Source organism: Schistocerca nitens, chromosome 8, assembly GCF_023898315.1.
Source record: "Schistocerca nitens isolate TAMUIC-IGC-003100 chromosome 8, iqSchNite1.1, whole genome shotgun sequence".
Taxonomy (NCBI): domain Eukaryota; kingdom Metazoa; phylum Arthropoda; class Insecta; order Orthoptera; family Acrididae; genus Schistocerca; species Schistocerca nitens.
Window position 1 is genome coordinate 71734024 of NC_064621.1, and position 576716 is coordinate 72310739.

Here is a 576716-nt window from a genome sequence, read left to right on the forward strand (position 1 = left end):
ATTTAGAAACAGCTGAAATGGAACACAGCTACAAAGTCTGAACGATTCCCTATCAGATTCCATGCAGACTATATGGCTACGTTAGTCCATATTTAAACCATAATATACGTTAGATCCCTAAACAAAGAAGTGTGTTCAGTACTTGGAAGAATGCACGGGTCTCACTCATCTATAGAAGGTTAAAAGAAGCGATCCACAAAATTATCCACCGTTATCGTTAGCACCTATCCACTGCATGTTCTGAGCTCAAATTTAAGGATACATCTCCAACAGAAAGAACTCACCCATAGTAACAATCATGAATTTCGGAATCATAGGCCATTTGAAACTCAAATCGTGGTTTTTCCGCATGACATCTAAACCCATATTAAAAGAAGTACGATTATATTGGGTATCAAGCAAAATTTGTCATTGTAGTGAGGACTTATTGAGAGGACGCATGGTAATATACTGTGTGGAAAGTCATCGACAGTTATAACAGTAACTTCAATGGTGCCTCAGAGACGTTTGTTGTAATCGTTGCTGTTCCTGTCGTATGTTAGTGACCTGGCAGACAAAATAAATAGTAACCTCGGGATTTTCGTAGATGGTGAAGTTATTTATAATTATGTGCTGTCTCGAAAGCTGCAGAAATGTTCAGATCAGATAGTAAAGTGGAGACATATAGGTAACTTGCTGTGTATTCATAAATGAAAACTGTGTACTTCACAAAACGGACGAACTGATACAAATAGTGTGACAGTTTTTAGAGATATGAAATGGAATTATCACGTAGGGTCCGTCGTAGGTACAACAAGCGGCAGACGTCGGTTCATTGGTAGGTCGCTGGGAAAAAGCTCACTGTCTGTAATCAAACAATGGAAAAATTGAGGATGGAATGTAACAAAAAAGTCGCTACTCACCATATAGCGGAGACGCTGAGTTGCAGACAGGCGCAACAAAAAGACTGCACGATATAACCTTTCTGCCATCAAGGCCTTTGTCGAAAATAGACAACAGACACACAAACACACGCACACGCAAATGCAACTCACACACACGTGACTGCAGCCTGTGGCAGCTGAAGCCATATAACACTTCCGTCTGCTACTGCTACACAATAACCTCGAAGCTGGAAACAGGTTGTGAAATAAAACTATTTTGTTAAAGCAATTATGGTATAAAGCAACAGAGCAGTGTTACCCTCTGAGAGGAATTTTGTTATGTTGACCGTGTTGTACCTAATGGAGGTGGCTTATCGGAAAATGAAAGTCAGAATTCCGTAAATATTTGAACAGTAACAAACAAAATTTTGCCTATCTGCACTGTTTAACGGATAAAGAAAACGGTCGTCAGCCTAACTAGGCAAGAGAATGATTAACATTCTCGTTCAAGAAAATAGTTATTAGTAACTTTAATGGATAAACACAACCTATACTTTGTCACACGCGAGTGCAGTGAACTCTGACACATGCATATGTTTACGGTAAGATTGAAACTAACAGTTAGAGCAGCACAAATTATTTGTAAAATTATAACAGATACCGGAACACACTATTACTTTCAGGGCTTACACAAACTGAATGGTCTTTATAACGTTATTATTACTATTCATTGCAGAATAATTAAATGGATATAGGTTAAGTCTCTCTCAGTTGAATACTTTACTATTTAAAATGAAAGTTAATTGGAATCCACTAACAGGTTGCTTCTCACTATCATTTGAATAAAGAAATTATGGTTTTCATAATTAATGGTCTTTCCGTTACTTGTTACCGAGCATTAACACAATAGACAAACCGTGGATCGTGTTATACTATTAATATGCACTTCCAATACACAAGAGAGACAAACACTTAGCAAACGAGTATATAACCTTTCATAAATACAATTCACGACTTTTACTCAGTGAGACACCCAATTAACATATATGTAAGATATTGACTCACCTTCTGCGATTTACAACAGGCAGTAATGTGATCATTTACTAAGCAAAACTTAATAAGCCTCAGTCTTAAGAACTTTTGAAAAAAGAGACAGCATTGGTCGTATATTTTTTACTATTGCAAAATCGATTTTCTGTCACTGAGTGACCATCTTCAGTGCTATATTGTATAACTTAAATTGGGATGCACTGTTGTCACTAAGCTTACGGCAATCACATAGACAAAAAAAAAAAAAAAAGACCAATGCTGTCTCTTTTTTCAAGAGTACCTGTTATCTGGTCGTGGTGCACAAGACAACATGGAGTCGCCAGTCAATTAAGAACTTTTAATTTGAAGTTGACAAAAACACATTAATAAGCAGTTTTACTAGGAAAATTAGTTTCATCTAGCGTCATTAACTTTAACTCACTCTCTTGCCACATTAACTTTCTTTTTACTATGTTCAAGAGGCATCAATTAGCAAAAACACTGGTCTTTAATGTTCTTTCAGTGGGGACACTCGGTAATCACTTTAGTTCAAACGGAGAGGAACCTGAGAGGTGTTATGATAAGGAAAGAAGCAAGGTAGGTACATAAATTCAGTTATAAGTTACATTATATTTGTGCACACTAAAGCATCCAGTAAGCTGATCCTTCACTGTACATCATTATAGTATTACGTTACAGTGATTGCGCAACGTGGTGGCAACTGCATGTTGGTAGGTGGATTCTCAGGCAGAATTGCTGGACTCTGGCCCTTCTTGGTGGCGATGATGAATACCAAATTCCAGAATAGTTCCAGCTATTTATCCATCCATCCGAGGCATTGGAAAGTAGTAGAAAAAGCCTCTCTCGGAACCAGCACAATATGCATCTTTTACATGGCAATGCACAGTTTGGTAGCTCGTCCCCGACTCGAAGCTCGTCCCCGACTGACTCTTGTTCCACCTTTTCTACCTAGACCAACCACAATTTGCGCGCGCTACACAGTTCCGTTCCCAAGGGGAACCACAACAACATTTACATACCCTAAGTGAGGATCAGCAGTTTACAAAACAGAGAACAAATATTTTAAATAAAACAGAGCCTTTGCACATATTAGGACTACTACAAAAAGTTATTCACACATAAATTACAATTGTTCCCTCCAAATAGGGGACAAAGAATTTAAATGACAGATATACTACATTGCACAGAATGAAACCACGACATCAAAGTTTTAACAAAGAAAGAAGTATACAATTTTGTGTTATCAATTCAGTCAAACAACGTTCACAGAAGCTCAACGATGTAACATTAAATGAAACAAAAGCAGAATAAATCAGCAGAGCATTAGAGTTATGGTGTTACAGCCGCACTGTCTATAAAGGAGACGCTGTTTATCAAGGAGATACAAAACAGTGCTGCATCGCATCTTAGAAAGCAATGAACATACGAGCTTAGCGTTTCATAGACAGCGTGATCCTTAGAGACGGAACACAAGCTCGGGTTACGAAACGCTGGGAAAGTAAACCGGTCGTGCCCTTCTTAAAGGAGCCGTCCCGGCATTTGCATGGAGCGATTTAGGGAAATCACGGAAAACCTAAGGGAACTTGGGCATCGATGTGGTGGCACTTTGCCGCTACGGCGCAGCCAATTTTTACGCACCTTCTCATTGTCTGAAACATTGAAAAGAAAAACAAGTTTTCAAGAATTTTTATGGATGTCATCTATTTTCCGAAACGTAAATTCCTTTATAAGATATGACTGTGAATTAGCTTTAGGACAGCAGGAGCAGCGAGCTAGCCAGTGACGTCAGAGGTATCACACGACTCGAATAGAGCGTTTTCTCGCGGGCTTTCAAATTATTTGAATTTCATTACCGTTTTTATACAAGAGTACTGAAATTCAAGATGGAAAAAAGCATATTATGAGCATACAATGACATTATTAACTATTTAAGACGATTTCCAGAAAACAAAGACCCTATTAGCATGGCAGTAATATTAGAAAAATTATGGCTCATAAACGAGAGAGCCTACAATTTTTTGCTTCAGATTTTAATTCTATTTTCTTCTTATTGTGAGTCATTAGTCTTCTAACGGGTTAGATCCAGCCCGCCATGAATTACCCTCCTAAGCTAACCTATTCATCTACGTGTAGCACTTTCACCGAACATGCTTAATTATTTGGTGGACGTAATGTATTCACCCTGTTCCCCCACATTTTATACCTGCTAGAGCTTCCTCTAGTACAGTGGCGGTTATTCCCTGATGTCTTAACATATGTCCTGTCAACCTCCCTCCTTCTTTTCAGTGTTTCCCTCGTGTTATTTTCCTCGTCGATTCTGCGAAGAACCTATTCTTTATGTTATTAGTCCATCTAATTTTCAACATTCTTCTGTAACACCATAACTGAAACGCTTGGATTCTCTTTTGTTTCACTTATCCCACAATCCATGAATCAGTACCACACAGTGCTGTACTTCAAACAGACATTCTCAGAAATTTCTTCCTCGAATTAAGACCGATGTTTGATTCTATTAGATTTCTCTTGTACATAAATGCCATCTTTGACTGCACTAATCTACCTTCTTATCCTCCTTCATACGGATGTCGTCTGTTGTTTTCTAGAATGCATACACACCCTGTAGCGTAGTTTAGAAGAGAACTTCGTGACGTTTGGAAGGTTGGAAATCAATTGCTGCCGAATCTGAAGCTATGAGGGCATGTCGTGTGGCGTGCATGGATAACTCAGCTGATAGAACCCATGCCCGTGAAAGCCGAAGGTATCAGTTTCGAGTCCCGGTCCGGCACATACACTACTGGCCATTAAAATTGCTACACCACGAAGATGACGTGTTACCTAGGCGAAATTTAACCGACAGGAAGAAGATGCTGTGATATGCAAATGATTAGCTTTAGAGAGCATTCACACAACGTTGGCGCCGGTGGTGACACATACAACGTGCTGACATGAGGAAAGTTTCCAACCGATTTCTCATACACAAACAGCGTTGCCTGGTGAAACGTTGTTGTGATGCCTCGTATAAGGAGGAGAAATGCGTACCATCACGTTTCCGACTTTGATAAAGGTCGGTTCAAAATATGGTTCAAATGGCTCTCAACACTATGGGACTTAACATCCGTGGTCATAAGTCCCCTAGAACTTAGAACTACTTAAACCTAACTAACCTAAGGACATCACACACATCCATGACCGAGGCAGGATTCGAACCTGCAACCGTAGCGGTCACATTGTTCCAGACTGAAGCGCCTAGAACCGCACGGTCACACCGGCCGGCTATAAAGGTCGGATTGTAGCCTATCGCGATTGCGGTTTATCGTATCGTGACATTGCTGCGCGCGTTGGTCGAGATCCAATGACTGTTAGCAGAATATGGAATCGGTGGGTTCAGGAGTATAATATGGAACGCCGTGCTGGATCCCAGTGGCCTCTTATCACTAGCAGTCGAGATGACAGGCATCTTATCCGCATGGCTGTAACTGATCGTGCAGACACGTCTCGATCCCTGAGTCAACAGATGGGGACGTTTGCAAGACAACAACCATCTACACGAACAGTTCGACGACGTTTGCAGCAGCGTGGACTATCAGCTCGGAGACCATGGTTGCCGTTACCCTTGACGCTGCATCAGAGACCGGAGTGCCTGCGATGGTGTACTCTGTTTACAGCATCATGATGGTCGCATCCGTGTTTGGCGACATGGCGGTGAACACACGTTGGAATCGTGTATTCGTCATCGCCATACTGGCGTATCGGCCGGCGTGATGGTATGGGGTGCCATTGGTTACACGTCTCGGTCACCCCTTGTTCGCACTGACGGCACTTTGAACAGTGGACGTTACATTTCAGATGTGTTACGACCCTTGGCTCTACCTTCATTCGATACGGCCAGAGGTGGTTGTTCTATGTACTGGTTTCTCAGGATCTATGCACCCAAATTGCGTGAAAATGTAATCACATGTCAGTTCCAGTATAATATATTTGTCCAATGAATACCCGTTTATCATCTGCATTTCTTCTTGGTGTAGCAGTTTTAATGGCCATTAGTGTAGTTGTAATCTTCCAGGAAACATCATCTGTTATTTTCCTTTCAGTGTATCATAATTTCTTAATTTTGTATACCGTGGTCCCCAGTTTACATGTTAAGCTTATCATTTATCTTTTTTCTGTCACCCCTCATTACTTTGGTCTTTCTTCGGTATATCTCAATCCACATTCTGAACTAAACGATACAAGGAAAAGATAGACTGCTATTTACCGTAAAGATGACACGTTAAATTGCAGACAGACACAACTAAGAGGCACTAACACATCAGCTGTCGGCCACAGTCTTGTAAAAAAAGGAAACACACGCACACATTCGTTCACATAGGGAAGCACACCTCGCCCACACGTGACAGCCACATCCGGCAGTTCATTATGTAGTTAATTCCATTGAACAGCTACTGCAATAGTTCCTCACTTTCACTAAAGATAGCAATGTCATTTGTGATGAATTTTAATCCCACTCTTCAACTATTCTTTAAATTCGTCGTTGTTTCTTCGATGTATAGACTGAACAGTAGGTCTGAAGGACTACATTTCTGTGTTACACCCATCTTTCTTCTCGGTCTCCCATTCTTATTGTTCCCTTTTGATTGTAATACAAAATTTATATCACTCGTCTTTCCCTATAACTTACTCCTCCTTTTCTCATAATTGCAAATGTTCTACAGCATTTCACATGGTCGAAGTCTTTTTATACGACAAAAAATCCTACGATGGTGCTTGATGATTCTTAAGATTTTATCGTATTATCAATCGTACTGTCAGGACTGCCTCTCGCGTTCCCTCACCCATCCGAATACCAAAAGAATCACCTAACAGACCCTCAGTTTTCCTTTCTATTCTTCTACATATTATTCTTGTCAGAAACTTGGTTGCATAAGCCGTTAAGCTAGTACTGCTTCTCGCACTAATCTGCCTTTGTTATCCTCGGAATACTGTATACGATATTTTCCCCGAAATATGATCGTACGGTTCAAATGGCTCTAAGCACTATGGGACTCAACATCCGAGGTTATCAGTTCCCTAGACTTAGAACTACTTAAACCTAACTAACCTAAGGACATCACACACATCCATGCCCGAGGCAGGATTCGAACCTGCGACCGTAGCAGCGCCTAGAACCGCTCGGTCACAGCGGCCGACTATGATCGTATGTCTCCAAACTAACAGGTTGTAGATACCGGCTTGTAGGTTCGCTCGGTTGCCACTTTCTCGGTGAATTCAGAAAATCCGATGGAATGTTGTTTATATCTTCTGTCTTATTTTATCGTGCGTTCCAAAGCTCCGTTAAACTCTGACGTTAATACTAGGTGCCCTACGTCCTCGACATCGACATCCACGCCTTCTTCTTTTACGTCATCAGATGTCTTCCCCTTCAAACAGGCCTTCAGTGTTCTATTTCCATCTATCTGCTGTCTGTCTCGATAGGTGAGTGGTCAGTGCGACGAAATGGCTTGTCAAGGGGCCCGGGTTCGATTCTCGGCTGGCTCGGAGATTTTCTCCGCTCACGGACTTGGTGTTGTGTTGTTTTCATCATCATGTGTTGTTTTCATCATCATCATCTCATCCTCATCGACGCACAAGTGGCGTCAACTCAAAAGATTGGCACCAGGTGACTGGTCTACCCGATGGGAGGCCCTAGCCACACATTTCATTTCATTTCATCTACCTGCTACCTCCTCCCCACGTTAGAGTGGAATTCCCATTTCGCTCTTCACATCCTTGCTTTTAATTTTCTGCTGTACCGTCCATGAATCGAACAGTGCGGTACCACACGGTATTGTGCACATGGATTTTATGTATATATTGCCGTCAGGTAATTATGTCTCTATCGCCGGCATACGAGGTGTGGCTAGAAAAAAACCGGACTAGTACTGGTGAAACAATAAAACGAATGCAATAAACTTGTTCGACACTTTCCTTGTCAACTCCCGTTAACTCAGACACTGCTCTGATTGTTAAACGGCGATCTTGTCGAACAAGTTTACCGATTTTTTCAATGTTTGCATCAGTTTTTGCTGACAATGGTCTGCCAGTGCGAGTGTCATCACTGGTGTCTTCGCGGCCATCTTTAAATCGTTTAAACCACTCAAACACTTGTGTTCGCGATAAACAATCATCGCCGTACACTTGTTGTAACATTACAAACGTTTCACTTGCAGATTTTCCTAGTTTGAAACAAAATTTGATGTTAACACGCTGTTCTTTCTGTACACTCAACATTTTCCGACACACAGACAAAACGTCAACTACTTAAAACAGACGCCACGGGCAGACTGAGTGCAGGAGACAGATGAAACTCGAGCAGTAGGCGGAGCGAGAGTCACGTGACAGGCCACGCGACTTTCAGCCTTATTGCATTCGTTTTATTGTTTCACCAGTACTAGTCCGGTTTTTTTCTAGCCACACCTCGTATTCGTCGTGAGAGATGAGACGAGGCAACTGTGTTGCTATTTAACAGTTTTCCTTCATTTTACCGTCTCAGTCGCATTTTTATTTTCATGGTATTACTAGTTTCGATTAAAGTTGATCATCTTCAGGTCTGTGAAGTTACGTAGGCAACAGCTCATATATACAGGACATTGGATTTACATATACACTACATGATGAAAAGATTTCGTACACCATACGTAGTGCGGAATTGACCACTATACGTCATGAAAAACATACCCGCCAGTATAAACGGAGACGGGGATTTGTGAATAAAGAAGCACTAACAGCAGGGGAGCTCAGTAACTTTGAACTTGCATTAGTCATTGGATGTCATGTGAGTAACAAATCCATATCGGACATTTCAGCCCTTCTAAAACTTCCCAAGTTGAACAGCGAAGGAAGAACAACAGCTAAATCAAGTGCAGACCACAAGTACTGACTAACGCGTACCGTGGAGCATTACTGTGGGTGTTTGTAAAAGAGCGCGCGAATTCAGTGTAAGGAATGGCCCGTAAACAGGGAGCGCCACCAGCAGCTCAGCTAGCCCAAGGACTGTGTGTAGGGAGTTCCAGATAATGGCGCACAATGAGCAGTGAGCTCGTCATAAGCCACACATTAACGTAGTCAATACCAAACGACGCTTGAAATGGTGTGAAGGCCGACATCATGGGACAGTGGATGGCCAGTAACGAGTGAATGGGAATGATGAAGTATGCTACACCCTGTGGCAACACGATGGAAGGGTTTGGTTTGACGAATGTCTGGAGGACGTTACCTGGCATCACGGGTATTGTGCTTAAGAGGATGCTAAATTCGAAAGAATATGAACATACTTTGTAGCACTGCGTTCTGCATACAACAGAGGGAAAGTTCAGTGTCCATGATTCTTTGTATCAGCATAAAATTGAACCCTGTCTTTATGACATAACCTGTGAGGGAATGATTAATGGACTTTTCTGTCCAGAGTCCCGATATGAACACAATAGGATACCTTTGGGATGAGTCAGAACGTCGACTCCACTCCCCAGCGTCCTGTGACGATGCATCTGAGCCATCCACATAGCTCTGTGGGTGTTAGAATGGCCAACATCGATTACACTGGCCGACAGTCAGTCAGTGAAAAACGTGTTGCACAACGGATAACTAACAGGACAGGTTAATCGCTAGGGAACGTAATGCATCTGTGTTGTACCTCACAAAAGATAACAAAGTCGGTGTTCATCTACCTGTGATATGACACAGTGGTCGACCATGACCCCTGTTTGTAACAAATTTCTCTGATGACGTATATGAATAACCATTTATTACAGAATCAGTTCGATACCAAACAAGGCAGACAATAAGAAAACTGTCAATTGTTAATATGAGACAGCACAACTATAACACGCGAATAACCAGAGACTGGATATTTTAGATAGATGGGACAAGACTGTAATGTATATATTGTTTTTACAGAGGCAGATATGTGATGATTGCGCAGTGGTTTCATATGTCTGCCAGAATAATGAAATGATTACACGTGCAACAAACAAATCCAATTGATTCGTAACGAGCCTGCAGACACTGGTGAAAGTACTGGATTCCAAGATGTGGCAAAAGCAAACAGCGGGCCAGTATCTGAAATTGGAACCCTGCACGTTGCTCGCCGGTGCTGCCACCTCTCACCATAATCATTTCTGGGGAGTGTGAAGCGATGTGCGCACCGTCGCCTGCCACAGACTGCAACACATCCACTGATGTCTCTGAGGCAAGTATTTTCGTTCGTCTCTCAAATCTAAGTCTGCTTTCGATCATGTATCGACAACATGTGATCTCTAAAAATGGTTCAAATGGCTCTGAGCACTATGGGACTCAACTGCTGAGGTCATTAGTCCCCTAGAACTTAGAACTAGTTAAACCTAACTAACCTAAGGACATCACACACATCCATGCCCGAGGCAGGATTCGAACCTGCGACCGTAGCGGTCTCGCGGTTACAGACTGCAGCGCCAGAACCGCGCGGCCACTTCGGCCGGCATGTGATCTCTCTCGTGCCTCGAACATAAGTACATCTCCATAGAAACTGAGTTAGTTCTGTTCTCTGCGAGTTTATGCAGTACTCGTGCACCAGTTGAAATGGCTCTTTAATGTATAGAAAGTTAATAGCCTTCCCTTCATGTCGAAGTTTGGTGTTATTAACAAATCTTTACACACCTGAGCCGGCAGTTCTTAAATAATTTGGAGTTTCCCCCGATTCTTCAGCCTGTTCCATCTTTTAGCAAGTGTGCTCACCTCCACATTAATATTTCTCAAAAATTGCCGCCTTGACCACCTCTACGTTGGTATTTGTTGAGGTTAGCCAATTAGGAGGCGTCTTGTCAAAATTTAATCCACCCCACTGAAAGTGGAGAAACAGCGGCTGCACTCTGGTTTACGAATAGAAAAGTATTTCTGTTCACGTAGCAGTCATCTCGCATATTGTTCCCAGAAGTGAGTTCTCGGCGTATAACGAAGTTCCTTTTTAGTTGACTTTACCCAGATGCTTCCGCTTATAGAAACTGCGACTATCTCTCGAGTCCAGGTGTTTGTTGTGTTACTTTCACTGTTCCTCCAGCAGTCACTGGGACTTGTGCTGTTCCCCGAAAAGATGGCCAACAGCAGCCAAGGAGGTCGTTCCTAACACTGTGTCACTGGCTGGACTCAACACACCCTCACCTGGACTGCAGACAAAATTACATGCAAAACCTTCACCAATTCGGAGGAGGAATTAATGTAGAGGCACACAGCGTCTTCTGGCAATCACTGACATTATTCATTACAATCGTGAACATATTCATTAAAATCGTTAACCATTTTATTAGGTTACAAGAATTAAGTTTGGGTAGAAATGAATGTAAGTCCAATTATGCTTAGTACACGAGTTGTGCCAGCACCGCAATAAGCTGCCGCATATCAGTTCAAAATCATTACCTTCTCTGGTTTTAGGTCTTGAAGAAGAATGTGCTTCCTTTCGACCACAGACATTCAGACATCCCGTTGAAAGGGTCACCAGAAGGTTTCAGCTCCCATAGAGGCAAATTGTGGACCCACCCCGTATTAGCGTCCGCTAGCAGGTGTCTGGGTACTTTCGATTAGACAGTGTAGACACGAGGGATTCCGTATGCAGATACATGGATCAAACACATTAAGTCCCAAATTAATTTTTTTAAGAAATTGAATTTTTTATTCCTTAATTATAATGTAGAAAGTGTATGAACCACAATAAGTACAAAAATAGCGAAAGAATATTTATACATGCTGATATAATGGTCGTCCTCAAAATAGGACACTGGGATCTAACAGTATCGTATAGCATACTAAACTGTATTCTAGTCTCAACTATTTATTTCTTGTCAAATGGTACAATCCACTTCACACACAGTTTTACACGGCATTTAATACAATATGTTTTTGGTTTCCCGTTGCATTTAGCTCTTATACATCTTCTTTGCGTGCTTCTTTTGTCAATCATATGACCAATTCCATCAAACCTGATGTCTGGTATCACTCTCAACTGACTTGATGGGTATTCCATTGGACGTCCAATATTCTGTCTTCCAGTGTCCAATTTCAGGTATGTAACTGTAACAGCACGTCTGAAATCCAGTAAATCCTGTGCACTTTTCCCATGTACTAGTCTGTAGAAGAGTCAGACATTTACGAGGGCCATTTCCAGCAAACGTGTAATAGGACCCAGTACCATTTTTTCTCTCTAATTACCGTCGCATATTATCCAACTAACCAGTCATGGTGGTCAACACCTCCCATGTACGCGTTATACGACTTCAAAACGGCAGGTTGTTGCACTTGTGTCTTCTTACTTGCTTGTCTACTGTACCACGTAGCTGCTCCCAAAGGTTCAACTTGGTCAAAATTTGTATCAATTGTAACGCATCTGTTGTCGTGCCATCGAACAAATGAGACTTCACCATTCCTGTCGAACTGGTAGTCATAGTTTCCTCGAACTGTCTTTTTCAGTTCGTTGCTGCTCAGTAGTGGACAGTCACCGACTCGGTTCTCTCTGACAGTACCAGTTGCTCGAAAACCCAAATTTCTTAGATGAATCAGAAGATCTCTACTAGTGAAGAAATTGTCAAAGTACACACAATGATTCTCGGATTTTTCAATGCAGTCCCACATGTTTAGGACTACTCTTGATCCCAATAGTAGGTCATCCCTTGCAGTATCTTCTAGATCCTTTCTACAGTATAAATCAAATTTGAAGCAGTAGCCACTTGCTCCACAAAGAGACCACAACTTATAGCCAAACCTAATAGGCTTGCCTTGGATAAACTGTCCATCTAGAACTGTATTATTTACTAATGGGTAAGATATTCATAAATATACTTACATAATACACTGTAAATTTCAAAGTAACTTCATATCCTGTAATTTATGTATAAAAGAGGGGTCGCCGCTTACCTCAGCAACAAAACTTGGTAAAATTACCACGTTCTAAAAAGAAAATACATCAGCAGTAGCAGAGTTTCATATTGGAACGTGCAGCAATACAAATAACTGAAATGATAACACCAAGTCCCAGTGTCCTATTCCGAGTACACCAAATTTTATAACAATGGAAAACAATGAATATAACTCCAATTGAGCTAACAATGCAAGTAGTTTAAAAGACACATTGTTGACTATAAATAATCGCAAAAAGGTCTTTGCCACATATTTCAAATATTACTAAATTGCCGATAAAGTAAATACCTGTAATAACGAAAAGTGTGCCTTAGTATTCAATAATCAATTAATGGTAGGATTTATTGCTTTTAATTTCCTCTAAGCATACATTTGTTGTAAAAAGCATCAACAAATGCCGTATAACAGTAATAGATGCAAATTAATAATTTATTGTGTATTTATAAATAAATATGTGCTCTGTCCTCAAAATAGGACACTGGTACTTAATGGGTTAAGACGGTCACCTTTAATCGATGCTAGTCATGTACGGTAAAAAAGTAGGGGCGGTCTTAGTGGCATAGTTTAGCCGCTGTCTGCGCTTGGTACGTTTTGACTGTGTCGGATCTGCCAGTTAGGTGTTACAAATCTTGCTGGTGAACAGTCGCCTTTACAAATGTTTTTTGGTGGTCGAGCAAGTCCGCCCCAGCGCCCTGTACGAACTTGCTTTGGTCTGTACTTCGATCCTTACTTTGTAATACTGAAATCTTAGATCACGACGACTACTTCGGGCTACTAAATAAACTTCGAAGTCTCATTTGCAATTCTCTCTACTTTAAGTGTAGAGAATTCTACCGTATCTTCCTACGTCGTCGGCCTTGTCGTTGTTACCGTGAGGCACCGTTATACCAGGTGGAAAGGCGCGTCGATCTTAGAGAATGAGATATGATAACCTTAAGCCATTGACAACACACAACGGTTACGGTAGCATCTGATTCCAGAATGGCTGCAGTAGTTAGGATCTACGAACTACCCCCTCTTGACCAGGTCCCCAAAACTTAACTCGTAACGAGATCCCTTCGAAGCAGATTGTCATAACGATCGCCTATAAAGGCTTCGTACAACGAGAAGAAATGTTACGGTTTATGGAATAATAACAGATACGACCAAACTGTCTTGTTTCTTCTGTTTTATTTAACATAACTTTGTTCACAGTTTTATTTCGCATTCACCACTCATTCACCAAAACCCTTTGATGAACAGTTTTGGTTGCTTGACACCAACAGTCAATGATAATGATACAGTTTTTCTCCTTTTCATAAACTGAAGCCCGCTCTCCGCGATATAATTAAATAAAAACGGTCTCAATACTGTAGGTGTACTCAATTTAATGACCACACTTCGCCATCCGCGATTTCGTGTAACTAAATGTCCATTTGTTAGTGTGATTGTATACCGTGGTTATTTAAAACTCGTCCATATATTTTTTCACTACGCACAATTAGCACTTCTTCACTTGTTTATTTCTAAGAGTAAACGAAAAAATGACGCCGTATCATCGGCTTCGTCGATATAAAGCAAAACGCCTCAATATGCCCAATTTTACCTCTTCTTATAGGATAGGCTACCTTACTCATTAATTTACTACATATTATTTCCAATTACACTAAACAGATATCGCCGCTATATTTTAATTGTATTCCAAAGCATGTTATTATTATTATGACCGACCAAATCATAACAACTCGCGCGGTGTTCGTTTTTAACGATAGCTTTACACTCGCCCAGCCTTTATTCAGGCAATATTATGTATAAATATACAGACAGGACCGAAAGATCGATCTCTCTACCGTAACCAATAGAGGCAAATACGCTATTCAAGTTCCGTTACATCTGTCTTGACTCGTATTGTTACAGAATGAAAGATCCAAATAATTAGAACTCAGTTTTACCAAACATTAACACCTGTTGATACATAACGTTTGACCCTTACGCCGAACATACAAATTGTCTTTATGTAAACTGAAGGAGAAGAGAAAGGAAAGGGAAAGAACTACTAGTACCAGTTGCATCGAGACTTTATGTGGAATCAGCGGCGACGAATGAAACGAGTGGCGAACCTGGACTCCCACCCGGGGTCTCCAGGTTACTAGACAGCAGTGTTGACCTCTGCGCCATCCGGCAAATGCGCGGAATATCTCGGTTCGCTCCCCGTTCCCGTGCGCGTCACACTCCCGCCTACCACCACCTGTCCGCAGACCTCGTCAACATCCTTCATGTTCGCTAATTTAAGATTCCCACCAGGGTCCGAGGGAAATGTGCTTCTACAGTAAAGAATGTAAATTCATTGCCCGTCGAGGCGAATCAATCATACGAATGCGTGACATGTCCGAAACAACAGACAGCACGCATTCAGATAACAGTTCCCTTTTACGTAAAAGTGATGCATGTCTCCGTTGCCACTGTCGGCGGCCCACTTTCTCCGAGGCGTCCATAACAACGACAACTCGCGTTGCCGAGTCATACGTGTAGCCTCGTACAGCAAGTGAACGGCGCCCATCGCACAACTGCTCACCGGTGCCGCTGTCTTTACGTCGCAGGCACCCTCTGTACAGACACAGACTGGGGCGCTCAATATCTCGTCTTCTCTTATATACTACTTAACAAATATCCGTTATCACGATAATTTTTAGCTGGTGGACCAGGGTATTTAATAACACGCCCTGTTACACTGTTGTTCTTGTGGTCTGCACTCCTGAGACTGGTTTGATGCAGCTCTCCATGCTACTCTATCCTGTGCAAGTTTCTTCATCTCCCAGTACCTACTGCAACCGACATCCTTCTGAATCTGCTTAGTGTACTCATCTCTTGGTCTCCCTCTACGATTTTTACCCTCCACGCTGCCCTCCAATGCTAAATTTGTGATCCCTTGATGCCTCAAAACATGTCCTACCAACTGGTCCCTTCTTCTTGTCAAGTTATGCCACAAACTCCTCCCCAATTCTATTCAATCCCTCCTCATTAGCTATCCGATCTACCCATCTAATCTTCAGCATTCTTCGGTAGCACCACATTTCGACAGTTTCTATTCTCTTCTTGTCAAAACTATTTATCGTCCACGTTTCACATCCATACATGGCTAAACTCCATACAAATACTTTCAGAAACGACTTCCTGACACATAAATCTATACTCTATGTTAACAAATTTTTCTTCTTCAGAAACGCTTTCCTTGCCATTGCCAGTCTACATTTTATATCCTCTCTACTTCGACCATCATCAGTTATTTTGCTCCCCAAATAGCAAAACACCTTTACTACTTTAAGTGCCTCATTTCCTAATCTAATTTCCTCAGCGTCACCCGATTTAATTCGGCTACATTCCATTGTCCTCGTTTTGCTTTTGTTGATGTTCATCTTATATCCTCCTTTCAAGACACTGTCCATTCCGTTCAACTGCTCTTCCAAGTCCTTTGCTGTCTCTGACAGAATTACAATGTCATCGGTGAACCTAAAAGTTTTTATTTCTTCTCCATGGATTTTAATTCCTACCCCGAATTTTTCATTTGTTTACTTTACTGCTTGCTCAATATACAAATTGAATAACACCGGGCAGAGGCTACAACCCTGTATCACTCGCTTCCCTTTCATGCCCCTCGACTCTTATAACTGCCATCTGGTTTCTGTACAAACTGTAAATAGCTTTTCGCTCCCTGTATTTTACCCCTCCCACCTTTAAAATTTGAAAGAGAGTATTCCAGTCAACATTGTCAAAAGCTTTCTCTAAGTCCAAAAATGCCTTTCCTTAATCTATTTTCTAAGATAAGTCGTAGGGTCAATATTGCCTCGCGTGTTCCAACATTTCTACGGAATCCAAACTGATCTTACCAGAGGTCGGCTTCTACCAGTTTCTCCATTCGTCTGTAAAGAATTCGCGTTAGTATTTTGCAGCTGTGACTTATTAAACTGATAGTTCGGTAATTTTCACATCTGTCAACACCTGCTTTCTTTGGGATTGGAATTATTATATTCTTCTTGAAGTCTGCGGGTATTTCACCTGTCTCGTACATCTTGCTCACCAGATGGTAGAGTTTTGTCAGGACTGGCTCCCCCAAGGCCGTTAGTAGTTCCAATGGAATGTTGTCTACTCCCGGGGCCTTGTTTCGACTCAGGTCTTTCAGTACTCTGTCAAACTCTTCATTCAGTGTCTTATCTCCCATTTCATCTTCATCTACGAGAGCAGTTCAATGAGTAATGCAACACATTTTTTTTCTCGGCCAAGTTTGGTTGAAAAAACCGGAAATTTCTTGTGGAATATTTTCAAACATTCCCGCTTCGTCTCGTATAGTTTCATTGACTTCCGACAGGTGGCAACGCTGTACAGAGCTGTTAAAATGGCGTCTGTAACGGATGTGCGTTGCAAACAACGGGCAGTGATCGAGTTTCTTTTGGCGGAAAACCAGGGCATCTCAGATATTCATAGGCGCTTGCAGAATGTCTACGGTGATCTGGCAGTGGACAAAAGCACGGTGAGTCGTTGGGCAAAGCGTGTGTCATCATCGCCGCAAGGTCAAGCAAGACTGTCTGATCTCCCGCGTGCGGGCCGGCCGTGCACAGCTGTGACTCCTGCAATGGCGGAGCGTGCGAACACACTCGTTCGAGATGATCGACAGATCACCATCAAACAACTCAGTGCTCAACTTGACATCTCTGTTGGTAGTGCTGTCACAATTGTTCACCAGTTGGGATATTCAAAGGTTTGTTCCCACTGGGTTCCTCGTTGTCTAACCGAACACCATAAAGAGCAAAGGAGAACCATCTGTGCGGAATTGCTTGCTCGTCATGTGGCTGAGGGTTACAATTTCTTGTCAAAGATTGTTACAGGCGATGAAACATGGGTTCATCACTTCGAACCTGAAACAAAACGGCAATCAACGGAGTGGCGCCACACCCACTCCCCTACCAAGAAGAAGTTTAAAGCCATACCCTCAGCCGGTAAAGTCATGGTTACAGTCTTCTGGGACGCTGAAGGGGTTATTCTGTTCGATGTCCTTCCCCATGGTCAAACGATCAACTGTGCAGTGTATTGTGCTACTCTTCAGAAATTGAAGAAACGACTTCAGCGTGTTCGTAGGCACAAAAATCTGAACGAACATCTCCTTCTTCATGACAACGCAAGACCTCACACAAGTCTTCGCACCCGAGAGGAGCTCACAAAACTTCAGTGGACTGTTCTTCCTCATGCACCCTACAGCCCCGATCTCGCACCGTCGGATTTCCATATGTTTGGCCCAATGAAGGACGCAATCCGTGGGACGCACTACGCGGATGATGAAGAAGTTATTGATGCAGTACGACGTTGGCTCCGACATCGACCAGTGGAATGGTACCGTGCAGGCATACAGGCCCTCATTTAAGGTGGCGTAAGGCCGTAGCATTGAATGGAGATTACGTTGAAAAATAGTGTTGTGTAGCTAAAAGATTGGGGAATAACCTGGTGTATTTCAATGCTGAATAAAACAACCCCTGTTTCAGAAAAAAAATGTGTTGCATTACTTATTGAACTGCCCTCGTACATCCCCTTCCATTTCCATAATATTGTCCTCAAGTACATCGCCCTTGTATAGACCCTCTATATACTCCTTCCACCTTTCTGCTTTCCCTTCTTTGCTTAGAACTGGGTTTCCATCTGAGCTCTTGATATTCATACAAGTGGTTCTCTTGTCTCCAAAGGTCTCTCTAATTTTCCTATAGGCAGTATTTATCTTACCCCTAGTGAGATAAGCCTCTACATCCTTACATTTGTTCTCGAGCCATGCCTGCTTAGCCATTTTGCACTTCCTGTCGATCTCATTTTTGAGTACTTTGTATTCCGTTTTGCCTGCTTCATTTAGTGCATTTTTATATTTTCTCCTTTCATAAATTAAATTTAATATTTCATCTGTTTCCCAAGGATTTCTACTAGCCCTCGTCTTTATACCTACTTGATCCTCTTCTGCCTTCACTACTTCATCCCGCAGAGCTACCCATTTTTCTTCTACTGTATTTCTTTCCCCCATTCCTGTCAATTGTTCCCTTATGCTCTCCGTGAAACTCTGTACAACATCTGGTTTAGTCAGTTGATCCAGGTCCCATCTCCTTAAATTGCCACCTTTTTGCTGTTTCTTTAGTTTTAATCTACGGTTCATGACCAATAGATTGTGGTCAGAGTCCACATCTGCCCCTGGAAATGTCTTACAATTTTAAACCTGGTTCCTAAATCTCTGTCTTGCCATTATATAATCTATCTGATACCTTCTAGTTACTCTACCCATGCAATAAATATAACCGTGCGACTGAGATGACAAAATCAAAGATAAATTTTAAATACTTACATCCAAGTAAGCCATGAGCCACGAGCAGCGTCGGGCTGCTCGTACGTCCACTTCGCTGTAGGAGGGAACATTCAGTACATGTTTGGTCGCGTCTTGCGATATTGCATTGTGCACAGCCTGGAATCCCGAGAAGGACTAAACATCGCCGCCTCAGTTGTGGCAATGAAAGTAACCGTTGTGTGTGCGCAGCCATCTTTCATTGTTGTAATTGACTCTGGCGAGGAATGAAGCTGTGCAGCGTGTTTTTGTTAATTAAGGTGGCGAGATGTGCGGAGCCCACGCAGTGTGGCCGAGCCGGCGTGCCGTCGTTAGGTGGGCGGTTTGGGACGAGCACGCGTGACCTATTAAGCGGCCACCTGGATACAAAAGGCGGCGGGAGGCGACGCGAACAATGGCCGGCGAGCCGCGAGCTGCCAGCCCCGTGGCTGTGCCATGTCGTGTTACCAGTTAACGGCGGGAGTGCGGGCCATGGAGCACACGTCGCACCAGAGCAGTAGCAGCGGTCTCACCTGAGGGACCCACCCGACAGAAGTTGTTTAGCCGCTCCTCCCCCCCCCCCCCCCCCAACAGAGGATGCTGTTCGTGTGGACTGCTGTGAATGGTGTATGTCTGGCACCAGGTCGTAATATGACCCTCCACCACTTCTGCAAACCGGAAATGTACAAATTGTCCTTCCCGCCTGCTTGCTCCTATCTCAATCGCAACCATAAGCGGGGCAGAACGTCAAAAAAAATTTTAAAATCTTCCTGAATAGTTTGATGTACAAAACATGTATATTTCACAGACTATAAGGCACGTCATTTGGTCTTAAGTGAACCAAAATGTAGCGGCACACCCATTCTTCTGTCATACGTAATTGTACTCCGCTCTGTAGAATTCCAGTGCTCATATTTGAGCCAGATATTGTCATATGTGAAACGAGGGACTATTCATATCGATACTTTCTCTGAAGAAATGTCTTCATGGCGGTACCCAAAACCCAAATGAAAGTCTTAACCAATTTGTATGGGAAGGATTGCCAAAAACGCATTTTTGTGGGAAAAAATTCACTTGCTATTGGTGTTTATGATGTAGTTTCATGTTTCAGTGATGGTGTGCACAGCAGGAAAAATGTTTTTAGAGAACATGGGAATTAAGCCCAGAGTGAACAGCATCAAATCTTTGTACGCGATAGACTGAGAGCGTGTAGTGAAAGCAGACAAATCATCTTTGTAGGTGATAAAAATCAAGAAGAATGCATCATAGGAATGTGAAAAGGAAGAAAACTGATTTTGAAAATGAAAAAGAACCTGCTTATGGTGCTGGACATTTCTGAAAGAATGCCAAATAAAAGCAGAAACTTTAACGGCCGTTTTGTGCATTCGGGAGGACGATGGTTCAATCTTGCGTCCGGTCATCCTCATTTCGGTTTTCCGTGATTTCCCTAAATCGCTCCAGGCAAATGCCGGAATGGTTCCTTTCAAAGGGCACGGCCGACTTCCTTCCCCGTCCTTCGCTAATCCGATTAGACCGATGACCTCGCTGTCTGGTCTCATTCCCCAAACAACGCAACCCGTTTTGCGCAAAACACAAGTCTTTGTACTTGGGTACATGTAACATCCAAAATAAATATCCTATTACTTTCAAACTTGGTATGCTTATTAAACACAAACTCCTTGATGTAAAATTCTAGAATTTTGCAAATCTGTTAAAAACAGTGGTAAAAATTGAGGTAATTAACTATGATGAAATTTGAGTTTTTTCGAAACATTAAGTTTAAAATTTAACACAAATTAAATAAATTCTACAGTTTGATACACCTGTAAGCAGGGTTTGTATGCTGTGCAAAATTCATACAAGGATCTCCCTTATTTATGAAGAAAAGTGTACCTAAAGCAACAAATGCAGCCAACAGAAACTGAAAAAAATAATGAAATTTCACATGTAAAAAAATTAATTTTATTATCTTTTTCAGCTTCCACCTGTATGAGTGTCATGCTGACAAAGTTTCATTAATTTATTTGTGAAAGTATAGACAGTGGAAATTAAAATGTCCTGTGGTGCCTCTCCTGCTTCAAGTCGGCTCGTTTGATGTCCTATCCAAGTTAAAACAGCTAAGCCTGCCGCAACGAAGACACACGAGTACATGTATACCGAAGCACAGTTGTTAAAACACTTGAGTTTCCGCAAGCCTGACAAGTTTCGCGGAAACCGTTCAACCTGCTGCGTTTGCCAACAGGTTGCGCTGTCAGTCCAACGTGACAAGCTAGGTACATTGAAACGTCCCCTTACAAAAACTAATGAATGACGGTGCTGATAAACCTCTTACGTTATTTGATTTTCAAACAGCTGAGCTGAACGTACTCAGACATTTCGCTCTTTACCTATTCTGATCAACACTAAACTGACACACAATATTTTTAGCGCAACGCAATCTGACTTTCAATAATCCCTACAAAAGATTCGCCCTGACTAACAATAACCTATACCTTTCATGAATCATTTACCTCACAAAAACCTTCATTACTCGAACTACTGCAATACAGCGAGCGCCAATACTGCCAGCTAAATAAAATATTCTAACTACTGAAGGCACGAGCTACTGATAGGCATAGTTAGCAAATGAAATATTTTGATAGAGAACAAACAATTTATTTACCTTAATACTCTTCAAAAGTCACATATATATATATATATATATATATATATATATATATATATATATATATATATATATATCAGTTCATGATATCCAATATTTCAAATTTACTCTTCCTGGCGGACACACGTCCACATCATCCGCTCTCAAAACTCCGCCATCTCTCTCCCCACATCCACCACTGCTGGCGGCTCATCTCCAACTGCGCAACGCTACGCGCTGTTAACAGCCAACAGCCCAACACTACAACAGCAAATTCAAACAATGCAAACCAGCCACAGACTGCACACAGCACAGTCAGTGATTTTCATATAGAGCGCTACGTGGCGTTACCAACATAAAAACCTAAGAAGCCTACTTACAACATGTCTGTGTATGCAATTTCTCTGCAGGTCATCGATCATAAAGGTGGGAGCAACAAAATTACCAAACCAAACTTAAAAGTGAGGAAGAATTAAGAATAGGAAAATGTGTACCAGTCACGGGTTGCAATACAAATCGCGCAAAAAGATACTAAGCTCTCATTCGGGAACTTCCAGTATGTTACTCCATGTCGGTCGATTTCATCAGCAGATTCCTCAGTCCATAAATATTTTGGAAGAGGACACAGCCTTAGTGGCTGACAAGTGTGTCGAAATGTGAACTGAGGACTTGAGGTCCTTTAGCAGTACATGCGCTTTCTAAATTTAGGAAAAAAACTGATTGAAATAGGACAGAAATATGACTCAGTGGATATTAAGAACCATATTTTGGTGGTATGGAACGTACTGCGAAGAAAGCTTAGTGTCAAAGAAAAGCTTCTTCTTTCAGGCATGTCCTGTTTAGACAAACATAAAATGAAAAACGAACTTAGTGTATGCTGAAATTCATTCTGAAAATTCATAATGAACTATTTTTGCCCCTCAGAGTGATTTCAGCAAACCGACAACACACATCCACAAAAAATTAATACTGGGTAAACTAGGACCATATTTGGCTGAAACACGCTATAGGTTACGAAAAGTAGACTTCCAAAACATTACTTTAGTTACTGTTAGAGTGTAATAGACATCTTCAGGTTCTTAGGTGCGAAGGATTTCCACTTTCAGAGATGGTTGTCCTTGCTACAGAAAACATGTAAGTGACCTGATGATGGTTCGAATTGGGAATAACTAGTACTTACCGAAGAAGCAGCGGCCTTGCCACAGTGGATACACTGGTTCCCGTGAGATCACCGAAATTAAGCGCTGTCGGGCGTGGTCGGCACTTGGATGGGTGACCATCCAGACGCCATGCACTTTTGCCATTTTTCGGGGTGCACTCAGCCTCGTGATGCCAATTGAGGAGCTACTCGACAGAATAGTAGCAGCTGTGGTCGAAGAAAACCATCATGAAGACCGGGAGAGCGGTGTGCTGACACCACACCCCTCCTGTCCGCATCCTCAACTAAGGATGACACGGCGGTCGGATGGTCCCGATGGGCCACTTGTGGCCTGAAGACGGAGTGCGTTTTTAGTACTGATCGAAAGTGGGTGAAGTTGCAGAGAAAACCGTTCATATCGAAGTAAATAACCAGCCGGAAACGAAAAACGGTCATATAAAATCCACGACTTTCTGGCCTATGATGACACAGAATCAATAAGTATTTCATTGAACCTCGTCTTGCGCGTAAGAAAAGATTTTTCACCAACTTCCGAAACCTACACATAACATTTCAGTGAAAGTGTACAGAATTAAGCGCTACGTAGCGTAACACAGCCGGAAGACGGCCTGGCAAGCAAGATTCCTTTGATCTGCTTGGCTTGGTCATAGCTTGGCTTAGACTGTAGTAATGCAGCCTGCCGTTTCTGTTGATAAGGTGCGGCAGATTGGCTACCTGAGTAACAACCAATCATGGGGAGTTTAAAAGCGGAGTGTATACGCCTCTGCCGCAAACCATGACAGTGAGGTGCTGCCTATGTGTCAGTTGCTTGTATCGGATCAGGATGGTCAATGTGGGGACGTGATAACATGGCAGACAGCTATGCAACACGTAGAGTTGCGCTCTACCAAAACTACGGCTAGGTATTTTTGGCACATTAAATAACGACGCAGTAAATAGTGGGATTACCGGTAGTATTCGTAGTAATGGTAGGGAAATGTGTGAGAGAGAAAATGGGAGCTGCAGACTTCTCTTTGTTGTTTGATTATGTGTTTTGTTTTGCACTTAACTAGAACTGCAGATCGTTCAGTGTTAGTCCATTGTGTATTTTATATTCTTACAAAACATGACTGCATTAATAAGTAATAATAATTAATTTACCACGTAAATGCTGTGCATCTATGTGACCTAAGCAATTGCTTTTAATGCAAGCGCAGTTTACATGCACAAACATAAAAAATATCTATGTGTTTACAGTTGTCATTTTGCATTCAATAGAACGTTCTTAATTATGATCAAAGGCAAGAGCTCCTTGTCATTATTGTTACGTCCGAAAGTTGTTTATAAGTAACAGAAACATTTTATATAAGGTCAACGAAGTATCGAATCGATGTTTGATATGTTCTCGTTTAGCGTTCTTATTTCCTTTTTTTTTTAATTTTCCATTTTTTTAGGATATTGCATTTGCTAATGCTATTCGATTAATGTATCTTTTTTTTATTTTGACTACAACATCCCTCTGTTACATATTACAAATCAACAATTTTCGACAGAATCTGAACTGAAGATTAACAATTACAAGTTTACTGTAAATACTGTTTATTTTTAAGTAACAGACAGATGAGAACTTACGTAGAACAACAATGTTCGGTAGGTTGCTTGTCCCTTTATACAGGGTGAGTCACTAACTATTGCCACCTATGATAACTCCGGAAGTATGATAGTAGTTGAAATGTTTGTGGGACAAATGTTGCATTGGACAACGGGGGCCACAATATGACGTTGGTTTTTCGTTGCTAGGTGGGGTCGCGTCAGAGATATGGTTAACTTTGTTTTATTAAATAGGATGCTATGTTTGGTACTTTTTTCCTGACAGCGGCTATCGAGACGAATCCAATGATGTGTAACAGTAAGGTCTTTGAAAGTCAACGAAGGTCACAAAGGTGGCATGAATGTCCATTTAAAGAAGGCGTTAGAATTGAGGACAACTGGTATCAAAGCTGTGCTGCAATCTTCGTATCATGGACTGAATGGTATTCCTTATCACTTCGGCACTTATTGGAGCACATGCTCTGACAATTCTCTCTCGTACATCGTGCAAATAGTAAATATTCACCGAACACGGTGTATCCATCTAACGTGCCATTGACATGTAAACACCATTCGATGGTTTCGCAATACAACACTAATAGGAATGGTAAGACTAGTATCGTCGAATCAAGAATATGAATAACGTATTCCCTCGAAGAACAAGTCGATATGCTTCTCATTTACGGAAAATTCCAACGAGATTCAGTGAGAGCTAGAGATTATATGCTGAAAGATGTCCTCAGCGAACTCACCCTACACGTCGTACATTTAAATGTGTGCATGATAAATTGAGGACAACTGGATCTTTAACGCATCGGAAACATATTCGGCAAAGGAAAGTTACTAAAGAGGAAACGGAAGTTGGTAGTGTTGACACTGTGATTCGAGATCCTTGTTAGTTCGGGTGAAATCGCAAGGGAATCTGGCATGAGCCAGAGTAGTGTTGTTCATGTTCTGCATCGCCATAAATATCGTACGTACCATATCAGTCTCCACCAAGTATTAACTACACTCCTGGAAATTGAAATAAGAACACCGTGAATTCATTGTCCCAGGAAGGGGAAACTTTATTGACACATTCCTGGGGTCAGATACATCACATGATCACACTGACAGAACCACAGGCACATAGACACAGGCAACAGAGCATGCACAATGTCGGCACTAGTACAGTGTATATCCACCTTTCGCAGCAATGCAGGCTGCTATTCTCCCATGGAGACGATCGTAGAGATGCTGGATGTAGTCCTGTGGAACGGCTTGCCATGCCATTTCCACCTGGCGCCTCACTTGGACCAGCGTTCGTGCTGGACGTGCAGACCGCGTGGGACGACGCTTCATCCAGTCCCAAACATGCTCAATGGGGGACAGAACCGGAGATCTTGCTGGCCAGGGTAGTTGACTTACACCTTCTAGAGCACGTTGGGTGGCACGGGATACATGCGGACGTGCATTGTCCTGTTGGAACAGCAAGTTCCCTTGCCGGTCTAGGAATGGTAGAACGATGGGTTCGATGACGGTTTGGATGTACCGTGCACTATTCAGTGTCCCCTCGACGATCACCAGTGGTGTACGGCCAGTGTAGGAGATCGCTCCCCACACCATAATGCCTGGTGTTGGCCCTGTGTGCCTCGGTCGTATGCAGTCCTGATTGTGGCGCTCACCTGCACGGCGCCAAACACGCATACGACCATCATTGGCACCAAGGCAGAAGCGACTCTCATCGCTGAAGACGACACGTCTCCATTCGTCCCTCCATTCACGCCTGTCGCGACACCACTGGAGGCGGGCTGCACGATGTTGGGGCGTGAGCGGAAGACGGCCTAACGGTGTGCGGGACCGTAACCCAGCTTCATGGACACGGTTGCGAATGGTCCTCGCCGATACCCCAGGAGCAACAGTGTCCCTAATTTGCTGGGAAGTGGCGGTGCGGTCCCCTACGGCACTGCGTAGGATCCTACGGTCTTGGCGTGCATCCGTGCGTCGCTGCGGTCCGGTCCCAGGTCGACGGGCACGTGCACCTTCCGCCTACCACTGGCGACAACATCGATGAACTGTGGAGACCTCACGCCCCACGTGTTGAGCAATTCGGCGGTACGTCCACCCGGCCTCCCGCATGCCCACTATACGCCCTCGCTCAAAGTCCGTCAACTGCACATACGGTTCACGTCCACGCTGTCGCGGCATGCTACCAGTGTTAAAGACTGCGATGGAGCTCCGTATGCCACGGCAAACTGGCTGACACTGACGGCGGCGGTGCACAAATGCTGCGCAGCTAGCGCCATTCGACGGCCAACACCGCGGTTCCTGGTGTGTCCGCTGTGCCGTGCGTGTGATCATTGCTTGTACAGCCCTCTCGCAGTGTCCGGAGCAAGTATGGTGGGTCTGACACACCGGTGTCAATGTGTTCTTTTTTCCATTTCCAGGAGTGTAGTATGGATTGTATTTGTCGCATTGAATTCTGCCGATGGGCTCAACTTCACAGTCATAGGGATGACACATTTATTAATTTGATTTTATTTACTAACGAGGCTACATTCACCAACCATGGATATGTTAATTTGCATAACATTCATTATTCGGCAACTGAAAATCCATGTTGGTTGCGGCAAGTTGCACAACAAAAACCGTGGTCGGTGAATGTATTGTGTGGGATTCTGGAAGACAAAATTATAGGCTCGTATTTCATCGAAGGAAATCGTAATGGTAGGAAATGCACCACATTCCTGCAAGAAGGATTAGATGTGTTATTGGAAGAAATACCTTTAGGAACAAGGAACAGAATAGAAATACCCTTAAAAAAAGGAACTGAATATGGTATCAACACGATAGGTGTTCGTCAGATTTTTTGATGATGACTAGAAATGAGTTGCAGAAACTCGTGTCGTGGCCGGCTCGTTTGCCAGATTTGACGCCTCTGGATTTTTTCTTGTGGGGATTGTTTATAAAGACGTTCCAATTACACCTGAAGATATACCAGAAGAATTGTCAGAGCATGTGCTTCGGTAAGTGCCTATGTGATAAGGAAGATCACTCAGTCGATGAGAAGAAGATTGCAGCTTTGCATTGATACCAATGGTCATTACTTCGAACACCTTCTGTAAATGGAAGTTCATGAGTACGTGATGTGTGAATATTTGAAGTGTAGATGAACGTGGGAATCAGACTGTGCAGCTTTGTGTTATCACATACGTGGGGGAAACTGTGATTGTAAAGCATACAATTTTCCGTACTTCATAGATTGCTTAGTTTTAGACGGTTTAAGATGTGGTTAATTCGATTTCCTTTGACTTTTGGGTATGTGTTATTTTGTAATTACGTGTAAATGGAATTCGGAACTGGAATTATCGAAGAGGGCGGGTGTTTGGTATGTGAATAGGAGTATGAAGCCGAATGGCTACTGTGTGATTTGGCGAGTAAAAGAAGAGATTTTTCACACACTTTGGTACTGGGAGAGGAACTTCGCGCGTTAGTCGAGAAGCTTTTGTGACGAGAGATGCCGGCCGAAGTGGCCGAGCGGTTCTAGGCGCTACAGTCTGGAACCGCGCGACCGCTGCGGTCGCAGGTTCGAATCCTGCCTCGGGCATGGATGTGTGTGATGTCCTGAGGTTAGTTAGGTTTAAGTAGTTCTAAGTTCTAGGGGACTGATGACCTCAGCAGTTAAGTCCCATAGTGCTCAGAGCCATTTGAACCATTTGACGAGAGATCAAGTAGGCCGGAACTCTAGGCATTTTCATTAAGATAAAGTAACAGTTGGAATTTGAAGAACTTGGTTAATTGACAGAAGTTTATGATCAGTGGTGGAGGACATCTACGTAAATTTCGGATATTTTAGTGAGGACGAATTTGTCTGTCAAAATGTTCAAATGTGTGTGAATTTCTAAGGGACCAAACTGCTGAGGTCATCGGTCACTAGACTTACACAGTACTTAAAGTAACTTATGCTGAGAATAACACACTCACCCATGCCCGAGGGAGGACACGAACCGCCGACGGGAGGGGCCGTGCAATCCGTTACATGGCGCCTCTAACCGCGCGGCCATTCTGCGTGGCGGAACGTCTCTCGAAGGGTATAAATTCTGCGAAGCGTAATGTGGTTTCATAACCGTCAAATTTCAGAGTACTAAGTCATGACCTGCATAATATTTAAGCGAGCATTCGAAAATATTAACCACCGGGTAATTGTACACACTGCTTGTTAAGTGACTAAAATTGCAGATTTTTCCCATAACGGGTCTGAAATGAAATCTTAAGCTGGCTACTAAAGGGATATAACTGTAAGCGCGGAACGACTTGTGCGAACTATTCTTATTTTCGTATTTTCATTTCTGGAAATGCGTGTTAGGACTGACTAGGTAGCAAATGTGCGTACTGAGAGGGTCAATACAGAAGCAAGGACTATTCTTCATTTATTAGTTACAGCCAGGCCCGATGTAATTAACGTTACCGGTGTACTGCATTTAAATAACTCTGTACACCAAGTCGACACATGTAGAGCAATTAATATTTTACAGCTTTTCTCAGGTGACGAGCAAAACAGATCTCCTCGGGGCAGTCTGCAGTTCTCTTTTTAGTCGAATGACGGAAAAGGTATTACGTCGCGGAACGCTGTTTCTTATCCTTTGTGAGCATCACTGGTCATCCCATTCTGCTCCCGTGTCGGGGTGATCATTTAACGTCCCAGCTCGCGACAGGAGAGTAGAAAATCGACACCCGTGTACCTCAATGGATTAGACGAGCACCAGCCAGACCCTGTGGCATGTGGCTGCTCCGGCTGCTGATTCCCCCAGAATGATTTTTTCCAGTGAGTCAGGTTTACACCTCTTATCGTCCAGCAACGTTGCCAAGAGTTGAGAAGTTGTATTGAGTTACTGTCAACAACGTAATACCACACCCGCTTAACAGGTCTTCGTAAGAATGGAGGTCTGTCGTTTAATACACTACTAAAAAATGGCTCTGAGCACTATGGGACTTAACAGCTGTGGTCATCAGTCCCCTAGAACTTAGAACTACTTAAACCTAACTAACCTAAGGACATCACACACATCCATGCCCGAGGCAGGATTCGAACCTGCGACCGTAGCAGTCGCCTAGAACCGCGAGACCACCGCGGCCGACTTAATACACTACTGGCCATTAAAATTGCTACAGCAACAAGAAATGTAGATGATAAACGAGTATTCATTGGACAAATATATTATACTAGAACTGATATGTGATTACATTTTCACTCAATTTAGGTGCACAGATCCTGAGAAATCAGTACCCAGAACAACCACCTCTGGCCGTAATAACGACCGTGATACGCCTGGCCATTGAGTCAAACTGAGATTGGATTGCTTGTACAGGTACAGCTGCCCATGGAGCTTCAACACCAGACCACAGTTCATCAAGAATAGTGACTGGCGTATTGTAACGAGCCAGTTGCTCGGCCACCATTGACCAGACGTTTTCGATTGGTGAGAGATCTGGAGAATGTGCTGGCCAGGTCAGCAGTCGAACATTTTTTGTATCCAGAAAGGCCCGTACAGGACTTGCAACATGCGGCCTTGTATTATCCTTCTGAAACGTAGCGTTTCGCAGGCACCGAATGAAGGGTAGAGCTACGGGTCGTAACACATCTGAAATGTAACGTCCACTGTTCAAAGTCCCGTCAGTGCGAACAAGAGGTGACCGAGACGTGTAAACAATGGCACCCCATACCATCACGCCGGGAAATACGCCAGTATGGCGATGACGAATACACGCTTCCAACGTGCGTTCACCGCGATGTCGCCAAACACGGATGCGACCATCATGATGCTGTGAACAGAGCCTGGATTCATCCGAAAAAAATTACTTTTGGCCATTCGTGTACCCAGGCTCGTCGTTGAGCACACCATCGCAGGCGCTCCTGTCTGTGATGCAGCGTCAAGGGTAACCGCAGCCATGGTCTCCGAGCTGATAGTCCATGCTGCTGCAAAAGTCGTCGAACTGTTCGTGCAGATAGTTGTTGTCTTGCAAACGTCCCCATCTGTTGAGTCAAGGATCGAGACGTAGCTGCACGATCCGTTACAGCCATGCGGATAAGATGCCTGTCATCTCGACTGCTAGTGATACGAGGCCGATGGGGTCCAGCACGGCGTTCCGTGTTACCCTTCTGAACCCACTGATTCCATATTCTGCTAACAGTCATTGGATCTCGACCAACGCGAGCAGCAATGTCGTGATACGATAAACCGCAATCGCGATAGGCTACAATCCGACGTTTATCAAAGTCGGAAACGTGATGGTACGCATTTCTCCTCCTTACACGAGGCATCAGAACAACGTTTCACCAGGCAACGCCGGTCAACTGCTGTTTGTGTATGAGAAATCGGTTGGAAACTTTCCTCATGTCAGCACGTTGTAGGTGTTGGCACCGGCGCCAACCGTGTGTGAATGCTGTGAAAAGCTAAGTATTTGCATATCACAGCATCTTCTTCCTGTCGGTTAAATTTCGCGTCTGTAATGTCATCTTCGTGGTGTAGCATTTGTAATGGCCAGTAGTGTACATTAGGATCATGTGTATTCAAGATACGTGAACGAACCTGAAGCTTATCTCCCTAAAACGGTATTACGATAAAGTAAATATACTATCGAGCCACACCCACGTGTCCACCTGTCAAAAGCCACTATAGTCACCTTTTTAAGCACAGACCGCTGCTAGACGTGCAGAGTCAGTCGTGTTTTGAAAGGTAGCGACAGGTATGTGGACCGATTCCACCCCCAATGCCATGACCACCGGTTACTCGGCTGTCGGCTGAGGACTGCGACGGTACTGGGCACTACAAATTGACGTTTCAATTGTATGGCCCGAGCCCTTACGTGCTATGGCACGAAAATATCTATATTTTTTACACTCAGCTTAATTGAGCGGCACAGAGATGTGGCTGGTCTCAATGTTTCGGTACGTTTTTCGTCATAGGGTTCCAGCTCACACGTGTCGTAAACTCGGTTTTTAAGATGAAATGAAATATAAAAATCTAATGCAGGGATGTATTGCGGTGAAATTTAAAATATTGATTCACTCACGTTGGTTTATAATTTGAAAAAGTAGTTTATTTTCCTTCAATATATTCACTAAACACTTAAAATGCATTCTGAGGGGCTATTACGAAAGGGCGGCCTTTAACAACTGATACTACAGCACTTCACTACAAAATTCATATGTCGCGATCACGGCACTCGACAGTCTGTTCTCAATTCACGAAGTACACTCTTTTCTGCTGTCCTCAACCACTTTACTGCGCTCCGAGTGATCGCTTTAGAATGTTTCTACGTACGTACTTGTCCCTGAACGTGGCTACCAACCCACTACCACCCCCAGTTGCGCGGCACGTCCGGCTCTTAGCGTCGCTCAGAACCAACTACTCTCAAAGATGGCCGCCCAATCCACCCTCGAAACGACTGCCTAACTTGAAACAATGTTTGGCAAAAATTATGAATATTTTAAAACAAAAACGTATATGATACATTGCAAAATACGGAAAACTTCTGGGCAATAACGATTTAAGGTCAAGTTTTCCGTATCTGTCACCATTTTTTCACAAATAATGTTCTTGCGGTGTGATATTGCTTTGCCGGGATTTTTTATGCTTGACATAAATAAACAAATAAAAATACATACTTAATTACTCATCTACCTCATTAAACTTCAGAATGCTGCCGCTAGTTTCGTCTCTTTAAATTTGTTTATTACCAAATACAAAGTTTCTCTCAGTCGAATCCCGTATTCCCACCTCTCATTCAAAAATGGTACATGTTTTGCTATATCGGCTATGATCGCTCGATGCAGATATACTAGCCGCATCTTTAGACACTTTGTTTATATTAATCGGTCACGGCATTGCCGCGATATTAGCTTTTGAACTTTCATAAATTTGCAATTTTTAAGACAACAATAACTTTTAGACTATTGTCTATTTTTGTGGCACGTCTACATAATTTAGCTTCACATATTTTTCTGTCCATGAGTGCCAACTCGCACCTCCGTGTCACTCTTTATCCACTTTTCTCTGGCACACATTTTTCTCCAAGCTCGCAGACACGGCCATACGCGCCCCTGCCAAACGCTCGGGTTTTTCCCAGGCCGCATAGGCGTCAGCCGCTCACCACGGCCCCGTAGCAACCGCCAGCCACGTGCTCTGCAGCGGGAAACTGCCGCTCTGATCTCCCCCCACAGCTTGTACAGTCACCGGATCCATGGCGCGAACAATCCTATCGACGTGGTCCCACAGATTCTCGACTGAATGGTTCAGATGGCCCTGAGCACTATGGGACTTGACATCTGAGACCATCAGTCCCCTAGAACTTAGAACTACTTAAACCTAACTATCCTAAGGACATCACACACATCCATGCCAGAGGCAGGATTCGAACCTGCGACCGTAGCGGTCGCGCGGTTCCAGACTGAAGCGCCTAGAACCGCTCGGCCACTCCGGCCGGCTTCTCGACTGATTTTAGATCCGGAGAGTTCGATGGCCAGGGAAGAACGGTAAGCTCACCCTGGGGCTCTTCGAACCACGCGCATACATTGCGAGCTATGTCACGTGTTGCATTGCCTTGCTGGTAGATGCCATCGTGCTGAGAAAAAATAAGAGGTATGTAGATGTGGACATAACCCCCAGGGATAGCTGCACACCTGTGTTGATCCATGTGCCTTCCAGAATGACGAGACCACCCAGAGAATGCCCCGAAAACATTCTCCAGGCCATAATGTTCCATCTTCCAGCAATGACCCATCCGACTATCGTAGTAGCTTGTTTGCTTTCAGACGTTCCACGCCGATGGAGCATAAACGTGATTCATTTGAAAAGACCAGCTGTTGCCATTCAGTGGACGTCCAGTTCCGGTAACGGTGTGCAATTTACAGGCTTTTTCACAGATGAACTACTGGCTGCTTGGATGCAATATGAACCACACGCCTGCTGTTGAGGCCAAAAGGCACCAACATTCATTGAACGGTCGTTGAGGAGACACTGTCGGTAGCCTCTTGGTCCATCTTGGCGGTCTGTTGCTCAGCAGTTGCACGTCTATTTGCCCTTACACATCTCCGCTGTTTCGGAAATGCTTTCACCCTTATTCTAAAAGCCAGTGATCATGCCCTTAGGGGCAACGCTACATTTCCGCAATACGACAATAACTGCATCCTCCAGACACGCTTTATGTTCCCTCTACTGGTAGTTCAAATGGTTCAAATGGCTCTGAGCACTATGGGACAACTTCTGAGGTCATCAGTCCCCTAGAACTTAGAACTACTTAAACCTACTAACCTAAGAACATCACACACATCCATGCCCGAGGCAGGATTCGAACCTGCGACCGTAGCGGTCGCCTGGTTCCAGACTGTAGCGCCTACTGATAGTGCTGCCAGCTGCCCTCTGTGAGTGGTTATTGCATGTTCACGTCCAGTTTAACTGGAGCAAGCAAATTCACTGCTGTTTAAACTACAGGGTGCTTCAAAAAGGACTTCACAAATTTAAAAATTCGTATCAATTTATTGAAAGAAGATATAGAACTTGGTTTAGTGTTATTTTGTAGGGAAACACATCACGTTTTTTTGCCTCAAGCTAATGATGTTGTATGTGGCTTCCGTTGGTTACCCTGCACACATCCCATTGGTAGTCAATTTCTTACCAAACTCGCCGTAGCACTGCAAGTGTAACTTGCTCAGTATCGGCGTAAATTCTTGCTCGAAGATCAGGTAGAGAAGCCGATACGGGAGGAACAAACACGATATCCTTGATGGATTCCCGTAAAAAAAATGGAATGGTGTCAGGTCTGGGGAACGTGGGGGCCATGCAACTGGCGCATCACGACTAATCAATTGACCTGGAAAGCGGTCATTCAGAAAATCCCGGACGTCAGCCGGGTAGTGGGGTAGTACACCATTTTTCATGAAGTAAACATTTCGTTCTTGGTAATCCTCATCGATCTGTTGTAACGTATCCAGGTACACTATCCTGTAGAGTGTAGATGGTTCTCTAACGAAAAAAAAGGGCCGTACACTTTGTTCTTGCTCAATGCACAAAAAACGTTCAGTTTAGGACTATCACGAACATGCAGCAACATTTGATGTGGATTTTCACTGCCCCAGATTCTACAGTTATGTGTGTTAAATTCGCCACTTAAGTGAAAATTCGACTCGTCAGAAAAGATGATTTTGTCCAAGAAATGTTTATCCTCATGCAATTTTATCAGTGCCTTTTAGTGATTGTACGATCGTCATTCTGTACGGTTTCAAATGCGAACCGTTTCTCAACACACGCCAAACAGTCGTATGTGGGATTTGCAGTTCGCGAGATGCACGCTGGGTTCGTTTCTTAGGGCTGTTGACAAAACGTTGTCTCATTCGCTTAACGACATCGTCTGATGTGCTTGGACGACCTGGTTGATTTCCCGTGTCTTACCGACCCCCTGTTTCTACAAAACATTTATGCCGCGCATACATTGTAGGCCTACAAGGAGGATCTTTAACGTACTCGGTACGGAAATTACTCCGAACTATTGTTCCCGAAACCGATTCTTCAAACGAAAACACAGAGCTAGCACGCTTGGGTCCAATGCAGGCAGTCATCTTTAACGCTACTGCCACTAGCGTTCCTTACGGAACGATTCGGCACTAGCGATCTACGCGAGACAAAACTTGATGTATTTCAATACAGATTGACAGTACAATCATCTCTGTAGGTGTTATGAATTAATTTATGTTAATTTTTGAAGTTGTAAGGTCCCTTTTGAAACAAGCTGTATATTCTTATACCACTGGGAATTAAAATTGCTACACCTCGAAGATGACGTACTACAGACACGAAATTTAACCGACAGGAAGAAGATGCTGTGATATGCAAATGATTAGCTTTTCAGACCGTTCACACAAGGTTGACACCGGTGGCGACACCTACAACTTGCTGAAATGAGGAAAGTTTCCAACCGATTTCTCACACACAAACAGCAGTTAACCAGCGTTGCGTGGTGAAACATTGTTTTGATGCCACGTGTAAGGGGGAGAAATGAGTACCATCACGTTTCCGACTTTGATAAACGTCGGATTGTAGCCTATCGCGATTGCGGTTTATCGTATCACGACATTGCTGCTCGCGTTGGTCAAGATCCAATGACTGTTAGCAGAATATGGAATCGGTGGGTTCAGGCGGGTAATACGGAACGCCGTGCTGGATCCCAACGGCCTCGTATCACTAGCAGTCGCGATGACAGGCATCTTATCCGCATGGCTGTAACGGATCGTGCAGCCACGTCTCGATCCCTGAGTCAACAGATGGGAACGTTTGCAAGACAACAACCATCTGCACGAACAGTTCGACGACGTTTGCAGCAGCATGGACTATCAGCTCGGAGACCACGGCTGCTGTTACTCTTGACGCTGCATCACAGACAGGAGCGCCCGCGATGGTGTACTCAACGACGAACCTGGGTGCACGAATGGCAAAACGTCGTTTTTACGGATGAATCCAGGCTCTGTTTACAGCATCATGATGGTCCCATCCTTGTTTGGCGACATCGTGGTGAACGCACATTGGAAGTTTGTATTGGTCATCGCCATACTGGTGTATCACCCGGCGTGATGGTATGGGGTGCCATTGGTTACACGTCTCGGTCACCTCTTGTTCGTATTCACGGCACTTTGAACAGTGGACGTTACATTTCAGATGTGTTACGACCCGTGGCTCCACCCTTCATTAGAACCCTGCGAAACCCTACATTTCAGCACGATAATGCACGACCACATGTTGCAGGTCCTGTACGGGCCTTTCTGGATACAGAAAATGTTCGACTGCTGCCCTGGCCAGTACATTCTCCAGATCTCTCACCAATTGAAAACGTCTGGACAATGGTGGCCGAGGAACTGGCTCGTCACAATACACCAGTCACTACTCTCGATGAACTGTGGTATCGTATTGAAGCTGCATGGGAAGCTGTACCTGTACTAGCCATCCAATCTCTGACTCAATGAACCGAGCGAGGTGGTGCAGTGGTTAGCACACTGGACTCGCATTCGGGAGGACGACGGTTCAATCCCGTCTCCGGCCATCCTGATTTAGGTTTTCCGTGATTTCCCTAAATCATCTCAGGCAAATGCCGGGATGGTTCCTTTGAAAGGGCACGGCCGATTTCCTTCCCAATCCTTCACTAACCCGAGCTTGCGCTCCGTCTCTAATGACCTCGTTGTCGACGGGACGTTAAACATTAACCACCACCACCATCTGACTCAATGCCCAGGCGTATCAAGGCCGTCATTACGACCAGAGGTGGTTGTTCTGGGTACTGATTTCTCGGGATCTACGCACCCAAATTGCCTGAAAATGTAATCACTTGTCAGTTCTAGTATAATACACTTGTCCAATGAATACCCGTTTATCATCTGCATTTCTTCTTGGTGTAGCAATGTTAATGGCAAGTATTTTAGTATATCATCTAGTATTGTGTCACGTACGTCTTGCTTTTTTGATATCTAAAAACCAAATCAATTTTCACAAACATGAAGGAAGAGTTACTTCGTGCTTTAAATTTGATTTCAGTTCGTTAACACCCAGCAGGAACAATAGCGGACTCGCAATAGGCGGCGTGGAAGTCGGCTGGTGATCTGCCCTCGTCCAGATCCCTGGGCGCCGATATTCCCGCGCGGGCCTTTTTAATCTGCCGGAGGGAATCTCAGCCGGCATCTGACATAATTACAGCTACACGCCTAATGCAGCGCAACGTCTCAATAAATCGTGGAAAAAATCCTTAATTACCAGCGCGGCGGCGGCGGCGGCGGCGGCGGCGGCGGCCTGCCGGCCGGCTTCCATTTGTTTCGCACGGCGCGCGTGGGGCCCGCCGTCTCATTACTGGCCGTCCCCGGCCTCCGCCGCCCCCGGCCTCCGCCCCCGGGAGGCGGTGTGCGCCGTGGGACGTGGGAGCCTGCCGGTAATTAACACCGCGGTAGCCTGTAGGCGCCAGCGGGTATCTCACGCGGGCCCGACCCGCGCAAGCAAGTGCCGGCAAAACGCCGAGGCGAGGCGAGGTGCAGGTAGCGTGCGTGTGGCTCTCTGGTTGCATCTTGATAAGCCTTGTATTGTCTTCGTCGTCTTCTTCTTCTTCTTCTTCTTCTCCTCATTCTGCTGTTGCACCTCGTACAATTTTGAGCTTCATGCCTCATCCCTAATTTTGCGTGCTGTCCTTACAGGCACATTGGACAACGTATGACTCACACCCTTCGGTTGCTTTGGAATGCTGTAGATTTTGTAGTGTTGTACGGAACCAAGTGATTAAGGTGGTTAGGACGTGAAATGGGCCGACTTGAAGCAGGAGAGGCACCACAGGCTATTTTAATTTCCAATTCAGGATTCACACCCATAGCAGTGGAAGTACAAATATGAAACGTTCCCTTAAAAAAATTAATGAATTACTGTGCTGGTAAACCCCTTACGTTATTTGATTTTCAAACAGCTGAGCAAAGCTGAACGCACTCAGACATTTCTCTCTTCACCTGATCAACACTAAACTGACACACAATATTTTTAGCGCAACGCAATCTGACTTTCAATAATCCCTACAAAAGAATCGCCCTGACTAACAATAACCTATACCTTTCATGAATCACTTACCTCACAAAAACCTTCATTACTCAAACTACTGCAATACAGCGAGCGCCAATACTGCCAGCTAAATAGAAGATTCTAATTACTGAAGGCACGATCTACTGATAGGCATAGTTAGCAAATGAAAGATTTTGATAGAGAACAAACAATGTATTTACGTTAATAGTGTTCAAAAGTCATTATATATATATATATATATATATATATATATATATATATATATATATATATATATATATATATATCAGTTCATGATATCCAGTCTTACAAATTTACTCTCTCTGATGGACACACGTCCACATCATCCGCTCTCAAAACTCCGCCACCTCACTCCCCACATCCACCACTGCTGGCGGCTCACCTCCAACTGCGCAACGCTACGCGGTGTTCACAACACTACAATAGCGAATATTCCAACAATGACAACCAGCAACAGACTGCACACAGCACAGCCAGTGATTTTCATACAGAGCAGTACGTGGCGTTACCAATCTAAAAACCTAAACAGCCTACTTACACAAAACTAAACGAAATAAATTTTTTACATGTGAACTTCCATTATTTTTTCACTTACTATTCGCTGCGTTCCTTGCTATAGGTACACTTTTCTTCATAAGTAAGAGATTATTTGAAGAATTTTACACAGCACACAAACCATACAAACAGGTGTATGAAATTCCAGAATTCATTTAATTTATGAAAAAATGTATGAGACATTACATTTTAAACTTCATGTTTAGCAAAAATTCAAATTTTATAGTTAATTATCTCAATTTTTAAGACAGTTATTAATAGATTTGGAAAATTCTAGCGTTTCATACATGTATCGTTGTATTCTGTGCAAAATTCATGGAAGAATCTCTCTTACTTATGAAGGAAAGTGTACCTATAGCTACAAATGCAGCCAAAAGTAAGTGAAGAAAATGATGAAATTTCACACGTAAAAAAAATCATTTTGTTATATTTTTGAACTTCCCCCACTATGAGTGTGAATGCTGAATCCTTCCCGGTTATGTGACAAAGTTTTACGAATTTATTTGTAAAAGAATAGACAGTGGGAATTAAAATGTACTGTGGTGCCTCTCCTGCTCCAAGTCGGCCCGTCTGACGTCCTACCCCCAGATAGGTTGGCGTGGAGACGCGATAAAGTGGCAGAGGCTAGTTATCATATCAGTGCGTGCGCATGACCACTCTGTGAATGAAGTCGCCTGATTCCCTGGTGTGCAAACGTGGACTGTCAAACGTGGCTACAATGGATGGTGTGCCACTCGCCTCCATACAACACAATCTAGGAACAGACGTTGTAAAAAGGTTCCTCGCTGACTCGGACTGTACACAAACGACCCTTAATGTCAATGACAATGCTGTTTACCCTTCGCTGTTTGTTCACAGGTCTAGTGGCTGTTTGCGCAAGGAGAGGAAGTCTAGCCATCTACCGTCACAATCCTTTAAAATGAATGGGGATGACAGAAGAGAGGGATGAGAACTCTCAATCCGTATATGCGAATGGAAATGCTTATCTTCCATGAAACGATATTACAGTACCATGCAGAGACATTTCAGATATTTGGATGACAATCAAAAAGAGAAAAAAATTACAATGGCCGACAGATGGGATTTATTATTCTGTACATCAAGATGTACATTGTGCTAGCTTTGCAGGCACGGAGCACTTGAAGAAATCTGCGGTACGAATAGTAAAATTCCTAAAGTCACACCCGCTATTCTATTCTCAGCTGCCACAATTTTCAACGGAAATGAAGAATATGGAACTTTAATATGTTACTGTAAAGTACGTTGGTTAAGTCCGGGGGCATGCCTGGAACGAGTTTTCGATTTAAAACTCGCTATTATTGAATTTATAAAGAAAAAATGACGACAAGAACGAAAATTAGAACATGCGGAATGGATTGTAGGCTTCGCATTTTAAGTGCACTTGATTGCACACTTCCCACAGTAAAACATTGCAAGGTAACATCTTTCTGATCTGATTGAGATGCATTAAAAATGAAAATGCGTTATTGATGGGACACATTCTGATAAAGACAGTCCAGTTCCCTAAGATCACTGGCGTTAAAGTCAGCTCAAGGTCTCAAGAATTCATTGTGGCCTTGCAAGGAAAGTTTCATAAAGGTTTTGAGGACACTGTCAGTCTTACATCTCTTTCCGAGCTGTTTTAGAGACAGTTCGCCGTTTCAATCGAAAGTGCCTCTTTGCATGTGCAGACATGACTGACTGACGCGTAAGGTGATTCCAGTTTTAATTCCATATCTTTACATTGCTTTCCTCAGGTACATTTCCCAAATCTCCATAATATTGTTGCAGAAGTGGTATACTAATTGGATGGACATATTTGTGTGAAAGACCCATTTTCGATTACGAAACTAAATAAGTCACTATTACGTTGCAAATTGAGTGCAAAACTCTGTGAAATCCTCTGTATCGGTCCGTATGCCGAGAGTATGTAAGAGACAAAAATTATATTATGTCTTTAGTGCCCCAGAAATAATTGATTAATACTGAGAATTTGTGATCTGTGTTGCTGAGAAATGTGACAGATGAAACCAAGTCGCGTGCAGTGCGACTGCGCTGCCATTTAAATGCGGCACTTTGGCTGTTTTCCCCTCTTCCTCCTCAATCTGCTCAGTCAGCGTGGTGTGTCGCTGGGGCAAACGTGAAGCGAGATTAAGCGCTTTGGCACTCGGGCCTGGGCATGGCCCGTGAGCCAAAATCTTGGCCACCCCTGCCCAAGAAACAGTTTAGGCCCACTGCTGTTTCTAATCGATATAAACGGTTTACAAGATAATCTGAGCAGCTCTCTTAGACTCTTTCGAGATGATGCTGTGATTTACCATCTAGTAAAGTCATGAGAAAATAAAAAACAATTGCTAAATGACTTAGACACGATATGTGTATGGTGTGAAAGTGTCACTTATCTCTCAGTAATGCAAAGTGTGAGGTCATACGAGGACAAAAAAAAAAAAAAAAAAAAATCTGTTAAATTCCGATTACACAATTAATTATACTAATTTAGGGGTTGTCAGTTCGAATAAATACTTGGGAATTACAATTAGGAACAACTCGAAGTATCACACTGCTAATTTTGTGGCGAAGCACACCGAAGACTAAGTTTTATTGGGAGAACAGTCACAAGGGACTCCCCATCGCATCCCCCCTCAGATTTACTGGTAAATTGGCCAAGTGGATAGCCCGTCGAAAACTGAACACAGACCAAGCATGAAAACTGGAAGACTGTCTACTGAACTGCGAAAAAAAGCGAAATAGTAACAGTGAACGGTCGAAGCTAAAGCCGCGCAACATCCAGCGAGCTCGGCAAGAACGGCGTCGTGTTTGTATGGTCACGGTGCTGAACCCCAAAGCGGGAGATTTGTTTTCACATCTCTGTCGTGTCCCGTTTCTTTATTAAGTTTCTGTTTTTTACACAAATTTATGAACTGTCCATCCAGTCATTAACATGTCTGTCCTCCTTATGTAGTCTTGGAATTTGTCATGGTATACATTGGTTACAGAATATGAGCCATATAGTAAGAATATATTTCGGTCGCAAGTGAATATGATGGGAGTAAGCGAAATGCCGCATAGACCTGTCACATAAATGGAAACAACAAGTATCCGTGTGTGAACTACGTTACGACAAAAGAATACAAGAGGCAAAACTTCCAAAACGGAACGCAAGAGTCATAACATGTGATACTTGCGTGGTACGCTCGTCTGGACATCCTCTCCTAACACCTTTCTGTTGCAAACGGACGTTACACCATGATACAGGCACAAATTTGATTACAGCGAACAGACATATCAATGAGCGAACAGACAGTTCAAGCAAAAAAAAAAAAAAAAAAAAAAAAAAAAGGAATATTTGAACACGAATCTCCCCGTTCACTGTCCAACACCATGGCCACCCAACCAAGACACCATAGTGCGCATCATAAGCTTAAACCGTTCGTTGTTCCCTTCTTCCCGTTTTCGTGCTTGATATGAGTTAAGTTTTTGACAAGCTGTCCAGTGGGGCTTCTTACTACTAAATCTGAAGGAAGTGAAATGGGGAGCCTCTCGTGTCATCTACATGTGCATCCACGCGACTATTCACAATAAAGTGCCTGGCACAGGGTTCAATGAACCACCTTGAAGATCTCTCTCTACCGTCCCACTCTCGAACGGCGCCCGGGGAAAACGAACAAGATGCAACAGATCTATTGAAGAGACTGCAAACACTACACTTCTTCTCCCTCTGCTAGAGCAGTGCTGTGCTGTATGATTTCCTTACCAGATACGATTGACAGGAGACATCGAAAAAGTTCAAAGAAGTGCAGCCCGTTTTGGAGTATCGCGGAATTGTGGAGAGAGCGAGACGGATACGGTAAGTGAGTTTTGATGGCAATCGTTAAAAGCAAAGGCGTTTCTCATTACGGCAAGACTTTTTCACGAAAATTCAGTTACCTACTCTTTCATTTCAATGTAAAAATATTTTACTGTCGCCAATCTACATAGAGGATATAATCATAACAATAAAAAAAGAAAAATCAGCGATCGTACAAAAAGATTTATGTGTTCATTCTTCCAAAGCACTTTTAGAGACTAGAACGTTGAAGATATAGTCTGAAGAAGGTTTGAAGAACACTAGTCATGAAGACATAGGTATAGAACATAATTTGATGAGCGGTTGGGCGGAGATCATCATGCGTAATGAATTGACACTCCACTACTCTATTACATCCGTTGTCGACACGTATTACTGAATTATAATAACAAAATTATGCCACCATATTCGAATAAACAACTTTCATGAGTTCTTCAGTCTTGGACGATACTCCCTGCTTGTGAATTACTAATAATTGGCTCTGAGCACTATAGGACTTAACATCTGAGGCCATCAGTTCCCTATAACTTAGAACTACTTAAACCTAACTAACCTAAGGACATCGCACACAGCCATGCCCGGGGCAGGAATCGAACCTGCGACCGTAGCGGTCGCGCGGTTACAGACTGAAGCACTCAGAACCGCTCGGCCACAACGGCCGGCTGTGAATTACTGCTCAGTATTATTATAACACTTCGCGCGACACACGACCTTACGATTGAGTATGCGACTCCTCCAGTATTTGACTGCAGCAATGGCTGTTCACGATCGGTGACATCTACAGACTCCAGTCTAACGACCCCGGCGCTGGTGTCCGCCAAAAAACAGACAACTACGAAACTCATTCTTGAGGCCAGAGATGCTTTACCGTGCTTTGTCGCAAATCAGTGATCGTGTTTGTTCACGTATAGACTGAGATACAGCAACGGTGAACTCGCGAGGTGAGTTTCCGTGCGTGCGTTACGATGGAAACTGCGTGCACTTGGCATTTGGACACGGATATCTCTCAAACTGGCAGTGTTCACAGCTGTACGTAAAGCTGTACGTCTTCTGTATCCGAAACAACACACACTCTAAACAGAAGCTGAATGGGTCTGTGTGCTCCAACAAATCACGATTTTGTCACTACCCAAACGATGCAAGAAATCGAGTGCACCGACGACCCCATAACTTGTTTAACACCCAGGGAGTGTATGATGTCATTCTTGGTGGAAGTGGTTATGGGAACCCCATCCCGCCCTCCACCACTGTCACTTTCCCACCAATTTCTGTCCATCTCCTGCTCTACCCATCTATCTCCTCTTCCTTCCTCTATCTGCCCATCTTATCCTTCCCTCTCTATATGTCCATTTACCAACCACCCCTCCCTCCACCTCTATCTATCCATTTCCTCTTCTCGCCTTTCGATGACCTTGGGTGTTATTAACATAGCCAACGAATCCTTGACTGGGAATCGAAGTCGCTACAAATAAACGGGTAAATCGGTTGGGATCATTAATATATGGGGTGTGAGAGACCTCTCCAGGTGTTGCACCTGCGAGGATAGTAACTTGAATGACAGTATTTCGCACATCTACATCTACATCTACATCTACATCTACATCTATACTCCGCGAGCCACCTTACGGTGTGTGGCGGAGGGTACTTATTGTACCACTATCTGATCCCCCCTTCCCTGTTCCATTCACGAATTGTGCGTGGGAAGAACGACTGCTTGTAAGTCTCCGTATTTGCTCTAATTTCTCGGATCTTTTCGTTGTGATCATTACGCGAGATATATGTGGGCGGTAGTAATATGTTGCCCATCTCTTCCCGGAATGTGCTCTCTCGTAATTTCGATAATAAACCTCTCCGTATTGCGTAACGCCTTTCTTGAAGTGTCCGCCACTGGAGCTTGTTCAGCATCTCCGTAACGCTCTCGCGCTGACTAAATGTCCCCATGACGAATCGCGCTGCTTTTCGCTGGATCATGTCTATCTCTTCTATTAATCCAACCTGGTAAGGGTCCCATACTGATGAGCAATACTCAAGAATCGGACGAACAAGCGTTTTGTAAGCTACTTCTTTCGTCGATGAGTCACATTTTCTTGGAATTCTTCCTATGAATCTCAACCTGGCGCCTGCTTTTCCCACTATTTGTTTTATGTGATCATTCCACTTCAGATCGCTCCGGATAGTAACTCCTAAGTATTTTACGGTCGTTACCGCTTCCAATGATTTACCACCTATGGCATAATCGTACTGCAATGGATTTCTGCCCCTATGTATGCGCATTATATTACATTTATCTACGTTTAGGGAAAGCTGCCAGCTGTCGCACCATTCATTAATCCTCTGCAGGTCTTCCTGGAGTACGTACGAGTCTTCTGATGTTGCTACTTTCTTGTAGACAACCGTGTCATCTGCAAATAGCCTCACGGAGCTACCGATGTTGTCAACTAAGTCATTTATGTATATTGTAAACAATAAAGGTCCTATCACGCTTCCTTGCGGTACTCCCGAAATAACCTCTACATCTGCAGATTTTGAACCGTTAAGAATGACATGTTGTGTTCTTTCTTCTAGGAAATCCTGAATCCAATCACAAACCTGGTCCGATATTCCGTAAGCTCGTATTTTTTTCACTAAACGTAAGTGCGGAACCGTATCAAATGCCTTCCTGAAGTCCAGGAATACGGCATCAATTTGCTCGCCAGTGTCTACGGCACTGTGAATTTCTTGGACAAATAGGGCGAGCTGAGTTTCACATGATCTCTGTTTGCGGAATCCATGTTGGTTATGATGAAGGAGATTTGTATTATCTAAGAACGTCATAATACGAGAACATAAAACATGTTCCATTATTCTACAACAGATTGACGTAAGCGAAATAGGCCTATAATTATTCGCATCTGATTTATGACCCTTCTTGAAAATGGGAACGACCTGCGCTTTCTTCCAGTCGCTAGGTACTTTACGTTCTTCCAGAGATCTACGATAAATTGCTGATAGAAAGGGGGCAAGTTCTTTAGCATAATCACTGTAGAATCTTACGGGTATCTCGTCTGGTCCGGATGCTTTTCCTCTACTAAGTGATAGCAGTTGTTTTTCAATTCCGATATCGTTTATTTCAATATTTTCCATTTTGGCGTCCGTGCGACGGCTGAAGTCAGGGACCGTGTTACGATTTTCCGCAGTGAAACAGTTTCGGAACACTGAATTCAGTATTTCTGCCTTTCTTCGGTCGTCCTCTGTTTCGGTGCCATCGTGGTCAACGAGTGACTGAATAGGGGATTTAGATCCGCTTACCGATTTTACATATGACCAAAACTTTTTAGGGTTCTTGTTTAGATTGTTTACCAATGTTTTATGTTCGAATTCGTTGAATGCTTCTCTCATTGCTCTCTTTACGCTCTTTTTCGCTTCGTTCAGCTTTTCCTTATCAGCTATGATTCGACTACTCTTAAACCTATGATGAAGCTTTCTTTGTTTCCGTAGTACCTTTCGTACATGATTGTTATACCACGGTGGATCTTTCCCCTCGCTTTGGACCTTAGTCGGTACGAACTTATCTAAGGCGTACTGGACGATGTTTCTGAATTTTTTCCATTTTTGTTCCACATCCTCTTCCTCAGAAATGAACGTTTGATGGTGGTCACTCAGATATTCTGCGATTTGTGCCCTATCACTCTTGTTAAGCAAATATATTTTCCTTCCTTTCTTGGCATTTATTATTACACTTGTAGTCATTGATGCAACCACTGACTTATGATCACTGATACCCTCTTCTACATTCACGGAGTCGAAAAGTTCCGGTCTATTTGTTGCTATGAGGTCTAAAACGTTAGCTTCACGAGTTGGTTCTCTAACTATCTGCTCGAAGTAATTCTCGGACAAGGCAGTCAGGATAATGTCACAAGAGTCTCTGTCCCTGGCTCCAGTTCTGATTGTGTGACTATCCCATTCTATACCTGGTAGATTGAAGTCTCCCCCTATTACAATAGTATGATCACGAAACTTCTTCACGACGTTCTGCAGGTTCTCTCTGAGGCGCTCAACTACTACGGTTGCTGATGCAGGTGGTCTATAGAAGCATCCGACTATCATATCTGACCCACCTTTGATACTTAACTTAACCCAGATTATTTCACATTCGCATTCGCTAATAACTTCACTGGATATTATTGAATTCTTTACTGCTATAAATACTCCTCCACCATTGGCGTTTATCCTATCCTTGCGGTATATATTCCATTCTGTGTCTAGGATTTCGTTACTGTTCACTTCCGGTTTTAACCAACTTTCCGTTCCTAATACTATATGCGCACTATTTCCTTCAATAAGCGATACTAATTCAGGAACCTTGCCCTGGATACTCCTGCAGTTTACCAATATTACGTTAACTTTTCCTGTTTTTGGTCTCTGAGGACGGACGTTCTTTATCAACGATGCTGATGTTCTCTCTGGTAAGCCGTCAGGTATTTTATCGTTTCGCCCAAGGGGGGGTCCCTCTAACCTAAAAAACCCCCGTGTGCACGCCACACGTACTCTGCTACCCTAGTAGCTGCTTCCGGTGTGTAGTGCACGCCTGACCTGTCTAGGGGGGCCCTACAGTTCTCCACCCAATAACGGAGGTCGATGAATTTGCAACCATTATAGTCGCAGAGTCGTCTGAGCCTCTGGTTTAGACCCTCCACACGGCTCCAGACCAGAGGACCGCGATCGACTCTGGGCACTATGCTGCAGATATTAAGCTCAGCTTGCACTCCGCGTGCGATGCTGGTTGTCTTCACCAAATCAGCCAGCCGCCGGAAGGAACCAAGGATGGCCTCAGAACCCAAGCGGCAGGCGTCATTCGTTCCGTCATGTGCTACTATCTGCAGCCGGTCACACCCAGTGCGTTCAATAGCTGCCGGGAGGGCCTCCTCCACATTACGGACGAGACCCCCCGGCAAGCACACCGAGTGCACACTGGCATTCTTCCCCGACCTATCCGCTATTTTCCTGAGGGGCTCCATAACCCGCCTAACGTTGGAGCTCCCTATAACTAATAGGCCCGCCCTCTGTGACTGTCGGGACCTTGCCGGAGAATCGGACACTGGCCCAACAGGCGAGGCATCCTGTGGTGGCTCGGAAACGATGTCATCACCACTAGGAAGCACCCCGTACCTGTTGGAAAGGGGTAAGGCAGCTGCCACACGGCCAGATCCCACCTTCGCCTTTCGGCCAGGCACACGCGAGCCCACCACTGTCCGCCATTCACCCTGGAGTGATGGCTGACCGGTAAGATGCTCACTGCCGGAAGACGCAGCGACATCAGGGGTTCCATGTGATTCCAAGGCCACCGAAGTAGGCATAGGTCTCACCACAGTTGCCCCAACGCCACTACGAGCCGACGCCTGCGCCTCGAGCTCGATGAGCCTAACAGATAAAGCCTCCACCTGCCCCCGAAGAGTGGCCAATTCTCCTTGCGTCCGCTCACAACAACCACAGTCCCTACACATGACTATGTTTACCCTACTCTATACGGTGACAAATTCCCAAGATAATCTTCTGATGAGCTACTCTGATAATCAAAAAACACTCACTGAAATACGAGACGCGAAAACTACGCTAGGTTTTCCCAGAAAAACTATTTAAAAGCTAAGCGCAGCAAATAAGTACAAAATAAATTTCTCTCCTAACGATCAAGACCTGTTAGTTTCTATGCAGAGCAGATAAACACAAATAGAATCCCTTCCTTAGTGGAAGGTCGTAAACAAAATGCAAAATAAACGCTTTATACAAACAGTACTCGCTGCTGCTGGTGCTCTCGCTCTGGCTGTCACAAGACACAGTGCCGCACGGGGTAGCCGCGCGGTCTCAGCCGCCTTGCACGGTTCGCCTCCTCCCCCCGCCGGAGGCTCGAGTCCTCCCTCGGGCATGGGTGAGTGTGTGTTGTCCTTATCGTAAGTTAGCTTAAGTTAGATTAAGAAGTGTGTATGCCTAGGGACCGATGACGTCAGCAGTTTGGTCCCATAGGAACTTACCACAAATTTCCAATTTTTGCTACCCCATTAGTTTTGCCTCCTCAGTGTATTCCTTCCCCGAGGTGCAAGCATCACTGCTGATATTTGTTGTCAACAACTAAGGCATCTTGCAGACGCAGTTCTAGAACAACGACCAGGCAGACTGCTTGAGTGACAGAAAAACACTATACAGGTATTGGCTGGGGAAGTCATTCAGCACTCATTTTATTCACATGATCTTGCGCCTTCAGATGTTTGCCTTTTGCGCTCTCTATCGAAAAACAGGCTTCAAGGAACTTCTTTTCCGGATGAAAATGAGCTCCGAACGTGGCTCGACGAGTCCTTCGCCTCAAAATCACGTGATTTAGTCACGGAATCAAAAGTTAACCCAGTGTTGTCAGACTGTTGTTAGTAGTGAAGGAGAATATGCTATTGATGGGTAAAGTCTTTGTTATGTATATCTGTTGTGTTTATTAAACTTATGGAAGATCGGTACGAGCTTATGCTCCAAACCAATATATGCTGAAAGCATTAACCTTTAAATACAGAAATTATAAAGCTAAACTGAATCACCATGTTCTCAATACAGCTGATATAATTCAGTAAAAGGAAACTTTGCTTTTTATTCACTCACTTAATACGTAATTAAATTTTTCTATCACAATATTTGACTGCAACATACATTTGTCATCTTGTTATTTGGTGAGCAGATACATAAATTCTTTGGGTATACATTCCTAGATCAGGCTGCGTATAGTTTACCGTGAGAACTACATGAGTCTTTCAAATTAATACCACAACATCTTATTATTTGTCTTTGTGCATTAGTCATAGTAATATTAAAAGCTAATCTTATTGGAAACTGCAGTATTCTGAAATGAAACATCTGTTCGGAAGCTATGCGCGAAATCCTGGAATAAATGCTGTTTTTCCTGTACGTTTTCCTGATATTATTACGTACGTTTAACTGAAGCTAATCTGTTTGATATCCTTTCACAACCATTTGTTGCTTTGAATTTTTAAATTAATACTGTCAACTGCGTAATATCTTCCTTCTACAATGACTGTTTCAGATAATCAGCCTGAGTAATTTTAAACAATTTTGGGAAAAATTCTTTATCTGTTATTTTGTTTGGACTGTTGACAGTTCAGTTTGGCAAGTTACACAATCAACTAGTCAGAGTATTTTTATGAGTTCTCCGACAAAGTATTTCCCTTACTTATCATTGGAAAGTTGAACTCTCATATTTGTTCTTAATTGTGCTTTTTGTGGTGTCACCGCCAGACACCACACTTGCTAGGTCGTAGCTTTAAATCGGCCGCGGTCCATTAGTACATGTCGGACCCGCGTGTCGCCACTGTCAGTGATCGCAGACCGAGCGCCACCACACGGCAGGTCTCGAGAGACTTACTAGCACTCGCCCCAGTTGTACGGACGACGTAGCTAGCGATGCACACTGACGAAGCCTCGCTCATTTGCAGAGCAGATAGGTAGAATAGCCTTCAGCTAAGTCAATGGCTACGACCTAGCAAGGCGCCATTAGCATTACATAGCAATTGAGAGTTATCGTATGAAGCATGTCTCATCAAGAGCGATGTACCACAAGGATGGATTAAAGTTAAGTATTCCAGGAGCTACGTACTTTTCTTTATAGCATTCATTACGTATCCTGTTTCAGACCTATCTACTAGCCTGCGTGAGTTAACGCGTGCCTTTCGGCTACTTCCGAGTGACGTGGCTGTCTTGTTACGCCACAACACTTTTCTCTCGCGAAGCCAAGAAAAAATTTTATTATAATGTGCATTGATTTCATCTGCCGGGGTCGATTTTGGAATAACTGGAAGCGTTTGCCGACAATGTTCCGAATACGTAAGTAAAGCACCTCCAATTAATTACAGACTACTTCGGGGATATAGATTCTTATCGAATGTTCTGGTGGAGTCTATAACATTTTGGAACATTTTGCAACATTATTCAGCATTTCCGAAAATTCTGGAAGGAACATTCTGGCCAGTCTCGACCACTTCAGTACTCGATTCTAAGCTACTTCTCCGTCTTCCCATAAGAATTTCATTGGTGCAGTACCCTGTTTTGACATCCATATCTTCGAACACTACCCTTGCTGTCCCAAGCCAAACCTTCTACATGGCTGCAGTATGAAGGGATACGGTATCATATAAAACCCACTGGAATGCGGGAGAGGGTGGCGGAGTAATAGCGGTACTGAGAGAAGAGCCACGTTCATTATACGGTCCCGAACAAATGCCCCCTTTAGACACCCATACTTTCAAAGTTAACCTCTGTAGGTCTAAAACAAAACATGCTTTATGAATGGAGGATGTCGAGACCCGTTTACGTAGTTTTGGTGGCCCGCAAAGACATAACACACTTACTTTTACTATGTATATTGATGATTACTTTATCATTAGGAATAGTAATTTAATTCCGGGAAAAAATCAAATTTCTAATTTTTAAGGATATTGTCAACGTAAAATGCTAAAATGTGTGGGTGAAAAAGAACATCGGTCTCTCAGTCCTTCATTGACTTTCATGTCACTTGTCCTTTTCACTTCGATATTTATTAGCACTTTTGTTTCGAGATATGAGGTTCTGATTGCCATATGAAGTGTGGTGGGTAGTCACTGTCCTTCATTATTGCCCATAATTTTTCAAAGGGCTGGGATGCACAAGGGTGACATAGAAGCTTAACGCAGGTACGTCAGGAGGAATTCCAGTGATATTTTGTGAATGGCATGACTCATTATTTGTATAATTATTTGTGTAATATATTTGTATAGCATTACACCAGTGTAATTATTTGTGTACGGATACTGTGTGGTAATACACCCCATCTACGCTTGGTGTTGGAATTGGCGGCGGGAAGACCTGACAACTAAAAATATTCGACAATGCCCGATATTAGTGCCAAATCAACAGTTTTTAGCGTCGCTAGACTTCTTGTTGGCAGAGACGCTGACTTTCCTGCCCTAGAGTTATGGCAGGGGAGGGCGGGGCTCGGAGATGGGGATGCAAAGACTGTGACATGTCATCAGCATGTATCTGTAACGCCTGAAGGAATTTCTAACAACATCAGTGTACGTACATCAAGATACCTGGCCAAATTTCACAGTGACAGTAAGACACACTTAGCACCACTGTGACCGAGGGCTCGCGCTGGAAAGGGGTGACATAAAACGCATAAATCAGCAACGCCTGGAGCAGTGTGAACCAAATTTGGCATATAAACGATTCATTATTTGTAAAAAAAAATACTAGGGGAGAGTGAGATAGCCCTACCACCACTAGGGGTGGGGGGGGGGGGGGAGGGAGGTGATGATAAGAAGGGATGACATGTAGAAGAGTCCAAAAACGACCTCTTGTTTTTTTTTCTGTAAGTACTTTAAAGGTATGAATCGTATCCTGTCTCTTAGTTGTGTTGTTCAACGACGTCGTCAGAATCGTCACTGCAGCGAACCAGTAATTTCTGCAGTGTGTTTTTCAACCAAAGGTCGTGTCATATGGCTCAATATGTGTGAAATGTATGTGACATAAGAGAACGCTGGGGAAGCTGCGGGCAGAAAGGTAATGGATTACCATAGTATTTCAAATTTTTTTTTTGAGATTTTTGTCTCTGTGACGGCACTGTATACGACGGAGTATACTTTGCACCAAATGTGATTTTCGGAAGCGAATGGGGGCGTACTTTGCTGTTAGAGACTTGCTCGGACGTCCGTGGCGGAGGACCGCCCGCTCACCGGCGGCCAAGATTTTTGTCAATTACGAGCAGGCGGCCGTAAAGGGGCCGTAAATCTGCGCGGCCGGCAGGCCTGCCTGGAGAGTACGGCGGCGCTCGCTGGCGTTATGGCGGGGCCGCGCCGCCTCGGCCTGTGGGCTGGAGTGGTCTGGAGAGAACTCGAGGCGAGTGCCCGGGCCGCGCCGCGCCGCGGTGGCGTTTACGCCTCGCGGACGACGCCTTACGCCGGGTTGTTAGTCGCCTTTTATGCTGCCCGGCTCTAAATCGGGCTGTAAATTTTAAAATTTGACTTTACCGCCCGCGCGGAAGACGGCGAAATAAATTAGGTTAGGGAGCGAGTCGCGCTGGACGCGCCGCAGAGCCTGCCGCTCGCTCACTCGCCTGGTAATTGTCCTGCGAGAGGGGCCGGCCCGGGAGCGCCGCAGTTCCGAGAATGCAGGCGAGCAGCCGTCGTCCGCCGCTGTTGTTGACCAAGTCACCGCACAGTAGAACGCACTTTCCATTGCGTTGGTTTTCAGAAAGTAAAAGGTACCTTCCAAAAACACACTGTCTTTTACAGCTCTTTTTTTTGCAATTATGTTTTATACAGAAAAAAATCACTTATTTAATTCTACATCAGTTTTATTAATGTCCTTGACAACTGTAAAATTGCAGTCTGCGTTTATTTTAAACTGAAGATTGCTGTGATTAATACGATCTATACTAGTTGATGAGAAGCGTAAAGACCCCTGTCAGTGAACTTAAATTTTCGATGAGGTGCAAGAATGTCAGATAAAATGAACACTGGAGGGTCCTCTCGCCAGAACAAGAATTTCTCCATCATAGGGTTGTGGCTTATGCGCAGACGAGTAAGGAGGATCTCGTCCGGTCGACGTGGTGGAGGGAGGTACGCCGCGGCCACGTTGTAGGCTTTACTAGATGGAGCGCATTTTCTGTCACTTCCAGGCACTCATACTCCCATAGACGCAACATTCTGTATCTCAACAACAGTACTATAGCATGCAGGGAATGGCGCACTGAGATAACTGAAGATCATGACACCCCTCCTTTGCTGATATATCCACTCTTTCGTTCCCCACAATACCCATGTGTCCTAGAGCCCAGCAGATAGACACCTGCTTCCACAGTTGGTGTAGCTGTAGGAGGGTCTTCAAAATGGTTCAAATGGCTCTGAGGACTATGGGACTTAACTTAGAACTACTTGAACCTAACTAACCTAAGGACATCACACACATCCATGCCCGAGGCAGGATTCGAACCTGCACCGTGGTGGTCTCGCGGTTCCAGACTGTAGCGTCTAGAACCGCTCGGTCGCCTCGGTCGGTGGCGTTTATTCTTAAGGAGCCGTACCAGAGAAGTAGGACGTTCGGCTCCGCAGCGAAATCGACGTTCTAATACCCAAAAGTCCAGATTTCAGACACTTAGATCGGTGTGTGTAAATAGAATATCAACCAAAACACCGATTTAGTTCATGCTGTGTGCTGTCGTCCAGTAGAAGATGCGTGAACGATAATTAACCCCAGAACTACGGAGTATAGGGAAGCCGTGACTGTGGTATGTAAAACTGAAGATATCGGGTAAGTGACATGACAGAGCCTCAAATCGCCGTAAGGAAGGTCCCGAATTCGAAACCCTTTGAGGGTGTTTTTTTAACAGTTTACGCGTGAAACTGTTTTATGGGAGAACATTTCTCTGACATATAGAAGGACGTTTTGTTTGTAGCAATCTTGTTTTGGTAGTCTGCTTTCCATGTGGGTTTCGAACTCGTGACCTTTGGAACGACGACCTACGGCTTTATCAACTTTCTTTTTTTTTGCATTTTGTTCATTATTGTTCGTTGTATTTAGTCATAGTGGACGTCATATGATATCTCTTGAAGTTCGTTGTTGATTCCTTCACTCTGTATTTCGTTATAGACTACAGCCAGCTCTCTGACCGAACACGCTGAGCTACCGTTCCGGCATCCAACTCGTCTGCCACTGACCTTCACACTCCAACCTCACATATACGGTTTTCCTATACTCCGTAGCTCTGGTTTATTTTTAGTTACCCTTTACACATATTTTAGTGGACGACAGGACACAGCAAGAACTAAATCTGTGTTTCGGTTGATACTCTATCGACACAAAGCGTTAGGTACCAAACTAAGCGTCTGACATCTGGAGGTTTAGGTGTGAGGCATCCCAGTTGCTTTCCATTGGCATCAGATCGGGACTACGGGTAGACCAGTCCGTTTCAATAGTGTTGTAGTCCTCAAACCATTGCCTCACAGATGCTGTTCTATGAGGCGGTGCATTGTCATGCTTATACAAATAGTAATCGACTCTGAACTCTTCCTCTACTACACAGGACACTATGCTGTAAAATACGTTCCACATCTTCCGGATTTAGCGTTCTCTGAAATACAATAAGCGACCCACATCTTGACCACGAGTCATTCCACCATGTGATACTGAAACGTCCCCTTTCAATAATAGTACAAGACTATGCTTATCCTGACGCACAATATTTTTTTTAGCGCAACGCAATCTGACTTTCAATAATCTCTACAAGAGAATGGCCCTGACTAACATTAACCTGTACTTTTCACAAATCACTTACCTCACAAAAATCTTGGTTACTCCCACTACTGCAATAAAGCCAGCGCCACTACTGCCAGCTACATAAAAGATTCAAACTATGGAAGGCACTAACTACTGATAGGGATAGTTAGCAAATTAAAGATATTAATAGAGAACAAACAATGTATCATCATATATATATCAGTTCATGACAAATTACAAAACTCCGCCATCTCTCTCCCCACATCCACCACTGCTGGCGGCTCACCTCCAACTGCCCAACGCTACGCGCTGTTCGCAGCCAGCTGCCTAACACTGCAATGGCGAGTATTACAACAATGAAAAGCAGCCACAGACTGCACACAGCACAGCCAGTGATTTTCATACAGAGGTGGCATTACCAATAAAAAAACCTAAACAGCCTACTTACACTACTAACACCACGTCTCCCCTACTCCATTGTCGGTACCATACGTGGTGCCAGGCACCGTTCTCTAGGCATTCGGCAACCCAAGCCATTCCTTCGGATTGCCACAGGGTACAGCGTGAACCATCACTCCATGCCGCTCGTTTCCAGTCATCGACTGTCCAGTGGCGTAGCCTTTTACACCACCTCAAGCTTCACTTGGCATTGGCTGCAGTAATGTGTGGCTTATGAAGAGCTGCTTGACCACTGTACCCCATTATTTTTAGCTCCCTGTTTACTGTCATTGTGTTAGCTGGATTTCTGGTAGTGTTTTGGTATGTAAGAGTGATTCCTTCCATTGATTTCATGCAATTTCTTACAACAGCTCACCGCACTGCTCGACGGTCAGTACATGAGATCTGTCTGATCTTCGTTTAGCAGTTGTTCCTTCGCGTTCCCACTTGACGAACATGTCACCAGCTGTCGACTTTGGCAGCTTTACAAGGGCTGTAATGTTCCTGATGAATCTGTTAAATAGATGACATTCAGTGATCAGTCCACGTTCGAAGTCACTGGGTCTTCTGACCCCCTCTCCCCCTTCCCTGCACTGCACTCTTACTGCAACTCTGACAGCACATCACTGAGGTCTTCTGACCCCCCACCCTCCCCTCCTGCCACTGCTTTTCTGCTGACAGCACATTACTGTGGTGTTCTGACCACCTCTCCCCCCCCCCCCCCCCCCCCACTGCACTCTTACTGCTTCTCTACTGACAGCACAGTACACTCCACCTACTTTTATACTGCCGTATCCGACTCACGTGACACACAGTGATCAGTTGAGCATAACACAGGGGTGTGCAAATACTTTTGACCAGAAAGTGTAAGAGTACATCAGATTAGCTTTGAATATAGAGGCACATTTGACTGACACCGAACTCAAAAGCAGGCCTGCCTGTAATGAATATTTAAATGCAATGGAACTAATGTAATAACACTATAACACAAGCACATCGTATAACGTTTCTTGCTGCGCGAAGACAACCTACCATCTGCTCTATTGTTATGTACCTATTCGCACCTACATTCTCGTAGTCCTGTGGAGGTAACCGCCTAGCTCCCACCCACGTGTGACTCGAAGGCATCCTCCTTCATATGGGAGCATGACACTGAAAAAAAGAAATCTCCCTGCAGCAAGTGGTAGTGTAATGGAATTTCTTGGTGCTGACCACGTCTTTGTTAAAACCTGTGATGTCTTAAGTCAAATGTACCCTTACCAGTTCTCCGACGGAGAATATTAATATTCAGAATTAATCTCAGCATAAAATAGAACCGAAGTTGCAGACATAGTTGTCACATGATCAATAACTGCGAAACAAATCCCGAATGCCGGGCAATAAAATCCAACATAAAGATAATTACGAGTGCATTTTTATTTATTTAGCTTACTGCATTTAAGTACATTTCAGTATTGGATCACGTTATTCTAGATTACATAACATTACATATGAAACTTCCTGGTAGATTAAAACTGTGTGCACGACCGAGACTCGAACTCGGGACCCTTGCCTTTCGCGGGCAAGTGCTCCACCAACTGAGCCACCGAAGCACGACTCACGCCCGGTACTCACAGTTCGAGTCTCGGTCGTGCACACAGTTTTAATCTGCCAGGAAGTTTCATATCAGCGCACACTCCGCTGCAGAGTGAAAATCTCATTCTGGAAACATCCCCCAGGCTGTGGCTAAGCCATGTCTCCGCAATATCCTTTCTTTCAGGAGTGCCAGTTCTGCAAGGTTCGCAGGAGAGCTTCTGTAAAGTTTGGAAGGTAGGAGACGAGGTACTGGCAGAAGTAAAGCTGTGAGTACCGGGCGTGAGTCGTGCTTCGGTGGCTCAGTTGGTGGAGCACTTGCCCGCGAAAGGAAAGGGTCCCGAGTTCGAGTCTCGGTCGTGCACACAGTTTTAATCTGCCAGGAAGTTTCATATCAGCGCACACTCCGCTGCAGAGTGAAAATCTCTTTCTGGAAACATTACATATATTCACAGATAGACATCTAGTCCTTGTATATATTCAATGGATTTTTGGGATGTCACGAGGAATTCTTCAAAGTCCCCACTGAACGCTCTAGCACTGCATTCTTCTGTGATGTGTTAGGCGCGCCGCAGTCACATGCTGGCGAAGACAGCAGTCCCCAATTGAACAGTGGGTCAGCACATCTTCCATGCCCAGTTCTTAGTCGGTTCAGAGTTGACCAGATCTTGCGAGGCTGATCAAACCCAGGTACTGCCTTCGTAATACAAGGCATTAGGTGGCAAGTTGGTGGGGCATTTTGGAGCCATTCCCTTCTCCAAGAGTTGATGTCAGCCCCAGTGAGGCTGTCGAGAGAAAGAGGAGGATGTCTTGAACGAAGCCTCTTGATACTCAGATCAGGTATATCGATGTGTACCGGTAGTTCAGGGTTTGCTTCGATCTTGTTATATTCCCTGACCAAGGCTGCTTCGCGTCGTATTTTTGGGCTTGGTATATGACTCAGGACAGGTAGCCATATGTTAGGTGTAGACCTAACGGTTCCTGAAATAATGCGCATGGTGTTATTAAGTTCGACATCGATTTTGCTCACATGATTACTGTTTAGCCATAGTGATGCACAGTACTCCGCCGCAGAGCATATCAGGCTCAGCGCAGACGTCCTCAGAGTTGTTGCCGTTGATCCCCAAGTGGTTTCATAAAGTTTATAGAAGAGGTTGTTTCTTGTTCTCACCTTGACAGCTGCTTTGTTATGATGTGATTTAAACGACAAGGTTCTGTCTAACGTGACCCCTAGGTACCTTGGCTCCTTGCCGTGGTTGAGGCGCGTGTCGTCAAGGTATACTTCCAGAGCTCTGTCGGCTTCTCTGTTATTGAGGTGGAAGCAAGCTACTTCTGTCTTCGTGGCGTTAGGCCTAAGCCTCCATTTACGGAAGTATGCTGCCAGGGCAGACAGATCGGATGTCAGGGTTCTTCCATTGAATAAAAATCAGTGTGCCTTGTTGCAGTAGCCCAGTCAACAGCGTAGCCAAATTTCCTACAAGCTGTTTCTGGCATGTCAGCAATGTATATTTATTTATTTATTTATTTATTTATTGCCAAATTATAGACCTGTTACCTGATGTTTAAAACAGGTCGTTCATCTTACAATTTTCGTATTTCATCTTTTTACAGTTGTCTTTCCTTTTGTTTTATCTACAACATTTACAAAGAATAATACTTTTCAAAATAACAATAATTTAAGGATGAAATATAAATAAAGCTCTGTTGTTTTTTAAGGAGAATATAAAAAGAAGATAGGATAGATGAGAGATTTGTTAGTACGATCACCGAATGTGACTGACGATGAATACTTCGGAATGGTTTCTTCGAGCCGTTGACCGCCAGTCTCTCTCTCTCTCTCTCTCTCTCACACACACACACACAAATGGTTATTAGTAGAGAAATAATGTTGCTTATCCTATTTATTACTAATCCAATGTATTAACTACTTTAGGTGCCCATCCATGTACAGCATTTGGTGTTTTCCTGGCTAGATTGCCAGCACTTTTGCTCATTTACTGCACATCTCAGTTTCCGCTTCCTGTTCCTCCTCATTGGCACTATTTTCGCTGTCACTGTGGGTATCGCTGTCCATCCTCTGGAGATTTCTGTTACGCTGCACATAGGCATGTCTGTAATGTCGTGTCCGCAAATACTCTTCATGTGTTGTTTTTGAAATACTGTTTGTCAGTGCGTTTAATTGTGCCCATTGTTCTTCGTCTCTTATTGCTGTGTATATATCTATGTCTGTATCTGTGTAGTCTAATTGTAGTGTATGTCTATTGTTCGCGTATTGCCAGCAGAAAATGTATAGGTTGAAAAGCAGTGGGGCTAATACCGAGCCTTGAGGTAAGCCCTTTTGGAGGAATTTCTGGATACTGACTTTGTTGTCCATGGCGACCTGGAATCCTTTGTTAAAAATCATGTTACCAATAACGTTTGTCACTTGTTGACAGGGGACTACCTTCATCAGGTTATAGAGTAGGCCTTGTCTCCAGACGGTATTATTTGTGCGCAACAAATATGTGCTCGAATTACGTGTTCATCACATCTCGAACATCCTTAGCATCCGGACCAAGCATTCTGGCACTAACGAAATCTGTTACAAAACTTATGAAGTGTACATCTCACTTAGATTGTGTATTTAAATACTGGGATTAGCAACGACATATAATATACATAGCAACGACAAGTAATATACATATAATATTATAATGCGACTCTCAGCCACTGTGTTATATTCTATGCATTCTCGCCGTTAGGCCATAAATTTCCCCCAATTAAAAAAATAAAAAACACTTCGAAACTTCAAATAATCATAAATTCTGACACCATGTGAGAGAGCATTCTGATTCCATAAAAAATGCTACGATTCTGGATTCATTAATCACTGTTTGATAAGGAAAGCTAACACGATGTACGTAAAATTTCGAATTTATCCAGAAATTTCCTTTCCAGGGAGTTATGGGCGTACCATATACTTCAGTGTAACAAGTTCACAATTAGTACCGAAATGCGTGGCCAAAAAGCGAACACTTACCAGTTTGTGAAGTTTCACAAAGGAAGATGACAAGAAGTTCCAAACAACATCTTAGCATGATCGTTTACTCAATATTACGTATATCTAAAGACATCGTAATAAAACATTGGAACATTTATGTAATAAGTAAGCAAGGAATATAATGAGTACTTTCTTGATGGTCGCATCGTCTCACTCAGTAACACATTTCAACTATCCGTTAATATCAGAAAATTGACTCCAATAATAAAACTCAGAAGACGTCACATGCATCGACAAAAACGATTTAAACTTCTCTCGCGCCCGCAGCTCAGATAATTATCAATGAAACCGCATATATTTCGTAAAAAAATCATTATGTTGATTAAATATATGTACACATAAATCATGTAATCGTATTATTACGTGAACATTACGAAATGCAGTCAATGGAATGCTGTAGAGAACATCAAATATAAGATACCGCTAATGATGGACAAGTGCGAAACTAATCCGGTGAAATAAAATACTACCGCAGAGCACATTGTGCTGAACAGTTAGTTAATAAGATGACATATTTACAATTTATACTCCGCCCCCCGTAGCTGAGTGAACAGTCTGCCTTCGGCAGGGCAACAGAGCGGACGCGTACGTGTTGACTTCGTGCGGCGCGCGAGCTCGCCTTGTTTACTTTCTGACGGCCGTTGCTTAAGTGCCGGCTTACCTTGTTCGATCCATGGCGAAACGTTACCGTAAATCAACACTCCGATTTACTTTCTGCAACGATTATGCCCGACCCAAAGCACTCGAGGTGGAGCGTTTTCTGCGAGAGGAAGTGAAGATCCCGGCGACCGATATTATTGGCATACATTTGTCCATCGTGAGCAGCACGGTCTATGTGAAACTCATTAACGACGCGGCGTGCGAACGCATACTACGTGAGACCAAACAGGGGCTCGGCTTCTGTCACGCTGATGGCAATGTGGGGGAGGTAACCGTCGACCACGCAGGCTTAGGTATGTGAACGATACGCATTTTCGAATTGCCATTCGAACTTCCTGCTGAGGAAGTCGTCGCGGCACTACGCCCATACGGCACAGTCCATGGCCACACTGCGGAGAAGTGGACACAGTTTCGGACGTATCCTGTCCTAAACGGGGTCCGACAGGTCACCATTGATCTCCGAAGCCACGTCCCGTCCTACTTACAGATCGGCGGATGCCGTGCAATAATTACATACGACGGCCAGCCTCGGACCTGTTCCGGGTGCGGCAAAGAAGGCCACCTTAGATCCGAATGCCTACAACGGCGTATTACGCAACTTCCAACTGCCGAAGAACCACCCACGTCGCAACCTACAGTACTACCGGTGACCTATGCCGCTGCTCTAGCTTCTCCTACCACTTTGCAACGTCACCCGGTCACCACAAACGACGCCACGAACGAGCCAGGCCAGACAGCGACGGAGAGCGCCTCGGACGACCCGCCGCCTCGGCCGGCCATCGACGCCGCTCCGAAGATGCCGGCGCAACCAGACGCTGACCCTGACCTCAAAAACTCGATGGAGATCGACTCGCTCATCGTTCCTACAGTGGCCTTTCTGCCAGAACGACGCGACTCCCTTCCGTCGTCGGACACGGAGGGTCGCACAAGGAAACAACGTTCTCCGAAATGTCGCAAGCGAAGACGTCGCACCGTTTCCGGCCAAGAGGAGACGTTACAAGTCGAGGAGTACGTAACTGTCGACCAGCACGAGGCCTCAGAACCCGCTACTGCTGACGAAGACGTAATGAGCGCTGAGACATCTATCGGTGTGCCTGCGCCCCGTGCTGACGCTGAACTAAATTATGAACGTATCACAGGCGACACTACACCACGCACAATTACAACATCTTCTGCAGACAACATGGACTATACACCAGTTTCTGATGTGTCGGCAGAAGTGCCAACACCGTGTTGTTTGAGGAAACCGAATTGCACGCTGTAAGCTCACGCAGGATGGCGTGAGGTCTGAAACAGGATACTTAATGATGCTATAAAGGAAAGTACGTAGCTGCTGGAATACTTAACTTTAATTCACAATTGGTGAACATTGGTCTTGTTACTGTACATGCTTCATTAGATACATAGCAAAGGATAAATGGCGCCTTGCTAGGTCGTAGCAATTGACTAAGCTGAAGGCTATGCTAACTATCGTCTCGGCTAATGAGAGCGTAATTCTCAGTGAACCTTTCCTAGCAACGTCGGCTGTACAACTGGGGCGAGTGCTAGTGAGTCTCTCGAGACCTGCCGTGTGGCGGCGCTCGGTCTGCAATTACTGACAGTGGCGACACGCGGGTCCGACATGTACTAATGGACCGCGGCCGATTTAAAGCTACCATCTAGCAAGTGTGGTGTCTGGCGGTGATACCACAGTTTCCGCTTCCACGGCGTGGCACGAGGAGGAGGTCAAGGAGCAGGACCCGTTACGGGACCCTGCGCCGTCACGGCCGCACCACTAATCATACTCTCCCCAGACTCCCCTGCGGGCCAGCGGGATAACGTTCCGCTGCGACGCCCACACCCTTGAGCGGACGGCGGAGTGGACCAGCCTCCAGCAATCCGACACCAGGCCTACCGGATAGCAACCATCAACACCAACAACATCCGTTCCAGGGTGAAAATCCGCCTTATGCAGGAGATGTTCTGGGCTTCGGATATTGATTTCGCCCTTCTGCAGGAAGTTCACTTGGCTAGTCTCCCGAATATCAATGGCTATACCGCCCACGCCTCCGGGAGTGATCCTATGGGCCGCGGGGTGGCCATCTACGTCCGCCACAGGATTTCTGTGACCGATGTCGCCTTCCTTCCATCAGCTCGGGGCATGGCACTCACTGCCATGGGGACACGCATCATTAATGTCTACGCTCCCTCAGGCACCGACCGACGGGATGAAAGAGCCCAGTTTTATTCCGAGGAAATCGCTACTCTGTTTTTAGGGCGTTATGACCATTGCCTACTAGGAGGTGATTTTAACTGCGTTATGCATCCTAATGATCAGATTCCCCACTATACTACATGCCAGGAGCTACGTATAGTGGTGCGAGACCTCCTGCTTCACGATACCTGGGAAGTTCAACACGGCGACCTTTCTGGCCATACCTTTGTTACAAGTCATTCCGCAAGACGACTAGACAGGATATATGTCTCACAAACTCTTAGAGCCGGCCGGAGTGGCCGAGCGGTTAAAGGCGCTACAGTCTGGAACCGCACGACCGCTACGGTCGCAGGTTCGAATCCTGCCTCGGGCATGGATGTGTGTGCTGTCCTTAGGTTAGTTAGGTTTAAGTAGTTCTAAGTTCTAGGGGACTTATGACCACAGCAGTTGAGTCCCATAGTGCTCAGAGCCATTTGAACCAAACTCTTAGATCTGCGATACGGGGCACCGAACGCTGGCTGCTGGCCTTTTCCGACCATTGCGCTTACATCTGTACGGTCCTCCTTCCGCCGCAATCAGTATGGCGCAGCTGTGCGCCATGGAAACTCCTCACACTTGCATGACCTGGCGTGTCGCCAACAAGTCACTGAAACGTGGACAGCCTGCGAACGACGCCTTCCCCGCTACATGGTGGTTGGACTGCGCCAAGCCGGCGATCCGGAGGACACTGATTAGATACGGGAAGGACATGGCCGACTGGCATCGCACCACTGTTGACTTCTATTACGCGATTCTCCGAGATCTGGATGCTCAACCGCCAACCCCGGACAACCAGTTGGAACGGCAAAGAACTAAGGCAAAGATAATTGCGCTGGCACGCCGGAAACTGTAAGGGGTCGTGATACGGACGCGGCGCCACTATCACGCGGATTTAGAAATTCCATCCATGCATGATATAGTGTCCGACGAACGAAGGCGTCGTCGGCAGATCATCAGCACTCTGACCACGCCTCATGGAACGCAGGTGACCACTCAGAATGACATCGTCCACGCATTCGTCGAGCACTACCGTCGTACTTATAGTGATGAAGACGCTGAAACTGCAACAGACGACTCCATTTTGCATTACGTCACGCGCACCCTCCCCCACACGGAGGCGGATGCTTTGACAGTGACGGTCACGCTAGACGAAGTCAACAACGCAATCGCCAGGGGTGCAGTCAACAGATCGCCCGGCATTGACGGCTTACCAATTGAGTTTTACCGTACCTTTCGGGACCTCATGGCACCACGGTGGACGACGATGTATCAAGAACTGATGACATCTGACCAAGCAATCCCACCCGCCTTTGCTGAGGGCATCATTATACCAGTCCACAAACCAGCCCGTGGTTCGATGGTCACGAGTTACAGACCGCTCACCCTACTCAATGCCGATTACAAGATTTTCGCGCGCTTACTGGCATTGCGGCTCCGAACTACACTCCCTCATATCCTCTCGCCAGAGCAAACGACGCCTGGCGGACAGGTTAACATACAGACTGCCACAGGGGAATGCCGCGACTTAATTGCGATAGCGGCGTCCTGCAGACTCCGGGCAGCGGTTGTCGCTATAAACTTCGACAGCGCCTTCGATAAAGTGCGTCATCGTTTCCTGTTTTCGGTGGCAGCCCGAATGGGCATCCCCCCTCCGTTTCTCGACGTCATCCGGCGTCTTTACGACAGTGCCAGTCCACGTGTCCAAGTCAATGGACGTTTCGCAGGACCGGTACCTATCTGCCGTTCGATACGGCAGGGGTGCCCCCTCTCTACCCTCCTGTATGCCATTGCCCTTGAGCCCCTTATTGGTGGCTTGACGACCAAACTCTCTGGCCTCACCCTACGCCAACACACTTTTCGCTGTCGGGCTTATGCTGTTGACCTCCTCCTCCTTATTCGCTCCGGCTCTGAGATTCGGGAAGTCCTCGAATTGATTACGCGTTATGGGGCTGCCGCTGGCAGTGCCATCAATGTCGCCAAATCTTCTGCAATGTACATTGGACGAGGCCTCCAGGAGGGTGAAGTGGCACCCCTGCCGCTTGTGCGGACTTTCCGGTACCTGGGCATTACCTTTACCCCCACGATCACACGCACAGCGGCAACGAATTTCCGTCGCCTGTTACACGTCATCCGCAACGACGTCCGCCAGAACCTCTTGCGCCGCCAGGACACACTTCAACGGGTTGAGTTTATTAATCTTTATGTGGCATCAAAATTGGTTCACATCGCGCAAGTTCTCCCTCTGCCAACTGCAATTGGGCGCAACCTTCAGGCGGCTTTTGGTTATTATCTCACGGCGGGTTCAATGTTTAAAGTCCGTTATGAGACACTTAACTCTGCCCTCACGGTATGGTGGCGTCGGGCTCGTCAATGTCCGTATGCGAGCTGCAGCCTTGTACATGAGTACCATGAGAAAACAGTGGATGGGCCAGGGTACATCTCTAACACGCAGCTTGCTTGAGGTCCTCCTACCTGCTTCCACCTCACCACCGGTGTCTGTCGGCCATATCGTGCCTTATTTGTCCCATATTTCGACCTTTTTCATCGACTACAGTTGCATCCGTACCAGTCTCCCAGATACACGCCCACCTAGGACTAAGGATTTTTACAGCCTGTTGCTGCGCTGTGTTCCCCGGAATGTGATGGAGACCAAACATTCCTCCATCCAGTGGCCCATAGTGTGGACTACCGTCCACCAGCCCTTCCTCCCTACGAACGTCCGGGCACTGTGGTATCACATAGTCAACAGGAAATTTGCCACGAAGCAGCGCCTGCACAACATTGGCTTGTCAGAATCCCCTCTTTGTCTCCTTTGCCAGCAACTGGACACTGATGAACACCGTCTGACATGCGCCTCATCGCAAGATGTATGGCGCTTCGTGCAGCAAATCATTGCCTGCTATCTCCGGGTGTTTCTATACCCGGTGTGCGGTCGCTTATCTCTTTCATGAGGGACCTAAATCCCGCCTCGACTTCTGGACCTATTTACGAATAGCCCATGCAGCTCTCGAAAACACGCCACGTTACCGAACATTATTTGCTAACTATCTTCGAGCGGTCTTTGTTAGACCTCCACTGAGTTGGGGGGTGCCTGGCACAGAGGGCACCCACCCCTCCGCCCCCGGCGGTGTCTGAGTTTCAACCGCCTACGATCTATTCTACTTCTGACCTCCGCGGATGGGAGAGCGCGTCGCAGATTGCGCGGATTTTATTTCTTTTTGCTTTTCCTTTTTCCTTTCTTTTTCTTTAACCAGAATTTATATTTCTTTTCTCTTTCGCATATGTGTTCCCATAATTTCTTGATATTAGTGAATCTTACAAAAACACATGGAAATAAATAAATAACAACGCCTTCCACTACTGTTGATTCCTGTGTCTCCCACTTCCCTAAGCACCACAGGCTCGGTGGTGGTCAGGGGGACACTGTGGCCAGGCCTCAGGTTTCGACCCCTGCCCACTTTTCTCCCCGAGCCCCCACAGGTCCACTACATTAAAAAAAAAAAAAAAGTGATCAGCGCGACAGAATGTCAATTGTAAGGAAGGGCCCGGGTTCGATTCCCGGCTGGGTCTGAGATTTTCTCCGCTCAGGGACTGGATGTTGTGTTGTCCTAATTATCATCATTTCATCCCCATCGACGCGCAAGTCGCCGAAGTGGCGTCAAATCGAAAGACTTGCACCCGGCGAGCAGTCTACCCGGAGGGAGGCCCTAGTCGCACGACTTTTTTTTTTTTGTACCGTTTCTACAATGGGCAGAGCACCAATCGTACAATACGGAGAAGCATCTCGAATGCAGTAGCTTTGAGAGCAGAGCCTTGCCAACCAGTCGGGTTGCTTGTCACAGAGTTTCAAGTTCGGCTGGCCAGTTTGGCCTGCCGGCACACCCTACTCTGCTTTGCCGCATTACTTGGTCTGCGCCAGAAGCTGCTTACACGATATTGCCAGCCGACGATTTTTATCTCGTGTATCACTTGAGAAAGCAGGTGTTGACAGATGTGAAAATTACCGAACTATCAGTTTAATAAGTCACAGCTGCAAAATACTAACGCGAATTCTTTACAGACGAATGGAAAAAGTGGTAGAAGCGGACCTCGGGGAAGATCAGTTTGGATTCCGTAGAAATGTTGGAACACGTGAGGCAATACTAACCTTACGACTTATCTTAGAAGAAAGATTAAGAAAAGGCAAACCTACGTTTCTAGCATTTGTAGACTTAGAGAAAGCTTTTGACAACGTTAACTGGAATACTCTCTTTCAAATTCTGAAGGTGGCAGGGGTAAAATACAGGGAGCGAAAGGCTATTTACAATTTGTACAGAAACCAGATGGCAGTTATAAGAGTCGAGGGGCATGAAAGGGAAGCAGTGGTTGGGAAAGGAGTGACACAGGGTTGTAGCCTCTCCCCGATGTTATTCAATCTGTATATTGAGCAAGCAGTAAAGGAAACAAAAGAAAAATTCGGAGTAGGTATTAAAATTCATGGAGAAGAAGTAAAAACTTTGAGGTTCGCCGATGACATTGTAATTCTGTCAGAGACAGCAAAGGACTTGGAAGAGCAGTTGAACGGAATGGACAGTGTCTTGAAAGGAGGATATAAGATGAACATCAACAAAAGCAAAACGAGGATAATGGAATGTAGTCAAATTAAATCGGGTGATGCTGAGGGGATTAGACTAGGAAATGAGACACTTAAAGTTGTAAAGGAGTTTTGCTATTTAGGGAGTAAAATAACTGATGATAGTCGAAGTAGAGAGGATATAAAATGTAGACTTGCAATGGCAAGGAAATCGTTTCTGAAGAAGAGAAATTTGTTAACATCGAGTATAGATTTAAGTGTCAGGAAGTCGTTTCTGAAAGTATTTGTATGGAGTGTAGCCATGTATGGAAGTGAAACATGGACGATAACCAGTTTGGACAAGAAGAGAATAGAAGCTTTCGAAATGTGGTGCTACAGAAGAATGCTGAAGATAAGGTGGGTAGATCACGTAACTAATGAGGAGGTATTGAATAGGATTGGGGAGAAGAGAAGTTTGTGGCACAACTTGACTAGAAGAAGGGATCGGTTGGTAGGACATGTTTTGAGGCATCAAGGGATCACAAATTTAGCATTGGAGGGCAGCGTGGAGGGTAAAAATCGTAGAGGGAGACCAAGAGATCAATACACTAAGCAGATTCAGAAGGATGTAGGTTGCAGTAGGTACTGGGAGATGAAGAAGCTTGCACAGGATAGAGTAGCATGGAGAGCTGCATCAAACCAGTCTCAGGACTGAAGACCACAACAACAACAACATCACTTGAGATGGGCACCACTAAAACACAGCTTCTATGACTAGTGTTGAAAACATTGCTCACTTGTGCTTCGTTTGTATAATTCGCTATTAAACGATTTCTTAGGTGTTGTTTGCGGGAAAGGCTATCAACCTTAGCTACGTTAGGTCTTTGCTTAGTTTGTGTCTTTGTTTGAATAGGCAAGAAACAATATCATTTTTCAGTGAGCCATACTTTGCTGTGTCTTCCTTCAGCCAGATTACTTTGTTTCTGTACTGTGGAGATTGTAAAGCATATGGGAATGTTATCAGCTTTTAGCGAATGTCCGGTGTTGTACATCGACATGATCTGTTAGAGGCCATTTGGAAATGGCATTCATGATCGTTCGTGTCTATTTTCTGAATAATATCTCAAGTTAAGGTAAAACCTCTCACGACTTGCTTCCTCTTAAAAATGTAATTCAGTCTTACGATATTTTACTCATACGCACATGTGCTCTCTCGTCTTTGTCGATACTGCTACCAAGCGTGAGTACAACAGACAACCCCAAAAACATACATTTTTCATATTAGAAGCATTTTGCTGCCACCTACTTCCTGGTACCCCATATCAGCATCCCAGTAGTCATTACACATCGTGAGAGCAGAATGGGGCGCTTCGCGGAACTCACGGACTTCGAACGTGATTAGGTGATTGGGTGTCACTTGTTTCATACGTCTTACGCGAGATTTCCACACTCCCTAACACCACCCCTACGTCTACTGTTTCCGATGTGATAGTGAAGCGGAAACGTGAAGGGACGCGTACAGCACAAAAGCGTTCAAGCAGATCTCGTCTGTTGACTGACAGAGACCGCCGACAGTTGAAGAGGATCGTAATGTGTAGTAGGCAGACATCTACCCAGACCATCACACAGGTATTCCTAACTGCATCAGGATCCACTGCAAGTACTATGACAGTTAGGCGAGAGAGCGAGAAAACTTATATTTCATGGTCGAGCGGCTGCTCATAAGCCACACATCATGCCGGTAAATGCCAAACAATGCCTCGCTTGGTGTAAGGAGCGTAAACATTGGACAACTGAACAGTGGAACAACGTTGTGTGGAGTGACGAATCACGGTACACAATGTGGAGATCCGACGGCAGGGTGTGGGTATGGCGAATGTCCGGTGAACGTCATCTGCCAGCGTGTGTAGTGCCAACAGTAAAATTCAGAGGCGGTGGTGTTATTTTGTGGTCGTGCTTTTCATGGAGGAGGCTTGCAGCTCTTGTTGTTTTGCGTACAGTACAGGTCTGCATTGATATTTTAAGCACCTTCTTCTTTCCCACTGTTAAAGAGCAATTCGGGGATGGCGATTGCATCTTTCAACACGATCGAGCAACTGTTCATAATGCACGGCCTGTGGCAGAGTGGTTACACAACAATAACATCCCTGTAATGGACTGGCGTGCACAGAGTCCTCACCTGAATCTTATAGAACATCTTTGGGATGTCCTGCAACGCCGACTTCGTGCCAGGCCTCACCGACCGACACCGACTCCTCTCCTCAGTGCAGCACTCCGCGAAGCATGGGCTGCCATTCCCATAGAAACCTTCCAGCACCTGACTGAATGTATGCCTGCGAGAGTGGAAGCTGTCATCTGGGCTGTGGGTGGGCCAACGCCATACTGAATTCCAGCATCACCGATGGAGGGTGGCACGAACTTTTAAGTCATTTTCAGTCAGGTGTCCGGATACTTTTGATCACATTGTGTATCTACAAAATAATTGTCTTCTGTAAAATTAATAATGAATTAAACTTGTAAGACTCCGACCGAACTAAAAAGGTTTCTTCTAGCTGCTTTAATGATCGCCACCGGCTGGGCTGACTGAGAGACAAATCGCCGCCCCCCCCCCCTTCCCCAATAATCCAGGTACAGAAATGAACCTGTCATGTAATGGATTGAACAATGTGAATAGACTGGTCCTTGTAAATGGATTTAGGTGTAGGTTACAACAAGAAACATCAACATTTTTATTAATTCGAAAGAGTTTATCTAACTACTGAATTAAAAAGTTCTTGGGCCAATTTAAACGCAACTTATTACAGTTACTCGTTGGAATGACATACATAAACAAGAAACCAATAATTACATACAGGGTGAAATATGTCAAAAACCCCGAATTAGTCACAAACCACGGCATGCACACACTTTTTTCAGCATGTAAACGTCACTACAGATATTCGGATTTAGGTTATGACATGTTCGATATGCCTGCTATCATTGGCGATGATGTGGCGCAGACGAATAGCGAAATCCTCTTGAATTGCTGTTTTCAGCTCGGCTGTTGTTGTGGAATTATTGCTGTACACCTTGTCTTTAATATAGCCCCATAAAAAGGAGTCTCATGTGTTCATATCTGGAGAATATGGCAGCCAATCGAGGCGCATGCCAGTGGCTTCTGGGTATCCCAGAGCCAGAATGCGGTCCCCAAAGTGCTCCTCCAGCACATCAAATATTCTCCTGCTTCGATCGGATGGAGCTCCGTCTTGCATGAACCACATCTTCTCGAAATGAGGGTCACTTTGGATAATGGGGATGAAATAATCTGCCAAAACCTTCACTTACCGTTCGGTAGCCACTGTGGCGTTGAGGAATATTGCACCTATTATTCCGTGACTGGACATTGGACTCGACACAGTCACACGTTGAGGGTGAACTGACTTATCGGTCGCGAAATGCGGATTCTCAGTCCCCCAGATGCATTAATTTTGCATATTGACGAACCCATCCAAACGAAAGTGGGCTCCGTCGACAAATGCGCATACTAATTACCATCACGCCCCACGGCCAACGGTGCAGTTTGAACGTCCTAAAGCAAACCGTTCACAAATTATGACGATTTTATTTCATATAGTTTAATAATTGTCACCGTGTATTAACGTGGTCAACAAATTACAAAGCGAAAGGAACCGAAAATTATGGGCGTTGAAGTAAACGTAAGTAGAATGTAGGGTGGTTTAGTTAGGCCTGCAACGAGCATGTGCGACAGGAGTGACCGTCCTCTCAACAGGTTGTGCTTGAAAAAGAATAACCGCGAATGAACGTACAGTGATTCACCCGATCTTGCCAAAAGAGACTGGTTAAGCACGAGCCGTTGAATCCCTTAGCGGATGATAAATCATGTGAGCTGATCAAGTTCGAAAGCAAGGGATGGAAAAACGCCTAACTGCTTTCCTTCCCGGGTAGCCTGTGCTGCAAAACAAACTCACCATAGTTGATGAGACGGAGAGTTAAGTCAGAAATACGGCTATGTCTGCTGCCAGGTCCACGTAATCAGTTGCCTTTTGATGAACTGACTCTCAAATATGCAAGTCTGACTTTGCCGCGTCTCTGAAGTGAGAAAGTCCATTTTCCAACATCTGCAAGGCCCGACTGTCCACTTCCAAGTCTCCATTTACAGTGTTAAAAAATTTTATATTTCCTTTCTGCTCTGCAGGGAACTCATGCAAAAGAATATTCCAGCAACGATAAGGCTACACTGAACGTTGTCCAATGAGATGTTTTGTGAAACAGCGGTACAGCAATCCACCTATCAAATGTTTTACAATTTATCCAGTCAGCTGCCTTCCTCCTGAGTAAATCAAACTCAAAACTTCCAGCTATCAGATATCGTTGTACGCTGCGCAATGGGAGGTTTTCCTGTGTCAGAAATTTATATGAAACGACATTCAGAGCTCACACTTACACGTTTTGGTGAGATCACCCAACGTGCTACCTTCCCACCTGCCGAGACAAAGGAACTCCCATCCCACATCGAGTGACATCCGGCTGTCGCATTTCCTCCCCACAAGAAAGTAAGACACACTTTTAACAATAACCAACTACTGGGCATCAAACGAGAAAGAGGAAATGAACATCTCCCTACCAACCAGGTAACCTCCGGTTTTCCAGGAAACCAGTTACTGGCCAGAGACAACATTCCATCAAGCTGTTCTTTGAGTAGAGACGCCAACTTGTAAAAGTAATTTATCCTCCATTGACTGAACGTGCGCCACGGTTAATTACACTGGGCCATTTTAGTCAGAATCTGGGACCCTACAATGTGTGATCCCAGTCTGTGGAGTGCTGAGTTTGGCACTCTGCCGGCGCCACACAGGACGATACAGGGCTTCATAAATGCCTACCTGACGGTCAGATTCTGGGTCGCTGCCCCTGCTAAAAGCGGGCTAGTCCTTAGAAACCAAGAACTAGCTGTGAGAGGTCCCTGCCCCCTTCTGCTGTGAGGCCCAACCAAGAACCCATCAGATAAAGCACAAAACATGCGATTAACTACAGAAAGAGAGGAAAATTAAGACGTGTTGGCAGTTAGATATTTGCAAACCCTAATAACATCGGTATTATCAGTAGTTGATATTCATCATTCGGAAGAAATATGATATGAAATATAATAACGTGAATCAGTAGCAGTATATTTGAGATATGTCAGTCCTGAACTTGACTGATACATTTCATGATATCTGAAACCAATAAAAGAATTTGTGCAAGTGGTGTCACACTTAGCAAGATCATGGTATGACACCACCAACCAACTAAATGTTTATTTAGATAATCTCTCTACCTCAAATGAAAAGGAAGCTACGAAATAGGAAAACAGGCAACATTTGTTTAGTTTATTTCCCATTCCCTCAACTCTAGAGCCATTAATACCCTCCACAAAGTTCTTAGGTACATGTGCTAAAATGCCCTTGTTTCAGTTTATACAACAGATGACAACGAGAGAAACCAGCTTACTTACCCCATTTATTCTTTCAAAGAAAACTTCACAACAGACGTTATGTTGGAGACCGCGGTACACTAAAAGATTAAAAAGTATGAAACTCAGAAATTATCCAGAAGCCGCGACTAGGAGCTGGCAGCCAGAACCAGCAAGAGCGTCGCGACATTATTTGAATAAAAGAGTCCAAACTGCCAAGATCCCGTCTCCGAACGACAAACGGGGCTTGTACTCACAAGTGAAGGGAGGCGTACACAGCGTACATGACTACAGACACGCCAGAGACAAGTAGATATCAGTGGAGATGTTCTAGAATGCTTGGTAATACGGTATGGCCTAAGAAAGCGACCTTTGTGAACAGTATGAACACCGGTCAGTCCATGACCCAGAGAGGGATTAGATCTGCAGTAGTATGGTGAAACAAACGCTTTGTCGCTCGTCACCCGGTCTTGGAGATATCGCCACTGCTAACGAGAAAGATTTTGAGGAATAGTTAGCCGACTTATATCGGCAGATATTCAGAGGCAAACATAAAATTAGCCTTAGAGTAGTGCTTGGCGTAGAGCTACATTACTAAGAGTCCATTCTCAGTTTGATTTCTGTCCTGCTTCCTTCACATTTATACCGAATTCCGCACTTTGAAATACTTTCAGCTTGTAACCGAGCCGATGTCTGAGTACTATAAGTGGCCCACGCTAATTTCTCTCATCGATTCTGTCGACTGAGGTAAGATCCTCTGTCTTCTGTAATCTGCCTTTCTCTTTCCCTCTTGGGACACGACAGTTAGTTTAACACTAATTCATACTTTATATTTTACAGTTACATGTATTCATGTTCCACAATCACCCCACCTCTCGTCCTGAAGACGGCTGCACTAACTCCTTGGTTGTTCCATTCAATGTGTTAAAAGTTCACATGGATTGCATTCATGCACTGATTTGACCATTTGAACGTAGTTATAAGTCTCACTCACAACTTAACTTTACAAAATCCATCAATTCTTGCCTTAGCATGAAGTATATCATTGTGAGTATTGTAACCGAAGATATTTAAATTTGAAACAAGGAGCAGAATAACTGACATATACATCGAGTAACTCGAAACTTTCAATCACCGTTCATAGCTCTCAAGAACCATCTTACGACAAATCTAAATCTAAATTACTATTATTAAACACTGTGTAGCACATCTTAATGAACTACTGCCCTTAGTTGTAAATTTTGTGCAAATATGTGGTGGGGGGTATGAAAGAATAATGGTGGTGGAGGGTGTTAGTTTACAGCGAAGGGGAGAGATATAGATACAGCTGATGCTAATAATGATTGGTTTTACCATTGACTTGTGTTCTAATTGTTATATTTCTTCTTCAACCAAGTTCCGTTATAATTGGTGAAATAATGAAATGTCAACTCTCCTTATTCTCTTGATGCTTGTAAAAATGTGACCAGTGACTCTAGGAATTACTATTTATTGATTGAATCCTTTGCCCATGAACATATCACGGTACAGCGTGCCTCAGCGTATAGCCCTTGTGAAGGCCTACTATGCGAACAGCCCAACTGCGGCTCAAAGGAAGTTATGCGATCGAGTTCAAGCTGAAGACAACCGGTCCAAGTGTGCTAACAATCGAAATCTGATTCGCAAGTTTGAGGGACGTTTACTGTTCGTGATGACAGTACTGGGAATGTCGGTCGTCCAAAATGGCTGAAAACGCCTGAAAACAACGAGACGACACGAGCTGTGTTTCAAAGCGGCCGCAAAGAATCGATCACACGAGCTGCACAACACGTGAGAATCATCCGGGAAATACTGTGACAAATCGTTATTGAAGACCTGATCTCTCCCCATGAACCGTTAAGCCCCACGGCCATGGAACAGCGGTTGTGTTTCGCCAACGTTATTGTACACAGAACTGACGAACAAGACTTCGATAGGAATATGGTTTGTTTTAGCGACGAAGCCCACTTTCATTTGTATGGGTCCATCAATAATCAAAATTGGGGCCTTTGGGGAACTGAGAACCCGCATTTCGCGACCGAGACGTTTCTTCGCCCTCAAAAAGGTGACTGTGTTGTGTGGTATGTCCAGTCCCGGGACAAAATGGTTCAAATGGCTCTGAGCACTATGGGACTTAACTTCTGAGGTCATCAGTCCCCTAGAACTTAGAACTACTTAAACCTAACTAACCTAAGGACATCACACACATCCATGCCCGAGGCAGGATTCGAACCTGCGACCGTAGCGGTCACGCGGTTCCAAACTGAAGCGCTTAGAACCGCACGGCCACAGCGGCCGGCAGTCCCGGGACAATCGGTGCGATATTCCTTGATGGCAATGTGACTGAAGAACGGGTCGTGGAGGTTTTCGAAGATGATTTCATCCCCATTATCCAAAGCGACCCTTATTTCGATAAGATGTAGTTCATGCAAGACAAAATTCGGCCCCATAGAAGCAGGAGTGTGTTTGATGTCCTGGATGGGCACTTTGTAGACCGCATTCTGGCTCTGGGGTACCCAGAGGCCGTTGGCATGGGCCTCGACTGGCCACCATACTTTCCAGATCTGAACACATGTGACTCCTTGGGCTATATTGAAGACAAGATGAACAAATGGCTCTGAGCACTATAGGACTTACCGTCTGAGGTCATCAGTCCCCTAGAACTTAAAACTACTTAAACCTAACTAAACTAAGGTCATCACTGACCCATGTCCGAGGCAGGATTCGAACCTGCGACCGTAGCGGTTGCGCGGTTCCAGTCTGTAGCGCCTAGAACCTCTCGGCCACTCCAGCCGGCACAAGATTTACAGCAATAACCCCAAAACTATCACTGTGCTGAGAACAGCCATTCAGGAGGTCATCGAGAGCATCGATGTTCCGACACTTCACTGGGTCATGTAGAATTTCGCTATTCGTCTGCGCCACATCATCGCCAATGATAGCAGGCATGTGGAACATGTCATAACCTAAATCCGAATATCTGTAGAGACGTTTACACGTTGAATGAAGGGTGTGCAACCGTCGCTTGTAACAAATTTACGTTTTTTTATATAGTTGAATAATTGTTACCCTCTATGCTGTCCGCCCCCGGTAGCTGAGTGGTCAGCGCGACAGAATGTTAATCCTAAGGGGCCGTTTTGGATTCCCGGCTGGGTCGGAGATTTTCTCCGCTCAGGGACTGGGTGTTGTGTTGTCCTAATCATCGTTTCATCCTCGTCGACGTGCAAGTCGCCGAAGTGGCATGAAATCGAAAGACTTGCACCCGGCGAACGGTCTATCCGACGGGATGCCCTAGTCAAACGTCATTTACATTTACACTCTGTGCTTAAAGTTTTGGATAATGCTAACTGAGACTGGCATATGAACTGACGCTGTGAGTATTAAGTATACTTTATATTGACAAGACTGTTTCCTCCTTCGTCAAAATTCTGGTGGTTTTTCTAGAATCCAGTTTACATTGAAAAAGTTACCAGGTGAATCCTATCAGGTTAACGAATTATACATTCATAATAATTATCAGAAACATGTCAGATTGACCATCTTTGTAACTGTATATTTCTTGTCTCAGTTCAAGGTCTACATAAAGTACTTAAAATATTTCACATAAATTTCCTCAGCATGTTATAGTCTTAGGTGGAGATTTCAGTTTACCACTGGGACACTCAGATGTTTAGGACGGGTGGTAGGGACAGAGCATCTTGCAGTCGGCAAGACTCAGCGGAGCAGCGCCTCTGAGGAAGTCCAGCGCAGTTCTGGACGAAACGTAAGGAGCAGAACAGTTCTTGGACCACGACCTCACATCCCGGAAAGTATATCAACAGCCACGTCACCCGGGCGTGAAAGCCTTCGTTCTACAATCATCGAATCAGCTTCGTCCGGTTCATATTCCGGCTAAATCCCTTCATCTGGGCTTGATTTGCCAGGCGTCTTGTTGCTGCACTTGCTCGATGAGACAACGTGGTTGTCACCGTACCTGAAGCCAGAGAAAGGCTTCCATTATCGTTTTCCTTGTTAGTGGTCTGGAGCTCGTGATTCTCATGAAGGGAAAAATGAGCATGGGTTATGCCTCTACTAAGTGCGGTAACCTGCCCAAGAGACATTATTGGATAAGGAATGTTTCGGCTGCAGATTTATCATCTGTGAGAGGCTGATGGTTCTCATAAAGAGAAAAGGAGTGTCTGTTGTGACGCAGCACTTCTAACAAGGGAACCTCCCCATCGCACCCCCCTCAGATTTAGTTATAAGTTGGCACAGTGGATAGGCCTTGAAAAACTGAACACAGATCAATTGAGAAAACAGGAAGAAGTTGTGTGGAAATGTGAAAAAATAAGCAAAATATACAAACTGAGTAGTTCATCTGAAGATAGGCAACATCAAGGACACTGGGACCGCAGGAGCGCCGTGGTCTCGTGGTAACGTGAGCAGCTGTGGAAGGAAAGGTCCTTGGTTCAAATCTTCCATCGAGTGAAAAGTTTAATTTTTTATTTTCGGATTATGTGACAAACTCTTATGTTTTCATCACTTTTTAGGGAGTGATTATCACATCCACAAGATAACCTAAATCGGGCAAGGTAGAAGAATCTTTTTACCCATTCGCCAAGTGTACAAGTTAGGTGGGTCGACAACATATTCCTGTCATGTGACGCACATGCCGTCACCAGTGTCGTATAGAATATATCAGATGTGTTTTCCTGTGGAGGAATCGGTTGACCAATGACCTTGCGACCAAGTGTTTTCGGTTCCGATTGGAAAGGCACGTCCTTTCGTCTACTAATCGCACGGTTTTGCGATGCGGTCGCAAAACACAGACACTAAACTTATTACAGTGAACAGAGACGTCAATGAACGAACGGACAGATAACAACTATGCAAAAATAAAGAAAGTAAAATCTTCACTCGTGGGAAAACTTGAACCAAGAACCTCACCTTCAGCAGCTGCTCACGCTACCACCGGACCACGGCGCTCCTGAGCTCACTTTCTCCTTGATGTTGCCTATGTGGCCCATGGACTACTCAGTTTGTATATTTTGCTTATTTTTTCACAGTTCCACACAACTTCTTCCTGTTTTCTCAATTGATCTGTGTTCAGTTTATCAAGGCCTATCCACTGTGCCAAGTTATAACTAAATCTGAGGGGGGTGCGATGGGGAGGTTCCCTTGTAAGCACAGTAGGCCGACCAAAGGCAGTGGTAGATGAGGAAATGCTTGTGCAAACGTTTCGACATTGGTGAGAGGCTCGTGGATCTCACGAAGAGAAAAAGTAATGTGATTTCCGATGTGAATTACTGATCACAGCAGGCCAAAAGCATCATTTTCAGAAAAGAGAGGCGCCAGAGTGTCGCTTGAAATTGCAGTTGTCCACTTTGCAGACGCTTGCAGAGATTGACTTTCGACTGCAGCTGAGATATCGTGTTATTGTCAGTTGTGAGCGAGCTGGCGTGGTTTTGGCCCACAAGAAATTATCACTAGGCAATCGCCTTGTCCTAGGAACCCCTTCTCCTGACAGAGTGGGATCTCTCCGGCTAATCCATGAGTTTGGACTGTCACACCCCTAACGTGGCTCTACTCTTCCTCTGCTGTGTCGTCAGACACAGTCAGGGCAAAAGCATCACAGGCGCAAAAAGCGAATTGCTGCCAGTGCCATAGAGACTCGCCACTTGTGCGAGTTCCATCAGGGCGTTGAGGATGAAGATATCGACCTCACCTTGGCCAATTTCCTGTCGACTAAAATCTGTTAATGACCGGACGACAGCGGTCAGAAGCCTGCTTGGGAAACAGAAGAGCATCTCTCATCCACTTGGTTATAGATCATCGTCCATAGCAGAGCTAGACAGGGAGCGTCGTTTACTAACAAGTTAGAAGTGAACAGGCAGTTGTTGTAAATTACATTTGCTGTGTGTTGTGAAGTTTACTTGCACTTACCCATTTAGGGCCTCTTTTTGTGTTATATTACATGCAGTGTTGCAGACTACACTATCAACTAGTCACAAGGATCAGTAAACCTTTTAAGGGGCTCCGGAAAGGCTCAAAATCATGAAAAGTTCAATTTTTACTTTTTTGCGTTTTCTGAATCTGCAGACTATTACCTTTTAATAGATATATAATTTATTCAATTCCGAAGACTACAACTATTTTTAAATTTTTTTGAAATGTGTTCTACATGGGCGTGACCCACTGTGGCGCTGTTAAACTGCTGTCAAATGGTGTTATTATTAACGTCCGTGTTCATCAGGTACATTTTAGTGATGTGAGATAAAGTATGTGTTGTGGCTAACCTGTGATGGTTCAATATAAATCGCTGGTGTGATTGTCGATTGTTTCATGTTTATTTACTCTGTCGTTATCTCGAAAATATTCGTAATTAATTCTGTTTCTTGAGTCTCTGTTTTGTTGAAGTATAATAATGAGTAAAAGTAAAGTTATTAGAAATCCTCTGAAGGCTTTTAAGAAAAGGAGAAATGTTGGAAAGCCAAAGGTATTTAGAAATATGGGAATGAAGATAGGTTCTAACATGGTACGAGCGATGCTTGCTTTAGACAAGCAACGCCTTCGGGCTGCAGACAGGGCTGTAAAGAGTCTAGAAATACAAGCAAGAGTAAACAGGAGGAGGAACAAGAGGAAGCTGGAGGAGGAGTTTGCAGAGGTTGAAGATAAATCATCCTATGGACCTGGAATGCACTAAAAAGTTAATCCAATCTTTGTCGCTCGATTCCCAAAACTTTTATTTTCTCATACTAATTACATGTTTTCTAAGGATCTTCCAAACATATTTGTTTCAAACTTTCAGTAAATGTTACACAGTACCTTCTGCATACTTTAACACAGCCTTTTTCCAAAAAACTGTATATTTTTGAATATATAAATAAAAAATGGCAAAAAAAGTTGTGAATTTTCATTACAATTGAAAAAAAATCATCTTTAATAACTGAACTAAAATTTTGTAAAATCTCTGTGTTAAGTTGTAGCCCATATTCCAATAAATAATCTGTAAAAAGTTCAACTTCCTAACTCAAATACTTTGTGAGGAAAGATGTAATTTATAAGCGTTATTTTAACATTGCAAGTATATGGCGTTCCGGAGCCCCTTAACTCATTTGCGTGGCTTGCTAATTTGCTGCAGTGTCGTAGATCCTTCGTTCTCCTACCCTGTTTTCTGACCCTTGGGCATAGCTATGTCATAGTAGCTGGAAGAAATTGTCTTAGCTGTGTACTGCACCAGAAACCGTTTCACGAACTCACCGACTCCACCTATAGTAACAACAGCGGCAACTCGGCCTCCACAGCGGTAGCGACGTGGCCTTTACGAAACTGGCGACGAGGGTTTACAAAAAATGCTTCAAATGGCTCTGAGCACTATGGGACTTAACATCTGAGGTCATCAGTCCCCTAGACTTAGAACTACTTAAACCTAACTAACCTAAGGACATCACACATATCCATGCCCGATGCCGGATTAGAACCTGCGACCGTAGCGGTCGCGCGGTTCCAGACTGTAGCGCCTAGAGCCGCTCGGCCATCCCGGCCGACGAGGGTTTACAAAGCCCTCTCCTTGTGCAAGGGTACCGCAGGTCTGGTCTCCATTGTAGAGTGGCACCTTGTCGCTATGGGCTGTCCTGAAGAAAACCCCGTTGACACTCATCTCCCGTGGTCCCCAGCATGGATTTTGTCTCATGTTTCACCTCTTGCACAAAACTTAACATCTTAAATTCGTAAAGTTTACATAACTCTACACCTATTAAAATGCAGCCTCTCTATGAAGCAAACTTTAACGTAGTTACATATCCACCTAAAAATTGTTATGAAAATCCTAACACAAATGTTTACCAAAAGATTCTTACAACTAGAGATTAATTATAGCGAAATTAAGATTATCCCACATTTAGTGTCTCTATGCGCACATAAGCAAAAGACAACTTACTTAGCAAAATAGAAAGTAAAATTATAACCATAGTATCAAGTCAGGCGGCTTATCTATTTGTCTATAGTTTTATCCATCGATCTACACAGTTCTCACAAAGTGACATGTCCGATAGTCAGATGGGTTTTATACATATCATCTCACACAAAAATTAATTTTATTACTTGAGTGGCTATAACTGAAATATTTCACCACTTCGAACACAGAATCATCTGCTAGTAGGGGAACGTTGGTTAATTGGTTACCTGCAACGTCAACAAGCAGCACTGGCCCTCGATTAATGATTAATAACACCTACTATAATGCACTAAAGTTCGTAATATCCTAATCTACCGAGACGGACCAGAGAAGGAAAAATAAAAACCACCCATATCACTGCCAAACCTTACGCTACTGACATGCACTGCGTTCTTCCCTATTTATATCCATATTCCAACCATTCTCTCAACTTCCTTTATGGCGTCACATGGTAATGCCAGTTCAGGTTGTAGGAAACTTTACTCGATCTGCAAACAATAAAATGAAAAGAAGACCCACGTTTTTAATGACCTCGATGAACACATAGTGGACAACAATCAACATCCTGCATTAACCCTTTTCGCTCGCATTCATATATTTCATTAGCTCGTATTTTTTTGTTACTGGCCTTACTTGCCTTGCTGATCCACCTCCTTCAGTATTTGTCTCCATAGTAGGTTCGTGCCTCTACTGGCTCACTTCTTATTCTTAACATGCGTCCTCTTGTGTCTCCACTCACATTCGCTTATAGAGAAATAGGAAAGAAATTTCATCAGCGTTAGTTCAGCTTCAGTCATCGTTCTGCTTACACTGAGCTTTAGTTACTCCTGTAACATGTGCCACATGGCCTAGGAAACATTGCATAGACATGACACAGATACGTGCCCCTCATTCCAAGCTCCTAAAGAAAAAACGCAAAACAAATTGCCATCCTTCCATTACAGGTGACCCATCCATAAATGTGATGTTGTATGAGAACAAATCCTCTCTTACCTCATCCACGTTAGAATTCAAACACTCACCAGGTTTGAAAGTAACAGAATCTCACTTCTTCCCTCAAACAACGACGAAGTAATTCAAACCCTTTCCTCCAGCTTAGCGTGTCATGCACCAAGAAAATCTGGAACCTGATACAATACTGGATTTAAACACCTCGTCACATCCACAATGGCTTGATTGAAATTAGCCTTACGTTTCCATTAGACCATGAACTCAAGACAACAAAATTATCTCTGATCTCGACTTCTCTCGTGAAGTATGAATGGAAAACAAATATTCACTTGGCACAAAAACTGCCTCTAATAAACACTTTGTGCATCATCCATCTGCTACACTTCGCTCGTCCTCTCACAATCCACCAGCTTTCTCCAAAATAAGAGGAGACTGTACTGTTCGTCAAGACATTGAAAGGTGGGTACTTCTTTGCGCTTGCTTCTCTTTCTTTAACTGATGACAAAGACGGACCAGATACAGATTATGGTACTTGTGTCACGTTAAGGAGGTACAGTGACCAGTTCTGCGAACCGTATAAGAGGATTAACAGTGATTATTCATGGCGTTGGTTATAAGGTAATTTTGCTTGTAGTACAGGTGCAGAAATTTATCTCATGTTGGAAGTGTCTTCCTTATGAAATAACGTTTAATACGTGGAAGAGACATAGAGACACCGGAAAGTTTCAAATAGATTACGTAATGGTAAAACAGAGACTTCGGAGCCAGACTTAAAGTGTACGATTTTTCAAGGGGTAGATGTGTACTCTGACCACAATTTACTGGTTATGAACGTTGGACATTTCTGAAATATAGGAAATTAAGTAGATGGGTCCCCTATAAGTTGAAAGAAACAGAGGTTGTTGAGAGTTTCAGAGGGAGTATTAGGCAAGACGGGAAAGCAACATAGTGGAAGAAGAATGGATAGCTGTGAGAGATCAAACTGTGAAGGCAGTAGAGGATGAAGCAGGTAAAAAGACAAGACCTAACAGAAATCCTGGGATAACAATGAAATTACTGGATCTAACTGACGAAAGAAGAAAATATAAAAAACTGTAATAAATACAGCAGGCCAATGGGAAGAAAAACGTCTTAAACATGAGACTGACCGGAAATCCAAAATGGATAAGCAGGAATGACCAGATGACAAATGTCAGGATATAGAAGCACATATCTCCATGGTGTAGACAGTAAAATTAAAGAGGTCTTTGGAAAAAAAGAAGCAGCCAGATGGAAAACTAATCCTAAACAAAGGAGGGAAAGCAGAAAACTAAAAGGAGTATTTGGAGCGTGCCCTCCACGAACTATGCATCTTGCCATTGGTGAGGAGGCTTGCGTGCCTCAACGATAAAGATTACACCTTAGGTGCAACAACAACGGAGTGTGACTGTGGAGAAGCTGTGTGGTTCCGTGTGGTTCCTGAAGAGGAGAAGTAGCCTTTTCAGTAGTTGATGATGACTGATCCGGCCTTGTAACATCAACAAAAACGGCCTTTATGTGCTGGTACTGCGAACGGCTGAAAGCAAGGGGAAAAGCCGTAATTTTTTTAGACGGCATGCAGTTTTACTGTATGGTTAATTGATAGTGCGATCTCTTGGGTAAAATATTCCGGAGGTAAAATAGTACCCCATTCGGATCTCCTGGTGGGAACTACTCAGGAGGACATCGTTATCCGCAGAAACAAAACTGGCGTTCCACGGATCAGAGCGTGGAATGTCAGTTCCCTTCATCGGGCAGGTAGCTGAGAAAATTTAAAAAGGGAAATGGATAGGTTAAAGTTAGATGTAGTGGGAATTAAAAAGTTAGGAGGCAGGAGGAACAGGACTTCCGGTCAGGTGAATACAGGATTGTAAATACAAAATCAAATTAGGGTAATGCAGAAGTAGGTTTAATAATGAATAAAAAAATAGGAACGCGAATAAGCTACTACGAACAGCACAGTGAACGCATTATTGAAACCAAGGTAGACACGAAGCCCACGCCTACAACAGTAGTACAAGTTTATATGACATCTAACACTACAGATGATGAAGAAATTGAAGAGATACATGATGGAATAGAAGAAATTATTCAGATAGTTAAGGGAGACGTAAATTAATCGACATGGGGAACTGGAATTCGATAGCAGGAAAAGGAAGAGAAAGGCAAATAATTGGTGAATATGGAGTGGGGGTAAGGAATGAAAGAAGACATCGCCTGGTAGAATTTTGCACAGATCACAATGTGATCAAAAGTATCCGGACACCTGGCTGAAAATGACTTAAAAGTTCGTGGCGCCCTCCATCGGTAATGATGGAATTCAGTGTGGTGTTGACCCACCCATAGTCTTGATGACAGCTTCCACTCTCGCAGGCATACGTTCAATCAGTTGCTGGAAAGTTTCTTGGGAAGTGGCAGCCCATTCTTCACGGAGTGCTGCACTCAGGATAGGTATCGGTGTCGGACGGTAAGGATTGGCGCGAAGTCGGCGTTCCAAAACATCCCAAAGGTGTTCTATAGGATTCAGGTCAGCACTCTGTGCAGGCCAGTCCATTACAGGGATGTTATTGTCGCGTAACCACTCCGGCACATGCCGTGCATTATGAATAGATGTTGAAAGATGGAATCGCTATCCCCGAATTGCTCTTCAACAGTGGGTAGCAAGAAGGTGCTTAAAACATCAATGTCCGCCTATGCTGTGATAATGCCACGCAAAACAACAAGGAGTGCAAGCCCCCTCCATGAAAAGCACGATCACACCGTATCACCAACGCCTCCGACTTTTACTGTTGGCACTACACACACTGGCAGAGGACGTTCACCGAGCATTCGCCATACCCACACCCTGCATCGGATCGCCACATGGTGTACCGTGATTCGTCACTCCACACAACGTTTTCCCACTGTTCAACGGTCCAATGTTTATGCTCCTTACACCAAGCGAGGCGTCGTTTGGCATTTACTGGCGTGATGCGTGGCTTATGAGCAGCAGCTCGACCATGAAATCTATGTTTTCTCACGTCCCGCCTGTCGTTGTACATGCAGTGGACCCTGACGCGGTTTGGAATACCTGGGTGATGTCGGGATAGATGTCTGCCTATTGCACATTATGACCCTCTTCAACTGTCGGCGATCTCTGTCAGTCAACAGTACGTGCTGTACGTGTACCTTCACGTTTCCACTTCATTGTCACGGCGGAAACAGTGGCCCTAGGGATGTTTAGGAGTGTGGAAATCTCGCGTACAGACGTGTGACACCCAATCACATGACTACGTTCAAAGTCCGTGAGTTCCGCTAAGTGCTCCAAGCAGCACAATGCACCTTATATGCAAAACGTATGTTTTTGGTTGTGTCTGGATACTTTCGATCACATAGTGTATTTTTTATTTTTTTGTTAGTGACATCTGGCCGTATTGTTAGTAAACATAGCGTACAGCGCACGCGCAGGAGTCCGCCTGGTAGAATTTTGCACAGAGTATAACTTCATCAAAGTTAACACTTGGTTCAAGAACCATGAAAGAAAGTTGTATAGGTAGAAGAGGCGTGGTGACGGAAGGCTTCAAATAGATTATATAATGGCAAGACAGAGATTTAGGAACCATGTTTTAAATTGTAAGACATTTCGAGGGGCAGATGTGGACTGAGACCACAATTTATTGTTTATGAATTCTAGACTAAAACTGAAGAAACTGCGTAAGAATTTAAGAAGATGGGACCTGGATAAACTGAAAGAACCAGAAGTTGCGGAGAGTTTCAGAGAGCATTAGGGAACGATTGACAAGAACGCCGGAAAGAAATACAATAGAAGAAGAATGGGTAGCTTTGAGAGATGAAATAGTGAAGGCAGCAGAGGATCAAGTAGGAAGAAGGACGAGGGCTAGTAGAAATCCGTGGGTAACAAAAGAGATTTTAAATATAATTGATCGAAGGAGAATATATAGAAATGCAGTATACAAAGCACACAAAGGAAATACAAAGTTTCCAAAATAAGATTGACAGGTAGAGCAAAGCAGGAATGGCGAGAGGACAAATGTAAGAATTTAGAAGCATATATCACCAGGAGTAAGATAGATACTGCCTAAAGGAAAACTGGAGAAACATTTGGAGAAAAGAGAACCACCTATATGAATATCAATAGCTCAGATGGAAAATCAGTCCTAAGCAAAGAAGGAAAGTAGAAAGGTGGATGAAGTGTGTAGAGGAGTATATAGGCGGTCTATACAAAGGCGACATACTTGAGGGCAATGTTATGGCAATGGAAGAGGATGTAGATGAAGATGATATGGGAGATATGATACTGCGTGAAGAATTTCACAGAGCACTGAGAGACCTAAGTGGAAACAATACCCCGAGAGTAGACAACGTTCCATTAGAACTACTGATAGCCTTTGGTGAGAAAGCAACGACAAAACTCTTCCATTTGGCGAGCAAGGTGTATGCGACAGGCGAGATACTCTCAGACTTCAAGAAGAGTAAAATAATTCCAATCCCAAAGAAAGCAAGCCTTGACATGTGTGAAAATTACCGAACTATCATTTTAATCAGTCACGGTTGCAAAATACTAACACGAAATCCTTACAGAGAAATCGAAGAACTGGTAGAAGCCGACCTCGGGGAACAGCAGTTTGGATTCCGTAGAATTGTTGGAACACATGAGGCAACACAGATCCTACAACTTATCTTAGAAGATGGATTAAGGAAAGGCTAAACTACGTTTCTAGCATTTGTAGACTTAGAGAAGGCTTTTGACTGTTTTAAGTGGAATACTCTCTTTCAACTTCTGAAGGAGGCATCTGCAAAATACAGGGAGCGAAAGGCAATTTATAATTTGAGCAGAAACCAAATGGCAGTTATAAGAGTCGAGGGGTTCAAAAGGTAAGCAGTGGTTGAGAAGGGAGTGAGACATCGTTGTAGTCTATCTCCGATGTCATTCAGTCTGTACATTGACCAAGCAGTAAAGGAAACAAAGAAAAAATTGGAGCAGGAATAAAAATCCATGGAAAAGAAACAGAAACTTTGAGGTTTGCGACGACATTGTAGTTCTGTCAGACGCGGAGGAGTGGTTGAACGAAATGGACAGTGCCTGGAAAGGAGTTATAAGATGAACATCGACAAAAGCAAAATGAGGGTAATGGAATGTGATGCTGAGGGAACTAGACTAGGAAATGAGACACTTAAAGTAGTAGATGAGTTCCGCTATCTGGGAAGCAAAGTAATTGATGATGATCGATGTAGAGAGTATATAGAATGTAGACTGGCTATGGCAAGGAAAGCGTTTCTGGAGAAGAGAAATTTGTTACGATCGAGTATAGATTTGTCAGGATGTCCTTTCTGAATGTATTTGTATGGAGTGTAGCTATGTGTGGAACTGAAACATGGACAGTAACTAGTTCAGACAAGAAGAGAATAGAAGCTATAAAAATGTGATGCTACAGAAGAATGCCAAAAAACTATTAAGGAGTCAGTGAATAGAATTGGGTAGAAGAGGAATATGTGGCACAATTCGACTTGTGAGGTAATTTGGTGTGGGGTAATTTGGTGTTGGAAGGAAACGTGAAGGGTAAAAATCGTATAGGGACACCAAGAGATGAATGCACTAAGCCGATGCAGTAGGATGTAGTTTGCGGTACTAACTCGGAGGTGATGAGGCTCACACAGGATAGAGTAGCATGAAGCTGCATCAAACCAGTCTCTGGACTGAAGACCACAATAACAACGTATGGGGCAGATGTACTTTAGAGCAATATAATAAAAATGGAGGAAGGCTAGATGAAGACGAGATGGGAGGTATGATATTGCGAAAAGTATTTGATGCAAGACCTAGTCGAAACAAGGTCCCAGGCGTAGAGGACATTCTGTCAGATCGACCGATAGCCTTGGGAAAGATAGTCATGACAAAATTCTCCCAGCTGGTGTGCAAGACGTATGAGTCAGTTGAAATATCCTTATAATTCAAAAATGTAATAATCCTAATTCCATATAAGGCAGGTACTCTCAGATGTGAATATTACCGAACTAATAGTTTCATAAGTCATGACTACAAAATACTAACACGAATTCTTTACAGAAGAATCGCAAACATGGTAGAAAATCGATCTTGGGAAGGAGCAGCTTGGATTCCAGGGAAACGTAACAACACGGGGGGCGTTATTGACCAACGACTTCTCTTAGAAGATAGGTTAACGAAAGGCAAACATATATTTATCGATTTGTAGACCTAAACAAAGCCTGAGAGAATGATAAGTGAAATACCCTCATTCAAATTCTGCACGGAACAGGAGTCAAATACAGGTAATTTACTAAGTGTGCAGAAACGAGACGGCAGTTATAAGTGTCGAGGGGCACGAAAAGGAAGCTTTGGTTAAGAAGGGAATGAGAATGTGTTGTGGCCTATCCCCAATGTCATTTCAATCTGTAAATTGAGCAAGAAGTAAAGAAACCAAAGACAAATTTTGAGTAGGAATTAAAGTTCAGGGAGAGGGGATAGGAGCTCTGAGATTTGCTGATCACATTGTAATTTCGGTCAGAGACAGCAAAGAACTTGTAACAGCAGTTAAATGGAATGGGCAATATCTTGAAAAGAGGATATAAGATGAACATCGATAAAAGCAAAACAATTATAATGAAATGTAATCGAATGAGATCAGGTGATGTTGAGGGAATTAGGAAAGAAGATAAATTTGGTTAATATCGAATGTATATTTAAGCATTAGAAAATGTTTTCTGACAACATTGGTATGGAGTGTAGCTATGTATGGAAGTGAAACATGGACAATAAGCAGTTTAGACAAGAAGCGAACAGAAGCTCTTGATATGTGATGCTACAGAAGATTGGTGATGATTGAATAGATAGATTGCATAGCTAATGAGACGGTATTGTACAGAAGAGAGAATAAAAGAAATTTGTAGCATGTGTAGAAGGAATCACCAATTTATTGCTGGAGGGAAGTGTGGGTGTTAAGAAATCGTAGAGGAATCCAAGATATGAATACAGTAATCAGATTCAGAAGTATGTAGATCGAAGTAAGTATTGGGGCAAAGAGAGTTCTGCACCACTCTGCATTGTTGCCAGATTTATTCAAGATGGCAGTGATGACATCATCCAATATGGCAGCATTACACTTGGCAACAGCACATGATGTCATCCAAGATGGTGGCTATGACATCATCAAAGATGGTGGCCATGATGTGAACTGATAACACAAGTACCATTATCCCAGATGGTGGGAAAGTGCCATGGCCCCCCCCTTGCCATGCCTCCCCCCTGCCACGCCCCTCTCCTGCCACACCACCCTGATGGGAAGTACAATTTCCATCATGACAATGCACCCTCTGCTAACCTAAAAAAATGATTGGAAAGAAAGGTTACTTGGGTTACCTCTACTAACCTAAGTCATCCAACAGCCAACTCTTCCTAGGGATTCGTCAGAAGTTTGAATTTTGGCGATACGGAAGGTCACTTGGGCTATCCCTAATGTTGTTGTTGTTGTGGTCTTCAGTCCTGAGACTGGTTTGATGCAGCTCTCCATGCTACTCTATCCTGTGCAAGCTTCTTCATCTCCCAGTACCTACTGCAACCTACATCCTTCTGAATCTGCTTAGTGTATTGATCTCTTGGTCTCCCTCTACGATTTTTACCCTCCAAGCTGCCCTCCAATGCTAAATTTGTGATCCCTTGATGCCTCAAAACATGTCCTACCAACCGATCCCTTCTTCTAGTCAAGTTGTGCCACAAACTTCTCTTCTCACCAATCCTATTCAATACCTCCTCATTAGTAACGTGATCTACCCACCTTATCTTCAGCATTCTTCAGTAGCACCACATTTCGAAAGCTTCTATTCTCTTCTTGTCCAAACTAGTTATCGTCCATGTCTCACTTCCATACATGGCTACACTCCATACAAATACTTTCAGAAACGACTTCCTGACACCTAAATCTATACTCGATGTTAACAAATTTCTCTTCTTGAGAAACGCTTTCCTTGCCATTGCCAGTCTACATTTTATATCCTCTCTACTTCGACCATCATCGGTTATTTTACTCCCTAAATAGCAAAACTCCTTTACTACTTTAAGTGTCTCATTTCCTAATCTAATTCCCTCAGCATCACCCGACTTAATTTGACTACATTCCATTATCCTCGTTTTGCTTTTGTTGATGTTCATCTTATATCCTCCTTTCAAGACACTGTCCATTCCGTTCAACTGCTCTTCCAAGTCCTTTGCTGTCTCTGACAGAATTACAATGTCATCGGCGAACCTCAAAGTTTTTATTTCTTCTCCATGAATTTTAATACCTACTCAGAATTTTTCTTTTGTTTCCTTTACTGCTTGCTCAATATACAGATTGAATAACATCGGGGAGAGGCTACAACCCTGTCTCACTCCTTTCCCAACCACTGCTTCCCTTTCATGCCCCTCGACTCTTATAACTGCCATCTGGTTTCTGTACAAATTGTAAATAGCCTTTCGCTCCCTGTATTTTACCCCTGCCACCTTCAGAATTTGAAAGAGAGTATTCCAGTCAACATTGTCAAAAGCTTTCTCTAAGTCTACAAATGCTAGAAACGTAGGTTTGCCTTTTCTTAATATTTCTTCCAAGATAAGTCGTAAGGTCAGTATTGCCTCACGTGTTCCAACATTTCTACGGAATCCAAACTGATCTTCCCTGAGGTCGGCTTCTACCAGTTTTTCCATTCGTCTGTAAAGAATTCGCGTTAGTATTTTGCAGCTGTGACTTATTAAACTGATAGTTCGGTAATTTTCACATCTGTCAACACCTGCTTTCTTTGGGATTGGAATTATTATATTCTTCTTGAAGTCTGAGGGTATTTCTTCTCACATACATCTTGCTAACCAGATGGTAGAGTTTTGTCAGGGCTGGCTCTCCCAAGGCTATCAGTAGTTCTAATGGAATGGTGTCTACTCCCTGCCCTTGTTTCGACATAGGGCTTTCAGTACTCTGTCGAACTCTTCACGCAGTATCTTTTCTCCCATTTCTTCTTCATCTAGGTACTCTTCCATATCCATAATATTGCCGTCAAGTATATCGTCCTTGCACACACTCTATATACTCCTTCCACCTTTCTGCTTTCCTTTATTTGCTTAGAACGGGTTTTCCATCAGAGCTCTTGATATTCATAAAAGTGGTTCCCTTTTCTCTAAAAGTCTCTTTAATTTTCCTGTAGGCAGCTTCTATCTTACCCCTAGTAAGATAAACCTCTACATCCTTACATTTGTCCTCTAGCCATCCCTGCTTAGCCATTTTGCACTTCCTGTCGATTTCATTTTTGAGACGTTTGTATTCCTTTTTGCCTGCTTCATTTACTGCATTTTTATATTTTCTCCTTTCATCAATTAAATTCAATATTTCTTCTGTTACCCAAGGATTTCTATTAGCCCTCGTCTTTTTACCTACTTGATCCTCTGCTGCCTTCACCACTTCATCCCTCAGAGCTACCCATTCTTCTTCTACTGTATTTCTTTCCCCCATTCCTGTCAATTGTTCCCTTATGCTCTCCCTGAAACTCTCTGCAACCTCTGGTTCTTTCAGTTTATCCAGGTCCCATCTCCTTAAATTCCCACCTTTTTGCAGTTTCTTCAGTTTCAATCTGCAGTTCATAACCAATAGATTGTGGTCAGAATCCACATCTGTCCCAGGAAATGTCTTACAATTTAAAACCTGGTTCCTAAATCTCTGTCTTACCATTATATAATCTATCTGAAACCTGTCAGTATCTCCTGGCTTCTTCCATGTATACAGCCTCCTTTCATGATTCTTGAACCAAGTGTTAGCTATGATTAAGTTATGCTCTGTGCAAAATTCTACAAGGCGGCTTCCTCTTTCATTCCTTCCCCCCAATCCATATTCACCTACTATGTTTCCTTCTCTCCCTTTTCCTACTGACGAATTCCAGTCACCCATGACTATTAAATTTTCATCTCCCTTCACTACCTGAATAATTTCTTTTATCTCGTCATACATTTCATCCATTTCTTCATCATCTGCAGAGCTAGTTGGCATATAAACTTGTACTACTGTAGTAGGCATGGGCTTTGTGTCTATCTTGGCCACAATAATGCGTTCACCATGCTGTTTGTAGTAGCTAACCCGCACTCCTATTTTTTTATTCATTATTAAACCTACTCCTGCATTACCCCTATTTGATTTTGTATTTATAACCCTGTAATCACCTGACCAAAAGTCTTGTTCCTCCTGCCACCGAACTTCACTAATTCCCACTATATCTAACTTTAACCTATCCATTTCCCTTTTCAAATTTTCTAACCTACCTGCCCGATTAAGTGATCTGACATTTCACACTCCGATCCGTAGAATGCCAGTTTTCTTTCTCCTGATAACGACGTCCTCTTGAGTAGTCCCCGCCCGGAGATCCGAATGGGGGACTATTTTACCTCCAGAATATTTTACCCAAAAGGACGCCATCATCATTTAATCATACAGTAAAGCTGCATGTAAAGCTGCATGTGCTCGGGAAAAATTACGGCTGTAGTTTCCCCTTGCTTTCAGCCGTTCGCAGTACCAGCACAGCAAGGCCGTTTTGGTTAATGTTACAAGGCCAGATCAGTCAATCATCCTGACTGTTGCCCCTGCAACTACTGAAAAGGCTGCTGCCCCTCTTCAGGAACCACATGTTTGTCTGGCCTCTCAACAGATACCCTTCCGTTGTGGTTGCACCTACGGTACGGCCATCTGTATCGCTGAGGCACACAAGCCTCCCCACCAACGGCAAGGTCCATGGTTCATGGGCTATAAGAAAATGGTGATAAAGAAAGGCTGCTTGGGCTACCTCCACTTGCCTGTCACCCAAGCGCCACCTCTTCCTATGGATTGGCAGGAAAAGAACTCGGCCTGTGAAGGACATAAGTCTTTATTATTTTGCATGCACTATTTACTTAAACAATTTGATGTAGTACAGCGATCCAGTGTGTTCACCATGAGGTCCAGACTCCTACTGACCTAGTACACAGTACTGCCGCCAGAGTGTGCTCTCATCTGTGATGTAATCCAATATGGCGTCATGACATTGGCTGATGATGCAAGTACCATTATCCAAGACGGCAGTAAACAGCTATCCTCTGTGCCCTCGGTGGCTCAGATGGATAGAGCGTCTGCCATGTAAGCAGGAGATCCCGGGTTAGAGTCCCGGTCGGGGTACACATTTTCAACATGTCCCCAGTGAAGTATATCAATGCCTGTTTGCAGCTAGGGTGTCTAATTAATTATCATTTCAGGAAACAGTGTGTTCGCCACATCTGAGTCTAGTACACAGTACCACCACCAGAGTGCATGGCCATCTGTTCCATGACATAATCCAAGATGGCGATATGGTGGTGTAGAGGAAGGGTCTCACATCAGGAAATTCTAGGGTATATTGTTTATTTACATAAAAAAATCAGTTTGTGGGGTTGGATTTCTCTTGGTCATGATTCTCTGATGTTTGGAAACATGTAGGTCTTGTAAGAAGTAATTACATGGAGCAAACATGTTGCATAACCTAATGTTCGGCACTGTACTACGGGTGTCTTAAACTAACATTTGGCTCTTTGTCGGCACTTAGCCTATTGTTCTATTAAGTGGTTTTCCATGTCACCCCCATTTCCTTAAACTGTTCTACTGTCTTTGATACCAAATTAAGCAATTAGTTATGTCCTCCCACAATTTTATGGTACACTTTTCGAATTTCACATGCTTTTGAACGCCATTTCTGTCGCATTCTTCTTTGTCACCCATCCCCTTGAACTATTGCACTGCATTTTACATAAAAATGATGCAAATTAACCTAGTGTTCTGCACTTAACATGCTGTTCTGCTCCATGTCACCCTCTAATGCGCACCCTCCCCTTAACTATTGTACCACTAACACCACATCCATATAAAAAATTTATGGAAATTAATGTAGCTGATATTTTTCACGTATATGGGGTAGTTTTTTTTTATTGGAAGCGTCCTATTGGTCAGTGAAATCGATGGAATACAGTTTAAACGAAAGATCTCTAATAAAAGACACATCCCACCACTCGACTTCCGACGCTGTCGCCGCCCACGCCACCGCCGCAGCCGACGCTGTCGCTGCCCCCAGCCCCAACCCCACCCAGGCCGACGCTGCCACAGCATCACTCTAATGTCCATGGGCCACCCTCCATCACGCTAGTGGGTTAGGGCTGCAGCAACCAGGCTGCTCGCAGCGGCCCGATTCCACAGCGTCTCCTCCTCAGCTGTCACGTTCTCGCCGATCACGTGAGGTACAGCACACACCTCTGTCCACCTCGCTACAGAACTTCAAGGCGCGCTCACACCGATCCCATATGCGAAACGCCTCTGGGCAGCACGTGTGTTTAGCGTTTGCTGACACTATACCTGTGGATACTGACGTCAGAGACCGCGCTATAGAAATCTGTTCCGGAATAGCACAGGCTTCTTTCCCCCTAGCGATCATAACGGGTAATACGAGATGCGTCCAGCTGTGCGTACCAGCCCCAGCATGACGGACGTCCCACTGCGAAACGCCTGCGTGGTGACTCATCATCTAAAAGGTTCTCAATGTTATACTGATGCCACACGGCTATGTAAAACAAGAACCGAGTCGACCTCTCGAAAATTATATAGTGTTCCAGAAATAGTTATCGGTTGCTTTTGTAGGAGCTTTTATGATGTCTCAGGTAGTCCGCATGGAAATTCTTGTCATAACAGAACCTGTTTACAAAAATAGCTCATAATAACCTTGAATGCATACTTCCTGATGGTGCTGATGTGGCACCCCGTCCATCACGTGTTACCCTTCCTGCTTTCAACATACACAAACGTTCTCACTGCTATGTGGAGACTTCTGTTCCCAGCACAAAGGATGTCGTGTGAATGGATGGGGGGAATACGATTGGTTCTTATCGAATTTACCCTCCAAATTACTGATGCAGCTGGTGTGGAAGCACCGTCTGCCTTTTCTTTCTTTTGGCAGACGAGACTTTCAGCGGCAAAAAATTATTTTAAATAGATTGCCATATTGCACCGACAATTAAATCCAGCAAAGTGGAACCGATCTTCTATCCAGAAATATATCACTGTGTACCGTGTGTACCAATCTCTCCCCCCCTCCCCGCCCCAACCCTCACCGCGGCCCTACTCCACGCTTACCCGGCAGGTTAAAGAACCAAACGCTCCTACGTGGTGGTACACTCCTGAACCTGGTTCGCTGGTTCGAGCAATAACTGTAATACCAAAATTTTTAGTGTCGAATTTGCCATTATTAATTTTAATTTCGGTCGGAAGCAATAATAAATAGTTTTTGTTTACAATCAGATCTTCAGAAACTACAACGAAAATCATTAAAATCGAAGTACAAACGCGGATTACAAAATTCGTATCTCTTTTATTCGAAAAAGCATATTTTGAAATGAAAACAAAATAAAATATCGTACATACCTGTGGATGAGCATATCGTATGTCTAAGGATCACAAAATGCGTTATATGTATTTAATCCATAATAGATGCAGTTTAACTCCGTGACTGTTCCTTTGTAGTGTGTAGAAGAACGATCGCTACCAGTCAAAACAGAAGTGTATTCTATTTAACACACGACCGATTTCGGCCATGTGTCTACTTTCAGGTGGTTTACAGTCATGTACATGTTTCCACAGTCAGTGTTGGAGATCACTATTTAAATCAAAAACAAATGTGATGAGGGTTGAACAGACATATATGAAATATCTGGAAGTGTCTAAGCGACATATGTTCTAAAATATTATAGCACTAACACACAGCTTGTGTATCCATATCGTTTTATCACATTTTTTACAAAAATATTTCGTTTTCTGCACGTTACTTGTATGTTAGTCACCACGCTAATTAGTTTTGCTTCGATATTATGTTCTAGCACTCACAACTTCCAACGACACTGGGAAACAGAGGTTGTCGTAACAGAGCTTGGGTCAAAGGAGTACGGAGATATTACACATGCAGATGCATAACTGATATTACAAATTGTGAAAATGAAGAGCTTGGGTCAAAGGAGTACGGAGATATTACACATGCAGATGCATAACTGATATTACAAATTGTGAGAATGAAATTTTTACATGATTGAGGAGCCACAGCGCCATATATAAAATATAGAATGATGGTGCCAAATTATATAAGGGTGAATAGGCTTTTTTTTTCAAATAATTGATAGTTGTGAGAGTGCCATTACTTACAGTTTCTGATTCTTAAAATATTTCGTTAAAGATGTGTATAAATGACTTTCCCAGTAGCGGCGTCCCAAAAAAGGCCCTTTGTTTACAAAAAAATTAGGTAGAAAATTTTATTCTTTTATCTTACTTGTATGGTTCAGAGTATGTCTAATCCAATTTCACGACCTCAAAACTCTCGGGACAACTTTTTCTGGCAAAACAGCCAATTAGTTGTTGCACTTTTTCAGGTTTTCGCCTATTACTCGGACCCTATGCGTCCAACCAAAATTGTTACCCGTACCAAATGAAAGATCATTAAATTTTGTGTTGAATGACATACTTAAATGTCAAAATCGGTGCAGCCGTTTGTCTGCTATCAGTTGTCAATGTTCGTTCATTTTTACCAGCTTAACTAGAAAGTCGGCTCCAACGCCAGTATCTCAAAAACGGTTATTCCAAATGAAAAATGTCTAGTTATCAGAGTTATAGACTATGAAATTTCATCTTAGAGAAGCATCTAGTTTCTCAGTTTTAGGCACTATTAAGCATTCTTATACTTGAAAGTCAAAGTAATTCCGTTTTGCTGTTTTTATAAGTCAAATTTATTCAATGAAATGAAATTTCCGTTAATAAGACATAAATCTGCCCCACCTTCGGATATAGAGGTCTGTATAGATCTTCTCGATTGACTCGACCGAGAGACGCAGTGGCTAGCACGCAGGACTCGCACTCGAGAGAACAACGATTCAAACCCGCTTCCGGCCATCCTGATTTAGGTTTACTGTGATTTACCTAAATCACTTCAGGCAAATGCCGGGATGGTTCCTTTGAAAGGGCAGGGCCGACTACTTTCCCTACCCTTCGCGTTTGGTGCCCTCCCTCCACTCAACCAACGGCTGACATGTTGACACCCGAGATTGTCGTCCCCTCCGTTCCTTTGTTATAGTTTCCACTGTTAGCCACGCCCATTATTCCTGTGTTGTGCGAGGGACGCGTCCAAAATTCCTTCTGTCTTGCAAAATTCTCGTTCGTCCTTAGAGTTTACTTTTGTTGTGCAGTCAGTGTATTTAAAATGAATGCTCCAAATCGTATGGGGGTGTGTTTTATATAGGACGGCAATTTGGCAGATGGTGATGTTGTTAAAGTGAAACAGAAACGACTGGAAACGATACTACAATCCAGTAAGGATAGAAAATCGCAGCACATCATAACTGATTAAGAGGTCTGGTTGAAGTTGAAGTGCACAGTGTGTAACCTCCCCCTCACTTATCGACCTTAATGACAGTGAAAAATTAAACCGCGTGTACCTAATGGAAATTTGGGAAAAGCAATCGTCACCGAGGTTAATTTGTCGGTAAAGAGGGAGGAAAGGGTTACATCTAAATGAAAGGAAAAATGCAAATGAAACTGGTGGAAATTAATTTTGAAATAGGGTTAAAGTTAATAAAGAAAGTAAATGTGCGGCCGTTACGTTAACAATCAACTAGCGGTAATTAGATATTTGAGATTTGGGGGAAATTACGGTCGCCAGTCCTAGGGACAATTACTATAGTAACTGAAAAAGAAAGATTATTACACATATAATTAGCACTAGAAGCGTGGCAACTGACGGTTGACAAGTGTAGTGTGAAAGCTGAAAGTTTGTCAGAAGTAATAAATTTCGCTACACTTAATTTAGCAAAAGAATTAATAAAACCGGAAAATCGAAAGTTAATTTAGTGACTGAAGTTAATAGTGAGCTTTCTTTCTGAAGCACATCGAAATTCAGTAAAATACGGTTAGTCTTGGACTACCTCAACAATCATTTCAAAAGCTACTTGAATCTACGCAATTTAGAAATAAGAGATTTAACTTTGAACTTGAATTAAATGATTCTGAACAATTAACAATAGTAAAATTTAGTACGTACCAAGCTGAGCTGCAGTCACAGGTAAGCTAAAATACGGTAACATAACTCGCACTCTTAATTTGTGCTTGTGTAATCTAAATATTATAGCCAGTTATGAATACCTTAACAGAACTTTGAAATTAAAACAGTGAAATCGAATGATGCTGGCGTTTGAATTTCAACGACACTCGGGTTCATTTCGGAAAAGGAAGGGAGCCTGCTCGGCAATGCAATTGGGACAATGAGCAACAAAGGTTCATGCTAAGTTGCTGTAATTTTGTGATGCAACAATTTTAAAAGTTTGAAAAGCTGAGGTCTGCCATACAGTTCTAAAACTTTACGTGCTTCCAGTCATCCTTGTTGGTTGATTGAAGGTTTGAAGCCGTCGATCGAGGATGTGGTGACAGTCACTCATTGTCGGCCGTCGCTGTTGCAGAAGCTGGATGTTGGCGCGCCTTCTTCTCGACACGGTCACCAGACGAAACGGGCTCTTGATGTGCGCCAGCTAATGCTTCCCGTACGCGACACCATGTCAGAAACTATCATCGGAAGTCGAGCGCAATTACATGCTGCCAAACCCCGAAAGCGCGGCAACTCGCGGGTCTTCACACCACACACCTGCTCCACTCGCTACTCCAGCCAGACTCTCTCTGCCCGCGCTCCACGCGACAGAGTTCACTACCAGAGATCCTAAACACTTTGGTTCTCCACACGACCTATCGATTTATTCGTTCGATAGCATAGTTTTCCCTAGGCCAGACCCAGCGTAAAAATACAAATAATCTTTACACAACAAATCAATTATACATCGACATAAATGCATAAATATATATATATATATATATATATATATATATATATATATATATATACAAATAGTAAAACAATTACAACATATAAAGGCACAGAAATGTCATATATTCAGGTAACAAAATAAGGAAAAAATTTACAGTACAATAGATGGAAATAGGAGGATATGCATTTCCGGCGTTACAAGTGCTTGCCAGAAGAAGTACAGTAACCCAAAACTGATTATATCGTCTTTGGCAAAAGGCCCTGCTCCGTCATCGTCGAGTCTTCGATCACACAAGATGCTATTTGATTTTAATAAAGAATAATTTTATTATGGCGAGGAAATCGATGCTAATGGGGAGAGACTAGAAGACTTCCCTAAGCAAAGCAAACTATTGTTCGTGAAGTGATGAAACTTGAATTAACAGGTACTGTTATTGGGTTGCTGAAAGCTGAGGTGATGACTCTCCTCGATGACTGGGCTCGCGACTTGCTGCAACGTATCCGTGGTGAAGAACTTTGTGCTAAAAATGCTCAAGTCTAGGTTTTGTCACAATGATTTTTACCTGATAATCAGGGGTGGAGGAAAACAGAAAGTCCTCGATTCACACACAAAGAGAAACCTCTTGCCAATTTATGGTAGTACAAGTTGTTGTAGTTGTTCCCTCGACCCGCTGGGAGAACAAGCACGTCAATGTCCTCACCTACGATTGCCACACTGTCAGACTCAGCAACTTGGGAAACAGCCGTTTTTGAGTTACAGGCGTTTTCGCCAAGTTAGTGCAAATGAACGAACATTGACAACTGATGGTGTCCAAATGGCTGCACAGACTTTGACGTTTAATGGGTCATTCGAAGCAAAATTTAATGCTCTTTCATTTTGGTGAGGGTAACAATTTCAGTAGGATGCATAGTATCCGATTAAAAGGCGGACACCTGAAAAAAGTGGCAAAAGTTCCTGGTTTTTGGCCACAAACAGTTGGTGCGAGGGTTTGGAGATCGAAAGCTTGGATTCAACACGCTCTCAACCGTATACAAAAGATAAAAAATAAAATCTTCTACCCCGCTTCTTGCAAGCAAAAAGTATCCCGTTACTGGACTAACATGTTTGCAAAATCTACTTGTTCAATGAGAATTTGCTGTGGCGATGTTGAGGTATGGATGTAAATTTCGAAGTCTTCAATAGATTCATTTTTTTCCCTTGCTGACAGTGTGTAGTATCTGCAGGTTGTCTTTAATTGCTGTGGCTGAGTGGTCGTGGTCTTTCAGATGTGTTGCAAAAATGGGTTTATCAAAATTGTTTAGACAGAAGGCATCTTTGGCTCTGAGCACTATGCGACTTAACATCTATGGTCATCAGTCCCCTAGAACTTAGAACTATTTAAACCTAACTAACCTGAGGACAGCACACAACACCCAGTCATCACGAGGCAGAGAAAATCCCTGACCCCGCCGGGAATCGAACCCGGGAACCCGGGCGTGGGAAGCGAGAACGCTACCGCACGACCACGAGCTGCGGACGAAGGCATCTTTGTGTTCATGGTATCTTAGAGAGAAACTCCTTCCTATCTGGCCTATGTAGAATTGTGAGCAAATATAATATAAAACTGTACGATATAGGTCCTGCCTTTATGTGAAAACACTGTTCAAATGGTTCAAATGGCTCTGAGCACTATGGGACTTAACTGCTGAGGTCATCAGTCCCCTAGAACTTAGAACTACTTAAACCTAACTAACCTAAGGACATCACACACATCCATACCCGAGGCAGGATTCGAACCTGCGACCGTAGCGGTCGCTCGGTTCCAGACTGTAGCGCCTAGAACTGCACGGCCACTCCGGCAGGCTGAAAACACTGTTTTTCCTTTCTTTTCCTTGTTTCTTTTCTTTTTTTCTTCTGCTTTCCCCTTCTTCTTCCTCTTTTTTCTTCTTTCTTTTCAAGGCGGAACGTATATCCCATAATTTATCTGCAAACACAGAAAGAAAGGCAAGAGCTGCAGATCAAAAGATGATTATGTCACATTAAAGTTTGCAAATACCGTATTTGCCGTGACACAGTTTAATTGTGTTTTATAAATGGAAGAGTGATTCCACAAACACATTGAATGGTGTGAGCGCATGAGTTTCTGAAGTTACTAACATATGAAGTGCCACTGCTTTATCAAGGACACGATATGAAAGCACAAATAATTAGCGTGGTGACTAATATACAGTTAACGTGTGAGAAACCAAATATTTTGTAAGAAATGTGATAAATGTAATGTGAAAACAACAACGGAAAAACCAGCTATAGATAAGTACAGTAATATTTTACAACACATGTCGCTTAATTACTTACATATGTTTCATTTGTGTCTATTTAGTCACCTTCACATTATTTGTTCTTGTTTTAAACAGTAAACCACATGAAGATCAGAACAGACACGAAACCGGTCGTCTGGTACATAAGATCACCTTCTGTTGCGAGTGGTAGCGGTCAGATTAGATTAATACTTGTTCCATAGATCATGAATACGACATTTCGTAATGATGTGGAACGTGTCGGTTAATAAAAGATGTCTGTACAAGATATTACATTACACAAAATATTGCATGACACGAATGTTTAAGTTGTTTCTTTTTTTTCCCTTAATTTATATCTAAAAATTCAGCCAATGAGTAGAAGGAGTTGTCATCTAGAAATTCTTTTAACTTATTTTTAAATGTTAGTTGGCTATCTGTCAGGCTTTTGATGCTGTTTGGTAGGTGACCAAAGACTTTTGTGGCAGCATAATTTACCCCTTTCTGTGCCAAAGTCAGATTTAACCCTGCATAGTGAAGATCATTCTTTCTCCTGGTGTTATAGCTATGCACACTGCTATTACTTTTGAACTGGGCTGGATTATTAACAACAAATTTCATAAGTGAATATATATACTGTGAGGTTACTGTGAGGATCCCTAGATCCTTAAATAGATGTCTGCAGGATGACCGTGGGTTATTGTTCTACACTCTATATAAAACGCATTGTCGTAGTAACTGAAATGCTGTTATGCACACAGACAGGTGACGTGAGATTTATATAGCTTCTTCTCCCACTCCTAGCGACATGTGGCCGCTTCCTCTATACATAACTGAAAAACCTGAAAACAGTTTTCTTTGTAATATTAATTGTGTATAGACTTCTAAATGCGTACTTTACAAACTACTCAACAGCATAGCAGAGGGTGGTTCCCGTTTTTGTAATTATTAGGACTTCTTCCCCTTCAATTAACAAATGGAGTGCTAGAAGAAAAATTGCTTGAAAACCTCTGTGAGTGAATCGAATTAGTTGAATCTTGTCCTCACGACCCCTTCACCAGCGATACGTAGAAAATTGTAGTACGTTCCCAGATTAATCACTTAAAGCTGTTTATTGAAATTTACTGAATATGCTTTCTGGAGATAATTTAAGCCAATCTTCAAGAGTCCGTCAGTTCAGTTCTTTCAGCATTTGTGACACTTACCAACGAAACAAACAAACCTGGAAATTAGTGCCAGCTTTCTCAGTATACGTTCAATAACCCTTGTTAATCCTGTTTCGTAAGGCTCCCACACACTTGAGCAGTATTTTGCGACTAGTCGCAAGAGTGATTTGTAAACAATCTCCTTTGTAAACTGAATCCATTTAGCCAGTAAAGCAAGTTGATATTCTTTGAACAACTTTGAAATTCTTACCAAGATTGAACTGAATACTTATGCAGTAATTTTCAGACAGTATCTCATTACAGATAACTACATCATCTGCTAAAATTCTAAGGTTGCTGTTGATATTGTCTGCTAGGTCATTCATATACAACATGTACAGCAAGGGTGTCAGCCCAGTTCCCTCGTGGACACACGAAGTTCCCTCTACATCTTTCTGCGACTGTCCATCCAATGTAAGACGCTGTGTCTTCCTTAATGAGAAATCTTCAATCCAGTCGCAGATTTCGCTTGATACCACATAGGATGGTACTTTCGGTGACAAGCGTACGGACCAGACTGCGGACATGTGGAGCGTTTCCGATGCTCGAGGACTCTGAGATCTCAGGTAGGCTGTGACGTGGTGAACAGGTAGACTCTAGGAACACGAGGCGCAGATTTCGCAGATTTCTGGTTTCGCGCAAGTTCCACTGATTTCCGGTTGGTCGCACGATTCACTGTGTATCCCGACCAGCCCGGCGTAGCTCAGGATCGACTGCGCCGCAACCCTCCGCAGGGAGCCCGGCGCTAAGTGCCTGTCGCGTCAGACCGCGCCTTTACGAGTGTTGAGCGTGCCGTAGTGCCACGTCTGATTTACAGCCACAAGTCCAACGCAAGCTGTTCCCGGAACACGTTAAGCGACGCTGCTGCAGCCGGATCTGTACGACGACGATTCGCACATTTTCCACGGCCTTCATAACTGTTACTTCGAGGCGACCTTTATAACTGTTACTCCTAAGCGATTCGAGTATATATTCGTCCTTGGCACTGGTGCGATCGCGATCGAGCTGGAGGGAGTTAACTCGGATACACGTTGATGCATGGAGACAAAATCACACACTTACGTTTTAGATTCAATCCCAAACCTTTTGGCAGCTTGTCATGGGCAGAAGGCATGTAACACTGAAGCTGGTTATCCGTCAGTTGGTGATTGTTTGCTGTTACTGTGACCATTGGCAGTTTTGCCTCGAAAATGGCAGGGAATGCTCCTGTCGAAATATTGGTGATAGTCGACAGTGTCACCCGGCGCATTCCTGTAAGTTATCTGAACACTATTACTCTTATTAGCAGCCAGCCGGTGTGGCCGAGCGGTTCTAGGCGCTACAGTCTGGAACCGCGCGACCGTTACGGTCGCAGGTTCGAATCCTGCCTCGGGCATTGGTGCGTGTGATGTCCTTAGGTTAGTTAGGTTTAAGTAGTTCTAAGTTCTAGGAGACGATTGATGACCTCATAAGTTAAGTCCCATAGTGCTCAGAGCCATTTTTTTGTTATTAGCATCTGATTAATACCATATAAAAAGAATTGGATCCAGTTACTTATTACTTTTATACGATTTGTGTTAAATTCACATATTCTGGTCACCCAAACGGTTTATACTGCGACGACAGCGAATTCGACCTTTAGCGGACTCTGCAACAGCAACATATGAATATGACATAGATCGTATTTGTGCCATCTATTGTTCAATCTGATGTTTTAAGTGCTGCCGCACCTAGCGAACGGTAGCGGGACGAAGACTCCGGATATGTATTGGCTGTATACCATTGTTTATCTGAAAAAAAAAGATAGATGAAGGAAGGCAACGGAGTGCCACCATTATATCGATGTCTGGAGACCTCCATGCTTGGTCACAAGAGCAACCCAAAAATTCAGTATATTAGGAGAGCATAAAATAATATTTAGGGAAAAGAAAATACACTACTGGCCATTAAAATTGCTACACCACGAAGATCACGTGCTACAGATGCGAAATTTAACCGACAGGAAGAAGAAGCTGTGTCCAAATCAGTAGATTTTCAGAGCATTCACACAAGGTTGGAGACGGTGGCGACACCTACAACGTGCTGACATGAGGAAAGTTTCTAACCGATTTCTCATACACAAACAACAGTTGACCGGCGTTGCCTGGTGAAACGTTGTTGTGATGCCTCGTGTAAGGAGGAGAAATGCGTACCATCACGTTTCCGACTTTGATAAAGGTCGGATTGTAGTCTATCGCCATTGCGGTTTATCGTATCGCAACACTGCTGCTCGCGTTGGTCGAGATCCAATAACTGTTAGCAGAATATGGAATCGGTGGGTTCAGGAGGGTAATACGCAACGCCGTGCTGGATCCCAACGGCCTCGTATGACTAGCAGTCGAGATGACAGGCATCTTATCCGCATGGCTGTAACGGATCGTGCAGCCACATCTCGATGCATGAGTCAACAGATGGGGACGTTTGCAAGACAACAACCATCTGCACCAACAGTTCGACGACGTTTGCAGCAGCATGGACTATCAGCTCGGAGACCATGGCTGCGGTTACCCTTGACGCTGCATCAGAGACAGGAGGGCCTGCGATGGTGTACTCAACGACGAACCTGGGTGCACGAATGGCAAAACGTCATTTTTTCGGATGAATCCAGGTTCTGTTTACAGCATCATGATGGTCGTATCCGTATTTGGCGACCTAGTGGTGAACGCACATTGGAAGCGTGTATTCGTCATCGCCATACTGGCGTATCACCCGGCGTGATGGTATGGGTGCCATTGGTTACACGTCTCGGTCACCTCTGGTTCGCATTGACGCACTTTGAACCGTGGACGTTACATTTCAGATGTGTTACAACCAGTGACTCTACCCTTCATTCGATCCCTGCGAAACCCTGGATTTCAGGAGAATAATGCACGACCGCATGTTGCAGGTCCTGTACGGGTCTTTCTGGATACTGAAAATGTTCGACTGCTGTCTTGGCCAGCACATTCTCCAGATCTCTCGCCAATTGAAAACGTCTGGTCAATGTTGGCCGAGCAACTGGCTCGTCACAATACGCTAGTCACTAACTACTCTTGATGAACTATGGTATCGTGTTGAAGCTGCATGGGCAGCTGTACCTGTACACGCCATCCAAGCTCTGTTTTACTCAAAAAATGTCCAGGCGTATCAAGGCCGTTATTACGGCCAGGGGTGGTTGTTCTGGGTACTGATTTCTCAGGATCTATGCACCCAAATTGCGTGAAAATGTAATCACATGTCATTTGTAGTGTAATACAATATCATCGGCACATGTTAGAACTCAGTCTCACTCTTTTCTCAGATACTACTTCACTTTTATGTTCCTCAACTCTTATAACTATAGTCTGGTTTCAGTACAGCCGGCCGAAGTGGCCGTGCGGTTCTAGGCGCTGCAGTCTGGAACCGCGTGACCGCTACGGTCGCAGGTTCGAATCCTGCCTCGGGCATGGATGTGTGTGATGTCCTTAGGTTAGTTAGGTTTAACTAGTTCTAAGTTCTAGGGGACTAATGACCACAGTAGTTGAGTCCCATAGTGCTTAGAGCCATTTGAACCATTTGGCTTCAGTACAAGCTATAAATAATTTCTCGCTTCATGTATTTTATTTCTGCTGCCTTCAGAATTTCAAAGAGTGTATTCCAGTCAAGCTTATCAAAATTTTTCTCAGAGTCTACATATGCAGATTTCCTTTTATAGTCTAGATAAGTTCGTGTAGCACATCTTTTGCTATTTAAAATGCACCGTTTAACTTATTAAATTATTAGGATGAGATATAAGGATGTTCCTGCAGGGACACATAATTGTGTCGGATATGCTAAGAGCGTGGTTTGTTCCTGACTAGTTGTTGCATGAGACCAAACCGTAAACAGAAATTCTGGTACACCTGCAAGTTCCCTAGTTCGTGATTAGGAGTTTGACTTACCTCTTGTCCCATAACGTTATCTTGACGTTCCACTTTGTCGTCTTCTTCACTGGCCGCAGGTTCTAACACGCATACAATTAACTGTGAATGATGGCATGACAAGTGGGAAAGTCTCAACTTTACTTCAATGTAAATCTCGAAACAAAGGGATAATTCCACGCTATTAAGAAAATTACGGAAATATAACAGTGTATAGAGCCAGTATAGCGATAATACTTGAATCTAAGCTCGCGGAGAGTCATGTTCACTCACCGATCACCAGTGCAAGTTCATAAAATTATTTTTACACGACTTTCATAACCGTTCAGAGTCGTCCTCTCGCGAATTCGCATATAATGGCTCTCCAATGCCGAATAATGCTTTCACTTAAGTTTAAGAACATCAAATATCCTCTTGCAGTACGTATATGTTGTTAGTCTGAATACTAGTCGGAGCTAACTTCAGTATTCAGCATCTGCCTGCTTGGAGCGCATTTGTTACTCGTCAGTTTATTCGGCCGACGATTGTCGGTATTATATAAAATTGTAATTAGTATACGAGCTTGATTTAGGAGTTACTGAAATCATGCTTAGGAAGCGACAGTGTGCATAATATTGACAGTCTAAGTTTTCTGTAAATAACTCGTTAATTCGCGTCAGTATCTTGCAACCATGAATTACTGATAGTTCAGTAATGTTAATATCCGTAGTAGCTGCGTTTTTTTCGAATCGGAATTTATATTCTTCTTGAAGATTGATGGTATTACGCAGGTCTCATATAGGTTACATACCAGTTGGAACAGTCTCTCATGGCTTGCTCTTTCAAGGATATCAATAACACGAAGGGAATGCTGTCTCCTCCAGAGACTTCATTTGGATTTAGGTCTTTCAGTGCTCTGCTCGTAGTATTATATCCACCACCTCCTCTTCATCTGTTTCCTGTTTCTGTAACACTGTTCATTTGCCTTGTGCAGATCCTTTCCATGTATCTTCGGCCGTTCAGCCTCGGTTCGTGGCTTACTACTGGTTCGTAATATTCATATCATGCTTCACTTTTCTCCATAGTTCTCTTAAATTTTCCTGTAGGCGCTGTCTATATTCGCCCTAGTACCTTACACCTAATACGTTGTAAAACAATCGAAGTCCATACAGTTCCAGGCGAGGCGTGTTGTCACCATTACACACTCTGCTCATCACTTCCATGCGACTCATATACAATCCCAAAATAATATCCTCATGTTACACATACATTTATTTTTACACTCTACTAAAGCTCATTTCGCCATGAATAAAGGTTAAATTATCGACATAGACATCTCCACACTGAAATCCAGAGCCTTAAAATACCCTGCCCAAAAAAATGGCTCTGAGCACTATGGGACTCAACTGCTGAGGTCATTAGTCCCCTAGAACTTAGAACTAGTTAAACCTAACTAACCTAAGGACATCACACACATCCATGCCCGAGGCAGGATTCGAACCTGCGACCGTAGCGGTCACGCGGTTCCAGACTGCAGCGCCAGAACCGCGCGGCCACTTCGGCCGGCTCTACCCTGCCCATTCTATCATTCCCCGAACATATAGTCTTTCCACAACCACCACGAAATTATATTAATCAAGTGCAGAGTCACGTGTAGTATGCTTCATTTCCTGTAGTATGCGAGTAATTTAACACTTAAATTTTATCTTTTTTAACTTTATGCATGTGTCTGGCCGTATGTGGCAGCCACTGCAAGCGGACTGTATTAACTATTAACTGCGCAAGTATTTACTTACTTTTATAAACGTCCACATGTGCAAATACGGGGTGACGATTATAGAACTATATGACAAAAACGTAAATTTGTTACAAACTGCTACGTGCACATACTTTATTCAACATGTAAATGTCACAACAAATATTAGGATTTAGGCTATGACATGTTCGGTATGCCTGCCGTTATTGGCGATGATATGGTGCAGACGAATAGTGAAATTCTGCATATGGTGCAGACGAATAGTGAAATTCTGCATATGGTGCAGACGGATAGTGAAATTATGCGTGACCCGCTGAAGAGTCGGAAATTCAATGCTGTTGTTGACCTCCGGAATGTCAGTTTTCAGCTCAGCAATGGTTTTGGGGTTATTGCTGGACCCCTTGTCTTTAATACAGCTCCACAGGAAGGAGTCGCAAGTGTTCAGATCCGGAGAACAAAGCGGCCAATTGAGGCCCGTGCCTGTGGCCTCTGAGTGCCCCAGAGCCAGAATGCGGTCCCCAAAGTGTTGCTCCAGGACATCAAACACTCTCCTGCTTCGACGGAATCGAGCTCCGTCATGTATGAACACTTTGTATAAAGGGGATGAAATCGTCTTCCAAAACATACTGTTCGGTAGTCACTGTGCCGTCAAGGAGTATCGCTTATTGCCGAACCCATCCTATTAAAAGTGGGCTTCGTCGCTATACCAACGTATACGCATGCATACTAATTCCCATCGCGCCCCGCGGCCAAGAGTACAGTTTGAACGTCCTAACGCAAACCGTTCAGAAGTTATGATGATTTTGTTTCGTGTATTTCAATAATTGTCACCCGGTAATTTGGAACACTTACTTGGCGGATACAGTTATATAATATTATTAAGTCTTTCTGCATATCATTACAAGCCAGACATGTAAAATCTAGACTAAAGATGCAATTGTTTTAATTTTTCATTGGTTCAGGGACAAAGTTTTCCATAATTTATATTTTTCCATTTGCTCTTAGGTTTGGAAGGAAGACTGCATGGAGTTGGGGACTTTTTGATTTCCAGTGACTAATATGGAATAAGATTTTTTTCTCTTATGGATCTATTAGTGACAATCGATGATGCATATTAAGGGAGTTTTGTTCTTTAAATAACAGGAGGTGAGACGGTGATATGACACTACCATCACACATACCATGCATGGGGGCTTAATTAACAAGAAAGGATAAATGCAATAATTTTAGTAGCTGTATGTAGGCCCTGATTAGTATTAGCACGCAATCTGACTGCATAAAATAAAAATAATGACAAGAAATTTCCATTAACACAATTGATTAATTAAGTCCCCTGCAACTATAAAAGCTACGAAACAACAAAGCACAAGTGTAACTGTTCTATGTGTGGTAGTGTGACTCAACGTACATGTATCTGTCTCGGTTCTTCCTCAATACGACAAGATATTTTAAACACCATTTACAATGAACTAATTGAAAAACCAGAAATATTATAATTGCACATAGAAACGAGAATTACAAGTCTAACACATGAACACGAGCCAGATGCTTTGTTCACTGAACCTGTGATAAAGAGGCATTGTCATTAAAGAAATCTGTAATACTTTCTTTTACCTCAATATACACTCCTGGAAATGGAAAAAAGAACACATTGACACCGGTGTGTCAGACCCACCATACTTGCTCCGGACACTGCGAGAGGGCTGTACAAGCAATGATCACACGCACGGCACAGCGGACACACCAGGAACCGCGGTGTTGGCCGTCGAATGGCGCTAGCTGCGCAGCATTTGTGCACCACCGCCGTCAGTGTCAGCCAGTTTGCCGTGGCATACGGAGCTCCATCGCAGTCTTTAACACTGGTAGCATGCCGCGACAGCGTGGACGTTAACCGTATGTGCAGTTGACGGACTTTGAGCTAGGGCGTATAGTGGGCATGCGGGAGGCCGGGTGGACGTACCGCCGAATTGCTCAACACGTGGGGCGTGAGGTCTCCACAGTACATCGATGTTGCCGCCAGTGGTCGGCGTAAGGTGCACGTGCCCGTCGACCTGGGACCGGACCGCAGCGACGCACGGATGCACGCCAAGACCGTAGGATCCTACGCAGTGCCGTAGGGGACCGCACCGCCACTTCCCAGCAAATTAGGGACACTGTTGCTCCTGGGGTATCGGCGAGGACCATTCGCAACCGTCTCCATGAAGCTGGGCTACGGTCCCGCACACCGTTGGGCCGTCTTCCGCTCACGCCCCAACATCGTGCAGCCCGCCTCCAGTGGTGTCGCGACAGGCGTGAATGGAGGGACGAATGGAGACGTGTCGTCTTCAGCGATGAGAGTCGCTTCTGCCTTGGTGCCAATGATGGTCGTATGCGTGTTTGGCGCCGTGCAGGTGAGCGCCACAATCAGGACTGCATACGACCGAGGCACACAGGGCCAACACCCGGCATCATGGTGTTGGGAGCGATCTCCTACACTGGCCGTACACCACTGGTGATCGTCGAGGGGACACTGAATAGTGCACGGTACATCCAAACCGTCATCGAACCCATCGTTCTACCATTCCTAGACCGGCAAGGGAACTTGCTGTTCCGACAAGACAATGCACGTCCGCATGTATCCCGTGCCACCCAACGTGCTCTAGAAGGTGCAAGTCAACTACCCTGGCCAGCAAGATCTCCGGATCTGTCCCCCATTGAGCATGTTTGGGACTGGATGAAGCGTCGTCTCACGCGGTATGCACGCCCAGCACGAATGCTGGTCCAACTGAGGCGCCAGGTGGAAATGGCATGGCAAGCCGTTCCATAGGACTACATCCAGCATCTCTACGATCGTCTCCATGGGAGAATAGCAGCCTGCATTGCTGCGAAAGGTGGATATACACTGTACTAGTGCCGACATTGTGCATGCTCTGTTGCCTGTGTCTATGTGCCTGTGGTTCTGTCAGTGTGATCATGTGATTTATCTGACCCCAGGAATGTGTCAATAAAGTTTCCCCTTCCTGGGACAATGAATTCACGGTTTTCTTATTTCAATTTCCAGGAGTGTATATTGACGAGAAATACACTGCGATCATTGCAACATCTTCCGTCTACATATTTCTAGGCGCGCAGTCCGGAACCGTGCGACTGCTACGGTCGCAGGTTCGAATCCTGCCTCGGGCATGGATGTGTGTGATGTCCTTAGGTTAGTTAGGTTTGAGTAGTTCTAAGTTCTAGGGGACTGATAACCACAGCAGTTGAGTCCCATAGTGCTCAGAGCCATTTGAACCATTTTCCGTCTACACATTACACCAACCGAACAGCATCTACTCTCTCACCCAACAGAACAACAACTGCCCTCGACATCCAACTACTAATGCACCAGTAGAGGCGGCGGAATAATAACCTTCGGCGCAATCTCTGGTGCTGTGACTCAGTGAAGCCACCTTTCAATCATTTTGCGATGATAAGTAAAATTGGCAGGTTAGCTGTGCTGGAGGGAAATGCATAGTCACTGGTTTCTGATGGAAGATTCGCGCATTCCTCTTCGCTGAGAAGGACATGGGAGAATGAGGTGGCGAACCCCGGAGGTCGGAGCGCTAAGAATATGGGACGGCTAAAGCTCCCTCTCCCCTTCCCCTCCCTCCCTGCCATCCCTTCCGGGCTGCTGGTTCGCAGAAGTGCTGTGGCCGCATGCTGGCCGGTTTCCGTGTCTGCGAGATGGCGTGGGCCGTGGATGGTATAGCAGTGCTCACAGATCCCCTCAGCATTTCTACTGAGATAAGTGTGCATTTCCCATCGGCGACTGCAAACACGTGACAGTAACAGTCGTGTTCATTGTGGGAAATTTTCAGAACCTAACCGTCCGAATGATGTCAACGAACCAGAAAGATTGAAACTTCCCCTTAGAACAATTTATGCAAGACTGTGCTTAAACTGACACACAATATTTTTTAGCGCAACGCAATCTGACTTTCAAAAATCTCTACAAAAGAATGGCCCTGACTAACATTAACCTATACCTTTCACAAATCACTTACCTCACCAAAATCTTCGTTACTCGAACTACTGCAATACAGCGAGCGCCACTACTACCAGCTAAATAAAGGAAAGACAGTGCTGACTCTTGACATGCAGACAGGTAATGGGCCACAACAGAGCAAACCCACAGCAGAGTCAGTCGAAGTTTTGAAGAATATTGGTAGGTAGGTCATCACAGAGCAGACCCACTGTAGTCCTGGTAGAGATTGCGGTATTGGTGGGCCATCAAAGATGCAGCCCCACTGTAGTCCTTGTAGAGATGGCTAGCAGCCATCTGTTGCGACTGTGCAGGTGCACAATCACCATCGAAGAGTCTTGCGGAGAATATAGCAAGTCCATAAACCACCACTTGTGCACTCACAAAATTTTTATCTAATTGTCCTTAGAACCAACAATGCTGTTAACCAGTCCCTTGCTGAATTATTAACACACGTCCAAACACTAACAGTCCCAACTGCTCACATACTGTGCATAAATTATGACCAACAGAAACGTGTGCAGTGAAATGATACTTAATTTGAAGAACTGGTGTCTATACAATTATAAATTTACAACATAAGAATACAATTACAAAGGTACAAAATACATTATTAAAGAACATAACAATACAGATAACATTTGTAGTAATAGGGGCTTTACAAAAGAATAGAAATAAACATATACATCAGTGTTACAGGAATTATGACATAAGTAAATACATAAAGATCAGAACTTTTGAAGCATCACCTTCACATGTGAGCAACAAAACAGAATAAATAATGTCTAAACATCTTTACAAAGTAAATAACATTGTATTAGAAAAATTCTACAACATAGCTCTCATCTGCTAAACACATAAAGTCAGGAAAAACACAAATATACAAGAGTTCACAAACACATAGCGGAGTAACAGAAAGGGAAAGGACAGGGTTTGTTTTACTGCAGTATCTTGCAAACAAAACTTTCTTTACTTCTTGGAGATCTCCCTTCGTTCTTAAGTATTTCAAAATGTGCTATCTATATCTGCTTTCTGTACTTTTTTTGTAAAACTTCTCAATGCATTTCTTCCAATTCATAGCAACTCATTCTCTTATATAGTCTACCCCTCTTAAGCTAACTTAAATCTACTGAGCTCAGATGTTAAACTAAGGGACGAGGCAATGCAGCAGCACAAAACAATTAACAGAAACAGCAATGACAAAAAGTGCAGATTTCCTAAGCAAGCAGCATTATTGAAATTAGCAAAGCAATTGCAATATTACAACTAATATAAGGCAAATTGCAGCAAACAAGAAAAATAAATCAGTAGTAAACTGGCTTAGCAGAGTAACTCAAATTAAAATTCAGTAGCCCTATGCCTGGCAAACAGCAGCAGCAAATGCAATAACTTATATCTAAACATGACAAAGCTCAAGCAGAAAAAAATATTACAGTACAAATGGCCATGTTTAATACCTATGTCACATCTTAACATTAGGGTGATGCATCACCTTAACTTACACTACTAAATAAGTTACCCAGTCAATGACAAAAATTATGTATGCAATTACTGTGAAGGAAAATGTCTTTTTGTGCTCCCTCGTATTTTTTGAAGTAGATTATAAAATGGTTATTTACTGGATCTGTAGGCATAAAATATCTACATTAGTACATCTATTAAATTTTATTTTAACCAATGCTACAGTGCAGCTAGAAACTAGATATTAAACAAAATAGGCAAAGCAAGGCGTGAAACGTCATTCACTAGCCATATGGCATTTCATAATGCAGAAAACAATCTTTCAACTAGCAAGGCACTAGATGTGAAATGTTTCTCATCATTTCATTAGGCATTTTAGTAAAAATCATAAATTACGAGCTCCACAGTGTAATCATATGTTTTCAAGTTGAGCGTGTCGTATTTGCGATGCTTTCTACAAAGAAATGTCAATAGCGAGGATAATGGCCTCTTTTTTTTGTATTTCTCCACCTGTGCGTCTGAAAGGCACACACTAATGGCTTTTTTCCAGGCGACTGTCGCACAGCTGCCCACGTAATGCGTCGTGCCCACGACGCATTACGTGACGGTCACTTAACTTTCTAACTGAAATATTCACAACACCAGTTTGCACTACAGTGGCAGTCTCATATAGAAAATTTCACGGGTCGAGAATTAGCGTTGCAAATGTGTAGAAACAAAATCTTATGAATATAACAGTGTTCAAAAAATTTTCGCCAGCATTGTGATACATTCACGCATTTACACACATTTCATAACTCTTTAAGTACGATTCTTAGTTTCCAACATCCTTTTTCACAAGTCAGAGTCCCTAACAACTATTCATTACTCCTTACCTTATTACACATATATATATTCGTCGACACGTCAATCTTGCGACGACACTTCAATATTTCATCATAATAAATACATAGCATAATCAAATTCCTCATATAGCATCAGCTTATTGATCATAAACATACCTCAACAGCATAATACACATCGTTGTCGTAGAAATAACATCATAACAACTCAGTCAAATCTCAAAAACGTCATAGCTTTCTGCAATAATGTCAAAACCTAAAAAAAATTCTCTGCTCATTTCAATAGTGTCATCTACCTCAAACGTACTTTAAAAATCATGATCTCATACCAAATACATCATTCAAAGCTCTCATAGTATCACAATGGTTCCAAAAAAATATGAACCGTTCACACTGTGCAGACAAAATACAATTTCATAAGTGTGAAGTTATCCAACTGTGTAACTGCGTAAACATCTGTCACTGACATAGTAAAAATAAATATTTGTCTCTCTCAGTTAAATGATCAGATAGCTGTGTAATTCTGTGTTAGAGAAATATGGTACTGATGTGTAAAGTTGTATAAGCAAATACCATATAAGCTAGGGCTCCTTGTGCTTGCCACACACATGGTACACAAAGTAAGTGTGTACCCCCCTGAGGATTAATGTAATTATACCCTCAGGTGTTACAGATTACAGCAATGGAATGAAATGTATCACGGAAAACTTCCTTTGTAATTAAAAAATCTTGAAAAATAAATGGTTTAAGTACAAAATTCATCACTCAAATGCGTGTCCTGTAGCGCTAAATGTGCGTCTTGCTGTAAAATAATTCTGTGGAACTGTCGTAGTTATCGTCCTCTGTAAGCAAAGTTCTGCTGAAGTCAATGTACTTACCTCATCATAAACGAAAGTGAAATGCTTTGCGTATAGATACCGTAGTTATTATGTACCTTACCGTGATCAAGAAGGTACTATAATGTAACGTATTGTTGTGCTACGAAAAAGGCTGTCTCATTGTAGCTATACCACAAAAGTTACTACTAAAACATGTTTTTCTTTCCAGAATAATACATAAAACTGTGCAGACATAAAACAGAAACACCGCAAAAGCAAATTGTCACTCATTAGTAGCGTCTTGATAATATCGTGTAGCTGTCACATAAACTAACCACTGTGTCATCTGGTATCTCACAGAAAGTACTTTAAATCCAGAATGTATTTCCAAGTAAACCAAAATGTTGCATTAAAATCTCATTAGCAGTACCAGTATATGTTCTAAGTATGTAAGCCTTATAGTCGTTACGTAATCGTGCAAGTAACAAGCAAGAATGTACACACACAATAACACTGTGTCCTCTGTTCACTATAACAATGCATTTGTAATTACTTGTCTAAATAAGTTCCCTAGGTTCTCGACTGGATAGTTAACTTCAAAACATTGTTGCATGTTAATAGTTTGTAAGTGTGACAAAGCTTACTAGTAACTTGAAGTGAAAAGTTATATGGCAAAGACAAAGTTAAAAAGTAGATTATTTTTCAATAAACGGTTTTACATGTGAAATGTGATGTAAACCTTTACTCTTCCTAGTACACAGAGTTTGAACTTCAACGCAATTATCATGTGGTATACGTCGGATTCTGTAAGGTCCATTGTAAACTAGGAAGAATTTGTGACTCAAGTGTTTCTTCTTATGTGACAATGAATGAGCTTTAATGAGAACTTTCTGACCAAGATATAATTTCTTTGCATTTGCTTTACCGTGTAGTTTTCTCCTTTTGTCTGCTGCAGATTTTATATTTATAATAGCCAAATCAATTATGTCTTTGTGTCGAAGTTTACGTGTATTCGGGAAAGGTACAAGCTCTCTGATTCTGTTCGGTGGTTCTTCATTCTTCAGTACAAGAGTAGGTGGTAAAGCAGTGGAGTCATGAGGCATTTCATTCAGCATATTTTGAAATAAGTGTAAATATCTGTCCCAATGCTGATGCTTTCTGTGACAATAAAGTCTGCAAAGCTTATTGATTTCTTTCATAATGCGTTCGGAGGGGTTACAATGTGGTGAGTACAATGAAATAAAAACAGGTTTGATTTCATGATTCCGAAGCATGCGTGACCAAACAGCAGATCTGAATTGCGGTCCGTGATCTGAAATGACTTTACTAACGTGTCCAACTTCACGTAGAATTTTTTTAACAAAGGCGTTGGATACAGACCACCCAGTGGCTTTACGTAACGGTGTGAAAGAAACAAATTTTGAAGTAAGTTCAACAGCGACTAGAACGTACGAAAATCCATTAGATGTTCTGACAAGCGGTCCCAAGAGATCAACAGCAGCAAATTCTTTTAATTTAGAAGGAATGATAGGAAACAGCGGAGCACGATGGGAGATAGTAGATGGTTTCGCCTTTTGACAAAGTTTACAAATAGACAAGACTCTTCGAATTCTCTTTTCCATATTGTTAAAATAACAAGACGTTCGAAGAATATGATAACATTTTCGTGGGCCAAAATGAGCATAGCTGAAATGAATGTACCAAATGAGCTTATTAACAAAATCGTCAGGAATGCAAAGTACCCATAGCTTGTCATCAACAGTGCAGCGTTTGAAGAGTATGTTGTTTCTAACCAGATAATAATGCCGAATCTGTGTTTGTGTCTTTCCATGCCATTTGCTCTTGATGTCTTTCCAAATCGGATCTTTATCTTGTTCATGAGCAATGTCCTTTAAAGATGTGGTGATGAAGTTTTCAAAGGCGACTTTCTGAATGTAAAGAATACTGAAATTTTTCTCGAGGTTGCCTCTGTGTTACTTTTCTCAAGCCCAGCCGGTGCGCGTGACAATGCGTCCGCAACAATGTTCTCCTTGCCGGGAATGTAGACTATTGTGAAGTGGAATTCTTGCAGAAACAATGCCCAACGTTTTAACCTGTCATGACGTAGTTTTGAAGACATAAGAAATTGTAATGCACGATGATCACTGTATACTTTTACGTGATTACCAGAAAGAAAGAAACGGAACTTGTTAAATGCCCAAACGATAGCTAAAGCTTCTAATTCAGTAACGGAATAATTTTTTTTCAGATTTTGTTAGCACTCGGCTAGCAAAAGCAATGGTTTTCTGAATGGTAGTGTCATTTTCTATGGCTTCTTGAAATAAATGGGCACCAAGACCGACTTTAGAAGAATCCGTGCTAAGGCAGAAATCTTGTGACACATCTGGATGAGCTAGTGTTGGCGCGTTAAGTAGCGATTCTTTCAAAGAATTGAATTCCAATTGCGCTTGTTTGTTCCAGTTCCAAATAGTATTTTTTCCAGTGAGAGAACAAAGTTTTGGTGTAACAAGAATTTGCATATTCAGAAAACGACGGTAAAAATTTACGAGACCTAGAAAACTGCGGACTTGTTTTTTTGTGGATGGAACTGGAATGGCTCTGATTGCTTCTAACTTTTCAGGATGCGGCTGAATGCCTTCAGAAGAAATAATATGTCCCAAAAACTTCACCTTTGTCCTACCGAATTCAGACTTTTCCAAGTTAACTGTAATTCCAGATTCTGCAAAAATACGTAACAAACTGATGAGGATGCGATTATGTTGTGCCCATGAGGCTTCTGCTATTAGAATATCGTCCACATATAAGGTGATGTGACGTCTGAAGAACTCGTGTAATATGGAATTTAGCCCGTGAATGAATGCTGCCGAAGAAATGTTCAAACCAAAAGGAAGTTTCCGAAACTGATAACAAACGCCGAAACAAAGGAAAGCTGTGTATTTTCTACATTCTGGATGAAGTTCGATCTGATAAAAGCTGGATCTGAGATCAATGGAAGACAACACTTTTACACCATTAAAATTTTGAAGAAGTTCTTCCAACGTTTGCGGCCTGTATGTTTCAGGAATAATGATAGTATTGATTTGTCTCGAATCTAAGACAAGCCTAATCGATCCATTTTTCTTCTCAACAACATGTAATGGATTGTTGTATGAGCTTACTGCGGGCTCAATAATGCCCTCGTCAAGCATAGATTGTATTTCTGTTCTAACACGGTCCCTATAATGTGCTGGAATTATGTATGGTCTAACACAAAATTTAGTATGCTTACGAACACGAAATTGGTATTGAAATCCCTTGATTGTTCCTGTTTTGTGAGTAAAAACTGTGGAATGTGCTTGTAAAATCTCAAAAAGGTCCTGCCTATCACTGTCATTACAATTGCCAATTGTTTGAATTTTATTCTGAATTAACTCATTAGTTTCAAATATGCCGTCGATATCATCCCTGTCAGTACTTGCAGAGTGATTGTTAGTGTATAGGTCCGTAGAAAATTCCGAACTGTTGTCTAACAAAAGGTAAAGCCGATTAATTTCCTCGTCATGGTTTGAGAGCCAATCTTCAAATTTCAAAGCTATTGACTTACCTTCTTTCTCTAAACTTATTTCAGCATCGTGAAAGTTTAAGATTGCTTTGTATTCATTCAAAAAGTCTACTGCCAGTATAATTTCCGTCGACAATAATGGAACAATAAGGAAGCTCATAGAGAAGCTGTGGCTTTGACAAAAGAATTCTAAATTGGTTTGTTGGCGTACATCTAAACTTTTTCCAAGGATTGCACCTTGTAATTTAATCTTACGTAACGGAAGTGTGGGGCAATCGTTCGATTTGTTGCATTTGCTAAAAGCTGTTTCACTAATTACTGAAATGGGACTGCCAAAGTCAAGTACTGCCGTAAATTTTACGTCATTTACATTAATGTGAATCACAGGATATGCAATGTTGTTATGTTTTACCTCGTGTTCCTGGAGTAAGATGTCCCTAATTTTTTCCATTTTTACGTAATTACTAGCTACGGCAGCTGCGTCGTCAGTTTCATAAGTACGTTTAGTGGCTGCCAGCGGTATGAGTCATTGCCTATTGTGTCTTTGTTGGCGCGCGTCGTTATTGTGATTTGGAGACCTAACTTCTACAAATTCACCTTGTCGAGAGGGCCCTGCTCTGTTTGAATCCCGCCAGTTCTGATGCAATTCAGGTCTGTCGTTACGATCATATCGTCTGTCGTCATGTCGGTAGATTCCATAGTTTCTTTCTTGTCGGTCACGTGGTGGAGAATTTCTCCCTGAATCGTAACTGCGCGCTGGACCGTTGCATCTAAAGTTATTCTGTCTCCCTTGATAATAATTATTTTGGTTCCCATTTTGTCTGTTTCTCTGATTGTCTCTGTGACAGTCACTATCGCGGAGAGGTCATCTTTCCCTGTAATTATTACTACTATGCCAACGGTTGTCATACGGGTGGTGTCTGTTTTGGTCACGATTTACGTTTTAAGAATAGCCTTGTCGTGTATTATTTCTGTCATCGCGAAATTGTGACAGATGTGACCTGTAATTTTTGTGCTCCTGTTTTCGCGTTCCGCGACTGTCAGTGTCAATTTCCAGTCCTTGTAACAGTCCCTGAAAAGTTTCACTATCGTCTTTGCAACGTCCTGCTAAAATAATATGTCGTAAATTCGATTAAGCAAATGCGGATGAGTTCTGAGGGGCTGTATGGGTTTGAAAGATACGGATTCTTATGCAACATGTCTTTAAAATATTTCACAAGACTGGAAAATTCAGATTGTTCGAAATTATTTCATCATTATGATGATATGTTTTACTCGGTCTTGCGTAGCTTGAGACCAATATGCTGAGAGGAAGGCATGATAAAATTCTCCTTCACTGTGACAATCGTGAATGACCGATCGCATTCTTCCAGCTGGTTCATTCTCTAAGTAGCCACACATAAATTCTAATCTGTGTTCTAACGACCAGTTGGGAGGAAAACAATGAGAGAATTGATGGAGCCATGCTTGTGGATGAATGTCGTTGACAGAATTCTTAAATGTTTTGAATTTACGTGTCGTAATGAACAGCTTATAGTCAAAATCATCATGTCGGCGAGTCGCATGTCGGTCATTGTTACGTCATTTCGGCGGTTCCATCTCAAAATTCGGTGTGCCTTGCCAATTTCTTTCATAATTTCCGAAGTGTCCTGTGTTATTATTTTGTGGTTGTTCCGTAATTCTAAGTCCCTCTTCCCGTGTTGGAGCGCGAGTGTCCTCTGAAATATGTAATTTTTGGATTACTTGTGGCAACTGATCTTGTACTTCCCGGATTTCTCTTCGGTGTTGCGTATTAATTTGATTCTGATTTTGTTTGAATTTCTTAATTTGTTCATACTCTTCTGTGTCAGTGATGGCTACAGGTCTTTTCGCATTCAGATCATCATCTACCTTTGTAGATAAGTTAGTGAACAGATCCGAAAGTTCGGCTACTTTCTCCGATAGTGTACTTATTTCCTCAGTGCGTTTTTCTGAACCAAGTTTTATAGTATCTACTGTGTCCTTTACGTGTTCCTGAGTTTTTGCAAGTTGCGTAACCGAATCGGTAGATGCAACTGAGTCAATTTTAGCTTGCAAGGTGTCGTGATTTTCATGAACAATTGTTTGCAGTTCTTTTATGGCTGCTTCGTGATTCTGTAATGCATTTTCATGCCTCGAAAAAATATGTTGAAAATTCTCATAAATTTGTGTTTTTACGTCATTGCAGACTTTTAGACATTTCGATTCAATCTTATGTAACTCAGTAGTTAAAACTTCACGTATTTGTTCAAGTGTGGTGTCTAACTTTTGAAGCTTTTGCTGTGTTTGTCTCTGATTTTGTTCCATTGTGTCTAACTGTTGCTGTGTATGTCTCTGGTGTTGTTCCATTGTGTCTAACGTTTGAAGCTTTTCCTGTGTTTGTCTCTGATATTTTTCCACTGTGTCTAACTTTCGAAGATTTTGTTCCATTGGGTCTAACTTTTGAAGCTTTTGCTGTGTTTTTCCCATTTGTTGTATTAATTGTAAAAACAATGCACTGGTGTCTGAAACATGTTCCTCAGTGCTTTTCAGCAGTGAATTTGCACCGGCAACATTCACGTTTTGACAAGCAGAAAATGTGTCTTGACTTATTTGAGAAAACGGCGAGGACCCAAAACCTGAATCAACAGTATTTGCGAGATTGTGTCCTGTCATTTCGGATTCCTGAGGCGAGCTATTGCCGACCGATCAATCGATAATGCTTCCCTGTTCACTAATTGTTTCACTGTCTACGCCATTATTTGCCGCCCGCTCCATTTCCCTATGCACAATTACCAAATCACTAGTTTGAACATTAGTTAATTCATCACACAGTGGCGCTAACACACTGCTTTCGTCTTCACTGTCATTTCTCAGTTTACTTTGTAGCCTAGTATTACGTTTTTCACACGCCATTATTGTCACAATATCTCACACGACAACACAGAAAAGCACAATTTGAAGAGCAAAATGAGAAAACACATTAACATAGCACTGAAAATAATATCTAGTTAATTGCAAGCGCAGCTGCGAAATACTTGGTGCAAACCTACATGCATGCCACAACAACAATGAAAGACTGCAACTACAAAGGAGATTCTCTCTACAATTACGCGCTAGCAATAAACAATAGCTACACTAATTACACAAACTACAAGAAAAAATCAGAAGATTCCAGTGAGGTATCCTCGGCTAAGGGTCGACATATGAAACTTCCCCTTAGAACAATTTATGCAAGACTGTGCTTAAACTGACACACAATATTTTTTAGCGCAAAGCAATCTGACTTTCAAAAATCTCTACAAAAGAATGGCCCTGACTAACATTAACATATACCTTTCACAAATCACTTACCTCACCAAAATCTTCGTTACTCGAACTACTGAAATACAGCGAGCGCCACTACTGCCAGCTAAATCAAAGATTCAAACTACTGAAGGCACTAACTACTGATGGGCATAGTTAGCAAATGAAAGATTTTGATAGAGAACAAACAATATATATAGCAGTTGATGACATCCAGTATTACAAATTTCAAAACTCCGCCATCTCTCTCCCCACATCCACCACTGCTGGCGGCTCACCTCCAACTACGCAATGCTATGCGCTGTTAACAGCCAACAGCCCAACACTACAATGGCGAATATTACAACAATGCCAAATAGCCACAGACTGCACACAGCACAGCCAGTGATTTTCATACAGAGCGCTACGTGGCGTTACCAATACAGCCTACTTACAAGATCACAAGCATAGGTGCTGTAGTGTGAATTTCTGAACCAATGAGTGACGACATGCATATACAGTGTACCAATGCCTGGCCAGTTAAATAGCATACTATAAGTGGTAGTGTAGAAGTTTTGACAGGTCCCCCCTCCCCAACGTTCTGGGGCGTCGAGTGTAATTTCTGGTCGTCACTGTGGCGAAAATTGTGCATCCTCCACCACAGGCGGTTGTTTTCTAGGAGTGGAGAGGAATGCGAGGAAGATGAGACGGTGTTGACATTCCTCGCCAGAAAATCACATACAGAGACGGAGCAGAGACCAGTGGCCGAGAAGTTACATCGAGAGACAGAAGCGGCCGGCCGGTGGCAGCCTGGCCCAGTTCTCGCTGACTCGTTCGAGTAAGAGTCGCTTTTTAGCGCTAGCGCTCCTTTTGCTCTGTGCAGCACACAATCTGTGGGGTAAATCCCCCAACTTGTGTAGTTTTTTCAGTGTCTTTACTTATCTGGATCCTGGATTCGGTTTTAACTTGCGACTACGGACAACACGGATTTTGGAAAGCCTGTCGTACAGCCACAGCACTCTCCTGTTCGATTAGAGACATCCACCACTTGTTAGCAGAAAGTTCTGTACCAGGTCAGTTTCGCTCAATCACCATTTATTGTACTTTTGAGCACACCAGCTTGCGTTCCGTCTGGGAACATAATTTGTCAGATTTTTTCAGAGGCATAGTTCTTTCAGTGAGCTTCAACAAGTACGCAATCATATCTGTCTCAGTTACGAGACAAAATTCATATCAATTCTGAAGAAATTTACAGAAAATAAACCCAGTGTTTAAAAGTATTGATTTCTTTTCTCTTTTTTATTCTCCTACTGCAGTTCAGGTTAGGCGTTCCTCATTAAGTAATAATTATGAGAGATTTTTTTCTGCATTACTGAATTTTGCTGTTACTGTGAGAGCGTTCTGTCCTCTGCGGGACATTATATGTGTGGTAGGAAATTTAATTAATCTGTATGAGAAACGACTAATGGCAATTGCTGTCATTTGCATTTAATGCACTCTTGACATGACACGGATTGCTCAGTTAGTGTGAAAGGCAATTTGTGAGCTTAAGGCAACATAAGGCTTAAACCAGATTGCATATCGTTTGTGTGTTGAGAAAGCAGATGGCATTCACCAGTACCGAGCCCCAGCGCGTCACGCACTCAGCAAAAATTCCTACAAGTGGTGAGTGACGGAGGACGTAACACCCCTTTCTTTCGAGAGCGGTTCCACATGTGGAAACGAGGTTTGCAACAAATCACAGCACGCTAAGGGGCATGAACTTTGGTGTGTGATAAAAGTGTCTTACTCTTTCACTAAAGAGCTAAAGAAACTGGTAAACCTGCCTAATAGCGTGTAGGGTCCCCGCGAGCACGCAGAAGTGCCGCAACATGACGTGGTATGGACTCGACTAATGTCTGAAGTAGTTCTGGAGAGAACTGACACCATGAATCCTACAGGGCCGTTCATAAATCCGTAAGAGTATGAGGGGGTAGAGATCTCTTCTGAACAGTCATCCCAGATATGCTCAATGAAGTTCATGTCTGGTGAGTCTGGTGGCCACCGGAAGTGTTTTAATTCAGAAGAGTGTTCCTGGAGCCACGCTGTAGCAATTCTGGACGTGTGGGGTGTCGCGTTATCCTGCTGGAATTGCCCAAGTCCGTCGAAATGCACAATGGGCATGAATGAATGCAGGTGATCAGACAGGATGCTTACGTACATGTATCTAGACGTATCAGGGGCCCATATCTCTTCAACTGCACACGCCCCACACCATTACAGAGCCTCCATCTGATTAAAAAGTCCCCTGCTGGCATGCAGGGTCCATGGATTCATGAGGTTGTCTCCATAACCGTACAGGTCCATCCGCTCGATACAATTTGAAACGAGACTCGTCCGACCAGGCAACATGTTTCCAGTCATCAACAACAGTGTTGACGGGCCCAGGCGAGGCGTTATACGTTTTGTCGTGCAATCATCAAGTGTACACGGGTATGCCTTCGACCCTGAAAGCCCATATCGATAATGTTTCAGTGAATGGTTTGTACGCTGACACTTGTTGATGGCCAAGCATTGAAATCTGTAGCAGTTTACGGACGGGTTGCACTTCTGTAACGCTGAACGATTCTCTTCATTCGTTGTTGGCTCCTTTCTTGCAGGATCTTTTTCCGGCCACAGCTATGTCGGACATTTGATGTTTAATCGGTTTTCTGATATTCGCAGTACACTCTTGAAATGGACGTACTGGAAAATCCCCACTTCATCGCCACCTCGGAGATGCTGTGTCCCACTGCTCGTGCGCCTAACCCTCGAGCGCCGACTGTAACACCACTTCAAACTCGCTTAAATCTTGATAACCTGCCATTATAGCAGCAGTAACCGATCTAACACCTGAGCCAGACACTTGTTGTCTTACACACACGTTGCCGACCTCAGCGCCGTATTCTGCCTGTTTACATACCTCTGTATTTGAATACGCCTGTCCATACCAGTTTCTTCGTCTCTTCAGTGTATGTAGATCATGATATTAAGCAAGTATGATTTTCCTAATGGAGTGATATATTTTTCTTTAATGGCATCCGAAAGCGCTAAAAAAGATGGGTACACTGATATGAAAAAATGGCTCTCAGCAGTCCCCTAGACTTAGGAATACTTTAACTTAACTAACCTAAGGACATGCGACCGTAGCAGCAGCGCGGTTCCGGACTGAAGCACCTAGAACCACTCGTCCACGTTGAATCTCTTTGTAAAATAATCTGAGAAATCTACAAAAATTAAAAGCAATGTGGTCAGAGTCACCTATTGCAATGTAAACACCGCCAAGCAGAGCTCTCATGTGAAGTTCCGTCGCTGTAAGCAACAAGACAAGCCTTTGTTTGTAAGATAAAACTTCATTTCCTATACGACATAGATACAGGGTCAGCCATGATTTTTCGAGATATACTAGCTTCTGGGTTATCAGCTGGGCCTTACAAAAACTACGGCAAATTTTTGTATACTTCCAGGTTTTTGTGGAAAAAAATTTTTTGTCAGGGAATTTTCCATTTAATTCCTCCTCGTTGTTGCATACTTTTCAAAGCCGACACAGAAATGTCGGTCATTTATACCCCATAATGAAAAACGGCCCTAATCAAGGCGAAAAGAAAACTACATATTAACTTCCTTAGATTTGAAAAAATAAGAATATTTGACCTGTCTTTACCTAGAGACGACTGGAAGCATCTTAAAGCAAGCCACCAGCTGCGGGAAAAATGTATCTATAAATGCTACTCGGAAATGTGATTAGACTTGAAAGGGTCCTGTAGCCACCTTTCATTAGTCCGGTAGCCCATTTTCATTACCATTTCTCTTTCCTCCCTTGTTTCTCTTTTCTCATAATTATCATAGTGGTGTGATTGAATGAATGTGATTGTGTGTCACGTTGCTAGACGGTGCAATAGTCTGCTACAGAAAGTCTGCAATAGTCGTATAGATTCAGTAGGAGTGTACAGAATAGCCAACTCTCGTAGTGGTCAAGTAGGCAAAGAGGTTTGCGCTACTGGTGAGAAATCCACCTGCGTTAGGTTGGTGGTGGAAATGGTATCTTCGGGTTTTCCGGGCCACGCGGAGCGTGGAATAGGCTGGAGAAGAAAAAGGGACGCAGTCTGCCGCCGCTACGTGAAGCGTCCACAACTGTGCTCCAGTCGAAGAAGGGTGAGTTAGACTGACCGCGTGGAGCGTTGTTACTCGGCGAGGGGAGAGCTGTTAGCTTTTGGTCTCGCTTTTCAAATCTGGAAGATTGCTTTGCCTTGCTGCAGCAAGGAATGCAAAACTTTGGCAGATTTTTCTTTTAGCAAATTACTGTAGCAGACTTGGATCCGCCGGAAGAGCGCCACACAAAGGTGTCGATAAGAAGTGAGCACTCGCTTCTGTATGAATGTCTGTTTGCCTTCAGCTGTGCCTGCACAAGCTTTCACCTTTCTAAATGTTTAGAGCTTTGCCTTCTCGTAAATTTTCCTTGCTTTATGTGCCTTTCGTCCGTGGGGAGCCAACCACGTGGTAGAACATTATAGTTGTTGGGCTACCGACATCACTAACTGTCCGATCGCATGTTTGTTTTAGATAATGTTAACATGATTGTGTGATGTGATATTGTTGGAATTTGGCACTATACCTAGAAATTGTGTCTCCACAAACCACGTGTTATCAGGAATCGTGTACATACTTCACATCCTTATCTTAGGAATAAATGATTTTATCTACAATTTTCTCTTGTGTTCCGAGATTACGTTTTTGCACCTAAGCCACTCACCTCGTAGCTTTCCCGTTAGCACATCCAATGCGTTTCCTTATGCACAGGTCCAGTGATTAGTGTCCCCTTGTATTTTATAACAAATGCTTTAGATTAAGTCTTATTTTCAGGTGTGTTGCTGGGAGCTGATCTGATCTTCTGCATGTGCTATTTTATTTCAAATGTTTGATTGTCGTGAACAGTGCACGGGGAACACTATTAATTGCATCGTATCCCCTATGAGCGACTTCACAACGTATGCATTTATGTGAGTTTTTGGTCTGTGATCAAATTAATTTATTTTCCGACTCGACCAAATCTTTGATTAGTTGTATGGTTAGAGTCGGTGGCGACCCTACTCTTCTCACGTTAATTTCATAAGCAATAAGTATTTCCATTCCCAATAATAAGGAATGGAATGCGCAATCTTTTAGAAGAAAATATTACCGGATCTCGAAATATGCATGTAAATAATAAACAGGCTACAGTGAACAAACCACTACCTGTCGGTATCCATTCACAAATTCTCACGAGTTCCACAGCAGGTACCAGTGACAGTAATAGATTGCAGTATGTAAACATACCCATAGCTCCAATGTTCCAATACCTGAACAATTACCTGCTGGAATTACAGGTAACTGCAATAACAACATAAATACGATCGAAAATGCTACAAGTCTGTCAACTACTTTTGCAGACGAAGGTTTCCTGAGACATCGACAATTTCCTACATTTACTACCGAAGGTAAAAGAATGAATCCCGTTGTATTTATTAGCGGTTTTCGTCATGTATTTCCATGCAACTGGACGGAAGCACAGAAAATCAGATTTGTCGTGGGATATACGCAAGGCGATATGCTCTTATGGGCAACTGAAGTGGCCGAATGTTGCAACACTTATACCCAATTTAAACGAGCTTTCTTCGACAAATACAGGTCTGAGGAAGTGCAAGAAAGGCTCAGACGAGTTGTTTTCAACCCTGCACCATTCAATGGCAAATAGGGCAGTCTACGTGGATACTTTGAAAAATACCTGAACAAGACACGCTATTGGACGAACCAAATATCGCAGGTAGACGTGTTAAAAATTTTGAAAAGTCGTTTACCGTCGTACACTAGAGAAAAATTAGTTATAGCGCCCGAGCACGACACTGAATATTTTCTGTCAGTGCTCGACTTAATCTATGAGGAAAGACCGGGACCGCATGGATCAAAAGAAAATCAGGCACAACAGCAACATAATTACGTAAATCAGTTAGCAAAACGTGATTTAAACACATAGCAAGGTTGGTAAACACAACAGCAAAATTACGTACCCAGAGGTAATGAGTGCAGTAACGGGAACGGAAAAAACAAACGATTTAAAAGAAATTTCCAAAACAACAGGTGTCGTTTCAACGCACGAGTGAATTACAATTCACCATCACAAGGCCCTATGCCGAATATGAATAGAAACAGTCAACCGCAGCAGTGGCCGACGCACGGCAACAATGCCATGCCTTACATTGTACTGCAGCCGACCTTTGGGCAGCAAAATAACTGCGCAGCAGCTAAGGGCACAAACTGGCGAAGTATACACACAGTGCAACTCATTGATATTTCTCCAGGTAATGAACTAAGTCATACTACGCCGTCGCAAAACACCGACCGGTCGTAGCTAAGCCCCAGGCTATTGACCTCTCAGGGAGTGGGAGCAAGGCAGAACTACAAACATGTTTCATAAGATTTGACAAACGAGGTGACATCAGGGATGATTTGTATCAGCATGAGTTAGATATAGTAGATAAAGTCGAGGAAGAACAAGTACAAGCAGTCATTAAGTTGAAAATATTTAACGTTGGCACACAGTTAATTTTAGATACATGTTCAACTGCCAACCTAATGTCAAAGGCATTTTCTTGTGAATTGAAGAAGAGAGGCAAGTTCCCAAAATTTCCTGTACAAAATTGCAAGGTGCAAACTGCTACAGGCAGTAAGGCTAAATTGGTTAAGCATCAGCCACTTATTCCAGTGCAAATGGAACATTTTACAGTGAAGTGAAACTTTCTTGTAATTGACAGACTTATAGTTAAGTGTGTTATTGGCATGGACATGTTTAGGACGTACAAAACACAGATTGACATAGATAATTTAAATGCCACTTTCATGTGAAGGATCAGATCTTTTCTATTGATTTAGTCTAAACAACTGATAAAAGTAACAAAAACAAACCTCATTCAAATGTAGTAGTACAATATTCCTTTCCAGCTGTGCATTTCACAAACAAATTTGATATTGAACAAGAAGCGAACACGGTGGTTAGTAGAGCAGAAACTAAGTGAATCACAGGTACTAAATGATATCCAACGACAAGAACTTTCTAACTAGTTATTTAAGTATGCCAATGTTGTCAGTAAGGAGCCAGGAGTAATCATAGACTATGAATATGAATTTGAAGTCTATTCATATGAGACATTTTGTGTAATGTCATATCCTATTCTATGGGCACAACGAGAGGTAGTAAGGGAAGAGGTCAATCATATGATTAAATGGGGAATTATACAACCTCAATTTTCACCCTATTGTAGTCCAATATTACCAGTAAGCAAACCAGATGGTTCTGTAATATTAGTTCTCAATGCTAGATGTAGAAATAATATTATAGTACCAGTACGCATAAGACCAGACTACATGGACGAACAGCTTCGAAAGTTTTATAATACAACATACACTCCTGGAAATTGAAATAAGAACACCGTGAATTCATTGTCCCAGGAAGGGGAAACTTTGTTGACACATTCCTGGGGTCAGATACATCACATGATCACACTGACAGAACCACAGGCACATAGACACAGGCAACAGAGCATGCACAATGTCGGCACTAGTACAGTGTATATCCACCTTTCGCAGCAATGCAGGCTGCTATTCTCCCATGGAGACGATCGTAGAGATGCTGGATGTAGTCCTGTGGAACGGCTTGCCATGCCATTTCCACCTGGCGCCTCAGTTGGACCAGCGTTCGTGCTGGACGTGCAGACCGCGTGAGACGACGCTTCATCCAGTCCCAAACATGCTCAATGCGGGACAGATCCGGAGATCTTGCTGGCCAGGGTGGTTGACTTACACCTTCTAGAGCACGTTGGGTGGCACGGGATACATGCGGACGTGCATTGTCCTGTTGGAACAGCAAGTTCCCTTGCCGGTCTAGGAATGGTAGAACGATGGGTTCGATGACGGTTTGGATGTACCGTGCACTATTCAGTGTCCCCTCGACGATCACCAGTGGTGTACGGCCAATGTAGGAGATCGCTCCCCACACCATGATGCCGGGTGTTGGCCCTGTGTGCCTCGGTCGTATGCAGTCCTGATTGTGGCGCTCACCTGCACGGCGCCAAACACGCATACGACCATCATTGGCACCAAGGCAGAAGCGACTCTCATCGCTGAAGACGACACGTCTCCATTCGTCCCTCCATTCACGCCTGTCGCGACACCACTGGAGGCGGGCTGCACGATGTTGGGGCGTGAGCGGAAGACGGCCTAACCGTGTGCGGGACCGTAGCCCAGCTTCATGGAGACGGTTGCGAATGGTCCTCGCCGATACCCCAGGAGCAACAGTGTCCCTAATTTGCTGGGAAGTGGCGGTGCGGTCCCCTACGGCACTGCGTAGGATCCTACGGTCTTGGCGTGCATCCGTGCGTCGCTGCGGTCCGGTCCCAGGTCGACGGGCACGTGCACCTTCCGCCGACCACTGGCGACAACATCGATGTTCTGTGGAGACCTCACGCCCCACGTGTTGAGCAATTCGGCGGTACGTCCACCCGGCCTCCCGCATGCCCACTATACGCCCTCGCTCAAAGTCCGTCAGCTGCACATATGGGTCACGTCCACGCTGTCGCGGCATGCTACCAGTGTTAAAGACTGCGATGGAGCTCCGTATGCCACGGCAAACTGGCTGACACTGACGGCGGCGGTGCACAAATGCTGCGCAGCTAGCGCCATTCGACGGCCAACACCGCGGTTCCTGGTGTGTCCGCTGTGCCGTGCGTGTGATCATTGCTTGTACAGCCCTCTCGCAGTGTCCGGAGCAAGTATGGTGGGTCTGACACACCGGTGTCAATGTGTTCTTTTTTCCATTTCCAGGAGTGTATTTCAGTATACTCGCTCTCAAGATGTCCTACTGGCAAATAAAGCTCCACGAAGAAAGTCGACAATACAAGCATTTGTTTGTGGGGGCAAAAGTTACGAATTCTGTGTTCTACACTTTGGACTGAACATTAACACAGGAGTGTTTATACCTGCGTTGGACAAGGTTTTAGGCTCAGAATTGCTTAGCAAAGTCACTGTCTATGTAGACGACCTAATAGCCACACCTACTTGGTTAGAATATATCAGGCTCATTGAACAGGTGCTTCAACGATTTGCAGATTACGGAGTAACAGCCAATTAAAAAGAGTCTAGTTTTGGTAAGGAGCAAGTCAAATTTTTGGGACATGTTGTGTCAGAACAAGACATATTACATTATCCGAACAAACTTGGTGCCATAAGCAATTGTCCAGCTCCAAGGAATAAAAAACAACTAAAAGCCTTTTTAGGACTAGCTTCGTTTTTTTATAAATTCGTACCGCAACAACTGACGAACAGTGATGAATTGCTCAACTTGTTACGAGAAAATAGGCTTTGGTTATGATATGATAAGTGTCAAGAGGACTTTAATAACATTAAGCAGGCATTGGTAAATGAAAACGTTCTTAGCCACCCTGACATGTCCAAGGATTTTTGTCTATGCACAGATGCCTCATCTCAAGGGCTGGGGCATGCTTATTCTACATGCGAGAGGAAGAAGGTAAGGAATTACCCAAGGGCAACAGTTTTGCTAGTCGCACGTTATCAGAAACAGAAAGGTCTTACTCGGTGTCGGAACTGGAAAGTTTAGCAGTAATATGGGCATTTAAAAAGTTTCAATACTTTTTGTGGGGCAAGAATATCAAAGTTTACTGTGACCACTGGTCACTGTCGTTTCTTTTACCATGTAAACTATTGCACCATAGATTATCTAGATGGTGTCTATATTTACAAGAATTCAATTTTGAGATCATTTCTATTAAAGGAATTCAGAACGTTATTGCAGACGGCTTGTCTAGGCCACCAGTAGGTTTAGAGGAATTTAGTGAATTAACAGAGCAAGATGCAGAAATCAAAACGTTATTAATGCAAGGTACAACGCAACAGCCTCATTATCATAAGTTTTGAAAGCAGATGAAAATTATACAACAGCAGGATCGCAGATGGAATTAAGTCATGCAAAACCTTAAGCAAGATGAAGCTGGGAAGGTAAGTAAATGGTATCAGGAGTATAAGGGCGTTTTGTTTCATAGGACACATGAAAAATCTGATCAATGGTTTGTGTGTATCCCGGAAGATTATATCGACGAATTTATAAGAAACGCCCATGAAGTATGGGAAAATTATGGAGTGAGCAAATGTACTGCAAAAATTGCAACGTTTTGTTATTTTCCCAATCTAAAAAGGTATTTAGAAAGTGTGTAATGTGTCAAAAATCAAAACAGTCCAATGTATCAAAATATACTGAGCTACACCCAATACTCACAAAAAACCCTCTAGATATTGTATCCCTGGACATAGCTGGTCCATATCCAAGAAGTAAAGGAGGAGTAAGATATGTAGTAGCACTATATGATATTTTCTCGAAACATATCAAAATGTATTCCATTTAAAATGCAACAGCCACACATATCAGAAAAAGAATTGAGGGAGACTATTTGAGAAGAGTAGGTAAACTAAAGGTACTACTAACTGATAGTGCTTCATATTTCGTTGGGCGGAAGTGGAAACAATTTATGACCTCACAGGGCATAAAGCATATGTTAGTAAGCTTTCTTCACCCAGAAGCAAGCCCAGTTGAAAGAGAATTTAACCGGTTTATTAGGACATACAACCCTCACAAACATACCCAATGGGTAGAATATGTAACGACTTTCATGCAAGTTGTCAATAACCTTCCAGATTCTTCAACAGGTTCTACACCTAGTGAATTGATGTTCCGTACAAAGCAAACGAATGAGTGGTAGTCCTCTTACGCACTCACCCTAAATCGACAAAATTTGGCAATCTGAATAAGAAGTGGCAACTACTCTATTCAGGACTATATGTAATTTCCAAAATACAATATCCTGGGACGGACAGATCAGCCTATGATAAAACAGGAAGAGACAAGGGTCTCTACTCTCACAAGGATATAAAAGCCTTTATAGAATAACGAAGCGTGTTAACATTCTTTTTCACAAGATAATTGTACATAGTGTACATAATTCTAAGTGTAAGTTTTCTTCTAGAGTGTATGTTGAGATAAAGTAATGTGTATAGACATAAGCGACTCTTTTGATTTGTGAGAAGTAACATACCGCTTCCTTCGAAGCGAAAGTATAAACGAAATTAGCTTATGGCTCAGCTGTCGCGCGCTCAACAATACGCGCTGACGTTAGTAGCAAGAGAGGAGACATTAACGTGCACGCATGAGGGACAGACTGGCAGAAGGCGCAGACAAAATAGGAATGCAATATGCACCTAACTTAAATACAAAGTAATCGGAATACTACGTAAATACATCTGCTGTCTAAGAACTAAGGAACCTATTGATATACGTAAACAGAGATTTAACTGAATTCTAAGCTATATACAACACATTTACAACCGAAAGGAAACATTATGAAAAACTGTACGAGACGTGTAAGCTAAGGACGAACGACAAAATACCGCAAAAAATGTCATATAATTCTCTTTGCAGAGAAATTGATCATAAAGGGTAACAGAATAAACGAATGTCTGTGAATTTAAACAAAATATGGAAATATCTGCCGGCGTATGCCATAACCAATTGTATCAGTGGCCATTGAGCTAAGAAATGCAATTAGTTTTAAGTTTTTTTTTTTTTTTCTTTCAGCGACTAGTGCATCGTCACGGCGCAGAAGAAGAGAATTACGTCGAGAGTAGCAGGTACCAAATGAAGAAACGGGCCGAAACTCGGGTAAACAATTTAGTTATAAGTATATTTACGATAAAGGTCATAAGGCAAATTAAAAATGAAACATATATCGTCGCAGTGTGCCTCAGTGACAATTATCGCTACCTATTCGCTGCAGAGTACACACAAACATTTAAGCACGAGATTTTACAAAAACCAGTTAATTTCTTGTCGTCACACATGAGAGCTTGAATAATGACATTTCCAGGTATTTGAGAAAGATGAGCATACGATGATTAAAACATAAGATTTCACACTAAGCTATCCGTGAATTAAAGTAAAAAATACTAGTACATGAAGAAACAACCTAACACTTCGTCAATGATTAGTCGGTACACATTATTTCAATGAAGCAAAAGTTCCTTGGCAACTAGTTCATGATTGTACGAGTAACATTTCCTCATAAATCCTTGAACCAGTAGATGAGTATTTCCTTTCTTCCCTTCCACACAAAGGAGGGGGCGCCAATCGTAGTTAGGCCAGAAATGCGCGATGTTTTAGTCCCGTTTCCAATGTTTTTCTTCCTCCTCTACCGAAGAAAGAAGCTAGGTCCCATAAATGGTAAAAGCCTATCTATAAAATCAAGCAAAAATGTATCATACGCTTGTATTGTGTCATAAAAATGTTATATGTAATTAATTTGTATATGTGATGTGAACGAAGATAAGTTGAAAGTAACAAACAAACCGTAGCGACAGAAACAATTCAATAAAAATTTTTATGACGTTTTAAACTTTACGAAATTAATGTTCTTAATATAACTAATGAATGGAATGTCAGCCATAGGTATAAACTATCATGTTATGTATATTGTGTAACTAAATACCTGTATGAATTTTCATTCGAAACCAAACTCTACGTGAAGAAATGAACTTCAAAGACAAGCAATTTATACAATGTTTTGGACGGCTATATGTGTCTTTCAACAAGTACACGGTCAGGTGTGGTGCTCACAACGCTTGATAAATGGGGAAGTGAACTGTAGTTGTTCGAGCAGGTACTCACCTCATCGACGGATGCTGTTGGTCAGGGTTCTCTCGGCAGAAAATGCGACTACGACGGGTAGTAAAGGACGCCCGGGCAGTAAAAATGAAGATCTTCTGCGACAGCGTCGGATTTTGAACAATGAGCACACACACACTGCACCCAGAATGAAGACACAGCAATTCTTCGATACGTGGCACCCAGGTGAAAGTGTGACACTCAGTGTGACATCAACACCAAGAAAACGAGAGCACCCACGTGCAACTGTAGCATATAGTATGTTGACCGTTCCGGCAACTAGTTCTTCCCGCCAAATCAGCCAGTGCGCCAGCGCTAAACCCGGCAGCGAGAATGAAGGAAACTAGACAATATTGTTAGTCCGCTAAATTTAAATATGTAATGGACTCACATATTATGTATATAATATTTTAATTTCTTGTAGAACTTGAACATGCATAGGATAAGCTGACATGTCCATTACACAAAAAAAAAGAAGCGGTCAATCGACCGCTATCGACAAATGTAAGTAAAAAAAAAAAATTCACTGTACGTCTATACGTCAACGTACAGTGTGGGGCAATTGTATAAGTACATGATGAAAGACCCCCAGGATGCCGTAAAATTAAGATTCATATAAAAATAAATTGAAACACCGAGTAACCAGAGGGTTGGCAAATACGTTAACTATGAATGCAGGATAAGGTGCAGACAAACGAAAACAGTTTCTCATTCAATTTGTTGTACAGTTTTTTTGTTTCAGACAGACACCGTCTAACTCTCTCGTATGTAGAAGGACGATGAGGATGTGCGATTTTAGAGATGAAGTATTGCGATCTCGATGTATTATATGTGTGAGTGAATAATATAATGTTAAAGAACCGTACCAAGCATTTTGTTTGTTGAAGTAAGTGAAGAGGAAAATTACAGGAAGAGGATTCTCGTGTTTACGACAAGTGCCGGTGTCCCCGCAGTCCTCCGCCGCCTGCAGCTTCAACAAAGATGTAAGGAAGTCCGATGCCCAAAAGAATACCAGAAGCACAGAACATTTTAACAGCGCAATCACATTCAATTATAATTCATTTAATTTTTTTTTTTTTTTTTTTTGTATTACAACCACCAAGGAAAGACGCGAGAAATTAGGGCTCGTACAGAGGCTTATAGACTATTTTTTCTCTCTATTTTCTAGTGGAATAGGGAAGAAAATGACTAGTAGCGGCACGTGGCACGTTCTGCAATGCACTGTAAGGCGGCTTACGGGGTATGTATGTAGATTTGGAGAAGGTACGCAGATATCAAATGGACATTTGTGGTTTGGTCTTATGGGACCAAACTGCTGAGCTCATCGGCCCCTAAGCTTACACACTACTTAATCTTCATTAAACTAACCAACGCTAAGGACGACACACACAGCCATGCCCGAGGGAGGACTCGAACCTACGACGGGCGGAGCCGCCCGGACCGTGACAAGACCCCCAGACCGCGCCGCTACCGCGCGAGGGGCGCACTGCGACTTGGGGGATGAGAAAGCTGACCAACTGGCAAAGAACGCAACAAGGAATGGAATACACGAGAGCTGCACCCAGCAGATGATTTAATTACTGTAAACATGTCAATAGTGAGTCCAACAAGCAGTGGGAGGCCGAAGATCTGCACAATGGCAAGTCCACTCTCATTTACCAACGACCCTGTGATATGCTGAATAGTGAGATAGGAAATGAAACCCAACTGTAATATGGAGAAGCGGAAGTTCTTAAGAACTACTGTCACACTGAAATTGAACCACGACTGCTACCGTCAACAGCTCTATACTCTCCACATCATGCCAACATCATACTGCGACCGTGGCAAGATGCAGGCCGTCGACCTCGTATGCTGTGGATGATCTGGAACTGGCCCACATCTCCCTCGACAGTAATCAGTACTAGCATTTATAAATTGCTTGCAGAATTCGTGTTAAATGTTCGGTTGAAAATATAATCTTTCATTTTATGCTGTGTGTGTGTGTGTGTGTGTGTGTGTGTGTGTGTGAGTGTGTGTATACACTTCGATTTACTAAAAACCCATCAGTTAACCCAAAGGTCACTGTAATTACATGTTACTAGCGAACCTGGCAATGTTTGCAGCTTCTAAATATGTGTGGTAGTTGAATATACATCCTAATTTCCTGCTCCCATCTACATCTGTCTGTTACTCCTGCCCCCTGTGCCTGTCCTTCTCTTCTCTCTCTCTCTCTCTCCCCCCTCTTTGTCCACGTCTTCTCATGCCCTCTCTCTCTATTTGTCTCCTCCTTCCCCATCTCTATGTACATTTCCTCCCCCCTCTTTGTCCGTCTGCTCTTCCTCTGATCTTGAGTCATGTTTATTGTTATTGAAAACGAAGGCTCTACTGCGAATAGAAATAACCTAAAATGGATGGCTAAATCGATCTGGATTACTCGCATAAAGGTATGAGAGCTGCTGGATCTGTGAAGGTGGCAGAATCAATGACAGTATTTAGTATACATTTAATCTGTGGATGGGTGGGGTTACAAAGTTAGCCACAAGTACAGCTTCCCTTTATTTGTTACATTCGATTGCGAGGAAGAAAATCAAACAGCTCATTGTTATGTATACAATCCTTGTGTAAAATTATGTATAAGGACTGTGAGCGACGTGTGGGTGCTATTCTGTGATTCTGCGCAACGGCATAATCTGAGATGTACCCTTTACCCTGTGACTCCTGCAAGATGCAATTTCCACCCCCATGCTACTACAGAAATCAGAAAGACGCTCCTAACGTTCAGAGAAATGCCTGAAAAACTTTCAGCAATAAATATCTTCTAGAGTCGTCCAATGTAAGGAAATGATACCAAAATTCACAAAATTTCTTGCGTAGCTAGTGGGATACTTGGGTACTGGAGTAGTGCTAGTTAGTGTAAGAAAAACACGAAACTAACGAAAATTATTATTTTTTTTGTGCAAAAATTCGGAGAAATCACAATGGCACTTTAAGTTATGAGCTGAACAAGTTATTTCCGGTTCCGTTTGGGAATGTGAAGTTACCTCTTAAGGATACAATTCGCCAATGAAATTTCTGTATAAAGTTTAAGATTGTTATTGACTTGACAGAATGGCTGAGAGCGACACCTATTCAATTTGAATAATTATCCGTTAGAATGTTGCTAGTTATGCTCGAGGCTGTAGCATGTGAAATGCAGTGAAGTGTACTATTGTGGAGGAAATATGGGGCTCGCAAGAACTGTAGCACACAATACCGTAAGCTGCGATGACTGCTGCCTGCGCCGCTCGCTGCTGACAAATAAGATAACTCTCGTTCTATCTGGATTGACTTTCGCCAATCAAACTCTCACTACGCCTTGATGAAGTCAAGGACTCCTATTCGCTCCTAGTGTAACTATTGGTGTGGTACACTAGTCAGATAACCAGTCCACCGTGATGCCACTCAAAAATTCGCTCGCAGGTGTTTAACTATAACTCTGTCCCTTCACACCGCACAATAAGTGTGGCGGCCAACACAGTAAAAAATGCTTCATCGCAAGGACTCAGTATAGAGTCGCACTCCGATTCACTCTCGACAGAGGTGCTCTCCCAGTGAAGTACTGAGGAGAGACTTGTTCCTCGCTCTTTGAGTACACGTACGAACGCACACACTCTCATAACGTGTTTTCGCTCCAAGAGCGACAACGGAACAGCCCCTCTCCACGCCAGACGTTAAGGGGTATATCTTTCAGTCTCTTCCATTACTCCTTCAGCTCAAGGCGTCGGGAATATCGTCTACCAATCAGCATTGCTCTTCTTAAACAGAAGAATGACGTTTCGTTTAAGGCGACCAATCCGGAAATCTGTAGCATCGGCGTTTGGCATTTGATGTCTCCCTGTGAAAACCTCTGAAACTGTGTGCTATGTTTATAAAGAATGCGTAGGCTGGGCGCTCCCACACAATGTAGCGGAATTTGCTTTTAAGCCGAAAACTGGGTCGTTCTCCCTTTCACTCGGGCAAACGCTGTCTGCTCTACGGGCAGTCGCCGGCCGACGTAGATAGGCTGACTCGTCCTCTGAAGTGACCAGCCTCCTGGCTTGTGGTTTGCCTCTCCCGAACTAAAAGCTTTTGTGACCTTCCTGTCTTGAATGTTTGTGTGTACGCCAGCCTCGAGTATTTCAACCTCAGTGCGCACTTGCGATTTATTTGTTATTTGCATATCGTTTGCATGAATTCATACAACACTGACTTTATGCTATCGAGTTTGGGTTCGAATGATGCGTCTTGATGTGCAGAATATGATTGTGAGGGAGGAACATGTAAGCAGTGAAGGTCAGGAGACCACATCTTACAGGAGGAATAAATATGGGAGAAGCGATTTGTGTAATGGTTTAAATGCCTTGCTATCGTGGTTAAAACTGACTGCGAAAATGAAAACGAACCTGCACATCGTTTCACAGCATATAATTTTCTTACTTACAGTCAGAATTAACAGATAATTTGTGAAGTGTTGTTTAAAGACCAGCTGTTCTTCCAGACGTTTCTCGGAATATCGTCTAAAAATCTGAAGTAGAATATATATATAGTCTATGGTCGCCCTAATGTTTATTAGAGCACCAGAGCATAGCGTAAAATTTTTAAATAAATTGTTCAAGAAATTTTCGAGATTTTTAGTTATAGCGTAGTAGTATAGATTAATAATACCAATGAAATTTATATTTTAAATTCTTCAGAAACTGCAGAGAGGACAGACTGATGCCTTAAGGAAAAGGTAACCATGTAAGATCGGACTCTCTGTATTGGTGTACCCAGATGCGAATAAATCAATAAGAAAAGAAATACGTCCTACCGATTGTTGTTCTGCTAAGTAGTAATTTCTTTAGTAACACTGTGAAGCATACCCTTCGAATGTTCAAATCATGTATTAAAATTTGACTTGGACTCGGACCGCGAGATCGGGATGGACGCACCAGACGTGGCCGTCCAGAATACCTTGCTTTCGCGGCACAGATTTCTGCGTCTGTCGACGAGGCCCCCTAATGGCTAGCATAAATGTGTTCGCGGATTTCTCGTCCAGTTGTGTTGACGTTTCCCACGCTTTCCAACCACCGAAGTTGCTTTCGCACAAAGCTGCACGTTTGTTCTTGGTTTATTCCTCGAATTGCTATTGTGACTTTGTCTGCACGCTGTTGACGATTCTTGGCTTTCACGTTCTGTATTACTCTCGGTTTGTCCTTCCGGATTTGTGTGCGGTTTTGCCGCTCGATCCTTTCGTCCACCCTCTGTTTCCTCAGAAACCAACAGTAGTACTGCCACACTCGGTTTTGGTGTTGCAGGCGAGAAATAAATAAATAAATAAATAATAAATAAATAATAAGAATAAGAAACTATGACAAATATCTTATACAAATGCAAGAAAATTCCCACATTCAGAAAGCCATCGCTGAAAACAAACATGTGATAAACGAACACACACACATCAGTACGAGCTTCCTACCACAGTTAATAAAAGTGATGATAAGATAAAAATCGTCCGTATCACACAAGTAGCAAAAAGAAATATCTCCCCCTCCCTTCGCCTTCTGAACACACACACTCTCTCTCTCTCTCACACACACACTCATAAACACACACACACACACACACACACACAGTTCACAAATACTTCAAAAATTACACCCGAAAGTTGGCAACAACATTAGATAACAGAAACAAAAACATTGCATCAAAACAAGTGCTCAGTTACTAGTGCTGTGAAATGTGTAAAAAAAAACAAGTGGCAATTATAAAGATAGGAATGGAACCAAAAAAGAAACAGAAATGTAATATGTAGAAAATCGTCCAAGCAACCTGAGAGTAGAATTTAAATTATTACTACATCGTAGCAAAACCAACCACCAGAACCTATGGATACGTTGCCCCAGAATATAAAGTAAATAGTAAAAATATGTACATTTCCAGGACACTAAAGATGCCTTGCACAGAATAAGGGCGAAACGCGTATGGCACGAAAACTCTGTTTCATTCAGTTGTAGTGAGACTGTCCGAAAAGTAAAAATTATCTATTTACTGTGACGACTCAGTATTCTGCATGCGAATTCTGCTTGTGAAAGACAATGCGAAAAGAATCGATTTTACCTAACTTGAATAATGTAATCGAAAGCAGTGTTATGAGTGTCACTGAAATGCTCCTGGTTTGCTGCGTCTCACCATTACATCGAAAAGTGTTAGGTGAATGCGTCTATATTGAACCCCAGAGAAATGTCTGGTATACTGCTCGCTTTAGCGTGCTGCTCAGGGTAAAGGACGAGGCGAAAATGCCTTTTGCTTCAAAGCACGGTGAAACCGAAACGAATTCTGCCACCTACTGCTCTCAATGGTCAGCTCCGGTCAAAGTTTTTTTTGCCTTGCGGTAAGATAAACAAGCACGTCCTTACATGAACGCGTGGTGTCTGTTCTTCAGGACATGTCTGAAAGAAAAAGCACCGTACATTCATGTAACTGTTTCGCCGTCCGTCCGCGGTAGCTGAGTGGTCAGCGCAACAGACTGTCGGTCCTAAGGGCCAGGGTTCGATTCCCGGATGTTCGATGGGCGTTTCATAAGACGTGGAGAACGCATAAATTGGCCAGCCCGTTCCCCTATTCTTACACCTCTGGACTTCTTTCTTTGGGGTACGTTAAAGGAGAATGTGTACCGTGATGTGCCTACAACCCCAGAGGATATGAAACAACGTATTGTGGCAGCCTGCGGCGACATTACACCAGATGTACTGCGGCGTGTACGACATTCATTACGCCAGAGATTGCAATTGTGTGCAGCAAATGATGGCCACCACAATGAACATCTATTGGCCTGACATGTTGGGACAAACTCCATTCCACTCCGTAATTGAAAACGGAAACCACGTGTGTACGTGTACCTCACCCCTCATGGTAATGTACATGTGCGTCAGTGAAAAATAAAAATAAAAAGGTGTTAGCATGTGGACGTAATGTGCTGTTCCAGTCTCTTCTGTACCTAAGGTCCATCACCGTTCCCTTTGGATCCCTACGTAATTCGGTGCTCTCCGATACACACGATCGAGCAGCGGAGGAGTGGTACTCAAGCGTCAACTTTAGGTTACAATATCTCCGGATATAATTAACATTTTACTATGTAACAAACGGCACTGATTACGTATCTGTTGATACGTTCAGATGTGCTAACAAAACTAACGGGGTTCCATTTAAAAAAACGTAGGTTTGTGTTAAGAAACATACTTCCGTGCATTTTTTATGGTTTGTATTAACCAATTACACTAGCCCCTCTCCTCACGTTCGGTCTGTGGAATCGATTCGTCAGTATTTGATGTGGTTTACGAAATATATCCAGCAGTAACGTTAGGAGAGATTGCATCGCGGTGTAGCTTGCTCGCCAGGTTTCGAGAGGGTGCGTTTCTGGATGAGGTATCGAATATATTGCTTCCCCCTACTTATACCTCCCGAGGAGATCACGAATGTAAAATTAGAGAGATTATAGCGCGCACGGAGGCTTTCAGACAGTCGTTCTTCCCGCGAACCATACGCGACTGGAACAGGAAAGGGAGGTAATGATAGTGGCACGTAAAGTGCCCTCCGCCACACACCGTTGGGTGGCTTGCGGAGTATAAATGTAGATGTAGATGTAGGTGACTCACCCTGTAGACACTTTTCAAATGGCTCTGAGCACTATGGGACTTAACATCTGTGGTCATCAGTCCCCTAGAGCTTAGAACTACTTAAACCTAACTAACCTAAGGACATCACACACATCCATGCCCGAGGCAGGATTCGAACCTGCGACCGTAGCAGTTGCGCGGTTCCGGACTGAGCGCCTTAACCGCGAGACCACCGCGGCCGGCGGTAGACACTTTTGTCAAGTATCAGAGATATATGTGAGAATAAGATTAATGTACCAGTACCAAAGGAACTTCAGATTGTCAATTGTAAATAGCATCCAGAACCAAGTTAAGTAATTTTTATGCTTGTTATTATTTTAATAAATGTGTGTGAAAATTAATCAAGTTCTGTTTAAAGTTGGTCACCGTCAATCTGCTACTCTAAGCGTTGCGCCACGATAAGACCACGAGACATATTACCGACACTCGCCTACTTTGTTAGAGCGACAAGTCAAATAATCTGATGGTGTGTGTACTGAAGGTCTTGATCAACAAGTGACTTACGCCAGGTTCTGCTATGCTCTTTCCGAAACTGTCACCTTTCAAGGGCACTGTTCAATCAAACTGCCACGAGGAGGGTAAGGCAAAGACGTTTTCGTCTTATGGAGTGTTTTTAGCCCGGTTCCTTTTGTAGCACTTCTTCGCGAAACACCAAGCGTCGTGGAAAACTTGTGGGTCGGCTAGGTTGGCAGCAGTGGTGTGTGTGCACGGTGGACACCTGTTGGAGGCCGCGCCGCCTCCTCGGGGCCGGGCGTGACTCGTGACCGGCGGGCCTCGCGGCGCCTATTTAATTTTCCGCGAGGGGGCGTGTCCACCCCGGCGACCCCGGCGTAATGGTGCTGCGCGCGGCGGTCCGGTACCCTCATTTCATGCAGATTACCTCCCCGTAGATGGTGGCCGTGTGGCTGCGTACGCGCCGGGTAAACAAGCGGCCAGGCGCTTTCACACAGTTCCGGCGGCGCGCGGCCATAAAGGGAGGCGCTATCTCGCCGCGAACAATGCCCGCTGCTTTGCTTATCGTCGTGGCCTGCCGCCTATCGCGGCCGGCGATCGTGGCTAATATTTAACAGAGCTTCATATTTAATGAGCCCCGCAGCGTTCATTACGCGGTTGTCGAACTCACGACCCCGAGGCGAGCCGAGGCGAGGCGCTGGTGGCCACCTCTGCCTTCCAGCTTCCGAGCCTCCTCCTGGTTCTTGTTCCTCCTCCCCCCCCTCTCTTACTCCCCCTCTCGACTGGTCATCCTCCTCCTCCATACAATAGGCGCCTGACTAGCGCAGCGTTCTTGGAGCGCCTTCGCACTTGCCACACGGTGCGATTAGACCAAGCTGTCTGCGGCATCAGAACTTTCCTTTCTGCTGATTGTAATCACAGTCAAAACAATAAGATTTTTAGTAGAGAAGAAAATAAATCTTAAACGACTTTTATACATAAAAAGTAGTGGCAACACTGCCGTAATACAGGCTGTTTCAGAAATGACCGGTATATTTGAAACGGCAATACAAACTAAACGAGCAGCGATAGAAATACACCGTTTGTTGCAATATGCTTGGGACAACAGTACATTTTCAGGCAGACAAACTTTCGAAATTACAGTAGTTACAATTGTCAACAACAGATGGCGCTGCGGTCTGGGAACCTCTATAGTACGATATTTTCCACATATCCACCATGCGTAGCAATAATATGGCGTAGTCTCTGAATGAAATTACCCGAAACCTTTGACAACGTGTCTGGCGGAATGGCTTCACATGCAGATGAGTTGTACTGCTTCAGCTGTTCAATTGTTTCTGGATTCTGGCGGTACACCTGGTCTTTCAAGTGTCCCCACAGAAAGAGGTCACAGGGGTTCATGTCTGGCGAATAGGGAGGCCAATCCACGCCGCCTCCTGTATGTTCGGATAGCCCAAAGCAATCACACGATCATCGAAATATTCATTCAGGAAATTAAAGACGTCGGCCGTGCGATGTGGCCGGGCACCATGCCCACATGCATATCGCCGTCATCAATCCTGTGCACTATATCGTTAGCGAATGTCTCTCGTGCAGCAATGGTAGCGGCACTGAGGGGTTGCCGCGTTTGAATTTTGTATGAGACGATACGTGGACGATACGTGGACGATACGTGGACGTTGGCGTCATTTGGATCGCAGCTGCAACACGGCGAACGGAAACCCGAGGCCGCTGTTGGATCACCTGCTACACTAGCTGCGCGTTGCCCTCTGTGGTTGCCGTACGCGGTCGCCCTACCTTTCCAGCACGTTCATCCGTCACGTTCCCAGTCCGTTGAAATTTTGCAAACAGATCCTTTATTGTATCGCTTTTCGGTCCTTTGGTTACATTAAACCTCCGTTGAAAACTTCGTCTTGTTGCAACAACACTGTGTTCTAGGCGGTGGAATTCCAACACCAGAAAAATCCTCTGTTCTAAGGAATAAACCATGTTGTCCACAGCACACTTGCACGTTGTGAACAGCTCACGCTTACAGCAGAAAGACGACGTACAGAATGGCGCACCCACAGACTGCGTTGTCGTCTATATCTTTCACATCACTTGCAGCGCCATCTGTTGTTGAAAATTGTAACTACTGTAATTTCGAAAGTTTGTCCGCCTGAAAATGTACTGTTGTCCCAAGCATATTGCAACAAACGGCGTATTTCTATCGCTGCTCGTTTAGTTTTTATTGCCGTTTCAAATATACCTGTCTTGTTTGAAACACCCTGTATGAAGGATGTGCGACACGCAGCATGTCTGCTGTCTGCAGCCGATTGCAGGAGGCCAGGTGAAGTAGTGCAATGAGCACTGAGAGAGTATGTTCGAGTCAGTTACTGTGTGTTCTGTCTGAACGCGCGTGAGGCCATTTCAAGAGCCCTAACATTATGTTTAGGGAACAAGAACTATTTGCGTGGATCAAGACAGAAGTGGCACGTGGTCGGAGCGTCCAACAGTGTTTCCTTCTGTCACTGCATCCCCTTCATCCTTCATGACAGCGCACGATACCACACAGCGAACCCAATGCCGGAGTTCCTGCGTACGTGGGGTGGGAAATACGAAACATCCACCGAATTCACCCGATATGAGTCCGTGCCATTACGATCGGTTCGTCAGAATGAAGGAACCTCTCCGTGGCACTCGCTACAACACAACAGAAGACGTCATCCCTGCCATATGACGGTCCTTGAGAGACATCGACAGAGCCGGCCGGGGTGGCCGAGCGGTTCTAGGCGCTACTGTCTGGAAACGCGAGACCGCTACGGTCGCAGGTTCGAATCCTGCGTCGGGCATGGATATGTGTGATGTCCTTAGGTTAGTTAGGTTTAAGTAGTTCGAAGTTCTAGTGGACTGATGACCTCAGAAGTTAAGTCCCATAGTAATCAGTGCCATTTGAACCATTTTTGAACATCGATAGAGGTGGATGCGCTGATGGTGTACGGCGCCTTCCACCTCTGTGGGGCTAGGTGATGGCGATACGGGGCGATTCCATTAAGGGCCTGTTGTTGTTGTTGTTGTGGTCTTTAGTCCAAAGACTGGTTTGATGCAGCTTTCCATGCGCAAGCTTCTTCTTCTCCACATACCTACTGCAACATACATCCTTCTGAATTTGCTTAGTGTATTCATGTCTTGGTCTCCCTCTACGGTTTTTACCATCCACGCTGCCCTCCAGTACTAAATTAGTGATCCCTTGATGCCTCAGAACATGTCCTATCAACCAATCCATTCTTCTAGTCGAGCCACAAATTCCTGTTCTCCCATATTCTACCCAGTACCTCCTCATTAGTTACGTGATCCACCCATTTAATCTTCGGCATTCTTCTGTAGCACCACATTTCGAAAGCTTCTATTTTCTTCTTGTCCAAACTATTTGTCGTCCATGTTTCCCTTCCATACATGGCTACACTCGGTGTTAACAAATTTCTCTTCTTCAGTAACGCTTTCCTTGCCATTACCAGTCTACATTTTATATCCTCTCTACTTCGAACATCATCAGTTATTTTGCTCCCCAAAGGGCAAAACTCCTTTACTACTTTAAGTGTCTCATTTCCTAATCTAATTCCCTCAGCATCATCCGACTTAATTCGACTAGATTCCATTATCCTCGTTTTGCTTTTGTTGATGTTCATCTTATACCCTCCTTTCAAGATACTGTCCATTCCGTTCAACTGCTCTTCCAAGTCCTTTGCTGTCTCTGACAGAATTACGATGTCATCGGCGAACCTCAACGATTTTATTTCTTCTCCATGGACTTCAATACCTACTCCGAATTTTTCTTTTGTTTCCTTTACTGCTTGCTCAATATACAGATTGAATAACATCGGGGACAAGCTACAACCCTCTCTCACTCCCTTCCGAACCGCTGCTTCCCTTTCATGCCCCCTCGACTCTTATAACTGCCATCTGGTTTCTGTACAAAATGTAAATAGCCTTTCCCTCCCTGTATTTTACCCCTGCCACCTTTAGAATTTGAATGAGAGTATTCCAGTCAACATTGTCAAAAGCTTTCTCTAAGTCTACAAATGCTAGAAATGTAGTTTTGCCTTTCCATAATCTATTTTCTAATGTAAGTCGTAGGGTCAGTATTGCCTCACGTGTTTCAACATTTCTACAGAATCCAAACTGATCTTCCGCGAGGTCGGCTTCGACCAGTTTTTCCATTCTTCTGTAAAGAATTCGCGTTAGTATTTTGCAGCTATGACTTATTAAACTGATAGTTCAGTAATTTTCATACCTGTCAACACATGATTTCTTTGGGATTGAAATTATTATATTCTTGAAGTCTGAGGGTATTTCTTCTGTCTCATACATCTTGCTAACCAGATGGTAGAGTTTTGTCAGGGCTGGCTCTCCCAAGGCTATCAGTAGTTCTAATGGAATGGTGTCTACTCCCTGGCCCTTGTTTCGACGCAGGGCTTTCAGTACTCTGTCAAACTCTTCACGCAGTATCTTATATCCCATTTCTTCTTCATCTAGGTACTCTTCCATATCCATTATATTGCCGTCAAGTACATCGTCCTTGCACACACTCTATATACTCCTTCCACCATTCTGCTTTCCTTTATTTGCTTAGAACGGGTTTTCCATCAGAGCTCTTGATATTCATACAAGTGGTTCCCTTTTCTCTAAAAGTCTCTTTAATTTTCCTGTAGGCAGCTTCTATCTTACCCCTGGTGATATACGCCTCTAAATCCTTACATTTGTCCTCTAGCCATCGCTAGACTTTCTGTCGGTCTCATTTCTGAGACGTTTGTATTCCTTTTTGCCTGCTTCATTTATTGCATTTTTATATTTTCTCCTTTCATCAATTAAATTCAATATTTCTTCTGTTACCCAAGGATTTCTACTAGCCCTCCTCTTTTTACCTGCTTTATCCTCTGCTGCCTTCACTATTTCATCTCTCAAAGCTACCCATGATTTCTTTAAGTGTATTCCTTTCCCCCGTTCTTGTCAGTCGATCCATAATTCTCTTTCTGAAACTCTCTACAACCTCTGGTTCTTTCAGGTTATTGAGGTCCCATTTTCTTAGATTCCTACGTTTTTGCAGTTTCTTCAGTTTTAGTCTACAGTTCATAACCAATAAATTGTGGTCACAATCCACATCTGCCCTTCGATATGTCTTACAATTTAAATCTGGTTCCTAAATCTCTGTCTTACTGTTATATAATCTATCTGAAGCCTTCCGTCACCAGGCCTCTTCCTCGTATACAACCTTCTTTCACGATTTTTGAACCAAGTGTTAGCTATGATTATGCTCTGGGCTAAATTCTACCAGGCTGCCTCCTCTTTCATTCCTTACCCTCAGTCCATATTCACGTACCACTTTTTCTTCTCTTTCTTTTCCTACTATCAGATTCCAGTCCCCCATGACTATTAAGTTTTTGTCTGTCTTCACTATCTGAATAATTTCTTTTATCTCATCATACATTTCTTCAATCTCTTCGTCATCTGCGGAGCTATTTGGCATATAAACTTGTTCTACTGTGGTAGGAGTGTGCTTCGTATCTGTCTTGGCTACAATAATGCCTTCACTATAATGTTCGTAGCTGCTTCCCCTTGCTCCTATATTTTTATTAAACCTACTAGTGCGTTACCTATATTTGATTTTGTTTTTCTTACCCTGTATTCACCTGACCAGAAGTCTTTTTCCTCCTGCCTCCGAACTTCACTAACTCCCACTATATAGAAAACGTATCAATTTCCCTTTCTAAATTTTCTAACCTACCTGCCCGATTAAGGGATCTGACATTCCACGCTCCGATCCGTAGAACGCCTGTTTTCTTTCTCCTGATAACGACATCCTCCTGAGTATTCGCCGCCCAGAGATCCGAATGGGGACTATTTTACCTCCGGAACATTTTACTCAAGAGGACGCCATTATTATTGAACCATACAGCAAAGCTGCATGCGCTCGGAAATAATTACGGCTGTAGTTTCCCCTTACTTTCAGCCGTTCGCAGTACCAGCACAGCAAGGCCAGATCAGTCAAAAATGTGTGTTCAAGTATGTGTGAATTCGTAAGGGACCAAACTACTGTCATCGGTCCTCAGACTTACACACTACTTAAAGTAACTTAATGCTAAGGACAACACACACCCATGCCCGAGGGAGGACTCCAACCTCCGTCGGGAGGGGCTTCGCTATTAGTGACATGGCGCCTCTAACAGCGCGGCCACTCCGGGCGGCCCAGATCAATCATCCAGCATGTTGCACCTGCAACTACCGAAAAGGTTGTTGCCACTTTTCAGGAACGACACGTTTATCTGTCCTCTCAACAGATACCAATCCGTTGTGGTTCATGGGGAGAGGAGGGGCGTGTAATACGGTGAATGTTTGCCAATGAAATCCCGTATGAATTATAATAGAGTTGGCACTACTTTTAATTCAATCCATGTAATTTTTCTTCATGCAGTAAACTTATGGAGAATATAAAGAAAACGAACAGTATGAATTTCTGCTTAAGGGCTAACACCACTGTAGAATTGTCAAAAAATCATTTTTATTGGCTTAAAACAGGGTCTAAACATTCTAAAAAATGATGATGCAAAATGTCTCATCCCTGTAAATAAAAAATAAATAAATAAATAAATAAATTAGTAATTTTATGGAATTCTGAACATGTGCTCCAGCGCCTTGGATGACGCGAAACGGTCTACCTTCCGCAACTCGACTCCCCGTGAAGCGTCTGGGTATAGTTAGAAGCATTTCAAACTATATTGTGTTAGCTTGCCGTCAGGAAACGTCAGTACATGTACGAAAAAGAGGTTCCTTTCGCTTCGAATCTTCATGTTTATGTGAAGTATTGACTTTTGGTACTTTCTTTGTGGTCTTAACAGTATACAGTTTTGGCTGTCAAGTATGAATGAGGTGTAAGAAAGTTTACGCGGGCAGAGAACCTACGAAAAAGTCGAATCCAATGCGGCGTCGATGCAATATGTCATCAAAGCGTCTAAAGAAACTGAAACACAGAGACGCGAATTACGGATTGAGCTACAGGATTATAAATTTCTCTGTTACTTCTCAACACGTGAAATGTAAAATGTGCAATGCGGGCATCACTTTGTAAGAACAAAGTCCTCGAGGCTTAGGCTTCACAATAATTACTGCTTGTCCAAACTGAAGTTCTTATACTAAGCAGTAAGTTTATATTGAAGACCTATGAAATCGAATCGTCCTAGCAGTGCACCTGCCTGGAGTAGGGCTAAACAGAATTCTAAAGTTTCGTGCGTTCCTGGAGCTGGTTCAGTCGTTCTATGGTAAACTAGTGGGTATGACTACGATTGCAACGGCAACAGTACGACCGGCCAGTTCTGGGGTAGCAGGTTAACGGTAAGAGTTTCCTAAGAGTAGAATTATTTCATTTGTTCATGTCTATAAGACATTTCAAAACTTCATGCACGTTTTCCTCGGAATGTTATTTTTCATAATGACGTGCAGCGTAACTCCAACAATTTTCAACCTTTTTATTTGAAACTTTAACCACACCTTTGAAATAATATTTCAAACTGAACCACGTAGAGGATTTTAGATTAGTTAATTTAAACAAGATTTATTAGACTCTCCTTTTTTGTTGAAAATTGAACGACCTTATTCAAACACTCACCAATTACACAATAAAGATATTTTTAAAATCCTCTAGGTGGTGTAATAGCTACATTCATGTAGATTACATACATTTCTGTTTTAATTTTTTCAGATTGAAACTGGCACCAGCTATAGTGCGTGTCGCAGATCGCCTCAAATTTAGCATTACTTAGGAGAATTCCTGCAGTGCCGCCATTTTGTAATTTTTCCGACAAAAAATTTTTTGTAATACATTTAAAAATACGCCCAATAACTACCCTGTCACCCTTCCAACCACCCTCGCTCCTCCCCAAAATAACTGTCAATGTCACACTTTCTTAAGGGTGTTATAATGGTGTTTCCCCTTAAAATGGCACAAAATATTTAAGAATTAACGTTTACCTAGAGTAAACAAACAAAGAAAAATTTTCTACAAGGGAATAAAATTGCAGAGTAAATTGACCAAGACAAAAATTCAAATATTTAAAAAATGAGATGGTACTGTTGCACATTGTAATCCCTAAAAATGAAGTTACTGCCGAACGCACCCCTGAAAAGAAACACTGGGGGCAGAGTACCGTGTCACCGAAGCTTTGACCGGTGAGTGTATCGTGTTCAAAGATTTGGAGGTCAGTACGGCCGTGAAACATCATGCCTCCCACACTAACGCCAGCTGGACCACACAAACGATCATTTCCGCCCATGTTCCTGGGTACATTACTTGTTCCCATCTCTTAAATAATTCCGAGAACAACTTCAAGGTTTGTTTAGGTATCAGAGACTAGGGAATAATAAAAAAATGAACATTACTTTATTGAGCCAACTGCCTTGCCGCAGTGATAACGCCTGTTTCAGTCAGATAGCCGAAGTCAAAGGCTGTCGGGCTCGGCTAGCACTTGGATGGGTCACCGTTCCGGTCTGCCGAGTGCTGTTGGCAAGCGGGGTGCACTCAGCCCTTGTGAGGCAAACTGAGGAGCTATTTGATTGAGAAGTAACGAAAACTGACAATGGTCAGCGAACAGTGTGCTGATCACATTCCACTCTCCGTATGAGCATTTCTACATCTACATCTACATCTACATGACTACTCCGCAATTCACATTTAAGTGCTTGGCAGAGGGTTCATCGAACCACAATCATACTATCTCTCTACCATTCCACTCTGGAACAGCGCGCGGGAAAAACGAACACCTAAACCTTTCTGTTCCAGCTCTGATTTCTTTTATTTTATTTTAATGATCATTCCTACCTATGTAGGTTGGGCTCAACAAAATATTTTCGCATTCGGAAGAGAAAGTTGGTGACTGAAATTTCGTAAATAGATCTCGCCGCGACGAAAAACTTTGCTGTAATGACTTCCATCCCAATTCGCGTATCATATCTGCCACACTCTCTCCCCTATTACGTGATAATACAAAACGAGCTGCCCTTTCTTGCACCCTTTCGATGTCCTCCGTCAATCCCACCTGGTAAGGATGCCACACCGCGCAGCAATATTCTAACAGAGGACGAACGAGTGTAGTGTAAGCTGTCTCTTTAGTGGACTTGTTGCATCTTCTAAGTGCCCTGCCAATGAAACGCAACCTTAGGCTCGTCTTCCCCACAATATTATCTATGTGGTCTTTCCAACCGAAGTTGTTCGTAATTTTAACACCCAGGTACTTAGTTGAATTGACAGCGTTGAGAATTGTACTATTTATCGAGTAATCTAATTCGAACGGATTTCTTTTGGCACTCATGTGGATCACCTCAGACTTTTCGTTATTTAGCGTCAACTGCCACCTACCACACCATACAGCAATCTTTTCTAAATCGCTTTGCAACTGATACTGGTCTTCGGATGAACTTACTAGACGGTAAATTACAGCATCATCTGCGAACAACCTAAGAGAACTGCTCAGATTGTCACCCAGGTCATTTATATAGATCAGAAACAGCAGAGGTCCCAGGACGCTTCCCTGGGGAACACCTGATATCAATTCAGTTTTACTCGATGATTTGCCGTCTATTACTACGAACTGCGACCTTCCTGACAGGAAATCACGAATCCAGTCACACAACTGAGGTGATACCCCATAGGCCCGCAGCTTGATTAGAAGTCGCTTGTGAGGAACGGGGTCAAAAGCTTTCCGGAAATCTAGAAATACGGAATCAACTTGAGATCCCCTGTCGATAGCGGCCATTACTTCGTGCGAATAAAGAGCTAGCTGCGTTGCACAAGAACGATGTTTTCTGAAACCATGCTGATTACGTATCAGTAGGTCGTTCCCTTCGAGGTGATTCATAACGTTTGAATACAGTACATGCTCCAAAACCCTATTGGAAACCGACGTCAATGATATAGGTCTGTAGTTCGATGGAATACTCCTTAAACACTGGTGCGACCTGCGCAATTTTCCAATCTGTAGGTACAGATCTATCGACATTCTGTGACGCCTGAGGATGACACGGCGGCCTGTGGGTCCCGTTGGGCCTTCAACGCCTGTTTAAAAAGTGATTCTTTTTTACATCGAACTAGCTTAGTATCCGGCATTGCTCACGTATGTATCCGTTTTAATTCTATTAGCGCATGTCCTCGTTCACCCTCTCTTCGTCCATCTCCTCCTCTTTCCTTCCTCTATCCATCCTGTCCGTCTCCTCGGCCCCTCTGCCCCTCTTCCCTTTTCCAGCCAATTTCCCCCTCCCCTCACTGTGTCCATCTACCCTCCCTCATACCTGTGTCCATTTTCTCCTTCATCCTCTCTGTCCGCCCGTGCCCACCTCCCCTCTTCTCCGAATGCATCTCTTCTCCCTCCTTCTCTCTCTCCACATACCACTCCCAACCCAACACGCGACTAATGGTTCTTACCACCGCAATATTTCTTTCCAGATAGTAATAGGTGTACCATGTTTGCTTGAAATCAACCAATAAGTTAGCGAGGAGTCTTTTCCCCCGTGTCATTGCCAGACGACGCACATTTCCCATATATTTAGCATATTTCACACGTTTTTCACCTATATCTATCGCGAAATACTCGTACGTCCTGCAGTTTCGATTTCACGCAGCTGAATCTCTACGACGTGTCTCCTGAACAATACATAGTACAATGATATAACTTTGCAGTTGCATTCAGTAGCATACTGTTTCCATAATGTGATGCGGTTGGCATCAGTAATAAGGACGTAATAAATTAAAACGTCGTGTGTAATGCGGCATTTTTCCACTCATCCTAGTGCTTATGACATCATATCTCCCGAAGTATCTGTCGTTCGATGATATAAATTTGCTAGTACATTCAGAGCTATATGTGAATACTGCCTGAAAGTTTGTCTTAAATACGATTAATAATCATGAAGTAATAAATTAAAATGTTATGCCTGATGCGGCAGTTTCTCTGCATGGATAGCAGAAATGTACGCAACAAACTTTTTTCTTTGCATAGCTTTGTGCGGATTGTCAGCGAGAAAATGTTTCGTAAAGGTTTGAAACTATGTGTAAATTTTGTGACTAGGTGCTTTTATTCTCAATTACTTGATGAATAAAATCTACGAATTCAAAAATGGTTCAAATGGCTCTAAGCACTATGGGACTTAACATCTGAGGTCATCAGTCCACTAGGCTTAGAATTACTTAAACCTAACTAACCTAAGGACATCACACACATCCATGCCCGAGGCAGGATTCGAACCTGCGCCCCTATCAGCAGCGCTGTTCCGGACTGAAGCGCCTAGAAGCGCTCGGCCACAGCGGCCGGCTCTACAAATTCGCTCGACGTGAGCTACACTACTTCTTACACCCACCTCCGCCCCTTTGATAGGTAAGTGGTTTTTACAGTCATAGCGATTCTCTCCAGATAGTAAGCGATATGTGTACCAAGTTCACTTGAAATCGGGCCAGTGGTTCAGGAGGAGATGTGGAACATACGTACGTACATACGTATATGTACATACATGTGAGGATCTGTATCAGTCTTTCATTACTTAATACGTACATGTAGATCAAATGACTCGTTACTTTACCTATCATTTGATAGTATTACGGCGGTCTGAAAGTATATTGGTTTCTTTTCCGATATAGTGAATGTTTGGTGTTTATACAACCACGTGGACTGATTGTGTGGACATTTGTATCTATGGTTCAAGAATTTCAATGTTTATTTTGAGGAGTACCTGGAACATCTTGAATTCTCTTATGCAATATTGTTTACTGAAATGATTCGTTAAGATTACGAACTATTAGAATGGTACGATATTGCAGTGCCCGTGTTATTCTGATTACGATGCAAAGTTCCTTTGGGCATGCATGCATGTCCAAAGGAAGAGGCACTGCGGCGACCACATCGCCATACGTTTCTCGGTATCATCATTGATCGTATTGATAAGGTATTCTCAGTTGCGAATAAGGACTAGCATCAGCTGTAGAGGGGAATGACGACAGTGAAAATCTGCACCGGAAAGAGTCTCGAACGCGGATTTCCCGCTTATAGTGAGCACGCATCTCCGAAGGAACTTTGCATCGTAATCAGAATATTACGGGCACTGCAATGTTGTATTCATCTGCCGATACCGAGCAAGCGACTTTCAAGTACAACGTTTGACCTGTGCGGGAATATACATAATGGATGTACGACTACAGGTCGTAGACGCGTAGCTGACGACAAACGGAAGTTTGGGTCTGGCCGTGAGTCTTGCACGGATAGCCAACTTACTGTGGGATCTAGATGGACTTCCCAAGGAATTTTACGTCAGCTTTTGGCCGTTGTTGTGTGCTACCTTTATCTCCCTTTTGAATGAACTGTTACAATGGAGAGTAGTGGCGACCGCGTTCAGAGTGGGAAAAATCGTTTTAATCCCGAAACGCACTGGATCGGCTGCCCCTGATAGCTTTCGCCCACTTATTTTGTTAACCTTTGAGTATAAGATTTTAGCGAGGGCAGTTAATAGTAGGATGTCGGCTCTGATGGAGGCGATTGTTGCAAAACATGAAAGCTGCGTACCTGGTCGTACCACTCTCACCCCTATAGTCGAGTGCCGTGACGTTGTTTCGGTTGCTGCTGTAATGTCCGTTCCTTGTGCCCTTGATTTTTTATACTTTGATAAGGTGTTTGATCGTGTTAATCATGACTTTCTGCTTCACATTGCGGAGGCAGTTGGTTTCACTGTTGACACACAACGAGTGTTTCCAAATCTGTTTACGGGTATTTCGGCTTCGGTGGTTGTTAATGGCCAACTGACGCCCCCCCCCCCCCCAATAAATATCCGCAGGGGAGTGCCTCAAGGAAGCCCGCTGCCAGTGACTTTGTTTGTGTTGTCTCTGGAGCCCCTACTTCGGATGGTTAGCATCCCAGCTGACAGGTTGGACGCTTTGCGGTGGGACTACAGCTGTTCGTGCATACGCGGATGACGTGATGGATCTACTTCGCGATCCTGCTGACAAGGGAACCTCCCCATCGCACCCCCCTCAGATTTAGTTATAAGTTGGCACATTGGATAGACCTTGAAAAACTGAACACAGATCAATCGAGAAAACAGGAAGAAGTTGTGTGGAACTATGAAAAAAATTAGTAATATATACAAACTGAGTAGTCCATGCGAAGATAGGCAACATCAAGGACAGAGGGAGTCTAGGTGCGCCGTGGTCCCGTGGTCCCGTGGTTAGCGAGAGCAGCTACAGAACGAGAGGTTCTGGGTTCAAGTCTTCCTTCCAGTGAAAATTTTAATTTTTTATTTTCAGTTTATGTGACAAACTCTTATGTTTTCATCACTATTTTGGGAGTGATTATCACATCTACAAGAAAATCTAAATCGGGCAAGGTAGAAGAATCTTTTTACCCATTCGCTAAGTGTACAAGTTAGGTGGGTCGACAACATATTCCTGCCATGTGACGCACATGCCCCCACCAGTGTCGTATAGAATATATTAGACGTGTTTTCCCGTGGACGAATCGGTTGACCTATGACCTTGCGATCAAATGTTTTCGGTTCCCAGTGGAGAGGCACGTCCTTTCGTCTACTAATCGCACGGTTTTGCGGTGCGGTCGCAAAACACAGACACTAAACTTATTGCAGTGAACAGAAACTTCAATGAACGAACGAACAGATCATAACTTTGCGGAAATAAAGTAAAATTTTCAGTCGAGGGAAGACTTGAACCAAGGACCTCTCGTTATGCAGCTACTCACGCTAACCACGGGACCACGGTGCTGGTGAGTTCGCACTCTCCTTGATGTTGCCTATCTTACATATGGACTACTCAGTTTGAATATTTTACTAATTTTTTCACGGTTCCACAGAACTTCTTCCTGTTTTCTCGATTGATCTGTGTTCAGTTTTTCAAGGCCTATCCACTGTGCCAACTTATAACTAAATCTGAGGGGGGTGCGATGGGGAGGTTCCCTTGTGAGATACCTCGACTGAAGGCTGTAATCTATGATTTTTGTTGGACTTCAGAAGCAAAACTTATTGAAGGTAAATGCAAGGTTCTTCCCTTTCGAGGTTTTGATGACATAATTGTTCCATGGGCTACTGCGATGCATCGTCATACGTTTCTCGGTATCATCATTGATCGTTGTCCACTGAAAATGGCGACGCTCGACTGGACGTCCGTTACGGAAAAAAATCAGGAAGCGATACTTGATCATGAAAGGCGTTCTCTTAGTCTGCTCCAGGAAGTCCGTATACTGGATACATATGTCTTACGCAAAGCTTACTATGTGGCCCAAATTTATCTGCTTCCCTCGATGATGGCGAAGAAACTACAACAATTATCTGGTCGTTTCTTATGGAAGAGACGTATGTTTTACTTACGGTATGAGGTGATCACGAAGCCTCGTTCCTTTGGGGCATTGGACCTGACTGATATATTAAGGAAGACGCAGATGCTACATGTGCGTAGTACTGTTTTGACGATGACTCAAGAAACTCACACATGCACGTTTCATTTATTTCTCTGTGTCGTCCTGCTAGTCTTGAACCCCCTATTGATGTCGGTCGCATAAATTATAAGTTAAAACACATTCGTGACTTCTATCTCGCGGTAAGCTATTTAGGAGCTGGCATATTATAAGACCTGTCCTCCCCACGAAATTCCTAAAGACTCGTTGGGAAGCAGTCCCTTGCCCGAACATCGTTGAAAGAGAATCGCCGCAAACAGCCTCGACAACAGTTTGGTTCAATATCAGTCTTCCGATTTTGCCGATGCGTGTAGCGTCCTCGTGGTATTAGTTAGTGAATAACTTGATTCCAACAAATGAACGACTTTTCCGTATTGGGCTTAGTGACACGGATTTATGTAGTCGTTGTACGTCTCCAGATACGATACGACATCACTTTACTTGTGGAGGTCATATGCTAAAATGGTCTTGGATCAGGACACAGTTGGTCTTCCTTACTCGATCTTCTGAGACTGCATACACTACGGACATCATTTTGCGCCCAGATTCTTCTTTCTTTCCACGGTCGAAAATCCATACTGTTATGTGGTTTTTGGGACACTTCTTTCATTATGTTGTAGAAGGCGAGGGGGAAGATCACATGAACCTCATGCAGTACATGATCACTGCCTATTGGCAGCTTGAGAATGCCTCGATATCGAAAGCTCTTCGACAACATGTTGAATCTCGTTTTCCGTCGGCAGGGTGTTTGTTCAAAAATGGCTCTAAGCTCTGAGCACATATCATGTGAGCTTGGTGGTGGTTAGTCGGCTACGTACTCGTTTTTTTTTCCTTTCTGCTTTTATTTATTACTCTACTATCACCATTAATTTTTGTCCCATTTGCAGTTTATATTACATGATGATTTGACTATGGTCTACTGAAGTGTCATTCTGATAAAAATAAATGGTAACGCACCACTTGCGATAAATCGAAACTCCGGGTGCGAGCCCCGGTCCGGCGAAGATTTTCACTGTGGTCATTGCATTCTCCAGCTGATTGTAGTCTTTATTCGCAATTACGAGTTCATTTGATTCGTTGGAATGCTTGTTTACTATTGCTAATGATTAGTAATTGGTCTGTGAAAGGCATTTTATGAACGATCGGCATAAAGCAGATGAAAAATCTGCTACTTTTCTAGATGATTTTCAGCCGCAGTATAGTAAACCGCAAGCCTTGAATATGTCGAGCATATCTTCTGCAAATGATGGTTCCGTCTTCTGGATGTTTCATGAAGAATCCAATGAACATTGTCTTGCATTTAGGTACGTTATCGACATTAAGAAAGTGCATTACTGTCGTCTTCGAGAGCATCAGTACAGACATGACTGATGAGACGTCCAGACAATTGTCATGTCTCTAGTATCACCCATAGTGATCGCATTTTGTGCATGTAAGTCGTAGAGAAGTAACCTCAGACTTACTTGTCTTCGACGGTATCAAGTTTGCGCATTTGTCCTCAGTGTTGGATATATACTAGTATATGGTATTAGAGGTGCAAGTGCAGATATCGCGATCATTGCTATCTTAACATGTACCACCTCAAAGTGTTGGCCGTTTTTCTCTCCATCTAATTACCTTCCCACAAAAAGTAACATAATTTACCAACTGATGTTTTCTGTAGGGTCGTAACTGCACCAAAAAGTGGACCATGTCTGTCAGTATTCACTATTTTGCGTCCATGTGTCCACATTTCAACACCCGACCTGGTGCCCAGGGGAAAATAAGCATTAACTGCTTCCTCTTGTCGCATGTACTTGGAGGTAACAGCGCGACTGCTACGGTCGCATGTCCGAAGCCTACCTCGGGCATGGATGTGCGTGATGTCCTTAGGTTAGTTAGGTTTAAGTAGTTCTACGTTCTAGGGACTGATGACCTCCGATGTTAAGTCCCATAGTGCTCAGAGCCATTTGAACTTGGAGGTACTCACAAACATAAAATCATACTAATCATAAAAGCTTTAATTTGTAGTCTGCAAATGAAGGAAACACTTATGTAATGTTGTTAAGTATACGAAGGGTGTTTGAAAAGAGCGTGCAAAGTCCGAGAGATGGCACCACCGGCCCATATCGAGGTTCAGAATGGTTCAAATGGCTCTGAGCACTATGGGACTCAACTGCTGAGGTCATTAGTCCCCTAGAACTTAGAACTAGTTAAACCTAACTAACCTAAGGACATCACAGACATCCATGCCCGAGGCAGGATTCGAACCTGCGACCGTAGCGGTCTTGCGGTTCCAGACTGCAGCGCCTTTAACCGCACGGCCACTTCCCCATATCGAGGTCATGTTTAGTTAGTAGCATCTTTGGAAAGAACGCACACCAACGCACACCACGTTTCAGCCATATTGGTCTATTTCTTTGTTTTTGGCATTCGTGTGAATCAAGGAAGTCGAGTGATTGTCAAAAAATGGACGAAAAAAAATTTAGTGCGGTGATTAAACATTACTTTATGAAAGGAAATACGCCTCAGGAAACTAAAGAGAAGCTTGATAAACATTAAGGTGACTGCACCTTCCATTAGAACAGTTTATAAGTAATTTCAAAATTTTCGGGGTGGCCATATGGGCACAACTGATGCTGAATGTTCTGGACGCCCTGTGGGGGTTACGACTCCAGAAATCATTGATAAAATCCATGATATGGTGATCGATGACAGACGGGTTAAGGTGCGTGACATTGCTAGTGCTGTGGGCATTTCGAATGACAGGGTGTATAATATGTTGCATAAATATTTGGACATGAGAAAGCTATCCGCAAGATGGGTTCCGCGATTGCTCACGCTCGACCAAAAACGGAGTCGTGTGAAATGTTGCAAGGATGATTTGCAGCTGTTCACGAAGAATCCGCAGGACTTTAAGCGTCGTTACGTTACTGTGGATGAAACATGGATACATTACTATACTCATGAGACCAAAGAACAATCTAAACAATGGATTGCCGAGGGAGAATCTGCACCAAAAAAGGCGAAGACCATTCCTTCGGTCGGAAAGGCTGTGGCGACTGTCTTTAGGGATTCGCAAGGGATAATCCTCATCGACTATCTGGAAAAGGGTAAAACTATTACAGGTGCATATAATCCGTCGTTATTGGACCGTTTGAAAACCGAGCTGCGAGAAAAACGCCCTCGATTGGACAGGAAAAAAGTCGTTTTCCATCATGACAATGCTCCATCACACACCTCAGCAGTTGTGGTCGCAAAATTATTGGAAATAGCATTCCAACTCGTTTCACACCCCCCCTATTCTCCAGACTTGGCTCCCTCGGACTACTATTTGTTCCCCAATTTGAAGAAATGGCTGGTGGGACAAAGATTTTATTCAAACGAGGAGGTGATTGCAGCAACTAATAACTACTTTGCAGACTTCGACAATTCCTATTATTCGGAAGGGATCAACAAATTAGAACAGCATCGGATGAAGTGTATAAGTCTAAAGGGAGACTATATCGAAAAATAAAAAAGGTTTACCCCAAACACGCAAGTAGTTTCTGTTTTCGCGCGGACTTTTCAAACGCCCGTATAGTACAGTAGGTAACTGAAGGAAGAAAGCAACACGACGAATGGAAGTGGTACTTTTATTCAACGATATTAATTGTACTGAAATCTCTGGGATTCGTGATGTTCCCCTGGACCTTACAAAAGGCTGGACATGGATCTCAACTGGGGCAACGCATGCTCTGCAGCGTGCTCCAATGCTAGCCACAAGGTTCAAGGTAGATGACGAGTTTTTGTGGTAGAGATTCCTTTCCTCCACAACTGTTGTATGGTCACCGAAGCATCCCACACGCACTCGATGGGATTTAAATCGGAGGAACGAGCAGGCCAGTCCATTCACCGAACATCCTCTCGTACCAAGAGTTCCTCCACACGCAGAGATCGGTGCGGTCGCACATTGTTATCCATAAAAATGAAGTTATTGCCGAACGCACCCCTGAAAAGATGCACAGTGGTGTGGGTAGTACAGTGCCACAGCAGAGTTGCCCCGTGAGATTATCGTGCTCAAAGATTCGGAGGTCAGTACGCCGGTACAACGTTATGCCTCCCACGCGAATAACACCTGGACCACATAAACGATTATTTCCGACCATGTTCCTGAGTGCGTTACGTATTCCCACCTCACATCATATGAGGGTAGGTCCAGCACTGTAAAGCATGGTCCTTTTGGTCACCCAGGTGTTGTGGTATGGGGAGGGCAAAGGGCATACTCAGCTCCAAATATTTGAACACGGTATACTCAGTAGCCGATTTCAATGTGACACTGAACTCCTTCCCCCTGAGAGCCTTTTCTGGGAAGCATTCGACGAATGGACTGACCTGCCCGTTCCCCAGGGCTTAAATCCCAAGAAACATGTTTGAGATGCGTTGGAAAGGCGCATGAAGCATGCACTAAAGACCATCCACCAGTTATAAACAGCTCTGGTGGAGTACTCAAACTTCCTCTCACAGGAACGCCTCACCAACCTCGTGGTCACCATGGGAGCAAGTTGTAGAACATAGTGTCGTCCGCGGTGATCAGACATCCTATTAAGAACCGTGTGTCCATCATGAATCTCGGACATTTCGATGCAATTACTTCTTTTAATAAAATTGTCATTTCTTTTCGTGTCACCGAGGTTTTCCCTTCAGTTACTCACTGTACTACACTGTAGCGGTTATTTCTACGTATGGACCATGTTTCATCGAGCTATGTCACTTGGGAGTGACACATCGTGCGAAGGTTACTTTCGCCCTAAAGTTTTGCACACGATTATAAACTAAAGTGCCAAAGAAACCGGTACACCTGCCTAATATCGTAACCCCCAGAGCATGCAGAAGTGACGCAACACGACGTGTCTGGAGTTGTGCTGGAGGGAAATGATACCATGAATCCTGCAGGGCTGCCCATAAATTGTTAAGGGTACGAGGGCGTGGAGATCTCTTCTGAACAACACGTTGCAAGGCATCCAAGATATGCTCAATAATGTTCATACCTGGGGAGTTTGGTGGCCAGCGCAAGTGTTTAAACTCAGAAAAGTGTTCCTGAAGCCAATCTGTAGCAATTCTGGACGTGTAGGTTGTTGCATTCTCCTGCTGGAACTGCCTACGTCCGTCGGTATGCACAATGGACATGAATGGATGTAGGTGATCAGACAGGATACAGCCGGCCGTTGTGGCCGAGAGGTTCTAGGCGCTTCAGTCCGGAACCGCGCTGCTTCTACGGTCGCAGGTTCGAGTCCTGCCTCGGGCATGGATATGTGTGATGTCCTTAGGTTAGTTAGGTTTAAGTAGTTCTAAGTTCTAGGGGACTGATGACCTCAGATGTTAAGTCCCATAGTGCTCAGAGCCATTTGAACCAATTTTTGAAACAGGATGCTTACGCACGTGTCCCCTGTCAGATCCGTATCTAGATGTATCACGGGTCCCAGATAACTCCAAACTGCAGACGCCCCACACCATTACAGAGCCTCAACCAGATTGAACAGTCCCCTGCTGACATGTGGGCTCCATGGATTCACGAAGTTGTCTCCGTACCAATACACGTCCATCTGCTCGATAAATTTGAGACGAGACTCGTCCGACCAGGCAACGTGTTTCCAGTCATCAACAGTCCAATGTAGGTGTTTAGGGGCCCAGGTGAACAGTAAAGCTTCGTGTCGTGCAGTCATCAAAGGTACACGAGTGGGCGTTCTGCTCCGAAAACCCATATCGACAATGTTTCGTTGAATGCTTCGCGCGCTGTCACTTGTTAATGGCCCCTTGATGAAATCTGCACCAATTTGAGAAAGGATTACACCTCTGTCGCGTTGAACGATTCTCTTCAGTCGTCGTTAATCCCGTTCTTGCAAGGTCTTTTTGCGGCCGCAGTGATGTCGGAGATTCATATTTTACGGCATTCCTCATATTCATAGTACACCCGTTAGTGATCTTACGGGAAAATCCCCACTTCATCGCTATCTCGGAGATGCTGTGTCCCATCTCTTGTGTGCCGACTATAACACCACGTTCAAACTCACTTAAATCTTGATAACCTGCCATTGTAGCAGCGGTAACCGATCTAACAACTGCACCAGACACTTGTTGTCTTATATAGGCGTTGCCGACCGCAGCGCCGTTTACGCCTGTTTACGTAACTCTGTATTTGAATACGCATACTTATACCGGTTTCTTTGGCTCTTCAGTGTATGTACAAGGTGGTCAGAAACAGTGTGAAAAGCTTGTAAAGATCTTGTAGGGTAAGTTGCAGTGAGAAGTAATTGTCCAGAAAAGAAAATCAACACGTTATTCCGTTTCCGACTTAATTAGCATTGGAGTTAGCTAGTCACGTAGTTAGCATGCAAATTCGAGCTGCGTGACAGAATCACGCCAAGCGTGTGTCTTGTTTGGTTTCCTCAGACCGAACAACCGTAGCTTTCACTCGCCTAGCTTAAATTTATCACTTTCGAAAAGGCACATTTCAACCGGTAATGAGCATTACAACATGCGTTAACTCACAGACCCACAGATGTCTGTGTATTACCATATTATAGCGCGTGAAAGTGCTTAAATTTTCTAGCGCAGCCATCTGATTGGCTAACTTAAACCCCAAACAACTCGGAAACGAAGCAACGCATCGAATTTTTTTTATTAACAATAATTCCTTAGCATATTCTCCCCTGCAGCACCCAATAAGCCTTTCAGACTGTTTCTGGCGAAACTATACATGTTGCAATCACAGGGTACAGGAACATTTGTCAAAGATGAGGCAATCAGTGAAATGCCATGCTACTTGCGGAACGAAGAAAGATTGGAGTTTAATATACCGTCGACAACGAGACGGAGCACAAGCTTGTATTACGAAAGGGAAGTGATGGAAATTGGCCGTACCCTTTCAAAGGAACCACCCCGGAAACCTAAATTTGGACGGAGATTTGAACCGTCGTCCTCCTGAATGTGAGTCCAGTGTGTTAATCACTGCACCATCTAGGCCGGTTGCTACTCGAGAATTAAGGGAAAATTTGAGAACATTTCGATTCTTGCTGTACACGCTCTTACGGAAAGAAAGTATGGAGAGGAAAAGGACTGTTTTATGAAGTTCAAAAATGGTTCAAATGGCTCCGAGCACTATGGGACTTAACATCTGAGGTCATCAGTCCCCTAGTATTTAGAACTACTTAAACATCACAACATCCATGCCCGAGGTAGGATTCGAACCTGCGACCGTAGCGGTCGGCCACACCGGCCGGCTTTTATGAAGTGGTTGAACAAGTGTATGTCCGGATGCCACAATACAGCGAGACTGTGGTAAAAGGAGACGCAAATGCAAAAGTTGGTTCTGAATCAGCAAATAGATCTATGAGAGGGCCGTACATCCTGTACAAAGAATCTACTGGCAATGGATTAAGACTCGTAGCGTTTGTATCTGCTGAGAACATGTAGGTTGTCAACACAATGTTACCGCGTAAGAAGACGTACTTAGGAACTTGGAGGACTACGGGTACGTCGTAAACCAACCAGACTGACCACGTATTGTTGGATTCAAGATATGTTAGTAGAATCTATGGTGTCGATGAACCCTCTGGCAGGCACTTAAATGTGATTTGCAGAGTATCCATGTAGATGTAGATGTAGAGTAGTGTTAGAAACAAAAGTGGGAAGTGATCATAACTCGGTATGAATTAAAATAAAATAAACAATATCACGAGAACACGTTGCAAGAGCCAGCACACTAAAAAGAAAAATCGATTTAGGGAATGAGGAATTAAGCGGTGAATGCCAGCTGAAGCTACATAACTGATTTTCAAATTCTTCAAGGATAACAGGGAGAAGGAAAGTGAATAGAGGAGGAAGAAGAAAAAGGCTGCGAAACATTAAAATTCACTCTGAGTTAGTCTGCGAAGGAGCATCTACAGATGCAAGAACGGAAAGGGAGGGATAAATTATGGTTCAGTGAGGAGTGCAAAGAGGCAATGAGGCAATACTTCAGGACCGGGCACGAAATAATAATTGCAGCGAAGGAAAACAAGGGCTGCCGGGAAGAACTGCGCATGAACTTACTGGAGGGCTGTTTCAAATGCCTGTTGACTGTCCCTGTAGGAAAAGAGGTGACTGAGCAAACTAAGATCAATGAAAGACCTAACCCGAAACTACAGGAGACTTACAATGAGAGAAACGAAGTTGTAAGCAAATGACGTACGGCCCCAGGAACCGATGACAGACAATAGAACTGCAGGAACACGATGGACAAGCATTCAGAAAAGGCTGCATGGAACCATTCCGCAGTTCTGCGTGGGGAGTCGCTACAAGAAGTAATATGTCCAATATACAAGAAAGGGAAAAGAACAAATTGTGAGAATTACCAGGGTATATCATTATTATTTAACGCATGTTAGACCTTTGGGCGCATTTTCCTACTTAGGCTGTTAGCATATATGGAGGAAGACCTTGAAGAGGACGAGGCCGGATGAGCATATCAGCTACGGACCAGATACCCATTCTCTGACGTGCCACTGAAAACACGTGGCTACCTGATGAGAAGGTGTGCTCCATATTTAAACGTATCGAGAAAGCCTGTGATAGTGCCCACAGATGAGCATGTGGAGGATAATCGAAATCAGGAATTGGGGATGTCTTCGAAACTGATCAGGTTAACGAGAATGTGCATTGAAAAAACGAAATGCAAAGTGAAGGTCGATGGCGTGGAGTCAGTGTTTCACAGTGAAGACGTGTGCTGAACAAGGAGACATCATCAGCCTCATCCTATTCAACTTAATATTGGAAAAGACCCTAAAACGAGTGACATCGATTGGAAGAAGTGTGATGTAGTCTTAGCATCTGCTAACAATATCGTCATTTTAATCGAGAAGGAAGATGAACTAATAAAAAGAAATAAGATTCTAATGGAGTAGGCATCAAAAGTCGGTCTGAGGATCAAGCAGTATGAAACAGAGTGTATGACTGACTGTAACAAGAAACAATGAAGAAAAAACAGAGGGACTATTGCCAATGGAAGGTATGGAAGGTATGGAATTTAAGAAGACTAGCTCCTACAGATACCTAGGGAGTACTGTCACTGTGATGAACATCATCGAGGGGGAGAAAATGAAGCGGATAAAATCCGCATAGAAGTGTCTGTTCTCAATGGGAAAACTACTCAGAAGAAAACTACTACGAAAAGCAATAAAATTTCGCTTCTACGAGCTAATTTTGCAACCGATATTAAGGGGTGAGACTGAAACATGAACAGTGAGCAAGAAGGCGGAGCCGGCCGAAGTGGCCGTGCGGTTCTAGGCGCTGCAGTCTGGAACCGCAAGACTGCTACGGTCGCAGGTTCGAATCTGCCTCGGGCATGGATATGTGTGATGTCCTTAGGTTAGTTAGGTTTAACTAGTTCTAAGTTGTAGGGGACTAATGACCTCAGAAGTTGACTCCGATAGTGCTCAGAGCCATTTGAGCCATTTCTGAAGAAGGTGGAGAGAAAAATTATTCGAAAACAAGGTCTTAAGAAAAATCTTTGGTCGTGCGTCAGAACGTGTAATATTTATAAGGAAAAATCCTGAGGCTGTTTAATGAACTACATGTGACAGCTGTAATAAAAAGCAGAAGAACCGAATGGCTGTGAAATGTACTAAGAAAAGTATGGTGAAGGGAAGCTTCAAGGGACGAGATCCTCGGCAGACCCAAACTAATTTGGATGGATGGAGTGAAAAAAGACCTGGAGACACAGGAAACCCGACGGAGAATGGCCAGCGATGGAAACCAATGGAAGAGGCTAAGGTGTGAGGCAGTTAATTGACGTCAGTTAATGAGGCCAACTTATTACGCAGTAAGAAGGTAAGTATTTTGCAATCACTGTGTGCCGCGACACCGCTACGGTCGCAGGTTCGAATCCTGCCTCGGGCATGGGTGTGCGTGATGTCCTTAGGTTAGTTAGGTTTAAGTAGTTCTAAGTTCTAGGGGACTGATGACCTCAGAAGTTAAGTCCCATAGTGCTCAGAACCATTTGAACCATTTGAACCAATCACTGTGAGTGTCAGTGCCAAGGGCGTGAATTTTGGTGGCTGTACTGAAAGTGTAGCTTTAGCGGCTCCCTGGACGAACTCGTCTCCACTCCCCTGCACACTGGTGATCACGTCTATTTTTTACTTACTCATCATTCATAGCAACATTATTTCCAGAGGATCCGAATATGACAGCTAGACTGTGCCGAAACAGTTAACTGAGGAAATAAAACTGTCAGCAAGTGATCTTGGCTGTAAAAATTCTTATTCGTCACTAGATATCAGATCACGCCCGGTGACACGTACAACTTATATTTAATTATCTTGTTGGCAAAATATGGCACAGAGGCTAAACTTGATTCGAATGACATAATAGATGTGTTTACTTCGCTCAAAGCAAGAAAGTGCATACTAAAGCTATAACAAAAATACTATACCTTGGAAGGAATATTTTCCCACGTATTAATTATAAACACCTTTTCTTTTATTTCTGATTAGTAATTTATGCTCCATTAATCATTTATGAAGAACACATAAAATTTGTTCTTTTTTATACACCACACTAAAATCATTTTACAGTAACTCCATAAAAAATAAAACATAGATTCTGTTTTACTTTGAATGTATTAAAACTTTTGAAAAACTTATGCAGCAGATCCGCTCACTTTCAGGTTTCGTAGTTTATGTGCAATATATGTACATAATAGTTGAAGAAATATTTGTCGGTGACTTGTCTGTTACCTAAGGCAGGGCCGGCCGGGGTGGCCGAGTGGTTCTAGGCGCTACAGTCTGGAACCGCGCGATCGCTACGGTCGCAGCATCGAATCCTGCCTCGGGCATGGATATGTGTGATGTCCTTAGGTTAGTTAGATTTAAGTAGTTCTAAGTTCTAGGGGACTGATGACGTCAGATGTTAAGTGCCATAGGGCTCAGAGCCATTTTTTTTTAACCTAATGTAGGTTTTCTGAGTTTAACTTCTTGTAATGTTTATCATCACTGCCTGTTAACTGAGATGTAATTATTTTACTTACAATTAATATGAAAGGAAATTTCGGAATGTGAACTATTTTTATATGAAAATGAAAAGCAATGGCGTCAATGTTAAAAGAAACTGGAGCCTCCTTCGTTAAATGACTGACTTAATTCAGAACTTCTACCGAAAGTAGTAACTTAGGCTTGAAGAGCAAATCTTTGGGTAAAATTTGTTATTGAAAATGATTTTAAATATGTTCACTGAGGGAAATTAGTATTAAACTGATTGCTGAACTTCGTAATATTACAGTTACTGCAGGTTCCATCGTGTCTCACAAACAAAAAACTACGGCGCATGAAATGCCGCACTCAAAGTAAAACAATCAAAAGAAATACTTCCGTATTTATGAAAACTCAAAAAATTATGAAGCTGTAAAGGAAGGACAGTTTATAAATGAAATATGGTTAAACTTTAACAGTACATTTTAAAGAAATAAAAGTCAACTTATACTATTCTACACAGCCCAATATTTAAAACAAGACATCCACTACACAAAACGCGCGACATTCAAATGAAATCACTTGATATTCTGATATCTATTAACAGTTCCAATTGTAAATAATTAAGTAACAGTCCAAGAAAGATCTCCTATGACCATTGAATCTAATCCACAGAATTAATTAAGTAACATGAATCAAGATAACCGTGAAAGACAAATACAATGACAAAAAGAAAAAAAGAGCAGAGCATAAAAGAAAAGGGAGCGATGCCCTTGTTTCACTACCATTTATACTATACAGAGGTGTCTGGCATAGTTTCATTATTTTGGATAAATTTCGTGTAAGAGTTGGGGACGTTATAGACGGAAAGTGTGTTAAATACGGCGAAATGTGTTAAATATGGCTTGACTGTAAACATTAGGCTACGCTACAGATGAATTCCTCACCACAACCTATATTTCCAATTCAAATTTCTTCACGACAGTGTTACATTGTAGCTGAAATTCCACATAAATTTGGTAAGTTGTGTCAAGCATTACATATCAATATCGTTGATTTACGTAACATTTTCCAATAATGCTTACTTTTTTCTACTTACAGTATTACAAGATTTGCTAAATATGTGTAGACAAAACAACAGGAAGGTAAGTTAATTATATAGGGAAATGGGTGGGGTGGGAGCGGGGGGGGGGGGGAGGGGAATGGTGAGGGCGCAGGTTGAAGTTGTATATGCTCGCTATAGAGGTTCTAGCTACACGGTAAAAGTCGTATTAATTTCAATGTTGCCGTAACTGTACTGACAGTGGGGAACTGGATGAGAGGACAGCAACCTTCACGAAAGCAGGCACAAAGACATTACAGACATTGGCTGCGAATGGGCATTGATTGAAATCTATGGGGAAAGTTGAGAATTTGTACCGGACGGGGATTGGGAACCCGGGTCTCCCGCTTACTAAGCAGATGCTGTGACCACGGACTACCCGAGCACGCCTCCCGTCAGACCAAAATTCTCAACCTATCCACACAATACTAATGCAGTGTCCCTTGCCCATTACCCTCATTGCAAAACTCGTGATACTTCGTCGATTGCCGTAACACTATATATATATATATATATATATATATATATATATATATATATATATATATATATATATATATCGGAGGAAGGCAATGGCAAACAGCCTTCACTAGGACATTGCCTAGTACGGCGGTGCGGGTCTCCTGCATCGTTCCCCTACGCTCTGTCAAGGAGTATCGAACTTCATAATCAGACAGGATGAAAGGTACGTGATAGCATTAGTGATTCTGCACAAATAACTTGGTGTGGAAATATGCACTATTCAGAATAGTTTTCGAGACAGAACAATTTTAATGTGCATTTCTGTTTATTCCCTGTAGTATTCATTATCATTGTTTACAACGTACCACAGTAGTACAGAAGAAGTTGAGACGAACATTCTGATGCAGGACCCTTGTGGTCTATAAAGTCTGAAAACCACCTCAAACTGGCCAACAAAACGTCTCGCTAGTTCCAACTTCTCGATATTTCTTCGCGTAAACTGTTAGTCCTAGTCAAAAAATAACTAGGACATTTTTTTGTAGAAAATTTAATTTACTTTAATTGTGTACTGAGACACGATTTCGTTGGAGTGTGCGCATTTCGAGTTATTAAAGAGAACCATACAAAAGTGATATTAAACGTGTTCTATCTCCAAAACCCTTCGCAATAGGGCATATGTTCATATGAAGCTTTTTTCTTCAGAATCACTAATATTACGCGTCTCAAAGTATGTACCTCTCCTCCTGACTGACCATATATATAGAAATGATCTCTTCAGTGCTGCAGATGCTCACTAGGTTCGAACTCTTACAGCAATCGACGAGACGAAGTACGACGAGTTTTGCAATGAGGATAATGGGCAAGCCGTTGCAATTACAGTTATCACTCTGTCCGGACGAGTCAGTGGTCAGAACATCTGCCTTAGTAAGCAGTAGACTCCGGTTTGAATCCCAGTCTGGCGTAAATTTTAAAAATTCCTCAATGATTTCAGTCAATGCCCACTAGCAGCCAATATCTGTAATGCCTTTGTGTCTTAAATCATAATGACTACTTGATTAAAATAATCAACAAACACCCAATGTATATATTCATGAAAGAATCTTCATACTTGTAAATGGAAAACACCGAATGAGAATGTTCTGCCTGTAAATATTTTGTTTTTTCCTTGCAAGAAGCACCGGAAGAATTCACTTAGATGAAGAACGTTCAGTCTTTGGCATAAGGAATGGCTGCGATTTCTCTGTGTAGATCATGACTCGTCCGAGCAAGGACTACAGTTTGTTCGTCTCCACTCACTAAAAGCGAGGCCTACGGTATTTTGATCAGCACTCAGTAACTGCGTGAATTTTCCGAGATACGGCCTAATAGCTCCGGAGACATTTCTGTATCGTTCTCCGTCGGTGAGGCCGGCGCTCAGTCTGTTCGCTGACAGGCGTGTTCCCTCCGCTCTGCCGTTTCGCCCCCGGAGCGCTGTTTGCTCGTGTGTCGCCGCTGGGCGTGCTCCACATCCCGCGGCAGTAAATAAGCGGGCGACGGTGAGTTACTGCGTCTCCCCGGAGCGAGTTAATTACCGGCAGCAAAGCCTTCTTTGCTAATTACGCGCCCCGCCCTTATCTGCTCGCGGCTCCTCAGAGCACACACCGCGACCCCGGCAGGACCCGCCCATTTGCATAAGTCGCGCTTCTTCCGGGAGCCGACGGCTGCCTCTATTGCGGCTGCGGCCGCCGCCCTCAGACGCAGATAAAAGCCTCTAATTGGTATCGCGGCGCAGCAGTCGGAGCCGCTGTTTGCCCCCAGTTGGATTCTCCTCCTCCCACTCCTCCACCTCTTTCCCTCGCGGCTGTCATCCGTTACCTTCCCCAAGGTCTGTACACAAAGGAAGAGACTCCCTGTTTGTTACGATACCAAAGAGTCTCCAAGTTTAACGCCATAACTGCAGCTACATGTTCTACACTTTAAAGTATGGCCTCATAAATACTGTGCCACAAAAATATAATACATTCTTTTCGATAAAAATTAGGTGAACCCACGTAGAAAAATGTAAGAATTGTCGCAAAAAGCTGCGGAACAATGCTCCTATCTGACCACAAAAAATGCGAACATGTTCCTGTTTACATAAAAGATCACACTGAAAAGTGGAGCACAAGCTGCCTCATTATAACTTCCTCAGTACCTTTAAAAATTTTCCACGATAAATGATGACAGCCAAAACAGCTGCAGGATAAAGATTTATTAAAATTCTTGACCACGGTTTCGGTGTGTCTAAATATACCTTCATCAGAAGTAAAATACACTAAAATCACATCCGGCAATGGAGATTCATAAAACAATTGTGCCAAAGGCGTCGTCAATTGTTTTATGAATCTCCATTGCAGGATGTGATTTTGGTGTATTTTACTTCTGATGAAGGTATATTTAGATATACCGAAACCGTGGTCATGAATTTTAATAAATCTTTTTCCTGCAACTGTTTTGGTTGTCATCATTTACCCTAAAGAATTTTAACAGTTGCTGTTTCAGCCATGTTTAAAACCTTAAAATCTTTACAAATTTTCCCATAAACTTTGGCTTGAGAACATACTGGCGCTTTTTTTTTTTTTAAAAAAAAACATGATTAACATGCAGCTCACCTCAGACTCCCACAAGTTCTCCTAACTCTAACTCAAATAGCTCTGAGCGCTATGGGACTTAACTGCTGTGGTCATCAGTCCCCTAGAACTTAGAACTACTTAAACCTAACGAACCCAAGGACATCACACACATCCATGCCCGAGGCAGGATTCGGACCTGCGACCATAACGGTCGCGTGGCTCCAGACTGTAGCGCCTAGAACCGCTCGGCCACTCTGGCCGGCAACTCTAACTCACTCACACCCACTAGTCCATGGTTGTAACACCCTCAAACCCATCCATTCCCAGTTGTCCTTTCTCGCTTACTCTTTCAGTGCAATTTATTGTCGTTATCTCTTTGTCTCTCTCCCTCTTGCTCTCTCTTACCCCTAATACGTCATTCCTTCCTGCTGTCTCTTTTCACTGTCACTGCGTTTCTCTTCCTCGTTATCATTGACGTTTACTCTCGCTCTCATCCACTTCCACTTTCTCTTTCTCTTTGTTACTTCCCCTTCCCCCCACCTCCACCCCCGGCACTGGCTCCCTCACTCTTTTTCTACCACTGTTGTATCAGTGGCAACAATGTACCACTGTCACTCATTCTCTCAGACGGCCACTGTCTTACTCACTGCTGCTGTAATATAACCACTGACTACTATCTTGCAGTATTTATTACTTTTCCGTCTCTTTGCCACTGCCACAGCCTTCTTCTCTCTCAATATAAGAAAACGCAAATATGTTTGCATCCCAAAATTTTTAGGAAATTTTAAAGGTCCTGAGGAAGGTAGAGTGAAGCAGTTGGTACCCCCTTTTTCAGTCAGAGTCTTTTAAATGAACAGTAACATATTCGAATTTTTGTATTCTGTGATTAGGAGTCTTTCTCTGCTGGTTTTCTTCTTTTGTCTATTGCGGCAGGGCATGTAACTTTTACGAAAAGAGGTGTATTGGCCAGTAAAATTTAGATAGTTTGCTTATGTGAGACTGAAATAACGCAAAACTAATTTTACACTTCAGACCGGGATGTAGGTGCACCAAAATTTTGCATGTGCTTCAGTACTACAACGCGGAGTTCCCAGATGATAATGGAAACGTTTACAGCATATTTCTCCGTGCAGTGTCCCATTAAAAGCTACCTTTTCGCCTCACATCGGGTTTTACTTACGTATTTTACGTAAGAGGAAGTATACAATATTCCTACTTTGATCCTCTGCTATAGCATAGTGATATTGAGGCGATTCTTCTGTTGGGTATACAACTTCGAACCTCTGTATCTCGGAAACTGATAATAATATGAAGCAAATTTTCCAAGTTACTGGGGATCGGGATCTTAGGAATACGATCGTAGGGTGTCAAGATATATTTAAAAAAAAACCGTTTTGCGAATTTCCAATGAACAGTAGACGAACTAATGGTGCCTCCGTAAGTCACAGCGAGTCCACGCTACACCATATCAAATGTAGAAAGAACTAACCGATTTTCTCCATTTGCCTAAGCAGGAGGAAGTATACAATATTCCTACTTTGATCCTCTGCTATAGGATAGTGCCATTGAGCCAATTCTTCTGTTGGGTTTACAAATGGTACCCAGCTCATGGGCTATCCAAAACACTTTACCTACCTTCTATCACCAATAGAACTCGAGGTAAAAGCACGAATTTTAGCGCGGCGTTTTGGAACATATAAGGTACGCATGCTGTCACATGCATTCCGATGGTAGTACAGTACTGCAGAAGATGGGACACACAGCCACATAGAGAGCTCTGAAATACTAGCTGCAGCATCGAATCTTCTATTGAGTATGTGCTGGGGTCCAGTGTTAATCTTGATGGCATTTACTGCTATATCTGTTAGGTATGGAATTAAGTGTGTGGATCGGGGTCCTTTGGTTTGGAGCCGAGTGGAAGGTCTCAACCAGAGGCTTCGTCGACTCTGTGACGGACTTGGCTGCAGATTTCTAGACTTGCGCTATTGGTGGGGAATTGTAGAACGCCCCTAGATAGGTCAGAGATGTTCAAAGGAAGATGTTCAAAGGAAGAGGCTACTCGGGTAGCAGAGTACTTGTGGCATGCACGTGGGTTTTTTTTAGGCTAGGCAGTAGTGCGAGGTGTCCTGATGAACACTCACCAGTCGACGTGCAGGCAGGGAAATCAGGACGCGCTCAGTGTAAAGACACTTCAGCTATCAAGATATCAGCAGTAAATTTTCAGAGTGTTCGGAATAAAGTTCCTGAATTTACTGCCCTCCAGGAAGCGTGTGGCGCGCAAATTATTCTCGGGACTGAGACCTCGCTGAACCCTGAGATAGGAAGTTCTGAAATATTTATTGACGGTTGGAACTTGTATCGGAAAGGCAGATTAGACACTGTAGGAGGTGGTGTCTTCATTGCAGTTGACAAAAATATTGTGTCTACTGAAGTCGAAGTAGATTGTGATTGTGAAGTTATCTGGACACGTTTAACAGGGCTAGGGGAAATAAAGTTGCACCGTGACAGTTCTAGAATCATTCAAAGAGAGTCTACATTCTGTATCGCAGAAGTACCCGGATCATGCTATATTAGTCGGAGGCGACTTCAACCTACCTAGTATAGACTGGGATGTCTATGGATTCATTACAGGTGATACAGACAAGCCGTCGTGTGAATTACTTTTGAACACATTATCCGAAAACTGTCTTGAGCAGTTAAATCGACAGCCAACGCGTAATGGAAATATTTTAAATCTGGTAGCCACGAACAGACCGGACCTTATCGACGGTGTCAGTGTTGAGACAGGGATTAGTGATCATGATGTTGTCATTACGACTATGGTTACGAAAATTAAAAAGTCGGTCAAGAAGGCTAGGAGAGTATTCTTACTAGAAGGAGAAGATAAGCAGTTGTTAGCATCCCACTTAGTAAATGAATCGACTTCATTTACTTCTGGTACGATGGACGTGGAAGAATTATGGGCAAATTTAAAACACATAGTAAATCACGCATTGGACAAGTATGTGCCGAAAAAGTGGGTTACGGACGGAAAAGACCCACCGTGGTTTAACTGCGCAATTCGGAGAATGCTCAGGAAGCAAAGGCAGTTGCACTCGCGGTACAAGAAAGTTCGGGAGAATGAGGACAGGCAAAAGTTAGTAGAGATTCGTGCTACTGTAAAAAGAGTGATGCGCAAAGCATTCAACCACTACCACCGTCATACCTTAGCAAAAGATCTTGCTGAAAACTCAAGGAAATTCTGGTCTTACGTAAAATCGGTAAGCGGGTCGAAGGCTTCCATCCAGTCACTCACTGATCAGTCTGGCCTGGCAACGGAAGACAGCAAAACGAATGCTGAAATTTTAAATTTAGCATTTGAGAAATCTTTCACGCAGGAGGATCGTACAAAAATACCGCCGTTTGAGTCTCGTACAGATTCCCGTATGGATGACATAGTGATAGACATACCTGGGGTTGTGAAGCAGCTGAATGGGTTGAAAATAAATAAATCTCCAGGTCCTGATGGGATTTCAATTCGGTTTTACAGAGAGTTCTCTACTTCAATGGCTCCTTACTTAGCTTGCATTTATCGCGAATCTCTTACCGAACGTAAAGTCCCGAGCGACTGGAAAAAAGGCGCAGGTGACGCCTGTATATAAGAAGGGTAGAAGGACGGATCCTCAAAATTACAGACCAATATCCTTAACATCGGTTTCTTGCAGGATTCAGGAACATATTCACAGTTCGAATGTAATGAATTTCCTTGAGACAGAGAAGTTGCTGTCCATGCATCAGCACGGCTTTAGAAAGCATCGCTCCTGCGAAACGCAACTCGCCCTTTTTTCACGTGATATCTTGCGAACCGTGGATGAAGGGTATCAGACGGATGCCATATTCCTTGACTTCCAGAAAGCGTTTGACTCAGTGCCCCACTGCAGACTCCTAACTAAGGTACGAGCGTGTGGGATTGGTTCCCTAGTATGTGAGTGGCTCGAAGGCTTCTTAAGTAATAGAACCCAGTACGTTGTCCTCGATGGTGAGTGTTCATCACAGGTGAGGGTATCATCTGGAGTGCTCCATGGAAGTGTGGTAGGTCCGCTGTTGTTTTCCATCTACATAAATGATCTTTTAGATAGGGTGGATAGCAATGTGCGGCTGTTTGCTGATGATGCTGTGGTGTACGGGAAGGTGCCGTCGTTGAGTGACTGTAGGAGGATACAAGATGGTTTGGACAGGATTTGTGATTGGTTTAAAGAATGGCAGATAACTCTAAATATAGATAAATGTAAATTAATGCAGATGAATAAGGAAAAGGATCCCGTAATGTTTGAATACTCCATTAGTAGTGTAACGCTTGACACAGTCACGTCGATTACATATTTGGGCGTAACATTGCTGAGCGATATGAAGTGGGACAAGCATGTAATGGCAGTTGTGGGGAAGGCGGATAGTCGTCTTCGGTTCATTCGTAGAATTTTGGGGAGATGTGGTTCATTTGTAAAGGAGACCGCTTATAAAACACTAATACGACCTATTCTTTAGTACTGCTCGAGCGTTTGGGATCACTATCAGGTCGGCTTGAGGGAGGACATAGAAGCAATTCAGAGGCGGGCTACTAGATTTGTTACTGGTAGATTTGATCATCACGCGAGTGTTACGGAAATGCTTCAGGAACTCGGCATATAGGCGGTCGTTTTTCCCTCGTTCTGTTTGGAACAAGGAGAGAAGATGCTAGTTGTGCTACGAGGTACCTTCCGCCACGCACCGTAATGTGGATTGCGGAGTATGTATGTAGATGTAGATGTAGAAATCTGGGTATTTTGTGGGTCATCGGAGTTGCTTAGGAGGTGTTGGGCCAGAGCTAACATCCGTGGTGCCTTACACCCTGCTGAGTATGGCAGCTGGGCGTTTCTAAAGGTCTCGTCGGGCCTGCCTAAGCGGCAGTGAGTGGGTTGAGCCACCTGGCACTCAGGAGCGAGTGAGTTAAGATCAGTCCCCAGACTGGGCGACACTATGACAAGGCCTAATTTATGCTTCCGCCATACACCACTCAAACAGTGCTCAGGTAGACATCCAGCCACCAAACGTAAATATAAGCCGACACACGGTTCCACTCAGTTCCTATCAAATTCACCAAATGTATCGTCAACAGTATCACACAGTAAATACATATGAGTAGGAGAAACAATCCTGTGATGAAACTTCCTGGCAGATTAAAACTGTGTGCCCGACCGAGACTCGAACTCGGGACCTTTGCCTTTCGCGGGCAAGTGCTCTACCAACTGAGCTACCGAAGCACGACTCACGCCCGGAACTCACAGCTTTACTTCTGCCAGTACCTCGTCTCCTACCTTCCAAACTTTACAGAAGCTCCCCCAGGCTGTGGCTAAGCCATGTCTCCGCAATATCCTTTCTTTCAGGAGTGCTAGTTCTGCAGGGTTCGCAGGAGAGCTTCTGTAAAGTTTGGAAGGTAGGAGACGAGGTACTGGCAGAAGTAAAGCTGTGAGTACCGGGCGTGAGTCGTGCTTCGGTAGCTCAGTTGGTAGAGCACTTGCCCGCGAAAGGCAAAGGTCCCGAGTTCGAGTCTCGGTCGGGCACACAGTTTTAATCTGCCAGGAAGTTTCATATCAGCGCACACTCCGCTGCAGAGTGAAAATCTCATTCTGGAATCCTGTAATGTCTGAATTCCGTAATAGTGTGCTGCTTCACGTGGGCACGTCGATTGATTGACTTGGAGTAACGCAATAGAGCGATATGAAATGGAAGACACGCGTGAGATCGACTGTAGGGGAGGCGAACGATCGATTTCGGTTTACTGGGAGAATTCTAGGAGGCGTCGTTGGTCCACAAGGAGACCGGATGTAGAACACTGGTGCAACCCATTCTTGAGAACCCCTCGAGAGTTTGGAATTCCCAACTTGACCCTTTAGCAACAGATAATCCTGAGCGAATAACGAGCATCAAAACGGATACAGGGATTAGTAAACACGGGGTTCTCGTAGCAAGAGTGAATATTGTAACCCCCAAATGCTCCAAAAATAAATAAGAAATGTACCTATTCAAAAAAGCTTCGATATTGGCAATGTGAGTGTAGACCAGATGAGGCTTGAATTCGGAGAAGTAGTACCGACAGCATTTGAGAGATTTACAGTAAATAAATTGACAAACGACTGAGATGATCCCCCTTGGTACACAAAATGGGTCAGAGCATTGATGCAGAAACAAATAGAAAACCATGCCATATTCAGACGATCACAAAATCTCCAACACTGGCGATCTTTTACAGAAGCTTGAAATTTAGCGCAGACGTCTAGGCGAGATGCTTATAATAGTTTCCACAACGAAACTTTATCTCGAAACCTGGCAGAAAATCCAAAGAGAGTCTGGTCGTATGTAACTAATTCTAGTGGCAAGACATAGTCAGTGTGTAATGTAATAAATTAAAATATGAGCTGTGACTTATATAAAAAAGAAACACACATTATAATGACTCCCTTTCTCGCTTGGCTAATTACTGTTTAGCTCTACAGGGCCATTATACTGAAATGTTTCCCCACACCACCTAGTATTGTCTTTCTATGTGTGTGAGTAACTGTATGTTCACTGTTGTGGGTAAATACATACAGCGTACACAGGGCGGTGTGTGAAACTGATGGCGATTACACGCTTCCGCTGTTGTAGAAATCTGCTCCAGATGGTGCAGATACCGTGTTGAGCTGAAAGTGGTAACCAAAGTACGGAGAAATATTCTTCGGGGCTCTGTTGCATAGCAATCAGATTGCTTTCAGTTCTGAGAAATGTCCAGTTACTATTGTGGATTTGAATGATCCATGAAGTGACTTCTTTTCCGAAGAAAACATCAAACTATTTCACTAGAACTGAACGCTCCCGTCGGAACTGTTCTCAACTGGTGTTTATTAGGAAATCACAATAGCAGTATATCGCTGGGTGTATAATAAGACGTACCTTCTTGAAATGAACACTATTTTATTGTTCTATTAACTGATTTCCTTCCATATGCACTTATATTTTACAATGTGAATCAAAAACTCGCAATGGCGTCGATTTTTTAGATCACCAGAATGGCTCTCTTCCCCTAAAAAATTACACTTAACAAGAACAAAAGAACTCTATATCCTAAGAATAATTATGTGAGCGCTGACCGCCACAGAGTAATAGACAATATCTTTGTCTCTCTCTCGCACTGTCACAGCAAGTTACGCTGCATGATACATCATATATGCCCCTCTTGTGGACGAACGTTTTTGGGCAAAAACAAACACGAGCGTTCACACAACACTATATCGGTGATTGTTTATGACGCTGCATTAATGTCCACTAGAGTATTAATGTCCACTGTATTTCTTATGATATTTTGGTATTAGTGAATGACTATGTAAATGTAAATTATAGATTTCTGTGCATATACTGCTGACAAAGCCTGTGCTGAATTCCTGATGCAGCATATATGCATAGCTTACATGCTTGCTTTTATTCATTTGTCGAGGATGGCATGAGATGTGATCAGAAACCTTTTTCATCATCACTCAAAGCTTCTGTCACTCGCCTTGGGATGTCTCAAACGGATAATCTAGCCATTCGGCCAAGCTCCACAAAGGAAAACCAAGGAAAACCTCGGGGTAGATACCATCCTCGTATTTCTCATTTGCAAAGAAAATTAATTGAATTACAATGGGAAATAAAAAAAATATTTACAATATGGATTTTTTTTAATGAATTTAAACACTGTTCGCAAAAGAAACACAACACTGTTAATCTTCTGTGTCTTGAGGTGAACCGTCGACGCGTTGGTTTACGTCCATCTACGATTCCCTTCTATCTGTCATCTCCGGGTAACTGATTGAATTCTATTCCCATTTCACCGTCTCCTCGTGGGTATTATGGTTTTCCGCATACGTTTAACATGAAAATAAGAGTCAGTGTAAGTTCCGTGGAAAAGGTGTTTGATCTATGCTGAGCTGAAATAGAATCTAATCTAAAGTTCTTTCTAATTCTCTGTCCTGAATTCGAAATATTCGGAAGTCGTAAGGTGTTCTTCATTTCTATCAACAACCCTAGAATGCACTATACACAAATCCAACTGGTGCTGCCGTGTCAACTTATGCTCATCATCTTTCAGATGGACTTTAACACTTGTTGATGTACTTATAACTGAAAGGCATTCGCTCAGTTGGTAACTTCGCGAGCAACAATTGACATAACATAATTTACATACACAGGTATGTTACAACAATAGTACAATTATAAAGACAATGTTCATCACAAGAGACTGAAACCAAGTAACAGGCGTCCTTTTAAAACTGAGAACGGGTTACCCCTTCCGAACAGCATGACTTCAGCTCAGCGAGTAAAAAAGCAAATACAAACATACACTGACATTGTTAAATTGACATAAGAAAAAATACCTTGCCATAGACCAGATTCATTTGAGTCACTAACCCATGGTCATTATGCATTGTGAAACCTGATTGAAATTACTATCTACTAAATAAAAAAATTTTAAAAGAAATCATTCATACTATAGCTAAATTCTCTGCATACTGAAAAGAAAACTTATCCTTACAGTGGAAAACCTATACATAATGTCTGCATATCTCTCGTACAGTATGCCTGAAAAGAAAAACTAACTACTAAATTGCAAAAAGAAAGAAACTATCCTAAGTATGATTCATAGGTTTAATGAAAATTCTCTAATCAATATTATTTGATAAGAATAGTATTTTCAATCTTCAGAATCTTCAGTCATCATGAAATTGCTTTAACAAGTGATGAGGATACATTCCTTTCACCTTTCCATTCTTCACATCCTTCAAAACATAAGTTCCTGGATGGGGTATTTTGGTAATCACAAATGGTCCTTGATACAACAACTGCAATTTTGTGTTCTTCCTCTGTATAAGTGAAGCCTTAGGATGAGTTTTTACTAAAACTTGGTCTTTCACTTTATATGTTTTTATTTTTCCAAGTCGAGTGTCAAAATATATTTTCCTTTTTCTTGCCTTGTCAATTATATTGAGTAAGGATTGTCGTACTTTATTTTGTAGGTCTATTTTGTTAATAGCTACTTTAGGAATTGGTCGATTCCAGTCATTCAGTTCCTGTTTTCCAAACATCAGTTCGTATGGGGTGTATTCTGTCGTAGTATGTGGCATATTGTTTACAATTTCCTGAAAATCGTGAAGATAATCGATCCATTTGGGTTGCTGGTTGTGGCAATATGTTCTCATGAACCGGTTTAATTCACGAAAAATTCGTTCCACGGGATTCGCCGAAGGGTGGTACACTGATGTTAGAATTTGTTTTATACCACAACTGGCTAATGTTTGCCTCCAACGAAATTCAGTGAACATTGAGCCATTGTCAGAAAGAATAGCCTCTGGTTTGCCTACCCTGACTATATAATCCTTGACCAGCTTCTTGGCTATGGATGCAGCAGTAGCTGATTTTAATGGATAAAGTTTGACATACTTAGTGAATATATCAAGAAAAGCTACAATATATTTGCATCCTCCCCTTGATGATGGTAGAGGACCACAGACGTCGACCGAAATGATTGACAGCGGTTTAGTGGGTATAATAGGATGTAGGAAATCTTTCACACAAAAATTTCCTGGTTTGGCTAGCTGACAAATTTTACATTTCCTTAACTGTCTGTGTACTTTCCTGCGAATGTTTGGGAAGTAGCAATACGCTTGAATCTTCCGAGCACACTTTAATACTCCAAAATGTCCCCAAGTGATGTGCGTGTGCAAAATTAAGTCATTCGCATTCTTCTCGGGAATACACACCTTCCAATTATCTGAATCAAGATGCTCTTTGAAAAATAAGACGTCGTCCTCAACTTTGTACAGTCTCTTCAGATCATCGTTTCCAGGCTTTGCTGAAATTTCCTTTATTGAATGCCAACGAGGATCTTCATTCTGTAGTTTTTCCATGTTCTTACACATGTCAAGAAAATGTTTCCTATATATTCTATCAGTCATTATAAGAACATTAAATTCGGACGGATTGCCGGTGATGTTGATAGTTGACAAATCTCCATCTGGCATTCTAGACAGTGCATCAGCGATGAAATTATCCTGTCCGCTTAGGTATTTAATTTCAAATTGAAACTCTTGGAGTGAGAGCGTCCATCTTGCTAATCTTGGATGTAATAATTTACATGTTTGCAAAAAACTTAACGCTTTGTGGTCACAGTACACTGTTGTCTTCGCTCCATATAAGTAATAGTAAAATTTCTTAAATGACCAGACTACGGCCAATGCTTCCCTTTCAGTAGTCGTATATGTTCTTTCACAAGCAGTTAAGAGTCGGCTAGCAAAAGCTATTGGACAGAAAGTTGATTTCCTATCTATCATCTTTACTTGGAAGAGGCATGAACCTATTCCAATTTCCGAAGCATCTGCCATTAAACCGAATTCTTGGCTCATATCTGGATGATATAATATTTGTGAATTGACTAAGGCATGTTTTATTGCTGCAAATGCATTCTGACATTTTTGCGTCCACACCCACGGAGTATTTTTGCGCAACAAGCTGTACAACGGTTCTGCATTAATAGAGTGGTCGTGAATGAAACGCCTGAAAAAAGAGACAACTCCGAGGAAGCCCTTTAACTGTCTTTTTGTTGTTGGAACTGCAAAGTTTTTGATTGCCTTTAGTTTCTCGGAGTCCGGTAAGATGCCTTTTCCATTTATAAGATGACCCAAAAATTTGATTTTATCTCGAGCAAAATGGGACTTTTGCAGATTTGCGGTTATGCCAGCTTCCTTGAAACGTTCTAACACTCTTCTCCATAAATCAACGTGCTCCTCCCATGTGGTCGTAGCTATGAGCATGTCGTCCACAAATAAAGTTAAATTGCTTCGAAGTGCAGGTCCCAATGCATAATCTAGAGCATTTATAAAAACTCCTGAGCTCACGTTTAGCCCGAAAGGTAAAACCTTAAATTGATAGCTTCTACCTGCATGTACAAATGCGGTGTACTTTTTTGATGGTTCGTCTAGAGCCACCTGCCAAAATGAACTTCTCAAATCAATATTTGTTAAGTATTTCATCCCCTCGAACTTTTGAATTAGCTCATCGATATTTTCCGGATGAGTTCGCACGGGCACGATAATCTTATCTGCCGTGCGTCTAGCACGAGACGAACTTTTCCTCCCTTTTTCGAGACAACATGAAGCGGACTACAGTATGGACTCGTCGAAGGTTCGATCAGATCCCATTCAAGCATCTGGTGGATTTCCGCATCAACTGCCTTTCGTTGGTGCCACGGTACTGGATAAAAAATACGGCAGAAAACTTGGTGTGGTATCACATCTAAATGGCATGTGTATCCCTTGATTACATCAGGTCTTTCTTGAAAGACTTCATGATATTCCTGTAGAAGATCATATAATTGCTTTCATTGGTGTTGTTGCAAAAATTCAGGTTCTTGCACCTTTTCATATACCATATCTTCAGGGTTTAAAACTGGTTGCAAGTAATTAATTTGGTAATACCGTACAGGTTTGCTATGTATCCACTTTATTTGCAGCTTTCGTCCCTGACAATACTTTCCATGGGTATTATATTCCCTGAGAAGATTCAGTTGATGTTTCTGATCCATTATTGTAAAACTGGCACGGCCTAGAGAAAAATCGATATGCCAATTTCTCTCTCTAAATTCATCTATACCCAGGATACAGTCCTCAACCAATTTTTCTATTACAAGGAACGTGCAATTTATAGCTACATTTCCTATATCTAACTTGAGTCTGCACTTTAACCTGAGAAGACTTATGACCAGTAGGACCTACAATTCTACAATATTGAACAGGAAAAATCGGTGGATTTGCTTTCTGAAGTATTCTTTGAAATAACTTCTCAGAAACGACATTTACTGCTGCTCCTGTATCTAAAGTAACTTGCACAATAATGCCTTCAATCGCCGCCTGAATTTTCGCAACAGGTACAGTGATATGTTCCTCTTGACAAGGCATCATATCCTGCTGAAGTTCTTCTATTAATAATCTGCCATCATTGTACCGAAAAAAATTGACGCTTGAATTTTCGCCCCTGAAAACTTCTTCGACTGCACCGTCGGGGCTTCTGACAGTCGAGTTTAGTTTGACGATTGTCCATTATTAGTAGATGTCTGCTCCGTTACGTCGGTTATTATTGGTGGTTGATTTCTCCATTCATTTGCATTATCATTTGGTACCCAACCTGAAGTTTGTGGTTGGTTGTGATATTCTTGGGTTGGTTGCTGATATCGGCGTTTTTGCTGATAATTCCCTTCTTGATAGTATCCTTTCCTCTTCTTATTACTCTTCCTCCATTTCCGTTTATATGTTTGTTCACATTTTTGGTCATGATTACACTGGTCGGGATTTTCGTTACCAAATTTCACGTTTTTCTGGAAATAATTCACCTGTGGGTTTGGTGAATTGTGTGCAAAAGGTTCGTTTCCATACTGTTTGCTGTTACTATTGTATTTGTTAGGTTGGTAACTTGGTTGGTTATAGCGCACACGTGATTCTTCGAACAGAATGTCTATTGAATCCAATGTGGCTAGAAAATCTTCCACATGTTGTTCAGGCACATGTAGAAGTTTTTCCTTAACTTCAAGTGGAAGTTTGCCCTTTAATATTCGAATGATATCCTGCGTCGGGATTGGTTCATTCCAGTATTTACTTTTATTTATATACTTCTCGAAATACTTTCTTAAAGATCCATTTTTGAAAGAAAAAGGTTGTGGGTCAAAAACTTCCTTACGTAGTCTTTCTTGTACTCCCTTATTCCAGTATTTGTGCAAGAAAGCGCGTTCAAATTGGCCATAATCTTGACGCCAATCGGATGCTTCTGACGCCCACATCGATCCATCTCTATGTATGAATCCTGCAACGTACATAATTTTTTGTTGCTCAGTCCACATTCGCGGCAATATCCCTTTAAATTGCTTGATAAATACCACGGGATTGATCGACTTCCTTTCGGGAATAAATATCTGGAATTGACGATATTTAAGCATTTTTTCTTCATTCATCGTCACTGGTGTATTCTGGTGGCTACTACGCGGTGAATGATAATCTCGATAATTTGTTTCTGGTTGATTACGTAAATATGCACCAATACATGGATATTGTTGCATGGATTCGGTTTCACTGGTTTCATCAGGAATAATGTCTGCTTTTGATAAACTGCAAGTAGTATGTGCCCCTCTAGTATTAACTAGACCTTGCTGGCATGCTTTTAATGTATTTTCTATCTTTGCTTTCCAAGCAGGAAATTCATCTCCTATATTCTCCTTAATCTCTTTAACTTCTGCTTTAAGTTGTCCTTGTGCAGCTTCGTTGTTAACTTGCACGTTAGAAACCGTTTCTTTCAAGGTTTTGTCAACATAATTTCGCACTGTCTCGGTTTGCTCTTTCGCCCAATCTTCAATGTCCTTAGAGAATGCGATCTTATGTTCATTGAAAAGTTTCTCTATGTGTTTCTCGCCTTCGAGACTGAGAGTGTCTATCCTCCGAGTAAGCTCAATGACAGCTTGCTCGTTATCGTGCTTAATTGTATTCACGTCTTGCGCAATAGTGTTCTGTACATGAATAACTTCTTGTTCTTGATGATACTGTTGTTCTTGTGTAACTATGAGTTGTGCCTGACTGGTAATCAAGTGACTCTGCTTTGTTTCCAAACTCTGAAATTTTTCAGTAATCTTATCATTTATTTCTTTTAGTTTATTAGATTGCTCCTGAGCCAAATTAAATTGCGCACTCTCCAATGCCTGGAATCTACGATTCATGTCGTTTACAAATGTGGATTGTGCCGTTGCAAGATTAGATTGCGTGGTTTCCAATGCCTGGAATCTACGATTAATGTCATTTGCAAACGTGGATTGCGTGGTTTCCAATGCTTTAATCCCTTGTGTTATGACAGTCAAACTTGACATCAGCTGGGATAACAAATCGGTATTCTCAGCAATTGGCGATTGCACTGGGCTTAATGAGGATTGTACCGACACAATTTTCGGTACAGTCATTTCGTTTTCGCACGTGTCTGTGTCAAAGATGAAATTCATGTTGTTTGTTGGTTGCTGCATATCTCTCTGGACTTCTTTCGACATATGAATGTCGGAACTAGCAACCGTTTGTGTCGACGGCGTGAGCGCATTAATTATTGCTGGTTGCTCAGCCGTAACCGACATATCGCTAACTACGGCGGTATTAAATTCTGTGGCACTAGTTGACGATGCGTTCACACTATTTAATTCATTTTGTGGCATTGTGATGCGTGCTTGCTTATTGGCTTTGAACATAGATCTAGTTATCACCATGTAAATGAGCAATTGACAGTTTCTCCTCTAAATAAGTCCTACTATTAAACTTTTACACACGCAAAAACGTTAATGTCCTAATGCTGTTAATGTACACTTTACAATGTGACACAAAAACAGTGCATAGATAACACATAAAATGTTGTCTTACTATATCTACTGAAATACTGGAATTCTAGTAAAAGTAATATAGCAACACTATTTATACTTAGAAAATTTATATATGAAGGGTCACTACAATGCATACATGCTCAAGAAAGCTAGTAATTCAAATGTTCTGGCCTTTTTGAAGTTTCTGCTCGGCTGCTGGGACGGCGCACTCGTTCTCTTCACAAGATACTCCCGCACGTTAGCGTTAGCATGAAACATACAAAGGACCATAATGTAGTTACTCTATAAAACTAGACATATATACACACAATGAAACATTAATTACTAAATTACTAACATATTTATATTGCAGGTTCACTATGAGTGTTGTATCAGGATCGTGTCCTGTCACGGTCGCCATCTATAATGACTCCCTTTCTCGCTTGGCTAATTACTGTTTAGCTCTACGGAGCCATTATACTGAAATGTTTCCCCACACCACCTAGTATTGTCTTTCTATGTGTGTGAGTAACTGTATGTTCACTGTTGTGGGTAAATACATACAGCGTACACAGGGCGGTGTGTGAAACTGATGGCGATTACACGCTTCCGCTGTTGTAGAAATCTGCTCCAGATGGTGCAGATACCGTGTTGAGCTGAAAGTGGTAACCAAAGTACGGAGAAATATTCTTCGGGGCTCTGTTGCATAGCAATCAGATTGATTTCAGTTCTGAGAAATGTCCAGTTACTATTGTGGATTTGAATGATCCATGAAGTGACTTCTTTTCCGAAGAAAACATCAAACTATTTCACTAGAACTGAACGCTCCCGTCGGAACTGTTCTCAACTGGTGTTTATTAGGAAATCACAATAGCAGTATATCGCTGGGTGTATAATAAGACGTACCTTCTTGAAATGAACACTATTTTATTGTTCTATTAACTGATTTCCTTCCATATGCACTTATATTTTACAATGTGAATCAAAAACTCGCAATGGCGTCGATTTTTTAGATCACCAGAATGGCTCTCTTCCCCTAAAAAATTACACTTAACAAGAACAAAAGAACTCTATATCCTAAGAATAATTATGTGAGCGCTGACCGCCACAGAGTAATAAACAATATCTTTGTCTCTCTCTCGCACTGTCACAGCAAGTTACGCTGCATGATACATCATAACATTAATGCAATGGTTCAGCATGAAAGAGAAATAACTAATGTAGGAATATTATTAACAGTGTAATATGTTGTTTAATTTAGCCCGACGTGTATAAGCACTCAGTAAACTAGCTCAGTTCTCAGGGTAATTACGTAATGGTCTATAATTAATTGTCATTTTCTCATTTATCCAACACTAGGCTCGTGAGAAGTCGTGTGCTTATTGCACCAGAGAATATTTGCCAAGTCTGTTCGGTGTACACTACTGTAGTACGTAACTTAATATCGTCGTTTCGTCTCGATTCCCCAGTATAAGATAACAAGAGTAGCATCTACAAATGAAATCCTATAATGGAACTGGAATCCTGTGACCAGACCTTTTCTGCCTGGGATGTTATCTCGTGATATAAATAAAATCTGTAAGTAAAATTGTTAAATTATAATTATATAGTAGCTGCCTCCGGTCTCGTGGGATCTCAAATAAAGTTAATTAACCTAACCGACGGCACGCCGCGTATATGAGCTTAAACATGTTTAAGATTTTTCTAAGATGGCGCCTAACAATAAAAATTCTTTGTTAAGGCCCATATCTACTTAAAACAATAAAGGTATCAGATTTATGATAGATTGACAACATACACAAATTCTTTTGACAAAATAACCATTATATTTTTCGGTTTTTAAGTACAACTTACATTACACCCAGGAGAAACAGTACAAGTGCCTTCTCTGGGCGATAGGAACGTAAATACTATCGACGACAGTGCTGCGAAAGCACAGTTACCAAACACAGCCTTTCAAAATTCCTTCACCAAAGAAAACGAAGTAAATATTCCAGAAGTCGAATGAAGAACAGCTACCAACATGAGTAACTTAGAAGTGAATATATTCGAAGGAGTGAAGCAACTTAAATCATTTAATAAAAGCAAGTCTTGTGGTACAGACTGTATACTAATTAATTAGGTTCCTTGCAGAGTATGCTGATGCAATAGCTCCATACTTCATGATCATATACAACCGCTCGTTCGACGAAACATCCGTACCAAAATACAAGGAAGCTGGACAGGACGCACCAGTATTCAAGATAAGTAGTAGACGTTATCCACTAAAATACAGGCCCGTATCATTAACGTCGATGAAACTCCCTGGCAGATTAAAACTGTGTGCCGGCCCGAGACTCGAACTCGAGTCTCGGTCCAGCACACAGTTTTAATCTACCAGGAGGTGTCATATCAGCGCACACTCCGCTGCAGAGTGAAAATCTCATTCTATTAATGTCGATATTCAGCAGGATTCTGAAAGACGTATTATGTTCCAACATTATGGATTACTCGAAGAGAATGGTCTATTGACAAATTGTCATCACGGATTTAGAAAATATTGCTCTTGTGAAACACAGCTAGCTTTTTACTAACACGAAGTGTTGAGTGCTATTGACAAGGAATTCCAAATTGATTCCGTATTTCTAGATTTCCAAAAGGCTTTTGACGCTGTACCACACAAGCGGCTTGTAGTCAAACGTCAGGTGCTCGTGAAATATAGGCTCAGTTACGTGATCGATTCTTGATTTCCTTTCAGAGAGGTCACAGTTCCGAAAGTCATCGAGTAAAACAGAAGTGACTTTTGGCCTTCGCCAAGGTAATGTTATCAGCCATCTGCTGTTCCTGACCTATATAAACGATTCAGGAGACAATCTCAGCAGTCTTCGGTTGTTCGCAGATGATGCTGTCGTTTATCGACTAGTAAACTCTCACAAGATCAAAACAAATTGCAAAATGATTTAGAAAAGACATCTGAATGGTACAAAAATTGGGAATTGATCCTATGTAATGAATAGTGTGAGGTCATCCACTTGAGTGTTAAAAGGAATTCTTTGAAGTTCTGTTATAAGATAAATCAGGCTAATCTAAAGGCCATAAATTCATATAAATACTTAGGAAGTACAATTACGAACAATTTAAATTCGAAGGAACTCATACGAAATGTTGTAGGGAAGACAAACCAAAGACGGAGTTTTATTGGCAGAGCCGGCCGAAGTGGCCGAGCGGTTCTAGGCGCTATTCTGGTGCCGCGCGACCGCTACGGTCGCAGGTTCGAATCCTGCATAGGGCATGGATGTGTGTGTTGTCCTTAGGTTAGTTAGGTTTAAGTAGTTCTATGTTCTATGGGGCTGATGACCTCGACAGTTAAGTCCCATAGTGCTCAGAGCCATTTGAACCATTTTATTGGCAGAACACTTAGAAAATATAACAGATCTACTACAGAGACAGCCTACACCACGCTTATCCGTCCTCTTTTGAAGTAGTGCTGCGCGGATTAACGGATTACATCGAGAAAGTTCAACGAAGAGGAACACATTTTGTGTTATCGCGAAGTAGGGGAGAGAGAGTCACGGACATGATACAAGATGTGGGATGGAAAACATTAAAACAAAGGCGTTTTTCGTCACGAAATTTCAGTCACCAACTTTCTCTTCCGATCGCGAAAATGTTTTGTTGACGCCGACTTACATAGGGAGAAATGAACATCGTAATAAAATAACGGATATCTGACCTCGCACGGAAAGATACACACTGCTGGCCATTAAAATTTCTACACCGACGCGAAGTTTAACCGACAGGAAGATGATGCTGTGATATGCAAATGATTAGCATATCAGAGCATTCACATAAGGGTGGCGCCGGTGGCGACACCTACAACGAGCTGACATGAGGACAGTTTCCAACCGATTTCTCATACACAAACAGCATTTGACCGGCGTTGCCTGGTGAAACGTTGTTGTGATGCCTCGTGTAAGCAGAAATCCGCACCATCACGTTTCCGACTTTGATAAAGGTCGGATTGTAGCCTATCGCGATTGCGGTTTATCGTTTCACGACATTGCTGCTCGAGTTGGTCGAGATCCAATGAATGTTAAAAGAATATGGAATCGGTGGTTTCAGGAGGGTAATACGGAACGCCGTGCTGGATCCCAACGGCCTCGCATCACTAGCGGTCGAGATGAGAGGCATCTTATCCGCATGGCTGTAACGGACCGTGCAGCCACGTCTCGATCTCTGAGTCAACAGATTGGGACGTTTGCAAGACAACAAGCACCTGCATGAACAGTTCGACAACGTTTGCAGCAGCATGGACTATCAGCTCGGAAACGATGACTGCGGTTACCCTTGACGCTGCATGACAGACAGAAGCGCCTGCGATGGTGTACTCGACGACGAATCTGGTTGCACGAATGGCAAAACGTTATTTTTTCGGATGAATCCAGGTTCTGTTTACAGCATCATGATGGTCTCATCCGTGTTTGGCGACATCACGGTGAACGCACATTGGAAGCGTGTGTTCGTCGTCGCCAAACTGGCGTATCACGCGGCGTGATGGTATGGGTTGCCATTGGTTACACGTCTCGGTAACCTCTTGTTCGCATTGACAGCACTTTGAACAGTGGACGTTACATTTCAGACGTGTTACGACTCGTGGCTCTACCATTCATTCGATCCCTGCGAAACCCTACATTTCAGCAGGGTAATGCACGACCGCATGTTGCAGGTCCTGTACGGTCCTTTCTGGATACAGAAAATGTTCGACTGCTGCCCTGACCAGCACATTCTCCAGATCTCTCACCAACTTGAAACGTCTGGTCAATGGTGGCCGAGCAACTGGCTCGTTACAATACGCCAGTCACTACTCTTGATGAACTGTGGTATCGTGTTGAAGCTGTATGGGCAGCTGTACCTGTACACGCCGTCCTAGCTGTGTTTGACTCAATGCCCAGGCGTATCAAGGCCAGAGGTGGTTGTTCTGGGTACTGATTTCTCAGGATCTATGCACCCAAATTGCGTGAAAATGTAAATACATATCAGTTCTAGTATAATAGATTTATCCAATGAATAACCGTTTATCATCTGCATTTCTTCTTAGTGTAGCAATTTTAATGGCCAGTTGTGTAGGTGTTCATTTTCTCAGCGCGCTATTAGAGAGAGGAATAAGTGGAATCATTGCGAAGGTGGTCCGATGAAACCTCTGCCAGACACTTAAGTGTGATTTGCATAATATCCATTTAGCTGTAGCTGTAGAACAGGAAGGATTAACAGAATTCATGAAGCAGTTCAGAGGTATGATGCTATGTTTAATCAGCGTGAAAGTATTACGGAAATGCTCCGTGAAGTGAAACAGTAATTCCTAGAGGAATGATGACGTTATTTTGGTGAGAAACTAATAAGAAAATTTAGAGAACCAGCTTTTACGACTGACTGCAGACAGATCCTATTGCCACGAACGTAACTTCGTCGAGGACAAGGTACCCTTCGCTGTGCACCGTGTGTTGTCTTACGGAATATGTATGTAGATCTAGATATGATTGCCATTTTCTGTGGAACACTTCTGAAGGAAGAAAAGGCTCGTTGCTGATTTGTTATCCACTGCGGTAATCGCTAGCTAACGCACGTTATAAGTCGCCAAAATCACCTGCCATTTCACGAGGTTATAAACTAAGTGCTCGTATTTGAAAGAGTACTCGAGCTTTGTGGGTGTCAGTTTACAAAGCAACGGCAGTGTCCGTCCGCCCTCCATCAGATAGTTAAGTCCAGGTGTGGTGCCCCACCGCCTGGGAGCAGGCTGGACGGCTAAGTCTCGCACGGAGTGCGCGCACTTGTACGCCGCACCAGTGTGCGAGCGGCGGTGTTCTGTTTCAGAGTCGCCGGCCCGGCCTGTCTCCCACACAAGGCTTTGCCTCACCAGATAACGCACACGTCTGCCGAGTATTTACGACGCGAAGCGAAACCGACGCCCGGCGGTGTCGCAGATCGTCCGCCGGAGATAATCCATTTGCCGATTACGGTACCAAGTGCCTCACGGCGGACAGCAGTTTTCCGCCCTTCCAGGGACACGGCCTCAGCCGCGTGTACAAGCCAGGAGGCTTTACAGGTGAGCCATAGATTGCAAAGGCGCTCAACAATCTGTCACGAAAACTGCGGATTTCTATTGGCGACTAACTACGAGGGTGAGTCTAATGAAAACCTTAAATCTGTAATAACAAATCGAAATTCTGCGCCGTTATCCTGTAAGTTGGTAAGCGTGCTACAAAAAGCGTGCAGAATGGCCTGTAGGTGGCAGCATAGTGCAGACGCACACATACCGTCGCAGTATCAGTATAAAAACGGCCGCCCCACTTGCGACTTGCACCAGGGAAGAACAGCGTTCTGTTCTTCGGTTTTTTAGTAGTGAAGGTGTGAAACCTACTGAAATTCATCGACGATTGAAGGTTCAGTACGGTGATGCATTTTTGTCACAGCAGCAAGTCGACGAATGGAGTAGGAAGTTCGCAATTTGTGTGACTTCAGTGGAAGATGCTCCTCGTCCAGGTCAGGCACAACGAGTTGTGACTCCACACAACATTGCAGCAGTTGAAGCTATAGTGAAGGAAAACCACCAGGTGACACTTAATGACATTGCAGCATGTTTACAGATTAGTCATGGGTCAGCACACCACATTGTGCATGATGTGCTCCAGTTTCACAAAGTGTCTGCGAGATGGGTGCCACGGCAACTGACTCCTGAAATGAGAGAACGACGTGTTGACGCTTGTGAAGAACTTCTTCGGCGCTTTGAACGAGAAGGTGATGGCTTCCTTGCAAGAATCGTTACTGGGGACGAAACCTGGGTTCACTTCCACCAACCGGAAATGGAACCATTCCTCATCACCAAAACCAAAGAAGTTTCGAATAAAACCATCACCAGGGAAGGTTATGCTGACTCTCTTTTGCGACAAAAAAGGCGTCATTTTGGAGTATTACATGCCTAGAGGGACCACTGTCCCCAGTGCGTCATACACAGATCTTCTAAAAAATCATCTGCGGCTTGCAATCAAATCAAAGCGACGTGTTCTGCTGTCAGCAGGTGTCCTTTTGCAACATGACAATGCAAGGCCCCACACTGCCAGTATAACAGTTACAATCACAGACGTGCAGTTTGAGTGTCTTCTTCATCCACCATACTCACCAGACCTTGTCCCAAGTGATTTCCATATGTTTGGACCACTTAAAGACGCAATGGGAGGAAAGAAGTTCCGTTATGATGAAGAGATACGCCACCCGGTGCATGGGTGGTTGCGCAGACTACCAAAAGAATTTTTTTTCTAAAGGAATTTATGCACTTTGTAAGCGCTGGAGGACTTGCATTGAGTGTGGGGGAGATTATGTTGAAAAGCGATACAGCTTTGTACCACTTCTGCACAATACATAATATTTAAAAAAAAAATTTAAGGTTTTCATTTGACTCATCCTCGTATTTGTAGAGCAGGAAGTAGTCTGTAAAGAATGTAGCCAATATCTGGTTCCTTGATACTGAAAGCATATGTTCGTAACTGAGACTTCGTCTTATACCGTCCGTCCAAAAAGTTTCCACCCTGCTTTTACTCCTAGCGGATAAGTTACTTCAGCACAGCGGGTTCCGTGGCAGCTTGATCTGACAACTGTAAACAACATACACTCCTGGAAATTGAAATAAGAACACCGTGAATTCATTGTCCCAGGAAGGGGAAACTTTATTGACACATTCCTGGGGTCAGATACATCACATGATCACACTGACAGAACCACAGGCACATAGACACAGGCAACAGAGCATGCACAATGTCGGCACTAGTACAGTGTATATCCACCTTTCGCAGCAATGCAGGCTGCTATTCTCCCATGGAGACGATCGTAGACATGCTGGATGTAGTCCTGTGGAACGGCTTGCCATGCCATTTCCACCTGGCGCCTCAGTTGGACCAGCGTTCGTGCTGGACGTGCAGACCGCGTGAGACGACGCTTCATCCAGTCCCAAACATGCTCAATGGGGGACAGATCCGGAGATCTTGCTGGCCAGGGTAGTTGACTTACACCTTCTAGAGCACGTTGGGTGGCACGGGATACATGCGGACGTGCATTGTCCTGTTGGAACAGCAAGTTCCCTTGCCGGTCTGGGAATGGTAGAACGATGGGTTCGATGACGGTTTGGATGTACCGTGCACTATTCAGTGTCCCCTCGACGATCACCAGTGGTGTACGGCCAGTGTAGGAGATCGCTCCCCACACCATGATGCCGGGTGTTGGCCCTGTGTGCCTCGGTCGTATGCAGTCCTGATTGTGGCGCTCACCTGCACGGCGCCAAACACGCATACGACCATCATTGGCACCAAGGCAGAAGCGACGCTCATCGCTGAAGACGACACGTCTCCATTCGTGCCTCCATTCACGCCTGTCGCGACACCACTGGAGGCGGGCTGCACGATGTTGGGGTTGTGAGCGGAAGACGGCCTAACGGTGTGCGGGACCGTAGCCCAGCTTCATGGAGACGGTTGCGAATGGTCCTCGCCGATACCCCAGGAGCAACAGTGTCCCTAATTTGCTGGGAAGTGGCGGTGCGGTCCCCTACGACACTGCGTAGGATCCTACGGTCTTGGCGTGCATCCGTGCGTCGCTGCGGTCCGGTCCCAGGTCGACGGGCACGTGCACCTTCCGCCGACCACTGGCGACAACATCGATGTACTGTGGAGACCTCACGCCCCACGTGTTGAGCAATTCGGCGGTACGTCCACCCGGCCTCCCGCATGCCCACTATACGCCCTCGCTCAAAGTCCGTCAACTGCACATACGGTTCACGTCCACGCTGTCGCGGCATGCTACCAGTGTTAAAGACTGCGATGGAGCTCCGTATGCCACGGCAAACTGGCTGACACTGACGGCGGCGGTGCACAAATGCTGCGCAGCTAGCGCCATTCGACGGCCAACACCGCGGTTCCTGGTGCGTCCGCTGTGCCGTGCGTGTGATCATTGCTTGTACAGCTCTCTCGCAGTGTCCGGAGCAAGTATGGTGGGTCTGACACACCGGTGTCAATGTGTTCTTTTTTCCATTTCCAGGAGTGTATATGAATCAGAAGGTATTGACATTAAAGGAGGAGAACTGGTTATTGAGATGGGAAAGGAAAATACTGAGAAGGATTTTTGGAGAGAAGAAGATAACTGGAGAGTAAGGACAAATATAGAACTACAAACACTTTTTGGACTGATGGGTATTGTTGTTAAAATTGAGCAGGGAAGAATGAGATGGGCAGAACATATACAGAGACTGCTAGAAACTCGGAGTGTCAAGAAAGTTTTCATGGGAAAACCTGACGGGAGAAGTAGAAGAGGTAGACCCAGGAAAAGGTGGCTGGACGATATGGAAGAAGATCCAAAGGCAATGGGAATAAGAAACTGGAGAAGGAAGGCGATGGACAGAGAAGAATGGAGGCAGGTGATACAGGAGGACAAGTTTCTTCAAGGACTGTAGAGCTAACCAAGAAGAAAAAGACATGAATGTGACCAACTGTCAAAAGCCTGAATAACAACCTTACACAAGCGCGGACCACTTATAGACGACCAGCAGCCGAGTCAGTAAGGTTCTGGAAGGTACATACAGGGATTTGAAGCGATTCCGACACCAGCGCCACGGCCAGGTTTCTCGATTGAGGACCCATGGTACGTACAACGAGATCGAGTTCGTCCGACATATTCTCGACTGGGTTTCAATCCCGGAAGTATGGGACCAGGAGAGTACGGTAAACTCATCCTGGTGCGCTTCGAACCACGCACTTGCTCTGCGAGCTGTTTGAAATGTTTCATTGTCCTGTTGGTAGAAATCGTAGTGCAGAGGAGAAACTACAAAGGTACTTTCGCGTTCTCGTCAATACGGTTCCAGAACGTTTATGTTCTACCACTGTAAAGACGGAAGATCCGCGATTCGGAATGTCATAACTGTGCAGTAAGTAGCGGCAGGAACACCACCACAAAATCACGCAGCACTAACACTCCAAAACCATCGACTCTCGGGGAGAAATTTTAACCGTGTTCATCCCAATGGTAAAGTATCGAACTATATTTCTTCGAATCATACAGTTTGGGGGAAAAGCAGTGAGAATAATTGCTTTTGGAAACCTTTTATCAGACAAAGCCTGTTATAACAATAAACTGTTTAGCTTAATAAAACAGCCGCCAGCCCAAATCGGGCACAGTGTCTACACGAAAAGATGAAGTCAATTTTCGACACTGAATAAGTAACTACTTTCACTTACTACGATCACTTGGAAGTAAGTACTATTAATCCCACTTTCTGTTACTTATGGAATTTATCACTATACTTGAGTAATTATTTAAAGAAGACATACATATGTTTCAACAAGGATACAAAAAAATATTAAACTTATAGCTATCATTCATATGACCAAAACTATCATTTAATACGACTAAATTTCATTTCCTTAGGACTGTTGTTTGTTAACGATTTACTAACACCAATATTTGTCTGGCTTTCTTTGACGTGGAGAAGCAACACGAATAATTATTGTTAAGATTGTTGCAGTTACACAATTATGTTACTTTACTTTCAGAAATACTATTGAAAAATTTTCCTCGTGGTCACGCAAAGCGGTGGCCCTTAAACTGATACGTGCAAACTTTAGTATTTAATAATGATTTTCAGAATTTACTACCAAAACAGTACTATTGCCAGTAATTTACTATTGTTCAAGCTCCAATAAACATCAAGATACTCGGAATAAATTCGTTTAGGTAAGGACCCTACTGAAGTAAATGAAATAGGAAAATTACATTTAAAGACAGCCGGCCGCGGTGGCCATGCGGTTCTAGGCGCTGTAGTCCGGAACCGCGCGACTGCTACGGTTCGAATCCTGCCTCGGGCATGGATTTGTGTGATGTCCTTAGGTTAGTTAGGTTTAAGTAGTTCTAAATTCTAGGGGACTGATGACCTCAGATGTTAAGTCCCATAGTGCTCAGAGCCATTTGAACCATTTAAAGACAAAGGTACATTTAACACTTATATTCCATTGACTGAAGATGGATGGTTGATACTGTGATACACTTCTAAGTAAAGTACTTTGCCTGTTACTGATGTCGAAGGTGGCGTGAGGCGGTGCTCCGTAGTAACATTGCGCAGGTACTCCTCTTGATGTACATAGCTCTGTCTTCCTCTCAGTGGCGACGATAAAATTGCAAATTTCTGAGCTATTAATTTATTGCCGTACTGCGCCAACCATGTAGAACACGTCCGAGGCCAAAGCCCAGTCTTGCAGGTAAATTCGGGGCCTCTAGTGCTTGACGAACGTAATGCGTCTTCACCACTTGCAGGGCAGCTACCGACTGTGTGAGCCACTTGCGCGCCAATTCTCACTCGCCGTCCCACCACCTTTTCCATTCCAATACAGAACGGAGTTCCGTTCTACCTATGATCGCTACAGCTTTTCCATTTACACTTCTGCTTACAAAAACCCTAAGTATGAACCATCTACAACTGCATGACAGCGTATACATATACAAAATTGACATAATTAATTAAAGTTGTACTTGAAATATTACATAATTATTTACAAAATATGTTTTAATACATTTATTCCACCTACGTCAAAGAGGTTATTTTAAACAGATAAACTGCACTTAACAAAAGCTTAGTCTCGTTATAGTATTTGCTTAATTTTTCAAAATTATTACGGAATAAAAAATCTTAAAATATACAGATTAATGGCAGTATTATATTTACAATAGCAATACAAAACAAACTGCATCTAGGGGTGGACAGCCGGCCGCGGTGGCCGTGCGGTTCTACGCGCTGCAATCCGGATCCAAGGGGACTGCTACGGTCGCAGATTCGAATCCTGCCTCGGGCATGGATGTGTGTGATGTCCTTAGATTAGATAGGTTTAAGTAGTTCTAAGTTCTAGGGGACTGATGACCTAAGATGTTAAGTCCCATAGCGCTCAGAGCCATTTGAACCATTTGGGGGTGGACATGGTCCCGATCATAGATTCATACTTGTGTTCATCCACTGCGTCTTCGAGAATGAGGAAATCATCCTGGGAATGCAATGAAAGCATTCCCCAGATAACGCGCCCTCTTCCGGTCTGAACCCTTCCGACGACTGTTGCAGGTTCTTACACGCCAGCGTCCATCTGTTCGATGGAGAATAAAACGCGATTCTGACAAGGCAGCCTGTCTCCACACAGTGGACGTCCAGATGCGGTATTTGCGTGCAAATTCCAGCCTTCTTCGCCGATGAGCAGCAGTCAGCATGGGTGCTTGAACCAGGTGCGGTCCCCTACGGCACTGCGTAGGATCCTACGGTCTTGGCGTGCATCCGTGCGTCGCTGCGGTCCGGTGCCAGGTTGACGGGCACGTGCACCTTCCGCCGACCACTGGCGACAACATCGATGTACTGTGGAGACCTCACGCCCCACGTGTTGAGCAATTCGGCGGTACGTCCACCCGGCCTCCCGCATGCCCACTATACGCCCTCGCTCAAAGTCCGTCAACTGCACATACGGTTCACGTCCACGCTGTCGCGGCATGCTACCAGTGTTAAAGACTGCGATGGAGCTCCGTATGCCACGGCAAACTGGCTGACACTGACGGCGGCGGTGCACAAATACTGCGCAGCTAGCGCCATTCGACGGCCAACACCGCGGTTCCTAGTGTGTCCGCTGTGCCGTGCGTGTGATCATTGCTTGTACAGCCCTCTCGCAGTGTCCGGAGCAAGTATGGTGGGTCTGACACACCGGTGTCAATGTGTTCTTTTTTCCATTTCCAGGAGTGTATGTGAATCCGACAAGTAGGTTTTGAGCACGCAGTGTTCAGCAGACGTCCGACCGTAGTGTGTCAACGTTTTTGTGACACAAATGTTTATGGAACGATACGTCCAGATCACGCATTCAAGACATTCTCCAGAACGTTTTGAAGAAGAGAAAATGTGTCCAAAAAAGCCGGCACTGTAGCTCAGTGTGTTCGTTCAGAGAGCTGGATGGCATCCGTAATAAAAAACTGAGTGGAAGAGGCAACAAACGAACTTGAACCGATGTCATGTGACGTCCGCAACGATCAAACACAACGATAAATAAATAAATAAATAAAAATCCGTGGTCAGCGTGACGGATTGCCATCCTACTACGGGCCCGAGTTCGATTCCCGACTGGGTCGGGGATTATCTCCGCTCAGGGACTGGGTGTTGTGTTGTCTTCATCTTCATTTCATCCCCATCCGGCGCGCAGGTCACCCAATGTGGCGTCGAATGTAGTAAGACCTGCACCAAGGCGGCCGGACCTGCCCCGCAAGGGGCCTCCCTGCCAATGACGCCAAACGCTCATTTCCATTCTCCACTATTATCCCAATGTTATAATGAATGGGGAAAGGAAATAAACCAGTCCATAACGTAAAAAAAAGCAAATGTTTTAAATGTTTTGAAAATATACATAAATAGACGGATTAAAAAACCAGAATGAAATATTCTACTATCATAGTACAAACAAGGCGAATATGTCCTGGGATGAGTTCCGAATGTAAAAGAAGAGAACTAGTTCTCCGACTTATCTCTTATGTCTCAGATTCAAAGATATTTAAATCAAAACATCTTGACACAATCACGCTTTCTTACTTATTACTATTAGTACTCATGTCATGTCATCTAACGTATCGAGTCAAGTAAAGTAACATGATACATGATGTGATCTATAACGTGACACATGCCATTTTGTCGTCGAACATAGCATCTGCCATGTTGTGCAATACGACACAACGCGTCATTAATGTTCAGGACGCATGCATCCTCACTCTGGAATACTTCCTACTTATTATACGGGGTGTTCATTTTCCGTTTTTTGGTGCAGATTACGATTCTGCGGCAAAATCTACACTACTGGCCATTAAAATTGATACACCATGAACAAATGCAGATGATAAACGGGTATTCATTGGACAAATATACTATACTAGAACTGACATGTTATTACATTCTCACCCAATTTGGGTGTATAGAAATCAGTACACAGAACAACCACCTCTGGCCGTAATAACGGCCTTGATACGCCTGGGGCATTGAGTCAAACAGAACTTGGATGGCCTGTACAGGTACAACTGCCCATCCAGCTTCAACACGATGCCACAGTTCATCAAGAGTAGTGACTGCCGTAGTGTGACGAGCCAGTTGCTGGGCCACCATTGACCAGATATTTTCGATTGGTGAGACATCTGGAGAATGAGCTGGCCAGGGCAGCAGTCGAACATTTCCTGTATCCGGAAAGGCCTGTACAGCACCTGCAACATGCGGTCGTGCATTATCCTGCTGAAATGTTGGGTTTCGCAGGGATCGAATGAAGGGTAGAGCCACATGTCGTAACACATCTGAAATGAAACGCCCACTGTTCTAAGTGCGGTCAATGTGAAAAAGAGGTGACCGAGACGTGTAACCAATGGCACCCCATACCATCACGCCGGGTGATACGCCAGTATGGCGATGACGAATACACACTTCCAATGTGCGTTCACCGCGATGTCGTCAAACACGGATGCCACCATCATGATGCTGTAAACAGAACCTGAATTCGTCCGAAAAAATGACGTTTTGCCATTCCTGCACCCAGGTTCGTCGATGAGTACACCATCGCAGGCGCTCCTGTCTGTGATGCCATTACAATTGCTACACCACGAAGATGAAGTGCAACAGACGTGAAATTTAACCGACAGGAAGGAAGATGCTGTGATATGCAAATGATTATCTTTTCAGAGCATTCACACAAGGTTGGCGCCGGTGGCGACACCTACAACGTGCTGACATGAGGACAGTTTCCAACCGATTTCTCATACACAAACAGCAGTTGACCGGCGTTGCCTGGTGAAACGTTGTTGTGATGCCTCGTGTAAGGAGCAGAAATGCGTACCATCACGTTTCCGACTTTGATAAATGTCAGATTGTAGCCTATCGCGAATGTGGTTTATCGTATCGCGACATTGCTGGTCGCGTTGGTGGAGATCCAACGACTGTTAGCAGAATATGGAATCGGTGGGTTCACGAGGATAATACGGAACGCCTTGATGGATCCCAACGGTCTCGTATCACTAGCAGTCGAGATGACAGGCATCTTATCCACATGGCTGTATCGAATCGTGCAGCCACGTCTCGATCCCTGAGTCAATAGATGGGGACATTTGCAACACAACAACCATCTACACGAACAGTTCGACGACATTTGGAGCAGCATGGACTGCCAGCTAGGAGACCATGGCTGCGGTTAACCTTGACGCTGCATCGCAGACAGGTGCGCCTGCGATGGTGTACTCAACGACAAACCTGCGTGCACGAATGGCAAAACGTCTTTTTTCGGATGAATCCAGATTCTGTTTACAGCATCATGATGGTCTCATCCGTGTTTGGCGACATCGCGGTGAACGCACATTGGAAGCGTGGATTCCTGATCGCCATACTGGCGTGTCACCCATCGTGATGGTTTGGGGTGCCATTGGTTACACGTCTCGGTCACCTCTTGTCCGCATTGACGGCACTTTGAACAGTGTACGTTACATTTCAGATGTGTAACGACCCGTGGCTCTACCCTTCATTCGATCCCTGCGAAACCCTACATTTCAGCAGGATAATGCACGACCGCATGTTGTAGGTCCTGTACGGGCCTTTCTGGATACAGAAAATGTTCGACTGCTGCCCTGGCCAGAACATTCTGCAGATCTCTCTCCAGCTGTAAACGTCTGGTCAATGGTGGCCGAGCAACTGGCTCGTCACAATACGCCAGCCACTACCGTTGATGAACTACGGTATTGTGTTGAAGCTGCATGGGCAGCTGTACCTTTGCGCGCCATCCAAGCTCTGTTTGACTCAACGCCCAGGTGTATCAAGGCCGTTATTACGGCCAGGGGTGGGTGTTCTGGGTACTGATTTTGAAGGTTGTATGCACCCAAATTGCGTGAAAATGCAATCACATGTCAGTTCTAGTGTAATATATCTGTCCAATGAATACCCGTTTATCATCTGCATTTCTTCTTGGTGTAGCAATTTTAATGGCCAGTAGTGTACTTCCCGTGCTTCAGTTGCGTAATGCCCTGGACAATCGTCGCGCTGAAACCGCATACGTAGTTGAACGACGGTGATGGTCAACTTCCAGTAGAACCAGTTTGGATTGTCTACACTCCATTAACGTATTTTATGTTGATTAACGCTACCATGGTTTGTGAATGTAGACCCATCGAAAAGTAGTACTTTGGCAAAGACCGTGGGGGTCATTTGCATTCGTTGACGTGCCCATTCGCAAAACACATCCCGTTACGGCAATCGGCGCCATGAAGTTCTTGATACCCCGTTGTATTCCTCCGACATATCGAAAAGGGGACCATTCGAAGCGCCACTGTGGTCGTGGCTGGAGGTGATGGCTTATAGTTGTGACGATTCAGTAGTGTGACAATACTTTCTAAGGACATACCGAAATAGCGGGGTTAATTGCTATGTGCTTATCCGTGGGCTGTGGTGCACTGCCGCTAGTCTAGCGGTTTCATTAGCATCCCCTGTAACACGTTTGCTTCGTTTCCGGTCTGTACGCTATCATCAGACACAAAGGCATTCATAACCTTGTAAAAGAACTAACAAGAGCGAGCTTTCTTTGGAAAACTCTCGGTATACAAGGCAACAGAAGCCTCAACATTTCTCCTGTATTCTCCATAAATGGGGATCATTAAAATTTTTTCTCCTGTTGTGGCAGTATTCATCGTCTACTTGCACGTCTGTTCTCCAAATGATAGGTAGGGGTGTAGTCAATAAACACGGCACAAGTATTTTAATCTTTAGAGCCGCTTTCTGTTCTACGTCTGCACGATACGTGAGCTCTGGTCGCAGTGCTCCGCCTGTTACGATATATCGTAGATCACTGCTCGGCCACGGTGTCCGTCGGGTAGTCCCATTTCGATATGTCGGAAGAATACAACGTTGCCAATCGGGTTTCCAACTAGAAGTTATGAGATACTAGCCTGTGTTACTCTCGCAGAATGGAGGTGGGGTCCCACATGTCATTGGATATTCAAGGCCGGGGGTAGCATGTCCGGAATTACGATTGTGTATCCATTTCTGTTCCTTGCGACTACAGCGCCATCTGTGGCGAAACGAAGAAAATGCTTCAGACGAAACGTAGGTAGATTTTGCCGTAGAACCGTAATCTGCGATAAGAAACGGGGTGTCCATTGAAGATTTTTAAGTAGCTCCCCGCCACACACGCACAGGTTGGGGGGAAGGGGGGGTCGACTGTGATATCACAGGATGTCCGCTCCGAGACAAACAAATTGAATTCTAAACATTTTTTGATCCGCTGTTCAGTTTTCGAGCTATTTCAATGTGTTCAGTTAATGTGAAGTCCCTGTATAATAAATAGGAAGTATCCCAGAGTTGGGATAAATGTACCATAAACTTTAATGGCACGTTATGTCTTACTGCACGACATGATTAATGCTATGTTGGATGACATGATGGCATGTGTCATGTTATGTTATACGACATCACATCATGTTTCATGCTAGTATACATGACACGAACCCATGGATCCAAGTTATGAACAAGGCACTGTGGAAGCTCGTAGTGGCTTCATAATGGTATGGTCTGTGTATACACGGAATAGACCTGGTTCCTCTGGATATTCAGCTACTTGGAGATCATTTGCAGCCACTCACAGATTTCATGTTCCTAAACAACGGTGGATTTTCAATGGGTTACAATGCGCCATGCCAGTGACTACCAATGTTCGCGACTGGTTTTAACAAAATTCTGGACAGATCGAGTGAACTCTTTGGCGACCTAGATCGCCCGAAATGAATCAAACATTTATGAGACATAATCGAGAGGTTAGTTTGTGTACAAAATCGTGCATCACGAACACTTTCGCAATTATGGACGGCTGTAAAGGCTGCATGGCTGAGTATTTCGTTAGTGGACTTTCAGCCACTTGTTGAGTACATGCCACGTCGAGTTGCTGCACTAGCCGGGCAAGAGGAGGTCCGACATGATATTTGGAGAAATCCCATGACTTTTGCCACCTCCATGTATACACCGATTGTTCCACCTCTTCTGAAGTTCCACTCTACATCTACGTCCACATCTACAACTGTACTCTGCGAACCTCTGTGATGTGTTTGGCAGAGAGTATGTCTCAAAATACAGATTACTGGGGCTTTCTCCCATTCCATTCACTTATTGAGAGCGGGAAAAACGATTATTTAAATATCTCTCTGCATGCTCTAATTAACCTAATCTTATCCTCATGATTCATAAGGGACCGATATGTAGGGATTTATAGTTGTAGTATATTTCTAGAGTCATCATTTAAGGCTAGTCCTTGAAAGTTTGTTAGTAGACATTCTCGGGATAGCTACCGTTGTAAAGGTGCAGGGGTTTGTTTTTGTTTATTCTAGAATTGAGGACAACTGTGTGAGGTGAAATGACAAGTTTAATGTCGCACTATTTCTCACAAAATTACAGGTTTCACACAGTTTTCAACTCTCCAACATCAAAACAGCGCAATGCAAAACGCTTTTTGCCAACATCAAAAAGTGAAATAATTTTATACACAACAACGTTAAATATTAACTATCTGAAAGAACATTAATCCTAAGCACAATATTATGGAAGTTTAATTGGAAGTTTCTTTACATTAATCCTAACCACAGTAATATGAAAGTTTAATTAGACGTTTCTTTACCAAATTGCGCCTACACATACGTTATGATGTTGGTCAGTACTACGAAAATCGTCCGATTCCGGTTCAAAGTTCAGTACTATTTAGGATGACAATCAAGTCTACGGTGAAGGCTTAGTCAAGTGACAAATTTGAGCGCAAGATTACCCAAGACCGCTCGAGTTTACCGTCGACGCAAGATGGTGAACCAACAAAGTTTACACCTCTGCACGCGGTATTTACCTTAAGCTGCGACATGCCGCTGTCTGCAAGGCCGCTCTCTCCCACTGAAATTCCTACAAAAGTAATCTGCCCTTTGCTGAACTTTCCAGCAGAAACTTTCCCTATGTTTCTCTTCCTCAAAACATGTACTCAGCCCAAGTCTTATTATGTGGTATTATAATTGCGCATGGTTGGAGCAATGTGCGTATTATAGTGCCCTCTCAGTTCTCGCAAGAACAGTTAACTAATTTGGCTGGTTCATCTCTCCACAGTTGGAGCTAAGCGTTGCTAGATCTAATTCCTTAGCTGGAGTGCAGCTGCTATGAAAACAGTGTCCACACAAATTTCTTCTCTGCATCATATGGAGCGTTAAGCACTCCTTTCTGTGGTGTCACCGCCAGACACCACACTTGCTAGGTGGCAGCCTTTAAATCGGCCGCGGTCCGCTAGTATACGTCGGACCCGCGTGTCGCCACTGTCAGTGATTGCAGACCGAGCGCCACCACACGGCAGGTCTAGAGAGACTTCCTAGCACTCTCCGCAGTTGTACAGCCGACTTTGCCAGAGATGGATCACTGACAAATACCCTCTCATTAGCCGAGACGATAGTTAGCATAGCCTTCAGCTACGTCATTTGCTACGACCTAGCAAGGCGCCATTACCAGTTTATATTGAGATTGTAATTCATGTATAAACAAGAGCGATGTTCTCCAATTATGGATTAAAGTTACGTTTTCCAGCAACTACGTTTTCTTACTAGACTCAACTACTTTACCTTGTTCCAGACCTCACGCCAGTCTGCGTGAGCTTAAACGCGTGCATTTCGGCCTCCTCTAGCAATACGGTGTTGCCTCTTCTGCCAACACATCACTCTCTGCACTTGACGCCTGTTCAGAGGAGAGACACCAGATAATTTCTCTGTTGTCCTACTCATGGCAGAACTGCCTCCCTCCACTTGGGTTCCATTTTCACGTCACGGCTTTTTTCGACAAATAGGAGCATTCCTCTTGTTTTGTAGAAACACCCTCAACCAATCGCAACGTGCCTTCTATCAAACTGCGTTGAAACTTCAATATTTTTCTCCTTCCTAGTGCCTTTCCGCCAATGGGATGTTTTGTGCATGTTCTAGATGTCTAAAATACATTAACCTTTCTGTGTGTCACTCTCACTGGACGAAAATGCGTCACTTCGTTTTGTTCATATCCCATTAGAATTCCGAAATGCAGTTTTCTAAAGCTTCTTCTCTGTCCTTCAGCAGATGCCTCGCTACAGGCGGTCCTTCAGCTTGAATCATCTGGTCCGGGGTCGCTGCCCTCCTTTCTGCCACACCTTTAAGTCGTTTCCAGCGTAACTCCCACAGCACGGCTTTGCTACGCCATTGTGGAGCTGGCTTTTCAAAATTAAAAGCGACTCGACTCATGTTCCCTGTCCTACCTTCCAATCAAAGACATGCATTGTATAGGAGTGGTGTGTTAATTACCGTTGATTGGCTGTCATCACTTTTTGCATTACATATTGGTAGGCAAAGGTTCTCATAACTGTCGATTTACGTTAGGTATCATCGTCACCTTCTCATTGTGATTTGTAAAGGTCTCATGTAAGGTGAAAATCTGACCATTTATTCTCCCACCTTACAAAGTTACAATAATAGAGCCTCGTGTGTATTATGCTAAAAGTTACACATTCTGAGAAATAATCTATTTTGGTATAAAGTACATACTTCCATTCAAATTGAAAGATCAGTAATTACACTTGAGTATTACAATAAGAAACCTGTTTGTGTTCTGAACTTGAAATAATTACATATTTTGATAAATAATTTTATTTTGGTACAAAGATAGTATTTTCTAGGTAATGGCGTGTTATCTCTGTCTTTTTCTGCATTGTCTTTGCCCATGTTTTATCTCTGTGTTATTCCAACATTGTTTTTGATATTGTACATAAACATTTCGGATTCCTTGCACTATGAAGGGCTTCTTGTGTGAAACGAAAATATGCTGTTTAAGTGATACATTGTAACAAAGATATTGTCAAGACACTTCTTCCAATTTCATAATGGTTATTGGTCAGTTTATTTGTTCATTTGTATGTAGCTATGTTGTGCATGTTTACATTTTGTAATATGGAGCATTGCTATTAGATTTTGATTAATTGATTACGAAATTACAATTCACAAACGTTTTAGAGAAACTTAGTAGATGTTGCAGTCTTCCTGTAAAGTTGCTTTTGTACATAAACTCAAGTAGGATTAAATCATCTGCAGTAAAAAGGTATAACTGCCAGTAAATATCACTGATTATATTTTTCTTGAGTGGAACATGATGCATTGTCTTGTCCTCCCGTAAACTGAAGTTTTGCTAAAGTGAAAAGTTACTAAAAATCTTGCAAAATGTCAGTTGATGAGAGTTCATTCTACGCACCACCAATAACTTATTGTCGGATCAAAATACAAGTATCATTTTTTTTGATGTGGAGATACCACTGTTATCTTGACATATACATTATATGTGTTGTTGATGTATTTTTTGTCAAGATGTGGAAACAAAATGGATGTAGACACTGTGTTGCTGACGTATTTTTTTTAATTAACAATTTGATAGGATGTTGGATCAACAAAGTGATGCTTGAAAACAGAAATGTTTAAATATGAAAGACTAAATTTTTAAGATCCATTGTTCCTTACATAAGGCGTAGAGCTAGAAGTGAAATTAATTGTATTTTTATAGTAACTGCCAGTTATTCAGACCGCCTGTTTGTTTGTGTGCTTGCCTGCTGAGCATAGTGTTTTAGCCGGCATATGTGTGAACATTTATAGGTTTTGTAAAGTTTATTTTTGTACATTGCCTCATTTAGGCATTTAGAAGTATCATCTACCTGCTTAGAAAGTTATTTTTTAGCCACTTGTGTTCCGTAGCAATTATAACGTAGAAATATCATTGTGGCACTTAATTTGAGAGTCCACAGACATGTTTCAGGCATCAGTTTTGACTGGTGTTTGTGTGTGTGTGTGTGCGTGCGTGCGTGTGTGTGTGTGTGTGTGTGTGTGCGTGTGTATGTGTGTGTGTGTGTGTGTGTGTGTGTGTGTGTGTATGTGCGCGCCCGCGTGGGGACACTCATTCACTCACTTCTGTCTCACTCGCATTGAACCACACAATCACTCTATCGCACAAGCCTGAAGACAATTGAGAAAGGGTGGAAGGTGATGCACCTTGAAATAAAACAGGTGTAAAACCAGGAGACCTAAAAGAAAGACACAGAGAAATGTAACTGGCTGACAACAGAGTAAAAACATCTACCTGAAACTTTCGGAAACAAGTTGGACATACCACAAAACATTACAAGACCCACCACATTCGGTTGAACCTCACTTCAAATAAAGGTTAGATCTACCGGCAAGTCTGCCGCTGACCTCCCGTCCGAAAATAAAAGACTATCTAGTAAAATGTTGTGCACTGCGATATGTTCGCTGCATTCTCCACACATTGGAGGGTCCTCTCGCCGGAGCGGGAGCCCATGCGTCAGAGTGGTCTGACCGAAGCCAAGACGACTGAGAACGATCTCATCCCGCCTTCGAGGCTGAAATTAGGTCCGCCACAGCCGCACAGTTGGCTTTACCAGACACGTCTTACTGACGGCCACTTCCAGCCACTTGTCTGCCTGTTGACAAGTGACTCTGTACCTCACCAGCGAGGTGACAGCATGCGAGGGGATGGCACACAGGAATAACTGAATATCGTGACACGCCTCCTTAACTGCTAGACCCGCCATTTCGTTCCCTCCCAATGCCCACGTGTCCTGGTAGCCAACAGAAAGATACCTCCTTACCCATCCGATTTAGTTGGAGGAGGGCGTCCTGGATATTCTGGACTATTTTATCTGCTGGGTACAAACGTTGGAGTCGGAACATACAACGAATTCAGCACTCGAAGCACCCGCAAGGTCGCATGTAATTCCGCGTCAAAGACAGTAAAGTCCTGAGGCAGTTGGACCTTGAGGACACGATCAGGGAAACTACAGAGCAACCGAAGTCCCCCTGTTTCGACTCGTCCGTAAAGACAGCAGTGGAGTTGTGGTGCTCATTTGAAACGTCATAAAAAAAAAAAAAAAGCGGTTGGGTAGGTTTCCAGTTGCAGAAAGGGTTCATCATTAATTTTAGGTCTATTATTATTTCATAAGAATGTATGCTAGTTCTTCGACATTGTTCCTTAACTTGAAAACACACCCAGCTGATAGTTACTTTGCGTGAAAGCCGCAATGCCCTGAAACTGGGAAGTTCCACCAACGGCTATTGCCACCGCTGGACGTGCATGCGCAGTGGCCACCACCACAGTTTTGTAAGATAATTTCGCAACGTAGTCTTCTTGTAATCAACATCTACATCTACATCTACATCCATACTCCGCAAGCCACCTGACGGTGTATGGCGGAGGGTACCCTGAGTACTTCTATCGGTTGTCCGTTCTATTCCAGTCTCGTATTGTTCGTGGAAAGAAGGATTGTCGGTATGCTTCTGCATGGGCTATAATCTCTCTGATTTTATCCTCATGGTCTCTTCGCGAGATATACGTAGGAGGGGACAATATACTGCTTGACTATTCGGTGAAGGTATGTTCTCGAAACTTAAACAAAAGCCCGTACCGAGCTACTGAGCGTCTCTCCTGCAGAGATCTTTCGCGATTACTAAATGATCCTGTAACGAAGCGCGCTGCTCTCCGTTGGATCTTCTCTATCTCTTCTATCAACCCTATCTGGTACGGATCCCACACTGCTGAGCAGTATTCAAGCAGTGGGCGAACAAGGGTACTGTAACCTACTAAATTTGCTTTCGGATTGCATTTCCTTAGGATTCTTCCAATGAATCTCAGTGTGGCATCTGCTTTACCGACGATCAACTTTATATGATCATTCCATTTTAAATCACTCCTAATGCGTACTCCCAGATAATTTATGGAATTAACTGCTTCCAGTTGCTGACCTGCTATTTCGTAGCTAAATGATAAGGGAACTATCTTTCTATGTATTCGCAGCACATTACACTTGTCTACATTGACATTCAATTGCCATTCCCTGCACCATGCATCAATTCACTTAGCAATAAGCAAAAACGCGACTTTTACGTGCCTCGCTGCTGGGCTTCTCGAGGTACAGAAGGCAGATCGAAAGCAGAGACGAGCAGCTTCGGAGAGGGGCCATTAAGGAGCGCAGACGGCGGCGCCCTTTGATGTAATTACTGTGGGACTGCAAGTCACGCCGCACTCTACTGACAACAATGACGGCGGTACCGTCCTCCCACCGGCAAGTCCCACTGACCTCACTGGGACCGGCCAAAAGTTGCGCGCTGGCTTCTAATCCCAAAACCGCACTGGGGCGCTGGTCATTGTAGTAGGAGGGCTTCAGTACAGGGTACTTCACAAGGTAATCCCAGTTTTAATTTTTCCTTTGACTAATGCTACTGGCCGGCCGGTGTGGCCGAGCGGTACTAGGCGCTTCAGTCTGGAACCGCGCGACCGCTACGGTCGCAGGTTCGAATCCTGCCTCGGGCATGGATGTGTGTGATGTGCTTAGGTTAGTTAGGTTTAAGTAGTTCTAAGTTCTAGGGGACTGATGACCTCAGATGTTAAGTCCCACAGTGCTCAGAGCCACTTTGGTGTTACTGAAGCCGAGATGCTGTCACGATTGATACTTAGAAGGGAACCTCTCCATCGCACCCCCCTCATGTTTAGTTATAAGTTGACACAGTGGATAGGCCTTGAAAAACTCAACACAGATCAATCGAGAAAACAGGAAGAAGTTGTGTGGAACTATGAAAAAATAAGCGAAATATCCAAAGTGAGTAGTCCATGCGCAAGATATGCAATATCAAGGACAACGTGAGCTGAGAAGCGCCGTGGTCACGTGGCTAGAGTGAGCAGCTGCGGAACGAGAGGTCCTTGGTTCGAGTCTTCCCTCGAGTGAAATTTTTACTTTCTTTATTTTCGCAAAGTTACGATCTGTCCGTTCATTCATTGACGTCTCTGTTCACTGTAATAAGTTTAGTGTCTGTGTTTTGCGACAGCACCGCAAAACCTTGCGATTAATAGACAAAAGGACGTGCCTCTCCAATGGGAACCGAAAACATTTGATCGCAAGGTCATAGGTCAACCGATTCCTCCACAGGAAAACACGTCTGATATATTCTATACGACACTGGTGACGGCATGTGCGTCACATGGCAGTAGTATGTTGTCGACCCACCTATCTTCTTCTACCTTGCCCGATTTAGGTTTTCTTGTGGATGTGATAATCACTCCCAAAAAAGTGATGAAAACATAAGAGTTTGTCACATAAACTGCAATAAATGAACGCAACAGTTTCACAGTCGCACAGTTTTCGCTGTGCTCTGTCAAAACGTATGTTTTTTACGTTTTAAAATGTTTCCGTGTGTGGACCGTCAAATCCTGCATATGTCCAAGCAAATCTGAACATGTCCTGGAATTTTTGAGAGCGAAGTTGGTTATGTGTGAGTGCCTGAACTTTGATAATTGTCTGAAAATAAAAAAATTAAACTTTTCACTTGAGAGAAGACTTGAACCAAGGACCTCTCGTTCCGCAGCTGCTCACGCTAACCACGGGACCACGGCGCTCGTAAGCTCACATTTTCCTTTATGTTGCCTACCTTGCGCATGGACTACTCAGTTTGTATATTTTGCTTATTTTTTTTCATAGTTCCACACAACTTCTTCCTGTTTTCTCGATTGATCTGTGTTCAGTTTTTCAAGGCCTATCCCTGTGCCAACTTATAACTAAATCTGAAGGGGGTGCGATGGGGAGGTTCCCTTGTTAGAGATTTTGTCTTTCCATCTGTTGCACGGCTTCGAACGTTAGTGTGCTAGAGAGACCCTGGACAACCGCCCAGTTCGTGGTTTGGTGGCTTCTGGACTGCTTGTACGACTTGTGGAAGGCTACGTGTGAAAATGTTTGTACCGCTGGGTGCCAGAAAACGCCATGGCCGTTAAGGGGCCGTGATGCCACAGCGGCGACTGTTCACAGTGGTCAGCATTTCTTCCGGTGTGTGGCAGTGCAACTGAGAAGTCGGGATGACGAAGTTCTCGGATGTCGATCTCATGCCGATTGCTGTGATTCTGGATGAACAAGAGGAAAAGAAACAAGTGAGAAAACGGAAATGGGTTCATCAGGCGTGGGAAAGTAGAGGAACAGAAGGGGAATTTGCCACTCTGTACAGTGAACTGATGAGCGATGGGGCAAACTATTACCTATATTTCAGAATATCGGAATGTTCATTGAACTTATTATTGAGCAAGTTGGAAGTTCATCTCGTTAAGCGGTGCGCACACTTGAAAAAGGCCATCACACCAATGATGTAGCTCACCGTTTGCTTGAGGATGGTTAGTGTATAATATAATTAACACACACTTTGACAGTTTATTGGTAAACTTCTCTTGGTTGGGATTCACAGTCGTATCATATTTCTTAAAAGGCACCATAGGCGCAGTTGACTGTATAAAATATTTATTGTTACTATTGCAATTTCGGCCTCATGGCCATTTTCAAGTAACACTGCAAAGTTACCTAAAGACAAAAATACAAAACTGAAGCACAGGTTGTATATATATAATTAAATAAACATTTCATTAAGAAAGTAGCTCAATTATAAACATTGGAGATAAATGTACATTACTTACATTCTGCAGAATATAAAACTATCTGACATCAGTACATGTCGTCGTCAAAATGCAGCCTTTTGACTGTGAGAGTCCCACAAGATCTGATGAGTACGACAATTATTACATCGTCATATGTTGTTAAATATATACTGAACTGTCGATGTTACCATCCATCACACATACAAGTACAGGTGCACTGACAACATGTAGAGCTGTCAGTTGGCGCGAAAACACATCTACTGAAGATACTGCCTGTGCACGTAGCGAAGATAGTGCATACCAAGGATACAACTTATAAGCTTTATATCGTAAAGTCTTTTAACAACATATTACGATGTAATAAGTCTCGTACCTATCAGATCTTGTGGCACTCCCACAGTCAAAAGGCTGCATTTTGACGACATGTACTCATGTCAGATAGTTTTATATTCTGACAGAATGTAAGTAATGTACATTTATCTCCAATTTTTATAATTGAGCTAGTTTCTTAATGAAATGTTTGCTTAATTCTGTATATACATCCTGTGCTTCAGTTTTGTATTTTTGTGTTTAGGTAACTTTGCAGCGTTACTTGAAAATGGCCATAACGACGAAACTGCAATAGTAACAATAAATATTCTATACAGTCAAGGGCGACTATGATGTCTTTTAAGAGGTTATTGGTAATTAAATGTATGAAATCAACATTCATCGTTATTGGTTTCTCATGTATGAGCTTTAGTGTTTTCTTCTGTTTCGTGCGGTACTGATTCATTGCCGCAAAGACCACCCGTGCAATCTTCGTTTATTATATTCGTTCTGTCCTCCTTACTGCAGATATTTGGCCACTGTAAATGCACTAAACACGATTCCGTTTGGCTACCGCATAGTGCATTTCACAAGAACGTACGAGAAACCTGCAGGTTAATTACAGACAATATGATGGACGAACTGACGCCTACTCAAACAGAAGGAGTGTGGAAGAACATTTATATGAAATGTAGCATTTCTCCTGGCTCTGGATGGGAAACACGTGTCTATTCAGGCTCCTTCGAATACCAGATCACCATTCTTCAATTACACAAACACATTCTCCATAGATAAAAACTGTATGCCGGACCGTGTTTCGAAATCGGGACCTTTGCCTTTCTCGGGAAAGTGCTCTACCACCTGAGCTACCCAAGCACGGCTCACGACCCGTCCTCACAGCTTCAATTCCGTCAGTACCTCGTCTCCTCCTCCAGCGCACACTGCGCTGCAGAGTGAACATTTAATTCTGGAAACATTCTCCAAAACTTGTTTGGCTCCTGCAGATGCTCAACGTAGCTATATTGCTATTAATGTTGGGGAACACAGAAAGAAAATGTTACAGCTATAGCCAACACTCTCAAACAACAATCTTTGACCTACCTGGTTGTATTCACTGATGTAAAATCAGAAATATGTATGTACAGGGTGGTCCATCTGAAGTTTCTGATGAGATTATGGCTCTGAGCACTATGGGACTCAACTGCTGTGGTCATTAGTCCCCTAGAACTTAGAACTAGTTAAACCTAACTAACCTAAGGACATCACAAACATCCATGCCCGAGGCAGGATTCGAACCTGCGACCGTAGCGGTCTTGCGGTTCCAGACTGCAGCGCCTTTAACCGCACGGCCACTTCGGCCGGCTCTGATGAGATTATCTCGAAAACTATACATCGGGTAAAAGTAGTGAGTAAGACAAGTTCGTAAGCTCAAAGGGGGCGTTAAATGATATTACACGTGAACCCTGGCCCCCGCCCCCTTGGGTGGGGCGGGAGGCAACTTTTAAATCTTAAATGGAAAAACCCATTTTATATTGCAGGTTCGAATACTCAATTAAAAAAGTAATCAAATATTGTCTGAAGGTTTTTTTTAAACCATTGACAGAATGTGCTGATCTCGATTAAAAGTAAAATTGGGGAAGAACTCTGATTTATTTAGAATCATCCAAGAAAGAAGCATAAAATCGATAAAAAATGTGCACCAATTCTTTTGTTATGCCAAATTAAGCTATTTTTGTACTAAATGTACTGTATACTACTTTTAGCGCTACCTAGGAACAACGACATGGACGTAGTAGAATGATGTTCCCATGGGGCGCTTCATTAGTGTGAGTCCCCTTGCCTCTCACAATTTGGGGTGCTTAATTAATGAAATTAGACACGAAGAAATTGTTCAAAATTATCCCCATTTGCTTCAATGCATAACGTCAATCGTCTGCGAAAGTTGTCCAAAGTTTTGAGCAGCACATCCCGTGTTATGGCTGCACAGGCTCTTCCAATGCGTTGCTCCATATGGTTTTTGGTTGTGGGCTGTCTTCCGTAAACAATATTTTTTAAATAACCCACAAGAAAAAATCAGGAGATGTTAGGTCTGGTGAACGTGGAGGCCACTGAATTGGTCCGCCTCGTCCTATCCACCGAGCAGAGTACCGTAAATTTAAAACGTTCCGCATATTTTTATCATAACGGGGAGCAGCGTCGTTCTGTTGGAACCACATTCATTGCCTAGTTTCTAAATTAACATCTTCCATTAGTTCCAACAAATCATCTCAGAGAAGTTGTAAATAAGATTCCCCAGTAACATTTCGGTCAAAAAATACGGTCCTATCAAGTAACCGTTTAAAATTCCACACCAGACCATTTGTGGCGATTGTCAACGGGTCTGTGCCAGTGTGGATTGACAGGGGACCAATAATGACAATCATGACGATTTAATTCGCCATTGTTTTTGAATGTGGCTTCATCGATGAACATAACGTATCTAAAAAAAATCGTCGTCACTTCTTATCATTTCCAAAGCCCATTGGCACAATAGGGGAAAACACACAGACCAAAGAAATAAAAAGCACAGTGTTTTAGTGAAGAGATTTTGGGAGAAAAAGAACAGAAGGAAAGGGATGGAAGCCGTGTATGGCTGAAGTTCCAACGCTCTCCTAAAGAATAATAATCGAGAATAATAATAATGAATATTCAAAGACTGGTCATTCATAACGTATATTTAGTGTATTTGAAATATTTGTCGAACACCAACAACACCTGAATTATTTTGAATTTCCTGGTTATTATTGGCTTCAAACAAAGATTGAAAACATTGTGAGTTTTTGATGGAAGAGGCGAAGGAATGACCAACTTGTGAGAAGTAGGTAAACGTTCTCACCAGTTTCGTTGAAAGGGCGTTATTCGTAACTGGTTTCCGACTATTGATATTCCGGCAGCATGTGGAGCTTGGAACTCTCTACCGGATGGAACCTCAGGAACATGCAAAGATGGGCGCATTAGAGCTGTGTTTATTCGGCGTTGTTTACTGTGGTCAGGACTGGATATTCGGGATCTCTCTTACACCGCCTTTAACACCCCGCCGGCCGGAGTGGCTGAGCGGTTCTAGGCGCTACAGTCTGGAACCGCGCGACCGCTACGACCGCAGGTTCGAATCCTGCCTCGGGCATTGATGTGTGTGGTGTCCTTAGGTTAGTTAGGTTTAAGTAGTTCTAAGTTCTAGGGGACTGATAACCTCAGCAGTTAAGTCCCATAGTGCTCAGAGCCATTAGAACCTTTAACACCCCAAATTTGACAACGTTGGCATTCGTGCTCTTCCGTATTAATGGCCAGCTTGTGAGTACGTTATCAGTTTATGTTATAGTAATCTTAAACCAAACTGAAATTGACGAAGAGAAGGAAGTAAACACAAGAGGAAGAGGGAAGACAGAAGAAACCACGTAAAACTATGGACTGAAGAGTATAGGAAATCTGTGAGAAGCAAAATCGATCCTGTAATTATTTCAAATAATAAACCAATAGCTTATTTTTGAACAATGAGGAAATCCAACACGACTGGTCTCGTCTATTCCGCAGTTCATTGTTTGAGACACAGAAATACTTGCAGTTAACACTTGTAAGAAGAGGGCGGTCAGGAAATAATTCTGAATGTAGAGATCGAGGGTATCAGTAAGAGTTACTGAAGCAGGAATACTGTATTTGAGGACAGATATTAGGAATCGTGTTTGCCGAAGAGAGGATGGTGAGCACACCTCGGCACTCTATACAGGCAGGACAGTTCTCTGTAGTACGAACTAAAGTGATCGTAGTGTGTGTGTCAGCCTCAGTTTTCACGCAGTGATTTAGTGCTATGTCAGTGTGATGTACATAATGCTAAAAGAAAATTAAAAATGTCGAAGGAAACGAATGTGAATGACGTCATGTCTCGTACAACGTGGTCAGAGAAAACAGATATCCACGTAAGCAAGAAGAAAAGGATGAAACGCCATAAATATGTGAATTCCACTGAATGGTTTGATAAGCGAACTGGTTTGGATTTCCAAAGGGACTAAATCGTTAATTATGTTCAGACTGTTGACAGTGTCTGAAGTGTCCGAAACCGAGCGCGTATATTGATAAAGCGTTTGCAGACACAGTGCTTTTAAATTAAAAATGTTCATAAAAGTTACCGGTACACACAGAAACTGTGGAGAGCACAGGGAAGGAGTGCAGACGCCGGCGCTCCAAGAAGGCTGTGTGTGCCGGGAGAGTGAGGTGAGGTGAGGTTAGGCGAGGCGCCCACCTCATTACCGGCGTTTACAGGCTGGTCACCTCAGCGGCGATACGGCGGGCGCCTCGCCAGCCCGGCTGACCCCAGAGCGGCCTGGCACCGCTCTGTAGAAAGGGAGGGAGAGAGAGATAGAGAGAGGGGTGTTTTCACTTTTAGAAAGCTAATCTGTACTGCGCTAGAGCTGCGAGGAATCCACCTCCTCTCTCTCACCCCAAACTCTTACCGCATTCGGCCAACTTCTGTCAACGATCAAAAAGTCGTCCTGTTCTGAGGCAAAGAAACAACTATCAACAGAAGAATGCACGGACACCGGATACTCTGTGAATGCTCTGTGATACGACACCAATCTACAAACAGAGCACCGACTCAATTCTTGCTCAGACTGGTTCCCAGTTATTAACATCCGAGACCGTCCTTCTGAAATCTACTAGATATACCCGGCTGCGTCTCGGCCTGGTTAAAAGGAAAATTGCTAGGAATGTACGGGAAGAGAATATACATTATTTCCCCCCCCCCCCCCCTGTCTCTGTTCATTTCCTGCTTCCACTTCTCTCTGTCCATCATCTGCTCGCCCCTCTCACCTTCTCCTCCCATCTCTCTCCGTCTCTCCCTGCCCCCTCTCTCTTTCCCTCTTTCTGTACGTCACCTCCTCCCCCCTTTCTCTCTCCTTCTTCTCCTGCCCCTCTCTCTGTACATCTCCTCCTATCTTCTCCCTATGTCCGTTTCCTCTCACCCTTCTGTCCATCTTATTTTCTTCCACTCTCTCCAGCTTTGCTTATAGTCATTGGAAGTTCAGTTGTATTCTAATCGTAAGCCGCGCTGGATTAGCCGAGCGGTCTGAGGCGCTGCAGTCGTGGACTGTGCAGCTGGTCCCGGGGGAGGTTCTAGTCCTCCCTCGGGCATGGGCGTGTATGTTCGTCCTTAGGATAATTTAGGTTGAGTAGTGTGTAAGCTTAGGGGCTGATGACCTTAGTAGTTAAGTCCCATAAGATTTCAGACACATTTGAACATTTTTATAATCGTAAACTGTACATAAACTTTTCTGCTTCTCAACAACTTTTCACTACTTTATATACACAGAGTGAAAATTAATAAAACCAACAAACTGCAGAGACTGATTCCTGACTTGAAATGGAGAAGAAAAGGTCCTACGAACATTTGTCCGCAGACACAACTTTTCCACGGTAGATGGCGTTGACGAATAACTGTTCCTCTCACCACCTGCTTTGTTTTCCTTGTGTGTTGCAGGCTGTTTGACTAGCATAATGTACTGTAAGGAGCAGTATAATCCGATGTTCATGTCGAGAACAAGCCGTAGTGTTCTTCGTGGCCAGCCGGAGTGGCCGAGCGGTTCTAGGCGCTACAGTCTGGAGCCGCGCGACCGCTACGTTCGCAGGTTCGAATCCTGCCTCGGGCATGGATGTGTGTGTTGTCCTTAGGTTAGTTAGGTTTAAGTAGTTCTAAGTCCTAGGGGACTGATGACCTGAGCAGTTAAGTCCCATAGTGCTCAGAGCCATTTGAACCATTTTTTGTTCTTTGTGTACGGCCAAGCAGTGTAAATGGTCGAGAGGCAGCGCGGCTATACCGAAAGAAGTACCCTCACAGACACCAATCACATCACACAACATTTCAAGCCATTTTTAGGCGTTTGTGTGATCATAGGTCCTCTCAGACAGACAAACGTGCAGGGAAGTGGCGGACTGTGCACAAGCATGATTTAGAGGACCGGGTTCCACAGGATATTTGGACGAACCCTAATACAAGCTCCAGGCAAATGGCCCGCCAACATAGCGTAAGCTATAGTACGCTTACGTGAATCCTGCATGACAACGACTACTATTCCTATCACCTGCAATCCCATGGAGGCCATTTTGAACATATGTCGTGACGTGGATGAGATGCAGCTCTGTACTGTGTTCCGGCACCATTTCTTGTCGTTACACGCACACCGTCGATTTCCGAACACATGTTCACAAGACTTTTTTCTTTCATTTCCAGTCAGGAACCTGTCCCTGCAGTTTGTCGGTTTTATTAATCTTCACACTGTATATTACAAATATATAGCCCGTACGTCTCCAATCATTTATTACAGTAACTTGTAAAAATTTGAAGTAAATTTGTGGAGTACTTCCTGAGATTTTTAGCAACAATGTTTTCCCTTTATATATAAGTTATACATCACATACATTAAAAATGTTCATTGAAGTGTTGTTTCAAAATTTGAAGTAAATCGGTCAAGAACTTTTCGAGAATTTTGGTAATAACCTTTCACGTGTGTATATTATTTATCTATTTATGTATTTCATATATTAAAAAATAGGTATATAAAAACAGGCACCGTATTCGAGTGCAACACTGTGTCAAAATTTGAAATCAATCGACCACATACTTTTCGTGTTTTGCAGGTACAAACAAACGGAAACTGAATTTTGAACGATTTTATTTATTTGCTCATATTTTTAAAGCTATGTTGTCTTTCCTAACATACAACCATAAACTCCACACAAGTTTTCTATGCGTTAAAAGAACTATGTATGGAAGAAAATGTGACGTTTTACATGCTTGATCCTTAATGCAACTGTCAAAATTTACGTTTATACTAATCACGAGCTCCGTAATACCAATATCAGAGATAGGAAAAATAATAAAGACAAAAGAGTTATTTTTATGACGCAAGAGACACATTCAAAATATTAATGTTAATAACAGCAAACTTATCAAATTACTGTGCTGAAAGAAGTAGTGAAAGAAACAAAATTGTAGACATCATTTCAAGTGACAGAAGTACTGCGAAATTTCAACGACAACACACTCTAAATAAGCACCACGTGTGGAGAGAATAAATTAGTGCAGGAAAGCAGTTCGGCTACCTTTGCTATATAATTATGAAAGATAATCTATGTACAATAATAGCGGAAAAAATAACATTACAAAAAGCTGTATACATATGTATAACAGCTGGGCAATAGATACAGGAAACAAGAAACTCTGCGGGCAACAGAAATGTGGATACGACGGAAAATGATGGAAACAAGTTAGACGGAAAGAGAAAAATCTGGAAGAACTATAGGAATCAAAAAAGGGCAGAAGCCTAATAAGATAAAAGTAAAGCAATATGGCATTTATTGGACATATCTTTAGATACAATATGCTTCTCATAAACATATCAATATATTGGAATGTGAGGTGTTACGTAAGAAATCAAAGCAACATGAGAGAAAAGGTACTATGAGGACATCAAGATAAGAACAGAAACCAAAGACGCTAACAAAAGATTGAGTAGAATGAGTGCTTCGAGAAATCATGTGGCTATGTTTAAATAGTTTGACGAATGGATCGAACCGAATGACTCAAACGAAGAAACCTTTAGAGGTACAGATGGGAAAGATGTGTTAACGTCCAGGACCACCAGACACAGACACACATCCAGATTTGTTTTTCTATAAGTTCCAGAATTCTCCCTTACAGCATTGTCACCAAACTAATATCTTTGTACGGATCTCAATTCCTAACCCTGTCAAAAAATTCAGAGGTCTTTCAGAATGTAGTTGATCTAGACTACGAGACTACAAAAGACCATACGCGGATGCAGAAAGGATCCGTTGTACAATTACGGGTTGAGTGGGAGATTCTTTCACATCTTTTATTCGAAATCAGAAGTTATGTTTCCCATATTTGGTCCGTCAAAAAAATTACTAAATAAATGATCATATCATAAGAAGACCTCCACAGCCAATATTCCTTCAGAATTGCAGATGTTCCTTCAGGAATTGTGAGAATTCAGAATCAGCCAACTGGATCGATAGAAACAGATTAGTTTTCTCTTATCGGTGCAAAGATTGAAAGAAGCTGGTTAAAGACAAAACGGACAAGTGCCCGAGCGCTACATGCAGCTTATAATTGTTGTAAATTTGCTGTTTAGTGAAATGAATGTAGGTATATACTAATGATGAATTTTTGTTTAAGCTGACAAATACAATAAAATATCAATAACAGTAACAGGTAAGATCTGAGTTCCAGCTTGTGATACCAAACGACGTGAAAAAAGAGAAGAAACAGCAGAGGAGGAACACAGATAAAGAGGAGAATAAGATGAGATGATGGACTGAAAATGGAGGAACACTGATCGTGATTTATTGATGGAACTGAACGAGATCAATAATGAGACAAGAAATGACTATTTGTTTTACTATTTCCGTGGTGATAAAAGTAAACTGTGACACTTTCGTGACCATACTGCTGACTCTAGACCAGGGGAAGCTTCCCCTTCTTCTGGAATGCAAAATTGTTCCGGGGATCTGCTAAAAGTCAAAGTGTATCAAAGCACATCTTCCATTTACAAAAAGTGGAAACAGTGGTGCCCTAGTTGAGTAAACTGTGATTTACCTTCAATAAAATGTTTCAAGTATTGATGGCAGTTTTAATCGAGAGCGCATTAGTATTAGGCACTGTAGTGACTATGTATGAATAGAATATTCACATGGAAATTCACAATCTGTTAAATCTACGTATCTGAACTGGTGCGACATTTAGAGATATGTAGCTGTAGCAAACGTTTTGAACTGCTCTTCATACAATTAGACTGTTACCAGCATGCAGACTGCGGGTGGGCTTTATAGAAAAGTAGCAACACTTCACCCAGTCTTCCTGGTAGTTGTTCTTGGGTTGCGTTTGCAAGACGTCGAGTTATTGACAATAGATGTGAGCTATGATGGTTTACAACTCGGAGCAGCAATTCGTTGTACACCATACAGTCGTAGTTCCACCCCATGCATAACTTTATCTTTTGTGGATGCGTGTAGGTCTTTTTTTCAGGGAGTTGCTGATATGTTTTGGCGCAACCATTCGTTTCTTTACCTTATGTTACCATAAACACACACTTTACCAGTAACGATACAGTACAGGAATGGTGGTTGTTGCTCACGAGACACTTTAAACGAGAGAGCAGAGAAGCGTATGTGGCCACACACTGACTTGGTAATTTGGCTTAGGTACCCATACACCTGATTTTTGAACTTCCCCGTTGCATGCGATTGTCGCACAACGGTAAAATGACACAACTCATCACATTTGCCAGTTTTCGAGTACACTGATATGGATCTTCGTGGAAAAATGCGTTTAAACGATCTTCATCAAACCGCAAAGGTCTTTCTCAACGTGGAGAGTTTCTGATGACGAAAAAATCCTGCTTATTGGAGAAAACTGTTTTCTTGCCGTGCTCTGTCCAATAGCATTATCCTTGTACATATACAAATGTTTCTGGCTGCCTCTGCTACTGTCATCTCTCCACTAAACGCAAACAGAACAATATGTTGGAAATGTTCCGATTTCTCCAGTTGGTACTCAATTCTCTAGCGTTCACAGCCTCACTCGCAATCTCAAAACGGCAAAATGACAATATGTGAATTCAAACAGCAAAAGTGAGCTACAAATAAAAAGTGACAGTGGATAGCAACCGGAATACCGATGTTCAAAACGAAAACTCTAGTAACTTATGCGCAAACCTAATGTTTTGGTGTGGATGGAATATGCAACACGCTTTCTTTATGTATTCATTTATCGCAAATCACGCCTGATTGCGGTTTTCTCCGTACTGTGGTGCGCTGGAGTGTGGTCACTGTGCAGTACATAAATCATTTGTTAATTCACTGCTACCAGTGAAAGAGTATCTAGTTTTTCAGTCTGTGACACGCCGTGTGGCCACATTACTCTTACACGGCAATATGCCAAAGTGTGAAACACAGATGTCATTTAAATTTAAGATTGAAATTAAAATTACATTAACTCCTCCGTCTTGACCTAAATATAAATAAATAATTCTGTTTGCGTCCTCAAATTATACATTAGCTCCGAATAGCAGCTAGTCTTGGATGAAAATTTCTCGGTAAACATTCCGCGTCAATTTAGGATAACTTCCCACTCTTTAATGACTGCCTCCATCATGGTCGCCGGGGGTTAGTGAAATCTTTAGCGCTTAAAGTAAATGAAAACAGTGAAGCGTTAATATAATGAACAAATAGTTTTCTTTCAAATTTCACTAAAAGACTGTTCGTCTCAAAACAGTTTAACAGTAGCGCATTATCGTCGTAGCTTTTAAGAGGGTAGCCCTCTTTGAACGCATGAAAATAGACGATTTTCGTGATTTCTTTAATAAAAATAAAAATAATGCTAAACCTGATAATGTAGTTTTATTCATTACACTTTTGTCTAAGAAATCAGTTTTGTGTCCACATCGGACGCTCCCTGTAAGCGCTGCACCAGGTGGAAGGACCCCTTTCAACGGGAACGGCGGTCGTCGGCGAGAATTCCCGAAACCGTCCTATTGTAACTATAGCAAAATAATATTGCACAAATCATTTGTAATACATTTTCTATCAGCACACACAGGATACCTGAAAACTACTAAGCTCTATTAAAATGGTGACATGTTGGAACAAATGCCATGTTATCCGTCCGAAAAATTGAGACAAAAGCGTGCGCAAAACGGCTACATCCGCTGATAGAGAATTAAATTCTTAAAATTAATATCAGATTTCGATCAAAATCGTATGTACCGTTTTCAAATTATTTTTCCCAGTAATATGAAAAATATGTTTCTAGAATATTACGTTTAATTTTTTTTTTTCGTAGTTGATTTAAAGATACCTCCAGCCGTCGATCCATGGACCATTTAGCAATCCTTCCACGCCCAAAAGGAGGTCCTCAAAAGGTTCAAATGGCTCTGAGCACTATGGGACTAAACTTCTGAGGGCATCAGTCCCCTAGAACTTAGAAGTACTTAAACCTAACTAACCTACGGGCATCACACACATCCATGCCCGAGGCAGGATTCGAACCTCCGACCGTAGCGGTCGCGCGGTTCCAGACTGTAGCGCCTAGAATCGCTCGGCCACCTCGGCCGGCAAAGGAGGTCCTCCTCCATCTTCTTAGTGGCTGCGGCCGTCCAGTGTCCTCTTCGGCAGCTTCTGTCATCCGCTGCTCTCCTCGGTAACTAGATTTCTCGTCTGCTTTGTGCAGAAGTTTTAACGGGCTGGTCTGATCTCAAGGTCGAGCACGTTGATAATTATCTTAACGGCTTTTAGGCCGTCGTTGCAGTTAGATACTGCCACAGCAGCCGCGATGTTTACTATTGCCTGCCTTGAATGGTTTTCGCTTTGTAATTCGAAAGCGGAGTTTCTGTCGAACTTGGGATATTTGGTTATTCGAGGTATTCTGCCACGGGATGGAAGGTCCGCAACCGTTCAGTGCAGAGGAAATAGGCTTGATTGTGTCACTCAATTGCAACAGACACGTAGACTAAGATCAATGAAGGTTTTTTTTGTCCACGGTACGCTTTTCTGCGCAGGGGCCGTTCGTGCCTTCTGGTACGGTATTGTATGAGGAATTACGATTAATAGAAAGGTGTGTGATTTGAAAATGTATTTGTCAACCCGTAACCGCTAACCACTGCAGCAAAATTTTGTATCAGTACAGCTGAGACGGACGAATGTTTAAAAAAAAATTACCCAGTTTCTTCGGAACTAGTATAAACAGTACACTAAAGTAGTCAACCCAGAGAACATTTCAAAAACAAAAAATTCGGAGAGGAGTCCCCCTTAAGTACCATGAACTTAGGGATTCAGTCAGCTGGCAGATATTTACGCGCTATAGCGTAAAAGTTGACTTCGACGCTAGTAGTAGTGTATTTTCCTAGTGCTAGCGTCATCTCCATGGGTGTGGGAGAGTGGTACAGTATCGGTGGGCTTAAGTTTTTGACTTTACTGCCTAAATGTTGTGGTTAATCGGAATATTAAAATACTGTTCTCTCACCTCAAGACATGTTCTATGAAATGAACAGTGCAATGAATTTTATTTTTTATTTATGGTAATTTATGACATCAGCAGTTAAGCAGCGACTATTACGAGGCTTGTAGATAGTGTGTCATAATATCCGTTGTTAATGATATACTGCACTGATACTTACTGAATAATAATAAAACACAGAAACAGGACATTATTGTTAGTATTTCAGCTCACTACATCAACGTTCAAGTCACTGTTTGACAGAAATTGCAAATAAAATACAAAATATTCCCATAATCCACACATCAGATATGTGACCAGCCTCTACAATTGGTACACAGGACTTAGTCTTCTTCAAATGGCTCCGAGAATATAATGCACTTTTCATTCTCTTCTATTGACGATTATTTCAGTAAATTTCAGTTTTCTTCGGTAATTTGTAATTCGTTTTCCCGTAGCCACCGTTTACGAGTTTGTTTTATTTTGGAACACCCGACTGAAGTTCAGCTTTCATCAACTCTCTTCCACACTATTTGTTCTGGTTCTAATCTGATCTCTTCGATGGCCAACTTTTTCTTTTCTAATCGTTGAAAACCCTGAGATGTCTCCTTCACGGTTATTTTGTTAGATATAACCTTGTTCATGGCCGTTTTCATGCCCCCTTCACTCTATTTTGCTTATACTTTCTTCTCATTTTCCGCTATTTCAATCTGAAAAGGAGTAACGAAAAGAAAATATAATTTAAAAACTGCAGTTACTTGTGACCGATACTGAAAGGTAATCGGATGGCCGGTGCTTGACGACAAACAGGTAGTGGGATTTAATCCTATTAATCACTTACCTTAAAAATGGGCACAACAGGCCTCAAAATATCCTCCATATACTAAGAGCTAAATAAGCATCACCAGTCCTTCAGAGCAAGCATTTCACTTAAGAGAGGAAGAGGATATCCGACTCCAGTGCACCCATTTGGAAGCGGAAATGGACGACTCTCCACTACTGTCTGCTGAGCTATCGCCGCACACTCGGCCAGCGCCGGCTGCTCAGATTCACTTCGTTGTCACACTCGACAAGCTGCCCGCTCTGCGGGTGTGCTTCATAGTCCTCTGTGGTAGGCGTAGACGAGGAAATCAGATATAGCACCTTGACTGCTCACTCTCGCGTGTACTATTAATTTAGCCGTCGATAGTCACGGTGCAGTGGGGAATGCACAGACGCATATAGACAGTCATATCTACATCCATACTCCGCAGGCCACCTGACGGTGGCGGAGGGAACTTTGAGTACCTCTATCGGTTCTCCGTTCTATTCCCGTCTCGTATTGTTCGTGGAAAGAAAGATTGTCGGTATGCCTCTGTGTGCTCTCTAATCTCTCTGATTTTATCCTCATGGTCTCTTCACGAGATATACGTAGGAGGGGCCAATATACTGCTTGACTCCTCCGTGAAGGTATGTTGTCGAGACTTCAACAAAAGCCCGTACCGAGCTACTGAGCGTCTCTCCTGCAGAGTCTTCCACTGGAGTTTATCTGTCATCTCCGAAACGCTTTCACGATTACTAAATGATCCTGTAACGAAGCGCGCTGCTCTTCGTTGGATCTTCTCTATCTCTCCTATCAATCCTATCTGGTACGGATTCCACACTGGTGAGCAATATTAAAGCAGTGGGCGAATAAGTGTACTGAAACCTACTTAATTTGCTTTCGGATAGCATTTCCTTAGGATTCTTCCAATGAATCTCAGTGTGGCATCTGCTTTACCGACGATCAACTTTATATGATCATTCCATTTTAAATCACTCCTAATGCCTACTCCCAGATAATTTATGGAATTAACTGTTGCTGACAAGACTGGCCGAGCGGTTCTAGGCACTTCAGTCTGGAACCGCGCGACCGCTACGGTCGCAGGTTCGAATCCTGCTTCGAGCATGGATGTGTGTGATGTCCTTAAGTTAGTTAGGTTTAAATATGAAACGTCCCCTTTGAACAATTATACAAGACTGTGCTTAAACTGACACACAATATTTTTAGTGCAACGCAATCTTTCAAAAATCCCTACAAAAGAATGGCCCTGACTAACATTAACCTATACCTTTCACAAATCACTTACCTCACAAAAATCTTCGTTACTTGAACTACTGCAATACAGCGAGCGCCACTACTGCCAGCTAAATAAAAGATTCAAACTACGGAAGGCACTAACTACTGATAGGCATAGTTAGCAAATGAAAGATTTTAATAGAGAACAAACAATGTATTTACCTTAATAGTGTTGAAAAATCATAATATACATAGCAGTTCATGACCTCCAGTCTTACAAATTTTCAAACCCCGCCATTTCTCTCCCCACATCCACCACTGCTGGCGGCTCACCTCCAACTGCGCAACGCTACGCGCTGTTAACAGCCAACTGCCCAGCGCTACAATGACGAGTATTACAACAATGCAAAGCAGCCACAGACTGCTCCACAGCACAGCCAGTGATTTTCATACAGAGCGCTACGTGGCGTTACCAATAAGAAAACATAAACAGCCTACTTACATAGCCCCCATGCTTCCCACAAAAAATTTTACAAATTGTTTTGGGCAGTGGCCAATACAGATTTGAAAAACTTTTTCATAATTACAATAACAAAGAAATCAAATGCAGACACTTACTGATGCAATGTTGGTCAAAGTCCATAAAGACAGTCCTGATCGTTCACCACAGTAAAATTGTAGTGTTTTTCTCAAAGTCTCAGCAGAAAAAGAAAATGCACATGGAAGTAGTGGATTTCCATGCAGTCTTGAAGAAGTAGCGGTGTCCTTCCTACGGAAAGACAGTGCTGACTCTCGACATGCAGACATGTAATGGGCCACAAAAGACCAAACCCACAGAAGAGTCAGTCGAAGTTTTGAAGAATACTGGTAGGTAGGTCATCACAGAGCAGATCCACTGTAGTACTGGTAGAGATTGTGGTATTGGTGGGCCACCAGAGGTGCAGACCCACTGCAGTCCTTGTAGAAATAATGGTATTGGTGAGCCACCAGAGATGCAGACCCACTGCAGTCCTTGTAGAGAAGGCCAGCAACCATCTGTTGCGACTGTGCAGGTGCACAATCACCATCGAAGAGTCTTGCGGACAATATAGTAAGTCCATAAACCACCACTTGTGCACTCACAAAAATTTTTTTTCAAATGTCCTTAGATCCAGCAATGCTGTTATCCAGTCCGTTGCTGAATTATCAAGACATGTGCAAGCACTAACAGTCCCAACTTCTCACATACTGTGCATATATTATGATCAACAGAAAAGTGTGCAGTGAAATGATACTTAATTTGATGAACTGGTAACAATTACAGTTTGATAACATAAAAATACAATAACAAAGGTACAAAATACACCATTAAAGAACATAACAATACAGATAACATTTGTAGTAACACAGGCTTTACAAAAGAATAGAAATAAACATATACATCAGTGTTACAGGAATTATGACATAAGTAAATACATAAAGGATCAGAATAACTTTTGAAACATCAACTTTACACATGAGCATTAAAACAAAAGAGAATAAATAATGTCTAAGCATATTTACAAGGTAAATAACATACACTCCTGGAAATGGAAAAAAGAACACATTGACACCGGTGTGTCAGACCCACCATACTTGCTCCGGACACTGCGAGAGGGCTGTACAAGCAATGATCACACGCACGGCACAGCGGACACACCAGGAACCGCGGTGTTGGCCGTCGAATGGCGCTAGCTGCGCAGCGTTTGTGCACCGCCGCCGTCAGTGTCAGCCAGTTTGCCGTGGCATACGGAGCTCCATCGCAGTCTTTAACACTGGTAGCATGCCGCGACAGCGTGGACGTGAACCGTATGTGCAGTTGACGGACTTTGAGCGAGGGCGTATAGTGGGCATGCGGGAGGCCGCGTGGACGTACCGCCGAATTGCTCAACACGTGGGGCGTGAGGTCTCCACAGTACATCGATGTTGTCGCCAGTGGTCGGCGGAAGGTGCACGTGCCCGTCGACCTGGGACCGGACCGCAGCGACGCACGGATGCACGCCAAGACCGTAGGATCCTACGCAGTGCCGTAGGGGACTGCACCGCCACTTCCCAGCAAATTAGGGACACTGTTGCTCCTGGGGTATCGGCGAGGACCATTCGCAACCGTCTCCATGAAGCTGGGCTACGGTCCCGCACACCGTTAGGCCGTCTTCCGCTCACGCCCCAACATCGTGCAGCCGGCCTCCAGTGGTGTCGCGACAGGCGTGAATGGAGGGACGAATGGAGACGTGTCGTCTTCAGCGATGAGAGTCGCTTCTGCCTTGGTGCCAATGATGGTCGTATGCGTGTTTGGCGCTGTGCAGGTGAGCGCCACAATCAGGACTGCATACGACCGAGGCACACAGGGCCAACACCCGGCATCATGGTGTGGGGAGCGATCTCCTACACTGGCCGTACACCACTGGTGATCGTCGAGGTGACACTGAATAGTGCACGGTACATCCAAACCGTCACTGAACCCATCGTTCTACCATTCCTAGACCGGCAAGGGAACTTGCTGTTCCAACAGGACAATGCACGTCCGCATGTATCCCGTGCCACCCAACGTGCTCTAGAAGGTGTAAGTCAACTACCCTGGCCAGCAAGATCTCCGGATCTGTCCCCCATTGAGCATGTTTGGGACTGGATGAAGCAGCGTCGTCTCACGCGGTCTGCACGTCCAGCACGAACGCTGGTCCAACTGAGGCGCCAGGTGGAAATAGCATGGCAAGCCGTTCCACAGGACTACATCCAGCATCTCTACGATCGTCTCCATGGGAGAATAGCAGCCTGCATTGCTGCGAAAGGTGGGTATACACTGTACTAGTGCCGACATTGTGCATGCTCTGTTGCCTGTGTCTATGTGCCTGTGGTTCTGTCAGTGTGATCATGTGATGTATCTGACCCCAGGAATGTGTCAATAAAGTTTCCCCTTCCTGGGACAATGAATTCACGGTGTTCTTATTTCAATTTCCAGGAGTGTATTATCATAAAAATTATACAACATAAATCTTATTAGCTAGACACATACGGACAGGAAAAACACAAATTCATATAGTGTAGTAACACAAAAATACAGGACAGGGTTTGTTTTCAGTGTAACATTTGTTACTGCAGTCCAACCCAAAACTTCATTCCATAGATCTTTCGTCTTATTTCAACATTTGTTTCCACTAAAAAAATCCTATCTGAGCATGTTTTCTGTATTTATATGTTCACATATGTCTTACCTCATTATTTATTTTCCATTATCTTACCTCATCATTTATTTCAAAGAAAATCCTACCTAAACCTGTTGTCCCTAGGCCCTACTATTTTTGTTCATATCCTCTTTCAAAATACTTTTTTGGCCAAACCATTTTCTTATAGCTTCTCAATGCATTTCTTCCAATTCATCAGAACTTGTTCTGTTATATGGCCTACCCCATCTTAAGCTAACTTAAATCTACTGAGCTCAGATGCTAAACTAAGGGATGAGGCAATGCAGCAGCACAAAACAATTAACACAAACGGCAATGACAAAAAAATGAAAATTGGCAAAGCAAGCAAGAGTAAATTTAAATTAACCGAGCAATTGCAATATTACAACTAATATGAGCCAATGTGCAGCAACAAGAAAAATAAATCAGTAGTAAAACTGGCTTAACAGAGTAATACAAAGTGAAATTTAGTAACACTATGCCTGGCAAACGGCAGCAGCAAATGCAATAACTAATATCTAAACATGACAAAGCTCAAGCAGAAAAAATAGTACACTAATGACAACAATGTAGATAAGGGAGATGTCTATTCACATCTTAATGTCAATATAATTAAAGTGGTGCATCACAAAAACTAATTCTACAAAAAATTACCAAGTACTTGAAAAGAAAATTATATATGCAGTTACTGTTATTAGTCCCTTCTTATTGTTCTTTCCATTCCAAGAGCTCCTTTTCCGAAGAATGTGGATCATGAAGTAATTATTTAATAGATCTGTTGATAGAAAGTGTTCACATTAGCAAATGTATTTTATTTTATTTTATAAAACCAATGTGGCAACACAGCTGGAAACTAGATATTAAACAAAATGAGCGATCTCTCAACTAGAAAGAAAATAGATGCAAAATGTTTCTCATCATTTCATTAGGCATTTTAGTAAATACCATAAATTAAGAGCTCCACAGTGTAATCGAATGTTTTCAAGTTTGAGCGTGTCGTATTTGCGGTGCTTTCGACAAAGAAATGTCAATAGCGAGGATAATGACCTCTTTTCTTTGCACCTAATGGCTTACTTTTGTCAGACGACTACCTCTCAGCTGGGCGCCCAAAACGCATTACGTCAAGGTCACATACCTTTCTTACTGAAATATTTACGACGGCAGTTTCCGCTACAGTGGCAGTCTCATATAAAAAAATTCACAGGTTGAGAATTTGCGTTACAAATGTGTAGAAACAAAATCCTATTGATATAACAGTGTCCAAAAATTTTCGTCGGCATTGTGATACATTCACGCATATACACACATTTCATAACTCTTAAAGTACGATTCTCGGTTTTCAACATCCTTTTTCACAAACCAGAGTCTCTAACCACTACTCATTATTCCTTGCTTTATTACACATATACATATTCACAGGCACTTCTTCAATATTTCAACATAATAAATATGTAGCATAATCAAATTCCTCATATAGCATCAGCTTATTGATCATAAACATACCGCAACAGCGTAATACACATCGTCATCATAACATCATAAAACCTGTGCCAAATCTCAAAATCGTCGTAGCTTCCTCCAATAATTTCAAAACCTAAAAAAAGTCTCTGCCACTTCAATAGTGTCATTTACCTCAAACGTACTTTAAAAATCGTGATCCCATACCAAATATATCATTCAAAGCTCTCATAATATCACAATGGTTCCGAAAAAATATGAACAGTTCACAAAGTACAGACAAAATACAATTTCGTAAGAGTGAAGTTATCCAACTGTGTAATTATGTAAACATCTGCCACTGATGTAGAAAAATAAATGTTGGTCTCTCTCAGTTAAATAATCAGATAGCTGTGTAATTCTGTGTTACAGAAACATGGTACCGATGTGTCAAGTTGTATAAGCAAATACCATATTAGCTAGGACTCCTTGTTACAGATTACAACAATGGAATGATATGTATCACGGAAAGCCTTTGTATCATTGTACTTAAAATATCTTTAAAAATAAATGATTTAAGTACAAAATTAATCACTCAAATACGTGTCCTGTAGCGCTAAATGTGCGTCTTGCTGTAAGATAATCTCTGTGGAAGTGTCGTAGTTACTGTCCTCCGAAAGCTAAGTTCTGCAGATGCCAATGTACTTACCTCATGATAAACCAAAGTGAAATGCTTTGCGTATAGATATCTTAGTTATTACGCTCATTGCCATGATGAAGAAAGTACTGTGCTGTAACGTATTGTTGTGCTATGGAAAAGGCTGTCTCATTGTAGCTATACCACAAAAGTTACTACTAAAACATGTTTTACTTTCCAGAATAATACAGAAAAACAGTGCAGATATAAAACAGAAACACTACAAAAGCAACATTGTAAATTGTCACTCATTAGTAGCGTCGTGATAAAATCGTGTAGCTGTCACATAAACTAACCACTGTGTCATCGGGTATCTCACTGAAAATACTTTAAATCCAGAATGTATTTTCAAGTAAACCGAAATGTTGCATTAAAATCTCATTAGCAGTACCAGTATATGTTCTAAGTATGGAAGACTGATAGTCGTTACGTAATCGTGCAACTAACAAGCAAGAATGTACAAATAACAACACCGTATCGTCTGTTCACTATAACATTACATTCGTAATTTCTGTTGAAATAAGTTCTCTTGGTTCTTGACTGGATATTTAACGTCAAACATTGTTGCATGTTAACACATTCTAAGTCTGACAAAGCATACTAGCAATGTAAAGTGAAAAATTATATGGCAAAGACAAAGTTAAAAAGCAGATTGTCTCTCAATAAACGGTTTTACATGTGAAATTTGGTGCAATCTTTTACTCTTTCAACTTGAACGCAATTTTCACGCGGTATACGTCGGTAAGGAATACTGGAATTTTTCCCAAGGTTAGCGTCTATGTTATTTTCCTCAAGCCGAGCCGGCGCACGTGGCTGCCTGCGCTGCGAGTCATTGTCTGTTTCTTTGTTGGCGCGCGTCGTTATTGGGATTTGGAGACCTAACTTCTACAAATTCACCTTGACGAGAAGGCGCTGCCCTGTTTGAAGCTTGCCAGTTCTGATGGAGTTCAGGTCTGTCGTTCCGTCAGTAGTTTACATAGTTACTTGTTTGTCGGTCATGTGGTGGAAATTTCTCCTGGAATCGTAACTGCGTGGTGGACCTTTGCGTCTGAAGTTATTCTGTCTCCCTTGATAATAATTATTTTGGTTCCCATATTGTCTGATTCTATGGTTGTCTCTGTCACATTCATTACTATGGAAAAGCGATCTTTCTCTGTAACTATTATTCTGCCAACGGTTGTCATAAGGATGGTGTCTGTTTTGCTCACGATTTGTGTTGTGAGAATAGTCTTGTCGTGTCTAGTTATTATTTCTTTCATCGCGGAATTGCGACGGATGTGACCTGTAATTGTTGTGTTCCTGTTTTCGCGTTCCGCGATTGTTAGTGTCAATTTCTAATTCTTGTAAGAGTCCCCGAAAAGCTTCAATGTCATCTTTGCAACGTCCTCCCAAAATAGTATGTCACAAATGTTCAGGTAATTCGATTAAGCAAATGCGGATGAGCTCTGAGGGGCTGTATGGGTTTGACAGGTACTGATTCTTGTGCAACATGTCTTCAAAATATTTGACAAGACTGGAAAATTCAGATTGTTCGAAATGTTTCATCATTATGATGCTATGTTTTACTCGGTCTTGTGTAGCTTAAGACCAATATGCTGAGAGGAAGGCATGATAAAATTCTCCTTCACTGTGGCAATCGTGAATGACCGATCGCATTCTTACAGCTGGTTCATTCTCTAAATAGCCACACATAAATTCTAATCTGTGCTCTAATGACCAGTTGGGAGGAAAACAACGAGAGAATTGATGGAGCCATGCTTTTGGATGAATGTCGTTGCCAGAATTCTTAAATGTTTTGAATTTACGTGTAGTAATGAACAGCTTATAGTCAAAATCATCATGTCGGCGGGTAGCATATCGGTCATTGTTACGTCGTGTCGGCGGTTCCATCTCAAAATTCGGTGCACCTTGCCAATTTCTTTCATAATTTCCGAAATGCCCTGTGTTATTATTTTGTGGCTTTTCCGTATTTCTAAGTTCCTCTTCCCGTGTTGGAGCGCGAGTGTCCTCTGAAATGTGTAATTTTTTTATTACTTGTGCCAACTGATCTGGTACTTCTCGGATTTCTCTTTTGTGTTGCGTATTAATTTGATTCTGATTTTGTTTGAATTTCTTAATTTGTTCATACTCTTCTGTGTCAGTGATGGCTACAGGTCTTGTCGCATTCAGATCATCATCTACCTTTGCAGATAAGTTAGTGAACTGATCCGAAAGTTCGGTTATTCTCTCCGATAGTGTACTTATTTCCTCAGTGTGTTTTTCTGAATCATGTTTCGGAGTGTCCATTTGTGTTGAAATCGTATCTACTGTGTCCTTTAAGTTTTCCTGAGTTTTTGCAAGTAGCGTAACCGAATCAGTAGATGCAACTGAGTCAACTTAAGCCCACAAGGTCTCATGATTTTCATGAACAATGGTTTGCAGTTCTTTTATGGCTGTTTCGTGATTCTGTAATGCATTTCCATGCCGCGAAAAAATAGGTTGAAAATGCTAACAAATTTGTGTTTTTACGTCATTACAGACTTTTTGACATTTCGATTCAATGTTATGTAACTCAGTAGTTAAATCTTCACGTGTTTGTTCAAGTGTGATGTCTAACTTTTGAAGCTTTTGCTGTGTTTGTCTCTGATTTTGTTCCATTGTGTCTAACTTTTGAAGCTTTTGCTGTGTTTGTCTCTGATTTTGTTCCATTTGTTGCATTAATTGCAATAATAATGTATTAGTGTCTGGAATGTGTTTCTCTATGCTTTTTGGCAGTGCATTTTCACCGGCAACATTCACGTTTTGACAAGCAGAAAATGTGTCTTGACTCATTTGAGGAAACGGTCAGGACCCAAAACCTGAGTCTACAGTATTTGCAATATTGTGTTCTGTCATTTCGGATTCCTGAGGCGACCTGTTGCCGACCGATCGATCGATAATGCTTCCCTGTTCACTAATTGTTTCACTGCCTACACCATTATTTGCAGCCCGCTCCATTTCCCTGTGCACAATTATCAAATTACTACTTTGAACATTAGTTAATTCATTACTCTGCAGCGCTAACACACTGCTTTCGTCTTCACTGTCATTTCTCAGTTTACTTTGAAGCCTAGTATTACGTTTTTCACACCCCATTATTGTCACAATATTTCACACGACAACACAGAAAAAAAACAATTTGAAGAGCAAAATAACAAAACACATTAACATAGCATTGAAAATAATATCTAGTTAATTGCAAGCGCAGCTGCGAAATACTTGGTGCAAATCTACATGCATGCCACAACTGTGTACAAGAATGAAAAACTACAACTACAAAGGAAATTCTCTCTATAATTACGCGCTAGCAATAAACAAAAGCTACAGTAATTACACAAACTACAAGAAAAAATCAGAAGATTCCAGTGAGGTATCCTCGGATAAGGGTCGACATATGAAACGTCCCCTTTGAACAATTATACATGACTGTGCTTAAACTGACACACAATATTTTTAGCGCAACGCAATCTGACTTTCAATAACCCCTACAAAAGAATGGCCCTGACTAATATTAACCTATACCTTTCACAAATCACTTACCTCACAAAAATCTTCGTTACTCGAACTACTGCAATAAAGCGAGCGCCACTACTGCCAGCTAAATAAAAGATTCAAACTACGGAAGGCACTAACTACTGATAAGCATAGTTAGCAAATGAAAGATTTTAATAGAGAACAAATAATGTATTTACCTTAATAGTGTTGAAAAATCATAATATACATAGCAGTTCATGACCTCCAGTCTTACAAATTTCCAAACCCCGCCATTTCTCTCCCCACATCCACCACTGCTGGCGGCTCACCTCCAACTGCGCAACGCTACGCGCTGTTAACAGCCAACTGCCCAACGCTACAATGGCGAGTATTACAACAATGCAAAGCAGCCACAGACTGCACACAGCACAGCCAGTGATTTTCATACAGAGCGCTACGTGGCGTTACCAATAAGAAAACATAAACAGCCTACTTACAAATAGTTCTAAGTTCTAGGGGACTGATGACCTCAGCAGCTAAGTCCCATAGTGCTCACAGCCATTTGAACCAGCCAATTAATTGTTTCCAGTTGCTGACCTGCTATATTGTAGATAAATGATAAAGGATCTTTCTTTCTGTGTATTCGCAGCACATCTCCATTGAGATTCAATTACCATTCCCCGCACCATGCGTCATTTCGTTGCAGATCCTCCTGCATTTCAGTTCAATTTTCCATCGTTACAACCTCGCGATGTACCACAGCATCATACGCAAAAAGCCTCAATATGCATACTACGAACAGCAACGGTCCCACGACACTCCCCGGCGTCACACTTGAAATCACTCTTACTTCGGAAGACTGCTCTCCATTGAGAATCTCCACCGCTCAGTACGCGAATGTGATGTGTGGGAAAATATTGGTGCGACGTGGCCCTGCCGTGCAGTGTACGGCGGCAGTGGGCGCGTACACGTAGGAGCGGACGGCGATAGCGCGGCAGGGCGGTGCGGCTGCGGCGCGGCCAGATGCCAGGCGGGTCGCGGCCCTCCGACCAGGGTCGTTGGCCCCCCAGCGCTACTGTGCGGCCGCCTCGGTCTCGGTGCCCACGTGCCGACTGCCGGCGCGCCGCCACCACCTAGAGCGCCTGTATTATCCCCTCCCCGCCTTCCTAATTACATCTACTGTCCACATTAAGCAATGTCCAGTCCGAGTAATTAATAATCAAAGACTTTTTTGAAGAGCTGAGAGCAGAGAAGATTACAATAAACTTCCTAGTTTTCTCAGCTTGTCATGCTGAAATGGTTCAAATGGTTCAAATGGCTCTGAACACTTCGGGACTTAACGTCTGAGGTCATCAGTCCCCTAGAACTTAGAACTACTTAAACCTTTCTAAGCCCAAGACAGGATTCGAACCTGAGACCGGAGCAGTCGCGCGGTTCCGAAATCATGCGCCTAGAACCGCTCGGCCACCGCGGCCGGCTCTTGAGATGGCTCCAGTTCTTCTTGTCTGGGGGGGTCTGATTCTTGAAGCTGAAAATCTCACATCAGGTCCTCACGGTTCGTTTCAACTAAGTAAATTTGAAGATTTTTTTTTACGTATATACACTACCGGCCATTAAAATTGCTACACCAAGAAGAAATGCAGATGATAAAAGGGTATTCATTGGACAAATATGTTATACTAGAAATGACATGTGATTACATTTTCACGCAGTTTGGGTTGCATAGATCGTGAGAAATCAGTACCCAGAACAACTACCTCTGGCAGTAATAACGGCCTTGATACGCCTAGGCATTGAGTCAAACAGAGCTTGGATGGCGTGTACAGGCACAGCTGCCCATGCAGCTTCAACACAATACCACAGTTCATCAACTGGCGTATTGTAACGAGCCAGTTGCTCGGCCACCATTGACCAGACGTTTCAAGTTGGTGAGAGATCTGGAGAATGTGCTGGTCAGGGCAGCAGTCGAACATTTTCTGCATCCAGAAACGCCCGTACAAGACCTGCAACGTGCGGTCGTGCATTATCGTGCTGAAATGTAGGGTTTCGCAGGGATCGTATGAAGGGTAGAGCCACGGGACGTACCACGTCTGAAATGTCCACTGTTCAAAGTCCCGTCAATGCGAACAAGAGGTGACCGAGACGTGTAACCAATGGCACCCCGTACCATCACGCCGGTTGATAACGCCAGTATGGCGATGACGAATACACGCTTCCAATGTGCGTTCACCGCGATGTCGCCAAACATGGATGACACCATCATGATGCTGTAAACAGAACCTGGATTCATCCGAAAAAATGACGTTTTACCAATCGTGCACCCAGGTTCGTCGTTGAGTACACCATCGCAGGCGCTCCTGTCTGTGACGCAGCTTCAAGGGTAAAGGCAGCGACGGTCTCCGAGCTGATAGTCCATGCTGCTTTAAGCGTCGTCGAACTGTTGGTGCAGATGGTTGTTGTCTTGCAAACGTCCCCATCTGTTGACTCAGGGATTGAGACGTGGCTGCACGATCCGTTACAGCCATACGCATAAGATGCCTGTCATCTCGACCGCTAGTGATGCGAGGCCGTTGGGATCCAGCACGGCGTTCCGTATTACCCTCCTGAAACCGCCGATTCCATATTCTGCTAACAGTCATTGGATCTCGACCAAATCGAGCAGCAATGTCGTGAAACGATAAATCGCAATCGCGATAGGCTACAATCCGACCTTTATCAAAGTCGAAAACGTGATGGTACGCATTCCTACTCCTTACACGAGGCATCACAACAACGTTTCACCAGGCAACGCCGGTCAACTACTGTTTGTGTACGAGAATTCAGTTGGAAACGTTCCTCATGTCAGCACGTTGTAGGTGTCGCCACCGGCGCCACCCTTGTGTGAATGCTCTGAAAAGCTAATCATTTGCATATCACAGCATCTTCTTCCTGTCGGTTAAATTTCGCGTCTGTAGCACGTCATCTACGTGGTGTTGCAATATTAATCGCCAGTAGTGTATTTTTTCTCACATTTTAGTATATCATACACTATTAGTATCAGTAAGTGTAACCTACTGCGTATAACAAGGCGAAAATCCCCATTAATCTACGAGTACAAAAGAAATGCCCTGTCTTTGGAAGCGGTAACATCCGTCAAATATCTGGGTGTGACTATTAGAAATGATCTCAAATGGAACGATCGGGTTACTCAAGTAACGGGCAAGGCGAACTCTATATTGCCATTTATTGGTAGAATCCTGAAGCGATGCAGTCCTTCAACAAAGGAAATTGCTTGCAATACGTTAGTTCGTCCAGTCGTACAGTATTGTTCGTCTTTATGGGACGCTTACCAGTGGGGTCATTCAAGAGGTTGAGAAGGTCTAAAGAAGAACGACAAGATTCGTGACTGGTACATTTAGCCATTGCGAGAGCGTTACAAATCTCATAGAAAGTTTGAAGTGGGAAACACTTGGAGATAGACGATGCGCTAAACTGAAGGGGCTGCTCACTAAATTCCGAAATCCGAGAGGAGGTATAGGATATACTATTACCACCAACTTCCAAATTGCGCTATGATCACCATACAAAGGTAAGGGAAATTAGAGCTCGTACTCAGGCGTTCAGACAGTCATTTTTCCCTCGTGCGATCCGTGAGTGGAACAGAGGGTGGATGGTGGTGGTTGTGGTGGGGGGGGGGGGAATATGACATTAGTGCGAATTGTGCCCTCCGCCACACACCGTTTGGTAGTTAGCGGAGTATATATGTATATGTACAAGTAGCCGGCCTATGTGGCCGAGCGGTTCTAGGCCCTTCAGTCTGGAACCGCGCGACCGCTACGGTCGCAGGTTCGAATCCTGCCTCGGGCATGGATGTGTGTGATGTCCTTAGGTTAGTTAGGTTTAAGTAGTTCTAAGTTCTAGGGGACTGCTGACCTCAGATGTTAAGTCCCATAGTGCTCAGAGCCATTTGAACCATATGTACATGTAGATTCTGACTATTCACATTGAAAAAGCCGAAATTACATTGTTCGCACAAAACTACAAAAATATGTACGATCACAACAAACGCCAGTTACGATTCTCGCACACTGCGAAAATGACAATATTCCAAAGGGTTTACAATCTTTCTTAAAAATGAATTTCACTAGTTTCCACTACAGTATTAATTTCTACTATTATTACGTAAATGAAATCAGAAATAAATATAGCAAACAATACAAAAAAGGTTCAAATGTGCGTGAAATCTTATGGGACTTAACTGCTAAGGTCATCAGTCCCTAAGCTTACACACTACTTAACCTAAATTATCCAAAGGACAAACACACACACCCATGCCCGAGGGAGGACTCGAACCTCCTCCGGAACCAGCCGCACAGTCCGTGACTGCAGCGCCTTACACCGCTTTTTTTATCTCATTTTGTTCTAGATTGTTCATTGAATTCGTTCGTGGGGGACGTCCGATGACGCCTGTTCAGGTTGATCGTTGATTCGTTCACTCAGTTTTTTTGTTACAGAGGGTAGCTAAACCCTCTGACCGAACACGCTGAGCTACCGTGCCGGCAAATTTTACAGTTCAGTTGAGTTTTGAACTCACGACCCTCTACGCAACACTCTAGTATCATAACCGCTACACCACGGTGACTGTGCTACACCGCTCGGCTAATCCCGCGTGGCTGTAGTAAACAGAGCAGGATTGCGTAATTAATAATAGATATTTTAACTGTGCCAAAAAATTCGTAATTTCATTTGTTTCTAAAAAATTATTTTAACTGTACATTCAGAACTAGTACTTATCACCTGTAACATCGAAACTAAAATATTTTATGAAATAATTCCTTTTCATAAATTTCAGCTTGAAATATAGCATACTTTGTATAAAACTGCATACTGTGGGCGAGAGGGGGGCGGGGTATGGGCGATGGGGGGGGGGGGTAGAAGGGGAGAGGGGGTCTCGCCGTGGCCATGCCTCTCTGAACAAATACCTGACACTGTAATCTGCTACTATCTGTATTTTCAGCCACCCAATGCATCATATTCGCAATTTATATTCTTAAAGTGGTTGTTTCAAAGTTTTTTTAAAATAATATGTCAGAAAACCAATATCTTAAGTTTCTTCTATTTAAAATTTGTTTTAATGCAAGATTTAGAGTAGCAATCCTGATAAGTGCAGTGCTAATACGTACGTCAATTTTAGCTCTTTCCAGAAATTTAAATCTTACTTTCCAATAACTATTTACTTTATTCATAAAACACTTATTACTCTAACAAAAAAACTTTGTTATAGTGTTCAACGAACAATTTGGGACTCCTCCTGTGGAGCTATGACTAATACACACTTAGTGGAAGGGCTTGAACATTTATGCCCTCAGTATCTCAAATATTTCTGTTGACTGTGTCTTGTTTAACTAGTAGAATATATCAACATGGGTGTTGTCACTTGACACACTATTCATGTAACCGTTCCAATAGTTAGTGTTACAATACTGCTTGTTATCTTATATATATCTAATTATGCATTATTGGTTGGTGCTATGTTAGATGTTTCACAACAGCGCATAACTTTAACAAATGACAGTCCCAAATCTTTTCGGTCAGTGATGCTATTTTCAAATAGAGATTATCAATTAACAGCGCATCAGACACAAGAAATGTGAATTTGCTGTGATTCACCTCAGATACTCATCTCTATTTTAGTCAATTTCAATTTTTCGCGAGTTCACTAAATAATTATACCAGATATGCTGCCGTTGAGTACAAGTAGACATATACTCAAAACAATGAACTTGAATTTCTTCTCAAAATTTCGCTTGTTGAAGGACAAATGATCATCAAAAATGAGTTTCTTAAATGAAAGTGTTTCTACATGACAGCGTGTAGAGCCAAATATTCTCTTTAAAATATATTGTGTGACGGTTTAAAACATTCAGTGTTTCGACTCCATTCTTAAAACCTGTACACAGCATGAAATCATCTCTGTGAAAAAAGCATTTAACACTTCTCAATTATGTGTGGTACGTACAGTACACTTTTATACAGAAGCATGAACTTGGAATCTATGATTAACGCACCTTTCGCCAATGTTTTGGGTTAGCTGGAAAATTTGATGGTGCAGCATTTTCCCTAAGACGAATTGTTGAAAGCGACTTTCGATCGATGTCCTCTTTTTAAAAATTGTGAAAAGAGCTCTATTTAGATGCTCGCCAGTTCATTCGGCTCGTGGTATTCTCCCACTCAGCTTTCCGTTCATAGGACTCATCTGGAGGAATTGAGACTCCTTGTACAGGACAGACCTTTTTGCCTCTGTCTTCAAGAGACTAATTTTAAATACACTGACGCAATTGTACTTAGAGGTTATCACCTCCACAGAAAAGATGGCCTTATTGGGGACAGGGCGAAGGGTGGGGTAGCAGTATTCGTCAAGGACACTTTTCCACTCCTCTCCTGTGCTCTTAACTATGACGCTACTAGCAGTTGCTGTTCGGATAGTGGCCCATGTCGCTGTCATGATGTTTTCCGTGCCCACTGATAATGAGGTCCTTACACATCTTCTTGATGAACTACTCTGTCCACCGAGCGTGGTGGCGCAGTGGTTAGACACTGGACTCGCATTCGGGAGGACGACGGTTCAATACCGCGTCCGGCCATCCTGATTTAGGTTTTCCGTGATTTCCCTAAATCGCTCCAGGCAAATTCCGGGATGCTTCCTTTCAAAGGGCACGGCCGACTTCCTTCCCCGTCCTTCTCTAACCCGATGAGACCGATGACCTCGCTGTCTGGTCTCCTTCCCCAAAACAACCAACCAACTACCCTGTCCCTTTCTCCTTTTAGGAGACTTAAATGCCCGTAGTGCACATGAGCTTTAAACACCACTTAGCCCAATGGTAGGATACTTGAGGGTCTGACATGCGTTCAGATAGCATAATGCTCAACATGGGACAAGCTATACATTTTAGCACTGTTATGGGTCTGTCTATAGCCATGGACTACTTCTTCTCACCTGCCCTTGCAGTCTCTGCTCAGTTGTACGACGACGTTCATGGCAGCGGCAAATATCCTATCTGGATCCATCTGCCTGAGGGAGCAGATCCCAAAAGGAAGCTGCCGAGATGGTTGGTTAGAAAGACAAACTGGATGATTTAGAGCGTTGAGACGGCATCCAGGATTGGATGGATCGCATTACAGCCATGATTCACCATTCCGCCGATGCATCCATCCCAATGAGAACACCTAGGAGGCGACCTGCACCTTGCTAGAATGATGTGTGTCTTCAGTCAAGAACAGGAAGACAGCTATGTGCAGTTTCAATCATTTCTCTACAAAAGAGAATCTTGCATCATTTCGAATGGCATGGACAAAGGCGAGGACAGTAATCCCAGCGAGGAAGCAGAGGTCTTGGCAAGGGTTCTTGAATTCCAGGAATAAGTCCACCATTCGCAAGCAAAGTATAGGAAGCCAACAGAAGGAAATCAAGGCGAAACTCACTACCGCCAATAGTTGCCGTACGAGAGCAGGGGTCTCTCCCAACATCACCCACAGTCATTTCTCAGACAATGGCTGAATTGTATAATTCCCTTATAGCTGATTCCAGCCGTGATCCAGCCTTCTGTCGATATGGGAAGACACAGGAGAAGATTGATATTGTTTTCTATTCCACCACCATGGATTCTACAATGCCCGCAGTTTGTGATAAGACGCCTGGATACGACATGATACGATACAGCATGTTGAAACTGTTGGATCTATGATCGAAGGAGGTCCTTCTTCAGCTCTTCAATGCAGTTTGGAAGATGGCTCAAATGGCGCTGAGCGCTATGGGACTTAACATCTGAGGTCATCAGTCTCCTAGAACTTAGAACTACTTAAACCTAACTAATCTAAGAACAGCACACACATCCATGCCCGAGGCAGGATTCGAACCTGCGACCGTAGCAGCGCCTAGAACCGCTCGGCACCACGGCCGGCATCTACATCTACATCTACATCTACATTCATACTCCGCAAGCCACCCAACGGTGTGTGGCGGAGGGCACTTTACGTGCCACTGTCATTACCTCCCTTTCCTGTTCCAGTCGCGTATGGTTCGCGGGAAGAACGACTGTCTGAAAGCCTCCGTGCGCGCTCTAATCTCTCTAATTTTACATTCGTGATCTCCTCGGGAGGTATAAGTAGGGGGAAGCAATATACTCGATACCTCATCCAGAAACGCACACTCTCGAAACCTGGCGAGCAAGCTACACCGCGATGCAGAGCGCCTCTCTTGCAGAGTCTGCCACTTGAGTTTATTAAACATCTCCGTAACGCTATCACGGTTACCAAATAACCCTGTGACGAAACGCGCCGCTCTTCTTTGGATCTTCTCTATCTCTACCGTCATCCCGATCTGGTACGGATCCCACACTGATGAGCAATACTCAAGTATAGGTCGAACGAGTGTTTTGTAAGCCACCTCCTTTGTTGCTGGACTACATTTTCTAAGCACTCTCCCAATGAATCTCAACCTGGTACCCGCCTTACCAACAATTAATTTTATATGATCATTCCACCTCAAATCGTTCCGCACGCATACTCCCAGATATTTTACAGAAGTAACTGCTACCAGTGTTTGTTCCGCTATCATATAATCATACAATAAAGGATCCTTCTTTCTATGTATTCGCAATACATTACATTTGTCTATGTTAAGGGACAGTTGCCACTCCCTGCACCAAGTGCCTATCCGCTGCAGATCTTCCTGCATTTCGCTACTATTTTCTAATGCTGCAACTTCTCTGTATACTACAGCATCATCCGCGAAAAGCCGCATGGAACTTCCGACACTATCTACTAGGTCATTTATATATATTGTGAAAAGCAATGGTCCCATAACACTTCCCTGTGGCACGCGAGAGGTTACCTTAACGTCTGTAGACGTCTCTCCATTGATAACAACATGCTGTGTTCTGTTTGCTAAAAAATCTTCAATCCAGCCACACAGCTGGTCTGATATTCCGTAGGCTCTTACTTCGTTTATCAGGCGACAGTGCGGAACTGTATCGAACGCCTTCCGGAAGTCAAGAAAAATAGCATCTACCTGGGAGCCTGTATCTAATATTTTCTGGGTCTCATGAACAAATAACGCGAGTTGGGTCTCACACGATCGCTGTTTCCGGAATCCATGTTGATTCCTACATAGCAGATTCTGGGTTTCCAAAAACGACATGATACTCGAGCAAAAAACATGTTCTAAAATTCTACAACAGATCGACGTCAGAGATATAGGTCTATAGTTTCGCGCATCTGCTCGACGACCCTTCTTGAAGACTGGGACTACCTGTGCTCTTTTCCAATCATTTGGAACCCTCCGTTCCTCTAGAGACTTGCGGTACACGGCTGTTAGAAGGGGGGCAAGTTCTTTCGCGTACTCTGTGTAGAATCGAATTGGTATCCCGTCAGGTCCAGTGGACTTTCCTCTGTTGAGTGATTCCAGTTGCTTTTCTATTCCTTGGACACTTATTTCGATGTCAGCCATTTTTTCGTTTGTGCGAGGATTTAGAGAAGGAACTGCAGTGCGGTCTTCCTCTGTGAAGGAGGAGGGGAGACTTCCCTTAACTCTTGGAAAGAAACTTTATTAATCCCAGTTTAAAATCAGGGAAAGACCGGATTAAGTGTGGTGGTTATCATAGCATTAGCCTAAAAATTTGAGTAGCAAAAACACTGGAGACTATGGTCGACTTGCGCCTAGTGTAGCTCCTGTGGACCAAGTCTTTATTACGTTACTCCCAGTGCAGGTTCAGGAGGTATCACTCAACCCTGAAAAACCTGATCCTGCCCGAAGCGGCAGTTCAACAATCTTTAGTTCGTAAGTAACACCTTATCGGTGTCTTCTTCGATTTCGACATACGATACTATCTGGAGGCATACTATTTATTCCAGCTCTATCAGTGGGGGCCTATCAACCTTCTTATGGTCATCCTCTCGGATGGGTATTTTTGATAGAAGGTTGTGAATGTCCCGTCTGACCATTTTAAGTAGGAGACTGATGTACCTCAAGGGAGAGAACATAAAAAGCTGACTATCACTGGTAAAAAGGGCATTACTGGTCAAGAGAAGTCTACCAGCATCAAACATAGGCCTTAATTTGAGGAAGAAATTTCTGGGAATGTAGATTTGGAGCACAGCATTGTATGGTAGTGAACCATGGACTGTAGGAAAACCGCAACAGAAGAGAATCGAAGCTTTTGAGATGCGGTGCTGCAGACGAATGTTGAAAATTAGGTAGACTGATTAGGTAAGGAATGAGGAGGTTCTGCGTAGAATCGTATAGGAAAGGAATATGTGGAAAACACTGGCAAGGAGACGGTACAGGCTGATCGGATATCTGTTAAGACATCTGCAAATAATTTTCACGATACTAGAGGGAACTGTAGAGGACAAAAACTGTAGAGGAGGAGAGAGATTCGAACACATCCAGAAAATAATTGAGGACAAAGGGTGCAAGTGCTACTCTGAGATTAAGATGCTGGCACAGGAGACAAAGTCATGGTCTGCCGCATCAAACCAGTCAGAAGACTGATGATTCAAAAGCACCGAAGGACGCATGTTACCATTCTGCATGCTGTCACCTCGTACTTGAGGTACAGAATCATGTAACGATGGAAATGGAAAGATGAGTGGCGGGAAATGACAGATAACAAGCTCTGTCTAGTCACGCCCACAATGCGGCCATGGTATATCTCCTTCCAGCGAAGCAGATGGCGCAACGTTCCCCTTACTCGTCTTCACACAGGCCACACCCGTGTGATGAATAGCTTGTTGACCCAGCGTCAAGACCCGCCAGTGCGTGGTACCGAGCAAGACGGTGCAGTGGTTAGCACACTGGACTCGAATTTGGTAGAGCGACGTTTCGAACGCGCGTCTAGCCATTCAGATTCAGGTTTCTCGTGATTTCCCTAAATCGCTCCTGGCGATTGACGGGATAGTTTCATTGAAAGGGTACGGCTGATTTCCCTCCCAATCCGTGACAAAACGATGCAAGTTGAACCCAATCTTTCTTCCCCCCTTCCTTCCTTCCTTCCTTCCTTCCTTCCTTCCTTCCTTCCTTTCTAATATGTGCTGCTTGTGCCATACCGATCACTGTGCGCCACATTTTATTATACTGTCCATTATTTTCTGACCAGAGGGCAGCAGCAGATTTGTCGACAGAGCTGCCTTCTATTTCAAGTTATGTTCAAACGAATGTGGTAATAGTTTTAATGTTTTGTGATTTGTCTTACTTATTTCCTCAAATTTTAGGGAGATGTTCTTAGTTTGTTGACAGGATGAATGGGTTAGCAAGGTTTTTTGTAAGTGGGCACCTAGTCACATTTTCCTGCGCATTTCTTCTAGCTCCTCTGTCGTTTCATTTCTGTTTTAATCACACGTTTACCTCCTTTCGGCTTCTCTCTGTTGTCTTAAGACATGTGTGCGTGATTGTGCCGGTCAACGTTAGTAGGGTGAGGGTGAAAACATGACTGTCAATTCACAGGTTTTCTCCTCACTATATGACAACAATTTTAGTATTTTTATCCACATTCGTTTCTCTTAATGTGTGTAAGGTCACACACACGCACACACACACACACACACACACACACACACACACACACACACACACACACACACACCACTCTTTAGTCCACCGCTCCTTACCATAATGTACGAAGTCGTACATGACAGAAAGCGGCTGACTGAAAGAACGTGCTATGGATGACGGAAGTTCATCTTAAATGTCCCTAATGTCCTGGGGCTACAAAATACACAGGCTGGAGTCTTTAGTGCGGTGACCAATGAACCTCTGCATCCACTCATGTTATGTACCTTTGTCTGACTCTCTCTGTTTCAAAGATCCAAAACTATGTCTCTGGATCAAACCCGAATATACAATCAGACTCACCGCGTGGCCAAGACCAGAACATGTAAAAGTACTTATCCAAAACCTGCATTAACTCGTGACCAGAGTCCAAATCTGTATCCCCAAATTCCCAGTCTTTTCACTATATTTTCCAAAAACAGTCTATATTGAAAACTCTCGGAAAGTTGAAACAACCTATCACAAATGTGCCAGATCTTCTATACGCCAATCTCATAATTCTGCATTCTTAGTACTGCCTCCCTCCAGAAGACGGGCAAATTTCGTTCCTCCAGTCCTACGCTTTTCCGTGACAGAACAGGCGCCTGCCGTTGCGTCTTTTGACGTGACTGTTGGCGTGCCAGTCTAAACGCTTGTCTCTGCTCGCCAGTTTGGGTTGGGTATGTATGCGACTCTAAAACAACGGCTATCCTGGCGAGATTGTGTTGGGCGTTCTGCCTTTGCCAGTCTATTTCAGCTGACACACACAGTGGTTACGGTTAGTACAAGCCACACCACAAGTTGGGAAACGGTGCGAAATTTCTAGTGGTTTACAGTCGAGTTGAGATTTTCACAAATGTTTTATTCGTATCTGACAGAAACTAGCAGTACGGCAATAAACTACCTTTTAAAACACGACGCTAACGCCAGTCAAAGTAATTTATAGCCATACAATAATTTTTAAAAATTTAAAGAACATTAGCAAACAGGCTACTAAAGTAAATACAGAACTTTGTTAATAAAGTACGGTGACGTAGTGAAGCTACCAACACCGCCATTAAAAAAATTAAACATGTCTCAGCAAACAGACGATTAATGGCAATAAAAGGAATTTAAAAACTTGGAGGAATTTAAAAAAAATTTTAAACAAAAGTGTCCTGGGATATCGTTAGAACATAACGGATATGACGGACACATGTAAGGCGGCCACAAATCACCCATTCAGGGATGCTCAGGCTAGACAGAATACTGACCAATTAAAATACGCCCGTAAACACAATTGCCACTCTCAGGCTGGTCCCTGCACTGACTTTTAGCCAGCGAAAACTTGTTACAAAATGGCTTAACTTGCTGACAGAATTAGAGCTAACCTCGTGCAAGGAAACATTACATCACACAGACCTGAATGAGCGACTACACGATCAACCAACAAGAAGCATGAATTTACTCATAACCCACGACAGAATAGCGAAACAATTAAACTGCCAAAACTACACCTTCCATCGGACAGTAACGAGAGGAGGAGGAAAGATCACTGTCTTCAATTACACCGGTGCCAGGGACAGGAATCCCGGTCGCCGGAGGCCACAAGGCAGAAGAGACGCTGGTTACACAAAATTATTACTTAATGATTAAACCTTCCACGAACTTAACTTGCAATTATGTTCGTACAGGCAGTACACGACCCCCGATGGCAAGGATCCACACATCCGACCGCGCACGCGTCGCCAGCGTACCCAACACGCCACGCTCACGCGACAACACGCTCTGTCACCGGAGTTCACGTCTTCTCTGCAACGTTGCCGGATAGTGACCGCTCCTTCATGTTAGGTGTCCCCTTATAAACTCCAGTGTTGAAACGGAGGATTTAAAGAAGCTTGTTAACGTCCCACCAAGGCGAAATGAACAGCAACTACTCGTGGGGCGATTCTGTATACAACCAACACGCCGGGAGCTCTTCCGTCAACTCGACCCGCTCGTTACACACAACCGACATACATCACGTGGCGACTCGGTACAACCGACCACGCCTGCTTCGCGCTGGAGAGCCACACTGCCCTCCCGTGTCCACCACACACTCTGCACGCCACGCCCCTACTTCCGCGCCACCACACTAGGTTACAACCGGTCAAAGATCTCACTTCCTCCATAGCAGTTTCCCGGAAGCAAAAAGGCAGATATCGATAGCAGAGGGAATAGACAGCCAAGCAGCCACTTAATGACAGACAACATATCAAACAAACATGTCAGGGGAAGGAAAGGAATACCAATGCAATCTAATCACAAGGTGCAGCACGAGTCGATACACGGTTCATCAGCCATTGTGGGGAAATTATTCATGATCCAAACAGATACGGGTTTCGCAGGAAGGACCACCAGAAAATAATGGTTGATACTTCCAGAATCTGAAGACTCTCCTCGACAGAGAACAATTATCCAGATGCTCGTCATGGCGAGTCGGGTAAAGAAGTTGAAAGAAACTTCACCGCAAGCCTGTGGGGCAATATACTGTGGCCCGGCGACAGCACGTCTCTGCCTGTGGCCAGGGACCCCTGCTGCTCAGGCTGTCTCTGCCATCATGCGTTCTTGTGCGTGACCGAGGCTCCCAGGCTCAGTCGCTTTACCTGCGTCCACGTCCCTTCCTTGTTCTCTAAACTGACACCAATAAAGCGGCTCTTTTTGACATCTATGCTCGGGAAGCTACCCTTCGCCCAGCTGCAGCCATAACTGCCCAGCAAAATAAAACCTTAGTCCCATCACCTCAAAATTACTTCATGCAGTTATCTACCAATGAACTCAGTACACAACCACAGTCAATCTTCTTTAATAGACAGTGTCACTCTAACTCCGTACAAGTACGCTAATTGCATTTCTGTACATGAACTGAATAAATAAAGTGAACGAAACGCGAGTCCAGAGGTCTTACCGCCTTTCATTAACACTGAATCAACTCTCTTGTTGATCTTTGTAGGTTAGTTTTAATAATTGTAATCGTAGTTACGTAGACATCAGTGTGGGTGAGATTGGTTTTTTAGTGATTTAATTATTCCAAAAGTTACTTGGTGTGAAATCTGCTCCCTGCCGTTGCTCTGCGACCGCTCGGCCTATTCTTCTCGCTTTTCCGCACACACACACACACACACACACACACATACACAGTCCGTATAGCATGACCATCTGTCACATGTGGAGTACATAACCTATAGTTTCTTCCGGACCACATAGGTACACCAGCATGTGCAGTTAGATAAGATATAAAAAAAAACTCTGCGTGCAGTATAGCACAAATCACACACTTTTTATCTGCTACTATCACTGTTATTATTATTTGATAGTTGACCACTCACGACTACACGACGACTACATTTTGCCCTGTTTGTCTGGTGTTTCTTCTGTTTCCATTACTCATGTACACGGTCGCTACGCTGTTGATTTTGTCTTTCTGTTCTTCGTAGCCGTTCTTTTTACTTGAAATCCTTCCAGACTTTGTATTTTGGTTTGAAGCATTTTGCCTACTAACACGAGGTCTGCAGAATGTTGGCTGTAGCAAGGTCCTTCCGAGTTTCTTTAACTCACATCATAGTTGCCTTCCTTTTCCAGGGGTCATTAAATAATGGTTTGGATAGTCTAGGAAATGTAATAGGACCGTTGTTGTTTACAAAGCATGTAAATGATCTTGTAGAAAACGTCGGAGGCTCTTTAAGGCTGTTCACAGATCTTTAACGAAGTAGCAACACCACAAGATGAAATCGATTTGCAGAATGAAAAACTGCTGGAAACAGTATCTACCATAAAACATCTGTGGATAACTGTCCATGGCGACCTCAAGTGGAATGACGACATAAAACGCCCTCAGAGCCGGAGACTAATAAGTGCCGTCAGTCCCCTGTTACCGTGATCTCTGGACACGCTTCAGCAACAGCTGCCAGTGCGGCATCGGGACATTGTGTGTCACAGGGGACGGGGACCTTGGTTTGACAGCCCAGATCGCGAGGATAGCAAAATCCTCTATAGACAACTCTTCTGTCCCAAGGTGTACTGCACGGAGATAGGACGCAGGGCTATTAAGGGGTAGCAGTCTTAATGGGCAACCTCTGAGGAACCTGCCTCGTCTTAGGTGTATGAGGCTTACGTAGGCTGTATCTAGCTGGACTTTTATTTCCCCAGATGCTCATGGGACAGAGATGGAACTTCGAAATCTTCCTCTCCTCCTCCAAGCAGAATGAGTGGACCTCTGGTAGATACCAACACAGGCTGTAATGTTTCCTGGCACTGGGCAGCACTTGTACCGTCGCAGAGCTGCACGCCTCATCTGGATAACTGTATGGCACTTGTCTGTCCACCGAGGGACAGGTGACCTCGTAGGATAACGAGAGGCCTTTGCGTGGTAGAAGACAGTGGCATGGTGGATTACTCATTTGACGTGGTCCACCCACTCCATATTGCTGCTGTGGCGTTCAAACACAGCTAGTTGGCTGAACGGCATCCATTTGGCACTGATGACCATCCATCTTGCTTATGTCCTTTCAGGGAAAGCTCCATCCAGTTGGTGAATGTGGAGTGGGAAGTGAACACTGGAATGAAGGTCATCAGTGACTCTCCACTGAGCAGTGTCTGCAAGGGCTAGGGAGCAGAAGGAGACTTCTATGGCTTATAATGACCCAGTAACAACACGGAAATGAGTGGGAGTATCTGTGTTGTGGATACATAACTTGTGAGATATTATAAGGCTCTCCAAAACTCGAACCCCAAGAGCCAGTAGATGTTGATCCCACAGTTCATTACGGACATTGAGGTCTCCCAGTAGAAAAAAGGTTCAGGGGAGTTTTCCCGTAAGATCCATTAGAGAAGAACCATTACAGCCTCAGAGTCAGTCCCGGCGCACAGAGGTAAATATAGCGAGCATATATGAACTTCAACTGCAACTGCTTGCAGGTCAGTAACTAGGGAGAGAGCGGAGAGGTGCTGCATGTTATCGACAAACAAGTCGACCTCTCCTTTGGCCGTTGCCCCAGACGGGTCATGCTTGCAATACAGTATACAGCCACAGAGTACATGGGCACCACACATTTTGTAGTGAATTTCCTGCAAAAACAAGCACAGGAGACGTTCGCACGCAAACGTTTTCTCTTCCTTCCCATGTGTCCTGAACCTATTAATGTTCCGTTGTAGTATGGTAGCCGTCTGTCATGGGGGTTGCACTTTCTCCCTGTTTTTCTACTGTTGACATGAGCCTGTAGTGGATGGAGTCTCAGCGTTGGGGCGAGTTATGTGACCCAGGCTGACATCAACGATGACATACGTTATAGAGAGATTAGTAGACATTATTAGACTGCTTAACTTTGGTAGAGCAGGAAATTCCGCAGCATTGGCAACCACGCACGTCTCCTCTTTTAAAGAGATATGGGTTTTGAAGTAACTGCCGTAGCACAAGTGTATTGACGAACGCACGTACTAGTGCTGACACTAACAATCTCAGTTTATGTGGCAGTAACAGACTTTTTAACTGGCTGTTTAAGAACAGACGCAAAGGTAGCAAACTTCACGGGTTGCACTGCCTTATAGATCCATTTGGCCTCTTCATACGAGATGTGATAGTTGTTTTGATCTCCAGTATTTTCCTTTCTTCAAGAAAGACTCTACAGTACCTATTGTAGACAGGGAGACCTTCAGAGCAGTTAACATGCTTCGGAAGAGATGAATAACCACCTCCTTCATGGGCGACCTTACCACATTCGCATCTAGTGGATTCTCCTTTACATCCTAACAAGGGAACCTCCCCATCGCACCCCCTTGAGATTTAGTTATAAGGTGGCACAGTGGATAGGCCTTGAAAAACTGTACACAGATTAATCGAGAAAACAGGAAGAAATTGTGTGGAAGTATGAAAAAAATAAGCAAAATATACAAACTGAGTAGTCCATGTGCAAGATATGCAATATAAATGTTGATATTGGCTCAGGAACGCCGTGGTCCCGTGGTTAGCGTGAGCAGCTGCGGTATGAGACGTCCTTGGATCAAGTCTTCCCTGCAGGGAAAATTTTAATTTTTTATTTTCAGACAATTATCAAAGTTCAGGCACTTACACAAAATCAACTTTGCTCTCCAAAATTCCAGGACATGTTCAGATTTGCTTGGACATATGCAGGTTTGACGGTCTACACGCGGAAAAAATTGAAAACGTTAAAAACATATGTTTTGACAGAGCACAAGGAAAACTGTGCGACTGTGAAACTGTTGCATTCATGTGTTGCAGTTTATGTGACAGACTCTTATGTTTTCATCACTTTTTTGGGAGTGATTATCACATCCACAAGAAAACCTAAATCGGGCAAGGTAGAAGAATCTTTTTGCCCGTTCGCCAAGTGTACAAGTTAGGTGGGTCGACAACATATTCTTGTCATGTGACGCACATGCCGTCACCAGTGTCGTATAGAATATATCAGACGTGTTTTCCTGTGGAGGAATCGGTTGACCTATGACCTTGCGATCAAATGTTTTCGGTTACCATTGGAGAGCCACGTTCTTTCGTCTACTCATCGCACGGTTTTGCGGTGCGGTCGCAAAACACAGACACTAAACTTATTACAGTGAACAGAGACGTCAATGAACGAACGGACAGATCATGACTTTGCGAAAATAAAAAAATTAAACTTTTCACTCGAGGGAAGACTTGAACCAAGGACCCCTCGTTCCGCAACTGCTCACGCTAACCACGGGACCACGGCGCTCCTGAGCTCACCATGTCCTTAATGTTGCTTATCTTGCATATGGGCTACTCAGTTTGTATATTTTGCTTATTTTTTCATAGTTCCACACAACTTCTTCCTGTTTTCTCGATTGATCTGCGTTAAGTTTTTCGAGGCCTATCCACTGTGCCAGCTTATAACTAAATCTGAGGGGGGTGCGATAGGTAGGTTCCCTTGTAAGAATGTGTGCTCAAGCTGCTGTCATGCAAAACAGCGCATAAGGTTGAGGCTATGTGGCTGCATGGTGAAGTGAAGGAAACCTGTCTTAGCGTGCTCTGGAAGTTGCGTGCTGCTGAAATTCTGTATAATCGAGTCGGATTTCACTGTCCACTTATGAACTATTCCTTCCAGGCACACTAAACTTTAAGTTTTTTCTTGGCAATGTCCACCAGATTCCTGTACATCACATCGCCTTTTTGTGATTCAATGTGGTGTGGAGCTGAGTTTCAATGATGTATTCCCCAAGGCAGAGTCGTTGGCCGCTGGGAATGAGAAGATTCGAGCAACAGAGTCTCACTGCATAACTCCTAGGCTGATTTTAATGCCCCACGATGCACTCTAAACTCTTTTGAATTTAAAAAGAGGAGAGTTTCTCAAAGGTTACCTCTCTTCTTCTAAGTGTCAAAAACACATTCTGAGTTGCAGCATGCATTCTGTTACTTAATCGCACTACTCTTAACAACTCCAGACGCTAGATGGCTCACCACTGAAGCAACTGATGTTGGTATCTACCTGCCACTCACCCATTCTGCTGTCCGGCCCCGGTAGCTGAGTGGTCAGCGTGACGGAATGTCAATCCTAAGGTCCCGGGTTCGATTCCCGGCTGGGTCGGAGATTTTCTCCACTCAGGGACTGGGTGCTGTGTTGTCCTAATCGTCATCATTTCATCCCCATCGACGAGCAGGTCGCCGAAGTGGCGTCAACTTGAAAGACCTGCACCAGGCGAACGGTCTACCTGACGGGAGGCCCCAGCCACACGACATTTCATTTCACCCATTCTGCTGGAAAGGTTCCATCCCAGTCGCACGAGCAGCTAAGAAAATAAGAGTCCACCTAAACAAAGCTCCATGTGTCTATAGAAACCTTATACAACTGAAGTGAGGTAGGTTGCCTACAGATTTCCCACTAACTACTGCTCAACAACCATGCATCTCTCCCCTCAGCATTTGTTTCCTGGGAACAGGCTTGGCAACCCCTGGGTTACTGAGATGGGGATTGGTAACAGTCGCCAATTCTCTTACCCTGTAACCTGAGGGCATGCTTCAGCGACCACAGTGTAACATGGCGATGGAATGTTGTGTGTCACAGGAAATGAGGATTTCGACTTAAACTCCCCGATGGTAAAACCACTATAAAAATGCTTCAATCTCAAGGTGTGTTGTGTGCTGATTAGATGCTTGACTGTTAATGAGGAACAGTCGCTAGTGGGCAATCTCTGGGGAACTTGCAACATCTCAATTGTATAAGGCTTACACAGGCTCTGAGTGGGTGAATTTTTTTCCTGGCTGCTCGTGGGGACACCGTGAAGAGTGTGGTTAGTCCACCTGGTTCATCTCTGACTGTGAACGACAGTAATCATAGTAACAGGCCACATCCTGTGGTAGTTAAAGTTTTTGTTTTCGTTCTGATGCACGATTCTTTAGAGAAATTGTTGCTATTTTATATAAATAAAGCATTCGAGGGGCTTGGAGGGCAACTCAAATCCATCAAGAGGCTACAGAATGGCACGCTCGTGCTGGAGACTGTGAAGGCTCCTCCAATTCAGAAGTTGTTGAATGCCAAGCTACTTGGAGAATATACTATCAACAATGAGCGGTATTCTCGGTAAAATAGCGTTAAAGATGATGTGATATGGTGAGACATGATGTATATGGATACAAATGAACTGCAACAGAAATGGTGAGCTCGAAAAGCAAGCATCATTTATTCTGACATTCAATCCTATGTCTCCAGAGATTATTGCTACAGGATTTATCCGCCTTAAGATTATACCTTCTGCCTTAAATCGAATACAGTGCTCAGTTGCCAACGTTTTGGTCACATCACTATGGGTTGTAGTGGTTGGGCTACATGTCGATAATGTGGCAGCACAGCACGCAAACAAGGTTTTCAATGCACTGTCCCACCACGTGTGTTAATTACTCCCAGCACACATGGTTTGGAGCAGGCACTGTCCTATCTTCTCTGAGAAAAAAAAAAGAAGATTCAGGGAATAAAAGTCACCCAATATGTTTCCTACTGTGACGTGAGGAAGGAGTTTAAGGCCACTCAGCCACCAAACTTTGTCAAGCCATTTCCCTCGGCATTGAAGAAGCCTGTCCAGAAGGTCCATGTTAGCACCCAGGCAGCGGCGATTGAGTAGGGCACATCTACTTACAACCGTAAATGCAGCTGCTATCCTGCGCCAGTGATTCTGCATCCCAGTCATCATGTAGCCGAGGTATTGAAATTCGCTGAACATAATATATATCAAATCCTGACGGCGGGTGTCGGAAGATATCCAGCAGAGTGTTTCTGTTACATCAGCCTTGCCACTGTCCCTAAATTTCGAGCTGGGGACGGAGGCCAAATGGCGAAAGCAATCTACTATGAAGCCGACTGGCAATGCCACCTCGATACCGTCTGATAGATCTGATGATGATCATACGACGGCCGGTATGGAGTTGACATTTGACAGACAGGACCAGCGTGTCCCTCAAATGATCCAAACACCGTTGGCTTCTTTCCACCGTGTCGGAACATGCAGGGGAAAGAGAGAGTGAAACGTCAACGTTAGAATGGCTTCCATATTGCAGCGGAACGTTAATGGTTTCAGGACAGGTGAAGGAACTTAAACTGCTGACACAGGAATGACCCCTGGGCTACTGTCAGTAGAAAACGCTTTTTAAAGCGTCTGATGCCCCTGTCCTAAAGGGCTGTACACTCTAGTGCAAGAATGAATTGACTGGGAAAAGTGATAACGGATGGATCCAATGTTTGTCAATAACAGGCACCACTCCTCTTTCCCTGGCTACTGACCTGCAAGCAGTTGCAGTGGATGTTAATGTATGACAGAGGATCACGGTTTGCTCGCTATATTTACCTCCATATGATGCAACTGAGACTGTAACAGATCTTATAAAACAACACCCCGACCCTTTCTCCTCTTGGGACACTTGAATGCCCATCACATATTGTGGGAATCGACCTCTGCTTGCCCTCGGGGTCCGATTTTGTATAGCCCCATGACATCTTACGAGCTGGGCATCCTCAATACGGATCCTCCCACTCGTTTCTATGCTGCTACTGGCTCATTTTCAGCCATCGACCTCTCGTTCTGCTCTCCACTCCTTGCAGACTGTGTTCAGTGGGTAGTTATTGAGGACCTTCATTCCAGTGCCAACTTCCCACTCCATATTCACCTAATGGATGGAGTTCTCACTGAAAGGATGCAGCAGTGACAAATCATCAGCAGAGCCAACTAGGCATTGTTCATTCAGCTGGCTGCGTTTGAGTGCTGTGACAACAGCCTGGAGTGGATGGACCACATCACAGAAGTAATCCACCATACTGCTGACGTCTCCATCCCAAAGTCCTCTCATCATCCAAGGAGGCCACATGTCCCTAGGTAGACTGATGAGTGCCCTTCAGTGATTAGGCTCAGGTGTGCAGCTGCCCAGCAGTTTAAGAGCAGCCTAACGGTGGAAAACCTCGAAGTCTTTCGATTAACGAGAGCAAAGGCTCGACAAATCATCTTGGGAGCAAGGAAAGATCGTGGTAGATGTTCCTGGACTCTGCAACCTTTCCACTTGCTCTAGTACAGTATGGGAAGCCAGCAGCAGGATTTCTGGTAACAATTTTTGAATCACGTGTATCACCGAGCAATATTTGGAGACATTACACAGACAGTGGCAGAGTATTTTGCACTGAGTTCTAATTTTTCCGACTATGTAGGCGGCCAATACATTAGCAGAAGAATGGGAAATGACACTGTTTGTCCTCCTCCATAATAAATTGAACAGTCGGCTGTTTAAACCTACACATGTGAATTCTTCCTTCCGGTTACCCACAAACGCTTTTAAGAAACTATTGCTCAATGCGAGAGGTAATTATTGACAAATAACTCGGAGAATATCGAGGAGGGTTCTGGAAAGGGCGCTCCTGCGCCGAGACAATCGTTAATTTGATGTCAGTCACCTGTCATAGACTACTCACTTCCAGTAAAATCGTGATGTCCTTGAGAGACTTCGAAAAGGCTTTTGAGTCGGCGGTCAGGGAGGTTCTCGACGGCGTCATCAGGGAATTCGGATTCAAGCACAGAAATGCAAACATAATCAAAGATAACAGGCACAACTTTCAAAACAAGGTTCGTGGGAGAACTGTACTGGCCAGCTGAAATTAAGGCAGGTGTGGGACTGCTACTGACCTTCTGTGTTATAATATTGACTGTGAGAATTTGGAAATCAGAACTTGAAAATAAAAGAAAAAGTTTGATCTACTTTGGGAAGTCATTGGAAGTAATTTGTGATACTTTCGGAAAGCATTTAAGGAAGGGACGATCCTGATGGAAAAAGGATTGCCTGCAGAACGTGGCCAAGAGTTTGATATAAACGACCAAATTCACGATGAAGGTCGAATCCGGCCCGAATTTCCTTGAAATTTTGATAGGCTAGAGTAGGAGGATAGAGAAATAGGCGACGCGGTACCAGTCTCTCTCTCTCTCTCTCTCTCTCTCTCTCTCTCTCTCTGTGTGTGTGTGTGTGTGTGTGTGTGTGTTTGGAGCTCATGGACACTCGCCAGCGAGGTTATCGGCGCAAGAAACGATTGTGGATAACATGACTAAAATTGTTGTCACGCAGCGAGGAAGAAACCGACGAAAGGACACTCACTCCTACTCTACTCGTGATGACCCACACAATGCCTCAGTCTCACCCGTCTTAAGATAGCAAAGAAATAGTAAAAATGCTAAAAATGCTATACTTGGGATAAAAACACAAGTAAAACGAAAGAGAAGCTAATATAACGGAATAGGGAAATGTGATTGGATGACCACTTACAAAAATTATGGGTGAGTTGGACACTCTGCCAAAAACACTAAAAACTTTTTCGTAAAATGTTAAGAAACCACGTTGGACACATCGCAAAACCTCAAAACTCTCTCTACAGTCATTTGAACGTTATTTAAGATAGAAGGCGAATCTGTCACCAAATATGCCGATGCCCTCTGATCTGAAAATAAAACGCAGTGTAATAAAATGTGGCACACAGTAACCTGTACACCATAAGCACCAAACATTGGTGGATCATCCACTGGAGCAAGAAACCACGCTTTGGATTATACAAAGACAAGCAAGGAGGGAAGGAGATATACAACGACCGAGTTGAGGGCTTCACCAGATGGAGCTTTACTGTCTGTCATTTCCGGCCACTCATCTTCCCATCGACACATGACTCTGTTGCTCTACACAGAGACGATAGCATACAGGGTAATGCCGCACTGAGCGAACTGAGGATCACGATATGTCTCCTTGATTGTTACATACGCCCTTTGGTTCCCACAATACCCATGTGCTCTGCACCCAGCAGGAGAGCCTCCCGTTCGCCACTGTTTGTAATTGGAGAAGGGAGTCCCGGATACCACGTGCTACACTATCAGCTGAATAAAAGTGTTGCAGAGATTGAAAGGCACCGAGGGAGTCGAAACAGACTAGGAATTCAGCAGGCATAGCACTCTGCTCCGGCGTCCCTCAAGATAGCGGATAGTTCGGCATTGAATACAGTGAACACTGGAGGCTCCGAATCTCAAGGAAAGGATCTGGGAAAACAACAGAGCAGCGAACCGAGTTAGACTCATCCATGACTGTAGCAAACATTGTAACTGTGGTGTCACTGCCAGACACCACACTTGCTAGGTGGTAGCTTAAATCGGCCGCGGTCCATTAGTACATGTCGGACCCGCGTGTCGCCACTGTGTGATCGCAGACCGAGCGCCACCACACGGCAGGTCTCGAGAGACGTACGAGAACTCGCCCCAGTTGTACGACGACGTTGCTAGCGACTACACGGACGAAGCCTTTGCTCTCATTTGCCGAGAGACAGTTAGAATAGCCTTCAGCTAAGTTAATGGCTACGACTTAGCAAGGCGCCAATTGTCACAGTGCATGTATCTTACGAGTCTCATTTGTATAGTCAAGAGAGATGTACCAAAGGAAGCATTAAAAGTTAAGTATATTCCAAAGCTACGTATTTTCTTTATTGCATTCATTAAGTCTCCTGTTCCAGACTTGACGCCAGTCGGCGTGTGTGTACGCGTGCCTTTCGGCTTCCTCCTCAGTGTGGCGTGACTAGCTTGTTACGCCACAACAGTAACCTCCCCATAAAAATATTACAAAAAATATATATATATGTCGGCTATTTCACTCATTACACATCGCGATGTACTGTTAACAGTTTTTCGCGACATTTTTCACAAATAAAAATTAAGCACAAATGAAACAAGGACAATGCAAAATGCAACAAACAAAATTACAACAAAGAGCAACAAATTGCCGATGATCTGTGAAGGAAAGAGTGACAAATTAGTAAATGCGTTGCGCCAGATGCAAACTACATTAAAGTAAATAAGAGCATATATATGACTACTTCTCAGAAGATTCACAAAGAAATACGATCCTGGCCGGATGTCGCCAAGTGTAACCTCCCCACAAAAATATTACAAAAAAATGAACCAAGTGTTACCTCCCCACAAAAATATTATAAAAAATATATGTACCTGATGGAACCTCCCCACGGAAATAATAATAAAAAATGAATTTTTAAATATTGTTACTTCTGGACAAAATTGGTTCCCATTTATCGTCTCCGTGCAGAAATGCATTCACATTTAATGTAACCACAAAATTCTTTTCTCATTTAATGTTAAGTTCTAAACAGAAAAATTGCTAAACACCAAAATAATAAAAAAATTCAGTAACCTGGTAAATTTTATGACGACAGCAGCGCTGCGCCACGGCCCTGTATTCTGAATAAAAAAAAAGCAAAAATTCTTACCTCAATAAAAACTGCAAATATATCTGCTCTTACATAAAAAATTTTCGGCACAGCTCCGTGCAATGCTGGCCTATGCTTTGTGATTCATGAAAGGAAAGATAATCCATTGAATAAAATCTTTAAATTGAAATGAATGCTTTCTTTAAAAAAAAATTACTTTATATTATAAAAATTTTTATTGGGGCATTTTTTAAAAGAAATTGAATGATAGTTGACATACATTATTAGATATGCGCAAGGCTGCTTCTTTATCTTCTACAATAATACTCATCCTCCAGAGTCCCGACCAGAGCAGACTGCACACAAGCGCAGACACGCGCCGACCACTGCCGACTACTGCCGACTACAGTCGACTACTGTCGACTACTGAAGACTACTGCACACTGATACCGACTAGCCACAAGCAACAACTAACTACATACTGCTCTCTGGTCAGAGACTCTCCTAAGTCTTGCCTGTTGCAAGCAGCGCATACATCGCATACCTCTTACAACATACTTTCGGTTCTCATTTAAAAAGTCGGAAAATTTCATATTAAAAGCAGAAACCAAAGTGCTGCACTAAACCTAAAATTACTCTTGGCCTCTACAGTAACCAGGACAATAGTCTATTAAAGCACCGGATTTGAGAGCGTACATTCCCCACACGATAGGAGTCCAACAAACACTTTGTACGGAACTCAAATGGCCTTGTTGCCCACGAGCGATTGGTAGAGAGACGTTCCACAGCCAGACGAGCAACGCTATGATATGCTGGGGAAGTGGAGTTGCGAGGAACTAACTCGCCCGACGCATCGTGATAAGCTGCCACCGGATGGTAAGTGGCTGTTCTCCAGCCTCAGTGCACACACGTGGTGTGGGGCTGGTCCTGTAACGGCCCGTGATCAGCCTCATCTCCTCATGGTGTACGGCGTCAATGATCTTCACGTATGACGGCTTCACTGGCCCCGTACACTACGCACCCATAGTCCGGCGATCGCATGAAAGTCCTGTAAAACTGGAGCATATGCACACTGTCTACTCCCCAAGAAAAGTGGCTAGGACACTGCGAAATGTTCAGTGCCTTTCGTGATCTTGCCTGCAGGTCCTTCAAGTTCGATAATCAAGACACTCTGGAGACAAAACTGAGGCCCTAAAATCGCGCAGATTATTTAAAAGGGGGGAATGGTGTTCCATATATTGATTTCACGTAAATGAAAAATACGGCGAGGAAGACTGAAACGAACACATGAAACGTCCCCTTTGAACAATAGTACACTACTGTGCTTAACCTGACACACAATATTTTTAGCGCAACGCAATCTGACTTTCAATAATCTCTACAAGAGAATGGCCCTGACTAACATTAACCTGTACTTTTCACAAATCACTTACCTCACAAAAATCTTGGTTACTCCCACTACTGCAATACAGCAAGCGCCACTACTGCCAGCTAAATAAAAGCTTCAAACTATGGAAGGCACTAACTACTGATAGGGATAGTTGGCAAATGAAAGATATTAATAGAGAACAAACACTGTATTTACCTCAATAGTCATAATGTATATAGCAGTTCATGACAAATTACAAAACTCCGCCATCTCTCTCTCCACATCCAGCACTGCTGGCGGCTCACCTCCAACTGCGCAACGCTACGCGCTGTTCACAGCCAGCTGCCTAACACTACAATGGCGAGTATTACAACAATGAAAAGCAGCCACAGACTGCACACAGCACAGCCAGTGATTTTCATACAGAGGTGGCGTTACCAATAAAAAAACCTAAACTGCCTACTTACATAGCCCCCATGCTCCCCACAAAAAATTTTACAAATTGGGTTGGGCAGTGGCCAATACAGATTTGAAAAAATTTTTCATAATTACAATAACAAAGAAATCCAATGCACACACTTATTGATACAATGTTGGTCAAAAGCTAAAATTATCTCACAGTCCATAAAGACAGTCCTGATCATTCATCACATTGCAGTGTTTTTCTCAAAGTCTGAGCAGTAAAAGACAATGCACACAGACGTAGTGGATTTCCATGCAGTCTTGAGGAAGTAGTGTTGTCCTTCCAACGGAAAGACAGTGCTGACTCGATATGCAGACAGGTAATGGGCCACAATAGAGCAAACCCACAACAGAGTCAGTCGAAATTTTGAAGAGTATTGGTAGGTAGGTCATCACAGAGCAGACCCACTGTAGTCCTGGTAGAGATTACGGTATTGGTGAGCCACCAGAGGTGCAGACCCACTGCAGTCCTTGTAGAAATAATGGTACTGGTGAGTCAGCAAAGACGCAGACCCACTGTAGTCCTTGTAGAGACGGCCAGCAGCCATCTGTTGCAATTGTGCATACTCGCCTTTGTAGTGTTAGGCAGCTGGCTGTGAACAGCGCGTAGCGTTGGCAGTTGGAGGTGAGCCGCCAGCAGTGGTGGATGTGGGGAGAGAGATGGCGGAGTTTTGTAATTTGTCATGAACTGCTTGCAGCAAACTCCACCAGACTCTTTACTGTAAGTTGCAACTGGCGAGTTGCTCTTGCAAAACTGGAGGAGGAAAAGAAAACTGAAAAATCGTCAACAAATAAGGAACACTGTGTAGGACTCTCTACCACAGCCGTGATACTGTTGATTACTCTGTCAAAGACTGTGACACTTAAAAAACTGCCCTAAGGAACACCACGCTCCTGCTCGAAAATATTCGACAGCACGTTAGCAACTCCGTACAGAAAATAGCGCTTCGATAAAAAGGACCGAATAAAAATAGGGAGATGGTCACGGAAGCCTCTTCGGCGGAGCCATCCGAGAACTGTGCGCCTCCAGGTAGTGTCATACGCCTTACTGATATAAAAAAAATATACGTATGCAATGCTGTTTACGTAGAAACGCCTGTTGAATAACCGTCTCTTGTAGGGTCAGGTTGTCAACAGTGAATAGAAATCTCCCGAATCCACACTATGACTGACATATGAGCTGCTTGGTCTCTAATATCGAAACCAGACGAGGGCTTGTCTGGTTTCTAAAAGTTCTCGGTCTAAGAACAGAATACTTGCTGGCAGGCAAAAAGTGATTTTAGTATTAAAAAGGAAAGAGGGGAGATCAAGAAAGTTTGGCTTTCTGCATTCAAAAAGGGTTAGGAGCTATTGCAGTAAGTTTAAAATCAGCTAAGCAGTCGGGTATACGGCGCTGTTGATGGAATCATCTACTTCCTAACAAGTTAAGAATCTCAATGCCTTGTGGAATATGCCATCGGAACTGAACTGCACACCACCTTGAAGGTATTGTGACATGCAGCGTTCTGTTGGAATTTCTCAAGGAGGAGTTTAAGGACGAGTGATCTCCAGGAGGAATAGTTGACACGCAAAATATCAAGAAGAGGGTGGATGAGGATCCTGTAAAGTTCGACTCCTTCATATTGGCGTTTAATAGCATGAAACTTCCTGAGCATGTTTAGGCTGCTTTCCTACGCCTAAGTGTGCGGCCTTATGTGTCCAATCCAATGTGATATTTCAAATCCCGGTGTTTTGCTCATAGCGCTCTTGTCACGGAGAAGCTACTTGTGGAAAATACGGTAAGGCCGTCCACGAAGGTGTCTCTTCTTTGTCTCCACTGAAGTGTGTGAATTGCTCTGGAGCCCACCGTGTTTGGTTGGGAGTGCACCGTGTATGTAGAAGAACAGAAGATATAAGAACTTAAGACTACGAAGCACATCCCATATGGCGAGGCAAAAAGGATGTATAAAAACATGCTCCCCCCAATGTTTGCTACCTTTTTTGCTTCGGTCCTTAATCAGCTGGTTAAGAAAGCCAGCGCTGCTACCCAAACGGATTTTGCTAGTGTCACCTCTAATACCTGCGTTTGTCAATATACTTGTGTCGCTGCAGTTACTACGACGCCTGTATCTCCCCACAGAACTTCAAAAAGGCGTGGTTGCAGACATTGCGGAGCAGTCCGCCCCTAGAAAGATTCAGTTTCCGACGGCGTCCACTGCTGCCACAACTACAGCCACAGTTGTGGCCCCTAAGCCTACCCAGGGCTAAAAATCAATCGCAAAGCGTCCACCACTGATGGAACCGGGAAGCAAACAGTCAGTCGATGTCGATATCAGCCTCTATGACGTTTCTCCGATTTCGTCTATAGAGGCGTTGGATCTTGATGTCGGACGGGAAATCATCTTGCCCGAAGACTGACCCTTCTACCATTGTGGGCTTCCGTCTCCAACAGAAAGAGAGAATGAAACTGCTACCCTCGTAACAGACGGCTTCCGTTAGGCAGTGGAACATGAATGACTCTAGGATACATGTGGAGGAAACGAGACTGATAGCACAGGAACGCCCCCTGCGCTTCTGTCTGCAGAAAGCCCATTTTAAAATGTCTGATGCCCTTGCCCTGCTGGGCTGTACACTCTATTGCAAGGATCACTTGACTGGGGAAAGGGCAAGTGGAGGGTTCACTTTGTTTGTCAATAACATGTACCACTCCTCTGCTCTCTCCATAGCTTCCGATCTGCAAGCAGTTACCAGTGAAATTCATGTGTGTCAGTGGATCACTGTTTTCTTACTGCATCTACCTCTGCAAGATGCAATTGACTTCAGAGCTCTCAAAGATCTTATGAAACAAATCCCCCAAAATTTGTCCTACTGGAAGTCTTCAGTACCAATCATGTCTTGTGGAGGTCCACCTCTACTTGTCTACGGGGTCAGGTTTTAGAGAGCTTCGTGACGGCTCAAAAGGCGTGCACCCTCAACACAGGTACTCACACTCATTTCTGTTGTGATACAGGGTCATTACAGAAATCGCCCTCTCTTTCTTCTATGCAGCCCTCGCCGACTCTGTCCAGTGGGAACTCACTGGCAACCTTCATTTCAGCGAATACTTCCCACTCCGCATTCACCTACTGGATGGAGAACTACCTGAAGAGAAGCCACCAAAATGGATGATCAGCAGGGCTAACTGGACACTGTCCAGCCAGCTGGCTATGTCTGAACACCGCGACAATGTCCAGGAATGGGCTGACCACAGTATACGAGTGATCCAACAGGTTGCTGGCTAATCCATTGCAAAGTCCTCACGTCATTTTAGGATACAACCTACATTTTGTTGGACAACCAGGTCATGCGTGCAGATTTTCGAAGGTTTAAGTACTACCCAACAGCAGAGAAACTCACAGCATTTCAGGACGCGAGATCCACGGCTTGATCCATTGTTAAGGAGAGTCAGAAAACATCATGGCAAGCGTTGCTCGATTCCATCAACTGCTCCACTTGTTCAGCAAAAGTACAAGATGCCATTAGGAGGATTTCCGGTATACACAGTCATTTATCAACAGCAGTGGTGCTGAAGGAGGGGTGTCTTCAGCCAACATCCAGATACGTTGCACAGACGCTAGCATAGCACTTTGCAGAAACTAACGCCAATGTCAGCCAGTATCCGGCGTTTCACCACTACAGTCAACTGTAGAGAGGGGCGAGTTGGGCTTCAGTTCAATAATTCCGAGTCTTACAACTAACCTTTTTCTGCGTGGGAGCTGGAACGGGCACTGTCTGAGACTCGTGACACTGCTCCTGTTCATGAACAATTCCGATATTACATGCTTTAACATTTGGCAGAAGTACCAAAGGAATGATGCTCGAATGTTTTAATTTGGTATGGAAGACAGGTAACTTCCCCAACTCGTGGAGAGAGGCTTCTGATAACTCTCCTCAAACCAGGAAAGGACTGCACACACCCCAGTAGTTACCGAAGGATCACATTAATGAGCTCTGTAGGAAAGACCTTAGTGAATGGTTATCCGTCATCTGGTTGTTGGAGACCAGGCAACTGCTTAGTTGCTCTCAGTGTGGATTCCGAGATTTCGGTCAAGAACCTGGTGCTGCTAGAGGTAGTTATACAGCAGACTTTCCTACGTAAAGATCACTGTATCAGCACAGTCTTCGATATCAGTAAAGACGTCGAGACACAGTATTCTCACAGAACTTCATGAATTGTGCTTTTGCGGCCCCCTCCCTATCTTCATACTGCTTCTCCTGTCTCATCGGTGTTTTAGGTACTGAGTTGGTGACACGTTGTAAGATCGGTTTGAGCAGGAGAAATGTGTCCTTCAGGGCAGTAGTTTAAGTGTTACTCTCCGGTCCATAGCCATCACGTCTATGGTAAGGAGTCCTGTACAGTGCTCCTTATTTCAGGACGATTTTGCTGCTCCTCCTCCAGTGTTGCGACAGTGACTCGTCAGTTGCAACTTACAGTGCAAGGGATGGAGGATTGTACTGGAAAGACGCGTTTTCAATTTTCTGCAGATAATTTTTTGTGTGTTCATTTTAATCGTTCTTGTCGTATCTTTAATTTATCTGACTTGTATATGAGGAATATCATTCAACTTTTTAAAGACTCAGTGAGGTTTCTAGGCATTATTTTTGACTCAATACTGTCGTGGCTTGCACCTCTGAGAGACTTCAGTCTCAGAATCTAGAAGGCACTGAATATCTTAAGGGGGGGATGTAACGGAAAATGTAATCATTAATTTAAAAAAATCATTACAGCCATATTTATTCATGTATTTTAATTTTTAACATTTTTATTGTCGTTTTTATAAAATGTTTTAACTCAAATTGTAATCATGCAATTAATCAGAAAATTATATCGTAGTGTCCTGTGATATTTATAAGACCACTGAACTAGAGGTATTCATTAACAGAGTAGTAATTTTGCGCATCCAAAATTAACTTTTTTTCCTACATACAGTCACCTAAAAATCAGAATGTAATTGCAGGATCTCATGTGTTTTAGTTCCAGGGAGACAGCAAAACGTTGCCAACAGTTCCTGAAAATTTCATAGCATTAGTGCATATAATTTTTGAGAAAAGGCTTCTATAACGTAAAAAATGTAAAACAGAGAAAATGAGGTTCAAAGATTTTCTTTTATACTTCCACATATAATAAGCTCACCTCAATTTTAAAATCCTCCATACTGATACTCCTCATCCTCCAGTTCTCTCTTCTCTCCTCTTCGAATCTGCATGGCCTTTATTTGCAGGTAAGACACCGATCTGTTAGCTTTCTTGACCCTGCTCTCGTCGATGGTGTAAAATGCGTTGTTGTAAACACACCATGATCTATACCAACTCCCCTCAGAACTTCAATTCTGCCGTTCTTTCCGTTATTGTAACATAAAACTGCCTCTTTGACACCTATTTTGAGTACTGCAAGTCCACAGAATGTTCGTTTTGAACATCTAACCCAAATTAAACTATTGAGACTTTCATTTGCATCTGTGTCTTTCCGTGAAGACACTTCCTCAATAAATCAGTGTTTGCAAGAAACCTGAATTTGGGTTTAATAGTATTCGTAACAGGTTCTGGTAATGAGTGTTTATGTGAATACTTCTCATTTCTGCTGTTAAACTTACACCAATCATCTTTCGGACACAGATTAAGCCTTGGTGTTTTGTCAGTGGATAGTTTGTGGAAAAAAATTTCCCACACACAACGCCTCATTACCTCTAAATTATGCGTGTTTTTCCTGATAGCTCTGCCATAAAATGACTGAAGAGAATCAGTTTCTTTCAGAGTAAGCCTGCCTTTTCCTCCTAGTGGTTTTCCATCCTCAAGTACTTCACCTTTCTTCTCTTTCAGCAAGCGACGAAGCCTACCACCAAGCCTCTTTTGGATGTGGCCAACACATTCCAACTTTTCTATTGTTGTATTGTACGGATTTTTATCTGTTACAGCTTTGAACGAAGAGGAGTCCCCATCACCAAGCTATTTATTATACTAAAACCATACTGGTCCTCAGATCTGGAGAACATTCTCACGACTGCAACAGCCTCCACGCCCCACTTGAGCCACTATAATTTTTAGAGCATGCTACTGTTTGCTTTTCTTGCCACAGTTTCTGACTGTCTTCATTGTTGGAGATTTTGCTTGTTGTAGACTAGCGGCAGTATTTAGACATAATTTCTACATCTAAAACTTTATCTCTCCATACAAAGATGTGTGATCCCTTTTCATCCAGGTCCCATGTACAGACACACACAGGTCAGTAACATTTGTAGAAGATTCACTGTCATGAATATCTACCACAGGATCTGTTTCTTTTTGAATTATTTCCACCAATTCCTCCACAGCTTTCTTCATAGAAACCTCGCACAAGGTGGAGGCATAGTCAGAAAACCACACAATAAATTACCTCCCTCTCAGCCCTGTCGAAGGCATCTCAGAGCATATGCCAACCTCAAATTGCTTTCATTGGTACTAGTTTCAGTTTTTTTGGAGGTGGAAAATGAAAATTCATAGTCACACGAATTAAAAATTAATTTAAAATTCCAAGCCATTCCCACTCTTCTAGGCGCTTCTGTCTCGAACCGCGCGACCGCTACGGTCGCAAGTTCGATTCCTGCCTTGGGCATGGATGTGTGTGATGTTCTTAGGTTAGTTAGGTTTAAGTAGTTCTAAGTTATAGGAGACTGATGACCTCAGATGTTAAGTTCCATAGTGCTCAGAGCCATTTGAACCATTTGAACCCTCCCTTCTTTCTTGAACAACAATCATGCATTCCGTATTTTTTCAGCTAACACATTAACATGAAAATTTTATAGCCTGGCTGAGAAGCTCTAAATCAATAAGTCTGAATCAAGTGGAATCCATATCAACGTCACTGACGCACCTGTACAATTCTCCTGTCCCAAGATTCGATGCTGAAGCTGAGAGCTTATGTTTTTCGTTTCGAGCTGCTTCCTCTTCTTTGTAGGTAAACCGATTTCCATGAAACCTCCGATTCCCAAACACAGTTTTTCCACCACCCATTATGCATAACTCTTGACTTCCACGTAAAGGTTTGCGACTTCAACATCCCACCTACTGATACGTGTTATGATTGTCAAAACGTAAATAAACCACATGCGAGAAAGTTTCCAGGCAAAGATGTAGATATCAGCCAGAGATATAAGTGTCAGCAAAAGATATCGAAGAAAATGGCCTTCAGACTGACAAATTTCGTTGAAGCAAGCAGTTTCCCAAATGTCGGGAAAGGTGGGAGTGACCACCAGTGCAGAGAGAACCATTCTAACAATTTAAAGGCATTTCTAAAGCTGCTATCAAGATAAAATTCCCGCACAACATAGAATAAATTGTGTATGGCTCAAATGGCTCTGAGCACTATGGGACTTAACTTCTGAGGTCATCAGTCCCCTAGAACTTAGAACTACTTAAACCTAACTAACCTAAGGACATGACACACATCCATGCCCGAGGCAGGATTCGAACCTGCGACCGTAGCGGTCGCGCGGTTCCAGACTGAAGCGCCCAGAACCGCTCGGCCACACCGGCCGGCTAAATTGTGTAGATCAAGAAGATAATATTTTTGAAAAATAGATTTTTTGGACCAATATTCATTACATCCCTACTTACAGTGCCTTAAACACAGGTCTTGGGGAGCAGACAGGCTGCGGCTGCTCCAGTTTTGTAGAGCTTTTGTATGTTCATGTCTGGACTATGGGTGCACATTCTACAGGTGAGCGAGGCCTTCGTTCCTGAAGATTATTCATGCCGTCCACCATGAGGGGATTTGACTGGCCTCGGGTGCTTACAAGACGAGCCCCACAACCAGCCTCTGCAATGAGTCTGGAGAGCCACCACTCACCATCCGGTGGCTGCTTCTCGTGGTGCGTGAGGCTTGTTAGTTCCTCACAGCTCCGACCTCAGCTGCATGCCATACTGTTGCGCGTCCATCTCTGTAACGCCTTATCTACAATGATCCATGTGAACAAGGTCGTCTGGGATCCGCGTGGGGTATGTGCTAGATTCATTTAGTATGGAGCACGCACAATCCCAAACCCACTCTTTTAACTGCTTGCCGTAGTGCTTACTGCAGACGCCAGAGTAATTTTAGATCCAGCGCAGAACAGGAGAGATTGTAGTTCTGCACATGTTTATGACATTTTAACTGAGCACCTCAGCTCTACAGCTGTCTTTACGGATGGGTCTAAAGAGGGGGACTCCTTTGGTTGCTCTGTCGTTTCCTCCGATCGTGTCCTGAAGGTCCGACTGCCGCGAGACTTTACTTTCTTGGCTCTGAGCACTATGGGACTTAACATCTTAGGTCATCAGTCCTCTAGAACTTAGAACTACTTAAACCTAACTAACCTAAGGACATCAAACACATCCATGCCCGAGGCAGGATTCGAACCTGCGAACGTAGCAGTCGCGCGGTTCCGGACTGCAGCGTCTAGAACCGCACGGCCACCGCGGCCGGCCTTACTTTCTTCGACGCGGAATTATACGCCATCGTGTTAGCACTGGAGCAGACGAGATGTGCTTTTAGTGCTAAACTGCCTGTCAGTTCCGTGAGTGCTCCTCACTGTGTACCAAGTTTGTACGCACCAGAGAAAGTAGTTCGGAATATTTGGCACACCCTCCTCCAGTTACAACGGCTGGGGAAAGAGAGGTCCTTCTGTTGGGTACCAGGGCACATGGGTATTGCATTGAATGAAATGGCAGAGGTAGCAACTAGCGAGACGTGTTGCGATGCTCGCTTAGTACAGTGTGCTATTCACCAGCATGCTGGCGACCCGCTGTTGAGATACAGGATCTTGTGCCGATAGGGGAATGGGTGGCTGCAAGTCATAGACAATAAACTCCGCGTGGTAAAGCCCGCAACACGGCCGTGGCGTACCTCCTTCCAGCCCTATGACGCATGGCTTCTTGCTCCAGCTACAGGATTCTCCAGTGCGTGGTATTTGTGGCGCACAGATCACTGTGCAAAGTAATGATCAAATGGATGTGGCGTGAGTTCTGTGTTTCGTCCAAGGGATTTTCGAAAATTTTAAGTACATGTTTTGAACATGTTAACGGGGTGGCTGGTTCTCTCACGTTTCTTATAAGTGGTCAGCCAATCATATTTCCCCGTGCTTTCGTTCTTCTGTCGCTTTATTTCTGTTTTAATCCCAGGTATAGCACCTTTCACCCTTTCTCGGTTGTCTCAATGTTTGTGAGATGGAGGGTTCATGTTATCAACGCGAGTGAGGTGGGCGTGAGTGCATGAGCGTCATTTTATAGTTTTTCTCCCCATTGTGTCATACCATTTTCGTAATTTTATCCACATTCGTTTCTTTAATATAATTCAGGACGCTGATGACCTGGCGTTGAGCCCTAAAACACACACACAAACACACATACACACACACACACACACACACACACACACATAGCGAACAGTAATTGGTACAAATCGTCACTGTCAACAGTTTTGAATAGTAAAGGTACTTTGCACGCAGACACTGTTTACGTTACATCAACAGAAGTAACTTCTGCAAACACGATTCCGAAAAGAATCTTGTGGCACGGAAAAGTGAGATGCAATTTGCCGATGCATAAAAGCCGTCACATATCTATATATGAAAAACTATCCTGGTTTTGCCTTTTATTCTGACCCTAAGGCTAAATATAAATAATGTACATACATCCTTTTATGTCATGTTAATTTGAAACAGATCCAACTAATAGTGAAGTTGCAACCGTCATTTATGCGTATCAGGGAAAAATAAATTGACTGATTAGAGTTGTTTGCGAAGTTCAGTTGATTTGTCATTCGGTTTTCAGCAGCTACTCACTACTCTATACTTTTCTTTTGGCAAATGAATAAATTTTTCAAAAAAGTAAACAGTGAATTTACGTTATTCCTTGCTATGTTAAAAATTTTAATTTCGTAACAGTCGCATGTGCGGCCGTGACAGAACGTGAAAATGAGTTGTGTCGGATATGTGCAAAGTAAGCACAAAGTGTTTCCCTTATTAGAAGAAATTATTTCTAAGGAAGTATGCTAGGTGCAGGTATGTGGTATGTTGTAAATTGTAGCTTAAAAATGGTTCAAATGGCTCTGAGCACTATGGGACTTAACATGTGAGGTCATCGGTCCCCTAGAACTTAGATCTGCTTAAACCTAACTAACCTAAGGACATCGCATACATCCATGCCCCAGGCAGGATTCGAACCTGCGACGGTAGCGGTCGCGCGGTTCCAAACTGAAGCGCCGGCAGTTGTAGCTTACCTCAGTGAGTTTTGTATGGAAACTCTTCCACATGTGCTCCACTGTGACCTGTACAAATGTGGTCCTTTCGTTGCCCATAGAACGACTAGGCTTTGCTCGGTTTCTCTCCACGTCTTTGCCAACATCTCTCGCGTCATGGCCTCTACAGCGTCTCGTATTCGTGCCGTAAGAGTTTGCACATGAGAAAACGGTGAACACTTTATCCTTAACGTGACCTGGCAAAAAGAATGAAGCTGGTTACGTCTGGTGAAACTGGTAACGATGAAAGTGGACCGTCTCTGCCTACACATCCAAGAACTGGCAAACAAATAACTCGAAGCAGTGTGGTGTACTCTTGGTTGAAATTCCTTCGACTGAGTTCCAATGTTAAGTTCCAGCACGTCCAGGTAAACCATAATGGTAGGCTAAGTGAAAAAAAAAAGAACTGTCCAGTAATTGCGTTGTGAATCAAGCAGCACCACAAATTTAGTTTCGGCCCGTCCCGTTGCTGTTATAGCACGACATGCGGCTTCAGCGATTCCCAGATCCGTACATTAAGCCTGTTTAGTAGTGCCCTGAAGATGTGAAAAGTCACTTCATCAAAGAAGAGAAATCTTGTTGCGATAGTCTGCATCATTTCATTCCAACTTGTTCCTAGCAAACTCAGCGCGTCCAGGTCTCTTATATGGCTGCCAAACATGCAGTACTTGCACTTTATATCAATGGAAATGCAGCCATTTGTGTAAAATCTTTAGTACAGTGGACTGAGATATGCCTGTTATAACGTCCAGTCTCGTCGTCAAACATGTGGTGTCTGGGAAGCCTGCTTCTGGATTCGCTAGACAAACATTCAACCAAAAAATTGTTGAAATGGCTCCAAGCACTATGGGACTTAAAGTCTGAGGTCATCAGTTCCCTACTTAAACCTAACTAAGCTAAGGACGTTACACACATCCACGCCCGAGGCAGGATTCGGAAGTGCGACCGTAGCAGCGGCGCGGTTCCGGACTGAAGCGCCTACAACCGCTCAGCGACAATGGCCGGCAACATTCAACCAAATCGTCTTACTTTTATCACAAAAAGTAAATTTACAATAATTAACTTTTGCAATTGCAGAAATGTGTCGCAACAAAGGGCAAAATACAAAATAAGCAATCTTCTTCAGTATAAAGAATCTCAAACCTGTGCTACATATAACGTACAAGCGAAATGACGAGTCTTGAAGCTTATACTGATGAACTCTCTGATCTTTGCAGCTGCTATTCAATTGGGCCGTCACCAGTCGGTCGCGGCGCTTCTCTTCACATAGGGCCCCGTTGCTCTCGCGTTACCGTCCTGGAGACGGAGGTAGGTCAGCATACGATTGGTTGACGTCTCTTCTCTGTCGTTCCCAACCGGCTTGCCGGCGCCTGACCTTTCGCCGTGACGCCTGTCTCTCTGGAAACACCGCTCGTCGATTTACACGGAGTAAGCTGAAATGCAGTATGCGCAGTATCAGTAGTGTGGTCACTCACTCCAGTTTTGCCACTTCTTGCCTGGTCATCAACACAGGCAGTTCCTTTAAAATTTTTGTAACAGCCTTTGAGCCTTTGGTTCTCTTCACCTCTTTTGGATCGCGAGCATAGGGAATTCGGAACTGCCGCTGAAGTGTCATAGTTCATCGTCTTTCATAAAACTTCAAAATAGCTTGCTCTTTCTGCTACATTGTCCTTATTGTGAATACAGCACTCCTAAATTACGCTGCCTGTATCGAGAGACACAGACAGATAGAGAGAGAGAGAGAAAGAGAGAGAGAGAGAAAGAGAGAGAGAGAGAGAAACGGGGGGGGGGGGGGGCGGGAGAGAAAGGAATCAGATGCCGTCAGAGGCCATGTGGAAATGTATCCATAAAACTTCATGCACTAAGCTACCATTTGTAACAAACCGCATAGATTGAAAGGTGGCTACACTGAGCCACAGCGCCAGAGATCGCGCTAGAGAGTATTGTTCCGCCGCCTCCACTGGCAGTGATTATTGAGATGTCGTAGTGGGCAGTGATTATTGAGAACTCGTAGTGGGCAGTGCTTTGGGAGAACTCGTGGTAGTCAGTGCTGAGATGTCGTAGTGAGGAGTGTTTGTTGAGATGAGCTAGTAGGCAGTGCTTGCTGAGATGTGATACTGAAAAGTTCTTGTTGAGATGTGATAGTAGCGAGTCAGTGTGGAGAGATTGTAATGTCTAGAGTGCTTTTCATCAATATAAATTAAGGTAACAAACTACTTTTCTTTTCTTTCTCATTATTTCAATGTCCTGAATAATGCGTCATTACAGGTTCAGTCAACAAAGCATCTGGCTTGTGTTCTTGTATTAGAGTGTAATTCTGGTTTTCTTGAGTAATTATGGTATTTCTATTTTCTTTAATTAATTCAGTATAAATGATATTTAAAATTTCTTGTGTTGTTGAAGAAGAACCGTGCCAGATGCGCACGTTGAGTCATACTTCCACACACAGAACAGTTACACTTGTGCTTTGGTTTCGTAGGTTTTATAGTCGCTGGGGACTTAATTAATTAATTGTGTTAATGAAAATTTCCATTTCATTCTTTGTTGTTGTTCTTTGCAGTCAGATAGCGTAATAATACTAGTCAGGGCCAACCGTTACGAGACTTCGTAACCGAACAGACAGCTACTGAATCAAAAAATTAAAATTATTTGCATTCTATTTTAATTAAGCCCCCATGCACGTGGCGACCGCTGCTTCGGATCGTCCCTTGGAATCTTCTGATTGTAAAAATAGTAGACAGTAGTATTGTTGTAGTAATTTGTAGTTCAGCAATTGTAGTCTATTTTGCATGTGTAGATTTGGTAATTGTCATTCTAATGGTATTTTTTTTTTTTTTTGCAAAATTTCATTTCTGTTGTCTTGTCTACGGGTTTGACAATTAGTGCAATTATTTCAATTGTTCGATTAATCGTGTTTGAGGGAAATATTTCGTGTGAATGGTATTGTTGGAGATAAAGTGTCATTGTGTGTAATTTCATATAGTGACGAGTTTTGTATGTTTTGTAAATGATTACGCGGTCGATGAAAAAGGCAAAAATGATGGATAGTGAGAATGACGAAATTCTTGACATGGCGAACTCGCCAACACAGGACAACAGTATGATGAATAATGGAGTGGAAAACAATTTAATAAGTCGGGAAAATAGTCCGGAACCATTTCAAAATTTTTCTCAATCAGGAAATTCACAGAATACGAGATTAACGATAGAAGAGTCTGAAATAGTATCGAACACAGATAGCTTTACAGCTATGACGAAGGAAACTGGTTTTGCAGGAAATGTTAGGGGCGAAAGGGGTTTCGAATCAGTTACTATGGAGCAGTTGATGAGTGCTATATTAAAAATGGAGACACGGTTTGGATCTGAATTAAAAACACAGAGGGGAACAATGGAATCACTGGGATCACAAATAGGAACAATTAAAAAAGAGATGGGAACTTTACGATCTGAATTAAAAACTGATATGGGAACAATGGAAACACGGTTTGGATCTGAATTAAAAACACAGATGGGAACAATGGAAACACGGTTAGACTCACGAATAGGGACATGTTTCAAAAACATGAAAGATGAATTAAAGAAAGAAATCAGAGAAGAAGTACAACCGATTTTGAATGCTCACAATAATAGATTAATTGCAGTAGAGATTAGACAAAGGGAACAGGATAGAGAACAGGAGGAAAGAGATCGCGTGATAGTACAAAAATTTTCAGAGTTAAATTTACAACGTGCACATGATAAGGAAGAAATATTTGAGAGAATCGAGGAATCCGTACCAAATGACAGAATAAATAATCTAACACAACAATATGAACAGTTAACTACCAAATGTGTCAATACTGAAACCCGAGTCGCGACACTTACGGAAGACGTCAGTAAACAGAAAGAAAAAATAGGTGACTTATCGGAAAGAGTTGAGGAGATTTCAGATAAATTGACAAGTCTTAGTTTAAATGGGGATAGAGATTCAGATGATACAGCTCCATTACCATTTGCAGAAACCGAAGAGTACCAGAACATAAGTAAGCATGTTGAAAATCAGGGAAAATTTAATGAACGCGTTAAAAGGGAAGTTGAGGCATTACGAAAGCAAGTCAAACAAATTGAAGGCGAAATCGTAGGAAAGGACAGCAAAAGAAATTTGGAATCACAGTTAGCGGAGGGGTTTGAAGAAAATAATTTGTTTCATTTACGGGATGCAACAAGGGAGCGCCAGGCGCGCGAACTTGACAATAATCAACATTGGGACTGGGACAGACGCGGTAGGTCTTTGTCGCCACGAGGCGAAAACTTTGACTATAAACACTTTTTGACTGTTCGGAAATTTAAGATCTTCCGCAATTCTAAGAATGACATACATCCATGTGCATGGTTAGATCAATTTATGTATGCACTCCCACCAAATTGGCCACTAAGTCACAAACTGGAATTTATGTGTGGATATTTAGAAAATGAACCGGCGACGCGGATGCGCGCACTCATTAGAGATTGTAATAATCTGAATGATTTTTATCATGCATTTCTATCGACATATTGGTCCGAAAACACGCAAGACAGAGTCAAACACAGTCTTATTATGCAGCGTAATTTCAAACAGTCTGAGTTCCGCACGCCAGCGGAATATTTTGAAGACATGGTTCGAAAGAATCAGTTCCTTTCCAACCCTTATAGCCCGACTGAATTAATTCGCATTTGTTTAACTAAGCTGCCACAATCCATAAGACAAATTGTTTTAGCCGGAAGATATAAAGACGACATTGAGACTTTTAAGACTTTGTTACAAGAACTTGAGTATGACAACGACGACGGGACTTCTTGTAACTTTTTCAGTAACAGTAAATACGATAGATTTTCAGAGAAAAGGGATAGTGATCGGAACGGGCGTTAGATGGGTAATTTTGAGAATGACAGACGTAACAGACAGGACAATAGATACCAGCCTTATGACAATAACAGACGTTCTAACAGAAATTACACAGACAATTATAATAACGGTAATTCTTACCGGAATGATCAATCATACGGAAACAGTAATCGGTATCATCAAGACAGAAATTATCCATACAATAATAGAAATTCTTACTACAGAAATGACCAGGGTAGTAGATACAACAATAATTACAGAAGTGACAGTCGAAATTATACAAGAAGTAGTTATGCAAACAGACAGGAAAACAGAAATTTTAATAACAGACACAACCAAGAATTTGCATCTAACAGACAGGAAGGACCTAATTGGCATCCTCCGCGTGACAGAAATTCAGAGAGACAAGTGGAAATAGTAGAAATTGATCCGCGAAATGTCGGGAATAATCAAAGACGTGACGCAAACAATCGACAATGACTAGCAGCTTCGGCTTCTGGCAGCAATATAGACGGTTCAGAAAGTAATGACACTACAACTTTACACTACGTACGCCTGGAAGATATGAGAGACATTTTGCTAGGCGAAAAGGAAAATAATGTAGACGCATTTTTACATCCTGTTATTGAAGTATGTGTGGGTAAGAATAAGTTCACTGCAGTTTTAGATTCTGGGAGCCCATTGAACGTCATTAGTGAATCAGTTTTTCGTATATGTGAAAGAACTATTGCCTGTCCTGTGTTACCTATTTCTAAAACTACAATTCGAGGAGCGATTTCTGGAAAAAGTGTGGAAGTTAAACAACAGACCAACCTAAATTTCATTTGTCAAGGATACGAATTGTCTGCTAATTTTATTATTGTTCCATTACTCAGTACACAGATTATATTAGGTATGGAGTTTCTTAACACACATAAGGCAATTTTGAACTTTAAAGAAGGAAGTGTGAATTTGACTGTTGCCGGAATGCCGAAATGTTTGAAGTTTTTCGAGTGTTTAGCAAGATCTGAATCAGATACAAAATGTTTAAGGTTTCTTACTTCTGATGTTTTCGTTGAGCATTATGACGACAGTGTGTTTATTCATGACAATGACAATAGATACAGAGACGCGATGGAGGATATAATTAGTAGCGAAGAATTAATTAATGAAAAGGTAAAAAAAGCTGAAGTGCCAGATGACGTTGCAAGAGAAGAGCTGCACCATATTTTGACTTCACATGCTACAGTGTTTAGTCATCACACAGGAACTATACAAGGCTTACAATATTTATTTGAAGTAAAAGAACACACACCATTTCGCGGGAAAACGTACGCTATTCCTTTGGCTTACAGTGACAAGGTTAAGAATGAACTTCAATACATGTTAGATCAGGGCATTATTGAGCCAGCAGTCAGCCCTTATACCAGCCCATTACACGTTGTTCTTAAAAAGGATGGGTCAATTCGTTTGGTTCTGGATTCCAGACAGATAAATAATATTATTATTCCTGAAACTGACCGTCCACAAAATTTAGATGAACTTCTTCAACATTTCCATGGAATTAAAGTTTTATCCACGATTGATATGCGCGCAAGTTTTTGGCAAATAGAACTCCACCCTGATTGTAGAAAATACACTGCCTTTTTAGCCTTTGGTAACTGTTACCAGTTTCGGAAATTACCGTTTGGACTTACTGTATCTTCTGCAGCATTCATTCGTAGTTTAAATGAAATTTTACCTGTTTATCTTCGTGACAATATTACTTCATATGTTGATATTCTTATTGCTAAACGTTCTTGGAGTGAGCATAACAAAATTTGGATTCATTATTACGTATTTTTGCACGAGTTGGCATGACAGTGAACTTGGAAAAATCTGAATTTGGTCGTTCTCAGGTGAAATTTCTCGGTCACATTATTTCTACAGAAGGTATTCTTCCTGATCCAGAAAAACTAGACGCTATTCGTAATTATGCTGTTCCTACCACAAAACGTGATGTTCGTAGTTTCCTTGGTGTCTGTAATTTTCTTAGACGCTTTGTTAGATTGGACAATTTGGCCACACCTCGTTTATGTGAACTATCTGGAAAGAATTCTAATTGGTGTTGGGATGAGGAAGCTCAATCAGAATTTGAACAACTTCGTGACGCTTTAGTTGCTGCTCCACTTCTTTCACATCCGGATTTATCTAAAGATTTTTGTTTGGCGACGGACTCATCATACAAAGGCCTAGGTGCACATTTATTTCAAGAGATAGAAGAAAACGGCGTTGTAGTACAGAAGACTATTGCATTTGGAAGTCGTGTTCTCTCTAAATCCGAAAAGAATTATTCGATTACGGAACTTGAAGCTTTGGCTGTTGTTTGGGCTTTCACAAAATTTCGCACATTTTTGTTTGGTAGACATACTGAGGTTTACACTGATCATCGAGCTTTGGAATTTCTTATGTCGACAAAATTAACTCATGGCAGATTGTCACGATGGGCGCTGTATTTACAGGAATTTGATTTTAGTATTGTTTACATACAGGGATCTTCAAATATTGTTGCTGATGCTTTATCACGTGCACCTATGGGTTTGAAACAAAGTGCTGAAGAGGACTGCAAAGAAAACCATTATTGTTTGATGTACATTCAAGGTGTTGCGTTTGAGAACTTTATTTCATCTTCGCTCCAGGACATCGCTAAGGAGCAAAATAAGGATCCAATCTGGAAGGACATTAAGGAGAAGTGGAGGAGAAAGGAAAGCGTAGCGATCAGACAGTATTATTTAGTTCGCAATGATATTCTTTTCAAACGAAAATCGGTCGACAACTCTGTTTGGTTAGTTTGTATTCCTGATGAGTGGGTCAATAAATTGATTTGGTACACACATTTTAGTTATGCGCACTTTGGTCCCAGAAAATGCTTTCATAAATTACGAGAAAATTGCTACTTCAGTAATATGGAAAAACGTATTCGATCTGTTCTTGCCAAATGCAAATTATGTCAAAAGGCTAAGCCGCCAACAATTTCTCACAGAGCACCGTTGTTTCCTATCATTCCAGCGAAATTAAAGGAGATGGCTGCAGTTGATTTGTTCGGTCCAGTGGTTCGATCTAATAATGGTTTTGCGTACATTTTTGTAGCAGTGGAATTGACATCAAAATATGTGTGTTTTACACCTTTACGCAAAGCAACAGCTCGTTCAGTATCTAACGCTTTCATCAAACATTTTCTTAAAGAAGTTGGTCATGTTGATAAGGTCATATCATATAATGGATCACAGTTTCGCTCTAAAATTTGGCTTCGTACTCTACGGCGTCGTAAGATTAAACCAATTTTTATTTCACTTTTTCACCCTCAATCTAATGCTTCAGAGAGATGGATGAAGGAAATCAATAAATTGTGCCGTCTTTATTGTCATCAGAATCACAGAACTTGGGATCAGTATCTTCATATTTTTCAAAACATTCAGATTGAACTTCCTAATGACTCAACTTCTTTACCGCCTCTATTGATATTAAAAAATAAAGTACCAACAAATCGCATTTCTGAAATCGTTCCTTTTCCGCCTTCACGGAAACTGCGGCATTCTGAAGTTGTCAACCTGTCTCTACGAAATATTGCGTCTGCGGCTGCAAGAAGAGAGAAATCAGCTAAACGTCCTGGTCGTTTAAAAATTTTGTCAGTTGGTCAAAAGGTGTTAATTAAGTCTCACCGTTTGTCTCATAAAGGAAAAGGCTTATGTCGCAAATTTTTTCTGCTTTATAACGGTCCATATAGAATTCGCAAAATTATCCATGATAACACTGTTGAAGTAGAAACTCTTAAATCTCGACGCTCTAAGGGAATACATCATATATCGAACTTTAAAATTTTTGTGGAATGACATATTTTTGAGACATCAACAGTTATACGTAAACATGCAGAGAGTACAAGGATACCGCGCCGTGTTCCGGCGGCGGCAGATACTCAAAGCAACAGTGAAGTCTGCGCGCCGCAAAAGGCAGTCGTTGACCGCAAACAATTACTTCATATGTCACGCGCCTACAGCTGATCGAGCGCACAGTGTGAATGCACTGACAGCCGTAAACAAATACACAGTCTAATTTTTCCGACTAAATTCTGTATAAAGCTATGGTGACTTTATAAATTATGTTATTAACGTTCAGTATTTTTCAGGATACGGTTGTGTAAAATATTTAAGACCTTTAGGTAAATTCTGTGCGTGTCCGACGTTAAGACGACTTGCTATTGAGAAAATTTCAGGAAGAATGTCATTTCGAAGAAGAAAGTAATAAACAAAAAAGGTAACGATTAATTGAGTTTATTTTTCAGGTAACATATTTCCACTTAGGTACGTACTTTAGACGTAATTTGCTGCTTGCGATTACGTGACTCATACTTTGTGCTAAATTTCGTGTTCTATGAATTTACTTGTGAAGCGACGTGCTTACGCACATTAACTGATTTTGACGATGATTGATTAATGAACAGGCTTGTTATTTGTATATATTACGCATCGCTTGGCTGCACTGCTTTTTCACTGATGTCACATTTTTCTATTATGAGCCTGCTGTGCTTATTTATTTAAATTATAATTGTCACCTGATTAATTGTGCTGACTGTAGTTAGGTATGTAGGTTACACTTTGTGATTTATCTGCTTGCGCCTTCATGTTTACTTATTAAGATTACATATGAACATTTATTTGCTTATGCTGAATGATGCTAATGACTTGTTTATTACGTAAGATATATGTTTGCTGCTGTGCGTATGGATTGCATATTTCCACACTTCTGTTTTGTTGTCATAACTATAAGTTGGTATGTAGAAATGCTGATATACTGTGTACAAACATAGAGTTTAGGTCACACTATGGTATTAATTATAGATTGTTCGCTTGGCAGAGCCTCGTTGTAGGGATTGTGTTGCATCCACTTGTTGACATTCTGTTCTCTACTGGTATATTTACTCGCTATTGCATGTTTTGCTTACGCTCAGTGCCTGATATTTTTAAGATAAGAAAATGAACTGCTATAATGCTACGAACGACATTAGTACAAGAAATTTCATAGAAGTCACATGAGATGGAGGTTTTATGGAAGCTGTATAAATTTATGCTAATAGGACGGAAGCTAACGACATGACACACCAACATAAGGTTTAGACCATTGACAGTTATTTCACTGCATTCTTCGTGAGCAATTGAAATAGGAAGTGACACTCGACACAAAAAATACTCCACATGTTTGCTTAGGTTTGCCATAATTTTTGAAGTGGTGTACACACTGAAATATCACGATCATTAACACTTCGTACTCGTACTTACTTACTGAAGATTATTCAAACTAAAGGCTGTTAGAGGTCATGTATGCATTTCTTTTATTTAATGATGGACAAGGAACCAAAATGTATCTTATAATTTATAATGAGTAGAAAATTTGGGTCAGATGGATTACACAGAGGTTGTGTGTGGACACTGTGTCTTCGGATTGTATGGGATGCTGAATTGAAGTTTGCACTAGGATTTTGTCTGTACTTGTTCGAGGAGACTGACTAGAGGAAAGAGTTGTTATGAAAGTGAAATGATATTGGCGATAAGGTTTATATGTGTCGACGTATTGAAGTGGTATTATTGAGGTATTGAGATTGTGTGAAGTTGAGATTGTGTGAAGTTGATGATTATTGGAGTTTTCGTGGACAAGAGGTAAGGTAAATGAGGTTTATATGTATCGACGTATTGAAGATGTATTATTGATGATATTGATGATAAGGTTTATATGTAGACGTAAAAGGTATTATTGAAGTATTAAGATTAAGTGATGATGATGATTATTGGAGTTTTGGTGGATAAGAGGTAAAGTAAGTGAGGAGCATTTTTTTTTTTTTTTGTTGGTCTATATGGAACAAGGAGGATGAAGATGGCAGACTAGAACACTCAAGTAGAAGGAAGATTGCCTACACACACACTTTGTTAAATCAATAAGCAGTACATACTTTTTTGGAGAGAGGAAGCATTGCATATCTTGGCACACTGACAGTTGTTCAGCAACCGTACATTTTGATCTGGCTTGGCAAACATTGGTCTTGACATGATGACTATGACGTTGACTAACTATTATTGGCTGTTATACATTGCTGCCACTACTACTTGATACATATGATGAACATAAAATTTTGACAGAATTGCATTTACACAGTTAACACTATTCAATTACACAGTAGCACTAATGTGGATGAAAGATGAGTGAGTCTGTTTTGTGTGTTTTCCTTTTCCTATCCCAAATTGGTACCAACCTATCTCCTAAATATTATTTTACTTGTTTGTTGTGGCTTGCACTGACACCCATAAATATTATAGGTTTACTGGTATTTGTGTATTGTAATAGTTAATAGGACAATTATCTGATATCATTTGTGTGTTTGTTATGATTTGTATGTTTAGTGTAAAAGCATTGTATGTGTATTCAAACTATTGTTCATGCCTGAACTGTCTGATTAGTGATGGTGCTGCACTTTTCAACATGATGTGTGACATTTAGTCATGTTTAATTTCTGCTGATGAACAGTGTGATTAGTGAAAGTGAATTTTATGGACTGCGGTCAGCACCTGGTCAACATTACTGGGTGCCACTGATGGACTGCTTCTACTGAAATGGTGTTACTTGTTGGTGTCTGCACCTGCTCAACATTGCTGGTGCCACTAATGGAACTGCTTATACTGAAATGGTGTTACTTGTTGATGTCTGCACCTGCTCCACATTGCTGGGTGCCACTGGTGGACAGCTTCTACTGAAAAGATGTCACCTGTTGATGTCTGCACCTGCTCAACATTGCTGGGTGCCACTGATGGACTGTTTCTACTGAAAAGATGTTACTTGTTGGTGTCTGCACCTGTTCAACATTGCTGGGTGCCACTGATGGACTGCTTCTATTGAAATAATGTCACTTGTTGGTATTTGCACCTGTTGACCATTGCTGGGTGCTACTGCTGGAACTGTCAACTACTTGTTTCTTGGGCTATGGAAAGCGTTTATGTGAATATTTGTATAAACTGATTTTTTGTGTATTACTGTTTGTGAAAAGTTATGAGACTCTTACCTGCACATATTCGTCATTGCTGACGCTATTGATTGAACTGTTTAACCACATAATACTTGTGTAAACTGTTATGTAAAGTCACATGTATGAAAGAATTTGTATTGCTTACTGTATTTTATATATTAGGTTATTGAAAGGTCAGTGCAAAGCCAAAATTTTATCTAGTTATATGATATTTACGCATTAATATTATCTTTTATTTTTGTCTGTATTTTTTTGACGAATTTGGTGGTATTTTCACCACCAATGCTGGCAAAAATACCATCAAATTCTAGCCCGTGGAGGAAGGGCATATGAAAGGTGGCTACACTGAGCCACAGCGCCAGAGATCGCGCTAGAGAGTATTGTTCCGCCGCCTCCACTGGCAGTGATTATTGAGATGTCGTAGTGGGCAGTGATTATTGAGAACTCGTAGTGGGCAGTGCTTTGGGAGAACTCGTGGTAGTCAGTGCTGAGGTGTCGTAGTGAGGAGTGTTTGTTGAGATGAGCTAGTAGGCAGTGCTTGCTGAGATGTGATACTGAAAAGTTCTTGTTGAGATGTGATAGTAGCGAGTCAGTGTGGAGAGATTGTAATGTCTAGAGTGCTTTTCATCAATATAAATTAAGGTAACAAATTACTTTTCTTTTCTTTCTCATTATTTCAATGTCCTGAATAACGCGTCATTACAGGTTCAGTCAACAAAGCATCTGGCTTGTGTTCTTGTATTAGAGTGTAATTCTGGTTTTCTTGAGTAATTATGGTATTTCTATTTTCTTTAATTAATTCAGTATAAATGATATTTAAAATTTCTTGTGTTGTTGAAGAAGAACCGTGCCAGATGCGCACGTTGAGTCATACTTCAACACACAGAACAGTTACACTTGTGCTTTGGTTTCGTAGGTTTTATAGTCGCTGGGGACTTAATTAATTAATTGTGTTAATGAAAATTTCCATTTCATTCTTTGTTGTTGTTCTTTGCAGTCAGATAGCGTAATAATACCAGTCAGGGCCAACCGTTACGAGACTTCGTAACCGAACAGACAGCTACTGAATCAAAAAATTAAAATTATTTGCATTCTATTTTAATTAAGCCCCCATAATTTTCTTACAATACAGGAAAAACTTTATGCTCACACTGTACTTCTGTGTATGATAGATTCTTTGTTGTTCTGGCATAACATACATGGAATTTTAGTCACAGTTTTTGTGCATTAGAAATAGCTACGTCCCAGAACAGAGAGCGAGTTTCGCGGAGCTCTCGAAAGCCCGTCGTGGCGAGGACAAACGTGCAGGAGTCTCGTCGCACTGGCTGTGTCACCAATTACAGCCTAATTGCTGGCCGTCGCTCATTAGTGTAATGAAGTTGCTGACCCCTGTCCGGCAGCGCTAATCGAATCTGGGGCCGGAAGCGGCACTGGCCAGCCAGCTCTGGCCTACCCGCTACCCGCTACCCGGACTCCGTCGCTGCCACTTGCCCGCCCTCACAAACAGCGGCTCGCGGGCAGACGAGCTCTCTGACTGAATGCCGCACAACCATTTCTCCTTTTCGAGCTGCCTTCGCACCATCACGAACTTCTTCGCGTGGAGCATACACGGTCCAGTCACATTAATATGACCACAGCCTATGTTGGACGTCAACGAGCAGTAATCACTCACAGCCGGCAGCATTGCAGGGTGTATAAAGCTTGTCGGGGGGACACCGAAAACAGCGCAGTCGTTGTCGTAATGTGCAAACGGAGCGATGTATTTTTTTTTTTTTTGTCATCAGTCTATTGACTGGTTTGATGCGGCCCGCCACGAATTCCTCTCCTGTGCTAACCTCTTCATCTCAGAGTAGCACTTGCAACCTACGTCCTCAATTATTTGCTTGACGTATTCCAATCTCTGTCCCTCTACAGCTCCCTCTAGTACCATGAAAGTCATTCCCTCATGTCTTAGCAGATGTCCTATCATCCTGTCCCTTCTCCTTATCAGTGTTTTCCACATATTCCTTTCCTCTCCGAGTCTGCGTAGAACCTCCTCATTCCTTACCTTATCAGTCCACCTAATTTTCAACATTCGTCTATAGCACCACATCTAAAATACTTCGGTTCTCTTCTGTTCCGGTTTTCCCACAGCCCATGTTTCACTACCATACAATGCTGTACTCCAGACGTACATCCTCAGAAATTTCTTCCTCAAATTAAGGCCGGTATTTGATATTAGTAGACTTCTCTTGGCCAGAAATGCCTTTTTTGCCATATCGAGTCTGCTTTTCATGTCCTCCTTGCTCCGTCCGTCATTGGTTATTTTACTGCCTAGGTAGCAGAATTCCCTAACTTCATTGACTTCGTGACCATCAATCCTGATGTTAAGTTTCTCGCTGTTCTCATATCTACTACTTCTCATTACCTTCGTCTTTCTCCGATTTACTCTCAAACCATACTGTGTACTCATTAGACTGTTCATTCTGTTCAGCAGATCATTTAATTCTTCTTCACTTTCACTCAGGATAGCAATGTCATCAGCGAATCGTATCATTGATATCCTTTCACCTTGTATTTTAATTCCACTCCTGAACTTTTCTTTTATTTCCATCATTGCTTCCTCGATGTACAGATTGAAGAGTAGGGGCGAAAGGCTACAGCCTGGTCTTACACCCTTCTTAATACGAGCACTTCGTTCTTGATCGTCCACTCTTATTATTCCCTCTTGGTTGTTGTACATATTGTATATGACCCGTCTCTCCCTATAGCTTACCCCTACTTTTTTTATGACCCGTCTCTCCCTATAGCTTACCCCTACTTTTTTCAGAATCTCGAACAGCTTGCACCATTTTATATTGTCGAACGCTTTTTCCAGGTCGACAAATCCTATGAAAGTGTCTTGATTTTTCTTTAGCCTTGCTTCCATTATTAGCCGTAACGTCAGAATTGCCTCTCTCGTCCCTTTACTTTTCCTAAAGCCAAACTGATCGTTACCTAGCGCATTCTCAATTTTCTTTTCCATTCTACTGTATATTATTCTTGTAAGCAGCTTCGAAGCATGAGCTGTTAAGCTGATTGTGCGATAATTCTCGCCCTTGTCAGCTCTTTCCGTCTTCGGTATTGTGTGGATGATGGTTTTCCGAAAGTCAGATGGTATCTCGCCAGACACATATATTCTACACACGAAGGTGAATAGTCGTTTTGTTGCCACTTCCCCCAATGATTTGAGAAATTCTGATGGAATATTATCTATCCCTTCTGCCTTATTTGACCGTAAGTCCTCCAAAGCTCTTTTAAATTCCGATTCTAATACTGGATCCCCTATCTCTTCTAAATCGACTCCTGTTTCTTCTTCTATCACATCAGACAAATGTTCACCCTCATAGAGGCTTTCAATGTATTCTTTCCACCTATCTGCTCTCTCCTCTGCATTTAACAGTGGAATTCCCGTTGCACTCTTAATGTTACCAGCGTTGCTTTTAATGTCACCAAAGGTTGTCTTGACTTTCCTGTATGCTGAGTCTGTCCTTCCGACAATCATATCTTTTTCGATGTCTTCACATTTTTCCTGCAGCCATTTCGTCTTAGCTTCCCTGCACTTCCTATTTATTTCATTCCCCAGCGACTTGTATTTTTGTATTCCTGATTTTCCCGGAACATGTTTGTACTTCCTCCTTTCATCAATCAACTGAAGTATTTCTTCTGTTACCCATGGTTTCTTCGCAGCTACCTTCTTTGTACCTATGTTTTCCTTCCCAACTTCTGTGATGGCCCTTTTTAGAGATGTCCATTCCTCTTCAACTGTACTGCCTACTGCGCTATTCCTTATTGCTGTATCTATAGCGTTAGAGAACTTCAAACGTATCTCGTCATTCCTTAGTACTTCCGTATCCCACTTCTTTGCGTATTGATTCTTCCTGACTAATGTCTTGAACTTCATCCTACTCTTCATCACTACTATATTGTGATCTGAGTCTATATCTGCTACTGGGTACGCCTTACAGTCCATTATCTGATTTCGGAATCTCTGTCTGACCATGATGTAATCTAATTGAAATCTTCCCGTATCTCCCGGCCTTTTCCAAGTATACCTCCTCCTCTTGTGATTCTTGAACAGGGTATTCGCTATTACTAGCTGAAACTTGTTACTGAACTCAATTATTCTTTCTCCTCTTTCATTGCCGGCCGAAGTGGCCGTGCGGTTAAAGGCGCTGCAGTCTGGAGCCGCAAGACCGCTACGGTCGCAGGTTCGAATCCTGCCTCGGGCATGGATGTTTGTGATGTCCTTAGGTTAGTTAGGTTTAACTAGTTCTAAGTTCTAGGGGACTAATGACCTCAGCAGTTGAGTCCCATAGTGCTCAGAGCCATTTGAACCATTTTTTCCTCTTTCATTCCTTGTCCCAAGCCCATATTCTCCTGTAACCTTTTCTTCTACTCCTTCCCCTACAACTGCATTCCAGTCGCCCATGACTATTAGATTTTCGTCCCCCTTTACATACTGCATTACCCTTTCAATATCCTCACACACTTTCTCTATCTGTTCATCTTCAGCTTGCGACGTCGGCATGTATACCTAAACTATCGTTGTCGGTGTTGGTCTGCTGTCCATTCTGATTAGAACAACCCGGTCACTGAACTGTTCACAGTAACACACCCTCTGCTCTACCTACCTATTCATAACGAATCCTACACCTGTTATACCATTTTCTGCTGCTGTTTATATTACCCGATACTCCTCTGACCAGAAATCCTTGTCTTCCTCCAACTTCACTTCACTGACCCCTACTATATCTAGATTGAGCCTTTGCATTTCACTTTTCAGATTTTCTAGTTTCCCTACCACGATGAAGCTTCTGACATTCCACGCCACGGCTCGTAGAACGTTATCCTTTCGTTGATTATTCAATCTTTTTCTCATGGTAACCTCCCCCTTGGCAGTCCCCTCCCGGAGATCCGAATGGGGGACGTTTTGATTATGAATCAAAGACGCTACCCTTTTTTTTTAGACGCTACCCCCATTTTTTTACGATTACCACTTATTGTTTTTTTATTTTTAATAAAAATAAAAACGCGGTTTCTTCGCTTTATGGTCCAACAACGCGACCACTTTTTTTGGTAACGGGAAGGCAGGGTAAACAAACAATCTTTATTTGTACAATTGTGCTGTCCTAGGGGAAAGTATCGAAACAGCAAAAACAATTTGGGAACCATAAAATATAAAATCAACGTAAAGGCCGCCCTCTTTTTGTTTTTTTTTTCTTTATTGTGACATGAATAAAGTAAATGACAATCCTAGTCACGGGCGGGAGTGAAAATGAAGTTATCATCATCTGCATCACAATCCCTGCAGCAGGCCATATAATCTTGACCATATCTGCCAATGTGGGCGGCATGTATTTCTCCTGCGTCGACCATTCGAAGGACCATTATCTGAGGCGGTTTCGGTGGCCGTGCGGTTCTAGGCGCTACAGTCTGTAGCCGAGCGACCGCTACGGTCGCAGGTTCGAATCCTGCCTCGGGCATGGATGTGTGTGATGTCCTTAGGTTAGTTAGGTTTAATTAGTTCTAAGTTCTAGGCGACTGAGGACCTCAGAAGTTAAGTCGCATAGTGCTCAGAGCCATTTGAACCCATTTTTTTTTATTCTTTTCGGGTCAAGGGTGGAAGCACTGCCGACAGGGCTATGTTTGAAAACTGCTTGCGTGCCACGGCGCTCAGGTTGATGCCGTGTTCCTTGATTTCAGTAAACGCATTTGAAACCGTCCCGCATTGCCGTTTAATGAAAAAAATACGAGCTTACGGAGTATCGGAGCAGACTTGCGATTGGATTGAAGAATTTCTTGCAGACAGAGATCAACACGTCGCTCTTAATGAAACTAAATCGACAGATGTAAAGGGAATATCCGGAGTACCACAGGCAAATGTGATAGTGAACCGTGCTGGCCCCAGCTTATAGGTTGGTTTAGACCTTGATTGTTACTCTGCATTTCGTTGCCCGCAGTTATGCCATGGTTCTTCCTCTTTCTACATGTGGCACCAGCGATGAATCGATATTCGCACCTTGTACTATCTTTGGTCTGGAGCTTATAGTTTCTGGCTAGCCGGTGTGCGGCACTCGGTCCGTTTGTGTGGATCAGCCACGAAATCTCCGCGCCGCGCAGTGGGCAGAGCCCGCTGGCGGTCTCTACGCAGTGTCGGAGTGTGTGGGAGCTGTTGCGATTGCTAGGAGGTTCGTGGCTCATCGACCCAGGACATCAAAGTTGAGTGGTGATTTAACTACCGAAGCCAGTCTGTTCACATTGTGCCACTGGTTTTCATGGTTGGCTTTTGGGTGTATTCCCGTGAACAACAGAGAGTGTTCGAGTCAGCGAAAGTTGGCCCACCATCCAGTCGAGTTTAACTGTATTTTGGTTATTTGAAGTCCAAGTGTACCAGCGGAATTTTCTGTTTTGTGGCCGTTGGCGTTTCGGTTACCTGCCTTGGCCGCTGACGTAAAATTCAGCCAGTGTCCTTTCTTCACCGTGTTGTCGCTGTCCAACACATGTGTGTACTTTTGACAGCTTATGCATACTTGGTTGTGAGTGGCTACGCCTTTTACGTTTTGGCTTTGGAGTTCCTTGTGTACTGGTTGGGTGGAAAGTAAGTCGTCTTGTCGACGGGTCCGTTGACTGTCTCTTGGTTGGGTTGCCGGCGCTTCGGATATAGTCGGGCCGACTACATGTCTCCCCTAAGCGAACGACCCCCAGAAACTTCTGAGCGCCGCTGGCTGTACTGCCTTTTCTTATTGGTGTTTGATTGTCTATTTTAATGGTTCATAGCCGATGGTTTGAATTTGTATGCTTTTATTTGGGTTTTAAATAGTGGGGCTCCTGCCGTTTTAAGATTGAAAGTTCCGTACTTGTCAAGTCTTGCATTGTTTGGGCCTTCAGCCTCATTTGAAATATTATTTAAGGATAAAACCTTGCGCTGTCTGCCTTTTGAAAATGTATTGTAGTTGTAGTTGTATTGTAGTTGTGTTTTAAATCATGGGCCTTCAGCCGTTTTAAAAGTTAAAGAGGTTGTGCCCTTAAGCCATAAGATTGTGTGAGATATTCAGTCTATAGTTAAGCTCGGAACTTTGCGCTGAAATGTTTGGGCAACTAAATAAAGTTATATGTGTTCGAGTGTAACTGACAGCCGCTCATTTTTGGCTCCTTTCCACAATTCCAACTACCTGTTCTGTCCTGCTTATTTAACCAGGCGTTTCAGTTAGGACAGTTACTGTCTACAGTATATATAATTGATCTAGTAGGAAACGCCGGATGCTCTAAAAGGCTATTCGCAGACGATGCAGTTGTCTATACCAAAGTAGCAACGCCAGAAGTCAGCAAGAATTTGCAGAACGACCTGCAGAGAATTAATGAATGGTACAGGCTCTGGCAGTTGACCCTGAACATAAATAAATGTAAGATATTGCGCATACATAATAAAAGAAATCCAGTACGGTACAGCGACACTATTGATAACAGACAGCTGGAGACAGCGTCTGCCGTAAAATATCTAGGCGTAACTATTCAGAGCGACCTTATTTGGATTGACCATATAAAAGAAATAATGGGAAAAACAGGCACAAGACTCAGATTCATCCGAAGAATCTTAAGGAAATGTAACTCATCCACAAAAGAAGTGGCTTATAAGGCGCTTCTTCTCCCGATTTTTGAGTACTGTTCATCTATTTCGGACACTAACAGGTAGGACTGGTAGAGGAGATAGAGAAGATCCAACGAAGAGCGGCGACTTTCGCCACGGGATAGTTTAGCTGGCGAGAGAGCACTATGGAATTGCTAAACAAACTCCACTGGCAGACGTTACAAGAGAGGCGTTGTGCGTCACGGAGAAACTTGCTATTGAAATTTCGGGACAGCACTTTTCACGAGCAGTCGGACAACATATTACTTCCTCCCCACATACATCTCACGTATTGACCACGAGGAGAAACTTGGAGAAATTACAGAGGCTCCCAACAATCATTCTTCCCACGCAGTGTTCGCGAGTGGAACAGGGTTGGGAGGGATCAGATAGTGGTACCGAAAGTAGCCTCCGCCACATACCATTAGGTGGCTTGCGGAGTACGATGCAGATGTTAGAATACACCGTGCTTGGCAACATGGCGCTATACAAAACCAGGGACGAGGCAACAGCGGAACAGCACAGACCATAGATGAGGGCTGAACAACAGTTGCGGAGATGTGTACGGGCGGATAGACGAGCAACTGGTGAGTAACTGACCTCCCAGATGAACCAAGGGGCTACCAACAATATCTTCCCAACGATCGTCCAATGGTCTTTGCTGCGTGTGGACCTCCGCAGCAGCCGCCTAGTTCATACATACATGCTGAATGCTGTTCATCGGCAACAAAGAGGCTGGTATTTGCCCGCCGTTACCGCAACTGGACGTCCACTGGCTGGCGACAGGTGGCCTTTTCAGACGACACACATTTTATGCCTCTTCGGCGTTACAGTCTGAACGCAGACACCCTGCAACAAACTTCATAAGGTGGGTGTTGTGTGATGTCCTTAGGTTAGATAGGTTTAAGTAGTTCTAAGTTCTAGGGGACTGATGACCATCGATGTTAAGTCCCATAGTGCTCAGAGCCCTACAAACTTCATAAGGGTCCAGGCGGGAGGAGGGAATGTTATGGCCTGGGGAATGTTTGCTTGGCGTTTCCTTGGTCATCCAGTCATTCTGGATGGTACAGTGGATCAACACAAATATGCAGGGTGGTCCATTGATCGTGACCGAGCCAAATATCTCAAGAAATAAGAGTCAAACGAAAAAACTACAAAGAACGAAACTTGTCGAGCTTGAAGGGGGAAACCAGATGGCGCTATGGTTGGCCCGCTAAATGGCGCTGCCATAGGTCAAACGAATATCAACTGCGTTTTTTTAAAAATGGGAACCACCATTTTTTATTACATATTCGTCTAGTACGTAACGAAATATGAATGTTTTAGTTGGACCACTTTTTTCGCTTGGTGATAGATGGCGCCGTAATAGTCACAAACATATGGCTCACAATTTTAGACGAACGGTTGGTAACAGGTAGGTTTTTTAAATTAAAATACAGAATGTAGGTACGTTTGAACATTTTATTTCGGATGTTCCAATGTGATACATGTACCTTTGTGAACTTATCATTTCTGAGAACGCATGCTGTTACAGCGGGATTACCTGTAAATACCACATTAATGCAATAAATGCTGAAAATGATGTTCGCCAACTTCAATGCATTTGGCACTACGTGTAACGACATTCCTCTCAACAGCGAGTAGTTCGCCTTCCGTAATGTTCGCACATCCATTGACACTGACGCATGTTGTCAGGCGTTGTCGGTGGATCACGCTAGCAAATATCCTTCAACTTTCCCCACATAAACAAATTCGGGGACGTCAGATCCGGTGAACGTGCGGGTCATGGTATGGTGCTTCGACGACCAATCCACCTCTCATGAAACATGCTATTCAATACCGCTTCAACCGCACACGAGCTATGTGCCGGACATCCATCATGTTGGAAGTACATCGCCATTCTGTCATGCAGTGAAACATTTTGTGGTAACATCGGTAGAACATTACGTAGGAAATCAGCATACATTGCACCATTTACATTGACATCGATAAAATGGGGCCCAATTATCCTTCCTCCCATAATGCCGCACCATACATTAACCCACCAAGGTAGCTGATGTTCCACTTTTCGCAGCCATCGTGGATTTTCCGATGCCCAATAGTGCAATTCTCGCGCAATTTGTCTGCTACTGATGTGCGGATTAGCCGCGACAGCAGCTAAAACACCTACTTTGGCATCATCATTTGTTGCAGGTCGTGGTTGACGTTTCACATGTGGCTGAACACTTCCTGTTTCCTTGAATAACGTAACTATCAGGCGAACGGTCCGGACACTTGGATGATGTCGTCCAGGATACCCAGCAGCATACATAGCAGACCCCCTTGGGCATTTTGATTATAACAGCCATACATCAACACGATATCGACCTTTCCCGCAATTGGTAAACGGTCCATTTTAACACGGGTAATGTATCACGAAGCAAATACCGTTAACACTGGTAGAATGTTACCTGATACCACGCACTTATACGTTTGTGACTATTACAGCGCCATCTATAGCAAAGCGAAAAAAGTGGACCAACTAAAACATTCATATTTCTTTACGTACTACACAAATATGTAATAAAAAATGGGGGTTCCTATTTAAAAAAAAAGCGCAGTTGATATCCGTTTGACCTATGGCAGCGCCATCTAGTAGGCAAACCATAGCGCCATCTGGTTTCCCCCTTCAAGCTAGACGAGTTTCGTTCTTTCTAGTTTTTTCGTTTAATGCTTATTTCGTGAGATATTTGGCCCGGTCACTATCAATGGACCACCCTGTATATCTTTGAGCGCCATATCCGCCCTTATGTTCAGCTGTTTTTTTTTCGGCACGATGAAATCTACTATCGGAACAATAAAACGTGTCACAGTGTTCGTGCGTTGTTCGAAGAGCAGCAGAATGGTTTTACCGCACTGCCGTGATCACAAAACACCCCGCATTCAAACGCAGTCGAGAATCTGTAGGATCACCTCGACCGGATTGTTCGCTCCACGGATCCTCTGCCGACGCAAGCTAGCGCAGCTGGGCGCAGTACTGGAGCCGGCATGGTTCCACATTCTTGTCGCTACCTTCCAGACCATCACCGACTCTCTTCCTGCAGCTCTCGCAACGGTCTGCACTGCAAAAGACTTTTATTCACGCTTTTCGCAGGCGGTCACATTAATCTGACTGGACAGTGTAGTACATACTGAATTAATTTTTTAAGAAAGCACCAGAGGATGGTCAGCAAAATGAAAGTAGTTAAGATATTTCAGTCATCACGTATTCTTTCTAATTTTTTCAAGTTTAAGGACTGCTTAGAACAGTTTCGTTGATACGTTGCTCTTGTGTGACTCCTTCTCCAGTTCTGAATTTCTAGCTATCCTGTTGAGATCTGATGGAATCAACTGCAACGACATTATTTGTGTTCTTCAGAAAAGCAACGCAGGATGAATCAATGCTTTGTTGCTCAACGGCTGTCATTAGGGATGTGCGAGGTTGGAAAATATAGATGCCGATTTTGATGTCATCATCGATATCTAAACATCCTTGACCGATAATAAACGACGCCTAAAGATCGATGTTCTTAATATTTATGTTAAATGATGACTTTCTAGAATGGCGTCAAAAGCAACATACAAATACGTCTAACACGAATTTTTTATTTAATATCTACAGCAATAATCAACATTAAATATCCCACAACTCTGCTTTAGTACCTGTTGATTGATTCCAGTAATCATCCAGGTTCAAATTGAGTCTTGCCGACTGCTCACTCGGTATTTAATGGAAAACCGAATTCTTGTCCATTTTTAAGGCCTTTCATTACTTGGTAAATGTTAAAAGAAAGGATCGACAAACTCGCTCACATCGCTCGCAGGTGAATACGACATTCCTACAGTGCTGCATCATTTTGCTCTCGTCTTAAATGTTAACACGGACCGTTTCAAACTAAAGGAATGTTGAAAGTATCCACTACTCGTAACAATAATTAGCTTTCAAAGAAGCGAAAAAAAGACTAAAATTATTCGAGATCTGCCAGAACACAAACATATCTAAAACCTTAGTTTGTGGATATGATGGTTTCCTTTATATAAGTACCTATGTTTACGTGGATAAAATGTTATCCTACATAACATATATGGAAAACGTACTTAAATAATTAGAACTATCATTTCTAGTAGATAAAAAAATTCCAAACAATACGGATGTAGACAATTTGACACTACAAAAGCACGAACTGAATGAACAATGAAAGGTCCACGCTTAGCTAGAATAATAGCTATCGTTCCTATGTTCCTGCCTTAATTCATTTAAAGTGTAGCTCTTCCCCCTCAACCCCTTCCTCTCCCCCCCCCCCCCCTCACCCCGTTTGACAAGTCGGAAATGTGCTGCGCTGGTGCGTTATGAGCAGTGTTCAGCAAGATTCCTTCAAACGGCAGAAAGCTATTATTGGTAGAAGTCTGGATTTTTTTGACACCATCGAAGGTCAATGTCTTATCCTAAACTCCGACGTTATGGTGTCTCAGAGTCTTTATTGTCGATGTTTTAAGATTGTTATTTAAGTATCTTAACAGATATTTTACAAATATCGATAGTCTTTAGAAGCTTTCTCAGAATCTATGAGTCCTCCGCAACATGCTGATTCGAACTCACTCCTGCGTTTTTTAACTTACTACACACGGTGAAGCAAAAGTCTGGATACACCGCTATAAAAAGTCAAACGGTGTGTGGAATGATAATGGTGTCTGGTATGAGGTGGCTATAAAAGAGTGTGTAACTTATAGGAGTTATGGCGACAGTGGTGGTCATTTTGAACTCCGCCATCTTGGATTTGGGTTAGGTTTTTCAGATGGGAACGGAGTCATGTGCCACATCATTTTGAACTGCCTCTTTCTCAGGAATACACATGTGAAATCTGTTTTAGCATATCTTAATTTGTCTAGGAGACATGACCTATTAAAATTTAGGACTCTTGCCAGAGTCGGCATTACAGCACGTGCTGAACGTGACCTCCATTGCGCTAGACACATAATCGGAGCTTTTCCGCCAGACCTGCTGCACACGTCGCAAACTTTGTGAATCAACAGAGGTACCCCCCCCCCCCCCCCTCCAACACCTCACCGATATTTCAGCAAAGATGGGCTACATTGTTGATTATTGTCTCATACACAACTGATTTCAAATTTCCCCACTGATAAAAGTGAAGAGGCGTCAGATCAGGGGACCATGGTGTCAATGCGATAGGACCTCTCCTACCTATCCAGTGACCCCCAACTGTTCATCCAGAAGCTGTCCGACTTCAGTACCAGAATTGGGAACTGCAGCATCTTGCTGGAAGAAGACTGAGAAATCACCCTGCGGATTCAACAGCGTTGGAAGCACGTAATCACGAAGCATGTCAAGGTACCTCTCCTCATTCAAGATTCCATAAATAAACACCGGAACCACGATTATAGTGTCCCAAAGCCCATACCAAACCATTAACGTTTCACCACCAGCACTTTTACAGGGGTCCAGCCACGAGCGTTTTGCATCTGACAAGTAACAATGATTCTGTTTCTTTACTTCTCCTTGCACATAAAAAAAAAGCTTCGTCACTTTACAACATCTGTTGTATGAATTTTGGATTCCTGTTACACTGACCCAGAGCCCATTCTGCGAACTGCACCCACCTATCAGGCTCAGTTACAACCATCACTTGTACGGGTGCCGTTACTGTGTGCGCAACACACGCTCGACTGAATTCTAACTGATACCTGTTATTGCTGATAACCGAGGAGTACTGCGATGTGGACTCTTCACAAACTATGACACAATTTCTGTTGCAGTCTCCTCGTCGACGGCTGTTCGTGACGTCCACTGCGTAGCTTGGCCAGCACAGAACCTGTCGCACGAAATTTGGCCAGTAATTTGAATACTTTCATACGTGAAATGTCATTTCTCTGAAGATGCCGGACACGGAAGTCAGCAGCAATCGCTCTGGTACTTCTTCCACCACTCATTAACACAATTTCAATGCATTCTTGCTGTGTAAGTGCCATTGTGGATCACCTGAAACAACAAAGACAATTGATCACCTCCTTGCCATTTCATCGTTTAACAGGTCGTTACTCTTACAGAAATAAAGATTTCTTAAAACGGATTTCACATGTGTGTTTCGTGAGAAAAAGGCAGTCCAGTATGATGTGCCACATGACCTCCTTCCCAATTGAAAGACGTAACCCAAGACGGTGGATTTCAAAATGGCCACCGTTGTCGGCATAGCTCCTATAAGTTGCGTCCCCACCTATAGACACCCCATACCAGACATCATTACGATTCCCCACACCGTTCGACTTTTATAGAGGTGTATCCAGACTTGTGCCTCAACCAGTATTTTACGACTTGTAAATTGATCCATTGTATTATTCAGAATTCAAAAGTCAAGATACGAGTGCTGGAACTTAAATAGTGGCAACTATTTATTTACTGCTCGTACAAAATAGACACGCGTTTCAAAGTTTTACTGACCTTCAAAGTAGTCACCAGCATTGCGTACAACTTCTGTCTCTATGCTGTTCATTTTTGGAACACATCCTACGACCAGCATAGAGAGAGAAGTGATGACACTTTCTGCAGGACCTGACCTTCACTTTGCAGGACAATGTTCAAGCACGTACAGTGCAAGCTGTTACTGATTTGTTTGACTGATTAGGCTGCTAAGTGCTATACCACCTACTGCACTCCCCTGACTTAAGCCCTCGTGAGTTCAACTCGATTTCTAAAGGGGAGGAAACATTTCACGGCATTCGTTTCAGAACTGCTACAAATTCGTCGGACAATAGACAGCGCCGCTCGAACTGTCAACACAACTGGCACTGCTAAGAGTATTCTACGACTTCCACATCGCTGGCAACGGGTTATACACAATGCTGGTGACTACCCTGAAGGTCAGTAAAACTTTGAAACACGTATCTATTTTTTTACGAGCTGTAAATAAATAGTTGCCACTATTAAATTTCCACCCTCGTATTTTGATTGCTAACTTTTGTTTTACCTAATACCGATAACTCTCACCTAAACTAAAACTAAACCCCAGTCCCGCATTGGTCCCCTTCCGGCTGACCGATTGCTGCCTACGATGCAGAATCAGGAACCATTTTCGATGGTGGAACAGATGATCAGGAGGTCGCCTTCCCCTCCACCTGCTACTGTCAGTAGATGAGACCTGATGATCCCACTGCTTCTTTATTCAAGTAGCTCCTCATTTGATCTCACGAAACTGAGTGGACCCCTTTCTACAGCTGCCTACCTCAGGAAAAAATGTGAGAAAGTATAAGGAATCGAACCCCCTGCCCTCCCGCAACGAAGGTAGAAACGCTAACCATTCGACTATGGAAAACTCTGGACACAAAAGGATCTTTTGTCTGATCGCTTGATGACAGTTCATCTGCATCAGCTTTAAGCATCAGCTTGCAGTGCGAATATTTACCTAAAAGTACTGAAGAATCACGTAACATGTAATGATATTTCTACTATAGTGGAATGAGCAAGACATTTGTGGGTGGCGGTGCATTTAAACAGGGCAAGGCCTCTAGCAGATGGTAAGTTTACATAAGCAAACGGCTAGGAAAAACACAAGGAAGGTTTGGGAACAGTAAGCACATCGGCTACAGATTTGTTATTACCTTAATCACTCCATTTACAGAATATGCAGACATGTTTTGAACCTGCTTATTCAAAATCTAAAATGAAACCGAGTGGAAAAGAAATAGTTCTACTTTTAATAGAAGTACCAAAGTTTCAGCGAGAGATTTACCGTGCCTAACCGCAACATCAGAAAAGCGAGCTCTTCCTACACTAATGCAATCGATTTCAATTGTCATGCGTTGCTTAAACCAGCAACATGTATCGACCTCACTGAGATATTTTTAGTATCATGATGACACGCGTCCGTGTGACCGGGCAGCATGAAGAAGGAAAAAAGTGTATAATACACTCCTGGAAATTGAAATAAGAACACCGTGAATTCATTGTCCCAGGAAGGGGAAACTTTATTGACACATTCCTGGGGTCAGATACATCACATGATCACACTGACAGAACCACAGGCACATAGACACAGGCAACAGAGCATGCACAATGTCGGCACTAGTACAGTGTACATCCACCTTTCGCAGCAATGCAGGCCGCTATTCTCCCATGGAGACGATCGTAGAGATACTGGATGAAGTCCTGTGGAACGGCTTGCCATGCCATTTCCACCTGGCGCCTCAGTTGGACCAGCGTTCGAGCTGGACGTGCAGACCGCGTGAGACGACGCTTCATCCAGTCCCAAACATGCTCAATGGGGGACAGATCCGGAGATCTTGCTGGCCAGGGTAGTTGACTTACACCTTCTAGAGCACGTTGGGTGGCACGGGATACATGCGGACGTGCATTGTCCTGTTGGAACAGCAAGTTCCCTTGCCGGTCTAGGAATGGTAGAACGATGGGTTCGATGACGGTTTGGATGTACCGTGCACTATTCAGTGTCCCCTCGACGATCACCAGTGGTGTACGGCCAGTGTAGGAGATCGCTCCCCACACCATGATGCCGGGTGTTGGCCCTGTGTGCTTCGGTCGTATGCAGTCCTGATTGTGGCGGTCACCTGCACGGCGCCAAACACGCATACGACCATCATTGGCACCAAGGCAGAAGCGACTCTCATCGCTGAAGACGACACGTCTCTATTCGTCCCTCCATTCACGCCTGTCGCGACACCACTGGAGGCGGGCTGCACGATGTTGGGGCGTGAGCGGAAGACGGCCTAACGGTGTGCGGGACCGTAGCCCAGCTTCATGGAGACGGTTGCGAATGGTCCTCGCCGATACCCCAGGAGCAGCAGTGTCCCTAATTTGCTGGGAAGTGGCGGTGCGGTCCCCTACGGCACTGCGTAGTATCCTACGGTCTTGGCGTGCATCCGTGCGTCGCTGCGGTCCGGTCCCAGGTCGACGGGCACGTGCACCTTCCGCCGATCACTGGCGACAACATCGATGTACTGTGGAGACCTCACGCCCCACGTGTTGAGCAATTCGGCGGTACGTCCACCCGGCCTCCCGCATGCCCACTATACGCCCTCGCTCAAAGTCCGTCAACTGCACATACGGTTCACGTCCACGCTGTCGCGGCATGCTACCAGTGTTAAAGACTGCGATGGAGCTCCGTATGCCACGGCAAACTGGCTGACACTGATGGCGGCGGTGCACAAATGCTGCGCAGCTAGCGCCATTCGACGGCCAACACCACGGTTCCTGGTGTGTCCGCTGTGCTGTGCGTGTGATCATTGCTTGTACAGCCCTCTCGCAGTGTCCGGAGCAAGTATGGTGGGTGTGACACACCGGTGTCAATGTGTTCTTTTTTCCATTTCCAGGAGTGTAGATAGCTGATGGGCAACTGGGCAGCTGGGTCTACGCCACGCCGAGTTCAGAACTAATTCTCGTGACAGGCCTCTTTACTGGCCGCCGTAACCGAAAAAGCTTCTGGCAAGATATGCCACGCGTCTGGATAAGCCAAATAAATACACAAAGCGGGGCGGAGTGGCCGTGCGGTTTGAGGCGTCCTGTCACGGACTGCGCGGTCCCTCCCACTGGAGATTCGAGTCCTCCCTCGGGCATGGGTCTGTGTGTTGTTGTTAGCGTAAGTAGTGTGTAAGTCTAGGGACCGATGACCTTGGCAGTTTGGTCCCTTAGAAATTCACACATTTAAACAAATACACAAAATAGCATACTATCAAGACCAGCATTTTTACTTGCAAGCCTCTTCGGAAAGGCAGGATAGCGTCATGTTATTGTCCAGGTGAAAAGTAGAAGCGTTACAGTTACTTTAACTGATTCAAATACACCCTCCTTTTCTACCACAAATTGAAAAAAATAAATCAAATAACACCGATAATAATAAGAACAAGGCTCGACTGAAGCAGGAGTTGCGTGGATCTCGGAGGCTGCCGTTGGTGACAGATTCATGTACGACTCCGCCCCGCGCGTCGGCAGCGGTAACAGAACTCCGGAGTCGGGCGCTTGAGTAATGGCGACTCCGTCACGGGATTCGTCGTCGTTAGCGGATTTTTGCCGGCAGTCTGCACCCGGCGACGGCATAAATCTCGCATCTCCCTCGGAAAACAATCCGCGCCTTAATAAGCTGTCTTCAACCCTTTCTCCGCCGTCTCGTTATCATCTTAATTATGTGCTAACTTCATTCTCCCGCGCCTCCGACGCCTTGTTTAGATTATAAGCGCGAGGCGGCGGCGCCCGCCCCCCCCCCCCCCCCCCGCCTCGCGCTTCGTCTTCGTTTCCTCCCCTCTTCCCCCCCCCCTCTCCGCAACCCCCTCCCAGCCTCCTTGCGACTCATATTTCACGTGGTCGGGTTTTATCTGAGGAGGAGCTGCCCACCTCCTACCGCCCGCCGCTGAGGAAAGGGGGAAGGCTGCGCTAGTGTCCGTGGGGGCGACGACCCGAGTGGGCGCTGACGGTGAGATAAGGTGGTGGACGCTGCTGCCACCTAGAGCCTGCTCTATTATCCTTTCGCACCGCAGCATTTTACGTGCTTGACCGTGAATGTCTCGAATCAACGATTCTACTGCCACCAACGTACATTTAGCGTAAGGCCGTCGGCACACGGACCGTGCTGTCGAGCGTTAAAGTCGGCGGCACACGGACCGTGCTGTCGAGCGTTAAAGTCGGCAGCACACGGACCGTGCATCTGAACGTTGAGGGTGCCGAGTTTCTGACGTCATAGCGTGGTACAGCACGTTCGGGAGTCTTTCCGAACGTGCAGAGCAATATCTGGCATGTCCGATATTCTGAGCGTGCGTCTGAGCGTTGACCAATGAGATGGCACAACGTAACCTACGTCACACGCACGCCGTCTCCCTTCAGTACAGACTTGCGAGGCGACATATTGGCATTCATTTCAAGCCTATATGTATATATGCCGTTTCTGAGCACCAGCAAATTGAGAATCACTGGAAAACCCGTTGTTAGTTGTGTGATTCGTTCCAATAAAATAATGAGAAACATCATATTCGTGGCAAATGAATTACTGTAACTTGCGTATTATGAGAGTAGGCTATTTAAAGGCAGCGACACACAAATGTCGGTTCTGTAAATTTCCTCAACAGTGGTTCAAATGGCTCTGAGCACTATGGGACTCAACTTCTGAGGTCATTAGTCCCCTAGAACTCAGAACTAGTTAAACCTAACTAACCTAAGGACATCACACACACCCATGCCCGAGGCAGGATTCGAACCTGCGACCTCAACAGTGTCTTGCGAAAATAACTTCGCCTTCCCCCTCGGGATTCCCATTTGAGTTCACGAATCAACTTCAAAATATTTGCATGCTGATCTAACCTGCCGGAAACAAATACAGCAGGGTGCCTTTGAACTGCATCAATGTCTTCCTTTAATCCGACCTCCTGCAGAGTCCAAAAACTGGAGCAGTGTTTAGGAATGGGCCGCATTAGTTTTCCATACGGCATCGCCTTTACAGACAGGACTCATGAGATCTGGTCCACCCGCTTCTGGATTTTGTCACAGCGCTCAGACACAGCCAGCTGGCCGAACATTGTCTATCGATCATCCATCGTGACTGCGTCATTTCAGCGAGAGCTCCATCTAGTAGGAGAAAGTGGGAAGTTCTCACTGGAATTAAAGACATCAATTACTTCCCACTTAACAGAGTCCACAAGGGCTCCAGAGCAGGAAGAGTGGTCAATGGCTGAGAATGATCCAGTAGCAGCACAGAAATAAGTGGCTCTGAGCACTATGGGACTTAACATCTGTGGTCATCAGTCCCCTAGAACTTAGAACTACTTAAACCTAACTAACCTAAGGACATCACAGGCATCAATGCACGAGGCAGGATTCGAACCTGCGACCGTAGCGGTCACGCGGTTCCAGACCGAAGCCCCTAGAACCGCACGGCCACACCGGCCGGCGAAATAAGTGGGAATGCTTCTTTTGATCATACACAGCTCCTGAGACGTCATGAGGCTCTCCAATAGCCGAACCTGAGGGAAAGTAGAGGTCGAATCCCACTACACATGATGGGCATTGAAATCTTCCAGTTGAAGAAATGGTCAGGAAGGTCTTCTATCAGATGTGTTAGAGCCAAAGTGTCAATCACATTATGTCGAGGTAAATATAGCGAGAAAACAGAGGTCCTCTGAAAAATGTGAACCTCATCTGCAACCACTTGCAGGTAAGTAGCCAAGGGATGGATGAAAGAGTGGCAAGCGCTATTGACAAACAAAGCAAACTTTCCATATCCCTTCGCTACTAAGGTCACCCTTGTGATAGGGGGTATAGCCCGTATGTCAGGGTCATCAGAAGCTATAGAATGCCTTTCCCCCAAACAAAAGCAAAGGGGGCGTTCCTGTGCTTGCAGATTCAGTTCCTCCACAAGCATCCTGAACCCATTAATGTTCCACTGCAGTATGGAAGCCATTTTAACGATGAGTTTTACCCGACCTTTGCGCTTCTGATTCTGCCGTGGTGGCGATGCAGCAGTGAAGGAGGGTCACCTGAGAGACTTGCTGGTTCCCTCAGTCAAACGTCAATGTACATACCAGCTATGGTATCATGATCATCAGATCCATCAGACAGTAACAATGTCACATTGTCTGATGGCTTTGGAGCAGACCGCACTGGCCACTTGGTCTTCGTCGCCAGCTTGAATTTTAGTGATGGTGGCAAGGCTGGTGGTACAGAAATGCTCTGCTGCACCTCTTGTGGTGCCTACCGCCTCCTGTCTACCATGCTGGCAACTTTCAATGCTTCAGTGCTATGATGAGTGGGCTGCAGGACCAGAAGTGCAGGCTGACAGCCGCATTTACAGCTGCAGGTAGATGTGCCCTGCTCAACAGTAGTAGTCTGGGTGCTAACACTGACCTTCTGGACATGGTGCTTCAACACCAAGGCAAAAGAGTGAATGGTCTTAAACTCCTCCTTTGTCATAGAGTATGAGACACATAGTGTGACTTTGATATCCTGAATCTTTTTTTTTTTTTTTTTTTTTCAGTGAAGACAGGACAATCCCTGCTCCAGACAGGATGAGCCTGTAAATAATTAACATACCCGGATCCTGCTGTGTATTGAAAACCCCATTCGGGTGCTGCACTTCCACATCGTTCACATGTAGCCCTACCTTTACAACCCATAGTGTTGTGAGCAAAGCATTGTCAGTTGAAGCAGTCCATGGGAATTGGGAGTTAGGGTCTCACTTTAAGCTGGAGATATGCTTCTGCAATATACTCTGGCAGTTTCAGCAGACTGAATGTCAGAATAAATCATGCTGAATTTTGTACCTCCACATCTACACTTTTTATATTTTGGACGTGTCACCCATGCACTTTTCCATTCCCGTTGAAGTTATTTTGTATCCAAATCCATAATGAGTCAAACAGAGCTTGATAGCGTGTACAGGTACAGCTGCCCATGTAGCTCCAACACGATACCACGGTTCATCAAGAGTAGTGACTGGGGTATTGTGACGAGCCAGTTGCTCGGCCACCATTGACTAGACGTTTTCATTTGGTGAGAGATCTGGATAATGTGCTGGCCAGGGCAGCAATCGAACATTATCTGCATCCAGAAAGGCCCGTACAGGACCTGCAACATGCGGTCGTGTATTATCCTGCTGAAATGTAGGGTTTCGCAGGGATCGACGGGAACACATCTGAAATGTAACGTCCATTGTTCAAAGTGACGTCAATGCGAACAAGAGGTGACCGAGACGTGTAACAAATGGCACCTCATACCATCACGCCGGGTGATACGCCAATATGGCGATGACGAATACACGCTTCCAATGTGCGTTCACCGCGATGTCAGCAAACACGGATGCGACCGTCATGATGCTGTAAACAGAACCTGGGTTTATCCGAAAAAATTACGTTTTGCCATTCATGCACCCAGGTTCGTCGTTGAGTACAGCATCGCAGGCGCTCCTGTCTCTGATGCAGCGTCAAGGGTAACCACAGCCACGGTCTCCGAGCTGATAGTCCATGCTGCTGCAAACGTCGTCGAACTGTTCGTGCAGATGGTTGTTGTCTTGCAAATGTCCCCATCTATCGGCTCAGGTATCGGGACGTGGCTGCACGATCCGTTACAGCCATGCGGATAAGATGCCTGTCATCTCGTCATCTCGACTGCTAGTGATACGAGGCACTTGGGATCCAGCACGACCCACCGATTCCATATTCTGCTAACTGTCATTGCATCTCGACCAACGCGAGCAAGAATGTCGCGATACGATAAACCGCTTAGTTCCTCCCTGCCATGTCTCCACAGCACAAACGTGTCATCCACGTATCGGAACCATACATTTGGTTTTCTGCTGGCAGTACCTAAGGCCTGTTCTTCGAATTTCTCCATAAAGAAGTTTGCAATTACGGGACTTAGGGGGCTTCCTGCCGTTTGTTAAAAATGTAACGGAAAGAATAGGGAGGATCTTGACGAAGCGGAATATTACCGTAATTTACAAGCCCACCAGGAAGATACAGGAATACCTTAAGTCTGCCAAGGACGCTCGCAAACCATTGGAAAAAGCTGGAGTGTATAGGATCCCATGCAGCTGTGGTGATGTTTATGTGGGTACCACTAAAAGAATTGTTTCTAAACGTTTGGAAGAGCACAAGGGAAATTGTAGAAGAGGAGAAACGGAACGATATTCGTTTCGAGGAGACGCAAGTACTAGCGGCCACTAGCGGATATTACGAAAGGCTCTACAGGGAGGCAATCGAAATCGCTAAACACCCAAATAATTTCACCCGAAAGGAGGACGGCGTGAAATTAAACGGTATATGGAAGCCGGTGTTAAAGAAGATGTGTACCACCCGTCTACTACTGGGTGATGGCAACGGCGATCGACGGCGTCGGACAGCGGCCAATTGCACTGACGTTTTCAAAACACGTGACGTCACGCCGCGGCGTGGGAGCACGCGGACACGATGATGATGATGGTTAGTGTTTAACGTCCCGTCGACAACGAGGTCATTAGAGACGGAGCGCAAGCTCGGGTTAGGGAAGGATTAGGAAGGAAATCGGCCGTGCCCTTTCAAAGGAACCATCCAGGCATTTGCCTGAAACTATTTAGGGAAATCACGGAAAACATAAATCAGGATGGCTGGAGACGCGATTGAACCGTCGTCCTCCCGAATGCGAGTCCAGTGTGCTAACCACTGCGCCACCTCACTCGCGCGGACACGGAATTTAGCGGCAGTCAGTAGCGAGCCAGTGGATGTGTTGGACCTTCCATCGAGCTACGGACCCCCTTGAAGATGTCTCCCGCAGTCGGAGACGAAACATCGGGAATCGACACAGAATTCATCAACCGACCACGGCATAACAGCCCGGCTAATTATAATGGACATGATATTTCTGGCCGTGAAAGTCTACATTGTAGTATCAGACGCCTCTACGGGGAGGAGATGTCAAGAGGTGCGATGCCTGGAAGGACTCCAGAAGAGGAGAGTGCAGCTTTTGTGTTCCCTCACATTCCTGTCTCGTTGCAGAGCCGTCGGCGTTATACCGAAGTTTCTGAAGATAAAGCGACTGTTCTATTCGGGAAAGGCACAACGCATTTTCAAACGGACTGAGGAGGCCTTACTACGAGAGCGCATTCAGCAGACCCGACGGGACTTGGCAAGCACAAACTGTAAGTTAATGTCTCTCCATATTACGATCAGTAATAAACTGTGCAACGGTGACTGGGATAAAATTGATAGACTACTGCATGATACCATGGGGAAGCCTATGTTGACAACGTCTAGTAGACAGACGAGAGCGCATTCAGCAGACCCGACGGGACTTGGCAAGCACAAACTGTAAGTTAATGTCTCTCCATATTACGATCAGTAATAAACTGTGCAACGGTGACTGGGATAAAATTGATAGACTACTGCATGATACCATGGGGAAGCCTATGTTGACAACGTCTAGTAGACAGAAGAAGAAGTTTGCTGCCTAGTCAGACTGTTCGGCATTTAGACGTTTCCCGGACCGTTATCAATTTGTCCAAACGTTCGTTATCTGACGATGAGACATCAGTGCTTGCCAAGGGAGGAAATTTTGCTGTTAGTCCGCGTTTTGTGCGCACGGAAGAAATTATAGCCAGTGTAGAAGCAGGAATTCGCAGTGTGGATTCTGTAACAGCTGAAGAAATCCGTATAGAAACAGTGAGAATATTAGCCAATGCAAAACCGCCGAAAAGTAATATAACTGTGGGTGAGAGAAGAGCTTTAAAACTCCTGAATGACGACGATAGTATTTTGGTTCTCCCAGCTGACAAAGGAAGCGCAACGGTGGTTATGGATGTGGCCGACTATCAGAGTAAAATTACTAATCTACTGGATCCGCAAGCATATAGGAAGGTGAATAAGGACCCCACTAACAACTTTCTCAGAACTGTGTCGCGGTTAATAAAAAAGTCCTCCATTGAAGAGAGTGTACAGAAAGGTCTCTGCAATTCGGTTGCGCTACCACCGAGGCTTTATGGATTGCCCAAAATTCATAAAGAAAATGTGCCGTTAAGACCGATACTAAGTGCCACAGGTTCGCCCACCTACTCGTTAGCCAAGTTTTTGACTACGCTGTTAAAACCACATGTGGGCCGTTCGGACTCTTATATAAAGAATTTGACACATTTCATCAGCAGATTGAATGGCATAGTGGTACAAGCTCTGTTTGAGTCAGTGCCCAGGCGAATCAAGGCCGTTGTTCTGGGTACTGATTTCTCAGGATCTAAGCACCCAAATTGCGTGAAAATGTTATCATATGTCATTTCTAGTATAATATATTTGTCCAATGAATACCTGTTTGCCATCTGCATTTCTAGGTGCAGCAATTTTAATGGCCAGTAGTGTACTTACTAGGCACATTCTTCTCCACAGCAATATTTACAATCTATTCAAGCTTTGTCCATTACTTATTTACTCCCATCATGCTGGACCTAAATGATGCCAGTTGATTGTATAAGTCATATGCTAACAACTGCTTATCTGCTCGTTGTAGCAGAAATACTCTCCCAGTCTTCTTGACACACGACAGGACTGTGTCCCTCTGGATAGGAACGCCCACTCGAATGACTGGTGTTCAGCACCATGGGATGCAGTACTGGTCGCACGTTGTTACCGGTAGCGAAACAAAAGCTGCTGCTGGTAAGGGTGGAGGCGTCGCCGTACAATGGACCTCCGGCCGGGATCCGGGCGCCTTTCCCGATTTACGGCGGCCGTTCGCGTTATTAACAGGGCCGCTGCGAGCCTCGCAGCGAGAACACGCTCCTCAGAGGGCCGTTTGTAAGACCCGGCCGGCGCAAGTGAGCTATTTGCAGGCGTGGCTACAGGTGCTGGCTGGTGCGGGCCGGTAGCAGGGCAGTAACGATCCATAAGGCGCTGCGCGCAAGTATTTGTCCCGCGTTCTGCGGCCGGCGTCTCTCACGGCGACGGCAGCAGCAAGCCCTTGTTCCCGCATTCCCACCGCCGCCGCTATCATGTAACGCCGCCTCTTAGCACACCTAACGTATTTCCCAGGTTTTTACACAAGGTTGTTCATGAGGCTGTTTCACTTCCATTCTTTTTATACATTGCCTTACTTACGGTCAGTTACAAAGGGATGATGAATTTTATATGCAAGTTGATGGTGTCGCTATTTTTATATGGAGAAATCAAAAACAAAGTCAGCTCTAGAGAAAGAAAATAAGAATTCATCTCGGTGGTACACAGAAGTGGATGATATATTTGTGATTTCGTCATGTGGTAAACCAGCTTTAGAAGACGCCTTCTGTTATATAAATAATATAAATACAATAATCCATTTCGTCATCGGGATGGAAGATGACAGCGGAATATCTTTCTTGGATGTTTACTTACGAGACGGACCAATGGAAAGTTGCAATACAGTAAAACTTGGTCGAAACGCAATCGACTGAAGAAGTTCCCGAATTACACAAAACTTACTCGCTATGTAAAATTTCTCAGGTATCATGCACAAAAGTACACTAAATTTTTTTAGTTATGCATATATTTGTAGTCGAATTAAGTCGGGTGATGCTGAGGGAATTATATTAGGAAATTAGACACTTAAAGTAGTAAAGGAGTTTTGCTATTTGGGGAGCAAAATAACTGATGATGGTCGAAGTAGACAGGATATAAAATGTAGACTGGCAATGGCAAGGAGAGCGTTTCTGAAGAAGAGAAATTTGTTAATATTGAGTATAGATTTAAGTATCAGGAAGTCGTTTCTGAAAGTATTTGCATGGAGTGTAGCCATGTATGGAAGTGAAACATGGACGAAAAATAGTTTGGACAGGAAGAGAATAGAAGCTTTCGAAATGTGGTGCTACAGAATAATGCTGAAGATTAGATGGGTAGATCACATAACTAATGAGGTAGTATTGAACAGAATTGGGGAGAAGAGGAGTTTGTGGCACAACTTGACAAGAAGAAGGGACGGTTGGTACGAGATGTTCTGAGGCATCAAGGGATCATCAGTTTAACATTGGAGGGCAGAGTGGAGGGTAACAATCGTAGAGGGAGACCAAGAGATGAATACACTAAGCAGATTCAGAAGTATGTAGGTTGCAGTAAGTCCTGGGAGATGAAGAAGCTTGCACAGGATAGAGTAGCATGGAGAGCTGCATCAAACCAGTCTCAGGACTGAAGACCACAACAACAACAACAACAACAACAACAACATGCATGTATTGTATTTACGTGCCATCACTCCAGCACAGTAGATGTTCATTTACTGTATATTGGACAATAGAACACTGGACTACTACACTAATTGATAAATAACAAGGCATTTCTATATTTCTACTCGAGCTTTAAATTCGTTTATTATTGTTTGTACATACGTATTATTCCCAGGTTTACGTGCTTCACATTTCCCTTTTTTCGCCACATATCAAGAAGAGAAACTTGTTTTAGTTTCCTGTTCAAACTATTTTTTCTAGGCAATTTTTTGCACCATACAATAGTTCCAACAAGTTGGGAAAAATTGTATGTGTTGCAAATTACATAACATCGGTTATGCATGCAATAGCTTCTTCAGGCGTATTAATTTTTCTAGGGACATCATTTGTCTCCTCTTCTTCTTCCTTTGTTTCTTCTTCATCATTCTCTGTGTTGCGGATTTATATAAAATCTGTTGCTGAAGTGAAACTGGAGTGAGCTGACAGAAAGTCCTCACTTCGAATGTAATCATCTGCGCTACATGGAATGTTTCGCATTTTCATTAAATCAGAAATTGCTGCTTCATATTCTTGAACTTCGATGGCGCAGAAGCGTCTTCTTCTTGACCCCCAAACCCCGCTTTGTTGATGCACTTGTGACAGTTTCGGGGTTTATTGCCTTTACTGCCAAGCCAATCCAATTTACGGCATCAAGGATAGAAACTGACCGTTCAAGAGCAAACGCACTTTCGGCTTCTTCAATTCTAAGAATAAGAGATTGCATCACTAATCTATAATAACACTTGAATGTGTAGATAACCCGCTGGTCAATGGGTTGTGAGAGGCTGGTTGGAAGGAAACCAAGTCAATTTCACGTTTGATAAAGTTACTTTCGGGTGGTAGGCTGCATTGTCTAGGAAAAGGAGAACCTGGCGATTTCCTTTTTTCATTTTGGCATTGAAAAATCCCAGCCATTCTTCCATAAGACTACTCACCATCCACGCCTTTTTATTGCTTCACCATGTGACGTCTATGTTTTCGAAACAACGTGGTTCTGCCGCCTTTACAATCACCAGTGGCTTCTCCATTTCACCTAACATGTTTCCACACAGCAGTACAGTGAATCTTCCCTTGGACATTTTTCCACCGGTGCACTTTTCACCTCGAATTGCTAGCGATATTGAAGGCAGCGCGCGATAAAACAGTTCCGTTTCATCGGCAATGAACACGTCTTTCGTGTCATAATTCACAAAAAGTTGGAGAGTATTGTTTTCCATTCTATCGCTACACTTTCCTGCACATTCTTGGCTTCCCCATGCACTTAATTTCACACGATGTTGTGCCTAGCTTTGAAACCGTCCAGCCATCCTGTGGTTGCCTTAAACTCCGCAATTACAATCTCTTTAGCGACTTTCAGAGCCTCACTCTGCAACATGGGTCCAGATAAAGGTAAGTTTTCTCCCCACGCACTTACGAACCATTCCCACAGTATTTCGTTAATTTCTTCTTTTCCGGTCTTCTTCGCCTTTCTTTTCATGTGCCCGTTCCCCTTCATCCATTCGTCCCGAATCTTATTCTTGTTTTTTAAACTCTCATAAATTTGTGTTGTACCACATTTCAAACGCAACAAAATTTCGCGCACAAAGAGTTTATCTTTCTCACTCGCCTCAATTACACTAATCTTTCCGTTAAGTGTTAACGACACAAAAAATGGGTCAAATGGCTCTCAGCACTATGGGACTTTACATCTGATTTCATCAGTCCCCTAGAACTTAGAACTACTTAAACCTAAAAAACCTAAAGACATCACACACATCCATGCCCGAGGCAGGATTCGAAACTGCGAACTTAGCGGTCGCGCAGTTCAAGACTAAAGCGCCTAGAACCGCTCGGTCACAACGGCCGGCTGTTAACGTTTGTTGACATCATGTTACTCTATCTCTTAACGTGCTATTAGTCAACTGGAACTGGCAGAAAATAATGACCTTGCTGGGTAAAACTATTGTTTAACGGAACAATACCCACACATTTGCAGCAATGTGTTGGTAGGTGCGCAACAATGTTCATGTATGCGCCGGTGGTGCGTCAATAATGAGGAATATGAGAAAGTGGACAAATAGAGCGCTGATGAATGAACCATTTCCTTTGATGTACTGTTCCGACACTGAGCGCAACTTATTTGTTTTTGCACAGAGCGGCGAGGTTTTAGGTCCTCACCAGCAGTGCCCCGCTGCGCTAGACCCCTTTCCTCGGTTTTGCGCCGCTTAACAGAGGTGTTAAAAGTAACGTCCTTGTAGAGTGGTGAAAAAGTAATGATTTGCTTTTCGTTTCCACATTAGGCACGTTCCATCACCCGTAAGGAAAGAGGAGTATCGTCAGAAGTCTTCTTGACAAAGGCAAGAGAAATTTGCACGGTGGGACACCTGAATGCCGAATTATAGTATCTGAAACAGACTTACGATAAAAATGGCGTTTCAGGAAAAGAAGTAAATAGGTTTCTGTGATCAAACCATGATAAGCTGAAGGACGACGACAAACTCCACCGTTTCTCTCTTCTTGATATATACAGGGTGAGTATTAATAAAACAGGCAAACTGCAGGGGCGGATTCCTCATTAGGAATGGAGGAAATAAACGGTCCTACCAACATATTTCCGGAAATACATCGTTCCCATGGTAGATTACGCTGACGAATGACAGTTCCTCTGAGCACGTGCCGTGTGTTCGTTTTGTGTTGCAGGCTGTGTGACTGACGCATCGTACTGTAAGCAACAGAATGGTCCGGTATTCATGTCAGGAGCAAGTCGAGATGTTTGTGTACGGCCAAGCAGATGGAAACGGTCGAGGGGCAGCACGGCTGTACCGAAACAAGTACTTTCACAGGCACCAGTCCTATCACATAATACAGGGCGTTTCAAATAAGACTTTACAGCTTTCAAAATTCATATAAATTAGTTCACAGTATCTACAGAGGTCACTGTAGTGTCAATTTGTAGGGAAATACATCAAGTTTTGTCTCGCGTAGTCCGCTAGTGCCGAATCGCGTCGTAGGGAGTGCTAGCGGCAATTGCGTGAAAGATGGCTGCCTTCAATGGACCCAAGCGTGCTAACTGCGTGTTTTGGTTTGATGTATTTATGAGTGGCATAAATGCTTTGTTTCTACAATACAGGGTGCTCAGTAAGGCGTGGGAAATCATCAGATCTTCCCAGCACATCTGACGACGTCGTTGAGCGAGTGAGACAACGTTTTGTCAACAACCCTACGAAATCGACCCGTCGTGCATCTCGCTGAGCTGGCTGACGTCCGGGACTTTCTCAGTGGCAGCTTTCCAGGTCATGGATTGGCCGGGATGCACCAACTGCATGGCACCCACATTCCCCCGACCTGACAGCACTTGATTTTTCTTATGGGGATCCATGAAGAATATCGTGTTTGTATCTCCTGTGCCGGCTTCTCGACCTTAACTTAGAGCAAGACTTTACACCGGCATTGAGCACGTCACACCAGCAATGCTGTAGCGAGTTTGGGAAGAAATTACTTCCGATTGGAATGAGTGCAGCATAACCAATGGAAACCACATACAATATATGTAGTTTAAGGTAAAAAAAATTTTGTGTTTCCGTACAGAGTAGCACTAAACCCAGTCCAATATATTTATATGAATATTTAAAGCTGTGGAGTCCTTTTTGATACACCTTGTACTTCAAGGCCTTTTTGGGCGTTTCTGTGATCGTGGGTCCTCTCAGACAGACGAACGTGCGGACTGTGCATACATCAGATTTGGAGAACCGGGTTCTATAGGATACTGACACGAACCCTAGTAGAAGCGCCAGGCAGTTTGGCCGCCGACATTGTGTAAGCCAATGTACTATTGTATGTATCCTGTACGGCAACCGGTACTATCTCTATCATCTGCAGTCCCATGGAGGCCCTCTGAACATTTGTTGCGACGCGAATGCGATGTACTGTACTCCGGGACCATTTGTTGTTTTGCACGCACACCGTCTATTACCAGACACATGTTCATGGGACATTTTTACCTCAATTTCCAGCCCGGAATTTGTCACCGCAGTTTGTCGATTTTATTAATATATATGTCGGACAAGTGCGACTACGACTAGCGCTTTGAGGGTTCTGCATAAACTTAATTATGCATACAGAAAATGATGATAATTTATTGTGGCTCAATGGCCTGGTACAAGTCTTTCTATTGGCACTATTTCAGCGACCTGGTTTCAGCGATTTGCGTGTCCGTAACCTAGTCCAGTTATACGACTGGGGAAAGGGGAACTACGGTTTAGCGAGGAATCTGAACCACACGCTGTTTCTGGCAACTCTTCACCTCATTGAGAGGTGATGGCTAGATTAAAACTTGGACTGAAAATTCTGTGACCTGACCGATATTTTATCCCACGACCTCTCACTTTCCAGACATGCACTTTACGGCTAACCCACTAAGCCGGCCATTTATGTTTATAATTTGTTATAGGTCTTCCTCAGCTTGATACCTACATCCGTTCCTGACAGACAGACGCACGGACAAGAAAGTGGTCCTATAAGGCTTCTGTTTCTACGGACGGAGCTACGGGACATCAAAATAATTGATCAGATCTGGTTGATTTTACAGAAACATGACAGCTTAGCAGAAACTTCAGTGAAGAAATTATGAAGTTCTCCGAAACGAAAATTTTATCTAAAATATGTAGCTATAATCTCACATCTAACTAGAGTATCCATCGAAATATAAAACAAGGGGATAATTTTAACAGAAAAGATGAAACCATGAAACTGCTATACGGGTAGTGCCTCTACAGAATTGCTTGATAAGTATTATGTTTGAAAGACAACAATCAATAATTAAGTTGTATCTCTGACAAGGATTATCCCTACTGAAGACGTGCGAACTCGACCACACCTCTTTTCCAAGATATTTATGTAGGTCTCCCACTTTGGAACCATTGTGAAGTGTCGGCTGAGATGCTCCAGAATCTATCGCCAGTGACCTACAGTGGTAGATATCACACCATAAGATAATTCAAATTAAAAAAAAAGGAGTTCAGACTCAGCATCTGAACCCTGTTCTAAGATGGCGACAGCTTTCTCTGCAGCTCTAAGATGAAGCATACTGCACTTAACGACGCCTCTGGTGCAAGTTTTTCCTGTGACAGCCCAGGAACAAGTACTCGCTATGACGCTCGTGTAGGAAGTGCCTGCTACAATACCCCTGGAGCATGTGCTTTCTTTCTCTTTTCCACAAAACTTTGCTGGTTCTACCAGAACCGGAATCTTGTTGACCAACTGCAGCAGACCTTGCGAATTCCGACCAGTGATAATTTAATAAACATGCCAACAAAATCCCTACTGTTACAGATTCTGCTGTGGTTAACCAATCAAGAACATATCTCCCTTAGAGCCGTACAGAAGACATAAAATCTTCCTCGATATATGGCACGTTGCTAACTACAGCGAATGGGAGTGAGTAAACGCACACACACGTGGGAACTCTCCCCTGCTACCAAAACAATTTCTATGACGTATTCAGAGATCTCCTGACTAAGTTCTGAACGTAATTGCAACTGGCCTCTCTTGGGTCTAACAGGTACGTCCCATGCTAGCTCTGTCGTGTTTTCTCCCATCCCTCAGGTCTTATGTTTGATAAAAGGTATTTTCTCAGTGCACAATCAAACTTTGTATCAGGGTGAGCCACTTTTTGTTCTCGCAACTACTGCATTTCGGCTGGGAAAGCACTCTTCTCAAAGTGAACCTACTTTCAGCAAAAACATTTTTAACACACACCAAATACCCGAGTTGTTCCTGTTCAACAGTACTGTTAATGGGATGCCATTGATTCACAATGGGTAAATTACAAAGTAATATCAATACCAGTTTAAAAGGTAATAAAGGTAGAGGAATTTGTTACGAATAGGAAAGTAGGTCACATAGCGAGCTGCTGTTAACATGTCAATGGTAGAGTTGTTGTCATCATATCTGACAGCAAACAAAATCCAACAACGGTAATTCACGTGCACATGCCAATGTCGTAAGCAGAAGATGAAGAGGTAGAGAATGTGTATTGAACGAGTAACTCAGTATGTAAAGAAATATGAAAATGTAATAATCATGGAGGACTGGAACGCCATTGTGGGGGATGAAATTGGAGATAGGATTATGGGAGAATACAAGCCAGACACTAGGAATGAGAGAGGAGAAAGACTAATTGAGTTCTCCAATAAATTTCAGATAGTAATAACGAATAGTCTGTTCAAGAGTCACATTGGGGTAAGGTATATTTGGAAAAGACTCGGAGACACGGGAAGATTCTAGCTGGATACGATATGGTCGGCCACAGACTCCGAAATCAGATATTTGATTGTAACGCGTACCCAGGCGTAGGTATAGACTGTGATAACAATTTAGTGAGTTGACTGAAGTTCAAGAGAATCGTCTGGAAGGATCACTTTGGAAGGAAGCGGGATAATGAAATACTGAGGAATGATGATACACTTTTTAAGTTGGGAAGGGATGTAGATACTGCGATAAAGACTACCAGAGTATGCAGTTCAGTGGGAGAAGAGTGGATGGCTCTGAAAAGATCAGTCACAGATTTTGGACAGGCGAACATAGCTACCTAAAAGGAAATGTGAAGAAACCTTGGGAAACAAAGGAAATTGTTCAATCAATCAACAGGAGGAAGAAGTTCAAAAATGTACACGGCAAGACAGGAATACAGCAACATACATCCCTTAGCAATGAAATAAACAGTGAGAGAGAGAGGCAACCTAGGCGATTAGATTAAATTAGATTAGATTAGTACTTGTTCCATAGATCATGAATACGACACTTCATAATGATGTGGAACGTGTCTATACGTGATATTACATTACACAAAATATCGCATGACACTTAATATTTTTAATTTTTTTTCACGACGTGTGAAGAAATAGAAAAATAAATGATAGAATGGAGTGGCAGGATCTCGGCGTGTCCAACTAGGGACGTTGGAAACGTAATGATACCTGAAAGATCGCAAGGCACGGTTGACAGCCTCGACATTAGACGAATGTCTTTACGAATGACCATTGTTCTTTTCTTTGTTACCGGAAGTAAGAGGCCTTGTTCAATCGAAGGTGAAGCTTGTCCGCCCTGGGCGAGGAAGTAGTACCTTACTGCACGCCTAGAATTCCCCACAAGTGGCTGCAACATCATTATCATCTGTGGTAAACTCTGTAGAGATACGCCCAGACACCCGTAGAGACATGATGTAAGTAGGCTGTTTATGTTTTCTTATTGGCAACGTTACGTAGCGCTCTGTATGAAAATCACTGGCTGTGCTGTGTGCAGTCTGTGGCTAGTTTGCATTGTTGTCTGCCATTGTAGTGTTGGGCAGCTGGATGCCAACAGCGCGTAGCGTTGCGCAGTTGGAGGTGAGCCGCCAGCAGTGGTGGATGTGGGGAGAGAGATGGCGGAGTTTTGAAATTTGTAAGACTGGATGTTATGAACTACTATATATATTATGACTTTTGATGACTATTAAGGTAAATACATTGTTTGTTCTCTATTAAAATCTTTCATTTGCTAACTATGCCTATCAGTAGTTAGTGCCTTCCGTAGTTTGAATCTTTTATTTAGCTGGCAGTAGTGGCGCTCGCTGTATTGCAGTAGTTCGAGTAACGAAGATTTTTGTGAGGTAGATTTGTGAAACGTATAGGTTAATGTTAGTCAGGGCCATTCTTTTGTAGGGTTTATTGAAAGTCTAATTGTTGAAAGGGGACGTTTCATATGTCGACCCTTAGCCGAGGATACCTCACTGGAATCTTCTGATTTTTTCTTGTAGTTTGTGTAATTAGTGTAGATTTTGTTTATTGCTAGCGCGTAATTATAGAGAGAATTTCCTTTGTAGTTGTAGTTTTTCATTGTCGTACACAGTTGTGGCATGCATGTAGATTTGCACCAAGTATTTCGCAGCTGCGCTTGCAGTTAACTAGATATTATTTTCAATGCTATGTTAATGTGTTTTGTTATTTTGCTCTTCAAATTGTGCTTTTCTGTGTTGTCGTGTGAAATATTGTGACAATAATGGCGTGTGAAAAACGTAATACTAGGCTTCAAAGTAAACTGAGAAATGACAGTGAAGACGAAAGCAGTGTGTTAGCGCCGCAGAGAAATGAATTACCTAATGTTCAAAGTAGTAATTTGGTAATTGTGCATAGGGAAATGGAGCGGGCGGCAAATAATGGCGTAGACAGTGAAACAATTAGTGACCAGGGAAGCATTATCGATCAATCGGTCGGCAACAGCTCGCCTCAGGAATCCGAAATGACTGAAAAAAATATTGCAAATACTGTAGACTTAGGTATTGGGTCCTCACCGTTTTCTCAAATGAGTCAAGACACATTTTCTGCTTGTCAAAACGTGAATGTTGCCGGTGAAAATGCACTGCCAAAAAGCATAGAGAAACACATTCCAGACACTAATACATTATTATTGCAATTAATGCAACAAATGGAACAAAATCAGAGACAAACACAGCAAAAGCTTCTAAAGTTAGACACAATGGAACAAAATCAGAGACAAACACAGCAAAAGCTTCAAAAGTTAGACACAATGGAACAAAATCAGAGACAAACACAGCAACAGTTAGACGCAATGGAACAAAATCTTCACACCACGCTTGAACAAACACTTGAAGATTTAACTACTGAGTTACATAACATTGAATCGAAATGTCAAAAAGCCTGTAATGACGTAAAAACACAAATTTGTGAGCATTTTCAACCTTTTTTTTCGCGGTATGAAAATGCATTACAGAATCACGAAGCAGCCATAAAAGAACTGCAAATTATTGTTCCTGAAAATCATGAGACCTTGCAAGCTAAAATTGACTCAGTTGCATCTACCGATTCGGTTACGCAACTTGCAAAAAGTCAGGAAAACTTAAAGGACACAGTAGATACATTTTCAACACAAATGGACACTCTGAAACTTGGTTCAGAAAAACATACTGAGGAAATAAGTTCACTATCGGAGAAAGTAGCCGAAATTTCGGATCAGTTCACTAACTTATCTGGAAAGGTAGATGATGATCTGAATGACACTAGGCCTGTAGCCATCACTGACACAGAAGAGTATGAACAAATTAAGAAATTCAAACAAAATCAGAATCAAATTAATACGCAATACAAAAGAGAAATCCGGGAAGTACAATATCAGATGGCACAGGTAATACCAGAATTACAAATTTCAGAGGACACTCGCGCTCCAAAACACGGGAAGAGGGACATAGAAATATGGAACAGCTACAAAATAATAACACCGGGCATTTCGGTAATTATGAAAGAAATTGGCAAGGTGCGCCGAATTTTGAGATGGAACCGCCGACACGAAGTAACAATGACCGATATGCGACTCGTCGACATGATGATTTTGACTATAAGCTGTTTATTACTACACGTAAATTCAATACATTTAAGAATTCCGGCAACGACGTTCATCCACAAGCGTGGCTTCATCAATTCTCTCATTGTTTTCCTCCCAACTGGTCATTGGAGCACAGGTTAGAATTATGTGTGGCTACTTGGAGAATGAACCAGCTGTAAGAATGCGATCGGTCATTCACGATTGTCACAGTGAAGGAGAATTTTATCATGCCTGCCTTTCAGCGTATTGGTCTCAAGCTACACAAGACCGAGTAAAACATAGCATCATAATGATGAAACGTTTGGAACAATCTGAATTTTCCAGTCTTATGAAATATTTTGAAGACATGTTGCATAAGAATCAGTACCTTTCAAACCCATACAGCCCCTCAGAACTCATCCGCATTTGCTTAATCAAACTGCCTGAACATTTACGACATATTAATTTACCAGGACGTTGCAAAGACGACATTGAAGCTTTTCAGGGACTGTTACAAGAACTGGAAATTGACACTGACAATCGCGGAACGCGAAAACAGGAACACAACAATTACAGGTCACATCTGTCACAATTCCGCGATGACAGAAATAATACACGACAAGGCTATTCTTACAACGTAAATCGTGACCAAAACAGACACCACCCATATGACAACCACTGGCAGAGTAATAATAGTTACAGAGAAAGATCGCATTTCTGTAGTAGTGAATATGATAGAGATTACCATAGAAACAGACAATATGGGAACAAAAACAATTATTATCAAGGGAGACAGAATAACTTTAGACGCAACAGACCAGCGCGCAGTTACGATTGAGGGAGAAGTTCTCCACCACATGACCGATAAAAAATAAACTATGGAATCTACCGACATGACGACAGACGATATGATCGTAACGACAGACCTGAATTGCATCAGAACTGGCGGGATTCAAACAGAGCAGGGCCCTCTCGACAAGGTGAATTTGTAGAAGTTAGGTCTCCAAATCCCAATAACGACGCGCGCCAACAAAGACACAATAGGCAATGACTCATACCGCTGGCAGCCACAAAACGTACTTATGAAACTGACGACGCAGCTGCCGTAGCTAACAATTACGTAAATATGGAAGAAATTAGGGACATCTTACTCCAGGAACACGACGTAAAACATAACAACATTGGATATCCTGTGATTCACATTACAGTAAATAACATAAAATTTATGGCAGTACCTGACTCTGGCAGTCCCATTTCAGTAATTAGTGAAACAGCCTTTAGCAAATGTAACAAATCGAACGATTGCCCCACACTTCCGTTACATAGGATTAAATTACAAGGTGCAATCTTTGGAAAAAGTGTAGATGTACGCCAACAAACCAATTTAGAATTCTTTTGTCAAAGTCACAGCTTCCCTACGATCTTTCTTATTGTTCCATTATTGTCGAGGAAATTATACTGGGAGTAGACTTTTTGAATGAATAGAAAGCAAACTTAAACTTTCACAATGCTGAAATAAGTTTAGAGAGAGAAGGTAAGTCAATAGCTTTGAAATTTGAGGATTGGCTCTCAAACCACGACGAGGAAATTAATCGGCTTTAACTTCTGTTAGACAACAGTTCGGAATTTTCTACGGAACTAGACACTAACAGTCACTCTGCAAGTACTGACAGGGATGATATCGACGGCATATTTGAAACTAATGAATTAATTCAGAAAAAAATTCAAACAATTGACAATTGTAATGACAGTGATAGGCAGGACCTTTTTGAGATTTTACAAGCACATTCCACAGTTTTTACTCACAAAACAGGAACAATCGAGGGATTTCAATACCAATTTCGTGTTCGTGAGCATACTAAATTTTGTGTTAGACCATACGTAATTCCAGCACATTATAGGGACCGTGTTAGAACAGAAATACAATCTATGCTTGACGAGGGCATTACTGAGCCTGCAGTAAGCTCATACAACAATCCATTACATGTTGTTGAGAAGAAAAATGGATCGATCAGGCTTGTCTTAGATTCGAGACAAATCAATACTACCATTATTCCTGAAACAGACAGGCCGCAAACGTTGGAAGAACTTCTTCAGAATTTTAATGTGTAAAGGTGTTGTCTTCCATTGATCTCAGATCCAGCTTTTATCCAACTTCATCCAGCTCAGATCTAACTTCATCCAGAATGTAGAAAATACACAGCTTTCCTTTGTTTCGGCGTTTGTTATCAGTTTCGGAAACTTCATTTTGGTTTGAACATTTCTTCGGCAGCATTCATTCGCAGGCTAAATTCCATATTACCTGAGTTCTTAAAAGTCACATCACCTTATATGTGGACGATATTCTAATAGCAGAAGCTTCATGGGAACAACATAATCGCATCCTCAACAGTTTGTTACGTGTTTTTGCAGAATCTGGAATTACAGTTAACTTGGAAAAGTCTGAATTCGGTAAGACAAAGGTGAAGTTTTTGGGACATATTATTTCTTCTGAAGGCATTCAGTCGGATCCTGAAAAGTTAGAAGCAATCAGAGACATTCCAGTTCCATCCACAAAAAAACAAGTCCGCAGTTTTCTAGGTCTCGTAAATTTTTACCGTCGTTTTCTGAATATGCAAATTCTTGTTACACCAAAACTTTGTTCTCTCACTGGAAAAAATACAATTTGGAACTGGGACGAGCAAGCACAGTTGGAATTCAATTCTTTGAAAGAATCGCTACTTAACGCGCCAATACTAGCTCATCCAGATCTGTCACAAGATTTCTGCCTTAGCACGGATTCTTCTAAAGTCGGTCTTGGTGCCCATTTATTTCAAGAAGCCATAGGAAATGACACTACTGTTCAGAAAACCATTGCTTTTGCTAGCCGAGTGCTAACAAAATCTGAAAAAAATTATTCCGTTACTGAATTAGAAGCTTTAGCTATCGTTTGGGCATTTATCAAATTCCGTTTCTTTCTTTCTGGTAAGCACGTAAAAGTGTACAGTGATCATCGTGCATTACAATTTCTTATGTCTTCAAAATTAAATCATGACAGGTTAAAACGTTGGGCATTGTTTCTGCAAGAATTCCACTTCACAATAGTCTACATTCCCGGCAAGGAGAACATTGTTGCGGACGCACCGTCACGCGCACCGGCTGGGCTTGAGAAAAGTAGCACAGAAGGCAACCTCGAAAAAAATTTCAGTATTCTTTACATTCAGAATGTCGCCTTTGAAAACTTCATCACCATATCTTTAAAGGACATTGCTCATGAACAAGATAAAGATCCGATTTGGAAAGACATCAAAAGCAAATGGCATGAAAAGACACACACTCAGATTCGGCATTATTACCTGGTTAGAAACAACATACTCTTCAAACGCTGCACTGTTGATGACAAGCTATGGGTACTTTGCATTCCAGAGGATTTTGTTAAGAAGTTCATTTGGTACATTCACTTCAGCTATGCACATTTTGGCCCACGAAAATGTTCGAACGACTTGTTATTTTAACAATATGGAAAAGAGAATTCGAAGAGACTTGTCTATTTGTAAACTTTGTCAAAAGGCGAAACCATCTACTATCTCCCATCGTGCTCCGCTGTTTCCTATCATTCCTTCTAAATTAAAAGAATTTGCTGCTGTTGATCTCTTGGGACCGCGTGTCAGAACATCTAATAGATTTTCGTACGTTCTAGTCGCTGTTGAACTTACTTCAAAATTTGTTTCTTTCACACCGTTACGTAAAGCCACTGGGCGGTCTGTATCCAACGCCTTTGTTAAAAATTTCTTATGTGAAGTTGGACACGTTAGTAAAGTCATTTCAGATAACGGACCGCAATTCAGATCTGCTGTTTGTTCACGCATGCTTAGGAATCATGAAATCAAACCTGTTTTTATTTCATTGTACTCACCACATTGTAACCCCTCCGAACAGATTATGAAAGAAATCAATAAGCTTTGCAGACTTTATTGTCACAGAAAGCATCAGCATTGGGACAGATATTTACACTTATTTCAAAATGTGCTGAATGAAATGCCTCATGATTCCACTGTTTTACCACATACTCTTGTACTCAAGAATGAAGAACCACCGAACAGAATCAGAGAGCTTGTACCTTTCCCGAATACACGCAAACTTCGACACAAATTTAAACAGAAATTACGAATGCATTGTTATTGTGAACAGACGACACAGTGTTATTGTGTGTGTACATTCTTGCTTGTTAGTTGCACGATTACGTAACGACTATAAGGCTCACATACTTAGAACATTTACCAGTACTGCTAATGAGATTTTAATGCAACATTTTGGTTTACTTGAAAATACATTCTGGATTTAAAGTACTTTCTGTGAGATACCAGATGACACAGTGGTTAGTTTATGTGACAGCTACAAGATTTTTATCACGGCGCTACTAATGAGTGACAATTTACAATGTTGCTTTTGCGGTGTATCTGTTTTATATCTGCACAGTTTTTCTGAATTCTTCTGGAAAGTAAAACATGTTTTAGTAGTAACTTTTTTGGTATAGCTACAATGAGACTGCCTTTTCCGTAGCCCAACAATACGTTGCAGCACAGTACTTTCTTCATCATGGCAATGAGCGTAATAACTAAGATATCTATACGCAAAGCATTTCACTTTCGTTTATCATGAGGTAAGTACATTGGCTTCTGCAGAACTTAGCTTTCGGAGGACAGTAACTACGACACTTCTACAGAGATTATCTTACAGCAAGACGCACATTTAGCGCTACAGGACACGTATTTGAGTGATTAATTTTGTACTTAAATCATTTATTTTTAAAGATATTTGAAGTACAATGATACAAAGGCTTTCTGTGATACATATCATTCCATTGCTGTAATCTGTAACACCTGAGGGTATAATTACATTAATCCTCAGGGGGGTACACACTTACTTTGTGTATCATGTGTTTGGCAAGCACAAGGAGCCCTAGCTAATATGGTATTTGCTTATACAACTTCACACATCGGTACCATGTTTCTCTAACACAGAATTACACAGCTATCTGACTATTTAACTGAGAGAGACAAACATTTATTTTTCTACATCAGTGACAGATGTTTACATAATTACACAGTGGGATAACTTCACACTTACGAAATTGTATTTTGTCTGTACTTTGTGAACTGTTCATATTTTTTCGGAACCATTGTGATATTATGAGAGCTTTGAATGATATATTTTGTAAGGAAACATGATTGTAAAGTACGTTTGAGGCAGATGACACTATTGAAATGAGCTGAGAATTTTTTTTAGGTTTTGACATTATTGCAGAAAGCTATGACGTTTTTGAGATTTGACTGAGTTGTTATGATGTTATTTTTACGACGACGATGTGTACTATGATCAATAAGCTGATGCTATATGGGGAATTTGATTATGCTACGTATTTATTATGATGAAATATTGAAGTGTCGTCGCAAGATTGACATGTCAACGAAAATATATATGTGTAATAAGGTAACGAGTAATGAATAGTGGTTAGGGACTCTGACTTGTGAAAAAGGATGTTGGAAACCAAGAATCGTACTTTAAGAGTTATGAAATGTGTGTAAATGCGTGAATGTATCACAATGCCGGCGAAATTTTTTTGGACACTGTTATATTCATAAGATTTTGTTCTACACATTTGCAACGCAAATTCTCGACCCGTGAAATTTTGTATATGAGACTGCCACTATAGTGCAAACTGGTGTTGTAAATATTTCAGTAAGAAAGTTAACTGACCTTCACGTAATGCGTCGTGGGCACGACGCATTACGTGGGCAGCTGCGCGACAATCGCCTGGAAAAAAGCCATTAGTGTGTGCCTTTCAGAGGCACAGGTGGAGAAATAAAAAAAAAGGAGGCCATTATCCTCGCTATTGACATTTCTTTGTAGAAAGCATCGCAAATATGCTCCAACTTGAAAACATGATTACACTGTAGAGTTCTTAATTTATGATATTTACTGAAATGAAATGATGAGAAACATTTCACATCTATTGTCTTGCTAGTTGAAAGATTGTTTACTGCATTATGAAATGCCATATGGCTAGTGAATGACGTTTCATGCCTTGCTTTGCCTATTTGCATTGGTTAAATAAAAATTTTATAGATGTACTAATGTAAATATTTTCTGTCTACAGTTCGAGTAAATAATAATTTTTTCCAAAAAAATGAGGGAGCACAAAAAGACATTTACCTTCACAGGAACTGCATACATAATTTTATTTTCAAGTACTTGGTAATTTATTTCATAGAATGAGATTTTGTGGTGCACCACATTAATTACATAGACATTAAGATGTCTATGTATATACATTTCCCTTATCTGCATTGTTGTCTTTAGTGTACTATTTTTCTGCTTGAGCTTTGTCATGTCTAGATATAAGTTATTACATTTGCTGCTGCTTTTTGCCAGGCATAGTGCTACTAAATTTCACTTTGTATTACTCTGTTGAGCCAGTTTTACTACTGATTTATTTTTCTTGTTTGCTGCACATTGCCTTATATTAGTTGTAAAATTGCAATTGCCTTGCTAATTTATGCTGCTTGCTTTGCCAATTCGAATTTTTTTGTCCTTGCGGTTTGTGTTAATTTATAATGTGCTGCTGCATTGCCTCATCCATTGGTATATATATCTGAGCTCAGTAGATTTAAGTTAGCTTAAGAGGGGGTAGACTATATAAGAAAATATGATGGATTGGAAGAAATGCATTGAGAAGCTATAAGAACATGGTTTGGCCAAAAAAAAGTAGTGTACAGTGGAGAAAAACTATTTTTGAAAAAGGATGTGAACAGAATACAGAAAGCTTGCTTGGATAGGATTTTTTTTTTTTTTTTTTTGGCTGGAGCAAATGTCGAAATAAGAGGAACGATCTATGGAATGAAGTTTTGGGTTGGACTGCAGTACCAAATGTTACACTGAAAACAAACCCTGTCCTTTCCTTTTGTGTTATCCCACTATGTGTTTGTGTACCCTTGTGTATTTGTTTTCTTCCTGTCTCTGTGTAGTTTCATAGAATTTTTTCTTCTTCCAATACTAAGCTACATTCACTATGATGAGGAATACTGTTATCCTCATATATAATTGGCATTAATAATATGTTATTTACTTTGTAAATATGCTTAGACATTATTTATTCTGTTTTGTTTTAATGCTCATGTGTAAAGTTGATGTTTCAAAAGTTATTCTGATCTTTTATATATTTACTTATGTCATAATTCCTGTAACACTGATGTATATGTTATTTCGATTCTTTTGTAAAGCCTGTATTACTATAAATGTTATCTGTATTGTTATGTTCTTCAATGATGTATTTTGTACCTTTGTAATTGTATTCTTATGATATAAAATTGTAATTGACACCAGTTCATCAAATTAAGTAACTTGTAAGTTACATTTCACTGCACACGTTTCTGTTGGTCATAGTATATGGACAATATGTGAGAAGTTGGGACTGATAGTGTTTGCACGTGTGTTAAAAATTCAGCTTGGGGCTGGTTAACAGCATTGCTGGTTCTAAGGACAATTAGAAAAAAAAACTTTGTGAGTGCACAAGTGGTGGTTTATGGACTTGCTATATTGTCCGCAAGACTCTTCGATGGTGATTGTGAACCTGTGCAGTTGCAACAGATGGCTGCTGGCCGTCTCTACAAGGACTACAGTGGGTCTGCATCTTTGATGGCCCACCAATACCATTATCTCTACAAGGACTACAGTGGGTCTGAATCTTTGATGGCCCACCAGTACCATTATTTCTACAAGGACTGCAGTGGGTCTCCGCCCCTGGTGGCCCACAAATACCATACTCTCTACCAAGACTATAGTGGGTCTGCTCTGTGATGACCTACCTACCAATATTCTTCAACTTCGACTGACTCTGCTGTGGGTTTGCTCTGTTGTGGCCCATGACCTGTCTCCATGTCAAGAGTCAGCACTGTCTTTCCATTGGAGGACAACACTACTTCTTCAAGACTGCATGGAAATCCACTACTTCCGTGTGCATTCTCCTTTACTGCTCAGACTTTGAAAAAAAGAAAAAAAGAAAAAACACTGCAATTTTACTCTGATGAATGATCAGGACTGTCTTTATGGACTGTGAGAAAATTTTAGCTTTTGACCAACATTGTATCAATAAGTGTGTGCATTTAATTTCTTTGTTATTGTAATTGTAAAAAAATTTTAAGAAATATGTATTGGCCAGTGCCCAAAACAATTTGTAAACTTTTTTGTGCGGAGCATGGGGGCTATGTAAGTAGGCTGTTTATGTTTTCTTATTGGCAACGTTACGTAGCGCTCTGTATGAAAATCACTGGCTGTGCTGTGTGCAGTCTGTGGCTAGTTTGCATTGTTGTCTGCCATTGTAGTGTTGGGCAGCTGGATGTTAACAGCGCGTAGCGTTGCGCAGTTGGAGGTGAGCCGCCAGCAGTGGTGGATGTGGGGAGAGAGATGGCGGAGTTTTGAAATTTGTAAGACTGGTTGTCATGAACTGCTATGTATATTATGACTTTTGAACACTAGTAACGTAAATACATTGTTTGTTCTCTATCAAAATCTTTCATTTGCTAACTATGCATATCAGTAGTTAGTGCCTTCGGTAGTTTGAATCTTTTATTTAGCTGGGAGTAGTGGCGATTGCTGTATTGCAGTAGTTCGAGTAACGAAGATTTTTGTGAGGTAAGTGATTTGTGAAAGGTATAGGTTAATGATTGTCAGGGCCATTCTTTTGTAGGAATTATTGAAAGTCAGATTGCGTTGCGCTAAAAAATATTGTGTGTCAGTTTAAGCACAGTCAAGTATAATTGTTGAAAGGGGAAGTTTCAATTTAAGTACTTGACTTAGTCATTTTAGGGTCAAGCGGCATTTACTGTGGAAAATAGGAGATGGTGGTAGAAGCGTTAAGTCAGCAACAGCGTAAATATTTTTCATGGAGTATAGAGATCATGAGATGGTACAGTGTATAGAGTGTGATACAGCTTTACAGGTCTTAAAAGTAGAGTCTGTGACGTTCAACCCGTGCACTGTACAATGATTTGCATAATAACTGCAATTCGTTATTTGTGACGGTGAAAGTGTCTGCTCCAAAAAAGTACAGTTCCTATTAAAGCTCCTTTCGCTGCCGTTATCTTCTGTTATTAGCAAATTCTTAAGACTAGACTGCTCATATTCGAATCAGTTTTGGTACCCCATTTTTATTTTTTTTATTCTTTGTTTTCAATTTAGATTTTCTGCAAGACATTCCAGCACTGGGTGGCTATAAGAAGTCTAACTCGATTTCGACATCTCGTTACCTTCAAAACATTGAGAAGCAAGGTATTTCTCGAAATGTCGTCAGCCGCAATAGTCACAGGCTGCGGAAGCAGTACTGAAGGGAAATATTCTGAAAAGTCTGACAGTAAGGCACTGTGTTGGCCTGCCTCCACCAGTTTTTCGGTTCAGTTGTTTCGTAACAGTTAAGTACAATGTCGTTCTGAACACCTAAGGAAATTCCAAAGCAAGTTGACTGCTTATGATGCAATAGTTCTCCACTAATTCCTCAAAAAATGGTTCAAATGGCTCTGAGCACTATGGGACTTAACTTCTGAGGTTATCAGTCCCCTAGAACTTAGAACTACTTAAACCTAACTAACCTAAGGACATCACACACATCCATGTCCGAGGCAGGATTCGAACCTACGACCGTATCGGTCGCGCGGTTCAGACTGTAGCGCCTAGAACCGCTCGGCCACCGGGGCCGGCACTAGTTTCTCGTTTAGTGTCTCCAGTCTGAACTTTAGGAACGTTACTTCTCTCGACATAGTGCACATTTCTATGGTTTTCTGTAACTTCATTTAACTGTAGTCTTCGAATTTCTTCACTCGATGCTGAAATGGCGATAAAATTAGCGCAGGGTTTTATTCACATACTGCGCTTTTACAGCGAAAAGTGGTATTGTTGACAATAATTCCTTAGCGACAGGGTTCTAATTTTTCTGAGATTTCGGTATCACAAACAGGGTAAGAGCCGGCCGTTGTGGCCAAGCGGTTCTACGCGCTTAAGTCTGGAACCGCGATACTGTTACGGTCCCAGGTTCGAATCCTGCCTTGGGCATGGATGTGTGTGATGTCCTTAGGTTAGTTAGGTTTAAGTAGTTCTAAGTTCTAGGGGACTGATAACCTCAGCTGTTGCGTCCCATAGCGCTCAATGCCATTTTAACACAGGGTAAGAAACAAAAGAGTGAGGACCTGTGGCTGCTTGTGTACGTAAGTTTCATGCACGCCATGCCACGCAAATGCACGCTGACTATGGCCATATTTTATGGCTAATAGAAACTTTTACGAGAAGTTACACACAGCGCTCGCAGGAGAAAGAGCACAGGTCCAGGCTGCTCTGCACAAAACGTCTCTCCATTCACACATTTCATTTGCAATAATACTAGCACGCAGAAATTCACGTGAAAGATGTTAATTAATGGCATCTCAGAACTGTATATCTGTCGCTCTGGAGCGTACTATTATACATCAGTATGAGTCACGAGTGGAGGAGGCAGCAGACAATTTCCCACGGACTACCGTTGGCTGTTGGAGCAACACGTTACACCACTTGGACAATACGAAGCGGCGTCGGATCGCGGCGATAGCGGCGCGTCGATACGTCACGCAGTGACGAGTGGTCGATCGCGGCGGGGCGCTGTGCGGGAACACGCCCACGGCGGGGTTGAAGGGGTGGGGTGCCGGCCAGAGCGTGCGTGTTTCCTCGGCGCGGAGGCCGTCTGTACTGCACCGCACTGCTTCATAACGGCGGCACCCGTTCCGGGTCGCCGAGCCGATTGCGATCCGGCTCTCACGTATTACATATCGGCCGTTACGTCGTATAAACACGAGTTGTGCACATAAAGCGGTCTCTGGGTCACATCCGGGAGGCACCTGCAATGTGGCTACAGAGAAAATAAACAACGCTCTGAGTGAAGGATAAGTAACCGGACGTCCACATTATTCCAGCGCCACTGTAAGGGCTACAGAATTGTCTACTGTTGCACATACGGAGGTGACAGTGTTCCTTTAGCAGTAAATGAACAGCCGATATGCAGAAATAAACTTATAAAAATGTACACACCACAAACGAAAGAGAAAGAAAACAAACATTATGCCTTCCTCCAACCACGAACAGTGGTCGTTACTTTCAAGTTACCAGAAGAAATCGTCAACCAGTTACCATCCAGTAGATTTTTCCATGCACTACAGTTTCAACTATGCTTGCCTTTCATTAGCCCCTCCTCCTAATATTTCCCCACCCGTCCAAGAAATTCCTTAATCTATATATGAAGATAGTAACTGCTCTCGAAAGAACAGGGAAAAGCTGCACGGTCAACAACAGTAATCTGTCCTTTCGAGAGCAGTTACTGTCTATATATATATATATATATATATATATATATATATATATATATATATATATATCTTCAAAGGATACCCAGCCATTGACCTTCGTCTGTGCGAATGCGCACAGGTTGCCCAAACTCTTACGGCAATCGCCAAAGCTTGCGCGAGTAATGAGTGAATGGGCAAATGTCTATGAGGTACATTACATATGTAGAATTGTGGACAGTTGGGAATGTGAGTCTCACGAGAAGCGTGCAAGGGATGAGTCCCTGCAGTCGCGCTATTCATCTGTGTCCTCGGTGGATCAGATGGCTAGAGCGTCTGCCATGTAAGCAGGAGATCCCGGGTTCGAGTCCCGGTCGGGGCACACATTTTCAGATACCCACATCGAGGTATATCAACAACACCTGTCGGTAGCTGAGGATTTCAGTTAGTCATCATTTATTTTCTTAATCCATGTCTACAAACCACTCGCCTAGCTAAGTAACCCGTCAACATCCAGTTAATTTTAACTACATTCGTAATCCTATCTTTCACTTCAGTCCGTTCCCTGACCTAATCAGCAGTCAGCTATATAGACAGGTATGTGCACTGAAGAGCCAAAGAAACTGGTACACCTACCTAATATCGTGTAGGCCTCCCAGGAGCACGCAGAAGTGCAGCAACACGAAGAGTCATGGACTCGACTAATGTCTGAAGTAGGGCTGGAGGGAACTGACACCATGAATCTAACAGGGCTGTCCATGAATCCGAAGGAGTGCGAGGGGATGGAGATCTCTTCTGAACAGCACGTTGCAAGGCATCCCAGATATGCTTAATAATGTTCATGTCTGGGGAGTTTGGCGGCCAGTGGAAGTGTTTAAGCCCGGAAGAGTGTTTCTGGAGCCACTCTTTAGTAATTCTGGACGTGTGGGGTGTCGCATTGCCCTTCTGATATTGCCAAAGCCCGTCAAAATGCACAAGGGATACGAATGGATGCAAATGATCAGACAAAATGCTTACGTACGCATCACCCGTCAGAGTCGTATCTAAACGTATCACCGGTCTCGTATCTCTCCAACTGCACACGCCCCACACCATTACAGAACCTCCACCAGCTTGGACAGTTCCCTGCTGACATGCAGTGTCCCTGGATTCATGAGGTTGCCTTCATACCCGTGCACGTGCGTCCGTTAGATACAATTTGAAACGAGACTCGTCCGGCCAGGCAACATGTTTCCAGTCATCAACAGTCAAATGTCGATGTCGACGTGCCAGGGCGACGCGTAAAGCTTTGTTTCGTGCAGCCATCAAGGGTACCCGAGCGGGCTTTCGGCTCAGGAAGCCCGTGTCGACGATGTTTCGTAGAATGATTTACACGCTGACACTTGTTGATGCTCCATTACTGAAATCCGCAGCAACTTGCGGAAGTGTTGCGCTTCTGTCACGTTGACCGATTCTTTTCAGTTGGTGCCGTTACTGCAGGATCTTTCTCCGGCTGCAGCGATGTCGGAGATTTGATGTTTTACTGGATTCATGATATTCACGGTACGTTCGTGAAATGGTTGTACAGGAAAATCCTTACTTCATCGCTTGCGCCGACTATAACAACACGTTCAAACTCACTTAAATCCCTAAAACCTGTCATTGCTGCAGCACTAACCGACCTAACCACTGGGGCAGACACTTGTTGTCTTACATAGGCGTTGCCGACCGCAGCGCCGTATTCTTCCTGTTTACATATCTGAATTTCAATACGCAAGCCCGTACCAGTTTTATTGGCGCTTTAGTGTAATAATACGAAACCAGTTAAACCGTCAATTCAGTCAGCAACTAGTATCTGTTGAATATAGTCCAACTAGTATCTGTTGAATATATGCTATACTCTTTGATGTTCCGACGGTGTCGTGTATAAAATGCAGAGAGCCATACAACTCGTATAGAAAAAGACACAGCAGTTATAAGAGTTGGAGGACATCAAAGAGAAGCAGTGGCTGAAATGGGAGTGGGGTAGGTCTGAAACCTATCCCTGATGTTATTCAGTCTGTACTTTGAGAAAGCTGTGAAGGACACCAAGGAGAAATTTGGAAAGGGAATAAAGGCTCAGGGAGAAGAAAGAAAAAGGATATAAGAAAAAACAGAGGTCTAGGTGTACCGACGACACGGCATTTCTTTCAGAGACAGCAAAGAGCTTGCGACTGCAGTTAAATATAACGGACACCATCTTGGAAAAGGTTATAAGATAAAGATCAACAAAGGTAAAATAGACCTAATGGTTCAAATGGTTCAAATGGCTCTGAGCACTATGGGACTTAACATCTGTGGTCATCAGTCCCCTAGAACTTAGAACTACTTAAACCTAACTAACCTAAGGACATCACACACAGCCATGCCCGCGGCAGGATTCGAACCTGCGACCCTAGCGGTCACGTGGTTCCAGACTGAAGCGCCTAGAACCGCACGGCCACACCGGCCGGCTAGAGCTAATGGGATGCATCCGAAATTAGTAAGGTGACACTGAGAGATTAGATTAGCAAATGGGACGCATAAAGCAATAGGTGTGTTTTGCTATTTGGGCAGCAAAAGAATTAATGGTTGCTGGAGAGGATATGAAACGCAGAAAATCTGCAGCACGAAAACCATTTCTGAAAAGAGAAATTTGAGATCGCTGAATTAAAATATGAAACATGAACGACAAGCACTTCAAACAAGACAAGAATAGTAGCTCTTGAAATGCTGTGCTACAGGAGAAAGCTGTAGAATAAATGGGAACATCGAGTAACTAATATTGAGGTAGGAATCCAACTGGGGAAAAAATTATGGTACAATCTAACAGAGGGCATCGACTGATAGGACACAGTCTGAGAAACGATGGAATCGTTAGAGCGCGCGCGCGCGTGCGCGCTCGTGTGTGTGTGTGTGTGTGCGGGTGCGTGTGTACGTGTGCGTTTGGGGGAGGGAGGTGGAGGTAGCAAGAAGAAACTAAAAACTACGTATTCAGTAACAGAGTTTAATGGATAAGTAACAACATGGGTCCTTCAATAAAAAATGCCCCAGTGTTTTCTACAGTCATTAATAAATATGGGACAACGTCGTTTTAGGTGCTTCAGATTTTTTGTATCTTCTCCACGTGTGCGAAATTTTGAGAAGTTCCCAAAGATGACAGAATGGTAGTACATCATCAAAATGGCGTCTACGCAAGCCACTCGGTACAAGCAAAGTGCCGTAATTGACTTCTTGATAGCGACAAAAGAAACTGTCGTGAACCTCCATAAACGTTCGTGTGCACTGTATGGCAATGATGCGGCTGATAAGTGTGCTGTTGGCTCTTGGGTAAAGGCAGTTGAAGTGTCAAAAGTGCAGAAACTGATCGCCATTATCAGCCACATGAATGTCATTATTCGTGCAGACACGCGCAGCAATATTCGATGGTTGATTCTATCGTTGTCTGTATTAGAGGTGGCGAAACCTTGGTGCATAATTTTGAGATGGACACAAAAAGGTAGTCAACGGAATGACGCCATCCTGCAGTCACCAGAAATAAAGCAAATTCAGGGCTGCTCCCTCAACTGGAAAATAAACTCAGGGGCTCAGCATTCACTTGCTGGTTGCGGTCTTGACGACACCAGGGCTCCTGAGCTGAGGGCTGCTAAGCGTCGCCAGTCCTCTGTCGCTGTAAGCTCTGGGCATGGTCCAGTGATCACCACATGGCGCGGTTGTGAAACGTTGTGTGTCACAGAGAACGGATACTTGGATTGACTGCCTGGATCATGAGGATACTTAAAATCTCTATAAAAAGCCCTCACTGCACGCCCATAGCTGTTGAGGTGGAACAGTCGTTGTGGGCAATCTCAGTTGTACCTGGACACACAGGTCTCTGTCTGGGTGCACTTTTCTCTAGTTACTCGTGGGACTGGATGAAACCCTCGAATTTTCTCCTTCTCCTCCCTGCAGAAAGGATAGGCCCGTGGTAGGTACTGATAATCTCTCAGGAGGCCACATGTGAAGAGCCCACAAGGTTCTGGAGTTACCAAAAATAATTTAATATTAGAATACATGCTGCAGAACTGAATATATTTTTGATACTTAAAAGACGAGGGAACCTTTGAGAAACTTTCCCCTTCTTACCTTCAAAAGGGTTTAGAGCGCACTGCAAGGACATTAAATACAGAAATGTGGCTACCAAATGGGACACTTTTGGTCGAACTCTCTAATACTAGCAAGCAACGAACGGACAGAAAGCGAAATACCTTGGCGAGTATGCACTGGAACTGACCTCCACACCACACTGAATTTCATTAAATGGTTGTGACATGAAGGATATGGTCGACATTTCAAAAGAAGGACTGGACGTTGAGTGGAACCAAGAAGGAACAGTTGATGTGCAGAACACCATGAAAAGTGTGGATGGCAATAGTGTCAAATCTGGATCCTTTATCCATCAATTCAGCAGCACGAAATCTCCAGAGCATGAGAAGGCAGGTTTCTTTTGCCACAATGTGTGGCCTTATGTCCCCACCACAATGTACTGTCCAGATACCAGCGCTTTGGACAGGCTATTCGTGAGTGTCACGGAGGAGATACTTGTGGCAAATGTGGTAAGACTGCCCATGAAGGATTCTCTTGTTCATCTCTGTTGAAGTGTGTGAATTGCTCCGGGGCTCATCTTAGCTGGAGTTGGAATTGCAGCGTTTACCTTGCAGAATGAAAGATACACGATCTTAAGACTATGAAGTACATCCCACATAAGAGGCCAAAAGTATCCATAAAGCCATTCTGTCATCAACGATTGCCACATCCTTTGTTTCAGTTGTTAAACAGCTGGTACAGAAAGCTGAAGCTCCAACACGAATGGAGGTTGCTTTTCTCAGCACTAGTACCTATGTCTGTCAATACACTTGTGCTGCTTCAGTCATTTCGAAGCCTGTCAGTCCCCCTACAACTTCAAAAAAACGTGCTTGCTCTCAGCGGTTCAGCATTCGTTTTCTGAGTATGGACTTGGCGACCCTGGGCTGCCTCATGTGGAGACTTGTATGCGCCACCAGCCCTCTGCCGCCATAAACTCTGGACATGCTTCAGCAAACAGCATGCCGCGTGGCGGTGGAACGTTGTGTTGGTCCTGGGGAATGGGGTACTTGGCTTGACTGTCTGGATCGCGAGGATGGAACAAACCTTTACAAAAAAGAGCCTGAACCTCAGCGTGCGCTGAGTGCTGGTGGGATACATGGAACAGTCATCATCAGGCAAGCTCTGGGGACCTTCCGCATGTATAAGGCTTACTTAGGCATGTTGGGCTCTGTCTAGGTGGACTTGTATTTCCCTAGCTTATCGTGGAACCAAGATGGGCCCTTCGAAATTTTCCCTTCCTCCTCCCTGAGGAGAGGGTGGGCCGCTGGAAGGTAACAAGACCCAGTCTAACAAGAGGGCTTGGGTAGCCAGTCCTCCAGAGGTGAGAGTAGATCAGAACAATGCAGTAAGTACAGAACACAGGCTGGCAATCAGAATGTGTTTCTAGTAATAAAAAGGAAAGACAGAAGTATTTGAGAAATCTAGAAGGGCTTTGAAGGAATTGCTAGGAGTGTTTTATCTATAAAGCGGTTGCGAACAAGGATGCTATTGGTTGACACATCCAGTTTCCAACTAACTGTTAACTCACAGCGAGATAAGTGCCTAGGGGAATATGCTATCTACACAGAGCTCCACAGCACCTTGAACTTCAGCAATGGTGTTTTGTCATGTAGGGAACTACTCACTGTTCCTATAGAAGAGCTGAAGGCTGAGTGGGCTCTCGAGGGAATTGTTGATGTTCAGAACATTATGGAAAGAGAGGATGGAGACCTGCTGAAGACCTTCATTCTTATCTTCAGTACCATCAGTCTCCCAGAGCATGTCAAGGCAGGCCTTCTTCGCCCAAGCCCAGTGCACTGTTTTAAATGCCAGCGTTTTGGGCATACCATCCTGGGAAGAAACGACATGTGGCAACTGCAATTTATCCCTTGCCAAATGCATAAGCTGCTCTGGAAACCAACGTGTTTGGAGTAGAGACTTCGGAATCTTTTTAGAGCAACGTATGCCGGAAATAAAAACAACAAAGCGTATCCCCTCTGGAGAGTCCAAAAAGATTTCAAGGCCATGCAGCCTCCCAAATCAGCTACATCGTTTGCAACAACAGAGCCTACTCCAAAATCTGATGCCTCTGCCCAAACAGAGGTTATGAGTGTCAGCACTAACACCTATACATGACACTGTACTTGCAAGGCAGCAAGTGTTTCAGAGCCTGTAGCCCCCTAGAACAGCAGACAAAGGTAAAGTGGCCAACTTGGGAGAGCCTCAGGCACTTTTAAACTCTCAAGTAGTTCAGAAGCCCAGTCCAGCCGTTACCACTTCAGCTCCCCCAAAGCCCTCCAAACAGAGATAAGCTAATGTCAAGCAGCAACAACAGATAAAATCCAGTAGTAAACCATCGGAACTTGTCGACGTGGTTCTCCCTGATGCTTCCTCCAGAGCTAATGGAGTTTGGAGTACATGTGGGGCATTCGTCTTGCACTACGACTGAACGTCTCTTGCTGCAGTCTTCCCACTTCAGCAGAGAGACAGGATGGAGGTACTACCCCCTTCATAGATGGATCCCTCAGTGGTAACTGGAGGGGCTTAGGAAGCATGCGCAGGAACACCATCTACTATCTCAGGATAGACCACTGTGTCTATGTCTCCAGGAGACCAATTTCCATCGATCATACACCCCTGAGCTATGTGGCCATGTACTACAGAAAAAGAATAATGTGAGTGGAGAGATAATTAGAGGAGGTGTAGATATTTTCGTTAGTACCGACTACCAATCCTCGCCTCTGTCCCTTACAACGAATTTAAAGGCAGTTGCCATATTAGTGCATCTATGTCATCGATTGACAGTATGTTCCCTTTACTTGCCCCCACATGAGGCATTCAATGAAGTGGGTCCCGAAGACCTTTTTGCCAGCTCTCCCACCATTTTAATGCACATAATATGCTTTGGGGCTCCGCAACAATCTGCCCCAAGGGTAGAGCAATTGAGAGGTTTCTTGTGTCATCCTGTGCATATTTGCTAAATACAGGACAGAGCATGCACTTTTGCACTGTAACTGGGTCGTTATTTGCCATCCATCTTCTGCTTTGATCTCCACCCCTAGCCTACTGGTCGATGAATTGCACAGAAATGATCACTTCCCGATCTGGGTCCACCTTGCAGATGAAGTGGAGCCCGAAAGGAAACCGCCACAATGGGTGCTCAGTAGGGCAGATTGGACACTTTATAATCAGCTAGCCCAGTTTGACCACTGTGGCAATGTCGAGGCATGGGTGGATCATATTACCAAAATGATCCACCTCCACTGCCGACGCATCGATACCACAGTCCACAGGACAACTGAAGAGGCAGCTTATCCCTTGTTGGAGTGATGAATGCTGCTCTGCAGCCAGGACTAGGCATGTGGCTCTGTGTCAGTTCAAGTGTCAGCCAACTGCAGAGAATCTTGCAGTCTTCGAGATGTCGAGGGCGAAATGTGGCTGGATTAATCGAGAGAGCAAGAAGAGGTCGTGGCAACAGTTCCTATACACCGTTAACCACTCCACAAAAGGTTCTGTTGTACTGGATCAAGAGAATTTCTGGGAGAGGAGGCAGGTCCCCAATGGCGCCTGTAATGAGGAATGACACTCTCCAAAGCAATCACCGAGACATTGTCCAAAATATGGCGGCCTCTTTTGCCACGGTTACTGCAACCGTCAGTCTGGATCCAGGTTTCCAGTGCCATAAATTGCTTGCTGATAGGAGCAGTTTAGACTTCCAGTCCACCACTGATGAAGATTGAAATGCCCTTTTTCCATATGGAAGCTGGATTCTACATTGCCTGCGGCTTATGACACATCCCCTTGTCATGATAGAATCCATTACAGTGTGCTGCGGCACCTCCCAATGAGAAACAAAGATAGTCTTCCCGCACTTTGTAATGCCATTTGGGCATCAGGTTACTTTCCCAACTCACAGCATGAGGTAATTTTAATACCTCTTTCCAAATCTGGGAAAGACCATACGTGCCTGAGCAGTTACCATAATGCTGTCCTCACTAGCTGCATGGGAAAGGCCTTGGTGCAGATGGTCAACCGCCACCTTGTGTGGGTCTGAGGATACACGGAAATCCTTAGCCGTTTTCAGTGTGAGTTCAGGAGGTATTGCTTCAGCTTTGATAACGTAGCCCTACTGTAGGCGGCTATACAACAGGCTTCCTTCACCAGCCTCACGTTTTAGGTATATTTTTTGACATCGAGAAGGCCTGTGATACTGCTTGGAGGCATCTTATCCCCGAACAGCTTCACGAATGGGGTTTTCGTGGTTGTCTGCGCACTTTTATTTGGTCCTTTCTCTCCCCACAGTATGTTCGATACTTTTCTGTGTTTTTTTCTTCTTCAAGCCTCGCAACAACACGTCAGTTGCAACTAACTCTTCGACGTTTGGATCAATGGGCGCAGAAGACTACTTTTAAGATTTCCAGCGAGAAATCTGTGTGTGTTCCTTTTAAACGTTCTCGATCCATTTTCACCTTTGCTGAGTTGAGGATGAAGGACATTGTTCTTAATTTTAAAAACAATGAGGATTCTGGGAGTCATATTTGACTCTAAGCTTTCAAGGTGGCCACATCTTAAGGACCTGAATAAACGGTCCTTAAGGCGTTAAATATTTTAAAATGTCTTAGCCACGGTACATGGCGGGGTGGGGTGGGGGGGGGGGTGGGGGTGGGGGGAGCAGACCTGATTATGGACACATGTTGTATGGGTCTGCAAGACCCTCTTACTTGAAGGTGTTGGGCGTGGTGCATCATGAAGGTGTTCGATTGGCCACTGCGGCATTCAGAACAAGACACATACCAAGCCTCTGTGCAGAGGCTGGTGAACCGCCACTTTACACATGGCGACAGCTACTTACGGTGCGCCAGACATATTAGACTCTGTCCACATCATACATACATACCTACATACCATACCATTGCGCGACCTTCCATGGACAAACTTTTTCATAATTGGCAGCGCGCAATGAGTCTGTATGGGATACGTGCACAGGATTGCCTTCTATACATGGGTGTGGTCGGTTTTAATGTCTGCATTGCAGCTGAAGCAGATTTCCAGCTTGGCTCCTCCGGAGGCCCAGACTTATTTTGCACTTGACGGATTTTAAGGAAGATAGTACTCCAGGTTTTACATTTCAAGCTCTGTCTTTTACCCCTCTAGATATGCATCACAGTTTCACAGTAGTGTACACTGATGGCTACAGACAATGGAATTCATTTGGCTGCTCTGTCGTGTTTTCTGATTCTGTCACCAGGATTCGCCTTCATGATGAGAATACAGTTTCTCTGCGGAGCTCCATGCGATCATGAAGGCATTCCAGCAGATGCGAGGTATTCAGGGCAATCGGTTTCTCGTTTGCTGGGATTCCCTAAGGGCCATACAACTGCTACAGAATCAGTACCCAGCTGAGAAGTTGGCCCAGCTGATATAAGACCATCTATACTTGCTCCAGCGGCAGGGAAAGCAGGTAGGGATACAGGGAAATGAAAAGCCCTATCGGGCTGCCATGGAGGCCTGCAGAAGATAGAATGTTCGTTTCTGCACTACACAAAAAGTACATGAAATTGTAGGATGAGGAATGACTGGAGGTGTAAGTAGGCCGTTTATGTTTTCTTATTGGTAACGCCACGTAGCGCTCTGTATGAAAATCACTGGCTGTGCTGTGTGCAGTCTGTGGCTGCTTTGCTCTGTTGTAATACTCGCCATTGTAGTGTTGGGCAGTTGGCTGTTAACAGCACGTAGCGTTGGAGGTGAGCCGCCAGCAGTGGTGGATGTGAGGAGAGAGATGTCGGAGTTTTGAAATTTGTAAGACTGGTTGTCATGAACTGCTGTATATATTATGACTTTTGAACACTAGTAAGGTAAATACATTGTTTGTTCTCTATCAAAATCTTTCACTTGCTAACTATGCATATCAGTAGTTAGTGCCTTCGGTAGTTTGAATCTTTATATTTTGGCTGGGAGTAGTGGCGCTCGCTGTATTCCTGTAGCTTGAGTAACGAAGATTTTTGTGAGGTAAGTGATTTGAGAAAGGTATAGGTTAATGTTAGTCAGGGCCATTCTTTTGTAGGGATTTTTGAAAGTCAGATTGCGTTGCGCTAAAAATATTGTGTGTCAGTTTAAGCACAGTCTTGTATAATTGTTCAAAGTGGACGTTTCATATGTCGACCCTTAGCCGAGGATACCTCATTGGAATCTTCTGATTTTTTCTTGTAGTTTGTGCAATTAGTGCAGCCTTTGTTTATTGCTAGCGCGCAATTGTAGAGAGAATTTCCTTTGTAGTTGTAGTTTTTCATTTTTGTATAGTAAAACAGTTGTGGCATGCATGTAGATTTGCACCAAGTATTTCGCAGCTGTGCTTGCAATTAACGAGATATAATTTTCAGTGTTATGTTAATGTGTTTTCTTATTTTGCTCTTCAAATTGTGCTTTTCTGTGTTGTCGTGTGAAATACTGTGACAATAATGGCGTGTGAAAAACGTAACACTAGGCTCAAAGTAAACTGAGAAATAATAGTGACGACGAGCGTAGCTTATGAGCACCACTGTTTAATGAATTAACAGATATTCAAAGTAGTAATTTGGTAATTGTGCATAGGAAAATGGAGCGGGTGGCAAATAATGGCGTAGACAGTGAATCAATTAGAGAACAGGGAAGCATTATCGATCGATCGGTCGGCAATAGCTCGCCTCAGGAATCCGAAATGACAGGACACCATCTCGCAAATACTGTAGATTCAGGTTTTGGGTCCTCACCGTTTTCTCAAATAAGTCAAGCCACATTTTCTGCTTGTCAAAATATGAATGTTGCCGGTGCAAATTCACTGCCGAAAAGCACTGAGGAACATGTTTCAGACACCAGTGCATTGTTATTACAATTAATACAACAAATGGGGAAAACACAGCCAAAGCTTCAAAAGTTAGACACAATGGAACAAAATCTTCGAAAGTTGGACACAATGGAAAAAAATCTTCAAAAGTTAGACACAATGGAACAAAATCAGAGACAAACACAGCAATAGCTTCAAAAGTTGGACACAATGGAACAACATCTTCGAAAGTTAGACACCACGCTTGAACAAACATGTGAAGATGTAACTACTGAGTTACATAACATTGAATCGAAATGTCAAAAAGTCTGTAATGATGTAAAAACACAAATTTGTGAGTATTTTCAACCAATTTTTTCGCGGCATGAAAATGCATTACAGAATCATGAAGCAGCCATAAAAGAACTGCAAACTATTGTTCATGAAAATATTGAGACCTTGCAAGCTAAAATTGACTCAGTTGCATCTATCGATTCGGTTACGCAACTTGCAAAAACTCAGGAAAACTTAAAGGACATAGTAGATACTCTGAAAATTGGTTCAGAAAGACACATGGAGGAAATTAGTTGATTATCAGAGAAAGTAGTTGAACTTTCAGATCAGCTAAATAATTTATTTACGAAGGTAGATGATAATCTGAATGACACAAAACCGGTAGTCTTTAATGACACAGAAGAGTGCGAACAAATTAGGAAGTTCAAACAAAATCAGAATCAAATTAATACGCAACACCAAAGAGAAATCCGGGAAGTACAAGATCAGTTGACACAGGTAATACAAGAATTACATATTTTAGAGGACACTCGCGCTCCAATACGGGAAGAGGGACATAGAAATACGGAACAGCCACTAAATGCTAACACAGCGCATTTCGGAAATTATGAAAGAAATAGGCAAGGTGCACCGAATTTTGAAATGGAACCGCCGAAACGACGTAACAATGACCGACATGCAACTCGCCGACAAAATGATTTTGACTATAAGCTGTTCATTACTACACGCAAATTCAAAACATTTAAGAATTCTGGCAACGACATTCATCCATAAGCGTGGCTTCAACAATTCTCTCATTGTCCCCCCCCCCCCTCCGCCCTCACTGGTCACTAGAGCGCAGATTAGAATTAATGTGTGGCTATTTAGAGAATGAACCAGCTGTAAGAATGCGATCGGTCATTCACGATTGCCTTCCTCTCAGCATATTGGTCTCAAGCTACACGAGACCGAATAAAACATAGCATCATAATGTTGAAACATTTCGAACAATCTGAATTTTCCGGTCTTGTGAAATATCTTGAAGACATGTTGCGCAAGAATCGATACCTGTCAAACCCATACAGCCTCTCAGAACTCATCCGCATTTGCTTAATGAAATTACCTGAACATTTACGAAATATTATTTTGGTAGGACGTTGCAAAGGCGACATTGAAGCTTTTCAGGAGCTGTTACAAGAATTGGAAATTGACACTAACAATCGCGGGACGCGAAAACAGGAACACAACAATTACAGGTCACATCTGTCACAATTTCGCGATGACAGAAATAATAATTGGACACAACAAGGCTATTCTTACAACGAAAATCGTGAACTAAACAGACACCACCCATATAACAACCACTGGCAGAGTAATAGTTACACAGAAATATCGCATTTCCATAGTAATGAATATGACAGTGACAATCATAGAAACAGACCAAATGGCAACCAGAACTATTATTATCACGGGAGACAGAATAATTTCAGACGCAATGGTCCACCGTTCAGTGATAATTCAGGGAGAAGTTCTTAACCATTTAACCGACAAGAGAGAAACTACAGGAACTACCGACATGACGACAGAAGATATAATCATAACGACAGAATTTCATCAGAACTGGCGGGATACAACTAGGGCTGGGCCCTCTCGGCAAGGATAATTTGTAGTAGTTAGGTCTCCTAATCCCAATAACGACGCATGCCAACAAAGAGATAGCAGACAATGACTCGCACCACAGGCAGCCATGTGCGCCGGCTGGCTCAGAGAAAAATAACATGAACGCTAACCTTGAGAAAAATTTTAGCATTCATTACCGACGTATACCACATGTTAATTGCGTTGAAGTTGAAACTCTGCGTACTAGGAAGAGTAAAAGTTTACACCACATTTCACATGTAAAACCGTTTATTGAAATACACTCCTGGAAATTGAAATAAGAACACCGTGAATTCATTGTCCCAGGAAGGGGAAACTTTATTGACACATTCCTGGGGTCAGATACATCACATGATCACACTGACAGAACCACAGGCACATAGACACAGGCAACAGAGCATGCACAATGTCGGCACTAGTACAGTGTATATCCACCTTTCGCAGCAATGCAGGCTGCTATTCTCCCATGGAGACGATCGTAGAGATGCTGGATGTAGTCCTGTGGAACGGCTTGCCATGCCATTTCCACCTGGCGCCTCAGTTGGACCAGCGTTCGTGCTGCACGTGCAGACCGCGTGAGACGACGCTTCATCCAGTCCCAAACATGCTCAATGGGGGACAGATCCGGAGATCTTGCTGGCCAGGGTAGTTGACTTACACCTTCTAGAGCACGTTGGATGGCACGGGATACATGCGGACGTGCATTGTCCTGTTGGAACAGCAAGTTCCCTTGCCGGTCTAGGAATGGTAGAACGATGGGTTCGATGACGGTTTGGATGTACCGTGCACTATTCAGTGTCCCCTCGACGATCACCAGTGGTGTACGGCCAGTGTAGGAGATCGCTCCCCACACCATGGTGCCGGGTGTTGGCCCTGTTTGCCTCGGTCGTATGCAGTCCTGATTGTGGCGCTCACCTGCACGGCGCCAAACACGCATACGACCATCATTGGCACCAAGGCAGAAGCGACTGTCATCGCTGAAGACGACACGTCTCCATTCGTCCCTCCATTCACGCCTGTCGCGACACCACTGGAGGCGGGCTGCACGATGTTGGGGCGTGAGCGGAAGACGGCCTAACGGTGTGCGGGACCGTAGCCCAGCTTCATGGAGACGGTTGCGAATGGTCCTCGCCGATACCCCAGGAGCAACAGTGTCCCTAATTTGCTGGGCAGTGGCGGTGCGGTCTCCTACGGCACTGCGTAGGATCCTAAGGTCTTGGCGTGCATCTGTGCGTCGCTGCGGTCCGGTCCCAGGTCGACGGGCACGTGCACCTTCCGCCGACCACTGGCGACAACATCGATGTACTGTGGAGACCTCACGCCCCACGTGTTGAGCAATTCGGCGGTACGTCCACCCGGCCGCCCGCATGCCCACTATACGCCGTCAACTGCACATACGGTTCACGTCCACGCTGTCGCGGCATGCCACCAGTGTTAAAGACTGCGATGGAGCTCCGTATGCCACGGCAAACTGGCTGACATTGACGGCGGCGGTGCACAAATGCTGCGCAGCTAGCGCCATTCGACGGCCAACACCGCGGTTCCTGGTGTGTCCGCTGTGCCGTGCGTGTGATCATTGCTTGTACAGCCCTCTCGCAGTGTCCGGAGCAAGTATGGTGGGTCTGACACACCGGTGTCAATGTGTTCTTTTTTCCATTTCCAGGAGTGTATAATCTGCTTTTCAACTTTGTCTTTGCCATAAAACTTTTCACTTCACATTTCTAGTATGCATTGTCAGACTTAGAAACTGTTGCCACGCAACAATGTTTGAAGTTAAATATCCAATCAAGAACCAAGAGAAGTTATTTAAATAGAAATTACAAATGCATTGTTATAGTGAACAGACATCACAGTGTTATTGTGTGTGTACATTCTTGCTTGTTACTTGCACGATTACGTAACGACTATAAGGCTGACATACTTAGAACATATACTGGTACTGCTAATGAGATTTTAATGTAACATTTTTGTTTACTTGAAAATACATTCTGGATTTAAAGTACTTTCAGTGAGATACCAGATGACACAGTGGTTAGTTTATGTGACAGCTACACGATTTTATCACGACGCTACTAATGAGTGACAATTTACAATGTTGCTTTTGCAGTGTTTCTGTTTTATATCAGCACTGTTTTTCTGTATTATTCTGGAAAGTAAAACGTGTTTTAGTAGTAACTTTTGTGGTATAGCTACAATGAGACTGCCTTTTCCATAGCACAACAATATGTTACAGCACAGAATTTTCTTCATCATGGCAATAAGCGTAATAAGTAAGATATCTATACGCAAAGCTTTTCACTTTCGTTTATCATGAGATAAGTACATTGGCTTCTGCAGAACTTAGCTTTCGGATGACGATAACTACGACACTTCCACAGAGATTATCTTACAAGAGGCACAGTTAAGCGCTATAGTACACGTATTTGAGTGATTAATTTTGTACTTAAATCATTTATTTTTAAAGATATTTGAAGTACAATGATACAAAGGTTTTCCGTGATACATTTCATTCCATTGCTGTAATCTGTAACACCTGAGGGTATAATTACATTAATCCTCAGGGAGGTACACGCTTACTTTGTGTACCATGTGTTTGGCAAGAACAAGGAGCCATAGCTAATATGGTATTTGCTTATACAACTTTACACATCGGTACCATATTTTTCTAACACAGAATTACACAGCTATCTGATTATTTGACAGAGAAACAAACATTCTTTTTACTACGCCAGTGGCACATGTTTACACAATTACACAGTTGGATAACTTCACACTTTGATGTAGATGACACTATTGAAATGAGCAGAGAATTTTTTTTTAGGTTTTGAAATTATTGCAGAAAGCTATGACGTTTTTGAGATTTGATTGAGGTGTTATGATATTATTACGATTACTATGTGTATTATGCTGTTGAGGTATGTTTATGAACAATAAGCTGATGCTGTATGAGAATTTTGATTATGCTACGTATTTATTATGATGAAATATTGAAGAAGTGTCGACAAATATGTATATGGGTAATAAGGTAAGGAATAATGAGTAGTGGTTAGGGACTCTGACTTGTGACATTGGATGTTGGAAACCAAGAATCGTACTTTAAGAGTTATGAAATGTGTGTAAATGCGTGAATGTATCACAATGCCAGAGAAAATTTTTTGGACACTGTAATATTTATAGGATTTTGTTTCTACACATTTGCAATGCAAATTCTCAGCCTGTGAATTTTTTTTATATGAGACTGACACTGCAGCGGAAACTGCTGTCATAAATATTTCGGTAAGAAAGGTAAGTGACCTTGACGTAATGCGTTTTAGGCGCCCAGCTGAGAGATAGTCGTCTGATAAAAGAAAGCCATTAGGTGGAGAAAAAAATAGGCCATTATCCTCGCTATTGACATTCCTTTGTAGAAATCATTGCAAATACGACACGCTCGAACTTGAAAACATATGATTACACTGTGGAGCTCTTAATTTATGATATTTACTAAAGTGCCTAATGAAATGATGAGAAACATTTTTACATCTATTGTCTTTCTAGTTGAGAGATTTTTCACTGCCTTTGGAGACCCCATTTGCCTAGTGAATGACGTTTCACACATTGTTTTGTATATATTTGCTCATTTCGTTTAATATCTAGTTTCTAGCTGCACTGCAGCATTGGTTAAAATAAAATTTAATAGATGTACTAATATAGATATTTTATGCCTACAGATCCAGTAAATAAAATTTTATGATCTACTTCAAAAAAAAAAAAAAACGAGGGAGCACAAAACGACATTTCCCTTCACTAGAACTACATACATAATTTTCTTTTCAAGTACTTGGTAATTTATTTTGTAGAATAAGTTGTGGTGCACCACTTTAATGACATAGATATTAAGATGTGATATACATTACCCTTATCTGCATTGTTGTCTTTAGTGTACTATTTTTTCTGCTTGAGCTATGTCATGTTTAGATATAAGTTATTGCATTTGCTGCTGCTGTTTGCTACGCATAGTGCTCCTAAATTTCACTTTGCATTACTCTGTTAAGCCAGTTTTACTACGGATTTATTTTTCTTGTTTGCTGTGCATTCCCTTATATTAGTAGTAATATTGCATTTGCTTTGCTAATTTATGCTGCTTGCTTCGCCAATTGTCATTTTTTATCATTGCTGTTTGTGTTAATTGTTTTGCGCTGCTGCATTACCTCGTCCCTTAGTTTAGCATCTGAGCTCAGTAGATTTAAGTTAGCTTAAGATGGGGTAGGCTATATAAGAGAACGAGTTGTGATGAATGGAAAGAAATGCATTGAGAAGCTATAAGAAAAAAGTTTGGCCAAAAAAGTATTTAAAAGAGGATATGAACAAAAAAGTAGGGTTTAGGGACAACAGGTTTAGGTAGGATTTTCTTGGAAATAAATGATGAGGTAAGATAATGGAAAATAAATAATGAGGTAACAAATATGTGAACATATAAATACAGAAAGCATGCTTGGATAGGATTTTTTTAGTGGAAACAAATATTGAAATAAGACGAAAGATCTATGGAATGAAGTTTTGGGTTGAACTGCAGTACCAAATGTTACACTGAAAACAAACCCTGTCCTGTATTTTTGTGTTATTACACGGTGTGAATTTGTGTTTTTCCTGTCTTTATGTGTTTACCTAATAAGAGCTACGTTGTAGAATTTTTCGAAGACTATGTTATTTACTTTGTAAAGATGTTTAGACATGATTAATTCTGTTCTGTTTCAATGCTCATGTGTGAAATTAATGTTACGAAAACTATTCTCATTATTTTATATATTTACTTATGTCATAATTCCTGTAATAGTAATGTATCTGTTTATTTCTATTCTTTTGTAAAGCCTGTACTACTACAAATGTTATCTGTATTGTTATGTTCTTTAATGATGTATTTTGTACCTTTGTTATTGTATTCTCACGTTATAATATTGTAATTGACGCCAGTTCAGCAAATTAAGTAACTTGTAAGCATTCATTTCACTGCACATATTTCTGATGGTCATAATATATGGACAATATGTGAGAAGTAGGGACTGTTAGTGTTTGCACGTGTGTTAATAATTCAGCAAGGGACTGGATAACAGCATTGCTGGTTCTAAGAACAATTACAAAAACTTTGTGAGTGCACAAGTGGTGGTTTATGGACTTGCTAAATTGTCGATGGTGATTGTGCACCTGCACAGTCGCAACAGATGGCTGCTGGCCATCTCTACCAGGACTACAGTTGGTCTGCTCTGTGATGACCTACCTACCTATTGTTCAAAACTTCGACTGACTCTGCTGTGGGTTTGTTCTGGTGTGGCCCATTACCTGTCTGCATGTCAAGAGTCAGCACTGTCTTTCCGTTGGAAGGACAACACTACTTCTTCAAGACTGCATGGAAATCCACTACTTCCGTGTGCATTTTCTTTTACTGCTCAGACTTTAAGAAAAAAAATACTGCCGTTTTACTGTGATGAATGATCAGGACTGTCTTTATGGACTGTGAGAAAATTTTAGCTTTTGACCAACATTGTATCAATAAGTGTGTGCATTTGATTTCTTTGTTATTGTAACTATGAAAAAGTTTTTCAAATCTGTATTGGCCACTGCCCTAAACAACTTGTAAAATTTTTTGTGGGGAGCATGGGGGCTATGTAAGTAGGCTGTTTATGTTTTCTTATTGGTAACGCCACGTAGCGCTCTGTATGAAAATCACTGGCTGTGCTGTGTGCAGTCTGTGGCTGCTTTGCATTGTTGTAATACTCGCCATTGTAGTTTAGGGCAGCTGGATGTGAACAGCGCGTAGCGTTGCGCAGTTGGAGGTGAGCCGCCAGCAGTGGTGGTTGTGGGGAGAGAGATGGCGGAGTTTTGAAATTTGTAAGACTGGTTGTCATGAACTGCTATATATATTATGACTTTTGAACATTAGTAAGGTAAATACATTGTTTGTTCTCTATCAAAATCTTTCATTTGCTATGCATATCAGTAGTTAGTGCCTTAGGTAGTTTGAATCTTTTATTTAGCTGGGAGTAGTGGCGCTCGCTGTATTGCAGTAGTTCGAGTAACGAAGATTTTTGTGAGGTAAGTGAAGTGATTTGTCCCCCCCCCCCCCCCCCCCATGAACCATGGACCTTGCCGTTGGTGGAGAGGCTTGCGTGCCTCAGCGACACAGATAGCCGTACCGTAGGTACAACCACAACGGAGGGGTATCTGTTGAGAGGCCAGACAAACGTGTGGTTCCTGAAGAGGGGCAGCAGCCTTTTCAGTAGTTGCAGGGTCAAGTCTGGATGATTGGCTGATCTGGCCTTGTACAATAACCAAAACGGCCTTGCTGTGCTGGTACTGCGAACGACTGAAAGCAAGTGGAAACTACGGCCGTAATTTTTCCTGAGGGCATGCAGCTTTACTATATGATTAAATGATGATGGCGTCCTCTTGGGTAAAATATTCCGGAGGTAAAATAGTCCCCCATTCGGATCTCCGGGCGGGGACTACTCAAGAGGATGTCGTTATAAGGAAAAAGAAAACTGGCGTTCTACGGATCGGAGCATGGAATGTCAGGTCCCTTAATCGGGCAGGTAGGTTAGAAAATTTGAAACGGGAAATGGATAGGTTAAAGTTAGATATAGTGGGAATTAGTGAAGTTCGGTGGCAGGAGGAACAAGACTTCTGGTCAGGTGACTACAGGGTTATAAACACAAAGTCAAATAGGGGTAATGCAGGAGTAGGTTTAATAATGAATAGGAAAATAGGAACGCAGGTAAGCTACTACAAACAGCTTAGTGAACGCATTATTGTGGCCGAGATAGATACGAAGCCCACACATACTACAGTAGTACAAGTTTATATGCCAACTAGCTCTGCAGATGACGAAGAAATTGAAGAAATGTATGATGAAATAAAAGAAATTATTCAGATAGTGAAGGGAGACGAAAATTTAATAGTCATGGGTGACTGGAATTCGAGTGTAGGAAAAGGGAGAGAAGGAAACGTAGTAGGTGAATATGGATTGGGACTAAGAAATGAAAGAGGAAGCCGCCTGGTAGAATTTTGCACAGAGCACGACTTAATCATAGCTAAAACTTGGTTTAAGAATCAAGATAGAAGGTTGTATACATGAAAGAACCCTGGAGATACTAAAAGGTATCAGATAGATTATATAATGGTAAGACAGAGATTTAGGAACCGGGTTTTAAATTGTAAGACATTTCCAGGGGCAGATGTGGACTCTGACCACAATCTATTGGTTATGACCTGTAGATTAAAACTGAAGAAACTGCAAAAAGGTGGGAATTTAAGGAGATGGGACCTGGATAAACTGAAAGAACCAGAGGTTGTACAGAGTTTCAGGGAGAGCATAAGGGAACAATTGACAGGAATGGGGGAAAGAAATACAGTAGAAGAAGAATGGGTAGCTTTGAGGGATGAAGTAGTGAAGGCAGCAGAGGATCAAGTAGGTAAAAAGACGAGGGCTAGTAGAAATCCTTGGGTAACAGAAGAAATATTGAATTTAATTGATGAAAGGAGAAAATATAAAAATGCAGTAAATGAAGCAGGCAAAAAGGAATACAAACGTCTCAAAAATGAGATCGACAGGAAGTGCAAAATGGCTAAGCAGGGATGGCTAGAGGACAAATGTAAGGATGTAGAGGCTTATCTCACTTGGGGTAAGATAGATACTGCCTACAGGAAAATTAAAGAGACCTTTGGAGATAAGAGAACCACTTGTATGAACATCAAGAGCTCAGATGGAAACCCAGTTCTAAGCAAAGAAGGGAAAGCAGAAAGGTGGAATGTGTATATAGAGGGTCTATACAAGGGCGATGTACTTGAGGACAATATTATGGAAATGGAAGAGGATGTAGATGAAGATGTAATGGGAGATACGATACTGCGTGAAGAGTTTGACAGAGCACTGAAAGACCTGAGTCGAAACAAGGCCCCCGGAGTGGACAACATTCCATTGGAACTACTGATGGCCTTGGGAGAGCCAGTCCTGACAAAACTCTACCATCTGGTGAGCAAGATGTATGAAACAGGCGAAATACCCTCAGACTTCAAGAAGAATATAATAATTCCAATCCCAAAGAAAGCAGGTGTTGACAGATGTGAGAATTACCGAACAATCAGTTTAATAAGCCACAGCTGCAAAATACTAACACGAATTCTTTACAGACGAATGGAAAAACTAGGAGAAGCCGACCTCGGGGAAGATCAGTTTGGATTCCGTAGAAAGACTGGAACGCGTGAGGCAATACTGACCTTACGACTTATCTTAGAAGAAAGATTAAGGAAAGGCAAACCTACGTTTCTAGCATTTGTAGACTTAGAGAAAGCTTTTGACGATGTTGACTGGAATACTCTCTTTCAAATTCTAAAGGTGGCAGGGGTAAAATACAGGGAGCGAAAGGCTATTTACAATTTGTACAGAAACCAGATGGCAGTTGTAAGAGTCGAGGGGCATGAAAGGGAAGCAGTGGTTGGGAAGGGAGTAAGACAGGGTTGTATCCTATCCCCGATGTTATTCAATCGGTATATTGAGCAAGCAGTAAAGGAAACAAAAGAAAAATTCGGAGTAGGTATTAAAATCCATGGAGAAGAAATAAAAACTTTGAGGTTCGCCGATGACATTGTAATTCTGTCAGAGACAACAAAGGACTTGGAAGAGCAGTTGAACGGAATGGATGGTGTCTTGAAGGGAGGATATAAGAAGAACATCAACAAAAGCAAAACGAGGATAATGGAATGTAGTCGAATTAAGTCGGGTGATGTTGAGGGTATTAGATTAGGAAATGAGACACTTAAAGTAGTAAAGGAGTTTTGCTATTTGGGGAGCAAAATAACCGATGATGGTCGAAGTAGAGAGGATATAAAATGTAGACTGGGAATGGCAAGGAAAGCGTTTCTGAAGAAGAGAAATTTGTTAACATCGAGTATAGATTTAAGTGTCAGGAAGTCTTTTCTGAAAGTATTTGTATGGAGTGTAGCCATGTATGGAAGTGAAACATGGACGATAAATAGTTTGGACAAGAAGAGAATAGAAGCTTTCGAAATGTGGTGCTACAGAAGAATGCTGAAGATTAGATGGGTAGATCACATAACTAATGAGGAGGTACTGAATAGGATTGGGGAGAAGAGGAGTTTGTGGCACAACTTGACCGGAAGAAGGGATCGGTTGGTAGGACATGTTCTGAGGCATCAAGGGATCACCAATTTAGTATTGGAGGGCAGCGTGGAGGGTAAAAATCGTAGGGGGAGACCAAGAGATGTATACACTAAGCAGATTCAGAAGGATGTAGGTTGCAGTAGGTACTGGGAGATGAAGAAGCTTGCACAGGATAGAGTAGCATGGAGAGCTGCATCAAACCAGTCTCAGGACTGAAGACCACAACAACAACAAGTGATTTGTGAAAGGTATAGGTCAATGTTAGTCAGGGCCATTCTTTTGTAGGGATTTTTGAAAGTCAGATTGCGTTGCGCTAAAAATATTCTGTGTCAGTTTAAGCACAGTCCTATATAATTTTTCTAAGGGGACGTTTCAGCGATAACGGCCAGTATACCTATGCTGCGGTTGGTGAAGTCAGATACGTGGCATTCCTCCTACCAGTTATTCAGGCGTGATGAAGTGAACCTCATACGTATCCGAATAGGGCACTGCCCTCTCTCACATAGCCTTTTGCTACGGCGAGAGGATTCTCTGTTTTGTAATGCCTGTGGTGTGCACATTTCTGTACTCCATACTTCAACAGCGTGCATTTTATAGCATGCTACAAGGGCAGAAGCAAATATTGGTGGGGCTCTGTCCTCTATTTTAGCTGATGATGAGACGAATGTGACTAAGGTTTTACGATTTTCTAATGTGTCTGGACTCTGGCCTAAACTTTAGGCTGGAGATTTAATTATGTTGGAGAGGGCTGTCTTTTTGGATTCCGCGTGCAGCGAGTCCTCGAGTCACTTGGTCACTTGGTGTGGAACATGAACAGTCCCAAATCCAGGGTTTTAGCCACATGCCACTATAGTTACTGCAGGGACAAAGGGTTATTTTAGATTTAGTGCAGTACAGGAGAGATGGCACTTCTGCATATGTTTGTAATACTTTATTTTCTGACATTTTAACTGATCACCACACTTCTACAGCTATCTTTACAGATCGACGAAAACAGGAGGACTACGTCGGTTGATTTGTTGTTTTCCTGCTCTTATCCTCAAGGTTTGACAGCCTCGAGTCTTTGCTGTATTCGACACGGGACTGCGTGCTATCTTGCAAGAACTGGAGCAAGTGAGATAATCTTCGAATGGTAATTCGTTGTCTGTTCCCACTCCCTCCCGTTTGCTTTCTTCGACGTAGAATTATATGCTATCTTCCAGGCAATAGAGCAGATGAGACTTTCCTCCTGTGCCAAATTTCTTGCCCCAATGCTCTGAGTGCCCTTCACTCTCTAAGAAGTTTTTACCCAGCACGTAAAGTAGTCCGGAAGTCCAGAATATTCAGGACACCCTCTTCAAACTACAACGACTAGGAAATGAGAAGCTTTTCTGCTTCGTACTAGGCACATGAGTATTGCAGGGAATGAAAGAACGGATTTAGCAGCCAAGGAGACGTGTAGCTATTCTCAGTTATTTCAGTGTGCTATCCCTACGCATGCTATCACCTCACTGTTGACGTACAGAGTCTGGTGTAATGGGAAGACGAGAGGGTGGAAGGGAGTGACAATAAGCTGTGTGCAGTAAAGTCCTTTACTCGGCCGGCTTAGTTATGAAGAGGGGATGAAGTCCTCGTCACTACGCATAGGCCACTCATCTGACACGAGGCTCATTGCTCTGGCCAGAGGTACTTGGTACGTACAGATTACTATGCCCTCGTTTTACTCGACTGTGTTCTGTTTCCAGACAAGAAAGAAGCTGCAGTTATTGTGGCAGATCTGCCCCCTGTTTTAAGTGATGTTGAAAGGAATATGGATAGAGTTTTACGATTTTGTGGTCGTCCAACTTCTTTCCTAAAATTTTTGGGGAGATGTTGTTAATGTGTTAAAAGGGTGACTGAATCATCCATGTCTTTTGTAAGTGGTTAGACCGTCACATTTTCATGTGCCTTTCTTTCAGCTCTTAGGTAGTTTTACTTCTGTTTTAACCCCGTGTATAGCACCTTTCACCCTTGTCTGCTGTATTAAGACCTGTGAGTCAGAGTGGTTGTGTGGGTCTATCTGAGTGAGGTGGGAGTGATGGAATGAGTGTCGGCCAGCCTGAGTGGCCGAGCGGTTCTAGGCGCTACAGTCTGGGACCGCGCGACCGTTACGGTCGCAGGTTTGAATCCTGCCTCGGGCATGGATGTGTGTGATATCCTTAGGTTAGTTAGGTTTAAGTAGTTCTAAGTTCTAAGGGACTGATGACCTCAGAAGTTAAGTCCCATAGTGCTCAGAGCCATTTGAACCATTTTTTTGAATGAGTGTCATTTCTAAGGTTTCCTCCTCACAGTATGACAACAGTTTTAGACAATGTATACACATTCGTATGTTTAATATGTGTAAGACCGCATAACGTTGACGTTGAGCGGCCATAAACTACACACACACACACTTTGCTTTGAGGAGGAGAATGGTATCCCTCAGGGCTGTGTTTAAGTGTCACACGCTTTACTACAGCCTTTATCAGTATCCCGTCTACAGTGCAGAGTCCTGTACAGTGCTGCTTATTTGTGGAACATTTTGCTACTTTCTATTACTCCTGCAGTGTTGCAACAGCGATTCTTTAAGTCAAACTTATAGTGAAGAGAAAGAATTAGTGAACCGCAAAGAAGGGTTCCCAATTTTCTGTGGATAAGTGTGTGTATATTTTAACCCTTCTCGTCGTATTTTTAATTTACCTTGATATGCATATGCGGAATTCCATTCTTCAGTATTACTTCTATTTTAATCCAATGTCTAGCACCTTTGTGAGGAATGAGTGAATAATTAGCATTTTATTTCTTCCTTACGGTGTGACAACAATTTAACTGAACGAGATTTTCACTCTGCAGCGGAGTGTGCGCTGATGTGAAACTTCCTGGCAGATCAAAACTGTCTTTCGGACCGATACTCGAACTCGAGACCTTTGCCTTTCGCGGGAAAGTGCTCTACCAACTGAGCTACCCAAGCACGACTCACGCCCCGTCCTCACAGCCTTACTTCTGCCAGTACCTCGTCTCCTACCTTCCAAACTTTACAGAAGCTCTCCTGCCAACCTTGCAGAACTAGCACTCCTGAAAGAAAGGATATTGGGGAGACATGGCTTAGCCACAGCGTGGGGGTTGTTTCCAGAATGAGATTTTCACTCTGCAGCGGAGTGTGCGCTGATATGAAACTTCCTGGCAGATCAAAACTGTCTTTCGGACCGATACTCGAACTCGGGACCTTTGCCTTTCGCGGGCAAGTGCTCTGGAAACATTCGCCAGGCTGTGGCTAAGCCTTGTCTCCACAATATCCTTTCTTTCAGGAGTGCTAGTTCTGCAAGGTTCGCAGGAGAGCTTCTGTAAAGTTTGGAAGGTAGGAGACGAGGTACTGGCAGAAGTAAGGCTGTGAGGACGGGGCGTGAGTCGTGCTTAGGTAGCTCAGTTGGTAGAGCACTTGCCCGCGAAAGACAAAGGTCCCGAGTTCGAATCTCGTTCCGAAACACAGTTTTGATCTGCCAGGAAGTTTCAACAATTTAACTCATTTTACCCGGATCCGCTTCTTTTAATATGTGTAAGGTGCTGATAAAGCGACCGTTGAGCGCCCATAAAGACAAAACAGACACATAAACACACACACATACACACACACACACACACACACACACACACACACACACACACATACACACACAAAATACTGGCCACTAAAATTACTGCACCAAGAAGGAATGAAGATGATAAACGGCTATTCATTGGATAGATATATTATACTAGAACTGACATGTGATTACATTTTCACCCAATTTGGGTGCATAGATCCTGAGAAATCAGTACCCGGAACACCCACCTCTGCCCGTAATAACGGCGTTGATATGCTCGGGCATTGAGTAAAACAGAGCTTGGATGGTGTGTACAGGTACAGCTGCCCATGCAGCTTCAGCACGATACCACAGTTCATCAAGAGTAGTGACTAGCGTATTGTGACGAGCCAGTTGCTCAGCCACCATTGACCAGACATTTTCAGTTGGTGAGAGATCTGGGGAATGTGCTGAACAAGGCAGCAGTCGAACATTTTCTGTATCCAGAAAGGCCCGTACAGCACCTGCAACATGCGGTCGTGCATTATCCTGCTGAAATGTAGGGTTTCGCAGGGATCGGCTGTAGGGTAGAGCCACGGGTCGTAACACATCTGAAATGTAACGTCCACTGTTCAAAGTGCCGTCAGTGCGAAGAAGAGGTGACCGAGAAGTGTAACCAATGGCACCCCATACCATCACGCCCGGTGATACGCCAGTATGGCGATGACGAATACACGCTTCCAATGTGCGTTCACCGCGATGTCGCAAATACGGATGCGACCATCATGATGCTGTAAACAGAGCCTGGATTTATCCGAGAAAATGACGTTTTGCCATTCTTGCACCCACGTTCGTCGTTGAGTACACCATCGCAGACGCTGCTGTCTGTGGTGCAGCGTCAAGGGTGATCGCAGCCATGGTCTCCGAGCTGATAGTCCATGCTGCTGCAAACGTCGTCTAACTGTTCGTGCAGACGGTTGTTGTCTTTCAAACGTCCCAATCTGTTGACTCAGGAATCGAGACGTGGCTGCACGATCCGTTACAGCCATGTGGATAAGATGCCTGTCATCTCGACTGCTAGTGTTACGAGGCCGTTGGGATCCAGCACGGTGCTCCGTATTACCCTCCTGAACCCACCGATTCCATATTCTGCTAACAGTCATTGGATCTCGACCAACACGAGCAGCAATGTCGCGATGCGATAAACCGCAATCATGATAGGATACAATCCGACCTTTATCAAAGTCGGAAACGTGATGGTACGCATTTCTCCTCCTTACACGAGGCATCACAACAACGTTTCACCAGGCAACGCCGGTCAACTGCTGTTTGTGTATGAGAAATCGGTTGGAAACTTTCCTCACGTCAGCACGTTGTAGGTGTCGCCACCGGCGCCAACCTTGTGTGAATGCTCTGAAAAGCTAATCATTTGCATATAGCAGAATCTTCTTCCTGTCCGTTAAATTTCGCGTCTGTAGCACGTCATCTTCGTGGTGTAGAAATTTTAACGGCCAGTAGGGTACATTCATACACACAATAAGAAACTTTGTTTCGTTTCGTTGCTAGGAACTCTTCAGTTCTGTCATACAGCTGATGTGATATGCCGTAGCTTCATTAGGCGACAGTGCAGAACTGTAACGAAAGCCCTCCGGAAGTCAAGAAGCTTGGCATCTACGTGGGCGCCGCTATCTACTGGTTCCTGGGTGTCTTAGACCAACAGTGCGGGCTGGGTTGTACATGATAGTTACTTTCGGTATGCGTGTTGAATTCTACGAATGAGTTTCGCTTTCTCCAGAAATTTCATAATACGTTAGCTCCAAAATTCTACAACTTATAAAGACCTATGATTCTTTTCGCCTGTTCGACGTCCGTTGTTGCGCTTGGGAAGAAATTTCTGCAGTCTCTAACAACGCTTTGCTCCTTCAGCGACATATGCTGCTCTATGGTTAAACGAAGAGCAAGTATATTCGCACACTCTATTTAGAGTAATGTTGGTATCCCGTGAAGTCCAGTGGCTGATCGTCCGATAACCTTGAGTATTTGCTTGCGGCCTTTCCAGAACCAATAGTAAAACAATAATTTTGTAACACGTTAAGAAGTGACTTGTAATTGAATTTCTTTGCCTAGAATGGATATTTCCTTCTCAAGATCGCATACTCCTACGAGACTAAATGTTTCTGCTGGAAAGAGAATCGAATCCGGATACTTATATTCCGGTCGCGAGCGCTCTTACCAGCGCAACTACTCAGCACGCCAAAGACAACATTCCAGCCTCGAATTCCAGTCTCTTAATCTTAATTTCCGTGCTTCGAAGAGGACCACACGAATGAATAGCTCGAGTAGTGTGTATGCTCCGACCAGGCGTTATCGTCGCTGTCCGTATTCAGTTACGCATACTGGCAATACGAAATGGAAGCGAATACTCCCCAGCAATCCAGGACCTGCCAGCTGTGAAAGATGGCTTACGATTGCCGCGGTGAGGGCGCCACGCACGGAATTTCTGGAATGGAGGGGGCACGCAAGAACGCGAGCATCATACGCACAGTATCGGCTGGAGTGTGTGTGTGTGTGTGTGTGTGTGTGTGTGCGTGCGTGTGTGTGTGTGTGTGTGTGTGTGTGTGAGCGGCCAAATCACCGCATAGCAGAGCGCGCACCCCAGCCGTGCAACCCATCCGCGTCTCGCTGTCCACAATCGGCTGCGCCATCAGTGGGGGGGAGCGTCTGATGAATGACCAGCAGACCTGCACATCGAAGAAATGTACAAGTGCCAAATTGTAGGCCCTAAATTTCGCGCTGCCATACAAGCACGGCAGGGCCGGAGACTGAATGAATTACATTGCTGCTACGCACTACTGTGTGCAGGAGGGGTTTAAGCACCTCATCCAGCATTAACCGTAATGAAACTAATCGTCTCCGTCTCTAATCGTTGTTTTTCTGTATCAGTGCAACTGAAATTAATGCGATAGGCGATACGAACTTACACACGCACTTCCATCACATGGGTCTTAACATTTGTGGTCATAAGTCCACTAGAACTTAGAACTACTTAAACCTAACTAACATAAGGACTTCACACACATCCATGCCCGAGGCAGGATTCGAACCTGCAACCGTAGCGGTCGCGCGGTTCCAGACTGAAGCGCCTAGAACCGCTAGGCCACACCGTAGGGCGTCAGTTATTACACGTTTTGCTTTTCCGAATACTTTTATGTTTTCATACATCTGTCTCCGAGACGATACCAGTGAACTGCCTTTTCTGCGAGAGTCATTTCAGAAAAAAATATATCCAACACTTTCTCTTTCAAACTGCCGTTACTCTAGATCAGTGCTTCCCAATCTGGGGGTAATTGCCCCGTAGGGGGCGAAATGAAATTTTCTGAGGAGCAAAGACTAAACAATTCGATTTTGTTTCAGTCACGAAACTAAATCATTTTTAAAAGATCATTAATATTAACACAATTGTGTAAGACTCTAACACCGACTGTATAAGTTATCAATAATTACCTTTCTTCAGTTAGTAGGCCTAGCATTAATGTGGTGGACGTTACAGGCTCCTCACATCGTCCACCCGCTGCACACATATGTTGTGCTTTCTCCTGTACATTGCTGAAGATAAAAGTTAGATATATACGTGACAAATCTCAAGAAAATATCTTCTCCAAGTCGTAGATAGTATCTGCAGTTGTCCAGAAATCGCTTCATTACTCGCTTCGGAACGAGTTGAATGAATTAACTGGCAGCACGACACAGCAGTAACTACAAAAGGGCTACTATAGTGATGAACATAATATTATTTTTATTATTATTGCTATGCGGTCAGACACAAAGCATTAACAGCCTGAAGTCATCCAATTTCTGCCATTTGAGATGTAAGGAGTGCAGCAATGAAGTGATTTATGAACATTAAGTATAGTGGACACATCTGAACTTGTTTGATTTTTAATGGGGTTGTAGTTTGCAGATCACGCAAGTGCCGCATTGCAGTGGGGTAATGCAGGGGAAGCATGTTTTGTGCATAGTGTGGATAGTTAGCTTTCTTTTCTGAAGAGTTGTGGATAGTACTTACGACGCAAAAAATGGTTCACATGGCTCTGAGCACTATGGGACTTAACATCTGAGGTCATCAGTCCGATAGAACTTAGAACTACTTAAACCCAAATAACCTAAGGACGTCACACACATCCATGCCCGATGCAGGATTCGAACCTGCGACCGTAGCGGTCGCGCGGTTCCGGACTGAAGCGCCTAGAACCGCTCGGCCATATTGCCCGGCTCTTGCGATGCATAAGGAATTCTTTCGTCACTCATTCTCTCTCCCTCTCTCTCCCTCTCTCTCTCACACACACAAACTAAATATCATTCATCTTTCATAAAAAATAAGAGTTTTCCAAGAAAAGTCTCTCATTCTACAGTGTACTTAGGTGCAAAAGTTGGTGGCAGATTGGCGGAGGAGGGGGTGGGGCAGAAGGGTGGAAGGGGGGGAAGGAGGTACAATCTAATTTCTGATTGCACTCAGACTTAATGGTCTAAGAAGGGTTGGGTACCACTGCTCTAGATAAACGAGGTGCTACACCCAGCTAAGGGCGGTCTCGGCCTCAGGATCCCAGGGATTTACAATATCCCTTATGAGTGCGGTAGCAGTTAAATCACTCAGTCCGACCGCTGTGCAGAACGTCAATGGCATATTAAAATTCTAGAAAGGGGAAAAATCCACAGTTGCTGAGCATAGCCCCACAAACAAACTCGAAATACTGTTTAACGAAGCAAAAGTTCTGTTGCAGGCTCCTTTGTAGTGGAATTCTGTAATTAACGAGACTGCAGAAATAAGAACGTGCGAGAACCGTGACAGCGGATAAAAACTTAGCGTTCCATAGAAGTGAGTTTTCGTTGGAGACAATACGCAGATGCATTCATCGCAATGTTTAGCCTACTACGGGAGCAGTATTGCCTCCATCGCAGACTTTGACTCCATCTGCGAGAGCATTACGTAATTACCGACCAACCAGAAGCCCCCTCTCGGTTATATAATGTCACCAAAGGAGCAGTTTTGACAGCCAGTTGCTTCTGACTAAGACGGAATCTCGAGGTTTTATCCTCAATTGACGTGGCAGAAGTCTGAGAATTTTCTGTATAACGTTTCCGTTGCGATAGACTTCGTTTTCATCTCTATACTCCATATATTTTTCGTGATCCATATTCCATTTAGACATTCTCAGGATCTGTTGACTAGAAATAGTTACTAAGTTGGAGAACAGAACATAATCGTGAAACGCGCGGCTCTAGGCGCTACAGTCTGGAGCCGAGCGACCGCTACAGTGGCAGGCTCGAATCCTGCCTCGGGCATGGATGTGTGTGATGTCCTTAGGTTGGTTAGGTATAATTAGTTCTAAGTTCTAGGCGACTGATGACCTCAGAAGTTAAGTCTTATAGTGATCAGACCCATCTGAACCATAATCGTGAAGAAGAATATAATTATTGCTCTTATGAAGAAGGAAAGAGTGTGTGGATATGAAAATTACCGCACAATCAATTTAGTACCACTTGCGTAAAAAGTAGTTACACAACAGTTTATCGTAGGAAGGGAGGAAGATTAGGGTTACCGTCTTTCAACATTAAAGTCATAAGAGACCGTGCAGAATCGAAACACTTTGTAGAGGAATGGAGGGGGAAATTAGAAGACTGTGAGAGGGTCATTTTGGTTTTAAAAGAACCAGGGGCATGCAAGAAATAATATTAGCACTACGGTCAATAAGGCGGGCAGAGTTACGGAAAAAAGTTGTGAAATGGATTTTGTGTGACTTCTGTTCAAACATTACATGCTAAATGATTAATTATCCAACTCTCGGCCAGTTTCTTGATGATTTCTTTTCGGAGTATAGTTCCCAGCAGTTCAGATGCGGATGTCCTCTCGGATATGTAATCATTGATTTTAGGTATGAAGAAATAATTTAACCACCAAGAACAGCACGAAAGCTGTGAACACCATTTCCTATTTCCATCTAATATCTAAGTAAAGAGCCACAACACTCCATAGTATGTCTACAACAATATTCCGAAGGCCACCTGACGGTGTGTGGTGGGGGGCACTTCTCGCACCACAAGCTCATCCTCCCGATGCTGTTCCACTCGCGAACGACGCGTGGCAAAAATGATTGTTGGTATGGATCAGTTTTGATTTCTCGAATTTTCTCGTTGTGGTTATTTCGTAAGAGGCACGTAGGAGAAACTATTAACGTTGTCCGGCTCTTCCCCGGCATGTACTGAGCAGGAATTCAATAGCAAATGTCTCTGTGATGCTCAACGCCTCTATTGTAGCGTCTGCCATCGAAGCTCGTTGAGCATTTCCGTAACGCTCTCAAGCCTACTAAAGTATGGCATGACGAAGCGCGCCTCTCTTCTTTCGATCTTCTGTATCTCTTCTCTTAGTTCTCGTAGAAAGAGGTAGTTTTGATACCGATCCCCACATCAGGAGGGCCACACATGTCCCAGTAGTAACTGGAGTATCGCCTTAACGAGCTGAATAGGAAAGACCCTGGAACGAATGATTAACCATCGTCATGTCTGGTTCTCAGAGACCAAGCAACTCCTTAGCCGCTCTCAGAGTGGATTCGGTCTACAGTAGATGATCTGACCAAATTAGATGCAGCCAGTCACCAGACTACCTACGCAAACATCAGTGTATTGGCATATTCCTCGATATGGTAAGGCGTATGACACTATATGGAGACACAGTATACTCATGCAGCTGCATCATCAGGGCTTTCGTAGCCACCTCTACCTCTTCTTACGGTATTTCCTGTCTCAGTAGTTTTTTAGGACCTGAGTTGTTGAGATTGATCATTTTCAGCAGAAGAACGGTGACCCTCAGGGAAGTGTTTTAGGCGTTACCCTCTCTACCATAGCTGATAACGGTTTGACTTCTACGGTAAGGAGTCCTGCACAGTGCCACTTGTTGATAGACGATTTTGCTGTTGTCTTTTCCTTCTCCAGTGTTCCAACAGCGACCTGCTAGTTGCAACTTAAGGTGCACAAATTAGAGAAGTGATCTGCAAAGACGGGCTTTGAGTTTTCTGCAGATAAGTATGTGTGTGTTCATTTTAATCGTTCTCGTCGCGTTTTTTATTTAACTGACTTGAATATGACAGACAGCATCCTAGATTTTAGAGACTAAGGTCTCTGGACCTCATTTTTTAATGTGAATCGCCGTGTCTGCCAAGCCTGAGAGACCTAAAGGCCAGCGTCCTGGCAGCACTGAACATCATAAGAGCCTTGGGGAGCAGACAGTACGCATCTGCTCCAGTTTTATATAGCTGCGGTTGGACAATGGGTACACGATGTATAGATCGGCGAGGCCTTCTCATGTGAAGATCATAGACGCTACCACCATGAGGGAATTGGGCTGGCTACGGATACAGTCCCATAGCCAGCCTCTTTTCTCAGGCTGGGGAATCGCCACTTAACGTCATTAGCCAGCTCCTCATGGTGTGTCATGTAGGTGAGTTCCCCACAAATCTGACTTCACCCACATACCATACTGTTGCTCGTCAGCCTCTGGAACCCCTCCTTTTAAGCTGTCCATGAGCCACAATGCCATTTGGGGTCTGTGTCCAGTGTGTGCTGGAGTCACTCGTCATGGAGCAAGTACAACCTGAAATCCCGGGTTTTACTGTCTGCCGCCCTGGTTTCTGCGGAGGCCCCTGAGTAATTGTAGTTTGGTCCAGTACAGGAGAGACTGCACTCCTGCTTCCGTTTTTAATGCGTTATTTTCTTTCATATGAGCACCACAAATATACTGCTGTCTTTACATATGGGACTAAACAGGGGATACCGCTACACAAACGAAGGTTGCTAGTGTCTGCACCTAGGTTTGCCAGTGTACTTGTGCTACTGCAGTTTCTTTGAAGCCTGCGCTTCCCACCAGAAGTTCTCAAAAGGGCATGGTTGCTGACATTGTAGAACTTCCTGCCCCTCCAAAGATCAAGTCTTGTCCACTGTCCAGCGCTGCCACTACCATTCCCATGGTTCTGGCTCCGAAGCCACCTCAGACTAAACAACGAAGTCTAAGGCGAAGAATCGCACACTGACAGAGATGGAAAGTAACAGTCCAACGGTATCGACGTCATCTTCTCTTACACATTTCTCGAATCATCTTTAGAGGTGCTGGATCTTGATTTCACGCTGGGGCAATCAGCTCGCCCAAAGACTGAATGAAGGTGCTACCCTCGTGATACATGGCTCTCATCCTACAGTGGAACATTATCGGGTTCAGGACACATGTGGAGGTACTGAAACTACTAGCAGAGGTATGCCTCCTGTGCTTGTGTTCACAAGAAGCACATTTTTAAACCACTGATGCACCTGTGCTGTGAGGCACAAAGAGGATGACCTGACAGGGGAAGAGTTGCTGTGATTGTTAATAACACACGACTGCTCTGCTCTCTCATTGGTTGCTGACTTCGAAGCTGTAGCCATTTCCATTCATGCAGGGCAGAAGGCACTATCTGATCACTATACTTGCCTCCACAGGATGCGACAGAGTCTGAGGCTTTCATAGGCCTTATTAAACAACACACCTGCCCATTTCTCCTACTGGCTGATTTCAACGCTGTTAATGTGTTTTGGGCCTAGGGGCGAGTCCTGGAGTTCATGATACTCAGAAAATGTGGATTCTCAATATGGGCAGTGCCACTCATTTTTCAGTTGCTACTGGTCCGCCCTACTCAGCTCAGTGAGAAGCTACTAATGGCCATCGTTCCTCCTGAACTTCGCATGGTGGATCCATCTACTCGACGGAGGTTTACTTGAAGAGAAGCCACCAAAGTGGGTGGTCAGCAGGGTTAATTGGACGCTGTTCAGCTGTGTTTGAACACCGCTACAGTGTCCTCGAATGAGAGGACCATATCACACAACTGATGCATCATGCCACTACTTATCCATTCGAAAGTGCTCAGGTCATCTTAGGAGGCGGCCTGTTCCTTGGTGGACCGGTGAGCGCTCCTCAGCAGTCCAGGACAGACGTGTGGCAGTTCAAATGCTGCCAATGGGAGACAACCTCACCGCATTCCTGATCTCGAGGACAAAGTCCTGGTAGGTAGTTAAGGAGGGTAAGAAAAAGTCATGGCAAGCATTCATAGACTCCATGAACCATTCCACTTGTTCTACTAAAGTATGGAAAGCCATCTGAAGAATTTTGGTAAACACAGTCGCTTATCCATAGCAGCAACGCAGAAAGACTGTTGTCTCCAAAAAACGCCGAGAGATATCATTGAGACCATGGCGGAGCATTCTGCAGCGACTACAGCCGATCCCTGCTAAGATCTGGCGTTTCGCCCCTACTGTGCAACTGCAGAGAGGATCAAGTTGGACTTCCAGTCCCACAAATCTGAGTGTCTCCATGTAGAAGTTGGAATCGACACTCCTGAGATTCGTGATACTGCACCTGGTCACGACCAAATCCGGTATTGCATGCTTTGGCATCTGCCAGCAGACACAGTATTCTCACGCAACTCTATCAACGAGGCTTTCGTGGCCATCTCCCCATCTTCAGATGGTCTTTCCTGTGCAAATGCTTTCCTGGGTTCCAATTGGTGATGTGCTGTTGTTGGATCTTTTTGAGCAGGAGAACTGTGTTCTGCAGGGCAGTGTTTTAAGTGTTGCCCTATTTGTCACAGCCATAAACAGTGTCACAGTATCTACAGGAGAGTGTCCTCTATGGTGTTCATAATTTCTGCAAAATTTTGCTCTTTTATGTTCCTCCTCCAGAGTTGCAATAACGACCTGTCAGTTATAACTTAGAGTGTGGAAGTTAGTGGAATGGGCCTCAAAACTGTCTTTTCAGTTTTCTGTAGAGAAAAGTGTGTGTCGATGGGGAGAGGGGGAAGGGGGAGGGTTAGTGGGTGTGTCTCATTTATTCGTTCCCGTCTTATTTTTAATGTACCTTACTTCCATATGAGCGACACCATTTTATATTTTAAACACTCATTGTGGTTTATGGGCCTCATTTTTTACTTCAGATTGTCGTGGTTGTTCCACCTGGAAGACCTGATAGCCAGAACCTTGAAGGCACTGAATATGATAAACAGCCTTAGCCACCGGTCTTGGGGAATGGACAGAGCGCCCTCTGCTCCAGTTTTATAGGGCTTCCGTGCGTTGACTCCTACACTACGGGTGTATGTTGTAGGGGTCAGCAAGGCATTGATGTTTGAAGATCACTGACGAAATACGCCGTAAGGGGATTAGGCTGGGCAGATGTGCTTATAGGAACAGCCCAATGCCTAGTCTCTGTGCTGACGCCGGTAAAACCCCACTTACAATCAGTCGGTAACTCCTCGCGTTGTGTCAGGCATGTGAGTTCCTTGTAACTCAGAATTCAGCTGCCTTCCATTTTGTTGCTTGACAGCTTCTAGGATGCCTTTTCTCCAGTTGTCCAATAGCAGTAAGGTCATTAGGTATCCGTGTGTGGCATGTGCTGTAGTCGGCTGCTATTGTGGAAGTACAACACCACATCCACGGCTTCAACCGCCTGCCGCCCTGGTTACCACAATGGCCCAGGTAATTTTTCATTTGCTGCAGTACAGGGGAGACTGCGCTCTTGCATATGTTTTTAATACGTTATTTTATCTCATTCTAAATGAGCACCACGAGTGCACAGCTGTGCATACAGATGGTCGTAACAGTTTTGGCTGTTCTGTTGTTTCCCAAGATCATATCCTCAGCATTCGGTTGCCCCTACTATCCGTGATCTTGGGGGCGCTGGAACAGGCGAGGTGCGCCATGAATGTTAAATGCCTCCTGTTCCAACTCCCTGAGTGCCCTTCAGTCTCTACCATGCTTGTACCCAGCTCATTAAGTAGTTCACAATATCCATGATGTCGTCCTCTGGCCACAACGGCTGGGGAGTAGGTTTCGTTCTGTTGGTGTCAGGGCACAAGGGTACTACAGAGAATGGAAGGGCAGATCTACCAATGAAGGAAGCTTGTCTTGACCCTCGATTAGTTCAAGGTGCAATTCCCCTGCATGACCTTGTTTCACAGTTGGCGTACAGAGTCGTGCGTCGATGTGAAGACGAGTGGCTGAAAGTCACTGATAATAGGCTGCGACTAGTAAGGCCCCTAAAGTGTACTTTCTTCGCTCACATAGATGGGATGAGGTCCTGCTTACTCGTCTTCGCTTAGGCCACAGCCCTGTGACGCATGGCTTCTTGCTCCAGCGAGAGGATCCTCCAGTGTGTGGTGCTTGAGGCGCACAGATAACTAAGCGCCATACTTCAGTAGACTGTTTTTTATTTTCGGACCATGGAGGCAGTGGCAGATTTGCCCGGCAAATCTGCCCTCTCTTTTAAGTAACACTGAAACGATTGTGGGTAGAGTTTTAAGATTTTGTCATGTGTCCAACCTATCCCGAAAAAATTTAGGGAGCTGCTCTTAAGGGTTTAACATGATGAATGGCTCACCCATTTTTTTTTTTTTTTTTTTTTTGTAAGTGGTGAGCCAGTCACGTTTCCTGTGCTTCTCTTTTAGCTCTACTATGATTTTACTTCTGTTTTAATCTCAGGCATACCACCTTTCAAACTTCTCCGTTCTAATGAGGCTTGTGAGATAGAGTGATTGTGTGGGTCAAAGTGAGTGGGCTGGGAATGAGTTAACGACTGTTATTTTACTTGTTTCCTTCTCAATGTGTGAAGTATTCAACTCCAAGTTTAAAATTTTTGTTATGGCAAACTGTTCCATCAGGGTATTGAATAGTAGTGATGATGATAAGTGCTTCATTGGGGGTCAGGACCCCCAAGAATGGCGCTGTGTTACTGCAGAAGAGAGATCATGGTGTTCAGGGGTGCCTACCACTCGTCGTTATGGATTGCAGCGAGACAATGCTAATGTCTGCGATATCGATGCACGTTGCCAGATTTGGTGTGGTACCAATATCTATGGATGTCATCACAGAAAGCAATCGATATACAAGGAAACGACTGAACTTACATTTGCATGCTTAGAATCTATCCATTCAATGAAACAACTTCCGTCAGGCTCCATCAGGCAAGAGAAATTCAGAGTTGAAATAGAAGCCAGGAAAGGTGATTCTGTATCACAAATCCATCCCCAAAAAAGCCTAGAAGCAGATTTGAGATGTTTAAACTGAATATCAAGAAGAAGTATGTGATATTGGACATGTCAGAATCCCATGTTTTCCTGTTTATGTGTGAAGCAGATTAAATTCAGTAACACATGGAACAACGTAATGGACCAACTGTTTTCGGAATGAGTTTTCACTTTGCAGCAGCATGTGGGCTGATTTGAAACTTCTTGGCCAACTGGAACTCAAAAATCTGAAAGTTGAACTACACCCATAGAAAACATAATAAACTGACAACGAAAACAGTGGACAAGCGTTGAATGTAGGACAGTTGAAGACACGCAGCATAGACAGGAAAGAAAAATCAAAGACGAGTAAACATGGCCTGAAGCGCGTTTAATAAGGAAAACTATTATGTCGTAGAAGATCTGTCACACTTTTGCCTTCACCAGTACTGTAAAAGATGTTAATTATGTTTTCTTATTTTCTTATTCGATTTTGAAATGATAGCATTTACATTATGTCTACTGGAGTCTTTTACTGAAATTACAAAAATTACCTCAGAAAGGTAAGATTTTGTAAATGTGAAAGATTGATACAAGGTGCAACATCGTCGTGTACTTAGCAACAAGTTTTCTATTCAAATTTAAAAGTGTTGTAATCGACATAATCTTGTCAATATTGAATATAATAGCCTATGTGCTACGTTATTTTCCTACTACACACTAATGCTCAGTAAATGAACTCAAATTACGAAGAAATCTTATCAAAACCTAGTTGCAAGTTTAATCTATGTTGAAACAGAAGCTATTGGCAACCAGCACAAACTTCTATTTTCAGGATGGGGAAAATTGTGAAGAAATTAAAGAAACTCAGTCTTTTTACAAATATCACGTGTACCATTGCAGAAGATCTTTTCTCCTTTCAAGGTATAAGATGGCTCATGATCGACGAAGTATGGCTTAAACACCCACAAATTATAAAGTTTATTTTTAAAAAATGCAGAATTTTACTCATCATAAAATTAGAATTAACAAAGCCTCCAAACAGCTTTCATTTGTTATACAGCACTTAAATAAGTAGAAATTGTAATATTTACAAACGTTGTACAAAATGCAGCTGCATGTCTCACAACAGAAAGTGCTTATGGTGGTTTCTATTGCCCATTCCTTCACATGAATTTAAAATCAATCACTATGTTGAAACATGACCAGAAAACAAAATGTGTTACTAGTTCACTATCCGTTATGATCGACAGGTTGACTTCCGTCTGCAAGGATGTCCGGAATCCAGTCACAGTTCTACTCCATTACTTGGGAAGTTGGTGTTTATTTGTATTTTTTTTCACTAAATGACAGCATGGAACTGTACGAAATTGTCTTCCAGAAATCAAAGAGCTCAGCATCTACGTGTGCAGTGACGTTTACCGAGCGAATACAGTGGGCTGAGTTTCCCGAGATCTCAGTTTACAGAATGCACTTTGAAAGGCGCAGGCAAATTTGTTTGCCATTTTCATTAATTTTGATGTAGTTTTAGTAATTTAGAGATTCAGAATTATAGGAACTGCAATAAAAAACTATTTAGAGGGAGAGACAGCATTGGTCGTATTTTTTTGTTTTATTAACCGCAAAATCGATTTTCGGTCACTTAGTGACCATCCTCAGTGCTGTAATATACGATTTAAATTGTTAGGCACTGGTGTCAACAAGATTAGAGCGATCACATAAACTGAGCTCAGTTTATGTGATCGCTCTAAGCTTGTTGACACCAGTGCCTACCAATTTAAATTGTATATTACAGCACTGAGGATGGCCACTAAGTGACCGAAAATCGATTTTGCGGTTAATAAAACAAAAAAATACGACCAATACTGTCTCTCCTTCTAAGTATATCCATTATCTGGTCGTGGTGCACAGGACACTCCATGGAGTCGCCAATCAAGAAAGTATTTATTAAATATCTTGGACCAGAGTGACTGGTATGGTGCACTATGTACTCGTAATTTCCTTTCTTTGACGTGGTGATGGACTCGCTGATTTCTGAATGCTTTTGCGACGTGGGAAGACACAACATGATGGAGCTGAGATCTGTGAACAGAAGATATTATGGGAAACGGCACTTAGTGACGACCTGCAGGGCAGCCACTGACTTCATGTAAATGGGACTACGCCCCAGCCTTCAGGGGCTCAGCGTCTGTTTACTAGGCATGGGCCTGGCGACCCCAGGGTCTGAGCCGATGACTGGTAAGCGCCACCAGTCCTCTTTCACCATAAGAACTGGGCATACTTTAGTGACCACCGTGCGGTGAGGCAGTGAAATGTCACTGGAAAAGGGGATCTTGGCTTCTCTGCTTGGATCGTAGGATAAAACCCTCATTCTTAAGGTGTGCTGCGCGATGGTGAGCTCCGTGACTGTTGAGGTTGAACAGTCGTTACAGGGGCAATCTCTGGTGAACCTGGCACACCTCGGTTGTGTAAGGCTTACTTAGACACGTGGGGATCTGTCTGGTTGACCCTATTTCCCTAGATGCTCGTGAGACCGAGATAGAACCCTTGAAATCTTCCTCGTCTCCTGACAGTGTGATGGTTCTACCGCCTGTGAGTGCTCACACCCAATCATTTAAACGAATGAGGGAGACTAGCCCTCCTGATAATCTGAGTCAGGTGAACTATAGTAACAGGACTCAAGGAGTCTTAAACAAACATGCGTTTTCGGTGATTAAGAGAAACGAGGGGACATTTGGAAAAATCCAACGTTTGGTCTCATACTGTGACGTTATTGACATAGACACTGCCAAAATTAAACAGGAAGGGCATTACAAGGGATAGTGGATGTAGGGCAAAGGATGTGTAGGAATAATAGATATACTGAGAAGACCACCACCTTCATTGTGACCTTTAATTCTCCAACGCTGCCTGAACGCATCACGGCAGGTTTACTCAAACTTAGGGTTAAGCCTTCTGTACCCACCCCTATGCCAGCGTTTTTGACACATAATGCTGAGTTGCATGGATGAAGCGACCTGTGGGAAATGTGGAAACGCAGTGCATGAAGCACAGACTAACTGTCCATCTCCAGCAGTCTGCGTCAACTGCTCTGCTCTGCAGCGGAGACTGCACTGTTTTGGAAGAGGAATGAGAATCTCATGAAATAAAAGTGGCCAAGCGGATACCCTACATAGAAGGCAACAAGAAATATAAGGCAACGACATGTCCCATTTTTACCACTTCTTATGCTTCTATGGCGCAGAAACCCGTTCCTAAAGTGGTCGCTTCTACACAGATGACGTCCAGCGTACAACTGTCCACCATCAGCACCTGTACTTACATGTGTACGTGACAAGGCAAAGTCCATAAGAAATCCAAACAACAGCCACAGAAAAGAAATGGAATGGGTGGCCCACATCATATGAGTGATCCATCACGCCGCTACCTTATCCATTCCCAGGTCTTCCGGTCATCTTAGGAGGCAAACTGTAGCTTGGTGGACTGCTGAGTGACGTTCAGCGATGCAGGACAGGCTTGCAGCACTTCGTCAGTTTGAATGCCCAGTAGCAGACGACCTCACAGCTTTCTGAGCTACGAGAGTGAAGGCTCGATGTATAATTAAGTAGAAAATGAGAAGTTCATGACAAGAGTTCCTGGACTCCATCAACCGTTCCACTTATCTTGCAAAAGTATGGGAAGCCATCCAAAGGATTTCCAGTAAACATATTCGTTTTCAAATAGCAGCAGTGCTGAAACAGCGGTGTCTCCAAACAGTGCCCAGAGACATTACTCAGACGCTGGCAGAGAATTTTGCAGCCAGAAACCGACGTCTTGCCGCTACCACGCGACTCTAGAGAGGGGCCAGTTAGACTTCGGATCCAATAGTTCTGAGTCCTAAAACTCTCTTTTCTCCATACGGGAGCTATGTAGGAGCTGGAATCGGGTGAGGCACATGATTCTGCACCTGACCCGATGAAACCAGGTCCTGCATGCTTCGACATTTGCCATGAGCGTCGAAGCAAATCCTGCACAATCCTTCTAATCTTCTACGGCAGACAAGCAACATCTCCAAAATGATCAGAGAGGCAATTCTAATACCCCTCCTCAGACCAGGAAAGGATCGCACATGTCCCAGTAGTATCGCCTTAATGAACTGTGTAGGAAAGACTATGGAGCGAATGGTTAACCGTCATCTGGTCTGTTTATCAGAGACCACGAAACTCCGTATCAGCTCTCACTGTCGACACCTGACCTTGCCAGAAACGGCTATCAGCAGGATTCCTACGCAAACAACACAGTATCACGTATCAGTAAGCAATACGATACCACTTGGAGACATAGCGTTACGCACAACGCTATCAGTGAGGCTTTCGTGACGACCTCCCCGTCTTCATACGGTTTTTCCTGTCTCAGCGGTTTCTTAGGACCTGAGTTGATGACAAGCTGTTGGATCTTTTTGAGCAGGAGAACGGTGTTCCTCAGGGCAGTGCCTTATACGAGGTGCATTCAAGTTCTAAGGCCTCAGATTTTTTTTCTCCGGACTGGAAAGAGATTGTTTTAAAATGAAGCCGCGTTCATTGTCAATACGTCCCAGAGATGGCAGCGCTGTACGGCAGATGGAATTTTACTGCCAGCGGCGAGAATGAGAACTGTTTTAAATACTTGAAATGGCGACGTTTTCCTTACTTGAACAGCGTGCAATCATTCGTTTTCTGAATTTGCGTGGTGTGAAACCAACTGAAATTCATCGACAGTTGAAGGAGACATGTGGTGATGGAGTTATGGATGTGTCGAAAGTGCGTTCGTGGGTGCGACAGTGTAATGAAGGCAGAACATCGTGTGACAACAAACCGAAACAACCTCGGGCTCGCACAAGCCAGTCTGACGACATGATCGAGAAAGTGGAGAGAATTGTTTTGGGGGATCGCCGAATGACTGTTGAACAGATCGCCTCCAGAGTTGGCATTGCTGTGGGTTCTGTGCTCACAATCCTGCATGACGACCTGAAAATGCGAAAAGTGTCATCCAGGTGGGTGCCACGAATGCTGACGGACGACCACACAGCTGCCCGTGTGGCATGTTGCCAAGCAATGTTGACGCGCAACGACAGCACGAATGGGATTTTCTTTTCGTCGGTTGTGACAATGGATGAGACGTGGATGCCATTTTTCAATCAAGAAACAAAGCGCCAGTCAGCTCAATGGAAGCACACAGATTCACCGCCACCAAAAAAATTTCGGGTAACCGCCAGTGCTGAAAAAATGATGGCGTCCATGTTCTGGGACAGCGAGGGCGTAATCCTTAACCATTGCGTTCCAAAAGGCACTAAGGTAACCGATGCATCCTACGAAAATGTTTAGAAGAACAAATTCCTTCCTGCACTGCAACAAAAACGTCCGGGAAGGGCTGCGCGTGTGCTGTTTCACCAAGACAACGCACCCGCACATCGAGATAACGTTACGCAACAGTTTCTTCGTGATAACAACTTTGAAGAGATTCCTCATGCTCCCTACTCGCCGGTCTGCCTCCTAGTGACTTTTGGCTTTTTCCAACAATGAAAGACACTCTCCGGGACCGCACATTCACCAGCCGTGCTGCTATTGCCTCATCGATTTTCCAGTGGTCAAAACAGACTCCTAAAGAAGCCTTCGCCGCTGCCGTGGAATCATGGCGTCAGCGTTGTGAAAAATGTGTACGTCTGCAGGGCGATTACGTCGAGAAGTAACGCCAGTTTCATCGGTTTCGGGTGAGTAGTTAATTAGAAAAAAAATCGGAGGCCTTAGAACTTGAATGCACCTCGTATGTTACACTCTTCGTCATAACCATACAATGTATCAACTCTAAGGTAATGCATCCTGTACAGTGCTTCTTATTTGCTGCTTTCTGTTCCTCCACCCAGTTTTCCAACAGCGAACTGTCAGTTGCAACATACACTGTCGAAATTAGAGGAGTCGGCTTCAAAGATGGGTTTTCGGTTTCCTGCAAACAAGCATGTATATGTTAATTTTAATCTTTCTCGTGGTATTTTTAATCTACCTGATATGGATATGAGGAACGCCATCCTACATTTTTAAGACTCAGAGAGGTTTCTGGACCTCATTTTTGATTGCAAATTGTCGTGGTTGCACCGCCTCAGAGACCTCAGAGCCAGAACCCTGAGGGCACTGAACATCACTTTGTGTGGAGCAAGTACAACTTCAGATCCAGGATTTTAGCCGTCTGCCTTCCGGATGATTGCAGAGGCCGAAAGTGATTTTAGATTTGGTGCAGTACGGTGGTTATTGTAGTCCCAATTCTGTTTTTAATGCGATATTTTATGACATTTTGTCTGAGATCCACAACTATGTCGCTGTCTTTACGGATGGGTCTAAACAGGGGCCACAGATGATTGCCCTCTTGTTTCCCTGAATTGTGTCCTGAAGGTCAAAGTGCCTGAAGACTTTACTGTCCACGATACAAAATTATATGCCACCTTTTGGTTACTGGAGCAGATGAGACTCTTCCAGAGCTAAATTTCTTGTTATTATGATTTTGTGATTGCCCTTCACTCTATATAACGTTTCGTACGCAGCAGACAATGTATACCAGAGTATCCAAGATGGCCTCCTCCAATTGAAATTTCTGGGAAAAGAGGTATCTTTCTGGTGGGTACTGGAACACGTGTGTATTCCATGGAACGATAGGGCAGATCTAGCAACCAAGGAGGCATGTCGTATCTTCAGTTATTTCACTGCGCCATCCCCCTGCATGCTATAGTCTCGCTTTTGAGATCCCAAGTCTTGCATCAGTGGGATGATGAATGGCTGGAAGTGACAGACAACAAACTTCGTCCAGTGAAGCTCACAACGTGGCTGTGGCGTGCCTCCTTCCAGCCTCCACCCATCGACGGGACGAGGTTCTGATTACTCGTTTCCGTATAGGCCACAGCCCTGTGACACATGGCTTCTTGCTCTGGCGAGAGGACCCTCCAATGTGTGGAGCTTGTAGCGTATAGATTTTTGTGCACCACGTTTTATTGGTCTGTATTTTATTTTCCGATCTGCGGGCCATTGGATTTGTCGACGGATCTGCACTTTATTTTAGGTAACGCTCAAACGAATGTCGTTAGAGTTTTAAACGTTGAGAATTTTACAATATTTTCCCAAGCATTTGAGGGGGATGGCTTTAATGTGTTAACAGCGTAGCTGGCTCACCCGTGTTTTTTGTAAGTGCTCACCCAGTTACATTTCACTACGCCTTTCTTTTAGCTCGTTTGTCGTTTTACTTCTGTTTTATTCTCATGTAAAGCTACATTTACTATTTTACGTTGTTTTAGCGCACGTATGATAGAGTGATTGTGTGATAAATTGGAGTGCATGAGACTTTTATTTTAATGATTGCAATGGCGCTAATAACCTCGTCGTTGAGCGCCCATAAGCTCCAACCACACACACACACACACACACACACACACGCGCGCGCACACACACACACACACACACACACACACACACACACACACAAACGACTGTGGTAGCAGGGGCTGCTAATCATTGTCTGGTTTACATCAGGCAGCCGAGTGGCCACCAGAGATGAGAAAGACACCTGAGATGCAGGCGATGGCTGTTTTCCCACGTTTTGCAGGCTAGCTTTGTAAACAGTCATCGGCTACTTTCTAGACCAGGAGTTGCACAAAATGATGGATTAGCCTCATGAGCAGTATTTCCTAATTTCCCGGGCCCTCTGATGTGAGGCTAACTAAATGATTGCAAAGAGTTGAGAGTTCGTTTGGTAGAACGGTATCAGAAGTGAATGATCGTTCGACTCGAAAATTAGTCTACTTTGTTTATTTTCATTCCCTATTGTCATATGGTATTATATTTTAGGGTAACTCTTCTTATTCTAAAAGGATATTTTTGCTCAGAAACGGACTATTCGGGCAATAAGTGGTGTTAGTTCACGAACCTTTTGTCGACCTATGTTCACGAGTCTGGGTATTTTGACATTGGCCTCTCAATACGTATATTCCGTATTGTCGTTTGTTGTTACCAGTATTAGTTTATTCCCAAGAATAATCAGCTTTCACTCGGTTAACTCCCGGCAGAAATCAAACCTGCATTTGGATCGGACTTCCTTAACTCTTGTGCAAAAGGGTGTGCAGTATACTGGTGCATCCATTTTCAATAAGCTGCCACTCGAATTCAAAAGTCTTAGCAGTAATCCACACGCATTCAAATCGAAACTGAAGAGTTTCCTCACGGGTCACTCCTTCTATTCTGTCGAGGAGTTCCTTGAAAAATTAAGCTGATTTTTATTGTATTGCTGATAGCGTTTACTTAAACTTATGGACTGACTTTTTTAAGGTTCATGAACATTTATTTTTATCTGTTATTACGTTTATGTTGTGATTTCACGTACTGACACGTTACATGGCCTTGGACATTTTCTCCTCAATTTGGTCCTACGGAACTTGACGATTAAATAAAAAAAGAAGTATGACGTCACGTGTACAGAGCTCGCACTGACTTCTTTCAGCAGTAGGGGAGCGTTTTACTATATGGTTGGTATCTGTGGGTGATGCGTTTTCTGGCAGGACTCTGTATACTGGAGGGAAGCTTTGCTATTAGGCCACAGTGTTTTGCAATTTTGCTGTTGGCGGGAAAAAATAGTGCAGAGTATAAAGAAAATCCAAATTTTAACATTGGTGTGCGGTCTGTAGAGTCTTACACGTAGACTTCAGTCGGTGGCAGTCCACTGAAATTGGTCGAAATGAAAGATGCGAGTCTTAGCAGTATTATGCCACAGTGTGATATCTCATACTGTGTTCCTTCTTTGTGGACGACTTCATCATCTTCTGTGCATCCTCCAGCCTCGCAACAGTTACTCGGCAATTGCAACTGGCGACTGCAGGAAGGATGTTACACCGCAGGTTTTAAATTCTCTTTGGAGAAAATAGTTCGTGTTGATTTTAACTGTTGCCACTCACTTTTTAGTTCACCCGTTTTAAAACTGCTGGACAGTTTCTCACTTTTAAGGGAATGGTGAAGTATACGGACCTTAGTCTTGATTAGTTAACGTGGCTGCCACACCTTAAAGAACTAAAACTGAGGTGTCTCAAGGCCTTAAACATTCTTAAGTGCGCGAGTCATGGGTCTTGGGGAGCCGATAGGGCACGTCTGCTCCAAATGTATAAGGTCTTTGTGCGACCATGGCTTGAATTCAGATGCCGGATTTACGGTCACCAAGGGCTTCATAGCTCAAAATGCCGGATGCACTACGATGGTATTACGTTGTCACATGATCCCTGTTGTCAGCTTTTGTGCAGCGGCTGGTGAGTTTCCGCTGTCTATTACACGTCATCGTCTTGTGGTACGCCAAGCACATAGAGCTTTGTCCGTTCCTACACCGCCAGCATCCAGCTATGTAGCACGGCCGCCACTGGAACGGGTTTTACATTATCGGCCGTAGGCAAGAAGGCCATCTGGGGTGTATGGAAGAGCGACCCTTCAGTTATTATAGGTGGGGGGCATTGAGGTCCAAAGCCAGCGGTGGAGCAGGGCATCCCGCTGAATACCACCAAAGCCGAGATTCCTTTTGGAATAGACTGCTTACAGGAATCATTGCCCCCAGCCTATGTTTCTACACCCAAATCTAACAAGATTTTGCGTTGCCACCTTGAATTTATTACTGTTTACACAGATGGGTCTAAGCAGGGAGATTTTCTGGGTTGTGCTGTCGTCTTACCCGACATTATCATCAGGATATTATGTAGAATTGTTTGTTATTCTGAGGGCAACTGAACAGATGAGACGGCGTCATGACAAGAAATTCCTGATCTGTTGAGATTCTCAAAGTTCCCTTCACGCTGTTTGTCAGATAGTCCCAGCGGATCGGATGGTGCAAGACATGCAGGACGCTCTCCTTCCCCAGCAAAGGCGAGACAAGGAAATCGTCTTCTGTTGGGTTCCACGACACACAGGGATCCGGGAAACGAACTCGCTGATGCCACTGTCAAGAAGGCCTGCTCCCTTCGTCCTCCTGCTCGCTGTTCAGTTGCCCCTGCAGCCCGTCACTTCATTTGTGAGCAGGAAGGCGGTGTTTTGGTGGGAGACTGAGTGGCTGGAAGTGAGAAATAATAAACTACCTTCTGTAAGGCCTTCAGTGCAACCGTGGTTTGCCTCCTCCCGTCCGTGGCCGTTACACGGCATAGAGTGTGACATTGCCCATTGACACATGGCTTCCTCTTACGTCAGGAGGAGCCCCCAGTATGTCAGAGATGCGGGACATATCTATCAGTATGACATACTTAAGCAGTGTGTTTTATACGACGACCCGAGGGTTGAGCTGGTTCTCCCACAGGATAACCTTCTATTTTATCTAATAGTGAGGCAAGTGTTGTTCGTGCTTTAAGATTTTGTGTGGTGTCCGGAATTCTTCCCAAGATATTGGGTGAGAGATTTTAATGTGTCACAGAGTGGGTGGGTCACTTATTATTTAGAGCTAGCTATACAGCCGCAATTACTTGTCCTTTTTTAACAGTGTTTTTACAGTTATTTTATCCATGGTTTTATTTGGTTATTGTCCTGTGTCTCGTTGCGATTTTAGTATGAGCTTTCCTGATTCTCATGTTATTGGGGTTGTCTTGCGATTCTTTTGAGGGACACCGAGCGAGGTGGAGCAGTGTCTAGCACGCTGGACTCGCATTCGGGAGGACGACGATTCAATCCCGCGTCCGGCCATCCTGATTTAGGTTTTCCGTGATTTCCCTAAATTGCTCCAGGCAAATGCCGGGATGGTTCCTTTGAAAGGGCACGGCCGACTTCCTTCCCTGTCCTTTCCTAATCCGAAGAGACCGATGACCTCGCTGTCTGGTCTCCTTCCCCAAACAACCCAACCCCCAACCCCCTCTTGTGAGGGGATGAAACTTGGTTTCTGTTTTACTGACTTTTTCATAGATAATTCAATATGCTAAGCCACTTTATAAAAAGGGAGACATTGATAATGTTGACAATTTTAGACCTATTTCTATGCCATCGGTGTTTGCTAAAGTTATCGAGAAGGTTGTATATACAAGGTTACTGGAGCATTTAAATTCACATAATTTGCTGTCAAATGTTCAGTTTGGTTTTAGAAATGGTTTAACAACTGAAAATGCTATATTCTCTTTTCTCTGTGAGGTTTTCGACGGATTAAATAAAAGGTTGCGAACGCTAGGTGTTTTCTTTGATTTAACGAAGGCTTTTGACTGTGTTGACCACAAAATATTACTGCAGAAGTTGGACCATTATGGAGTAAGGGGAGTAGCTTACAATTGGTTCGCCTCTTACTTTAAGAACAGAAAGCAGAGGGTAATTCTCCGCAATATTGAGAGTGGTAGTGATGTTCAGTCCCAATGGGGCACTGTTAAGTGGGGCGTTCCCCAAGGGTCGGTGCTGGGGCCACTGCTGTTTCTTATTTATATAAATGATATGCCTTCTAGTATTACAGGTGATTCAAAAATATTTCTGTTTGCTGATGACACCAGCTTGATAGTGAAGGATCTTGTGTGTAATATTGAAACAGTAACAAATAATTTAGTTCATGAAATAAGTTCGTGGCTTGTGGAAAATAATTTGATGCTAAATCACAGTAAGACTCAGTTTTTACAGTTTCTAACTCACAATTCAACAAGAACTGACATTTTAATCAGACAGAATGGGCATGTTATAAGCGAGACGGAACAGTTCAAGTTCCTAGGCGTACGGATAGATAGTAAGCTGTTGTGGAAAGCCCATGTTCAGGATCTTGTTCAGAAACTAAATGCTGCTTTATTTACCATTAGAACAGTATCTGAAATAAGTGACACTTCAACACGAAAAGTAGTCTACTTCGCATATTTTCATACGCTTATGTCGTATGGTATTATTTTTTGGGGTAATTCTTCTGATTCAAAAAGGGTATTTTTGGCTCAAAAACGGGCTGTTCGATCTATATGTGGTGTAAGTTCGAGAACCTCTTGTCGACCCCTATTCAAAAATCTGGGAATTCTGACATTGCCCTCACAGTATATATTTTCTTTAATGTCGTTTGTTGTTAGCAATATTAGCCTATTCCCAAGAGTTAGCAGCTTTCACTCAGTTAATACTAGGCAGAAATCAAATCTGCATGTAGAATGCACTTCCTTGACTCTTGTGCAGAAAGGAGTGCAGTATTCTGCTGCATCCATTTTCAATAAGCTACCACAAGAACTCAAAAATCTTAGCTGTAGCCCAAACTCTTTTAAGTCTAAACTGAAGAGTTTCCTCATGGCTCACTCCTTCTATTCTGTCGAGGAGCTCCTGGAAGAGCTAAAAAATTAAGCAAATTCCAGTGTTACATTGTTGATTGTCTTCATTTAAACTTATGACTTGTCACCTGAATATGTTTTTTTTTCTATATTTCATTTTATCTGTTTCTAATATCGTGTTATAATTTCATGTATTGACTCGTTCCATGACCATGGAGATTTCTCCTTAATTTGGTCCCACGGAACAATAAATAAATAAATAAATAAATATATCATTAACGCAAGGACGTTGATGACCTTACTATTTAGAGCTCTGAGTCATAAATCACCATCATCATCATCAGCATCATCATCATCATACCAGCACACGGAAATTTACGGTGAGCAATTAAAGTAGCACTGACGAGATACATCACTCGTTCTGCACTTGAATTTATACTCGATACAATGAAGTAGTAGAGTAACACTGCTATCCATAATAACCTATAGTCAGAAAGTTCATATACATAGAAATTATCACCTGTTTCACTGTCTTTTTCTCCTGAATGTGATGATAAATGTTTTAATGAAATAAATTAGGGTGTTTAAACGAAAGATTTTTTGTTAGATACCCTAGTACCACATTAATTATGATGCAAACCTCCCACTGTGGAATCTACACCTGGGCCTAATATTGCGTTATCCATCTGAAATTGTGTACATGTAACTTCGTGGGGTAGATATTAGAGAAATGCCCACAGTTAATTTTCGTGGTTGTGGAGATAAAAACTACGAAGGGGGGATGTGGCAACTTTGATTTATATAGAGGAGATTTCCAGTTTTTATAAACGTTTTAACACCAGAGCATAAAATATGCTAGACCATTCTACAACAATCTGACGTGAGCGATAGAGGCTTATATTTATGCTGCACCGAAATACATCCCATATAACGTCTATGCTTGTGTTAGTTTTGGATTGAATGTCTTTCCCGGTCGTGAAAAGAGAAAAAATCAAAACTGTCCCTGTATTACACTACATGGCGCTGATACGTCCTTCTTCCCAAGTAACCACAAGTTTCTCTGTTCTATGCAGGAGACCCCCTGGGAAAGTCTGGGCATATACATGGAAGGCCAAGAATGTCCCGTAAATATTTAATACACCATCAGACATGCAATCCAATTCACGTTATCTGTCCCAGATGCGTATTTTGCAAGCTAGGTTGCCTTCCTTAAAGTGCGCGAAATATTTTAAAGACCAGTTTCAGTTTTTGCACCTTGCACAAAGCTCAGTAGTCACACACGAGTGGTCGTATTTACCATTACGTAAGCCATCACCTTTTTTCTTGGACGGGAGCAGAGTGTGGGAAGGGCTGTGGAGGGTGGGGGCCAGTCACAAGCCACCGTCCTCCACAGGCTGCAAACGGCCGTTGGTGTTTAACGATTATGATGATGAGTCTGCTGCGTGGACAGAAGGCGTTGTCCGTAATGGCGCAGGCGTTGGCGACCGCGACAGGACACTGTGTGTGTGGGCGTGGCGCGACCACCACTGTGCGCTGCTGGGCGGTGTTATTAAAAGCGGCGCCGGCGTGACTAACCCCACGCCGCATACCGCCCGCACCTGCCATTTCGGTAATTACAGTTATTGGCCGGCAAATGCGCGTTTTCATTAGCGGGAGCGGGTCGCGGCCGGTCGATGGCCGCGATTAGCGCCAGCGTCTGGATTTATGGGCCGTGGCGCATGGGCCGCGGGGGTGAGGCGCGGTCGCCAGGGGAGGGATGCGTCTCAGGGGCCACTGGCTACTGGCTACCCGCTGTGGAGTGATCTCTGCTGCTGGGAGAGGATTTGCGGGAATAGACGGCTGCACATGGGGCAAACGGCCGGAACTGACTTCGAGTAAATGTCTACTGCGAAGTAATCTACTCTAATGGATATCAGGAACCCTTCCATACCAATTCGTATAGACAGCTTCATTTTAAAAGAGTAGCTCCTGTTAAAGTGACTGCAATGTACACAATATACTTTGTGAACTACCACTATCATTAAGTATGAAAGGAGAAATTTTTTGGACTTAGTTAACTAACCGTATAAGTACGTAAATTTTATAGTGGCATTTGTAACTATGATTGCAGTAAATTCTGTAGTATTTACGTAAAAAAAATATGTGCGGTATCATGCTATGAACTATGATTGCCAACTACCGGGGGCGGACATTGTCAGTAATGTAATGCTTGGATTCCTTACTGAAATCGCATTCTGCCTGATCACTCTCGCTTGGCACGAAGAGTTGTGGTAAAAGTGGATCTTGTGGAGTTTAGTTTGGAAGTTATTCATGTTTGTGCAGTCGTAAGGGGTAACTGAAGCTTTGAGCTCATGTGAACAGATGGAAACTACGTTATTGTGTAAGTTGACTGATAATTGTGAAACAGTGCTTTGAGTGTTAAAAAAAAAAAAAAAAAAAAAAAAAAAAAAAAAAAAGGTAAATTGAATGAACACTTATTATATTGTAGCTAAAGCCACCCATCGAACAGTGACGGGTGTTCAATAGGTAACGAAACACATTTTTCTTCTGAAAGTAGGGTTGCTTTTATTCATCATACCATTACACAAAACTGTATATTTCAACATAGCCTCAATTCAGTGCCACGGCCTTAAGCCACCCTACTGTACGCATGCATAATACCATATTGGTCGACGTCGGAGCCAGCGTCTTGCTGCATCAATAATCTCTCCATCATCCACGTACTGCTTCCTACAGAGTGCATCCTTCATTAGGCCAAACAGAGGAAATCAGCAGCCACACATCTTTGAGCACCACACTGGTAGACAAGTCTATCATCACTATCAACAGAGGCGTCCAGCTCAGCAGCGAAGTGTTTGATTGTGATCTGTCGATCACCTCAGATGAGAGGCTCCAGACATGCCAACATTGCAGAAGTCACAGCTGTGTGTTGGGCTGGGTGGCACACGGGAGATCAGAGACGTTTACACGACATTGTTGCGGTGATGATAGACACCTCACCCAACAACTAACCGTGGTTTTGTCCTCAGGAGTTTAGCATTCGTTTGCTGGGTACTGGGATGGGGATCCTGGAGTTCCTGAGCTGGGGACTGGTGAACTCCATCAGTTCTCTGTCACCATAAGCTCTGGGCATGCCGTGTGGTGGAGGAACATTTTCCATCACAGGGTATGGGGCTCTGGGATTCACATCCTGGATCGCGGGAATGGTACAACCATCTACAATAAAACACATCTGTCTCAAGTTATGCTGCATGCTGATGACATGCATGGCTGTTGACATGGAACAGTCGTTAGCGGGTAACCTCTGGGGAACCTGCCAAACCTCAATTGTATAAGGCTTTCCTTGAAAGCGAGGCTGTGTCTGAGTGGACTTCCATACCTAGCTGCTCATGGGAACACCATGAAACCTAAATCTTATGTTTCTACTCCCAGTGGTTCAGGTGGGCCAATAGGCATTATTATTACCCAAAATCCTTAGAGGATTCATGTGGCTAGTCGACATGGATCATCTCTGTCTGTCTACGACAGTAAGCACAGTAACAGATCACATCCTGTGGTGGATAACACTGTTGTTGTAATAAAACAAGTGAACAGTACTTTTGAAAAATTGTCGGCGTTCTATATCCATGAAGCTCTCGAGGCACTTCGACGGCAACTTAAATCTTTTAAGAGGGAGCAGAGTGTACTCTTCTGCTGGAGACAACGATGGCTCCAGAAATAAAGAAGCTGTTGAATGCCAAGCAATATGGGGAACGTCTCATCAACAGTGGAGTTGCACAGTGGGTCGATAGTGTTAAAGGTGGTGTCACGTGCTGGGATATTATGGATATGGCTACAGAAGAGCTGCAACAGGAATTGGAAAGTACAAGGGTGAGTGAAGCCCAGAACGTTATGAAAAGGGTTGATAGGGAGCTCCAAAAGTCAGCATCAGTTATTCTGACATTAAATGTGCCAAAGTTGCCAGAGTATATAGCAGCAGGATTTCTTCACCTTAAGGTAAGACTGTATGTCTCAAATACAATGTGCTGCTTCAAGTGGCAACGCTTTGCTCACACGACTGTGGCTTGTAAAGGTAGGGCTACATGTGGACGATATGGCAGTGCAGCACATGAACAGGGTTTTCAATGCACTGCACCATTCAGGTGTGTTAATTTCTCTCAGCCAATCCTGTCTGGAGCAGGGATTTTCCTGTCTACGCTGAACAAGAAGAGATTCAGGAAATTAAAGTCACACAAGATTCTGAGGAAAAGGAAGAATTTAAGGCCACTCAGCCACCAAGTGTCCTCAAGTCTTTCGTTTTGGCGTTGGAGCAGCCTGTCCTGAAGGTCAGAGTTAGCACCCACGCTGTGATTGTTGAGCAGGGCACATATACCTGCACCTGTAAATGTAGCTGCCAGCCTGCACCACTGGTCCCATAGCCCAACCATCATATCGCTGAAACACTGAAAGTTGCTGAATATAATGTCAGTGTATAAAGAAAACTCCCAGAGCATATACTGGATAAGATCCAACAGAGTATTTCTGTTCTATCAGACTACCTACCGTCACCAAAGTTGGTGACAAAGGCCAAATGGTCAAAGTGGTCCATTCTGAAGCCATCGGACCATGCGACCTCGTTGCTGTCTAATATCGTCGCTGATGTGGACGTCGCCGGCCGCGGTGGTCTCGCGGTTCTAGGCGCGCAGTCCGGAACCGTGCGACTGCTAGGGTCGCAGGTTCGAATCCTGCCTCGGGCATGGATGTGTGTGATGTCCTTAAGTTAGTTAGGTTTAAGTAGTTCTAAGTTCTAGGGGACTGATGACCACAGCAGTTGAGTCCCATAGTGCTCAGAGCCATCTGAACAATTTTTTTTTTTTTCTTGTGGACGTCGACATTTCTCAGAGGAAACCAGCGAATCCCTCAACTGACGCCCCCCCCCCCCCTAACCGTTGCCGTTTCACCACCACAGTGGAAAGAGAAGAGGAAAGACAGAGTAAAACCTGACGGTTAGAGCTGATTCCATACTGCAGTGGAACATTGATAGACTCAAGACAGATGTGGATGAATTGAAACTGCTAGGACAGGAACGTCCCCTGTGCTTGTGTCTGCAGAAAGCGTATTTTTAAGCGTCTGATGTCCCTGTCATCAGGGGCTATACGCTATGTCACAGGAATGGCCTGACCGGCGAAAGGGCCAAGGGATTGATTGCTTCGCTTGTTAATAATGCGCACCTCTCCTCTACTTTATCCTTAGTTACTAACCTATAAATGGTTTCAGCTGAGGTTCATGTATAGCCGAGGGTTTACTGTTTGCTCTCTATATTTACCTATAAGCGATGCAACTGACTCTAATGCTCTAAAAATCTCCTAGCACAACTCCCCCGACCATTTCTCCTAGTGGGAGACTTCAGCTTCCATCATATAGTGGGTTGTTCGACATCTGCTTGCCCTCGTGGTCGGGTATTGGACAACCTCATGACGTTTCAGGAACTGGGCATCCTTAACACGGGCACTACTACACATTTCTGTGCTGTTACTGGATCATTCTCAGATATCGTCCTTTCTTTCCGCTTTCTAGTACTTTCTGTACCCGTGCTATATTTGATTCATAATCAAAACGTCTTCGATCCCGCCGCTGCTTAAATTTTGATACATAATCATCACTGGCGGCCGAAGACTTCCGGCATAAGAAGACACTCTCATTCTGCCAACGGCCTTGTCAAAGAGGGCAGAGGAGCGGACAGAGGTTCAGGGCAGTCTCTCGTCCTAGGGGTGGGAAACTGCAAAAAAAAAAAAAAAAAAAAAAATGGTTCAAATGGCTCTGAGCACTATGGGACTCAACTGCTGTGGTCATCAGTCCCCTAGAACTTAGAACTACTTAAACCTAACTAACCTAAGGACATCACACACATCTATGCCCGAGACAGGATTCGAACCTGCGACCGTAGCGGTCGCACGGTTCCGGACTGCGCGCCTAGAACCGCGAGATCACCGCGGCCGGCCTGAGAAACTGCCCCTGAAGTTGGAAGAAGCAGCAATGCAGAAGGCACTAGAAACCACTGCCTTAAAGACGCGTAACGTGTATCCACAGGACATGTAGCATGTAATTGAAGAAGAATCACGACGATCTCTCCGTTGGAAAAAGATTCCGGAATAGTCCCCCATTCGGATCTCCGGGAGGGGACTGACAAGGGGGAGGCTACCATAATAAAAAGATGGAATAATCAACGGAAGGAAAACATTCTATTAGTCTGGGCGTGGAACACCATAAGCTTGAACGTGGTAGGGAAACTAGAAAATCTGAAAAAGGAAATGCAGAGGCTCAATTTAGATACAGAAGTAGTCTATGAAGTGGAAAGAAGACAAGGGTTTCTGGTCAGATGAGTATAAGCTACTATCAACAGCAGCAGAAAATGGTATAACAGGAGTAGGATTCCTTATGAATAGGAAGGTAGGGCAGAGAGTGCGTTACTGTGAACAGTTCACTGACAAGTTTGTTCTTATCAGAGTCGACAGTAAAGAAACACTAACAACGATAGTTCAGGTATACATGCCGACGTCGCAAGCTGAAGATGAATAGATAGAGAAAGTGTATGAGTAAATTGAAAGGGTAATACAAGTATGTAAACGGGGATTAAAATGTAATAGTCATGGGGGACTGGAATGCAGTTGTAGGGGAAGGAATAGAAGAAAAGGTTACAGGAGAATATGGGCTTGGGACAAGAGAGGAGAAAGACTAATTGAGTTCTGTAACACGTTTCAGCTAGTAATAGCGAATACTCTGTTCAAGAATGAGAAGAGGGGGACGTATACTTGGAAAAGGGCGGGTGATACGGCAAGATTTCAGTTAGATTACATCATGGTCAGACAGAGATTCCGAAATCAGGTACTGGATTGTAAGGTGTACGCAGAAGCAGGTATAGACTCATATCACGTTATAATAGTGATGGAGAGTAGCCAGTAGTTTAAGACATTAGGAAGTATCAATACGTAAAGAAGGGGGATACGGAAGTACTAAGGAATGACGAGATTCGGTTGAAGTTCTCTAAGGCTATAGATACAGCAATAAGGAATAGCTCCGTAGGCAGTACAGTTGAAGAGGAATAGACATCTCTAAAAAGGGCCATCACAGAAGTTGCGAAGGAAAACATATGTACAAAGAAGATAACTGCGAAGAAATAATGGGAACAGAAGAAATGCAATTGATCGATGAAAGGGAGAAGTACGAAAATTTTCCGGGAAACTCAGGAATACAGAAATACAGGTCGCTCATGAATGAAATAAATAGGAAGTGCAGGGAAGCTAAGACGAAATGGCTGCAGGAAAAATGTGAAGACATCGAAAAAGAAATGATTGTCGGGAGGACAGACTCAGCATACAGGAAAATCAAAACAACCTTCGGTGATATTAAAAGCAAGGGTGATAACATTAAGAGTGCATCAGTAATTCCACTGTCAAATGCAAAGGAGAGAGCGGATGATTGGAAAGAATACATTGAAAACTTCTATGAGGGGGAAGGTGTGGCTGATAAGATAGAAGAAAAAACAGGAGTCGATTTAGAAGAGATAGGGGATCCAGCATTGGAATTAGAATACAAAAGAGCTTTGAAGGACTTAAGGTCAAATAAGGCACAAGGGATTGATAATATTCCATCAGAATTTCTAAAATCTTGGGGGAAGTAGCAACAAAACGACTATTCACGTTGGTGTGTAGAATATATGAGTCTGGCCACATACCGTCTGACTTTCGGAAAAACATCATCCACACAATTCCGAACACGGCAAGAGCTGACAAATGCGAGAATTATCGCACAATCAGCTTAACAGCTCATGCATCGAAGCTGCCTGCAAGAATAATATACAGAAGAATGGAAAAGAAAATTGAGAGTGCGCTAGGTGACGATCAGTTTGGCTTTAGGAAAAGTAAAGGGACGAGAGAGGCAATTCTGACGTTACGGCTAATAATGGAAGCAAGGCTAAAGAAAAATCAAGACACTTTCATAGGATTTGTCGACCTGGAAAAAGCGTTCGACAATATAAAATGGTGCAAGCTGTTCGAGATTCTGAAAAAAGTAGGGGTAAGCTATAGGGAGAGACGGGTCATATACAATATGTACAACAACCAAGAGGGAATAATAAGAGTGGACGATCAAGAACGAAGTGCTCGTATTAAGAATGGTGTAAGACAAGGCTGTAGCCTTTCGCCCCTACTCTTCAATCTGTACATCGAGGAAGCAATGATGGAAATAAAAGAAAGGTTCAGGAGTGGAATTAAAATACAAGGTGAAAGGATATCAATGATGCGATTCGCTGATGACATTGCTATCCTGAGTGAAAGTGAAGAAGAATTAAATGATCTGCTGAACGGAATGAACAGTCTAATGAGTACACAGTATGGTTTGAGAGTAAATCGGAGAAAGACGAAGGTAATGAGAAGTAGTAGAAATGAGAGCAGCGAGAAACTTAACATCAGGACTGATGGTCACGAAGTCAATGAAGTTAAGGAATTGTGCTACCTAGGCAGTAAAATAACCAATGACGGACGGAGCAAGGAGGACATGAAAAGCAGACTCACTATGGCAAAAAAGGCATTTCTGGCCAAGAGAAGTCTACTAATATCAAATACCGGCCTTAATTTGAGGAAGAAATTTCTGAGGATGTACGTCTGGAGTACAGCATTCTATGGTAGTGAAACATGGACTGTGGGAAAACCGGAACAGAAGAGAATCGAAGCATTTGAGATGTGGTGCTATAGACGAATGTTGAATATTAGGTGGACAGATAAGGTAAGGAATGAGGAGGTTCTACGCAGAATCGGAGAGGAAAGGAATATGTGGAAAACACTGATAAGGAGAAGGGACAGGATGATAGGACATCTGCTAAGACATGAGGGAATGATTTCCATGGTACTAGAGGGAACTGTAGAGGGCAAAAACTGTAGAGGAAGACAGAGATTGGAATACGTCAAGCAAATAATTGAGGACGTAGGTTGCAAGTGCTACTCTGAGATGAAGAGGTTAGCACAGGAAAGGAATTCGTGGCGGGTCGCATCAAACCAGTCAGTAGACTGATGACGAAAAAAAAAAAAAAAAGGGACTGTGGACTCCGTTCTGTGTGAAGTCACTGACAACCCTTATTCCATTGATCATTTCACATTCCGTGTTCACATACTGGATGGAGCTCTCCCTGAATGGACGCAGCCACGATGGATGATCAGCAGAGCCAACTGGATGATGTTCAGCTAACTGCCTGTGTGTGAATGCCGCGATAGCTTCCGGAAGCAGTGGACCACACCACACGATTAATTCACCGTGCTGATGACCCCAAAGTCCTCTCATTCTAGGAGGCTCCCTGTGCCTTGGTGGACCGAAGTGTATTGTGCAGTCATTCGGATCAGGCGTGTAGCTCTGCAATGGTTTAAGAGCCATCCAATGGCGAAACCGTCCCAGCCTTTCGGTCAGCGAAAACAGAGACTCGATACATCATCTACGAGAGCAAGAAAAATATTTCATGGCGAATATTTCTGGACCGTATCAACCGTTCCACTTGTTCTAGTGCAGTAAGGGAAGCCCTCGGGAGGATTTCCTATAGGGGCCGTCAGTTACCTATAGCAGCGTTATTGACTCAAACAGCGCCTGAAGACACTGCGCAGACAATGCCAGAGAATTTTGAGCTAACTACTGCAGCTGCCAGGCAACATCTAGCGTTCGACCATGACCTTGCCACCATGGAAATGTGTCAGTTTGATTCATATCTAACAATTCGGAGTCCTATAGCTGCCAATTCTCCATGTGTCAGCTGGATTTGGCATTGTCTGAGGCTCGTGAAACTCCGCCCAGTCACGACCAAGTCCGATAAAGTATTCTTCGATATTTGTGAGCAACGTGAAAGGAAATCCATCTCGAATGTTTTAATCTTATGTGGCATATGGGCAACTTTCCCAACTCATGGACAGAGTCAACTCAGATTCCTCAAACCAAGAAAGGACCACACATGTCCGAGTAGTTACTGGAGCGTCGCCTTAACGAGCTGCATAGGAAAGACCTTGGAGCGAATAGTTAACCATTGTGTGGTTTCCATATTGGAGAAGAGGAAACTGCTAAGTCGCTCTCAGTGTGGATGCAGGAGATTTCGATCCACTGTCGATAATCTAACCTTTCTAGAGGCGGCTATTCAGCCGGCTTTCCTACGTAAACAACATTGTGCAGGTATATTTTTTCATATCAGAAAGGCATACGATACTACTTGGAGAGTCTTTGTTCTCTGCCGCGCGGGATTAGCCGAGCGGTCTTGGGCGCTGCAGTCATGGACTGTGCTGCTCGCCCCGGTGGAGGCTGGAGTTCTCCCTCGGGCATGGGTGTGTGTGTTTGTGCTTAGGATAATTTTGGTTAAGTAGTGTGTAGGCTTAGGGACTGATGACCTTAGCAGTTGTCCCATAAGATTTCACACACATTTGAACATTTTTTTGTTCTCTGGCAGATCCACCAATGCGGCCTCTGTAGCCATCTCCCAATCTTCATTCGGTCCTTTTTGTCAATGAGCTTTTTTCAGTACCTACTTGGTGATGTGCTGTTGAATAGTTTCGAGTAGGAGAATGATGTTCCTCAGGGCCGTTTGTTAAGTATTAGCCTCTTTGCCATAACCATAAACAGTATCACGTCTACAGTAAGCATCCCTGTACAGTGCTCCTTATTCGCGGACGATTTTGCAGTTTTCTATTTGTACTGTAACAGCACCTTGTCATTTGCAACTTACTTTGACGGGGCTGGAGGAGTGGGCTTTGGTTTTGCGTCCTGTGGTAAAGCGTGTGTTTGTTCATTTTAATCGTTCCAGTCGTATTTTTATTTCACATGACCTGTCTGTACGGAATTCTTCCTTTCAAAGACTCTGTGCTGTCCTTGGACCTCATCTTTTACTCGAAGCTGTAGTGGATATCTCACCTAAAGGCTCTGAAGGCAAGGGCCCAGTAGGCACTGAACATTTTGGAGTGTATTAGCCACAGGTCACGTAGAGCAGACAGGGCACGTTTGCTTCAGTTTTTATGGTTTTCGATCGATCACAGCTGGGCTATGGGTGCACATTGCACTAGCTAGCGAGGCCTTTATTGTGTTGGCAGAAGAGCCAACACCGTGTTGCTGGTGGAGGCCGAAATGCACGCGTTTTAGCTCACGCAGGCTGGCGTGAGGAGCGAACAACTATACTGACGTGAGGTCTGGAACATGACAAGGAATGAGAATTCAGAAAGCGGACGTAATTAGTTTGATACTTTAATCCATTAATGATGATCGTCGCTCTTGATGGTACATGGTTCACAATACTATCTGTTCGGAATACATTCTTGAAGATAGTAATTATAGTAACTGAATATGGCGCCTTGCTAGGTCGTAGCAAATGGCGTAGCTGAAGGCTATGCTAAACTGTCGTCTATGCAAATGAGAGCGTATGTAGACAGTGAACCATCGCTAGCAAAGTCGGCTGTACAATTGGGGCGAGTGCTAGGGAGTCTCTCTAGACTAGACCTGCCGTGTTGCGGCGCTCGGTCTGCAATCACTGATAGTGGCGACACGCGGGTCCGACGTATACTAACGGACCGCGGCCGATTTAAAGGCTACCACCTAGCAAGTGTGTTGTCTGGCGGTGACATCACAGACTTCATACCTGAAAATCTTGACTTTGTACCCCATGAGGGCATTATTCCATCCTCGCTACCCAGGTAGTCAAGCCAGGATCACCATAAACTCGGACACATAACGTCCCTCTGCCACACCGGATGGTTGTCGTTGAAGCATGCCCAGTTTACGATGACAGAGGGCTGGTGGTGGTCATGAGTCCAAATCTTGGGAACCCCAGGGTCACCAAGCCCATACGCAGCAAACAAATGCTGAGCCCTTGAGGGCTTTTCAATTTTTTGTACAGAACTGTATATGTATTCATTTCAATAGTTTTCGTCGTATTTTTAATCGACCTGACATGCATAAGAGACAGCACAAAACTTTTTAGAGAGTCAGTGAGATTTCTGGGCCTAATTTTTTGCTCCAAATTCCGTGGTTACAACTTAAAAGCCAGAATGCAGACAGGTCGCATCTGCTCCGATTACCTATGGCTTTCGTGTATTCGCGGCTGGAGTAAGGACGGGTGGTCTATGGATCAGCGACGCTTTTTTACTTGAAGATCATTGACATTGCCCACCACGAGGGGATTCAGTTGGCCACGGTGCATATAGGACCAGTCTCATACCGCATCTGTGTGCTGAGGTCAGCGAATTGCCACGCACCATTCAAGGGGCATTAATTGTGGTGCGTCAGGCATGTAACCTCCCCACAAAATACATTCACATTTTAGTGTAACCTCGAAACATAAAAATTCCTAAACCTCTCAACAGTAAAAAATATAATTAGTTATATCATTCACATTCAGTGTAACCTCCCAACAAAATAATACCTAGCAATAATACAATGTGACTAATCTCTCAATAAAAAATTGTCGCTCACTTATAACGTTTCAATACTGATTGTGAATTTAAACTGGTAAATTTTGGACGTCAGCAGTGCTGCGTCATGGCCCTGAAAGATCATTCTGAATAAAAAAAAAGAAAAATTCTTACCTCAATGAAGTCGCCGGATAACGCCTATATATCTGCTCTTACAATAATTTTTTTGTGGCACAGCCCAGTGCAATGCTGGCCGATAGATTTGTCATGTATAAAAGGGGCAACTGGTTTTTCTTTGCAATAAAGGGGATGACCAAGGATTGGAGAAATTAGTAAATTCTTTAAATTGAAATGAATGATTGTCAAAAGTTACTTTTTATGAGAAAGATTATTATTAATAGATTTTTTTTAACATTTACTTGGGGCATGACATAACAATACTAAATATGCGCCGGCCGCGGTGGTCTCGCGGTTCTAGGCGCGCAGTCCGGAACCGTGCGACCGCTACGGTCGCAGGTTCGAATCCTGCCTCGGGCATGGATGTGTGTGATGTCCTTAGGTTAGTTAGGTTTAAGTAGTTCTAAGTTCTAGGGGACTTATGACCACAGCAGTTGAGTCCCATAGTGCTCAGAGCCAAACTAAATATGCGCGTGGCTGCTTTTACCTTATACTACAACGCTGAGACTCCGCCATCGCTGCACACGACCGGCCCAGCCAACACGATACACCAGACTGCTCGCTAGCAACAACTTACTGCTACTGCTACACAGTTCCTACTGCAGTCAACACTGCTCTTTGGTCTCAGATTCTCTTATATCTTACATATCGCAGGCAGCGCGTGAGCAATCCATCGAAATTACATCTGCTCGAGTGCGCTAGCAACAAATTCTTTAATCATGGACCTCTTACAACCTGTATATCGTAATGTTGCTCATCGGCCCTTAGAACGCCTTTTCGCCAACCATCCACGAGTTATTTCAGATGCCTATTGGGATCTGCAGGCACTGTGTGCTGGAGTCACTTGATGTGAAGAAAGTATAAACCCAAATACAAGGTTTTATCTGTCTACCTTCCTAGTTACTGCAGAGGCTCAGGGTGATTTTGGGTTTAGTACAGTAGAGGAAAGACCGCACTCCTGGATGTTTTTAATGGGATGTTTCCTGAGATTTTATACTAGCAACACAACTGTGTATCTGGCTTTATGGATAGGGGACTCGACAGATTCCTCTGTTGTTTTCCCGAATCGTGTTCTCAAGATCCGATGCCTGAAATATTTACGTCTTCGATGCAACTGTATGCCATCTTGCAGGCACTGAAGCAGATGAGACGTTCTTCCATTGCTAAATCTCTTGTTTGCTCCAGTTCTCTGAGTGTTCTTCACTATGAGGACCGTTTGTACCCAGCAGATAAAGTAATTCAGAATATCCAGGAACGACTAGAACGACTGGGAAAGAAGGTGTCCTTCTGCTGGGTACCAGGGCGCATGGGTCTCGCGGAAATGAAGGGTGGATCTAGAAACCAAAGAGGGGTGTCATGCTAGTTATTTCAGTGTGCCATCTTCCTGCATGCTATCACCTCGTTGTTAAAGTACAAAGTCACAAGTCAGTGGGAAGATCAGCTGCTGGCAGTGACAGACAATAAGCTCCATCTAGTGAAGCCCACGACACTGCTGTAGCTTGCCTCACTCCAGTCACACCAATGGGCCAAGGCCCACCTTACTCGTCTTCACATAGTCCACAGGCCTATGATGCACACCTCCTTGCTCGAGCCGGAGGACCCTCCAGTGTGTGGTGCTTGAAGCATACAGATAACTGTGTGCGGCATTTTGTTGGGCCACGTTTTATTTTCCGATCAGCAAGTTGCGGCAGATTTGCCGACGGATCTGCCCTTTATTTTAATTGTTGTTCAAGAGAATTTTGTTCGAGTTTTGAAGTTTTGTAAATTGTTCGACATCTTTCCTAAGATATGAGAGAAGTCGTTCTAATGTGTTAACAGGGTCACTGGCTCAACCATACTTTGTAAACAGTCAACGAGTGAGATCTAAGTGTGCCTTCCTTTTAGCTTCATTCCTTGTCGTTCGACTTATGTTTTTATCTCATGAATAACTATTTTCACATTTTCTCCCTTGTTTTAGGGCATGTGAGATTGGGTGGTTTTGTAGTCGATTCGAGTGCATGAGTGTGGAACAGTTTTCGAGGTTTTAGCCACACTGGTTTGTTTTAGTGAGTGTAAGGGCGCTGATAACCTCGGCATCGAGAGTCAATAAGCTTCAAATGCACACACACACACACACACACACACACACACACACACACACACACACACACACACACACACACGCACACACATACCTGTGCTATCGGTCTATACCCTTCATGGCAGGGATGTCCGAAATGGGGAGAACGTCAAGGGAGATAGGGAGTTGTTGCTGTGTTTGTCAATAATGCTGTTCAGTCCTCTGTTCACCCATTGGCTACTGATCTGCAAGCAGTTGGTGCTGAAATATCACTGTTTGCTCGCTGCATCTAATTCCGCAAGATGTGATTAATGCTCATCATATTGCGTGCGGCTCGATCTCGGCTTGTCCTCAGGGTCCAGTTTTGGAGAGTCTCATGACGTCTCACGAGCTGTCCATAGCATAGGTACGCCCACCCATTTCTGTGCTGCCACTGGGTTATCCTCAGCCATTGACCTTCTCCAGTCCTCAAAGATTCTGTTCAATGGTAGGTCATTGATGACATTCATTCCAGTGAACACTTCCCACTCTGCAATCACCTACTAGATGGAGTATTACCTGAAGAGGAGGTACCAAAATGGATAGTCAGAAAGGCTAACTGAACGCTGTTGAGCCAGCTGGTTGCATTTTAACATTGCGACAGCATCCAGAAATGGGTGAATGGGTGGACGACACCAACAGAGTGATGCGTTGTCCCACTGACAGATACATCCCAGCTCATCATAAGAGTTCCCCTGCCGAATCAGAGGCTAGAGTAAACCCATGGTGTTCCTGTCTATCGTAAGAAGCTACTAAAAGGGATCGCTCCTACATTTTCTCTTCATAACTTGTGGTTCCGTTTCATGGTTTGAATTCAATTTTTCAAAATTCTATCGAAGTGTGAGCCATTTGGTGAAGGATGCCTTATATGGTGTATTCTGTATCTATGGTGCGCTGAGATGTTCAGCGCTTACTGTTGTAATGGACATGTAATTGCCCCTGCAATCCAGCATTTTGGACAAGGACACCTTAAAAAGTTGATAATTTACATCCATTGTGCACTATCATCTACTCCACCCACAATAATAATAGATATTTCAATTGCACCCAATATCCAGTGTGGTAACCAGTCCATAGTGGTTGTAGCCCCCAGACAAGGCAAGGATCATACTGCTGACGCCTGCACAGCAAACTCCCGATGTATACCAAGGAGTAGATGACCATCAGATTGGTGCATTGGGACTCCTGGTAATGACCATTGAGCCAGGTAGCCTTTGCTGGGATTGGATTGCGGTAGTGGGGAAAACCCCTGGTCAGAATGGGTGGCATCAGGGCAGATGACCCACAATGAAGTGATTGAAATTGTCCACATTGCCCAAATTGGACCCCTGCCCTTTGTGGCTATAGGGGATACCTTATCGAATATAGTAGTGTGTCAGTTGGAATTTGCTTCTATGTCCTGAATTCGGTATGTAGTGCCCCTTCAAACTACTGTTGAAGCTGTGGCTGTCAGGATAAGGAGGACGCAGGAAATAACTGTCTGCAATGTATATCTCCCTCCAGATGGTGCAGTACCCCAGAACATATTGGCTGCACTGATTTATAAAATCCCTAATCTTTCCCTAATTTTGGGAGATTTTAACGCTTATAACCCCTTGTGGGGTGGAACAGTGCGTACTAGCCGAGGTAGAGACATCGAAAATTTACTGTCTCAGCTCGACCTCTGCCTCCTGAACACTGGAGCCGCCACAAATTTCAGTTTGGCTCATGGTAGTTACTGGGCCATTGATTTATCACTTTACAGCCCAGCACTTCTCCCACCTGTCTATCTGCCCATGATGACTTGTGTGGTAGTGGCCACTTCCCCATCTTCCTGTCACTCCTCCAGCATCATGCGCATGGACGCCTACCCAGATGGACTTAAAACTGGGCATATTGGGAAGCTTTCACCTCTGCTGCCACCATTGAATCTCCCCCACATGGTACCATCGATCTGATGGTTGAGCTGGCCACTGGAAAAGTCGTTTCTGCGGTGGAAACCGTGATCCCTTGTTCCTTAGCATGCCCCCAGCGAGATCTTGGTGATCGCCGGAAATTGCTGAGGCCATTAAAGAGTGTAGGTGAGCTCCACTGCGACACACGTGGCATCCTTTGTTACAGCACCTCATAGCTTTTAAATGGCTCCGTGCCAACGTTCGCTAGCTTATAAAAAGACGGAAGGAGGAGTGTTGAGAAATGTATGTCACGACAATTGGGTGCCATATGTCACCTTTCGAAGTCTGGACGAAGATCAGACGTGGTTTTGGGCACCATACCCCATCAGGTGTCCCTGGTGTTAACGTGTTATCTCCCAATGCAAATGCGAATCCCAAGCACTTTTCCGAGCACCATGCTCCAGCCTCTGCATTGGCGAATTACCCTTCCAGCCTTTCGCACCCTCAAACGGTCTATGGAAGGGAAGGTCTTCTCATTCACTACACGCCACAGTGAACCTTATAACGGCCCATTTCCAGAGTGGGAGCTCTTCAGAGCCCTTGCACTTTGCCCCGACATGGCTCCTGGACCAGATTGGATCCACAGTCAGATGCCTAAACATCTTTCGTCCGACTGCAAGCGACATCTCCTCGTCTTCTTTAACCAGATCTGGTGCGATGGCGTCTTTCCATCGCAATGGCGGGAGAGCACCATCATTCCAGTGCTCAAACCCTGTAAAAACCCGCATGATGTGGATAGCTATCGGCCCATCAGCCTCACCAACGCTTTTTGTAAGCTGATAGAACGTATGGTGAAACGGTGGTTGTTTTGGATCCTGGCCTACTGACACCATGTGAGGGAGGTTTCTGCCAGGTCGTCCTAACAGTGAGAATATTGTGTCTTTCGAGTCTGCTAAGCGAACAGCCTTTTCCAGACGCCAACAACTATTTGCCATCTGTTTTGATTTACGAAAAGCTTTTGACACAACCTGGCAACATTATGTTTCAGATGGCTCTGAGCACTATGGGACTTAACATGTGAGGTCATCAGTTCCCTAGAACTTAGAACTACTTAAACCTAACTAAGCTAAGGACATCACACACATCTATACCCGAGGCAGGATTCCAACCTGTGATCGAAGTAGTCGCTTGGTTCCAGACAGAAGCACCGAGAACCCCTCGGCCACCGCGGCCGGCGTTGACATCATGTCCTTGCCATATTATATGAGTGGGATCTCCAGGGTCCGCTGCTGACTTTTATACAAAATTTCCTGCCGCTCTGTACTTTCCATGTCCACGTTGGTGCCTCCCATAGTGGCCCCCCATATCCAGGAGAATGGGGTCCTGCTTGGCTTTGTTTTGAGTGTATGTCTATTTTTAGTGGCCATTAATGGTCTAGCAGCAGCTGTAGGACCATCATCTCACCTTATCTGTATGCAGTAGACATCTACATTTCGTACTGCTCCTCCAGTACTGGTGTGCTTAGCAGCACCTACAGGAAGCCACCTACAAGGCACAGTCATGGGCTCTAGCCCACTGCTTCCAGTTTTCTGCCACAAAGTCTTGAGTTATGCACTTCTGTCGGCGTGGTACCGTTCATCCGGAAGCAGAACTTTACCTTAATGACATCTACTCACTGTAGTGGTGACATATCGTTTCTTAAGACTGGTTTTTGACACCCGATTGACTTGCCTTCCTCACCTTTGTCAATTTAACTGGAAATGCTGAGAGCACCTCAACGCCCTCGGCTGCCTGGTCAACACCAACTGGGGTGCAGAATGCTCTACACTGCTGCACCTCTACAGAGCCCTTGTTCAATTCCGCCTTGATTATGGGAGTTTCGTTTATGGTTTGTCGGCGCCAGTCTCGTTTGTTTTATTCTCACCCTTGTGAAATTGCTTTATTCGGAACAAGGGACCAATAACCTAGCAGCCTGTCCCTTCCCCTTCTTTTAAACCAACCAACCAATCAACCTGTGTGAAGTGGATCGACCTTTATCTTTTAAATACTGGTGCTCCCACACATTTCATTGTGGCTCATGCCACCTACTCACCCATTGGTCTTTCAGTCTACAACTCTGGCCTTCTACCATCTATTCACAGCAGAGTTCATGACGACCTGTGTGGTAGTGATCATTTCCTGACTTTCCTGTCCCTACCAGCGTCACTGCCCTGGACGCCTTCCCAGATGGGCTCTTTACGAAGTTTACTGGGATGCTTTCATTTCTGCTAATGCTTTTGGATCTCCACCACTTGACGATATCAATATGGTGGTCCAAACCACAACTGTGATCATTGTTTCTGCTGTTTCAGGATCCACCAGGGGGCTTGGTGGTTGTAGGAAATCACCAAGGCCATTAGAGATTATAGGTTCTCCAACATCATAAACAGCACCCATCGATGGAGCACCTTATTGCCTTTAAACGGCTTTGTGGACAGGTCCTGCTACTAATAAAAGGACGAAAACAGGCTTCCTGGGACGGTATGTTTCAACCACTGTATGATGTACCTCTCCTTCTCAGGGTTCGGGTAAGATCAGATGCCTTTAAGGATTTCAGACGCCTGCAGGTGTCCCTGGGACTTCCACGAATGGATATATTTGTACTGACCCAGACGCAATCGTTTTGCCGTGCAGAGTGTTCAAACTTCTGCAGCTGAGAATTGTCACCCTGTCTTTCGTATCCTAAAATAGCAGGTGGAACAAAAGCACTTATCCTTTACTACACACAACCTTGAGCCATAAAATTCTCCATCCAGTGAGTGGGAATTCCTCAGTGCCCTTATGGTTTGCCCTGATACAGCTCTACAGCTAGAACATATTCACTATGAAATGCTTAAACATCACTCAGTGGATAACTAGCGTCACATTCTTGCCATCCCCAGATGCATCTATAGCGATGGCGAGGTCCCATCGCAATGGTGGGAAAGCGTCATCGTCCCAGTGGTGTAACCTCTTAAAAACTCCCCAGAGATTGACAGCAGCCCCATTAGTCTCATCAGTGTTGTGTGTAAGTTGCTCGAACACATGGTGAGCAGGCAGCTATGTTGGCTCCTTGAGTCTGGAGGCCTTCCGGCTGCATCCCAGCGTGATTTCCACAAACGGCTCTCCGTCAATTACAGTTTGGTATACCTAGAGGCTGCTATATGTACAGATTTTGCCAGACGTCAACAGTTTTTGACATAATAAAGACTTATGACACACATGGAGACATCACATCCTTGCTGCACTACACGAATGGGGTCTCTGTGGACCGCTCAGAATGTTCATGCAGAATTTTTTGTCGTTCTGTACTTTCCGAGTTAGTCTTTGGCCTACGCAGTTCAGCCGATATCCAAGAGAATGGTTGGCTCTGTACTGAGTGTACAGGGTGAGTCACCTAACGTTACCGCTGGATATATTTCGTAAACCACATCAAATACTGACGAACCGATTCCACAGACCGAACGTGAGGAGAGGTGCTAGTGTAACTGGTTAATACAAACCATACAAAAATGCACGGAAGTATGTTTTTTAACACAAACCTACGTTTTTTTTAAATGGAACCACGTTAGTTTTGTTAGCACACCTGAACATATAAACAAATACGTAATCAGTCCCGTTTGTTGCATTGTAAAATGTTAATTACATCCGGAGATTTTGTAACCTAAAGTTGACGCTTGAAACCTCCGACGTTCACTTGCGTGTTGTAAAAAACAGCTGCAACATGCATCGCGTTTCTACAGAATGACCTGCCAACGTTACTCGAAAATGTCCCACTGGAAACGCGTCGACGTATGTGGTGTCAGCATGATGGTGCACCTGCACATTCCGCAATTAACACTAGGCTGACCATTGACAGGATGTTCGACGGGCGTTTCATAGGACGTGGAGGACGCATAAATTGGCCAGCCCGTTCTCCTGATGTTACACCTCTGGACTTCTTTCTGTGGGGTACGTTAAAAATGGTTCAAATGGCTCTGAGCACTATGGGACTCAACTGCTGTGGTCATCAGTCCCCTAGAACTTAGAACTACTTAAACCTAACTAACCTAAGGACATCTCACACATCCATGCCCGAGGCAGGATCCGAACCTGCGACCGTAGCAGTCGCACGGTTCCGGACTGCGCGCCTAGAACCGCGAGACCACCGCGGCCGGCTGGGGTACGTTAAAGGCGAATGTGTACCGTGATGTGCCTACAACCCCAGAGGATATGAAACAACGTATTGTGCCAGCCTGCGGCGACATTACACCAGATGTACTGCAGCGTGTACGACATTCATTACGCCAGAGATTGCAATTGTGTGCAGCAAATGATGGCCACCACATTGAACATCTATTGGCCTGACATGTCGGGACACACTCTATTCCACTCCGTAATTGAAAACGGAAACCACGTGTCTACGTGTACCTCACCCCTCATGGTAATGTACATGTGCGTCAGTGAAAAAGACCAATAAAAAGGTGTTAGCATGTGGACGTAATGTGCTGTTCCAGTCTCTTCTGTACCTAAGGTCCATCACCGTTCCCTTTGGATCTCTACGTAATTCGGTGCTCTCCGATACACACGATCGAACAGCGGAGGAGTGGTACTCAAGCGTCAACTTTAGGTTACAATATCTCCGGATGTAATTAACATTTTAGAATGCAACAAACGGCACTGATTACGTGTTTGTTTATATGTTCAGATTTGCTAACAAAACTAACGGGGTTCCATTTAAAAAAACGTAGGTTTGTGTTAAAAAACATACTTCCGTAAATTTTTTTATGGTTTGTATTGACCAATTACACTAGCCCCTCTCCTCACGTTCGGTCTGTGGAATCGATTCGTCAGTATTTGATGTGGTTTACGAAATATATCCAGCGGTAATGTTAGGTGACTCACCCTGTATAATTTTAGTGGCCATGAACGGCCTAGCAGCAGCTGTAGAACCGTCCGTCTCACCGCCTCTGTGTACAGACGACTTCTGCATTTCGTACTGCTGCTCCAGTACTGCTGTTGCTGAGCGGCGCCTAAGGGATCCATCCACAAGGCACAGTCATGGGCTTCAGCCCATGGCTTCCAGTTTGCAGCCGCGGAGTCGTGTCATGCACTTCTGTCGGCGTGGTACCGTTCATCTGGAACCAGAAGTTTACCTTAATGACGATGCACTCACTGTAGTGGAGACATATCGAATCTTAGGACTGGTTTTCGACGCCCGATTGGCTTGGCTTCCTCACCTTCGTCAACTTAAGTGGAAATGCTGGCAGCAGCTTAACGCCCTCCGCTGCCCGATTAACACCAACTGGGGTGCAGATCGCTCTACACTGCTGCACCTTTACAGAGCCCTTGTTCAATCCCGCCTTGGTTAGGGGAGTTTGGTTTTTGCTTTGTGTTTACTCGACCCGGCGCACCACTGTGGCGCTCATCTAGCGTCAGGAGCTTTTACGACGAGTACATTGACCAGCTTCCTGGTGGAGTCCGTGGTCCCTCTATTGAAAGTTGGCATACACAACTACTCGCCAGTTACGTTTCACACGTTCGTCGTTCTCCTGCACCTCTGAATTACAGTGTCCTTTTCCCACCCATGGCGGTTCATCTCCCGCATCGGCGGCCCAGATCAGGGCTTACAATTGCAGTCCACGTCCAGTCTCTTCTATCCGAAGTCCTTGCCTTTACCACCTATACTCGAGATCCATTCACGTACACCTCCATGGTGTACTCGGAGGCCGCGGCTTCGCGTGGACCTTTCACATGGTCCTAAGGACTACGTTAAGCCCGCAGCTCTCCGCTGTCACTTCCTCTTGATTCTTGACATGTACCGAGGACATGAAGTGGTTTACACAGACGGCTCGATGGCTGACGGTCACGTCGGCATCGCGTATGTCCGTGGGGGACATACTGAAGAGCATTCCTTGTTCAATGGCTGCAGCGTTTTCACTGCAGGGCTGGTGGATATATTTCGTGCTCTTGAACACATCTGTTTTTACTCTTCCTCCCCCTCTTGTATTGTCCATTCGACTTCGTTTTGTTATGTGTCTGTTCTTTGGCCTAAGATTTTTGGCTGGCGTTTTGGTGCATTGAGAGTGACTGGGGAATGGAGATGGGTGGACTTATGGAAAATGGTACTGATAACCTTAGCAGTTTTCTCCCTTTGAACACCAAACGAACTAACCAAGCATCTTAGGAGACGAGCTGTATCTTGGTGGACGGATGAGTGACGTTCAGCCATCCGGGAGGGATGACGATTTCAGTGCGGACTTTCAGCAGACAACCTCTTAGTCTTTCGAGTCGTGACAGCCAGGGCCTGAAGCGTGATGAAGGAAAGCAACAAAAGGTCATGGCAAGCGTTCTTGAAGTCTATAAACCGATCCACTTGTTCTGTGAAAGTATGGGAAACAATCCAAAGAATTTCAAGTAAACACAGTCGTTTACTAATAGCTGCAGCGCTGAAACAGGTGTGTCTCCAATCAGCATCTGGAGATATTGCTCCGATGCTGGCAGAGCACTTTGCAAAAACTGATGCCAATTCCAGTCAGAAGCCAGTGTTTCGCCGTTACTGTGTGACTGTACAGAGGGACAAGTTGCACTTGCAAGTCGTGCGGTAGCGTTCTCGCTTCCCACGCCCGGGTTCCCGGGTTCGATTCCCGGCGGGGTTAGGGATTTTCTCTGCCTCGTGATGGCTGGGTGTTGTGTGCTGTCCTTAGGTTAGTTAGGTTTAAGTAGTTCTAAGTTCTAGGGGACTTATGACCACAGCAGTTGAGTCCCATAGTGCTCAGAGCCATTTGAACCATTTTTTTGCACTTGCAAGCTGCATTCTGTTGCTATAGATATGTATTTTAAACATTTCTCTATGTAAAATGGAGAAGCGATCTCTAAACTACCTTTTTTTCTTTTAACAATAATAATCAGATTCAGAGAAATGCATGCATTCTGTTACTATTTACTGAATCAGGAGGACTAGCTACACAAGTCCTCTTGTTAGGTTAGGTGTTGGTACCTTCCAGTTCCCACCCTTTCCGCTGGGAGGAGGAAAAGAACATTTCGGAGGATCCATTTCGGTTCCACGAGCAGCTAAGGAAATAGGGGTCCACCAATACACAGCCCCACGTGACTGAGTAAGCCTTATAGAACTGAAGTGCAGTAGGTTTCCCAGAGATTGCCCGTCAATGACTGTTCCATCTCAGCAGCCATGCACCTCATCAGGTTTTTTTTATATAGATGTTTATTCGATCCCAGCAATCCAGGCGGTAGAGCCAAGATCCCCATTCCCTGAGACAAACAATGTTCCACCGCCGCGCCGCACGGTGGTCGCTAAAGAACGCCGAGAGCTTACGGTGACAGAGGACTGAGCTTCCAGCTCAGGCACCCCGGGGTCGCCAAGCCCGTACTCAGCAAACAAATGCTGAGACCCTGAGGGCAAAAGTGTTTGACATTACGTGTAAAGTTTCTTGGATGTCGCTGAGGGTTCCATTTCTCAAATACTGGGTGAATTTTGCCTAGATAATTTGCGCGCTATGAGTTAATCTGCCTTAACACATAGTTACTAACTTCAGTACTCGACTTCCTGTGCCAAACGTTTAACGTAAGATTAAATTTCTTAATGAGTAGATTATGACAGCATTTTAAATTTTACAATTTTGAATATGGCTGTTAGGAGTAACTCTGAGATTCCAGTTAATAAAGTGTAAAGCCAATCAGTTCTCAGTGTTTATTTATTTTAAGACTAGACCTAGGTTTCTCTACCACTGTGGGTACATTCTTCTAGAGAAGAAGGAATTACCTAGAACATTTAGTTTGAAGGTAACAAGTGATATCTTGCTCCAAATGGTGAATATAGAGTGATTACAGTTCTTAAATGGAAAAGAAAAGATGTTACTTATGTGGATTACATTACGTAAAACATGTTACATTCACCATGAACTGAAGCGCTTGTTAATAAACGTAGCTACGAAGTAGCATCCTCTAGTGACAACAGCCTACATAATAACTTAATCCGTGATGTCAAAACCACAAAAGAACCATTGCACAGTTGAGATGTCTGCAGGGTTACATGTATGTTTTACTTTGGAAAAACGGGGAGGACTTTCAGTGTCGGCTATAAAGAACACCTGTTGGGTGAGAAAGGTGGCAATAACCATAATTACCATAATTCTATACTGGCAAAGGTCGTTAACGTCAGGTAATAATGCTAAAAGAGTAAAAGGAATCGACATTCTACTCAAAGAAAAGAAAGGATGGAAATTGAATATACTGGAGAAAATAAAGATTTGGTCTCCTCTTAGACGAACGGATTCAATCGTGAAATAGAGGTTTCTTTAACCCATTGTATGCTAATAGTAAAATAAAGGATAGACTATAGGAAAAATACTTAAATTTACCAATATCAGCATATTTTGTCTTACACACCTTTCTCAATGTTAATTTTTGACACACTTTTCTCAAAATTACATTACATTTTTGATAGGAATTCTTTATATATATATATCCTTACTATGTATTGAAGTGATGAGAAGTGAAGATAATACTGTTTTAGAAGATAAGTTTGTGTGGTACACCCGAAAAAATACAGACACTAGACATTTCTCACACTCACACCATGTATCACTTTTCATCATCCTTGCTTTGCACACACTACACTAGTTCTGGAGGTTGGTTTTTTGATGGAAATGTGGGAGGGATTGGGGGGGGGGGGAGACTTAAGAAAACCGGAAAACGACTGTTTATAACACGTGAAATATGGAAGGAAAAATAAATCGATTTTGCAGCTTTTCAACGTTATATGACATGTCATGCCCTCTGTTAACTGAGAAGAAGAAACACCAACAAGCAGCTATAGCTACTCGGCCCGTCTCACAAGTGGCTATGTAATAACGGACTTACGACGTGCGCCCGGCTGTGAGCCGGCCGTATAAGCCGATGGGTTAACCCTTTGAGAGGCAATGGTTTCTGTATGAAAGTACCATTTTCTTAATTTTTCTTTTTAAGTACCCGTGCCTTCCACGAGAAACCACCGATGTGACTGCAAGACAAAGACATATAATGGTACACTGAGGTATTTCTGTGAATGTTGTGCATTATGCAGTTACCTACAGCGTTGAAAGCAAGAGCCAGAGCATAGATTCTGCTACTTGATTCTGGGAAATTGCGACCTTTTTCTGTTTAATTTTAAAGTGATCGTATTGAGGAGATAACTGACAGTGAAATTCAGTCTATTTATAGTTACTGGAACATGAATTTGCGTTTGTACTATAGCTGTTATGAGTAGTTTCGAAAAAAAAAAATTGGAGTAGTATGTTCTTTTGATAAAAATTTCCAAGACGGCAGCTCTTCGGTCTCTTCATACTCATATTAAGGGCCACCAAACCAACCTACCTTGCATTTCTAAAATTTGAATTTCCACACATGCAAATAAATGTTATTTTGCTACAGTATTACACGGTCATGCAAAGTAGGTAATCAGATGCTAAGTACTGGTGTGTACACGATCGGGAGTAGGAGGCATGCAAATCATTCTTTCTGTTCATTTCATGCTGGAGACGAATGGGAACTTTTGCTCTGTGAGGAGTTCAAACTCTCACAGCAGCAGCGAATGGTCAGAAGGCGGGGGAAACATCTGGTCACAGAATTGTGGACGGATCCCCGACCCGCCCGTGTCTGGCGGCTTTCTCTTTTGAAGTCGGATCTCAGGGTCCAGATCGATGGACGCTCACTATTCTGACTGGGGCAGTTTTGTCGCGAAAGCCTCATGTGTTCAGTAGGAACGCGCCAGCTCAGTGCCACGGCTGTGGTATTGTTTGCGACGCGTCGGGGAAATGGTGGCCGAGCTCCATGGGGTAGTCGACAGAACTGCGCTACACATAGCATCCCAGCTGTCATATTCCACTGGCACCCAGAAATCTTTCCGCAAAAAGTCGTGGCAGTAGCTGTGATCAGCTGCTCGACTGGTACATCAGTACACATTTGCAGTCCCCATCGGGGCTTGGCGGCAATGAATGGTACTGGTAGCTGCGTTGACGGAGTACGATAGTGGGATTCTAGATAAATTCGTTGTAAGGCCATAACTGGCGAAATTATTGTTTATCGGCGACGATTGGCAGGGTTCTGGCACAGCGGAGTGGCCGTTCTCTGGGCGCGGGTGGAAGAGAATTTGAGGTTGTTGGTTCCTGGCTGCCACATAAGTTGGCCGTTTACTTTTGGTCGGTCTCCAAGGCAGCTTAGCCGACCACGAGTAGCAGCCATCATGGGCACGCCCCCTTGCGCCGTACTGTCGGTGATATACGCAGCTCCGGCCTGTAGGGTTTCAGTTGGTTTTTCAGCCACCCAAAATTCGAACTGAGGTTCCTCAGAGACTGAAGCTCTAGAACCACTTTGCCTCCGTAGGTGATGTCTGTTTTGGTTGGCAGGAGAGCTAACACCGTGTTACTAGAGGAGGCCGAAAGGCACGCGTTTTAGCTCACGCAGGCTAGCGTGAGGTCTGGAACAGGACAAGGAAATTAGAATTTAGAAAAACGGACCTAGCTGGTGGAATACTTTAATCCGTTAATGGTGAACGTCGGTCATGACGGTACATGCTTCAATATCAATAGTAACTGATAATGGCGCCTTGTTAGGTCGTAGCAAATGACGTAGCTGAAGGCTATGCTAAAGTATCGTCTCGGCAAATGAGAGCGTAATTTGTCAGTGAACCATCGCTAGCAAAGTCGGTTGTACAACTGGGGCGAGTGCTAGGAAGTCTCTGTAGACCTGCCATGTGGCGGCGCTCGGTCTGCAATCACTGATAGCGGCGACACGCGGGTCCGACGTATACTAACGGACCGCGGTCGATTTAAAGGCTACCACCTAGCAAGTGTGGTGTCTGGCGGTGACACCACATTCCTCCCCCGCAAATCGGCGTACGGTTGTGGCATAAGGCATCCGCCCGCCGTGTGGGGGACCCCATGTTGACGTATGCGATGACGTGGGAGCCGAACAACAGGTGAGGCTGTGCCACCCACACCCTGCCATTCGGACCGCGGGGAGCTAGGAAACGCCTGAAAACCTGTTACAGGGTGCACGCCAACATGCGGTGTATGCGCCCGCAGAGAGACACGGGGGGCCGAAGGGTCGACCTCCATCGGGCCGGGGCACCCGACGGGCGAAGACGGAGCGGGCAAGTTCCATGTCGGAGGACATCCGGTCACGGGAAGAGATCGGCAGCGCGTGACCCAGGGAGGCGCCCGGCGGTTGCAGCGACGCGTCCACTGCGGGAGTCGCCGGCGGGAGAACAGGCGGCGACGGCGGCGGCGCGTCGCCATGGGGAAAAATGGAAGGCAGCGTCGGTAACACCTGGGGCTGAGGCGAGCCAGTAGATGGATCCCCATGGCGATGACCGGACGGCACCGTCGCTGAAAGCAGACGGCGAGCGGCAGATCCCATGCGACGACAGAGGCGCAGATGATTGAGATGCCGACGCACCTCACCAGAGGCCCCCAAAACCAGATACATAGCGCGTCCGAGGCAGCGAAGAATGCGCCCTTCGAGCCAACGCTGTGAACCTCCGTAGTGACGATAGTAGACAACGTCGCCTGGAGCAAAAGCAGGTGACTGCCGCTGCACAGGAACCTGATGCGGAGGATGTAGCAAAGATATCAAGGTTCGATGAGGACGACCGTGGAGCAACTCAGCCGGCGAGCGACCATCTCGGGGCTGAGAGCGATACGAGGACAAAAAGAGCAATAACGCGTCCTCCCGAGAATGCGACTCTTTTAACTTCAACATCTGTGGCTTGAAAGTCCTGACCAATCGTTCAGCGGCACCGTTGGACTGTGGCGAAAACGGCGCGGACGTCAGATGTTGAATACCATTGGCCTTGCAGAATGACTGAATTTCGCCGGACATGAATTGTGGGCCATTGTCGGAAACAATAGTCTGTGGAAGACCTTCAATGCAAAAGATAGCAGATAACACTTCGAAGGTGGCAGATGACGTCATGGAAGGCATCCGGACAACAAAAGGAAAGTTACTGAATGAATCTACCACAACCAACCATCGAGCATTCCAGAATGGACCAGCAAAATCGATGTGTAACCGTTGGCAAGGGGAAGTGGCTTTTGGCCGTGCAAAGAATTTCCGCGGTGGTGCTGATTGTTGTTCGGCACACGCCATGCAAGAAGAGCACATATTCGTAATCGCGGCATCGATTCCGAACCAAGTACAGTGCTGACGAGCAAGTTGTTTCGTTCTCACTATACCCCAATGTCCTTGGTGTAGAGGCTGTAAGACAGAGGACTGTAACGAACGTGGGACCACGACCCTGGACTGATCATTATCAGAACGCAACAGCAAAACACCACGTCGAACAAAAAGTCTCTCCTTGTGAGCAAAAAATCGGCGAACCAACGGATCCCCGATCCATGACTTTGACAAGGGCCATTGCGTAGCAACAAAACGCAGAACGGTAGCAAGGACAGGGTCGTCAGCTGTGGCAGTAGCTACACGACGAAAATCAATCGGAAAGGATTCGACCACGTCATCGGTTGGCGAATCAATGAACATGCAAGCAAGTTCGGAGGAATCGAATGCTCTATCCTCAGCAACAGGCAAACGGGACAACGCATCGGCGTTTCCGTGCTTAGCAGTGGACCGATACAAGATATCGTAGCGGTACTGCGAGGGGAAAATAGACCAGCGAATGAATTTCTGCGCTGTACGTGGAGGTACAGGCTTGTTCGGATGAAAAAGCGATGTCAAAGGTTTGTGATGATGGTAAAGTGACGACCATACAAGAAATCATGAAACTTTGTAACACCAAATACGAGAGCCAATGCTTCTTTCTCGATCTGTAAATAATTTCTTTGCGCAGACGAGAGTAATTTGGACGCAAAGGCAATAGGGCGATCATGCGATCCATCTTTGTGCGAAAGCACAGCACCGATCCCGAAATCCGATGCATCCACCGTCAACAAAAGGGGCTTCTGGGGATCGCATCGCGTAAGGCAAGTATTGGAAAGCAACGCCGATTTCAACTGGCGAAAGGCGCGTTCGCATTCCGTCGTCCAGACGAACGGAACACCTTTACGGCGTAAGCGATGAAGCGGAGCTGAAATGGAACAGGCATGCGGCACATATTTATGATAATAGTTGATTTTTCCCATCACACTCTGTAGCTGCTTCAAATTCTGTGGCGGAGGCAAGTCTTGTATGGCATGGAGGTGCTCGGGACTCGGATGTGTGCCTTGGGCATTGAGTACATGTCCCAGGTAGGGCAAGTCACGAGCAAAAAACACACATTTGTCCTTCCGCAAGCGAAGACCATTTTGTCGCAAGACCTGAAATCATGTTCTGAGATTGACCAAATGTTCATCTTCCGTCTTTCCGGAGATCACAATATCGTCCAGATAGTTTGCTGCAGTAGGGACCGACGCACAAACAGTTTGGAGATAGTGCTGAAACAATGCAGGGGCGTATGCACACCCGAATGGCAGTCGTTTGAATCGATACAAACCAAGATGCGTGTTAACCACCAAAACGCGCTGGGAGTCTTCGTCCACTGATATTTGCAAGTACGCATCTGCTAGGTCCAACTTCGAAAAATATTTACCCGAGCACAGTTTGTCAAAAAGATCTTCCGGGCGGGTTAAAGGAAAAGTTGCAATCACTAGTTGTGGATTCACTGTTACCTTGAAGTCCACACAAAGTCTCAATTTTCCCGAAGGTTTTGGCAAAATTACTAAGGGTGATGCCCAGAGAGAAGCCTGCACACGTTCAATTACACCTTGTGATTCCAAATCGTGTAATGTTTTTGCGACCTCATTACGCAATGCTTGGGAAACATTGCGCACTCTGAAAAATTTCAGTTGCGCGTTTACTTTCAGTTCCAAATGTGCTTTATAGTTCTTAGCACAACCAAGGCCTGGTGCAAAAATGTCTGCAAATTCTTCACATAGACGAGAAACACTGCCTGAAGGCACAGTCTGGTTCACTGATAGGACCTGAATCACTATAGACAAGTTAAACAACTGAAATAAATCGAAACCAAACAAGTTCACTGCAGAAGAAGAACAAAGGATGCAAATTGACACAAGTTTTGTTTTTCCTTTGTACGTTGCAAGAAGGCTGCACTGTCCTAACACAGGGATCTTTTGACCTGAATAGCTAGTTAACTTAACATTTGCGGCATGCAACGGAGGTGTGCCCAGCAGTTTGTAAGTGTCTTTATTGATCACTGAGACTGCAGCTCCGGTATCGAGCTGGAATGGTATCACTTTGCTGTTAATGTCCAAGTCTACAAAAAGTTTATTGTCCTGCTGACGACAAGAGCGACTGTCTCGTGCAACGTGAACTGACACTGGTACAAAATCACTTGCAACTTGACGGGATTTCCGGCGATGTCGACGCACACTATTTGTGGGACAAACACAGTCACTGTTAGAGAGAGTGGCACTGGGCGGAGTGGAATGAACTACATGAATTTCCATGGGCGAAGTTTCACGAGCCTGAGTATCCTTGGTTCGAATTCGGCGCGAAGCAAAGGGCCTGGAATGGCTGGGAGTGTCCGATCTGAGCTTTGTCTGGCAAACACTCTGAAAATGTCCTTTTTTATTACAGAAAAAGCAAATAGCCTGGCGTGATGGGCAATTCTCACGCGAATGTCTAGTAGCACACTGCGGGCATGATTTTAGCACTGCATTTGCTTGCCTGCACGGCACACGTGGCTGAGAGCCAGGCGGCTTTGGCGCGGCCGGGCGCGAGGACTGTTTACTGTTGCGTGCAGTGCGCCCGGCGGGCCGGTTAACCTGACACACGGGTGGCGAAGTTGCAAATGATTCCTGAGAAAAGTCAGGTGTGTCCTGCTGATCCAATATGTCCATCACTTGTTGAAGGGAGGGATTGACTAGTTTCAAAATCTGTTCCCTTATATGAACATCAGAAACGTTCTGTGCAATTGCATCACGTACCATAGTATCGGAATAAGGGAGTCCACATTGACACTCAAAAGCACAATCCCTAGTAAGGCCTTGCAAAGTTGCAACCCACTCCCGATTAGTTTGACCTGCCGTATGTTTTGTACGAAAGAAGGTATACCATTTCGCAACTACATTGACGGATTCTTTGAAATATGCATCAAATGCAGACAAAATTTTGTCGTAGGACAGAGTTGCTACGTCGTGTCGGGGAAATAATTTGACTATCACACGGTACGTTTTCACCCCGACAGATGATAACAACAAAGGCTGCCGCTCGTTACCTTGAATTCTGTAGGCGGCGAGATGGAATCCAAATTGGCGTGACCACTCCGTCCAGCTTTCCAGTGCAGCATCAAAAGGTCGAAAAGATGGTGCAACAGCGTGTTGTGGCGGCGTTAGCGGTGGAGTGGCGGCTGCCGCATCGTTTTGCATTGCCCGTTGGCCCCAGACGAGCTGTCCAAAGGCATCCAGTAAGGTCTGCGTCTGCTGAATCTGTAAGCGATAAAATTCGGACAGTACATCTGGAGATTGTGGCGAAGCCATTACACACGTAAATCGGGGCAATATCGATAAGAACGCGAGTGTGCCTCGTCGCCAATGTTTTGGTTGGCAGGAGAGCCAACACCGTGTTACTAGAGGAGGCCAAAAGGCACGCGTTTTAGCTCACGCAAGCTGGCGTGAGGTCTGGAACAGGACAAGGAAATTAGAATTTAGAAAAAAAGGACGGAGCTGGTGGAATACTTAACTTTAATCCATTAATGGTGAACGTCGGTCTGGATAGTACATGATTCTATATCAGTAGTAACTGATAGTGGCGCCTTGCTAGGTCGTAGCAAATGACGTAGCTGAAGGCTATGTTAAACTATCGTCTCGGCAAATGAGAGCGTATTTTGTCAGTGAACCATCGCTAGCAAAGTCGGTTGTACTACTGAGGCGACTGCTAGGAAGTCTCTCTAGACCTGCCGTGTGGCGGCGCTCAGTCTGCAATCACTGATAGTGGCGACACGCGGGTCCGACGTATACTAACGGACCGCGGCCGATTTAAAGGCTACCACCTAGCAAGTGTGGTGTCTGGCGGTGACACCACAATGTCTTGGTACTGGATCCGATTATCCACTTGTTTATCGATGTTTCATTTGTTTTCTTCGCCCCCGCTCTTTTCGTAGTACAGAAGCACATTAGATTTCATGCAGTGTCGTTTGTACTAGGTTCTTGCCAACACCTCTGTCAGATGAGAACTAATTACATCTTTGGAATATGTTCAAATACACGATTGTTCCTTGAACAATTTTATGATCAATTTTGTGTTTAGTTCAAAGAAAATAAATGTAGTTATTATTTTTAGGACGGTCTTTATCTTTCGGTCACACTCACCACTATCTTTTAAAATCATTATTTCTTCAGAGGTACCTTGATCAATTAATTTAATAAACAAATTATATGACAATCCAGTCACCTCACGTAGGATGTATATCAGGGTCATTACAAAATTGCATTACACACCTTGTACAGATTAAAAAAAAAAACACTTCGGTGTGATTTGCGTAACACTGTGATTCGGCCCCTAACTTCCATATCAGATAAGGGTCGCACAATAGCAATCACGTGGCTACTTTCCAAATTTATTGAATGTTCGTGCCATTTTGCTTGTTAGTTATGATTACAACTTGTCTTAGACGTTATGTGTTCATGGAAGTTTCGTGGTGTAGGGGTGTGTCTAGCGAATAACGCGAAATTGTTTTCAAATATATCTTAGGAAATGATTGGTGGTTGAAAAAAGTGGTTACAAACTCCAACTACAACTTTAAAACACTTGATATTTTATTTTTTTGCCATCTCCTTTTTGTATTCATTGCGTACTATAATTATAAATGTCAGTTTCGTGAAAGACTTTAACATTAATTTTGTTGTTGTTGGTAACCATAGGGTTAACGGTTCCAAGACGTTGCTCATGACCTTGTAATACATCTACATTCACATCTGAATGGATACTTTGCAAATCACATTTAAGGGCCTGGCAGAGGGTTCATCGAACCACCTTCACAATTCTCTATAATTTCAATATCGTATAGCGCGCATTAAGAAAAAACATACATCTATATCTTTCCGTAAGAGCTCTAACTTCCCTTATTTAATCGTGGTGATAGTTTTTCCCTGTGTACTTCGGTGTCAACAAAATATTTTCGCATTGGAGGAGACAGTCGCTGATTGTAATTTCGTCAGAAGATTCCGTTGCAACAAAAAACGCATTTCCTTTAATGGTGTCGAGTCGAAATCCTGTACCATTTCAGTGACACTCTCTCCCATATTTCGCGATAATACAAAACGTGCTGCCCTTCTTTAAACTTTTTCGATGCACTCTGTCAGTCCTATATGGTAAGGATCCCACACCGCGCAGCAGTATTCTTAAAGAGGACGGACAAGGGTAGTGTAGGCACTCTTCGTAGTAGGTCTGCTACATTTTCTAAGTGTCATGCCAATAAAACGCAGTCTCTGGTTAGCCTTCCCCATAAAATTTTCTGTGTGTTTCTTCCGATTTTGGTGGCTCGTAATTGTAATTCCTACGTATTTAGTTGAATTTACGGCTTTTCGATTTCACTGATTTAAAGTGTAACCGAAGTTTAACGTATTCCTTTTTGCACTCATGTGGATGACCACACGCTTTTCGTTATTTATGGACACCTGTCAATTTTCACACCATTGAGATCTCTTTTATAAATCGTTTTGCAATTGGTTTTGATGACTTTATTACTCGATAAACGACAGTGTCATCAGCAAACAACCTAAGATGGCTGCTCAAATTGTCTCCCAAATCTTTTATATAGATAAGGAACAGCAAAGGGCCTGGTTTTGATGACTTTATTACTCGATAAACGACAGTGTCATCAGCAAACAACCTAAGATGGCTGCTCAAATTGTCTCCCAAATCTTTTATATAGATAAGGAACAGCAAAGGGCCTATACCACTACCTTGGGGAACGCCAGAACTCACTTCTGTTTTGCTCGATGACTTTCCGTCAATTACTACGAACTGTGACCTCTCTGACAGGAAATCACAAATCCAGTCACATAATAGAGATGATATTCCATAAGCACGCAATTTCACTACAAGCCACTTGTGTGGTACAGTGTAAAAAGCCTTCCGGAAATCCAGAAATACTTAATCGAGTTGATATCCCTTGTCAATAGCACTCAACACTTCACGCGAATAAAGAACTAGTTGTGTTTCACAAGAACGATGTTTTCTAAATCCCTGTTGACTGTGGGTCGATGCCGTTTTCTTCGAGGTAAATCCTAATGTTAGAACACAAAATATGTTCCAGAATGGTGTTACATATAGACGTTAACGATATGGGCCTGTTTTTTAGTGGATTACTCCTACTACCTTTCTTGAATATTGGCGTTACCTGTGCAACTTTTCAATCTTTGGATATGGATCTTTCATCGAGAGAACTGTTGTATATGATTGTTAAGTATGGAGATAATGCATCGGAAAATTCTGAAAGTAACCTAAATTGTATACAGTCTGGCCCAGAAGAATAGCTTTTATTAAGTGATTTAAGTTGCTTCACTACTCCGAGGATATTTACTTCTACGTTACTCATGTTGGCAGCTGTTCTTGATTCGGATTCTGGAGTATTTACTTCGTCTTCTTTTGTGAAGGCATTTCGGAAGGCTGGGTTTAGTATCTCTGCTTTGGCAGCACTGTCTTCAATAGTATCTCCATTGCTATCGCGCAGAGAAGGCATTGATTGTTTCTTGCCGCTAACATACTTCACATACGACCAGAATCTCTTTGGAATTTCTGCCACGTGTGGAGACAAAGTTTCGTTGTGGAAACTGTTATAAGCATCTCGCACTGAAGTCTGCGCTAAATTTCGAACTTCTGTAAAAGATCACCAATCTTGGGGATTTTGTGTCTGTTTAAATTTGGCATGTTTGTTTCGTTGTTTCTGCAACAGTGGTCTAAACCGTTTTGTGTACCAAGGAGCATCAGCTCCGTCGTTTGTTAATTTATTTGGTGTAAATCTCTCAATTGCTGCCGATACTATTTCTCTGAATTCTAACCACATCTGGTCTACACTTACATTATTAATTTGGAATGAGTGGAGATTGTCTCTTAGGAAGGCGTCAAGTGATTTTTTTATCTGCTTTCTTGAATAGGTATATTTTTCGCTTATTTTTCGTTGATTTGGGGATTACAATATTCAATCTTGCTACGACAGCCCTGTGTTCACTAATCCCTGAATCGGTTTTGATGCTAGTTATTAACTCAGGATTATTTGTTGCTGAGAGGTCAAGTGTGTTTTCACAACCGTTTACTACTCGCGTGTTCTCATGAACTAATTCCTCGAAATAATTTTCAGCTAATGCGTTTAGCTCAATTTCGGATGATGTTTTATGGGTACCTCCGGAATTAAACATGTATTTTTGCCAACATATCAAGGGTAAATGAAAGTCACCACCAACTATATTCGTATGCGTCGGGTACGTGTTTGAAATAAAACTCAAGTTTTCTTTGAACCTTTCTGCAACTGTATCATCTGAATTGGGAGGTCGGTAAAAGGATCGAATTATTATTTTATTCCGTTTGCGAACATGGTTCAAATGGCTCTAGGCACTAAGGGACTTAACATCTGTGGTCATCAGTCCCCTAGATCTTAGAACTACTTAAACCTAACCAACCTAAGGACATCACACACATCCATGCCCGAGGCAGGATTCGAACCTGCGACCGTAGCGGTCACGCGGTTCCAGACTCAAGCGCCTAGAACTGCACGGCCACACGGACTGGCTTGCGAACAATGACCTCTGCCCATAAAAACTTACAGGAACTATCTACTTACATTTAGCGACAAGATGAACTACTTCTAACAGTAAAAAACACGCTGCGGCGAACCGTTTCTAGCCTATTCTTTCGGAACACCGTTAGGTTCTTCGCAAAAATTTCGGCTGAGCTTATCTCCGGGTTTAGCCAGCTTTCAGTGACTTTAACAATTTGAGCTTTCTATTAGCATTTGGAGTTCTTGTACTTTCCCAACACAGCTAGCTTGATGCTGTACTTTATCAACCTCACTTCCTCTTCAGAAACGTTGTTTTCCTGACTTACACCTCGTAATGCTATTCGTTACTTTCACGAGATATCATTGTTTCTTTGACAAGCTAGTTTATCACAAGAGCACGCTGTTAATTACTTATTGTAACGTCGTTTTCAAAGCTTCAGAGTACTATATTTTCAATTTTTTTCTCTGGATAAATAGACTACTCATGCCTTCATGTTAGTACGCTTCTTTTTTGTTGCCTTATACCGTCGAAAATTCAGTTAGGGATAACAAAGGGTGTTTTAGTTGCTTTTTCTCTGCACCTAATGGGCTTCCCAGCAACACATCACATAATTTAATAACTGATATTTTCTGCACTGTCGTAACTGCACCACAAAGTGTACTGCACCTGTCAGTCTAGACTAAACGTTTTGAGCCAATCAGTCCAAACTTCAAAATCTGACCTGCTGTCCCAGTTTTTAAGGGCTTGCTATTGACACACGTACTTGGAGGTACTAACTGAGCTAAAAAAATATACTTCTAAGAGCTGCAATTATTATTCAGCAAATGAAGCAATTAATATTTATTGCTCTTCAGTATACTGTCCTCAGTCGCCAATAAAAATATCTGCTTTTGTATCCCCAACAACCGACACAGTACTTTTTACTTCTTTAAGTTTTATCGGAGATTTCTAAAGCTACGGATATGGAAATTGGTATTTGACTTCCCAAGTTAGAAGTAAAGAAATACGTGGTCCAATCTTTTTGGAGATTTATTCCCCTAAGGGGGTGAAACAGGAGATGAAAAGTTTTAAGAAGTTATTTTATTGTGAAATTTTTTTAAGCTAAATCTATGAAGATTTGTATTTGGCCTATCTGTTAGAAATTAAAAAAATGCATTGCACTGTTATTGGTAATTCAACCACTTAGAGGGTTCAGTAGAGAGTGAAAATTATTAAGAATATATTTCGTTGTATTAATAAATTTTAAAAGCTTATGCTATGAAAACTGGTATTTCACTTCTCAGTTAGATGTAAAGAAATATTGGGGATAAAAGCTCATCAGGAAATAACCTCACAAGAACGTAAAAGTATGAGTGTGCGTGTGTGCTCGTACGTGTGTGTGAGCTTCTGTGTGTGTTGAAACGTCCCCTTAGAAAAATTATACATGACTGTGCTTAAACTGACACACAGTACTTTTAGCGGAACGCAATCTGACTTTCAATAATCCCTACAAAAGAATGGCCCTGACTAACATTAACCTATACCTTTCACAAATCACTTACCTCACAAAAATCTTCGTTACTCAAACTACTGCAATACAGCGAGCGCCAATACAGCCAACTAAATAAAAGATACAAACTACTGAAGGCACTGATAGGCATAGTTAGCAAATGAAAGATTTTGATAGAGAACAAACAATGTATTTACCTTAATATTGTACAAAAGTCATTTTATATATATATATATATATATATATATATATATATATATATATATATATATATATATCAGTTCATGGCATCCAGTATTACAAATTTACTGTCTCTGATGGACACACGTCCAGATCATCTGCTCTCAAAACTCCGCCAATTCTCTCCCGACATCCACCACTGCTGGCGACTCACCTCCAACAGCGCAACGCATAGCGCTGTTCACATCCAACTGTCCAGCACTACAATAGCAAATTCCAACAATGCCACCCAACCACAGACTGCACACAGCACAGCCAGTGATTTTCATACAGAGCACTAAGTGGCGGTGGCGTTACCCATATAAGAACCTAAACAGCCTACTTACATAGCCCCCATGCTCCCCACAAAAAAAAATATTATAAATTGTGTTGGGCACTGGCCAATACATATTTGTTAAAATATTTTAACAATTACAATAACAAAGAAATCAAATGCACACACTGATACAATGTTGGTCAAAAGCTAAAATTTTCTCACAGTCCATAAAGACAGTCCTGATCGTTCATCACAGTAAAATTGCAGTTTTTTTTTTTTCAACGTCTGAGCAGTAAAGGAGAATGCACACGGAAGTAGTGGATTTCCATGCAGTCTTGAAGAAGTAGTGTTGTCCTTCCAATGGAAAGACAGTGCTGACTCTTGACATGCAGACAGGTAATGGGCCACAACAGAGCAAACCCACAGCAGAGTCAGTCGAAGTTTGGAAGAATATTGGTATGTAGGTCATCACAGAGCAGACCCACTGTAGATATTATGGTATTGGTGAGTCAGAAAAGGTCTAGACCCACTGTAGTCCTTGTAGAGATGGCCAGCAGCCATCTGTCGCGACTGTGCAGGTGCCCAATCACGATCGAAGAGTCTTGCGCACAATATAGAAAGTCCATAACCACCACTTGTGCACTCACAAAGTGTTTGGAATTGTTCTTAGAACCAGCAATGCTGTTAACCAGTCTCTTGCTGAATTATTAACACATGTGCAAACACTAACAGTCCCAACTTCTAACATATTGTGCATATACTATGACCAACAGAAACGTGTGCACTGAAATGAATGCTTACAAGTTACTTAATTTGGTCAACTGGTGTCCATTACAATTTTATAACATGAGAATACATTTACAAAGATACAGAAAACATCATTAAAAACATAATAATACAGATAACATTTGTAGTAATACAGGCTTTACAATTGAATAGAAATAAACATATACATCAGTGTTACAGGAATTATGGCATAAGTAAATATACAAAATAATGAGAATAGTTTTCGAAACATTAATTTCACACATGAGCATTAAACAGAACAGAATTAATAATGTCTATAACATCTTTACCAAGAAAATAACATATTATTAATGCAGATTATATTTGAGGATAAAAGTATTCCTCATCATAGTGAATGTAGCTTAGTACTAGAAAAATTCTACAACATAAATCTTATTAGCTAAACACATAAAGACAGGAAAAACACAAATACACAACGGTACACAAACACATAGCGGAATAACACAAAAGGACAGGACAGGGTTTGTTTTCAGTGTGACACTTGGTACTGCAGTCCAACCCAAAACTTCATTCCATAGATCTTCCTCTTATTTTAACATTTGCTCCTGCAAAAAAAAAAAAAAATCCTATCCAAGCATGCTTTCTGTATTCTCATTCTCCCTAGTTAGTTTCTTATATAGTCATCCCCCTTTTAAGCTAACTTAAATCTAATGAGCTCAGATATATATACTAAGGGACGAGGCAATGCAGCAACACAGAACAAATTAACACAAACAGCAATGACAAAAAATGCAAATTGGCAAAGCAAGCAGCAGTATATCTAAATTAGCAAAGCAATTGCAATATTACAACTAATATAAGGCACTGTGCAGAAAACAAGAAAAATAAATCAGTAGTAAAACTGGCTTAACTGAGTAATACAAAGTGAAATTCAGTAGCACTATGCCTGGCAAACAGCATCAGCAAATACTATAACTTATATCTAAACATGACAAAGCTCAAGCAGAAAAAATAGTACACTAAAGACAACAATGCAGATAAGGGAAATACCTATTCACATCTTAATGTCTATATAATTAAAGTGATGCACCACAACTTATTTTACAAAACAAATTACCAAGTACTTGAAAAGAAAATTATGTATGTATTTACTGTTATTAGTCCCTTCTTATTGTTATTTCCTTTCCAAGTGCTCCTTTTTCGAAGAATGTGGATCATAAAATTATTATTTACTAGATCTGTTGACAGAAAGTGTTCACATTAGCAAATGCATTTAATTTTATTTTATAAAATCAATGCTGCAACACAGCTGGAAACCAGATATCAAATGAAATAAGCAACTATGTACAAAGCACAAAAATATCATTCAATAGTCATGTGACATTTCATAAGTTAGTAGAAATTCTCTCAATTCTCATAGAAAGACACTTGTCATAATCAGGTGTGCAGATGTAAGAATATTTCCCATCAATTCATAAGCATTTCTGTAAGTAGCACAAAGTACGATATGTTTCCAAGTAATGAGCGTGTCGTATTTGCGATGCTTTCTACAAAGGAATATCAATAGCGAGGTTAATGGTATCCTTCTTTCTCCACCTGTGCCTCTGAAAGGCACACCCTAATGGCTTTTTTCCAGGCGACTGTCACGCAGCTGGGTGCTTACAGTGCATTACGTCAAGGTGACCTACCTTCCTTACCGAATTTTTTACGACATCATTTTCCTCTACAGTGACAGTTTGATACAAATAAAATTTCACAGTTCGAAATATTTGCGTTACAAATCTGTAGAAACTAAATCCTATACATATAACAGTGTCCAAAAAATTTTCGGCGGCATTGTGATACATTCACGCATGTAAACACATTTTATAAATCTTAAAGTACGATTCTTGGTTTCCAACATCCTTTTCCACATATCAGAGTCCCTAACCAATATTCATTACCCCTTACCTTATTACACACATATATATATATATATATATATATATATATATATTCGTCGACACTTCTTCAATATTTCAACATAATAAATACATAGCATAATCAAATTCCTCATATAGCATCAGCTTATTGATCATAAACATACCTCAACACCATAGTACACATCGTCGTCGTAATAATAACATCATAACACCTCAGTCAAATCTCGAAAACGTCGTAGCTTTCTGCAATAATTTCAAAACCTAAAAAAAATTCTCTGCTCATTTCAATAGTGTCATCTACCTCAAACGTATTTTAAAAATCATGATCTCATGCCAAATACATCATTCGAAGCTGTCATAGTATCACAATGGTTGTAAAAAAATGTGAACAGTTCACAAAGTACAGACAAAATACAATTTCATAAGTGTGAAGTTATCCAACTGTGTAATTACGTAAACATCTGTCACTGATGTAGTAAAAGAAATGTTTGTCTCTCTCAGTAAAATGATCAAATAGCTGTGTAATTTATGTGTTAGAGAAATATGGTACCGATGTGTAAAGTTGTATAAGCAAATACCATATTAGCTAGGGCTCCTTGTGCTTGCCAAACACATGGTACACAAAGTAAGCATGTACCTCCCTGAGCATTAATGTAATTATACCCTCAGGTGTTACAGATTACAGCAATGGAATGAAATGTATCATGGAAAACTTTCTTTGTAATTCAAAACCCTTTAAAAGTAAACGTTTTAAGTACAAAAATTAATCACTCAAATGTTTGTCCTGTAGCGCTAAACTGTGCATATTTTTGCAAGATAATCTCTGTCATTACTTAAGGGTAAAAAAATGTGCCAAGTGTCGTAATTATCGTCGTCCGTAAGCAAAGTTCTGTGGAAGTCAATGTACTTACCTCGTAATAAACAAAAGTGAAATGCTATGCGTATAGATATCGTAGTTATTACGTACAGTACCGTGATCAAGAAAGTACTATACTGTAATGAATTGTTGTGCTACGAAAACGGCTGTCTCATTGTAGCTATACCACAAAAGTTACTACTAAAACATGTTTTCCTTTCTAGAAGAATTCAGAAAAGCTGTGCAGATATAAAACAGACACACCACAAAAGCAACAATGTAAATTGTGTCACATATTAGTAGCGTCGTGCTATAGTCATGTAGCTGTCAAATAAAGTAACCACTGTGTCATCTGGTATCTCTCAGAAAGCACTTTAAATCCATAATGTATTTTCAACTAAACCAAAATGTTGCAGTAAAATCTCATTAGCAGTACTGGTATATGTTCTAAGTATGTGAGCCTTATAGTCGTTACGTAGTCATGCAACTAACAAGCAAGAATGTACACACACAATAACACTGTGTCGTCTGTTCACTATAACAATGCACTCGTAAATACTGTCTAAATATGTTCCCTAGGCTTCGACACTGGATAGTTAACTTCAAAACATTGTTGCATGCTAACAGTTTCTGAGTGTGACAAATTGTACTAGTAGTGTGAAGTGTAAAATTTTATGGCAAAGACTAAGTTAAAAAGCAGATTATATTTCAATAAACGGTTTTACGTGTGAAATGTGGTGCAAGCCTTTACTCTTCCTACTATGCAGAGCTCCAGCTTCAACGGAATTATCATGTGGTATATGGTACATCGGTAAAGAATGCTCAAATTTTTCACAAGGTTATCGTCTATGTTATTTTTCTGTGAGCCAGCCGGCGCACGTGGGTGCCTGCGGTGCGTGTCATTGTCTGCTATCTCTTTGTTGTCGTGCGTCGTTATTGGGATTAGGAGACCTAACTTCTATTAATTCACCTTGCTGAGAGGGCCCAGCCCTGTTTGAATCCCTCCAGTTCTGATGAAATTCAGGTCTGTCGTGAAGATTATATCGTCTGTCGTCATGTCGGTAGTTCCTGTAGTTTCTTTCTTGTCGGTTAAGTGGTGAAGAATTTCTCCCTGAATTATCACTGCACGGTCGACCGTTGCGTCTGACGTTATTCTGTCTCCCATGATAATAATAGTTCTGGTTGCCATATTGTCTGTTTCTATGATTGTCTCTGTCATATTCATTACTACGGAAATGTGATCTTTCTCTGTAACTATTACTCTGCCAGTGGTTGTCATATGGGTGGTGTCTGTTTTGTTCACGATTTGCGTTGTAACAATAGCATTGTCGTGTCCAGTTATTATTTCTTTCATCGCAGAATTGTGACAGATGTGACCTGTAATTGTTGTGTTCCTGTTTTCGCTTCCCGCGATTGTCAGTGTCGATTTCCAATTCTTGTAAGAGTCCCTGAGAAGCTTCAATGTCGTCTTTGCAACGTCCTGCCAAAATAATATGTCGTAAATGTTCAGGCAATTTGATTAAGCAAATGCGGATGAGTTCTGAGGGGCTGTATGGGATTGACAGGTACTGATTCTTGTGCAACATGTCTTCAAAATATTTCACAAGACTGGAAAATTCAGATTGTTCGAAATATTTCATCATTATGATGCTATGTTTTACTCGGTCCTGTGTAGCTTGAGACCAATATGCTGAGAGGAAGGCATGATAAAATTCTCCTTCACTGTGACAATCGTGAATGACCGATCGCATTCTTACAGCTGGTTCATTCTCTAAATAGCCACAAATAAATTATAATCTGTGCTCTAATGACCAGTTGTGGGGAAAACAATGAGAGAATTGATGAAGCTACGCTTGTGGATGAATGTCGTTGCCAGAGTTCTTAAATGTTTTGAATTTCGTGTAGTAATAAACAGCTTATAGTCAAAATCATCATGTCGGCAAGTCGCATATCGGTCATTGTTACTTTGTTTCGGCGGTTCCATCTCAAAATTCGGGGTACCTTGCCAATTTCTTTCATAATTTACGAACTGTCCCGTGTTCTTATTTTGTGGCTGTTCCGTATTTCTATGTCCCTCTTCCCGTATTGGAGCGCGAGTGTCCTCTGAAATATGTAATTCTTGTATTACCTGCGTCAGCTGATCTTGTACATGCCGGATTTCTCTTTTGTACTGTGTATTGATTTGATTTAGATTTTGTTTGAATTTTCTAATTTGTTCATACTCTTCTGTGTCGGTGAAGGCTACGGGTCTTGTGTCATTCAGATCATCATCTACCTTTGTAGATTAGTTAGTGAACTAATGCGAAAGTTCGGCTACTTTCTCCTATAGTGAACAGATTTCCTCAGTGTGTTTTTCTGAACCAATTTTCAGAGTGTCCATTTGTGTTGAAATCGTATCTACTGTGTCTAAGTTTTCCTGAGTTTTTGCAAGTTGCGTAACCGAATCGGTAGATGCAACTGAGTCAATTTTAGCTTGCAAGGTGTCGTGATTTTCATGAACAATAGTTTGCAGTTCTTTTATGGGTGCTTCGTGATCCTGTAATGCACTTTCATGCCGCGATAAAATAGGTAGAAAATGCTCACAAATTTGTGTTTTTACGTCATTAGAGACTTTTTGACATTTCGATTCAATTTTAAGTAACTCAGCAGTTAAACCTTCACGTGTTTGTTCAAGCGTATGTTCCATTGAGTCTAACTTCTGAAGCTGTTGCTGTGTTTGTCTCTGATTTTGTTCCATCGTGTCTAACTTTTGCTGTGTTTGTCTCTGACTTTGTTCCATTGTGTCTAACTTTTGAAGATTTTGTCCCATTTGTTTCTGATTTTGTTCAAGCATTGTGTCTAACTTTTGTAGCCTTTGTCCCATTTGTTGCATTAACTGTAATAACAATGCACTGGTGTCTGAAACAAGTTCCTCAGTGCTATTCGGCAGTGCATTTGAACCGGCATTATTCGCATTTTGAAAAGCAGAAAATGTGTCTTGACTTATTTGAGAAAACGGTGAGTACGCAAAACCTGAATTTACAGTATTTGCAAGATTGTGTCCTGTCATTTCGGATTGCTGAGCCGAGCTGTTGCCGACCGATCGATCGATAATGCTTCCCTGTTCACTAATTGTTTCACTGCCTACACCATTATTTGCAACCCGCTCCATTTCCCTATGCACAATTACCAAATTACTACTCTGAACATTAGTTAATTTATTACACGGTGGCGCTAACACACTGCTTTCGTCTTCACTGTCATTTCTTAGTTTACTTTGGAGCCTAGTATTACGTTTTTCACACTCCATTATGGTCACAATATTTCACACGATAACACAGAAAAGCATAATTTGAAGAGCAAAATAAGAAAACACATTAACATAGCATTGAAAATAAGCGCAGCTGCGAAATACTTGGTGCAAATCTACATGCATGCCACAACTCTTTTACTGTACAACAATGAAAAACTACAATTACAAAGAAGATTCTCTCTACAATTACGCGCTAGCAATAAACAATAGCTACACTAATTACACAAACTACAAGAAAAAATCAGAAGATTCCAGTGAGGTATTCTGGACTAAGGGTCGACATATGAAACGTCCCCTTAGAAAAATTATACATGACTATGCTTAAACTGACACACAGTACTTTTAGCGGAACGCAATCTAACTTTCAATAATCCCTACAGAAGAATGGCCCTGACTAACATTAACCTATACCTTTCACAAATCACTTACCTCACCAAAATCTTCGTTACTCAAACTACTGCAATACAGCGAGCGCCAATACTGCCAGCTAAATAAAAGATTCAAACTACGGAAGGCACTAACTACTGAAAGGCATAGTTAGCAATTGAAAGATTTTGATAGAGAACAAACACTGTATTTACCTTAATAGTGTTCAAATGAGACACACGTCCAGATCATCTGCTCTCAAAACTCCGCCTTTTCTCTCCCCACATCCACCACTGCTGGCGGCTCACCTCCAACTGCGCAACGCTTAACGCTGTTAACAGCCAACTGCTCAACACTACAATAGCAAATTCCTACAATGCCACCCAGCCACAGACTGCACACAGCACAGTCAGTGATGTTCGTACAGAGCACTACGTGGCGGTGGCGTTACCAATATAAGAACCTAAACAGCCTACTTACAGTGTGTGTGTGTGTGTGTGTGTATGTGTGTGTGTGTGTGTGTGTGTGTTGGGAGCTTATGGGGCTCAACGGCGAGGTTAACAGCGGGCGCACACTCATTAAAACAAATCAATATGGACAAAATCTCTAAAATAGTGACACACTCATGTATTCAAATTGATCACACAATTACTCTCACTGAAAACAGCGAAGTAAGAGTAAAAGTAGGTATACATGAGATTAAAACACAAGTAAAACGACAAATGAGCCAGAAAAGCCACAGATAAATGTCGTTTGCAGATCGCTTACTGAAAACATGGATGAGCCATTCACCCTGTTATCACAATCCCTAAGATTTTCGGATGAATGTTCGACAATTATATAACTTTACAATTCGGACGACATTCGTTTCAACGTTAAATAAAATAGTGGGCAGATCCGTCGGCCAATTCTACGCGGCTCGCTAGGCGGAAAATAAAACGCAGTCCAATAAAATGTGGCGCACAATGATCTGTACTCCACAAGCACCGCACATTGGAGGGTTCTCTCGTGGAAGTTTGAAGGCTGGCGTCATAGGGCTGTGGCCTATGCGAAGACGAGTAGTCCCGTCGACGTGGCTCAGAGGAGGTACGCCATGATGTAACGGTAACGCCGGTCGCTTTAAGCGAAAATCGATGCTAACGTTATAGCTCTGCGAGGAGTTTTTGAGATGTTGTGACCATGATATAACCTAATGGAAGCAGAACAATCAAACTGGGTTTCGTTTACGAAACACTCAAGCAGAGTATCACCAACAGTAAACAGGTAGGTCACGAACAGACGTACTCCCAGCACAAAAGCATGTTCTAACATTACATATTAAAATCGGTCGCAATCCTAATTAGGCATTCTTGTGTCAAGCAATATAATAAAGCAGAAGGCAGTGCTAAGGCTAATGCTAACCCTTTTCTTGTATCTGATTACACTAGAACACAGATAAATGTGCTACTAACTAGAAAGTCAAACAAATAAATGGCCAGTGGAATAGTAATTAGTAACATCTACCTCTCACGTGCCTTCAGTGAACTAGTTGCAACAGTTTGTAGAACCAATTACCAACACACATGAAACTAGTAGTACTAGTAAACAGGGAAGAGTGCAAAATGATTCCGATTTAAATCAGGGAGTCTGTTAATGATCATACTCTAAAGCATCATTGCTTAGTGCAGGATCTCTATAGCTGTGCATTAGCCAGCTTGCATTAGAATTGCTAACACAGTAGGTATTTCTTTCTTAAACTCGGTTTTAGGCAGTTAAATATAATGTAAATGTAACTACACAGGTTCTGAAGGAGCCTTTGATTTGCTTCATTATTAATTATGTAAAGCACAACAAACTATACCTCTTTAAATAAAAAATGAGCTTTGATATTCAGTCTTTTAACCTACTCAAAATATAATTGGCTGTGCAAATTCCAACACAACATTACATTTGAATTCAAACACTTTCTCATGAAATGAACACTGATTAACTTTATAATTATGATCAATGAACACATATGCCATAGTAAATAATCTTTTTCAATTCATATTAAATTTATTATTTTTAGTCAGCTTTTCCAATACGGCAAATTATTTGAGAAAATGACTGCAGATTGGTCTATTAATAGACTGGAAATGGGGTATTTCTCAAACTATAAGACTGAACTTTAAACACTGTAACTCCACACATTAGAAATGACTCACAACTATTTTTACAGCTGCCAAATAAGTCGTTCCATAATAACTTAGGAAACTTGGAATTAAATACACTACGATAGGATTCCTGTCCAGGTTTGTGTTTTTGGATAATCACTGGTGTAAGAAAGAATTATTAGCAACACCACGATCATTATTAAAATCAACCAAATTTCACAAATACATGGTCCATTTACAGATTGCCAAATATAAGCAATTTAGTGGAAGGCTGGTGGTACTGGTGGCGTGAATTGCAGTAGCTGTTAACACGGCGGCGAAGCAGTCATGGCAGTACTGTTGACCTTGCCGTGTTATAGATCTTCTTGGCGTCGAAATTATAATTCTATACGGCCAAGAAACCGTGCCATGATAATAAAAAAAAAAAAAAGGTTCAAATGGCTCTGAGCACTATGGGACTTAACTTCTGAGGTCATCAGCCCCTAGAACTTAGAACTATTTAAACCTAACTAACCTAAGGACATCACACACATCCATGCCCGAGGCAGGATTCGAACCTGCGACCGTAGCGCCTAGAACCGCTCGGCCACTCCGGCCGGCGCCATGATAATATTATCCCTAAATACGTCACCTGAGGCCCATAAGTACTGCTCTTGATCCGTTACTGTTGGCGAGCTGTTAAACAGAGCACTGCTCAACACAGACTCCTTACCCGTCGCAAAGGACGAGGTGTCACTTGCGCGCCATCCACACTTTCTCCTCTCCTCCAGGCTACTTCCGTAGCTACGGGGCTTCCCCACATCTTTTACATTCACCAATACGTTCCATAACTATGGACCATCTCATTTACAGTAAGTTATTGACAATAATTCCAGTACTTATTGAAATTCACAAGCACATTTTATACATCGTTCAAAAGTTTCACATAACTGAAACGTGTATACATAGTCAATAAATTTCCATGATAGATACAATATATGAGCAACGCTTCAAATTTACGTAGAAATATCGATACAGATACAAAATAAGTCGAAAATAGGTGTTACAATCACCACATTGTGGGCTTTACTAGACACGTCTTATTGTCCGGCATTTCCACTCACTCATCATCCCACCGACGCAAGACTCGGGGTCAACAGTGCACTTGGGGCACACTACTCTTGGTTGTAAAGGAGGAGCCACTTGGGGCGAATCTGGTAAAGCCGCCCACATCGGATTTGGTTGTTCTTCTCCTCCAAAATTGTATCAACTGATGTGGGTGTCACACTGTCTGGAATAGGGACTGCAGAGGTCCTCAGGAAGAACGGAAGATCCAGGAGATCAAAACGACAAAGCGCATTCCGTAATGGTGAAGCCAAGAAGTTATACAAGTCAATGCAGCCGCCCATGTTCGCTGTCTTCTTTTCTTCGTCCTCAATCAGCCAGCCCAGAAAACCGATGCCACCACTGAAACGGAGGTTGCTGGTGACAGGACTGGTACCTACATTTGTCAATGCACTTGTACTGCCGCAGTTCCTTTGAAGCCTGCCCTTCCCCAGGTCTTCAAGAAAGGCTATGGTTGCTGACATCGTGGAGCTCCCTGGCCCTCGAAAGGTCAAGCCCAGCACTGCTACAACCACTACCACTTCCGTGGTTGTGGCTCCAAAGCCACCTCAGGCCAAAAAATCGAAGTCGAAGGCGAAGAATCGCCCATTGACAGAGACAGAAGTGCACATTATCCTATCTGATGTCCCTTTCGAATCTTCTTTGGATCCAATGTCAGACTAACGCAATCATCTCGCCTCCACCCACTATAGCTCCACCCCCCCCCCACTCCACCACCCCCCCCTCCAGGTCAGTAAATCAGGATGAACATTAATGGGTTCAGAGACGTCCAGAGGAACTGAACTGCTAGCAGAGGTACGGCCTGTGTTTAGAAGGAACACATTTTAAAGATACTGATTCCTTACACTGTACTGAAAGGATGACTTGGCTGCGGGACGTTAAACACTAACCACCACCACCACCACCACCACCACTTGGCTGCGGACAGAGCCAAGAAAAGGGTTGTTCTGTATATTAATAACGCACATTATTTCTTTGCTCTCCACCTGCCTACTAAACTGCAAGCAGTTACTGTCGAAATTCGTGAGTGCCAGAGGATCACTTTGCTCACTGTGTATAGTTCTGCAAGAGAATCTGAGACTCTCATGGATCTTGTTAAATAATTCCCATGAAAATTTCTCCTGCTGGGAGACTTGGATGCCCATCACGTCTTGTGGGACTCGATCTCTACTTGCCCTTGCGGTCGGCTCTTTGAGAGCCTCATGACATCTCACGAGCTGGTCATCATCAATACATGTAGTTACACTCATTTCTGTACTGCTACTGGGTCATTTTCAGCCATCGACCTCTGTTCCTGTTCTCCAGCCCTTGCATAGCCGTTCCAGTGGGAGGTCACTGACTAAATTCATTCTAGTGATCATTTTCCAATCCGCATTCACCTACTGCATTGAGCACTACTTGAAGAGAAGCCACCAGAATGGATGGTCATGGGGGCTAACTGGACGCTGTTCAGCCAACTGTCGGTGTTTAAAAACCGTGGCAGTGTCCGAGAATGCGTGGACCACTTTACAAGACAGTTCCATCACACAGCTGACTTATTCATTCCAGAGCTTTAAGGTCATCCAAGGAGGCGACCTGTACCTTTGTGGGGGAATGATTGCCGTTCAGTAATGTGAGACAGGCGTGTGGCTCTTCGACAGTTTAATTGCTGCCCTGCAGCAGACAATCTCATAGCCTTTCGAGTCGTAAGAGCCAAGGATCGACGCGTAAATTAGGAGAACAAGACGAGGTCGTGGCAAGGGTTCCTGGATTCTATAAACCGTTCTGTTTGTTCTACGGTAGTGTGGGAAATCATCTGGAGGACTTCTGGTAAACACAGTTGTTTACCAGCAGCAGCAGACCTGAAACAGGTGCATCTCCGAACAGCGGGTGCCTCCAATGAACAGCTGAAGATATCGCTCACACGTTGCAGAGCATTTTGCAAAATCTATTGACAGCGAAAGGAAGGATCCAGCGTTTCTCGAGAAGCTGTGAGACTGTACAGAGGAGCAAGCTTAACTTCGGATCCAGCAGTTCTGAGTCCTACAACTCCCCTTTCTCCGTGTGGGAGCTGGTATCGGCATTGTCCGAGACTTGTGACCTGCACCCGGTCACAAGCAAATCCGTTATTGCAAATTCGACTTTTGCAGTGGCGTCGAAGGAAATCGTCCTCGAATTTTTTAATCTGATAAGGCAGGCAAGCAATTTCCTCCACTCGTGGAGGGACGAAATTCTGATACTCAAACCAGGAAAAGACCACATATCTTCCAGTAGTTACGGGAGTACTGCATTAACGAGCTGTGTGGCAAAGGCCCTGGAGCGAAAGATTAGTGGTCGCCTAGTCTGGTGGTTAGAGACCAGGAAACTCCATAGCAGCTCTCATTGTGAATTCCGGAGATTTCGGTCCGCTGTCGACAGCCTAACCCTGCTAGAGGCGGCTATTCAGCAGTCCTTCCTATGTAAACACCACTGACTTTTGATCTTCTTTGATATCAGTAAGGCATAAACCATAGCACTTGAAGACATTCTCGCGTAACTCCATAAATGGAGCTTTCATTGCCACCTCTCTACCTTCTTACTGTCTTTCCTGTCTTAGTGGGATTTTTTCTCAAGTTCGTGACACGCTGCCAGATCAATTTGAGCAGGACAATGGTGCTCCTCAGGGCAGTGTCTTAAGGGGCTCCAGAACGCCCGATACTTGCAATGTTAAAATAACGCCTATAAATTACATCTTTCCTCACAAAGTATTTGAGGTAGGAAGTTGAACTTTTTACAGATTATTTATTGGAATATGGGCTACAACTTAACACAGGGATTTTACAAAAGTTTAGTTCAGTTACTAAAGATGATTTTTTTTTTCAATTGTAATGAAAATTCACAACATTTTTTTTTGCAATTTTTCATTTATATATTCAAAAATATACAGTTTTTTGGAAAAAGGCTGTGTTAAATTATGCAGAAGGTACTGTGTAACATTTACTGAAAGTTTGAAACAAATATGTTTGGAAGATCCTTAGAAAACATGTAATTAGTATGACAAAATAAAAGTTTTGGGAATCGAGCGACAAAGATTGGATTAACTTTTTAGTGCATTCCAGGTCCATAGGATGGATTATCTTCATCCTCTGCAAACTCCTCCTCCAGCTTCCTCTTGTTCCTCCTCCTGTTTACTCTTGCTTGTATTTCTAGACTCTTTACAGCCCTGTCTGCAGACCGAAGGCGTTCCTTGTCTAAAGCAAGCATCGCTCGTACCATGTTAGAACCTATCTTAATTCCCATATTTCTAAATACCTTTGGCTTTCCAACATTTCTCCTTTTCTTAAAAGCCTTCAGAGGATTTCTAATAACTTTACTTTTACTCATTATTATACTTCAACAAAACAGAGACTCAAGAAACAGAATTAATTACGAATATTTTCGAGATAACGAGAGACTAAATAAACATGAAACAATCGACAATCACACCAGCGATATATATTGAACCATCACAGGTTAGCCACAACACATACTTTATCTCACATCACTAAAATGTTCCTGATGAACACGGACGTTAATAATAACACCATTTGACAGCAGTTTAACAGCGCCACAGTGGGTCACGCCCATGTAGAACACATTTCAGAAAAAATTTAAAAATAGTTGTAGTCTTCGGAATTGAATAAATTATATATCTATTAAAAGGTAATGGTCTGCAGATTCAGAAAACGCAAAAAAGTAAAAATTGAACTTTTCATGATTTTGAGCCTTTCCGGAGCCCCTTAAGTGTTATTCCCTTTGCCACAGTCATAAACAGTATCACTTCTATGGCAAGACCTGTGCACTGATCCTTATTTGTGGACGATTTTACTATTTCTGTTCCTCCTCCAGTGAGCCGTCTGTTGGAGCTTACATTGCGGAGTTTGAGTGGGATGCATTTTATTAGAGACTGAGATTTCTTGACCTTATTTTTGATTACAAATTGTCGTGGTTGCCACACCTGAGAGACCTGAAAGCCTGAATCCTAAACGCACTAAGCATCATAAAGTGCCTTAGCCACAACTCTTGGGCAGGGGAAAGGACGTGTTTGCTCCAGTTTTATAGGGCTTTCGAACATTCGCAACTGGACTATGGGAGCACGATGTATGAATCGGCAACATCTTGTTTGACAATTGTTATTACTGTCCACCATGACTGGATTCGGCTAGCCGTGGGTGTTTATAATACCAGTCGCATAGTCGTAGCTCGTGGTCGTGCGGTAGCGTTCTCGCTTCCCGCGCCCGGGTTCCCGGGTTCGATTCCCGGTGGGGCCAGGGATTTTCTCTGCCTCGTGATGACTGGGTGTTGTGATGTCCTTAGGTTAGTTAGGTTTAAGTAGTTCTAAGTTCTAGGAGACTGATGACCATACATGTTACGTCCCTTAGTGCTCATAGCCATTTGAACCAGTCGCATATCCAATCTCTGTAATGAGACCAGTGAACCGCCACTTCCCATCCGGCGGCAGTTCCTCATGGTGCGTCAGGCATGTAAGTTCATCGCAGCTACGACATGACCGCATACCATGCTGTTGCTCGTCCACCTCTGCAATGTCTTTTCTCTATCCGTTCATCAGCCACAATGCCATTTGGGAAACGCCTGAAGTGTGTCTGGGGTCACTTGGTGTGGCACAAATCTGGCCCCAAATCCATGGTTTTAGCTGTCCTCCACCCTGGTTACTTTTAGACCTGGTGCTGTGCAGGAGACATTCCAGTTTTGTATACATTTTCTAACATTTCATCTGCACACCACAACTACGAGGGCTATTCGGAAAGTAAGGAACGATAGGTCGCGAAATGGAATCCACAGTGAAAATCAAAACTGTTTTATTTGCAACGGTTAGTTACACCTTCCAGCTACTTCTCTACACAGTCGCCACTCAGACATACCGGTGTACCAACTTTTTATTTCCATCGTTGCAGAAGACAGCCGCCAGTGATTTTCGACAATTTTCTACTCTGGACTGCAGCTCGTTGTCTGTGTCAAAATATTGTCTTCATAGCCAGCGGTTCATTTGAGCAGAGACGAACCTCAGGGATAGCCAGTTATGGGCTGTATTGTGGGTGATCAAACACTTCCCATCGAAAACGCTGCAGGAGCATTTCCATTGCCCCTACAGAGTGTAGAGCAATCCAGCATGACAGTTATGTTATGTGTAGATTGCATAACTTCAGGCAAAATCTTTCGCCAGGTCTTCATACTTGGCGGGAGAAGCTAATTTCTGGCCATTGTGAGCTCTGAACTGAAACGAGCGATATGATGCGATCGATGGGCGTACTATACACAGTTACCAACGCATCTGTGCAAAGCTTTATCAGATTTTCACTGTATTTCCCATTTCCCGACCGATCGTTTCTTACTTTCCGAATAACCCCCATATGTAGCTATCTTTAGGGATGGGTCGAAACAGTGGGACATTGTTGGTTGCTCTGTTGTTTTTTCGGACTATGTCCTCAAGGTCCGACTGCCTCAAGACTATACTACCTTCGATACAGAATTATATACGATGTTGCTGGCACTAGATCAGATGAGACGTTGTTTCAGTGGCTAAATGTCTGATCTGTTCCGATTATCTGACTACCGTTCATTCTCTAGGGCGTTTGTACCGAGCAGATAAAGTAGTCCGGAATATGCAGGATGCTGTGTTCCAACTACAACGTTTGGGGAAAGACGTGTTTTTTCTGCTGGGTACTAGGGCACATGGGACGTGCAGAGAACAAAAGGGTGGATCTAGCAGCCAAGGAGGGGTGTCGTGATCCTCAGGTATTTCAGTGTGCCATCCGCCTGCATGCTATAACCTCACCATTGAGCTCCAGAGTCTTGCGTCGGTAGGAGGATGTGGAAGTGGCAGACAGTAAGCTGCATCTAGTAAAGCCCACAACTCGGCCGTGATGTACCTCCTTCCAGTCAAGCTGACGGGGCGAGGTCGTCCTTACTCGTCTTCCAATAGGCCGCAGCCCTACGACGCATGGCTTCTCGCTCCGGTGACAGGTCCCTCCAATGTGTGGTGCTTTTTGCGTACAGATCACTGTGCAACTCATCTTATTGGACTCTGATTTCTATTCCGACCAGCGGGTCGCGGCGGATTTTCCGACTTATCGACACTCTCTTGTAAGTAACATTCAAACGAGTGAGTTTCACGTTTTAATATTTTATGCGTTGCTTAAATTTTTTTCAAGATTTTAGGGAGATATTTTAGGTTTTTATCAGGGTAACTGGCTCACCCAAATTCTTTCGAAGTAGTCAGGCACTGACAATTTCCTTCGGCTCTCTTTTTACCTTCCTTCTCGTTCTAGATGTGTTTTGATCTCATGTACACCTACTTACACTCTTTTTTTCGCTGTTTCAGAGCCTGTAAGGTAAAGTGATTGTGGGTTTATTCGAGTGCACGAGTGTTGAACAATTTTCGGGATTTTAATCACATTCGTTTGTTTTAATGAGTGTAAAGGCGCTGATGTCCTTGTCATTGACCGGCCATAAGCTTCAAACTTCATCGTCATCATCAAACATATTCCAATTTTTCCTCGCTGGCACATCCAACAGTTTGTTTTTGCGCTGCTGCATTCCAACGGCTCGCCCCTTCGAGAGCACAGTGGCAGCACGCGAGTGTGAACGGGGAAGCGCCGCCGTGCCTGCCCGACAGGCCACGTGCCGATCGGTCTGTGTCCTCCGCGGGGTCGAATTCATCTGCAGCAATCTGCGTGCGGCGCGCCGGGACACGTTCACAAGCAAGCTTTCCCACGGATTCGTTACGAAACTGGGTCGGAACCCCGCGCTGTCAATCGTTATGCGCTCGCAATAATGACCAATGGACAGCTGTCGTGTACACCGGACACTTTAAACGACTGATCACCGAGCCGAGAACGGGTAGGGATGTGTATGTGGGGGGAGGAGGGGGGGGAGGAGGACAGCTTGTGTAGTGAAACAAAGGGCCTAAGGAACTCCGAAGTGCCCTCTGGAACTTGCCGTTGACGCCGTGAGAATCTAGTTATTTCCAGCATGCTCCATCCAATAGGAAGCAATTTATAATATGATTCAACAAATTTGCAAAACCGACGAAGTTTCACAGAAGTTTGTTTTTATTTAAATGACGGCCAATGTCGGATCTTTGTAGTCCAATATCAAACTATCCTGCAGAATAGGCTGTACCATGCTGCAAGTAACATGTAAAAAGCATAACGCTTACCAAAGAACACATATGTTTGAAACGATGATTACAGACCACATAAGTCCCACTATAACACTATAACGTGTGTACACCGATAGTAGTGCTCGCAAGTGTGCTGAGTGGCCTCTAGTGGCGCTACGAGGTATGACGCGTATGCGTTCGTAAAATGTTTTCTACGTGCTAGATTTCACATTGAGACCTCTATGTTTTAGTTTTCTTGCGTATAAGAAATTGATTCTTGTACGATTATGAACGTTACAGTCATTTTAGTGTCAGATTGACTGACCAATGGGGGAGTTAGGAGGAGTGAGGCCCATGCATTCGTAAGATCTCCTATGAACTTGCATCATTTATATTTTGACTGTGTTTTAGCATCAAGCTAAAATGGATATTATTTAAGGTCATGTCTAACCGTTACTTTGGAATTTTGTGAAATAAAGCGAGCAATCTGCCCGTTGCGAAAACTCGTCAATGCCCCCTACCTCAGTTCACCTAATGACATTCAGTGCTCAGGTAAGATTGTTTTGGTGCATGCAGCACTCGACAGTCGTAAGCAAATAGTATTTTGCACTGAGCCACTCATACAGGCAATATGGGTGGCATGCACACATTATGATGTTGTGCTAAGACATTTGTGAACGTGAATGTGTGTGAAATCTTATGGTACTTAACTGCTAAGGTCATCAGTCCCTAAGCTTACAAACTACTTAACCTAAATTATCCTAAGGACAAACACACACACCCATGACCGAGGGAGGACTCGAACCTCCGCCGGGACCAGCCGCACAGTCCATGACTGCAGCACCTTAGACCGCTCGAGACATTTGTGGTGCAGTAATTTTGTCAAAAGTACTTGCACTTTAGTTGGCCCTACGTATTGAATATCTTATTTGTTTCACGGTACATTCTGTTCTACAGGATGGTTCGATAATGGGCTACAAAGGTCTCAAACTGGTACTCGTTTAAATAAATCAAACTTCTTTGAAACTCTTTGACACTTTTGTAATTATATCGACACATGAGAAGCATAAAAATTACATTGCTCAGTTCATAAATTCTCGGACTATGGTGTAGTAAATTGAGAAACATGATAGCATAACACTGAAAATTTAATTATTCTACGTAATTAGACGTAAATTTTTGTCTTGACGTTTGGTGTACATATCGTACACACAGCACCATACTAAATAAATGGTACCATGTCTCATGGTTAAAGAAAAATTTGAACAAAAACAGGGTACAGAACAGTAGATAGCAAATTATAATAGAACAAATAAACATTCTAAAATAACGAAAAATAGAAAGTAAAGACCAGTAAAAATTCTCTAGATTGCTCTGGAATGATAGCCTATTCTACCTATATCATGGCCATGAGCCGATGGTTACGTAGATATGGCACTCACGCCTGACACAGCCAAAAGCGAGGTAATGAAGCTCCCCGTGGGAATAGACAATGTTACTTACCTGTTACGGCTTATTAAAACGACCTTAGCCTCTCTGAAAGTCGCTGGAATTTCTGATACTAGTGGAAAATTGATATTTCAGTCTGTTCAGCATCTTTCGCGAGGTCACTTGCTTATTTTGCTACTATTCAGTCGGAAAGAAAATAAAACATAAACTGCAAGGAGTGAGGTTCGTAACACAGATGAACTTACTTTTACATTTATTACTGGGAAACCTACAGCGATGGAAGCACATCCTTGTGATGGACATGACCCTGAGGGGTCAGCACTCGTTTTCTGACTACAGCCTTGGCGACCGCGCGGTTCCTAAGCAGGGGACTGGTAAACGCAGCCAAACCTCTGTCAACGTAAGCTCTGGGCATGCTTCAGCGATCACTGTACGGCAAGGCAGTGGAACATTGTCTGTCAAAGGGAATGGGGATCTTCGCTGACCGCCCCCATCGCGAAGATAGAAAAAACCTCTACAATAAAACCTTCAACCTCAAGGTGTGCTGCGCGCCGATTAGATGCATGGGTGTTGGGGTGAACAGATGTTAGCGAGCGACCTCTGAGGAACCTGCCGCACCTCAACTGTATAAGGCTTACTCAGGCACGTGAGGCTCTGTTCGAGTAGTCCCTTATCTTCCTAACTGCTCTTGGGCCTGCAATAGTCCCTTCTAAATTCTCCCTTCCTCCTCCCAGAGGAAAGGATGGGTCGCTGGAAGGTACCACCACATAGTTTAACAAAAGAACTCGTGAAGCAAGACCTCCTGATACAGTAAACAGTAACAGAATGCATGCTATTTCTCAGATTCTGTTTTTTATAGTTAAATGAAAAGGGGTAATTACCACAAAGTTTCTCCATTTTACATACAGAAAGGCTTAGAAGGCATTGCTGGAACATTAAAATATGTTAAACCTTTGCGCAATGGGACTCTGCAGGTTGGAACACCTACTTCGTAAGAAGTAAAAAACTTTCAGACAGCTCAGAGGCTCGGGGAGTATACAGTAGAAACTGAATTGCACAACATCTCTGAACTGCAGTAAAGATGTTGTGACTTTCAGGGATCTAGTTGACATTCCCCTAGAAGACCTGAAAGCTGAGTAGTCCTGTGAGGGATTGTCATAGTGCAAAATGTCATGAAACCATCTAGTCAAACCAGACGCTTTTATCCTTACTTTTAACACAAAGAAACCTCCAGAGCATTTCAAGGCAGGTTTTCTACGCTCAAGTGTACAGCCTTATTTCCCAAACACAATATTGTGTTTTAAATGCGAGCACTTTGGGCACACTGCTTTTGGTTGTAAAGGAGAAGCCAATTGTGGCAAATGTAGTAAAACAGCCCATGAAGGACTTGATTTTTCTTCTCCTTCAAAGTGTGTCCACTCCTCTGAGAATCACCTAGTCTGAAGTCGGGTCTGCATAGTTTTACTTAAAGAACGGAAGATCTAGATCAAAAGGACAAAGCGCATCCAATATGGTGAAGAAAAGAAGTTATACAAGTTGTAAGTAGGCTGTTTAGGTTCTTATACTGGTAACGCCGCCGCCACGTAGCGCTCTGTATGAAAATCACTGGCTGTGCTGTGTGCAGTCTGTGGCTGGTTGTCATTGTTGTAATACTCGCCATTGTAGTGTTGGGCAGTTGACTGTGAACAGCGCGTAGCGTTGCGCAGTTGGAGGCGAGCCGCCAGCAGTGGTGGATGTGGGGAAATGAGATGGCGGATTTTTGAGAATGGATAATCTGGAGGTGTGTCCATCAGAAACAGTACATTTGTAAGAACGGATGTCATGAACTGCTATATATATTATGACTATTAAGGTAAATAAATTGTTTGTTCTCTATTAAAATCTTTCATTTGCTAACTATGCCTATCAGTAGTTAGCGCCTTCCGTAGTTTGAATCTTTTATTTAGCTGGCAGTAGTGGCGCTCGCTGTATTGCAGTAGTTCGAGTAACGAAGATTTTTGTGAGGTAAGTGCTTTGTGAAAGGTATATATTAATATTAGTCAGGGCCATTCTTTTGTAGGGATTATTGAAAATCAGTCTGCGTTGCGCTAAAATAAATATTGTGTGTCAGTTTAAGCACAGTCATATATAATTTTTCTAAGGGGACGTTTCATATGTCGACCCTTAGCCGAGGATACCTCACTGGAATCTTCTGTTTTTTTTCTTGTAGTTTGTGTAATTAGTGTAGCTGTTGTTTATTGCTAGCGCGTATTTGTAGAGAGAATTTCCTTTGTAGTTGTAGTTTTTCATTCTTGTACGGTAAAACAGTTGTGGCATGCATGTAGATTTGCACCAACTATTTCGCAGCTGCGCTTACAATTAACGAGATATTATTTTCAGTGCTATGTAATGTGTTCTCTTATTTTTTCTCTTCAAATTGTGCTTTTCTGTGTTATCGTGTGAAATATTGTGACAATAATGGCGTGTGAAAAACGTGACACTAGGCTCCAAAGTAAACTGAGAAATAATAGTGACGACGAGCGTAGCTTATCAGCACCACTGTGTAGTGAATTAACAGACATTCAAAGTGGTAGTTTGGTAATTGTGCATAGGGAAATGGAGCGGGCGGCAAATAATGGCGTAGACAGTGAAACAATTAGTGACCAGGGAAGCATTATCGATCGATCGGTCGGCAACAGCTCGCCTCAGGAATCCGAAATGACTGAACAAAATATTGCAAATACTGTAGACTTAGGTATTGGGTCCTCACCGTTTTCTCAAATGAGTCAAGACACATTTTCTTCTTGTCAAAATGTGAATGTTGCCGGTGAAAATGCACTGCCAAAAAGCATAGAGAAACAGATTCCAGACAGTAATACATTATTATTGCAATTAATGCAACAAATGGAACAAAATCAGAGACAAACACAGCAAAAGCTTCAAAAGTTAGACACAATGGAACAAAATCAGAGACGAACTCAGCAAAAGCTTCAAAAGTTAGACACAATGGAACAAAATTAGAGACAAACACAGCAAAAGCTCAAAAGATAGACACCATGCTTGAACAAACACGTGAAGATTTAACTGAGTTACATAACATTGAATGAAATGTGAAATAGTCTGTAATGACGCAAAAACACAAATTTGTGAGCATTTTCAACCTAATTTATCACGGCATGAAAATGCATTACAGAATCACGAAGCAGCCATAAAAGAACTGCAAACTATTGTTCATGAAAATCATGAGACCTTGCAAGCTAAAACTGACTCAGTTGCATCTACCGATTCGGTTACGCTACTTGCAAAAACTCAGGAAAACTTAAAGGACACAGTAGATACTCTGAAAATTAGTTCAAAAAGACACATGGAAAAAATTAGTTCATTATCAGAGAAAGTAGTCCAACTTTTGGATCAGCTAAATAATTTATCTACGAAGGTAGATGATAATCTGAATGACACAAAACCGGTAGTCTTTAATGACACAGAGGACTGCGAACAAATTAGGAAATTCAAACAAAGTCAGAATCAAATTAATACGCAACACCAAAGAGAAATCCGGGATGTACAAGATCAGCTGACACAGGTAATACAAGAATTACATATTTCACAGGTGACTCGCGCTCCAATACGGGAAGAGGGACATAGAAATATGGAACAGCCACTAAATAATAACACAGGGCACTTCGGAAATTATGAAAGACATTGGCAAGGTACACCGAATTTTGAGATGGAACCGCCGAAACAAAGTAACAATGACCGACATGCGACTCGCCCACATGATAATTTTGACTATAAGCTGTTTATTACTACACGTAAATTCAAAACATTTAAGAATTCCGGCAACGACATTCATCCACAAGCATGGCTCCATCAATTCTGTCATTGTTTTCCTCCCAACTGGTCATTAGAGCACAGATTAGAATTTATGTGTGGCTATTTAGAGAATGAACCAGCTGTAAGAATGCGATCGGTCAATCACGATTGCCACAGTGAAGGAGAATTTTATCATGCCTTCCTCTCAGCATATTGGTCTAAAGCTACACAAGACCGTGTAAAACATAGCATCATAATGAAACATTTCGAACAATCTGAAATTTCCAGTCTTGTGAAATATTTTGAAGACATGTTGCACAAGAATCAGTACCTGTCAAACCCATACAGCCCCTCGGAACTCATCCGCATTTGCTTAATCAAATTGCCTGAACATTTACGACATATTATTTTGGCGGGACGTTGCAAAGACGACATTGAAGCTTCTCAGGGACCCTTACAAGAATTGGAAATCGACACTGACAATCGCAGGACGCGAAAACAGGAACACAACAATTACAGGTCACATCTGTCACAATTCTGCGATGAAAGAAATAATAACTGGACACGACAAGGCTATTCTTACAACGCAAATCGTGAACAAAACAGACACCACCCATATGACAACCACTGGCAGAGTAATAATGGTTACAGAGAAAGATCGCATTTCCGTAGTAATGAATATGACAGAGATAACCATAGAAACAGACAATATGTGAACAAAAACAATTGTTATCAAGGGAGACAGAATAACTTCAGACGCAACAGTTCAGCGCGCAGTTACGATTCAGGAAGAAATTCCCCACCACGTGACCGGCAAGAAAGAAAGTATGGAATGTACCGACATGACGACAGACGAAATGATCGTAACGACCGAGCTGAATTGCATCAGAACTGGTGGGATTCAATCAGGGCAGGGCCCTCTCAGCAACGTGAATTTGTGGAAGTTAGGTCTCCTAATCCCAATAACGACGCTCGCCAACAAAGATATAGCACACAATGACTCGCACCGCAGGCAGCCACATGCGTCGGCTGGCTCAGAGAAAAATAACATAGACACTAACCTTGAGAAAAATTTGAGCATTCTTTATGACTATTAAGGTAAATAAATTGTTTGTTCTCTATTAAAATCTTTCATTTGCTAACTATGCCCATCAGTAGTTAGTGCCTTCCGTAGTTTGAATCTTTTATTTAGCTGGCAGTAGTGGCGCTCGCTGTATTGCAGTAGTTCGAGTAACGAAGATTTTTGTTAGGTAAGTGATTTGTGAAAGGTATAGGTTATGTTAGTCAGGGCCATTCTTTTGTAGGGATTATTGAAAGTCAGATTGCGTTGCGCTAAAAAAAATATTGTGTGTCAGTTTAAGCACAGTCATATATAATTTTTCTAAGGGGACGTTTCAAAATCCATGCAACCGCCCACGTTTGGTCCCTCTTTTTTTTTTTTTTTGCGTTCTCAGCCAGTACAGGCAACCAGTGACACTACACAAACAGAGATTGCTACCGTCGTCGCTAGTACCTGAATTCCTGCAGTTCCTTCGAAGCTTGCTCCTCACCCCAGATCCTCAGAAAAGGCCATGCTTGCAGGCAATGCGGAGCTTCTTCACTGCCCAGCGTTGCCAATATCACAACTACTTCCAAATTTGTGGCTCAAAATCCGCCTCAGAACATAAGTTGAAGGTGAAGAATCGCCCACTGACGGTGACAGGGATTACAAAGTCCGACGACGTCGACGTCATCCCATCTGACTTGTGTCAGGAATCTTCTTTAGAGGCGATGGATCTTGATGTTGGACGGGGGCAATTATCTCGCTCCAAGACTTTGCTTCCACAAATTGTGGGATGCTCTCCCGTCAGAAAGTCAGGAGGAAAATTCTATGTCCATGGTAGATAGCTCCCATTCTCCAGTGTAATATTAAGGGGTTCAGGGCACACATCAAGGATCTGAAATTGCTAGCATAGGTATGAACACATCCCAGTGTTTAAAAGAAACACATTTGAAACAGGCTAATGGCCTGTGCTACACAGCTGTGTGCTTTACCGAGAGGATTACTTTACAGAGGTCAAGGTCAAGAGGGAGGTTGCTGTGTACATCAACAACCGCGCATCACTTCTCTGCTCTCCGAATGACTACACACATGCAAGCAGTTCCTGTCGAAACTCATGGTTGTCAGAGGCTCAGTATTTGCTCGCTGTATCGACATTCGCAGAATGCAATATTATACGCCCTGCTAATCCCGCAGGACAGGACAGGACAGGTAGTTGGAATTGTGGAAAGGGGACAAAATGAGCGGCTGTCAGTTACACTGGAACACATATAACTTTATTTATTTGACCAAACATTACAGTTCAAATTCTTGAACTTGGTTATCGGCTGAATACGCACTGGCTGATGCCTTAAGGGCACAACCACTTTAATTTAAAATAACGGCTAAAAGCCATTAACTCAAAATTCAGCGGCCAAAGAGAATATTTAGGCCTCACGTTAAGTACGTTCTACAGTTTGGCTGAAAGCCCAAAAATGTAACACTTGAAAAGCGCCGCGCGTAGTGGTCGCGCGGTTTGAGGCGCCATGTCACGGACTGCGCGACTCCTCCTGCCGGAGGTTCGAGTCATCCCTCGGGCATGTTTGTGTGTGGTGTTCTTAGCATAAGTTAGTTTAAGGAGTGTGTAGGTCTAGGGACCGATGACCTTAGCAGTTTGGTCCCTTAGGAATTCACAAACACACACTTGAAAAGCATCGACCTTCATTTCAAGACGGTTGAAGGCCCATGATTTAAGACTCAAGGTAATATTAAATAAAAAAAGACAAGGCAAAGGGCCTTATCTTCAATTAGGCTGAAGGCCCCATTACTTAAAACTTAAGGTAAAATAAATTTAAACAATAAAGCCGTACCTAAAATTAGGCTGACGGCCCCAAACAATCAAACACTTGACAAGCAAGGAACTTTAATTTTAAAGCGGCTGAGGGACCATGACTTAAAACACCGCTAAAAAAATTCAACTTTAATTCAAAACCATCCGCTATGAGCCACACAAATACACACAACAGAAAATAAGAAAAGGCAGTGCAGCTAACAGCGCTCAGAAGTTTCGAGGGTCGGCCAGCACTTGAAATACTAACGATCACTTAGGTGAGACAGGCAGTCGGCCCAAGCATTCTCGATCTCACAACAACTCAACCAACAGACAGACAACGAACCCACCGACAAGGTAACTTGCACTCCACTCGATCAGCTTACAACCGGGAGTTCAATACAAAAGGTAAAAGACATGGACGCCCACAACCAATTACACATTAAGCTTTCAAATTACACACCGTGCTGGACAGCGACAACACAGTGAGGAAAGGACACTGCCTGAATTTACGTCAACGGCCAGGGTAGGTAACCGGAACGTCAACGGCCACAAGGCAGAAAACTGCGCTGGTGCACTTCAATTGCAAATAACCAAGTACAGTTAACTCCACTGGACGGTGGCTAAATCTTCGCCAACTCGAACACACACCCCGTTGTTAGCGGGGAATGCCCTAACAGCCAACAACGAGAACCAAACGGCACAATGTGAACAGTCTTGACTTGCTGGTAAATTAAATCCAAACTCAACCTTCGTGTCCAGGGTCGGTGAGCCACGGACCCCGTAGCAATGGGAACAGCCCCACACTCTCCGACACTGCGTAGAGACTGCCAGTGGGCCCGGCCAAACCACGCCCCGGGCAGATTTCCGCGCTAATCCACTCCAACCGACCGACTCCTCGCACACCAGCACGGAGGCAGCACAAAATAACTGAGCAGTCGACATCACAAGCAAAACACAATTTCACAAACACCATGACGAAGAACGCAATCAATGCTAAAAGCGGTGACTGAGGAGGACATGGCCAAACCACGAGTTGAGACACGCACCGCCAACCCGTAAGCAGCCGGCAAGGACATATACGTCGTCCGATAAGACGACCAACCAACGATCGACCAAGACCGTCCCCAGTTCAAGTCACGTGTGCCGGCAACGGTCACGTGACTCATGGCTATCCAAGCCTCACTACTGCTCCAACACGACGAACTTCCGCCGCGTCCCAACTCTACGACTGCCAGATCCGAACTGCACAACAGGCGCGTTCCCACTTCCTGGCATATCCAAACTCCCTGCTAACACACGAAACCGGGAAGTAATAGCAGTCAGCAAAGATAATACGCCAGGGCTTATATCGATAAGCGCCACTGCTGCCGATCGCGGGCAGGCAAGGTGGCAACTCAGTGACGCCAGTAACAGAAATTAACATAACGAGCTGGTAGTACAGTAAAAACAGGATGTCAGATGTGGCACGAACACGAGCCCCGCACGGCTCACAGTATAATCTGAGGCTGTCATAGAGCTTAGGGATCAATTCCCATGATGATTCCTCCTTCTGGGAGATTTCGATGCCTGTCATGCCTTGTGGGGCTCGACCTATACTTGCCGCCAGGTTCACGTGTTGGGAAGCCCATTGATGCCTTACGATGATGAAGATGATGATGATGCCTGGAGCTTATAGGTACTCAACAATAAGGTCATCAGCACCCTTACCCTCATTAAAACAAAGGTATGTGGCTAAAACCTCTAAATTTATTCCACACTCAAGCATCGATTCGACCACACAATCATTTAGTCTTATATGCTGTAAAACAACGGATAAAGAGTAAAATCAGCTATACATGAGATTAAAACACAAGTAAAACGATAATGGAAGTTAGAGGCACAGGTTAATGGACTACTTACTAAAGATATGGGAAACTAGTCAGGCCATAAAATCGGAGGAAAAATTTTGGACAATTCACAAACCGTCAAAACTCGAACCAAAATCGTTTGAAAATTATTTAAAAGAGGTCCGCCAGTAAATCCGCTGCGACCCACTGGTCGGTAAATAAAACACAGTCCAATGAAATGTCGTACACATTGATCTGTATGCCACATTCGAGGGTCCTCTTCCCAGAGCGAGAAGCCATTGGCCAAAGTGATGTGGCCTATGTGAAGACGAGTAAGGAGGACCTCATACCGTCGTTGTGGCTGGAAGGAGATACACCATGGCCGCATTGTGGATACACCATGGCCGCATTGTGGGCTGTGCTAGATGGAGCTTACAGCCACTCATTCTCTCAATGATGCAAGACTCTGGAGTTCAACAGCGAGATTATAGCGTGCAGTGTCATGGAACACTGCAATACCAGAGGGTCACGACACGCCTACTTGGCTGCTAGATCCGCCATTTCATTCCCAGCCATTCTCATTTGCCCAGAACCCAGTAGAAAGACACCTCCCTACCGAGTGTTTGTAGTTGGAGGAGGGTGTCATGGATAATCTGAACTATTTCATCTGCTGGGTGCAAAAGTTTTAGAGAGTGAAGGGCATTTAGAAAATCGGAACAGACAAGAAACATAGCACTGGAAGATCGCGTATAATTTTGTAATGAAGAGAGTAAAGTCTTGAGGCAGTTGGATCTTGAAGACACCATCTGGGGAAACAACAGAGCACTCAGCAGTCCCATTGTTTACACCCATCGTAAAGACAACTATATAGTTGTGGGACTCAGATAAACTACACTCCTGGAAATGGAAAAAAGAACACATTGACACCGCTGTGTCAGACCCACCATACTTGCTCCGGACACTGCGAGAGGGCTGTACAAGCAATGATCACACGCACGGCACAGCGGACACACCAGGAACCGCGGTGTTGGCCGTAGAATGGCGCTAGCTGCGCAGCATTTGTGCACCGCCGCCGTCAGTGTCAGCCAGTTTGCCGTGGCATACGGAGCTCCATCGCAGTCTTTAACACTGGTAGCATGCCGCGACAGCGTGGACGTGAACCGTATGTGCAGTTGACGGACTTTGAGCGAGGGCGTATAGTGGGCATGCGGGAGGCCGGGCGGACGTACCGCCGAATTGCTCAACACGTGGGGCGTGAGGTCTCCACAGTACATCGATGTTGTCGCCAGTGGTCGGCGGAAGGTGCACGTGCCCGTCGACCTGGGACCGGACCGCAGCGACGCACGGATGCGCGCCAAGACCGTAGGATCCTACGCAGTGCCGTAGGGGACCGCACCGCCTTTTCCCAGAAAATTAGGGACACTGTTGCTCCTGGGGTATCGGCGAGGACCGTTCGCAACCGTCTCCATGAAGCTGGGCTACGGTCCCGCACACCGTTAGGCCGTCTTCCGCTCACGCCCCAACATCGTGCAGCCCGCCTCCAGTGGTGTCGCGACAGGCGTGAATGGAGGGACGAATGGAGACGTGTCGTCTTCAGCGATGGGAGTCGCTTCTGCCTTGGTGCCAATGATGGTCGTATGCGTGTTTGGCGCCGTGCAGGCGAGCGCCACAATCAGGACTGCATACGACCGAGGCACACAGGGCCAACACCCGGCATCATGGTGTGGGGAGCGATCTCCTACACTGGCCGTACACCACTGGTGATCGTCGAGGGGACACTGAATAGTGCACGGTACATCCAAACCGTCATCGAACCCATCGTTCTACCATTCCCAGACCGGCAAGGGAACTTGCTGTTCCAACAGGACAATGCACGTCCGCATGTATCCCGTGCCACCCAACGTGCTCTAGAAGGTGTAAGTCAACTACCCTGGCCAGCAAGATCTCCGGATCTGTCCCCCATTGAGCATGTTTGGGACTGGATGAAGCGTCGTCTCACGCGGTCTGCACGTCCAGCACGAAGGCTGGTCCAACTGAGGCGCCAGGTGGAAATGGCATGGCAAGCCGTTCCACAGGACTACATCCAGCATCTCTACGATCGTCTCCATGGGAGAATAGCAGCCTGCATTGCTGCGAAAGGTGGATATACACTGTACTAGTGCCGACATTGTGCATGCTCTGTTGCCTGTGTCTATGTGCCTGTGGTTCTGTCAGTGTGATCATGTGATGTATCTGACCCCAGGAATGTGTCAATAAAGTTTCCCCTTCCTGGGACAATGAATTCACGGTGTTCTTATTTCAATTTCCAGGAGTGTATCAGAATGTATCACACAGAAAAGCTACAAGGAACTTACATGCCTGACGTACCATGAAGAGCTGCCACTGGATGGTAAGTGGTGGTTCTCCAGCCTCAGCACAAAGACTGGGTATGAGTCTGGTCCTATAAGCACCCATGGCTAGGCTAATCCCCTCATGATTGTCTGTATGTGTCTCAAGCAGGAGGCCCTGTTGTCCCATACACCATGCACCCATAGTCCAGGAGCGAACACACTAGAGCCCTATACAACTAAGGGAGAAGCCACTCGTAGCGGATGTGGTAAGGCTGCCCACGAAGGAGTCGCTTGTCTATCTCCGTTCAAATGTGTGAACTGCCCTGGAGCTCACCCTTTATGGAGTTGGGAATGTAGTGTGTATCTGGAAGAATGGTAATACAAGAGCTTAAGACTACGAAGCGCATTCTTTATGGTGACGCAAGGAGTGTGTTTAAACCCATGCTGACTCCAACATTAGGTATCTCCTTTGTTTTAATTCTTAAACAGCCAGTGTAGAAATATGATACTGCTACACAAACAGAGGTTGCTACTGTCAGCATCCAGCAGCTGCATTTGTCAGTACACTTGTGCTACTGCAGCTATTTCGACTCGTCTACATCCCCAAAGAACTTTAGAAAAGGATGTGACTGCCACCATTGCAGAGCACCCAGCCTTCAAAAAATGGTACGCTGTCCAGTGTTGCAACAACCACAACCACAGCTCTGACTCCGAAGTCTACCCGTGGCAAAACTTCAATGCTCAACTGTCCACAACTGACACAGTGAGGAGGTAAACAATCCGGTGATATCGACGTCATTCCCTCTGACGTCTCCCAAGATTCCTCTGCAGTACTAATGGACACTGATGTCAGACAGGGGCAATCACCTCGCCCTAAAACTGAGCGTCGACCAATTATGGGCTCAACTCCACGGTGGAAAAACAGAGTGAAATTGCAACCCCCGTGATAGATGACTCCCATATCACAATGGAAATGAAACTGTTAACACAGGAAGGGCCCCTGTACTTATATTTACAAGGAACGCATTTTAAAGCATCCCGTGCCCCTCTCATAGAGGGTTGTATGCTTTTTCACAAGGATGACCTGATCGGGGAAAGCGCTAAGCAAAGGGTTGTAGATAATGCATACCACTTCTCTGCTTTTCTCCTAGCTACTGACCTACAAGCAGTAGGAGTTGAAATTCATATATGTCAGAAGATCACTGTTTGCTCATTTTACTTACATTTACATGACACAATAGACTCTCTCAGATCTTATGGAACGATTCCCCGACCATATCTCCTAGGGGGAGACTTCAATGTCCGTCATGTCCTCTGGGGCTCGACCTCTACTTTCCCTCGGGGTCGGGTTTTGGAGAGCCTCATGATGCCTCACGACCTGTGCATAATTAACACAAATACGCTCACTCCGTACTCCTAATGGATCATTCACGGCCATCGATCTCTCACTTGCGGTCCAGCCCTCGTGGGCTCCGTCACTGATGACCTTCATTCCAGTGACCACTTCCCATTTCACATTCACCTACTGGATGGTAGATTCCTTGAACACCGAACTGGTTGGTCAGCAGGTTTAACTGAACACTGTTCAGACAGTTGGCTGCTTTTGAACGGCGGTGGCAGCGTGGTGGACCGCATCACGACTGCTTCATCATGCCGCTGATGTATCCATATCAAAGCCTGCACGTCATCTTAGGCGAAGTGTACCTTCGTGGAGTGATGAATGCCGCTCAGCATGACAGGGGTGAGGCTCTTTGATGGTATAAATGCCACCAACAGCAGACAACCTCATTCCCTTTCGAGTCGCCAGAGCTACGACTCGGTGCAAATTAAGGAGAACAAGGAAAGTTCATGGCAAGCGTTCCGTAAGTCCCATTAGTTGCCGGAATGTCTCCTTAATGAGCTGTGAAGGGAAGACCTTGTAGACAGTGGTTAACTGCAGCCTAGCTAGGACGTCGGTGACCAGGCAAACACGAAGTCTCTCAGAGTGTGAATTCAGGAGATTTCAATCCACTGTGGACAACTTGACCTTGCTAGAGACGGCTATTCAGGCGGCTTTCCTACATAAACAGCATTGTGTTGGTTTATTTTTTGATATCAGTAAGGCCTACCATACTACTTGGAGGCACCTTGTTCTCAGGCAGATTCACCAGTGGGGCTTCCGTTGCCATCTCCACATCTTTAGTCAGTCCTTTCTATCAAAGCGCTTCTTTCAGTAGCAAGTTGGTGACTTGCTGTCGAATAGTTTCGAGCAGGAGTATGGTGTACCTCACGGGAGTGTTTTAAGTGTTACCCTCTTTGGCACAGCCATCAAAAGTATAACAACCATGGTGGAGAGTCCTGTACAGTGCTCCTTATTTGTGAACGACTTTTCAGTTTTCTGTTCCTCTACGAGTATTGCAAGAGCAGCTCGTCATTGGAGTTTACACTGAAGATGCTGGAGAAGTGGGCAGAACAGACTGGTTTTACATTATCTGTGGAGAAGTGTGTATTCATTTTAATCATTTTTGTCATATTTTTAATTTGTCTCAGTTGCGTATGTGGAGCACCATTCGATTTTTAAATACCCTTTGCACCTTTTGGGCCTCCTTTTCGACTCCGTCATGGTTACCACACCTGAGAGACGTGAAGGCAAGGGCTCAGAATGCACTGAACATTTTGAAGTTTCTTAACGACAAGTCTTGGGGAGCGGACTAGGTGCGTCTGCTCCAGTTTTATAGGGCTCTCGCTCGCGTGCGGCTGGACTGTGGGTGCACAGTTTACGGATCATGGAGGCCTTCGTAACTGAAAATCGTTGCCACTGTCCACCGTGAGGCCATCACGTTATGCACAGGCACTTACAGGACCAGGAGCATACCCAGTCTCTGTGCTGATATGGTGTCCTCAAGATTCGGTTACCCCCAGAGTTCAACCTGTTTGACGCCAGACTATCCGCGATCTTGACGGCGCTAGAAGAAATGGTTCAAATGGCTCTGAGCTCTATGGGACTTAACATCTGAGATCATCAGTCACCTAGAACTTAGAACTACTTAAACCTAACCAACCTAAGGACATCATACACATCCATGTCCGAAGCAGTATTCGAACCTGCGACCGTAGCAGTCACGCGGTTCGGGACTGAAGCGCCTAGAACCGCTCGGACACAGCGGCCGGCGGCACTGGAGCAGATGAGGTGAATCAGGACTGCTGAATTTCTCGTCTGTTCCGCGTCCCTGAGTGCTCTTCAGTCTCTGCGAATCTTCTATCCAGCTGCAGTTCAGGATATCCACGACGCTCTCATCTGGCTACAACAGTTGAGGAGGGGATGTCCTTCTGCTTGCACCCAGGTCACATGGATATTGCGGAGATGTGACCACTGTGTGGCGGCCAGCCCCACTCTGGCAAACTGCACCAAGGCAAAGAGTTTAGGTTATTTTAGGAAGTAACTGGTCACTGTAAGTCGAGGTGTGACGCTGTGGTCAGCAACATATGCCGCTTTCAAGTGCACTTGAGATAAAGCACTTTAGATCGGAAACTGATTAGTAGTTTTCATTCTGTAATCAGAGTAAAACGTGCCGAAATGCAATTCAGTTACTGAAGGGTGTTTTTTATGCAGCCAAATTGCATGCTTGTAATTTTTTTTTGCGGTTCTGTATCTAAATCGGTAAAAACGAAACCTTTAGACGATCACTTTGTTATCCGTCTGTCTGTTTGTCTATCGGCTAGACTGTTCAAAACTTTTTCTCAGGAACAAATAGAACTATCATGTCAGATACTAAAGTGTAATAAATGTAAGTTGATAATCAATGCAACCAAAACACGTCCATTTATGTCACATATTTTCGTACTTACAAACTCAGTCACAAAAACCCACATGGTACTTCGCGTTGACCTAGAATCATGAAATTTGGCAAGAAGCAATTTTTCACTGTACAAGTAAAGTAAAATATCCGAAAATTGTTTATCTGTAATTATATCACACGAAAAAAAATGTCTGTCTGTCCCTACTTCTGTTAAGACCCCTTTTCCTCAGGAACGGGTTGACATATCGAGTTGAAATTTGTCACATGCTGAGGTCTATAGACATTTGGCGGCGTAAAAATTTTAAGCTCATGAGTCAATGCAATGAAAAGATACAATAAATTGTGTCACGCACTTTGATACTTGCAAACTTACTCATTAAAACATATAAGGTACAACCCCTTGGCGTAGGACCGCAACATTTGACATTTGGCAAGAAGAAAGGTTTCACAGTGTAATTGAAGTTAAAGAATCAGAACATTGTTAATCTGTAACTACATTGCGCGAAAAAAGTATTTGTTATTGTCAACTGTTATCCGACTTAAAACTTGAAAAGCTTTCTTTTAAAGTCATGAAATCGCTGGAATCCACGTCTTGCCAGTATCAATTTAGATAACAGGCAAAAATCCTCGCTTTCCGGAACGAATGAATTTTGCACATAATAATCACTGCGTGAGTGCCCTGAGCAATAGATATCCCCATTAGTATTCCATTATGTGCTCGAATGAATGGTCACAAGCCAAGCTTGATGGCAACCGCGTGCGATTTTCAGGAACTATTCGTGTACTTATTTTGTAGTGTTTTCTCTAAACTCCTGTAGCGAGTGCCTGTAACGACAACTGAGTTACTGTTAGAGTTGTGAATAGTTCACATCTACTGAGAAGTTTTACATAAATCTTACTGGGCCGATTACGCAATTGGCATAACAGGTGGCATAGACCATCCGCGTCAGCGTAACGTTACTATCAAACACAGTCGTAGAGGTTCAAAATTCAATTCAAATATCCCACGGTCAAGTCTGAAGCTAGAATGAAAGTACCACTCTTCAGTGAAATGTGCACTGTTATGAAAATTCCTGGCAGATTAAAACTGTTTGCCAGACTGACACTCGATTTCTGGAGCTTTGTCTTTCGTGGGCAACTGGTCCACCAACTGAGCTACGCAGGCACGATTCACGAGCCGTCCACATGGCTTAACTTCCACCATTACTTTACAGAAGCTCTCCTGCGGAACCTGCGACAGTAGCACTCCTGGAGGAAAGGATGTTTTGGAGACATGGCTTAGCTACAGCCTGGGGGATATTTCCAGAATGGAATTTTCACTCGGCAACGGAGTTCGCGATGATAGGAAAGTTCCCGGTAGATTAAAAAAGCGAGACGGACCGATAGTTGAATTTCGGACCTTTGCCTACCGTGGGCAAGAGTTCTACCGACTGTTCTACCCAAGCACGACTCACGACCACTCCTCACAGTTTCAGTTCCTCCAGTACCTCATCTCCTATCTCCCTGAGGTACTGGTGGAGGTAAAGCTGTGAGGACTGGTCGTGAGTCGTGCTTGGATAGCTCACGTGGTACAGCACTAGTCCGCGAAGGACGTAGGTCGGCAGTTGGAGTCTCGGTCCGGCGTACAGCTTGAATTTGCCAGTAAGTTTCAGCTTCGAAACTGCTCGTCCGCTTCGTGTCTTGACTGAGGCTCCTTAACATCAGTAAGCCGTATCATCTGAGACCGCTAGTTGCTCCTTCAGTTTTTGTGGGGCCGGTTCATCAGAGGCGGCAGAACGGAGAATGGTCATCTGTCTACTGCGGAAGCTTCAAACTGAATCGGTTTATCAATACGGAAGCGCGTAGTCTACCCAGCCGAGCGAAACCGCGGTTGCCATCGCTTCCGCGAACTGCCGCTGGCAAGAGAAAGCCGAGTCGCAACCAATCGCCGAAGACTCGCCGCTAATTGCGTTCGGTCTCCGCTCGAAGCGTTCTATCAGACTGCTGCAAACAGATCGCCGTCTGCCGCTGCCTGTGGCCAATTTCTAATTGCGGCTGGGGCCCTCCTGCGGCTCGGGGTTAATTTGCGGCCGTAAATCCGAGACGGTTCTACCGGCGCCCGTAACTGTTACAACGTGAAACGAAATTTATTTAATACTTCCATTACGCCCGTAACGGTGGAGGGCGATAGGCTCTCGCGTCTTCTCGCAATGTAGCGTGCATATCGAGCGTGAAGCGGTGATCGTTTCTTCAGTCCCCTTATTCTGTCCTGGAATGAAGTTGGAAGCCTGGAGCAAATCGTACGCGAATTGTCTGCGCCGTCGGTTGCACCGACACAGTTACAGCCCTGGAGGGGCGTTTGGAGAACGAATCGTCTGCTCAGAGCAGCGTAACGGAAAACGACGTTTCTGCGGAGAGCACCACTTGCGAAGAACTACGACCACAGGAAGCGTCCTTAGACGAAAGCTATCAGTAATAGGAAACTAGTCTAACGCATTTTCCATGAGTATGTAATATTCGATCCCAATCAGTGTGCAACAGAGTTAAACATCTAAGTAAGTACATTTTAAGTATAAATAATCATGTCCTGCACTACTAAAAGATCATAGAGATGTAATATTTATAAACAAAATATAGTTTACCTATTTCCCTCTCTTGCTTCCTACTCGCTGTCTAAGATGTGTTTGTTATGTCATGAATGAAAAAGGTTTCGTGTTCTTTTTCGTCATTAACTAATATCAAATCAGCTTTTCATGACCCAGCTCCTACAGACAAGTCGGATAAACAGCAACAGATGAGCGGCTTAGTTTCTTTGAAGTGGTAAGTTAAGCACAAATTAACAGTCATAGTATATTTATAGGTTAAAAAGGAAAGACACTCTCCCGTGCAACGCCCGTATGGGTGATCTCGTAATTCCCGCTATAATTTTTGGAAAACGAGAACTTCCCACTTAAAATAATTGTATCATCAGCATGTTAATACTGACGATAGCGTACCCTTTTAGAAATCTGAGAATAATTGTTTTAAGATTCTGGTATTGTTTATCCAAATCTTACTCAATATTACAAAAAAATATTCTAGAATGCGATAGTTTTCATCATCAATAACTTTTGAAAAAGTAGACAGAATGTGTTCATATTTGTCGTATGTCTTGATTTGAAAATAAATGATGTAATGACGAACCTTCTTTAATCATATGCTAAAAATTTGACTACATTTCAGTGTATTTGCCTTTAATTGCTACAAAGCATACAGAATGGAATAATAACTTACATGTGATTATACGAATCGCATAATTTAAATATAGGTTCGTATGGACAGCTTTTATAAGCATTTGTATCGTCTACTAAAGTAATGAAAATACATCTTCTCCTCCCCCTTGCTAGATACCTCGTGTGGGAGGGAGAAAGAGGTGTGAACTTTGATTAAATTCTATAAATGAAATGCAAGGTGTGTTGTTCAACAACTTGCAAGATACCTCGTGTGGGAGGGAGAAAGAGGTGTGAATTTTGATTTAAATTCTATAAATGAAATGCAAGGAGTGCTGTCTGTTCAACATATAAGTAGTTTATTCAGTGAAACTGCATTAAACGGCACATGCAATAATTATTGAAGTTTTATCAAATTTATTTAACAATCAATCACAAATTATTCAAATAATGATAAATAAAAATAAAAAAAGTTGGGTCGTCAGATACTGTAGAAAGTATCAAAAACTAAAAAAACCAACAAATAGAATTGAATTGTCAACAAGAGCTCACAACAAGTGAATTATATGAGGTGCCTGCCCTGGTATTTGCCTTTTAACATGAGCATTGTATGACTTCATTCTAATTTAACATATAAATAAATTACACGGGACGGGTTGACCTGGTGTATTAAATGAGGAAGGAATAAAGAAAAAAAAAAAAAACAGCTGAACCTATGACTCTCTTAACGGGCAAACAATGAATACTGTGCCTTGCGTCTGTATGAGCATCTAACACATTGCAAAGAAATTGAAGAAAGCGAAAGAAGAATGCCCAGGTAGAAAGGCGGGCGTTTTCTGTATTACCACGTTGATAACGTGGTCGGCGTGGCGGTGGAGTCGACTGATTGCGTGCGGCTGCATCAAGACTCTGCGGCGTCGTAGTTGATAGCGTCTAACATGCCCTACGCTGAAAATAGTGACAGAAACCTGCTACTGGAAGTTATCATTACTGGACAACGGTATGCGTCCATCTGCAAGTGCAAACCTACTTAAAACTGCATTAAACAAAGATCAAAACTTTTATAACATTACTACCGTCATCGGACATGTAGTAAATCAAAATGATCCTGAGTTAAGCTCTTGATAACGCGCACGGTGAGTGAAGCTCGCCTACTTGGATCTAACAAACTTTGCTCTCTACGCTGTTTGCAACGAATGCTAAGTGCATTGTCTCATGACAAGCGATAAGAGAATCGTAGCGACTTATCGGAAGCAGTCAAGAGTGAACTCCTGTCTCCTCAGAAGCAAAATTCGGAATGCCATACTAGTGCGCTCCTCGCACCTGGAGAGAGAGAGAGCCGCTATCCTCCAGCGTCTTGTCTCCGCCCTTCTGCAAATTACGTAGCTCGTACTATTTTTCAAAGCGAACGTTAGATTCTTGCCAATGAAGAAGTCCCTTTCAAAATTTCCTCCCCCCTTGCCGTCACATTCCGCGAGGAAAAGAGAACCATACTCTGTGTGAGACAGAGTATACAAATAAACCAAGACTTCTCCCTTTGCCGCTACGTTCCCAGATGTTCTGCTCGCGGGAAACGGCCAAAATTCTTGGACACCCGAGTCGTGCTGTTGCTATTCCACTCGCCGCTCTGCCCGCGCTACCTAGAATCGTGACAAAACTGTTTTTCGCTCTAAGTTTGTCGTTTCCGCTGCCTCGTGCACACGTACGAATGTCCACGGCTTCCCTTGGCAGCGTGTTGATGTATGCAGCGTCTTCGCTAATCCTCTGGGGGCCTGCCCTCTGTGAAGCGTGCCGACATAGGCGCCCGACCGCCGCTCACCCGTGGGCGCACTACCTGTGTCCACCTGGCCGCCGGGCTTCCCAGCTAGGAACGCATCAGAAGAATTCCTCTTATGCACAAAGTGTACCAAGTTTGCAAAGAGAAGAATCATAGCCCTTTACCGATAATGACACAATAATTCACCTCCATCCCACTTCAATAGCAATAAACTAATGACTGATTTTAAAAGCAATTATCTCCATTAATTATAAACATGAAAAGCTTTGACGCTTTTCACCCTCCCCTCCCCCAGTAACGTTTCAAGCAATATTCCTGCTTATTGACAAGAAGGAACCATTGGCCGTGGCCAGATATTGGCCTGAAAAACTTTAAAAGAAATTTTCCTGGCACAAAAATGTGAAGTAAATGTGTTATCACTTACGTTCCGTCACATCGAGCTTATCTGCAATATCACACATGCTTGAGACCAAATAAAGCAGAAGGGGTAGATGACATTGTTTGAAAAAAAAAGATAAAAGAAGACCGTCATGTCCATCTAGAGCTCCTCAAGTGATTCCAAGTTGCTATGTCGTTCGCCACTGAGACACAATGGCAATATGGCATGGCCACGTTTCATCATACGTAAATATCTCAGGTATTACCACCATGTGCCCGTTCCTCGTTGGCAAACAGGGTGTACCGTCTCTTCCTGTTTCAGACGTCCTCATACTCTGACATCCTCGTGTACCACCATCTACCACGTCACGATTTCCTCTGCAGCCACAGCACCAAGTGGTAGTCTTCGTGGACCAATGTTTTGCAGCACATGGTGAATAGACGTACACGTGTGACGTTGTGGCACCTGTTCTCTGTAGCAAGTAAGTCGTCTCTAGACGATACAACTGCTCACTGGCAGGTGTTGCTCCCTAGCCTTGTGCAGAGACGCGCTACTACACTCTATGACACTCGACGCCAATTCCTGGCAACAAAGCGTTGTGCTCACGGCGATACCTGTCATCGATGCATTATCGGCGCGTCGATGTACTCAAGGGGAAGAGCACTGACAAGATAGAGGATACGAGCAGCCAAAGAACCGCAACGAGAGTTTTCCAGGTATCCCTAAACAGAACACGTCTCTTGCTGACCGTCCAAACGCAGCTTAGTGCAGCCTTGGCGACCTTCTGCTGGGACTCGCTGACCGCTCCTCGTCGATCTGTCTGCCACAGGGGGTGGTACGTGGGGGACCTGCGACAGGGGGTTATTAATAGCAGGCGGTCAGCGGGTCGGCGCCGGCGCCATGATTCTCCTGTGCCACGATTAGGCTGGCCGCCGCTCAATCAGCGCTGGGGATGCACCACCGCAGCACGGCGACGAATTGCGCGAGGCGTCCCCAGTACACTCGCTCCGGACCTCCGCATCCTGCCTGTGGCACAATGGATTACCCAAGAGCGTTCGTGGGGGACTCAGTGACGTCTAGCTTTCAGCCACTTCCCTTCGACCCTAAATCAATTTCACTCGTGTACTGATAAGCCGCCACCGTTTGCACGCATATTTCTTGCTTTATTCTACTAGCCTCGTTCGTCAGAAGAGAGTATCCTCAAGCGCCCTTTACATCGAGTCAGATGCATGCAAACGCAGATGAATGCGCATTCACGGAGGATTCGTCACTGATCGCTACCATTCACTTGTATCTGTGGACAGCCGATGACCCTAGAGAAGAGACATAGGAGCCTACAACAACTCCGTCCTTAATTTTCTGGCGCTAATAATCGGCAAACAGGATATAAAACAACACTACTGGCCATTAAAATTGCTACACCAAGAAGAAATGCGGATGATAAACGGGTATTCATTGGACAAATATATTATACTAGAACTGAGATGTGATTACATTTTCATGCAATTTGGGTGCATAGATCCTGAGAAATCAGTACCCAGAACTACCACCTCTGGCCGTAACAACGGCTTTTATACGCCTGGGCATTGAGTCAAACACAGCTTGGATGGCGTGTACAAGTACAGCTACCCATGGAGCTTCAAAACGATACCACAGTTCATCAGGAGTAGTGAATCGCGTATTGTGACGAGTCAGTTGCTCGGCCACCATTGACCAGACGTTTTCAATTGGTGAGAGATCTGGAGAATGTGCTGGCCAGGGCAGCAGTCGAACATTTTCTGTATCCAGAAAGGCCCGTACAGGACCTGCAACATGCGGTCGTGGATTATCCTGCCGAAGTGTAGGGTTTGAGAGGGTGGAATGAAGGGTAGAGCCACGGGTCGTAGCACATCTGAAATGTAACGTCCACTGTTCAAAGCGCCGTCAATGCGAACGTGACCGAGACGTGTAACCAATGGCAAACAATACCATCACGCCCTGTGATACGCCAATATGGCGATGACGAATACACGCTTCCAACGTGCGTTTACCGCGATGTCACCAAACACGGATGCGACCATCATGATGCTGTAAATAGAACCTGGATTCATCCAGAAAATGACGTTTTGCCATTCGTGCACCCACGTTCGTCGTTGAGTACACCATCGCACGCGGTTCTGTCTGTGATGCAGCGTCAAGGGTAACCGCAGCCATGGCTTCACAACAATGTTTCACCATGCAACGCCGGTCAACTGCTGTTTGTGTATGAGAAATCGGTTGGAAACTTTCCTCATGTCAGCACGTTGTAGGTGTCGCCACCGGCGCCAACCTTGTGTGAATGCTGTGAAAACCTAATCATTTGCATATCACAGCATCTTCTTCCTGACGATTAAATTTCACGTCTGTAGCACTTCATCTTCGTGGTTTAGCAATTTTAATAGCCAGTAGTGTATATACACCGACGGAAAAAATCGCAACATCAGCAAGCAGTTGTGCGACATAATCGAAAGTTGGTAGGAGTGTTTCTACATCTGTAAGATTATGTCTATTCAGGTTTCCCACCAGTCGCGCAAGTGTGGCACTAGCAGCGCCTCTAGGAGAAGGCAAATCAGGTTTGCTTTAAGTATGTACTGTAAGGCTCATTAGCGATATTTAGCTTTGAGGTTGGAAGGGTTGAGTTGATGTTAGTCAAGAATGCCTTTAAATGACAATATCACCGTTATCAACACGTCACTGACTGAAAGAGGTCTTGTAATTGAGCTATGAGAAACTGGATGTTCCTTCTGTGATACTGGAGAACTACTTGGCACGAATGTAGCCACTGTACATGATTTCTGGCAGCGGGGTCACGAGAATGCACGAGAATGCAAGACTGTGCGTGCTTCGGACGGCCACGCGGCACTACACAGAGCAAATACCATCGCGTTTGGCTTATGCACCCGGCGCATCGTACTGCACCTGCACTAGCAGTTTAACGAACCTCAGTGGCCCAATGAACAGTTACAAATCGCTTACTTCAGGGAAAGCTCCGAGCCAGATTCCCTGTAGCCTGCGCTCCACTGTCCCCAAACCACCGCCATTTACGACTTTAGCAGTGTCAGGCGAGAAAGTTGGCGCAGGGTGGAGGTGTGCCATGTTTCCTGATGAGAGCTGGTTCTGCTTCGGTGCCAGTGATAGCCGCGTGTTGCGTAAAAGGAGTGAGGTAAATGTGCCGCGCAGAGTGGCCGCGTGGTTTGAGGCGCCATGTCACGGACTGCGCGGCCTCTCCCGCCGGAGGTTCGAGCCCTTGTTAGGGCATGGGTGTGTGTGTTGCCCTTAGCACGTTAGTTTAAGTAGTGTGTAAGTCTAGGGAGCGATGACCTCAGCAGTTTGGTCCCTTAGGAATTCACACACATTTGAAATTTTGGAGTAAATGTGTTATCACTTACGATCAGTCACGTCGAGCTTACTGCAGCACCACACATACCTGAGACTCAATTAGGCAGAAGCGATAGATAATGATCTTTGGAAAAATAATACAAGAACACGGTCATGTCCATCGAGAGTTCTTCAAGCCATTCCAAGTTGATCGTACGCCACAATGGTCCGACAGGTCCTGCAACCAACCTGTCTGCGTGCTAGACACGCTGGACTTTGTAATGGTTCTTTATTTACGTTACCATTACGGCACTCCAACCCCAGTTCTCGATACCAGTAATATCGTACTACTTTTCTGCGAAGTAACAGACATATTTTTGTGACAATATTCACATTTTGTTTTATTAATGTATAGGTGCTCCGAGGTATCGATATATTACAGTGATATGGTTCTTGTGTGTATTCATTTCTGTGAGATTGTCATAATCTTTGACTTACTTGTAACCATTTTGGCGCGAATGCGCATAGAGCAGTCTTTTTTCACTTTGCAGAAGTTGTTATTTTCCTTTGTAAAAGAACAGTCAAGTCTTGTGTAGTGGCGTAGCAAGACAGCCACGCCACTCGGAGGCAGCCGAAAGGCACGCGTTAAGCTCACGCAGATTGGCGTGAGGTCTGGAACAGGACAATGTCTTGAGAACTGCAATAAAGTACGAAAATCTTGTAATACTTAACTTTAATCCATAATCGGTGTACATCGCTCTTGTACAGATATAATCTCCATTTTTATATACACAGGTAATGGCGCCTTGCTAGGTCGTGGCAAATGACTTAGCTGAAGGCTATGCTAACTATCGTCTCGGCAAATGAGAGCGTATTGGTCAGTGAACTGTTGCTAGCTACGTCGGCTGTACAACTGGGGCGAGTGCTAGTACGTCTCTCTAGACCTGCCGTGTGGTGGCGCTCGGTCTGCAATCACCGACAGTGGCGACACGCGGGTCCGACGTATACTAATGGACCGCGGCCGATTTAAAGGCTACCACCTAGCAAGTGTGGTGTCTGGCGGTGACACCACATCTTGTATTTGGTTAAAGTGGAAATTAAATATGTTCGTGCGGTTCTAGGCGCTACAGTCTGGAACCGATAGACCGCTACGGTCGCAGGTTCGAATGCTGCCTCGGGCATGGATGTGTGTGATGTCCTTAGGTTAGTTAGGTTTAAGTTGTTCTACGTTCTAGGGGACTGATGACCTCAGAAATTGAGTCCCATAGTGCTCAGAGCCATTTGAACAATTGTTGAAATTATATATATATATGAAGATATTTACTATTAAAAACAGTCTTGATCACGATTTATTTATCAAGGTGACGGTTTCGACCACTACTGTGGTCATCTTCAGACCATTGAGTAGGAACCTCTTTCTACAACAGAAAGAGGTTCCTACTCCATGGTCTGAAGATGACCACAGTAGTGGTCGAAACCGGTCACCTTGATAAATAAATCGTTATCAAGACTGTTTTTAATAATAAATATTTGTAAGACATTGATCACTGCCCTTCCCGTAATGTATTCAAAAGTAAAATATATGAAGATTGATACAAAACTGTTTGCTTGATGATGTGACAATTAAGAAGTAGTATCTGTGAATGTACAAGAAGTTTAATAGAAATGTAGATCGTGAACACCAAGTCAAAAATTATTTCCACCATACCATTGTTCTGATCTGGGATTTTTTGATCATTAAGAATTTTCTGAAAAACGCATTTGTTAGGTCTTCAAATATTGCTAAAATACAGATCTGGACCTGCTAGCAGACAAAGTGGAATCACCCTAGAATCAACAAGATGAGGCATAACAACTTCGACGAAATCTACGTTTGAATCCATTCAAGATAAGTGCCAAAATTAATGACTTTTTGACAGTGACTTCACTATTTCCATTCTGACGATACAGTAAATAACTTTGTTTTTGCCCGATAAAGCGAACATGCGCTGCGTAAGCAACATTATTAATCTGATTTCTAACATACTTTGCAAGTGGTGGCGTTGTTAGAACCTACACCTGGAATTATGCACTGGCTTGCTACTTCACGTGACATCTGGAGCATTTCGTGATTATCCCATGCAGCCTGACTGTAAATTTGTACATCAGTCTGGTAATTCGACCTGCTGTGCTGCTATTAATGACCAGCATCATAGACAGTGTTTTCCAACGGGGTAATGCTCGCCCACATACCGCTGTTGTAACGCAACGTACTCTACATAGAGTCGACATGTTTCCTTGGCCTGCGCCATCACCAGATCTGTCTCCAGTGGAGTATATGGTACATCATCGGATGACAAATCCAGCGTCATGCACAAACAGCATTTACTGTCCCTCTACTGACCGTCAGGCATGGAACTCCATCCCACAAACTGACATCCGGCACGTCTATGACACGAGGCCTACACGTTTTCATGCTTGGATTCAATATCTTGGATGTTACAACAGTTACCAATGTACCAGCATTGTTTATCTCGCGCTTATATTAACCTGTGTTCTTTCTATGTTAATGACTTACGTATGTAACCCACACAAATGTACTCAGAAGTGTCATTGTTCTATATTAATTATTTTTTGATGGTACGATTTTTTCCCGTCAGTGTATATATCCACATATGCAAACATAGTCAGTAAGCCACCATAAAGTGCGTGGTGGGGTAGCCCGTACCGCTACTAGACATTTCCTTTTCTGTTCCACTTTCAAACAGATCAGGGGGAAGAAGGGCTGTCTCTTAGCTGTTGTACCTTATCTTCGTGGTCCTCAGGCGAAATATTTGTTGATAGCACTAAGGTCGTTCTCCATATGTTTTGATTGAATTTACCAGTAACAAACCTAGCATGCCGCCTCTGAATTGCTTCGATGTCTTCATTTAATCTCACCTAGTGCGGATCCATAACACTCGAGAATAATACTCAAGAATAGATCGCACTAGTATTCTAAATACTGTCTCCTTTACAGATGAACCACACGTTCCCAAAATTCACCCAATAAACCGATGTTGACCATTCGCCTTCAGTACCACTATCCGCACACTCTCGTTCCATTTTATATCGCTTTGCAACGTTACGCCCCGATATTTAACCGGTTTGACTATGTCAACCAGGTCATTATTAATGCAGTAACCAGATATTAAGGGCTTGTTTTCCATACTCATCTGCATTAACTAACATTTTTCTTTACTTAAAGCTAGCTACCATTCACCACACCAAGTATAAATTTTTTTCTAGGTCCTCTTCTGTCCTTCTACATTCACTCAACATCGACGCCATCCAGCACGCCACAACATCATCAGCAAATAACCGCCATTTGCTGCTCACCTTGTGCGCCAAATAATTTATGTATACAAAAAAGCAGCAGTGGTCTTATCACACTTCCCTGATGATACCTTTATCTCTGACCAACGCTCGCCGCCGAGGATCACATACAGGTTCCTGCAAGTATTACGTAACAAGTCTTCGAGCTCCTGGCGTATCTGGGAAGCTATTCCATATTCCTAGGACCTTCTTCAATAGTCTGCTGTGGTGCACCGCGTCGAGAGCTTTTCGGAAATTTAGAAATATGGAATCTGCATGTTGGCCTTTATAAGCAGTTCGCTGTATATCATGCGATAAAAGGATAAGCCGAATTTCGCACGAATTAGTGGAACGTCCGTTGACGCTTTCCGCTGGCAATTAGGAGGAAATTTAAACTCAGAACACTAATTACTGACAACAACCGTAGCCTGAAGACAAGGTAGCATTTATACTATGGTTATTACCAACCGGAGACATTTACATTGTTGACTGTTTCGCATTTCAATAGCTGCTGTAGTTCAGATAGTTTGTGATTCCTCGAGAAACTTAAGCGAAGCACTGCAAGGATTTTCTCGAAGCACATGTAAGGTAGATAGTATCAGTAACTATGATTAATGAAATGTGAAGTACGCTAATGGCTTGTCACATTGGCTACTTTATAAAACCTGCTGTATAGAGTGCTACAGGGCAGATAGCATGATCCGGGTAAACCATTTTTATTTACCATCAAAGATTTCTAATGCAACAGCCATACAATTTCACACATGATGTGCGATAATGGTTAGGTTTACACATGGTTTTGCTTTTATTAGGCACCTACATCTTCGTCTACATGGATACTCTGCAAATCACATTTAAGTGCTTGGTAGAGGGTTCATCCAACCACCTTCACACTAATTCTCTGTCATTCCAGTCCCATACAGCGCGCACAAAAAACGAACACCTATATCTTGACATGCGAGCTCTGATTTCCCCTATTTTATTATGATGATCGTTTCTCCCTATGTAGGTCGGCGTCAACAAAATATTTTCGCATTCGAAGGAGAAAGTTGGTGATTGAAATTTCGTGAGAAGCTTCCACCGCAACGAGAAACGCATTTGTTTTAATTATGTCCACCCCAAATCTTGTATTATTTCAGTAACAGTCTCTCCTCTATTTCGCGATGATACAAAACGTACTGCCTTTCTTTGAACTTTCTCAATGTACTCCGCCAGTCCTATCTGGTAAGGATCCCACACCGCGCAGCAGTATTCTAAAAGAGGACGGACAAGCGTAGTGTAGGCAGTCTCTTTAGTAGATCTGTTACATTTTCTAAGTGTCCTGCCAATAAAACTCAGTCTTTGGTTACCCTTCCCCAGAACATTTTCTATATGTTCCTTCCAATTTAAATTCTTCGTAAGTATAATAAATAGGTTGAAAGGAGTATACTGGGGCACACTTGTATGTGGCACCAGAATTATATAAGAATATTAATAAATTAAAATAAAACTAGTGTACTCTAAACAATGAATGTCTCTGATAGGCTGGATAATGTGGATCACTGTCTGTGCGCGACCGCAGAGAAAAAGATACTGCAATGCTTCGTTGCAGTAAGATAGGGCTTGGCGCTCAGTTGTAGGTAGCTGTCTGTGAGGGAAAGACGATGGAGTAGGCAGTATTTGGGGGTGTGCTCTGTGAAGCCACCGTGAGTTAGAGGTATGTCAATGTTGTTGAACAAAGAAGCAGAAGTCTTCACAGAAATAAGGTAAAGATGTACAATTATAATGACTTCTGTTCCTGCCAGTGCGGTGGTATAGGTGGGTTGGCTGATAATTTATAATTGTTGAGTAACGCCAGAAGGTATGTAAACGGTTTTGATAAAAATTCTAGATTTGTTAACAGAGCTATATGAAATTTGATAATTTGCGTTTATGTTGGATTAATGAAGTTAGATAGTACCTTCTGTATAAGTGGCATTGCTTGTGAATCAATTGTGAATAATGTAACTTCAATTGTGAGATGTTTTTCTATTGCCAGACTTAACTTTCAGCATAATTTTGTTAAGAAATCTCACTGTTAGTAATTCACCATAATCAGTACCGCCTCCCACTCCAGGTCATATAATTTTTAATGAAGTTGAATTTTGTTAAATGTTCGCGTTTGGCAGCCAAATTAATTTCATGTGCATTTCAAGTATTACGGCCTGCATTGCACACTGTTGAGCACTTTGTCATATTTTTTTGTCAATCTAGTAAGGTTTCTCTTACTTTCTAAATCAAGTATGCTTGTAAGCATTAAATTAAATGACAGGTCTGATGATGGTCATGTGATATGACCGAAACCGATCACCTATGTTCTTGCAGCGTAAGTGGTGCCATCAAGACTGAATTTTAAATAGAAAAAATTTTTTGAAATTTTTTGATCGCTGTTCCAAAAATTTTTATTAAAATTATCCGGAAAGTAGTTATAAAATTCTATTGTAATCAAATAGGAAACTTACAAGAACATCAATTTTCGACATAGTTTCCTTGAGTTTCAACGCACTTGGTCCATCGTTGTACAAGCTTCCTCATGCCCTCATAAAAGAAGGTTCTCGGTTGAGCTGCGAGCCAGGAATGCACCCCCTCTTTCACTGCTTCATCCGAGGCAAATCGACGGCTCCTTCATCGTGTGTAACAATTGTGCGAGCAATCCGGAATTTTTCGATCCATTCGTAGACAATCCGTTGTGGCAAAACTCAGTTACCGAGCTGCACAGAAAGTCTTCGATAAATTTTGGCTCCTGATACGCCCTCCGACCACAAAAAACCGATCACTGAACGTTGCTCTTCTTTGGTGCAAATAGACAGCGGAGCAACCATGACTAACAGCATAGCAGTCATAACGAAACTAACCTAGCAGCTTGAAAATTGCAAAGTTATAACTACAAAAAAAAGTATGCGTCATCAACATAAAACGACAGTACTACCAAAATAAACAAAAATGTAAGTAAATTGCGGATAATAATTGACATACCCTCGTCATAAAATACTGCACCACTTACGTGCATAGCATGATGCGTTTCAGAAATTCATTGTAATTCTCATGTGCAGCTAGTTTTATTGATATTTTAGCTGATGCCGACATCGATGTTGTTCTACCTTTCTTACCCTGCATTCGTCCTTTTACGCTTTTACTGCAACAGAAAAATGCATTTTTAACGCATTCATTACACATATGCAAGTCATCACGCTCTTATTTTAAGGTTCAAAATGGGTCTGAGCACTATAGGACTTAACTTCTATAGCCATCAGTCACCTAGAACTTAGAACAACTTAAACCTAACTAACATAAGGACATCACACACATCCATGCCCGAGGCAGGATTCGAACCTGCGACCGAAGCAGTCACGCGGTTCCGGACTGAGCGCCTGGAACCGCATGGCCACCGTCGCCGGTGTCAAGGGAAGTCAAAACATGATACGAAGATGGTATTAACACATTACGACACTTTAGCTTCCCAGAGAGGTTAGATGAAGTGAAAGGTTTTCAATTTTTCTTGGACTGAATTGTTTGCGTGAATTTGTCACTTTTAACTTCTATCACTAACCCCACTGACTCCATAAATTGAAATTTCTTTCAGTCTGATTTTCTCTGTTAACTACGTTTCTTCTTTCTGTCATCAGATCATTTTGAACCAGTCTATTTAGTTACATGCCTTGGAATCCTTCCATTTTCAAGACTTTTCCCTAAAGGCTTCTCTATATCCTCCGTTTTTATATTGTTTCTTTCTAAATTCTTTTTTACTTCCTTGACCCAGCTTGTTGTGGACTTCTTACCCCACAAATATTTGAAAGTCTTATTAGTTAGTCTACTGCCTTGTACTCGAAATAAACATCCAAAATACATGAGTCTTCTTTTTCTGATTACATTTGTAATGCCCGCATCTCGTGGTCGTGCGGTAGCGTTCTCGCTTCCCACGCCCGGGTTCCCGGGTTCGATTCCCGGCGGGGTCAGGGATTTTCTCTGCCTCGTGATGGCTGGGTGTTGTGTGCTGTCCTTAGGTTAGTTAGGTTTAAGTAGTTCTAAGTTCTAGGGGACTTATGACCACAGCAGTTGAGTCCCATAGGGCTCAGAGCCATTTGAACATTTGTAATATTTTCTATATGTTGGTATATTTCAGCATTACTTTGTAATTTACAACCTTCTGCTGTGTTCTATGGCCCTAAAATGTCCATTATAATTCGCCTTTGTAGTACTTTTGATTTACCTAAATTATAGTTTAATGCCTGGCATTTGCTTGCATATAGGCATTCTGGCTTCACTACCGTGCTGTAATGCCTTATTTTTGCGTTTTTGTATCAGGACTTTTTAGTGTAAAGATATTTGGTGATACTATATGCTCTCTCCATTTCATGCAAACTTTCCTCTATTGAAAATTTTTCGAAAGCGTTTTCTTTGATTATCTCCCCTACATATTTGAATTTTTTTACCTCTCTACTTGGTCAATAGCTGTTTTCAGGAATTTTGGAGCACCTTTAACGTGTGTTAAAATTTTTGTTTTTTTCAGCAGAAGTTCTTAATCCAGTTCTGCTGGCTATTTCTTCCAGGAGATTTACTTGTGTTATAGCAGTGCCATATTTTCGGAAAGTATATCAAAATTATTTGCAGATGCGAGACAGTCGATTTCGATCTTTTCGCTTCCTCTTCCTAAACTTATCGGTGAAATGTTGAATTAATCATTTCTCCGTTTCAAATTCTCACTATTCTCCTTAACACACTATTAAAAAGAATTTGGGATGTATCTGTAAGTGTTTCACGGATTAGGTTTCGCAGTTTAGACTTCAAGCCAAACTCTCGGATTATTTTATCAATAGTTTCTCTGCCAACGGAACCAAAAACCTTTTTAAAATCCCAAAACGTAACTATAACTTCGTTTGAATTAAGTGATATGTGGCGAATTATTGACTTGAGATTAAATATTTGTTCTGAGCATGACCTTCCCTTCCTAAATACCAGCTTGATATTCACCTGAATAACTGTCTAGAGGTGTTTCTATTATGCTCAATAAAATCTTGGAAAATGCTTTAAATGCCACTGGTAGTAAATAGATTCCTCTAAAGTTGTTTAAATCATGATTAGTCCCTTTTTGTGGAGTGGATGTGTCAAGACAACTGTCCATTCCTCTGGGATTTTTCTCTTTTTTCCAGATTTCTTCGAAGAGTAAATTTAACCCATTTACTATATTTGGCAAGGAACACTTCAAAAGTTCAGCTGTAACAGAATCTTCTCCACTAGCTTTGTTGATGTGGGGGTTTTAATTACTTCTTCAATTTATTCTGTAGTTGATGGTAAATCTTCTTCCAGATTTACATTAATATCTGAGAATTCCAATGTATGACTTGGTTCAGGACAGTTCATAAGCTTAAGAAAATATCTTGCTAGTATTTCACAATTTTCGGTATTGCTTAGCCGTTTCTGCCGTTTTCCTTACTGAAACGGACATTTGAAATTTGGTACAAATTTAACTTATTTTTAGAAGTTTGATGAAAGTCATACGTTCTATTCTTTACAATTTTTTTTTCTATTTCGAGAAGTTTCTTCTTTTCAAAGGTTCTTTTGGTATCTCTGATTAACCTGGATGTTTCCTTTCTTAGTTTAAATTGATCATAAACTTCTATTTTCTTTGACGGTTTCCATTTCTCCCATGTTTTAGGCCTCTCTCCTATGGCTCCTTTGCATATTTCATTCCACCATATTTTCCTTTTAATTTTCTCTGACCCAAATGTTCTCTGTGCAGCATTGTTAACTGCTCTCGATATTTAAAAAAATAACAGATTAAAATTTACTTTAGTTATGACAGTGAACCGATAGTTCTGTACTGACAAGTTACTCTGTAACTGCAATATATGTGGTATATTGGCATTTAATACAGTCCAAAATTTCTGTCAGTAAATGTATCTTTCTTGTTAATTATATTTTTAACTTTGTCTAACAGATCTGAAGATGGGCAGCTAGCCTGAAACCGTTCATTGAAAATAAAAAATAGCGATCAAAGACTGAAATGCCATATTTTTATTTAAAGAACGATCGCGGAAATCCCATTAAGACAATCCTGTCTAGTTTTGATGCTCTCGGTATTTCTTGCCAAATGCCAAGTTTAGCGATTTAATTTCGCCTTAATAGATTTTAACTGATTCTTCTGTTAAAATAAGTTCATCTGTATTATATTTTATCAACCTTTGCGATTTTCTTTGTTCTTTCTTGGGTAGGAATTTAACTTTAATTTTACAGACGTAATGATCAGAATCAAATTCACCATTCCTTACTACTTCCACATTCATAATTCCCATTCTATTTTTCTGCGAAATAGTCATATGATCTAACTGAAATTCTCCTAACATAAGGGTTGCGAGATTTCCACGTTTTAGCTTTTCATGGAGTTTTCTAAAGGAGGCTGACGCCAGTTTCAGATGAGTGCTTTGACACAAACTGATCAGCCACATATCAGTTACGTTGGCTCTTCTATCAGCTGGCCCCTACTACATTTCTAGACTTCTTTTCTCTGTCCATTTGTGCACTGAAGTTGCCTATTAGTAACATGTGTTCGTCTTTGGAATTTTGGATGTTTCAGCTTGTAGACGATCCCAGAAATCTTCTGTTCACCCCAAATCCTGTATCACTTCAGTGGTTCTCTCTCCCCTATTTCGCGATAATACAAAACGTGCTGCCCTTCTTTGAACTTTTTCGATGTACTCCGTCAATCCTATCTGGTAAGAATCCCACACCACGCAACAGTATTCTAAAAGAGGACGGACAAGCGTAGTATAGGCAGTCTCCTTAGCAGTTCTGTTACATTTTCTAAGCGTCCTGCCAATAAAACGTAGTCTTTGTTTACCCTTCACCACAACACGTTCTGTGTGTTCCTTCCAATTTAAGTTCTTCGTAATTATATTTAAATGAAACCCTGAGGCATTTAAGTCTCTTCTTTATCTATGACAAAGATCAAAGCAGAAGAAATGAATTAAAATTTGTGCTGCGGCCGGGACTTGAACCCTGTCAGCCCTGGCAGTAGTGACAATGTAAGAGATTTCTGGAAGTGACTGAGCAAGATATTTTTCTATCTTTGTGAAATGGTGCTCTGGCTAATTTCGTAAATTGGTTATGTGTGTAACAGTTTATGTTTCCAGCGTATCTAGTGTGAAAGTTGCTATCAGTAGCTTCAATAAATTCGTCATGTTATTTTGTATGTAGAAACCAGTCGTCAGGGGTATGAAAGGGAAGCAGTGGTTGAGAAGGGAGTGAGACAGGGTTGTAGCCTATCCCTGTTGTTATTCAATCTGTGTATTGAGTAAGCAGTAAAAGAAACAGAAGAAAAACTCTGAGTAGGAATTAAAGTTTAGGGAGAAGAAATAAAAACTTTGAGGTTTGCTGATTGTGATTCTGTCAGAAACAGAAAAGGACTGGGAAGAGCAGTTGAACGGAATGGACAGTGTCTTGAAAAGAGGAGATAGTGTGAACGCTCTGCTTCTTTTGATGTACCGACAACCGACGGAATCTGTTATGACGTGGCACAGTCAGTTTGGACGTGACGAAACATATTCAGATATTGTCAATAGTCAATAAAATTCTTCGTGTTTGTAATCACATTGTGTTGTGTTGTGGTCTTCAGTCCTGAGACTGGTTTGATGCAGCTCTCCATGCGTAATCACATTATCAACTACGAAATTCCGCCGTTTCGGCTACTATTGCAAGACGCCTTCCTCAGGGTGTACTGCTAACTGCTGAATAGGCGCTAGTTTAATTACTTATATACTATGGAGGTGTGCTGTCATTGGATATGAGGGTGAGGAGGGTGTTCTTTTATTAGTCTCTGCATTGAGTGTTGTCCATTGGCGGAAATAGGCGTTTCCTTTATTGATTGCCATTGGTGGAAATTGGTGAATGGGAAAGTGAGCTGCGACTGCAACGTAGCGCTGTTTACTGGCTGCGTACCCTTCGCTGCCGCAGCTTACCGCGCCCCTGTTGCTCTACGAGAGCTGTCCTTCCGCAAAGCTGTCACAGCTGGCAGCCAAGACGCTGGTACCCGTTTTCTCTTTCCATGTTGTCGGGTCACTTGGCTATTTCTATAGCCTCTCTGATTTTCTTCCTCAAGCTAAACGGCTGTTTCGTCGGTACGCGAGCCTCTCGAAATTCGATCTTCATCCTGCACTGTTCCTGGTGTTCTGCCACCGCTGATTTGTTGTATTTTTTGAGACGAATATATCTTTCGTGTTCAGATAACCTTGTGCTTATTGGATGCCCATTCTCGCCTACATAGACCAGTCCACATTCGCACCCGATTTCATACACTCCGGCGGCATGAAACTTGTCAACTGTATCCTTCGTGGAGCCCAGAATGTCTTTTATTTTGTTGCTGCTACGAAAAAGAGGCTTAATACCTGCCCGACGGATAATTTTGCCCAGGTGTTCAATGACCCCTGGTACGTATGGTAGCAGGATGGTGTTGCGTGCTTAGTTCTGCATTTCCCTATTGTCCTCCTCCTTTGGCGCGTCCGCAGCTCGTGGTCGTGCAGTAACGTTCTCGCTTCCCGCGCCCGGGTTCACCGGTTCGATTCCCGGCGGGGCCAGGGATTTTCTCTGCCTCGTGATGACTGGGTGTTGAGTGATGTCCTTAGGTTAGTTAGGTTTAAGTAGTTCTAGGGGACTGATGACCGTAGATGTTAAGTCCCATAGTGGTCAGAGCCATTTGAACCTTTGGCGCCATAGTTTTGTGTATCATCCTCGGGTCGTAACCATTCGCTCCAAAAATGGACATGAGGTTCTATAGTTCATCGCTGATCCCGTAAGCCCTCTTAACGTTTGCAGGGCCGATTTCTTTTGCTTAGGATGGTGGTGGGAGGATGCATGCAGGTACCTGTCAGTGTTGATGGTCTTTCTACTTTCTATAAACTCCGTGTCCAAGCTTTCCATCAAGCTTACTGTAAATTTCCATGTCGAGAAAGGGCAATACCCCCGCTCTTTTCTATCTCCATGGTGCAGTGAATTTTGCTGTTTTACTGGCTGAGGTGTTGGAGGGAGTTCTGTAGCTCTTCTTCTCCGTGTGGCTAGATGACAAAGTTGTCGTCAACGCTGGGCGTAATGGTGCGGACTGGGGTGCTGCTTCTTCGCACGCTTGCATCCGTCCGTGATAAGGCATCCCCTTTGACCTTCAATAGGTGGTCGTCAGAAAGTGGCGCACTAGCTCGCAGATACTGTATGCCACGCGTTCCTCTAAGATGGTGTCCGTCACGGGTTACATTCGTGAATGAAGACTTCACGTCGAAACTGACCATCAGATCCGTACCCGAGACACACTTTTCTTCCAAATGTGCTGCAAAGTCGGTGGAGTCCTTGACGTATGAATCAGTGTGGCTCACTATATGTCTAAGCTTCGGAGCCAATTCTTTTGCTGGTTTGTAGGTCGGTGAATTAATACTACTCACTATCGGCCGTAAAGAAAGGCTTCTTTGTCGATCTTTGGTACACCAAATATTCTTGGTGCCAGTTTAACTTGTGGAGAAAGTCTTCGTGCCATGTCAAAAATCATCCTAGTTTGGTTTAGCACTTCAGTCGATTTCCTTATCATTCTTAAGATTATAGTAAATGGGTTCACTCAGAAGATCCTCATCCGTTTTTCATAATCTACCGTGTCTAACACTACGGTTGCATTTCCCTTGTCCACCTATATTACCACTATCTGAGAATTGTTCCTCAGCTCCTTGATGGCATAACGTTCCCCCTTACTGATTTTTTTTTCTTCAGGGGTTTTGCGTGTGCCAAGACTCATATTGTTTCTTGCCGGATCTTCTCTGTGTCTGGTTGTGGCAGGTGAAGAACCGAAGCCTCCTCTGATTCGATAATGTCTTCTTTCGGTACTAGTTTTGGTGCGATTGCATGGTTCATCCCTCTAGCCAGAATTTGTGTGACTGCATCGCTCAAGGTGTGGCTGGAGAGGTTCACCACTGTTCGTCGCTTGTCCAGAATCGGTCCTTCATCGGTTGTTTTCTTTTGCAATGTGTCGAACTTCATCATCTGATGGTACTTTCACTCGACCTTACAGCTCGTTGGTAGGTTTACATTTAACGTATTCAGATAGTGTTTGCTGGACAGTTTGAAATTAAGCTATGTTCCGAGGACATCATTGTATAATCTAAAGCGCATCAACCTAAATCTAGCAGTATTGCGCATAAACACTGGCGCATTCATGAGCTTCTTAAAGAAGGAAACACACATCGGCACATCTTGCTGACATCTTAAAAATGAGGATGGAATAGCATTTAGACACACCCAGCGGACAACTACTGAACATTTTGAAACACTTCTACGATGGTATGCATTTATAAAAAAGACAATTTCAGACTGTCCATTTCTGCATCCCTCACATTTACAATCATGGATTCGTACAATTCACAAAACATTCTGCAGACAATGAACAGTGAGTCACCTAACTTTGAAGTTTCGTAAGCAAGAGTTTTAGAACAAATGGTTCAAATGGCTCTGAGCACTATGGGACTCAACTGCTGTGGTCATTAGACCCCTAGAACTTAGAACTACTTAAACCTAACTAATCTAAGGACATCACAAACATACATGCCCGAGGCAGGATTCGAACCTGCGACCGTAGCAGTCGCACGGTTCCGGACTGCGCGCCTAGAACCGCGAGACCACCGCGGCCGGCAGTTTTAGAACAATTGCATAGCACAGAAAACAAACATATTATTCCGAAATCTGTGGTTTTTAATTTTTATGAAAAATTAACACGTTTTGCGAAAAACTACTTCAGCAAGGGCTGCACCCTTTATTAGTTTACATAGTTTTTAGCAGCGAAGGATGTGACTCAACTCTCAGCTTTCTGCTTCAGTTGTATCAAACCTAGAGAAAGACACAGTTCTCTGCATTTTAGTGCAAGAGAGTCTGCGAAAAGACATAGTGGCGGAAAGAGTTTCCGCAATGTGTGGGAACAATAAGTCAGTGCCAACTAAGGTTTGCAAGAGAAATGTTGTCTCGGGTTACACCCCTAAATGGGGCATGTTTCTTTCTGCTTCATTTTCGTTTATTTGCGGCATTCGGGTTGGATCAATCAGCCAGCCTCCAGTACCTAATATGCTACAAATTCAATTTCGCATTCAATCTTTTACACACGCACACACACACACACACACACACACACACACACACACACACACACATACACATAGACACTAGTGATTCGCATATAATAGTTAAATTGGTTATAAACTTATTAATTGCCGCGCGGGATTAGCCGAGCGCTGCAGTCGTGGAATGTGTGGTTGGTCCCGGCTGAGGTTCGAGTCCCCCCTCGGGCATGGGTGTGTGTGTTTGTCCTTAGGATGATTTAGGTTAAGTAGTTTGTAAGCTTAGGAACCAATGACCTTAGCAGTGAAATCCCATAAGATTTCACACACATTTGAAAATTTTTTGAAACATATTAATTAAATCATGCTTTATTCTTATTATTGCCATGAGATGTCATTGCAGCCGCCAATTACATATGGAGCAGATAACGTCCATGCCACATAAGGACATTCCTAGTGTACATCACTTACGTCATTTCAGTTGTACAGAACTTGACGACATTCATTTACCTAACATTCTCCTCAGAATTTTATGCACAAATGACCTCCGGTGATGTTAAAATCATTATTATTCGATTTTAGTCTTTCAAGCTAGGTTACTGGACGATGAAAGCTGGTTTCACTATTTTAATCCTCGAAACAAGAGAGCATCAATGAAGTTCCTCCATAAATGATCATCGACTCCAAAAATGTTCAAGACCAAGCCACCAACAGGCAAAGTCATCCTCACAGTGTTCTGGGATGTTTAAGGTCTGGTGCATTTGGGATTAATGCTTTAAGAGTTTTTAGATAAAAATTCGGTGGTACTGTGTTTCAACATGCCTTAATTTCAAATATAGTGCTAGGAAAATTTTGATTTCAAACCCTTAGTGAGTGATAGCAGAAGGGTGAAAAGTGTGGAAAATTTCTTTTATCAATAATTTTGGAAAAATCTTGTTCCACTATAACGTCCACACAGATTCTTGTGCCACTGAAAACAGTACGTGGGAGAGTGACTGAAATGCGGTTCAGGTACAGAACAGTGGTCTAACAGTCAAGGAATGCACGACCCGCCGTTGTCTCGCGGAAACAAGAAAATTGAGACATTGTATTTGCAGTTTTCGTATTGTGTTCATTCTAGACTGCTGTGTTTCTCAGTAGTATGTCGTTCTCAGTAGTATGTCGTTTCCTTTACAGACTAAATGACGTGGAAGCGAAACTAAACTACTCCAGAACAGGCCATGAAGGCCCAACCGTACCGACGGCCTCCGTGTCATCCTCAGCCAACAGGCGTCACTGGATGCGGATATGGAGGGGCATTAGGTCAGCACACCGCTCTCCCGACCGAATTCAGTTGCCGAGACCGGAGCCGCTACTTCTCAATCAAGTAGCTCCTCAGTTTGCCTCACAAGAGCTGAGTGCAGCCCGCTTGCGAACAGCGCTCGGCAGGCTGGCTGGTCTCCCATCCAAGTGCTAGCCCAGCCCGACAGCGCTTAACTTCGGTGATCTCACGGGAACCGGTGTTACGACTGCGGCAAGGCCTTTGGCGACGTGGAAGCCAAACTACTTACTGGCACCGAGACTGATAGGGCATTAGATCAAAAACAGTCGACATAGGCCCAAAATCACAACACTAGTAAGATCAAACGACGTTGATGCAGTCCAAGAGAGCGAAAATATTTTGTTGGTAGGAACGAGTAGTGCAACTGTTTTAGCGACTTAGTCTGTATCATAACGATAGACTATTTATGGAAAGGATGGGGGATGGTGCCTAGTTATTGTTGTACAACGCTACTTATTCGTTTGTATTAATTATGGCTCAAGTTAGGCTATTCGTTAGACTTTTTGGAACAGAGAGATTCAAAAGCCCATCCAAATGTACCGATTAGCGTGTGCGTTGTTTCCGTAAATTAGTTAACGTTAGTGCTGGGGCGTCTTTCTGAAAATGTCCACGGTCGAAATCACAGTCTCATATCTGAAAATCCTAAGTTGTTCGCCATCTACAGGGTGTCCCAGCTATCTTGTCCACCCAAAATATCTCTGGAACAATAACAGCTATTGGGAAACGAATTTCACCGGTATCAATGTAGGGTTGGGGCCCATGAATGTACATATTTGGAAACATTCTAAAACGAAAGCATATGTTTTTTTAAATGGACCTCCTATACTTTTTCTTCAGCAATCCGTAGCATGACAAAGCACATACACAATCGCGTTGATTGCATCGCAATAGTCCCATTACATCCCGAGATATTGAGACGCGAAGTTGACGCTTGAAACACCCGACATGCGCTGCTAGCGCACGTCCTAAAGCTCAGGCGTGAACCCCATGTTGCCCGTAATCGCGATGTGATTGACATGTGTAATCACACCTCCATACTTATCAAGAGGTCCGAAACGAATAATACGGTCTGCTGCCATCAACTCTCATAAGCACATAACGGTTTCCCTCTTGCACGTTTTACGTATCTACGTACACAATATGAACCAGTACCGATCGGTGTACACCCGTAAGGTTGTCTTATTTGTCCTGCACACCCAAAATAAGGATTATCTAATGCGTTATATGACCCATTGTGCCCTTCGCTCAGGGCCTGGCTCTACCTAGTGAAGTGTCCAATGTAGTTCCCACTACTGCCACAGTTACCACGTCGCCTAGTTAATGATTACCGACCCATGCAAACTCCTGTACTCCACCACCCTCCGAGCATCCCATTTGTTGTTGCTTTGGCGTGCAGTACACCGCTTGCCAGTGTAGTCGTGCTTCAGAGTAATCTAGTGACGGCACGGAGGTAGTATACATTGTGAATAAACTTTGTGTCGTGGAACTTATACTGTACAGTATAATGTACACACATGAAGATATGGTAGAAATGCTGCTGATCTATGGAGAATGTACGTTGACGGGAAATACGTCATGAGATTGCTTGCTTGTTGATAGTATTGTTAGCGAACATTATGATTATTAAGTTAATATGTCTGTTTTCTACCCTACTCTACATACTTGTACTGTACCCTGTTGTAGGTGGACGAAATGCTGTTCAGGCAGAACGACTGTACAGAAGACGATTCCCTGACAAGCCATCGCCTTCGCGCCGGATGTTTGGTCGTCTCACATTTCGTGTACGTGAAACGGGAATCTTAAATCCAAGACCTCGACATCGTCCTAGAACACGCACAGATGAACGTGCTGAAGTTGCTGTGCTCGCTACCATAGCTGTGAATCCTCAAATCAGCACACGTCAAATTGAACGTGAAGTTGGTGTGTCGAAATCAAGTGCACAGCGTATTCTTAAACGTCGTAAATTTCATCCTTACCATGTTCATTTACACCAGGATCTTCATGGAAATGACTTCCGCAATAGGGTAGGTCGGTGGGCTCAGCAAAATCTTCTGACTAATCCAAATTTTTTTGCAGATGTTCTCTTTACCGACGAGCCACCATTCTCAAACAAAGGAATTGTCAATATCAGGAATATGCATTATAGGTCCGCAGACAATCCAGAATAGCTCCGTCAGGTAGAGCATCAACATCTGTGGAAAGTTAATGTTTGGTGTGGGATTGTTGGAGATACCATTATCGGACCTTTCTTTATAAATGGCATCCAAAATGGCAGACAATACTCCAGATTTATACGACACAATCTTCCTGTTCTCTTGGACACCGTACCTCTGAACCGGAGAATGGTCATGTGGTATCAGCATGACGGATGCCCTGCACATAACGCCTTACGAGCACGACGACTTCTGAACCGTAAGTTCCCTGGTAGGTGGATTGGACGAGGTGGCCCAGTTAGGTGGCCTGCCCGATCTCCGGACCTTACACCGCTGGATTATTTTCTTTGGGGAGCAGTGAAGGATGCTGTTTACCAACAACACATGAAGCAACGCATTATTGATGCTTGTACAGCCATCAAAGAAGAAACAGTAGCACGAAGTAGGGCATCCTTCATCCGCAGAGTGACCCTACGTATGCAAGCCATGAGATGTGAACGCTATGTTTAGTATGTAGTGCTGGTATGACAGTGGAAGTTTCTACAAAGGGCCATTTTACCCAGTGATGTTAAGAAACATTTGTTTGCAACGATTTGTCATTTAACGCATTAAATAAACATAACATTGATAATTATGTGATAATAAAACTAATTGGTTTAACGTGTTTACATTCATCTTCTATGTCCTACCTAAACTTCCCAAATCAAAACATTTTTACCTAAACAACGGTAAAACTTTTAGTCCACTTGCTCGTTTCACTAAAACCATTAACATGAATTTTACTATTACGAGTGAATGATTAGCTGTCACTTGCGCTAGATCTACAGTAAAGTAAAGTTTTAACGTTGAACGGCATTACCTTTTCAGTAACGGATTAACGATAAGCGAAGTTAACTGTGTGACTAACGTTGCGGTACACAGATATATTACGGAACCGCATCACCCCTAGCCTATAGGATAAATACCTGCTGGAATGTACGACGTTAATGCAGGATGGCAGCAGACCGTATTATTCGTTTCGGACCTCTTGATAAGTATGGAAGTGTGATTATGCATGTCAATCACATCGCGATTACGGGCAGCATGGGGTTCACGCCTGAGCCTCAGGACGTGCGCTAGCAGCGCATGTCGGGTGTTTCAAGTGTCAACTTCGCGTCTCGGGATATAATGGGAATATGGTGATGCAATCAACGCCGTTGTGTATGTGCTTTGTCATGCTATGGATTGCTGAAGAAAAAATATAGGAGGTCCATTTAAAAAAAAAAAAACATAAGTTTGTGTTAAGAAACACATATGCTTTCGTTTTAGAATGTTTCCAAATATGTACATTCATGGGCCCCAGCCCTACATTGATACCGGTGAAAGTCGTTTTCAAATAGCTGTTATTGTTCCAGAGATATTTTGGGTGGACAAGATAGCTGGGACACACTGCATAATGAGTGCTGTTGCTTAGGCTACACCCCCACGTATCAGTCACCCAGGTATGTTGAAAGACAAAATCATGGTTTACAACAGTATTAATTTGCAGTCACGTTGTCTTTGTCTTCGCAAGACGTTTGAACAACATTACTAAATACTATTGTTTCGGAGAATTAATCATGCTGACTAGTCAGTTGAGTTCTCTTACTTCCGTTGTATGTACCCATATCTGGCTGACGGACGGCTTAAGGCTCCAAAGACCGACTAAAATTCACGTTCGTGATCATTTACAGTGCCGTTGCAAGTGTCCAAGATAAAATATCTGAAGGCGCATATAAATTCTGCTAAACTGATATAATTAAATTAGTGATTAATAACTGCCATGAACAGTTCACAAATAGACAAAAATATTTTTGGAAGGTGACTTCCATGAAGATGGTCCATGACTGAAATCGGTTGATAGTTGAGTTCAAAATAAAAGCAGCTGATGGTCAGACTTGCATTTTATGCAGATAGATAAAATTAATATCATACCAATAATAACTCGCAGAGATTCATTTAAGCTGCTGTTTCTCCTGGGGCATTCCACGAATAGAACGGAAAAACCCCTTTAACGGATGATGCAATAAAAGATACCCTTTTCCGAACACTTTCTGGTGGATCGAAGAGTATTATGGAATTCTGGAGATTATGTACAGTTTCTGATGTGTTCACCAGTATGCAGTTCAAGACTAACGCGGGGTTCACCGGATCGGCTAATCACGGATTTTGATGAATCTTAGGCGTGTTATAGAGGTAGCTGTCCTAAATACTAGGCTAGCAGCTTTTCATGCGACAGCTCATGTTTTTAAAAAAAATCGATGTTGAACTCTGATGCGTACCTCCTGTATCCGGAACGTTAGATACGTAACGCCTAGCAAGCGTACAGCAGCGGTTAACGTTCGTGGCCACCATCTTGGTGGTTCGGGTTAAAATCCTACCCACGTAATTTATTTTATTTTTTCAGTTTCATTTCTGCCACCCTAATTTTATTAAAATATCGATCATTACATCAAACTTTGGTCGAAAATGTATTCCGTCTGATACAGAATAGATTGCGTCTATTATATTGTCCATAATGATAATTCGTCTTTTGGCCAGCAGAGATTGTAATGCTCTAGATATCGCACTTCCAATTGCAATGGAATCATTGGAAATCATGCACGGAGGTGCATTTGTCAGAACGTGCAAATGGTGAAGCAATCTTTCGGTGTATCTGATGGCGTTAGTTGAGTTCGCCCTTCGATAGCTCATGACACTCCTCATAAATCTTCTTTTGGCTGCCCTTCTGTAGAAACGCTTTCTTCTTCCTTTCCTCTACACTTTTTGCACACAGCAGTGAAGACGCGTTGCGAACAACTGATGCTGGCGACAAACGTCACAGATAACGAAACGCGAGGTCACGTCTAGGAAACGCACGAAGCGAACGTTATCCAAATATTTTGAATTTTAGCTACGAAGTACAAACGGAATACAGATTTTGAGAAATTTTGCTTTAATAATTGATTTGTATATGACTTTACTCCGGTGAAAATAACTATTTTTGGATAATTTCACGTGACATGTACTATTTAATGATATTATATATGGCGAAAATGAAAAAAGGACTCCGTCTTCAGGCCACGAGTGGCCTACCGGGACCCTCCGACCGCCGTGTCATCCTCAGTGGAGGATGCGGATAGGAGGCGCGTTTGGTCATCACACCGCTCTCCCGGTCGTTATGATAGTATTCTTGAGCGAAGCCGCTACTACTCGGTGGAGTAGCTCCTCAATTGGCATCACGAGGCTGAGTGCACCCCGAAAAATGGCAACAGCGCATGGCGGCCTGGATGGGCACCCATCCGAGTGCCGACCACGCCCGACAGCGCTTAACTGCGGTGACATCATGGGAACCGGTGTAGCCACTGCGGCAAGGCCGTTGGCCCGAAAATGAAAAAGAAAGGAAATAAAATAAAATATACAGGCAGGATCTGAACCCGAACCACCAACTCGGTACTCACGATCTTAGCCAATGCGCTACGCACGCTGGGTGGTTCATGTGTAACGTTCACCACAAAACTTCATAGATTTTCTCGAAAACTAGTGGCCGTCGCATGAAAAGCCGCTAGCCAGGTATTCAGGACAGAACCTTCTGCAACATACGTAAGACTCATCAAAATCAGTGGTTAACAGGTCTGGTGGTTCCCTTGTATTCGGGCCCCTTGTAAGAACATATCTCTTTTTTTATATCGGTGGGCAGGATATGAGCTGTGGGTGGTACTGACAAGTAAACTAGAGTTTGAAAAATGAAGACTGGACTTAACAAGTGAACAAAACGGATTCTAAAGCTTCCTTAATTAACTTTTTCTTCCCAGCTCCTGACGGTACGGCTTCCCTTTTCAAAAGCGTTCGTGTATGAGAGCATTGAGACGCAAGTACTGACACAACAATTAAACACCTGCTCGTAAGCAGATGTTATATGTAATGCATGCGTAGAGGTGGATGCGGGTTTTCTAGACAAAACATATTTGATTGCTTTTGTGTTCCTGTTCTCTTCATTTGCCCCATTCGGACAGTTTAGTCAGTCAGTTGTTTCGTTCACTTGTTGATGCACTCTGTGGGATTGAAAAAGGAATAAGGAAGAGCCAGATTACAGCTACATTGTTGAAGACGGTAGGAGAAAGGCGGAGATCCGCCCTCGAGATTAATATCCCCGCCGGACGTCGATCCGAGAGCTCGTCTTCACACGTGTACTCGCGAAACAACGGGCCGCGGTTGGCGTGAATGGCCTCACCAAATTAATACCAAACAAACAGTTTCTATGACTCCAAAAGGAGCGGCCCGCAGCGCGTTTATATTAAAACCTCACTTGGGAGCCGTGTCTTGCAGCGGAAGTACGTTGCCCAGCAGTTTTCATTTCAACCGTGTTTCGCATTACCGCAGCCCCCAATTGCGGCATTATTCGGTCGGACGCGAGCAAACCTTTATGCCGAGAGCTGGAAATATGCAAAGCCGCGGCAACGCCCCCACAATGGGGAGCCCAGCGGGCCAACAATGGCGGCGACAACTTGTTAATCAGCTATCTGGCGCTCGCGAGCGCGCGCGAGCTGCCGGCACGGCCGCGCGTGATGAATTGTGAAAAATTGCCTTGTTATTCCGGCGCGGCGACAAAAGTCCGCGCGCTTAAATCGCATTCTCGAAACTCGCCTCCGTTAATGAAGGGCCGCCCGGACGTGAGTGATAAGCGTCATAAAACAAGAGAGGGGCTCCGCCGGGACCCGAGGACAAAAAACACGGCCGCGAGCCTGCAGTCGCGGACACCGCCGCCTTCCAACAGGTGGCAAATGAGCGCCCAGCGCCCACTGACAGCCATCACGGGCTGCGAATGTAACGCGCTTTGTTTACGGCGACCCAGGGCGCCCGTGAACCTGCTGCACAGACAGCTGAATGCGTTATCTACCCGTACTCTTCAGCGCCTGACAACCACCACAGACAGCGCGGCGAGATTTCCGCATCGGCCTCTCCGTCACAGCGGCATATCTGAGTGAAGTTACTGGCACTTGGCAATGGACAAGTGGTCTGTCCTAGCGGCATGTGCAACAATGTTATCGGAGGTCGCTCGTCATATTAAATCTGCCACAGTTAACATTAAGACACACCACAGGAGAGAGCCTAAAGCCGTCGGCACACGGACCGTGCATCCGAACGTTGAGCATTGAGCGTTCCGAGTTTCTGACGTCACAGCATGGAATAGCACGTTCGGCACTCTTTCCGAATGTGCAGAGCAATATATGGCATGTGAGATATTCTGAGCGTGCGTCTGAGCGTTGACCAATGAGATGGCGCAACGCCACGTACGTCACAAGCACGCCGTCTCCCTTTAGTGCAGAGCTGTGAGGCACCATATTGGCATTCATTTCAAGCTTATTCGTATATATGCTGTTCCGAGCACCAGCAAATTGAGAATCACTGCAAAACCCGTTGTTATCTGTGTGATTCGTTCCAATAAAATAATGAGAAACATCATATTCGTGGCAAAAGAATTGTTGTAACTTGCGTATTATGAGAGTAGGCTATTTTAAGGCAGCGACACACTGAAGATCCACCCAAAACGCATTATTCTTGGTACAATGTGTTATAATTAAATTTCAGTTAGTAAAATATCTACGATCAAGGTTTTTAGCAAGAGATAACAATGAGAAGATGCAACAGGTATGATGTTGGTTTGGCGTAATGAATAGCGTCACTGTCCGAAAACGAGTTTTTTGTTGGGGCGGTGGTTCGCGTCCTGTCACAACCAATTTTTTTCCTAAGATACGCGTTTTTATTATGTTCTGATACTTTATTATTAGTTTAATATAAGTATAGACTATAATATTTGATGTTATGTAAATACAAGTTAACCTTTATTTGAGGGGTGGCTTTGTTCGATTGGCTTAATCTAAAGGACAGCTTACGCTACTTGTATAAAGACATTTTGCTCCTTCTTCTTTTACGCTTCGTAATTCACATGTTGCAAAGATTCTGCTTCTGGGTAGGAACAGTGATTAAGTAAGACTGACCTTGGGGTTTTACTAAAATGTGGGAATGATGAAATAATACACTCCTGGAAATTGAAATAAGAACACCGTGAATTCATTGTCCCAGGAAGGGGAAACTTTATTGACACATTCCTGGGGTCAGATACATCACATGATCACACTGACAGAACCACAGGCACATAGACACAGGCAACAGAGCATGCACAATGTCGGCACTAGTACAGTGTATATCCACCTTTCGCAGCAATGCAGGCTGCTATTCTCCCATGGAGACGATCGTAGAGATGCTGGATGTAGTCCTGTGGAACGGCTTGCCATGCGATTTCCACCTGGCGCCTCAGTTGGACCAGCGTTCGTGCTGGACGTGCAGACCGCGTGAGACGACGCTTCATCCAGTCCCAAACATGCTCAATGGGGGACAGATCCGGAGATCTTGCTGGCCAGGGTAGTTGACTTACACCTTCTAGAGCACGTTGGGTGGCACGGGATACATGCGGACGTGCATTGTCCTGTTGGAACAGCAAGTTCCCTTGCCGGTCTAGGAATGGTGGAACGATGGGTTCGATGACGGTTTGGATGTACCGTGCACTATTCAGTGTCCCCTCGACGATCACCAGTGGTGACGGCCAGTGTAGGAGATCGCTCCCCACACCATGATGCCGGGTGTTGGCCCTGTGTGCCTCGGTCGTATGCAGTCCTGATTGTGGCGCTCACCTGCACGGCGCCAAACACGCATACGACCATCATTGGCACCAAGGCAGAAGCGACTCTCATCGCTGAAGACGACACGTCTCCATTCGTCCCTCCATTCACGCCTGTCGCGACACCACTGGAGGCGGGCTGCACGATGTTGGGGCGTGAGCGGAAGACGGCCTAACGGTGTGCGGGACCGTAGCCCAGCTTCATGGAGACGGTTGCGAATGGTCCTCGCCGATACCCCAGGAGCAACAGTGTCCCTAATTTGCTGGGAAGTGGCGGTGCGGTCCCCTACGGCACTGCGTAGGATCCTACGGTCTTGGCGTGCATCCGTGCGTCGCTGCGGTCCGGTCCCAGGTCGATGGGCACGTGCACCTTCCGCCGACCACTGGCGACAACATCGATGTACTGTGGAGACCTCACGCCCCACGTGTTGAGCAATTCGGCGGTACGTCCACCCGGCCTCCCGCATGCCCACTATACGCCCTCGCTCAAAGTCCGTCAACTGCACATACGGTTCACGTCCACGCTGTCGCGGCATGCTACCAGTGTTAAAGACTGCGATGGAGCTCCGTATGCCACGACAAACTGGCTGACACTGACGGCGGCGGTGCACAAATGCTGCGCAGCTAGCGCCATTCGACGGCCAACACCGCGGTTCCTGGTGTGTCCGCTGTGCCGTGCGTGTGATCATTGCTTGTACAGCCCTCTCGCAGTGTCCGGAGCAAGTATGGTGGGTCTGACACACCGGTGTCAATGTGTTCTTTCTTCCATTTCCAGGAGTGTATTTATCTTATGCAGAGAAGTATTCCAAATTTGTAACGCACTGTTTGTAATGGAACTTTCATGAGCCTGTGTCCTTATTGACTGGACATGGTACTTTCCTTTTCGTGGACGATGGAAGAAATGTGGGTTTTAATAGAGCTAACGTGAGAATTTTACACGCACCCGTTGAGTAAACAGTGTGATTAACGAACTAGAAACATCCCTCAACTGTCGCTGGAGTGCGTTGCGATCGCGTATACCACGTTGGGGTCCACGTACCGTATGCACGAGTCGCATCGTTCCTGAGCTTTCAGCAGCACGTTGAACTTGGCACGCTCAACGGAATCATTCGGCAGCACGGTCCGTGTGCCGACGGCTTAAGGCCGTACATTCGGACGTCGCGCTGAGCGTGCCGAATTCTGGCTTCACAGCGAGGAAAAAGGACGACGGTGAATCTTTCCTAACGTGTAGAGCAGTACCAAGCATTACAGACATTCTGAACGTGCGTTTCAAGGTAGAGCAATGAGGCCGAAGAAAGAATGTCGCCTACGTCAAATGAACGCCACCTATTTTCAGTACTGAGCCGGGGGACGCCATATTGACTTTCAGTTGAAGCCTAATTTGGTGGGTTTAAAGTATAACTTACGGCCTATCCTCTTTCAAAGCACCAGGAAATTGAGGATCTCTAGGAAAACCGTCGTTCACTGGTACCATTTGTAGCAATAAACGGCGGGAAATTTTCGAATTGTAATTTTCTTGTTAGGAAAAGGTACATCCAAAACACATTGTTGTTGGTATAGCTTGTTACAATCAAATATCATTTAACAACGTTTTTGCGATTAAAACCTTCAGAAAATAGTAAGATACTGTACAAGTGAAGATCGTATCCGTGTAGCGCAATGGACATAAAAGCTGAGTTCTGAAGTGAGGCATATTGTACAGCTGGTTCGTGTTTTACTTCATCCAACCTATTTTTTAACTCACTTTGGGGCGTACAGCCTTTCTACAGTGGTAGCAGGAGTTCCTGTCAGATCACAGAAGTTTAGCGCTGTCGGGCTTGGCTTGGCTAGCACTTGGATGGATCACCGTCCAGGTCTGGCGAATGCTGTTTGCAACCGGATTGCACTCGGGCTTTGTGAGGCCAACTGCAGAGCTGCTTGATTGAGAAGTAGCGACACCGGTCGTGACAACTGCCAGTTGCCGGGAAAGCGGTGTGCCGACCACGTGCGTCCGGTGACGCCCAATGTGCTGAGGGTGACACGGCGGGCGGTCGGTGTCGTTGCGCCTTCAATGTATTTTCAGGTGGTATTAGTTTGTATATTTTTCGTCACTTCGCTTTTTGTAGTAGGCTCTGAGACTTTCTTCTTAATTTAATAGTATTTTATACGAGGTTGTCCAGAGGATGGGTCTCGAAATGAAAACCACAGTGAAAACCAGAAACATTTTATTTGCAACAGTTAGGTACATCTTCCACCTACTTCTCTACATAGTCGCCCCTCCAGCTTCGAGTTCTGTCGTAGTGTTGTATCAACTTTCCAATATCCTCGTCATAGAAAGCAGCCGCCTGTGCTTTCGGCCAGTTATCTGCGCTGGTCTGCAGCTTGTTGTCTGTAGAAAAATTTTGTCTTCATAACCAGCGGTTCTTGTGAGCAGAGCTGAGACTCAGGGGGAGCCAATTACGGACTGTATCGTGGGTGATCAAACACTTCTCATCGGAAACGCTACACGAGCGTCTTCATTGCCCCTGCAGTGTGCGGCCGAGAATTGGCATGAAGAAGGAACTGCTCGACAGTTGTGTTATGTGGGCTGCATGACACAGGCGACATCTAACCAAGCCCTCCCACTTGGCGTGAGACGCTATTCCCTAAACAACTTTACGTGCTCACTGTACACTCATAATTGAAAAGAGCGACGCGACGCGATCGAAACTCATAGTAGAGACACTACCCAACACATCTGTGCAAAGCTTTACCGGATTTTCCCAGTTTTATTCCATTTCACGACCGATCGGGACTTATTTTCTGAACAACCCTCGTAGCATTGGATGTTATGTAAATATAACTGAGATCCCTCTCAGGAGTGTGTTTGATCGGTTGGCTTTGTCCACTGTAAAGTTTTAACTTTTATTTGGTAATGATGAAAGCGTTACTGCTAGGGAATAAAGGCGGTTTGAAAGCTGTGAGCTGTCTGGGGAAGTTAACCGTGGATTACTGGGCAACTGTTTCATCAGGTATCTAGTCTAAGTTTACCAAATTCCCAAACAGACTAACATTAATGATAATCTTTTAATAGTCATACAACAACCGGTAATATATATATATATATATATATATATATATATATATATATATATATAAAGGAGAATTTAAATAAAAAGAAAGAATTCAGTTTATATTTGGAAATTTATTTTAAGATTGATCATGAAATTTCAGCATATTAAATTCTATTCGTAACAAGCTGGTGCCTTATTTAGGATTGTGAAAATCTTACGGAACACATCAAATATGGAGCAAGATTGGGAGACTGCATACAACACTGCATTCATAAAATAACACACGAAGAACGTTGAAACGCATCCAAGAGAAAGTTAACCACTACCAACAGATTCAAATTTTCACCCAAAGAAATTACATTCGTAGCAAAATCCTGTCTGTCATGTAATTACCACACACTGGTATACTAAATTCATATTAACTCTTTGTGAAATCTTCCCAAAAAGAATAGCTGAGGGCTACTTTGATGATTACACCACATGCTTCACGTGGTCAACTTGGTTTACACAAAGAGTGTAACTCCACAATAATTCTGATAATTAAAATAAATTAGATCGAAAAGCAAATTACAAAAGAAAAACCTCGAACTGGTTATTAACGTCTTACTGTTAACCTGACGGGTCAAACAGTTATATAAGCACGTGGTACTGGTCTCGCAAAGTACACCCCACGTGGGTTGAACATAAAGAAAAGTTGCTATATTGAAAATATTGTCAAGACGAGACGTTATAATCACACAAGCATTCGCATTTAAGATTGATCTTAGTTAGAGTTACTGACCAACACGTGGTTCCACTTTACTCATAAAGTAGTGACAAAGCAACTACCGGAAAATAATATGAACTTCACACGAGAATTACACTACGCTGCAATTTAAGATAACCTTAGATATTTTAGAGCTAACCCGAAATAAAGGTGATTAAATTCTCAGTTAGGCTGAACTTAACAAATCCATTGTCCTACAGACTTAGCAGACACGCGCTTAGCCGGAGATCTTACCATTTCAGACGCTCGCCACCGCCAGACTGCTACTCCCCACTACCGAGTGTGCTTCCTCCGGGTGGCTCACAAAGACAAACGGAAGGGGCCAGAGGGGCAGCTTCCTACACCAACATGACAACGGACGGACAGGACCACACTAAGGATAGAAACCTCTCTGCTTTTAGGAACCGTAGCTACCTGTTCCGACGTTGGTCCTACTGTTCTCTAGCAGACAGCCTTGTCTGCTACCCTCAAGCATGCAACTACAAACACATTTGATCATTCATCCTCTCACACAGAAGGGAGGGGGGATGACAGTATCTTATCATACACAGTATATAACAGAAAGCGGATGTAGCTTCCGTATGGGACTGTGTGACATGAATTACATATAAACTGTGTTTTAAAGTGTAGTAGTGTGACAGATCGTTCTTGTTTACGTGTAAAAGTAACACGTTCCACTACTCAGTCTCCTCCCAGATAGTCAGAAACGCCACAGTAAATTTAGAAGAGGAATTTATTCCATAAATGACAACAGATTTAAGAAATCAAACATGAAAGGAATCCAACAGAGACCTTTCACCACAAGAGAGCACTACTTCCAGTAACATATTTTGCACTTTCCTCTTTAAAGTCTTCTATTTCAAATGTTCTAAAGATTCTGCTGCTGGATGGAAACAGTGATCAAGTATAACGACCTTAGACTTTACTAAAATGTGAGAACGATGAAACAATATTCATGGTATATGGAAGAGTATTGTAAATTTGTATCGCACTATTTGTAATGAAACCCAGCTCACGCCCTTACTGACTGGAGATGGAACTTTCCTTTTGGTCTTACAACCTGTTCATGGACGCTGAAGCTTTTATTAGTGCGCGCTACAGACAGAATAATATGACTCTCAAATGAATAAGAAAGGAGAGATGAGTTTTAATAGAGCTACCGTAGGAGTGTTACGTCTGTCCATTTCGTAAGCAAGCTGTACGGTTTGTGAACCAGATACAGTCGACAAGTGCCACTGCAGCGTGCTGCAATAGCATACATCATGCAGACGCACACGTATTGTAATCACATGCCGGGTCTTTCTGAGCGTTCTGGAGTGCGATGAAAATCAAGTGAGAGTGTTGCATACTGTGTGTCGCAGCTCGTGACACCGGGGGTTAAGGCTGTGGTCACAGTGTCGCCAACAAAAGTCGCCAGACGCCGTCCCCAAAGCACAACGGCCAGCGGGTTCATCACAGTGTCTTCAGTCTCTTTCGCCAGTTTTTGGTGAAATGGATACCACTCCGCTTCTGTGCTTAGATATTGCTCCCGTGTTGCGTCTTTCGCTTGTAAAACTACTCCGAATGCATGTGAACGAGCTATACAGTATTGAAAAGAACGTGGTGATTACAGTACACTGGTTCCACAGTTACTAGAATAAGAAGACAAGTTTTACAAAAATCTGGAAATGAGAGAGAAATGTTCTGCACATACTCGAGACGATTCGTCGTGACCTTGATAAGCAAGGTTAAAGTACCCTGAACATCTTCAAACGAATTCATCAGTACTTATGTACATATATCAATTAATCTTCAATGACTATAAAATCGTTCAAATGGCTCTGAGCGTTATGCGACTTAACATCTGAGGTCATCAGTCTCCTAGAACTTAAAACTACTTAAACCTAACTAACCTAAGGACATCACACACATCCATGCCGGAAGCAGGATTCGAACCTGCGACTGTAGCGGTAGCGCGTTTCCAGACTGAAGCGCCTAGAACCTCTCGGCCACAACGGCCGGCTTCTATGACTATAATTCAGCGTATGTGTGGAAGACAAACAAAAATTTTGGAATAAGATACTCTGAACATCTGAAGCGCTGAAAAATGGAAGCACATACTTCACATTTACAAACCACCTTAAGTAACAGAATCGCCACCGTATTGGCATAATAACGCTACTGAGAAGTAATAACAGTTCCTACACAGCCAGCAACCACCTTCCACAGTCAGTCCGAATGAGATACACAACAGTAACTTTAAACTTTAACATTGACATACCCCACCTTTTTCTCCAGAACGTTTAATTTTTAGAGGTTATAATGGAATACCAAAATTTACTATACACTCTTTGGACATCTTGCAGATGATACGTGTCTTTAAATATAGACGTGAGGCTGTAATGGCTACAGAGTGAAATAACATGCATCAGTAATACAAACTTCCAGTTAATTATTATTAAATTCTTAAGTTGTCAGCAACTTGTGGTTCCCAGGAAAGTGTCGATTGGAGATCAGACATTCCGAAACATATCCTTTTTATGAGACTTCTATTCTTTAGGACACCGCAAAGTCTTCCTTTCTTTTACAAAGCTTGTAAGTGTTTCATAGTCCATGACTGCGTATGGGAACGTCACACGATTGGAAAACAAAGAAATTTGAATTCCTTCCAGCCTTGTCTGTAAGCTGAAGCATTGAGATCGGTTGCACTGAAACCGCTCACATAATGGCCCACTGATCTGTAAAGATCGGCTGTCTTTAGCCGATGTCGATCGTCGGTTGTATTCCTCGACTCCAAAATCATCATAGCCTAAGGGAAGAACAATCAGCAGTATGGCATTATTGATAAGTATTTGTAGGAGCCGGCCGGGGTGGCCGAGCGGTTCTAGGCGCTGAAGTCTGGAACCACGCGACCGCTAAGGTCGCAGGTTCGAATCCTGCCTCGGGCATCGATGTGTGTGATGTCCTTAGGTTAGTTAGGTTTAAGTAGTTCTAAGTTCTAGGGGACTAATGACCTCAGCAGTTAAGTACCATAGTAGAGCCATTTGAACCACTTTTGAACTTGTAGGGTTTCAGGAGGCGACTGGAGGAGAACAACGCCACATACAGGAAATGATGTACATCAGTGGACAGGGCTTCTCTCGTAATACGCGCCGTGGCGTAACTGCAGTAAGAGACAGGCGTTTCAGAACAAGTAGAACAACCATCCCCTCTATATTGCCGCATCGAAATACAGAGCAACCACACAGCCTGGTGTTAATACGTCTAATGAAGTACTTGCATCACGACTTCGGAGAATGTTAAGTCTTAACTTTATAAGACTGACTTAGGTAACAATCACGTCTTCTTAATTCAGCGTGATTCACGCTACTAGTGAGACACTCATAAACAGAGGTAGAAGACAAATATCGCAATCTCTACTTTCCTTCCATACTACTTTTCGGGAAGTAGGTTATGGTAACAGAGTATCTGCAGCATGGCCCGGGTCGCGTGTTAGGTCGGAAGGTCAAAGTTTGCTTCAGAGTTGGAAAAATCAACTAATATGAATACGATATGTTATATGTGGCGGCAGACATATCTGCAGCATAGGCGGAGGTCTGAGAAAGGATGAAAGAAGTCAGTTTGTAAGTTGGTAAAACCATATCTTCAGAACAGGTTTTATTCAAGTTATCATACCTATTTATTATACGCACATTAGATTTCGATGAGTGGTTTATACACACTACTTTGACGACGGCAGAGGAGAGGCATGGGTAGATGAAATATTTACGCTAATTTATAACTTCGTCGACATTAGGGCACAGAAGAAGACGTTCCAGTCAGTCGGCCCCATATGTCACCACATCTCTCCTACAGTGTGAAAGCTGGTCACAAAGTCTGTTATCTCCTCGACTAAATCCAGTTGTGAGCATGACACTTAAGGATGGCGTCAGTCCCTCACTACGTGTTCATCTTCAATGCGATCTATTCTTCCCGACGGTGGACGATTTGGCGAAGCCTTCGCCTGTAGAAATCGGCATTTTCGATGTTCAGGAAACGATCGTCCTAATAAAACATCCCGTCGTCAGTCTGGAAATACCTCCCACACAGTGAGTTTTTTTTTTGACTTGAGGACAGAGTCAGAAATCACCGGGTGCCACGTCGGGAGAATAGAGGGAGGGGCGGCGGGGAGCGTAGGCTAAATCTGGTATTCCAGAAAACCAGCATGCGCAACTGTTACCTGTGCAGAATGGGCTGGGATGTTGTTTCTTTTTATCATGGAGCAATACAGCACCTCCCCATCCTCTCCCCCCCCCCCCAGCTCCCCTCCCCCCCACAATCCCCCCATCGACAGGTTCTCGTGATGCTTGCTCTCAACACTATGCTCCTGTGACGGTTTGCCCTTACGAGCATAATCTGTTAGCACCTCAGCATTGCAGAAACAAAAGACAACGGTTAGGACTTTTTTTGGCAGTGGCGAATTTCCACTGCTTAGTTTGCTCCTTCGTCAGGGCGTCGTAGTAATACACCTGGAACTCGTTCATGGTGACAAGGTGGCTAGAGAAGTAATCTCTACTGTGCAGACACAGCTGAAACATTTCCGCTGTTGTGTCAATTCGGCCAACCGTTTCAGTGGGCGTGAACAGACGTGGTACTGGGCGGGTCACGACATTAGTCAAGTGGAAAATGTCGTGCAATTACTGAAATCTGATTCGTGATTGGTTTCCACTCGTTCCACTGTATCCTCGATTGCGATACCTCGATCTACGAATAACAAGGCTTGTGCTTGCGATTTCCGGTTCCTTACAAAGAGGTGCTCTGCCGTATTGTTCTTCATCATTCACATTTGGTTCACCACGCTAGAAACGTGTCTGTCATATGACGATGTAGTGCTGCGGTTGACGTCTACGAACTCAGATGAGCTGTTGCAGCACTGCAGCTCTGTAAGTGAAGAAAACAGATCTCTGCCTGATGGCCAACACAGTCAACATGCTGCGCCGTTTTGCTTTTGCTTCTCTAGTGGCGACGTACGTTTCTGTAGTGCGGGCATTTCAGTCCGTACTAGGACCGCAGGCATGTGCAGCAAACAAACAAGATATTAATTGCGTAACTTTAGGATTACTTCCTGTAGACGTCATACTACACAAGTTATTGAGGATCTGTAGTTGGCATATCTTAAGTGTAGTCCATCTCTTACTCTCTTTTGTGTGTGTGACGAATTCTGGGTCTTCTAGGAACCATTCCCTTCGTACCTGATCCGTCTAGCTTCCGACATAACATCCAGCACCCCCACCGCATTTCTACGTATGAAACTCTTTGTTGAACTGTGAGTGGTGAAGGTGTGGTTGTACAGGGCGGCTATAGCTAAACTTTCACTAGCATGAGCCAGACGGTAAACTGCACAGCGCAACACAATTAAAGGATCATTTTTTCAAAACATCGTGATTGTTTTCCATTGCGACACGTAACTTTGAAATTTGGCTCAAAGGTGCCTACACCCTTCTTCTGTAATGGTACGAAAGGCATGGCGCCCTGTGTTGTCACACTCTGGCTCGGTGGCGCTTCAAACAGCAAGGTGTTGACAGACGCAAAAAAAAAAAAAAAAAAAAAAAAAAAAGTCGCAGTTCATAAGTTCATGTGACCTGTAAGGTGGGTTAATGCTGCCACATTAGCGCCAAATTTCACTACAATTCAGTCGAACGCCACCGTAGACGTGTCACGTGATGGGAAGGTTGTCACACCAGGTTTCAGCCACATTTCAGCCCTTGTTTTGACGTCTCTGCGGTGGGGGCCAGAACAGCGATACCAAGCGTTGAAATCACACGAATTTCTTCTGCGCAGTCGAGGACAGCGTTTCAGACACACCGTCGCTCAGAATCGAGACGAAAAGGCCTCAGTGACATAAACGGCGTCAGTGAAACCCCCCCCCCCTTTTCCTTTGGGTGTTGATTCCCACACATTTCGCGCTTAAAACGACAGTTCGCAGTGCATCAGGTCGACGTTCGTCACTGCTGCCAGACCCTGGACGTTTCGAGCCTACTCTGAGGACGCTGTGGGGCTGCAGTGCCATTCAACGTGATCTAACCCCTTCAGATTGTAGTGCGGCGACAATTTTTGCTCTGATGTACAGCGCGGAACCATTGGGAACAGTTAAAACCATTCGACGAAATTTGGACGCGATACGAAGGTGCAAAGGACGTTTATGCTTTAGCAGCCCCCCTGTTATTAGTCCTCCCGTAGCGTCATCACGGGGGTTTGCAACACGAACATGTGTGTGAATAAAAGGTCAAAGGTTCCCTCTAAGACTCCCCAGTTCAGCAACCCTCAGCGCCACCCACGCATCTTCGTGAGCACTTTAAAAATGTTCACGTCACAAACTTTGACACCAATTTCGTCTCGTGGCTGTTCTAATGCCTGAGGTTTACTCGCACCCTTCGACACTGCTTATGTGGGATTTGCACTGCAGCATTTCCGTTGGTAGTACTGTTAATGTCATGACTTCCCGTTAGGCGCCGGTACTGGTAGAGCCACGTAGGACGACGCGGACCCCGTGGACCAATAGTGACATGCGGCGTGAAAGCCACACGTTAACGTGATCTGCTTGGCCAACATGTGATCCCTGCTCTACGATAGAGGGATGCTTTGTACTCAACTACACTCCTGGAAATTGATATAAGAACACCGTGAATTCATTGTCCCAGGAAGGGGAAACTTTATTGACACATTCCTGGGGTCAGATACATCACATGATCACACTGACAGAACCACAGGCACATAGACACAGGCAACAGAGCATGCACAATGTCGGCACTAGTACAGTGTATATCCACCTTTCGCAGCAATGCAGGCTGCTATTCTCCCATGGAGACGATCGTAGAGATGCTGGATGTAGTCCTGTGGAACGGCTTGCCATGCGATTTCCACCTGGCGCCTCAGTTGGACCAGCGTTCGTGCTGGACGTGCAGACCGCGTGAGACGACGCTTCATCCAGTCCCAAACATGCTCAATGGGGGACAGATCCGGAGATCTTGCTGGCCAGGGTAGTTGACTTACACCTTCTAGAGCACGTTGGGTGGCACGGGATACATGCGGACGTGCATTGTCCTGTTGGAACAGCAAGTTCCCTTGCCGGTCTAGGAATGGTAGAACGATGGGTTCGATGACGGTTTGGATGTACCGTGCACTATTCAGTGTCCCCTCGACGATCACCAGTGGTGTACGGCCAGTGTAGGAGATCGCTCCCCACACCATGATGCCGGGTGTTGGCCCTGTGTGCCTCGGTCGTATGCAGTCCTGATTGTGGCGCTCACCTGCACGGCGCCAAACACGCATACGACCATCATTGGCACCAAGGCAGAAGCGACTCTCATCGCTGAAGACGACACGTCTCCATTCGTCCCTCCATTCACGCCTGTCGCGACACCACTGGAGGCGGGCTGCACGATGTTGGGGCGTGAGCGGAAGACGGCCTAACGGTGTGCGGGACCGTAGCCCAGCTTCATGGAGACGGTTGCGAATGGTCCTCGCCGATACCCCAGGAGCAACAGTGTCCCTAATTTGCTGGGAAGAGGCGGTGTGGTCCCCTACGGCACTGCGTAGGATCCTACGGTCTTGGCGTGCATCCGTGCGTCGCTGCGGTCCGGTCCCAGGTCGACGGGACGTGCACCTTCCGCCGACCACTGGCGACAACATCGATGTACTGTGGAGACCTCACGCCCCACGTGTTGAGCAATTCGGCGGTACGTCCACTCGGCCTCCCGCATGCCCACTATACGCCCTCGCTCAAAGTCCGTCAACTGCACATACGGTTCACGTCCACGCTGTCGCGGCATGCTACCAGTGTTAAAGACTGCGATGGAGCTCCGTATGCCACGGCAAACTGGCTGACACTGGCGGCGGCGGTGCACAAATGCTGCGCAGCTAGCGCCATTCGACGGCCAACACCGCGGTTCCTGGTGTGTCCGCTGTGCCGTGCGTGTGATCATTGCTTGTACAGCCCTCTCGCAGTGTCCGGAGCAAGTATGGTGGGTCTGACACACCGGTGTCAATGTGTTCTTTCTTCCATTTCCAGGAGTGTATTTTGATGTACGATAGAGCCCCGCCTCACATTACTTGTAAGGTCACTCGGTTACACCGGAAATCATCTGGAGAAAACCAAGTCACTGGCTGATCGTTGTCAGACTGTGTGGCCGCGAAGGTTAACCGATTTTAGCCCCTGTAATTTTTGTTTGTGGGTCCACCTGAAAGACAGGGTTCCATCTACGGGAAACTAACACACTTTGTAGGTTGAAGACGGGCATAGCGACGGAGGTAGCCAATATCGTACATGTTTCGCGCAGAAATAGAGAAATATCTAATGCGGTTGACTCTGTCGTGGATGCAGTGAGCAACAATTGTTAGCCTTGAACGAAAAAATGCTACACAATTAACAGATGTTGCCCACTCATGTCAAAATTAATATGTGTTTCTATCAATGCTTTATCTGTTATTTCTTTTCTGTATATCCGAAAAATGTTGCCACAAAGATTCTTTGTCCTACGATCAGTCATTTTTCGTGACGGCCCTCTCAAGTAGCGAAAGTTTAATTTTAACCATACTGTACGTATGTTAAATTTTAAATAATATGTCCCACTTCCCGTATTGTTACTGAGATCTCAAGAAATGGTTCAAATGGCTCTGAGCACTATGGGAATTAACATCTGAGGTCATCAGTCCCCTAGAACTTAGAACTACTTAAACCTAACTAACCTAAGGACATCACACACATCCATGCCCGAGGCAGGATTCGAACCTGCGACGATGGCGGTCGCGTGGTTCCAGACTTAAGCGCCTACAACCGCTCGGCCACCTAAAACATAACAATCACAATCGTTGACTGTTGAAGGCAAAATTGCGGCGAAGGAAACGAACTTTGATTTCTCGGTGGGAAAGTGATGACAAGTGCCATTTTTTTTAGTCCCTTAATTAAGATACAGTGTATCATTAAGACTGAAGACTTGGAAAAGAGCAGCACTGTGACTGAATGATATTTCGCAACTTTCTGATCGACTTACATTTTGAACTGATACGAAAGTGGTCAACATCAATGTGCGAAGCAGCGTTCTTTCGAGAGGGCGGTGCAACTGTTTACTCATCCCTGCTCGAAGAGGATTATTCGCCAAATACGTCTTTTATTGTTATCTCATTTACAAATCGGCATGGATGAGGACATTGTCGTCGAACGAACAGGTTTGTTGTGCTATGGAAGGGAGTGGAAGTATGGAGAGAAGTGTAGGACAGCTGATTGTATCGGACAGGATAGCGGTAACGGTAAGACATGTCGCACCTTGCAGTATGAATATGGAGGAGCGAGAACTCTTCATTTTGAATGAAAACGACAGTGCGTTTCAGAGCCGTACTAAGTTACCTGTTTATGTGAGATTTTCGGCGCAAAACTTTTGTTTGGAGTGTTGTGCTTTTTGTTTGCAAAAGTATGTAACATTGCATAGATAAAATATATCATTCTCTAGCTCAAGTAATAACAATGGGAATGTTTAACTAGCACAGCGGTAAGTTCAAGCTGACTCGGGAGAAACAGGCAGCGTGAGCAACTAGTTTATGTATCTTTTTTCTTTGATAGGCGATGGTGGAGAAGCCATGTCGTGAGTGCGATGAAAATAACATGAAGGAAGCTGTAGAAGTAGTCAGAGTTCTTGAACTTTTGATCAGAAAAGTGAGTGAGAAATATTTAGTCCCTTGGAGAACTTTAGAAGATGAACTTAAAGCTTTGCAGGAAAAGATATTGCAGGAATCCTATTTTAGGTAGCAATAAGCTCTTTCCGAGAACAGTCAGTGATGAGCAGGAAATAGTAATGTAAGATCATGTTAAAAATATACATAACTTACTTATGGCTTTGAGCCAAGATGAGTTCTTAAAATGGTTCAAATGCCTCTGCGCACTATGGGACTTAACAACTGAGGTCATCAGTCCCCTAGACTTAGAACTACTTCAACCTAACTAACCTAACGACATAACACACATCCATGCCCGAGGCAGGATTCGAACCTGTAACCGTAGCAGCAGCGCAGTTCCAGACTGAAGCGTCTAGAACGGCCCGACCACATCGGCCGGCGAGTTCTTAAATATTGTGTGCTAATACACAGACCGACTGAAAATAAAGGGTGTTACATAAGAAGAAAATGAAAGCGAGTAAGAACGTTCACTATGATTTTATTAATTGGCGTGAAGACGTAAAGCTGAAGATAACTGAATCCAGAGTTGGCAACGAGCAGCAGGTCTTAGCGAGGAAAGACACACTGCCAAACTGGGCCGGCTGATGGAAAAGAAAAGTTCTAGTAGATAAGCATTTACGGTCTGATTAGAGTTTCGTGAATAATTTTTTCCTTTTTTTTTCTTTTTTTTTCAGATGTCCGACACAACCATCCAAAACTTTAAACGGCTAAAATACAAAGAAAGGTAAAACTATAAAAAACGTAAACAAAAGTATATTCTTGTCATAATGAGTTTTATAATTCTTTTAAGTAACGTATTATAGTATTGATTGGTATGACAAACGCTGTACTACAACTTCAGAAAAAAGTTATACCTAGCTTCGGGCTAGTTTACTTGTACGATACCAACTGACGTCCCCCTATAATAAGCTTTTGGATGAAACTTTCTTTCTCGAGAGTATATAATCGTTTTAGTACGGTGAAGGGCCCCTCCACGAGCAGACACCTTCAGCGACACACATCCATGCTGTTCCTTCATTCTTCTTATACAATCTTCTCACGTTCCATTATACCGTCTCTCCATCATTTCTTATCGCTGGGAATCCCCAGCCCTCGACTTTCAGTTCTTCACGCTGCTGTTCCTCACCACGTCACCCTCGACAGCTAGTTCCCTCATTCAGTTTTCATTTTCCTGTATTACGTAACAAGGGCTTGACGGTGCCGCCAACAGGAATGTTTTTGTCGGTAATGTGGATAAATGGTACGGAGGCTTGAGATTACAATTGTGTCAACTACAAGTATTTTTTGCGACGGTTCAACAGTCGTCTTCGCTCTCCGACAGAAGATGAGAAGGTGGATCCTTCCCGAAACGTAGCAAACTCTGAGCAAACTGTAAGGGCTGTGAGATATTCTTGGTTGTAGTCTTTGCTTCCTGTTTTCCTATGGAGGCTTAATCCCCTGGTATGGTTTCGGACGTTGTCGCGGATCCAACACTAGTGGCTTTCTCCTTGACGGGAGTCTATGGTGTCGATCTGAAACGAACGAAAAAGTTACATTGGTATGCTGGAAGAAACAATTGTAATTACTAATTACAAACGGAAACAGTGTTTTGTTAACTCGGTGTACAATGCCACCGTCAGACTTTATCTATCGCAAAGAAGTTGCAATATTTGCGATGAACATTCATTAAGACGTTATACACCAGGAGCACGAAGACAGAATAAATGTCATTAATGGCACTGCCGTGGTAATACAACTACAAACGTTAAAGTTAAACGTAAATCATTTGACAGGGGATAAAGCTTAAAAACATTAAAATAAAATTCGAAAAAACGGTGACTATGTATATATATAATTTCAATAAAATAAAATTAGTACATGACAATTGTACCGAACAATGTACAAGGTGCTACAGAAACGGAGCAAAAGCTGGAATTGACAACTGCAGCAACAGATTAAATGTACATAGGCAGTGACAATAAAATCAATACATACAGGAAAAATGGAGAAACAGTATTGAACGGACAATGCGGGAAGCATTAGAAAACTGTGATTAAGTGGCTTAGAAGAGGGAAATTACTGAGCTGTGTTTGATAACTTATATTAAGTTAGGACTGTGAGCCAGAAGTTTGTTGTTTCCCAGGGCGTAGAAGACGTTAATGTTTGGACCTTAGTGTGATAAGTGGAGGACGTGGGACTGTAGCAGTGTTCATTTTCAGCCAACCTCGTTCCTGTTACGGCAGCAGGTGTGGTCGCTATTGCGGCATTGCATCATCGAGCCAGAGTTGGGTAGAGTATATCTCGGGTTTTCGACGTTCTGCAGTTATCGCTGAAGTTACTAATCGGTCAGTTAAACCTATCTCGGAGCTAATGTCTTCCAGCTCTTTGATGGTGCTCCGCCGTGGAGAGATTCCTATGTAGGAGAATTCGAAGTTTGAGAGTGGCACTCTCAGTAGACTATATCAGCCTCATTTCACCGGACAAATGCGGCATAGTTTAAAAGATGACACGGCTGCATCTGCTGTAAAAGAACGCTCTTTGGGAGCTTGCGAGCCCATATCGTTCTTTTCGCCCTAAGTTGTGAAGCAAGCTGGAGCCTGTAGAGGTTGACACCTAGGCACCTACTTGTGCTTCCCCATGCCACAGCTGAAGCCGCTACAAACTTTTACAGCAGGAAAACTCCGTCCGCACAGACATTTAGAAGTTAGCACTTTGCGTGCAACGGTCGGGGCACAGTCCTCCAGCCGCGGGGGATGGAGAGGCGGCTCAGGTGGTAGTTTTGTGCTCACAGCCCCGCCGGCCGGCGATAAAAATGACCGCGTATTAATATCCTTCAGCCACGTGATAGCGTTCCGCGGCCCCCTGACAATCACATCCTCAAACCTCATTAAAGGCTGGCGGAAGATGAGAACAAGCGGGGGCCGCGCGGCCGCCGGCTGACGTTGAAAGAGGAGGGCCGCCACGCGCCCCAGGGGTGCCAAAACCTGACTGATGCGCCCGCCTGCGCCCACCACCGCACTACCAGCGAGCAGTATCGCCAGGAAGCTCACTAATGTAATTTCACTGACGATCATCATCGTCATCATCACTACAAATAAGTGCGTCCAAAAGAAATGTTTCACCAGAAATTTTCTTTTTAGGGCTGTTTCATCCCTCGTTTTTTTGTATGTATGTGCCTCTGCATTGCATCTCTTCTTCTACCTCATTATCTTTCCTTTCTATATTTCTATTGCTGTAGCTTTCTGCTAAGAGTTTTTGTTTGGAATGTGTTCGACTGACTTCGCCTTCACCTTTCAGACATACTACGGGAGAGTTCTTGTTTATTTACTCTTTCGAAAACTTCATTATTCCTCACGCAATATATATATACTTAAATTTCTGCCTTATCTACAGCCACATTTCAAAAATGTCTAAGGATTTCCAGTCTTCCTTCTGTAACGTCCCATTTACTAAGCCATATAATATATAGCTACACGAGACGGGAACAAGAAACGGTGTTTCACATTCGTGACATGGGACGTTCGTTTATTAAAACGAGCTGCGGCAATGACTTTGATACCTGAATTTAGAAAAAAAAAAAATACAAGAGACATTGTAGGTCTACAGGAACTTAGGTGGCTTGGTGTCGTTTTCTACACTCCTGGAAATGGAAAAAAGAACACATTGACACCGGTGTGTCAGACCCACCATACTTGCTCCGGACACTGCGAGAGGGCTGTACAAGCAATGATCACACGCACGGCACAGCGGACACACCAGGAACCGCGGTGTTGGCCGTCGAATGGCGCTAGCTGCGCAGCATTTGTGCACCGCCGCCGTCAGTGTCAGCCAGTTTGCCGTGGCATACGGAGCTCCATCGCAGTCTTTAACACTGGTAGCATGCCGCGACAGCGTGGACGTGAACCGTATGTGCAGTTGACGGACTTTGAGCGAGGGCGTATAGTGGGCATGCGGGAGGCCGGGTGGACGTACCGCCGAATTGCTCAACACGTGGGGCGTGAGGTCTCCACAGTACATCGATGTTGTCGCCAGTGGTCGGCGGAAGGTGCACGTGCCCGTCGACCTGGCACCGGACCGCAGCGACGCACCGATGCACGCCAAGACCGTAGGATCCTACGCAGTGCCGTAGAGGACCGCACCGCCACTTCCCAGCAAATTAGGGACACTGTTGCTCCTGGGGTATCGGCGAGGACCATTCGCAACTGTCTCCATGAAGCTGGGCTACGGTCCCGCACACCGTTAGGCCGTCTTCCGCTCACGCCCCAACATCGTGCAGCCCGCCTCCAGTGGTGTCGCGACAGGCGTGAATGGAGGGACGAATGGAGACGTGTCGTCTTCAGCGATGAGAGTCGCTTCTGCCTTGGTGCCAATGATGGTCGTATGCGTGTTTGGCGCCGTGCAGGTGAGCGCCACAATCAGGACTGCATACGACCGAGGCACACAGGGCCAACACCCGGCATCATGGTGTGGGGAGCGATCTCCTACACTGGCCGTACACCACTGGTGATCGTCGAGGGGACACTGAATAGTGCACGGTACATCCAAACCGTCATCGAACCCATCGTTCTACCATTCCTAGACCGGCAAGGGAACTTGCTGTTCCAACAGGACAATGCACGTCCGCATGTATCCCGTGCCACCCAACGTGCTCTACAAGGTGTAAGTCAACTACCCTGGCCAGCAAGATCTCCGGATCTGTCCCCCATTGAGCATGTTTGGGACTGGATGAAGCGTCGTCTCACGCGGTCTGCACGTCCAGCACGAACGCTGGTCCAACTGAGGCGCCAGGTGGAAATGGCATGGCAAGCCGTTCCACAGGACTACATCCAGCATCTCTACGATCGTCTCCATGGGAGAATAGCAGCCTGCATTGCTGCGAAAGGTGGATATACACTGTACTAGTGCCGACATTGTGCATGCTCTGTTGCCTGTGTCTATGTGCCTGTGGTTCTGTTAGTGTGATCATGTGATGTATCTGATCCCAGGAATGTGTCAATGAAGTTTTCCCTTCCTGGGACAATGAATTCACGGTGTTCTTATTTCTATTTCCAGGAGTGTATATTGGAGAGGAAAAACAGCATGAATTTGGTACTGGCGTTGCTGTAAAGAACAAGGTTGTTAATGTGGTTAAAGACATCCACCCCGTTAACAAAGCAATGTACTATCTCACAATCAAATACCAGTGGTACGATATAACATTCTTAAATGTTCAGGTACCGACCGAAGATTCAACTCAGGATGAAAAAGATGAATACTATGAAGAATTAGATAGGGTAGTTGAAAGTATTCCAACAAGAAATATGAGGATTATCGTAGGAGATTTTACTGGAAAATAGGTGAAGAGGATATTTTCAACCCCACAGTAGGAGAATGTAGCAAGGGCTCCGCCACAAACTAAAATGAATTAAAAATGGACAACTTCGCATGTAAAATAATATGAGAATTTGCTCCACGTTGTTTCCTCACAGTGAAATTCACAAAGGTACATGGTGCAAAACTGTAAACCAGATTGATCATATTGTGGCAGACCAGAGGATTGTAGCTCAGATCACTTCCTGATGGTAGGAAAAATGAAAACCGAGATGATTTGGAATCAAAATCCTCGCCAAAACGTTTGATCTATGTAGAACGACAGCAGGAATTGTCTGCTAAGAAATCTACGTGATTCAAATTAATAACCAGTTTACAACATTGCAAGAAGTTAGTGAGGAAAATAGTGTTTGGAAGGCTTGGGAAGGAAAAAAACCAATAGTAACAGATGCAATAGAGAAAACACTGGGCATGAGAAAGAAACTGAAGAAAAGGAAATAGTTCCATAAAAAGTGTCAGAGAGCATTGGAAAAAAGGAAAAGAATCCAGGATGCTGTGGTTGCATAGTATGGAGAGTGCAGGTAGGAGAGAGACATTCAACTCAGTGAGAAGAGAGACAGCATGAGTTCTACAAACAGAGAAAAGGAAATATCTGACTGGAGTCTTGGAATCTACAAAAGTGGAAAGCAGAAATAGATACTCAAAGCAGCTTTTTCAGTATACAAAGAATAGTAAGAGAGATTATCAAAGTGAAAACCTATTCAGAAAAGATAAAAATCAAATCATGCTAACACAGCTCGAAGATATTGAAGCAAGATGGAAGCGTATTTCTCAGAAATGTTAAATTGCTCTGACCCTCACATAACCTTCAATCATGCAATGATCTAGAGTGACAGCAGTAATAGTGACGAACACAGCATCACAGAACAGGAAATGGTACATACCATTCGAAGCTTGAAAAGACCAAGGCTTCAACCGAGGACCAGATATCAGCGGAGATGTTAAAAGATGGTGGAAATAAACTACACAAAGAACTTTATAACCTTATCACAATCATCTGGAAAACTGAAATTGTACCTGAAGACTGGAAAACTGCAATAATTTGACTCATACACAAGATAGGAACAAAATGGAATGTGGAAATTTCCCGTTGTGAGTTCGGAGGTTAGAATAGACCCTGTCGCAAAAGGTCATAAGTATGAGGACCTCCACATTTTGCAAATTTTTCAAAAGTGTGGGCAATTTTGGGAAGGACGCCTTACGTGGTTCATCATATATCCATGTGCTGAGACTTTCTGCACATATTATTGTCATGCCTCTGCAACTCCACCCATATTCCACTTATTTGGGCGAGGAGACCTTATATATATTGTCCGTTGTCATCTTCTAGCACTCCGTCTTCAGGCCACACGCGGCCCATCGGGACCATCCGACCACCGTGTCATCCTCAGCTGAGGATGCGGATAGGAGGGGTGTGTGGTCAGCACACCGCTCTCCCTGTCGTTATGATGGTTTTCTTTGCCCGGAACCGCTACTATTCGGTCGAGTAGCTCCTCAGTTCGCTCCACGAGGCTGAGTGCACCCCGAAAAATGTCAACAGCTCATGGCGGCTGGATGGTCACCCATCCAACTGCAGGCCAAGCCCGACAGTGCTTAACTTCGGTCATCTGACGGGAACCGGTGTATCCACTGCGGCAAGGTCGTGTTGTCATCTTCTACATCCATGTTAATACTGGATCATTTTGCTCAAAAAAAAATGTCTCTGAGCACTATGGGACTTAACAGCTGTGGTCATCAGTCCCCTATAACTTAGAACTACTTAAACCTAACTAACCTAAGGACATCACACACATCCATGCCCGAGGCAGGATTCGAACCTGCGACCGTAGCAGTCGCGCGGTTCCGGACTGCGCGCCTAGAACCGCGAGACCACCGCGGCCGGCGATCATTTTGCAGCCAATATCCAACGCAGTAGTAATGTACCCTCATGGTTGTAGCACCCTGAAAACATGCAATGTGCGGCATGTGCTGCAAACTCCGCACTTATGCCTGTCTACGTGGGACATCAGGGCAAACAGCAACGACTATCCTATCAGGTGGATTTTGCTGAGGCTGCATGGCCCCCATGGGAGACCCACTGGTCAGTGTTGGTGGCATCAGGGTGGATGACCTGCAATGGTGCAGACTAAGTCGTCTTTTGCTGGCAGCCGAAGAAAGGAATGCTAGATTTCGTTGCCGAGAAATATGACACCAAATCGCTCCCCTTCACAGCTACACCATGGGAGGAACATAGGGCTGCAGAAACAAGAACCGTATTCAACTCAATATTTAGTTTTCAGCAGAACCGATTAGTCTGGGGAAGTGGCGGCGCTGTCCAAGTTGGGAAATGGGTTAGTCCTGATTAACACAGTATTGCCAGCTCAGTCACAGGCGTTGCTCGCCTGTGACAAGCTGAGTGATATTCCCATTTCAGTCACTCCCCGTAAAAGCCTAATCATGCTCCAGGGGATTATTTTTCACTGAGACCTTCTACTGCAGTCGGACGATGATTTACGCCCACGTTTAGAACGACTGGGTACTTACTTCGCCCACCGCATCTTTTAGGAACCAAAAGATAATAGGATTGCTACTGATACCTTCGTCTTGACCCTTGAGAGTGATTCGTTACCTGCAAAGGTCAAGATGATGGTACACTGATGTGACGGGAAATCATACATTCCTCACCCTATGTGGTGCTTTAAGTGCTGGAAACTTGGGCATATGTTTTCCAGGTGCAGCTCCAGCGTAACAGGTAGAGATTGCAGATGACCATTGCATCCACATACCCTATATACCTCTCTTCCCATCTGTGTCAACTGTAGAGAGCACCATTCCCCCCTGCTTGCCAGGCCGCACGGTTCTTCAAAAGGTGAAAAAAATTATGGAATACAAGACACTGGACCGGCTGACTTATCGAGAGGCTAAAAAGGAATATGATCAGTTGACACCCATTCAACTGATATCATCCTAAGCCGCAGCTACAGCCATGTCTCCCTCGCTGACGACGATACTATCGTCGTCTATGCGGTACCCCCCACTGTAGTATCCCCACCCCATGGTGGTAGGAGGCACTTCTTCTTTCGTTACTCCTGAAGCACTACTTTCGAAGCAGTGCCTCTCCTCCTCCCAAACGCCAGGGTCGTCAGTACCAACCCCCTCTCCCCCCCCCCCACAAGCTGGAGAAGCAATAGCCCCCTCTGGCTTCTCTCACACAGAAGGGATCCCTCGTGACTCTACCTTTCAAGGTCTATATCCATGCAAAACTAGCCAGTGGCAGAAGGAGCCACAACCTGCTGATCAAAGGGTTTCAAATTCTTCATCTGTACCTGAAGTTTCTTCAGAGAAGCCCTTCCAGCAAGCCCCTAAAGAGCAATGAGACAGCAAACAGATGAAGAAACAGGATATTCCATCGCTCCCTACATGTTTTGTGCCTGAGGAGGAAGTGGAGATCCTAGCGTCCCCCAAGGACCTAGATTTCGCCAAAGCCTCAGAAGCAATACGCAGATATGACCCTGAAGCATAAACTGCCTCCTTGGTCCCTTCATGCCTCCCCAGACTACAGAAAACGTCATCCTCCAGTGGAATCACGGCGGCCGTTTCCACCATTTGGCTGAACTCTGACAACTCTTAAGCATTACTCTTGCTTTCTCTGTCGACTTTAAGGATACCTGGTTTTCGGCAATGAGGACCCCCGCCCTTCATGGCTATCAGCGGTATTCCAAAATTCGTAAGGACTATAAAAGTGTGTTAGGTGGCGTATGTATCCGTGTCCGTAAGTCTGCATATAGCGAACATGTGCCCTATCAAACGACTTTAGAAGCTGTGGGTTTGGAGGCTAGAATAGGCCTGAGGTATTCCTGCCTGTCGTAAGAGGTGACTTAAAGGAGTCTCCCACTTTTCAGCCTAATAAGTTATGGTTCCCTTTTAGGATTTGACCTCCAACTTTCAAAATCCTGCAAAAGTGCGGGCCATCAGGGGAAAGACAATTTACCTAGTGCATCATGTGCCCATCATGCACTGAAATCTTCTGCATCTATTATTCAATGCAAATGTACTTGCACATGTACTACAGATTTTGGGCAAGGAGGTCTTACAAGGTGCATACTTTACATCCATTGTGCACAGTCATCTCCTGCACCCACAACAATAATGGACCTCTTCGCACCCCTTATCTATATCCAGTGTGGTCAGTCTGTTATGGGGGTTCGCCAAGCACACTCTTGATTATAGCCCCCTGAAAACAAAGGCATCGGACTGCTGATGCGTGAGATGCAAACTCCACACATATCGAAGGAGTAGACACCTGTCTTCTAGGAGCTTCAGTATTTCCAGCAACAGCCATCAAACAAGATGGCCTTTGATATGGCTGGGCTGTGCCAGTAGGGACAGGCCCTGATAAGAGTGGGTGGCATCAGGGCGGATGACCTGCAATGAAGCGGATGAAGCTGTCTAGTGGTAGTGGTCGAATATCCCCAGCTCTCTACAAGTGAGGAAAAGACCAGTACAATGGTGATTAGAGATGGGCAAACTCGTTCATCCTTGGGAACTAGTTCACTACTGATCGTTCTTTTTTGGGAACCGTTCATTTTTACTAGTTCAACGTTCATTTGTGCTTGGTATATGGTTCTTATGAAAAACTGAAAACTAGTAGTGTAGGTGGCTGAAGGATGGAGGGCACCAAGAGGGGGCACTTGCCTCCCCCCTGGAGTATAGAGTTTTTATTCATTACAGAATTATTACACACTTTTGGAAGTAATTTCTGTGATTCTGCAGAACCTCTCGTTTAACCAACTGTAGCGTTGTGTGGCTGATCGCAGGGGAATAATATAGGGTGGCGCACGGAAAACCGGCCCCGAGTACAGACTGCTCGCCAATTACGGACGATGTGTTGCCCGTTACAAGCAGATACAACAAACAGACAAACATGTAATAATTAGGCAGTGAAGAAATAACAAGCTAATGCTAGCAACAATTGCGAAACAATCGATGACGATGTGTAGAGAGCTGGAGAAGAGAACATGAAACTCTCACGCGACGCGCATGGGCTATAGCTCATGTAGTCTTGTAAACCTGTTGGTGGCTGTTTACCAACTTAATAGACCACAAGTCTCTTGTATAAAATTCTTCGTTTCGACTTCCACTACATAGCTATGCTACGTTGTAAACAATAATCGTTTACACCCTATATATACTTCACGTTGTCTCTGAGTTCGTAGGCGAAGTAGAGACTTTATGGAAGCATAAAATAAAATGTGGTTTTCTGATCATACTTGCGTCACATTCTTAGTAAAAATTAGGTTTTTATGTTGCAAAGTTTTTGGTTTGAAAGCTCCTTCTGAACAAATGTTTTTGAGATAGTACGTAAATACGATTTTATGATAATCTATGTCTTTTCAAATGGAGAGGCACAGCTTTTCCTACTGAGGCAAAATGACCCACAAACCAGAAACCAATCTAGCAGGTAATGCAAATTGGAAACAACCAAACTTAAAAATAATTAGAGCCTTCCTAAATGCAATGTTTTGTATATGAAAGATACACGAAAATCGTTTTATATGAATTTTCTTACACTAAAAATTAAGCAAATCATTGAAAGTTAGTTGCTAAGTCAAGTCGATGAAACCAAAAAATATATGAATAACAAAAAAACATGCCTTGTTATAAGTAAGTCTTCTGCTGTTGATCGATATAATGAAGTGAGCTGATATGCCCTTTTGTTATTTGAAAAGACGTATCTATTAGATACATCGTAATTTTCGTGTAATTTACGTAACCATAAAATACTTTTTGATTACCGGTCGTGGACGCTGAATAGCCAGAACCAAGTGCAAGAACAGTGTGGAAGACATGAAAAATGGACGAGCGCAGCGAACGAAACGAACAACTGGATACTGAACTATCTAGGAGCAGTCGGCAGTGTAACTGGTCATGCGAAGAACGACGAGTGCGGCCGTGGGAGACCGAGACTGAGACGAACGGACCGAGGCTGGAACGAGAACTGCCGAAGTGACCGCCGCTACCGAAGTGAACTAGTGAACTACGAACCTATCGTTCCTCGTTCCCGGGAACTATAAGTAGACCGCTGCGACCGAAGTGAACTATGAACGGATCGTTCCTTGGAATTCGTTCCTCGGTCCTTTCGTTCATCTTGGTGAACCTTTCGTTTGCACCCGTTCGTTCGCGAACTACCCATCTCTAATGGTGATGCCGGCCGTAGTGGCCGAGCGGTTCTAGGCACTACAGTCTGGAACCGCGCGACCGCTGCGGTTGCAGGTTCGAATCCTGCCACGGGCATGGGTGTTTGTGATGTCCTTAGGTTAGTTAGGTTTAATTAGTTCTAAAGTTCTAGGGGACTGATGAGCACAGCAGTTAAGTCCTATAGTGCTCAGAGCCATTTGAACCATCTAATGGTGATGGATATGACCCAAGATCGTTCCCTTCCCTGGCTACACAATGGGAGGAGTACAGGGCTAAAGAACATGCTCAGCCATATTCTCCTCAACTCTGAATTTGAACGAGATCTAATGGTAAATTCTTTTTCACGACAAAGCCTCAGGTTTTGGTAGATAACTTAGAGGACAGGTTTAGAGAACTGGTTGGAATGTCCAACATATGGAACGGGACAAGTCATGATAAAAACAGCATCCTCTGCCCATTCACATGTATTGCTTGCCCGTGACAAACTGGATAATGTCCCAGTTACCATCACCCCCCCCCCCCCCCGCGTCCCTCTATAAGAGCTTAAACATGCTCCAGGGGACCATATTTCATAGAGATGTCCTCTTGCAGTCCTATGACGAGTTGGAGCCAGTGTATAGAGGTGTACAGTTTGTCAGGCATGTTTATAGGGGGCTTAAGGACAACACGGTTATTACTTGTACCTTCATCTTGGCCTTTGAAGTTGATTCGTTGCATGAAAAGGTTAAGGTGATTTTATACCTGAGCGACGTTTAGCCTTATGCTTCTCCTACTCTCTGATATTTCAAATACTGAAAATTTGGGCACATGTCCTCTCGATGGAATGCCAACTCCACACATTGGGACTTTGGATGTCCATCACACATGAACATTCATTGTGCACCTCCTCCTATTTGTGTAAACTGCAGAGAACACCAGTTACCTTGTTCGCCAAACTGCACTGTCTTTCAGAAAGAGTGAAAAAAATGGAATACAAGACTCTGGACAGGTCGACTTACTCCCTGTACCCAAGATCTTGTCATAAACTGTAGCTACGACGATCTCACCCACTCCAGCGAACGTAAAACCGACCACTGTGGCTTGTATAGTTGCTCCACAGGGCTGCCAAACTACGACTGCCCCCTTGATGGTTGGGGCCACTCCTCATTCCGTTGCCCTGATGACATATACTTTGGGAGCAATGCGCCCCCAGCCATCGGGGATATCGGTGTCCGTCCCTTAGCTGGAGAAGGAACAGCCTCCTCCCCCCCCCCCCCCCAGCTCCTCTCGCAAGGAAGGGGTCCCTCAGGATACTGCTTTTCAAGGCTTCTGCTGCTGTGAAGCCGGACACCAGCTAGTGGCTGAAGAAGCCACAAACTGCTAGTTGAAGGCGTCACGATCGTCATCAGTTGCTGAGACAAAGAGAAGTCCTCCCAGCCAGAAAAACTGAAAGAGAAGCGAGAGGACAGAAAGAACAAGCCTACAAGAGAAAAAGAGATTGCGGTGGCTCCCACATCACCGCTTCCAGCAGGCTCCAATTCTGCGCATGAGGTGGAGATCCTAGTGCCCCCTGAGAACCTAGATCTCCCCAGAGTCCGATGGACACAGAGACCACAGGTTCTCAACAGATTCTCAACAGATGGCAGCGGGTGAACTGGAGGCATACGAGCATTACACCTGCTTTTTGTGTTGCTCTTCAGAAACCTGGTTTCCAACAACGTGGACCTCCACCCTTAATGGCTCTCAGGAGTTTACAAAAATCGTAATAACAAGATGCCAGGTAGAGTATGTGTCCTTACCTCTATATACAGTAAACGAGTGTCCCTTCAGACACCTTTAGAAGTTTTGGCTGTCAGGATGAGAATAACACAGGAAATTACCATCTGCAACACTACCTGCCAGGTAGGTCCACAACATGTATTTTCTGCACTAATTTCTCAACTCTCCGACCTTTTTTTACTTCTGGATCATTTTAACACCTGCAACCCTTTGTGGGGCGGAACCGAGATTACTGGCCATGGTACAATGTCGAGAATCTCCTCAATTCGACCTTTGCCTTCTCAATACAGGTGCCCCCAATCATTTCAGTGTGGCACATGGCACTAACTCGGCCATTGACCTCTCAGTCTGCAATGCTGCCCTTCTACCGTCTGTTCACTGGAGCGTTCATGACAGCTTGTGTGGTAGTGACTCTATCCACTCTTTCTGACACTGCCCCAGCGTCACTCACCTAGCCACTTGCCCGGATGGGCTGGTACCAAGGCTAAATGGGATGATTTCACCTCTGCTCCATTGCTTGGTAACATCGATGTTGCTACAACTATTGTTTCTGCAGCTGAATCGGCAATCCCTTATTCTTCAGATTGCCCCTGGTGAAAGACATTGTTGTGGTGGTTGCCGGAAACTGCTACAGTCATTAGGAATCGTAGGCAGGCCTTAGAATGCTGTGAGTGGCGCCTGTCACTGGGACACCTCATTGCCTTCAAATGGCACCAACCCAGGTCCGTTTCTAATAAGAGAGAGAGGCAGGAGTGCTAGGAGTGCTGGGAATGGTGCGTCGCCACCATTGGTACGTAATCGCAGAGCGTTTTCACAAGGATAGTTCTCAAACTTCTGTGTCTGAGAATTACCACCCCACGTTTCATCCCCTAAAGCAGCTGGTGGAATGACAACACCTATCTTTTACCACAGGCCACCCTGAGCCATATAATGCTCGATTCAGTGAGTGGGAATTTCTCATCGCCCTTGCAAATTGGTATGACGCAACCCCTGGATCAGACCGCGTCCGTCAAAAAATGAATTAACATCTGTCAGCGGATTACCAGCGCCACCTCCTTGCTGTCTTCAACCGCATCTGGAGCGATGGCGAATTTCCATCTCAATGGCGAGAAAGTATAATCTTTCCAGTGCTAAACCTGGTAACAACCCGCTAGATATAGATAGCTATCATCCTGTTAGCCTCACCAGCTTTCTATGCAAGCTGCTCTGCCTCTGGATCCATCAGAGGGCTATTTTCGACAAAGTCGTTCCACTACTGACAACTTCGAATACCTGGATTCTGCCACCGAAACGGCCGTTTCCCACCGTCAGTACCTTATTGCTGCCTTCCTTGACCTGACGAAAGCCTATGACACCACTTGACGACATCAATTCTACGCTACGTTGCACAACTGGCTTCTCTGTGGCCCGCTCCCGATTTTTATACAGAGTTATTTGTCTCTCCGGCCCTTCAGAGTTCGAGTCGGTGCTTCACACAGTTCTTGCCATATCCAAGAGAATGGAGTCGCACAAGGCTCTGTACTGAGCGTTACTGAGCGAGGTTGCGCAGGGTTAGCACAATGGAGTCGTATTCGGGAGGACGATGGTTCAAACACACGTCCAGCCATCCTGATTTAGGTTTTCCATGGTTTCCCTAAATCGCTTCTGGCAAATGCCACGACAGTTCCTTTGAAAGGGTGTGGCCGACTTCCTTCCCTGCCCTTCCCTAATCTGATGACACCGATGACCCCGCTGTTTGGTCCCCTCCCCCAAATGAACCGACCAGCCAGCTGAGCGTCCCTCTCATATTCGTGGCCACTAATGGCCTTGCAGCAGTTGTGCGGTCCTCTGTGTTACCCTTCTTTTATGCTGACACCTTTTCCATTTCTTTTTACTCATTTACACGCTCAGGGAGCCATACGAAGAGAACCAAGAATTACAGTATATCATGCATTTCTGTCGCTGTAGAATTCACCTGCACCCACAACTTTATCTTGCTGACCATCTCCTAAATGTAGCGGACTCTAATTGCTTTTTAGAACTGGTTTTTCATGCCCACTTAGCCTGACTCAGCCATCGTTGTCAGCTTAAGTCAAACTGCTGGCAGCGTCTTAAAATTCGTCATTGCGTGAATCACACCGACCGGGATGCAGACCACGCTACCCCGTGGCAGCTGTACAAAGCTCTTACCTATGAGAGCCTGGAATATGGTGCAACATTACCCCCAATGTTACAGATGCTGGACACAACACTGTGGAGCTTGACTTGCGGCGGAAGCTTTCCGAATGCGCCCTGGAAACAGCCTACTCTTGAAAGCTACGGTTTCTCCGTTACAAATCAGGTGACAACAACTGCTTTCCAATTATATCACACACATTCACAGCTCGCCTAAACATCAAAATCTCTGTCTCCTTTTACCTAGCAGGGCGATTCATCTCCTGCAACCTGACCCAGATCGGGGATTACAAAGCAGTCCATGTCCGATCCCATTTCACTGAACATGGATCTTTCCCTCTACCACGTCTCCTTCAGGGCCACTTGTAATACTCAAGTCGATTACAAGGAGCTTTATATTATGTAATTGTGTATCTGCAATTATGGAGTGTTTATTCTTTTCTATTTAAAGTCCTTGAGCTATGGCAAGAAAGTTAGAGTTTTCTAATGTATATATGAGAAAAGCGAAAGGGTATGTTGAAATGATAAATAATGATAATATGTGTTTGTTCATAAAAAGAAAATGTTTATTGAAAGCTAGTTCATGCTTAGGGCACTTGTATCTCTAACATGTAAAAGCTGTAGGGAAGCCACCCTCGTAATGGAATGGCACGATGTAAAAGGTGATTTTGGCGGTCGAACTGAGCGTCTCCTTTGTGTGGCTAGCCGTAGCACCGTACACTTCGAGGGTGCTAAGAGAGGCAGTTGGAAGCTGCTTTACAAAGAATTTGCCTCGGAGATGTTATTGGGTATTCTCGGCATAAAGGAATTCCTGTAATATGTTGAAAATCCGACACCAAGAAGAGATTTTATAGAGCATTCGACATCAAGAGCCACGAGTACAGTTAGCCGCCATGTCGCTTGCCACCAATCTTCGCCACTGCTTCACTGACTTCATACTTTCAGTAATGTATATGGGCATGGAGCAGTTAATTTGTGTGTGGTTTTAATAATAAGCACAACATTATAAATCCGTCTTCGGAACCATATTATCTATCCTGATTACGGTATGCAGGGTCCTCACCTAAGTGCTACTAAAACCGAGTATCCTGATTCAAGTGAACAATTCTTGCATTCAAGTTTTTTAAAAGTGAATTTTTTGGACTAATATAAAAGGAGTACTAAAAGTTAAAGTTAAGACCACAAAAGTGAAGTTGGACAGGAATTTGCTTAAGTATCCTTAGTTTATTACAAAATAAAGTTTTGTAGGATTATAGTTCAAGGTTTTGTAAATAATATTGTCTAGAACACCTGCTTCACAGGTGATAAAAAGGCAAATAAGTGAAGCTCATTTTAAAAATAGTTTGGTTTTGATTTCTGTCATGAATGGGTCCTTTCTTGAGGCTAAATAAGCCCAGTGCTGTATTTTATTGTCTTGCAAAGTAGATTATCAACTACTCCAAGTGAAGTGAAAGATTAGCTTTTTGAATTAGTCTTTTCTACTGCAATAATCAGAGAGCCTTGACTAGTGAAACTATACAAGTTCATGGGTCCCCATCGTATTCTTCACCTATTAGAAATAAAATTGAACTATTACTCTTGTTAAGGAAAAGTGATATATGTAGAGGAGCATAAGCAGTGTACCTACGATATTATTCACCTTTATTGGTTTCTTTTTACATGTCATTCAAGATAGAAGCTCCGCATGTCCAAATTTAGTTCTGCTCTTCATGCAGTAACATTTCGGTATTTGATGAAGTAATGATCTTGAGCGTAGCTGTCATTAGTATAAGTTTGGTGCAAATCTGCTTCCTGTAAGTCACTGGTGTGTGCGTTATTGGTAACTACTGCTACACACAGTTAATAGTGCATTGTGTCAGTTTGTATCCTGCGTGCTATTCTAAGGGAAATATCACCAAGAGTAGCAACAATAACCAATATTCAATTTTCTTAATCATATTTTTCCAAATCAATGAGCATAATTCGGGCTGTCGACTATTCATATTTTTTTCATTCACTTATGATTGTACCACTTTCATTAACTTCCTAAGTTAAAGTCCGTTTAATTTTTCTGTTAATTTCAAAATTATAGTCCGATATCTTTGTCCATTAGACACACGCGCGGTCAAAATTCGAAATCCTTTCAGAAGGTAACATTAGCGTGTTTCACCGTATGTTAGTGTTATACACTCACATACACCTCCATGGTGTATACGTCGATCACAACTTCGTATCACCTACCACAAGTAGCAAAAAACGCAGTTCACCCCGCGGCCCTCCACCACCTATTTTTCTCTATTCTTGAAACGTTCCAGGGTTCAGAGGTAATGTACATGGATGGGTTGATGGTTGCTGGTCACGTTTGGTTCGTTCATGCTGGTGCAGGACATGCCGACTTGCGCTCTTCGAAAGACGGCTGCAGCGTTGTCACTGCGGAGGTGGTAGCCATCTCGCGCCATTGAACGTATCTGTTGTGCAGTGAGGAGTCCTTCTTCGTTTTTAGCGCACCCTTCAGTGCCTTACAAGCTCTGGACTATTGCCACCCTCACCATCTTTCGGCAATGTCCATCCAAGAGTTCGTTTACGTCCATGAACGATGTGGACGTTCAGTAGTCTTTGTATGGATCCTAGGACACGTCGGAATCTCGGGAAATGAGCTACCTGACAGGCTAACCAAACAGGCTACTAGTAAACTGAGTCTGGAGATCAGCGTACTGATCTTCGATCGGCATTATGCCGCAAAGTTTTGGGTTCTGGAATGCAGAATGGCCCTCCCTAACCTTGCCGAATAAGTTATATATGATAAAGGAGACCACAAATATTTGGCTGTCCTCCATATGAGCCGCTTGCAAGGACTCCATTGTCCTTTGCCGGGTCTGCATCGGTCATTCTTGGCTAACTGAAGGTTACCTCCTGCGGCATGAGCACCCACATTAGTGTCGCTGTGGTTCACGTTTGACAGCGGTCCACATCTTGTTGGACTGTCCAAATTTAGCCACCCTAGGGCGGACTTTTTGTCACTCTGACGCGCTACCATTGAATTTAGGTGACAGTGCCTTAACGGATAACATAGTTTTAAGTTTTATCTGTGAAGGTTGTTTTTATCGTTATATTTAAGGGGAGGGGGCGCCTTAGCATCATCTCTCTGACCCTCACCCAACCTGCATTTTAATGCCTTCTCGCTCCCTCTGGTGTTGTCTGTTCGGCTTGGTGTTCATCTTCTCACCATCTGTGTTTCTCTTTCCCTGAGTTTTTAGGCTGGAGATTTTAGTGTGTGGCAGACTGGCTGGCTCATCCTTTTTAATCTTGAGATCAGCCAGCCAAGGCCATCTACTATATGGTTTTAATATTTTCTACCATTCTTAGCCTTTTAGTTAATGTTTTTCGTTTTGGCTTAATACTTTCGCTTTCTGCTTCGATGTGGCTACAAACATAGTTTCACACATTTTCCTTCCCTGGATTTCAAGCGATAGGTTTCTTTTGGGATACGGCTTTAACACAAGATCAGTGTGACTAAGGAAAAAGGGACTGATAACCTTCAGTTTAATCTCTTTAATCTACAAACAAACCAACCAATTACCAGTGTGGAAATTACAGAGGAATCAGTTTGCTGAAGATAACATACAAAGTTCTGTCAATGATCATTCTCGACAAAGTAAAGCCTTACACAGAAAACGTTATTCAAGGGTACCAGGCCAGATTTCGAGCAAACCATTACACAAATGACAATCGGCTTACTCTACGACAGATCTTTGAAAAATAACGGGATTTTTTTAAAAAAAAACATACACTGTTTATTGATTCCCAACAAGCCTATGACAGAATCCACAGAAGTAGCCTCTATAGCACACTAAGAGAATTTAGCATACCCAGTATACTCATTAGAATACCACTGTGCATGGATGGCTCAAAGGTGTAGTGAAGTTCAGGGGATCCATGTCCCCAGCTTCCTAATCAAAACAAGCTTATGACAAGGAGATGTTCTTTCTTGTGTTACCTTCAATCTTGCATTGGAGAATTGGAGAAAAACGTTCAAGAGAATAATTTACATCTGTACAATGGTCTCCGATTCGAACACAGTGAAGTGAAACTTCTGGCATACACAGATGATGTAGTCTCACTCAGTGAAACAGAAGAAGGGCTGAAGGTGACGTGCAGCTCTCTCAGGCACAGTGCCAGCGAAATGGGACTTTCGATAAACCAAGAGAAGACAGACGATATGGAAACAGATCGAGTCATAATCCCAGATTCACTGAAATTGACCACCATCCTAGATTCAGTAAAGTTCATCCAAGTAATGAGTAAGAATCAGCTGCGCCAAATCCAGTTATCTTAGACCTAGGGAGCACTTCCCTCTCTCTTGTTCCTGCAGCACGTACCTCATAAGTAGTGTCCCCTCCCCCTCCCCCCAACCATCGGGTACGTCTCCTTCGGCTCCTCTCGCTAGGAGAGGGCCCTTGGGTCAGCCCCTTCCCAGGTGTCTACTAGTGGGAAAGATGACACCCGCCAGTGGCTGTTCAAAAGTAGCTGATCCTCCTCAGTCCTGGAAACTGAATCCGTGAAATCCTCACAGCCAGAGAAACATAAGAAGCAGTGAGAGAAGTCCAAAGAGAAAACACCCATGACCAAGGGACATGTGGTGGCAACCACACAACCGCTACCTACAACCTCTGCATCTGAGGATGAGATGGAGATGCTATTGTCTGCTGAGGACCTACACCTCGTTGGGCCCTCTGACACAAAGGATGTTGATCGCAAGGGTCCTCAATCGGTGGCAGCAGGTGACCCTTAGGCGTAAACTGCCTCATTGAATGTTCCATACCTTCCCAGCCTCACGATCACGTCATCCTCCAGTGGAATTGCGGCGGTTTTTTCCACCGCCTGGCTGAGCTACAGCAACTCTTAAGTTTTACACCAGCTTTCTGCATTGCCCTCCAGGAAACTTGGTTCCTGGTATTGCGGAACCCCGCCCTCAGCGGCTACAATCGATATTACAGGAACCGTAGCGAATATAATAGAGTGTCAGGTGGGGTTTGTGTCTATGTCCTGTCCTCGGTATGCAGTGAAACTGTGCAGCTTTAAACCCCTCCAGAAGTTGTGGCTGTCAGGATAAGGACGGTGCATGCAATAAATTTTTGCAATGTATATCTTCGTCCAGATGGTGCAGTACCCGTGAACGTATTGGCTGCACTGATTGATCAGCTCCCTACACCTTTCCAACTTTTGGGAGATTTTAATGCTCGTAACTCCTCGTGGGGTGGCACCATGCTTACTGGCCGAGGCCTAGATGTCGAAGCTTCACTGTCTCAGTTCGACCTCTGCATCTTAAATACTGGTTCCCCCCCTCCCCCCCACACACACACATTTCATTGTGGCTCACAGCACTTACTATGTCGCTGATTTATCTCTCTGCAGCCCAGGAATTTTCCAATCCCTCCAATGGAGAGCACATGACGACCTCTCTGGTAGTGATCACCTCCCCATCTTCCTTTCTTTGCCCCAGAGTCACGCCCACGGACCCAGATGGGCTTTAAACAAGACAGACTGCGAAGCCTTCAACTCTGCTGTCTCCGCTGAATCTCCCTAACAGGATAACATTGATGTGATGGTTGAGTGTGTCACCAGGATAATCGTTTCCACGGAGTAAATTGTGATCCATTGTTCCTTAAGGTGGCCCCAGTGAAAGAGAGTACCCTGGTGTTCGCCGGAAATTACTGAGGCCAGTAACGAACGTAGGCATGCTCTACAGCAACATAAATGGCACCCTTCCCTGGAGCACCTAAATGGCTCCGACCCCGCGTTCGCCAGCTTAGACGGAAACAGGAGTGTTGGGAGAGTTATGTCTTGACCATTGGGTGCCATACGTCACCTCCCCAAGTCTGGTCGAAGATAACACTAGTTTTTGGGTATCAGACCCCAATAGGTGTTCCTGGTGTTAACATACAAGGCGCGTTATCTACCGACGGAAACGCGTTAGCCGAGCACTGTGCTCGGGCCTCGGAGAATTACCCCGCAGCTTTTCGCGTCCTCAATCAGCGGATGGAAGCGAAGGTCCTCACGTTCACTCCACTCCACAGTGAACCTTATAACGCCCATTTGCAGAGTGGGAGTCCCTCAGCACCCTTGCCCATTGCCCCGACACAGCTCCTGGGCCAGATCGGATCCACAGTTACCATAGATGATTAAGCTGGCCGGAGTGGCCGTGCGGTTCTAGGCGCTACAGTCTGGAACCAAGCGACCGCTACGGTCGCAGATTCGAATCCTGCCTCCGGCATGGTTGTGTGTGATGTCCTTAGGTTAGTTAGGTTTAATTAGTTCTACGTTCTAGGCGACCGATGACCTCTGAAGTTAAGTCGCATAGTGCTCAGAGCCATTTGAACCAATAGATGACTAAGCATCTCTCGTCTGATTACAAGCGACACCTCCTCGTCATCTTCAACCATACGTGGAGCGATGGTTCCTTTTCATCGCAATGGTGGGAGAGCACCATCATTCCCGTGCCCAAATCCGGCAAAAACCATTTTTCAATCCAGCCTTGACTATTGGAGTGTGATTTATGGTTCTGGAGCGCCCTCAGCGTTGCATTTACTCGACCCAGTGCACCACGGCGGAGTTCGACTAGCGACAGGAGCTTTTAGGACGAGTCCGGCGACCAGCATACTGGCGGAGGCTGGAGTCCATCCATTAAGGATCAGACTTGCACAGCTGCTCGGCAGTTACGTTGCACACATTCATAGCTCTTCTGAGCATCCCAATTTCCGTCCTTTTCCCAACCACAGCGGTTCATCTCCTGCATCGGTGACTTAGGTCAGAGCTTACGATTGCGATTCGTGTCTGGTCCCTTCTGTCAGAACTGGAGGCTTTCCCTTTACAACCTCTCTTCGAGGTCCATTCACATACACCTCCATGGTGTAAACCTCGGCCGAAGCTTCGCCTCGACCTTCAAATGGCCCTAAGGACTCAGTTAACTTTGTGGCTCTCTGCTGTCATTTCCTCTCGATTCTCGACATGTACTGGGGCCATGAAGTGGTTTACACCGACGGCTCGATGGCTGATGGTAATGCTGGCTTCGCGTATGTCCATGGAGGACATATTGAACAGCACTCCTTGCCAGATGACTGCAGTGTTTTCTCTGCAGTATTGGTGGCCATATCTCGTGCTCTTGAGCACATCCACTATGGACCTGGCGAATCATTTCTTCTGTGTACCGACTCCTTCCAGCCTATAAGCTATCGACCAGTGCTACCCTCTTCATCCTTTGGTAGCGACCATCCATGAGTATCTATGCCCTGGAAAGGTCCAGTCGTTCAGTGGTATTTTTCTGGAACCCAGGTCACATCTGAATTCCAGGAAATGAACTTGGCCAAACAGGCTACACGGAAACCGTTTCTGGAGATTGGCATCCCCGTAACTGACCTGCGTTCATTATTACCTCGCAAGGTTTCTCAGCTTTGGGAGACGTAATGGCATAATCTCAGTACACACAACAAACTGGGTGCCATTAAGGAAACTAAGAATGTATGGAAGTCCTCGATGAGGGCTTCTCGCAGGGACTCTTGCTGGCTCAGCATTGGCCACGCTTGGGCTACCCACGGCTACGTCCTGCGCCATGAAGACCCATATTCTTTAGCACTGTCCTACTATGGCTACCCAGCGACATCCTCTTCAGTTGCCGGACACGTTATCATTGATTTTTACCAGACAACGCCTCATCGGCTGGGTTTTACATTTTATACGCAAGAGTGTGTTTTACAATTCTATGTAGGTTTTAGCGCATGTCATTTGTCCCTGTGTGTTCTCCACCATAGTGCTTTTAGGCTGGAAGTGTTAACGTGTTGCAGAGTGGTTGGCTTCTCCTTTTATGCTCGTGGTCAGCCAGCCATGGTAATCTGCTTTCTTGTTTTAACCTCTTCTACCTGTTTCTTGCGTCTCTCTGTGGTTTTCTCGTCCTCTTTTGTCCATTGTACTGTTTCTAGCCCTCCTGTCGTTCTTGTAGTTTTTCCCTTTCTTCCCGTTTTGTGTTGTCGGTCCCGTTTGTTTTATTCTCACCCTTGTGGCATCGTTTTCACCGGAACAAGAGCCCGATGACCTCGCAGTTTGGTCCCTTCCCCCCACTTTTGAACTAACCAGCCATCCAACCTATATGTAATCCAAGTAATCCTTTGTATTTGAGAACCTTGAAGGTTTTCAGTAATTTTATTTGTGAGTAGTGTTAGTGACTATGTGACCTTGTGTTCATAGCTTCACCATCCAATACGGTACCACAGTACTTTGTCCTGCTTTTCATGTGACGAGCTATGGTTTCCTTAATTACCTTTTTTATAATAATGCCACTTTCCTTTTGTTCGTGTAATTTATTTCAGTCTCATCTTAGGTGGAAAGATTATGTCACAACTGCATTTCTTATATACATCCTTCTTGCATTAACGTCATAATGTATTTATGGCAACAAATATGTAACACTCTATTCACTCTTTCATTATGTTGCTAAGTAAATAATATTTTCTCGCTACTGCATTGGAGGGTTTGCTTTAAAACGTTTTTATACTGACAGTGTTTCACTGCACTTCATTATTGCCCAGTTTATCAAAACACTGCCAAGTTTCACTTTTGGTAGACGCCATCCTGTCTCCTTGTTCACTTATTCTAGCACGTAAACTGTTTGAAACAACAATACAAAAATTTACAACTAAGTCGAATTCTAGAAACAATGGTAATGCAAGTGCATGAAATGCGAACCTCGTTCCCAATTTTGGGGAAGCGGCAGATGTTTTCGCACGCTCACTTTGCTCGTGCTAACACCTCTCGATCAGCTGTTCGCTGGCTTTTTGGTGCTCTAGCTATCAATTGGAGCTATGTAGCCAAAATATTGGGTAAATTATAACAATTTAATAAATGGATACTAAGTTCATTCTGAAGGATATCCGCATTAAGTAATAATATGAGTAAAGGTATCAATGGAAAAGTATTGAGTGAAGAGATATCAGTATCGAGATAAAAGTACTTGATATCAAAAAATAATAACGCAGTTTCCGTGTTCCCAGTCATGAGCTGTAAACAGTGGTTAACTCCACAAAAGATATGTGACAGTTATGAAACACTTCTGAATAATGGACTATTTGCACAGAACATGCACCAATGGCTGTATTGTTTAATGCGTGGCGGACAAGTTACACCATATGAAAAATATGGTGCCTTGGTTACCATATTAATTTTCATATCAATTAAAAGTGGTTGTAGTTGCTGGTTTTGCCATGAATCTGATAATTTGTATAAGCAATTTTCACAAATAGTATATACGAATTGTTTATAAGTAACTTCATAAAAAACATTTTAATTTTAAATCTACTTTACCAGAATGCAGTAATATCAAAAAAAGACATTGTAATCAAAGCGAGTGTTTGCCACGGAACTGGAATTCCCGCTCTTACTTTTGAAGAAGCTTCTACTGCATCATTTACTATTTCATTAATCGTGGGAACATTTTCACTTCTATCAAATATATAACATTCTGGCAGTCTATATGAATTTAACATGAAATAGAATTTTGAATAACGGAATTCCAATAAAATATCTTCTCGTATAGTTTGTGGTAACTCCAATTGATAAACATCCAAGGCATTTTGAAGTCTTCCACAAACGGCAATTCGTGCAAGTTTGTACAAAGTGTCCATTATACAGAAATGTACTTACTGTTTCTGGCAGCTCGTCAGAGACAATAGACGTTCTCGCAGTGGATTCAGAGGACATGATGTGCTGTGCTCCAAATCATCCTCCTTATATACTAAAATTCGGATACAGCCGGTTAAAAGAACTCCTGTTATCAACACGTGTCGGGCAACCTTTTGCTGGCGTGGGTGCTTGCTCAGATAATTGTCCTTAAAGGACAAATTATCTCGGCGGGACAGTGACGCCGCCATCGCGACCTTGGGGGGGCCCCTTTTTTTTATCAGTTGCTGACCCTCGAATCATGAAACGACGCGTCATGTTTCGATTCATGAGGGTCACACACATTGCTCATCTAAGAAGTTTATTTCAGACCATTTGTTCTTTATCTGAAAGTACTAATCTTGGGAGTCTGCAAAGTTTATGTGATTTTGACCCTGAATGTTTGGGCCCTGCCGTTATGGTACGAAGCGATAAATAACGAGGCATCCATTTTAATGTCAGCTGCTGTGTGGACACTGTAAATTGGCGGGAAGACCGATGCCGGTAGAAAGCGCCCAACCACGATTGGCAAGGGCTTCGGAAGACATACAAGAACTTTCGCGAAATTCCGCCAGCGCTATGGCACCTGGCCTCCCGCGGTGCCCTAGGCAACGGTCAGTCCCACCTTGCATGCCCTAAAACGCTAGGGTGTGCTGGGAACCGAACTCAGAGTATCACAGCCGTGCATTTTAATTGAGTACGTCGTGTGTATCACGAAGAATAATTAAAATATTCGAGACAAAAAAGCAAAGAGGATCTGATTGCCACTAAGTCTTCTGGGGAGATTAACTGATTTTTCAAATTTTACGATTACTGCGAATTAATATTAAAAGATTGCGTAGCGTGGCGGAAGATCCTGTAACGATCCTTGGCCTAGCTGTCCCAGCAAAAACAACGCTGATTTAAGTGGTGCTTCCTGAAAGCAAGTCGTGTTTATGTTGTGAATGGGGCGTGACAACTGAAATAAAATATAATCTCATTCTTAGTTATCTTCATTCCTGCTTGGAACCTGGTTACGACATTGGCGTTTTTATTGGTTCCTGCTGCTGTTGTTGCACGAACTGTACGCAGGATGTCTGGTTGATCAGTTGCGCGACTGGGCACTATAAAGAGAATTTAGGTACACTAGTCCGCAGGTTAAGGAATTTGCACGCACTAGCATAATACAGAAACAGAATTCCAAACCCCTAAATGTCACAGTTAGTACCATCGAGCTGTGTGAGCCGTGGTGAAATTTGCTGTTTTGAAGAGCGCGGCGCAGCGCATTGTGTGCAGCAGTCGGCCTCTGTTTCTGGCGGTGGCGCCGCTGTGGCAATCGCAGCTTTGGTGTGTCCCTCTGGTGGGAAAGGGCAAAGGTTGCCAGTTCACGTGCATTTAAGCGGCGCTATGAGCTCGCCAGTTGGTCAGTCTGGGTGAGTCTGGAGTCACTCTGGGGTCAGTCTCTCGTCCCCAGCTTGCTAGTCTGTCTCTCGTCCGAATTTGTGGCGCAGTGAGAGAACTCAACGAGTGGTCGCCCGGTCGGGGGCTTAGTTCCAGCATCTGAGTCTGCGCGATAGGCCGCCAGTCTGCTCGAGTTGCTGAGGCAACGGTCATTGGCGGTTGGATCGATCGGTTGGTCGGTCGCGCACTGAGACACAAGATGACTTGTCCACCTTGAGCGTCGGCGCATGTGAGGTCGCCACGTGAGTCCAGTGGGCCGCGGCGTATAGCGAGGGGTAGTGGCTTCGCGGCCGACACGAGAGCAACAGGAGTCAACCCACGACATCGGTCTGGCCGGTGCGAGCTGCGTCGCAGTGAGACGGGAGATCGGCGCGCCTTCCTGCGTCCGTTGAAGCGGCTGGCAGCGGACGGTTCGGGAGAGCGATTTGGGGCTGCTGCGCCAGGTCTTTGCCAGACATCACAGTTTATTAGAAGTTAAGTGATTGGTGATATGTTGTTTGATTAACTTGTAAATTCTACTTGTTTTCTTGGTGAGGTCACCAGCCGCTTTCTTTCGGGGTCGTCCCAGCATTTTCCTCCGTTTGCCCACCTGCGGGAAGGTGGTTATTTATGAATTGGGTGGTCCGTTTTTCCCTTGTGGAGTATGGGCGGGTTAGAGCAACCTGCGGTTCGGTAATCGCACTATCAGTGTGCCGTACGCTAATAGCTGCCTCTGTCATGTTTGTCGGATTCGGTGTGTTACCGAATTTATTGCTTGAAGTGTAACTGCCTAATTCCTGAAATATGTTTTTATCTCGCCCATCATCTTGAGAGGCGGTATACGTGTACTGTAGACCATGTTTGGCCAACCTTGTATAATTTTATGTAAGACTGCATTTCATGGGCTTTTATTTAAATGGTCATTTTAGTATATAAGGTAGCCACCCTTCCACCGTAAGACTTTTCTTACAAGGGAACCTCCCCATCGCACCCCCCTCAGATTTAGTTATAAGTTGGCACAGTGGATAGGCCTTGAAAAACTGAACACAGATCAATCGAGAAAACAGGAAGAAGTTGTGTGGAACTATGAAAAAATAAGCAAAATATACAAACTGAGTGGTCCATGCGAACGATAAGCAACAACAAGGATGCCGTGAGCTCAAGAGCGCCGTGGTCCCGTGGTAACGTGAGCAGCTGCGGAGCGAAAGGTCCTTGGTTCAAATCTTCCACCGAGTGAAAAGTTTAATTTTTTATTTTCAGTTTATGTGACAAACTCTTATGTTTTCATCACTTTTTGAGAGTGATTATCACATCCACAAGAAAACCTAAATCGGGCAAGGTAGAAGAATCTTCTTACCCATTCGCCAAGTGTACAAGTTAGGTGGGTCGACAAAATATTCCTGTCATGTGACGCACCTGCCGTCACCAGTGTCGTATAGAATATATCAGATGTGTTTTCCTGTGGAGGAATCGGTTGACCTATGACCTTGCGATCAAATGTTTTCGGTTCCCATTGGAGAGGCACGTCCTTTCGTCTTACTAATCGCACGGTTTTGCGATGCGGTCGCAAAACACAGACACTAAACTTATTACAGTGAACAGAGACGTCAATGAACGAACGGACGGATCATAACCATGCAAAAATAAAGTAAGTAAAATTTTCACTCGAGGGAAGACCCGAACCAAGGACCTCTCGTTCTGCAACTGCTCACGCTACCACGAGACCACGGCGCTACTGAGCTCACGTAGTCCATGATGTTGCCTATGTGGCCCATGGACTACTCAGTTTGTATATTTTGCTTATTTTTTCACAGTTCCACACAACTTCTTCCTGTTTTCTCAATTGATCTGTGTTCAGTTTTCCAAGGCCTATCCACTGTGGCAACTTGTAACTAAATCTGAGGGGGGTGAGATGGGGAGGTTCCCTTGTTAGAAGTTAAAATCAAGTTGCACCTTCGGTGGGAAGTTAATCTTTTAATTTTAGTGTTTTGTACCATTTCCATCTCTCCTACGGGGTGCATAGTTTGTGTGCCTGTGTGAATTGTTAAAGCTTTTACTTTAAGGTAATCTGGTGTGATGCAGATTTACACCTGTGTAGTCTTTCAGAGGTTGTTGTGAGCGGTCGTGACTACGGCCGTGTCAAACAAAATGGAGCACCAAGGTTCTCAGTCAGAAAACTCATGCACTCAAAACTTCGTTTCTTTCTGCCTCTGAATAAATGGTAACTTGATATCTGGAGGGCGATTTCTGCTTTTTTTCTTTTTTTTTTCCTTGTTTTTAGAAGGCTTTTAGAAATAAAATTCCCATTTGTTTAAAAGCAATTTCATTTTGATTTCAGCAGTTACTCCCTGGCACTGGCAACTACTTCTACGCTCAGATTGTGCGATTAAATGTGTTAATGTTCTTGATGAATCGCTAGAGAATAAAGTAAATTCTTAAGAAAAGGTTGTTGTTGTTGTTGTTGTTGTTGTGGTCTTCAGTCCTGAGACTGGTTTGATGCAGCTCTCCATGCTACTCTATCCTGCGCAAGCTTCTTCATCTCCCAGTACTTGCTGCAACCTACATCCTTCTGAATCTGCTTGGTGTATTCATCTCTTGGTCTCCCTCTACGATTTTTACCCTCCACGCTGCCCTCTAATACTAAATTGGTGATCCCTTGATGCCTCAGAACATGTCCTACCAACCGATCCCTTCTTCTAGTCAAGTTGTGCCACAAACTTCGCTTCTCCCCAATCCTATTCAATACCTTCTCATTACTTATGTGATCTACCCATCTAATCTTCAGCATTCTTCTGTAGCACCACATTTCGAAAGCTTCTATTCTTATCTAAACTATTTATCGTCCATGTTTCACTTCCACACATGGCTATACTCCGTACAAATACTTTCAGGAACGACTTCCTGACACTTAAATCTATACTCGATGTTAACAAATTTCTCTTCTTCAGAAACGCTTACCTTCCCATTGCCAGTCTACATTTTATATCCTCTCTACTTCGACCATCATCAGTTATTTTGCTCCCCAAATAGCAAAACTCCTTTACTACTTTAAGTGTCTCATTTCCTAATCTAATTCCCTCAGCATCACCCGACTTAATTCGACTACATTCCATTATCCTCATTTTGCTTTTGTTGATGTTCATCTTATATCCTCGTTTCAAGACCCTGTCCATTCTGTTCAGCTGCTCTTCCAAGTACTTTGCTGTCTCTGACAGAATTACAATGTCATCGGCGAACCTCAAAGTTTTTATTTCTTCTCCATGGATTTTAATACCTACTCCGAATTTTTCTTTTGCTTCCTTTACTGCTTGCTCAATATACAGATTGAATAACATAGGGGAGAGGCTACAACCCTGTCTCACTCCCTTCCCAACCACTGCTTCCCTTTCATGCCCCTCAACTCTTGTAACTGCTTTGAAAGTAAATTCACGGTTCACTGTGTATAGTACGACCCATAATTTTTAGGCTGCACAATGAGGTTACCAAACTAGGGTCTTCTTCACATGTACTTTTTGACTCTTCATGTCCAAACGGGAATGGCGGTGGAAAACTAATAGGTGTTTTCGGGATTCTCCGGGAAGGGGTGCCGTCGTGGGAGCAGGCGAAATGTTTCGACCCAGGTGCCGCTGCGTCATCATCATCAATGCGCCATTAAGCGAGCCCAAGGGCGGCGCCAGCTGCGGCGACGACGCAGGCTGAGCAAGTGGGTCCCCCTCTCCAGCCCGCCTCCCACCCTCTTTCTTTATCGGCCCATTTATCCAGACGCCTGCGGAGAGCGCTTAGATTGTCGCGTCGTGACTCTTCCCACCTCCAAATCAACAAACTGCTGCGAGTTTAAAGTTTCTCTCCTGAGGAAGCACGGAGGCAGTTTTAATTTAAATTAATGAAGGAGGAGGCGCCAAGAAACCAGTAGCTGCCGCCGAAGACTTGTTTCCGCGGACCGCAATATTTATCCCGGAGCGCTGGCAGCGGCGGCGGCAGTCGCATTAGCATATTAATTCCGGGCCTGCGACACGCAGATAAAGTGGCGCCCGCTATCGGGCGACTGGGCGCCAGGTATTTACTCGCCGCAATTAATCAAAAACACAAAAGGACGCATATTAGCATGATAACGGCCGCGCGCAAGACGCCCGCGACTTCGTCAGCGCTAAAGGCGAAGAACTGCGTTCGGCGGTCGGTCCTGCTACAGGCTACTAGTTGGTGCACGGCGCATGCGCAGGGCGCCACACAGTTTGCCCCTCTGTACAACGGTGTCTTGGAACCTGGGACCAGCGAAATTTGCGCCCAAAAAAAGGTCGAGGAAATGTTCACCGGCCGGCCGCGGTGGTCTAGCGGTTCTAGGCGCTCAGTCCGGAACCGCGCGACCGCTACGGTCGCAGGTTCGAATCCTGCTTCGGGCATGGATGTGTGTGACGTCCTTAGGTTAGTTAGGTTTAAGTAGTTCTAAGTTCTAGGGGACTGATGACCACAGATGTTAAGTCCCATAGTGCTCAGAGCCATTTGAAATGTTCACCAATCCCCCTGGCCGGCAGTTTGAAGAACAGAGGTCACTTTCGCACAAGTCGCGTAGTGGTGTCAAATCGAAAGACTTGCACCCGGCCAACGGTCTACCCGACGGGAGACCCTAGTCACACGACATTTATTTACTTTCGTGGTGATTTACTTCGTAATAACGGGTCAATGGAAGCGTCCAATTCCATCCGTGTCCTTTGACCCATGACGTAAGGGTGTTACGTCATGGATGTGTGGCGTCATTACGACGCGGAGTTTATGAGTTGTTTTTTTGTAGATTTCGTCTTGTTGTGTTTGATGGCGCCTTCTGGTGGTGTGTGTGTATGGGCTGAATGTAGTGTGTTGTATTGGGTTTATTTGAGCCTTGGTGTTGGATGTGCGAAGTCGTTGGTACTCATTGTAGTTCGGAACGTAAAGTTTGTGTATTTGTCGTTTCCAGTAGGTGTTATTGGTTTGTTGTTTGTGTTGAGTTCCGCCTTGTCGGCGCGTGGCACTTTGTGTGTGTGTGTGTGTGTGTGTGTGTGTGTGTGTGTGTGTGTGTGTGTGTGTTTGGGAAGGCCGACCTAGTTTGCAACGCCGGACTTTGTTGGCGGTAAGTAACTGTTTTTTGTCTATTTTTCTCGAGTTGTAATGTTTTGTGTGTTCATTGTGTATTGAATGTATTTTAATTTACGTGGGGATGTTTGACTTGTGAATTTTTTAGGTGTTGTGGTTTTGGTTTTGTTTTTCGTAGTTGTAGGCGTTGGTTTTTCTCGTATCAATAGTTATGGTTGAACTATATAGGTCAAGGGGAATGACAAATTCCAATTTTCGTAGTTTTTGCTCTACGTGTTGGTCGTTTGGTATCGTCAGCTGTGGTTGACCTTGTGAGGACGCTCCTATTTACCCCAATATTTTTACAATCTGATCATAATGTATCTTAGGTGTCTGACATAATCACAAAATTTTTACGTATGATCATATCTTCGGAAACACCAAGTGGAAATCATGCAGTAAATTGCACTTGAAGATCTGAATGATAGTTTGGCGCAGGTAGCACTAGTTCGTTTAGCGTTATCCAGTGTGCACGTGTAGTTTTCAACTATGGATGCAAACTAGCACTGTACTTCAATTACAATTCGAACAGATTACGGTAGATATGTTGACTCGTTGCATAGAGAGTGTAAGTAGGCTGTTTAGGTTTTTATGTTGGTAACGCCGCGTAGTGCTCTAAGTGAAAATCACTGACTGTGCTGTGTGAAGTCTGTGGCTGGTTTGCATTGTTGGAATATTTGTTATTGTAGCGTTGGGTAGTTGGATGTGAACAGCACGTAACGTTGCGCAGTTGGAGGTGAGCCGCCAGCAGTGGTGGATGTGGGGAGAGAGATGGCAGAATTTTGAGAGCGGACGATCTGGACGTGTGCCCATCAGAAAGAGTAAATTTTTAATACTGTGTATCATGAACTGATATATATATATATATATATATATATATATATATATATATATATATATATATATATAATGACATGAATATTATTAAGGTAAATACATTGTTTGTTCTCTACCAAAATCTTTCATTTGCTAACTATGCCTATCAATAGTTAGTGCCTTCAGTAGTTAGAATCTTTTATTTAGCTGGCAATATTGGCGCTCGCTGTATTGCAGTAGTTCGAGTAACGAAGATTTTTGTGAGGTAAGTGATTCATGAAAGGTATAGGTTATTGCTAGTCAGGACTATTCTTTTGTAGGGATTATTGAAAGTCAGATTGCGTTACACTAAAAATTTTGTGTGTCAGTTTAGTGTTGATCAGAATAAGTAAAGAGAGAAATGTCTGAGTACATTCAATTCTGCTCAGCTGTTTGATACTCAAATAACGTAAGAGGTTTACCAGCATAGTCATTTATAGCTTTTCTAAGGGGCCGTTTCATATGGCGACCCTGCCAGGATACCTCACTGGAATCTTCTGATTGTTTCTTGTAGCTTGTGTAATTAGTGTAGCTATTGTTTATTGCTAGAGTGGAACTGTAGAGAGAATTTCCTTTGTAGTTGTACTTTTTCATTGTTGTACATAAAACAGTTGTGCCATACATGGAGATTTGCACCAAGTATTTTGCAGCTGCACTTGCAATTAACTAGATATTATTTTCAGTGCTATGTTAATGTGTTTTCTTATTTTCTTTACAAATTGTGTTTTTGTGTGTCTTCATGTGAATATGCTGAAGAGCTCTCTGTGTCATGGACAGCATGTTCACCTGATCTCACCACATTTGACCATTTGATTACTTGCTTTGTTCTTGTGGCGCCACGTTAAAAGTCTTGTGTACGAGATACGCTGTTGCGAATCTAGCTTAACAACAAGTATAAATTAACAGTCGTAAGAATAATTGAGCTCTTAAAGCAACGAAGCAGCACGTTCCAGGACGGAAGCGCTGCGGGCGTATTTGATGATAGCGTTTACCCAAGCGCCGACACAGCGGCGCCAAGAGTCAAATAAGCTTATGTGACGATAACAGGGAACCAAATAGCTGTCACGCATCTCGTGATTATGGAAACGTACCAGTAAGTGTGGCCAGCCTCTGAGTCGGAGATATAGGACGTTCCAGAACATTCTAGAAGCTTTCCGTGACGCACGAAGGTGGTATAAATAAGGGGTCAGGAGGACCATTCAAGCAGTCGCAGTGAAGTCGAGACCAGCCGAGTATACCGACAGAGCCTGCGTGTCGTTCAACGGCAGACGTGGGGACTTAGAAAGATTCGCTATGCCTCGGCTCTTCTACAACCAGGGAGATAGATTCCAGACAATGAATTTCTGCTGATAGAAATTAGGGCGAGATAGTGCCAGTAGGAAATTTTCAATTATCAACCTATTGGGATCTTATGAATGCTGCCCTGCAGCAGTACTTACTCCTCGCCGAGTTCCGTACCCTTCACCTTAGCAACGGCTTGCTTCTCCTAGCTGTCGGAGTTGCAGAAGCTGCCCACGCCTACTTCTACTCTTCGAGAAGACCGAACGAGGTAAGACCGCTCATTATCATTCGTGTCATTCTCACTCCCTCTCGGGACACGACAACACGTGCAGACTGAAAAGGATTCCTGGCAAGAATTCTCTCTGCTTGCGACACTGGTCAGGCGACACCGTGGACATTAGCTTTGTGCGGCGCTGCCATGCCTGCATTTAGGCTGGAGAAGGGGGCGGAGGAGACACGCCATCCTGAACAACTGCTGTAAATGTAGCACCATGTGGAACTTGTGGAGGTAAACGGAATTCATTATTACTGTACTATAGACCTGGGTTTTCCGTCTCCCTGGCATCAAGTTACGTGCGCTGTTACTAGTCCACCAACAAGGGAAATTACCTGAAGGTATTGTGCAGTATTCACCGAGAATTCTGTATGTAATGACTAAGGTTCAGAAGTTGGGACCCTGCACGAGGCTAATATGGAAATGAGTAGATTTTTCGCTTTTACCTTTCGACTCTCTCACTCCGGATTAGAGTCAAATTATGCATTTACAGTTATCCATCATCCCTGTATGTTTGTAGCATCATTACGAAATCATTCTGTATATATTCTTTGTATTTCTATATCTATCTTTTTTATGTCCTGTGTATTTTAATTTCATATTTTATGGTTGTATTGAAGAGTATTTCTATTTAAATAAATAACGTGATGTGCTGCACCATACGCTAAATAAATAAATAGAATGGAGAACATAAAAACCAAATTACGAGCGATAAATTTAAAAATTGTGTCTTTTTTACATAGCATCACACGCATCAAAAAAAGTTCTGCATAACCCCGGTTCCCAGAAGTGCTGAGGATAGACGTTGACTGTGGATATTGTATCAGAGACACACTCCCTTTGAGTGTTCAGAGATGTCATTAAACTCACCCAAAGATGTAAACAGCCATGCATGAACAGCGCCTATTAGACGGAGGGGTTCAGTTCCACTCATTCCACCAGAAAGGAGGTACACGGCTCGTGTTGTCTACAGTTCAACCATGCCTAGACTGTCAATACCGCGGTTCAATCGCGTCAGAATTGTTACTTTGTCTGCCTCGGGCAGGGATGTGTGTGATGTCCTAAGTAGTTCTAAGTTCTAGGGGACTGATGACCTCAGATGTTAAGTCCCATAGCGCTCAGAGCGATTTGAACCGTTTTCTTACTTTGTGCCAGGAAGGACTCTCAACGAGGGAAGTGTCGGAGTGAACTAAATCGACGTTGTTCGGACATGGGGGAGATACAGGAACAGTAGATGACATGCCTCGCTCAGGCTGCCCAAGGGCTACTATTGCAGTGGATGACGCCTACCTACGGATTATGGTTCGGAGGACCCCTGACAGCAACGCCACCATATTGAATAATGCTTTTCGTGCTGCCACAGGACGTCGTGTTAACGACTGCGTGCAATAGGCTGCATGATGCGCAACGTCACTCCCTACGTCCATGCAGCGCGATACAGATGGGCCCAACAACATGCCGAATGGACCGGTCAGGATTGGCATCACGTTCTCTTCACCGATGACTGTCGCAGATGCCTTCGACAATCGTCGGAGACGTGTTTGGAGGCAGTCAGGTCAGGCTGAACGTCTTAGGCACACTGTCCAGCGAGTGCAGCAAGGTGGAGATTCCCTGCTGTTTCGGGGTGGCATTATGTGGGGCCGACGTGGTGGTCACGGAAGGTACCGTAACGGCACGAATGACGCACGTGGATGCCATCCTCCAGCCGATAGTGCAACCATATCAGCAGCATATTGGCCAGGCATTCGTCCTCGAAGACAACAATTCGCGCCCCCATCGTGCAAATCTTGTGAATGTCTTCCTTCAGGATAACGACATCGCTCGATTAGAGTGGCCAGCATGTTCTGCGGACATGAACCTTTTCGAAATTGCCTGAGAGAGACTGAAAAGGGCTGTTCATGGACGACGTGACCCACCAACCACTTCTGAGGGATCTACTCCGAATCGCCGTTGAGGAGTGGGACAGTCTGGACTAACAGTGCCTTGACGAACTTGTGGGTAGTATGCCACGACGAATACGGGCATGCATAGATGCAAGAGGACGTGCTACTGGGTATTAGAGATACCGGTGTGCGCAGCAATCTGGAGCACCACCTCTGAAGGTCTCGCTGTATGGTGGTACAACATGCAATGTGTGGTTTTCATGAGCAATCAAAAGGGCGGAAATGATGTTTATGTTCATCTCTATTCCAATTTTCTGTACAGTTTCCGGAACTCTCAGATCCGAGGTGAGGCGAAACTTTTTTTTGGTGTGTGTGTATATGATACATGTAACGTACATAAATTGCCTTGTCATACTGATTGAAAATACACCTGTGTACAGGTGATGTGAGCTGTACACAGCTTCTCCTCCCACTCCTAGCGCTATATAACTTCAAAACATGAAAACGATTTTTTTTGTATAGTTTACAATTCTACATATAATCGTCTGTACTCCCAAGTGTAAGATGTATGAGCCTTGTGGAATTGCATATTAAGTCAGATACACTTGAAAAGGACAGACTATGAGTCGTAAAATAACTCACGTAATAATAAACAAAATTTTCTAGATGACAGTGCCTAACAAGATTTTTCATCTTAAAACCGAGAATGTAGGGTCCATCATAAAAGGAGGAGAAAGAGACTCAAACGTTAAAACAGCAAATCCAGCTTTATATTTGTATGTAAGGGGGCATATAGTTATTCATGTTGTTAGCCATTTACATCTTGCCATCGACGCTACATCACGAGATCAAGTGGCCATCCACAGGGGTTAACAAGGATACGCGGAGTGCATGTAGGCTGTGACGCAGAGGGAGCGTTCTCGATGTCACCACCCCCTTGTTGCTCGAAGCTGATTCATTAATTTTTGAAGTAAGTTATGAATTTGGACGGCTGGTAAAATTTTCATAGCACTTGCCACGCTCAGATAATGACACATTCCAGCGAGAGATAGCGACAGTCGGATTTAAATAACCAGTTTTATTGATCATGCTCATCTTTTTTGTTGCTCATCTTTGTTGTGAGTTGAAGGCTCGATGTCCATTTTCTTTCTTTGGTTTAACTTTTTATGATCGTCTAGAGGATGATAGGCTTGCTTCAACGAAATCATGTAAACACTGGTGGACTTGCTGGTAAATAACACGTGTGTTTTCAGTCATATCACTTCACAGTACAAACCAATATCACACGTAACTTGAATTCCATCCTCGCACATTAAACTCGCACAACGAACCGCAAATATTTAACTCTAACAACATTCAGCAAAGAAATTACTGTCATATATCGATCTAATTATGCAAAATCGCCTTTGTAGCATGTTTTCATATATAAAATATAAATAATTGCTATCTTTTTTGAGGAATCAACAATCGTCTCCGTAATTAGTTAAGTGTTTATATAAGTTGATATTTAAATGTTTTCGCACAGTTGATTTTTGGTTTTTGTTTTCAATATAGTATCGGACGTTTGATATGATCCCATATCGGTTAGTACATTTATCTCAGAATAAGCAGTTTTATTACAAAGTGTAGGCTCTCATCTGGTCCATGTGGGCCGTGGCTTAGTAAGCAGGTAGTTATAGCAACAGTCGGCGCAGTTTTCACGGTTTATCCTCAGGGCGCAGATTTCACTGAGCGCTGTCATATATACCCGTGCAATGCGGTCTATGTAGTGGAAAGTCCCTCGCAGATATATTAGTAACTATCCGGTGTTCAGGAGACAGGTGTGAGACGTCCATTATTGCTCTGTTTCACACGGTATTTGCAAATAATTGATATGCTTCATCCGCATGAGTGGATTATTTCTGAACCTCCTTCGATTTGTAGATAACACAGTTTTGTTTACTTAGGGGTGAGAAGAAGTACAGTAAAAGACGGAAGAAATGAACACAGCAAGTATGACTGTATAACTGAAGGAATCTACAATTAGTACACCGATATGAAAACCACAAAATTTGATGAAGTTGCAGGAGTAGACGATTTTCTATACGTAAGACAAATGAAACAACAAGCGGATGGACTCTTAAAAGGAACAAACAGCGGACTGAAACTGGATGGTAGTTCATTTGAGGAACGGAATCCTGTATTTACTCAAAACATACATAAACTCTATGCACGGATGTGTATATTCTAGTTGACAATAAAGAGAACGAAATAACTATATAAACTGTGAAGGGATACCAGGCATGTGGTGACCTTTCCACACCGATACTCCGTGGTTCACATCAGGCGAGCACTGACAGACTAGCTTCGACGACGCTGTGGATCATTTCCTCTTCAGTTTCTGCCTCAGCTAAAATACAACCACGTCTCTATTATGCCGATACCTTACCCAACAACATACTACCGCGAATATGGTGAAGTTAAATAGCTTCATATTCAGATAGGAGAACGAGTGAAATGATTAAATGTTGACTTTATGGTGGTTCTAACCAAAATATTCGACAAATATCGTCAAGAAAAAACTCTGCCAACATACATATAGAATTCTTGTCATAGTTTAGCTGAGAGCAGACTTCGAGCAAAGTATCGTACACATTTAGCAGAATCAATTAACTGATTCACACAACATACATCGACACTGTAGCTGAATATATTTGACTGTTATAAGCTATTAAAAAAAAAAAAAGGAGTCGGCGCATTTTAAACGAGTACATTTTTGTTGGGACAGAAGGAAATGTCTGTAGAGAACATCTGTGAAAAACGATTCCCAAAATATTTGTTTCGAAGTCACGTCTGTCTCAACACTGGCAGCCAGTGTACAGTGACAGGCGGCACGCGGGCACATCTACGTCCTCATGCGAACGTGATGGAAGCAGAGCCGGGCGTCGCATTGCGTCACGTCGTGCTCGTGCACCATATTCGCCCGCCGATAACTATTATTTTTTGCAGTAAATGCACAGTTTACGTAACTGTATCTGGTCGCCGTGGCTTATTGAACACAAACACGCAGATTTTTAAGGAACTTTGTGCTTCGATAAGAAAATACTGTGGAGTTTGGAACGTGATAAACGTAAAAAAAAAATAGTTGTAAACAGTACACCAACAACATAAGCAAACGGAAATAGCTTTTCCCCGTATTTCCCGCATCGCACACAAGATATAAATGTACGTTCAAGCATATTTGCTGTTATAGATTTGTAATATCTCGTACGTTTTCCCCTTCATTTGTTGTTGTCGATTTGTAATATCTCGTATGTTGTCCCCTTCTACAATGGGCAGGAGTTATGTTGTAAATTTTTACTAAAACGTTAAAATGGTAAATCAGTGAGTATTTTCCATCTTGGATAAGGTGAAGTCACAGACAAGGGTCAAATTACATTTTGCTTACGTATCAGTTTTTTGGAGAAAGATTCTAATTTCGCCATTACAGGGAAGCGAACACAAGTAACCTAGTCGTCTAGTCGCTATTCCGTGTTTTTAAAATTCACGATCCTCGTCCCTACAGGAAAGCAATTAAATATGAAGAAGATCTCATATAATATAATTTGGACTGCATAGCAGGATCTGGGAAAGCAACTTTAAATGAGTTTAACAGAAAATGTTTCATTCACTACCTGTATTTCTGTTTATTTCATTTTTAAGATTCTCACAATAGTGTTTGGAACCGCGCGACCGCTACGGTCGCAGGTTCAAATTCTGCCTCGGGCATGGATGTGTGTGATGTCCTTAGGTTAGTTAGGTTTAAGTAGTCCTAAGTTCTAGGGGACTGATGACCTCAGATGTTAAGTCCCATAGCGCTCAGAGCCATTTGAACCATTTGAACACTTACACAAACACTAACGTAAAATTAGCATTAGAGACACGGACATAGAAATCATAGGGATAAACAATAACAAAACAACATCCTCTCGCCATACACTGTCGCATTTTCAAAACCATAACGAAACAGGACCGACTCCTAAGCTATCGGACTAATATGGTAATCCACACAGCTCTTAAGTTAAAAGATCATTTAGTATAATATTAAGTCAGATGTATGGTAACACCCACTCACTACCACTCTACACCCTCACCCAGTCCCCACCACCATTTTTTCCCAGTTGCTTTCCATCCAATCATTGCCCCCCCTCCTCCCCCCTCTCACAACCACGAGCTACTACTCTCGTCTCGCACCCCTGCTTTCCTGTCACATCTCTGCTGTTGAACAACTAAAAGATTTCCACTAATTTGTACTGACTCATTCTGACCTCCCCCTCCCTCCCCTCCTACACACACACAGAAATTCGTTCACATCTTGGCAACGCTCATAGTCTACACTGAAATCAATTGAAAAAACACAAATACTGACTTGAGTGCGAAACACGTAAAACCACCCTTCTAAATCTGTTGTGAAGTTTTATAATGTGACATGAAGTGGAATTAACGCCCATCCAGCCTAAGAAGAACGGATTTGAGAAGGGCGAAAAACTGGCAAGAGTGAATATGAAACCACGTTTCTTTCAACATCACCTTCCGATAACGACGAAGTATGTGTACAAGAACTAATAATTCCGTAATACATTGTAAGCCACCTTTATATGGCAATACTGTTTTGATTCCATAAAAACGGAAATGTACAGACATATCGTGCAGCCATATTTCCGTAACGCCCACAGAAGACGCTTCGTAGATAAAAGCGAAACGCGTCTGATGTAAAAATTTTATTTCATTGCAGTAAGATGAAAAAACAATAATAACTGATTATTACAATTAATTTTGCTGAATTTTTACTATATCCTGTTTGTGTGCTCTTCTCTTTAATGGCGCAAGTGAACTCTTTCTCCAAAAAATGAAAGCATAGCTTTTTCCTCTTGCGAGTGTATAGCTGAGCTTTCGACATACCACTGTGAATGTCAGACAGATCCACGCCGCTTGGACTGGCCGATACTGATTTTGCTCCACAAGGACTCATATACACTCCTGGAAATGGAAAAAAGAACACATTGACACCGGTGTGTCAGACCCACCATACTTGCTCCGGACACTGCGAGAGGGCTGCACAAGCAATGATCACACGCACGGCACAGCGGACACACCAGGACCCGCGGTGTTGGCCGTCGAATGGCGCTAGCTGCGCAGCATTTGTGCACCGCCGCCGTCAGTGTCAGCCAGTTTGCCGTGGCATACGGAGCTCCATCGCAGTCTTTAACACTGGTAGCATGCCGCGACAGCGTGGACGTGAACCGTATGTGCAGTTGACGGACTTTGAGCGAGGGCGTATAGTGGGCATGCGGGAGGCCGGGTGGACGTACCGCCGAATTGCTCAACACGTGGGGCGTGAGGTCTCCACAGTACATCGGTGTTGTCGCCAGTGGTCGGCGGAAGGTGCACGTGCCCGTCGACCTGGGACCGGACCGCAGCGACGCACGGATGCACGCCAAGACCGTAGGATCCTACGCAGTGCCGTAGGGGACCGCACCGCCACTTCCCAGCAAATTAGGGACACTGTTGCTCCTGGGGTATCGGCGAGGACCATTCGCAACCGTCTCCATGAAGCTGGGCTACGGTCCCGCACACCGTTAGGCCGTCTTCCGCTCACGCCCCAACATCGTGCAGCCCGCCTCCAGTGGTGTCGCGACAGGCGTGAATGGAGGGACGAATGGAGACGTGTCGTCTTCAGCGATGAGAGTCGCTTCTGCCTTGGTGCCAATGATGGTCGTATGCGTGTTTGGCGCCGTGCAGGTGAGCGCCACAATCAGGACTGCATACGACCGAGGCACACAGGGCCAACACCCGGCATCATGGTGTGGGGAGCGATCTCCTACACTGGCCGTACACCACTGGTGATCGTCGAGGGGACACTGAATAGTGCACGGTACATCCAAACCGTCATCGAACCCATCGTTCTACCATTCCTAGACCGGCAAGGGAACTTGCTGTTCCAACAGGACAATGCACGTCCGCATGTATCCCGTGCCACCCAACGTGCTCTAGAAGGTGTAAGTCAACTACCCTGGCCAGCAAGATCTCCGGATCTGTCCCCCATTGAGCATGTTTGGGACTGGATGAAGCGTCGTCTCACGCGGTCTGCACGTCCAGCACGAACGCTGGTCCAACTGAGGCGCCAGGTGGAAATGGCATGGCAAGCCGTTCCACAGGACTACATCCAGCATCTCTACGATCGTCTCCATGGGAGAATAGCAGCCTGCATTGCTGCGAAAGGTGGATATACGCTGTACTAGTGCCGACATTGTGCATGCTCTGTTGCCTGTGTCTATGTGCCTGTGGTTCTGTCAGTGTGATCATGTGATGTGTCTGACCCCAGGAATGTGTCAATAAAGTTTCCCCTTCCTGGAACAATGAATTCACGGTGTTCTTATTTCAATTTCCAGGAGTGTACATTTAATGAAAAAGGTCTCATGCAGTGGGTAAGTAATAGAACATGACTGGCTTTAGCAAACATGGAACATGGTTGTTGTACCTTACAAAAATGGCAAAAATGATGATCATTTAACATGTAAGCGTGGTACACATTCATCCCTATATGTTATAAAGTTCCCGGATGACATACATGAATAACAGATTATTACAGGATCTGTTCGATCAGAAGCAATGCGGAGAGTGAGAAAATTAAAGATTGATGGTCTGGGAGAGCACTTATACTTGAATGCCACAGCAAAGATTGGATGGTACAGGTGTATGGGGCAAGACCCCAATCCAGACGTGAATTATGGGAAGACAAATCTGCAGTGGTCTTGCAGTGATAACTTGAACCCACCAGAAGAATGAGGAACTACACATACAACTAAAATTCCTGATTGAGTCGTGAATGAGCCTTCAGTCACTCGAGAAGAATATTATATTCGTGGGGTGTTCCTGATACTAACAGTGCACCTACAAACACACGGTAATTCTCATACCTTGCTCTCCTAAGCTGTGGGCGCTGACGATAATCAGCAGTCAGTCGTGTGGATACTCTCCGTATTCATCAGTTGTTTGGACCTTACCGAGCGCCATGATCTGCCGAAAACTGCAGCACATCAGCGCTCTATCGGATATGTCAGTAAAATCTCTCAGACCAAGCGCACTCGTCGTGTTCCCCAGGCAAAGCCTTTTCCGCTGTGTGCTGAGCTGAAATACGTTCTCCACCGACGTAGAGTTCTTGCTCCTCTGTACAAGTTCACGCGATTCCCATCCACCAACGAAACAGGTTCTAAAAATGCTTGCTAATGATATGTTTCTTAACAAGGTAACTATCTCCCCTCCTAGCAAAAGTCTTAGAACATTAGCCAATCTTTAGATAGCCAAGCATGCAATTCTTAAACAGTTCTGAGTTACTCTCCCGCTCTTCAGCTACGTTTCTTACTTCAGCCAATACGCTCATCTCCACGTCCTTATTTCTCAGAAACTGGCTTGATGCCTTCTCCTACACAGCTATTTTTTCATATTAGCCAAAGAGGAGCCCTCTTACAACAATTTAGGGCAAATGCTATTAATCCTGTGAAGAATTCATCTGATCACATTACAAAAGGAAAAGAATCCCTACCCACGACGAAGATTCCCACAGAATGCTCAAGTGTGTCCCAGCAATCTTGGAAGGCCACTCGTCAGTGCGAGACAAGGTCCCTTTGAAGTGTGTGTTTTGGCCAGATGGCGCTGCTTGTAAAACGTAGTCCTGGCCCCATATCACACTGGGAGCGTTATTCAAAAAGTAGCAGAAACGTGACTTGCAGATATCAACACTGACAGTGGCCAGTTCTCTACTCACTAACTTTCCCTGAGCAGTCAGCTCATCTTACCGTCTTGTGCTTTCCTCTGAAAGACAGTCCCCAGATTCCCAGGGGAGTCAGTCCGTAGAGATTGTCACTGATGTGGGCGAATGTGCCCAACTTCGCTCATTACGTACCCATCTAAACTGCAGAGAATATCACATCCAAAACAACCACCAATAAAGAGAAAGAATTAATATACAAGGGTTGTAACTTAAATAGTGGCCACTATTTATTCACAACCGATACAAAAGAGTTGCATGTTTGCACCTGTCGCTGTCCTTCAAAGTAGTCATCAGCGTTGTGTAGAACCCGTTGCCAGCGATGTGGAAGACGTAGTATACCGTTAGCAGAGCCTGTTCTGTTGATGGTGCAAATGGAGCGGTCTACTGCCTGTCGAATCTCTGGAACAGTTCTGAAGCGAATGCCACGAAGTGGTTCCTTCATCTTCGGAATCAAATCAAAGTCACAAGGACTTAAGTCCGGGGATTATGGTGGATGGTACAGTACTTCCAGTCCCGTCGACCGAACAGAGCAGCCACAGCTTGCGCTGTATGCGTCCGCGCATTGTCGTGCAAAATGATGGGTGGGTTACGCAGAAAGTGTCGCCGCTTCTTTCTCAAAGCTGGTCGCTGGTGATGCTCCAAAAGCGAACAGTAATACACTTAAGTCATTGTGACTGATTTGATTCCGAAGATGAAGCGACCACTTCGTGGCATTCTCTTCAGAACTGTTCCAGAGATTCGACAGGCAGTAGACCGCACCATCAACAGAACAGGCTCTGCTAACGGTATACTACGCCTTCCACATCGCTGGCAACGGGTTCTACACAGTGCTGGTGACTACTCTGAAGGAAATTAAAAGGTGAAAACATGTAACTGTTTTGCATCAGTTGTGAATAAATAGTTGTCACTATTTGAGTTCCAACCCTCGTAGAAATAGAAGGCCTACTCCTGGAAATTGCTGATGTTATTGATTACCAGTATTCTATCTATCTATATCCGAATCCAGCTCCAGCTACTGCCGGGTCTGGGTGCTGACGAGTCCTCTCCATTTGGCTCGGTCCTCCCTCCACTTTTCTTCCTCCACTTGCTGCCATGTCACACCTCTCCTTTCAACACATATTCTCACTCCCATTTTCCACCGTGTTCTTGGGCGCCCTCTAGGTCTTTTCTCATCCATCTTTAGTTCTTCCATAATTTTGGGGAGTCTCTGCCCCTGCATCCTCTTAACATACCCATACCATCTTAATCTCTTTCTTTCAATTTCTGCTCTCATACTTTCTTGTTTGAGGTCCTCTCTAATCTCTACATTCCTTACTCAGTCCATTCTTGTTTTTCCCTTAACTGCTCTGAGAAATTTCATTTCCCTGCTTGCAGTCTGCTCCAGTCCCTTTCTGTCATTGCCCATGTTTCTCCACCATAGGTGACAATAGGGATGTAATAATTCTTATATACAGGGAGTTTTGCTCTTTCTGAAACTTCATTATTCCAAATCAGATGTTTTATTGTTTGGTAAAAATAGCCTCCCTTCTGTAACCTCCTATTAATTTCGTTAGTTATTCTTCCATCCCTAGATATTGCACTCCCAAAATAAGTGAAACTTTCTACCACTTTGAGGGGTTCTCCATTCAAGGTAATATTTCCGTTGATTCCTTTCTCTCTTCCAAATACCATTACTTCACTCTTATCTTTATTTATTTTTAATCCATACCTTTTCACTATTTCCTTCCACGCATCAAGCTGTAACTGTACATCTACCCCCCATATTACCATATCATCTGCAAAAATCATCTTTTTGTCTTTTTCTTTTACTATATCTTTAAATGCCCTATTCATTCCCTCCATCACAACATTAAAAAGCGCAGGAGATAGAATACTTCCTTGCTTAAGTTCAAATGGTTCAAATGGCTCTGAGCACTATGGGACTCAACTGCTGAGGTCATTAGTCCCCTAGAACTTAGAACTAGTTAAACCTAACTAACCTAAGGACATCACACACATCCATGCCCGAGGCAGGATTCGAACCTGCGACCGTAGCGGTCTCGCGGTTCCAGACTGCAGCGCCAGAACCGCGCGGCCACTTCGGCCGGCTCCTTGCTTAAGTCCTTGTCTTATTTCGAAGTATTCAGAGTTCCCCAATGGTGTTCTAATTCTACAATTGTGGCCTCTGTACATTGTCTTTATAACATTAATGTATCCATCTTCTATATCTATCTTCTTCAGTTCTTCCCAGAGTCTTTCCCTGTCAACTGAGTCATATGCCTTTTCTATGTCTATAAAAACCATTATCACCCTTTTGTTATACTCCCAACTTTTTTCCATCAGTTGACGGATAGAAAATATCAGGTCGATTGCGCTCCTTCCTTTCCTAAACCCATGCTGTTCTTCACTCAGCTCCTTTTCTATCTTTTCACTTATTTGGTTTAGTAAAATTCTTTCAAAAATCTTGGCTGTATGACTTATGAGGGTTATTCCTCTGTAGTTTTTGCAAAGTCTTTTATTGCCTTTCTTGAAGATGGGAACAATGTCTCCTGTTCTCCAGTCGTACCAGTATTGAATATGTTATTAACTGATGGAAATAGAGTCCAGCTAGTAATGATTTTGAATTAGTTATGAAAAACAGGTGATACTTGCCAGTACTTAGTGTTTCCATGGAGGTATATCTGCACTTAGACGAGTAATAATGTGCCTACATCAAGTATACCTGCAGCTATCAGTGTTCACTTACATCAAGAAAATTTTTATCATTGGATCTTCTATTTTCGATGGAAAGGATATGTCGTGATGACCAGAAAAGTGTTCTTTTCTTACTTCTTACCACATTATCCAATCATTTCTAAAGTTTTTACATCCATTCACTCCAACTGCGGGCACAAGAGGATCGAAAACTTTATGTCAGGGAACACAGTATAGATAATAATGTCGTGTGACGAGGGCCTCCCGTTGGTTAGACCGCTCGCCTGGTGCAAGTTTTTCGATTTGCCGCCACTTCGGCGACTTGCGCGTCGATGGGCATGAAATGATGATGATTAGGACATCACCTATTCCCTGAGCGGAGAAAATCTCCGACCCAGCTGGGAATCAAACCCGGGCCCTTAGGATTGACAGTACGTCGCGCTGACCACTCAGCTACGGATTCTTTTTTTCCCTTTATGAAACGTTGCACTGCTTATTCTTTAAACGTTTTCGACATTCGTACTTTTTCTTACAAATTCGCATTTCTTGCTGACTATGACTCACTATTACTCTCATCCTCATGATGTGTTACTTGACTACTCACATTCACTCCTATTTTCAACAACTTAACATCTTTATCATCACTCACACATATCCTTACTGTACATGACAATATAAATAACATAGACATATTTTTGAACACAGGACGCTAAAATTCAATAAAAAGTTAAAACTATTAATACATAAATTCGTTGCAAAACTCTAGAAATATAGTTTGAGTCTGACTTGCTCCACGAAAACTAATGACTCGTGTAAAAGAATTAAATACAAGCAACATACATCTGATTTTGTACGAGTACACAGAGAGGACACAGAAGCTCGTGAGTCATGAAAATCAAAATTGGACATCATAGTAACATGCAAAAAAGCTATACTTTTTGACTACTGGAGAAAAAAAAGATAAAATCAGTATCGATACACAAGTTTGCTCTGAAGTGGTATTGTGATATTATCTTCTGGTTATTCAATTGTTCTGGTAAGATAAACATTATGGCTCTGAGCACTATGGGACTTAACAGCTTAGGTCATCAGTCCCCTAGAACTTAGAACTACTTAAACCTAGCTAACCTAAGGACATCACACAACACCCAGTCATCACGAGGCAGAGAAAATCCCTGACCCCGCCGGGAATCGAACCCGGGAACCCGGGCGTGGGAAGCGAGAACGCTACCGCACGACCATGAGATGCGGGCAAACATTATGCAATAGGCAGAAATGGCACTGTAGCCAGACAGACATCCATACCAAAGAAGCAATAACCTACATCTATATGACTACTTTGCATTTCACAATTAAGTGCCTGGCAGATGGTTCATCGCACAGCCTTCAAACTATTTCGCTAGCGTTCCACTCTCGAACAGCGCGTGCGAAAAACGAACATGTGTGAATAAACACCCAATTATATCAACAAGCTGGAATCTCTCAACAGATTATTGATGATTGTTTAAGTTGTTACTTTTATCTCATGCGAGTATAGCAGTGGTAATAGTGGGAAACCGATGTTTTGATTTGCTTGTTCTCTTTCACAGTGATTCTTGCTGACCCTGATACCACTCACGTGATTTGTGATTAAAACTGCATACTGTTTTCGTCTAAGCGATTCTGTGATATATATCGTGCGGAGGTGTGTGAGGTACTTCCGTGACGGAATCGCATCGTCCGGCACCACCTAGTATATATCCAAACCATAACCAGAATACCTCCCTGCCACCGTGTTCCTTCCCTACGCTCTTTCCATTCATTACGTTTTCTTCCTTTAAGTCAGACATATGGTCGGATGCAATGAAGTTGGAGGTAAGTGAGTTTATACATTTGTAACGAATACACGAATGGTACGATGTTGTTGTTGTTGTGGTCTTCAGTCCTGAGACTGGTTTGATGCAGCTCTCCATGCTACTCTATCCTGTGCAAGCTTCTTCATCTCCCAGTACCTACTGCAACCTACATCCTTCTGAATCTGCTTAGTGTATTCATCTCTTGGTCTCCCTCTACGATTTTTACCCTCCACGCTGCCCTCCAATGCTAAATTTGTGATCCCTTGATGCCTCAAAACATGTCCTACCAACCGATCCCTTCTTCTAGTCAAGTTGTGCCACAAACTTCTCTTCTCCCCAATCCTATTCAATACCTCCTCATTAGTTACGTGATCTACCCACCTTATCTTCAGCATTCTTCTGTAGCACCACATTTCGAAAGCTTCTATTCTCTTCTTGTTCAAACTATTTATCGTCCATGTTTCACTTCCATACATGGTTACACTCCATACACATACTTTCAGAAACCCTGACACTTAAATCTATACTCGACGTTAACAAATTTCTCTTCTTCACAAACGATTTCCTTGCCATTGCCAGTCTACATTTTATATCCTCTCTACTTCGACCATCATCATTTATTTTGATCCTCAAATAGCAAAACTCTTTTACTACTTTAAGTGTCTCATTTCCTAATCTCATTCCCTCAGCATCACCCGATTTAATTTGACTACATTCCATTATCCTCGTTTTGCTTTTGTTGATGTTCATCTTATATCCTCCTTTCAAGACACTGTCCATTCCATTCAACTGCTCTTCCAAGTCCTTTGCTGTCTCTGACAGAATTACAATGTCATCGGCGAACCTCAAAGTGTTTACTTCTTCTCCATGAATTTTAATACCTACTCCGAATTTTTCTTTTGTTTCCTTTACTGCTTGCTCAATATACAGATTGAATAACATCGGGGAGAGGCTACAACCACTGCTTCCCTTTCATGCCCCTCGACTCTTATAACTGCCATCTGGTTTCTGTACAAATAGTAAATAGCCTTTCCCTCCCTGTATTTTACCCCTGCCACCTTCAGAATTTGAAAGAGAGTATTCCAGTTAACGTTGTCAAAAGCTTTCTCTAAGTCTACAAATGCTAGAAACGTAGGTTTGCCTTTTCTTAATCTTTCTTCTAAGATAAGTCGTAAGGTTAGTATTGCCTCACGTGTTCCAACATTTCTACGGAATCCAAACTGATCTTCCCCGAGGACCGCTTCTACCAGTTTTTCCATTCGTCTGTAAAGAATTCGCGTTAGTATTTTGCAGCCGTGACTTATTAAACTGATAGTTCGGTAATTTCCACATCTGTCAACACCTGCTTTCTTTGAGATTGAAATTATTATATTCTTTTTGAAGTCTGAGGGTATTTCGCCTGTCTCATACATCTTGCTTACCAGATGGTAGAGTTTTGTCAGGACTGGCTCTCCCAAGGCCGTCAGTAGTTCTAATGGAATGTTGTCTACTCCCGGGGCCTTGTTTCGACTCAGGTCTTTCAGTGCTCTGTCAAACTCTTCACGCAGTATCTTATCTCCCATTTCGTCTTCATTTTCATCCTCTTCCATTTCCATAATATTGTCCTCAAGTACATCGCCCTTGCATAAACCCTCTATATACTCCTTCTACCTTTCTGCCTTCGCTCCTTTGCTAAGAACTGGATTGCCATCTGAGCTCTTGATATTCATACAAGTGGTTCTCTTCTCTCCAAAGGTCTCTTTAATTTTCCTGTAGGCAGTATCTATCTTACCCCTAGTGAGACAAGCTTCTACATCCTTACATTTGGCCTCTAGCCATCCCTGCTTAGCCATTTTGCACTTCCAGTCACTCTCATTTTTGAGACGTTTGTATTCCTTTTTGCCTGCTTCATTTACTGCATTTTTATATTTTCTCCTTCCATCAATTAAATTCAATATTTCGTCTGTTACCCAAGGATTTCTATTAGCCCTCGTCTTTTTACCTACTTGATCCTCTGCTGCCTTCACTACTTCATCCCTCAGAGCTACCCATTCTTCTTCTACTGTATTTCTTTCCCCCATTCCTGTCAATTCTTCCCTTATGCTCTCCCTGAAACTCTGTACAACCTCTGGTTCTTTCAGTTTATCCAGGTCCCATCTCCTTAAATTCCCACCTTTTTGCAGTTTCTTCAGTTTCAATCTGCAGTTCATAACCAATAGATTGTGGTCAGAGTCCCCATCTGCCCCTGGAAATATCTTACAATTTAAAACCTGGTTCCTAAATCTCTGTCTTACCATTATATAATCTATCTGATTCCTTCTAGTATCTCCAGGATTCTTCCATGTATACAACCTTCTTTTATGATTGTTGAACCAAGTGTTAGCTATGATTAAGTCATGCTCTGTGGAAAATTCTACAAGGCGGCTTCCTCTTTCATTTCTTCCCCGCAATCCATATTCACCTACTATGTTTCCTTCTCTCCCTTTTCCTACTGACGAATTCCAGTTACCCATGACTATTAAATTTTCGTCTCCCTTCACTACCTGAATAATTTCTTTTATCTCGTCATACATTTCATCTATTTCTTCATCATCTGCAGAGCTGGTTGGCATATAAACTTGTACTACTGTAGTAGGCATGGGCTTTGTGTCTATCTTGGCCACAATAATGCGTTCACTATGCTGCTTGTAGTAGCTAACCCGCACTCCTATTTTTTATTCATTATTAAACCTACTCCTGCATTACCCCTATTTGATTTTGTATTTATAACCCTGTAATTACCTGACCAAAAGTCTTGTTCCTCCTGCCACCGAACTTCACAAATTCCCACTATATCTAACTTTAACCTATCCATTTCTCTTTTTAAATTTTCTAACCTACCTGCCCGATTAAGGGATCTGACATTCCAAGCTCCGATCCGTAGAACGCCAGTTTTCTTTCTCCTGATAACGACGTCCTCTTGAGTAGTCCCCGCCCGGAGATCCGAATGGGGGACTATTTTACCTCCGGAATATTTTACCCAATAGGACGCCTTCATGATTTAATCATACAGTAAAGCTGCATGTCCTCGGGAAAAATTACGGCTGTAGTTTCCCCTTGCTTTCAGCCGTTCGCAGTACCAGCACAGCAAGGCCGTTTTGGTTAATGTTACAAGTCCAGATCAGTCAATCATCCAGACTGTTGCCCCTGCAACTACTGAAAAGGCTGCTGCCCCTCTTCAGGAACCACGCGTTTGTCTGGCCTCTCAACAGATACCCCTCCGTTGTGGTTCCACCTACGGTACGGCCATCTGTATCGCTGAGGCACGCAAACCTCCCCACCAACGGCACGGTCCATGGTTCATGGAGGGGGGGAATGGTACGATATGCTACACAAATATGTTCACTATTTCCACTGCGGGTGTTGGAATAGGACTGTAATATAAGTTGGTATAATATGCAATTACATGTTACAAAGAATTTTTTTCATGCATTGGCAATAGAGAGCAAAAGAGCTGCTCTATAGTTGTTCCATAATGTCATGACTAAAAAGAAAAAAGAAAGAAAAAAAGATGTTTAGCTATGTAGTTTATATTCCACTCTCTTTGCTCATCTTTTATGTAACGTTTTGTCACATATTATATGTATATTGTAAATATATGAACATACCTGCAGCTATCAGTGTTACTTACATCTATCACCTATCGTTGTAAATATTTTTTCTGTAACGCAATGCATCTCATGTTAGAGATCGCGATGTGACAAAGTGTGATATCTAGCCCATTCGTACTTTTTGTACTGATGGTCCGTGTTTACTTAATGTAAATAACTGTGAAACCAGATGCAGGTAAACACTGTTTGTGTGTGTGAATAACCTGCAAAATACACATTAGCTGAATGAATTGGTCATAGATACGATGAGACATTGTAATATAAATACCCCAGATCAAAACAAAACCTTTTTGTATCCGATAAGTATATTTCCGACATTTCCACCATTACCAGCATCACAGCATCTAGCTGGAGATGATTCGGAATATAATATACCTGCAGCACCACCGTCTGTCAATGAGCCTAAAATGTTCTGAAAAGTAGTCAATGGTAGAGAAAACAAATCGTATCAAAGCATAAAAAAAGCGACTGGTTGCATTTTATACCCACATAAATTGTTAACACAAATTTATGTTACTAAACTTAAGCTGCAGCTACGTACCCTTATACGCGTGAAGTATATTAGTTACTATTACCACCATTACTTCCCATTTAAAAAATTCGGAAAAGGAGCGGGAAATGTAATCACCATTCTCGTTTTAGATGTTAAGACTTCACATTTGTAGAAAAATGTTACTAGGATTGGTCCGCTGTATACTAGTGCATAACAAAGATGCGCACTTGTAAATACGAGATGTAGGAGCACAGCGGTGTCCGGAGTTCTGGTAGAAGACAGTGAACACAATGAATTAAAGCGCCAATTGAAAGGGGGTTAACGTTCAGTTATTGGGACTAATAATACCGCCAAATCTTAATTGGAAAACTCACAGCGTTCAATTAACGAACTACCTAAGTTCGGCTCAATTGACAGGACACATGTTTTTAGGTATAGGTGATTTAAGAATGTGTACACTACTACAGTGCGTATATTTTCATTCCATGAGGACTTTATGAATTATGTTTCAAAAAATTCAATTTACAAGGTTAATCTTAAGTATTTTAACACAGCGATTAGAATTTCCATAGAATCAAGCCATCAGAACAACAAGTGGAAAATTCAACAGTGAAGAAGTGGGTTGCTGATTTCTCTGCTATTTGTGGAGACAGAGAAATGTAGCTATTATAAGTGGTCACCTACTGGTGGGCAAGTAGCACGGTAAACTGTGCTGTGGCTGAGTGGTTCTCTAGAGTCCATCGCGACGGAAAGCATGTAAGGGGGGAGAGGTATTTTTATGGGAGCCGAGAATCCATGAAAACGTTTTTAGTAGGTGTGCTTATATTTTTCTATATATCATTTTATCATTCTCGAAACTGCACAGGTAAATCTCGGAGAACAAAGTAAAACAAACTGGAAGGTGCCTGTTGTTTGGTCTTCCATTTTTTCACCATTTATTTTATCTTTTCCGAGTTTACTTCACAATTATCTCTGAGATGTTAACTTTTCCAGCTTAAATATGTATCGGTTGTGGTACATTCTCAAACTCTTTGCTTAACTACTACATTGGAATGTTTGTCTTCGGTAAGCCGATGGTCATCAGAAAATGGCGTGCCTTGGCGGTGTAGAGTGCCATGTGCTTGAGTGTTAAAAAAAAAGTCGGCTATCATTCTCATACTCGTTCTTTTAATTACAAGTGTAGCATCTAAAAGGGAGAGACGTTGTCCAGCGCCTTGAAGTGTTAAATGTTTCTAGTTTTCTAGCCATATTTTAAGCGACACTCTGCTCTGATAATATTTCTTTGTTTGACCAAGAGCAAAGTTTTCGAATACTTTTCACGACGAGCAAGATTATAGGTAAGAACAGTCCCAATTTTTTACAGAGCTGAATTCTGTGGGAATACTTTAAGTTAGTCACGTCATGTTTTGAATACTTCTACGCAATGGTACAATTCTGCGTATTTATAAATAATGGTGTATGTTAAGAGTAGTTGTGAAGCATAAGCATATGAAAGCTGGTCACTGAACCGTTACAAAGCTCGTTTCATTCTGTTTTGCATGAAATTCTTTCATGTTAAATTTCATCAAAAGTACGCGATCGGTTTTGTTATACTAAACCTTTTTACTACTCACTGTTACTATTATTATTGCAAGAAAACATTTTATAAAACTTCTTGGCAGATTAAAACGGTGTGCCGGACCGAGACTCGAGCTCCGGACCTTTGGCTTTCACTGGCAGGACTCACGCCCCGTCCTCACAGCTTTACTTCCGCCAGTACCTCGTCTCCCACTTTCCAAACTTTACAGAAGCTCTCCTGCGAACCTTGCAGAACTAGCAGTACTGGAAGAAAGGATATTACGAAGACATGGCTTAGCCACAGGCTGGGGGATGTTTCCAGAGCGAGATTTTCACTCTGCAGCGGAGTGTGCAACATCCTTTCTTGTCTTCGGACCGACACTCGAACTAGGGACCTTTGCCATTCGCGGGCAATTACTCTACCATGTGAGCTTCCCAAGCATGACTCACGCCCCTTCTTTACAGCTTTACTTCCGCCAGTACGTCTCCGACGTTCCAAGCGAAAGTAAAGATGTGAGTTCGGTGCGTGAGTCGTGCTTGGGTAGCTTAGTTGGTAGAGTACTTTCCCGCGAAAGGGGAAATCTCATTCTGAAAACATTTTATATATTTTATTGTAACATTTTATATATTTTATTGTAATTAAAATAGTTATTTTAAAATGAACATAAACAGCCTCCGCAGCAAGAACCTTTTTTCTTTGTGGTTACCGTTTTCGGTCAGTTTCTAATGATCTTCAGGCCACTTATCATGATGGTAGGCGGTGGCAGTGAACGTAGCAGGCGTTACGACTCCACGAACGTCAACTGCTGAGCAGTCGTGACGCCTGTTCCATTCATCGTCACCGCCTGTGACCATGATATGTGGTCTGTACATGGTCAAAAACCGACCGAAACCAGAAACCGCAAAACAAAGGTTTCTTTCGGTCGAGTTTTTATGTTCATTTTAATGTACTGAAAAACCGCCGTTCTCCAGGAGAGATATTCTTAAAAATTAAAGTACTTATTAATATGATATTGAAACATTTTATACATGATGGGGAAAATAAAACTCGGTAGGAAAGTATTTCATGCACCATAAGAAAGGCAATCCAACTTACATCGTCCGCTCCCACGGCAGATGATTTAAGCTGGGTTGCCTTCCTTAAGATGCATCAAATGTTTTCGGGGACAGTTTTACTTTACCCATTTTACATATTTATAGTTGTTATTACATGATTCTTACACTTCTGTGGCAGGTTATTTTGGGTGGGGAGCGGGTAGGGGGTCGCGTTGAGGGGAGGCAAGCAGAAACAAGCTCAACAAATTGTGGCAGCCCACCCTACTCCAGAATCAAACATGGAACTGTGACTGGCGAGCCTAAATTCGCGACACAAGCTGAGTACCAAAGCGACTTGCTGTTCGAAATGTGACATATTTCACTGCACGTAAATTACTGTTAGACAAAAACTCATTTAACTCCTCCGGTGTACAACTGAACTCGACGAGAAACAATCCAAGAGCGGCAGAGAAGCATCGAGAACAGTCCCCTATGTTGATGAAACCTCGCAACAGTTTACTACCACTATAAGCCAGGAAAGGGATCACCTTAAAATAAATTATGAGTGTGGTGATCCTAAATCAGATTATAGATGTGGTGAACATAAATTATAAGCGTGGAGATCTGATAAGTGTGTGGAGCGTGTGTGCTGAAGTCGCTTCTATTGCAGCCTCTCAAACATTAATGCGTCTAATCTGGCCATTCTTTGCAAAGACAGCACCGACACAGCAATGCACCAGCTATTTGTATACCAGTTTATTATTCTAACTAACCCAGAAAAATGGTTCTGAGGTCATCAGTCCCCTAGAACTTAGAACTACTTAAACCTAACTAACCTAAGGACATCACACACATCCATTCCCGAGGCAGGATTCGAACCTGCGACCGTAGCGGCCGCGCGGCTCCTGACTGAAGAGCGTAGAACCGCTCGGCCACCGCGGCCGGCTAACCCAGAAAGCTGTTGGACAAGTTAAGGAACTTGTAATGGAGGTCAAGTCTGCTTTTAGAACAATTGCATTTACTCTAAAGTTGCACAAAAGTTAATCAAAATTTGTCTGCCTTTATCAGAAGTTTATTTATTCTTAAAGGAAACAAAGGTTAATCAAAATTTACGAAAAAAACAAGTTTATTTGAACCTCGAATTAGGCTAACAAAAAGTGAGAATAACACTTTGGGAGGATCCCTACGGAAGGTAGGCTGTGTGGTGGCTTTATCACGTAGACGTCCTATAGTTCAGCACGTTGATGCAAGATTAATTTTGATGAAGTCAGCAATCCGAGTTGCACACCGAGAACACACAGAAGCGAGCAGCTCAGATTTAGTATCGCGCTAAGTGAAGTTCACCAGACCCAAATGGCCGTCAGCCCCCGTCTCCTCTGATCGCCGATCGCCTCTGCCGAATCACCACCCTCGACCTCTCCCAAAAGCCTTCCTCGTGCCCGACTTCCAACATACCTAAAATCGCAGATGGACGGTCTGCCTCTATACTATTTCCAATGAAATAGCCGAGAAACGTCACAGACTTTGCAAAAATCGGTGGAAAGACTTACGACACCTCCTCACTGCTTTACTTCCGACAGTACCTCATTTCCTACCTTCCAAATTTCACAGAACTTTCTTAACACACTGCCCTGTCCTGTGAACTGTGCCTACGAGCCAACGCTATCAGGACTGTGTCAAATGGTTCAAATGGCTCTGAGCACTATGGGACTCAACTGCTGTGGTCACCAGTCCCCTAGAACTTAGAACTACTTAAACCTAACTAACCTAAGGACATCACACACATTCATGCCCGAGGCAGGATTCGAACCTGCGACCGTAGCAGTCGCACGGTTCCGGACTGCGCGCCTAGAACCGCGAGACCACCGCGGCCGGCGGGACTGTGTCGATAAGTGCCTAAGAACATGTGTTTTCTAGTGACTGTAGTGAAGCCACAATACGGCCGATCTGAACTTGTATCAATCCGCCAATCAGTAAGCATGGCTTATTTAGTGTGTTCTGAACCGCAAGTTCACGCGCGCAGTTTCATAGCTACAGCCGAAACTGGCGAGCAAAGATACATTCTGTTGTAGTTAATCAGTTATTACTTATTCCGAGTGTTATGATTAACTGTATTACTACTAGCCACCACAGTGTCTAAGGAGTCGAACACAACACTACTGGGACCTCCTTCTCTCCACTTTTGAACAAACTATTGTCTTTTACCAAAAATAATTTGCTTCAAATGTTATTAAAAAGTCTTTTGTAAAACTGAATAAGGTTTGAATAACCAATTCTGTATTCTCTTAAGCCTTATACTCAGGTTTCTAAAAATGTATACAAACGTCAAAATCGATTTGATAGTTATAAATTTACTTTAATTAAAAAGCTTCTGATTATTGAAAATTCTGACGGGAAATGAGTGATTTTATGGGCGTTGAGCGCCAATTTTGAGAGTGTGTATTTAGCTTTGAACTTGCGAACTTACTATGCTACTCCTTTTCTGCTTAAGTTACGACTTGAAAGATTCTATGCCACTCGTCTGAAGTTGTTTGTCATTTGTTTTACTTGTTCTGTCGTGAACAGTTGATGAAATATTAATACGGCGGTGACTCAATAAATACGAGGCGTATTCGGAAAATAAGATCCGATCGGTCGCGAAATGGAAACCGCTGTGAAAATCCGATGAAGCGTTCGCCGGTCGATCGCACCACGACGCACTTTTCAGTTCTGAGCGCACAATAAGCACATAGAGATGCCAGAAAATAGTGTCTCACGCCAAGTACGAGGGTCTGGTGAGATATTTCGCCTGAAGCTAAGCAGCCCACATCACATAACTTCTTCAAGTCAATTTTCTGCCGCATTCTGCAGGGGCAATCAAGAGGCTCCTGCAGCGTTTTCAATTGGAAGATTTTGATAACTCACAATAAAACCATTCGCTATCTCCCTCTCAGTTTCATCTCTGCTCACACGAACCGCTGGCTATCAAGACAACATTTTAGCACAGACAAAGAGCTGTAGCCCAGCGTAGAGAATTGGCGGAAAGTACTGGCGGCTGCCTCCTTCAACGAGGGTATTGGAAAGTTGGTACAGTCGGACCGGCGACTTTGTTGATAAGTAGCTGGAAGTTGTAGCTAACTATCGCAAATGAAACAGTTTTGATTTTCACAGGGGCTATCATTTCTCTACCGATCGGACCGTACTTTCCGAATACCCATCGTAAGTCATAAACTGGGACAGAGACATCAGAGACGCACGTACCCGCTTGAAATTTTCTTTTACAACATACTTCTCTTGTAAATATAAACACTTTTCCTAACTTGCGACAAGGCGTCAAAAGTTTGTAGCATAGAATACTTGTGGCAGCGTTCCCATCTAACGAATGATCTAACAAGATTTTTATATTTCCCCAAATTGCTGCAACCCACAAGGCCGATGTGCTCTGGAGGGTACTAGAACACAAGTAAACGTGTAAACAATGTGTCATCACTTGATAACTAGGCCGGCCAGGACGCTCCCTGCTGCGGACTTTTTCTTGTCCTTTCCTGAATTCCTTTATCCCCCTCAACAAAACTTTCCATGAAATACGCCTCTAACCATATATAACTTCCACGAATATATGGACGAATTTCGCTTTGGACGCACTCTGTGGATTCTCTCTCAGCTTACAGACGTAGCGTTGATCTAGCCGCGTACACACTTACAGCACACCTGCGATCTTGGTCTGACTGCAAATCACTAAGCATTGGCCGCGCGATATTGTGTATCAGCTACCTTCCACGCGACATATGCTGCCAGCTTCTAGATGCATATAGGCTCGAAATTTAAAACGGTATGCGGTATTCTGGCATTTGCAACTTATTTGTTGACTCACGCTCGTAAATGACAGGAAAGACCAAGAAATGTGTGTCAATGATCACCTAACAGATGCCAACATTGGCAAGGAGCAGAAAGCAACAGAGAAAGATGAGAACATATTTTGTTTGTAATTATCTCTTTCGAATGATAACCAAATAGTGGTCGACATTTATCTCTAGAATGCGCATTGTTTGTTTATAACTTTATTACAAACTGATATAGATATTTTAATTACGTCATGATCAGGTGAAAGACAGTATACAAGCTGTATGAAAATCAATATGTATGTACTACAGTACTGCCGGCCGGTGTGGCCGTGCAGTTCTAGGCGCTTCAGTCTGGAACCGCGTGACCGCTACGGTCGCAGGTTCGAATCCTGCCTCTGGCATGGATGTGTGTGATGTCCATAGGTTAGTTAGGTTTAAGTAGTTCTAAGTTCTAGGGGACTGATGACCTCAAATGTTAAGTCCCATAGTGCTCAGAGTCATTTGAACCATATTACTACAGTACTTAAGCATCAAGTTGGTAACTGCTCTTTTCTCTCTCAAATGGTGATAACATAATTAAAATCTGTAAAAGTACATCTTTATGGAAAATAAATTAATTAAAAATGTAATTTCTATGAAATGTTTCATTGCAAATGGAGACTGAAAATCCATTTAACGGTTATAATACACTGTGGTGACAAAGGTCACGGGATACGTCTCAGTAACGGGTCAAACACCTAATGCCTGACGTAGTGGTACAGCTCGGTGTGTCATAGAATAAAGAAATAGTTGAAAGTTCCTTGCAGCTACGCAGCTTCTACACTCCTGGAAATGGAAAAAAGAACACATTGACACCGGTGTGTCAGACCCACCATACTTGCTCCGGACACTGCGAGAGGGCTGTACAAGCAATGATCACACGCACGGCACAGCGGACACACCAGGACCCGCGGTGTTGGCCGTCGAATGGCGCTAGCTGCGCAGCATTTGTGCACCGCCGCCGTCAGTGTCAGCCAGTTTGCCGTGGCATACGGAGCTCCATCGCAGTCTTTAACACTGGTAGCATGCCGCGACAGCGTGGACGTGAACCGTATGTGCAGTTGACGGACTTTGAGCGAGGGCGTATAGTGGGCATGCGGGAGGCCGGGTGGACGTACCGCCGAATCGCTCAACACGTGGGGCGTGAGGTCTCCACAGTACATCGATGTTGTCGCCAGTGGTCGGCGGAAGGTGCACGTGCCCGTCGACCTGGGACCGGACCGCAGCGACGCACGGATGCACGCCAAGACCGTAGGATCCTACGCAGTGCCGTAGGGGACCGCACCGCCACGTCCCAGCAAATTAGGGACACTGTTGCTCCTGGGGTATCGGCGAGGACCATTCGCAACCGTCTCCATGAAACTGGGCTACGGTCCCGCACACCGTTAGGCCGTCTTCCGCTCACGCCCCAACATCGTGCAGCCCGCCTCCAGTGGTGTCGCGACAGGCGTGAATGGAGGGACGAATGGAGACGTGTCGTCTTCAGCGATGAGAGCCGCTTCTGCCTTGGTGTCAATGATGGTCGTATGCGTGTTTGGCGCCGTGCAGGTGAGCGCCACAAACAGAACTGCATACGACCGAGGCACACAGGGCCAACACCCGGCATCATGGTGTGCGGAGCGATCTCCTACACTGGCCGTACACCACTGGTGATCGTCGAGGGGACACTGAATAGTGCACGGTACATCCAAACCGTCATCGAACCCATCGTTCTACCATTCCTAGACCGGCAAGGGAACTTGCTGTTCCAACAGGACAATGCACGTCCGCATGTATCCCGTGCCACCCAACGTGCTCTAGAAGGTGTAAGTCAACTACCCTGGCCAGCAAGATCTCCGGATCTGTCCCCCATTGAGCATGTTTGGGACTGGATGAAGCGTCGTCTCACGCGGTCTGCACGTCCGGCACGAACGCTGGTGCAACTGAGGCGCCAGGTGGAAATGGCATGGCAAGCCGTTCCACAGGACTACATCCAGCATCTCTACGATCGTCTCGATGGGAGAATAGCAGCCTGCATTGCTGCGAAAGTTGGATATACACTGTACTAGTGCCGACATTGTGCATGCTCTGTTGCCTGTGTCTATGTGCCTGTGGTTCTGTCAGTGTGATCATGTGATGTATCTGACCCCAGGAATGTGTCAATAAAGTTTCCCCTTCCTGGGACAATGAATTCACGGTGTTCTTATTTCAATTTCCAGGAGTGTATATCCGTCCATAATTGCGAAAGTGTTACGGGTGCAGGGTTTTGTGCACGAACTGAGCTATTGATATTGTGCCGTAAATATTCGATGGGATTGGTGTCGTGAGATCTGGATAGCCGTACCGTTCTCTCGAACTGTCTACTGTCTTCTTCAAACCAATCGGAACTACTGTGGTGCTGTGACATGGCGCATTATCACCCATTATAATTCCATCGTTGTTGGGAACATGCAAATGTCTCCAAGAAACCACACACAGCCATTTCTAGTCAATGACTGGTTCAGTTGGACCAGTGCACGCAGTAAATTGTATGTAAACATAGCCCACACCATTAGGGAGCCACCACCAGCTACCACAGTGATTTGTTGACAAGTAGGGTCCACGGCTTTGTGGTAGCTGCGCCACACTCTAACCCTACCGTCAGCTCCTACTAACTGAAATCGGGACTCATCTGACCCGGTCGCGGTTTTCCAATCGTCTAGGATCCAAGCAATATAGTGACAAGGCCAGGCGATGCCGTGGTGTTAGCAAAGGAGCTCTGCTTCCGTAGCCCATTAACGCCAGATTTCGCCGCAGTGTCCTAACTGATATGTTCGTCGTACGTACCACATTGATTTCTGAGTTATTTCGTTCAATGTGGCTTGCTTGTCAACACTGACAACTCTACGCAAACTCCGCTGCTCTCGGTCGTTAAGTGAAGGCTGTCGGCCACTTCGTTGTCCGTGTTGAGAGGTAATGCCTGAAATCTGGTATTCTCGGCTCATTCTTGACGTTATAGACCTCGGAATACTGAACTCCTTAGTGCGGTAGCGTTCTCGCTTCCCACGCCCGGGTTCCCGGGTTCCCGGGTTCGATTCCCGGCGGGGTCAGGGATTTTCTCTGCCTCGTGATAGCTGGGTGTTGTGTGCTGTCCTTAGGTTAGTTAGGTTTAAGTAGTTCTAAGTTCTAGGGGACTTATGACCACAGCAGTTGAGTCCCATAGTACTCAGAGCCATTTGAACCATTTTGAACTGAACTCCTTAACAATTTTTGAAATGAAATGTCCCATGCGTCTAGCTCCAACTACCATTCTGTGTTCAGAGTCTCTTAATTCTCGTCATGCGAACATAATCACGTCGGAAACCTTTTCACATGAATCATCTGAATACAAATGATATCTACGCCAGTGCACTGCCCTTCTATACCTTGTACGCGCGATACCACCGCCATCTGTATACGTGCATATAGCTGCCTCATGCCTCGGTAGGATGTTACGTTAACGGTTACACTGTAAGTAGGCTGTTTAGGTTTTTATGTTGGTAACGCCACGTAGCCCTCTGTATGAAAATCACTGATTGTGCTGTGTGCAGTCGGTGGCTGGTTTGCATTGTTGGAATTTTTGTTATTGTAGTGTTGGGCAGTTGGATGTGAACAGCGCGTAGCGTTGCGCAGTTGGAGGTGAGCCGCCAGCAGTGGTGGATGTGGGGAGAGAGATGGCAGAATTTTGAAAGCGGACGATCTGGACGTGTCTCCATCAAAAAGAGAAAATTTGTAATATTGGATATCATGAACTGATATATATATATATATATATATATATATATATATATATATATATATATATATATGAGGACCTTTGAACATATTAAGGTAAATACATTGTTTGTTCTCTATCAAAATCTTTCATTTGCTAACTATGCCTATCAGTAGTTAGTGACTTCAGTAGTTAGAATCTTTTATTTAGCTGGCAGTATTGGCGGTCGCTGTATTGCAGTAGTTTGAGTAACGAAGATTTTTGAGAGGTAAGTGATTCATGAAAGGTATAGGTTATTGTTAGTCAGGTCCGTTCTTTTGTAGGGATTATTGAAAGTCAGATTGCGTTGCGCTAAAAATATTGTGTGTCGGTTTAGCGTTGATCAGAATAAGTAAAGAGAGAAATGTCTGAGTACGTTCAGTTCTGCTCAGCTGTTTGAAAATCAAACAACGTAAGGGGTTCATCAGCACAGTAATTTATAATTTTCCAAAGGGGACGTTTCAACACGTCTGAAATAATAGGTAGGAGCATTATTTTGAAATGAGGCAGGCAAATTTGCATGTCCTTTTCATTAATTTTGTATCGGTTTTATAATTTAGAGAATTAGAAGTGTGGACATTACAGTAAGAAAATATTTATTAAGGATCTCGGCCTTTGCCAACTAAACGTTCCTCGCGAAGTAGGTATTATTTACCAGACGTTAAGAAACAGCTACCACTATTCGTTCTAGTAAGATAACTGGGTATGTACAATGTATGTGTGTGTGTGTGTGTGTGTGTGTGTGTGTAGTTCATACATTGTTTGCTTTGTGTCATGCTTGCAACTTTTCGTTAACTCTGTGTCTTGTCTGTAGCACAGCGGTTTTCTCAGCAGCCAACGATATTCCTTCAGAGTTTATTCGCCACGCAGCTACATCAGCAAGTGCCAAGCTGCAGCACCCATCGCGGTATCCCTAAAACTCTGAGCTGGACGGTGGTCGTGACGTGACAATGGGGAGATCTTCCCTCTCTCCCTCCCCCTCTCTCTCACACACACATATGGCAGAGAGCAGCGTGCTAAACCGGCACCCGATGCAGTGTCTGTCTGTCCTTGGGAGCGCGAGACTGCGCGTCAGCTGAAGCAATACGCGCATAAACTCTCGTAATATACTGCCTTCAATAAATTATGACACGGCGATAGACGGTCGGCAGCGGGGGTGGTTTAGTAACAAAGCGCTACTCGCGGTGGGGGAGGAGGGGGAACACCCGAGCCTGTTTTATGCTCGGCCGGCCGTTCTCACAGGCTCGTGCAGACTTCGCCGCTCCGACCTTCTCGCCACTCCGTACGGGGAAGAACAATGAATGTTGTACATTGATTAATGCTCAACCTGTCTTTTCTACTGTTCCTTTCCACAGCTGTAAACACGCGAAACGGTCGCAGTCAACCACGACTGAGCTTTGATTAGTTGTGTTAATCGGTAGAGTTCGGAGCAAATTCTTATTACAAGGGGCGATAATAAAAGTTTCCTTACAAGGCCACACTATCATTGTGCCTACATGCCGGTGCTTACACAGGGTGGAAATTAATTAAGTCGGCGAACTCTGGAAGGTTGCACGGGACACAAAAACAAACATACTTCTGTAAGCTATACGGTATTTTAAATCCGATAGAGGTCGTAATGGCTCTCACTACTCGTGGAACTGCACAAAATGGCTCTAAGAGGGACTAAATATCTAAGGTAATTAGTCCCATAGACTTACAAACTACTTACACCGAACTAACCTAAGGACATCACACACATCCATGCCCGAGGCAGGATTCGAACCTGCGACCGTAGCAGCAGTGCGGTACCGGACGGAACGCCTAGAACCGCTCGGCCACAGCGGCCGGCTGAAACTGCACATAACATGGGGATAAATCGGACGAATGTAAGAAATGTCCTTAGTGAGCAACTGTTAATATATTTCTCTTACAGTGTCTGGAACGAGATGCACAGTGTGCTCAGTGGTGCCTGGAACAGTGTGAAATCCATCCTACATTTCCGTCCTCTGTGATGTTTACAGATGAAGCAATGTTCGAGGGTGATGGGATCTTCAACATGAACAATTCGCATGTTTTGACTGATGTTAATGCACATGGCACATTAAGTTGTTCTCATATATTGCTGTTCTACGTGCATGTGTGGCAAATCTCGTTGGTGCCTAACTGGGCCTTATCTCCTCCCTAGGTGATTAAATGGCAGTAATTATTATAATTTCCTCGTCAGAGTATTCGCAGAGTTGCTGGATGACATACCACTCCCTACAAGAAACCGCGTGCGGTTCCAGCCACAACATTTCAGTCGCCCTGTGCGTCGATTCTTGAACCGACAGTTTCCAGAAATAAATTTCTTTTATTTCTGTCTGTGATCACAAAATTGTTAGTTCCTTAGGCTAAAGAGTTTTGTCATCCACGATTGTCTTCATAACTTTTTTAAATCTTTTCCTAACATTAAGAGACGGCCGCTGTGGCCGAGCGGTTCTAGGCGCTTCAGTCCGGAACACCGCTGCTGCTACGGTTGCAGGATCGAATCCTGCTTCGGGCGTGGATGTGTGTGATGTCCTTAGGTTAGTTAGGTTTAACTAGTTCTAAGTCTAGGGGACTGATGACCTCAGATGTTGTCCCGTAGTGCTCGGAGCCATTTGAACCATTTGCCAAACATTACGAAGCCATCGAGTATCGTCAGAAAGCAAAAACAATGTCAGCTTAGCATTGCCGCACATATTTAAAACGTAGTATGTACTAGATCACAGTGACAGCGATATCATCTTGTTAACAGCACTACTATTCATACCGTTTCCAGAAAAGTGGGCTTGTAGTGGTGGACCTGTACCTTGGTCTACCTGATTTGACCCCTCTGGACTTCTTTGCATAACGAGAGATTTCCAACGTTGTATGCAGGACGCCTGTTAAATTGGAATAGTATTTGATTCCCCAGATACTAGTAATAGTACTAGGAATTAAGGACACTCCTGTAGACTTTGAACGTGTTAGACAGGACTTGACCCACCGATGCAATCTCTGTCTACAAGTCAGCTCAGTCCTTTTTGGCCGGCCGGTGTGGCCGAGTGGTTCTAGGCGCTTCAGTCTGGAACCTCGCAACCGCTGCGGTCGCAGCTTCGATTCCTGCCTCGGGCATGGATGTGTGTGATGTTCTTAGGTTAGTTAGGGTTAAATAGTTCTTTCTAGGGGACTGATGACCTCAGATGTTAAGTCCCATAATGCTCAGAACCATTTGAACGAGTCATTTTTGATCCCCTACTACAACTGACGTAAATGTATTTTGTTGATGATGCCGCCTCTTGGTAATAAAGAACTGAAACTTGCTTGTATTTCTTTTTGTCCCCACACCAAACCATATGAAAACATGTTTTCACTGTCACATGCAACCTAAGAGAATTTGCTATTTTAATTAATTTTAATCGAGAGAAAACTCCCTCTAGTGGCTTAAAAATTTTCGTAGGAAAACATGACAAGGAAAAAGTATTTGTTTCTATGATCCTTACAACCTCCTAGCATTTGCTGCTTTCAATAATTTTCACTCTGTAGATCCTCATCGCAGTGGAGCTGAGTAGCGTATACACTGCGGTAATGTCCTCCGACGTAAACTTTTTGATCGCCCTTACACTACTGCTTTATGTATCTGATGTTTAGTTTAATACGAACATTGGCCAATGATAAGAGAACTACCACCACGAGCGTGACTCCAAAGCAAATGCAATTTTTTTTTCAAAACTCCAAACTTTCTTCCTCATCTTGTTGTTCACGGAGGTCACACAAACATACTTCCTGCTTCTATTCAACTTTAATTATAAATGTATCCATAAGTCCTGCTGTCTTAGCACAGCGTCAAGGCAGCTGCTGCACATGACGTTCATCTGAAGCAAAGTGCCGTTATGGAGTTGCTGTGTTGTGGGAACGAGGCAGTGACAAATATTCAAATGTGCGTGCAGTAGATGTACAGTGACGACGCTGTTGATCGCTGTACAGTCAGATGTCAGGCGAGCACATTATCTGGTGAAAGTGTTGTTCGCCAGTACACTGCACAGGCTCTTGACAACGGGCTGCGTATTCACTGTGTGATTTTGGCTGACGAAGTCAAAAGAGAGAAACGTCATTCCGAGTGGGAGTTGGAGAAGCGAGGATGTGCAAAATATTGAGAGTGTCGACGTATAAAAGTGTTTGCACCTGTTGGGATCCGAGAATTATGGTAGCTGGTCACAAATCGGAAGACCTTCTGGAACAGTACGATAATTATACCTGCCAAGAATTGTGACAGTAGATAAAACCTGGTTGCATCACTTTGACCCGTAGATGAAAAAGCAATGGATGGAGTGGCATCACGCAAACTGGCCGAAGCAGAGCAGGTTCGAAACTACGCTTCAGCTCGAAAAATGATGGCCACAGTATTTTTTGATTCAGAAAGTCTGTTGCTTGTGGACATCATGACCTGACTTCTGCCTTGCAGGCATACAGGCCATGGTTCCACGGTGGCGTAAGGCAGTTGTAAGGGACGGTGGTTGTGTAGAAAAATGATATTTTGTCTGTCGTTAATGTACCAATATACTGTAAAAATGTCAAAGGCATGAAAAATAATCTGGATTAAAAAAAAAAAAAGGTTGTGTACTTCTTTGGAATGACCCTCGCATACCTGCAATGGGAAAGTATATTTTCGAAATTCTTATAAAGCGTTCGACATATATAAAATTTCCATGCTTGAATATTGCTGTGCATACGGTTCTAATAGATTGCGAAAAGTGTGGCTATCAAAATTCTTCTGTAGCAAAAATAAACAGGCTTTGAACAGCGAACGTAAGATGTTTCTATACATCCCTTACAAATTCTAAAGATTTGTGGAACCCGCTATGTAAGTAATAGTTCGAATAGGAACCAATGTTCACAGCTGTACTACTGTAGCTGGATCACAGGAGCAAAAATTTAAAATCAAATATTTTCCTCCCATGCCACTGTCACCTGGAAGAACCTATGCCGGCCAGGGTGGTCGAGCGGTTCTAGGCGCTACAGTCTAGAACCGCGCGACCGCTACTGTCGCAGGTTCGAATCCTGACTCGGGCGTGCATGTGTGTGATGTACTTAGGTTAGTTAGGTTTAAGTAGTTCTAAGTTCTAGGGGACTGATGACCTCAGATGTTAAGTCCCATAGTGCTCAGAGCCATTTGAACCATTTGAAGAGCGTCTGTGACTCTGGAATTATCGCATTTGCAGCACTCTAATTACTGTGACAAAAATTGTCGGTGCGGTAGTGTGGTACAGCGTCGACAGTCAGTAGAAGGAAACATAAGCAAACTAAGAGAGAGTTAGATTTACAGTTAATTATGTGCCTAGTGCGTGGATCAAATTTGTGACGACTCGTTGTGATGTTGGATATGTCAATATAAGATGCATTTTTCCCTGTGAAGATATGACTAGATGCTAAGCACTTGTAGTTTTCAGTCCGAAGAGTGCATTGCTGCAGCTCTTCACATAGTCTCTTCAACTCTGCGAAATGTTGCAACCTACATCCATTTAGATCTGCTTACTGTATCAATCTCTTCGCCTCGTTTATTGCATTCATCTCTTGTTCTCCCTCTAGAATTTTTTAACGCCTATACTTCCCAGCAATACCAAACTGACAGATCCTTGTTGCCTCAGGATGCGTTCTGTCAACCGATTCTTTCTTTTAGTCAAGTTGTGAAATAGATTTCTTTTCCCCCCAGTTATATTTAATACCCCCACGCTAGTTATTCTACGTATCCATCCCATCTTCAAGATTCTTCTGTAGCACCGAATTTCAAAAGCTTCTATTTTCTTCTTGCATGAACTGTTCATTGTTAATATTTCCTTTCCGTATTTCTACAGACAAATGCCTCCAAAATGGATTTCCTACTATTTAAATTTCTATTCTGTTTTCAGAAATGCTTTCCTTGCTATTGTCAGTCTGTCTTCTAAATCCTCCCTATCTTCCTGATCATCACTTATTTTGCTGCCATTGGCCATGTTATACTTTTGTACTTTACTGCTAATCTCTTTTCAAGGCACTACCCATTGGGTTCACCTGCTCTTTCATGTCGTTTCCCTTCTCTGACAGAAGTACAATGTCGTCGACAAATGTCAATGTTTCTTTTTTCTCTCTGTACTTCATTTCCAGTTTCTCTTTGATTTACCTTAGTGCTTGCTCAATGTACAGACTGAATAATATCGCACTTAGGCTACAACCTGTCACACTCCTTTCTCAAATATTACTTCCCTTTGATGTCCGATTCTTATAACTACAGTATGGTCTCTGGTTGTAAATAACCTTTCACTCTGTATACATTATTTGTGCTGCTCTCACGGTTTCGAAAAGCGAATTACAGTCGCTTTCACTAAATTTACAGATGCATTTCTTCAACCTATCTTTTGAGACAAGCTGGAGTTTCAACATTGCCTCACATGTTCCTAATTTTCTTTTAAACCCAAACTGATATTCTCTCAGTTCAGTTTCTAGGAGTTTTTTCAGTCTTCCGTAAAGAACTCGTATCAGTATTTTGCAACCGTTATTAGTTAAAGTAATGGATACTGTGGTATTCATATTTGCCAGCACCTGCCTTTTTTTGAGTTACAGTTATTACATTCTTCTTGGAGTCTGAAGGTATTTCGTCAGTCTCATATATCATATACACCATGTGGAATACTTTTGACACGGCTGGCTGATTGTGAGTGAATGTCACCTACTCCTGGGGCCATTTTACGGCTCAGGTCTTCCAGTGCTCCGTGAAATTTTCCTCATCATATCCGATGTCCCACTACTTACATAGTTGAATAGTTTCTTTAATCGTAATGTAAATAAAATTTAAGAAATGCAATCGAATTACAAACAGATATTAATTGTTCACATTTTATTTTGTAGAGTAGGAGTTCAGAAGCAAACATAATTTCATTTAACGATTTTTAATTTTCTGACAGTAACTTAATACACAAGAGAGATTATCAAATGCTTTTTTGGTTGAATACTTTCTTCATTCCTGTGCATATGTCTTACGTTACATTAATATTTGTCCCAAAGTTCATAAATGCGACATTTCGTGATGATGTGGAACGTATCAGCTTAACGTTAGTCTTAATTATGCAATATAATTCTCTTTTTACCTACTTTATATCTAAATATTCATCTATTTTGTTTACAATTGATACTTCATATCTAATGTACTCCTTCATGTATGAGTAGAAGGAATTGTCATTCAGAAATTCTTTTAATTTGTTTTTCAGTGCTAATTAGCTATCTGTCAGACTTTCAATGCTGTTTGATAGGTGACCAAAGTTTCTTGTTACAGCGTAATTCACCCCTTTCTGTGCCAAAGCCGGATGTGACTCAGAATAGCCAAAATCATCCTTCCATCTATTGTTGTAGCTATGCCCTTTGCTATTATTTTGAGTTGTTGTGGGTTATTAATAACAAATTATAAAGGTAAATATATGTATTACGCAGGTATTGCGAATATCCCGTGTTCCTTAGTTAAATACCTGCTAGGTGTTCTTGGGTGGGCTACAACTATTGTTCTGATTACACACTTATGCAATGAACATTTTTTCTTTTAATGATGAATAACCCCAAAACATTATGGCATCTGAAAGTAGTGAACGAAAATAAGCATGGGAGGCTAATTTACTGATATGGTTATCACCAGTATTTGCAATAATCCCAAGAACGTAAGTTGCTGAACCTAAATGTTTCAGCAGATCATCAATGTTTTTCTTGTAATTCAATTTTTCATCAATGCATACATCCAGAAATGTTGAATGTTCTACCTTAGCGACACACTTCTGTTCAAAGTCTATATTTATCAAGGGTTTTATGCCATTTACTGTACAGAACTGTATATACAGGACGTAAATTTTAAGTTGACAGACCAGAATAACTCGAAAACTAAGCTTCACACGAAAAAGTGTGTAGAATCCAAAGTCGATTATTTTCGCGGGGGATAATTGCTGGTGCTAAAATTGGCCCGCCACCCCAGCCCCCTGGGGGTGGGACGGAAAGCAACTTTAAAATTTCAAATGGGAACCCCCATTGTTTATTTCAGAATCAGATTCTACATAAAAAACTATGTACATCTTGTCTTAAACATTTGCTTTGTTTCTTGGTAGTTGGCACTGTAATTCAAGAAAATCCAAGTTCTCATTTTTGCGTGGAAAATGGTTACAGATGAATAAAAATACTTACTTACGTCTTAAATTTTGATTCGCTAAAACTAAAACCCTCCCTCTCTCCCCATAGGCTGGGGTTTCAGAAAGAGGAATTAGAGTTTTACACAAGTTGACCTAAATATTAATTTTTTCCGCAGATTCGGATAAGTTTTATTTGTTTCGTGTTCATGAGGCCACACACAACTTTTAATTATCAAATAGATCATCTGACTAGCTAACTAAGTAACCAAACATCCTACTTACTAACGAGTGAACTCACTTTTTATTTATCCGTAACCATCTTCTACTCAAAAATGAGAACATGGATTTTCTTGAATTACAGCGCCAACTACCAAGAATCAAAAGAAATGTTTGAGACTAAATGTAAGTAGTTTTTTTATGTAGAATCTGATTCTGCAATAAAAATGGTGGTTCCCATTTGAAATTTTAAAGTTGCCTCCCGCCCCACCCCCAGGGGGTTGGGGTGGCGGGCCAATTTTAGCAACAGCATATGTCCCCCTCAAAAATAATCAACTTTGGATTCTACACATTTTTTCGTGTGAAGCTTATTTTTCGAGTTATTCTGGTTTGTCAACTTAAAATTTTCACCCTGTAGATACTCAAAATTTAGTGAGAATTCATTTGCAAAGAATCATTTAACAGATTTCTGAAATGCATTATTTACAATTTCCTCAGTTAACTGTTGTTTGTTGGGAATGGTTACTATACTTGTATCATCAGCAAAAAGAACTAACTTCGCATCTTCATGAATATAGAGTGGCAAGTCATTAAGAACAGTAAGGGACTCAAGACTGAACCCTGTGAGACACCATTCTTGATAGCTCCCCGGTTAGAGGCCTCTGCTGATTTTTTCAATCTATCTGTACTGTTCATTACAAACTTTTGCGTTCTTGCAGTTAAATATGAATTGAACCATTTGTGCACTGTCCCTCTCATAACACAAAACTTAAGCTTATCAAGAACACTTTCATGATTCACACAATAAGGTTGAGTAGTTGATATTTGGAGGCTATTTTTTCTGCTGTTTTATTTATAAATGTTACTATTGTCCTCAAATTGTGAATAGTTTTTAACACTAGAAGTTAGTAGAGAGGAAATGTATTATAAGATTACTGTTTGTACGTCGGTGTTTCTAAAAATTTTCTAAACGAGACTCGAATGTGACCATTAGACATTATGTTTCTAGCAACGTATTGTCATATTCTGAAGTTGCATCTTGAGAATAATTCCATCGCCGAACAGAAGTATGGAAAGCAAGCAATCTTACAAGTGATTTCATAACCATGTGGGCCAGGTGGTGTATTTATATGGATAAAAATCTTGGTTTGTACAGCATCTGTGGATCTTATCTTTGAGATCTCTTCGAAACCTGTTTTAAAAGAGACGTCTTCCACATCACTTATCTTTACACAGGTTACAAGTCGCTGACGAGGTGCAGATATACTCTATGCATAGGTTTGATATGAACGCCACATACTACAAGCACATCTGTATGCTTCTCATCTCAGAATATAGGTCATGTCTTAGGCTACTACTCCACCTACTCAGTATTACCATGAGGATTACGAATTATACTGAGTTGCTTTCGTTCTTACGGTGTTGCTTCCCTTGAACAACAATCAGCCATTATTCTGATTCCTCTCCAATTGTTCCTCATCCCGAAACGACTCGTAATTTATTAAGCCTTGTCTCTCAACTCAGTTTGTTTGTGTAAACTGATAACAGACATCAGCGAACTTAACTGAATAAGTTCTGTTTTCACTGCAGTAGTTGTTATACAAGCTGTCTTCGGCGGCTGTACAGTTATTTCTCTGAAGACATATTAAAACAAGAATAAAACAGATTTTAACCAGAGACATTTTCGAGAAAGGTGCTAATACTAAACCCGTTGTGGTCAATGGTTCTTGAGAATTTGTGTTATTTTATACAATGAGAAATCTATATCTCCATTCAAGACAAAGGGGAGGATACTATAGTTTTCATAGTGTGTAAGTAAGCTTTGAATACTTTGGACGTAATTTTTCACTGCATAATCATAGTTCAAGATTCCATAGATTTACCGTTGCGCTATGAAAGTCTTTCCTAGTTCCGAATATCACATAAAAACAAGATAAAATGCGTTAATATTCATTTATGGATCCAAATCTCTTGTACGACGAGAATATTTTCAGGAAATTGATGCCGAAGTCACACCAGCTACGTACTGAGTTTAAGTTTAAAAAGGAGTGGGAGGATTACACTTTCGTCCTGAATTTTAGTGCGAATCTTGAGGCTTTCTTTTTGTATTTCCGTCGTAGATTTTTACGACACGTAATACAAAGAAATATATCCAAGGTTATGGGAAAAGGAACATTCTCAGTCCTCAAAATCTATCAAGGACTTCGTCACGGGCTTTACCTGCAAACATCCACGCTGCTGCTGTCATTTTTCTTATGTCACAAATCACCCTCCATTAAGTCGTCGTGTTGATCTATTATTATCGGTTAATAATCGGCAGCAACGTCCCTTTCCTATTTACATTCTGTCCGCCACGATACAACCCCTGCCCACCTCTGTTTCATTATGTTTGCAGCTATAATTGTGTCTTCCACTCCAGCCTGTTCCTTGCTCCATTTGCTAGTGTCGCCATCTCTCCCAGTCATTCCCGACGCCCAACTATCCAATTGCACGGTTAGCAAACATCACTACCTGAATGACATTTGCAATTAAATTCAGTACGTCACTGCCATGAGTCAGTATTGGTTACACCTGCTATTAGTTTACTTTCCTCTTTAGACACGTTTGAATCTTCATTTTTCACACTCTGTTTTTACCAATAGCAGTTCATGGCATTTTCAATCGCCTGTCTATTTCTTGTTCAGCTGCATTCAATCCTTTCCTTCAATCAGATTAAACACAATAAACTAGTCTTAATATCTCATTGTTTACGTTGTTTGATTGTGCATTATATAATATCTTTATAAATGATTTTTGAGCCTGCTTTGGAAATTCCTATATTGAAGTGTCCCATTCGTTTTCTTGCACACAAAGTAACAGTACAATGTCATCATCAGAATGAAGATGGAACACATAAACTGTTGAGCATACCTTTTGCAGCACCTGGCAATTGCGGGCGTGTGTGGGCTCAGGTTCAATAGTGGCGTGGAAGAAAAGATAAGTGTTGTGTTGGCAGAAGAGCCAACACCGTGTTACTAGAGGAGGCCGAAATGCACGCGTTTTAGCTCACGCACGATGGCGTGAGGAGGGAAGAACTATACTGACGTGAGGTCTGGAACATGACAAGGAATGAGAATTCAGAAAGCGGACGTAATCAGTTTGGTACTTAACTTTAATCCATTAATGATGAACGTCGCTCTTGACGGTACATGAGTCACAATATTATCTGTTCAGAAGACATAGTAACTGAATATGGCGCCTTGCTAGGTCGTAGCAAATGACGTAGCTGAAGGCTATGCTAAACTGTCGTCTCTGCAAATGAGAGCGTATGTAGGCAGTAAACCATCGCTAGCAAAGTCCGCTGTACAACTGGGGCGAGTGCTAGGGAGTCTCTCTAGACCTGCCGTGTGGCGGCGCTCGGTCTGCAATCACTGATAGTGGCGACACGCGGGTCCGAAGTGTACTAACGGACCGCGGCCGATTTAAAGGCTACCACCTAGCAAGTGTGGTGTCTGGCGGTGACAACAGTAAGTCTTCTGAAATAAAAGAACTGTAAGTAGGCTGTTTAGGTTTTTTTATTGGTAACGCCACCTCTGTATGAAAATCCCTGTCTGTGCTGTGTGCAGTCTGTGGCTGCTTTGCATTGTTGTAATACTCGCCATTGTAGTGTTAGGCAGCTGGCTGTGAACAGCGCGTAGCGTTGCGCAGTTGGAGGTGAGCCGCCAGCAGTGGTGGATGTGGGGAGAGAGATGGCGGAGTTTTGAAATTTGTCGTGAACTGCTATATTTATATATGATGATATCAAGGTAAATACATTGTTTGTTCTCTATTAATATCTTTCATTTGCTAACTATCCCTATCAGTAGTTAGTGCCTTCCATAGTTTGAATCTTTTATTTAGCTGGCAGTAGTGGCGCTAGCTGTATTGCAGTAGTGGGAGTAACCAAGATTTTTGTGTGGTAAGTGATTTGTGAAAAGTACAGGTTAATGTTAGTCAGGGCCTTTCTTTCGTAGGGATTTTTTGAAAGTCAGATTGCGTTGCGCTAAAAAAAATACTGTGTGTCAGTTTAAGCACAGTCGTGTATCATTGTTAAAAGGGGACGCTGTTTAGGTTTTTTTATTGGTAACGCCACCTCTGTATGAAAATCACTGGCTGTGCTGTGTCCAGTCTGTGGCTGCTTTGCATTGTTGTAATACTCGCCATTGTAGTGTTAGGCAGCTGGCTGTGAACAGCGCGTAGCGTTGCGCAGTTGGAGGTGAGCCGCCAGCAGTGGTGGATGTGGGGAGAGAGATGGCGGAGTTTTGAAATTTGACATGAACTGCTATATTTATATATGATGATATCAAGGTAAATACATTGTTTGTTCTCTATTAATATCTTTCATTTGCTAACTATCCCTATCAGTAGTTAGTGCCTTCCATAGTTTGAATCTTTTATTTAGCTGGCAGTAGTGGCGCTAGCTGTATTGCAGTAGTGGGAGTAACCAAGATTTTTGTGAGGTAAGTGATTTGTGAAAAGTACAGGTTAATGTTAGTCAGGGCCATTCTCTTGTAGAGATTATTTAAAGTCAGATTGCGTTGCGCTAAAAAAAAATACTGTGTGTCAGTTTAAGCACAGTAGTGTACTATTATTAAAAGGGGACGTTTCAGAACTACTGTATCGGAAGATAAAACTGTTACAATAACAAAGACAATTTGCTCGAAAGTGACCATCGTTCCAAATCTGTGAAGTAAAAATATGCGTTTGGGGAGCATTCATTACGTTGTTGCTCCACCATGTGT

At 43.5% G+C, this 576716-nt stretch overlaps 1 non-coding gene across 1 annotated transcript; it reads left to right on the forward strand.

Moving 5' to 3' along the window:
* Positions 1-36532: 36532 nt before the first annotated feature.
* Positions 36533-36605, forward strand: Trnaa-cgc (transfer RNA alanine (anticodon CGC)). The gene has a single exon. It is a non-coding gene; the product is annotated as a tRNA-Ala (tRNA).
* The last annotated feature ends 540111 nt before the right edge of the window (positions 36606-576716 follow it).